We start from the raw sequence: 497,514 nt of genomic DNA, 5'->3' as shown, positions 1-497,514 counted from the left end.
CTGCAGTCTAGCAGACAGGGCTGACCTAACAGTGATTCATCCACAAATGTCTCTGAGCACCCATATGCTGACCCCTGGCTGGAGTCGTCATACACATGTTTTCAGTTATTTCTCATACACCCTAAAGCAGTTAAGTGAAATAAGCTAAACACATAGGATGTGATTCCATTTATACGAGGTACATAGGGTGGTCAAGTTCACAGAGACAGAAGGAGGAATGATGGTCCTCAGGGAGTGGTGGGAGGGGGAATAGGGAGGGCACAGAGTTTCCATTTGGGAAGTTGAAGAAGTTCTGGTGGTGGATGCTGGTGATGGCTGCATAGCAATGTAACTCTACTAATGCCACTGAATCGTACACTTAAAAATGGTTAGGATGTAAATTCAGTGTTATATATATTTTATCACAACAAAATTAACTTTTAAAAACACTTTGACTTTTAGATGATGATTCACCCCATTTTACAGATGAAGAAACTGAGGCTTTAAGAGACTAATTGACGTGCCTATTGTGTATGTAGAGAAAAGGAGAGTTGGGATTTGAACCTAAGTCTGACTCTAAATCCAGGGTCCTGTTTTCCCAATACATTCCCTCCATTCTTTGCCAAGGTCCCTTAGGAGCATCCACTCTGGGGGAGACACGGCACTAGGAATAGTGGAGAGAGTGGTAGAGAACCTCACAAGGTAGAGGCCTGCATCTAGTGCCGGGTCTGAGGCCAGCAGGATGGGCAATAGAGAAGGGAAACGGGCAGGTGCTGGGGACACCAAGGGCAAGCTGGACTCCATGAGAACAAAACTGGAACCCACGCTGGTCTCTCATCGTGTCCCAGCCTCTAGCTTCCCTCCTGGGTTGACCTTCAAGAGAAGCTGAAGCCTTTGTTGAAGAAAATGACCCAAGAAGTGAAGAAAAATGAAAGAGAAGATACAGCAAGAGCTGGAACAGGTGCAGGCCCAGCTGCCACATTATACCAAAAAAAAAAGAAAGGAACAAAAGAGGAAGAAAAAAAAAGAGCCAGTAGATCTATGTCAACATGTGTGAGCCGCAAGATGGTCTCTACTGATCGTGTGAACATCAGCTAGCTGGGCTGCCTTCACTTCTACTTCCCAAACCTCGTGCACATGTCTCTATGGCCAACCCTCACCCAGAGGAAATTCCAGAAAATGTAGTTCCAGGTCAGCTAAATTCGACCAGACACTCACTTCCCCAGACTGTTTCCTTTGCCTAGAATGTTCTTCCCCATTCTCCTCCTGAACAATTCAGACTCTTCTATCAAGGGCCCACCCAAATACCTCTTCAGCCCCAAGTGTCTCCCATCATCCCAGGGTGGACTGAATTAGCCCTTCCTTCACCCAGTTCAAGCCTTCATTAGCACCTTAACGTACGTTTCAGAGAGCTAACATCTATCTATTTCCATCCTCATATGTGAGGCTGGATCTGTGTCACCCCTGTGCCCAGAGACCAGATGCTACTAAACATGACCTCATCCATCTTCACACCAACCCTTTAAAGCAAAATGTTTTTGTCTCCATTTACACTCAAGGAAACCAGGAGGAGGGGGTCACTTGCCCTCCACTGCACAGCTGACACAAGGCAGAGGCAGGACTCAGCCCTGGTCTCTCTGACTCCAGGGCCCGAATTTTTCATCACCATGCAACTCTGTTTAAATGTATGGTGAGAGTAGGGTGGTAACTGTCCTGGTGTGCCTGGGGCTGGGGGTTCCTGGAATGCTAGATTTTCAATTTCAAAATCAGGTCAGTACCAGGTAAATGGAGACGAGCTGGTCACCCTCGGAGAAAGTGCTCTGGCTGTTCAAAGGGGGGAGAGGTGGTGGCAAGTCAGGGAGGGACCATCCTGAAGCAATGAACGTCCGCCACCTGCCAAGGGCAGAACCAGAAGGGAGTTTGGGGATTGGCTTTATTTGTTATCTAATTTCATCCTTGGCAACCTTATTTGGAAAGCAATTTCAAGCCATCGTAGTTCCGTAGTTGCTAGAAACACATGGAACTGTGTGGTAGGAGACGAAGGGTGAGGGATGGCAGGGAAAACATCTCCATTCCTACAAAGCCCACCAGGAACCTGTGGACTGGGGGTTAAAACTGTGATTCACTGAACTGGCAGGAACTCGGGGGGTGGGGGCGCTTCTCTGGGTCCTGCCCCCCAGAGATGGTGGGAAAAGCAGCAGTAGGGTTGATAAAAGTAGAACCCCAGCCCGTAAACATCAGTGTGGGGAGGAGGTGCTGCACGTGACCCCATTGGTTTGGCCCCAGAGAGGATTTATCCAAGGGCAGAGCAATCGGGAGCATAGCTAACCCCTTGGGGCCCAGGCCCCCATCCCCAGCTGGGGACACTACCGGGCAGGGGAGAGTGGCCTGGCACGCACTGCCTTCAGGCAAGTCGCTTTTCTCTCTTTGTGATGCTCATTTGCTTCACTTGTAAAGGGGGGAGGACTTCTGGGTCAAATAAGAAGAAACACAAAGTTCTAGAGCCAGGCAGACGATTAAGAAATGTCGGTGCCCTTCTGTCGTCACTCCCAGCCCACGGCCGGGTGTTCCGAAGTCAGATTCTTACCAGCTGTTTAATTAAGCAAGTTAATGTTGCTTAGTGTCAGTTCCTATGGAGATGAGGTGACAGTGCTTACACCTGGGGTTACTGACAACGTGGACAAAGAAAGTTGTCTTAACCATTGGCACCTCTTAACAGCTAGAAACTGTCTTTGCGGAAAACACCTTGATGAGCTTCTTAGACTCACAAGGCTGGGTGCAATAAGGTGGGCTCCTCTTCAGCAGAAATGGGAGGCTGTTTGGGGCAGGGAGTTCTTGCTAGGGGGAGGAAGAGATGGGGCAGGGGAAGCAGAGGAAAGGGCAGCAGAAAAGCCAGCAAGATGGAAAGAGCCAGCACCAGGCAGCGGGGGATGAGGGGTTTTAGAAGAATGATACATTGCCACTCTCCCCAGCAGGGGTGGGTCACACTGTCCCTCCTTCTCTACTCGCAGATCATCAGTAACATTTGTCAGTAGCACAAGTACTTAATACAAATAGTGTGTATGCGTGCGTGTGTGTGTGTTTGTGTAGCTCAAAGAAAGCTAACTTTCCTGTCTGAGTCAAGGCAACACAAAGTGGACACCAGAATAAGGAAGAAAAAACTAAAGATCTGAGAGAGCCTAGTTTGGCAGAGACCACTGGCTGTACCTGGACATCCATTCTCCCCCCTTCTCAGGCTCACAGCTCCCTACATTCCCCAGCCTCCCCTGCAGTAGGTGCCGCCGAATGAAGGAGCCGGAGCCTGAGGAATGTGCTAGAAGTGATCAGCGCTACTTCCAGGCCTGGCCTGGAAAACCTCCCACAGCAGCCCCTCCCAAACAGGCTTTGGGGGCCCTGTGTTGACAATGGCAGATCCACCATTGGGTCAGGACCCACCCCAACCCCACCAGCCTGGAACCTCACAGATCTTATCAGGAGAGAAAAACAAACTCCTATTGTGTTGGGTCATTACATTGTAGGTCTGTTTGTTAAGGAAGGTCAGCCTACACAAAACAGTTTGCAGAAGGCTTTGGATTTCCAGGGACTGTGGAATCTGGGTAGAGAGTTAGGAGCGGAGAGTGCTGGGCACATTTCAGCAGGTCTCTGCTGGGCACATTTCAGCAGGTCTCTGAGAGAGGGGGTGTCATCTGATATGTGGGTTTTGCTGCACGTTGAAGTGTTTTGTATGCAGTGACAGCCATTCTGACTATGGTATGCTTGTCGTGGAGGAGTTCTATCCATCTCTCAAATGGATTCATAACCCCCACCCTTGGGGCTGGGGTTGTGGGGACTGGCTGCCAGCCACCATACAGTCACTGGCATGAGGAACTGGTCCAGAGAGAGCTTTACTCTAGGTTTGTTTTCTCCATGCTGGGGAAAGAAGTCTCTCTCACTGAGCTGAGTTGAGCTGGAGTGTGTTGGCAGGAGGGGAGCTTGCTTGGCTCAGGAGCACCCTTCCTACGAGGAGAGCACCCAAGCTGGGACATTTCTAAATTCCTGGCCTTTGCGATAAGCCTGCAGCCTCACAGCACAGAAAGGGAGAGAACTCTGCCCCTAGGGTCTCTAGCGGGTGAAATGTAAATCCGCCTGCCTCTCTGCTGGCTCCTGGGGGCTAGGTGGTGCTCTGGGGCAGGACACTGAGGTGCAGAACTCTGGAACCCTTCTTGCTGCCCCTGAGGCCTCGTGAGGTGTGGACATTGAGGCTTTGAGGCCAACTGAACACCCCGACTTTCGGTCACAGTGGCCTGAACCAGAAACTGGGCAACATGAGGCAGCGTGGTGGACAGACACTGGGGACCAGCCGCAAGCAGCAGCAGGCACCACCCCACCTGGTGATGGGGACGAGGCATCCGGCTATGTCCGCTGAGTCCCTGACAACCCAGGAGTGTGATCCAGACTCGCCGTCAATGCGGGTGGAGGGGGGGCGGCGGCTGCTTTTAGCTGAACTTGAAAAATGGAGATGGGATGTGATTTGTGACCAGAAGTGGAAGAATTTGTGTTTGTCACCAGAACTTAGAAGAAGAGAGGGCTACTGGTTCCTGGCGACCCCTGGGGGATACCTGCCTACCCGAGCCAAGCACCCTTCCCTCTGCCCACTTCTGCTCCAAGCTGTGGCCCTCAGCATCTCTTGGCACTTCGGGATCTCAGGAAACACAGAGACCTGACTCTCCAGGAGCAAACCAGCCCCAGGCAGGCGCGTGGAGCCTCAGCCCCAAAACAAGTGTCCTTTTGCCCCATGCGAGCAAGGTCAGGGAGCGTGCAGCGGGGAGAGACAGAGCAACAGAGGAAGGAAGTGAGCTGCCTTCTGTAAAAGCACAAAGGACTGACACAGGGAAGGTTTTGGCCGGGCTAAAGGAGGGAGGGTGTGAACAGCATTGCCAAGACTACCAGATGGTCAAATGTCCACCATGTCTGTTCAGCTTGCAGACAGGCAGCCCATGTCTCTGCACGCTGGAAATAGGGAGCAGCAAGAAAAGATGTTAGGGAACCAGCCAGGGTCCTGTATAAAGAAGTTCAGAATGGAAAATTGTCACCTCTTGGGTTCATGGTTCCTGGCCGTCCAGAAGCCACAGCCGGCATTCCCAGCGACCTAGGCTCGCAGGCTTCATAGCTTTCCTGCCAGCCAGGGTTTGAGTCCCAGCTCCATCACTTACTAGCAACTGCTTGAGCACATCAGTTCATTTCTCTGAGTCTCAGTTTCCCCATCTGTTAAATAGGGATTATAATACTTGCCAGGTAAGGCTGTTGCAGGGAATCAACAGAAATAGAATGTGAAAGCAGTTTGTCCTAATCATCCCCATTGGTTCTTAATGAGTGAGCATTTTCTCTGTACCAGACTCTTCTCCTGAATTATCTAGTTCAATTCTATGATCCCTCCTGACAGACGAGAGAGCTGGAACCCAGGGGGGAAGTGATTTTCCTAGGGTGGCTCAGCTTTAACGTAGGCAGACTGAAACGCCGGCAGTCTGACCCCTGCGCCCAGGCTCTGGGTGTCTCCCCATGTTTCCCACACAAAGCACGTTGTCCTCAGTGTTCAAAGTGAGGCTGAAATCTACAGTGGAGTGTAAAGAAAGGGAGCATCGTTCTGAGAAAGGTTCTTGGAGGGCGCCGGGTCCGAGCTGAAATTTTCCAAGGAAAAGCTATCAGCAGAAGGGAAGAGGTGGAGGGAAGGCATTGCCCTGCGCGCCGCAGCAGGGTGGGGAAGTAGAAACACACGAGGTGGTTTTCAGAGCAACAGGTAATCCATGTGGCTGCAGCCGAGGACTGAGCAGGGGCTTCACGGCTGGAGCTGTTTCCTTACCAGAAGGAGTAGCCATTTTTCTCTCGGGCCCCTTTACAAATCCAGCAGACTGTACTCCATGAAGGCAAGCACTGGTCTGTATCCTCCCCTGCGGCAGTCCCATTGCCCAGCCTGGTGCCTGGACCACAGTAGCCCCAGACAAACATTTACTGAATGAACTGGAAAGCGGAGGGCATATATTCTCATTCACCTCTTTTTTTCTTTTTTTTTTTTGGCAGAACTACAATGGAATTATCATGCCACTCCTCTGCCCCTGCAAAGGAGGCTAATGGTAACTGGGGTGAAGTAGGGTGGAGGTTAGAGGAGCGATATGGATGGAACTCAGCACCACTGACCAGCAGTTATCGCAGGGAACAGAACCACAGCCATCTCCTCTTCCTCACACCTGTTCACCAGGATATTGTTGGAGATAATTCTCCACGCATCTCTCAAACACATCTTGCAAGCAGAGCCACTGACTGCCCTTTGTTCTAGACTGTCTTGTCAGGACATTTGTATAGTGAACAGCCTTGGAAGATGGGAAGAGTAAAGGTTTTGGGTTCTTTGAGCCCAGGACTCATCTTTTATGTTGCAGCCGGAGGGACCCATCTGAGTTGCCCCGGTGTAGAGTTAAAATACTATTAAATGCCTATTAAAATACAAGACACCCAGTTAAGATTGAACTTCAAATGAATGACAAATCTTTTTTAGTGTAAGTTTGACCCATGCAGTATTTTAGACATAGGAGAAAAGGTATTCATTGTTTATCTGAAATTCAACTTTAACTGGGTGCCCTATGTGTTTATTTCCTAAGTTGGGCAGCCCTGCCCCCTTGGGACTGGGGACAAGAGGAACTGGTGCAAATATGCTGACACTTATGCCCTAGCCAGGCTGTGAGTGATAAAGCCCTTTGTCTCTGACCCAAAAGGCTTGTGTTTTCTGCCAGCATCCAAGTTAGCTCTCAGGTAGGGCAAAGTCTTATACCCTTCCCAGTTCTTGATAAGTATCTTCTTGCCTGAGCTTTGAATCTGACATAGAGTCAGCAGCCAGAATACCTGTGGGATGCACGCTTGTCAGTCTGGATTTGGAATGGGTTTCTGGGGGTTAGTGCTGCAACTTTACATTTTAATAACTCATTGCTGTTACCATGGTTACTATAACTATATAGGGCACCACAGCTTCCAAAGAGCATTTTCATGCACAGTCTTATTCAATTTCCCAATGACTTGCTGAAATATGCACGCTTATTCTTCCTTTAGAGATTGGAAAACTGAAGTTCAAGGTCAAGAAGTGCATTGCACAAGGATACAGAGCCAGTAAGTGGCACAGCTGGGATCACTCAACCAAAGAGGACTTACAAAGACCCACTACGTGCCTAACACTGGGCTAAGCTCATTACATACTTTATCTGGTACAAGTCTTTTTTCCTAGTGCAAGCCTTATAAAGGGGTTTTATAACTCCCCTAGATTCACATAGCTGGAGAGTAGCAGAGTCAAAATGAGAACCTACTTCTGTTTAATGCCAAAGCCTGAGCAAAAATGGTAGGAGATCATAGGGCACATGGGTTGGGGGGTGGGGAACCCCCAGCAGAGAACAGCATTTCAGGGAATACAACCTTTATAGGGGTTTCCCAGCCAGTAGACTGGCTCAAGACAGGGTGCAGGTTCCAGGGGCCATAACTAGCAGTGACTGGACTGGCCAAACATGCTAAAGTTCAAAACAATATTCCCATTCCTTCGGGGAACTGCAGCAGTGGGTGGGGGAAACTGAGGCAGCTCAGACACACAGATTGGACCAGCTCAGCAACCACACATCCCAGGACTTCAGCAAATACCACAGTTAATTCCAGGGCCCACAGGCTGGTGGGCCGGGCAGCCCAGGGTCCCAACAGTGTCAGGGATGGAAAGATGATTTAAGCTGGGAGGTACAGGAAGGGGACAGTGATATTTTCCATATATCCTTGGGAAAAAGTTGAGTTTTTGGAAAATACACCCTCTTGTACCAGTGTTTTCCAAAGTGTTTCTGAAACATTAGTTCCAAAAAAGAGAAAAAGGAAATTTTATATAGAAATGAGTTTGAGAAATGCCACAACCTGTCTCTCTTGGATTTACAGTCTTTGGTATATTAAAGGCTCTGACAAGTCCTATAGCAAAGGAACCTGTTACATTTTATTGAGCCCCGAATTTTCTGAAAATATCTGACATTTTCTCTCATTTTTCAAAATAACCTTTTAGGTAATAACTCTCATTAAGACATTTTGAAAAATGCTAGAATTGTAAGAATTTGGAGACATAGTTTTCTTGCAATTCTCCCCTTTCCTTATTTTCAGTGGAACAAAGCCTTAATTTGGCTTAGTAAGTGGAAAGAGGCTGCAGCAGGGCCACTTCACTGCACAGTTTTGGGGGACCCTCCTAGCATGGATTCCAGCAGAGCAGAATTCACAGCACTCCACGGCCCCTCTGCATGAACAGTGCCTTTTGGAGTCGCAAGGTAGCAGCCAGGGGCAGCATTTAGTGTCAAAAATAAGTCTTCTCTCAGAGCTGCCGTATCTCTAGGGCCTTTGTTATAGTTCCTCTAATGCTTTGCAGGGGATATTTTCTAATAGTAGGCACAAGTGAGACTGTATTTAGCACTTGCTTCTTGAGCCAGAGGAAATACAGCTGAGGCCAGACTCCCTCACCCTGTGTAAAAGGGGAAGAAGCATCATTGCCTCTTGAATCAGAAGCAGCTGCAGGGAGCAAAGAAAGCAGCACCTCCAGACTGACATGCGTGGCCCAGGCAGGCCCTGCTGCCTTTCCCTCCTGACGGCTTCCAGGGTCTGCAGTCCGTACCGTCAGAGTCACCCTTTTGGCCCATGGATGGCTTCCGGCCTATAAGCCTCCTAGGAAAATGTAATTGCTCCCCCCACCAAAAAAAAGACCCACTTGGGTCACATTGTCCCTGAAAATCCAAGGGCAACATTAGTTAAGATAGAGCCCAAAGAATGATCACATGGGATGTTAGCAAATATTGCAAGAAAAAAAGGTTTCATACTTACCTAAATTCAGGCAACTTGGCCCTCTGTGGAAAGTCACAGAGCACACTACGGAGCTGGGAAGTCCTGAGGGAGAGTGGCTTTGACTTTATTTGAACATAGTTATTTATATTCATCAGCAGTGGAAAATGCTGGGCATAGGAGATTTGGTCAATAATCCATTAAGAACCAGGCTTACAGGAATGCGCTGTGGAGACAGGGAGAAAATTCTGCCAAGTGCATAACCCTGTGGACTCAGATGTCAGACAGACATGAGTTCCAGTCTTGCCCCACAATTTAGAATTATGCAGCACGGGCATAGACTTTGAATGCCTTGTCCGTAAATAGGAATAATCAAAGTTCCTTTGACAGGTGGCTTTGGGAAGGATTAAGTAAGATAATGCACGTGACAAGTGATTAATAATAGTTGTAGCCATTATTGTTGTTTGTTATTGTTTAAGGAGATGGAATGGAGAGGTAGGTAGCAGGAAGTGGGAGGAATCCTGAGAGGTGAGGAGGGAATAGGCCACATTTCAATATGTTGGTCACAGTGCCCTGTAACCAGAGCCGGGAGAGGCTTACCCATGAAGTTGTAACAACGGAGATCCAGAGAGAAGAGACTTTCCCAAATCACACAGTGAGCCGGTCTCAAGCCAAGATTTCATTCATTCCTCAACCACTGACTGAGCACCTGCTCCACTATGAGAAAGCAATTTACATCCTCTAAGAACAAATGTAAGCACACCCCAGAAAGCTCACACTTGGGATCTACCTTATAGAAATGTGCAAAATGTTTTCGAGGGAAATATATTTTTCAAGAGGGACATGAGATACACATGTATTTGCTCATTTGAGCAAAAGAAATACAGTGAGCATAAACCAGAAGCTAATGGGATTGTCACCTACTATGGGGTAGGTGAGAACAGGGTGGGAGGGAAAGGGTGACATTTCCGAGTCTACTTTTTGTGTGACTCTGACTCAGAGCCATGGTGACGTTTCACAGACCACAAAGCTATCTAACTAAGTGGAAGCAACCAGGAGGTAAGCAGAACCCCAAATGTTATGCAAACAGTAACAGATGAAGCTAACTGGCATGACAATGAATAACAACACCACACTGAAGACAATGGGGAAGAAAAAAATTAACTTAAGCAAGTTTGGAAAGCAATTATTTCAAGTAGATACAGACACAAAGGCTGTGAGGCTAAAGACAGGAAAAACTACATAGATATTGTATTCCAGTCAGTAAATCTGTTTTTCACAGGCATGTAGGTTAGCATCTCAGAAACTGCTTTGCGCCTCGCCTCGCCTCGGATTGAGCAATTGAGTAAATGTGTTATAGAGCCAGGTTTCACACTATTGGAGAAGGAGTGGGAAGCAAGTAAGGGAAGAAGGGTAGAATGAATTTAGTGGTACTGGATTGGAATCAGAGGTGTCAGTATGAACTCTTGGTGTTGGATGATAGATCGATAGATTGATCAATTGATTAATAGGTAGATAAAGAAATATAGATGTGTGTGTAAGTATACCTAAGCGTATTTTCTTGCTCTGCTGGGAGGGACTAGTATCAGTGACTGTCTTAGTCCGTTAGGACTGCCATAACAAACCACCATAGACTGGGTGGCTTATAAATAACAGAAATTTATTTCTCACAATTGTCCAAGAAATACTGGACTCCTAAATCCAGGAAGCCCGAGATCAAGGCAGGGCAGACTTGATGTCTGGTGAGAGCCCACTTCCTTGTGCATTGACTGCACCTTCTCACTCTGTCCTCACATGTGGAAGGGGTGAGGGTGCTCTCTCAGGCCTCTCTGGTAAAGGGCACTAGTCCCATTCATGAGGTCTCTGCCCTCATGACCTAATCACCTCCCAAAGGCCCCACCTGGGGCGTGTTACAGGGCCAGAAAACAAAGGACTGAAAGTTTGAGACTATTTGAGCAACAAAATAATGATGGTAATAGATTGTAACTTACAGAATAAATACACATACATTTATGGCGCTACATAATTGAGTAAATAAATGAAGAAGGGACAGCCTTTTCTTTTTCTTTTTTTTAATTAAGGTATCATTGATATAGACTCTTATGAAGGTTTCACATGAAAAACATTGTGGTTGCTACAGTCACCAATATTATTAAGTCCCCCCAGACGCCATTGCAGTTACTGTCCATCAGTGTAGTAAGATGCCACAGTCACTATTTGTTTTCTCTGTGCTACACTGTCTTCCCCATGATCCCCTCCCCCGACACTGTGTGTACTAATCATAATATCCCTCAATCCCCTTCTTCCTCCCTCCCCACCCACTCTCCCCTACCATCCCTTCTTGGAGTCTTTGTGTCTGCTGCTGTTTTGTTCCTTCAGTTTTCCTTCGTTGTTATACTCCACAAATGAGAGAAATCATTTGGTATTTATCTTCCTCCGCCTGGCTTATTTCACTGAGCATTAATACCCTCTAGCTCCATCCATGTTGTTGCAAATGGTAGGATTTGTTTTCTTCTCATGGCTGAGTAGTATTCCATTGTGTGTATGTACCACATCTTCTTTTTTTTTTTTATTTGAAAATTCCCACATCTTCTTTATTCATTCATCTACTGATGGACACTTAGGTTGCTTCCATATCTTGGCTATTGTAAATAGTGCTGCGATAAACCTAGGGGTGCATACGTCTTTTTGAATCTGAGATCTTGTTTTCTTTGGGTAAATTCCTAGGAGTGGAATTCCTGGGTCAAATGCTATTTCTATTTTTAGTCTTGTGAGGAACCTCCATACTGCTTTCCACAACAGTTCAACTAATTTACATTCCCACCAACAGTGTAGGAGGGTTCCCTTTTCTCTGCATCCTCACCAGCATTTGGTGTTCCTAGGCCTTCCGATGTTGCCCATCCTAACTTATGTGAGGTGATATCTCATTGTTGTTTTAATTTGCATTTCCCTGATAATTAGCGATGTGGAGCATCTTTTCATGTGCCTGTTGGCCATCTGAATTTCTTCTTTGGAGAAGTGTCTGTTCATATCCTCCACCCATTTATTAATAGGGTTATTTGCTTTTTGGGTGTTGAGGCATGTGAATTCTTTATATATTTTGGATGTTAACCCCTTATCAGATATGTCGTTTACAAATATATTCTCCCATTCTGTAGGATGCCTTTTTGTTCTACTAATGGTGTCCTTTGCTGTACAGAAGCTTTTTAACTTGATGTAGGAACAGCTTTTTCTTACAGTAGAATTCCAATGAATGCATATGGAAGGATTAGTGGAAATAGAAAATAACTGTTAGGCAAACATCATGGTATTAATTGAGGCAGGCAAGGTGCTAAATTAGGGGACCAAAATATGATGAGAAACAGTGCATCATCTCAAAATATCTCCCCACAAGACACTTATTAATTACAAAGGATAAATAGTAATTTTATGGGGAAGAACATGGCAAATGCCTCCCGACCCAAGTAAGCAAACATCACTGATAATATAGATACTCCTGTGTTATTCTTGCCCAGTATGCACAACTGAATATGATCATGAGAAAACACCAGATAAACATAAACTGAGGTACACTGTACAGTATAGCTGGCTAAAACTCTCCGAAGCTGTCAAGGTCATGAAAGACAAAAAAAAAGACTGAGGAATTGCCACTGATGAGAAGAAAGTAAGGTGGCATAATTAAATGCAATGGACTGGATCCTACTGGAAAAAGAACATGAATGGAAAACCTGTAGATTGCTATCGTGGGTATAATGTTAATTTCCTGAGTTTGGTCACTGTACTATGATTATGTAGGATATCAACATTAGGGGAAGCTAGGTGAAGAGCGCATTATTTCTTTGCAACTTTTCTACCAAGTCTAAACTTTTTTCAAAAGAAAAATATAAATTTATAACAATGAACATTTCTCATTGGCAGCAGTGAAAAACTAAAGACAAGTGGTCATCAGTAAACAAATAGTATTTATGTGCAGAAGGCTTTTTTTAGAAAGAATCACAAGAAACCAACAATGGGAGAGAGACTTGGTTTTCATTGTCTAACTACTGTTTGCATTTTTTAATCTTATTTTTTAAATATGAGTTCCACATTGGTTGCCTGGAAAAGGGGATTTTAGGACATTTTAGTTTTCTTCTTCATTTTTCTTTGTATGAATATTTTATATATTTCCCTTTTTGTCTGACTTATTTGGTTTTAACTGACCATTTAATATACTTCTATTGTCTCTCTTCTCTTAGCATATCAATTATGCTTAAAAAAAGAACTCTCTTTAATGGTTGTTACCCTGGAGTTTGCACCATACATTTACAACTAACCTAAATCCACTTTCAAACAACACTCTACCACTTCAGGTAGTGAAGCCACTTTATAACATTGTCTTCCCAATTTCTCCCTCCTGTCCCTTATAATATTGCTGTTATTCTCATTTTTCCATGGCCTACAATTACCCAATACATTCTTGCTGTTATTACTTTGAACAAACATTTATCACTTTAGATCAATTAAGAATAAGAAGAAATGATTTTGTTTTACCTTCATTTATTCCTTCTGTATTGTTTGTGTGTGTGTGTGTATACATACACAATATATATGTTATATACTATACATTGTATATCATATGTAGAATATAGAGTATATATATACACACACAGTATAGAGTATATTGTATATATAGTATGGTATATATATTGTGTGTGTGTGTGTGTGAATCTTTTTTTTAAGTTTCTATATATTATATTGTTCTGACATTAAAAAAAAACTTTTCTGACTGGAGAGAGACTATTCCCTCCCTGGGCTAGCCAACTCTTGGAGGTAGAGAGGGGCCCAGCCAGGATGGAGCTTTTGGTATGTAAAATAACCCATCCAGACCCTTCCTCTTCTGTCTGGCCCATACACCCCAGAAGACAATATTCCTCTGCCTTCATTATCCCAGGACCAGGTGCCAGGCAACTCAAGACCATCCCTATTGCCCAAAGCCTCTCAAAACTATTCAAACTAGCCAATCATAAGCTGTTTCTTCGGCCCTGTCTTTCCTATGGAAACCCCAGGAAAGGCTGTGGTCTCTCGGTGCTTCTGTCACTCCTGCCTTTTACCTCCTGACCATGCTGGTGTCCTTCCCGTGGTGTCCTGCGAGGCGTGTGTGCTGTGCTCTTGTCTCCAGGACCTGTGAGTGTAATAAACTGTTTCCGGGCCTCTCCTGTGTTGCCTCTGTGCTCATACCTGACGACCACATAACAGAACACAGAACCCCTGCCCTGATATTCTTCCTTTCTTAATGTAGATGCGATTTTCCAACCTATATGATTTTCCTTCTTTCTGAAGAACTTAGCAGTTTTTGCAAGGCAGGTCTATCGGCTACAAATGTCCTGTTTTTGTTTGTCTGAGAAAGCCTTTATTTCTCTTTCACTTTTGGAGGATAATTTCCCTGTGAAATTCATCCAGGTAAACTTGATGATCTAATTGGCTTCGTTAAGTGATTTGTGAATTGGGCAGCATCCCCTCTAGCAGGTAGAGAGATGCTCTGAGGAACTATACAGAATGGAAGGTTTTTATAGACAGGAAGGTGGGGAGTTATTAGCAAAAAATTGAAGGGATTGTTTCAGGAAAGGCCACTTTCTGTAGGGGGAAGAGCAAGGGATCTTTAATGCAGATTACTTCACCTTCTTTTAGGGAAGACGGAGAGGGCTCATGTGACCGATTGTCTTACAGATATTGTTGACCAGAAAATTCCTGACCACATTTCTCGGGGAGGTTGAAACTGCAATTGGGATTAAGTATTAGGCCCTGCTTTGGTGATTTGGCCTAGCAGAGGGGACACCATGTTGGGCCTGTGTATTTCTTTGCAACACCTGTATTCAGAATTCTAGGTTGGTTAGTCCTTTTTCTTTCAATATTTTAATGATTTCAGTCTACTTTTCTCGTTGCATGGTTTCTGACAAGAAGTCCAGTGTAATTTTTAACTCTTGTTCCTCTACAGGCAAGGTGTTTTGCATTTCTGGCTTCTTTCAAAATTGTCCCCTTGTCTCTGGCTTACTGCAAGTTGAATATGATATGCCTAGGTGTTGATTCTTTGGCATTTATCCGCTTGGTGGTCTCTGAGCTTCCTGGGTCAGTGGTTTGGAGTCTTCATCGATTCTGGAAAAGTCCCAACCATTACTACCTCCAAAATTTCTTCTGCTCCTGTCTGTCTTCCTTCTGGTATTCCCATTACACATATGTTACACCTTTTGTATTTGTCCCACAAGTTTTAGTCTGTCCCCCTTTTTTTTTTTCCCCTCCCATTCTAATTTCTCTTGGCATTTCAGTTTGGGATGTTTAATTGACATATTTTCAAGCTCACTGATGATTTCCTTTGCTCTGTCTAGTCTACTAATGAGCCTGACCACAGCATTCCTCATTTTTGTTAGTGTCTTTGATTTCTAGGATTTCCTTACAAATCTTTCTAAGAGCTTCTGTCTCTGCTTACAAGACCCATGTGTTCCTTGGTGTTGTCTGCTTTTTCCATGACAGCCCTTAACATATTTATCAATTATTTTAAACTCTTTATTGGATAATTCCAAAATCTGTATCATATTTGAGTCTTTTTCTGATGCTTGCTTAGTCTCTTCACACTTTTTCTTTCTTTTATTTTGGTCTTTAGCACGTCTTGTAATTGTTGAAAGCCAGCTGTGATGTGTCCAGTACTGGGAACTGAAGTAATTAAGCCTTAGTGTGAGGTTTTACATTAACCTGACTAGGCGCTGGACTGTCTGCAATGTTTGCTGCAACTGCAGGTGCCTGAGGCTTCAGTTTTTTCTACTTCTTTACTGATTTTCTTCCTGTTTTTGGTTTTCCTTAAGAATTTTTCTTAAATAGTATCTTTTGTCTTCCTGCTCTCTAAATTCTCTGTTATGATACCTGCTGATGTGGTAAAGTGTTGGGGTGGGGAAGCCATCTGTAATCTTATGGTTAAATCCCAATTGTGTTTGTTTGTTTTAGTGGGCTGAGTCCCTGGGCTGTGACCCTCCGAAGCATTTCTTGGCAATGTCCCTCCTGTGAGGCAGGAAGTTTGGGGGAGGCTGGAGTTGTCTGATTGCCCTGGCCTAGATCAGATAAGACTCTGGTAAAGCAATTTTCCTTGAGGGCTGGCCTTTGTCACAGACAACATCTGGCCCTGCTGGAAGCCTGAGGGGATTTCTCTCCAGTCTTCCCTGGGAGAACCTGGTAGGCTCCTGGACATAAACCCAGCAAATGCATGGCGGCACCCCTAAGGCTGGGCCCTAGGAGCTTGTAGCTCCCTTTCGTTCCCACTGCTCTCCCAGCAATCCAGCAGTTACCATCAGAAGTGTTCCTGCCAACTCCACTTTCCCAGGAGGCAAACTGGTTTGGGATTCTCTGTGTTCTCCATCTCTCCAGTTTCTAGGCTTGGGTTTTGACCTGTGACCTCAGTTCTCTGATGGGTCTAAGATGTGCAGCTTGCTCTGCTGTTTCTTATCACGAGGATGGAAGTCAAGACTTCTGAGTCCTTTACATGGTGGAGCTGGCACTGGAAGTCTCTGTGTGTATCCCTAATTTTAAGAACACTTAGTAAATATCATCCTAAGTGTGTTTGGTTATTGTTATTTGCTAATTGACAGACTGCTGCCCTCCAGGCACTTACAGTTTGGAGGGGGAGGCAGAGAGTCTGTTGTTAATTTTGGAAAATTCTCAGCTGTTATTACTTCCAAAATCCCTGTCTCTCTTTCTCCTGGTATTCTCCCTACAAATATGTTACACCTTTTGGAACTGTCCCACAGTTTTGGATCTTCTGTTTCTTTTCCTTTTTTCCCCCCTTTTTTTCTCTTTGCATTTCGATTTAGTGCATAAATAGTGACATCAGTAAATAATGGACATAAATGGTGAGGAGGGCTGAGAAGTGCCCTAAGACTGTCTTAGAGGGAACCCGAGTCACTGAGGTGGCTGCTGCGTCAGCAAAGCCTGCCCCTCACAGTAGGGGTTCAGCCCGGCTCGGAAGCGTGTTTGGACCAGGGGCGGGGTGGAGGGGCCAGCCTTGAGTGGGGCAGGCCCCAGCTTGTTCAGCTCCCCACCCAGCGCTCTGCCCTCTACCCTTCCTCCCCTGCCTATTTAGTCATCCTCACCTTTAACTCACTTTGTCAACCCTACTGCGCTCACCTGGGCTGTTGAGTGTCCTTTTCACAGCGGAGATGCTGTCTGGGGCCTGTGCTGCGTGGGGGTAAAGACGGGGGTCTGATAACCCTCCACCTCTCTTCCCTAAATAAGGCTTCATGGCCGGTTGGTGATTCTGGGAGAAGAAACCTACTGGGAGACTTCTGGTTCCCTGGTCCCGCTACCACCAGCCTGGAGGAAGGCAAGCGGAGGTCAAAGCCAGCATCCTGACTGCGGCTGTATGTCCTTTTATGTGTTAGACGCTCTTCTTGATAGTATATCCTGTGAGATAAGCATTGTTATCCCCATTTTACAAACAAGAAACTGAGACTCAAGGGGGGTTGCCCATTTTGCCCCACCTCCAGGTAACTAGAGAGAGTCAAGGCTGGGAGTCAACCCAGGGGTCCTAATTTTACGTCTGCGCTCCCTCCCCTACACACCCACCAAGGCCCAGGCATACCCAGTGTGAGAGAGCCAGGCTCTCCGTGGCCCCAGCTGCCAGCGTCTGTCCCCAGATGTGCAGGCAGATGCTGTGGGGGATTTAGCAGCAGGCCTGTTGGAAATTTGGCTTGGAGCCTCCATTGTCTCAGCATTTTTTAATCTGGCCCTGGGCAGGGGGATCTGGGTGGAGGATACTTTTCATGGGAACTCAGGCGAGGAGGGAGTGTGAACCATCAGACCGGGACCCAGGCCAAGGGAGCAAGAAGAAGGCTGAGGCCTTGTCCAAAGCCCTGGGCTCTTGGGGGTATCCAGCTGGGTGGGGACAGATGTGGGCCCCAGCAAGTGCCAGAGCTGTAGGTGACTCCTTGTCTGCAGGGGAAAGAGAGAAAGAGCAAATGGACATGACAGTCCGGAGGGCAAAGTGCTGCCATCCCGAGAAGCACAGGAGCTACTGGTCACCCAGTGAAGCAGGGAGCAGAGAAGCTTCTTGGCGGAGGGGCCCCCAGCGTGCCAAGACCCAAGAGATGGGCAGAAGTTGGCCAGGACAAGAGGGGAACGGGGCCTTTCTGGTGGAGGGAAGAGCAGGTGAGAGGCGTCTGTTGATGAAATGTCTGACCCATCTGGGGGCTTCAGTTTTCAGCAGTTCAGTGTGTCTTGAATGTCAGCTGCGAAATACAGCATAGCAAGAAATGAAGTTGCGGGTATGGAAAGGGTCCAGGTGCCAAATAATGCATGGGACATATTTAAACTTAAGAAAAAAAAATTGTTTATCTGAACTTCAAATTTAACTGGGCAGCTTGTATTTTTGTTTGCTAGATCTGGCAACTCCAGCCTTCGGGGCCATTTGGACTTAATTCTAAGTCCACATTCTAAGGAGGGGGGATGCCATGACCAGATTTACATTATACCAGGCGATGGGCAGCAAGATGGCCTGAAGGGGGCAGGACTGAGGCAGTGAGATCAACAGAGAGAAGCTAGGAGGATAAAAAGGGGGTGGACAGATAGGGATTTGTTAAAGAGGTCAGGTCAGTGGACCTTGGTGATCAATTGAGTGTGGAAATTGAGAAATGGGGCACTCAAGGATGACATCCAAGTTTCTGGGCAACTAGACAGATGGTAACCTTTCCAGCTAGGAAAGGAAGAGGGGCAGTTTCAGGAGGGGTTAGAAGCCAAGTCCCGTTTTGGGCGTGAGGAGCCTGAGAGCCGTCCTAGGAGACAGCTGGGCGTGCGGGCTGGAATCCCGTGAGGGCCCAGGCTGGAGCCGGCAGGTGGAGGAGGCCAGCTTTTGGAGCAAAACCACGGAAACCATGGGAATGGAAGGGTGGGATCTGGGAGGCAGGAGATGGAAAGAAATAAGGAGACCAAGAATGGAACCTGAGAAATAGCAACGGGTTTAGCAGAAATGGAAGGAAGAGGAGCCAGCCAGTGAGAACCAGAGGCCAAGGCCAAGGTTTGGAGACTGTCAGGGAGGGTCTTCATGACACTGTGTTGCCCCAGAAGCTAAAGCAGGAGAGCGAGCTCAGAAGTGCCAGGCACTACCAAGACACCAAGTCACGTGTGGGCAAGAGTAGCTTAACCCAAGGGAGGTCCGTCAGTGACGAGAGGCTTGTTCCAAGCTCTGGGTCACAGATGAGAGCAGAGGGTAGGAACTCCAGGGAGAACTGAACTTGGTGGAGAAGCCCAGCTCACTGAGGCTGGCTGAGAGGGGGCATCCTTCATCTTGGGAAATGGGGGGAGTCAGAGCCAGGAGCTGTGGGGGAGCCCAGAGGGGGTGACGTGGCAACAGACCCTGAGGACCATGACGCCCACGCAGGGCCAGCTACTTGGAGGATGACTGTGCCTGAATCAGGCAGCCTCTTCTATTGCGAATGACACAAACCGTAGACTGTCTTAAAGAGAAATGACTCACATCATGGATATATCTGGCTTCAGGTAAAAGTGGATTCAGGACTCAAACAATGTCCCAGGGTCACTGGCTCCTACCTGCTTCACCTGGGGTTAGCTCCATTCTCCGGCTCCTCCGGGTGACCCTTAGCAGCTCGCTGCACCTCAACACCCAGTCCAGGGGAAGGGACAGTGATCTTCCTCCATATCTCAAATCTAAGTCTTAGGATTGAGCCCTGCTGGTCCTGATTAGCCTGACGTAGGCAACAGGTGCACCCCGGAATTGATCATCACGGCCAGAATTCTGGAAAACACCAATGGGTTTAGCCCAATCATATGTTCCGCCTGCAGGACCGGAGATGGAGTTTTCCATGAAACCCATGGGCTGGGGCACAGGTCTCCCAAAGCCAAATCAGGGAACTGTTGCCCAAAGAAAAGAAGATGCTGAGCAGTGAAAGTCACTAATGTGTAGAGCTGTCACTGGGTCATAATCCCAGGAATCCCTGAATTCTTGGGACTTCTGATTCGACACACTCAATACATGTTTGTGAGATGAATGGATGGATGAAGAAGGCACTTTTCCAACTCCCTGGGAGCATATATTATTTCCTTCTCTGTGTCTTCCTCTTTATTTACCCTTACCACTAGCCTAGTACAAAATCCTATCTGTCTTGTGCACTACGGTATCCTTAGCACCCAGCACAGGGCCTGGCACAGAGAAAGGGCTCATAGAACATTTGAAGGAATGATTAAACTCATCTCTGGGCAGAGCTCCCAGGTTGGCCACTTACCCTCTGAGCCTCAGTTTCCCCATCTGCAGCTAATGGGTGCTGCTCAGGGGATCAGGCAACCATGAGGTCACATACGAAGGCTCCAGGAACGTGAACTAGGAATGTGGACGTCACTAACCCAGCAAAAACAGCCTTGCACTGATCACCAACTTTGTAGGATAATCCAAGCCCTGGCATGAAGGCAATTAAATGTCCTCCTGAACTACAGGAAAAGTTTGGCTGTACCCTTCCTCCTCTCTTGCTTGCCAGATCCAGATCCAATTCGCAAAGGCTGGAGGACTGATCCATTCAGCAGAAGTCATGGGGAAGAGAAGTGAGGAGTTAGTGATGGCACCCAGGAGATCAAGGTTTGGAATGCGTTCAGCTGCTGGCTGGAAAACTAATGGGAGATGAATCTTGGCACTACATAAAGAAGAGTGCTGTCATGGCCAGAGCTGAACAGGGATTGGGGGGCAGGGCCTCCTTGGAAGTGGTGAGTCCCCTATCCCTGGGAGAATTCAAGCAGACCCAGGGCACCCACATAAAGGGGATGTTGTAAAAGAGATTAAAATGAGTGATTCCTTCCTTTCCTGGATTCTTAGGATTCCAACCCAACCCACGATGACAGGGCACCTTCAAGGTGCTGGCCTCCTCCAAGGGACTGTACACATGCTGGCTCCCTTAGTTCTCCCAACCACCCAGGGAGGGAGTTATCCATAGCCACATTTTTCAGATAAGGAAACCAGGCTCTATGGGACCAAGGTGCTTGTCCGAGGTCACTGCACAAATCGCAGTGAGAGTGACAGGCAACCCCAATTGGAAGGGTAGCCCAGGAGTCAGGCTGAGCACCTTGCTTACATTAATCCATTGGATCTTCACAACTATTACTCTCCCCATTTTACAGATGAGGAAACTGAGGCTTGGTGAGTGAAGGCAATTTGCCCAAGGTCAGAAAGTCAGTAGGCAGCAGCACCCAGATGCCGATTCCAGTCTGAGCTCTGCCTGACACCAAAGTCCAGGCTTTCACCAGAGCAGCAGTTTACAAACCAATCTTCAGGGTCTGTCTGTTGCGTTCTCCACCAAGGCTCATTGCTAGGGGTGTTGCGGACTCCTGGAAAAGTGCTCCTCCCACCCCCACCCCGCTGACTTCCCCTTCTGGGAGAAGAACCAGGAGGACAGGGGAAGTGGACAAGTGGCAGCTATTACTACCATCTCTTTCTGCCCCCTGAACCTCACAGTTACAACAGAGAAGGATGGGCCTCGTCCAGCAGGGGTCTGTCCTGCGGAGAGGGGGCTCACAGTGCCAGGGGAGAAATGAAGTGGTGCCAGCACAGTCCTTGGTTGTGCCCTGGACACTGGTCCTTTAAGAAGCAAAGCCATCCATTCCTCTAGGACAACATGGGGAAGGAGAGTCCCAACATTTCCTGAGCACCTACTGCATGCCAGGTACTGAGCACATTCAATCTATTGTCTCATTTACTCTGGTCATTGACCTGGAATACTTACCTGACATTAATTAGCCCAGGACGCTTGAGGATCACCCCAGCCTGCAGGACGCCGATGGTGCTGTTTCTCAGCTCCTTTCTGCCCTAGCCCCTTCCCTCTGCAGTTCCCAAAGCCTCTATCTACAGCCACCCAACATCTGACGTCACCCTGGCCCTGACTCTAGTATGACATTTGGGAGCACCCTAGTGCCACCTTCTGGCTGGTGCTGGAAGAACAAGGGGCCAAGCTTGAGGGTCTGGCAGCCCGGCTTTGACAGGCTGGCTGCCTTGGGGCAGAAAGGAGTTGGATACAGCCAGGGCAGAAAACAGGAGTGTGGAAAACCAAAAGAAGAAACACAAAGGAGGCAGGAAGGAAGCAAAAATAAAGACCATAAAGATCTACTGTTGTGGAAGTAAGAGGCAGGCTGGGAAAATTTTGAAGATGACTTTTACCACCTACGTAAGGCACAGAGATATGAGTGGAACATCCGCCAGCCACAGCTGTGTGATAACTCAGTTCCCACCCCGTCAGTTTTACAGGGTCTTTATACATGAGTACAATGCACAATTTCATGCACAGAAGACACATCCATCCATCCCATCTTTCCAGAAATTGTGCTGGGATGCATGGGGGGGAGGGAGAGGTGCTTATAATGTAGACTTGTAAAGTGATTCAACATATACATTTTGAAAACAAGGAGAGTCACAGTAAACAAAATAAGATATTTACATAAAAAAGATTCAGCTATACATTTGCAAAGACAGTATTCTTTAAAAAATAACAAATGGAGTATATATATTTTTTATTTTTTTATTTTGGAGTATATTTTTTAAAGGGGTAAACATTAAGGATATTTCTGTCAGAGTTGTTAACTTTGAGGATACATGGCACGAAGTCTTTTTGATATGAGGGGGGTGGGTTCCCTGATTTCTATCCTCTTGCTGTGGAGGGTCACACCCTGGCTCTAAACTTCCCGGTAGGTGGCACAAAAAGGGAATCAAGAGTCACTTACACAATCCCCAACGTCTATGAATGAAGACACAGCAATCGCCCAGGAAAAGCACAGCTTTGGTACTAAATAAAGATAAGTTGCTCCCAAGCTGGATGAGGAATTCCAGGGGAAGAAGACAGAGGGAAGATAAGTGATGTTCCCAGTGAGAGCCTTCCCGTGAACTACCTCGTGGGGCACCATGCCCGATGCAAGCATGAGACAGCCCTTTTGATGGGGCCAGACCCCGCTGACCTGACCAGGAGGTGGGGAACGGTCGGGAGACTTGGTTCCCCTCATAGGGTTCGAATCCAGGTGTGCTGTGAGTACTCTAGGCTAGTACTCCCTGTGGAAGCCTTGCTCCTCGTCTCTCCTCCAGGGGACTGAGTCTTTCTCCTAAGCTCTGAGCTCGTGGGAAAAGCCCACCTCAACTCACTTGCTTTCCAGGGCTCCTGCCTGGGACGGGTGCCTCTGGGAGCCTGGTTGGGTGGCCTTGCCCTCTGGATGCTGTGTCAGGCTCCACTGAGGGTCCAACTCCACTGCTGAGTCAGTTTCTTGGGTCCTGGGTTCCTTCCAGGCTGTGCTGAGACACCTTGGTTTGCTGTGGCTGAATTAGTGGAAACAAAGAGACCTGCTCAGACCAAATTACAGAAGGGAAGTTGATGGCACAAACACAGGTGGGGCAGCCAGGGAGACAAAATTATTTTGACACCCCAAGATGGACCAAATCAGGGCTCTTTGGGGTGCAAATGACAGAACCCCCAAGTCAACCTCAAGCAAAAGAAGGAGGAGGAGGAGGTGGGTCAGAGCAGGGTTCAGGTACGTCTGGACTCACAGACGCAAACGCTGGCCCCAGGACTCAGTCTCACACCTCTTGTCTGCTTGTCTCCCTGGCTTCATTCTCAGGCAAGCTTCCCCAGATGGAAGAGAACGGCTGCCAGCACCTGGTCAGATGGACCCTCTCAGCATCCCAGTGAATTGAGTTCCTTTCCTCCTGCCAGCTCTAACCACAGCCAGGCGGGCTCAACTGTCATTGGCTGCCTTAGGTCACATGTCCACCTCAGAACCAATCACATGGCCAAGAGAAAGCATTGCCCTGATAGGCTAGGTCTGGGTCCTGCACCTACTTTACTCAACCCAATCACATGGACTGAAATTGTAGGCATCCCTTAAGGAAAAGAGGGGTCTGTAGTCAGAAAGAGAATGGGTGTCAAACACAGGTGCGTCTGTTCCACTCAGGAAGCCCAGGGACCAGAGGCAGATTGCTGGTGGGGACTGAGATGGGCTCTACATCTCCCCGCATCTTCCCTCTCCTCTCTGTGGTAACATCTTGGTTGATATGGAGACCCAGGCCAACCCAGGGCTAGTTCACATGGGCTCATGGCGTCAATCCATCTGTTGGTTTGTGTTTTTTAATGTTAGAGTATTTATTTATTATTCAAGTATAGTTGATATACAATATTGAAACTGGTTTTGAATCCTGGTTCTGCACTTATTAACTGAGGTTCACTGGCCACTTTATCTGTCTGGATTGCAAGGTCCTTACCTGTGCACTGGGTCCAATGGCAGGGCCAGCCTCCTGGGTGGCACTGCCAGAGCGTTGTGAGCTCAGGCATTAAGAATACCTAGCATGAGCTGCTGTGGAAAACAGTCTGGTGTTTCCTCAGAAAGGTAAACAGAGAATTGCCAAATGACCCACCAATTCCACTCCCATGTTATACCCAGGGGGATTTGAAGCAGGGACGGTATCTGTACACTCGCCTTCACAGAAGCAGTACTCACAGTCATCAAAAGCCGGAGGCAACCCAACTGTGCACCAACAGATGAATGGATAGACAAAATGTGGCATAGCGTACGATGAATATTATTCAGCCTTAATTAAAATGGAATGAAACTCTGACACTTGACAACAAGGAGTATCTTAGAAACATTATGCTAAGTGAAATAAGCTTAGCTTATTTCAAAAGGACAAATATTTTGTGACTCCATTCACAGAAGGTCCCTAGACTAGGCAAATTTATAGAAACAGAAAACAGAATAGAGGTTACCAGAGGCTGAGGGGAGAGAGAAATGGGGAGTTACCATTGAATTGGTAGAGTTTCTGTGTGAGAGGTTGAAAAATTTCTGGAAGTGGTGATGTTTGTACAACATTGTGGATGTACTTAATATCCCTGAATTGTACAATTTAAAAAATGCATAAAGTAAAGTAAAAACAACAACAAAAGTGTATATAATCTTAAAAGGGAAAAAGTGGTGAAGTAACAATAACAACAAAAGTGTGTATAATCTTAAAAGGAAAAAACAATACCTAGCAGAGAGCCCGGTCATAGCACAGCTTCAATAAGTGTTGCTATAATCAGTATTTGTAGCTCTGTTCACACTTTTTTCAGCATTTGCTTTCACTGCCAGGCTGACCAGGTCAACCAATTGCATCTGTTTCCTGGGATGCAGGACTTCTGGTGTTAAAATGAGGAAAGTTCTGGGAAAGCCAGAATGGCTGATTGCTTACCTGCTGCCAGTTCTCTCTTCTCTTCATTTCCCAATGCTAACACTCAGAGAGGGAAAATCCATCCGGCTTGTCTTTTCAAGCTAAGCTGCCCAAGTCACCAATGGCCCAGCAGAGGGCGTCCTTGAAGCTGGGGTTCACCCTGGGGTTGGGGGGCTAGGGTCGCCTGTGGGGATTTCCCTTTGAAGGGCCTGTGGGTGCGGCAGGTACTAGAATGTTTCCAGGTTACTGGGAGGGTTGGCAGCCACTGACCGGGGCCAATCCGACCATTAGACACCAGCCTCAGAAGCTGACACTTTTGCAAGCAGACCCCAACCCAGAGGAGTCTTGCTTAGCCTGAGACCACGTTCCAACCGGGGCACTGGCCTCTGTCCCCCATGCCCCCTGCACCCTATATAATACCACAGCCTTGCCCAGAAAGGACCTGGAGACCCCTCCACCCTGTGCTCCGGTGTGGCAGCTGTTGTGATGTGACTGGGTACATGTCCCTGGCCTTCCGGCTCACCCCGGCCTCTGGCCTCTGCTGGTCCACGTCAGTTACAACAGGGACTACAGGGTCTGCTGGGTGCCGGATCCTCGGTGCTCAATGACGTCTCATGTACATCTCACAACAGTCCTGGGAGGACATTCACCAATGAGGAAACAGACCCAGAGCTGCAAGGTAATCTGCCCGAGTTCATCTGGCTAGTCTATGGCTGAGCCAGATTTGAACCTGGTCTGTCTGACTCCAGAGCATGTGTTTTTCCTGGCTTCTTGCTCCCTAAAGTCACTCCCCAGGGAATCCAGCTTTTGGGAGCCCAGGGCATCAGGGAGGGAGCCTGGGATCCCCATCCCCTACATACTGTTCCACCAGCCATTACCCCACCACCAGGAGGTAGGTATTTCTACAGCCTCCCCTTGCTGGGCCTCCATGTTCCGCTGTGAACGGAGGGTGGGCTGGGTGGATTCTTAAAGCCTCTTGCAGGGTTGGGAGGGTGAGAGGGGCTGAGGTGCAGGGCTTAGCTGAGCCCTGGGCTGGAAGCAAAAGATGGGTGAATGCTCACAGGAGCTCCATGTCAGGGGGGCGTTCCTGCCACCTGGCCTCCTAATCGTGTGCTCTGAGCTTCCCAGTGTCACCCCTCAGAATCCTCACAACCACCCCAAGATGTGGGTGCCATTATTTTCCCTCCATTTTTGCAGATGAGGAAACGTTGGCTAGGAGAAAGTAATCAGATAGTCCAGACTACACACATAGTATGTGGCGAAGCCAAGGTGAACTCAGCCTTCTCCAAGGCAGGCGTCTCTTACCCCAGCCCTGCCCCCACCCTCTTACCTTCTGCTGGGTACACCCCCATCCCCCACTTTCTTCCCCTGCCCACAACCTCATCTCCATTTCTTAATGCTAAACCAGGCTGCAGCCAAGTCTCCTTGGCCACTCAGACCAGACCGCACCGTCCTGCTCCCACTAGGGGGAGTGCAAGCTCCTTGCAAAGACCTCAAGAGGTGAAAAGGGAAGAGGTGAGACCCAGCATCAAGAAAGATGTACAAGGCAGGTGGGCTGAAGGTGGGGCTGGGACGGGAGCCTTGCACCTGGGACAAAGCCACCGGGCTGAAAGTCCCAATCCTGCAACTGCCTGGCAAGGCCCCTTTGCTCTGCAGGCCTGTTTCCTTGTCTATAAAATGGGAGAGGGGGTTCCCTAGAGCAATTTCTAAACGTGGGTGAGCGTGTGAATCACCTGGGGACCTTTTAAAGGGCAAATTCTGAATCAGTGGGTCTGGGTTGGGGCCTGGGAAGCTGCATTTCTAACAAGCCCACAGGTGTGGCCATGCTGTTGGTTCTTGAATTCATCTCTAAGAGACCTGCCAGCTCAGAGAACATTTTGGTTTCTTGAGTTGAGCGGGGATGACTTGTCCGTGTTCTGAACCCTTCTGCAGAAGTGGCCATTCACTCATGCCTCTGTTCAGTCACCAGGCATTTTCTAGACTTCTCTCTGTGCCAGGACCCTGCCTGGTGCTGGGGACATAGAGATGGACAAGACCCATGGAGACCCAGAGATTACAGCCCCATGTGGCCAGTGCTGGGGGAGAAAAAAGCCTGGGGTGGGGTTGTGGGAACACTGGAGGGGCCCTGCTAGACCTGCAGGTGGTGGGCACATGTGTTTCAGGAGAGAAGACTTCTTCACCTATTCTTAATGAACGGGCATAGGCGAGGGTGGGGAAGGGAAAGGGTGTTCCAGGCAGAGGAAGTGGCATGTGCAAAGACCCAGAGAAGAGAGAGCCAGACTCACTGAGATGTGCCACACACAGACATACAATCACACCAACTCTCACACATGCGTGCACACACAGACACACACACCCCTTGGGGGTGCAGATGTGGCAAGAAGCAGTGTCCTGAAAGAGATGAGAATTCTTATTCTGAAACCATGAGCTCCGATTGGAGTAGGGTGTTGTGGGGTGGTTTCCATGGCAACTCTGCTTTCCTCTGCAAAAACTCTGCTAAGATAGCTTCCAAGTCTCTTTCAACTCCACGGCCAAGGCTCCCCCAGCTGCCAATCTCCAGAGGCCACTCCCACCCCACACTCTAGGCAAACAGGCCTTAGAGAACTGGACCCCAGGAACTGTCACACCCAAGGCCCACACTTATCCTACCCTTGACTTCTCCAGCCCCTGCCTGTTCTTCTGCACCCTTGGTCTCATGCTTTCCCCCACAAAAAATTTGAGGAGGCAGTTCTAGCTGCCCTCTTTGGAGGTCACTGAAGCTCAGAGAGGCAGATATTTACCCAGGGTTCCACCTGGGGCCGGGGTGGGAATGAAGACTGCAGTGTACAAAAGATCAAGGTCTCAGATTCCCTTTGCCTGGCCTCCACCCCAAGGCCAGAGTATTCATTCACCCATTACATCCATTCATATCTACTGAACATCTGCTCTGTGCTACGCCCTGCCAGACCCCAGGGACACAGACCCAGGCCCAGGAGCTCACAGTCTAGTGAGGAGACAGACTTTGAACAAAAAAGTAAATGAACACATCAAGGCCCTTCGGGTATTCATAGGCACGTGGGCTCTCCCCACTTCTGGTTCCAGTGGGGAGAACAAACACGGCTGGGAGTCCTGAGGGAGGAGATGGGAGAACCCAGGCCTAGGAGGAGCCTACAACCCCACTGCTATGGACTGAAAGCTGTGCACCCCTTGCTCTCTCTTAGATCACTCACTCTGGGAAAGCTAGCCGCCATGTTGTGAGGACACTCAAGCAGCCTTATGGTGAGAGGTCTATATGGCACTGAGACCTCCTGCCAACAGCCCGTACCATCTTGAGTTTTTACTCATTTTTTAAATCTGTTTGAGCTGTCAATTACTGAAAGAGGTATTGTGGATTTTTCTACTTCTCCTTTTAGTTCTCTTGAGTTTTGCTTTATATATTTTGAGGCTACATGGTAAATTGCATGCAGATTTAAATGGTATGTGCTTGATCAGTTTAATTTTTTTCACTGTAAATAGTTCTTTTTATCTTTAGTATTGCATTTTTTTTTCTACTTAAAGTCTACTTTTGATACTAATGTAGCTATACCAATTTACTTTTGGTTAGTATTTGCATGGTCTGACTTTTTCCATCTTTTTACTCTCCTGATTTCTGTATTCTGATGTTGGACACAACTCTTTTGTAAGCAGCATATGATTGGGTTTTATTTCTTTTTTATCGTGTTAATGTTTGTCTTTCAACTGGAGTATTTAATCCGCTTCCATTTAATAGAATTGCTGAAATATTTGGCTGTAGGTCTACCATCTTGCTGTTCATTTTCTGTTTGTCCCACTACTTTTCTATTACTTTTCTCGCTTCTCTTGCCAACCTAAAATTACATATCCAGCCAAAAATATCCTTTGAAAATGAAGGTGAAACAGAGATATTTGGGATAAATAAAACTTGTAATAATGCATCACCAGCTCGCCCCCATCAAATGAATTAGTAAAATATGGTTTTTTAGGCAGGAGAACATGGATCCCAGATGGACACTTGGCAATACAGAAAGAAACGAAGGCCAATGGAGAGAGAAAATATGTAGTTAATCTAAACAAATATTGTCTGTATAAAACAATAATAAAATCCTCTTGTGGAGTTTGAGATACATAAAGAATTAAAATACCAGATGGTACCAGATGACAATAACATGCAAGTCAGAAGGGGGTAAATGGAGTTTTAAGTGGCCTGAAGTTCCTGCATTTCCCCACAAGTGGTAAGAGCACTAACTTAGAGTAGACTTTAACAAGTCAAGGATCAGTATTGTAATCTCTAGGGTAAACACTAAAAGAATGGAAGAGTAACAAGCTAATAAAGAGATGACATGGATTAATAAAAAATGCCAAAGCAGTCCAGAGTAAGGTGAGAAAGAGAAAACAGAACATACATGTTTTTTAAACTGGAAAAAAAAAGAGTCAAGCATGAAAAACATTTCAAAGGTAATAAAAATGTTAACTTGGGTGGTAAGCACACAGGGTTCACTTCAACCTGATTTAAAAAATATGTAATATACTTTACATATATTAGATAAATATTCTTTTGCCTCTACTCTATAATTAATTTAAAAAATTTAAAGAACAAAACAAGGCACATATAATAGGCCTCGTTTACATATATATATTTCTGTATAAAAGAAAAAGAAAAGAGGTGGGACAAATAGAAACATATGCATATATTTTTTTCTGTAGAAATAAACATTTGGAGACCTATTGGCCAAAATGCAATCAGTGGCTGGCTGTGGGGTGAGGAGTGGGAAGAAACTGTCGACAAATTCTACCTTATATAGTCCGTGGAGTTTGCTTTTTTTCGGAAAGCACGTATTACTTAAATAATTACAAATCACAAGCAGGCTGTAGATATATTTCCATTCCGAAAAAGTACTATTGTAGAGTCGTAAATAAATTTTTTTAATGTAATGAGAAGTTTTTAAAATGTCATGAGAATAGGACGCGGTGTGTCTTGCAGCCTGGAAAGAGGGGCTGTAAGGCGGACCCCGTCACTCTACCCAGCGCTTAGTGGCTGGCGTTGAGTGAGGGACCTCCCGTTGTCGTGACCCGCCTCAACCACACGGTGGCGCCGCGAGGCAGGCCAGGCCGCTGCCCAGAGGACTGGGCTGGGTTGGAGGCGGGAGAGGTGGCGGAAGAGAGAGGGGTGCTGTTGTGTTGGGGAGGGGCGGCGCGCCTTCGTGCACAGATTTATTTCTTCAGCATCCCGCAGACAGCCTTCCCAGGTGGCGTCCGGAGCGCTCGCACGCGGCAAGTCGATCGCCGCCGTAGGTGGCTCCGGAGAATTCAGCACCAGCCGCGGGGCTCTGATCCCCGCAGCGGTGCCGGCGCTGGGTGACATGCCCTCGCGTCCCCCAGCGGACTGGATTTCCAGAGCACGCCTGTGGGACTGGCGCTCACAAGGCGTGTCACACAGTCGCAGGGGCCTGGAGGAGTGCGGGACACGTTGGCCCAGTGCACCTGCCAGGGAGCTGCAGGGAGGGTGGAGGGGGTCCGGCCTCGGATGAGGGGCTCCTGGGTCTCTCCAGGCTGTGAAGGGAGTTGCTGGCCCTGTGAATTCTCCCGCAGGTGAATATGAGCACCTCACTACCTGCTTGAGATACCCCACGGCTCCCCATTGCCCCCAGGGTGAGGTCCAAGCTCCGAAGCCTGACTCCTGAGTTCTTCACCACCACCACAGCCCCCCAACCCAGCGCCCCTCTTTTCATTCCCTCCTGCCTGTCACACCCATTCTCACCCTGAGCCTTCCACCTGCTGTGCCTGTTCACTCACTTTCCAACCCCTGTTCTGCTTGGCAAACTCTGACTCATCCTTCAGACCTATAGTTTAAATGTTGCCTCCTCCTAGAAGCCCCTCTAACTCCTATGGGTCCCCCCAGGCTTCCCTCTCCTAATAGCACTCTGGACTCTAATTATATATTTATTGCTGGCCTCCCCCATTGGATGGTGGGTCCTTGAGGGCAGAGGCTTGCCTGCAGGGCCATCACTGCTCCCCCAGAGCCAGGATGGTACCCAGCAGGTGCTCCATAAATCAGTGTACAGGAGCAGGCGTCAAACGGTGGGAGCCCCTTCCTTTTGAGGTGCCTGAGGGGCAGGGCAAAGGCTTTGGTGGACTGTGGATGGGACAGAGATGGGAGGGACAGGACAGTTAAAACAGCCCATCCAGAGGAGCCACTGGGCTCCCCTTGGGCTCCTGCTGCAGGAGGAGACAAACCGCAGGGGCGGGAGGCTGCCAGGGTCCTCCCCAGCACCCAAAGTGTGGCTGGATGCAGGCTGACCTCACGCTGCACCAGAAAAGTGGTGGGTTCATGGCTCAGCTTCACCCAGCTCTGCCAGGCATCCTACAAATGTGGTTGCCTTCCAGCCCACATGCCCCACTGATGTTGGACATCGCCCACTGAACATCACAGCACCCTAAACTATCAGTCCTTCCCCTAGTTGCTTCTCTCCCTGGTTCCCCACCCCGAAGCCACAATCCCTCCTCCCTGACTTGCCCATCACGCAATGCCTGGTCTCTAATCAAGGACCCTACCATTTGCTTTGCTGACCTCTCTAGTGTCCTGTGAGGACAACACCCCTCCCTATGTGCCCCACCCATCCCACACCCCACAGTACAGCCAGACTGTACTTTCGGTTCCCCCAAATGATCTGGAACTGCTCTCTCCTCCTGGCCTTCATGCTGATTCCTTGGCCTGGACATTGCCTTTCTATCTGGCGAATGTGTATGCATCCCTCAGGCTCCTCCTTAGACACCCCCTTCCTCCAGGAAGCTCTCCCTGGTTCACTGTCTTTTCCTGGTGCTTCCATGGGTCACCTGAGCTTTCCACATCTCTGCACGGGTCACACTGTTTTGCCAGACCCTGTGGTCAGTGTTGTGTCCCCAGTGCTGACCCAGCTGGCTGTGGCCTCCTTGCTGAAATCCCTTCTCCCCTTAGCTCCCAGATGTCCGCTCTGCTCTCTGAGTCCTCCTACTTGCTGGCTGCTGCTTCTCAGTGCTCTTGTCTCCCTGCCCCCTAAGGTTGGCATGCCTTAGGACCCGGCCCCCAGGCCTCTTCTCCGTCTGTGCTCTTCCTTGGGACTGGCATCCAGCACATGGCTTTCAATTCCATCTGCATGCGGACAGCCCCCACGTTTCCAGTTTCCATCCCCAGCCTGGACCTGTTCCCTGACTCCAGGCTCCCCCTTCTGCTGGGTCTCTGCTCCTCACTTCTCCACTTGATGGCTGATGCACACCTCCAACTTAGCAAGTTCAAATCAAGCTCCTAGTTCAAACTCCCTTCTTCCAATCTGCTCGTCTTCTATGGCCCCCAGGCTCTTGTCCGTGAAGCCAAAACCTTGGTGTTAGCCTTCATTCCTTTGTATCAGCCCACATCCAATCCATCAGGAAAACCTGTGGCTACTTCCAAATACACCAGAGTCCTACCACTTCTTACCACCTCCCCCCAACCACCTGGTCCAAGATCCCTTGTTGGGTCAAGTGCAGTGGCCTCCTGACCCCTCTCCCTCCTTAGCCCTGCCCCCTTCCATCTAGTCCCAGCCCCACAGCCAGCCTGTAAGTCAGGTCATGCCCGTCATCCCTGAACTTCATCCCATCCTCCTCCTCCCTTGGAGTAACAGCCGTGCCTTTCCCTGCCCACTAGACCTTGGGAGCCTGCTCTCTGGCAACCGCACGCTGAACAACTTGGCTGTTCTCTGAACGTCCCGGCCTCTGAGCCTTTGCACTGGCTGTTCCCCCTTTGATACTCCCACGCCCCATATCTGCAAACTCCCTCCCTCACTGTTCCCAGGTCTGCTCAGAGTGGCCTCCCCTGACCAATTCACATGCTACTCCACTCCCAGCACTTCCTACTCCTTCACGCTGCCTTATATGCCCGCTAGCTCTTGCCACCCCTGACGCATCATAATCGTTCATGTGTTTATTTTCTGTCTCCTCCCCTAAGATATAAATCCGAGAGGGCAGGAATTTTTTTCTCTTGTGTTCCCTGCTGTATTCTCAGTACCTGGCATGTTGTACACCCTCTTTCACCAGACAGCGAAGGCTGAAGAAGCAGGCATATGACTGTATTCGCTATCAACACCAGAGTATTGAAGCCATTATCAGTGTTCAAGAAATATTGAAGGCATGGCTGGCTGGCTGGCTGGGTAGATAGATGGATGGGTGGATGAATGGGTGGGTGGGTGGATGGATGGATGGATGGGTGGATGAATGGGTGGGTGGATGGATGGATGGATGGATGGATGGATGGATAAATGGGTGGGTGGATGGATGGATGGATGGATGGATGGATGGATGGATGGATGGATGGATGGATGGGTGGGTGGGTGGATGGATAGATGGATGGATGGGTGAATGAATGGGTGGGTAGATGGAGGGATGGACCAAAGCATTGACTGGGTAGGTGCTACCCATGCTTAACTCTTCAGGAGGAAGCAGGTTTGTCCACCTGGAGCCTCAGAGTCATTTAGGAGCACCTGAGATGCTAAGGCCCCAGATTCTGTCTGGCTTGGCAGGACTTCCCCAAGTCCCAGAGAATTTGCAATGCTTATTGCCAGCAGCAAGGACAAACTGTTCCAGTATCACACACCTGCCATACAGTGCTTGGTGGCCAATAAAAAAATCAAACAGGATGGATTTGTGTGCTGAGATGGGAAGATTTGGGGTTGAGTTGTTAAGTGACAAAATCATGTCACTGAACTCTCATAAAGATCGAGCCATGTGTGGTGTGCATAAATATAGACTGTGTATGTGTCACAGTGTGCATAGGAGAGGGGATGGACTCACATTCATGCACTCCTAGTGACAGTCACTGCCAGCGTACAGAGTGGGATTGGAAGGGAAATTTCCTTATTAGGCTGTATACTTCTTTATTGACTTTTCTTTTAGGAATAAGCTGTGTTTTTGCAGTCCTATGTAACTGGGCACACATTTTTAAAGAAGTCATCCCTATGTATGTTTCAGCTCTAGGTCTAAACACACATTTTTCTAGCTGTTTGATGGAGTTGGGTTGGGTTGTAGGGGGATGTGGATTGAGGGTTAGTGGCAAGTTCCTCCCCCCAGGGCAGGAGGTGTGGAATCTGTAACCACGGTCTGACCAAACCAACCCCCAAAACCTCATCTTGGCATTCAAGGCCCTCTTCTACCCAACTTTTGAGCCCAATCTTGCAGTATTCCCAAACACACATAGCAGGGGCTGGCAAACTGAAGCCTGTGGGCCAAATCCAGCCTATTGTCTGCTTTAGTATGGCCAGTGGGCTAAGAACCATTTTTAGAATTTTTTTAAATGGCTGGAGGAAATAATCAAAATAACACGATTTCATGGTGGGAAAAAATGATATGAAATTCAAATTTCAGGGTCAACAAATCAAGTTTTATTGGAACACAGCCACACTCACTCTCTTGCTGCTCCTGAGTTGAGTAGTTACAACAGAGGCCGTATGGCCTGGAAAGCTTCAAATATTTACTCTCTGAATTTACAACTACTACCCTTTACAGAACAAAAATGTGCTGCTCCCTGATACATAGTATCTTCTGCCCCAAGCAAATCAGAGGGATTAGTGGCCCCACCCCTTGGCCTCTGCTCTGTCAGGTCCAGCCACCCTACATGCTCTGTCTGCCATCTCCCCATGCCTACCAGCTGGAAAACTAGCCATCCTTAGAGAGTGTTTCAAACACTTCCTGCAACTAGGCGGGGGTGAGTCACTCTGCTGATCCTCCCTCCTGACTGATGCCCGTGTTTACCTCCCCACCCACCCTGCCCCTATCCAAGCAGAGGACCTCACGGGCAGGGACTCTGATCCGCTTGTGCGTCTCCAGCGCTTGGCACAGTCTCTGGCTAAAGTTTGCTGAATTGCATGGACTGCTACAATTGCCGTGTTGGTAAAATGCTTCCAGGCTTCTTGGCATTTTCCTGACTCACCATAAAACCTGAAAACCAGCCAGGGAGCATGGGATGTGGGGCGGGGTCAGGTGGAGTACAGAGAACTGAGCTCATGTGGGGAGAGGTTCTGATGATTGTGGGGGCTTCCCCAGAGCAGAAACACGCTGTGTGACCGGAGAGAACAGAACTAGGACCAGTGTGGGGCAGCAACAGGAGGACATAGCATGACTCCATTGAGGAGGGACATTACTTGTTGTCCAAGGGAACTGACTGCCTGGCAGGGAGTGAATTCCCCATCCCGGGAGGTAAGCAAGCAGAATTTTGATCAAGGATGTCATGGAGGAAATTCCTGCCCCCTGTGGGGAGCACTTGGGGTGAGCCTCCCACCTGGGGCTCTGGATCTCTTGGGGCAGTGACTAGGCACTTGGGCACCACCAAGGCCAAACTTGGGGTTCAGGGAGGAGACAGAGAACACTGCCCTGGCCAGCTGCTGAAGATGTCCCTCACTTCCCACCAACCTGCATCTCAAGCCTGGGCTGGAAGACAGGGTGTGCCAGCGTGTCTAGGGCTTACCGAACATGCAGCAGGGCCCTGGGACCCAGCAGCCAGAATTTCTCCAGTGGAACCTTGCTAGTCACAAAATCTGTAATTTCAGGGAACACTGGGGGCCCCAGACCACCATCCCCATCCCCTCAGCGCTGGAAAGCCCCAACCCCTGGCATTTAGTTAGAGCTTGCCTTCTTCCTGAAAGGGTTTGTGGCTCTTTAAGGGTAATTCAGCTTGACATGCGTGCACCATGAGGAGCCTGCAGAATGTTGTGGTTGAGAGTCTGGGCCTTGGAATCTGCTGTGAGACCACCGACCACTAGGGCAAGTTACTTAACCTTCCCAACAGAACCACGGAAGAATCAAATTTCTAATCTGGCCCCGCAGCTCAATGTGGTGGACAGGCCCCAGAATCCGGGCCTGGCTCCTGCCACTTCTGGGCTGTTAGAGGCTGATGAGCATTTCCTGTCCTGAGCCCAGCTTTCCTCAGGAAGACGTGGGGAGGATTCTCACAAGCGCCCCCCCCCCCCCCCCCCCCCCCCCCCCCCCCCCGTGCATGCAGGAGCACTGTCATCGGAAGGAGCCAGCCCCTCCTTGCCTGGTGGGTCGCTCAGGGCCAGCCTGTACTGTGCTCCTGCTCCCTGCACCCTCGCTCAGAACTCGCTGAAATTTGCCCACCCTCAGTTTTGAGGCCTTTGATTGGGCCTCAAAAGCAGAGTCACCCCTCTCCTTAAACACAGGCGATGGCGAAAGACAGTTGCTTGGAGGGTCCTAAGGATGTAAAATGGGGCCACCAGGGAGCAGACCAAAGGCTGGCCCTGTCCCACCTCTGGGCCTCCCTGTGCCCCCACCCAGACCCGCTCCTTTCCTCTTCCGTAGAAGGCACCACCAGGTGCTACAGTGGGGCCTTCTGGGCAGGCAGACACGGTCTCAAACCCCAGCTCTGCCACTGCTCAGGGGCTTGGTGCAGCCTCTCAGTTCTCCCATCTGTGAAATGGGGCTCAGCAAACCTTATTTGGGAAGTTGATGAGTGAGGTGCTTAGTAGAGCGCTGGGCTCACAGGATACCTCTCCTCCCCCACAGTGGACGACTCTCCATTCTCCCTCCTGGGGTCCCAGCCCTTTCATGGGAAGGGAGGGCCCAGTCCAAGCAGATGAGCATTAAGACACAGGGAGGGACACAAGAGCGGCCTGGTCCTCAGTGAGAGGTCCTGGAGTGTGTGCTTATAAATTAAGGCAGGAGGCGGCGAGGGGGAGTCGGGTGGGGTGGGAACAGCTACAGCTAAGAGTCCTTCCACAGTTATTTCCCTGCACACATGTTTATTGGGGATCCACTGGACAGGGTGCTGGGGGCACAGCATGGAGCTTGCATGAAAGCAGGGCTGGCAGATGACACACACATAGACGGATAATATAATGTCAGGTGCTATGTGAAGTGCCAGGTGGGGCTGGACAGAGAATGCGGGAGGGGCTGGGGGCAGGCGCATGATGTCTTAAAGAGGGTGGTTGGAGGTGGCATTTGACCCAAGACCTTAACACAGAGAGGGGTGCGGCTCTGGGGAGTCGGACTCCAAGAGGAAATGGCCAGGCCTGGAGAAAAGTCTGTGCAGGGCAGTTCAGAGGAAAGCAAGGCCAGCAGTGGAGTGGAGTTGGGGTGGTGGGGGGAGGGGAGGGGAGGGAAAGAGGGAGGAAACGGACAGGAGGAGGGGGGAGGGCGATGAGAAGAAGGCCCGGAAGGTTCTAGATTCGATTTTAGATTTACTGAGAGCTTCCTCTGGCCCTGTTCTAAATTCTACCTGTGCTAACTCCTCCTTGTACCAGCCCACAGGGGCTCTCCTTAGCCCACAGTTCCAGTGAGGAAACTGGAACCACTTGCTGAGGGTTCCCCCAGCTGGGCAATGGGGAGCTGGGATTTGGACTGGGCAGGCTTACCTGTCCTCACCGAGAGACCCAGCCAGGGTGCTGCGGAGTGGACTCAAGCCCACGTGAGTCTGTGTTCGGAGGGGGCCCGGAGGCATCAGGGTCAGACTCTACCCTGGCTCCGAGCCGCAGGAGAAGCAAGACCTGTGGGCTCCCCAGGGGCTCCACTTGGCCTTGGATTGCAGGATTAAGATAGAAAATCAGAACCCAGGTCGGAAGGTAACGTGAAGGCTCACCCAACCCAGGATGGTGGGCGTGACATGCAGCGGTGTGGCCTGCCCTTGCTCCGCTGGTCTGCCTGACGAACTCCTCTTCATCCCTCAGTGCACCTCGGCTGGCCTCTCCTCCGCAAAAGCTTGACTGGTTCTCCAAAGGACGGCTCCCTCCTCCAGCCGCGCTTTACCCCGACGTTCCCTCTTCCAGCTTTCAGATCCCTGGGCTTCCGTTCTTCCTTTCCTTTCTGTGTCTGCTCTGGCCTAGCCCGGGGTGTGGCAGGGATGGGGACAGTGAATGGGCCAGATGCGGCATTAGCTCTGTGCCAACTTGCTGGCCTCGTCCGGCCCAGCAGGGAAGGGCAACGAGCAAGCTGACCACCGGGTGCCCACTCTCTCCCGTTACCCACTCGCCTTCCTGCTAATGTCCCTCCGTGCAGCCAGACTTGGGGCCTGTGCCTACTTAGCTCCCTTTCTTTGCACAGGCTGACAGGTCACATCTGAGACCAGGGGACTCCTGCTGTGGTGTGCAGTGGGCTGGTCACTGGGCTGTGGCTGGAGCTCAGCTCCCAGATTCAGACGCACCGGCCCACTGCTCCACTGGACTCCTGTCCTGTAGCCAGGAGCAGCCTCCTGGACATCTGCACGGGCCTGTCTGCATTTCCCCCAGCAGAGCTTGAGACCCCCATCTTCAAACCCTCTCCTCAGGGTCTCCCTCAGCTCTGTAAACCAACCCAGCTGCTCAGGCCAAAAGACTCGAGATCATCGGGTTCTGTCTCTCCTCCCCATCTGACCATCCAGCCTCACCCGGGGGCCCCTGTGTATCCTGAACCACCTGCTTTTCTCCATTCCTGCTGCCAGCACCTGGTGGAATCCTAGCATCTTTTGTCTCAGACTGCACTGTGTCTTATCTATCTCCTCAGGTCCACCCTGGCCCCTCCTTAGGCCACAGTGCACACAGCAGCCTTTCATGTCACTCCCCTGGTTCAAGCCTGCAGCACCTCCCACACTGCCCAGCACAGGAGGCCCCCCGTCAAGTGGCCTCTGGCCTTTCCCTGTTCTCGGGCCATTCTCCTACCTGGTCACCAGCTCACTAGGTGGGGGCCTTTCCTTAGCTCTGCCCAGTCCTGGTTGCTCTCCCCCAAACCTGCTGGTCAGGTCACTGCTTCAATGTCACCCCTTCAGAGGGGCCTCCCCTCACAGTGTCATGTCATGCTCGGTCACATGGCCCTGCTTCATTCTCTGGCTAGCACCCCTCTCATCTGGAGGTGTGTGTGCCTCCCCCAGCTAGGATTTAAATGCCACTAGAGCAGGGACCCAGCCATCCCGGCCGCTAGCACAGGGCTGGGCACACAGTCAGCAGCCCGTTTCTGTTGGCGGAATGAGTCAGAGAACCAGATGCAACGTGTATGCCCTTTGCTACCAAACCAGAAACAAGTGCTGGTACAAATGCCAGCACTTGGTGATCCAGGAATTTTCCATCTAGGGTTTCACCCTAGGGAGGTCAGGAGACAGTTGAGCATAGTATATTTGAGATGTTTGTCTCAGTGTTGTCTGTCATCTTGACTGACTGGCAACAACCTCGGTGTCCATCGGTAGGGGAATTGTTCAGATCAAGTATGGCACAGCCAACAGGTGAATGTTGTGCAGCCTTTAATTAGGAGACAGATCTGTTCACTTTGTCCTGTCATCAAGGGAGGAAGAAGAGCCCAGGGCCCAAGACACATTTATTGTAAATGAATCCATGGAAGCTTAGAGCTCTGGTTGCACTGAAACATAAACATCTAATTCACAAAAAGAGGGAAATGGAATGGGAGGGTGGGAGTTGCCCAGCTAATCGGCTCTGACCTCAACCTGTGGAAAAAATGAGGCCCAGGGTGGGAAGCACCTGGCCCTGGCTCACACCAAGGCCTGGAGGCACAGCCAGAACTGGGGCTGGGGTCCCCCTCCTGCCAAGCCTTACTTCCTGCTCTATGCAGGTTCTGGGGGGCACAGCCTGGCAAGAGGTAGATCCTGAGCCTCATGGGGACACCCTTAAGGCAAGTCCCTTTTTTCAGAGCTCAGCTTCTGAATCTGTAAAATAAGCCCATATTCTCTCCCACCTCCCTTACCTCTCTTATCGGCTGTTAGCACTACAAAAGCTCGGGTAAGGATGAGCATTACCCTTTGCTGAGTGTTTAAGACACACTTGGCCTGGTCAGGTCCTAAGATTTTAAGGCACTTTATTACCCTTAATCCACACAGCCACTCTATGAGGAGGGGCTCTGAGTAGCCAGCCCCCTTCTACCAATGAGACTCCCAAGGGTGGAGTATTATCTCAGTGGCACCCAGCTAGTAAGTGGCAGAGTGTGGATCTAAACCCAGGTGGTTGATGTCAGTCCCATCCCACTCTATCTAGAAAAAAGCCACAGGTGCATATGTATACATGACCTCAGACCCCCAGAACCCCCCAGGCCCTGGAAAGCTGGGGGTAGAACTGGATTTGACCTCACCTGTTGGCTGGTAGTCCAAGGGCCCAATACCCTCCCCCTAGATCCCTCCCCTACTGCAGCCTCCCCCCACCCCCCACCCACTCCAACCCACTGACTCAGGGAGCCAGGGAGCTTGGTGCCCGCGGCTGCCTGGGTAGGGCCTGGCCTCCCTGTAGTTAGGGCAGTGGGAGGTTGAGAGCTGGTATCTCTGTCATCCAAAATTGGAGGGAGGGGATGAGGGGTTTAGAGAAACTTCCCTGTGGCTGGCCTAACCACTTCAGCAGCCACTGGGTAATCTGGCAGTAACTGGGCAGGGGTGGACCCCAGGTGGGCCTTTCCTCCCTGTTAACCCTGGCCTTGGTCCTCCTACCTGGCCCCCAAAGCTTGTCTCCCTGTCTCCCATCTCCTTCCTCTTGATGTCCCCTCTGCCTCAGCACCAGAGCCACGTCTTCAAAAGGCTGGTCACTGAGGCTGGGCTTCTAATGTTCCAGTGGTGCTATGGGCAGAAAGCAGAAAGGTTTCTCCTGCCTTAAGGGCAAACCATTTAGGAGAAAACTGGTAGGAGCCGCAAGCAGGAGTGCCCAGGCTGCCATTAGAAAGGAGGCCAGTCTCTGAAACAAAGCCTCCCGAGGCTAGTGTCTCACCGGGGCCAAGCTCACATTCCCAGGCTGCATTCCAGGTCCTTTTTGTGCCAGCCCGACTGGCTTGTCTCGCCCCTGACATTCTCCCAGTCTCTTGTCATTCCCCTTGTGGGCCACCCCCCTGCCTCCATGCCTTTGCTTGCACCATTCCCGCTGCCTGGGATGCTCACCCCTTGCCTGCTCTGACCATCCAAATCCTTCTCTTCTCTGTCTACCCAGGTCACATGCTTCCTCATCCAGGCAGCCTTCCCTGATTGGATCTGAATGGTGCTATTCTCCTGCAGTCTATGGCCCTGTTCTGTATTCTAGGCCTGACACAGATTGACTTACTGCATCTTTGTTCTCCCCCCTGTCCCCCAGCACCAAGCCTGTGACCTCTCTGAGGTCCAGACCTGCACTCACAAGCCTTGGACACATCACTTCACCTAAGCTGCACGGCCCTCATCTGTAAGACAGGGCAGCCAGCACGTCTGCTCATAGAGGGATCACTGATGAGTGTACATGCCGATGTGGGCAAACCCTCCCAACAGGGTCCAGCTCTGGTAGCTGCTTCATGAGTACCCAGTGTCAGAGCCGGTCCTGTGGTTACAGTAGTCAGAGAGGCTTTTTAAAGGACAGCTGAGAACATGCCACTCCAATGGACCATCCTTAGGGGCAGGCCTGAGAACTCCCTGGGAGGCACTGCCTGCCCATCTCCTGCCTCCCTCCTCGGTCTCATCTCTCTGTACTCCCCTTCCTGCAACTACTGCTGCAACCACCTGGAACTTATTTGGGGCACTAAACGCCTCATCTACTCTCTCAATTCAAGGCTTTGGCAACAGACCATTCCCTCCACCTGGCACACATCTCCCCCTCACTCCCTCCTTCTTCACCTGGCTCACTCCTACTCATACTTTAGAGCCCAGATTAGGTGACCACTCCTCCAGGAAGTCTTCCCTGACCACCTCCCCCATCTAGGTGGAGCATTGCTTCCCTCCCCCCCAGCACATACCCCACACACTGCATTGCATCGACCTGTTTACCTGGGAGCTCCACGAGGTGAGATGCCGAGCCTTGCTTCCTGTGGCAAATCCAGCACCTGGCGTGGTGTCTGGCGCCGAGTAGATGCTCCAAAAAAATTTAGTGACTAACTGAATGGATGGATGAGTCAATTTCTGCATCCCCCACACTGCAGGAAATGTCTGTAGAACAGATTTGAGTGGGAGGTTCCAGCAGGGCCTGGGAGAAACCCTTGGGGGCTGGGCACTGGGTGGCGAACAGAGTCGACCCCCATTCCTTCCCACGGGTGGGTCAGCCTCCCCACTTTCCCACAGGCCCCTGGGGGCCCAGTGCCAGCTTCCAGATGCTAAGCCCCAGCTCAGCTTTACCTCTTAGGTTTTCTGTCTGCACAGCCGGGCCAGATCCCCGCAGCCAGCATCGCGGGCAGCCAGGCCAGTCGTCCCTGGCGTCTTCCTATTTTAGACATCTCGCTGCCTCAGTCCCTTCTAATGTTTCCAGCCAGGCTGCAGGGGGAGGAAAAAGAGGTTACTGCTACTTTAAATGTACTGTATGAAGGCAAGGGCTGGAAAGGGGCCTGCTTGCAGGAATACCCAGTCATCTAGTTGGAAAAGCCGCCAGATGGAATACAAAAGGAGAAACCCAGACGCTCATGGAGACAGCCTCGGTTCATAAATCAGGTGGGGCCGGGGGCTGGGGGCCCCTACGCCATGGAGCCCGACTCCCTCCTGGGCCAAGGCGACTCCTACGGTAAGACAGGCACCGCGAAGTGGCAGAGTTGGGGATTCAGCAGCGCTCCTCAGCAGACTTTTCTCTGCTTTGCTGCAGGAATCTGAGTTGAAGGGGGGAGGTGTTCAGGCAGCTGGCCACTGTCTGGGCCTGGGACCTGTGGGTGGGTATGGGTGCTGGGGTTAAGGGGCACAGGGCTGAAGGGTCCCCTGAGCAGAGTCTTGGGCAGCCCTTCAGACCCCGGGCTTCGGCAGGGTAGCGGGGAAGGAGAGGGAGTTTCGGCTGCTTCTGTTGTGCTCTTGGCCAAGAAGGAGAGGAAGGAAGTTTGCAGCCCCCTGCCTGTCCGCCCTGCTCGCTGTCCCCAGGCCTGCCTTGTGCTATGGGGAATCTAATTAGTGAGATCCTGCAGATAAATATAGATGGAGCAGGCCACAGGAAGGTAGCCTGTAGTTAAAGCCAGGCTGAGCACTCCCCACTTTGCAGAGCCCCAGGGACTGCCACCAGGGCACTGCCTCTGCTGCAACCTCCCGGGCAGGTTGTTGGGGAAAAGTTGCCTGGGACAGAGCTCTTGCTGAGAGCCTGGGACAGGGACTTGTGAGATTCGGAATGGCTTGGCCAGGGCAGTGTCTGCTGGCTTGGAGCTCCAGGGGTGCAGGTATCTAAAGCCCCGGTTGTTTAACCGGGTTAGGCTGCTGCGGCTTTGGCTGGTATACTGGGCACACGCTGGCTGTGTCTGGCCAATGTGCAAAGGCGGGAAACAGGAGGCTGGAGTGTGTCTGAGGCACTGGGGCAGGGCTTGGGAAGTAGCAGGTTTGCAAGTTCAGTATGGAGAAGGCCCCATTGGCCTCAGAGGGTAGGGCTGGTTGAGAGAGGGCCTCACTCCAGCTTGGACCAGCCGTTTGGGGGCTCAGGTCCTCCTGGGACCACAGTTCCTACTAAGAAAATCCCCTCTGGATTACCCCCACACCCCACCCCACGCCACCCCAGCCAGGCCTGGCTTTCGGGTACAGATTCCAGGCCAAGTCCCCTTCCTCTGCAGGAGCTCAGCTCTCTTCAGGGAGAGGGGCCCTTTGCCACATTTGGAGCTGCAACCCTTGGGAGCTTGGTGAGGCCCAGCCTGTGGACATGGCATCTCTGGGCAGTCAGGTGGCCAGTGGGCCAGCCTCTGTGTCAGGGTCAGCGTGCAGGAAGGAAGAGGTCAAGTCAAGAAATAGTCTGTGCTTAGTGGAGGGAGCAAAGAGAGAAAGGGTGGGGGGAGGGAAGGATGGAAGAAGAAAGAGGCCTCTGCCCTGGAAATGCTCCCAGCCTCCAATGGGAGACAGACAATGATAGGAGACTGGATTCAGAGTGTGAGTTTCCCTGGGCGGGGACGGGGAACAGACCATCTAGGATGTGTGACAGGACTGCCTGCCTCTGGAGGTGTTCTCCTGAAGCTTGGCCCAGGGGCGCCTGGATGCTGCCCCGTGGAGGACACAGACCTGTGGCCGGGAAAGGCTGCCAGTCCCAGGGAGGCTCCATCTCCCCACCTGGAACCCACAGCCTGTCCTGCTGTCCCCCAGGTTTGCTTGGGGCAGCCTGCAGGCAGGAGAAGGCTGGCGCTCTGGAAACTGAGGCTGCCAGGCCCCTAACTGAAGGGCCCCAGGCACTGTCAGCCCTCTGTCTTCACCTGTTGGGGGAGCCTGTTGCTGATCTTCCGGAAGCTGATCAGGCAGTGTGGTGTCTGGGAGCCAAGAGGAAAAGGTAAAGAGACAGAGGGGGCCTCAGGAAGGGGTCAGACAAGAATGCAAGGGAGGCTTTCCTTGGGAGTGGTCCCAGCTCCAGCCAAGAGGGGTCTGGCTTCAGCCTGCCTGGAAGGTACAAAGCTGAAGAGGCTGTCCTGGGCCAGATTCTACATTCTTTTATGTAACAAATAATGTACTAAAAATTTTGTGATGTTCCCAGGCTAGTCTGGGAAGGAGGTAAACACTTTGATGGGGGAGGCCAAGGCACTGTGGAACCCCTAACCCTGCACGTGGAGTCCAGGAAGGCTTCCTGGAGGAGGCGACTCCTTCACTGTAGATACTGATGAGTCTTTCCTCCAAGAAATCAATCCTTTCTTCACCTGGCTTCTGGAATAGGCTTCTCTCCTGATTTATTCTCCCACCTATTTACCAGTCTCTTTTTCTAGCTCCTTATCTTGGACCCCTCCCTCTTCCTGCTACCCATATGGTCCCTTCACCAAGGTCTGCCACTTCTGCCTCCCTGTATGATCTGACTCTTCCTCACCGGCTCCCTTTCTAGGCTCCAGCCATACCAGTCTGAACTTCCTTACACGCATCAAACTATTCATCACCCCAGGGCCTTTGCACATTCTGTTCCCTTTGTCTGGAACACTCCTCTCTCACTCTCTATAAGCGAACTCCTCCTCCCAAGCTCAATTGAAAAGTCATGACCTCAGAGAAGCCTTCCCTAGACCATGTTCCCCAATGCATCAAATTAGATCCCACTTTCTTAGTCTTTTTTTTTCTTTATAAGACCTGTTCCTATTTGCACTACATGTTACTGTGTCTGTGTGTGTTTTAACCTCTGTATCCCCCAGTCTCTGGCTCGCTGGCAGCTGTTTTCCTCAAGCACGGCTCTCTGCCTGGCGTTTAGCCACATCCAACAAATACCTGCCGAATGAGTGAGGGAACAAACTCAGCTGGCTCAGGTGGAGGTCTGGGAAAGGCATTCCAGGCAGAGGGAACAGCAGGTGCAAAGGCATGGAAGCTGGAGAAACTTCGGAGGGTTCTCTGACACTTCCAATGAGGGCAATGACTTTGGTCAGGGGCTGGTGAGTTGAGCTCCCTGGGGCGCTCAGGAGTCCCAATGGGGACAGGGTTGCGGGGCGTGGAGCTGGCGGTGAGGCTCTGGGCCCCCTCCCTGCCTCAAGCCGAGCAAGACTGTCTTCCATGTGCTGGGTATCCTGCTCTCTGATTCCATTCGCCAGGTGCTCAGGTGCTGAAAGGAGTTTGGCCACATCCCCGAACGCTGACACTAATGTGCTAGAGGCCTGAGCCACATCCAGGGTGTGTTAGCAGGCAGTCTGAGTAGTTCCCTGTTGGGCAGTCCTGAGGTGAGATCCTTAGAGCAAGACCACTGCGGATCGGATCGATGCAGCTGGGGGGTGTGGCAAACCCAAGAGCAGGGGCTTCTTTTCTATGACAGAGGCAGGAAGGCAAGGAGAAGAAGGGAGCATGGAGCCTGTGCACAGGCCTCGGTTTCCCCATGTGGGCGAGGGTCAGGTAAGATCTGACTGACCCCTTTGCTGTGGGCCCCTCAAAGCTGTGGGAGAAGTCCGGCTCAGAGAAGCAGCCCCGTCCCATTTTCCCAGTTGCCGAGGAGGGGACAAGAGCGAGGCCGCCAGCAGGTCAGGCTAGGGAGCAGGCCTCGCCCTGCAGAACCTTCTCCCTTTGAGTCCTCCCAGGGCCCTGCCACCCCTCTCCTTCAGAGAGGCTGCCTCCCACCTGTGCCCCAGCAGCTCTTGGTGCCTCCCAACCAGGAATGCTTATATTGCCTCACTCCCACTTAAGACCATAGGATCCTTGAGGGCAGGGGCTGTGTCCTGTTAGCCACTGCAGCCCCAGGTCCCTGCACAAAGCCTGCCCCTGAGAAGGTGTTCGATACACATTCTTCAGATTAATGAATGAGTGAATGAGCGAGTGAGTGAATGGAGCTTGCCCCTAACTTGCTCCATGCCCTCAGGTGTCCTCCCAGCTCCAGATTTCTGTCTCCTTAGCAGTCAGTAGAAGGTACTGCTCTCCATGCCCCTGAATGTTCCAGCTCTGACCATCTAAGAGTCTAAATCCAACTAAGCACTCGGCACCCTGCCTCCCTGCAGCCAAGCCTCATCCCGGCCCCCTTTGCCCCTGGGGGGCCTGGAGCAAGTCCCTGCTCCGCACTCAGCCTCAGCCCCAGAGGAGTGATCAGGCAGAACCGCGTGAGGCTGGACACCTGATTCAGAGTCAAGGGCTGGGCCCAGAGAGCTTCAGGATCCCTGCTCTGGAATGGGCTGGTTGCTTTGGAAATCCTGGGGGCAGAACAAGCAGCTCAGAAGCTTCAGTTTCTTCACGATGATAACCAGCAAGGACAGCTCCCCAGTTCGGGGCCCCTGTAGGAGGGCAGATGGAAGTGATTTTGTAAACTTCCAAGAGCTGCAGGTATAATAACCAGTACTATTTACTGAGCTCCTGCTCCCACGCAGGGTCCTTTGCATACATTGTCCACTCAAAGCCTCACAACAAACCCAGTGGGTTGCTGTTAGCTCCACTTTCCAGATGAGGAAACTGAGGCTTGGAGAAGTTAAGTGTTGGCCAAGGTCATACAGTGAGGTCAGTGATTCGAATCCAGGATGCTCCAGAGCCTGGGACCTTTATTCTGCAACACTCTCTCAGAGCTGCCCCTGGGCCAGAGCTGCTATCCAGACACCCCTCTGTTTGCAGGAGCCGCAGTGGGAGGGGACGTCAGCTCAGCTGGGACAGAGAGCGCAGAAGCAGCTGTAATGGGATAGGGCCAGTCTAAAGAGAGGGCTATTTTGGGGTGGAAGCTGTCAGGGGGGCCTGATGTCACCACTCCTGGCCCTTCCCGTGCGAGGGGGAAGCTAAAGATGTCATCAAACAGGATTGCTTGGGCTGGTAACAAATTGAAAATTATCATAAAGTAACAGCTATGTGCTGGACAGTGGGCCTCATGCCTACTGTATCACTTCCCCTTTCCCCGACCCTGTGAGGATGGTGTTATCATTCTCAGGCTAGAGATGAGGAGATGAGTTCCGAGAGGCTGAGTGACTCACCCAAAGTCACACAGCTAGTGAATGGCAGAGCTGAGAGTCACGTGTGTTTGTCCCAACCTGGAGCCCTAGTGCTGAACCAATGCCCATCTCTGAGGCTGTGTCTGTGTGGATAGACCACTGGGCCATGGGTGCTAGTCAAGCCTGGCTCACCTCTCAGGGATGAGAGCCTGAAGCCTCCTCCTGGCTCTGCTAATTCAACAGGCCCTGGGCAAAAATCTGGGCCCTCAACAAGCCTCAGTTTCCCCATCTGTGAAACAGAAGTAATGATGCCAGCCTGGTCTACCGGGGGTGGAAGGGGGCGGGGGGGAAATGGATACCAAATCCAGATTCCTTCCATTTTGCCTTAGGGCTCTGCCCTGGACCTCCTGGGCACCAAGGCACTGGAGGAGCACAAGAAACCACACTCCTACCTGAGGTGCTTTCATAGGTGAAATACGGTCAGTGAGGCAGAGCTCCCCATTGCTGAGCACTTGTACACGTCCAGCTCTAGGCTAAGACTTCCACAGGAAGGAAGGCACAGACTCCTCAGAGGAAGGAACAACCCCATTGCTCAGATGAGACAACTGAGGCTTAGAAGGGCCCAAGGATACAAGCTAGTTGGGGCATTCAAGATTCAAACCCAGGACTCCCAGACTCCTGTGCTTTTGCCTGCCACTCTGGGGTGCCCTCTAGGTATCCTGGCCTCTAAACCACAGTCCTTCCCCATGCCCAGGAGAGCCCCAGGCCTGCCTGCCAGCCACGCCTGGGCCTCTGACCTTCCACAGCTGGGCAGGTGGATGAGTGGTGGAACCCCGCCTCTTGCCCCATGAGACTCTGGGAAGAGGCTAAATCAGGAAGAATAGTCAATAAAGAACAATAAGGACAGACGGGGAGTGGCTTAAATCATTCATGAACTCAAGCCCCAGTTGCTAGTTGCACAGAAGGCCAGGGAGGGAGGCCCAGGAAGGGGTTGTGGAAGGCACTGCTGCCTGGAACAGGGCCAGGCAGAGCCAGGGGAAAGCTTAGGAGAGGCAAGCTAGAGTTCCCCGAGGAGGGGGCTCCCGGAGGGAGAAGGAGGGAGACCCACATTCAGCAGCATCTAGTGTTTAAAAAGCACAGACATTTCATCCGCGTGCTCTCCCCAGGCTGCTGGGAGGCTCCCTCCTGAGCTGTGCTTTACGGGCACAGCACAGGCCTCAGCTTCTGTCCTGCTGCACCTCTACATGGGCCTGGCCACTTGGCTCTCTGAGCCTCAACCTCCTCATCAGAAGCGTGGGGACAGTATTAGCCCCCTCACACTGGATAGTCATTTCTTTAGAGTGTCCTGCGTGGGGACTGCCTCTGGCTGGCTCCTCCTTCATGGGCCTGGTGTGGAGTTTTCTTCTGCTGACTGGATATACCCTGGGCTGCTGACCCTACCCCAGGCCTTCTGAAGCTAGAGTTGTGCCCCTCCAGCTGGGATTCCTCCCAAGAGGTCACCCCCCAAAGCCCAGGAAGGCTGGTGCAAACAGGAAATGGTCCAAGGTGTGATGAAGCGTAAGAGAGAGGGTCTTTGGGGTCTTCCTGCCCATCCCCCTTTACACGATGGGAAGAAGGGGGCTTGGGAGAGGAGGAACCAGGACCACTCAAGTCCATCCTACCTCCTAAGTGGTCCTGAGCTCTGTCCTGACTCTATTTCCCCATCCCCACTCCTAGGTGGTGGTCTCATCCCATCCTGGGGTTCCCTGTCTCCACCTGCCCCCCCCAACTCTTCCTCCATATCCAGCCAAGAGAGTTACTCACAGGCACTTTAAAGTCCCACAGGGGACCCACTGCAGCAGGATTAAGTCTAAACTCATTAACACAGCCTCAAGTCAGTCTGCCCTCTGACCCCTGGATGATGCCTCTGCCTTTGTCTCAGCCACACCCCTTCTTCTTTTCATTCCATCATGAATTAATCTCTGTCTTGAATGTGCCACCCTCCTCCTCTTTTACCTGTTCTCTCTGCCTGGGACACTCCCCCATTCCAGCTCTCCTTACTACTTCTCTAACTTGGACCCTATGCTCATAGCTCAGGTGTCACCTCCTCCAAGAGGCTGTCAGCTCATGTATCACCTCCTTCAGGAAGCCTCCCCTGACTACCTTGTTTGAGCTTCCAGGTACCCTGGGCTTCCTGCTATCCTACTGCATGCTGATGAGTATAGTTCATTTGCTTCCCTGCCTGTCTCCACCTCCAGGCTGTGAGCTGCTTCATGAGCCAGACTGAAAATGTGGAGGCTGAGAGGGTGGGAAAGAGGTCAGGGTGACCTGGTCCCTGGCCTGTGTGTCAGGAATGTCAGTGTCCACACTGAGAGGAACATGAGTGGACGAGCTAATTCTGGTTGGGACAGGGAGCAATGCTCTGGGCTTGCTGTGTATGAAGGACCTGCAGGGGCGCCCAGGGGTTTTCTGTTGAAGAGTCTGATCACCCTTCCAGATATGACCTTCTAGAGGCTTCAGTTCCAGGGTGGAGGATGGGAGACCTGGGGCCTTCCCAGCTGCATCAAGTACCACCCCCTTGCCTGGGCTTTTTGAAACCTTCAGTCCTCTGCCCGGCCGTGGAGCTGCTGCCTCCCGCAGGCAGCCGGAGCTGACCAGCCAGGCTGAGGCTCCTCTGTTCTCTTGTGGTCAGATGGCCTCTTGTCCTGGGACATCTCTCTGCCTACACACACACACACACACACACACACACACACACACACACACACACACACACACACACACACACACCTCTGAGTGGGCCGCGCGCGCACACACACACACACACACACACACACACACACCTCTGAGTGGGCCAGGAACCCTGCCCTCTCCGCTGGACAGTCGGTTCCCGCAGTCTCAGCCAATGTGATTCTGGAGAAAACCAGAGAGAAGCCTAGAGAGCCTTTGGTTGATGCAGGCGAGAAGGGGGAGAGGCAGGCGGAGGGAGGGGTGCATTTTTGTCCAATCTGGAAGTGTGTACCCCGATGGCTGGATGCTCACAATCCCTGCGCCTGAGGCACTCCAGCTGGTGACCCACATCCCAGCGTGCCTGTGTGTGTGCATGTGTGTGTGCGTGTACATGCACACCAATGTGTGCTGAGGTCATGAGTGCTTTGAAGTAGGATGAAGTGCTTGCGAGCAGGTCTCTGTCTCAACAGCTGTGTCTGCAAAAGCCTGTGAGAGAGCATGAGTGGGTTGGGGCCCCACACTGCCGCCGTGGGTTCCGCAGACTGAGCCAGAATGAGTGGGTGTTCCAGAAAAGCCAGCCCAAGGGATCACAGTTCCTGATCCGGAAGCGGGTGCCTGTTCCCCAGCCCCCAGCCCCACCTCTGCCATAACTCTTGTTCTCCTTGCTCAAATCTCAGATAGACGGCCTCGCCCTGCCTTTGGTGCTGGGGGATGAGTGTTAGGCATTGAGAGTGGAGGGCAGCCACTGTTAGTAATCCCAGTGCAGGGAGGGGACCTGAAGCAGCAGCCTGGGGCTGAAATGGAAGGTAGCCTGAGAGGTCTGGAGGGAGGGCCCGGGGGGGCTCTGGCCCCCAAATCCCCTGGGTTGCCAAATTCAGGGCCTCACCCAGGAGCCCTCTGGGGGCTGTCACGGGTCTGCCACTGGTTTCCCCACTGATATCCTCCCCAGGGGAGGGGCGTGGAGAGATTACTCTCTCCTTGACCAAGTGGCTGTGCTGCTCCACAGGCCACAAGCCAGGGCACCTAGGAGGGCACCCGTCCTGAGATCCTTTAGTCTTCACTTTTGCCAGCTCTGTGGTGGACAGAGTAGGGGCAACTGTGTCCCCTGTTCTGAACTCTTCTCCCAAACTGGACCTCTGACAGCTTGGAGGGGATGGACAGGACCCCACTCAATCTCTCTCTCTGCTGCTGTTTCTGTCTCTCTGCCTCCTTCCTGTTGGGTGTGCCCTGCCCATGGCTCTTGCCCTCCCCATCCCTCAGTGCACCCCCTTCTTTCTCAGCTGCACCCAGCTGCACAGACTTAGGGGCAGCAAGAGAGTGGTGAGGCTCCAGTTCTGGAAGCTTCTCTGCTCCCCCCCACAAGCCTGTTGGTATTTGTGCTCCAGCTCTCCTGGCCTTCCCTCAACTCCCTGCTGAGGCTGGTCCCTGTACCCCACTCTCTCCCTGCTGGGGGACACCTTCACCAGGGGCTCCATCCCTCCCTCCATCCCTCACCCCCCCCAGAGCCTCAGCCTTCCTGCTCCTCCACAGCCAAGCCCACCAGGCAGGTACTCCCTCACTGCCCGCATGGTCCTCGACCGCCCCCTGCCCCCAAACTGCTCAGACCAAGGCCACCAACGAGGGCCCAATGGCTGGATGCAGGAAGCTCTCCTTGCACCAGGTCTCAGGCCTCTCAGTTGAGAGACCCTGTTGGGGGTGGGGGCGGGTCAGGGCAAGATACAGCCTGGGTCTGCGTCACATCCCTGCCACTGATCAGGTGTGTGGCTCTGGGAAAATGACGTACCTGCCCTGAGTCTCGGTTTTCCCATCTGTGAGATGGGATGATGGCACTGGTCTTTGCCTCACAGACTGGGAGGGGCAAAGGTGTTGACACCTGGAAAACAGCTCTGCTGATACCTGGAAAACAGTCAGGGCTCAGTTGCCATGAGCGGTTACTATTATTTCTGGTTTGTCTTGTGTGACTCTCTCACCTACCCCCACGCACCTGCCCCTCACGCCTTTGCTCTCCTGGGTTCCTCCTACCTCTCCTGTCCCTTCTCTGCCTTCTTCGCAGGCTCCTCTCCCTCCTCCCCTAGTTAAACTACCCAGTTGCCCAACCACGACAGCCTCTCCCTGCACAGCCCTGGCCCCTTCTTCACATCTGTGGGTCTCCAGACCCCGCTCCCTTGAACCCTGCCCCACCCACGGCCTAGTTCACACCCCCCCCTGCATGGTTGCCAGCCCCCTCCTGGGCCTCTGGACTCCCCCTCTGCATCCATCCCCTCCCCAGACCCAGGGACTCTCTAGCAAGTGCTCCCAACATCCCTCATTCTTCTCTGCTGGCCCAGCCAGTTCCACTCAGGGCTCCAGGGGCCCCACCACCTGCTATGCCTGGGAGCCTCATCTCCACTTTCTGCCGAATGTTGAATGAGTGGCTTGATGCAATCTGATCAATGCAGCACGCGATGGGTATTGAAGAGCACTGGGAGAGTCCACCAGGAGTCAGCGGGGAGGGGACATGGGCTGACCCAGGTCATCCAGAGAGTTCTAACCCTCATTGTGGGTTAGGATCCTACCAGCCTCACCCTTACGGATTTGGATTCAATTAGTCTAGAAAGGGCCTGGGCATTGGAATGTTTGAACCCCTCTGCTCCCCTCCCCTCCCCCACACTGGGCAATTCTAAGGTGCAGCCCTTGGACTGGGAGGAGGAAGGTGCTGGGGCGAAGGGGCCTTCATTCCCTGCCTGAGTTCACCTCTTCAAGAGGCACTGAGTACTGGGCTTGCTCTGCCCCTGGCTCTGAGGCCCAGGGCAGCACAAGGCTGAATCCTTGTCCCCAGGGAAGAGCTCAGGGTGGTGCCCAGAGCCGCAGTGACACCCCAGAGCAGAGGGTCTGGGGTGTGGGGAGGCAGAGCTCAGCCTGGGGAAGGAGGAAGTGACCAGGCAAAGGGGCCACAGGGGATGGATCTGGAGCTGAGAACCAGATTGGCCTGTTGGAAACCTGGCGGTCAGGCTCAGGGGCTGGGTTTGATCCTGTGCCATGTGGAGTCATGAATAGTTCCAGGCAGGGAAGGGACACGGTTGTGTTCTCTCCCTAGAATTCCTAAGACATCAAACCACACCTCTACTCAACATGGTGCCCCTTCCCCTCCAGTGAGCCAGTTCACCTAAGTCTGGGTGGCCACCCACCTTTGGAAGGTCAGAGTCCCTGCAGAAGATAGTTCTCCTTCTGAGACTGACCACGGAGGGCAGTGCAACTTGCCAAGATAAACCAGCCCCCTGGGAACAAGAGGAGGAGAGGAGGGTGTACAGCTCACAGCGCTCTCACTGGAACACCAATCCCCATTTCACAGAGGAGGAAACTGAGGCTCAGAGATGTTTGGTGATTTGCCCCAGATGAAACTGCTCAGAAGTGGCAGAAGCAAGATTTGAACTGTGCTCCCCTGGCTCCAAAGCCCTCATGGTCCCACTCTGCACCACTGTGAGTCTGCACTGGGTACCCCTTGTGCCTAGTCCTGCCCGAGGAGGGGCTGCATCAGAGCTACAGGGGTCTCCAGTCCCCTCACCAGCTCATTGCCTGGGCGTGGGAGAGCTGAAGCTGATGGGGACTGCTCAAGGGGAGAGAGGAATCAGGGTACCAGGCATTCAGAGAGGGCCTCTGGGGTGAGGGTGGGGGCAGCGGGGCTGGTGTAGGCAGCAGGAAAGGGTCCCAACAGGTAGAAGGGGTGGAGAGAAATGAGATTTAGGTAAGTGGAGGGCAGCGGGGAGGTGGCCCAGCAAGGGAAAGAGCAGAAGAAAGGTGGGAATGGGTGTCCCAGTTCCCAGCCCAAAGCACGGAGTGCCTGGCCGGAGGCTGGGCAGGCCAGGTGAGGATGGAGGGGTGAGGGGCTCTTCCCTCAGGCAGGTGTCTCAACTTGGCACTGTTGCATTTAGGGCTGAATAAGGCTTTGTTGCAGGGCTGGCCTGGGCATTCGAGGATGTTCAGCAATCCCTGGCCTCTCCCTCTAGGTGCCCGCAGCACACCTGCCTCCCACCCGCAGCCCAAGCTGTAACAACCAGAAATGTCTTCAGACTTGCAGTGTTCCCTGGGGGACTAAAACGCGCCTGATTGAGAACCACTACCCTAGAGTAAGCAGGAGCTGTGGAAGGGATTTGAGCAGGGGTGGGCCAGGGTCCAAAGCTGCAGCCAGAAAGCACCTGTGCTCTAGCCCCTGTCCCCAGCCCCTCAGCCCCCACTGCCCCTCATCCTTCAGCTGACCTGGGGCACACTGAGCCCCAGGAAAACCTCCACCAAGCCACAGATGCAGGGCAGAGCAGCAGCTGAGGGGTGGAACAAAAGGGCTTGTGTCTGGGGATGGAAACCCCCTCCCCCACTGTGGCGGGGGGAGGGGCAGCAATCCAGGGCCAGGAGGGCTGCAAGGCTGGGGCCCTGCTTCTCAGAGCCAGCATTTGGATAGAAGGGACTGCAGCCCGGTGGGGAAGCTAATCTTCTGCCTGAGTTCCTGTTCACAAACTGGCCTTTTACAGAGGCCCTGAAATCAGAGCACACCAGCCAATCAGGAGGTAGTGTCATTCTCGTCCTGACCTGTAACCCTGAGGGTGGAGGGGTCAAGGGCTGCCTTCTGGCTGGTGGCCAGGCCAGGGTGGGAACAGCTGGTGGCCCGGAGCCTCCATTTCTCTCTGTCCATGTACTGTGTCGCAGCAGGAACCTGGGCTGCACGGAGCGTGTTAGGGGGAGTGGGGGCTAGGGAGGTGTTGAGGGGATGGGAAGCCCCATTGTCACCATCCCCACCCCCAACTATGAGCAGTCAGATGAGCTTCTAAAACGTACCTTTGGCTTCCCCATCTCTTCTGCTTAAAACCTTCACTGGCTCCCCATGACCCTCAGGATCAAGGCCACGGCCCTTGGACAGCCCTTCAGGGTTCTGCCATGACCCCTCGAGTCCATGCTTCAGCCAGACGAGTGACTGACAGCCCCTGAAACGCCTGTGCTCTCCAGGCCTCCACATTTTCCCTCTCTTCTGGGCCTGGAACACCCACCTCCTCCCCACCTGCAAGGCTTCCAAACTGGGCTAAATTCCTATACACGTGGTACGTTGGGCAGCCACCTGGGACAGAAAGCTGGGCATTTGTTGAAGAAAGAAGGGACAGTGGGAGAGCTAAAACCATGTTTTAGGAAAGGGAGAGGACAAGAAAAAGAAAACCAATGGGCAGGAATGAAGGGAGTAGCTTCTCCTTCTGGCCACCATCAGTGTGCCAGGATGAACTGACTCCACAGGCCTGCATGGAGAAGCAGGTGTAATTTGTCTGCGGTGAGACTGGATAGCTCTCCCTCCAGAGGCAGGGTCTTGGGCACAACCTGGCCTTGCGGATAAGTCCATCTTGGATTTGGCCCTTGATGCCACTAACAAGGCGGGACAGGTGATCAGGAGGATGGGGTCCCGGGGGCAGCTAGCTGCCCACATACACCTCGGGTATCACTGGCCATCAGTGGAACCCAGATTCCTTGGCTCCAAGAATCCCAAGAGCCACAGACTCTGTCTAGGCCAGTAGTTCTCCAGCTGTGTTAGCAGAGTCCTGGGGTCCCAAGGAGACACCAAGGGGCTGCTTGATAGCAGAAACTTCCCCTTCCCCTGGCATAGCTCTGCCCAGAGCAGCTAGCTCTCATCTGATGTAAATGTTGGGCTTGGCTGAAATTTTTTATTTGAAGCAAGGGTTCCGTGGCTCGATCAAGAGAAAAAGAACCCACCTCCTTCTCCAACAGAGAGGAAGACCAAGGCCTAGACAGGAATGGAGTGGCAGAACCACGCTGGCTCGTGGTCCTTCCTGCTGAACCACGCAGCTCTCTGCTGAAAGCATAAATATATAAGTGAATGAATTAGAAAATAGGTTCTGTTTGGTAACATGGAAGTACAGCAAAGGATGCTTGGTTTCTGGGATGAGGGGTGGGGCATGGGGAAGAGAAACTGGGAAGAAAGAAGGAACGGAAGAGCAGAATGGGGTGACTGGTAACTGTGCACTGAGTTTAATTCCATTATACCCAGCCTGCTTCCAATGCTGTTCAAAGACCCTGCTCAGGCTTCTTGGCTTTAGCCAAAGTAGTGCTGGGTACAGAACCCAAATCTCAGGGTTCAAGCCCCAACCCCTCCATTTATACACTGTGTTGACCTTGGCCAAATCAACGCTCTCTCGAGATGTCACCCCTATCCCAGAGTTGCTGTGAGGGATAAATGAGAGCAGAACAGGGGTTGAACAATTTCTGGTGGGCTCAGGACTCTTCTTTGTATATGAGCTTGTGTATGTTCACAGTCTAAGGTTCAAATCCAACCTATGACCCTTATTAGTTGTGTGACCTGAGGCAGGCTTCTTAACCTCTCTGCCTCAGCTTTTCCATCTGTAAAATGGGGTAATAGTAGCACCCACTGATGTAATGAGTTTATATGCATAAGACATCTAGAACAGGGCTATGTAATTATTTGTTATCAGTACTTGTACTCGACAGCAGAGGTTAGGTCTTGCAGAGGAGACACCCCAGAAGTAGGAGAAAGAATGAATGAGATAATGAATGGTCTTGGCTGGAACCCCACCCTGAACCCCTGCTCCCTATCACTGGGCCTCTCCCTGCATTTTTTTGAAAACACATACAGATAGGATTCCATTTTGTCCCTAGATGACTTTGTGTGATAGAGGACTAACTTCAGCCTCCTTGAATTGAATCTTCTCTCCAGAACAACAAACCTGGAAATTGGAATTGCCTTGGAGCTGATTGTTCTAGGAGGGCACCTCCTGGCATTAAAACTAAATTAGATCAAGGTACCTCTGTTATTAGCAAAATAATTCCCTACGATTACAGAATGCAGCCATGAATCCTGATGGCAGATGAACTTCAGGTGACTTACTTGAGACAAATAACTATGCAAAAATCATAGGCTCATCTAATCGCTTCTCTGTAGCGTGGCAGTTGGCTAATTATGCTAATGGTAATAAGAAATCACCTTTTGTGGTCTGGGACTAGGAGGGCTTGAGACGGAAATGTGCGTGGTGTATATTACCTGCTTCTGGCTGGAGAGGCCGGATGCCATGTTTGGTTCCAAAACAGAACCCTTTTCAGGAAGCTGGTTCCGTCCCTTGTCAACTGGGAGAGAAACCTGCTATACAATCAGAATTTCAGTGGCTTCATTATTCAGCCCTTTTCAGATCATCTTAATATGTGAAATTGAATTTGTCTAAGTTCCACTGCTGGCTGTGGTAATTCCAAGAAGCAAGTTAAACTGTAAAAGCTCAGGACCTTTGAGTCAGTTCACTTCAGCCAATGTGCATTGTGCCCACTGGGTGCCAAGCACTGATCTTGACATGGGCTTGGGGAAGTGCCAACATTCAAGAGTGTGTCTGGTGCTTTCTGCACATGATCTCATCCCCTTAGCCACCTGAGAGGGGCAGTGCAGTCTCCATTTTAGAGACCAGGAAATGGAGGCTCAGAGATGTGGAAGATTCGCCCAAGTTGCTATTGGTACTAATCAATGGAGATGATGGCTTCCTCCCACCCAGAGGGATCTGGGAGCCTTCCTGGAAGAGTAGACATGGGGGAGCACATTGTAGGCAGAGGAAACAGATGAACAAAAAACCCAGAGGCAGGAGATTTTAGTGGGGTGATCAAGGATGGGAGATGGGCTTGGAAGAGAGGCTGAAGATAAGACAGCAGAGGGCTTCAAGTGACCAGCTGAGCATTTGGACAATGGGGACCCACTGAGGTGTTTAAGCAAGGGAGGTATACAATGGGATCTGAGAGGTACCTGGGCTGCAGTGTGGGGGACCCACAAGTGGGCTACTGGCAGCTTTGAGATAAATAACAGATAATTTTTTAGTATAAATATGTCCCAAATATTGCAAAGGTCATACTTACACTAAAAATGATTCCTTGTGGAGATGAAATTCATACCTAACTGGGCATTTTGTGTTTCATCTGGCACCCCTGCCACAGCCCTCCAGATCAGCCCTGGGCTCTGGGCAACATTCGTTTCCTCTGCCTGGTATGCCTTTCCCTATGGCACCAGCCTTTCCACCCTCGAGGCCTGTGCTCCTTACTGCTCCTGGGGGAAACATTTATCACACACTACGGTCTCTACTGTCTTATGAAATTGTTCTTTATCTATCCCTTCTCAGCAGCCCACCCTACTTCCAGCTGCATAGTGGAAAAAACAATTCAGGCATGGCTCCCTCCATTCCCGGACCCCATTCCCATGCCCAAATGCCTCTGATGTCTGCTTCTGTCTCAGGATGAGCTGGCCCCTCTGTCCCTCCTGAGACTATGCCTGCTTCCCTGAATATCGCTCGCCTCTCTCACTGGTGACTGTAAAGTCATCCTCTCTCCTGAGTCTTTCCCACTAGGGACACATAGCAAGTGCTTCCCGTGTCCCCTGTCATAGGCTGGGTTCCCCAGGAAGAGGCTCTGAGATGTATTAGAACCAGCATGCAGGCGGTGTGTCAGGGACTGTTCTAGGGCTCAGCACCTGTGGAAGGTGCAGGGCGGGAGGAAGCAAGACCAGGCAGGAGAAGTTGAGCTGCAGTGCAGTCTCAGTGCAGGTCTCAACCTAACCCTCCGTGGGCCCTGGGGAGACCCGGCAGCAGGGATGGCCCTTCAGGGTTACCCTGAGTAGTGCCAAGGGACTGGGCCCTATGCCACCAGGGTGGTCAGTCACTGCATGTGGGACACCCCAGAAGTGGGTGTCACCTTGGGGGCAATGGCTCACTTCAGCAGAAGCCAGCTCCAAAGAGGGCTGACCACTGAAGGCCATCTTGCAGCTGCCTCCCCACTCTGGAGAGTGAGTCCTTCATTCTTAAAGGGGGATCTGGGTCACAGCATCCTCCAAACCCCCCAAACCAAACCAAAACACTCCAGCTCCTGGACACGGCATTCAGGTGCCCAGGCCTGCTTCTTTGTCCTGTCCCTCTCTCGCAGCTGCTTGATGGGAATTCCCTGAGCTTGCTCCGCGGATTCAGGCTGCCACACTTTTTTGCAGGGGCTATTTCCTCCTTGCCTGGCTAACTGCTCTCTCTGCTCCTTCAAGATATACACAGAGGTCTTCGCCTTGGAAGCCTCTCTTGGAGCCTCAGCTCTGGCCCTGGCCAGTATTAGGGCCCCCACAGCCACACGCCTACCTCTGTCATCACCACACCAGGGGCTCCCCACATGTGGGCCCCAGGGTCAGTGCCTAGGGGTGCCCCGTGGGCCCTGGGAATGTTGCCGTCTCTTCCCCTGCACACTGGCACGCTGAGGCTGTGTGATGGGGAGGATCACTGGGGACCTGGAAGCTGGCTGGGATGGCCAAGGACAGGAGGGCGAGGGGGATGGCAAGAAGTGAGGCTAGAGAGGTGGGCAGGGGCTAGGCCAGGGGAAGGCAGCAAGGAGCCATGGACAGCTTTTAAGGAGGGTGGGGGCGATTGCATCTGTGCATTGAAAACCTCGGAGGAGAGCTCAGAGACAGGGACCAACAGCGAGAGGGCCCAGGTGGCTTCAGGGAGCCACTCAGTTCTCAGTGAAGTCCAGCAGGTGCCTGGACTGGCCTGTAGACAGCATTTGGGACTCACCAGCAGAGGGATGGTGGTTGAAGCCGCAGGCCTGGGATGCAGCTGCAGTAGCCTGTGGAGAGAGTCTGGAAGCATAGGAAGATAATCTCAGACAATCTCAAGCTCCAGCTTTTGTAGCCCAGCCGAGGAAAATGAGGTAGCCAGGGAGAGGAAGAAGTGAGCGGAGAACTAGGAGGAAAGCCGGGAGAGGGTGGGGAGGCAGAAGGGATCCATGTTTCTGGGGGGTGAGGGATGGCCAAGAGGTCGGGGGAGATGAGGACAACAGGGGTCCTTTGGTGTCACCGATGAGGAGGTTGTCAGTCACCTTCCTGAGGTGCACTGGGACTGCACACCTTAAGCTGGGTGGGATTCCTGCCTTGCATGGCCACCTGCATGGAAGGTGCCAACAGCGGCTAACATCCCTGTCCCCAGGATACACTGTTCAGTGTGACCTGAATCAAGGAGGTTTGGCTCATTAGTTCAGAAAATCTCACCTGACCCCATGAAGCACACAATGCTGTTCTTTTCCAGTGACCACATAGCCCTGTTGACTTCATATATTTGTTTGCTGTATAACATGTAACACTGGCCAGTTCATCCTCGAGGGTCTGGACCCTCAGCAGTTTGTCATCCTTGATGTTGCCTTGACAGGAGCTCCAGACAAGTGGGCACAGGTGGGTTTTGCATATATAGTGCAGATGATGCATTTGGGAAATCGCCTCAGACACGTCCCTGGGGAAGGTGCGCAGCTCTGTCGCCCCTACATATGGAAGCTGGCAAAGCCAAGACAGGTCCAGATCGGGGTCCCTGGGCTGTGTGCGAGAACAGATTGGAGGGGGCCAGAGTGGATGTGGGGAGGCAGGAAGGAGGGTCGGTGGTTCTGAAAAGCTGCACAGCCCTTCACCCAGGGGTAGAACAAGGGACAGGAGGAAATTGCCAGGAGCACTGACTCTGACCACTTCTGACCCTCCCATCTTCTGGGCCAGCCTCCAGGTAGCATGTTTTTGTGCAGAACTGGAGCACACCCCCTGACATTTTTTCCTCAGCCTCCTACTTTCATAATAACCCAGCTGGGCTCCTTCCACCCACCCCTGCAAACATCTTCCTCTTGGCCAATATTCACATAATTGCTACCTGTTCCAAAACCAGGGCCATGCATTTTGCCTCTGTTATCTCATTGAATCCTCACTAGAACCCCTTGCAATAAGAACCAGCCACATCCAGGTTGTGCAGACACAGAAACTGTGGTTCAGAGGGATGTAGGGGCATGGCCTAGGTCACACAGCTGGCAAATGACTCTTCCTGGGCACGAATCCAGGTCTCTCTGAGCCCAGAGGTCACATTTCCTCCCAAGAAGACTCAACGAAGACCAAGTAGTCAATCCAGACAGTAAGATTACTTTCCTTTGGAGAGTTTGGCATGATTTTTTTTATGTTTCTGAGTGTTTGGATCCACTCACCCCTTTTATTCATTCAACAAACCCTTCCTGAGGCCAGGCCTCAGGTAGGTGGTGGTGGCTTAGACGAGGTTAGTGACCTGGAGGGGCTCACATTCTGCTCAGGGAGGAGACAGACCCATGACTAGGTGCAACAACCCACAATGTGATAAACAAGGACAGTGGGGCAGGCAGGTGCTGTGGGAGCCCTCTGCCTGGGAAAGTCAGTGGAGACCTCCTAGGGTTTCCCATGGGCTGAAGTGCCTGAGCTGAACTGTAGTCAGAGAAGGGGGCCTTATCTCAGCAGACAGGCAGCACGGGTATTCTAGGAAGAGTCAAAGTTTGTGCAAAAGCATCAAGGCAGGACAGAGGGAAGGCGCTTGGGAGACCTGGTTGCATGGTGGAGCTAGAGCTGGGGTGTCACTGCTGGCTGGGACTAGGGTAGGAAGGACCCCGGTGGAGACTAGAGAACAGACTATTCACATTCTTAAGTTTTACTGAGCATTTCACTGTGCCTCAGACTTTGTGCTGAGCACTTTGCAGACATGATGACTGCATTATTTAAATAAGGAAACTGAAGTTCAGAGCAGGACTAGATTTTGTGTGGATTTTATATTTTATATCATCATCATAACCTTGATAAAAGTTATAAAGAGTAAGGCAAACATCAGTGCACCTCCCAACCAGGTCAAGAAATAACACCTTATCAATATGGGTGAAGCACCTTCCCACACTTCACATCATTCCCCACCTGCTGCAGAGTTAAACACTTTACTGAAGGTGTATTTATCATTCCTCTGAATTTCTTTATACTTTGATCACATATGTGCATTCCTAGCAATCTACAGTATCATTTTTAAAAGTCCACAAGAAAGATAGCATACAATTTGATCTTCTGCAACTTTGTCCCCTTCCTGCCACTTATGATTCATAAGGAAGCGCTGGTCATTCATGTGCACTGTAGTGTAGAATTTCACTGGCCCATCCACAATTTGTTTATGCATTCTTCCAAAGATGGACATTGAGGTTGCTTTGGAATCTTTACTAGGATAAACACGGTTACAATGAACAAAAGGTTCTCAAGCTTTGTCCCAGGAGCCATACTCTGGGTCACTGGGCTATGTGCATCTTTAACACTTCTAGAAGCTGTCAAATTGTTTGCCAGAATGGTGGGACCCATTTCCCCTCCCACCGGTTGTGTATGAGAGTTTGTGCACCACTCTCATCAGCAGTCTGCTGTCTTGCCCCTGCTTTTCACCAGTCTCACAGGTGTGAAATGACACTTTACTGGGTTTCATTTTGCATTTCCCCGATTAAGATTAAGGCTGAATATCTTTTCTAATGTTTATCAGCCATTTGTGTTTCCCTTTCTTCAAATTGCCTATATTTTTGCCCAATTTTCTTGTTTGTTTTGAAAATTGATTTGTAGAAGCTCTTTGTATATTTTGAATATTGTGTTCCAAATACTTTCTTTTGATAAATAGGCATTTTACTGTGTAATTAAATGTGTCAATCTTTTTCTTGATGGTCTGTGCCTTTGGGTATTTTTTAATTTATTTTTTTTACTAAGGTATTGATAAACAATCTTATGAATGTTTCACATGAGCAACATTGTGGTTCCTACATTCACCCATATTATTGAGTACCCCTACACACATCCCACCACAGTCACTGTCCATCAGCATAGCAAGATGCCAGAGTCACTACTTGTCTTCTCTGTGTTACGCTGTCTTCCCTGTGACACCCCCATACCATGTGTGCTCATCATAATGCCCCTCAATCCCCTTCTCCCTCCCTCCCCACCCACCCTCCCCCACCTGTTCCCTTTGGTAATGGTAACTGCAGTCCCCTAATGGAGTCTGTGAGATTCTTGCTGTTGTGTTCCTTCAGTTTTGCTTTGTTGTTATACTCCACAAATGAGGGAAATCATTTAGTACTTGTCTTTCTTTCTCCACCTGGCTTATTTCACTGAGCATAATACCCTCTAGCTCCATCCATATTGTTGCAAATGGTAGGATTTGTTTTCTTCTTATGGCTGAATAATATTCCATTGTATATGTACCACCTCTTCTTCATCCATTCATCTACTGATGGACATTTAGGTTGATTCTGTATCTTGGCTATTGTAAATAATGCTGTGATAAACATAGGGGGGGCATATGTCTTTTTGAATCTGAGATCCTGTTTTCTTTGGGTAAATTCCTAGGTGTGGAATTCCTGGGTCAAATGGTATTTCTATTTTTAGTTTCTTGAGGAACTTTCATATTGCTTTCCACAATGGTTGATCTAATTTACATTCCCACCAGCAGTGTAGGAGGGTTCCCTTTTCTCTGCATCCTCACCAGCATTTGTTGTTCTTAGTCTTTTTGATGTTGGCCATCCTAACTGATGTGAGATGGTATCTCAGTGTGGTTTTAATTTGCATTTCCCTGATAATTAGTGATGTGGAGCATCTTTTCATGTGCCTGTTGGCCATCTGAATTTCTTCTTTGGAGAAGTGTCTGTTCGTATCCTCCACCCATTTTTTTATCAGGTTATTTGCTTTTTTGGCTGTTGAGGGAAGTGAGTTCTTTATACATTTTGGATGTTAATCCCTTGTCAGGTATGTCATTTACAAATATATTCTCCCATACTATAGGACGCCTTTTTGTTCTGCTGATGGTGTCCTTTGCTGTACAGAAGCTTTTAAGTTTGATGTAATCCCATTTGTTCTTTTTTTTTTTTTGTTTCCCTTGCCTGAGGAGATGTGTTCAGGAAAAAGTTGCTCATGTTTATATTCAAGAAATTTTTTCCTATGTTTTCTTCTAAGAGTTTTATGGCTTCATGACTTACATTCAGGTTTTTTTTTTATCCATTTTGAGTTTAATTTTGTGTATGGGGTTAGACAGTAATCCAGTTTCATTCTCTTACACGTAGCTGACCAGTTTTGCCAACACCAGTTGTTGAAGAGGCTGTTATTTCCCCACTGCATATCCATGGCTCCTTTATCATATAGTAATTGACCATATATGCTTGGGTTTATATCTGGGCTCTCAATTCTGTTCCATTGATCTATGGGTCTGTTCTTGTGTCAGTACCAAATTGTCTTGATTAGTGTGGCTTTGTAGTAGAGCTTGAAGTCAGGGAGCATAATACCCTCAGCTTTATTCTTCCTTCTCAGGATTGCTTTGGTTATTTGGGGTCTTTTGTGGTTCCATATGAATTTTAGAACTATTTGTTCTAGTTTGTTGAAGAATTCCATTGGTATTTTGATGGGGATTGCATGAATCTGTAGTTTACTTTAGGCAGAATGGCCATTTTGACAATATTAATTTTTCCTATCCATGAGCACAGGATGTATTTCCATTATTTGGTGTCTTCTTTAATTTCTCTCATGAGTGTCTTGTAGTTTTCAGGGTATAGGTCTTTCACCTCCTAGTTAGGTTTTTTTCCTAGGTATTTTATTCTTTTTGATGCAGTTGTGAATAGAATTGTTTTCCTGATTTCTCTTTCTGCTAGTTTATTGTTAGTATATAGAAATGCAACAGATTTCTGTGTATTGATTTTGTATCCTGAAAATTTGCTGAATTATTAGTTCTAGTAGTTTTGGGGTGGATTCTTCAGGGATTTTTATGTACAATATCATGTCATCTGCAAACAGTGAGTTTAACTTCTTTCTTGCCAATCTGGATGCCTTTTATTTCTTTGTGTTGTCTGATTGCCGTGGCTAGGACCTCCAGTACTATGTTGAATAAAAGTGGGGAGAGTGGGCATCCCTGTCTTGCTCTTGATCTTAAATGAAAAACTTTCAGCTCATCGCTGTTAAGTATAATGTTGGCTGTGGGTTTGTCATATATGGCCTTTATTATGTTGAGGTACTTGCCCTCTATACCCATTTTGTTAAGAGTTTTTATCGTGAATGGATGTTGAATTTTGTCAAATGCTTTTCAGCATCTATGGAGATGATCATGTAATTTTTGTCCTTTTTATTGTGCCTTTGGGCTTTTAAGAAATCTTTCCCCATTACAAGGTTTTTGCATTAAGTCTTTAAGCTACCTGGAATTAATTTTTTTTTAATGCATGGTGTGAGGTAGGGATTCCATTTCATTTTATTCCAACATGGTCATCTAATTGCTCCTTAAAAGCACCATTTATAGAAAAGGCCACTCTTTCCCCAGTGACCTGCAGCACTGTCTCTGCCACGTATCAAGTTTCTGTACATGTGTGGGTCTATTTTTTGAAGCCTCTATTCTAGTCCACTGGCCTATTTATGTACCCTTGGGCTAATGTCATATGGTCTACTTGTACCTTTTTAGGCCTTTAGCCCTCCTCCCTGAATTAGAAGAGCTAAGGGCTTCCAGAGAGCAGACCCTTGTCTTATGAATCTTTGCATTCTTCCCAGCATTCAATACATGAACATCCATGTCATGCCTTTGTTTGCAAAGCCTTCTCACACTCTATCTCTTGGGCTTCTAAGACTCCCTTATGCAGAAGAGGAAACTGAGGCACAGAAGTGAGATGACATGCTAATGTCACACAGACAGAAGGTGTTTAATTAGGTGTTCCATGGGATTGTGAAACTGCCCTGCCTGTCTATTTCAAATTGCCTGGTCTCTGAAGACCACTACTTGACCCTCCTGGTCATTGGGAGGGGATTTTCATTCTTTCTGCCTTCTTTCAACAGGTAGCTCCTGAGTGATGTGTAAGCCAGCTTTGTCGGTGCTGGGGCCCAGACCCCACTTCTGGGGGGCTCTTCCCAGTGCTGGAGACTAGGAGGGAGGGTGGGACCTTAGGTGGCCATTTTGTGGGAAGTCGTCTGAGGCTTGGGGTCAGCAAGAGAAGTCCAGAGGGTTTCGGATGTCAGTTTAAAGAGCCCCATCCTGGGCATACACTTGGGCCCAGGTACTGCCCTCAGAGAGGACGCAGGCTTCTTCCAGGAATCAGAGGCGTCCTCCCGCCCTCCCGCCTCGCGAGGCAGGAATGCGAAGGATCAGCTTTCAGCAGAGCTGCGGCTGCTGTTCCGGGGAGCTCCGGTGCAGGCCCTTCCCGAGCGGCCAAATTAACTGGTTCTGTCTGTCCAACTGGGAGAGCAGCTCTGGCTAAAAATAGCGTCCTGCTCAGCGCTACCTGCGCCCGCCGGGAGCCCGGGCCACGACTGTGGGAGTGCGCGCCGCGACAGTCCCGGGAGCCTGGGAGCCCCGCACGACCCCACCCCAGACCTGGCCCGGGTCCCAGCCCGAGGCCGAGTGAGCGCTGTGTCCACAGGTGCCGCGGCGGGTGGAAGGCCCGCGGGTCGAGGAGCGGCCGAGGCCGTCAGGGATGGGAGCGGGCGGCGCGGCCTCCCGCGCACTCGCCTGGGCCTCCCTGCCCCTCCTGGGGCCTCCAGCCGGCGTGCTCTGCGAGGACAAGCTTTACTGCGCAGGTAAGGCCGGGCCAGGGGCGGGCGTGCCCCTCGCCCTTCCCAGCCGCTCGCTGGGCCTGGTTGTCCTTCCCCACCGCGGGTCCGGGCGCGGGGGTGGGTGGGGAGAAGCCGGGTCCGCACCGGGCTCAGGCGACAGAGCCAGGCGCTCTCCGCAAACTCACGTTCAGTTTGAAAACGTCAGTATCGCCACCACTGGGTCGGAGAAGCGTTCGCCTTCCTTCGGCCTCAGTTTTCCTATCTGGAAGATGGAACAGTAATACCGTCAAACTTTAATATTTGTCGTGACTCCAAGAGAAGTTGGGAACCCGCTGAAGCGGATCGCAAGCATTCTGGAGAAGTATGCCTGAACCCAGATGGGGTCCTGGAGAGTTTATGTTGGGGGGAGAACTGGAGGTGCCGTGCCTGTGACCCCCACCCCAGGGCTCTCAAAGCTCTGAACCTAGCACAGCCCATCGTCCCCGAGGCGGGAGATGGAGGCAAGCAGCGCAGCCAAGTTCAAGAACCAGAGGACGCACGAAGAGGAGAGCATGGAGTGGAAGAGAGCTGAGCAAAGCAGGGTCGCGGTGCATTCCTCGGTCTCACACCCCCATAACCCCCAGGCTAAAGCCCGGCTTTTATCTGTGAAATCCCAGGTGCAAGGAGCGCACTCGGGCCACGCAGAGGGCCGCAGCAGGCTAGCTGGAGCAGCCCTCGCTCTCCACCCTGCAGGGCCTGGAAGAGGAGGGGTCTTGGGGCTCGGCCTAGACCGAGGGCGTGGGGGAGGGTGGAAGGGGGCGTGTGACCGGGCCCGGATCCCCGGCCGAAGCGGGGACAGGGATTTGTGCCCAGGGCTCAGGGAATCCGCCCTACCCAGTCCGATCGGGGCGGGCTGCTAGTATTGGGGTCGATTGGCCAAACAGGTGCGCCCCCGCCCCGCCCCTCCCCGGCTCCGCTCGGTCCGGGCCCAGCAGGCGGAGCTGCGGGTGGCGGGGCCTGCGATTGGCGGGGCTGAGCCGGCCGGCTGGCCGGGCAGCCCGAGCACCGCGGCGCAGGCGGAGGCGCGGAGCCGGCCGGGGCGCGCTTCTCGGCCCGCTCCGCCTGGCTGGCGCTACGGAAACTTTCCTGCCGCCCCTCGGCTCCGCGACCCCGTCACCTCGTGACCCTGGCCGTGTGAAGCTCGGGCTCCGGTGCTTTTAGGATGGCTGCTCCCGCAGCCCGGACGGCGCATAAGGGTAAGAACTAAGGCCCCCGAGTCGGTATGAGGGGTCCCTGAGAGCTTGCAGTGGTCCCAGAGGGATCCCGGGTTCGAGAGGATCTGGGCCCTAAAGAGAGACGTTGGGGTACCTGACTGAGGAGCAGGCTGCGGCTTTGCTTGACTTAACCCCTCTTCCACGCGGCAGCTCCCTTGTGCCTGCAGGATCTTTGCGCGGGGCGTGACCCTTTAAACTTTCCTGTGTGCCCTGCCTAAATCACTGAGTTCTTCGGAGAGAGCAGAGCGCGGTGTACCTAGGAAGGCACCCCCGACCCCAGTCGGCGGGGGTTGGCGTGTGTGGTGGTGGTGGAGTTTCTCCAGCTTCCCAACCCCAACGCCTTCCAGTGGTGTTCCAAAACGTCAGCCCATTCTCAGCTCGCCCTGGGGGCTGGTGACTGGACAGCCACTCCTCTCATCCCGGAGTCAGGCACCCTGCGGCACCTAAGTTTTAGGTGTTGTTTTGTTCAACCGGTAGCCACGCCTCAATTTTGAGAGGGGCGGGGTCATCGAAGTGAGGTCTCTTATCGGGTTCTTGGGCCGAGAACCCTGGGCTAAGCACAGTGGAAATAGGGAGCGAAGCCGTGTAGGCTCCTAGTCCCAGTTTGGTGGGAATTGTTATGGCGTTTTCTGGATGGTCTGTTCTTTTGAGCTGTCTGGCTTGAGTCATATGGGAACTGCGCCCTCCCTTCCTGCCCCTTTCTTCTATTTAGGGGGGAAATTAATTTTGATTTAAATTTAATTTTGATTGAAGGTGATGAGTAGATAGCTTGTCACATGAGGATCATCGTCTTGAACATTATTTTCCTTTAATGTCAAAGCCAAACACCCTTCTGTGTTTTCTTGACCTAAGACAGTACACCTGAGAGTTAAAAATCAAACCAAACACCAACTCTGGAGCCCAGAGAACCTGCATTCAAACCCTAGCTGGTCCCACCACTCCCTAGCTGTGTGTCCCAGGGCAGTTTTCCTAACCTCTCTGAGCTCAAATGTCCCACCCCAGGGGGATTTAGTGACGCTTTTGCAAAGTGAGGTAGGCAAGGCTCATAGGACAGCCGACTTGAGCTGCTGGTCTGCATCCTGGAGCTTGGGCCCTCTTGCTGCCTGAGGGTCCCAGCCTCTGTGTGCTCTCAACAGTTTCCCCTGCTCTCAACAGTTGGTGTGGACCAGCCCCTATTAACCACCCCTTTTGAGAAAAGTGCACAGATGCACATACCCTCCAAGGCATACAATTTCAGTGATTTATAGGCCTCAGTTTTAAGACAGCCCCATCCATCCCCCTCCTTGTCCTGAACTTCTGAGAAAGTATAAGACGTTCTACCAATTACATCTACCATTGACATCTCCCCATACCCTTTGGATGCTTGCAGGTAAAGCTTGTAAGTATCAGGGAAGTACAGATGCACTAATTAACTGGCACTATAGGGAGAGGGGCTGACCTGCAGAATCTGGCCCAAAGTGACCTTCAAGATCATCCAGGTTGCCCCTCTCTCTTCTTCCTTCTCTGGTGCTGCATTTTCACCTGGCGAACTTCTAGTCTTTTTTTGTTGGGATCCTCTAGTTACAGTCTGCTAGGCAGCTGGTTTCATGATTGGGCAACTCCGGTCTAAAAAATTCTTCCTGTCCAGAGTGGAAATCTGTGTCTCTGTTGCTTCTTCCCACTGGTTCTAGTACAACCCTTCAGGCATCTCTTACTGGCTGAATTATTCACGACGGTCCCCTGGGGCCTGGCATTCTGTTCGTTCCCGTAGGCATTCAACACAATGAACTGAATTTGGCAATGATCATAGCACCATTTATTGAGTGTTTATAATATGCCAGGACTCTGCTGAGGGCTTTACACTTATTATTTCCTTGCATCCTTAATACAACCTCATGAGGTTGATTCTTTTCTTACCCTCATTTTACATATGAAGAAACAGGTTAGAGAGGTTAAGAGATGTACCCAAGGTCATATGACCCATAAGGAGCTGAACTGCATCCCAAATCCAGCAACTGCCTTTAGAGCCTGTGCTTCTAACTGTCACTTTTGTCCTGTGCTGGCATGTGTGCCCACGAGTGTGTGTGTGTGTGTGTGTGTGTGTGTGTGTGTGTGTGGTCTGGTCTGTGGTGTGTACTGGCAACACTTTTATTGCTATCATCTGGGCTACCTGTTGAAATGCAGATTCTTGTCTCTACTCCAGACCTAGGAATGTGCACTTTTTAAGATTCTCCTGGCCATTCTCATACCCACCACAGTTTGAGAACAATCACCTTAAGGTATGTTTAGGGAGCGAATGTGGGATATAGGCTCCAAGAGCTCTGAATTCAAGTCATGGCTTCACTCTCTTGAGCTCATTACTTTTTCTGTCGGGGGTTTCTCAGTTATAAAATGAGCATGATGTCACAGCCACTGATGGGGCAATTGCTGCTGTGGTTGGCTGAGGAAGTCAGACATTGTCCACATCACAGGACTCTGAACACTGTGGGGGGATGGGAATGACTGGGGTTATGAATGAGAGCTGAGGAGGAATGGGGGGCCCTGAGACTCCCCCAACTGAGCCTTTGTCTCAGCCCAGGAAATCCTTGGTGGAGAGACCAGGAGGATATGTAATGGTTTCTTGTCTACCTCCTGAGCCACACTGCCTCTCCCATGGGCGTCCCCAGGCTTCCTTGAGTCCAGTCTCTCCCAACTAGTGTCTGTGCCTGGATGGCTGGAACCTTGCCCTGGAGCAGATCAGCTGGCTGAGGGCATCCAGTTGCCTGTTCTCTGTGCAGGGCTGGCCCCCAGCAGCCTGGCTTCCTAAAAGCAGGAACTTGTTAACTGCAGCCTCTACCAGCCACCTGCCTGCAGCTTCCCCCTCCATCCTGTCTCTCCTTCCCTCCCTGTTACCCACCCACAGGCTCACACCCAGGCTCCGTGGCCTGGTGATCAAGGCCCCGTGCCCACTCCAACGTTCCTCCCTCTGCTTCTCAGGCTGCCTGTTTCCTGGTCTCTCCTGTGACTGCTGAATGCCCTTCTCTCTCAGCCACTGCTTCATTGCTCAAGTTCTCCCTGCCCCTCCAGGCCTGGCACAAATGTCACCTCCACTTGGTCTCATCACCCCGCTAAGGATGAACCTCCCCCCTTTACACTCCTGGCTTGCAGCTCGTATCAGCTACCCTGCTTTATACTTGGTCTTTGGCTTGCCTATCTACTGAGATGGACTCTCAACTTCTTGAGGGCCAGGCCGTGGCCTTTCCTCTCATTTCAGTGCCCACAACTGGGTACGTCCTGGCAAGGGCCTTCCTTGACCTAGTAAATGCTCATTAAACCTTCTAGAGTGGGACTGGCTTGTAATTGGGTTTAGTTTTTCTGGTCCTGGTTCAGAGCATTTTGCCTGCATCCAGCTGCCTGACACAAATAGGTGGGGGTCTTCTTAGTGGGTGGTCTGTGTCAGACCATCCCCAGTCGAGGGACACACAGAAAGATGATTTTGTTTTGTGGAAAGACTTTCCTGCCTTCTTCCGATCATTCTTGATCTGCTTTTTAAAAAACTCTATTCTGGCTTTGTGGCATCAAAGACAGAGAGGCCTGGAAACAGGTCTGGAAAGGGCATTTTGCCAGTTCCCCTGCCTGCAGGCTGAACTTCAGGTTGTGAACCAGCAGAGCCCAAATTCACCTGATTCTTTCCAATTCACACGGGAGTTTGTAAAGTACTTTGAAGGGTCTGCAGGGTCACTGGGATTGTGTTGGGGGCCCACAGATGTGGCCATAGAGGCAGCTGATTTTTCACATGACTTTTCTAGGATGGCAGTTATTTGTGGTCAGGATCTCCAGAGAAACCATCCTCCCTGAGTTTAGTGAGGGTCGTTGAGCCAGGAGGAGGCTCTCCAGATGGATGGCTTCCCATTCAGAATGGGGCTTTTTCTCTTTGAAGCTCTTGTGTTGGGGACATTCTCCCTGTTGGTATCGTTTTGTGAGCGTGAACTGAGGCAGTGACAGGTGGATGAGGTGGGACACGGGAGAACCAGCAGCACCCTCATGAATTTTGTCAGCACCCACACGGGTGGGCCAGGGGGCCAGGCGGGAGCTCTCTGTCTTCCAGTAGGTTGACCCCTTCTCCCTGTAGGTCACAGGGGCTCATCCCTATTAAAGACCCTTCTTGGAGTAAGTATGGTCCTGGGGATCCTAGGGATGCTGAGGGTGCTGGAGGGAGAGGAGCAAGATTGATGATGGTCTGGTTTTCTGATCAGATGCTGCCCAAGTTCCTTGCTTAGTTGGAGGTTGGCAGGGGCCCTTGAAGTCTAGTGGCCTCCTGTGACGCCTTTGTCGTGGAATGTCCTACCCAGCTTTGCTTCATCCTCTTACCTGTCTCTGTCCCTGCTCTGGCCTACACTGAGGTCTACACCTAGCGTTAGGCCTACACCTAATGCTGGTGCCTAGAGGGACTCTTCTGATGACCCTAGAGCAGGCCCCACCTCCTCACAGCGGGTGGGGAGGGCATGTGGTGGTAAATGAGTAAGTAAATGAATGAATGACCCTTCTCAGCATCTTTGGTAGCCCTGCCTGGCTGTCACTGGCTGGAGGATATATGACAACTGAGTCTACAGGAAATGGCTGTTTGACAGGGGCAGTGAGGACCCAGCCAGACATAATGGAAGCTGGCCCTGGCCGGAGCAGGGATCTCTCAGACTTTCCCGGCAGCGGGAAAGCCATCAAAGCTGGCGCTGCTTCTGGGAGGCAAGAATTCCCCAAAGACTCTTCCAGCCCCACTGATAGGGATCTGCAGGGTGTGTGAGGGATTTGTTTTTCGGCCAGGATGTGGAAGTTAAAAATAGATACCCTAATCCCTTGAGTTCGCGTCCCACTTGAGGCTGTGCAGAGCCCTCTGGCTCCATTAGCTCACTTGAGTGGCTCCACAGCCACCAGTGTGGGTGCAGGTCCCTCTGCCCACTGCAGAAGCGAGCATGTGGAGGCAGGTGCTCACCTACTTACTCTCTTTGAGGACGTACCCAGAATTTGGTGGCAAAATTTAGGTCCTTCCCTTATCCCCTGATTTTGCCCTGTTGTTTTTTATGAGGGGCCCAATGAAAGTCTAAAATCTACAGGCTTGGGGGATGGCTGGGTGGGGTGTGTGTGTGTGAGAAGGGCCTTAGTTTGAAACAATAAGGGTAGATTATTAAGCAAAACGGAAGCAGCAGTTGCTGGCCCCAGGGGCAAAGCCTCCCGATGGGGCTGGGAAAGAGTGGGAGACTGAAAGTGGCTGTAACAGGGGTCTGGGTGAGGTGGGGGATTGATGGGAGTGATAAGTACCATAACACCTCGAATGCCATGATAAAGAGTGTGAGCTTGATGCTGTAGGTGACTGGGAGCCACTGAGGATTCGGGAGCACATCAGTTACCTGCTTTATCAAGAGTGCAGTGCATTGGTAGACTCCCCTGGTTTTGCTACAGGTGTTGTTTTCTGGTGTTTGGTAGAACAGATCTTCTAAAAATCCTCAGCAGATGTCCATCCCCATCTCTGCTGTAACCTGGCCTATGGAGAGAGAGGACCCCATTTCCTGCTGCTTCCAGGTACTGGGGGGTGGGGAGACAGCCTGGGAACAAAGTCTATATCTGGATTTCTTGGCATTTTCTGGTTGGTAATCTAGGTTCTCCTGGTTGTCTGTCTGTCTCTCTTTGCCATGGCGGGAGGAATTAAGCCAGAGGAGAAGGTGGTGGCTGAGGTTCTGGATGAAGGCTCCCCTCCTCTCCTGGCCTGATTCGTTGCAACATTTATGGGCTGCCCTGGTGCCTCGGACACTGTGTTCCTAGCCTCTGAGGAGCTTCCAGACCACCAGGATCGGTTTTCTCTTCTTCCCAGCTCCTTCCCCCCCTTTCTAGTCCCCTCCCCCAGATCAGCCTGTACCAACACTCCAGCAACATGCCTCCCCTTCGGAACATTCTGGTGCCTATTGGACTCTAACCCACACCTTTATTAGCTCTTTCCTTTTTCTGCAGCTAGACCAGAGGGCCCTGGTGGGCAGGGCAGGGGCTAAATCAGATCTGAGCAGGACAGACCACTGGAAATCTGTAATTTACCCATTTTAGAGCTGGGCAAACATAGGCCTAGGTTTGCTTAAAACCTCATGAGAAATTGAGGGCAGAGCTGAGACTCTAACCTGGATCTCCGGCCCATCCTGGTCCTTGGCTGCAGTGCCGCCCGGGGTTCAGAGCTGCTCTGCCCCTCGGCTCACAGGGCAGGGATCCCCAGCTCTGCATGAATACCCTGGTTTGGGAGCCGTGGCTCTTCCTGGGCTGGGAGCCAGCAGGGCTGAGCCTGCGGGTGCCCAGTGGCGTCGGCTTAGTCACCGGTGAAGTCACTCCTCACCGCCGGATGGGGGAGGATGCTGAGGTTTGGGAACTTTCACACTGCTTGTAGATTTTGTGTGTCTGAAAGAAAAACAGACCTGTCTGTTGGGACTCTGTATGTAGCTTGTGAACTGCAGACCTGGAGAAGCTGCTGGGCCGTGATAAGTTCCCGGGCTGGACCATCTCATGGGTTCCCAGGGGAGTCACGAAAAAGAGATTGAACCTGGAGCCAGAGCTGGTGTTAGTGTTTGCTGTGCCTCACACTGGCTCTGTGCAAGGTGCAGGGCCTCTCTGGGCTATAACAACAATTTCTAGCAGCTCACAGTTTCTGAGTACTTCCCACAGGCCAGGCGCTTGGCTCAAGGCTTTACAAATATCAGCCCATTTGATTCTCACCACAGATAGGTGAGGTCCTGCTTATGGTCTCCTTCACAGGTAAGGACACTGAGGCCCAGAGAGGAGGAACGACTGCCTAAGGTCACCCAGCTGGGAAGGGGTGGAGCTCGAGTTTCAGTGAAAGTCTGCACTCCACAGCCCCAGGCATCAGTCACTGTGCATCTTTGCTCTCCAGCAGCTGAGATAACACCTGTGAGATTGTGAAATATAAATATGGAGAAATTAGTTGTGATTAAGCAGGTGAGGAGCAGGAAGGGAGTGAATGAAGAGCCCTTTTCTAGACTGACATCATCCCCCATATTTGCCTGGAGCAGTCAGAGAGAAAGGCGGAGGCATACAGGTACGGCTGTATCCAGGCTCCATGAGGAAGCACATTAGAAACCATGGTCTCAGACTGGACCTGTCTGTATCCACTACAGCTGTTGGCTTTTTTGATATCAATGCAAATTCCTTCCCCACCCTCCCCCAAGGGATTCCTTCAAGGCACCGTGGTTGCTGGGGCTAATTCCCTTTGAGTGGAGTGACTGGTGATGTGTTGATTCAGGTTTGGAACAGGGGTCTGTTGATGACTACTGGATCCTGGGCTTGGGGTGGGAGATGCAGGAAGAACCAGCAGCGTGTTCCTGCTCCAGAGGGGCCTGATGTGGCAGACAGGCTAAGGGTGAAGCTTGTTTCAGGGTCCACCAAACCGACCTGAATTTGAGTGCTAACTGCTTCACCTACCAGCTGTGTGGCCTTGGACAAAGTCATCTCACTTCTCTGATCCTCAGTATTCATATCTGTAAATTGGGAATTATAGTAATAGCTATCTCCTAAGGTTGTTGTTAGGTTATAATTAGACACAGAGCTAGAGAACACAGGACAGTATTTGCATATTATAAATATGTAATAAATGCTACTGTTTTGTTATTACTTATCAGTATTTGCATTATTATTACTGAGAGCCTCTCAGTCAGCTTCACATTTGTCTTGGATACTCTGGCCAGTGCCCCTTTCTAGAACTTACTGTCTCTGGTGAAGGCAGTTCTGGGTATGCAAAAGTCAGAATTCAAGAGACTATATAAATTACTTATTTATTTTTCTGGAAAGATACACAGTGACTCAAATTGTCCAAACAAAAAGTTTTCAAATATGGTTTTTAAGTGTGCTATAGTTATTAATAGGAAAAGGGGATAACAGAGGAAGAGATTTCTTGAAGTTTATCTTTTGCATGGCATTCACAATCCACTAGAGCTAATTTCTGTGGTTTAAGTCACTGGGGTGAGTATGTGTTGAAATAGGCTCCCTGGGTAAAGGTGGGGTGGAGGGGACTCAAACCAGTATGAGGCTTGGCTCCTCCCCACCTTCTGAGAACCTCCTGGGTCCACTCTTAGGGAGAAAGTGTGTCCTGTCTTTAGATAGGCCACAGGTTGGTGTGCAGGGAGGTGGAGAAGTCAGGGAGTGCTTTCTGGAGGGAGTAGGGCTGAACCAGTCCCAGGAGAACAGCTGCATAGGTTTCTGCAAACAGGATTACAAAATCACCTTTCCCAGGCATGCCTGGTTCTCCCTGGCAGCCCTGCAGCCAGGTCAGCTGGGAGACCCCAGGTCTGGTGGTCAGGACACTTGGGAGTATGTGGAGGTAGGTGTGTGTGTGTGTCCAATCCCACCTCAGTTTCCCCATTTAGACTGGAATGTCCCTACAGCCCCTTAATCTCAGGCATGACTTCAGAGAGAAAGTGTAGGGGTGTGAAGATGCAGGTTTGAAATCATAACTAAGTTTGTCACTTCCATTGTGTGCTCTTGGGTAATTCATTTCACTGCCTGAGCCTCAGTTTCCTCATCTGCCAAATGAGGGTAAGAGGGACACCTACGTCACCGAGTTGTTTAGAGGCATAAGTGAGGTAATGCATATAAAGTGCTTGTCACAGAGTTGGCACCGGGTAAGTACCTGTCATTACAAATGGCTGCCTGCCGCTGTTGTTTTTAGCTCCGACACACCTCTCTGCCCTCACTTCTCCCCTCCATGGAGTTCCTGTTGTTGACATCCTCCTCACCAACTAATGCAGGGATTTTTAAGTATTTATATCTTTGCTGGAATTTCTCTTTGCATTGTCTAGTTAATTACCTAATTGAATCAAGACAAACAATTTCACTTCCTTTCCCGTGCAAGGGCAGGAAGTGGCCTGGTGCCTTCTCTACTGTGATTGAGATGATTATTGAAATATTTGATGATGATGATGCCTCCCTCCCTTGAGAGCTCTGCTCCCTCTTAGAATAGTTCCACAGGCCTCATAAATCAAGCAGCAGCCACGTGCTTGGGCAGCATAAATCTTGTTGAGGTCCTTGATGGGTTTGGCCAAGTGTTTCTGTCCGTGCCAGCTCGCTGTTTTGGCACCTCCTGCCCATTCCTGGAGGGATAGTTGAAAAGACTCCTTTTAAATATTTAGAATTAAAGACTTATGTGCATATTTGGGGAAGACTACCCATGGAGTAGAAATGAAAGACCGAGGCATAGGGGAAGGCTTCATGCTGCAGGGAATGACTGGCTCTTCCACACACCTTAACGGTGTTGGTGCATTGGGTCCTGCTTTGGCTCTAGGGCAGGGAAGCCCGATGGTTAAGGACATGCGCCCTGGAAATGATATGCTGGGGGTTTCAAATTCCTGGCCTGTGACCATGACTGAGTTGTGAACTGGGGAAGCTACTTAACTTGTCTTTGGCTCTAAAGCAAGGGGTACAATAGATCCTGCTCCATAGGAGTGTTATAAGAAGGTGTTTCATACAATTGTGACACATAGTAAGTACTTAAAGAAGTAAAAGCATTATTTTTACTCAAGGACCTTAAGGAAAGCCTCACTGTGTTCTTTTCCCCAGGACCCTCCCATCGGCCTTTCCAGCCCTACCTCCTTTTCTCCAGATAACAAGGCAAACAGTCGGACGCATCGTGCCCAGGGCTCTCCCTCCTCTAGACTCCTGCTTGGAAAGTGTCCTCTGGGTAGGATGGCCCTTCCATGTCTTTGTCCCTCTGTTTCCCTTCAGAACTTATATCAACCACCATACCCACCATGACATTTTCCTATGGCCCCCCAACCAGTCCCCTTTAAATGCCTAATTACATCCTTGTTATTCCTTATGTCTGCAACCATTGTCAGCCCTAGTGCGTTCCATGAAATGGTAGGTAGTGTGGGGAGATACTTTGTAGAAAAGGAGTTTGGGAAAAGCCTGCCTACCTTATGCCCGTTTGTATAGCACCAATCCACATTAGCAATTTTAAAGGCTCTGAGAAGTCCGGCAGTAAAGAAACCAGTCAAATTTTGTTTACCTCAGAACTCTCCAAACCTTTGAGCATAGGACACTTTCTTCTTAAAATACCTTAAAATATTGACAAGTCCTTGTGATGTTTTTGGGGATGTGGCGTTGTAGACATCTATGTAATTGTTTGATCCTATCTCCCCATTTTATAATCACGGAAACCAAGTAACTGGCACCTGTGCCTCTCTATCACCTCCTGGATTGGTTCACAAGTCTTTTATGTGGGTGTCCAGACCAGGTGGCAACAAAGGGCTGGCTGTGACAGCCAATGACCTGCCCTCAGAGGGCTTTTGGCCTTACTGAGGGGTTGAGACAGACACATAGAATAGGGAGTAGCTTCCAGATCTTGTGTCCCTGAGCCTGCGTGTGGCTGGAGCCCTGGCCCTGCCCGGATCCTTGCCCCAGGAAGTACATGAGGGTCAGGTGTCCTCAGAACCAGCAGTGTCCCCAGGACCCCAGACCTCCACCCACCCCCACCCCCATGGATTTCTGTGTGACCCCCTGTGGTTGAGTCCTGTAGGGCACACCTGAAGAAAGGGAGAGAAGGCAGCCAGGGGAAAAAGAGAGCCTTCTGTTTATCAACACAGTCTCCCCTGCCCTTATAGGGGAGAATGCTCTCTTTTCGATTCTCCTTTTTTTTTTTTTTGATTCTCCTTTTATTATCTGAAATTCTTGGGGGAGCAATTACTTGACCGTGGGAATTATCTCCTGTCTTTATTCTAATGCCCGTCTGCCTGAGTTCCTTCTTGGAGTAATTGATCTTGGTAATTCGGAGCTGTTGAATGTTGTTTCAGGGGAGGGTGCTGGTGCAGAGACAGGGGGATGCCCGCAAAAGCATTGTCAAAGGTGGGTGGCACTGCTGGCGATGGTTATGGTGGGGGTGGGGCAGTGACTGCAGGTCATGTATTTCTTACCTTTGAATCTGTCCCCTCTTGTATTGAAGGTGGGTGGGGTGAACAGGAGCTGCCTGACTGTGGCGCTGAGGCGGGTTTACTGCAGGAAGGCGAGTTGCTGAAAGGCGGGTGTCAGGGCTGGTGAGTTTGGTCACTCCTCGCCACAGGCCGTTCGTTCAGTCCTGGGCATTGGTCTGACCTTCGCCCTCTGGCCTCCGGGAGGGCAGGGAGGCCTCCGCGACTCCTAGGAGAGTCTTGAGAGAGAGCGGCTGCCGCGAATTGGCCTGACCTTTCCTCTGGTCAGGTGGAGGTGCTGGCTCTGGACCTGGCTGCTCAAAGCATGCTGTCCCCAGGAGGGCAGGACAGGTCAGGGTGCCTGGATTAATGGGGATGCTGAGAATGGCATGAAGGGAGGACCTCCGTGCAGGGAGCCCCAATGAGACTGGAAGATTTATCTGCTCAGTGGATCAAAAAGCAATGTGGGGGATTTCCTCCCAGAAATGGTGCCCACCACCAGTAAATACCTAGAGAAGGTCCAATTTCAGATGAGTGAAACTGTGCATGGGAGGAAAAGCATGGACTAGAAGCTTCCTCAAGGCTCCTCTGGGGCTTGTATGGAGGAGGCAGCTCAGAGCAGCAGCTGGGCCCTGGCTTTCCCCCCACCCCCTTGGCCCCCAACCTGCCCTCACCCAGGGGAAAGGACCCTTCAGACGGGAGAACACAGATTTGAGTCCAGTCCCAGCAGGCCTGTCCTTTGTCACAGCTGACCTGGCCTGTGAGGCCTGGAGGCTGCAACTCCCTTCCACAGCCCGGGTGTCACGTGGCAGTTTCATCCCCATTTTTCAGATGAGGAAATCGGGGCCCAGGGTGATCTATCCCAGCACTCACAGTGAGTGAATAGCATGGCTAGACCTCACAGCCAGCCTCCCGACGCCCTGTGCAGGACCTCTGTGGGCTGGGGTGGGAACCAGGAGCTTATCGGCTGCCTGGCAGAGGAGGGGGTGGGCACTCAGGGGAGGGGGCGGTGTCTCTGGTTCCAGCACAGCTCTTAGCTGGAGTTGGTGCTGGGATGGCTTCCTTGAGTCTAACCGCCTGCTAAACTGGGAAGAGCCTGAAGAACAGGAACCCTTTGTCACCTTGGCATTACTTCTTGGTGTCCAGCTCAGTGCATACACGGGGGTCAGCCAGGGCTTTTTCAGGTACAGCAGACAAAAGCCCCCATCAAAGCAGCCAAAGTTAGAGGGATTTTATAGGCTCATGAATCTAAAGAACCCGAGGAGGCTCAGTGAATCCTAACTAAGTGAATTAGGATGTGATATCTGTCTCTCGCTCCCTCTGCTCCTAAGTGTAAGCTCTGTTTCTCCACCAAACTGGGAGTAGGGAAATGAGGTCCTCCAAGGAAAATTGGGGTGCTGGCCCCAGAAGAAGGGGAGCAAACACAGGCAAAAACAACAAAAGACCTGTAAACATGATGCGTGTGTCATGAATGGTTGGCCCATTCGGTGGATTTTTGTGAGCACTTTTATTTTCTCCGAAGGAGTTCACATGGAAGGCACAGCATCCAGGGTGTACACATCATCTTCTGTAAGCGAAACCAAGCAGACCCTGGGCATTGAGAAAGATCTGAAGCCACGTCTCGGCTCAGCAAAATAGAGCACCGTCATCAGTAGTGATAGGTGCCCCAGCCCGGGGGTGGGGGCGGCTGGGGCTGCATGGGCTGTTTTGGCCTATTTGCCTTCCCTGGTGTGGTCTGAGTTCAGGTGTTACCCATGTGCTTGAAAGGACTGAAAACAATTGGGTTGAACCTAAGTAATGTTGAAAGATTCCCCCAAACTTTTAAAGGGCCAAATAGATGTGCTGGAAGCTCTTTCTGGACAGATAAAATACTAGCCTACAGAACCGATGGACAAATTGTAATGTGATAGGACGTGATGAAGGGATGATTGATTGTTGGAGGGTGTGGCTCCTGGCCCTTCGAGGCTCCAGGGAGGCCTTCGTGTCCTTTGACTGTGGCAATAAAGAGTTTCACAGCTCATGCCTGTGAGCACATATTTATTCAGTGCCTGCCATGTGCCCAGCACCACTTTAGAGCATACTGAGAACTGGTATAATTGCAAGGAGCTTCTGTAAACCACCTCTGGGGCCTGAGATTCCACCATTAGTGATTGATTCCTTTGGGTTAAGCATTGCCCTTTCCAGCTTAGGTGTTAGGTACTAATGGGATACCAAATGGGGATCTCATTCATCTCTAAGCCCTTCTTGGGTTGGAAGGTATTATTTTGAACTGTGGAAATGGAGGGGTTAAACAGGGTACTGGAATACAACATCAGACTGGCGGTGGAGGTCAAGGTTTGCACATTGTACATCATTGTACCCCACCCTGAGTGCTAAACTTAGCAACGGTCAAAAATTTTAGTCATCAAATCACTTTTAGTGGTCATTGTTTTCCAAGTTTGGATCGTAAAGGCAGAACAAGAACTAAAGGTCCTTCCCGGCTCTGGCCCCCTGCGGTAGCCTTCCAGATCCTTCCGTTGATGGGCGGCTCCCGCTCCATCCGTTTGGGTCAGCTGCTACAGGAAGTTGCTGGAGCCGCCCTCCTGACTCTTCCCAGCTGTAAGAACAGTTGTCAGCTTCTACCTGGTCATCTCTGGCTCCTAGGAACCGCTTTCCCCATGAACATATCTGCTTCTGACTGGTCAGCAAACACTGACCTTCCCCCAACCCCAAATAGTGGTTAAAAGTGTGTGTGGGCTCTGGAGTCCAACTGGATTCAGGATTGACCAGCCAGGTGACTGAGCCAGTCTTTGCTGACTTGCCCATCTGGAAAATAGGATAATAGTACTAACCCCACTGGGCTTTTGGAGGTGTCAGTGAGGTAGGTTACATGTGTCAGGTCCCTAGTTCAAGGATTGGTGTGTAAAAGGAGCTCAATATGTGGCATCTTTGATGATGATGATGGTATTACTGTTGCTCGGGGCATCGGCCAGCCTTCCCGCCACCTGGCTCTTGCTTTCCCACATACCACACCCTCCCCCCACCTGCATGTTGCCGCCTCCTCTTCCTGCAGGGGTCCCACCTCAGACACGCCCCTCTTCTCACCTGGGAGCTCTGTTCATGCCCAGGGTGTCAGTAACCCCGAAACCTGGACTGCTGCCAATCCCGACTGTCAATCTCTCACCCTGATCCTCTCCCCTGAGTTCGAGGGAGAGAATTGATTTTCACCAGATGCTCTAAAAGCACATCAACCAGTCCAGGATGGAAGCCCTTTTCTTTCTGCTAAAACCACTTCCTCCCCCAACGTCACTCTTTTCAGGTGCATGTTGCCCAGGCCAGCGCTGGGGCCGGGGAATGCCAGCCTGGTGGTTTCCCTCCACTCCCTCCTTCCTCCGCAAGACCCTTAGTTCCCGTGGGAGTTCACTGCTGCCCCCATTCCTGCCCCCACTGTCCACTGGGGGATGACCGGGCACAGCCTCCTGCCCTCCCTGCTGCCCGACCCCTTCTGCTCTGCCTCCAGGGGAGCTTTCTAAACCTTGGTCTGATGGGGTCACTCCTCTGCTCAAGGGTATGAAGAGGCTCCCAATTTTCCCCAAGGAATCGTCCAGATTTCTGAGATTGATTTTTCAGGTCCTCCAAACTCCGGTAGGAGCCTCCCTGCCCTCCGCTCCTTTCTCTGCGCCCAGGAGCTCAGCCAGCTGACTGCTCCATGACCTTCCATTTGCCCTGTTGCCATGCCTTTGTTCTCAGGATTCTCCTGCCTGGAAAGCCATCTGCTTAGCCCTGTGTCTATCTGATGATATCCTACCCTTGTCTGAGGAGATTCACAAAGCCAGAAGGGGTGCAGGCCCCCATGCCGTTCAGCCCCCTGCCTCCAAGCAGAAGAGATGGCTATTTGTGCTCCTTACTCTTCCCTTGGCTGCAGTGGAATGTTCTTCAATAGAGTCTGTATTTGCAGCTTGACTGACTGGCCCTCAAACCCAGAAATCTCTGGGGTCTAAGAGTCTGGTCAGCTAGGAGGGCCACCTGTGCAGGAGCAGAGAATGTGTGCACAGAGGTGTGGGGCCTGAGGGGGGCCAGGATGGGGACCCCCAGGACCTGTCACAGAGCTAGTTCTACTTACAATTCAGTATGAGAAAGCCATGCAGGTTTTGTCAGATGCACGGGGCCTAGTGAATTCCAGCCCCCCATTGCCCCGGTGAGGGGCCTCTGCTCCCCCGTCCATCTGTTAGGAGGTAATATTTCTACTTCTCTGGGCTGGAGCTGCCAGTGATGGAGCAATGGTGTGGGTGAAGGCAGACCAGAAGTGGACAAACTAATAATTAACAGATGCCAATTGTTAATGTTTTAAATACCACCAGCACCCTACCCCCAACCCCCACGGGCTGGAAACCACACAATCACTTGGCCCCTTGGAAGAGACTGATTTGCAGCCAACTTGGGACAGGCTTGGCCCAGAGAGTGACAGGTACTGTGGGGTGTGTGGGATTAAGGGCCACGGCCGAGGCCCCTGGGTTGTACTTACTTTGGTTTTTCTTGGAGTCTTCTTGGGGTAAGGCCAGTGGCTGCCAAGTTAAAGGGGAAGCTCTAAGGGGCATTTGGGGACTACCAGGGATCTGCCCATTGCCGTAGCTCTTCCCAGGCTTCATTCCAGTGCCGGCTGCTGTCCTCTCTCCTGCATGACCACAGGGTGCTTCTGACTGTACGCCCTCCTGTTTTGCTCTCCTACAGTCTGTTGTTTGCTCGGTAGCCAATGTGCAGGTGGGTTTTTAATAGAACACAGAGCAGTTCACGTGGCTCCCTGCTCCCACTGCTCCTAAAGCCTGAGCAGCCAGGCCTTGCCTAAAAGCGGGGACGCCTCCCCCAGTTAGCCTCTGCCTTGACACTTGCTTTTTCCTTTGTAGCATGCCTCGCCGTTATAACTGCCATGTGTATGTGCAGGTGTGTGTGTATGTGTGTGTCTATAGTTTTCTAAAGCTTGTTTCTGTGTGTTTCTACTGGACCGGAAGCCCTGAGGTCAGGCTCCCTGTCAGGCGTTTGACTGTTAGCCCCTGACACAGTTTTGGATGCATAGTAGGCCCTCAGTAAATATGTGTCAGATGAATGCGCACATGTGTACATGACGGCCTCAAGAGAGGCCAAATCTCAGCTAGGGTGACCAACCATTTCCGTTTGCTCAGGACTATGGGGGTTCCTGGGACACGGGACTTCCAGTTTTAAAACCAAGACAGTTAGTTGCAGGGAAACAAGGATGAGCTCAGTTGTCCATCCCCAGATGACTGGGTTTTTCAAAGTTGAGATGCTATTTAATGGTCACAGCCTTTAGAAGGAGTCCAGTGTGGATGCATTCCTAAGGGCGTGTGGGGGTGCTCCTGGGGTATATGTGGGGGTGCTGGGCAAGGGGTAGCCATTCCCCACCTGGCTGCTATTTGCTGTGTCTGAGCCTTGTGTCATCCTTATTAAGTGAGTGGCCAGTTCTTCTCACCCCCACTTTGCAGATGAGATTGGCTGGACATGCCCAAGGTCAGCTCCAGATGGCCAAGCCAGAGTCCTTGCTCTGACACAGCCCAACAGCTGCCCACATATGTCATGGTAGGGCTGCTATAAAAATACCACAGATTGGGTAGCTTAAGCAATATAAATGTATTTTCTTACAGTTCAGGAGGCTGGAAGTCCAAGATCAAGGTGTCAGCAGCGTTGGTTTCCTCCGAGGCCTCTCTCCCTGGCTTGCAGATGGCCGCCCTCTTGCTGCCTCCTCACGTGGCTGTCCTCTGTGTACGTGGGTCCCTAACATCCTTCTGTGTGTCCGATTTCCTCTTCTTGTAAGGACACCAGTCAGCTTGGACTAGGCCCCACCCTAGAGGCCTCATTTTAATGTAACCACCCCTTTAAACACTAATTTCCAGATACAGTTACCTTCTCAGGTACTGAGGGGGGAGACTTCAACATACAAATTTTAAGGAGGCACATTTCAGCCTGTAGTGCTGCCCTAGGCCTGAGGGACATCCTCCCCTGTACGTGGCACCTGGGGGAGGTGCTGGCCCAGCAGAGCACTGCTCCGGGCAAGAAGCCTCTGCGTCCTGGGGCTGGGGAGCCCCAGGGGTAGGCTGTAAGCTTTCAGGGTTTGCCTGTCTTCTGGTCCATAACGTTTGTCTCTTTTCCTTCCTTCCTTATGCACGTATTCTCTCAAGACAGAAGCCATCCAACTGCTCTGTCACCCGCCTGGGCCCAGGGCTGGTTGGCTTTGTCTGGACTGTGGTTCCAGCCCCAGGTCTCAAAGCTTAGGGTCCTCTCCTGGTGTTGTCAGCCCGCTGCTCACTGTGCACCCCTGGCCCTATTCTTCCTCACCTCCAGACCTGGCTCAGGGGTCCCGCCCCCCTGAAGCAGTTCTTCCTGGGAGAGTCCACAGTTCCTTGCCCCTGTGCCCCAGCCAGGATGTCTTGAGCAGGAGCTGGTCTCGTTCCTTGCAGATGAACAAGGTCTAGGTCAAGGACTAGGTCCGCGCCTGGCACACAGTAGGAATCACACAGGATTCTGGGAAGGAGGAAGACTCCTGAGGAACAGGCTGGGGGGCTGCTGAGACCCCTGGACTAGATTGTCTAGAGCCAGGCCAGCCTGTGACACTTACTAGGTGGCTTTGGGCAGGTCAGGTCACTTCTCTGCGCCTCAGTTTACTCATCTTTAAAATGGGGGTTAACAATAACTATCTTGTAGTATTATCGAGAAAGTGAAAGGACAGGAACTTATTTGAAGCATTTAGCATGGTGCTAAGGATGTACACAATGCTCTGTAAGTGTTCATTTCTTTTGGTTGGGAACTCAGTGGGTTTGGAGAAGTGTACACCTCCGTAGCAGACCTTCCTGGGTGGCTCTGAGGCCAATCCTTTCCTGCCCCATTGAGAGCATAGTGAGGGGGCCAGAGAGAGGTGGCCCTTGCTTTGCCACCCAACCTCTCTGTGACTTGTCCACATCCCTAGCCCCCCCTAGGCTTAGCTGTCCCTTTTTGTCATGATAAGTATGAACCTTTACAGGCTATAGCCCTTTCCCAAGTCCCAGGTCCCCGACCTCATGACAATGGAGCATCTGTATAACACCCCTGGGCAGGAAGTACTGTTATTATTCCTCTCTCCCATTTTGCAGAGGAAGAAGCAGTGGCTCAGAGAGGTAAAGTCATTTTCCCTAGGCCACACAGCCCACAGCTCTGGAGCCAACTTGGCTGCCTCCAGCATGGCTGGTCCCTGAGTCCCCTGTAGTGCTGAGGTTTGGGTGCAGGCCCTAGCTAGGTTCTTTGGGCTGATGGGGTGGCAAGATCAAGGAGGATTTGTTGCCTTTTTTCTTCTTTTTGAATTATGGCTGCTCTGAATCCTGGGACTGCTTTCTTGAAGAACCAGGTGGGCTGGCTTTTGCGCCCCGTTTAGCCTGGCCTGCCTGCTTGCTCATTCTCTTTCCTTCCTGGCTCACGTTGGCCTTGTGTTAGTGATTCCTGAGCTGAGGGAACTACAGGGCTGGGCACGCATGGGGTATGGGCCCTGGAGCCCCTCTGAGGAGCTCATTGCTGCTGAGGCTGGCAGAATCATAATTCCAGGCAAACTGCATGGCTTAGGGGAAATTCAGACAGTGCTTGGGGCTTTTAGAGATGTTAATATGTCCAGTAGGGCATCCAGTGACTTGGCACAAGTTTAATGAGCTCTTGCTCTATGCCATGCACCAGCCGGTTCTAGAGGCCACAGTGAGATATTTGGAGCACAGACTATCCTCAGAGAGCCTGCATTTCAGGCGGCAAGGGGACCTGGAATGGGCTTTCAGGGAGGATGGTGATGTTTGAACCAGTACAATTAATTTGTAGAAGCATTATAGGCAGAGGCACTTGTGGGAGCAGAGGCTCAGACCTCAACAGGGCCCCCATTTTGAGCTCTAGGTGGGTGGCTTCACCTTTCTGCACCAGCCCACATGGGAACAAGCTGGAAATTCAGGACTTTCCCAAGAATGAAGGCCTCTCCCCTTTCTTGCCCTCCACTTAACACACACACACACACACACACACACACACACACACATACACACACGCACATACACACACACACACGTCACCACTGTGTATTTTTTTGAAGAATATGCAAGAACCTGTTTCCATGCTTCCACAGACCTGTCCGTCCAGGGCATCATTCCACATATCCTGCATGCCACCTGGCAATGCACCTTGTCAGCACACACAGCTCCACCTGGTGCTACAGAACTGACACACAGGATTCCCTTTTCAGAGGCCACTGTCATTTATTCAGAAGACCCCCAGTGATGGACATGGCTGTTGTTTATAAAGTTTTATCCTGCTGCAAACAGAGGTGGGTAAACATCCTTCTTGTACACCTGTTCTTGCATTCCTGTGAGAGTCTATCTGAGGGATAGGATGGAGAAGGAGAAGATATGAATTTAACATGGACATTTTATGGATTTTAACTGGATACATATTGCCAAGCTGCCCCCTATAAACGGTGGCAGTTTATACTTCCTATTGAGTGTGAGAATTGATGTGGTCATGATCTTCTCCAGTATCAAGAGCTGGGCTGGGCTGGGCTAGGGCTGGGGTAGAGTTTGCATGGGCTTTATGGGGCAGGACCCAGCTGGTTGCCGGGAGGCAAGAGGCATTTAGACTGTGTTTTTCTCAGTGCTGTTTTTTTGTTTTGCATATACACATATGTATCCATGGAAAAATCTGTGATTCTGTTTAACAATAAAAAGAAATTATTATGATTCTGCAACTTGCGTTTTTCAGTAAGCTATTTTGGAAAGGTTTTCCTAGTTAGGACATGGACCTCTACCTCACTATTTCTATGTGCCGTGTTGTGCTTTCTGCAGTCAAGGGTGCAGTGGTTGATTTAGTCCCCCTCGGTGGGTGTCCAAGACCCCAAACAGTGTTTCAGGGGCATTCTTTGTGGGCCTCATCGGGCTCTGGTGCCAGTGTCCCTCTGTCTGGAGGAAGCACATTTATTAGGAAAGTGGTTGTTTCTGCAAGTGGCACCGTTGTTACTCTTGCTGTGAGCTTGGAGCAGAAGTCATGGTTCTGAACTTGGCTCCGGCCCTTGTCTGGGTTTTTCTTTAGCAACATGTCAGGTTAGTACAACTGCTGACTTTGTTCCACTGGCCCATTCTGCTCAGGGAGTTGAAGCAGTGTCAATGCCTGGCCCCATTAGCCATCCTGATTGACTGGCAGGGGCTCGCATGCCAGTGATCCTGGGCAGCTGCCTCCTGCCTGCCTGTGAACAGACCTACTTCTGGCGGAAGGTTGGCACAAGCATCAAGCCCTGGGCTTCCTCGTTCATCTGCCAGCATGATTTTCCTCATCTTTTCTCCTGGGAGAGCTCCTGTGGGGCATCTGGGTCTGGCTGAGGGTGTGGTGGTAGGGCTAATTAGGAGAAAGACTCATGCAGTCCCTGCCCACAGACAGTGCTAGTGGTCATCCTGGCAGCTCCTGCTTAGGGCTGGGAGGCACTGGAAGACTTCTGACTTTGCAGAGTTTGGGCAGTCAGGGAAGGCTTCTTGGAGGAGGTGGGACTGAGACCAGTGGGGTTTGGAGATGAGTCTCTAGGCTCTGAGGGAGCCTCTGGGCCAGGGCAGGAAAGGGAAAGAGGGTTATATGGAGGGGACTGGGAAATTTCCTTTAGAGAGAGAGTCTCTGGCCACCTGTGGTGACAGGGCATACCAATTGGGGGCCAAAAAGCTGCTAGTGGGGAGATTTGGAGCAAGGCAGACTGGGCTTAAATCATGGCTCTGTCAGTTTCCAGCTGCCTCCTGGGCATCACTTGACCTCTCTGAGCCTCAGTTACCTTGTCTGTTAAATGGGCCAGTAGTGCCTTGTTCATGGGGCTGGCAGGAGGTTTGTCTGAGTTCTTGCCTGAACAGAGATTGGCACAGACCTGCACAAGGTAACTGGTATAGGGTACCAAACAGGTGACTTAATCACCTGGGCATGGTGTGGTGATGACAGCTGATGGTGTGGTCTGGAAAGGCCAGAGCCATTTCCTGGGTGGCATCCATGGGACTCAGTGATGGGCCTGTGCTGGTGAAGGTGACAGAAGTGACAGGGCTGACTCCCTTTCCCTCTTGGGCTCCACCTCGACCTGGGGGGGCACTATCTGGGGGCCCTATCTACAAAAACACAATCCATTCATGAACAGCAGAGAGCTCAGAAATCTTCTGGGGGCTGGACCCAGGTTGAAAGGCAGCCCTGGGGGGTCCCGGGAGGAGAGCCCAGCCTGCTGGTGGTGGGGGAGGTGACAGTTGAGAGCTGGCCCCAGGCTTGGCACTACACTCAGAAGCTGAGGCCAGAGATGCTCCAAGCAGCTTTTGGGTGCGTCCTTGTGACGCCCTTTCTTCCTGGGACACTGGCGGTGCTTACATCCCTCCTGAGAGGATGGCAGTGGTACAGCCGCGTGGCTGGGCTGGCACCGGGCACAGCCTCAGCCCACTCCAGCCTTCCTTTGTCAATTTATTGCCTGTCAGCCCTGCTTTTTTGGGACATAAAACAAGTTGCTTGGGAGGTGGCCAGGGGCCTGGACGCCTGAGTTGAGTTGTCTGGGGCACGGCAGTCCCCACGGGGTCATTCTCCAGGGACCTCTGCCAGGCCCACCCAATGGAGAGGCTTTGGGATGAGCCAGAACCACCAGGCTGTGCACACGGGAACCAAGGCGGGGAGGAGAAGACGAGGGTCAGGGACGCGCCAGGCAGCGTACACCCACCATCTGGGCTCTGGATGAATCCTGCTCTTTCCCTTAACCCCCACCTCTAAGCCAGGGGTTCTTAACCAGGGACCCCAGAATCTAGAGTGTCCAAGAACTTGGGCAGGAAATTAAAAATCCCATCTTTATTTTCACTAGACTCTAATTACAATTACAAATGTGGGTGATAAACCACCATCGCATTAACTGTTCATGATTTTGTAGAAATCATAGAATCACAGGAACTCTCTTGTCATAGTATCATTTTGTGGGTGTCTTGAAATAATGATTTTGTTCATCATACTTCAAAATTACAGTGGTTATTAGAACTAGATTTTGTTATTTAAGGCATTACTAAGAAGCAATATGTGGCTATGAATGTTTTAAATAATGTTTTGATGACCATACTTCAGTGTAATTGGTTTCCTTTGTAATCCTTGCTATTTTATGCATTTAAGAGCATTTTTCTGAGAAGAGGCCTTAGCCCTTCATAGAGGCCGGAGGGTCCATGGCACCAAAAAAGATAAAAGACTGGGCGCTTGGCTGCTCTTGCCTCTGTCATTCGCAGCATCAAGTTGTCTGGCTGTGGAGCGTTCATGTCTGCAGTGAACCAGCCTGCTCCGTGTACCCAGCTGTGTCCTGGGCCCCTGGGGGAGGCAGCTCCTAGGGAGAGAAGACCCTGTCCGCCAGGGGTTCTGGGCTTGGGGTGGGGTCGAGGGGAGCTATCCTGTACACAAATAGCTGTAAGGGGAGCCGGTGAGACCCTGTGCTGTTAGGAATTCCAAGAGAGAACTCACATCTACTGTGAGGCCCTGATCCTGGGACACCCTTGTGGAGAAAGTGGCATTGGGTTTGGGTCTTGAGAACCTTGAAGTAAGCGACACGGGAGAGAGCATGTCAGGCAGAGGAACCAGGTGAGCAAAGGCATGGAGGTGGGAAGCCTGGGGCATGTGTGGGAGGCAGGGAGGAGGGGGTGGGAGAGGGAGCAGGGGGAGGATGGGAGCCGGAGCCCTGAATGCCGGGCAGAGAAGGGCAAGGTCTTCAGCAGCAGAGGGGAGTGACTAGGTCTGGGTTTCAGGAGAGTCCCTCGGCTCTGGGTGGAGGGATGACTGCGGTGCGGGGCGGGGGGAGGCTGGAGGCTGGCCAGCGAGGAGACTGGGCAGTCCTCTGGTGGGCTACATGGAGACCTGACTAAGTCCAAACGGGGGTCCTCACAGGGACAGAAGGGGGAACTGTCCCAGCTGTGGACCGAGATGGGGCACGAGGTCCCGGACACCTCAGGCATGGAAGTGTGAGCGCTAGGGTTTGAGAGCTGGTTCTGTCATTGGCTGCATGGCCTCAGGCATGTAGATGGCACTCTCCAAGGTTCACTTGCTCGTTTGAAACAGGCCCTGATAACTGCACCCGTCCTGCTTTTATGAGCAAGGAGTGGGACAGGCATTTGAAGCTCAGCACAGTGCCTGGCACAGAGTGAGTGGTGGACTGTTTTTATCACCAGTAATGAAACAGACAGTCCTGGGGACCCCGGGATGGGAGGGGCCCAGTCCAAGGTCTCAGATCAGCACTGAGGCCTGGGCCGCCTCTGCGGGGGTATCTGAGACCAAGTCCGCCCTCCACCCTGGGCTCCAGGTGCCATCTTCCCTGCTGTCCCAAAGGGCCAGGGCAGGGCCGCCTCCTCCCCAGCCTTCACCCCGGTCTGGCTTTCCCTCAGGGAGGCCCCCTCTGGCCCCTGAAGCGTAGTGCCCCCAGGAAGGGTGGGACAGAAGTTGCCCCTTCCCAATGCCTCTGGTGGTATCTGACCAAGCCCTTTCCCTCCAGGAGGTCCTGGTGTCGGGGAGGTGTGGTGAAGGACAGACGTGCTCAGAGAGAGAGACTCAGGGAGCTCCTCTTCATGTCCAAGTCCCAGAGCAGAAAGCGCCTCCGTGGGTGTCCCCCACCCCCACCCCTGGGAACAGGGATGCCCTGGGCAAGGTGGGGGAGGGGAGAGTCTTCAAACGTGGGTCCTGCTCACGCTGGGGCTGAGCCTTGGGGTCCGAGAATTCAGATGCACCTTCCCACCCTCACCCTGGACCCCCACCAGCACTCCCACACCCCACGTGGCTTCCCGCCCTCCCAGGTCAAGGGCATGGAGCCTTAACTCCACTGAGTGGTTGTGCTGCTCTGGGCAGTGAGAGCCACTGACTCCCAGAATAAATTTGCCATGTTTTGTAGAGCATGCAGAAGCGTATTTGGGGGTTTAATCTTCTTAATAAATCGTTCTCAGATTGTGCACTATTAAACCCCCGGAAAATTCATGAGCACGCTGGGAATAGAGACCTCATCGGGAAGGCTTGACATGAACAACACAATAAACCCAGCTTCTAAATTGGGTCAGGGAAGCCTCCGAGGCCCAGAGAGAGGACATTCCCTGCTCACTTGGCCCTCCCCAGGCCTGTAAATTAATCATGCACACAAAGGGAGCCTTGTCTGTCTCCTCAGAGCTGGGGGTTGTATCTATGCAGACTGACCCACCCCCACTCCCACCTCGCTGCAAACAGAGTGCCTGGTGAGGCATTTCTGCATCTGTGCTCTGTTATTCCCATGACTCCAAAGCAAGGTGGGTGGACATTTCAGCAAGAGAGATGTAGGTTAGATAGGGGGAAGAACTTCCTGGCTGATGGGGGTAGGGTGTGTGTGTGAAATCCCAGAATGGGCTGCTCAGGGAACTAGAGGAGACTCTTTTCTTTAGGGCTTTTAAGACCTGGCAGGCTCTATTCCCATTTGGCACTCTCAGGCCACTGCTCTGTGACAGCAGTGACCAAAACAGACATTGCCCCAGGGTCTGTCTCAGTGCCTGGAAGGTGCCTTTTCCTGGGCCATCTTGGGGGATTTATCACCTGCCTAGCCTAAGAGGACCAGCTGATTGGACATAGGGCCTTCATCCTCTAAGCCCAAACCTTCCCCATGATCTAACCACGTGGCATTTGGAAAAGGGAAATCAAGTTAAGTCTGTCAAACCTCAGTGGGTTCCCTCCCTTCCCCATGCCTTTTGCCTATTGGAATCCTCCTCAAAGGCTTGGCCTAGATGCCATCTCCCCCATGTAGCCTTCTTTGATTTCCCCCTGTCCAGTAAGTCAGAATCAGCTACTCTCTTCCTTATGCTTCTCTGCTTTGGGCCCTTGTCACTGGGTCCCTGTGGAAGTTCATGCATCCCACTGGATCCCTGAGGACAGGGACTATGTCAGAGCCGTCTTGGGCCCACACAGTGTCACCCCCAGAACTGTGCCACTCCCAAGACTTTGCCACTACTTGCATGGGTTTTTAAATACCAGCTCCTGGGAAGTGTCCCACATGCCCCTCAGTGTGGGAGCTGTGTGCCTGGTTTCCCAGAGCCAGCTGTGGGAACCCGGGGCTCTTGAACTGGAAGCAGAGCTGGGACAGTAGAGGAACAGGAGGGGGTCCCTGGCTGGCCACAGCTGACCTTGTCTCTCCTTACTCAGTTCTGACACTTCAGGAGGCTTTATTCTTTATTCTCAGAGCCTGCCTAAAGCGCTCTGATTCTGCAGGTCTTTGTGGGGAGGTGAAACAGCCCTGAGTGTACATAGGAGCCCCTCCCAGGGCCCCTGTGGCCCCAGGCATCTCCTTGCATATGGAAACTAGCCCCATCCTAGCACAAGCCTGGGCAGGTGCAGCTTCTGTGAGCACCATGGAAGGGGTGATATGTAGGTCTGACGCTGGGCTGGCAGTTGGGGTAAGTTCACTGTCAGCAGCAGAGAAAGGAGAGGGAACCTAGTGGTGGGGGAGAACTTTCTATTGGGGGGAGCACTTCTGGGAGGTGTTGCTGGGGATCCTGCCCAGACCATAAGGGAATGGGGTGGATTCCGCTGGTGCAGCCTCAGAGCGGGCCTGGACAGGAAGACGGTGGTGGAACAGGAGAAGGCAGTGGGCAGCCCTGGGGGTTGGGGAGCCCAGCCCCAGCTAGGCTGGGAAGCTGGTCCTCCACCCCTGCCTGCACCACGTGGGCTGGGCTACTCCCTGCTGACTTGGGTCTCAGGCACCCTCAGTTCCCTTAGCCAGAGCAGCCTGCATCAAGCCCTGGCCCAGCTATGGGGTCCCAGTGGTGTCAGCGGCTGTACGTGTGTGTGCGCACGCGTGTGTGTGCGTGCGTGCGTGCATGTGTGTGTGTTTTGGGAAGCTGGTGGCAGGTGACTGCTCGCAGCTAGAGAGGCAGGGCCTTGGTGTGGAGCTGCCGGATATGGGTAGTAAATGCCTCCAGAGGTCAGCAGGTGGAGAAAGAGGGCCGTGAGACCTCTGGGGTCAAGGAGGCCTTTGGGCTATTCATTGGATAAAACTGATTCAGTGCCTAAAAATAATTACAGGTTGGGCACAGCACTTCAGTATTTTCCAAGCTGTTTCCAACCCGCAGACTCATTTCAGTCTCCAAAGGCCCGGGAGGAAGTGAGTTCCATCCTTATTTGACCATGGGGAACATGGTTTTCTAGAGCAAACGTGTAAAGGGCCCGTGGCTAGCTGGTGGTAGTACCTGGACTGGAGCCCTTGTCTCTGACCACAGGTTCAGCATGGCCTCCTGTGGAGCTGCTTGGGAACAGAGGGAGGGAGGCATTGGTTTTGCTGCCCAGATGCCCTGCCTGCAGGGCAGAAGGCCTAGGAGAAAGGTTAGGATGGAGAAATAGACTCGATGAAGGATAAAGACGCTCAGAGGGCATAGGGTGGGGTGGTGGACCTTCAGTGAGGATGTCCTCCGTGAGGACATCCTGTGGGAGCACTTCGCAGCTTGGCCTTGGGAAAGAAAGGGTGCGTGAAAGCAGACAGAGTGGGGCACGGAGGTGGGGGTCATCCAAACACAGCACTTGTGGGAGAACACCAGAATAGGAGGTGGATTTCAGCCCAGCCAGCTTCTCGAGCCTTGACTACCCAGCTTGAGCGTCCCCTGTAGGGCCAGGCAGACACTCGAGCAGGAGAGTTGCATTCGAAGAAGAAGCCTGGTGCCAAGGACCCTATGGGCAGACCCAAACCCAGAGGCCTTTTGGGGACACACTGTGGCTGCACCTGCTGCTTGGCTGCACCCAGAGGTCCCCTCTCCTAGCCCTGTCCCTCCCAACTTCTTTCTCCTGGCCAGACCTCCTGCCCCAACCCTCTTTGATTCTCTCTTAAGCATAAAGAAGAGAGAAACTTGCTTCTTAAGATGGCAGAGTGACTGAGGAGAGGGGAACAATCAGAGGAAGAGAGGTGGTTGCCACGGAAACTATAAAGTGGAAGCAGAAACTTTCAGGAGCAGGAGGGGGAGGAGAGCAGAAGTAGTGGCTGAGGGCCTAGGGGAGGGAGGCCTGGCCCAAGCTAGCCTGCAGTGCCCTTCTTCCACCAGCAGCCCCCAGGGCCATTGCTGGGACCTGTGCTCCCAGGAGCAGGAAGACTGCCTGTTGCCCCCGAGCCTGGGGGTGAGGTTCCTGGTACCAGAGCGAGGCAAGCAGCTTGAGGCTGAGGAGGAGTCCGTGTCTTCTGCTCAGATCCTGCACCATCCACGGGTCACACCTAGCCTGGAGCAGCACAGGGGTTCCTTGCAGGTCTTTGCATGATGTCTATTCCACTGTTCTAACATGCAAAACTGACTTGGCCCAGAACTGGACGGTTTACAAGGCAGCTTCCCACGTGTTGCCTCATGCAAATCCCTTCCTTGATAGTCCTAGGAGGATGGTGTTCTACGGAGTAGGGAGATGAGGCCCTGAGAAGTTAAGGGGCTTGCCCTAGGTCACACAGGTGGGGTAGCAAGCCCTGGTGGGAAAGCCCTGAGCTTGTCTCCTTGCCTTCCTGCCACACTTGGGTTTTGAGTGAGTAGCTCTGCCTGGAGTTGTGTGCGCTCCCTGTAGCCTCTGGACCTTTCTCATTTCTCATTCCAAGAAGACTTCCTCTGGGGTATTGCCATTTACTTCCGGTAAGACCCTGGGGAGTTGCTTCTCTCTGAGGCTTGATTTTCCTGGGTATAAAATGGGCACAACAGTACCTTCTGCCTGGGAAGATTGTTGTGAGTGATACCATTTAAGTCAAGTATTGGGCGCAGTGCCTGGCACAGAGGATACCCCAGAAATCTCCACTGCTTGCACCTGAACCTGGTAAGCACCCAGTTGGGTAAGCAGGGCCAGGATGCAATTTCTCTATTTCAGAGAAGTTTCTTATTTGTGAAATGGGTCTGATGAGTTCTTGACTTGCCCTGAGGGTTGGAGAGGCAGATTAAGATCATGGCTGTGGAGGCTAGTTGCAGGAAGCAGTCTCCAGCTCAGCCCTAACACTTGCCATTAGGGCCCTATGGGCCCCGGACATGTCAACCAGAAGTCTCTCTCCAGGTTTCTCTGCCAGAGGGAGGGAGGGGTGAGAGGTGGGCGCTGGCCCGTTAGCCCTGAGTGTGACCTCCCACTTGCTCAAGGTTTGGGTCTGAAATGAACCCTCAGAATCCCACGTGTCCTCGTGGGCCTGCTCCCAAATTGGAGGCAAGCTTTAGATTTTTCTGGGGAGAAGCCCAGTGAGTCAAATGGATTATTAAGTGGCAGAAAGGCAGTGCACTGCATGTGAAAGATAATGGGGAAAATTTATTGCATGCATTATAAGTCACAGAATGAAAGCACTGAAACCTGCAGGGAGGAACCTTAATAAGTCCTGAGCTGTGACTCGTTTGGGGTGGAGGCAGAGGGCATTTGGTCCCATTTTGCTTCATGATATACTGAGGCCCAGAGGTCTGGGGACAGCAATATACATTCACGTGTACGGTGCTTTCCTGAATACTAGACTGAGACAACCCTGCCCTTCTCTTGATTGGCAGCAGCAGTGTGACAGTGCCAGGCTGGACACTGGGGTGATGACGGTGAGCCAGGCAGAGGACCTGAGCCTTGGGGAGAGCAGTGTGCCAGGAGGGACAGATATGAGATGAACCATCAAAAAATAGATATGAGTGCATAATGCGATGGGCTCCCTGGAGGAAAGGTGTGGGGAGTGTGGAGAATATGGTGCTCAGGGCCCATAGTGGGGAGTAGTGAGTTTGCCAAGGGAAGGGACACGGTTTCTCTGGAAAGGGAGAGTGAGTAGGAGTCGGCCGGGCGGCCCCGGAGAGCCCAGGGGGACGAGATGAGCCAGGAGGAGTGTCCAAAGGCCAGCAAGGTCAGGGTGTCAGGGACAGAGGGCTGTTTGTGCCATTCTTCCTCTGGCTGATGACTTCATTAAAAATAGACTCTGAGGAAATCTTCTGCATCCGTGGATGTCTTGCTGCCCTTGTCTAGCCTGGATTAATACTTAGTCCATAGGCACACACCTGATCATCTGATCATCTACATTTGCCCTCTTACAGCACTAAACTATGTTTTCTACCTCTATCTTGCATCTACCTACCACTTCAGCATTTTATTAAAAATAAAAATAATAATAATAATAGGAGAAATGTGGGATCAACATATAAATCAAGTACAAAAATCAAACGAATATTCATATTTGACCTGATTGTTTATAGGTCATAATGCATGATCAAAACTGAAAGTTTCTGTGATGACTGCCCTTGTACTGTTCACCATGTAAGAATTTATTCACTATGTAAGAATTCGTTCACCATGTAAGAACTTGTTCATTATGCTTCAGAAGATTGGAGACTGATGAGAATTAGGCTTGAGATGTATTAATGATTGTACATTGAGCATTGACCCCCCTATACTGAATTTTATTGTTGTTAACAACCATTTGATCAATAAATATGAGAGATGCCCTCTCAAAAAAAAAAATAGACTCTGAGGATTGTCGGGGACCAGTTAGGGATTGTGGGAGTCCCTCAAAGCTAGGGATGCTGATGACCAGGATCCCGTAATGAAGTTGAGGTGGAAAGAGGTGGACAGGCTCAAGCTAGAATTTGGAGCTGGCAATAATCTGCCAGGAAGCATGCCCTGACTCCTGTGTCCTAGGGACAGGAACGGACATGAGGCAGAGGAGTGGTGGGCAGCCGGGAACCAGTGTGGCCGAGGAAGGGCTCAGCGCAGGGCATGGTGGGAGCTGCGGTTGGGGAGGGAACTGGGCAATACCCGCTGATCGCCACCCCTGGCTGGGATTAGAAGCCAGGACCCTGGTCTTACTGCCGGGGACACCTCTTTACAAATGGCTCTTGGTGTCTGGAAAGGGGCCAGGTGAGGGGAGATCGTTTGTGGGAGCACAGGGTCACCATTAGGAGCCAGGCTACATGAGATGGCAGCCGTCTCTGCTACCGTCACTTCTCTGTGCCTCTAGCATGGGAGAGTAATAGTGTCCACCCCAGGCTGTTATAAGGACTCACTGAATTAATACCACTGGACAGAGCATAAGCATTGTATTGGGGTGAAAATGTGTCCTATGTGGCCTTGGGCAAGGCTCTCCCCGCTCTGGGCCTCGGTTTCTCCTGGCTGGCCTCTGCAAACACTTCAGGTGAATGTTTTCTAATTTCTGTGTGCCAGCAGTGGCCAGGCCCTGAGGGTGGGCAGAGTGCAGCAGCAAGCTGGCAATGTCACCTCTCGTCCCTCCCAGCCCTGTAAAGGGACACCAGGCCTTTGGAGCTGTAAGGGGATATTTTAATCAGCCCAGGAGCTGGTGAGGTCATAGGGCATAGAGACCAGGACAAAAGGGGTCAGTCAAAGCTGCTGCCCAGCCTAAGCTGACCTACTGGGCCCCAGAGTCCAGACAGCACTCAGGGAGTCTAGGGAGGGAGGTGGAAGCAGGGGCTTCACTTTGGGGTGGGAACTGTGGGGCAAACTTGTTCTTTGTTCTGAGCCTCAGTTTACCTGTCTATGTTGGGAGGCTTGGAATCCTGGTCTGCCTGACTACCACACAAAAGATACTGGGAAAGGGACAAGGGACAGGCTACAGTTTGGAAAAGGCTTGTGGCACTGTTTGGGGGCTAGTTCTAGAACCTTCCACACAGAATGGGGACTCAGAGAGAGAAAAAAGATGGGTGAGTATCATCAGTGTGGACCTGTCTCCTGCTGGTTGAAAATGCAGATTCCTGACCTCTTCCCTAGGCTGGCTAAACCAAACTCTCCCTGGTGGGCCTGGGCATCTGTCTGCATTTTAACATGCTATCCTGAAGAAGAAGCGCATGGAAACAGGGGCCCAGAGTGGGTGGGGAAGCCTTACTCAAGTCGCTCGGCAGACTGGGACCCTGTGCTGTGCCACCCTGGGGTCCTCGGTGGGGACCTTAGCTCTGGGAATCCTGGGCTGGGCCTTCCAGCCAGGCTAGCCCTCCCGGTGGTGGCCCTGGGCAAAGAAGGACTTTGTCTTAGGGCATCACAGCCCAGCAGGGGGCAGCATCGGCCAGCACCTCCTCAGGGCTCCAGCCTGCTCTGTGGGGCCCGGCCATTGAGGAGGGGGAGATGTGTGCTGGAGTGGAAAAATGGGTCTGTGCATGGGAGCCTGTGCAAAGCGGCTGGGTGTGAGGGGGGGTGCCAGGAGGACACAGAAACAAGAATTCAGAGGCAGGTCCAGGAAATTCTGAGGGCAGAAGGGCTGTGCAGAGGTCCCTGTGACCCAGGCCACCTCCCCAGGGCTCTCAGTAGGACAGGGACCAATTTAGCCCTGCCACCCCCATATCCTCCCGGCTTTCTAATGAAGGTTGGCTGGAGGGATGTGGGGGTGGGGCTGGAGGCTGGGCTTCACTTTCCTGCTGGCTCCTCCTCACGGGTGCCTGTGACTGTTCCATGTACTGCTGGGAACTGAGGGAGGATCTGGGGCATCCGAGTGACACTGGGCAAGTCCCAAGCCCTCTGACCCCTGGATGGAAGGTGGGACGACCACTAGATGCCTAAAGGCCTTCTGCAATTCTTGGTTGTGGGAAGCCAGCGTCACTTTCAGACTTTCTTTGTACAAGGGTCAGTTCAGTAGTGAGCTCCCTGTCATCAAAGTACGCCAGATGAGGCTGTGTGGATTTTGCTTCCCCTTAGGCCTTTGACTGTGGTCCTGACCCTTTCACACCCCATCTGTCTGCCTATGTTAATCATTAATCACCAGGAGAGTCCCACCTGGCATGATGGGCAAGTCCCTAGCTATGGGGGGAAGTGGTGCTGCTGATTTCCAGGATGACCTTGAACTTGTTTTCCTTGGCCCCAAACTTTTAGCTACTTCCTGTTTGAGTAGGCTCAGAAATTCTGGGATCCCAGCCCTTCCTCCTCCCCCTGGAATTTCCAGATGAAATGCTGTTCCCAGGGTGGGGGCAGGGCCAGCATTGTTCTCACTTTAAGGGGAGTTGAGGGATGACATATTGCAGAAGCTACATTTAATTCAGATTTACATGGTGTTAGGATGCCAGCTGTGGGCTGGGTGGGATCCCCAGGAAAGGCCAGTAAGTTTGAGAACCCTGGCTCTAGCCCAGGCTGCCTCTCCTCTAACACCTGCTGTGGCTCCCATTTATGTTCCTGACTGAGTGCTGGGGCTCTGAGGGCCAGTGCCCAAGGGTCCTGAAAGACCACTCAGGCCAACCCCATTTACAGGAGGAGAGCTGGGGCCGTGACAGGAGGATCTTGCTGAAAGGCACACAACAAAGCAAAGGCATTTATTCATCCATGAATTCATTCTGTGCCAGCTCCTGCATGCAGTCAGGACTCCCAGTCTAGCCTCCTGACCAGCCACAGGCTGCTCTTTGAAAGTAAACTCTGCATCCTGCTGTTCACATGTCAGAGAAGGAAAGCCCAGGCCCAGAGAGCTGACGTCACTTGCCCCTGGTCCCACAGCTGCCCTTCTTGAGAAAAGAATGGGGCCTTGAGCCCTGCTCCCTTCCCTCACCTCATTCATCAAGCCTTTATTGAGCGCTGGGGATAGAGCTGGGACAGGACTAACAAGGCCCCTGCTCTCATTAAAGTTTGGGGAAAGACAGTTAGTGAACAACCAAATATACAGATAAGAGAGTTTCTGGAAGGGATAAGTTGAAGAAAATAAAGCAGCACAATGGGAGAGGGTATGGGGGTTGCAGCAGAGGCACTTGAGGTAAGGTGGCCAGGGAAGGCTCTTAGGGTGTGATACTTGGGTTGAGGCCAGAATAACAGGAAGGAGCTGACCATCTGAAGATCTGGGGCAGAGGGAACAGCAAATGCAAAGGCCCTGAGGTGGGACCATGTTCGGTATGTTCAAGGATTGGGAAGATATCCAGCTGAGTCTAGAACCATCTTAGCCAGCGGATCCCCAAGAAAGCTGCTAGAAAGCTCTTTTAAGAATATGTGTTCCTTGGCCCTACCTCCCAAGATTTGGGTTCAGTGGTTCTGGGCCCTGGAATCTGTTTCTGAGCCTTCCCAGTGTAGTTTGTGGGCTAACCCCACACCTGCAGGTCTGCCTCATGGAACCAGCCCCCGCTTTCACACTTGCAGAGTAAGGATCTGAAAGGACCCTGGTATATCCCATCATGCAGCCACACAGTAGCCAAGCTGGAACTTAGCCCCTATCCTCTGCCTTCCCAGCTAGGGTTCTTCCCTTACCACTTGACTCAGCCCCTTGTGGAGAGGCTGCCTGCGCCTCACTCCTGCTTAGACCTATCTCCCTGTCTCTTGTCTCTGTTCTCACCCCTCACACACCCCATGCAGCCTGCTCCGCAGGCCCCACCTCATCTGCTGCTCCAGCCTCACCATTCTACACACTGCTCCCAGTATATGCCTTGCTGGTTTCCATCTCTGGGCCTTTGAGCATGCTGTCTACCCCTCCAAGAATCCACAACTCTGCTCTCTACCCAGTCAACTCCTACTCCGCCTTCTAGCTCAATGCCAATGACTACCTCCAGGCAGCCTTCCAGGACTTCTCCCTCCTCCAAATTCCTTGTGCTGACTGCAGATCAGATGGGCTCAACCACTTTTCCCCAAAGCTGTCATCTCTCCTAGTCAGCCTTACTGAAAGCCTGCTCTGGGCCAGTAAATGTGCTGACCAGCGCTGGCTGTCCTGCTCTTAAGGAGCCCACAGAATAGTGAGAAAAGAAATAGCCCGGAGGGGGCAGATGTCCAGTTTATACACAGGGCTTTGAGTCACTATGTTAATTGACCTCACAGAGTATAAGTATCTTGACTACTCTGTAGTTGAGGAAATGGTCACACAGAGAGGTAAAGGCACTAATCTGTGGTCACACAGTCAAGAAGTGCTGGTTCTTCTCTCCAAACCCTATACTCTCTCAGCTCCCTGCCTAGATGGGAGCTTCCTAGGAGCTGATTACTGGCTGGTTCATCTGTCCTCTTCAGTGGGATCTACAGGGATTGAGTGAGGCCCCCTTCCCCCTGGCACCCAGGCCAGTGCCAGCCATGACATGGTTCACAGATGACTGGGCAGGCTTGCCTGGGAAGGGAGGGGGTTCTCTGACCTCACACTGGGACCATATGTCACCCCCTCTGGTAGCCCAGTGGGTGTGGAGCTGTCTGGGCCCATCAACTGGAAGGGGAGGAAGAAACCCAGAGGCCTGGAGCCTCAGCCCGCGGCCAGGCTTGGGAGAAGGAGGGGCTGCCGGCCACCTGGAGCTTGGCAGTGTTTCGGGGTCAGCAGGAGAGGAAGTAGAGGGATAGAGTAGCTTCAGACCTGGCCATCTGGGCTCAAATGCTGGCTGCTGGGGTTGGGCTACGGAAGGAGGGCTGGGCTGGGTCTGGAAAGTGGATTCCAGCCTCCCCCAGCCCCAGGATTGCAGCCCTGAGCTTTGGGGAGGGCACCGTGGGCAGAACACGTCAGGCATTCTGGGGGCGATGTGTGTGTGTGTGTCCAGAGAATTGAAGGGGAAAGGGGTTTTCCACAGCTCTATGTAAGTTCCAGGCTGGACTGACCTCCAGCTCCCATGTGTGACCTCGGCCACACTTCCCCATCTGCTGGAAGTGTTGCTGCCCGACCCTGACTGCTGCGAGCTGGGGTGGGAGGGGACATCAGACCCTTGATGATTGGGGAATTGATGCCAGATCCTGGCTTGGGATGAATTAATCAGGGTCCTGTAGGCCTCAGCTTCCTCCATTCCATCACCTATGCTGAAGGTTCTCTCTAGCTCTGACATTCCAGGCTTCTATGACAGGTTGTTGACATGTACAGGGGAGATATGGCCTCCTCTCTGGGCTTTTGGAGGACAGCAGGGAACGTATAGGTGGTGGTTTGGGGCTGGAGAAATTTCTAAATCCTGACGGAATCCTATGGATGTGGGCTGGGTGGACACATCTTGTCTCTTTAATGTGTGGAAACCTGAGACCTAGAGATGTCAAGAGGCTTTCTTTGAGTCACACACCACCCAGAGCTCAATGACCCTGATGACTGGCCTCCCATCCTTGTTAGAGCCCTGGTCTTCCCCAAGGCTCTGATCAAGCGTGACCGGTTCCCTGGTTCCGTCTGTGCCTCATGTCATTGCAACCCTGACTGGGTCATTTTCTGTGAAGGATGTCATTAAATTCATTGGTGGCTTTAGTGAGGAAGTCTGGGGAGCAGGGGAGGCAGTGGACATCTGGCTGGGCTTCAGGTGCTTGAGTGTGACCTCTCAGGGCTTGTCTGCACCTTCTGCCATGGGAGGGGGGTGGCCCGCCTTTACCCCAGTCACTGGATGAAGGTCCTGCTCACCCAGCCTTGTTCTTGGACACACAGTGGACACAGGAAGTTGTCATTGCCTAACAGACAGGCCACCTCCTGGGGCAGAGAGGCCTATGACCTTAGCCATGAATGACCTCCAGAGCACCCCCAGAGCACCCTGCCCGGCACTCCATCAACTTAGAAGTTGAGACTGGCCTGGGAGGCGGATGTGTGCAGGACTGCCTGGCAGGGACTTCCCCTGGTCACTGCCGCCCACCCTCATCCCGACAGGAAACCTGACAGGTCTGAGCCCTTCAGACACCCATTGTGTGGGGTTTGGTATGGGCTCCAATGTTTCCCCCGTCAGGTCTTCCATCCCTCCTCGTGTCCTGTTCCTTGTCAGAGCTGGCTTTTAAGGGAAGTTCCAGCCTGCTGCCCCCGCTCCATCTCTGCATTAAGTCCTGTTCAACCCTAACATCTTGCCTGCCTGCCTGCCTGCCTGGGTTCAAATTCTGACCCCTAGTACAAGTTGCATGACCTTAGGAAACTTACTTACCCTCTCTGTGCCTCCAATATTTTTTGTAAAACGAGGGTGGTAACCATGTGCCTCATAGGATTGTTGTGAAATTAAATGAGATAATGTGCATAGGTTGCTGCAGACAGGGTCTGGCACACAGAATACGGTATATTAGTATTAAATCCAAAATTTACCCTCAGACAAACCTTTCAAGGACAGACTTGTAACCCTCCCTTGTGGAAAGTCTTGGACTTCTATGGTCCCCTTCTGTGAACATCTCTCCTCCCTGAGTGGAGTCTCGTGTTAAATGACTGGTTCTTGTTGCTCTTGTTTCTCTCCTGCTCAAAATGGCCCTTAAGGAAAGAGACCCTTCTGCTTTGCGCTCAGTGGAAGAAATGGGTGATCTGTCCTAACACTGGAGGAAAATCTGTCCCTTATGGATGATTTAAGATTCTCGAGGGGAGTTCTGACAATATGCTTTTTTGCTCCTTCCTTGCTGGTGTTAAACCCAACATGCCCTGTACCTGGTGCCCCTCGGGTCCCAGCCCAGGTGCGGCCTGTGGATTACCTGGATTTCCAGCCCAGCCCTTAGGCCACCTACCATCTCCTTTCCAAGAGGGTATAATTCTTCTCCTGGTGCCCAGATACTGGTGGTTCTCTGCCCAGAGGGAAATTCTTTGGCTCCATCCCTCCCTGATTCTCTTCTGTGTCATTATTCAGTCCAACTGGTGGGGTGTGGTGAGGGTGGGGATGGTCTCCTTAGGGTTCAGGCTGCTTTAATGAGGTGATCTTAGAGCTGGGTCCTGAGAGATAAGGAGGGGCTCACCAGGTGGGTGCAGAAGGAAGAGCTTCCTGGCAGCCATCTGACCAATAGGGAGAAGGCCTGGGTGGGTATGAGAGTGGAGCCCTTCGCAGGCCCCAAGCCATGGATGCAGTGACCATGGTGGGTGGGGGTGCAGGGGGAGGCCAGTGCTTTGTGACAGAGCTTGGTCCTTTTCCATACTCTGGGAGTTCACTTTTGGAGGCTTTTGAGGGCAGGGGAAAGTGGTAGTGGTAGTGGTGGTGGGTCAGATCTTATTTAGCTGGTCCCTGGCTCCCTGCCTTGGCACCTACGCAGCATGCAAATTCCCAGGCCCCACTGGGACCAGTTGAATCAAACATCTTGGGAGAACCCAGAAATATGCATATTTAATGAACTGGGATGGTTTGAAAGCTCAGGGGCCTGGAGGCTGCAGCCTTGGCCCCCCCTCCTCACCCCACATACAAAGCAGCATGTGGGGGAGGTAGGAGCGGGGCCTCTTTAGGAGCACCTCTGGAAGCAAGACGGAGGTGGGAGTGCAATGCTGCTGTCAAACTGTCAGCCCTGTGGGGCCCTGGCTCGCCCAGCAGCAGGGCAGTCACCAAGGGCTTCCCCTTGAAGGGGTCTGTCGCGGGGAGTGCTGGTGGGGAGGGCATTTTCAGGTGCCCCTCCTCCAGGCTAGGCAGCCCCCGGAAAGGAAAGGGGGCTGCTCCTGTTTAGAGGAAGGAGGCCACAGGGGCAGTGCAAGGGGGTGGCTGGCTTGCTGCACAGCGGGATTGATTCCAGATGCTCTGACGGGTGTGCAGGGAGCCGTCTTTGTCTGCCTGCCTGCCTGCCCCAGGGTCCCGGGCTGAGAACGTAGGCCCCTTCTCTCCTGGCTCCTGCTCCACTCCCTGCTTCCTCAGTACCCCAGCTGGTACCTACTCTGTGCCCACTGAGGCCTGTGGAGATGCTCAGCTTGGGTGATTGGCCAGGAATGCAGAAGCTCCTTCATTAGCTCACCCTCCTCCCTCCACAAGGCAGATAGCGTCTCCTTGTAGGCAAGGAAACTGAGGCACAGAGAAGGACTCGAGAAGCCCAAACCTAAGCCAGAGCCTGTGGCAGAACCCTGGAGTCCCACTGCGTTTACAGATGAGGTCCTGAGTTTCGGGCTATTTCCCCCACTGCCCCGCCCCCACACACATAACTAAATCCGCTGAACAAAACCACTTGTCTGGGACTCTGATAAGTCTGTTGGCAGGGAGACTCTCATCCCCTCGAGGGGAGGCCAGAACCTGGGTGATCAGGAGATTCCTGCTTGGGAATAGAGATGGGCCAATGAACTCCCGGCCCAGGGAACAGGACTGTCATCCTCACCTCGAGCTGGGCTTCCTTGGGAGTCCCCCACCTCCCCAGACTGGTGGATCTGGTTACAAAGGTTATTCATTCTGCAAATGCCAAGATGTGGGTAGGTGACTGTGGGAGCCCCACCTGAGTGGGAGGCTCAGCACTGGGTGCTGGTGGCTTGGCCAGAGGAAGATGCATGGCCCACAGTTTGCCTCTGGACTGGGGGACTAGGCCAGCTCTTTCCAGGGGCCTCTGTACTTAAGGCTCCTGGGTGATGCCTGCTGTTGAGAATGAGCTTGAGCGATGCTTAACCCAGAGGAGGTAATGGTGTCCTTGAAGGCACTGTGGTTTTCCATGTCCCTGAGGGATGGGCCAGCACTCTGGGAGAAGGGCCCAGGGGTGATGGCTTTGGACTCTACAGACTGGGTTGGGAGGAGGAAGACCCCGCCCTCCCCTCCCGCTTGGTCTGGGGTAGGCGCCTGGCTTCCAGCTGTGATCCAGGCTGCTCCTGGCCTGGGGGCCCTCCCCTGGCTGAGAGAACTAGGGAGGGGGGCTCCCTTGTGAGGTACAAAACCCGGCCTGGATTCCTGCCTGGACTGCCCCACCCCCTCGAGGGCCCCACCTTTTCAGCTCTTCTGGAGGTGGACATCCAGACTGCCTCAGGCACCCACATGTGACTCTCCCACAAACACGCCCTTAAGGCCGCAAGTGGGGAGCCCCAGGCTAGGACCACTTGCCTCTGCCACTTTCCCTATGACTCAGGCAAGCCAGACAGCCCTGTCAGGGCCTCGGTTTCCCCCTCTGTACTGGAGGGGATGGAGCTCAGGAAGGTAGTTGTCTGAGTAGTTGAAAAGATAAATGCTGCTGTGGGGCAAGGGAGGAGAGAGAGAGACACACCCCCAAAGGCCATGGTGGTCAGGGAGGGCTGGAGGAGGCACACTGTTGAAGGGTGGTCTCTGGCCAGGCAGCCCTTGCTGGGAGTAGAACCCGGGGGAGCAGTAGGTGAAACCCCAGGGTGGTTTGGCTGGGGCCAGATTTTGTTTGGATGTCTTATTCTTGGACCCCGGGGCACCACGGAAGGAGTGACTTGGAGAAAGCTTTCAGCAGGATGCAATAGAGAGCTGGTACCCTCCCTTCCCCCAGCCTTGGTTTTCTGTCTCTGCGGTAGGGTCAGGGTTCCTCTGCCCTGCCCGCAGGCCTGCCCGAGCCGCTGCTCAGTGGAGGAAGACCTCACAGCATCTGGGAGAGTCTAGATCCCAGGGGGCGAAATGTTCCCATTTGGCAGTCTGTTGAAAATATAGGTGTGTTCTCTCTACGTTCTGTGTGCAGTTGTATTTATATAAATTGCACTTATAGGAAAATAGAATGGTATCAAACGGGGCAGTTTTTAAAATGTAAAAAATAGGCAAGTTATCCTGCAACGAAAGGGAAGTCTTTTCAATCTGGCGGAGACCGGGTGCCAGCCAAAGGCTGTGTTTACCCGTAGATACACAGTCCAGTGAACTTGGTGCAGAAATGCGCCGAGGCGGTAGCCTCATGCGGACCCTAATTAGAGGCGACCGGTTTCTAAGCAAGGTGCCGCCTGGCTGCCTCGCGTGCGTCGCGTACGGGGCCCGAGAACGCGCGCCCCGGGCTGTGTGCCATCTACGCCCGCCAGAGGGCTGGGGCGTCCCGTGCGCCCGGAGGTCGGCCCTCTGGCTTTCGGGCACGGGTTGGGGGCGGTGACCTTCCTGGGGACCACTCCGGGCCGCCTTGCCCCGCGGACTCCAGGCCGGGATTTCTCCTGCGCTGACTTTCAGGGACGGTGCCAGCCCGGCCTCCCGGTCCCAGGCCCCCGTGGCGGGCCGGCTGCTCCGGGGGGAGCGGGGGCGGGAGGTGGAGTTTGAGCGACTTTGTGGGGCAGCCTCGGCCTCGGCGGCGGCCGCACCGACGCGCGGGAGAGCGCAGGGACGCCCGCCGGGCGGGCCGGAGCGGGTGATGGGGTCCGAGTGAGAGCGCCCAGGCCCGGCCCGGTGCCCGGCGGGCGGCAGCATGTCCGCGGGCGGCAGCGCCAGGAAGAGCACCGGGAGGCCCTCATACTACTACCGGCTGCTGCGGCGGTCCCGGCTGCAGCGACAGAGGAGCCGCTCCCGCAGCCGGACCCGGCCCGCCAGGGGTAGGCGCCACCCGGACCCCCGAACCCCAGGCCCCCGCACCTGCCACTCCACCGCCTGATGCCCCGGGCTGCCAGAGACCCTGGACCTTCCTGCTGTCTTACCTGGGACTCCCTTATCCTCCCCTCTGCCGGTTACTGCGTCTGCTTGATACCCATTTCCCTGGCTTCTCTCTCATCTGCCACCCACCTGGGGAAACTGAGGCTCTGGGGTCAGGGCAGGGAAGAGGGGAGACTGCAGTTGGGGGTTCCCTTTCTTCAGCCTCTCAGATTCCACTCCCTGCTCCGCTGTGCCTCTGTTTATTCAGCCACCTGGCAAGAAAGTTATCCTGAGTGGCTCTTGGCTTTTCCTCTGCCCGGCTTCATCGCCCTGGCCTCTGGTAGCACCACAGCTCCTCCATCCCACCCCACACTCCTCTCCTCCGGGAATTAACGGGATTCCCTACCTCGTGGCTGGAGGGCAGGTGGGTGGACTTCAGAGGGCCCTGTCCCAGGGGTCCTTGGACCCCTCCGAGTGGGTGGGCGCCACCTCCTCTGAAAAGTTTGTTTTTCCAGCCCAAGAGCAGGACTGGGAGGAGGGGGAGGTGCGAGCAGCATTTTCTTTTTCCAGTAACAGGATCCACCGCTGGAAGTGCATGTGATCCAGGGGGCTGCCTTCTGGGCCACTTGGGGGCTGGGACTTCCTTCCAAGGCTGGGTAGGAGGGAGGGAGGGAGGGAGGCCCCCTGGAAGGAGGAGGCCTTGAAAGGGGCCCTGGGGAGGCTGGAGACCCTGGCAAAAGCTTAGGCCTACCGAGGTGCCCCTGGGCGGCAGGGATGAGAGGTGTTGGTAGCGTCCAGCAGGGACCTGGGATGAATTTACACCCTCAGGCATCAGGAAGCAGGAAGTCTATCTAGTGGCAAGCCTGATTGGAGAGGGGTTTGAGCAAATCTGTGCTTGGAATCTGGCAGGCCCAGGGTCAGCTCCCTGGCCCTCTGGGCACTGGTTGTGTGGCTGGGACCTTGTGGTATTGCCCCAACCCTGTGGTGTGGCCCCGAACCTCGGGTCTCATCAGCATGAGGGTGAATGAAGCAGGCAGGCAGTACAAGTTCATCAGCTCACAAGACTTTTCCCGCAGTCGGCTGGACAACAATGTGCAGGGCTTCCTCAGGAAGTCGTAAGTTCCTGCAGTAGTGAGTTCCCCATGCATGGAAAGATTCAAGCCGAGGCTGGGAATGTGTGCAGGTGCATGCTGGGAATTAGTCCTCAAGCTCTCTCAAGGCCTGTGATCCACTGCCCCTGGCCTTCCTCGAAGTGGCTGCTGGCTACTCCCTCTCTCCAGGCTGAGCCTGGGAGACCAGACATCTGGATTCATGCACTGTGACTTCAGGCAAGTCACATCCCTTTTCTGATCTCAGTGTCCTACGCTGTAGAAAGGGACGAGCAGTAGGTGTAGGACCAGTGAGGAAATGGGTCTGTGCTCTGACAAATGCAAGTTGTACAAATGCCCAACAGTGCTGAGGCCACCCTGAGGCCACCTGCTGCCCCCATCCCTCCTCTCACCTTGCAAAGGCCCTACATGATCTTTCCCTCTGTTCTGCACCTCAGTCCTCTTCCATCCCTGACTGCAGAGGCACAGGGCGAATGGAAGCCCTCTTCTTGCTCAGCTAACTGCATGGGAGACTAAATTAATGTGTCTGGCCGTCACCTGAGCGCCGGCTCCCAGGTCCCACCTGTGCAAGAGTCCCTGCTTTGTGTACCAGTCTTGAGGGAGCTCTAGCCTGCAGGGAGTGGAGAGAAGATCCACTGTAGAGAAGTTGCATCTGGGGAAATCAGGGAGAAATTCACAGAGGAAGTGACATCTGGACAGGAACTCACAAGTGGGCAGAAGGAATGGTTGAGTTAGATCTGTGCTCAAGCCCAACTCCACATGAAGCTCTCCTTTGGCCAGTTACCTCTCCAAGCCTAGGTGGCCTTGTCTGGTAAACGGGGTTAGCGAGCACAGGGTATTTTCCAGAGTGAGAGCCAGTGCAGAGAAAGCTAGAAGCTGCTGCCTGGGACTTGGGGCACAGCTGAGTGTGAGCTGTTGTCCTTCCTGTGGATGGAGGAACAGCCTGAGCAAAGATGGAGAAGGAACACATCTAGGTGTGGTGGACTCGGTTCACCCTGGGGTGGGGAGAGGAGTGGGCTGGGAGGGGAATATGGGGGAACAGTAGTTTGGGCCTGATATAGGGCCTTGCGTGATTGGAATTATGGGTGGGAGAGCTGCCTGGCAGGATGAGAGGTGGAGGCTGGAGGCCCCCTGCCCGCCTAGGTGGGGGCAGCCCACATAGCACCGACCTGTCTTCATGAAACTCCCAGATCTCTGACTCTGTCCCCAGGGCACCCCTCTTGTTGAGGGCATTGTCCCTACTTAGATGGTAACTCATGCTGGGGGAGCTGCCCTATAGCTTTGAGCCAGTCCCTCTGACCTCAGGCCTCAGTCTACCTATCTGCATGGGGGGTCCCACTGTGGGGACATCAGACTCCAGGGCAGAGAATGGTATCCGGTACTCCAGCCCCAGTCAGGCCCTTTCACAACACCTATCTGGCCTCTACTGCTAGCAAGGAAGGTCATTGACCTGACAGCGGTGTTGGGGTGAGGTGACCTCCAGAGGTGGCGGTCCCCTCCCAGGGCTTAGAATGTGGCAGCTGAGTCATCCAATCCCTGAGGTCCAGACAGAGACACTGTGACATATCCTTCGCAGGACTGGATGTGCGACCCAGGGCTGCCAGCCCCATGCAGATGGTGACATGACTGCAGGGGTGAGGGGGTTTGGGGGAGATGCTGGATTAACACAGGTGCTTCCTAAGTGGGAGCAGTGGCTGGGAAGGGACCTGGTGCCACCGCATGGAAGGGTGGGGGCTGGGACCTCTCCTTGGGGACACTGGCCTCTGAAACTTGCCAAGAGGCCCCGTGGACTGGCCCAGCCTGAGACAGCTCTGAGGGTCGGGGCTGGCTGTGTCTTACTCGTCCTCCCCAGCATCCCCCAAGTTTTCAAATGTCCCCTCAAGGGCCCGAGGCCTGACTCTCTGCCCTGACTTGGATACGATCTCTGAAATTGTACATATGCCCACTTCTGCCTTGTCTCTTCCTTTGTGCCTGCCGAGATACAGCCCCTTCTTGGAAGCTTGACCCCTGCTTCTGCAGGCCCTCCTTGCCCCTCCATACCCCAGGGACTAGAGGCACACTCCCTCCCATGGCATGTTAAGATGGCTTCTGTTTGTCGAGTGTGTGCTCAGTGCCCGGCAGTTAGCTCAACTCTATACTTGCCTTATCTTATTTAGCACTCATAACAGCTCTGTGAGATGGATACTGGCATTATCCTCATTTTGCAGGTGAGGAAACCACAGTCGAGAGAGTAGGAGCCATGTCTGGTGTCACACAACTCAGAAACGGTGGAGCCCTGCTCTGCCAGACTCCAGATCCTGAGCTTACAAATGCACCACCTTTCTGTCTTGTGGGCGGAGGATCTTTCTGAGGCCAGACCTTGGCCGTGATAAGGCCTCCTCTTCCTCCTCTCTGATTTCCCCAATCAGTGACTACATTGAGTGTTCCGGGTCATCGTCTACCACAGTCTTGGCTGTAACCCAGGAGGGAGGCAGGGGAATGACCCTGTTGGCATCTGTGGAGGGGGTCGGTCCTCTTGGTTGGCTCCTCTGCCTGCCTGGGATGACTCAGGTGATCCCCCAGGCCAGGTATCTTCCCCCACCCCAACCCCTGTATCCTGCCGGCCATGTCCTTTCTCTGGGGAGGTCACAGGTCTTCTGGCCTCGGCTCTGCTGCTTCACCAAGTCGCTTTGTACTGAGGATTTGGTGTCCCCTGGTAGGAGGTCCCTGGAGCTGGGCAGACAGCCTGAGGCCCACTCCCCAGAGCTGTGTAGGTCCTTGAGGGAGGCCAGAGGCCTTCGTTAATCTCCCGGATGCCACCTCTTGGCCTCTGTGTTTCTGGCTCATCCTTGCCACTTGTAATAACAAGCCAGACAACAGCTTCCTTTTACCCAGCTCGGTGTAGGCCCGGTTCTGTGCCAAGAGCTTCACCCAACTATCTCATATCCCATTTGAACTCCCCAGCCCTCCTAGGTGTCAGGGTCATTGTCATCACTTCTCCTTGCTAGGTGAGGAAACTGAGCTTGGGGTGGTGAAGTAACTGGCTGTAAGAGGCAAGGTTCATGCTAGACTTCAAAGCTCACGCTTAGAACCAGGCTCAGAAGCCCAGGGCTCCCTCTCCTTCTCTTTGATTGGTGTGGCTCAGAGAATGTCAGAATGGGCCCAGGGTTTGCCCTTGATCTCCCTGGGTCAGTTGAGAGTTCTGGTTCCCTGGTATTCTGTCTGTGCCCCCTTGCATTCCGTACTTACTGGGCACCGGTGGTACAAGGCCCAGGAGCCTGCTTGACTCAGCTGCTGGCAGGGGACGTTGGCGGGTTGGATCCTGTGGTCTCTTGCAGCCACTGGGGGCTGACTGTTCCCCTTGACAGCTGGGGAAACTGACGCCCACAGAGCCAAGGGCACTTGCCCAAGTTTACGTAAGGGTGTTAATGAGAGATCTGGGTCTGGAATCTAGACCCGTGTTGGTTTTGTTTGTTGCTTTTCCTAGGATTAGCAGAGGTGGGGAAACTGAGGTAGCTGAGCTTCCTGTTGGGTGTTTTTGGGGAGGAGAATATGGGTTGAACTCCTGTGTAACTTGAAGCAAACGCGCCCACATCCCAGACTACATATGTGTTTTGCTTAGAAATGACATGCCTGTGGACTATTTTTAAAAGAAAAGCAAGGGCTGCAATATTTCCCCTGCACCTTCCTCTTGAGCCTACTTGGTTAAATGTCAGGAAAGGGAGAGTATTTCCTGGTCAGGAACATTCAAAGCTTTCTGGGAGCTGAAGTTTTGTTTTCTGTTAAGTAGGTTTTTGGGCAACCAGTTCCTGGCCCTCCCCGCACCCCACTGCTCCCCAGGGAAGGAGGGTTGTTTGACAGTTGGGGAGGAGGGGTTTGTGAATGAGCAAGCAAGATGCTTTCACGTGGAGTGGCAGGATGGTTATTGCATGGAGTGGCGGGTGGTTATTTTTAGCCATCTTGATCCAGTAGAGGCATTTCAGCATTTGTTCAATATTTAATTATCCATCTGAAATTGGGCCACGTGGCCTTGAGTTTGGAAGCAGCACTCTGTGCTGTGATTTCCTCCGACTGCATAAATAAGGAAGTGAAGGGAATCTCAATAGCCCTCCAAATAATAATAATGAAAAAAAAGAGTAGATTCAATACTCAGAAAAGACAGGCTTGGCTGTGCAGTCTAGACAGACCTGCCTGTATGTTAGCAGACAAGATGAGCTTGCCAAGGACACCCTTCATGCCCTTGGAAATGCAGCCATGCTTGGTCTGTGACTCCCAAACTGCACAGCTGCCTGGGTTTGGGGGTGGGTTTTCCCCCTTCGCCAGTTTCCTGTGTTGACTTTGACAGCTGCCAGGTACCTGGGAGGTGGTTTGGGGATTTTGCTTTTGCAAGTCTTGTTAGCTTTTATTTCCCTCCTCTCTTCTCCTTGACAGACAGGAGAGTGCCGTTGGCATCTGGGTTGTGTTACTTCTTTTTCTTTGGCCCTTGGAGGTGATGTGTTGACATGGCTGTGAAATGAAAAAGGCAGAGTGCAGGGAGGACAGGAAGGAAGACCTGGGGAAGATCTAAGCCCCTGGCAGCTGAGGGAGCAGAGGGGAGGAAAGGATGGGACAGGGCAGCCAGAGATGGGCTTCTTGGTGTCCCTCTTAGAATGGGAGTTTGTAGAGCTTGTATTTGGAGATTAGAAACCAATCTATTGGCAATCTGGGAGAGTCTTAGGAAAAAGTGGTTTTCTATCCATTTTTACCTCTATTCTAGGGACTAAATTTGGCTCAGGAGTGTGGCCAGAACTGTACCCTACATGCTGTGTGACCTCAGACAAGTCACTAACTGTCTCTGGGCCCAGGAGCACTTTGAACAAGTAGATGTGACACAGCATAGGATCCCACTTAGGCTGGGTGAATTGTCATTATCTGTTCATCCAAAGTCTGAGGGTTAATCGCAGCTCTGTTAGGGCTGATCTAGAAATAAAATGTGAAGCCTGTAGGGATCGGAACCATCCAGATGGTTCCTTGGCATCTCCTACCCCCAGTGGTTGCTACAAGTGTCACTTGTACTTGTTTAGAGCAGCAGAGCTTTAGGGAGCCACCTACTGTTTGCAAGCCTTGTGCCGAGGGCTGCCATGGAGGATATAGCCAGCCCCCAACCCTCGGGGAGCTGAGCCTAGGGAAAGGTAGCCTTGTAATCAGATTAGCAGATGGTGCGACTAGGAGGTTAGGCAGGGCCTTGAATGGTGAGCCAAGAGGTTGGAACTCCCCCTGGCAGGCCACAGGGAATCAAAGGAAGGATTTTGAACATGCTGGTAATTCTAACAGTGCCTTCCACTTTTCGGGCACTTGCTCAGTGCCAGGTGCCCTTCTAAGTTCTTCTCGTTGTCACTTCATTAAATTCTCATTCTCCAGATACTCCTATCAGCTCCATTCTGCAGATGAGAAAACAGGCTCAGGCGTAGTAAGTGACTTGCTCAGCATCGTCCAGGCACTGAACGGCAGCATCCAGGATGCTCAGCTCTCACTGTACTGCCCAGAGCTGTCTTCAGGAAATGATTTTCAGGGCCTGCAAGCTAGACTGGTGTACAGGGAGAAGGTGGCAGGGAGAGTGGGTATCAGCGATCATAGGTGACTTGGCCGTCCAGAAGCAAGAAGCAAGTGGGGGTGGGGGGAGACCAGACCAGTTCTGGGGAGTGAGGAGGTATCTCAGAGGACTCAGAGATGATGCAGGGTTTGGATATCTTGCTTCCTGGGGAACCCCAACGGAGGCCAGCAGGTGTGGGGTCTGGGGAGGCAGAGGGCAGGTTGAGAGAAGCTGGCAAGTTTGGATGAGACGATGCAGGCTAAGGACCGGTGCTGGGTAGACTGCCGCATCTTCTCCCTGCCCAGCGGCAAAATGAGAAAAGTAAGGGCAGTGTGGTAGGGCTCCCATGCCACCCATTTCAGTGTAATCCATTTCAGCTGGTCTCTTTTATTCTGAGATAATGGGTTTTGGACTCTTTTTTTGGTGAGACCATCCCTTTTATGAAATGCAAGATGGCGATAATCATTTTAACATTGTATTTGGCAAGGTGAGAAGTCAGCGGTCCTGTGTTGCCCGCCCCCATATCATGCTTCCCCATAGTTTTATTTGTGAAAATTGAAACTGGTACCTGAAATTTCAAAGTGATGGTAGCCTGGCACTCAGGAGAGAGAGGTCCAGGTCTTGCTCTTCCAGTGAGAAGGGGTGGATAAGGCCTTTGGAAAGTCCTAGGCAAGTGGGGAAGGCTTGGCTGGGGGTGGGGGGCCAGCAGAACTGTGGGCATGGCTCAGGCCTGTTCTGGCTCTTGGTGCTCCAGGAGCTGGGGTGGCATCGGACTGGGCAGAGGGGCCTTAGGGAGCAGCTTCCAGAGAATGGTGGGAGAGGCGTTGGCGGCAGTGGGAGGTTCAGTAGTGAGGATAGAGTGGGGGTGGCATGCAGCACTGGGCAGGGTAGGGAGACCTTGGTGGGGATGGAGGGCCAAGAGAGACTGTGGTTTCCCGTGAACCCTGTGCAGTCACAGTTCCACCTGGTATCTAGGAACCTATTCACAGTTGCATGTTTAACAGCTAGTGGGTTGGGGGCCCGAGTGTCCCCTGCCATCAGCAGCATCTCTGAGTTCTCCCAGGATGGCACCTTGACATTCAGAGGATCCAGGCTGTGGCCCTCCTGTCTCACTCCCACAGACAGCACTGGGGCTTGGCTTGGGCAGCCCTTTATGGGGACATTATGGAAGCCTCATGGGTTACTGACGGTCCCCAGGAGTGTCCAGCAGCTATGGGCCAAACTTCTCCATCTCCTCTTTTTAAAAAAATATTTTGTTTATGTTGGTGTTTCCCCATCTCTTTCTTCAACACTCAGGACTATAAAAGCAATAAATGTCCATTACAAAAGAGAAGAAAACTTAAAAAATCACCTTCAATCTCAGTACTCAGAGGTACACTCTGAGGGCATTTAGGGATTTTCCCAGGGTTTTTTTCTTTGTTGAATTTTTTGAAAATTCTAACATATTTGCAAGAAACTGAAGTTTTGAAAGAAAATAAAATTGTAGACACCCCTGCACTCACCTCTCAGATTTAACAAACGTTCATCCTGCTGTACTTGCTTCTCTTTTCTTTCTTTCTTAGAAATAAAATGACTCAGGTACAGCAGGGGTTGGGAAAGTACAGCCCACAGGCCAGTTCCAGCCCACCACCTGTTCTGCTTTGACCTGTGAGCTTAGAATAGCTCTTACATTTTTCAGTGGTTGAGACAAAAATCAAAGAGGAATAATGTTTTATAATGTGCAAATTATGTGAAATTCACATTTCTGTGTCCATAAGTAATGTTTTAGTGGAACATAGCCATGCTTATTCGTCTACATATTGTCTGTGGCTGCTTTTTCACACTACATTGGCAGAGTTGCATAGTTGAAGCAAGCCCTAAAATATGTCTGGTGCTTTATGGGAAAAGTTTGGTGACCCTCAAGTATAGCTATAGACTCCTATACTCTCCCCAGGGATGAAGAGCCTTCTGAAGGCAGTGTGTGTCCTGCCTTCAGGTGTTTTTATGCTTTTCCTATATATACAAATGCTTCAAAATGTGCAGTATTGCACTGCGTGTTTCAAATATGGATATACAGAAACCGCACATAGCAAACACAGATCTACAGCCTGGGACCTCCTTGCTTTCCTGAATTCCAGCAGCACAGAATAAATGCCAGCTCTCGAATTGGCCTTGCAGCAGCAGAACAAAATGACAGGAGAAAACTCAGGAATAAAGATGGAGAAGGTGGCGCTGCGACTGAAGTTCCTAGAAATCTCAGAAAGCAAAGGAGGTAAAAGAAACTCAGGGATAAGAGGGACCTCAGGCTAGTTAAATAATCTTTGGAGTGGCCAGAAACTCTATAATTTTCTGGAAGGCTGGGATTTCTTTGAAAGTGAGATGCATGCCAGGATAGGGAATGGGAAACAGGGACTGGCAAAGTCAGTTGTTAAGGGGCAAGAAGAAGAGCTGGTGACAGTGTCTGCAGATGCTGAAAAGTTGGTAAGCCATACTGGTGGCCAAGCGGGCCACGGAGCCAAACCTTGCACTGTTCTTTGGGAGAGGCCCTGCACAGGATTCTGGGACATAACCGGCTCTTCCTCCCACCTCTTGAGTGCCAGCAGCCTGACCCTTTCACATCCCCTCTGAGGAGCAGCTGTGTCCCTCACCAAGTGCTACAACCTCAAGGATTCTCAGGGCAGGGATGGGTGCCCTCCATGGTCATCTCCATGCCTGTATCCCAGCAGACCCACCCCTGACAACAGGAGGCAACCTCCACTGAGTTCAAACCACTGGACTTAAAGACCACTTGAACTCTGATCCCAATTCTACTTGCGAGTTCCACAGTCTCATGACTCTGTTTAACCCGCACCCCAAATCATGGAAACAGAGTGCTACCAAGCGAGGCATCCATATCTCTTTCTGTCTTGTAGCCAGGGCTGGGATGGGACCTGGAAATGTCGGGAGAGGCTGAGGGCAGGGAGGACACTCAGCTCCTGGCTGGCATGGGACCCATCCTCTCACTTACCTGTGCGTGGAGGCTCTTTTCCTATTGTGGGCAACCCTCAGATTCAGAGATCAGCAGACATGAATCCTAGCTGTGGGTCATGGGCCTTTCAGTTGATGTTTCTGAATCTCAGTTTCTTCCAGTTAACGTTGGAGCTGATGTTTCTCACTTTAGGAGTCAGTTTGAGGATAAAAATACACATATGGCACAGTCACTGTCTCTCACAGATCTGTTTCCCCACATTTCCAGGTGGTCCATTTTTATTGCATAAAGATACCTAGTTGTTCTAGTCCCATTTATTGAAATGGGACCGTCAATTTGCCTCTGCACTTTTACAAAAATCAATTGACATGTATGTGTGGAATTATTTCTGCACTCTGTTCTGATTCCGTTGATCTATATTTCTGTCCTTATGCTAATACCATGCTGCTTGATTATTTTAGCTATATTTCCAGGCTCTATGTCTTGAAACCAAATAATATGTCTTCCAACCTGTTTCTTCTTTCTCCAGATTGTTTGGATAGTCTAGGTCCTTTGCTTTGCCATCTAAATTTAAAATTGAGCTCGTCACTGTCTTCAAAAAGCCTGCTAGGATTTTGATTGGGATTGCATTGAATCTTTCGATCAGTTTGGGGAGAAGAGCTATCTTAACAATACTGACGCTTCCTGAATCCTCAAACATGGTGTATTTCTCCATTTAGTTGGATTTTCTTTAATGTCTCTTAACAGTATTTTTTCAGTTATTAGTCTTATACTTGTGTTGAATTCGTTCCTATCTTCATAAATTATTATGAACATCGGAGATTTTACCCTATTTGCAAGCTAACAGTCTAGCCTGGCAGAGTTTCATGGATGTTGGCAGAAGACACGAGACTCCTGGCTCAGAGACAAAGGACTCTGACTCATGGCATAGCAGGTAGCATGATCTTTATGCTTGCATTGATTCCTTCCCCCACCCCACCCCAAGTTCCTAGGGCAGTCACAGATGGTATATTCTAGAACCTAAAATGATTCCCTCTGTTTGTCCAAATTAAAACTTCACGTCCCTTTATAGGATCTGATATACAATCTATGGGTCAACTATTCCTCAGGCTACACATCAAACAAAACTGAAATTTAGTTTTAGTATTAAATCATTAAATTAGAAACATGGAGATCACTTAAGGTTATATTTTTGACAATCAAGTTTCAAATACAGAAAGGTAGAGTTTTAAATTATATGTAAAAATCAATACATACACACTTAAAACTTTATGCCCATTTTATTTGTTCGAAAAAATAAGCCTGTTATGTTGCCACATTATTCAAATTTAATGTCATTTTTAAGCAAAAGTGCAGGACACTAAGTCCTGTGGTAGAATTTCAGGGAGAAGAAATAGTTGATCTTTTCTGAATGAAATGAAAAATAGGATGAATTTCATAATACATATGAATATGTGGGTTTCGATAATCGTGGTTCCTCTGGAGTGCTATCATTGGAACTTACATACCCTAGAGAAGTATTATTGATATAATTAGTATTTATTCTAAGGATAAATACACAGGGTGCTGAGTGAATATTAAAAGATGAAATGTTCTTTATGTACAGATGTGAAAACACCTCCAAGCTATATTATGAAACAACCAACAAAGATACCATATATTTTTTGGAGTTTGGAGTATATGTGGTTATCACATATTTCATTTGATAATAAGTACATTATAGAGGAAGAAAGAAGTTTACATTATACATGGTGATGAGTGTTATATTTCCAAAAGGAAGCTCATCTCCTTTTTCCAGGCAGCTGTAGATTTGGAAAAGGAGAGAGCAGAGTGTGCAGTCCTAAACTGGCCAGTGATCTGATATTGCTATTCCTCTAGCTTTAACATTAATGTAATTAGAATAAGTTACATTTTTATCAGTGGGTGTCAATACACCTATTGCAACTGTAACAAAGTACCATGAATTTAGTGTGTTAAAACAACACAGATTTACTACCTGGCAATTCTGGGTGTCAGAAGTCTGAACTCAGTTTCCCTAGCCTGGAATCAGGGTGTTGGCTGGACTGTGTTCCTAGGGAACAATATTTCCTTGTCTTTTCCAGCTTCTAGAAGTCTCCTACATTCTTTGGATCCTGGCCCCACCCCACTACCAAGTCTGCTTCCACGCCTCGTCTCCAGCTCTGCCTTATCTGACCCTCTTATAAGGAATCTTGTGATTACTTATGTTGGGACCACTCAGGTAATCCAAAATAATCTCCCATCTCAGTATCCTTAACTCCATCACATCTTTGAAGTCCCTTTGGCCATGTAAGGGTAACATTCACAGGTGGTGGGGCTCAGGATGTGGGCTGCTTGGGGAAAATCATTCTGCCTACCAGAGGTGGGTAAAGGTTCAGCAGTCTAAAGAACACCTCTTCTTCCTCTCCGGAAGATAGATGACCAAAAGCTGAACTGGAAAAAGAGTTGATTTTTACCAGCTACCAACTCATCAGTGCAATATTTTGGCAGACTCACTCTTCATTTGGCGGACTATTAAAAGCAGATAATAACAGTTGGATGTGCTTCATTAACACACACACACATATACACAGAGGCATCAGTGGGACTGCTGTGTCTGGAAAGTTCTAACAATCTGAAGAGGCAATGGCCTGTTGCCATGGTGATTTAACTTTGCTTCTTCCTGCCGTTCACCTGGCGATTCCCGAGGTGGGGGTGGGGGAGGGCAGTGGGGGGTGCTAGTCCATTGTGCTCTAGGTTAGGAGTTATGTCCCCTCACCTATGAGATAGTTTCTAAGTCCATTTTTTAGACTTTTCCTGATCCATTTTCTCTGTCTGGTCATTTATGCTGCTGTTGATTTTGATGTCATTTGGTTTTTCTGATTTTATTTTTTCTCTTGCTTCTTTTCCTCTTTCCTCTTCAGATGTACTCAGGGGTACAATTTGTACCAAAACATTGTAACACCTATTTATATTTAATTTTACTACTAGTTTTTGAAAGTCCGAATTATTCTTCAGCCAGTAAGTCATCTGTTCCCACCCATAGCCTGCTCCGTTCTCCAAAGAGACCCTCTGATGAGTTTTTGCGTATTGTTTATGATATTTTTCAGTGTGAGTGCACATGCATACAAATGGAAAGTAAAACATCATATTAGTTGAAACACATAGACAGCAAATGTATTTCACCCTAAAGTGTCCATGGTAGGAAAGCCTTTGCAGAGATTTTATATTTCTGTGCCTCTCATCTCTAGATCACTGGCCACCCTCTCAACTCAGGTAACACTGAGTACCAATACATTTATTTCCACTGTTAGTTTCTCGGGGTGGTAAATCTCAATTGTTTACATGCAAGAATGATTCCATGTATTTCAGATAGGCTCTTCATTAACTTTTTATTCTGAAATTCTTACAGATGTATAGGCAGTTGCAAAAACAGTACAGAGAGGTTTCAGTGCACCTGCCACCCAATTTCCCCTGGTAGTTAGCGCTTCTGTAACTCTAATACAACATCGTCCAGTATCCAGGTCTTCCAGCCAGAGAGTCACCGGGAACGCACCTGTAGTTGAACAAATTGGATTTATTATTTATTATATGGCAGCGAGGAAGAACACACACCACTGGGAACCATGGGGCATCTCAGAGTGTGGTAGGAGGAACCCCCTATAGGAGTTGGGCTTTGATCGGGTGACTTTGGGGGGAAATCTAAGAAAGTGGGGTTCACTCTAGATTGGCTGCTGTCAGAAATCAAGGGCAATCCTATGACGGGGTATGTTAAATTTTATCTCTAGGGAGAGGAGGCAAACATGAAGATAAAGCTGGGATTGGGAGATAAGCAGCAGCCACTCATTTTAGCCGAAGTGGCGGGGGAGTTTGGTGTTTCGTGGATGGCATGGAGTCCTGGCTTTTGTCGGTTGCTTAGACAAAATTATGGAGCAGACTTGTTACATTTCACCTTATCATGGTAACCTTGTCTGAGGCTGGTACCCAGGAGGTTGTTTATGTCCAAAAGGAGAGTAACGTGGTCCAGCTGTGACCGCCGGGCCATCTTCCGGATGCCAGGGGCTGCTTTCGTCTCTCTTTTTTCGCCTTTTCTGCTAATTGGTACAATGCGTATGTATAATTCTGTGCCATTTTATCACACATGTAGATTCATGAAACCACCGCCTAATCAAGATACGAGGCTCTTCTGCCATCACAAAGATCTCCCCGGTGCTGCCCTTTATAGTTACACCACCTGCCTGCCTCCCACCGTACGGAACCCCTGCCAAACCGCTAATCTGTTTTCTATCTTTATAACTTTATTACTTTGAGAATGCCATATAATTGGAATCATACACTATGTGACCTTTTGATATTGGTTTTTTCCCCCTCAGTGTAATGCCCTTGAGAGCCACTCAAGTCATTGTGTACATCAGTAGTACATTCCTTTTTCATTGCTGAGGATGTATATTAGTTTCCTACTGCAGCCATAACATTAAAACTTCCCAGTTTATGAAATACATCAGACAGAAAAAGACAAATACCATATGATTTCATTTATATGTGGAATCTAAAAAACAAAACAAATGGACAAACACAATAGCAATAGACTCAGAAACACAGAGTACAGACTGGTGGTTGTCAGAGGAGAGGTGTAGAAGGATGGGCGAAACAGCTGATCGGCAAAAGAGGTACAAACTCCCCATTGTAAAATACATTGGTCACAGGGATGAAAATACAGCATAGGGAATATAGTTGACAATGTAGTCTTTATAGGGTGCCAGATATAACTACACGTATTGTGGTGTGCATTTAGTGACATATATAATTGTCAAATCACTGTTGTACATCTGAAACCAATATAATACTGTTTATCAACTATATTTCCAGAAAACTCAGTGGGGCAAAAAGTGAAAAAATAAAATGTAGCTGTTTAAACAGCCCAGATCTGTCATCTTACAGTTTTGCAGGTCAGAAGTCTGACATGGGTTTAAAAGGACTAAAATCAAGGTATTAGCAAGTTGCATTCTTTCTGAAGGCTCCAGGGGAAACCCCATTTCATTGCCCATTCCTTGTGGGCAGAATTCAGTTCCATGTGGTTGTGGGACTGAGTCCCTATTTTCTTGATAGCTGTCAACTGGGGGATGTTTCCCAGTTTCTTTCTAGATAGAGGTCACCCACATTTCTTGGCTTGGGAGCCCTCTTCCCATCTCTCATGCTTAGAATCTCTCCTGCCTCTTCATTCGTTGTCAGATCTCTCTGACCCATCTTCTGCTTTCCTCTTCCACATTTAAGATCATTTTCACCTGGACAATCCAGGGTAAACTCCTATCTCAAAGTCCTGAACCTTTACCACATCTGCCAAGTCCTTTTGCCATGCAAAGGAAAATAATTTAGGTTCTGACAATTAGGGTGCAGACTTTTTGTCCAGGGCTGTCATTCTGTCTCACACTTTACAGATGGATTCCAGTTGGTTTAACCATTCACTTATTGAATGTTTTGGTTAGTTCCCATTTTTGGCCCTTACAAATAAAGCTGAACATTCTTGTTAAAAAAAGAAAAGTGTATTAAATTGCACTTTCCTTTGGCAGCTGACTTTTTTGCCTCAGCCTCCTATTTCTCAGTTTTAATCATGTTAGTGTCATAGAACTGGGGCCTGCACACTTCCCTTGCTTTCCATGTGAACAGTGCCCTTGGAGTTGTACCCTCTTCCTTGCGGGTAATATTCCACCAAATGACTGCCCCAGGGTACAGTCATCCATTGCCCTGTTGGTGGACATTTAGGTTGCTTCCAACATTTTGCTACCGTGCACAGTGCTGCAGTAGATATCTTTGTGCAGATCTCCATGTGTAAGAATGAAGCATTTTTTTAGACTGTGCATGTAGGAGAGGAGTTTCTGGTCCTAGAGTCTGTGTGTGTCAGTTTCAATAAGTCTAATTGTCTAATTGTTCTCCAAACCCTTTTTGCTACGCCAGCAGTGATGAAAGAGTTCCCTACATCCCTATCAATGTTTGGGGCCACCGTTCTTTTCAATTTTTGCTTAACTGAAAGGTGTGAGATGATATCTGGTGGTTTTAATTGGCGTTTTCCTAATCACTGTTGAGGTCTAGCACACACATACACCCCTGCCTAGCACCCCACTTTCTAGGCTTGTGCCGACTTCTTTTCTCCTGACATTGGTATTAGAGGTTGCTGCTTCTACTTGTTCTTAAACATTAATGTCTGGGCAGTGCAAGCCGACAACTGGAATTTGGTGTCTTGTCTGAAATTACAGGATGTTCCTTAGGCCTCCGTGTTTCCATGGGAACAAGTAACAGTCATCCTTCATGATTAGGTGGTATCCATGGCAACTAAACCAGCAGCATTTGAATGAAACCAATTTTATTTTATTTATTTTTTGCAAATACATGAAGATTAAGATGCATCTCTCTGGCTATGGCTTCTAAGAATAGTTAGATGGCCTGGCCTTCCTGGTAAAATGGAAACTCTTTTGACCTCCTAGTGGAAAGGGGATCCAGGATCAGCTGGTCCTATGGCCTAGTTTTGCAGCTTGGGAGCCTGGGAGGTCATGTGGAGGTCACACAGAGTCTGAGCTAAGGGAAGACTCCTAGACCAGTGCTCCAGGATCTAAGCATGTCCTTCATGCTACATGAGGTTAGCAGATGCGCTTAACCTCTCTGGGATTCTGCTTGCGCCAGCTGCTTGCTTAGAACTCTTGAGGCCTGAGACCCAAGACTCCCAGTGTTGCTTCCACAAATTAGAAAAAAACTGCTGCTAAATCAAAGGCCAAGGCAGCTGTATTTTTGTCAAGGACTTGGGCTAAATCCCTAAAGGCAGAGTTAGCATGCAGGGGGTCAACTGTCAGTCTTCTTTGCCTGTGGGAAATAATGAGGGGCCGTGTTTGTTTGGTTTTGGTGGTGGGGGACAGAGCCAGTCACTGCTCTCACTGCCTGACTCCTGGATTGCTGGTAAAGCCAGAGCTCAGAGACAGGAACGCGGCCTGGAGTCCCACAGCAGAGTCAGGGTGGAATCCCGTATCCTGGGCCACCCAAGCCCTGTGCTCTAGGCACCCTCAGCCTTCCCTGAGGCCCTAAGTGTGGGGTAGGGGGCCAGTGTAAGGCGGTTTCAGCATATACTCCAACTTCTTATCAGGGGGGGACTTCAGGCAGCCCCTTTTGCCTCTCATAACCTTGATTCACTCATCTGGAAGGTGGACCGCAGCTGTCCAGGCTCTCATGTGGGGGTTATATTTGAATGGGGCCAGAGCTTGCATTCTCAAGGGAGGTGACATTGCCCCCAAGCAGGCAAAAAATTGGTTCTTGGAAGGGGGTGGTGGAGAAAAAGTCTCACTTCTTTTCTGTATAAAGCCTAATATACATACAGTACATAAAAGATATTTACTGTATATGTGGTATTAAAATTTTATGGGGGAGAAACTAGGAAAAAAGTGTCTAAAAGCCTCCTTAGGGGGAATGATAATGAATAAAAGGTAGAGAAATGCTGGTCCAGAACCCAGCAAGCCACGAGGCTGTTGTTACTAATGTGCTTAGAGCTGGTGGCAGATGTGGGGAAGCTGTGCTGGGTGTTGGGTCGGGAGAGGGCCGGCCTCTGCCCCTGATGTCTGGTGTGACCACTGGCAAGTCGAGGCTGCTCTCACAGGCTGGCTCCCTCATCCTTACATACCGGCAATCCTGTCCGCTCCACAATCCGGGAGTGGTTCCCAGGCAGCTGAGATCCCGCCTGGTGGATCAGTCAGGGTCCAGCAGGAAGCAGATGGCACTTCCACTAGGATGATCCGGGGCGTGGGTGGGTGTGGGGCACCACGAAGAGGAGCCCATGACCCCAGAGCTAGTGACAGCCAGGGCTGATCCACCAGGCCCTAAGGAGGGGAGGAGAGCATGGTTTCTGGGAGGGGAGAGCCCAGAGCCAGGCTCATTTTGGTGGTAGCGGCGCCATCAGTGGAGGGAGACAGCCAGCCCAGGCCACTCTCCCCGCTCCCCTGGTGTTCCTGCCTGGGCTCCCTGTAGGCCACACCCCACGGGAGCTGGAGGGCCCAGAATCCTAGCTGGTGTGGTCGACACAGGTCAGCCCTCTGGAGTAGACAATAGGGCGGAGGAGGATGGAGAATGGAACTGGGGCCCAGCGGAAGCTGCCAGGCAAGGTACCGAGGTTCCCCTGCAGTTTCCCCTGGGCTGCAGGGCCCTGCCCAGCAGGTGTACTGGAGGCTCAAGAGGTCCAGGAGAGGAGATGGCTGCTCTGTGCAGGAGGGAGAGGGGACTCCTATGCCGTCAGCCCTGCAGCTGCCTTGCTGTGTCTCTACCTTTGACATAGATGGGGTGCGGCGAGGGCTTCTGAATTGAAGTTTAGGTTATTTTGGGAGCACTTGAGAGGTGCTATGGACCTATTGGGTTAGGGGCTCGTGGACAAGTTCCTTTCCTCTGGTCTCAGCTTCTACATCTGCAAAATGGGTGGTTGGACCAAGCAAACCCTGAGAGCCTCCTGGCTCAGACCCAGGAGGCAAGAGGTGGTCTTTTGACCAGGTTGTGGGGAACATTGGTCTGGTCTCAGAGGGGCACTCTGGCCACCTCACCAGGTGACGCCATGTGTCTCTTGTCTAGAGCCGTGATGGCCCACCTGTCCAGGAAGGAGAGGTGAAGCCGTGGCCAGGTGTGTGTGTGTGTGTGTGTGTGTGTGTGTGTGTGTGTGTGTGTGTGTGTGTGTGTGTGTGTGTGTGTTTGTGTGTGAGCTGGGGGAGGGAGGACAGTTCTGAGAGGTTCTGGAGGCTGAGCTCAGTGCTCCACACATGGGTAGGGCGCAGTAGTTATGGTGGCCCCCCAGGGGAACTGACGGGGGTTGGGTGTTGTGGGGTCGGGGAGAGGTGAAGGCACACAGGGGAGCACGGGAAAAGATTTCCTAGGGGAACCTCCAGAAAGAGTGGGTGTCCCCTGGAGTGTGAGGATGGGTCTAGGTAGGAAGCCTCAAGGGAGGCAGTGAGGTCCTAAGCGACGGCAGCCACTGGGGCTGGGGAGCAGCTGTCGGGAGGTCGCCTTTCTGTGAGAGGTGGCCCAGTGCTGGCTAATTTACATTTGGACCTGGTATCAACAGCTGCCCTAGGCCTGCCCTGTCATCAGCTGGGTCTGAATTTGTTCCTGAGGGCAGCCTACCCCCACTGAGGCCCCTGGTGGCTCTGTCTGCTTGGCCACGGGCCAGGGCTCAGCACTGGAGCCTGTTCCAGTGGGGTGAGGCATTGAACTGTGTCCTTGCCCACTGCTGAGGACCCCTGTCCAATCATGCTGCATGGAGGGAACGAGGGGGGCAAGTGTAGACTTGCTCCCAATAGCCCTTCTGCCTTCTGGGCAATCTATTCCTTGTTATCTGTCCTTCGTTATGTGCACATGTGCACATGTCCACACATGGCTGTGGCCCTGGGGTGGGTCTGAGTGGATACATGTTGGAGTGTCTCTGCACTGTGTGCAAAGTGAGAACATTGATAGGAGACACTTGCCTGGCTATAGGGGCTAACTGTCCATTAGCCCCTGTACCCTGGCCATCGCTACAGGACTGGAAAAGGGTCAAGAGCTGGAGGCGGAGATGGTGCCCAAGGGTCTCCCCCAGGGCCTGTGGGATGGGTCAGGTAGGAAGGAGCAGGCAGGGACTCCTCTGTGGGAGGACACAGTTGGAGAAGATGAGGCCAGTGCCTGGCAAGGTGTAGGGAAACCAGTGAGGAAAGTGGCCGGGCTGGACCCACTGGGAGCCTTTCAACACGCATGCTCAGGCCATGGCTAAAAGGTTGGAATTGGCTGTCACCATTTGAAAATCAAAATATTGCATATTTTTAAAAACCCAGATTTCTAGTTCCTCGTGAACTGTGGGAAGCCCTGGCTGCCCTGGGCCCCCCATTGCCTACACCAAAATAACCAGCTGGAGCTCAGCAACTGGCTGCTCCCATTGATTCCATAACTGCCAGGCCCTTGCACTTTCCTCAAGTTTAAAGCCTCTGGAAAAGAAGGTTTGAGTTGGAAGCCAGAGATCACCAGTTCTCATATTGGAAGGGATGGCTTGGATACCTCCAGTGACAGGGAGCTCTGTACATCCCAAGATGAATGGCTTGAAGTGTGGGTTTTGGGAGACATTAAAAAAAATTGTGGTAAATATATATATAGTACATGAAATTTTCCATTTTAATAATTTTTTAGTGTACAATTCAGGGGCATTACATACCTTTACAATGTTGTGCAGCCGTCACCACCGTCTACTTCTATTATCTTTTCCATCATTCCAAACAGAAACTCTGCACCATTAAGCAGTAACTCCCCATTCCCACCCCTCCCCAGCTCCTGCTAACCTCTAATCTACTTTCTTTCTCTATGAATGTGCCTATTCTAGGTATTTCATAGAAGGAGACTCATACAATAATTGACCTTTTATGTCTGGCTGATGTCACAGCCTGTTCTCAGGTTTACCCACATTGTAGCAAGTATCAGAACTTCAGTTCCTTCTTGGGGTGGACTAACAGGCCGTCGTGTGGACATGTCACACTGGGCTTACCCGTTGGTCTGTTGATGGACACTTGTGTTGCTTCTGCCTTTTGGCTTTTGTGAAAAATGCTGCTGTGAACATTTGCATCCAAGCATTTGTGTCCCTGTTTTCAGTTCTTTGGGGTATGCCCCACAAGTGGAATTGCTGGGTCATGTGGTAATTCTGTCTTTAACTTTTTGGGGAACTGCCAACCTGGCTTCCACAGTGCCTGTACTTTTTTAAGGGACCAATGGTCTGCTGTCCTGGCCAGGATGGGAATGATGGGTGACCTGATTGGGTGGCCTTGATTGTCTGGATTCATCTTGTCTCTCTCTCTGTTGACAGAGTCGCCCCAAGAAAGGCCGGGCTCCCGACGCAGCCTGCCCGGCAGCCTCACCGAGAAGAGCCCCAGCATGGAGTCCTCAGCCACTACACCATTCCGGGTCACGGTAACTATCTCTGCGTCACCATCACCACCTGGCCTGGGGTGCTGCTCTGTGACCCCGCGGTTCCCCTTCCTGGAGCCTCACGGACCGGGAGAGCATCCAGCCTCCCTTGTTCTAGGTATCCGATCACCCAGCTGCTCCCTCTCTGTGGCTCAGCCCCACCCCTGGGGCCACATGGGGGTCCCATCCTATGGGGGGCGGCAGGCAGAGAATAGACAGCCCTGCAGCCACTGTTTCCAGAGCAGCTCAGGCCTGGGAAGAGAGGCGAGCATGGCTTAAGATAAATGCACCTTGGCATGTGCCTCCACACCATGCTTCCTGGGCTCTAAGATGTACAATTTCTGTTTGCATGCTTTAATATTTCTCATGTTACAGTCTGTGGTGTGTCATAACTTAATTGCTGTGTTTCTTTTTTCTTGGTGGACATGAAATAATGCCGTATCTTATAACTGATAATATCTTAGAATGGACAAAACAGTATGTATATCTTAGCTATTGATTTTAGTGGTCCCATCAGCACATGCATTTTCTTTTTTTAATAAGATATCATTGACATACAATCTTATGCTCAGGTTTCACATGAGCAACATTGTGGTTACTACATTCCCCCCATTATCCAGTCCTCATACCCCATTATAGATACTGTCCATCAGCATAGTAAGATGCTATAAAGTCACTACTTGTCTTCTCTGCAGCACATGCATTTTTATCACAAACCTAAATGACTTCATGGAAACAGAATCCAGTGACCCTTAACATCTGACTCTCTGTGTCCCTCTGTGTCCCTGCATCCTTGCTGCATGCACACAGGCAAGGACATGCACAGACACTTTATTCCCTGTTCAGCATGTTACTGTGTGCTTCTCTGTCCACAGCTCCACCAGCCGTTAGAGACATGGACAAGTAGACAGGAAGAAAAAATAGATGCATTCTCTTCCTTGGGAGCTTGCAGTCTTTAGGGAAGATGGCTGTTTGATCGTTAGTTCGTCCATTCATTCACTGAACATTTTTTATGGCATGCCCGCTGTGTGCCAGACACCCATTCTTGGGACTGGGGCTGAGTTGGGGGAGCTGGCAAAGCCCCTGACCTTATGGGCTCATGTTCTTGTATCGGAGCTTTGTGCTGTGATGGAGAAAAGCAGGCTGCTGTGATAGGGAAAACCAGGAGGTCTTCCTTGAGGTGGTGTGGTCAGGAGGTGATATTTGAGCTGAGATCCAAGTAATGAGGAGTCAACCCTATGGGGTGTAAGAGAAAGAGAGTTTAGGATGGAAGGAACAGATTGGGCACAGGCCTGGCTGTCCCTGTTTGATGTGATATGGGGGTTCCAGGTTAGCTAGGAGGGCTAACTGCTCCCAGTGGGATGGGAAAGGTGTCCCCAGGAGCTGACTTTTGAGATGGGTGTTGAAGGGTCAGTAGAATTGGATAGGGAGGGACAGTGAGGGAGGGAGGTCCAGGTAGAGGGAAAAAGTTGCAAGGCAGGGTAAAATTGACTAAAAATTGATGTGTTTGTGGAATGGTGAAATGCTTGATGGAACCCAAGTTCTGGGGTCTGGAGGACAGGGCAGGAGGTGTGGCTGGGAATCTGGGCCAAGTCTGGGTCAGCTGGGGCCTTGAGGGCCAGGCTAAGGGGATGAGGCTTTGCCCAGGGCTACTGATTCTCCCATCTGTCTGTGCGCTATAAAGATACTTTCCAACTAGATTCTTTTTTTTTTTTGAGAGGGCATCTCTCATATTTATTGATCAAATGGTTGTTAACAACAATAAAATTCTGTATAGGGGACTCAATGCTCAATGTACAATCATTAATCCACCCCAAGCCTAATTCTCGTCAGTCTCCAATCTTCTGAAGCATAACGAACAAGTTCTTACGTGGTGAACAAGTTCTTACGTAGTGAATAAGTTCTTACATGGTGAACATTACAAGGGCAGTCATCACAGAAACTTTCAGTTTTGATCACACATTATGAACTATAAACAATCAGGTCAAATATGAATATTCGTTTGATTTTTATACTTGATTTATATGTGAATCCCACATTTCTCCCTTATTATTATTATTATTATTATTAATAAAATGCTGAAGTGGTAGGTAGATGCAAGATAAAGGTAAAAAACACAGTTTAGTGCTGTAAGAGAGCAAATTTAGATGATCAGATGTGTGCCTGTAGACTAAGTGTTAATCCAAGCTAGACAAGGGCAATAAAACATCCACGGATGCAGAAGATTTCTCTCAAAACAGGGGGGGGTGAGGTTCTAAGCCTCACCTCTGTTGATCCCCAATTTCTCACCTGATGGCCCCCCTGTGACTGTGCCTGTCTTAGGTTGTTCCTCCCTTGAGGAATCTTACTTGTCTCTGGCTAACCAGTCATCTTCTGGGGCCATACAGGGAAATGTAAAGTTGGTAAGTGAGAGAGAGGCAATATTGTTTGAAAAGGTTAGCTTTTTACTTCTTTGCAGATTTATGCCCTGTGGCCTTTATGCCCAGTATTTGTCTTGAGGTATCTTTACCACTTTTCCAACTAGATTCTTGAGCACCCTCAAGACTGTGGAGCCATGGGCCAGGGGCGGATCCTGAACATATGTATTTTTAACAGCCTCCCCCAAGAGGTGGCTCTGAGCCCCAGGCTCTGGATCAGCCTCAGGGCAGTGAGGAGGAAAAGGGAACTTGTTCTAAGAGGATTCAGGCTCCCTTCCCTGGATGTGGCTGGGCACCATGGGAGATGGTCTCAAGCCTACAGGGAGAGCTGGGAGGCTGGTACCTGAGTGACTCTGACTTGAATCAACTGGAGCAGAGGCGGAGGCCTGTCCTCCCTGGACCCCGAGGGCCACAGCAGGTGGGGCTGAGCCTTCAGGGGGCTTTCAGGAACAATGGCTAATAATAGTATAACCGTGGGCACTGCGCTCACAGACTTACCTATGTGATCTCTTTCAATCCTGGAATCAACCCTGAAGCTGGTATTTGATCACCCCTTTTACAGATGAGGAAACTGAAGCTCAAAGAGGTAGAGTCACACTCTCAATCTCCAACAGCTAATAGATGGTGGAGCTGAGGTTGGGACCCAGGTCATTTGAACCCCAGAGCTCAAGCGCACACTTCTCTGGCTGTGAGGAGAACCCCACGCACTCACTGCCTCCCAGACCTCCAACCGCGTCACTTTGTACCTGTTTCCCTTTCTTCTGCCGCTCTAATAGGTGTATCATCGCACCTTGAAGTTGCTATAATTTGCAGCTCTTTAATTGCCAGCTAGCTTGGAATTTTTCCTGTAGTAGCATCTTCACTGTGTCCTGCTATGGAACCACCTGTGGATCGGAGCCAGAGCCAGCCTTCTGAGTCACCAGGCACCCAGACTCAGTTCCCCCTGCCTGACTCGGGTTTGCAGGATGGAAAATGGGTTAGAGGTCGTTGTTTTACCCACCTCTCATAGCGACCCTAAGGGGAGGTGCCATTAGTATCACAGATGAGGGAACTGAGGCTCAGAGAGGTGAAGTCATTTGCCAGGTGTCGCACAGCCCCTGAGCTGGGGCTATCTGATGTTTGCATTGTGTCCCTCCCTGGGCACTTTGGTCCTTTCCTGTGTGCAGCAGTGAAGGAAAGGGGTGTGCATCGAGTTTCTATCCTGGACTGGTGCTCAGAGCTGGGGGTACTGGAGAGCTTGAGGAGGGGATCTGGGTTCGAATCCTATTTCTTCTGTGGCCTGTGTGACCTCGTTAGACACTCCACCTCTCTGAAGCTTGTGAACTCATCAATAAAGTGTGGAATGACTGCCCTTCCTTGAAGGACTGTGGTGGATCTTTGTATGTGCATGCCAGCCTAGGTCTGACCTATGGTAAATGCTTAGAGGAAATCTACCATTATCACCTCAGCTTTTGACTCCAAAACAGTAAAGATTTGGGGAGGGTCAGGGTGGAGGGCAAAGGACAGGGTATATTTGTGGGGAGGTCAGAGGTAGGTCTGGCCTGAGCCTTGGGGACAGATTTGCACATGACGTCATGCATACCAGAAGCAGCTCTACACACCCCCACCGTGGCCCCCAGCGCGAGCTCACACTAGCTCACATGCATTCCCGCAAGCCACATCCTCACACACTCTGCTGACTGCAGCTCCAGGTAGCCCCAGAGGGAACCTGGGGAACATGGTTTTGCCTGGGGAAGGCAGGGGAGACAGCACAGGATACACTTGAGTAACTGTCGTCTTCACTGCCATTTCACACCCGGGTGACAGGATGCCACCACCTCCCATAGGGGTGCCCTTTTGCAACGATGAAGTTTAATGGAGAATCAATGTGTCTATAGGATTCAGGTTCTGTAAGACTCATTCTGTCCACCTTCATGAAAACTGAGGTCCAGGAGGGGCTGAATTTGTCCAAGGTCACCACCCAACTGGGAGCAGTTTTAAGTCTGGGCTGGTTGCACCCCCCCACATAGCCCTCACCCTTTGGCGAGTCAGCCTGGGAATGCAGCCCCCCCCACAGGGCACCAAGGGCTCCATGCTGGTTCCACTGCAGCCTCTTGGACACCATGTGACCCTGGAAGGGCCTCGGTTTACCCATCTGTAAAATCAGGCGAGTGGACTTTGTGAGGTAGCATGTGATTTGGACATACAGTCGGTGCTTAAATGTTTTGGTGCAATAACCAAAGAGAAGGAGCTGTAAAGTCAGCAGACCTGGGGCTGAGCCGCACACTGGCTTGGTGATCTGGGCGAGGTAGAGAACCTTATGACCGCCTCGTAGAACTTCCTTCCGCCTGCATGTGTAGTTGGGGATGGGGTGTGATCCCCAAAGGGCACACAGTGCTAGCAGGCCATCTGTGCCCCGAGAGCCGCGGGGGGTCCTGGATGAGGGTGTGGCAGGAAAGAGAGATGGGAGCATGTGATCAGTGCTGAGGCTCCAGAGAGACGGTGAGGCCAAAATCCAAACCAAAGTCTGTCTCCTCTGTACCAGGAGAAGGGAAGAGGGAAAGGACAGGGAGAAAGGAGGGGGCAGGAGGGCAGGCAGCAAGCTGGAGGCCTTGGAACTGCGCAAACTATCACGCGGGGGCCAGGGGCTCTGCATGCTCCCATCCCTCTCCCCAAAGCCCCAGGATCTTTAGCAAGCAGCAGCCTGCTGTCCCCTCTCACCTGCCACCCCATGTTAGAGGGATTCAGCTTGATTTGGGGGTGAAGGAAATGGTGACTGTTCCTGGTCTCCCCACAAGTCCCCTCAGCCCACCGCCTCCCCCAGGCACAGCTCGCCTGGTGTGGGCTGGGCCCTTGCTCCCCTTCCTCAGTCCCCACCCTTTCCCATCGACCTTGAGGAAAGCTGGCAGGCCAGGGTGTGGGAGGTGGCCGAGGCTCTGGGAAACTTGACAGCCGGTTGATTCCTCCTTGGGAAGTTGAAAGTGGTGGAAAGTCGTGTTTGATGGTTTAGCTGAAATTAGGTCTCAGGGCTATTTTTTGTGAGATGGAGACGGAGAAGCGTCAGGAAGGGGAAGACCCAGGGGGCTGGCAGAAGCTGCAGATAAAATCAGTACTGGGTTGATGGCAGATTCTTCTGGGCATGGGTCTTGGTTCCTTTCAACCACCCACTTTTACTGGATGTTAAATTGTGCACACTCTAGGTGGTCCTGAAGCTGTGATGGAGGTGTGCCTGGGGTGCTGTGGGAACCCAGATCAAGGGGTAGTCACCTCTAGCTGGTAAGGGTAGGGAAGAATTCCTAAAGGAGGGATCTTTGGGGCTGGGCTTTGCAGGATGTGTAGGAGTTTGTCAGGAACAAAGGGAGAAAAGAGATCAAGTTAGAGCGGCCTCTAACTGAATAGGAACAAGCCAGTGGCCCTGTGTGATTAAGGTGTTGGATGAGTTTGAGGCATGAAGGAGAGGAGGCTGGAGAGAAAAGTGAGTGGGTGAAGACTTTGGACTGCCCCTTATAGGACACAGGAGCCACAGGGGATGATGAGGTGAGAGTGGAGCCAGCAGGAGATCTTTGGGATGTGGATTTGGGTTTCCCCAGTGACTTGCCTATCTTCCCACTCCTGCAGCTTCCCTGCATCCTCCCCACGTTTCAGCTGTCTTTCTTTCTCTTTCACACACAGAGACAGGCAAATGAAAATAAATGCGCAGGCCTGTGGATAAGCGCCTCAGTACCACTGTAGAGAGGCTGTTGGAAATTATTTGATCCAACCCTTCCCTGTGCAGAAGAGGGGATGAGGCTCAGAGAGGGGAGGGTCCTTTCCCAAGGTTACACAGCATGTCTGGGGCAGGACCTGGAATTGAGCCCAGGTCTCTCCGTGCCTCCTGTCTAGTGCTCCTCACACATTGCTCCCTCCTGTCCTCTCTTCCCTGTAGCTGGCCCTTCTCCTCACCTCTGTCCTGTTTCCTGGGATGAGGGGGCTTAAGAGAGTGGGCACTGATGGCTTTGACTGCCCGTGGGAGTCCCTGATCTTCCTTCTGCTCATCACCGTGCCACCACCTCCTGGTCTGCCTCTCTGCCCCCACGAGTGCCCCTTCTCAGCTAACAGGACTCCATTTGGGCCTTGGGGTGGTAGAGAGAAAAGCAGGCTGGGTTCACAGATCAGATGAGCCAGCACATAGGGGGAAACTGAGGCCCAGGGAAGCTGGAATACCTGCTGGGTCTCCGTTCACCACTCCAGGCTGCTTCTGGCCCATCTCAAATGCACATTTCCATGGGTCACATCTAAGTCTGTGGTCCACCAACCAGGGAGGGAGGTCAGCCATGCAGCTGTGGTGGACTGTGGCAGGGCGGTAGTGCTGGGCCCTGTATAGGGGTCCCACAGATGGCCAACCCCGGTTCCTCCTCACAGGACCAGGAATTTGCCCCTGAGCCCAATGTCCCTGCTCAGGTGAGCCCTGTGAGCTGGAGTCCCCCAACCCAGGGCCTGGCAGGTATTCCGTAGAGGGCTGGTGGTGACGCAGGCCCCAGAGGCCCCTGCCTTTCCTGGAGCCTAATTGTTGTGAAACTGCTCAGACCCAAAAGGAAAATTACTCTCCCTTTGGTCTGTGTCCACCTTCCCTAGGGAGAGGCCCCCTTTCCCACAGTGGGAATGCAGGAGAGGGGAGCATTGTCCAGACAGCCCAGGCAGGAGCTGGCCAGGGTGGCCAGGAGGGGCCACGATGATCTCCAGCTCAGGAGTGGGGGGGCTGGGGGCTGTTTGGACCCTTCTGAATTGGAGGCCAGGCCGGCATCTGAGGACTGGAATTGAGGGCAGACTGTGGTATTTGGTAGGGTTGTGAGGCTGCCTGCCCGTTAGTAAATGAGTAGTCAGTAGCTCTATTTTACAGATTAGGAAGCAAGCTTGGGTGGGGAGGATGGAGAGGGAAGGGAACCAGGACGGTCTCTGCACCCTCCCCCTCCTTTTTCTACCTCTCTGGGATCCTCCAGAAATACCTCTAGGCCATCCCTGTAAGCTGTTTCCCCAGGCCTGCACTTAGCATGTGGGGCAGCAAGGAATCAGATAAACCGGTCCCTGATAATGCATCAGCCGCTGACTCCTCAGTCCCTGTGGTGTAGACAGGTTCCTTGCACAAAAGAAGCCTTGGAAAGCGGAAGTTTGAGTGCTGGTAGAATGTCAGGCTCTGTGATTGGCAGGAGGGATGCTGTTTGGGGGCCTTTCTCCCTCTCTTCACACCCCCTCTGGGTACTGGGGATACAGTGCTGGCTCTTGCTAGCATTCACCTGGGACAGGGCAGGATTTGAATCATGGCCCTATAGCTTCTCAGGCAAATCATCCAATTCTGAGCCTCTCTTTCTCCACCTGTAAATGGCCACAGGCGCTCCTTGCTCACAGGGTGGCTGTGAGGGCTCAGTGCCTGGCACGAGGGAGGCACTCAGCCAGTGTTCATGCCCTGCCCCCCTTTCTGGTGGATGGGGCTTACCTCTACCCGACACCTTTCCAAGAGCCCCAGGAAACCAGACAGACCCCTTCCTCTGTACCCCTCATCTGCTGCCGCAAGATGACATCACCCCTGGTAGAGTTTCTAGGGCTCAGCCCTGGTGCTGGGAGGTGGAGAGGGGGAGAAGGGGTGCCCAATACCAAATGCCATGTGGTGAGTACAGGGGGAGGCTGCTGGGGAAGTCTGTGCAGGGCGGTTTCTCACCAGTTGGGGGCAGCAGAGGGCAGCAAGTGGCCGCCTGGGAGGCTGGCTACTCCCAGAGACAGTCGGAGCCCCAGGGGTTTGTGTGTCTCTGAGCCACAGGCGTTGGCTGAACTAAACAAGCTTCAGAGCCCACCCCACAGCCCCCTCCGCTGGGGAGAGGGAACCGGTCAAATCAGGGAGACCCTGTGGGCAGCTGGGCTTGGCCCTGATGGCTCAACTGACTGGGCCTGGGATGGCCAGAGAGCTGGGGGACCTCTGAAAGGGGACCTTTATCACGGCCACTGGAGGGGCAAGGCTGAGGCAGCCTCCCAGCAGGAGGAGGGGCACAGTCGGGGGCTGGCCAGCGTGAGGGCTTCCAGGCAGGTTGGCTGCACCATGGCCACCAGGCCAAGCCAGCAGACACCCCAGCATGGTGGTCCTGTGATGGTTTGCAGGCATCTGGTTCCATCCTCACCACTGCTTTAGGAAAGAGCAAGCAAGCCAGGCGTCCTGGGCCAGGGGGTCAGAGCCTGGGCTGGAAGTCCTGCTGACCTGGGTTCCAGTCCCAGCTCTACCAGCTCCTTGCTGTTTGTACAGTGTTGACATTCACACAGAGCCTGGCCCACAGCAGGCCGCCAGTCTCTGCCAGCCAGTGTTGTTATTCTCTCCATTTTATAGATGAGAATACTGAGGCCCAGAGAGGCGAGGTGCACTGTGCCAGGTCACACAGCCAAGTGGGGACAGAGCTGGCATTTGGACCTGGGTCTCCCTAGATCCCTGCCTCATCTTGTCCTGCCCCTGTCTCCAGCTAGCCTGGCCCCACGAGTCAGGAGGTATGTGTGCAATGTAGACTCCCCTGGGATAAGAAGGACCTGCTCCCTGCTTCACACCCCACCCTGGGGCCCCTGCAGGCCCTCCTCTCCCCTGGGGACCCAGGACACTGGACACAGGGGGCACGGCTCCGGTGCCTTTGCTTGCTCACCCCCTCCTGGTGTGGAAATGAAGCTCTTGCCTGTGTTGTATCAAGTGGCATTTGGGTTGGACTGGAGACGTAATTAGAGCTAAGGCTTTGGGTGGGAACTGTTTGCAAAGCCGGGCGGCCCTCTTTGGAGGTGGTAACGATGACATGTGTTTCCGATCCACGGCCCCACTTTGGAAGAGTAACTTTTCCTGTGATATTGCTCAAAGAATGCCTGAAACAAACCGTGATTGTTTGCCCTGCTCCACGACCTTAGATGGCTCCCAGGGGAGGGGCCCAGCCCCCAGCGGCATCCGGGGCTCCCAGGCCTGTCCCAGCCTCCAGCCTTGGACAGGCTGCTCCTTCTGGCCGTTCCCTTGCCTCAAGAGCTCCTTCCTCCGCGATCCCACTCCACTCCAGCTGGCGTCTCCTCCGCTGGGCTCCAGAGCACAAATGCTGTGACTTAACCATCCGCCCGACGGTGGTGACTTTCTCAAGGGCAGGGGCTGTTTCTGATTTACCTGAGCCCTGGGCACTGGGACGGGCTTGTGGAATGAAGGTGTGTGAGAGAGTCAGAGGGAGAGAATGAATTCATGAGAGAGTCAGGGTGGGGAGAGGAGCGCAAGCAGCCACCTCCTCGCTTCTGAGAGCCCCGGCCAAGTGGCCGCCTGCCTTGAGCAGAGAGGTCAGACAGGTCACCCTGACCACCACAGAGCCCCGGCAAGGACACCAGCCCCTGCCTCGAAACTGACCTTGCCTCTGCCCTGTGGGTTCCCATGATCCCTTGGGGAAGGACTCCTGGGCCTGCAGATGGTAAATCACCCAGGAGGAGAAATAGCCTATAAAATCCTCTCCCAAAACGGTGCGTTTTGTATCCTGTAGTGAAAAGGTCTTTTAAAAACACTGCTCACTCGGGTGGATTTATGGGGCTGCTGCCCGCCTCTCACCTCTCCCTCCCACTAGTGTGGGGGTCCTGGTGCTCCCTGGTGGCTCTTGGTCCAGCGAGAAACAGGACAGCACCTTTTCCCTGCCTTGATGCCCCGAGGCCACCCCAGGCCAGCTGGATGCCTGGGGTGGTGCCACCTGACCCACCAGAACCTCCCAGTGGCCCAGCACAGAGCACAGCACAGCCCAGTCCCACCATTAGCACCCGTCCTTCACTCAAGCTGTTGTCTCCAGAAGATTCCCCCCATGTCTTGTCACCTGCAAATGGGTCACCAAGGAAAGTAAAGACAGCATGCTCCACTGGAAGGGATTTAGATATCAGTAGACCAATTCTCTCACTGTACAGATGGGGAAACTGAGTCACATAGAGGCTCGGGTGCTTGTTCAGAGCCTCATAGAGCAATAATGGAATTATGGAAGAGCTTGGGCTGTGGCACAGACTATCTGTTGAACACAGCTCTGCCACTTCCTGGCTCTGTGTCCCTGTGAAAATTGCTTGACTTCTCTGAGCCTTCATTCTCTCATCTGCACATTGGGATTGTGAGCATAAGTAAGGTTAGTTATATAAAGGCCTAACACAGTGTCTGAAGCTTAGACAGGGCTTAATAAATACATCTGGCTCACTCTAATTAGCTGGTTGGAATAGTCCTCCTTATAAAGAATAGCAGAGCTGGGTTTTGAGTCCAGATTTCCTGACTCAGAGCATGGTTTTCTTGCCATTCTGCCAGGTGACCTCTGTTGGGGGCATTCACTCATGCAGAGTGCACAGGGCACAGGACAGGAGGGGGATGATTTTATGGAGAATTAGCCTGAAGTCAGTGAGTCACCCCAGGATGACTGGCCTGGTCCTGGGACTTGGACGACAGGGACTGAGGGAGGTAGAGAGAGAAAGTAGAGATCCTGCTGCAGGGGGGAGGTGCCCTGATGGAGTCAGCTTCCCTGTAGCCACGTGGTCCTTGGTGCCAGACTCCCCACCCCGAGGTCAGGGCTGGCCAAGGACTTAAAGAGCTGATGAAGTGTTTGTGGCTGTCCAGACCTCTGGGATGGGCTTATTATGCTAAAGCAAGTGTTGGCTGGCCGAGGATTTATGGGGCAGTGAGTCATTCCCTGGCTGCTCTGGGTTATCACTTCCCTTCCTACAATGTCTGATTACTGTCCACTGATGCTGCTCAATCCTGGGCACTGGCAAGTACCGGGAGGGCCCCTCCGATGTCTCATTTCCCCTCCACCCTCACCCCCTCACCCTCTTCCCAACTGGGTGCCCTCTTCCTCCTTCCTCTAGACTCTCAGGGTTCCTAGGGGCCTCCTTGACCTGGGTGCCCTCTGCGCTGGGGAGGGAGTTATGCTCCATGTGACAAGCCTCCGTTCAGGTGGTGGTATATAACTTGGAAGTCAGAGGGACCTGTGATCACTCCAGGGGCCTCTGAGGAAGCCAGACTCACCACTGTCCCACCTCTGCACTGTTGCCTGTGATTCTGCGTGGCTGCCCTGCTCCAGATAATCCTGGCCAGCCCTCCCATTGTCTCACCTTCAGTGTTTGTACTATGTGCTCTAAAGCTGCCTCCTCTAGCAAGCCCACCTAGATTGACCCCAAGTGGGTCAATTAAAAAGCCTTCCAGAGTATATTCTCTGCCTTCCTCCTTTTTCTTTTGTATCATATATATTTGTTAATTTATCAGGAAGTATTTAGGGAATACTTTCCAGGTATCTTGTGCTGGGGACGCCCATGGCCTCCATGATCCTCTTGAGGGAGGGAAGCATGAAATACATGTATAATCACAACTGTGATAAGTCTGCAAGGAGACTTGGCCTAATCCAAGAGTATCAGGGAGTCCTCTGAAGAGAGGAGTGTAAGGAAAGACCAAAGGGTGTGCAGGATCCACTGGCAAAGGGGGCCTCTATTCCAGGCAGTGGGAATAGCCTGTGCTAAGGCCCTGTGGCAGGAGGAGGTGGCAATTCTGAAAGTCCTACTGAAGCCACAGGGGCTGGAGCCCAGGGACAGATCACGAGGGATCTTAGGGCCCTCACCAAGGAGCTCGGCCTTCGTCTCAGGAACCCTGGGGAGATGTGGAAGTGGGTGGAGCTCGTCAGTGCAGGACCGATCTGCTTTTTCAGGGTCCCTCTGGATGCCCTCTGAGAATAAATGGGGGAAGGGGATAGGGCTGGAGGCAGCAAAAGCGAAAAAGTGAGGATGCTCCTATAGGTGCCTAGGAAAGGCAAGGACCTCCTTTCCACTGGACTGTGGGCCCATTGGGGGCAGAAATCACGTCCCTTCTGAGGCCCAGCACATGGGGAGACTTAGAGAAAACACCTGAGTGAGCTGTTGACCAGGTGCTTTCCTTGTTAAAGATTTGGTTCCCAAAGTTTGCTTCTATAAACTCCTGCCCTCTGTTTCTGTCTGGCTAAGGGCTGGGCCTGCCCTTGGTACTCAAAGTCCAAGCAATAAAAACCATGACAATGACAGTGACAATGACAGTAACTAATGTTTTCTGTGTGCTGGGAAATGGGCTGAGTTCTTTCCATGCATGATCTATCTCATTGACTTGTTTCAACAGCCAGTGAGGTGCCTACAGTTGTCCCCACGCTACAGAAGAGGAAACCAACTCAGACGGTTAGGTCACTGGCCTAAGGTCCATGGCCTGTAGGTGGTGGAACACTGCTACTGTGCCCCTTGGGGGAGGGGGAATGAAAGGTATTTGCATTTTATCTGGGGACCCCTAGAGACCGAGGCAGCCCTGGGACCCAAGGAGGTGTGTCAAATAGTGGAGTTTCAGTGATGATGGTGGAAGGAGAAACATTTGGGGCAGGGGTTTCCAGCCCCTGAGAGGGGCAGGGCCCTGCAGAACAACCTGCTAGGCTGCAGGACTCTGAGAAACCACACATTCAGGGAGCTGTGAAGGCAAGATTTCAGGGTGTGAGAGAAGCAAACAGGATGTACATACTCCCATTAGGCTGTCAGTGAGGCCCTGTACGCAGAGCTGTGCGCATGGTGGCAGCAGCATGAAGGTATTTTCCCCCCTTGCACCCAAAATCTGGGCTTTCTTTGAGCTTAGTGGGGCCATTTTCCTTCCTGCTATGGTTGTGAACACAAGCACATGTGGGTCAGCCTCATTCCATGAGTGCCTGATGATAGCTGAATATGTGTGTATATCTGTGAGCTTATACTGTGTATATCGTACATTTATTTTCATGTTTCATGATTGTGTACATGTGTATTTGTATGTGTGCTGGTCAGTTTGTGTGTGTGTATTTGTGTGTGGCAGTGGTGGGAAGATCTGTAGGTTTACACACACATTTCTCTGTGGTCATGCCACGTGCCTTTGTGACCCTTGAATCTCAGGGCCCAGCCCCCCCTGGTTTGCATGGCCCATGAATTGTTCTCTTTGTGTAACCCAAGTAGTCTGGCTACCTACTCTGGGTAAGGTGGAGTACGGAGGTCGTACATTCAAAGGGTCACTGGCAGGGGATTAGGAAGGGTTCTATAGGCATAGGATGGTCTAAACACCAGCTTAATCCCGGCTGCCTCGCCTTTCACTTGTCAAAGCGTCTGACATTCCACCTTTAGTGAGTCATTCCCCAACTGGGACCCTCTTTGAAGGTGCATACCTCCCAGGGGAGGAGGCCAAGGAGGGCCAGCAGCTTGTAGAGGGCAGATCTCTACAAAAGGAAGGCAGGAGGAACAGTATATCTGAAGGACTCAGGCAGAGCCGAGAATTCGCTAGTACTGCTTGTGCCAGGCATGGAGGGCCCAGCTGCGGAAGGCAGCTGCTCTAGCTTTATAGAGCCTTCAGATGCCAGCACTGGAAAGGAACTTGATCACTCAAGCCAGCCCCTTTTAATACTGATGGGAAGACTGAGGCCTGAAAGAGGAAATGCAGGAAGCCTGGGAGGTTCTGGAGGTACAGGATGCTGGCGTTGCAAAGAGCACAGAGTGAGGAAAGAGGGGATATAGTGTCTGTTATGGTTCTGGCCCTTCCTTGTTCCAGTGACTCCGGACAAGTCCCCCTGCCCTCTGGGCCTTGCATGTCTTGTCAGTATCATGGGGGTGTTGGCCTGGCTTCCCGTCATGTGCCCTCCCAGGATTCACCCCAGGACCCTGGAAACAGGACCCCTTCCTGGAGCCAGGGTGGGGGGAGGTATCTCTGCCAGCTTGCCGAGGTGTCAGGTCTGCCTACCAGCCTGTGTGCCCAGCAGATCTCCTTCCTGGGGAGAGGTGGCACTAGCTGGATGGGATCTTCCCCTCGCTTTCCTGCTTGTTTAGGTGTGATTTCAGCTTTTGCACAAAGCTGCAAAAAGATAGAGAGACACATCTGTTAAAACATGCTCCTTCCTTGAAGGCTCTCTGTTTGGATTCAGGCCTTAGTACCAGCTGTTGGAGGAGGAGCTGGGCCTGGGCTGAGGAAGGGAACCCATGGGGTTCTGTGTCCATCCTGAGCACTGTCTCAGTGGGAGTCAGAGGTAGGTCAGGGCTGCCCACCTGTCTGCAGTGACCCAGGGACAGTTTGTTAAAAGGGAAGAAGGTGATGAAGGCCGAATGGACGATGCAGGACCAGACGATGGAGTCCTGGGAGGGAACTTGCCTGCATCTTCTTTGTACCAAGTATGGTGCCGGGTGCTTTATGCTCAGGTGAGAAGGTGGCTCAGCGGCCAGTGGTGACATGCTGCTTCTGCGTACCCAAGAGGTGGTGCTGGAATGCAACTCCTGGTCCTTAATGTGCTACCTCCTGAGTGGGGAGAGAGGCGCAGGTGAGCCTGGGGCTGAGCAAGGCTTCCCTCCCTGGGCCTCCAGGTGGTGCCTGTGAGCCTCTGTGACAGCCCTGCCCTCGGGGAGACAGCGTACTTCCCTTTCCTCTGGTTTGGCCTATGATTCCCCCACACCAGGACCAGCACAGCGCCCGCCCTGAGCTGAGTGTGGGAGGGATGAGCCAAGCTATCAACTCCCATTCTGGCCTTTGGTTTGTGTGTGTGATTGTAGGGGATCCTCACCCTCTCCACACCAGGGTTTAGAACTCTCCTGTTACACCCCCAGCTCTACAACCTAACAGCTTTGCCACTTTCAGCAAGTGGCATGACTTCTCTGAGTCTCCCATTTGCCCGCCCAAAAACCTGAAGCATTCTGATGCGTTCTGACACCCGTGTCCTCCCAAGGACTCCCTGTAATAGGCACTGAACCCTCCTGGGCATCCCCTCCTAGGGTTTGGGAGGTGTTCAGTGAGTGCCAGGGGGCAGAGTGACTTGGCAGAGCAGGAGCTCAGTAACTGGCAATTTATTGTCATCATCATTGCTTGGAATTGATTGAAATGGGTAAATGAAGAAATCATGTGCTTGGGATTCTGAAAGGCCCTTGAGAAAGTCTCTGAGAACATCCTGGAGGAGAAGCAGGGTTGTGGGCCAGATGCCAGGATGGTGGCATGGTGGCTGGAATGGGAGTCGGGGGCTACCAAGAACTCTGGTGCTTCCAGCCAGAGACCTGCCCACCCACCCCCAGCCTCTGTCCCAGACTTGGGACTGCCCTGTACTTTTGTCAATGACATGGATAGAAGCCCATGGGGCCCTGTGGATCAGCTGGGAGGGAAGGCCTCTGAGTGGGCAGCAGGCTGTCACAGGGAGGGGCAGAGGCCACCTGGGAATGGCCTGGGAGTAATGGCACCAGGCAGCAGCCTGTGCAAAAGCCCCTGGGGCCTCTGTTGAACTAAGCACAATGGCAGAGCCATCTGGGAAGCAGGGGAACACGGCTGTTAGCAGAGGCAGAGTGCCCCATCTGGGGAGGGACTAGGCTCGGCCCCACAGACAGGCAGGCTGCTTGCTGAGCATTGGACATCAGTGCCTGCTCTAGTGAAAGGAAGCTGAGGCCTCCACCTGTGCAATCCTGCTCCATCCCACTGTGTGCACACACTTTGTACATTGGGAGTCTCTGTGAGGTTCCTTTAGAAAAAAGTGCTAGTTTAAAAAAACATTCAAAACTGCCAAACTGAATGACATTCTGTGGTTCAAGGAACATTTTGAAAGCACGTTCATTCATTCACTAGGCATAAAACCAGCCCTGTCCCCCACAGCCTGGAGGCCTTTGGCTCCTGGGAGAGCCCAGACAGGTACCTGTGGTGGTCACATACCTCCTCTGGGCAAATATCTGTGGTTGTACTAAAGTCAACAGCACTAATAATAATAGTAAAGCTGGTAACCACTGTGTTTAGTTGCTTAATATTGACTGTTTTTCTAATATCTTAACTCATTTAATCCTTCCCACAACTCTATAAAGTAGGTATCATCATTAGCCCATCATGAGCTCTGAAGCTCAGAGAGATCCAGTAATCTGCCATAGCTTGTCTGAATTAAGATTTGAACACAAGTGGTGTGAGAGGACTTGAGTGGCCCAAGGGGCAGCCTCTTGGAAAAGGTGGGATAGAATCAGGCTCTGGGGGTGTGGAAAGAGCTCTGTCCTACTTAATCCTCACTGCACCCCTCCACCCATTTCATGGAGCGTTGAGGGACCTTGACTGCTATCCCCTGGCCAGCAGTCTGTGGAGCTGGATTTGAGTACCAGTTTGCTTGCTTCCAGGTTCCAGTTCTCAGCCCATGGGCTGTCAGTGGGCTGCACAGTAGTCCTAGAAAATGGGCATCAAGAACCCTGTTTTACTGGAGGAACAGACAGGATTTGCCCACTACCTCTCACTGTAGGATAACTTGTATCTAGAACATGGTTTTCTGACTTGAAGACCAGTCAGTCCCTCTTCCTGAGATTGGGGCTGCAGCTGCCTCCAGAAATCATGTTTCAGGACCTGCCCATGAATGGACAAGAGAAAAGGCTCATCTCTCTTGGTCCAGGGCTGGATGAGGAGCTGCCCTTGGCCCTCTGTCCCATGGAGGAAGTCAGTCAGTAAGCCGTAAGGCCAGTCAGAGCAGGGAACTGGAGTTCAGGGTCTTAGTTAACCTTGCTCTGTGATCTTGGGAAAGTTCCTTTCCCTCTCTGGGCCTCATTCACCCTTCCAGTGCAGTTTTGGGATATGAGTCCTCTTCCAGGTTTCTGGGATGATGAACATTTGTTAAGCCTGTCATATGCAGAGCCTTGAGCTGGGTCCCCTGGGGGACACAGGGTCCTCTAGGGGGGACATGAGAGGTGGGGTGGGGGGTTAACAGGGGCCTTCCCCATTCCCTTGAAGAATCACTCTCCCAGCAAATCTGAGTTCCCTGTGCTCATGTTAATCTGCACACTGCTTACCTCACAGTGTTCGTGACTGCTGTCATTGTGTCTGGTACACAGTGGGCTTCCAATAAATAGTGGTTGAGTGAATGTTACAGAGTGAGTGTTCAAGGTCATGGCTGGCTTGGGTGGGGGAAAGCGTGTTAAGAGTCAGCCTCAAGGAGGAGGCTCCTTGTCAGAGGAGCAGTAAGTGTAGCCTCAGCAGAAGGGATGGGAAAGAAGAAGTGACGCGTCTCCCTCCCAACCTCCTAGAAGGAAGAAACCTTTCTAAAAAAACCTCAGAAATAGGATAAAGCTGTCAGTATTGCTACATAATGAGCTATATAAATTATGAAACATGCTTTGTGGTTCTTTATACCACAAGGGTACAAAAAAGTGTAAAATTTTCATCAGTGTAGCAAATAAAAACCAAGGAGAAGCATAAGCCCATTGGGGGAACTTGCTTGGCAACACCTGTGAGAGAAAAACCCATCCAAGTCAGCCAGGTGCACCGCCCCTCCCCCATACCTGGCGAAAGGCCCAGGTTGGGTGAGTCCCGAGCTTATGCAGAGGTGCAGCCTCCTGCCTTCATGCTGTGAAGTGGGAGTGCTGAGCCTGCTGTCCCCCTGGCCTGCCACCACTTGGGGTCCCTCTGCATTAGTCATTGCCCTGTCTCTCCAGCAGCCCTTAACACCAAAGAGGTATGTGCTGAACTGCAAGGGATTAGAGTATTTTGATGGTACCGCTGAGCTGCAGAGCTGCGAGGCCTCTGTACTCCACTGCCTGGGGTAGGCCTTCTAGGTGCGGTGGCATTTCAGCTGGGCCTTGGAGAGTGCACAGAATTCTGACCGGCAGCCACAGGGATAGGTCCCCCTGGATGTGCGAGAATGAGGGGGAGGAAAGAGTAGGGGGAGTGTGGTAGGAAAAGGGAAAGTTGTAAGAGAGTGGACAGAAAAGGGGAAGCTTGAGAGGGGGTCTTGTGGAACAAGCTCTGTCATTAGGCAGGTCTAGAAGCTGTGTGTCCTTGGGTGAGTTGTTTTGCCTCTCTTCTGAGAGAGGTTTCCTCCTTTGCAGAAAGGGGTGTTGTTTCTCACTTTCTGTTTATGTGGGTGATGTGAGATGCTGTGTGTAGCCAGTATTTGACCTGATGACCTAGGGTGCCGGAGTCATGGAGATGGGCAGATCTGGCACAGGGCATGGCCTACAGCAAATGTCCACCCCTCTTCCTGGACCAGACAGGCCTGCCAAGCCTTCCCTTTATTGTGTGATGGATGAAATGTGGTGTTCAGATGGTGTACAACATTAGCTTCAAGATGAGTTAATATATCATTCACTTGGAATTCAGGCTGTGGTGGGTGAGTCCCCAGAACTCCTCTCAGACGATTCCTCCCTCAGGGAACCTTCCCGGCCTTCCCACCCGACCCCACCCCACCCCCGCCATTTTCCTCTCCTTCCAACCATCTGTGGGTTCTAAGTCTAGGACACCCAAGGCTGCGGGCCCTTGTGTCCCCAAATGTACTTCCTCTCCTATAAAGGGAACACTAGCTCAACCCGAACAGATAGAGCACTGTCTCCTCCCTGTCTCTTCCAACCCAAGAGCCCTTGTGGCTGGGACTAAGCTCTGTCCTCAGAGCCCAGGGCAGCCTAGTAGATGGACAAGTGGCTTGAATGGGGTCCCAGGCTGGAGTTTGCCATACTCCTCCCAGGAGCAGGCCTCTACCCACCACGGGACATGAATGCGGCCAGGCAGCAGTCCCTCTAGCACAGTCTTCCCTCAGACGTGGCTCCAAATCTTGAATAATGCAATGGAGATACTCAGCAAAGCCTTATCCCCAGGTCCCTCCCCCTGGCCCCAAGGTGGCTGCCACTCCCAGGGTACAACGGTTCCAGGCAAGGGGCTCCACCCCCGAGGGCCAGTGACGGTTGCCTGCTGGTGGAAAGACACGCAGGTTAGGGGTTCAAGTAGCCAGCGTATTGCCAGGCACTGGCCCGGCCGGTCCCCAGAGGACCACCCGCCTGCTCCCAGAGCCTTAGTTTCCTTCATCTGCACAACCGGGGACTGAGGCACTTTGTCAATCCGGAACGAGTCGGGGGCGTGAGTTCCTCAAGAAGGCTGGAGGTGTGACCTTGTTGGGAGAATAGGCGAGGGGGGCTGCCAGGGCCTGGGAGTGGTGGTGTCCCCCGACCTCCACGGCCCCGCCCCTTTGCCCCGCCCCTGATTCCCCCTTGACCCCGCCCCCGCGCCCTGGAGCTCGGGCAGCCTCGGCCAAGGCCGGCGCGGCTCGGCTCGGCGTCGCCATGGCAACAGCGGCTTAGGGGGCGGGGGCGACGTGGCGGGCTGGGCCGGGCGGTGGGCGGCGCGGGGTGGGCTGGGCCGCGCTGCGCGGGCCGGGCCGTCGGCGCTCGCTCGGCGGGCGGGCGGCGCGGGCAGCGAGCAGCTGGGGCCGAGCCCGAGCCCGCGCCCGCCCTCGGCCGCGCGGCCGCCCGAGCCAGGGCGCGGGTCCCGCGCGGGTCCCGGGCCCGTCGCCCCCGCCGCCGCGGCGCTAACCCCGCCTCCCCTTCCCCCTCTTGTCGCCCCGCGCGCAGGGCTTCCTCAGCCGCCGCCTCAAGGGCTCCATCAAGCGCACCAAGAGCCAGCCCAAGCTGGACCGCAACCACAGCTTCCGCCACATCCTGCCGGGGTTCCGGAGCGCCGCCGCCGCCGCCGCCGCCGCCGCGGACAATGAGAGGTGAGCCCGCCGCCGCCGCCGCGCAGCCCGGCCTCCGCGCGCGCGCCGCCGCCCGGGATGCGCTCCGCAGGGCGCGGGGACAAAGCGAGAGCCCGTGCCGGGGCGCGCTGAAAGCGGGAGGGCACCTCAAGCCGCCCGCCGGCAACTTGTGGGGCCACCTCGGACTGGGGGGCGCGACGGGACGACCGTACTCTGCCCTCCCCCCGGGCGAAGAGGGGATGCCCGAGGCCCGGGGAGAGGCCGGGCGGGAAGTGCCCTCGTGGAGAAGTCATGCCTCGCCTCCTTCCCGAGGTGGGCATTGTTTCGCGGGCGGTGCTGTGCCCGCAGCTGGGGCAGAAGTGGCGCCTCCACCCCCAGGACCCATTCCCCTGCCTCTGGAGCCCCGGGTGTCCGATACAAAAGGCATTTTAGGCTGGGTTTTGCTGAGACCCAGTGGTGAGGAAAAGGCTGAACATCTGGAGGGGAGGAGCAGGGGGCTGGGCCGCTTAGGGGGCACATCTGCTCTAAGTAGGGCGCGTGCTCCGCGGGGGCTGGGCGAGCAGAGCGGGCAGTGCCCGGGCTCTGAGCTTAGGGGTATTGCTTGAGGCCAGGAAAGAGGGACCTCATCCTCTTCAGCGTGGGCAGCGGCTTCCCTCCCTCACCTCTACACTCCCAGGGGTGTCTCCTGTTTCCCATTTCCTTTTCCTGGGCAAGCCAGGAGCAGGTGTGGAAATTCCAGAAGGAGGTGGCTTGTGAGGCAGAGAGGGAGAGAGGAGGCGGCTCACCGGCAACTGAACAGGCTTCAGCTCGCAAGGGCAAGCCATCCTGGACGCGAGGCACGGACGCGAGTGGCCCATGCCTCCCTCCTTGAGCGGTGCCAGCCATGGCACCTTCCCACTTGGGTATAGGCACAGTGATGGATTCCAGTGCCAGTTAGAACGTGCCCCTGCTCAGCTAGTGGAGGTGAAAGAACGGGCAAGCACCAAGGAGTCTTTTCAGCATTCAGCCCAGACATCGCAGGCCCTTGGCATCTGCCTTCATAGGGCTGTGCCCCTGTGATGATTGGCAAGTAGGCACTCCCTATAGGGGAGGCACAGGTAGAATACAAATGTCTCTCTCCTTCTCCTTGTTTCCAGCAGGCGGAGAAGTACAAGTTATAACCCAACTCCTGCACAAGGTTGAGTGTTTAACTGACCCCTAGCTTCTTCCCAGAGCCCTCCCTCTGTCCCCCAGTAGAATTACTAGACCTTTAATTTCCATCAGCCCAGAGCTGTTCTTTCCAATGCATCCCTGCCGCTGTCTGTAACAGGTTTCCTGCCCCAGCTGCCAAGCCCAGCCTGAGGCAGGACCCTCAGCCTTTCTCTGATGGCTGTGGTGCCCCAGGGGAGCAGGCGTGCCCTGGCCGGAAGATGCAGCCAGGCCAGAGCTCAGCGCTGTGTGCAGCTACTGCGTCTTTGAAAATCTCGCTTCCCATCTTTGTTATTGTCTGGGCGACAGGCCACCTGGTTTGCTGCCTTCCTCCCTCAGCCCGGCCCCTGCCTCCGGCTTCCTCCCCCAGGAACATGCCCTTCTCTGCGCTTTCCTTGGCAGGGGTCAGGACCCTGTGCACCCGCATGCGGGGGCTTGTGTACGTACGCCGTTTTGTGTGCATGTGTTGGTTGTCCGGGGTGCAGGAGGGACAGAAGGCGGTCCTGCTTCTGAGTGTGGCTGCCTTCCAGTGAGCAGCGTGCATGCCCTGTTTACCTCCCCAAGTGGGAAGCCAGCAAGCGCCTGGCTGGCAACCCTGGCTGGAGGTCCCGGCATGGCCCACATGACCTCATGCAGGTCCTGCCCAGGTTGGCTTCAGGTCAGCCTTGCCATGTGCTGAAGGGGCACAGAGTGGGGTGTTGGGAGTGGAACTATAAGCCCATTTCTAGAAATGGTGGTAAACAGTAGCGGTTGGTGCAGAATGTCACTGGCAGTGGTGTAGAATTGTCTTATTAATTTTCTATAAACAAAATCTGGCTTGGTGGCTTCCCTGGCACAGGAAGAGAGCCCAGATTTCCCACGGACAGGCAGAGAGACAGAGTTTGAAATCTTTTCACCTAGCTTTGGAGCTGAAATAGGCTTTGCTAGGACTGGGGTCTCCTGATTTGTTGCTTTGCTTAGAAATGATAGATTTATCATCTGCTTCAGGGATGGATGGGCAGATACTTCTCTGGGGCAGTCTCTGGAGTCATCCTGTTTGGAGCTGAGTGAGTAAAACCAGCTATGGTGACCCCACCCCCACCCCACCCAAAAGCTCATGGTTAAACCTGAGTGAGGGGAGAGGTACCTCCTCCATCTCCAAAGTGGTGTGCTTGTGCTTTTGGGGGACAGAATGGGCTGCCTTAGGCTTGGCTTAGTGGCAAGGAGGGGGTTGAATCCTGGCTCCATAGGACCCCCATCCCCTCACCAACACTGGGCTGCCATGCCTCTGGCCAGAGAGGGGTAAGTGCAGAGGCACTAGCCTCAGTGAGGGGATAGGATGGGAAAAGGTGGGAGTTTCTAGGGTGGCAGATGTGAGCTCTGGTCCCCGTGGCCTCCCGATATAGATAAACAGCACAGGGCACTCGGGTGGTCACTTGGGTTCCGACTTTGGATGAAGCTATCTGCTTTCTGGCTGCCGAAGCAGCTTTGTTGAATGCTCTCTGCCATGCTCTGCAAACTGCTGTGTCGGGGAGGTTATTTTTTGAGCTGGAATTCTCTCATCTGGAGGTTGGAAACCGTTTGGATCTGTGCTGGGGTCTTTCAGCACCCTGAGAAAGGAGTCTGCTCCAGGTGTTGGGGGGAGGGCTGATGTCTGGTTGTGAAGCCAGCCAGGGTTGGTGGGCACAGCTGAGCTCAGGGGGTTCCGAGGGCCACAGGACAGGTTTGAGCCTCTGTGCTTTTCTCCTGAAATGGCCTGGGGGAAGTTTGTTTCTAGCTCATCTCCAAAATTTCTGGGCCCCTCAGATACTTATTCTTTTTTGGAGGTTTTGGCAATAAGCACCAAGGACAGGTAATCATTTCTCTTGGGTAACAGAGATGCATGCTGCAGAGAGGCCCTCTAGGTGAAAGGTATGCTGGCAAGAGCATTTGTGTTTTGCAGGCTGGAAATGTTGGTGCTTCATTTATAAGGCTGTTTTAATGTTGATGAAAGCAATCTAGGATGTGGTGGTTTTGCCTTCCCAGAAGATAATTTTCAAGTCACTCATTTATTTATTAATGTTCCTGAGTAGCTAGGAGGGAGGTCAGCTGACAATACTATACTTTGCTCTTCCCTTTTCTCCCTGATAACTGTTTATGGGTGACTGGCCCTCCACATGTGCTGGGAGTGTGCCCCCTCTAGCTCCCAACCTGTCCGTCTACCCCTGTAGTTGCTCCCAAGTGTCTGTGCCCCCGTGCCCATTCTCCTCAGTTGGCCTGAGGCAGAGCTTCTGTGTAGATGTAGGCAACCCAGGTGCAGGTACGCAAGGCTGCTCTTTGTGCAGCTGGAGATTGATTACCCCTGCCTGGCAATGTGAGTGTTGCCTGGAGTTCCCACACCTCCAGGATACTAATGGTGGGATTCCTGGCAGTGTAAGACTAGGGAGGGAGGTACTTGGAAGTAGGGGTGGGGGCTTTCTGGGACCTTGAACTGGCCCTGAGTAGGCAGGAACCAATTCTGCCACTTTGGGTGAGGCAGTCCCTGGAGGGAGAGGAAGCTTGATGAAAACAGGGAAAATGGAACATGGGATCTGTTTTTCTACTTTAGTTGTTGGCAGGAGAGGCTGGGCACCCAGGCCTAGCTTTTCTTGCCTCCCTCCTTCCCTCACCATAGACAGGGAGTGGCTGGTCCTTCTCTGCCTTCCCTTGGGTGATGTCAAGATGATCGTGCAGTTTAGACAGTCTCTGGGAATGATGGGAAGTATGTGATCTTTGGATTTGAAACCAGGCATTCCTGGGGCAAGTCATTCAAAGCCTCAGTTTGTGCATCTGAAAAATGGGCCTGATGGTGGTAATATTGTTGAAAACAGTAATATTAACATATTCGGCATGTATTTAATAGAAAGTGGCCTACTCAGTGTTGTTTCCTTAGCAACCAACACCAGATCTTACACAGTTTTTAAATGTTTCTAAATCTTTAAGTAAATAACACATGAAAGAGGCTAGACTAGCATGTTGTAGGTTTTCAATAAGTGGTAGTTAATGTAGGGAAAAGTCAATTCATCTTGGTACGCCTCAGTTTTCTCATCTGCAATGTGGGCATAATAAGCAATCATGCAGTGTTATGTGAAGTTCAAGAGAGATGCTAGATGTTGCTGCCCCTACAAAGGTGAGGAGGGCTGTATGGAGGATCATTATCACCTGAGCGTGAGAAGTAGCCGGCAGAGTGACCCTCATTTCTACATTGGGAAAGCAAACCTCTCCTATATATGTTTTTAAAGTCTTTTCAAAAGTTCCCTGTTCCATCTTAATGCTTCAGTCATACTTGTTTTTAATCACCTAGGCATTCTAAGCTTATGTCTAGTTTTCCTTATTAAAAATGATGCTGATATTTAAGACCTTGATTATCTTTCTCCACATCCCTGATGATTTCTACAGGATAAAGTCTTAGAAATGGGATTACACAAAGAATATAAACAGTTTAAGGTTTTTTGATAAAAATGCCCCCCTTCCCCTAAAGCCTGTAATAATTCATACTCCCACGGTGATTTTGGAGGTGCTCGCATGTTTCCTCACACCCTTAAAAACACTGGGTGTCATCATTAAAACAATCTTTGTCATTCCAACAGGCGGAAAAAATGGCATTTCATTGTTATTTGCGTATCTTCGCTTGTTGGTGATTGAATATTGTTTTCCCGAGTTTAATGACCAGTAGTGCTTCTTCATTTGAGTCATCTATTTCTGTCCTTTGCTTTCTGAATGTCCTGACGCACTCCTCGCAGGATTCTTGGTTGCCCTGTTTGCCCCACTTCAGCCCTGAGAGGCCCCATGTAGGTGGATCTTAGTTCAGTGGGCCTTTGCTTTCGAAGAGGTATGGCAGGGAGTTTATTAAAACCTGCAAGGAAGGCTTGCAGCTCTCCGTCCCCTCTTCTCCTCAGGGAATCAGATTTAATTATTAATCTGATTATTATAAGACCTGGCTTTTACACAGTGCTTCGAGAGGTCTTTTGCCCTACAGGGTAGGTGGGCAGTGAAGGGGCTGTTAGATTCAGGGAAACTGAGACACGCAGTCAAAGGCATGGGGCTAGGATAGGACCAGCACAGAAGCCAGGCCTTGTGACCACGTCCCTACCTGCTGGTAGCATCATACTTGGCGCCCTGTGGGTGCCTGTGGGGCAGGGCTGACAGGGCGCACTAGCACAGGACTCTAAGCCTCATCTCCAGAGTGGGAGGGAAAAGCCACAGAAGATGACCTGGACGTAGAGAAGAAGCAATTTATTTTTTGCTTTCTCATTTTTATCACCCTCCTTTTAGATCTGCAGCTCCCTTGTGTATCTTCCAGAGATCCGAGCTGGGCAATATTTTTAGGAATGGTGGAAATTAGCTAGTGAGAATGTGATCAGCCCCAAGCTGGTGATTCAAAGGCTGGAGAAGCCTTTCTTTTTATAAGCATCTGTAGGCAGTGTGTACGTCTGTGCATACATGTTTTTGTATGTCTTGTAAGTATGCACCTGCCTTCATGAAGATGTCTGTACCTTATATGCGAGCACAGGCCTTAAGCATTTGGAACAGTGCCTGGCACTTCACATTGGGTTGGACCATATGAAGTGACTGTTTTTGTGGGTCGAATATGGACATATGGTTGTTCAGTTAATAAGTGCTCAATAAGTGTTGGCTACCATTATTATTGTTTGTTGTCTTATGTGTGCATGTCTCCAGCATATGCATGTGTTTACATATGCCCCGTTGGGCCGCATGCAGAGTATATTCTGTATTTGAGCTCTCACATGTGCATATCTGTGTGCAGCTTCTCTCTGGGTGTGTGGCCTGTGAATACCCAGTTTTGTGAACAAACTGCCTGCCTTCTTGGGGAAGACCTCTCAGGACTCAGCATATAACTGGCCATCAGGACAGCTGCCCTCCTAATCCCCTTGTTCCTTTAGGTGTCAGCAAAGCCCAGGCCTGGGGTGCCAAAAGCCTGCCACATTCTCTGCAAGTAACCCTGTCTCTGTCCAGGCCTCATGTCTGAGGATATGCAAATTGACTCTTTAGTGTAATTCTTTTGCAAAATCTTACTTGAACTAGAAAGTTAATTATCAGACTTTAATTAATGGCTATTTTAGAAGGCCACAGAAGAGAGCTGGAGATCATAGGGAGACCAAAAATGCAAGAAGAAAAATATCCAGCTCCCCCTGCCAACTTGGTGGCTTCTTCCCAGGCGGTAGGGCACACTTAGCTTCTCTCCTGCTCTGAGCTGCCAGCCCACTCCTCTGTGGTGATTGGTGTGGGTGAGGGAAGAAGCTCACCTTGCACAAAGAAACTCTGGGGTTCTGCCCTTCTGGTCACCAGTCCGGTCTGGGAGGAGGGGCCCTGGCCTCCTGCTCTGCCTGGGGGTGCAATGGGTGAGTAGCTGCAGATAGCAAGCCCAAACCGAAGTGATGCTGTGCCACCCCCATCCCAGCCCCCGCCCTCTGAGACTGCTGGGAAACCAGGCGACATGCCCAAGGCTGAAGCTGTGGGAGCGACAGTCACTGGCCTTGAAACCAACCTCCTTCTTGCCCCTCCAAGGGCCTTTGGGCTATTCCAAGGCAGCTCCCCACATGGCTGTATCTCTGCCAGGGGCCAGCTCCCTCCTCTTTGTGCTCCCCTTTGGTGCTCAGTGTGGAGTCACCTGTAATCTGGGATCATGCTTGTTCACCTACTGCAAAGGTCAGACTGAAAGCTGGAAGGAGATGATTGTGACGGAAATGATGTGGAAGTTTCCCCTCCCAGCTGGGGGTGTCAGGAAGGGTGTCCCTCCTGAGACAGAGGGAATCTCTATCCTCTGTGTGGGTGTGAGCTTGTGTGTGGGTGCATAGCATCTCACACATACTAGCCGGCATAGCCTTGGCTGTCTACAGTCTTGTCTACAGGCCACCCCACATGCTGCAATGGCAGGCACACCTAAACCTACCCCGGAATTTGGAAGGCACCAGAGGTCCCCTCTGAGTCAGGTGGGTGTTGGGGTGAGGACCCAGGAGAAGCAGAAGGAAACAGGTTCCCCACCTGCAAGGGTCCCTGACAGCCTGCCTGGAAATACCCTGGGCATTCCTGGGGATGGGTAAGAAGTGATCCCAAGGCGGAGGGCTAGCCAGATCTGGGGGCAGGCCAAGAACAGGATCTCCTCTCCTACCCCAGTTCCACCCACTCAGGAGCCCACTTGCTGGCTCCTGCTTTTGTCCCCTTGAAGACCTCAGCTGATGGCTGCGTCCTGGGGTGGGGCTGGTTAGAGGGTCTAAGAGCACTTTGTGCCCTGCTCAGAGTAGGCATTCTGGGTTTTCCCAGTGAATAACTGCGTATGCTTCAGTTTTCTAAGAGGAGGGCCAGGAGGGCAGCCTCAAGGCCCTACCCCTTAGAGGTTGTCCCAAAGGCAACCAGAGCAGGGCTCACAACCTCCACCCTTTTGCTGCTGCTTGTACCTTGACTGCCACAGGCTGAACTAGAACTGGCAGAGTGCAGGAATTAGAACAGCTTGGCTCCTGGGCCTAGCTCCTACTGCTGACCGGGTGTGATCAACCTCAGAAAAACCCCTGGAGCTCTCTGAGTGTTTTCCCCTCTCTCAAGTGAGGCTAATGAGGGCAGGAATCAGCCCATATAGAAGGTGGGTTTGCATATTTCCCTGCATCTGATACTCTTCTGGGGAGTTACTCCTCGTCACAGTGATTCCCCCACCTCCCTTTTCCAGTGGGCGGTCCCCAGTGGGGAGCTGAGGGGCCTTTCTCTAGTCCTTTTCCCAGCTGGCTCTGGCCAGTACCCAGTTAACCGGGGACTGTCACCTGTTTGTTGCCCTGACCTATCTCACACCCTCAGGGCCCTCATTTGCAGGACCAGCTTAATTGTGAAAGAGCGCATTGGGCAGAGATATAGATGCCACCTTGGTAGCACAGGCCTTAATTTGATGTGATGTTGTCGTGGGGAGTTGTCATACTGAGGGCAGTGAATCAATGCAGCATCTCCCTGTGCCCACTGGCTGAGGGGAGGTTAATTTCATGCCCTGTCTTTGACATTTGTAATCAAAGCTTTGTGTCGCAGCTATGGACTCTTAGCACGTGTAGGGTGTATGAGCCTCAACAATGGCATTTTGGCTGGAAAGAGACTGATCAGTAGATTGTCCATGGCCCTGCCTCCCCGTATGCCCCTCCCTGCCTTCTTTCCTCCTTCCCAGCTGCCCCAGATTTTCGTCAGGTAACTTAGTCCCAGAACTGACTCTGACTAAAACCCCACCCTTCTCTTAGAACCTGAGAGCCTGGCCCCTGAGTAGGCCTGACCAGTCCATCCCAGGAAGGACCTGTATGATGAGGAATTGCCTGGGGTCCTGACGAGATGCAGATTTCTGGGCCTCACCCCAGATCTTCCAAGTTGGACTCTGGTGGCATTAATTGTGTTTCTCCAGAGTTTGAAAATCACTGCCCAGAGTTTGTTCTTTTGCAGAGGTGCAGGAATTATGCCCGAGCTGTGTGCCTTGGTACTGCTGTATTCTTACTGATTCCTCATAGAGGAATTATTGTTTCCTATTTTACAGATGAAGAAACTGAAATTCTAAGAGGGGAATGTGACTGGACAAAGTCACATATTTGGGGACCCCATGCCCAGGCAACCATTTACTGGCTAATGCCAACAGTGTCCCCAGTAGCATGTCATGCCCTTTCTTCTTAAGGTTCTGATGCCTTTTGAAATAAACCTTCCTCCTCCCAGAGGAGTGCCAATAGCCCCATTATGTTGGCACAAGTCTTCTCATTGTAAAAAGCTCTTTCACACCAGTGCCCCCAGTCTCCCAAGGATGCCTGGAGCAGTTAGGGCATTTGTGACTATGACCAGCATTTTACGGGTGAGTTGGGTGAGGCTCAGGGAGGAGAAGGGGCAGAGCTGGAGTTGGAACTTGACTTCTAAGTCCAGGAGCAGGGCTCGGCCCACTTAGGCCACCAAGGTCCATTGCTCTCCAGTTAAGGTGGGGAAATTGAGATTCAGAGAGGTACAGTCTCTTACCATGCTCAAGCAGTGGCAGTAATGCCGTTCAAGCCCGGGTTCACTGATCAAAGCCCATGGGATAGGACTAGCCAACATTTCAGGGCTGGACCACGTGCTGCTGACCCCCACCTGGGCGTGGAGGAATTTTAGCACAGCTGGAGGCTCTTGGCTCAAGGATTCAAGTGGCTGTCTATTGGAGAGGCCAGGCCAGGTGGGCTACACTCCCAATCCAGGAGTCCAGCTGTGCGAGAAGGATGGGGGCCTGTAGGGCATGGAGCTGAAATTTGAGCCCACAACTGCTGTTAAGGCCCATCCTCTGTACTATGTCTGTCACTCACCCAGAGCCGGTTTGGGGCCCAACTCTATGAAGTGCTTCTCTCTGAGCCTGTTTCCCCATTTCATAGCAAAAACAGAAACTGATAGCTCAGTGCCTAGAATTCTGGGATTCCTGGAAGGAAGAGCAACTAACACAGGGTGGTATGTTGTCTGCCAGGCTTTGCTACTCTGCCTTCAGGCCGTGAAGACCCTGCAGGTGTCATAGAATGGAGCCACTGTAGTGGGATGGGACAAGATGCCTTCCATCTGCACTCTTCATAGCAAGCCTCTCTTGGTGCTGTGGTAACACCTCCGTCCACCACCCTGAGTGGCCACTCATGGTGGGCCAGGCTCCTCGCCCGGCACCTTTTCCTACATTTTCTGGTGTCATTCTTATGACAGCACTGTGAAGGATGGCTGCTTATTACTGTTCTCATTTTAAGGAGAAGAAAACCGAGGCACAGAGAGATTGAGCAACTTGCCGAAGTCTTAGAGCTTGTAAGCAGCAGAGCTGGGATTCAAACCCAGGCAGTCTGGTTTTACTTACAAAGCTCCACCATCAACCACTATTCTTCACAGTCTGGATTCATACTGTGATGTGCTCAGTCAGTAACATCATCAATGAACTACCTGCCATTTATGAAGCGTCTGCCACATGCTAGGGATTGTGTGTTGTATGTACGTCATCCCTAATTCTCTTGCCTACCCTCGTTTGTGCCTCCCCCCATTCTACAGGTGATGAAACTGGCCTCAGAGGAGTGAAATCACTTACTGGGGGTCACCCTCATGGTGGCTTTAGGATCTAGGTGTCCTTAGCCTCTGAGCCAAGGTCCTCTCTAGTGTAATAGTTGACCTGATGGGCACATCCTGTGGGCCAGTCCTGCTCTCAGCACCACACTGAGAGGAACTCCCAGCATCCTCACAACAGCATGTGTGCTGCACACTTATTATCCCTGGTTTACAACTGGGAGATGGAAGTTGCATGCTGGAATGGCAGAGCTAGAATTGGAACCCAAGTAGCCTGGTTCCCGAGACCGCTCTGAGCTCCTGCACTTGCCCTGTTTTATGTCAGGAAACCAAGGCTCTGACAGGTAAAAGCCACTTGCCCCAAGTCAGACAACAGATGAGTGGCAGAGGTGGGATTTACACCTCGATCTTTCTAGAGTGTTTTACTGTGTCCAACCCGAGAGCTGTCTCCCACAACTGCTACTGGAGGCTGGAGGATTGTCCCAGACCCCCTGGGGCTCTGCAGGAGGCTGGTGTGGCTGCTGAAGTCCTGAGGTGGGGATGGCAGTGGAGGCAGACCTTCCTCCTGGCCTCAGTGGGTGGGGTCCCCAGGATGTTAGGGGCAGGCTGTCTCAGTGACTGTTCCCCAGATCTGTAGTTGATCAGTGATTCTAAGTGTCCATCTCTGGGGGTTCTGGTCTCCCACACCTCTTCCTCTTGGCAGAGCTGATGAGCCATGGCTGCATTTGGATCTATTGATTTATGATACTGAGTGAGGTGGGGCAGGTGAAAGAGGCTATGGGTATGCTAACTGTGCTTGCACAGCACCCCCTTCCTCCCCAGGCCAGTGTGTAGAGGTGACTTCTGTCATTGTCCAGGAGAGTGAAGGAAAACTGTTTTTAGTGGTGATGGGGGGGCAGGTGATCTTGTCCAGTTGCCCTTGGTGTGTGAAATACACATTTTGATGATGGTTCCCTATGAGAATACTGAAAACCTACTCTGTGGGATTTCAGAGTCAAGGGATGACAGAGCTGGCAGGGGACTTAGCAGTCTGTTTCAAGTTTCTCAGACTTGGTTCCTGAAGTTCTTGAAGATGAAACCAGATGTTTTCCCCCAGAGGGGTGTAGTCATCTTCACGCTAGGAAATCACTCTGTGATCCAGGGCATCGAAGGCCCTGAGAAGTCCTGCGGTAGAGAAACCCACTTTCACCTTGTTTAATCCGGGATTTCCTGCCCCCTGCCTTCCCCATTGCAGCACAGGGTATCAGCATCTGTGGAGCAGTTGTGTCTTGCCAAACATTAGTAAACACTAATTTAAAGCATGCCTTTAAAAGGGAATTCTGGAAGTATTCCATACCTTTAGGACCTACAGGATTATAAGTCTTCAATGATGGCATTGGTGGCCCAGCAACAGGTATAGGGGTATGTTTTTTGGAAAAAGGACTCCCCAGGTCTTTGGGGAAGCATTTCTCAAAGCAGCTACCAGCTCTCGTGTGTGGGATGGGGCCTGGGTCTGGTCAGAGCCCTCCGTGCCATCTAGGAGGGTTATTCCCCCTTTTAAGGGCTGGGTGGCTTCCTGCTTAACCCAGCAGGTTGGGCTCTGGGTGTTCCCATCCCCCTCTGGACTCCTGCAGAAGGCAGCAGCGGGCAGAGGCTGCCCTCTGATTTGCATAATTGCACCGTCTCCTGAATAATTAATAAAGCTCTGTCCTTGCTGGGAGCAAAATCTGCACCATTATGGATGGGTTTGCCGTGGATGGCTTTGCTGGAGCTCTTCTAGGGAGCCAGTGGTTCTGGGACTCCTCGACCTTTCCTGGCATAGGCCCCCAAGAGAGAGGAGAGGGCACTGGGTAGGGGGTGTCCACATGGCTGCCGCGGCATCATAACGCCTGGGGCTGGTCGTGCGTACTACTCTTCCAGGATCCACACATGGTGTCTTGAGGACACAGATGGTCCGGGTTTTTCTCTGGTCCCATAGACTCGTCTTCTCCAGAGTGTGATCAGCTGTTGTAGAGACTTAGCTCCCTTTGCAAGTAGCTTGGAGGTGGCACTGGGGGCCCAGGTGGTAAGGGCAGTGATGATGAGTTTTCAGGTAAGAACCGGAGAGGGGGAAGCATTTCTGCTTGAGACCTTTCTTTTTCTTTAATTCCTCTGTGTTTCTGGGCTTGTTAAGGTCAGGGGTAGCCTGGGAGTGATTCCTATTAAGGTTTCTAAGTCCCTTTTTCTGTTGTTTTGTTGAAGTGAATTTTTCCTCTGGGGATATGGCCTTGCCTCCTGATCATGCCAGAAAGGGAGGCTGAGGGCTGGTCTGCTCCTGTCACGTAGCTGAGGTTGAGGAGGGTCCTCTAGTCCTGTAGTCTCTCCAAGCCAGGGCTGTACTTGAGAGGCTGTGGTCTCTTCCCCACCTCTCCAAGTCCCCAGAGTGTTGGTGGGAGGGTTTCTTGAACTGGGCTCCATAGAACACCACGTGCTTGCAAATGTTGATGGGTGCTTGGGATGGGGGAATTTCATAGTCCAGACAGGTCAGGGAAAAACATCCAGTGAATCAAAGCAAGTAAGTGTCTTGAATGCTTGACTCCTGGGAGCCTTTAATATGCTAAGGTGTGTCTGGGTGTGCAATGGGTGATATGGAATGCTGTGCTTTGCATCCCACATACTGTCCCATCCACTGATGGGGATGCCCATACCATTGCTGGACAGTGCCAGCCCTGGTAAACCTCCTTTGTTCAGCTTCCCTAACCAGAATATATGTGACACTTTATCATTTGCCACTTGGCCCTCATACCAGCTAGGGAGGTGGCAGGGCAGAGATTGTCCCATTTTACAGATAAGGAAATGGAGGCTCAGAGAGGAATTATCTCACCCAAAAGCACCTAGATGGTATTTAAATTCTGTCTGCTAACTGGACCTTTAGCTCTTTCCCTTGGCCACTAGGAAGCCATTTGCTTCCTGGATAAAGGTCAGTATGTTGGCTGGTATTGGTCCTTGGGACTCTGTGGACCTCTTGCTCCCACAGCCCCCATCCTAGCTTGCGTGGAGTGAGTTACTGGGAGTGGGAGGTAGGAGGTAAGCTAAAATCCTGTTTAATAGTATCCCAGCTCTGGGGCCTGCTTTTGGAGCCATACACAGATAACGGGCATAAAACTACCAGATGTCCCACCATCAAACCATTCCCCACTCTCACCTTTCTCTCCTGCCCTCTCTTCTTATAAGGTAGGGATGTATGATGTGCCCCAAGTTCTGGGTGGGTACCTGTCTTGGGCTGGTGGTTGTGCTGGCAGTGGAGAAGACAGGGTGGTATTTTTCTCCAGGCCTTTTGGAGAACCACTGCCCAGGCCTGGCGGATGGCCAGGGGCAGCCTGGGGTGAATCTGTTTACAGCAGCTATGCTTGGAGGCTGTGAGGCTGAGCTTTGTCTTTTGGACCTAAATGAACTGTTTTATGTCTCAGGAGTCTTCTCAAGTCCACCATGAAAGGGAGTGCATTGCCCCAACTGGCATATCTACCTTGTTCCCCGAGAGCACAGGACACACAGGGGCACCCTGATGAGCAGAATTCTGTTCTGCTAACACACGAACCTAGCTGTCTGGCTCTGGCTCCCTAACTCCTGTGTGATCTGGTACAAGTCACCTAATCTCTGAATTTGTTTCCTCATCTTTGAAATGTGTATGATAATAGTGTGTGCCTCCTAGGGTTCTGAGGCCTACATGGGATCAACTATGTCACGTGATAGTTTTATCATATCATCTCTTGTGCACGTACACACTGTCATGTGTACGTATTTGCACACATCATGCTTTTGGGCTTTTGTTGAGATATTAGCATCCTGCCAGCAGACCTGGCCCAGCCCTCCTAGGACCCACCCCATCTTGTAGCAGGAGACAACCCAAGACAGGCATGGGAGGATATTGGTGTGGACATTTCTCCCACTTAGAAAATCAATATTCTGTGGTTTAATTGTTCTGTTGCTACTAAATGAGTCATTATGGAGGGAAAATAGCAAATGCATTGTGAGATTAATGGGAGAAAATTGTTGGCAAATGACTTTGGTTTGCTTCCGAAACTCCAAGAAGGTGTTACTATGAGAAATCTGGAGAGCCATACAAGGCCAAGTCCCGGGAAGCAGCTGTCGGCATCGTGAGGCTCCAGAGGTGCTGGGTGATCTGAGAGGGTCCTTTTAGGGCAGGGCACTGATGGGAGTACTGCTGGAATTGGGAGTTACTGACTGGTCGAGTCTGGAGCCAGTGATGGGACCGGGAGCTCTCATGGCCTGGCCCCAGGAGAGGGGATACCATTCAGTTAGGGCCTGCTGCATGCCAAGCACAGCGCTAGCCTGGGGGGTGTGGTGGTGAGCAGAACCAGCCCCACCCCTCCATTGGTGCAGGAGACAGGCTGGAATGAAACCGTCCTATGGGTTAATGTGCAGTTGCGATTGAGACATTGTCCCGAAGGCTGTGAGGGCCCAGAACTGGGGGTTTGATCTGTGCGGCTGGTGGGGCAGCCTCTCCAAGGAAGAGAGGGGTGAGCTGAGCTCTTAGCAGAGAGCCTTCTGTGCAGATGGAAGAGCCTTCTTGTGCAGACCAGTGGGCCTGGGAGTGAGGAGCTAAAAGAGGGCCTCTGCGGCCTTAACCTTCAGGGTGATCCTGGGAAGTGGAAACTTCCCCATTTTACAAGTGAGAAAGCTGAGGCTGAAGATGATTAAGAGACTTACCAAAGACCATGGAAATTTCATGGCAGAGTCTGGATTTGAACCTAGGCCTGTGTAACTGTGTGACTGGCTTGGGAGCTGGCTTGGCACCTCCTGCCCTGCAGGAGTCTGCAGCCAGTGTCAGGGACCTCACTTTTGCAGAGCAGGGGCCAACAGAGTGACTGCCTGACCTGGGGAGGTATAGGACTCCAGGGAGGGGGAGCCCCACCAGCCCCAAAGCCAGGCCTCTCTGCCTCACTGGGGTTTACTTCCTCTAAACGGCAATGTGACTTAGGTAATTGTCTGATAATCAAAATGCCAAGTCAGCTCCTGACTCCTCTTTGAAAATGGTAAATAACATACTTTTCCCCCAACGAGGTGGGTTGATTTATTCCCTGACATTAATCCCCACTGTCCTGTCATCAGGTGAGGCCTACTGACTACTCCAGGGGTGGGGTGGAGGCGTGGTCAGAATCAGGTGCTTGGAGACCTGTGGACCCCACAGGGTTTTAGGAATTGGCAGCAGATGGGGAGAGACCAAACATTCACTCTGGGCCCTGGGAAGGGAATATCGGGGGGTGGGGGCATCAAAGGTCATCCCACCTTGTCTTGGTTCCTAGATACAGCTGAGCATCATGGTGCCAGGGGAGCCTTGTGAAAAGATTCCAGAGCCCCACCTGAGAGGGTCAGACTCACAGGTCTAGAGTTGGCCCCAGGACTGGCTTTTGTTACAAGACCCAGGTAATTCTGAGACCCATTCAAGTATTAAGACCTCCAGCTAGCAGCTCTGGATTCTTCCCTCTCTGAAAGGGTCCCTGGCCTCTGAGGGACACTGGTGGAGTGCAGGGTTATCAGGAGCAGAACCTGGGGGCTGAGTGTACCTTTGCCTGCTCCATCTTGGGAGCTGGGACTCACTGGTCCCCAGGGATGCTGGTAGGGCAACGCCAGGCCAGCAGCTGAGTCTCAGGGGAGACAGGCCTGGGGTGCTTTGGTACTGCTGTTGACTGAAAGCCCACCTTCAGCCCAAACTCTGCCTGGATTAGCTCTTCCCTGACCCTCTCCAAATGTAAACTGCAGCCCCCTGGTGAGAGGCTGAGTGTTTATTTGGTCTGGTTGAAGAGCCTCAGCGGATGCCCTTTGTCCCACTCCGATTCCACTTCCAAAAGGATTCTGATTGATTCTTCAGATAAACAGCAGGGCATCTCTGTGGGCATCAGGCAGGTCTAGGTCTGGCCTTGAAGGTATAGAGGGGATCCAGCCCTTTCCCGGCACCCCACTGTGCTGCCAGGGACCCCAAGAGGCTGCTTGCAAAGAGTTGGCTTGCTGAACTTGCCTGAATCTTTGGGCCAGTATGGACAGAAGGGTGATGTCTGATGGTCTTTTCATGCAGTCATTTGAAGCCACTCATTGCACCAGTGGAGACATATTTCTGAATGAGAGGAGCATCCTTTCTGGTGCGAGAAAACTCTGCTGTAGCTCCCCCTGGCAGTCCTGATTAGGGATTTGCAGATCTGCCCTTGGGTAAATTCACTGAAGTTTCGTGTATGTATTTATCATACTGGCAGCCATTTACCTTAGTAAGTTTCAGTACGGACGACATACTCCTTCGCGATACCCTGGGCCCTCTGAATCGAGCATCAGCTTGCCTACCCCAGCATGGTCTCTTCTCCCACCCAGAGTCATTCCAGCTGCCATGTCTGACCATGCTGGGTGGCAACTGTATGCTGGCCACCAAGCGGAGGCCTGCGTGAGAGTCCAGTCGGGGCACTGCCTTCCTCTTACCACTCTCCTTGCAGCCTCCTCTCCCCCCCATCAGCCTTCCTTGGCCTCCCCTCCAGTCCCACCAGGTACCCGCTGCTGCAAGTCCAGGCTGCTCAGTGGGGATGGAGGGACAGGTTGTTAGAACCCCTGGCCCAGAAGCCTCAAGTCTCCAGCCAGCGTCCCTGTTGGGCTGTGATCTGACAAGGGACTTGTTTCCGTCATGTGAGGTGTTCCCTTGCTTTCTGTCCTGATGGCCTTTCATGCTGGTGGCCCCTTTATGGGGAACTCTGGTATTTTGTGTTAACGTTTTGGAAGGGCCAGGCGCTCAATGGGGAGTCCCTGGCCTGCCTCGCTGGTGGCCCAGAAGAGAGCAGCCGGTTCTAAGTCACTCTGTCTGTGAAGGCAGAGTCTCTGGGCTGCCCTGGCAACAGCTCCGCGCCAGCCTGTCGGTGTGGCCGCTGACAGCGGTGGCTCCTGACTGGCTGCACTCTCCCAGCCCCTCCCCTGGTCTCTCCGGCTCCTGCATCATTAGCAGCAGCCCCCCACATCCTTTAGGCAGATGGTGCAAAGGAAGTGCAGGGCTGGGGTCCTTGGACTCTGCGTGTTGGCTTGCATGCTTCACGTGTGGGTGGGGGGGTCACCTTCAAGAGATTTCATCACCAACACTGGTCTGGGCTGTGTGCCATTCAAGATCAGGCTGCAAGGAAAACAGCGCCTGATTTTGAGACCTTAACAAGTCTCTTGGGAGCCCCCAGACTCTCATCCTCACTGCATCCCTACTCCCCTGAGCCTCCCTGCCCTGGTTGTCCCTGTTTGCATGGCAGGCAAATGCCTGGGTTCAAATTCCAGCTCCACCACCTGTCAGCTCTGTGACTTCGGGGGAAGCTTAACTCTGTAAAATGGGGATAATAGTAATTCCTATCTTGAAGCGTTGTCAAGAGGAATAAATGAAATTTGTAACTAAATGCTTAACAGAGCACCTTGAGAGAGATGCGTTTGCTGGAGATTACTGTTAGCCATTACTGTGCCATGGCTTTCCCTGCCTGGGGTTCTCTCGATCTGCAGTGCCCCCTTCTCATCCCCCTGCTCCTCCCACTTGGATCCTACCTGTCTGTCTAGTCCTTGTTCCCTCTGTCTAAGCCTGCCCTGAGGGATGTTAGTGGTGGTGAACTTCACTTTGTTACGCATTTTCTGTGCCTGTTTTCTGTGCTTCCTTACTGGGTTTGCTTCTTGGTAGCAGGTGGGACCTCCTGAGTGTCCTGGCTGGGGTCTCTTGAATTGTCCTTGTCCTGCGTAGAACAAGGCAGAGTGTAGCTCCTTTCCAGCGCTCCAGGGATGCGGGGTGAACTTAGAGATGCTCCCTCTCCCAAATAGAGCATGTGACAAGATCATTCATAGGGCCTTAGAAAGAGGGGAAGTCCTAGAGCTGCCTTCACAGATAGGGAAGCTGGGGCCAAGAGTAGGGAAGGAATACACTGAGGGACATGCCAGGAGTTGGGGACCTTGCCCAATTCCTCTGCACTTCTCTGCTGGGGGTTGGGCAGGAGGTGGGCCTGCTCTGAAGGAATCAGGGAGGGCTTCACAGAAGTGACAGAAGTTGAGGCTCGAAAGAGGATGAGTTTGTCAGATGGCAAAGGGAAGGGAAGGGCAGTTAGGCAGAGGGAACCCCATGAGCTAGTGTCCAGTGCTCAGAGGATTAGAACCTTCCCATCCTCTTGGTTCATGAGGCTGCTGTGGGAGGTGCGAAAGGATTGGAGCATTAGGGGAGTGGCTCAAAGGGGGCAGAGGTAGCAGATCAGGAGAGGTAGAGGCAGAGGGGTGAGCTGGGTAGGAGAGCCCCAGCCTGTGTGTGGGGTTGGATAGGTGGGGGCTGGGCGTGAGAAGGAGCACTCCCTCCATGCCAGGTGCTTTGTCTCTTAAATGCTCACAGTGATCTGAGAGGCAAGTGCCAAGGGGTGTGGTGTCTTGACTCAGGTCCCATGGGCTAGGATGGGGCACAGCCAGAGTGGGAACCCTGAGCAATGTGCCTCTGCATGCTTGAGTAAGGATCAGAATACTGTGAAAACTACAGGAGGTGAGAGAGAAAGGTCTTACAAGAGCCCCCCTTCTTGGCTGCCAGGCAGCAGAGGTCAGAGTTGGGGAGGTCCTGCTGTAGGCTGCCTATTGGGAATAGGGCCCTAGGAGTCTATTACTTTTACTACTCCCCAACCAGGTATGGGGGCCGCTAGGAGAGTGTACGTGAAGGGTGTGGCACAGGGTCTGGCCTACACAGGTGCTGTGTCACTGTTAGTTCCCCAGCACACCTGTCCAGGTGCACATAGCACAGATGTGCACATGTACCTGGGTGCCTTCAGAGAATTTGGCTGCTCTCCAAGCCTGGCACCTCTGTCTTTGAAGTAGGTCTGTTGGGAAATGAATAGAGTGCCAGGCAGCCTATAGCAGGACCTCCCCAACTCTGACCTCTGCTGCCTGACAGCCAAGAAGGGGGGCTCTTGTAAGACCTTTCTCCCTCACCTCCTATAGTTTTCACAGTATTCTGATCCTTACTTTCTCGCAGTTCTCATGGTTTGACAATCGTCTGCATTCCACATTGAAGGGCAGATCTCCCATGCACTGGGCCCAAGCCTCCTTTCTGAGCCTCTGGCACCTTGCATACAGCCTGGCACAGTGTAGAGGCCCAATAAATGTTTGTACCACGAATGGTACATTGAGCACCTACTGCATGTCAGGCTCTAGGCCAGGTGCTGGAATAATTAACTTTGGCATGGCACTTCATGATTCACAAAGCTCCTCTGGGTCCCATTAGGAGGTCGATTGTCTTGGATCAGGTGTTTATTTACCTGTTTTCCAAATGAGGAAACTGAAGCTCAGAGAGAGGAGGCAGGTAGTCTGAGGGGCATCATCAGCCAGTGAGGGGCACAGCTAGGCCAAGCCCATCCTCCAGGCAGTGTGCTTCCTGGGCCGTGAGCGTACCCCAGGGGCTGCCCCCTATTCCTCTCCCACCGATCTTTACTAAGCTCAGCAGTGTGGACCAGAGATGGCATCCCGGCGGGCAGGGAAGCCAGGCCCACAGAGACCCGTAGCCCAGAAAGCAGGGCCCCTGGGGCACAACAGCACCTGGTTTGCTCTCATAGCCCTGCCCCAGCAGGACCAGGGACCTCCTCGGCCGCTGCCAAGGACCTGGCTGTTGGGGACAGTGACTGTGTTTGGGGACACTGACTGTGTTTGGGGTAAGTCAGAGGCAGGAGAACAAAGAGAACCTCTCCTGCCAATGTGATTCTGACCTTGAAAACCCAGACAAGGGAAGGGTTGGCTACCAGCTTCAAAGGGGGCAGGCCTCCTGCAGGTGGGCATTGAGGAAGCCTTGGCTTTGTCAGTTCTGCTGCTGAATTTCTCCTGTTCAGTTCAACAAAAGTCCTGGGGATTGGTGTCTGTGGGCTGAATCCTGCCACTTTTATAGGAGGCAGGGAGACGCCATGACCACTGTTCTTACTTTGGCCGGGCTCCAGATGACACAACTTCTGAAGCAAAGATCACATACTGATGTGAGAATCTGGACACAGTCCAGAAGTCTCGCTCCAGCGCCCCATTGCAGGTGTGCCCAGCTGTGGGAGGGGGCCCAGGAGCAAAGAGCATCATCCTGTCCCTCCTTGGTGTCTCACAGGGGAGCAGATAGCAATCGGTGGCTCCTGGGGACAGTGAGGCATTTGTGATTTTGTTCATTACTCCGCAACCAACAAGCAAGTCCCCACTGTGTGCCAGGTGCCAAGTGAGTCCCTAGGAGATGTGTGGTAGGTCCTGTCCCTGTCTTGCCAGCTGCAACTTAGGAGCTAGTGACTGAGGCGGTCAGCAGATGTGGATGCACTGGAGAGTGTTTCCTGCTAAGGCGGGCAGCAGCCGGTGTGCCGTGTCACTGGGTCTTTGGATTAAGAGAAGCTAGAAATCTAGAGTATTTTTGGTGACATCAAAAAATTTCACATCTTTAAATGTTGGCAAGTGATTCAAAATTTAAAAATGTCAAAACACTGTGTGGGCTAAACAAAACATGATTGTTGACCAAAGACAGCCCATACTCTTTAGTTCAAGACCTTTCTGGATAAAATCCAGGTGGGCAGAGGGGAATAGGCAAGTCCACCTCGTCAGGGAGCCTCCTGGGCAAGCGCGTGGTCATGGGAGTCTGTGTGTTTTCAGGACAGTTGGGACTGGAGTGGTGGGGACCAGAGTAGCAGGGCAGATGAGACAGCGCCATTGGTGGGAGCTGTGCCTACCCTGCTAAGGGACTCACGGTGGTGTGCAGGAGATAGGTGACGAGCCTGATCCGGGCTTCCGTGAGCCCACTGCAGCTGTGTCCCCTGCCACCAGCCAGAAGTGTCTGCCTAGCATTTTTACAGCGAATGAGAAACTTTGGTCAGGGAAGAAAATAAGTGTTTAAGAGAAACCCCCAGACACACGCAAAGGTGTATCTTGAGCAATGGTGTAACTACACAGCTTTGGAGGGCTGCCCATCTGTCTGTGTCTGTGCATGGTTATGACCTTCCCCTGCCCTCTGCCATTGCTCTCCTACTGGCTGTGCAACTCCTTCAGGCACAGGAAGTTCTAACTTCATAAGGGGACTCTCTCCCCACCCCTGCCCTTGCAGGGGTCCTGCATTCTTCAGAGGGTCTGAACGCTGTGGCCAAGGCTGTCTGGGTGTCTTCCTGTCCCGGCCTGCAGGCATAACTTTTCTTCGTTTCTCCGCCATGCTTGCCACTCTCTCTGTAATCCATATTAGAATTTATTTCTGAATGATCACTTGGTTTAAGCAGTCCTTCACGTTGTCCTGGCAATTTGTGTAGCAAACTTTCATTGAGCACCTGCTGGGTGCAGGGCCTTGGGCCAGAGATGCACAGGTGATTGAAGCCCAGGGCAGTCAGGGACTGCTGGAGCAGACAGACACACGGAGAGCAGTGGGGTTCAGGCCCAGTGTCTGTGCAAAGGGGAGCAAGGCAGCAGAGGATGCGGAGCAGTCAGGGTAGAGGTGAGGTGACTCTGTGATCCCCAAATGCCTGTGTCTGAGGCCAGGGGCTTCTGACCGGCTCCCCAGTCCTGGGCCCTCCCTCTCTGCTCTGTTATGTGAGTGTGTTGGGCAGCTAACTGGTGGGTGAAGCCCAGGCAAAAGAAACAAAATGTAAGGCAGGCCTTTGGCCTTCCGGAGCTCACGGGGCCAGAACAGGTGCCAAAGCTGCCGAATTCCTCACCAAATGCCCTTTCATTCTCTTAGTTTTACTTTATATGAAAAAGTCTTCTTTTTCAGTAAAGGTAATTAAAAATACAAGCGTAGAGTACCAAATTCCAGCCACATAGAAGCATGTATACCAAAAAGTGAAATTTCTCCATCCCTACCGCTGCCACCATAGAACTGGCCCACCCTACTCAGAACCACTACTGACTCTTGGTCAGGGACTTCTTTGCAGACTTTTTGTGGTGTATTAAAAAATTCAGCGCGCGCGCGTGTGTGTGTGTGTGTGTGTGTGTGTGCGCGTCCTTGGGAACATGTTGTCTAGCTTAATCTTGCCTCCTTGGCCTGTAGAGAGGGGAGGGGGAGAAGCCTGGCTGTGCTCACCTAGAGCCCCTAGGTGGGGAGGAGCCTGTTGCTGCAGATCCATCCCTCCCAGCACTCACCCTGCAGCCCCACGGCTGAGGGTGGGACTGCTGGAGGTAGTTTTATGGTGATGGAGGTTAGAGGGAATGGTCTTTTCCTAGCTGCTTCACAGAGCAAAGGAGGCACGCTGGGGGGCCATCTCTGTTCCTCCTACAGACAGGACTCCCCCGGCAGACTCTCAGGACTGAGTTATTTCTGATTCTGCTCACCTGTGCCCAGCCCTGGGGACAGGGACAGAAATCAGATGCAGTCCCTGCTGGCCCTGCAGTAGCTCCCAGCCTGGGGTGGGGGAGGTGCCTCAGTCAGACTGTCTCCAGCTGGGGCCTCTCACTTGGCCAGCTCCCTCTGGGGCCAGGTGGGCCACCATGCAGGGACCCTGCAGCCTGGCTCTAAGGGAGCGTTCTGAGGCTTGGGGGGCAGCCTCCCCTCTCAGCAAGGGCAAAGCAGGGTAGGAAAGAACTGGGAATCTGAGAGGTGCAGACTCTGGTGCTGTTTTGTTTGGAGTCTGAAGTTTTCCCCTGTGGAGGCCCTGTGTGGGTTGAGAAGCAGAGCTGGTTGAGGTCTGGACCCTGGGGGGAGTTGTCGGGGGCAGGGGAGGGAACATGGAGAAGATCTGACTCCTTAGACTGGGGAGGGAGCTCAGTGTGGGAAGAAGGCTGGCCCTGTCTGTCACTGCCCAGGAGACCTTGAGCAAGGAGGGGATGAGGAGAGCTGCTTTTACTGTCTTTGGGGCCAGCGGAGTCCTCCGCCCTTGTTAGCGGAAATGAGGGTGGAGCAAGAAGAATGAATCTAAAGACTCACTGTCCCTCCCACTGGCTGAGTGCTGCATGCACTGTCACCACTGCCACCTCCCTTCTGGACCTGCAGCCGTCCGTAGGCTGGTTTCCATCTCCCTTTCAGTCTGTTCTCCTCCAGCACCAGTGGCTGGGCAATTAACCAAAACCACCTGCAGCATCTCACCCCTTCCATCTGTCCCCAGGCCCTTCCCTGTGGGCCCTGCACGGGCAGCCCTAGCCTGCCTTGCTGATTTTACTTACCCCACTAGCCCCTGTCCCCTGCCCCTCAAGTGCCCAGCCAAGGATCTTTGGCCTTGTTCCCTGTTCCTGGACCATTCTTTGCCCAGGTGTCTGTGTGACCTGCTCCCTCACTTCACCACCCACACTGTCAAACAGCCTCCTCCTCCCCGCTAAGCCTGGACCCCACTTCTGTGTTTCTTCCTAGAACCTGAGTTCACCTGATATTATCATACTTACTGTTACCTGTCCCACACTAGACTGTGAGCCCCAGGGGAGCAAGAAATGGATGTCTTGTTCCCCAGTGTGTCACCAGTCCCTAGAAGAGGGCCTGACACAAGGTTGGTGAATGAACAAATCAATGTATTTTACTTAATCTCACCCTATGAGGTAGGCAGATTTTTCTTTGCATTTTACACATGAATGAGGTCAACTCCAAGAGACGGGTTGACAGTCATGGTGACATAGCTGCAACAAAACAGAGCCAGGATTTGAGTCCCGTGTCTGCAGCCCAGAGCCCTGGCTTAGCCAGTAGAAGCTCCAGGAGGGGACAAGACTGTGAGGGGGGTGCTGAAAAGTGTGGGTGGGATTATACCCCAGGAAGAGATGAGGGGTAGGCCAAGGAGGGAGGGAGGAAAGAAACTGGGGGGGTCGGAGAGGGCCAGGGGGCAGGTCAGAGACTTCCATGAGGGTCAGGACAGGCAGCCTTGGCAAGGCAGTCCCTGAGGAGGGCCCCCCTGGCACCACTGTCCCTGGAGACTAGCTGCATTGCCTGTGTGCGGGCTCCTCGTGCTGGCTCTGCTTCCCGGCACCTTTTGTTTGCCAGAGGAGCTCAGGCCTGGCCCGGCCTCCCAGGGCAGAGAAACACATGGTGTGTGGGGGGGTGCATGCGTCCGTGTGTGCGTGTGCATCTCCAGCCTTGCTGTTTGTGCTGTCGTCATGTCTTCTCAGTCAGCCTATTTCTGGGAGCGATGACTTCATCTTCTGTGATCCTTAACACAAACATTGTCAGGTGTCCACAGAAAGATTAGGCACCAACCATATTCCTCTGATGAGCCAGGTTGGGGGAACCCGTTAGTGGCCTGGATCAGGGATTTATGGTCAGTCTACCTACCAGAGATTCCCCTGCAATGTCACCCTTATAGCTGGTCTCATTGACCCTAGGGAGCCCAGTACAGCAAATTCCAGCCAGCAGGGGGCACTGTCACCCAGTTTCTGCCCTCAGGGGTTCCTACTGGCTGGAGGAGGCAGATAGGCCAACAGACCTTATGTTAGAGGGGCTGTGGTGGATGGGGAGGGGAGTGAGGACCCCACTGAGCTCAAGGAAGGCCCCATGGAGTTGGCGGCTGGGTCACAGGGGGAAGGTGAAGGTAGGGGGAAGGTGAAGGTAGGTGGAAGGTTTCCTGTGGAGAAGAGGAGGGCTTATTGGCAGGCCTGGCATTTGTGGGTCACCTGTCACATGTAGTCGTGTGTTGGGCCTGGGGAGTGGCAGGGGACAGAGTGGAAGAGAGTGGGGATGCAGGCAGCTTTGGACTTGATCTTTAAGGTGACTGGGAGCTGGGATTTTAAAAGGGAACAGGTCCTGGTCAGGTCGGTGATTTGAGAAGCAGCTCCCTGGCTGTGTGGGAGGGGGGTGGTGGGAGGGTATCTGGGAGGAGGAGGAGGAGGAAGCTGGTGATTGAGGGCCCGGCCCTGTTTTTCCCTTCATCCGCATAGTGCCAGGAGCTCCAGTCCTCACCCCTGGAAGGATCGAAGGCTAAGAATTTGGGGTGATTGGGAGTCAGGATTTAGGGTGGTCTCTGAAAAAACTTTGGCTAGGCTTGGGCAGTTCTGGAAGGCACTGGAGCCTCAGTCCCAGAAAGCATAATAATTGTATCCCTACTCCAGGTTTATTTACAGCATTGCCTGGAGTCAGGGTTTTGGGATGACCCCTGGCAGGGGTATATACACTGTGTTACCCTCTTGGCCAGGATACTCATTATCTCCACCAAACAACTCCCCAGCTGGGGTTCCTTGGTGCCACCCCAGAGCAGAGCCATTAGAAGCTCAGGCCCCTTAGTCAGACTGCCTGCCTTGAATCCCAGCTCCACCACTTCCCAGTTCTGCAGCCTTTGAGCAGGTTACTTAATGTGTCTGAGTTTCAATTTCCATGTCTGTTACTGGAGACAATAACTGTATGCACTGTCCAGGATATTTGTAAGGGTTACTTGTTTTTAAAGGGTGGAGGGGCTTAACAGAGTGTCCACGCAGGAGGTACCCAGCCTGCTTTAGCTGTGGCAGAAGTGGCCATGGGGCAGCGTTGAGGGTGGTTGTCTTCCATCATTACCAAGGCTTCCTTAGGTTTGCAAGAGCTGGAGGTGAGGAGTGGGGAGGGCTGATGGGACAGCAAAGAAGTCTGGGTCCTAGTCTCCACAACCCGTGACCTCAGGCAAGGCACTCATCTCCCACTGTCACGTTCTGGGTTCAAGGATGTAGTGAGGAAGGAATGACTGGTCTGAGCCAGCAGGGGGCCAGGAGTGGCTAACATAGCTGTTAAGACTTCTATTTTCTTTTCCTGCAATACTGAGAATCAGCTAACTGCCTGCTTCTTGAGCAAGCACCCGTCAGGGAAATGCTTTGGAAGGGGCCCTTCCCCAGCTGAGGATGGCCAGTTCTTCCACCTCCATGTGTTTTCCCACGGAGGACGGCCTGCTGCCTCCCTTGTCTCTGAGCCGCCACCGTCTTCCTTTGCATGCCTCCACTGTTCCAGCCGTTCAGCATTGTCTTTTTTGGTAAGAAAACCGTTCAGTTCAGCAAACATTTCCTGAGGATCTTTTTGTCTGCTTGGGTCTGTGTTGAGCCCAGGGAATACAGGGAATGGTTAAGATAACTGACTTAAGGGGGAGGAAGATTTTTGAATTATCCTGTGTTTACAGATCTGAATGCAAAGGCAGCAAGCCTGGGGTGGAGGGCCCGGGTGTGGACTCTTCTCCATTCTGCTCAGAAACCCTGGGCAAATTATACAGCTTCTGTGAGCTTCATCTCAAACTTCAGTGTCTTCATCTCAAAACCTGGGTCAGTCTCTGATGACCCCTCCCTGTTGGAAGGCTCTGGGATCGGTTTTGTATCATTAACTTAGTCTGTCCTCTCCAGGTTAGAGAGGCCTGTGCTGAGTGCCATTTCAGGGTAGAGCCAGAAGAGCAAACAAACCCCAGAAGTAGTAGACTGACCAAGTTTGAATCCAGTTCTACAACTTACTGTTTATGTGACTTTGGGCAAATTGCTTCCTTAAATCTCCTTGAAACTGGGTTTTCTCAAATGTAAATGGGTATTTGATATACCTGATAATACGCCCTGGCTCATAGGGAACTCCCAGTCATATTCTCCCCAGATACAGCTCCTGCTCCATGCCAAGAACATAGCCTCATCCCCTCCTGCCCTCTTCCTAGCTAGCATATCAGAGGGATGCCAGTCAGTGGAGGTGTCCAGCCTGACCTGGTGGGAAAAGAGGCTGGGGAGGCAGTAACTGGTGGCCCCAACCCTGCAGCCAACCGAGGAGCCCTAGGATGGGCCCCCACAAACTATTCCAGGTTGGGGCAGGCCTCCACAGAGAGCCCCAGGTGGCATGGGCAAGTTTAAGCTCAAATAGTTTAAAACCTCCTTGATACGAATATATACTAGCTTGGAATTCTGTCTTTCCTATGAAGAATATGTTTGCTAATAAAATTAATAGTGTAAACAAGATATGTGGAGGGTGAGCTGCCAGGAGGAAAAGGGGTTATTTAAACATACTTCAAAGAACACCCTTCTCCAGCATCTAAGCCACACCATTTGCATACATAATGATTGTGCTAATTATAGGTGACCTCATCTGTTAACAACAAGTTTGCCTGGTTGTGGTACATTATTGTGATCGCCCAGTCAGAATTTTCTGGCATGCCTTTCACTAAAGACAACAATAACAATAACGCCTACTGTTTTTTTGATCCCTTGCTATGTGCGAATTTCATTTAATCTTCACAACAGCTCTGTCCCAAGGATTCTTAACCTCCTGTGTACAGAGGATGAGACTGGGGTAGAGAGAGGTTAGGTAACTTCCCTGGGCTCACACAGTCAGGAGCTGGCAGTTGGGGAAATGACTGGCTGTCTTGCTAAGTCTCATGTTCTTTGCATTCTGCAGCAGTGCCTCTCTGGGGGGACCTGACACATGTGCCCACTTTTTAATCTCCAGGCCTTCTCCTTATTTAGTTCTCAGAAACTCCCTTTTTGCCCAAGGTTGCTGAGAGCTTAACAGGGAGTTGAGTCCTGCCTTGAGGGGGAGGGTGTCTCTCACCTCTCCCACTTAAGCAGGCTGGGCTTGGCCTCACAGCCATAGAAAATTAGAAGGCAGTAAACAGTGGGAGGACACCAGTGTGTCATAAATTGCCTTACTTTTGTTGTCATTTAATGGAAGGTTGCATACAGGTGGCTTGCGGCCACAGGTAGCCCACAGGCAGGTTTCATTTGGTCTGAGAGGGTAGAAAGGTGTTTTTTAAAAAATTGGTTACCAATACTTAAATATTCTCTATTAGGTGAACTCTAAAATATTCACCTAAAACATTCACTGAAAAATCTGAATTTCTGGCTTTTCTTGAAAGAGCAGATGGGGCAACATGGGGCCTATATTCTTGCAGGGCAAAGAATTGGCCTCTGCAGTTCATGCCAGTTGCCTTTCCTCCTCAGCAGGCCTTTGAGTTTGCTTAGCTTGGCATTCTCTCTTCCCAGGACCCAGGTGGGGTGGTGGTGTTCCCATTCTGTAGATAACGAGCCGGGGTTCCAGGGGGGCTGCCTGGGGACGACCAAAGCCGTTGGTAAGCCCAGGACTTGAACCTCCGTCCTTTCGGGCCACCTTTTGTGGTCTTACTCCACCTTGCTGCCTCACAGCCATATCCATCCCCAACTGGCCACCAAGGGAAGAAAGAAACCTTTCACAGGCCTAATGACTCAAAAATAACCAACAGTGAGCCTGAGGAACTGTTCCTATCTGCCCCTCTCTCCCTTCCACCTTCCCTGAGGCCGGAGGGGACATGGGAAACGTATTCATTTAAACTCAATTATTTTCTTGAAGACAGAACGGACCTGAATTGGGTCAGCGGCTGTATTTGCTGTGCTCAGCTGTTTCTCCTGCAGCACTGTCACCACTGGCTGTGTTCCTGGGCTCCATGCTGCCAGGCTTGACAACCGGAACTTCATGTTGGGGGCCATTCCTTGGCGAGCTTGGCTCAGGAAGAGAGGAGCACCCTCTCTGCTCATTTACCTAGCAGGCTGCAGGAGCAGGGTCCGAGTCGTGTGGTCACCCCCTCCTGGCCCAGGCTGCAGGTGTTGGCATTGACTGTCCGACACCAGGCTGCAATGGAGGTCTTCTGACAGTGGATTTTCTATAGAGGGGTAAACTAAGGCCTGGAGAGAGTCAGTGCTTGCTGGAGAGGCAGGTCTTGGAGTCAGACATGACTGGGACCTTATGAGGTGTGTGACATGGAGCAATGAGGCCGACTGCTCTGCACTTCTGTCTCCTTATCTGTAAACAAGGCATGAGAACACAGCTCCCGGGGCTGGACTCTTGTGATATAAATGCGACATACTGTGCCAGGGGCCTGCTTGGGGGTTACCCACCTGTCCACAGTCATCCCTTGCACCGTGTGCCAGGCACAGAACTTGGTGGGAGACCCAAATCTCAGAAGAAGGCCTCCTCTCACTTAAGCCTTTCCCGATTCCCTGTGCCTTAACTAGAAGTGTTCCTGTGGTCATTATAACTCCCCTGTTGGCCCAGGCCCTGCACTAGCTACCTTTACAGCCTCCTCTGGGCCCACAGCCCGTTAAATGTGTCTTATTTGGCACTAATATCTGTATACATCCCTCCCCCACTGGATGGCAGGCCTCTTGAGGGCAGAGATCACGTGTCTTGTTCACCTGGCCGTATCCTGGCATCGCTCTCTTACTAGCTATGTGGCCTTGGACTGGATGTTTAATGTTGATGGGCCCATTTTCTCCTCTGTGAAATGGGACAGTGCTGTCTCCTCCGACACATGTCATGGACAGGAGACTAGTAGCATCAGACAGGGCAGTGCTGTGCACAGTCCCTGCAGCAGACTCGCGGAGACATTTGGAGGAAACTGGATCAGATCTTCTGCTCCATTCTCTTAAAGCAGAGGAATTTCTCAGAGCGGGGCTTTGGGGAATCCTCGGAGGGGTTTGTAAGTGCTGCTCTTATTGCAGAATTGCTCTCTGCTTACATGGAGAAGTGTGGACAGGGCTGTGGTCTGTGGGCCCCCCATCTCCCCCATCTTCTCTGCTGCAGGGCCTGGCCATTCCCAAGGCCGTGCTGCTCTGGCCTCACAGTTATCTCCAGGTGCCCAGTGTAGGGCTCAGACAAGTTAGCACCTAGCCAGCTACCACCACCCCAGGCAAGGTGCCCAGCGCCTGGCATTGGATGTCCTCTTTTGGCAGTGTTGGATCCCAGAGGCAGAGCAAGATCCAGCAACTCCCCCCAAACACACACACTGCAGGGTATTGTCACTGGTCCCAGGGGTTGGGCAGTGGGTAAGGGGAGAGTTGAGGGACGTTAGAATTCCTTGACCTTTCAGGGATGTGGTAAAATTAGGGTGTGTGTGTGTGAACTCGGGCATCGAGCCTGGTGTAGACATGGTGTGGTGATGGCTGTGAGGACAGGTAGTATAGGGAGAGGCTTTGGGGACTGGGCAGCAGATGACCTAGTCAGAGACAAGCTAGGCTCTGTTGGGAGCACAGTGAGTGGAACTGGAGTCTCGGGGGCAGGGCTTAGGGATGAGGGGGCCTAACCACCAGCTAACCCCAGCATGCTTTACAATAGGGGCCAGCACTCACAGGCTTGTGAACTGTACCCATCCCCTCTCCATTGCCCCTTGACATCATTTAGTCCCTGGAACACCATGTCCAGTGGTGCCCAGCACTTGCCCACTGACAGCCAGGAGGGAGAAATGCTGACCATGTCTCATTGCTTGTTCGAGTAAATTTACTCTATATTTTTCCAAGGAGGCATTGCAAGGGTGGGAATTTACTCCACCTCAAAGCATTGTTGGAAACATTACATTTTTTTGAGTGAACACGTGTAACATCACTGTGGGGGAAAAGGTTCCAGGATTCTCTGCCAACTGAAGTCATTACCACAAGACACTGGTTGGGCACCTGGCAGATGGGGTGATACAGCTAGGCTGGTGGTTGGGAGGGGGTGGCCAGAGCGGTGGGAGCCTAGCTGGCCTAATGGGAAAGAAGGAGGGTGTGAGCTGGGGGAATATCTGAGCAGGTGTAGAGGGGGCAGGTTGCTGGGAGGCTGTGGACTGACATGTGTAATAACCACACTACATGTTACAAAACAAGGTGAGTGGGGAGTAGGAGGGACAGGGACAGAGGGCAGAGGTTCTAGAATGGTGAGAACTTCGACCAGAAAGAGGCTTGGGCCACATTGCTGAGGGGTCTCGAATCCCATCTCCCACCATTAATAGCTGTGTGACCTTGGGCAGCCTTTCTAACTTCTCTGTGTTGCAGCTTCTTTTTTATAAAATGTGGCTGTGGATACCCATAGTTTCTGGCTCTTAGGAGGATTAATTGAGATAATGTATGTAAAATACCTAGCACTGGGCCTGGCACGTAGCAGGTGCCAGGACACATTTGTTGTTTGTTGGTGATGATAAAACCACACAAGCATAGATGTGCTCACATAAATTAACAGCTAGGATGCATTGAAACTGCTACACCCAGAGCTGGCCCTCAGTCTAATACAAGTTTGTTTCTCACCCTTAGCAAAATACAGCACTGGTCTCTTTTGAAGCCCTTGTCCATGAACAGCCAGGCCCTGGGACTGATTCTCTTCTGCAGGGCATCCCTCTCTGGGCCTGGGCTTGCTTCCCTCTACAGACTCAGCCTGAGGCTGTGGGTTGCAGCAGCTCCCTCCTCTAGCCTGAGGCAGTTACGGGCAGGCCAGCAAAGACCTCTGTCCTCTGCACAGCCTCTAAAAAGAAGAGAGCCATGAGCACAAGAAAGGTCCTCCCTGCCAAGATGTGAGCATCTCTCTCCCAAAGAGGATGTACAAGCTTGCCTGGAAGTGCTCCTTGACAGTCTTGGGCTGGCTGTTCTGCGCACCAGGAAATGGGAAGCTCCTTGAGGGAGGAGGGTTCCAGAGTCCCCCTGAGAGCCAGCCCCGTTGGGGAGACACCTGTGATCTGAAAGATGAGCCATCTGGACCCTGAGCTTCTGGGAGAAGAATGACCTGCAGGATGTGTATGTCTGTCACACATTTATTGAGTCCCGGGACCTGAAGAACCAGAGATGAATAGACCCCAAGGAGGGCCTGATGAGGCAGGCAGCAGGACCCAGAAGAGGGAGAGGCAGGCTGGCCAGGAATTCAGAAGGGGAGATCTTGGTCCTGTGCCTGGGACACCGGAGAAGCTTCCCTCAGGTGGAGGTGGTTGAGCAGGGTTTTGACAAGTGAATGAGAATTGAAAGTAAGGGAAGAGGGAGATCAGTGGGAGCAAAGGTGTGGCCATGAGAAAGGGAAGGTCATGCATGGGGAAGAGTAGAAAAGGAAGGTGTCTTGCCAATGGGTTTCAGCCCCGGGCAAGTTCGCTATGGATTCACTTTGACCAAATAAATGACAGTAAAATGTTCTTGGGGTGAAAGGGTTATACCCAACTTTATTTCCACAGTAGCAGGACAATCACTAAAATCCCGTTTACTCAGAGCGAGTCTGCATGCAGCAAGCTGGTCTCTGCCTCTTTCCCACCATCCTCTGGCTCTGTCCTTGGCGCTGCCACCACTCCAGCCTCTGCTCTCCTGCAGCCTTGCAGCCGTGCCACCGTGTCACCTAGAGCACTGGGTAGGGCTCTCCATATAGAGTCAATAACAAACGACGCATTGCCCACACATGTGTAGTGAGCCAGCCAACCAGGGCCAGGTGAGAATCCTGGCTACGGGAACCTTCACTTTATCTGCACTCCACCCCTCTAGGATTCTCACCTCTCAGTCTGTGTGCCCTCAATCCTCTGCAAAGGTCCCTGTGAGAGGAAGCTGGAGCATTGTGACCAAATTCTATAATAACAACAGAGGCTATGACAATATACAAATAACAAAAATTACAACAAATTATAATAACCCTCAAACCTGAGGAGATCTATTGCATCCTGGCTGTATTCAAACCAGTTCTAACAAATTATAATAACCCTCAAGCCTGAGGAGATTCATTGCCACCAAGTGGTCATCCTGCTGGATTCAAACCAGTTCTACTCAAATGAGTTAACGGAAAGGACCATGGGTGGGCCTTAAAATACCACCATCTCTAGCCTCTCCAGCAAAAAGTCTTGCAGACAGACAGACCCATCTTGTTGCTTTGTCTGTGGCTTCTGCTTCATCCTTAGCTGCCGGAACCGCTGCTTTGGCTTCAGTTGTTGCCACGGCTCCTAATAAGAGTCTATTTGACTTTCCATTCAATTTCTCTCTGTCTGCTTCTGCCTTTATCAAATCAACTCACATCTGGGTCCTTGTGACCTTCACGGGGTCCTTTAAATTCTTCCTTTGAGAAGCAGACCATATTTCCTTTTGTGCGTGAGCCTGAGAATAGAAACAAGAGCATGGAGGGCTCCACGACCTGGGCAGGGAGCTGCACCTCTCCTGGAAGAACCCACGGTTGCCGAGTCCTGACTTTCCAACAGCTTTCTACCAGGTGGGGGTCTCAACCGAGAAGGGGTCGATGCCTCTGGTACCAGCAGGGCCTCCACTCCCGCCTGTTCGTCAAACCCCTGCTCCTCCATTTCTGGGGCTGACGGCTCCACTATGTCTTTCTCTTGCCCCATGGCACCTGGCAGCCTGCATGCTGCTGCTTCTTGTGCCGCTCATTTTGGGGCCTCTTCTTTCACCTGCCCCACAGCACCTGGCAGCCTGCACTCCCATACTGCTTCTTTTCGTGCCGCTCCTTCTCGGGCTGCTGCTCCTTCTCGCGCTGCTCCCTCTTGGGCCTTTACTATTTCCGTAGCACTTCATAGTGATGCCATTTCAGTCAGCAACAAATTTTCTTTCTCTTGGGGTGGACCCCAGTCCTCCACCTCTTCACAGTAGCACATGTCCACAGGGGGACACTGAATGTCTCCCATCCATAGGTGCAGCCTGCTGAAACACTCCTTCCATGAGGGCTGCTTTTCCTTTTACTTGGTCAACAGAGAATCCTGCTAACTACACCAATTGTCTTGCCAATGGGTTTCTGCCCTGGGTAAGTTCACTATGGACTCAATGTGACCAAAGAAATGACAGTAAAACATTCTTGGGGTGAAAGGGTTATACTCAACTTTATCTCCACGATGGCAGGTCAATCACTAAAATCCCATTTACTCAGAGCGAAACTGCCTCTTGGCCTCTCTGCCCGCACAGCCATCCTCTGGGCCTCTCTGCCTGCACAGCCATCCTCTGGGCCTCTTTCTGCCCACACAGCTATCCTCTGGGCCTCTCTTCCTGCACAGCTGTCCTCTGGCTCTGTCCTCTGCTCTGCCCTCCTGCAGCCATACTACCATGTCGCCCAGAGCACTGGGTGGGGCTCTCCATATAGAGTCAATAACAATGCATTGCCCACACATGTGTAGTAAGCCAGCCAACCAGGGCCAGGTGAGAATCCTGGCCACAGGAGCCTTCACTTTATCCGCAGAGGGTTTCACAGCTGATTGGAATGAGTGTAAAGGTATGGAGTGTACAGTGAGTGGTTGGGACTTAATGGGTTACTGGAGGTGCTGGAACTGGGAGTGACTGGCTCAGGTAGCCTCTGCAATTCTCCCAGGACTATGCAGCCAAGAATGGTCACTGTGTACTCATTCCACACTTCTACATGTTATTCTGGATGTCTCTGAGAGTAGCTTGCAAGAGGCTTTGCATCCTCTGAGCTGACACTAGAAGGGCATGGAGGAAGCACCTTATTCAAGGTCAGGCAGCTGGAGCCTGACTTGGAATGTGCTTGTTCTGACCCTGAGATAAAGGCTTAGTTTTCTAGTTTGTGAATCCCCTATGTGACAGCTGTCATTCATAGTAAGAGACCCTGTCATAGAGCAAATGATCACAGTATCTGGCTTGACTGTGTGTCGCCATGAAAGAGCTGAAGTGGGAGGCCTACTTGGGGCTTGCACCCTGGAGATGTACAGAGATGCTCTCTGCTCCTTCCTTCCCTGCTACCTTGACTACTCTGGGAGCCAAAGGGCTGCTTCTCTCTGTGACTACAGCTTTACCACTCCCTTTTTGAACTTTTAAGACATTGGATAAACCCCAGATGAAAGCTATGAGGGGACCTAGCCCCAGGAGGAGGAAAACCACGCCCCTCTGACTAGGAGCCCTCTGGGCCTTGTGGGTGCCAGCAGGTGCAGACGTGGCAGGGTGCTTCAGGGGCTGGATTGCCTGTGGTCAGGATCACCTCTACCCAGAACAAAGCTGAGGCCAAGTGAGAACACAGCAGGGGATGGAGTGAGTGCAGAACTCCCAGCAGGGTGGTTGTGGTGGGGCCACAGGCAGACCTCTTCACCAGCTCTTCTGGTGCTCCAGCCAGAGCCCCGCCTGCCAGCACACAGTAGGTACCTGACAATCTGGCACTTAATAGGAGCTCAGCTGTTTGCTGAGGGACTGGAGCGGGCTGAAATCACTGTGGATTGAATTGGGGCTTGTGAAGCCTCTGGGTATAGAAGCCATGGAGTAGGCGAGACTTCAGGCAGGGCCTCTGTTCTCCCTCTGGCCTCACTTTATCCATATTTGAATGGAGAGATTAGAATCCATAATCGCATTGCATCAGAAAGTTGTGCAGCAGCCTTTCTAGTGGGGGCTTCTGGATGTTGGGCCTCAGCTTGATTGGCCCCTCCAGGTGGTGGCTGTTAGGGAAGGGGTGTGATTCCCTGTATGTGGGAGAGGCTGAATATGTGGCTTTTGGAGTGGGCTGGAAAAGGGGGTAACCCCAGGCCGAAACTCTTTCCCAGAGAGAGTTACGTCAGTGAGGGCCCTGTGAGTGTGACCCAAGCATGAATCTGCAGGGCAGTGGCTGTGGTGGCCTGGATGTCTTCACAAGCCTGGGCAGTTCACCTAGCTCGCCACTTGTCCCCTCCCTCTGTGTCCCACTGGCCCAGCCCAGGATATAGGTGCTTTCCTACTGCAGAGGAACTGGCCCCAAGAAAAGAAACTTGAACCCATGATTGCTGCCTGGGACCCCAGTTCTAACCAGCTAGGGGGCCTCTGCCTCCGTTGGGGTCGGGGCTGGGAGTCTGGAGACCTGCTTTCTCAGCTCTCTTCCCGCGTGACCGTGGTAGGCAAATCCGTAACCTTGTCTGCACCTCGGCCTTGGTTCGCATTTTTTAAATGTTTGAATGCAAGTGCGGGGAAAGGAGGGTGTTTGCCCTGGTGGGGTGGGCAGCCTCTGGGCTGCTGCTCTGAACTCTACAAACTGGAAGAGGCCTCCGGGCGGCAGGGGCGGGTCGGACCGGGCCCCTTCCCGCGGAGAGCGCAGCGGCACGTCGGGAGCGGAAAACGTTTGCAGCTGTAAGCAGCTGGCCGCGGAATGTCGCCCGCTGCCGGGCCTGGGAAGGGCAGGTCTTGCGGCTGCTGCTGGCTGGCGGCGGGGCCGGCCGCTTCCGGCGGGGAGAGGGGGGCGTGGCGTCGGGGGAAGCCTGGAATGCTCAGGGCGCGGCGCTGGCGTCCAGGTGGCTTTGGATCACCCCAGCCCTTTGGGTTACCCCGCTCCCACTTACACAGCTTCGGCCTGCCCCAGACCAGCCAGAAAGATAAGTTTATTCATTCAAAACATGTCCGTGCCTACTTTGTGCCAGGCACCGGTCCGGGGTGAACATGCCCCCGTGCTCGCGGACCTGAGGTTCCCACGGTGGGAGAAAAGGAGCGCTAAACAAGATTTCAGATCGGGTCCATGAAGCACGGCGATAACTCGGGGGTGGGGGTGGAAGTGCTAGAGTGGTCTGGGACGCACTCTCCCTAGGACACCATGATCTGAGACCAGAACGAGGCGAAACCGGCCGAGCTCAGGGAATAGCCCGTGCGAAGGCCCAGAGGCGGGGCCTGCGGCAGGATATGACCCCGGGCGGAGGCAGCACTTTAGGGGAGGAGCCTGGAGGGACATCTGCCCTGAGGCTCCTTCAGCTTCCCGGACCAGGAGCTTGGGGCGACCAGCCAGCACCCTACCCAGGTGCCCTGGTGGGGAGACTGACCCACGGCTAGAAGCGACGGTTCGTTTTTTGGCATCTTTCTAGACTTCTTGAACCTGTAGGTTGTGCCGTGTGGTTACCTGTATGGAAGACTGTAATTTTCCACTTGTTCCCTGGAGGACCCGGAAATCTCTAGATGCCACTGCTGTTTTTTTAAGTCATTTCTGAAATTTCAACTTGGAAGACAGATTCAGCGTGTGGTTTGTGGGTAGGGGAAGCCCGTCTGGACACACCTCTAGATGCCGGTGTGGGCTGCGAGGTTCCCTGATCTGGCCGGGACAGGCACGTGGGTGCACACTATCCTCAGGAATGGGCCTGTGTGGCCTCGGACTTCTTGGTGACAACCTCAGCAAGATCCTGGGCCGGGCTGGAGGAGCTGGTCTATGGAGACCCAGCCAGACTCACAAGACGGATCTGGCTCCTGGGCATTCGGTACCCAGACCTGGGTCAGCGGAGAGGCCTGCACTTCTGCCACCAAGGTCTTTGGGTGGCTCTGTTGCAGGGTGGGGCACAGGAAACTTCTCCTGGTGGGTGGGTGGGCTTCAGATGGCAATGGGCCTGGGCTGGAGGGTGTGGGGATGTTTCTCCAAGGAGGCCCAGCCCTGGGACCCCACCCGTTGTCAGGCCAGGGCCTTGCTAGCCCGCCCAGGCAGTCAACAGCGGCTACCCCAAACCCCTCCTTGCAGCTGCATCCCCACACTGGCCCTTGGGGTGGCTGAATGGGACACCCTTCCGGGGCCTTGAAGAGTGAAGGTGGGGGGTGGAGTTGCTAGACTGGCTCCTCCCTCCACCTGGGAATCAGGCCTTGTCCTCTAGGAGCTTTAAGTTTTGGGGGATAGGGTGGAGAGAAGCCCATGAGCCCAGGATGGAGGAGGCTGAAGCAGACAAGGCCGTGGGAGCACCTGGAAGGTGATCTAGGCCCAGGGAACTGGCACGGCTGGCAAGGTGGGCTGTGAGGAGGCAGGCTCTGGCCCCTGGCTGCTGTACCCTTAGCCAGAGACTCCCTGTACAGGTGAGGAGACAGGCGAAGCCACTGGGACTCCCAGATGCTGCATCTTGGAGACAGATTTAATAATCCCAGCCTGTTCTCTCTGGCGGATAGTATTGCAGGAGAAAAGCTTTACTCCTAAAACTTTTATTGATCCAGACACTAATAAAAAGTAAAGGGTTTTTTGCAACAAGGTTTTTTTTTCTTCCTACTAGAGCAAAGAACATCAGAGCCCTAAAATACAAATTTGTTTTCCTCCGTCTGCCTAAATTGGCTGTGTTGGGGGGGGCGGTGCGTGGAGTTTGGCCTTATTCAAATTTCACCTCTGCAAGAAGCGTCCCTGCTTCAGAAGCCTGCAGTCATCCCTCTGTTCCTCGGTTAACTGAAGCCACCACTTGTGCATCTAGTCTGTTCCCCAGAAGGGCCAGGGTGTGACAGAAGCCTTCGTGTTCTCCTGAGACCCGGAGCAGTGAGAGGCCTCTTACCAGGAAGAGGCAGTGGGGACTTGACTCTTGGCTTTGTGGGTCCTTCTGGGTCTGCTGCTTTTTGCTGCCTTGTTCTTTGCTTTTGCAGATTTCATGAATACTCTGAACTTCTACACTGCCGGAGCGCAGAAATATGACAGACAGACCTGTTGGCCATACAGAGCTTATCTTTGGGCAGGAGAGACATAATCATAAATAAATGGAGAAATAAAGTAATTCCAGATTAGGTGACATTCCCCTACTGAGGTTTAGTGAGGGATTTTTTGTTTGCTTTGTTGGACGTCTGGATTCCCAGTGCCTAAAATAGTGCCTGGCATATAGTTTGCACTTAATGAATATTTTCTTGCTGAATGAGCAAGATGCTGTGAAGGAAACAGCCAAGTGTTTCAGTGGGCAGTGGTGGGGGTGGGGCAGCACCTGCCATAGTCACGGAAGGGCTGAGTTAGGAAAGCAGCCAGAAGCCAGCCTCTGGAGATGGGAGGTGGAACAAGAATTCCCGCCAAGGAAGCAGCGAGTACAAAGTCCCCGATGCTGGAAAGGGAGGCTTCAAGTTGGGAGTAGGGGCGTGGATGAGCTCAGAGTGAAGGCCTGCTGACTTCTTCCACCTGGAGAGGAATTTGGTTGTATTCAGAGTGCTATAGGGTAAAGGCTTCTAGCTAGGAGTTAAGTAATATGATTTGCATTTCTGAAGGGTCCCCCTGACTCCCTGATGAGGCAGTAGGAGGGCCTGTTGAGGCTGTCCAGGCAATTGGAGGGGGCAGGTGAAGAGTCGCTGATGTGTTGGGATTCTGAAGGCCAGGGAAAGGGAGGGTTCCTGGATTTTGGTACTCCTGCTTTTAGCCACTGATACTGAGCTCCACTTCCAACCTATCAGGCTTGAGATTTCATGAGGAGGCCAAGAGGAGATGACAGGCTAGGATTTAGGTATGTGAGCCTGCAGCTCAGAGGGTAGGGCTGGGGAAATGTAAACTTAGGGGTCTTGAGCACACTGGAGTGGATGAAAGCTAAGGAGTGGATAGTGTCCCCAAAGGACAGTGTTTTGCCGAAGGATAGCACCCCCAAATCAGAGCCTAGGAAACTCCCAGCACCTAGGGGAAAGCTGGTGCTGTTCCAGGAAAGGAGCCAGAGAACAGTGGCCTGTGCTGGAGGAGGCCTGCCAGAGAGCGTGGCCCGAGATCCAGGGAGGGATCTAGCTATCCTGTGCCACTTGAGGAGAGGATAGACTGTGGTTGGCTTGGCTACATGAAGGCCTTCAGGGACCTTAGGAGAACCCCTGGGATCAGGACGGGTGTGGTGAATAGAAGACGAGGCGGCAGTGTCAGAACTGCAGGAAGAATTTGTGAGGCTGAGGGGCTGAGGTGGGGGGGCTTATCCGTGGTCTTGTCTCTGTTTACCAGCTGCTTACCAAGTGGTCTCAACCTTGGGCATTGTCAGAATGCTCTTAGTAGAATCCTAGAGACTATGAATCTGAGGACTGGAGTGACCCCCCCCTCCCCCCTTAAAATGAACTTTATTGGTGATATGAGCTCTTCTTTCTTCTCCTTTTCTTTGGAGGGCTTGCTGTAGTGTCTCACTTTAGAGACACTTTAGGGCCATGTAGAGACGTCTGACCCTGCCCAATCTCTGTCTGGGTCTGTGACCCCTAAAGGAGAGCATTGTGGAGCTGGGTTTACTCACAGGTTCTTCCTACCTTTTTCAGAGCACAGCTAGACTTCATTTACATTAATGGCCTTGCTCTAGGAGACTCCTCTTGTGTGTTTGGTTTCCAGAGAAGTTGCAAATCTTTTAGGATATTTTGATGGCCAGGATCTTGACCTACCCCAAGGGTTGGCTGGCTGTAGGAGGAGTTTAGAATGTGGTTGGGAGGGGGTAGAGGACAAGGGTTGGGGACAGCCTAAGGTGCGATGGTCCCCAGGTGGGTTCTCAGTATCTATTGAATGAATGACACTCAGATATTTGAGTCTTTGGGCTCCCAGGTTGTTTTGTTAAATGCTTTCTCTACATCTGGTTAACCAGTGTTTGTACATCTGTTATATCTAGGTGATACTGTTATTTCCTCATTTTACTCATGAAGAAGCCGAGGCTCAGAAAAGTGAAAGGACTTGCCAGACGGTCCAGGGTTGCTGAGTAGCACAACCAGAACTGCAGCCCTGGCCTGCAGACCCCAAGTCAAGTTGACCCTTACTACGGATTAACCCTGAGTGGGGAGGTGATGGTAGGGCGTGAGGCAGCCAGGTCTCCCAGTTCCCCTCAGGAGTAATGGCCACATGCTCTGACAGAGCTACAGAGCATTCCTTCTGCCTTCTAACCACCTGTTCCCTCTGGTGCCCCACAGCCCGCAACCCCTCAGCCACATTCCAGTTGCTTTAGGCCCCGGGAAAACAGAATGAGGCAGGCCTTGAACCTGGACAAGCCTTGGGGGCTGATATGGCCAAGGGAGCCTCCACCTTGTTTGTGTACAGGTGTGGTTGTCTTGTATGGCTGCTGCAGAACTCCCCACAGGCAAGTGAGCTCAGCTGTAGCATATCCCACAGGCGACATCTGAGGATGAGGGGCCTGCCCCCTCACTGGGGACTGGGGAGACTGAGAACCAGAGAAGGCTGTGGCGGGGCCGGGCTCCACTTGGGAGATGATGCCTTATGCTGCCTCCCGAGGGGCTGTGTGGCTTTGCACCCTTCCCTCACCCTACGCAGCAGACACCAGTCAGCCTGGGACAGCTGTTTCCTGGTTTCAAAGGACTTGGGCCACAGCCCAGCCTTTTCTCTGTATGGCCTTCTGGCCTGGATGCTCCTGGGGAGGGCGGGCATCTGGGAGGTGCTTAGGTCCTGCCTTGCCTGGTAGTCACCAGCGTTCCTAATTGAACTCCCCACCGCGTGCTCCTTTTTACAGAAAGAAACTGAGGCCCAGAGAAAGAAGTGACTTGCCCAGAGTAACTACCCAAAAAGCTGGCTTCCCAACTTTGTTCCTCCCAGCATCTCCCGCGGCAGCCTCCCTTACCCTGAGGTGGTTGGTCTTTCTTGAGTGCTCACTCTGAGCCAGGCCTTGTTCTGTGACTCCCTGACTCCTCACAGCAACCTTGTGAGGTTAAGCACTGTTGTTGACCATTTTACAGAGAGAGGCCCAGGGAGGTGACTGTATCCAAGAGCAATCAGGTTGCAAGTGCACAGCCCAGATTTAAACTCAGTCTGGCTTCAGAGTCCAAGTTCCTTAACCACCAGGCTACGTGGTGTCAAACTTATTTGACTGTCAGCCTCCAAAGAAACAGAATGAGAGTGGTAAATCCTTCAATGACCTGGCCCCTGCAGAGTTCAGCCTGAGGACTCTGCCCAGCCTTGGCCTTTCTAATGGAGAATGGCTGTACAGCACCTACTGTGCACCCAGCCACTCCAGGTGCCAGGAAGTGGCCCACCTTTCTTGGGGGACTTGTTAGACCAGGTACTGAAGCCCAGTCAAATCTCTTCTTTCTTCTCCCCTGCCCACTCACACTCTAGCAGCTGGGCAGGCCCTGCTCACCCTTGGAGCCTAGGGGCCCTGGGACAGCCCCCATCCCTGCAGCCCTGCCTCCTGCTTTCTTGTGGATAGTGGCCTTGGCCATCTTGCCTAAGCCCTGGGCTTGGAAGGACGGCTCCCCTCACCTCTCCCTCCTCTGGCCCTACAAGCCTGTCTGGGAAGGGATAAGGGTCTTGGTGTTAAGTGTGCCACCCCTGCGGGGCTGCAGACCCCCTCCTCTCCCTGCGTATCCGCCCTCTCCCTGCTCTCTCTCTGCCTCACCCTCACGTAGCATCGCTCTGTCTCCTTCCCTGTTGTGTCAGGTCAGGATTTCCAGTCTTCTGCAGGAACAGGGACAATAGAACCAACCCCACAGGATTTTGAGGCCAATACCGAAGGCCCAGTGGTTGGGCACCTATGACAATGATTCCTCATTCTCACCCCCTGCATTTTTCCCATGAAGGAAAGATGCTAGTGGATTTGGGACAGGTGGAACCCGGGGGGTCAGGGCAGGGAAAGCTGGGTCCCCAGGACGGAACAGGTAGGAGAAACGTTCCTGGCTTTGGTGGGCCTCCTGCAGCTGGGTCCCAGCTTTGCTGCAGACTTGTGTCAAGTTCTGGGCAAGTTGGGAGCCTCTGCCCACTGCAGCTTCCTCATCTGTAAGGTGGGGTGAAGGTAATGCTTCCCTTATGAGTAGTTGTAAGGAATAATGAGGCGGTGCTATGAAGTGGTACGTGCCTGGCACGTGGGGCTTAAAAAAGGCTGTCCTTCCTACTCTGTTCTTGAGATGTAGCCTCATTATTTGGGGGATTTTTGTGGGGTTCTTTGGGTGAAATTTAGATTTTTACTATTGTGCATTTTGTCTAAAATCTTCCTGAGAAGCCCACAGCCTCCAATCTGGTCATGACTTCTGAGGGATTTTTGTTTTTTGCTATCTTGTTTCCTCTACAGAAAAGGGGGTCTGTGCCTTTAAGTCCCCAGCAGCCCACAGCGGGACACTGGCCCTTTAAAAGCACATTACTGAGAGTTGGAACTTAGCCTTTGTTTAACTAGCCATGATTAGTCCCAGCGGACAGGGCTGGAGCGGTATGCCCAGGACCAGAGCGGCTGGACTGGCTGGGCCCAGTTGGGGACGGCAGGCAGCAGGGTGGCTGACCCAGCCCTGTGGTTGTCCCAGCCTGGTGAGCCTGGTAGCCATGCTGAGGGATGGTGAGTGGGGAGACTGGGAAGGTGGGAGGCTGCCAGCCTCAGGGCCCCAGCCAGCCTCCTGGGCCCAGAGAGACCTAAATGAGAAGGGCAGGATGGGGCCGGTCAGAGAGGGTTGTCACAGGTGCCCGATCTTGGGGTACTCAGTTGTGCCCCTAGGATGGCCTCTCTGTCCATCTTTAGCCATCCACCACCAGCCCAGAATGTGGCAGCAATTAGATTAGCCTCCCCAAAAGTGAGAAACAGAAGTGTTGCTGTTTCTGGTGTTTAAAAGAGAAATCCAGTGACCTCTGTGGCCTGCTCCGTGGAGAAGCGGGAAATGTTAGGAACTGCTGAGTTTTCTGGGCTGAGGAGCTTGGCCTTTGCTCTGGGTGGGGCTGCGCTGTGGCTTGGGGGCCTTGTCATCTCAGCCCAGCCACCCCCAGCAGGACCCTGCGTTTTCCCTCGTTTCCCTGCCTGCGTCTGTTCCCTGAGCTGTGGGCCTCCAGGCTGAGGTGGGGGAAGGCCAGGAAGGCTGCGTCTGGGCCTGGAGTGTGTTTTGCTCTGGCTTCAGTATTTGAAGCCGTTGTCTGGAGCCAGGACACTAACACGCTGTCTTTGCCACGGAAGTACACCCGTCTCCAGGGAAGTCAGGGGTTTGGCTTGTTGGAAACTGTCTCGAGTGGTTGTGAGGAATAGATGAGCCGGTGCTGTGAAGTGCTCAGCACTGCACCTGGCTTGTAACAAGTCTCCACGTCCCTTGGCCCTAGCCAGCTTCCCTGACACTGCTGGGGGCTGGCGGTGGGCCAGACCCCTTCCAGCTAGGTGTCCTCAACCATTTTGCAGACAGGGGAAATGATCTGCCCAGAATCACGCAGGCAGTGACAGAGGCAGGGCCCAGTACAGTTCTGGTGACCCAGGATTCCCATAAGTTACTTTAAAGTTAGTGCATTTGATCACATGATTTTAGTGAAAGCCTGAGGCGTTGGCAGGAAGTGAAAAGAGTTTGGAGTTGGAGCCCAGCTTCCAGGCCTATCCTGGTGCTGTGGACTGTGACCTTGGCAAGTTGCTGGACCACTCTGCCTCCTGTGTGCTCATGAGTGGGATACAAAGGGGAAAGTCCTGGAGGGTGCAGGGCTGGGCATCATGGACATGGTCTTTGAGCCAGGCTTTGATGGAAAAGCAGCACTTTGCTGTTAGAAGTGCTCTGAGCATAGGTGGGCAGCCCAGGGTGACTGGATCTAGATGCAGCTGTCCAGTGTGGCTGGATTGGGGTGCACCTTAGAAGCTGTATTCAAGGTGTTACTGGTTGGAATACCATGGACCAGAGGTCAAATGACAGACAGGACTAGCTTATCTTGGAGTTAGCCATGGGGTGGGAAAAGAGGGTGGGCTCTGGGAGTCTGACATTCTGTCTGGACTTGGGAAGCCCTGGTCTCTCAAGGTCTCAGAGCCTGTTAACTGTGGTTGGGTGGCGGGGCTGCATGAGTGTCAGAGGTGAGGGGCCTGCTAAGTGTGGAGCCAGCACCTCGTGCACTTACCACGTGTATGGGGCAGGTACTGGAGAGCCACAGGTGGCTTTGATGCATGGTCACTAGGAGCAGAGGAAACTCAGCAGCCACACCCTGGTTTTCTTTGACATTGTTTCTCTTGGATTTCTGCCTCTATGGGTGGCCTGGGAGCCTGTGGCTTGCTGGCAGCCACCCTTTCCTGCTGTTTTGCTGCTATTGAATGCTCCTGGCTGTCTCTTGCTAGTTACAGTGTGAGAAGCAGGGCTCTGACACTGCACTGGGACTTCCAGACACTAAGCTTTGGGAAGAATGGGGATTAGGGGTCCCAAGGCTCCCAGGCTCAGCGCTGGCATACAGGAGGTCCTCAGTAACTATATACTGGTGTACTGGATTAGCAGAAACCAGGAGTGGGGGTGTTAGCATGATAAACCTCCAGTGGGCTTTGGCAGGAGGCAAGGGCAGCTCATTTGTCAGGGGAGGAAGCCAAGAAGTGGGAGAGGCAAGCCCAGGTCTGGGCTCCCTTGGCCCGGCACTGCTTCCCCTTCACCTCTTGGTTTCTATCTCCCTGGGGCTGCAGAACCCCGCTGTACCAGATGGCGATTGGAATTGAAGGGCTAGAGATGAACATTGAGTTCGGAACCTAGGGTTCCAGTGTTTGTTCTCAGATGTGTCCGTCTCTCCAAAAATTAGGACTTTGAGGCATCTACTTAAAATGGCAGCACTTGTGAGCCTGCCCTTGGCAGTGGGGGGTGGAGGTGGAGGTTCTCTGGGGTCAGCTGGCAGAGAGGCTTTTGAGAGCCCACATTCAGGGAGGGCCAGGAGGACTGTGCCTGCTGGGTGGGGTGAGAGGCATCTCAGACATGTCAGTGGGCTCTGGGAGGAGCCAGGTGCATCTAGAGGAGTATCCTGGGGCGGGTGGGCAGCAGGCCTGTGAAAGGCCAAGCTGGGGCTCATCACAGGATCACTGCTCATCAGGGCACCCCACAGCACCAGAGGTGGCATCATCCGCATTTTACAGATGACCAAATAGACATACAGGTTAATTCATTTCACCAAAGTCACAGAGCTTTATGCCACCCATGTTTGTTTTTAAGGAAGGAGGCCTCACCACCTTAGACCAGTTATCAACCAGCATGGTGCCAGGTTCTGGGGCTGTGTCGACACATGGCTGGTCCTTGGTTGAGGCAGGAAGCCTGGTGCCCAGGGAAGGACAGTCCCCAGATCACCTTAACATGAATGGTCTACACAGCAAGAGCAGGCCACATGGCATGGCACACAGGTCATGGGTGAAGGAGTGGGGAGGGGCAGCACTGCCTCTGTCTGTGTCCTCACATGCTACAGAAGGGCCAGCTGAACCTGGGAGGGCTTCCTGGATGTGGAGAGCTGGTGGGGGAGGGTGGAAATTAGATAAACCAGAAGGGAAGGGGCTTCCTTGGTTTTCAGCTCATTCAATTTTTTATTTCATCATCCTTCCCTGCTTGGTCATGAGTCCCCAAGGCCTGAGGCAGCTGTTGGAGGTATTTATGGTCCCTGCTGGGGGTGAGGGCTAGGGAACCAGTCAGAAACCAGTCTCACACTTGGTGATGTAGGGGATACCTGGGTGTGTTTACACGTGTGAGGAGGAGATGTGCTCACATGCTCAGACTGCACTCCCAAGGAGAGAACACCTCGGCCAGGGCCGCCAGCCATTCTCAGGAGTTGTCCAAGTGGAGAAGCTGGGGAAAGGCAGGCGGGCAGGGCCAGCACGTGGGTGGTAGGGTGCAGTCTGGGTGCTCAGCCATGTGGCAGGTGCAGTGGGGCCCGAGCCCTGGAGGCTGTGCTCCTGGGGGTGGAAAGGGGCTTTACCAGGGATGGGAGGAGGGTTGAGGGGTTGAGGGCAGCTCCCTCCCTAATTGTTGTGAGCAGCTGGACCAGGCATGGTGGTTTCTCTTGGGGACCAGGGAGGGGATAGAGCTGTCTCGCTCAGAAACAGGAGGGGCACTTGGCCCTCAGCTCACTTTCGATGTGTCCAAATCTCATCCTATTCAATGAGTGTTCCTTAGCTTCTCTTCTTTTAAATTCAGGGCACTTTGGTGTTCTACTGAGGTTTATGAATGTTTAAAAACTGCTTTGCGGTCCCCAAAGTAATTTGACAAGTCTGACAGCTATTGATTAAAAACCCGAAATTATTCAGGCTGCAGGATGACTTGGGGGATTAGATAGAAAGTTTTTGTTTCTTCTTTCTCCATATACCCCTTTTACCTCCCCCAACAAAGAAATAAGGTGGGGAGGTATATGTATTCCTGAATGTTTTTTGAAAACTCCATTAGGCTGCAGAATTATACTGGGAAGGTGGGGATGGGGGTGTGGTCCAGCTGCTGAGGGGTGCCTCTCCTGTTCAGGGACCAGAAACAGCACCCCTCACATCCCTGGTGTCTCCTGAGGTCTGTGGCCCAAGTCACTAGCAGGCAGCATGAGGAATCACTCTGGTAGAGGAAACAGTTGTGGTAGCTGGTATATGGTCCCTATGTTTGTAAGGAGTTGACATATTGGGGGTTTTGTGGCTCTCTCTTAAGCTGCTCATCAGGTGAGGAAACAGCAGCCTAGAGAGAAGGGGGAGCTTGTTTAGGGCCATACAGTGAGTCTGTGTGTCCAAGAGACAGACCTGCGGGCCCAGGTCACAGGCAGATTAGGAGCGGACCAGGACCGGAGCCCAGGACTCCCTTGTCAGGCCCCTCCTCTCCTTCTCAGGCCCCAGACTGGCGTAGTGTAAGGTGGACACCAGGGCTGTCCGAGGGAGGGGGATGGGCTGTTAGGATTCCAGCTTTCGCTTCGGGACTGTGGGACCTGGCCAGGCCACTCCTTTCTCCGAGCCTCAGTTTCCTCTGGTGTCCTAAAGCTTCCTTCATTAAATCCTTTGGATTAACTCAGGTGTGCACGGGAAAGGTTGCTTCACAAACCAGGTCTTATCAGACCTATTTGAGTTCCTGTTCCTCTTTTCTGCTGGGGCAATACAGCCTTTTTTTTGGTATCATTAATCTACAATTACATGAGCAACATTATGGTTACTAGACTCCCCCCATCATCAAGTCCCCCCCACGTACCCCATTACGTCACTGTCCATCAGCGTAGTAAGATGCTGTAGAATCACTACTTGTCTTCTCTGTCTTGTACAGCCCTCCGCGTGCCCCCACCCCACCACATTATGTCTGCTAATAGTAATGCTCCTTTTTTTCCCCCTTATCCCTCCCTTCCCACCCACCCTCCCCCATCCCTTTCCCTATGGTAACTGTTGGTCCATTCTTGGGTTCTGTGAGTGCTGCTGTTTTGTTCCTTCAGTTTTTTTCTTTGCAATACAGCCTTTTGTGCGGGGCTGTTGGGAGAAGGCTGTGTGATGATGAGCATGCCTTGGTAAGAACCTGTCACCAAACTGGGCATACAGCAGGTGCTTAGTAAGTGGCTGTTGAGTCCAGGCTGCCACAGAGGTGATCATTTGGTTAGTGTATATGGGGAGTCTCCTGGGGGGTCAGGCCTAGTGCTTTGCTGTAGCCAAAGCATGTGATGCGCCATCCTGGTGTCCTGTTTTGGTTGCCAGGGTATGGATTCTCCTTTGCCAGCTCAGCCCTGTGGTGGCGAGGGGAAGTGCATGCATGGGTAGGATGAGGGCAGGACACCAGGCACCTCCCAGCCCAGGGCTCAGTAAGTGGATGGGATGGGGTTACACTGGTTCCCGTGGCTGCTGGGACCCACTCCCTTGCCTTGGACTTGGAACCCTGTGCTGAGAGGAAATCTGCCTCCAGGCCCTGTCATCCGAGGAAGCCTTCCCAGGCAGGGTGGCCAAACTCCCTGCCTTTTAAGGACAGGCTGCATTTCCCCAGGGCCCTAGGGGCCACCAGGCAGCTGCATTCTTTTCCCCTCCCCTGGGACCCCAGCAGGGCCAGGATTGAGTTCTGGCCTTCTCAGCAGCCGGTTCCCAGGCCAGCAGGGCAAAGCTGGGTCTGGGGAGAGATGGCTCTGCCAGTGGGCATGGCCTTGTTTGTGTCCTGATGCTTGATTCCCTAGAGTTCAACACTGTCACCCTGACTGTCCTGCCGGACCCAGCTCCCTCCACTGTGGACAAGCAATTCTCAGCACAGTTCCCAGGGCCTTCCTTGCTGTGAAAGGCAGGAGCGTGGTTGGCAGGTTCTGAGTGAGGCTGGAGGCTGCAGGTCCTGCCAGGCCCTGTGTGGACACCTGCTCCATGGAGACCAGCCTGGTCCAGGGTTCCTTTCCCTTTGGGGCCTGGGTGGAGCAGTAGGCCATAGCATGGGCCCATACAAGCATGGGAGTGGAAATTGGTTTGGGTGTCTCTGTCAAGGAGTCATAAGCAGGGGGGTTGAAGCAGCGCCTCGCTGGGGTCTGCTGCCTTCCCCCCTCTGGCACCCTCTCCTTTCCTTTTCATTCAGGAATTTAAGGACTTTTTTTCTTCCTTTTTTCTTAAGGCCTCCCAGAACATTTGGGTAGATGTAGTTTGTTCCCACTTTGCATATGGGGAAAACTGAGGCACGAGAGGGTAAGGGATTTGAGTGACCAGAGAAGAACCTGGAAACGGCTGAGGAGGGAGTCTCTATCCTGCACTGCAAATGTTAGGGGCATCACCTAGCCTAGAACCGTCAGGCTTGATAACAGCACGTGCTTCCTCCATCACCCTTGTGCCCCTGCTCCCAGCCGTGTCTGCAGTGAAGTGAGCGAATAGAACAGAAGGAAGACAATGGAACTGTCGGGAGTGACTGGAGGTGCTGGCATTTACTCCTCATCTCCAGAGCCTCTCACCTGCACCATCTTGTTTGATACTAGAGCAGCCCTGTAAGGAAGGTCTGTCATTCTCCCCACTTAGGGATAGGGAAACTGAGGCCTGGAGAGTTGATAACCTAAAAGTACTCAAGGCTGCATGTCTTTTAAGGAGTGGAGACTAGATTTGCTCCTACAGTTGGGCACTCTTGACACCAGGCCATCTGCCCATTCCCAGCTACAGGTGTGTGTGCGTGTGTGTCCCTAGGGCTCACTCAGCTGCCTGCCTGCGTTTGCTGCCTCCCTCTTACCCAGCAGTCCCCGAGCAGTGCAGGCATCCCTCTGCGGCATATCTAAAAGGGACTTCTCAGCTCCTGCCTGTACACTTCAGGGACAGGGTTCCCACTGCCTCTGAAACCCTGTCAGTCGGGCCGGTGTGTGGACAGCTGTGACTGAGTTGGTCTCAGCCCTGCCCTCTGAGGGCTTGCAGGGCCGCTCCCTCGGTCCCTTTGAGATTTGGGCAGAGATTCTGAGCCTCTGACTTCCCAGGCTTTCAACTCACCCCACCCGCAGCTGGGAACATCCTCCCCTTGTTGTACTGGGCTTTTGAATTATCGCAGGCTTTGTTTTTGGGTCTCCTTCCTCCTTGAAATAATAGAGAATTCGCTCAACTTCTGTATCTCTAACCTTTTGGAGAAAAAAGGATGGAGTAGAAAAATAGCTCATGGGTTGGCTGTGAAGCTATCAGATAAGGCTGGTGGCCCAGGAGTCAGGACAATGTCCTGTTGTTCCTGCTACTCAGGCTGCACAATGTGCTCCTGTTGGGGCCTGTCTGTGTTGTCAGCAGTGGCTCTGCCTGTGCCTGTGGCATGCCCACGTTTCCTGGGCTCCCAGGCCAAGCAGAGGCTGCCACTCCAGCCAGCCCCCTGGTACTTCCTCCTGGCCTTGGAATGAGTGGTCATGGAAAGCAGGCCAGCTGGCTGTGGGCCTTTTGCTGTGGGGCGATGGAAGGGCCGGTCTTGCACTGATGGAGTTACTCTTGGGCTCTTCTGAGTGAGGGTCAAATCCCACTCAGCCTCTTGACAGCTGGATGATCTTGGGCAAGCCACCTGGCATTTCTGAGGTGCGGCGGCTCAGTCCTGATGGCTGTCATGAGAATTAGGTGGGACAGGGGCATGGAGTGGGGCTCCGCCACATGGCCTGCGTGTGTGTGATTGTCTGGAGACCTGAGACCGGCATGATGGGGGCTGCATTCGGGCAGGCCTTTAAAAACTGAGAAAGATGGATTTCCTTAGGCAGAAAAGTGTTGGGAAAGGTGGTATGGGTTTAGAAAATGGGGGACAAAGCCCTCAGAGGGAGGGACTCACTGGCTGGTCAGCAGCCAGTGGGGTGGGAGAGTCTAAGCCCTCTCTGGGGGGTGAGGGGAGGTGGGGAGGGAGGGGAGGGCGGGCTCACCGCTAGGCTAAAGCACTGCAGCTTGATTCTCTGTCGGCTGTAAGGGGAGGGGGTGGGGAGCAGAAGTGACACCATGTTGGGTAGAGGGGCCCCCCAGTGGGTGGGTGCTGCTGTGGTCCAGATCAGGAGGGCTGGTGGCGCACTCCTCCACCACCACTCCAAGGCCTTGGCTTTCCCGTCTGTGACCAGGGAGTCGTGGTGTCACCCCCTTCCTGGGAAGGGTGAGGATTCCATGCCAAGGAGGACACAGCAAAGCCCTTCTAAGCGGCTGGCTATGGTTGGGAAGGGGACCGCAGGGACAGAAGGGCCTCTCGTGGGGGGCGGGGGGAAACTGTCCAGGGTCTAGAGAATGAGACATTTCTGGACTCAGAGGGATGGGGCTATGGTGGGGGATACAGCTGCAGAGGGCAGGATGACCTAGGGAGAGAGAGAGAGAGGGAGCACCCCATGCTTGGACATGGCCCCAGTGTTTCTCAGAGATTCTGGGTGAGCATCTTGGCGCTGCTCTTGCTAATTGGCTTTGAGCAGGCACTTGCCCTGATGACCTGGGTTGTCTTTGTCCCTTCTCCCAGTCAACCGAGGTCTGAGGGTTTAGGGAGGATTGTCCTCATCCCCGCTGACCTCCTCCCCTGGGCCTAGCTCACCTTGGCTGCTGGGTACTGGGGTTTTGCTTGAGAAACTTGGGGGGTGGGCGGGGCTCTGAATCTTGGCACTAAGCCAGACCTAGCCCTACTCATGAGGAGCTCCCTGTCTGGCAAGGAGACAGCTCTGTGGCAGACCTTCCCAGCATGGCCTGCTGAATGTCAGAGTGCTGGGACCACATGTGAGGCTGCTGTTTGCTCCAGGAGTCTGGAGGGCTTCATGATTGAAGGGACACGGATGATGGGTGTTGGAGGTTGGGTAGGTCAAGGGGACTTATGGGCAGAGGGACTGCATGTGCCTGGAGGCCACCTGAGGGAGAGGAGCCCAGGGTGGGGGTGGAACAGGCCAACGGAGCCCAGTGAATCCCCTGTGCGTGGCTCAGAGGCCTGCGGAATGCCTCTCCCTGAAAATCCTCCAGGCCCGTCTTCAGTGTGTGCGCAACACCACTCATTTCCATTTAAAACAGGAGTCCTTCTTCCCTTTTCAGGTAGGGAAATGGCCCCTGGGGACTTGGGGTGGGGAGGTGACACTAGGATGATGATGAGACCCAGCCCTCAGCTTCTCGCCTATGAAGTGGGAGGCAGGGGCAGGTGAGGCCAGTAGCTGCCCCCTGGCCTTGTGAGGATTCAGCAAAGTGGTATTTCCTGTGGGCACAGCCCCAGGTAAGTGTGGCCCAGGAGTGCTGGTGAGGAGGGCCAGGAGGGTGGATCCCACAGCCATGGTTCGAGACCTGGTTCTGTTAGAGGTATGCGACCCAGCCCCTGTGAGCCCAGTGGAGTCACTGGCATCCCTGGCAGGGTTGGCGGGGGAACCAGCTGTGATCTGGGCTATGGAAGTGCTTTTCACAGTTGGAGGCCCCAAGTGAAGGCCTTTTGCCCTTCTTGGTGCCCTTTACCAAGGGCACAAAGGCCGTAGTTTCCAGGGACACAGGAGGTCAGCACGGGAAACCATCACAACTGAGCTGGGCACTGGGGAGGCCATGGAGTGGGAGTGTTGGGCCATCTTCTCTCCTGGCCCAGCCTTGGGTGGCAGGGAGATGCAGAGGCTTGTTAGAAGTGTCAGGCCCCAGACCCCCATACCACATGGGGCAGCCTGGGCAGGGCCCCCAGACTGACCTGGGTCCCTATTTCAGCAGGGGCCATGGGCAGATCAAGTAACTGCTGCCCTGCGCCCATCTTACCTTTATGTAAAACAGGTAGGTGAATACTCCTGGCAGGGTTATATGAATTGAAATGAAAACAAGGATGTGAAGGTGGCCACCTGGTGCCCTGTGCTGAGTGGGGACTAGTGTCTGGGGGGGTGCCTTCCTCCTGGGAGTGGAGTGCAGTGGAAAGGGGCCAAGCCACCTGCTCCCTTTCCCTGGGCTTCTTGGGTAGGGAGACTGCTCTCCGCTGCTCCCCTGGAGCCTGGGCAGTCCGCTGAGTTCTCCTCCCTCCCTCCCTGCCCTCGTGGCTTCTTACCCAGCCTGGCAAAGGCAGGGTGGGGTCAAGTATGCCTTGAGTGATTGATGAGGCAGGCAGTCCCTGCTGTGGGCCGTGGGGGCCTGGGGCAGAGGCTGCAGGCCTGGGACGCAGCTGGCTTTCTGGAGGGGGTGGTTCTTAGGCCCTGAGGTGGCCCTTCTGGGTCCAGGAAGTAACCAAGTGACCATTTTCCCTGAGCCCCAGTCATTGTATCAGCCACCACTGCGGAGGTCCTATCCTGGCAGGGTCACAGCAGAACAGCTATAGAATGTGATGCAGAGGTGTGTGTCAGGCTTGATGAAAGGGGCCCCTTTCTCTCCTGCCATGAGCCTGGGGAGGAAGGTGGCAGATAGATGCCAGGCTGAGCAGGAAGGATGCGTCTGCATGTGAGTTAGAGAGCACGGCCCCCTGGTGCTGCCCCCACTGTAGTCAGAGCCTGGTCCTCTCCTGTGCGGGGGCAGCCTGGCAGACTTTGGAGGAGCCAGTAGGCTGCCCTGGGTACTATGCTGCCCCCATTCCTCTTCTCCCCAGTGGGCTCTGCTCCAAGTCCATTAGCTGTGAGAAGCCCTGGGGAGGTGGGAAGGGTCAGCGCTGTCCCCTGCAGCCAGGATGAGTTAACCGTGAACTTCTCTGCAGCCCTCTGCTCAGTCAGGAACCTTCCCAGCGAGGCCTGGGCCAGCTGGGGCATGTTTGTGTGGCAAGATGGTGGGGAAGGACAAGGAGGGTTCTGTGGCCACAGACTCCAGGCTCTGGCTGCTCTGGGGTCTGGCCCAGGCCTGCTGGGCTCCTGAGCTATAGAACCAGGGCCCTGTTGGGTCTCCCTGGGCAGGCCCAATCCTCTGAACTGTGCCTCCCTTTCCCCTCCCAGCCTGCTTGTTCAGGCACCCCAGGCAGGAGGTGGCCTCAGCGTACCAGCTCCTCCCTTTGCACTTCCTGGGTCCCTACTCCACCCTCCCAGCATCCTTACCTGGCAGGAATTTGCAGGCTGGGCCAGGAAGCAGCCTGATTCCAGCCCGCAGGCTGGGTTTGCAGCCCTGGACAGCAAGCCAGGGGGCTCTGGGTCCCAGCCTTCCTGGGCTTGGTGACTTCTCTGGCATCTGAACAGGGTGTGTCTCACACTAAGGTATGAAGCCCCATCCTGGGAGGGAGGCCTGGAGGCTGCCCGTGTGGTGGGTGGCCCAGCGTAGTGGGCAGTCCCACCCCTGGCGTCAGTCAGTGTTGTGATGGGGAGGAGGCTGGAGCGTGTTGGGGAAGAAGCCTGGCAGCACCCAGAACTGAGTGGTATGCTAAGGCCCCTGTGCACACGTGTGAAGTGCTGCCTGCCAGAGAGGACCCTGAGGAGCAGCACATGCCAGCAGATTGGGTCTCACTGAGGAGTTCCACGCGGAGCCCTGGGGGTTGGGTCGGCTGTAACTTGACTTCAGCCTGACTCATAGCTGCCTGCTGGTCTGTCCATTTCCCCTCAAGTTCTCGGAAGTTCTGCCCGAGGGTGTCAACTCAGCTAAGTGATGTGAGCCCTGTCATGTGCCAGCTCTGTGCTGGGCATGGGAGCAGCTGCGGGAAAGCTAACTGGGTCTTTTTTAGGATTCCCAAGGGCTGGGGTCCCCATTTCAGCTCTGACTCCCATGCAGTGCCTAGCACAGGACTCCACGATGGGGCAGGCTGTTGCCACAGAGGTGTAGAGCTTGGGGATTGGGGGTGGCCCCTGTCAGCCTGTGAGGCCTCGTGGTGGGGCCTGTCTGGTTCATCTCTGTATTCCTGAGCCCACACACAGTGAGCCTCAGTCCCCCTTACCCAAGGTGGGCATGGAAATTGGGTTACAGGGCATGTGCCTGATGGCAAGTGTTTGGTGACCCTACCAGGCCTCACTGGCCTGAGGGTGTTTGACAAGGGAGAGAACGATGGACTGAGCCTCGGACCAGCAGAAGGTGTTGTAGGAAGGAGGTCTGGGTGGGCTAAGCCCAGGGCGGGTTCCACACCATCTCCAGGGGTGGGGGCTGTGGACATGAATGGGGCAAAGCCTGCCCAGTCTCCATGCTAGGGGTGGATGAGCAGGCCTGGCTGGTCCTCAAGCTTTTCCTGAGCCCCAGCTGTGGGAAGCGGGCTCTGGGGGGCACTGCTGTGTGCTGTCAGCTCTGGAAAGGGACACTCACCTCTCTGAGGTGGACTGTGCCAAGCACCGGTGCTGGTGCCATCTGAGTGCTTTCCATGTGACGTGCTGAGGAAACCGAGGCTCAGGGTGGGGAAGTGACTTGCTCAGGGCCATACAGCACATGACCAGTGGGCCAGGTCCCAGGCCAGGTCCATCAGAGCCAGTCCTGGCTGGGCTCCATTTGGTCAACTACCTTTGCTCCTTGTGCTGTGTTGGGCCCCCAAGCTCCTGCACGTGGCCCCTTACTGAGTCTCGGCGGCCTGGCTGCTGTGTAGACTGCTGCATCCCCACAGTCCTCATCTGTAAGAAGCGGGCAGCAGAGGTCCCTGGGGCTGGCCCCCCTGAGTAGGGATGGTGCATGAGAAAGAGCTCTGTTGGCAGTGATGTTCTGGAAAAATGGGTGACAGCTTTGGTTTTGGATGGGGACGGGGTGGAGGGTAGGGGAGGTGGGGAAGGCTGTCTGGGTCCTGTGGGTCTCTAAGGCTGCTTAGAAGTTAGGCCAGACCCTACCTCAACTCAGTGGTGGACTAATTTTGCCCCTTAGTGGCTGAGCCACTTAGCCAGAGTCCTGCAGTGGCGAAAGGGACTAACAGGTTTCTGGGACTCCAGTATCACAGTGCTTTTCTTCCCCTGAATTGGCCCTAAGACAGAAAGGACAGTGGGAGTTGAGAGGAGTGATTGCCTCCAGCTTGGGGGTCTGGGCAGGCCTCCTGGAGGAGAGGGGAAGGGAGGGGAGTGGCAGGCACAGGCTGACACAACTGCCCACCCTCCAGGTCCCATCTGATGCCAAGGCTGAAGGAGTCTCGCTCCCACGAGTCTCTGCTCAGCCCCAGCAGCGCAGTGGAGGCACTGGACCTCAGCATGGAGGAGGAGGTGGTCATCAAGCCCGTGCACAGCAGCATTCTGGGCCAGGACTACTGCTTCGAGGTGGGTCGCACTGTTGGAGCAGGGCAAGGCACTGGCATCCTCTCCTGGTAAGGCCAGGTGTCCTCCAGGTACCCTTCTGTGTGGGTTTGGTGTGGGCCAAGCTCTTGGGGCAGTGGCTGGAATCTGCTCACAGCTTTTGGCTCCTAAGAGACCGTTAGGAGCTGGGGAATGGAGGACTTCATTTTGGCTCTGTGGGCTCCTTGGAAATGGACCAGTACCGTCCTTCATGCTGGCAAAGGCAGGAGGCCTCAGGAGGTGAAAGGGAATAAACACCTCTGTGGAATTGCCTGAGCCCCAAAACCCATGTCTTGGAAAACCTGTTAACCCTCCTTAGAAACCCCTGTGCAGTGTCAGGTAGCAGAGAGTGCCCCCTTTTCTGGGCCTGTTTCTCCCTCTAATTAGAGCCAGAACCTTTCCTGCTCTAGCCTTCTGTGACCCAAGATTTGAGAGCAAGGGGCCGACCATCCGACATGGCAGGGCTTTCACTGAGGATCACTTGTCCAGTCCTTCACTGTAGTTGGAAAATCTGAGGCCCAGAGAGGGCAAGATAATTTCAGAGGTCACACAGCAAGCCTGAGGCCAAGCCAGGACCAGGGTAACTGTTGCAGGTGTTCCTAAGAGTTCTAATTGCTTCTCCAGTGATTTCTATTCTCTTCCCATCTCTTTCTGGGAAGCTTCCCGTCCCCCACTCCCACTCCCAACAACCTTGTGTAATTAGAGGAGCTCTCTCATGGAGGAATGAGCCTGGTAATGAAATCAGGCACTTGGGGACTAGTGTGACAACCTCCTGGCACCCCCAGCCTCAGGGAAAGAATGGAGTGGTGTTTGGTATGTGCCCTACACCCTGTGCCCTCTGGGTGCCCTTTCTGGTTCTAGACTGCTGGTCCAGTTGGGGTCCATCTGAGCTCCACGTCTTTGCCTGGGGCAAGCTGATGACAGTGCCTGTCTACCTGTCCAGAGCAGGCGGTGCTGTGGCTTGTGTGGGCCATGAATGGCTAGAGAGAGTCTAGTTTCCCTCTCTAGAGCCCTTGGGAGGTGCTGGGACAGAGTAGGAGCAGCTTGGGCTGCACCCCTTCTCCTGGAGGAGACTGGAGGATGAGCAAGAATCAGACGGGAGGGTAAGGGTTCCAGGCAGGAGGACCCCGGGGCCCAGCACACCCAGGCAACCAACTCTCTCATTTCTCTGGTCTGGCCCCCCAGATGTTAAGTGTCCATGACCATCATTGTAGTCACTGTCCTTAGCCATGAGAAGGTGCCGGCTGAGGACTGAAGCGATCCATTTTGCCGACCTGTGGTTTCTCTTTGGCACCTGGGGCTCTGTCTATAGAGGAAGGCTTGGGTTAAGCATTGCCCTCTGATCGCAGGCAGGTGGCCATGCCTTCTCTCTCTCCATTCCCGGACAGTGATGTTGAGGTCAGAAAGATGCTTTCATATGGTCAGAAGGTGCTGAGGCAGGGGTGAAGAGCCAGGGCAGGCATCAGATGGCACAGGGCCGGCCACCTCCTCTCACTTCTCTGGGGCTGCAGGTCTCAGGGCATCACCTGCACACGTGAAATATGGGGGTCTCAGTGAGCCTTGTTCTGCCTTCTCTCTGAGGCTGTGGGGCAGACCTGGCGGCTGAAGCCCGCCAGGCACCCGAGGCCTTCTGCCCCTCCCAGCCTCACTGTGTTTCCCTCCCCTGTGACACTGTTCTGCCATTCCCCGCAGGTGACAACGTCCTCAGGAAGCAAGTGTTTCTCCTGCCGATCAGCAGCTGAGAGGGATAAGTGGATGGAGAACCTGCGGCGGGCAGTGCACCCCAATAAGGTAGGTGTGCACTCTCTCACCAAAGCATGAGGGGTTGAGGTTAGACCCAGAGCAGACTCCCAGCATGAGGAAGCAGACAGAGGGATCTCTGGGTGGGCTGGGAGGCAGGGCCCGAATGGGCATAGTGTCCGGCTCTGAAAGAGGAGCTGGAGTGGGCCCAGTTGTCCCAGGTGCTCTGGGCCTCTGTCCCAGCTACATGCTGATGGCTGAGCCAGAGAACTGGGTATCCCACTGTTGGGAATTGGGTGCTGGTGTCCGGCTCCCTGGAACTCTTGGCTCCTTACCCACGGCTGATCCTGCTTGTGCATCTGATCCAGCATAGACATCCTCGGGGGCTGTGCCCTCTGTATTCCCATTGCCCGTGGGCTCCCCCCATCACGTTGTAATGACCTGCTTCTGTGTTTACCTCACTGGCTGACTTAGGGTCTAGGCTGGGTCCTGATCACCGTGACATTACAGAGGACGGGGCCTTAGCAGTGGTCAGACCGGCAAACTACAGAAGGGCTAATAAACGGCACAGCCACCTGCTGCGTGCCAAGCATTGTGCCAGCGTCTTATTTGCTTTCTCACTCTATTTTATTCCTGTTTTGCAGAAAAGGAACCTGAGGCTTAGATTAAGTCACTGCCCAAGGTCAGTGAGCTAGTATGAGGCAGAGCAGAGATCCAGCCCCGTGTCTGTCAGACTCCAGAGCTGTCCCTGCCCCACTGCCCACCCTGCCTCAGGGCCCAGGTCCTTCACCTTCGGGGGCCCATCTGAGCTGACAGATCTCCTGCTCTGGGCTGGGCAGTGGGTGGGTGGTGGGACTCTGCAGTGACCGTGCTCCTCGTGCATGTGCAGGACAACAGCCGGCGTGTGGAGCACATCCTGAAACTGTGGGTGATTGAAGCCAAGGACCTGCCAGCCAAGAAGAAGTACCTGTGTGAGCTGTGCCTGGATGACGTGCTCTATGCCCGCACCACGGGCAAGCTCAAGACGGACAATGTCTTCTGGGGCGAGCACTTCGAGTTCCACAACCTGCCACCCCTGCACAACGTCACTGTCCACCTGTACCGGGAGACTGACAAGAAGAAGAAGAAGGAACGCAACAGTTACCTGGGCCTGGTCAGCCTGCCTGCTGCTTCTGTGGCTGGGCGGCAGTTCGTGGAGAAGTGGTACCCGGTGGTGACGCCCAACCCCAAGGGCGGCAAGGGCCCCGGACCCATGATCCGCATCAAGGCCCGCTACCAGACCATCGCCATCCTGCCCATGGAGATGTACAAGGAGTTCGCAGAGCACATCACGAACCACTACCTGGGGCTCTGCGCAGCCCTCGAGCCCATCCTCAGCGCCAAGACCAAGGAGGAGATGGCGTCGGCCCTGGTGCACATCCTGCAGAGCACAGGCAAAGTGAAGGTGCGTGTTCGGGCCATGGGCGGGGTCCCCCACATAGCCTGGCCCCATGGAAAGGCCTGGTGACATGTACTAGGTCACCTGTCATTCCCCAACTCCACATCTTGGGTTTCAGCTCTGTTGGAGGCACTGGTCACTGCCAGGTAGGCTTCCTAAACCCAAGAGTTGCATCATGGAATAGGGTGCTTTGTGCTCCTCTCCCATGGTGGGAGCTGATTGCTGAGACAGGTATGGAGCCAATGAATGGGATCACAGTTTGACATGAGAAAGTGGGTTTTAGCGGCTTCCCCGTGGCCCCTGAGGCTCAAGGGAAATGGCCCGTGGCCAGCCTCTCCCATCACTCGGGACCCCATGACCAGACATGCATGTCTGTCGAGGCACTGAGTTTGGTTGTTATTCCAATAGGTGACCAGCAGGGCATAGCCACTGTCACAGCCCCAGCCTCACCCCTCACAGATTCACACGCAAGGTACACACAGTCACTCCTGCAGCCACTTGACAGCCAGCTAGAGGGCTACAGCTGTCCCCAGCCCCACAGCCCACAGGATGGGGACTGTCTGAAAGCCGTCCAGGAGGCCCTACTACTGCAGGACTGCAGGAACCCAGCTCTCCCTCCCTGCCTCCTTCCACCTTCCATGCCGTGCCTCAGCCCCACCCTCTGGTTCTGGGGACAAGTGGGTGGCTTCAGGAAGGCTCCCTGCCGCGCGCCCACCCAGTGCAAGGAGTATGGTTCTGTGGGTCTCTGCCTCTTCCTGCCTTCCGCCGTGGCAGGAGCTGCGCAAAGCAGGTGTAGTAGAGAAGGGTCAGATGTGGGGTCCATCCACACTGCAGAGCGCCTCATGTGCTGGCCTGAGGAGCTGGACATGGTGTGGTTTGAGAGCTGAGTGGCCTGGGATGGGTGGGGGACGACATGTGTCAAGGTCCTGAGCCCATAGCCTGGGGTGGGGAGAGGCACAGATTGGGGCCCAGGCCTTGGGTCCCCAGGGCAGAGCCCATGGCACAGGACTCCACTGGGCCTCCTTATCCTCTTCCCTGTCCCCAGAAGCCCCTGGGCTCCTGCTGGCCCTCCAGAGCCCCCCACTGCCTGTTGGACTAGTGGTGTGCAATGGGTGCAGGGCCAGAGAAGGGAGATTCCTCAGCGTGGGTGGGGAGGGGGTACACAGTGTCCTCCCTGCTGCTGGAGCCCCTCCTGCCTCTGCCCCGGCCTTTGGGCCTGACTGGCGAGGCTCACTGTCCTTAATTTCCTGGTCAGTGTTGGGAGGGGCTGCTGGGAAACAGTGAGTTGAGGAAGCCCCTAGTCCCAGAAAGGGAGCAAGGGAGGTGACGGGTTCGAGCAGCGTCCCTTTCTGCTGCTGTGTCTGTGCTGCAGCACCTGGCTTCCGAGGGCTGGGCTAGCCTGGCCTAGAAGGCCCCTCTGCTCTGCAGTGACCTTTGTTCTTGGGGCTCACAGCTGAGACAGGTGAACTGAGGCACACCTCATGGAAGGAGGTGGAAGCCGGGCTCTGGTCTCCCTGCCTGGTGGCCGCTCAGCAGGTTTGGGGAGTGATAGGCAGAGGGATAGAAAGTAACTCTTGCTGGGTGACGTGTCTGAGCTCCTCGTCTCTGAACACTTGGGAAGTGATGTGGTGGACTTTCTGAGAGGCAGAGTGTCTGATTAGGACCCTGTAGTCCCCAGGTGAAGGCCTGCCTTCCTGCCCTCTTCCCAGGCTCCACTTTTTGGAGTTTCTGTCCATGGGCTCCAAGGGACTTCTCCTTGTCATCTTTTCCTCCCTCAGTGCAGCAGGAGTAATGGCCTGGGAGGCAAGAGATTGCTGTTCTCCCGCATTGGGTCCTGGCTCTAAGGAGAGCTGCTTGTCCTAGCTGGGGCCTAGCACCCCCCAGGGGTTTGGGAAGGTCCATGGGTATGAGCAGGAGCCTGGCACAGCTGCAGGGCCCCATGCAGTACTTAACCCTACTTCTGTGTGTTCAGAGATGGGGACCCTAGAGGTCATCTGTAGGGCATGAAAGGGTCCTCAGGCTGTGTGGTACCTAGAAAGGTCAACAGCTGCATCCCCCAGCCCCTCCTGTCTCACCATTGGCCAGCCATGTCTCCTAGGCCTAAAGCTCAGTTCTGAATTTCAGGGACCACTCCTGACTTTAAGTAAAAGGCCCCAAACTTGTGCATATTGGAGTGAGGAATTCCAGAGCACCAGAAACCCTGGTGCATTGCTGGGCACCTTGCGGCATCCGTGCTGGGTGGCCTCTGCCCTGCCCATAACCCCTCCTGGGCCTCTGACTCCCGGCCTGTCTTCTTTTCTCCCAAAGTCACAAGGTTGATTGTGGGTGTGAGGAAGCAGGGGCCCCAGAGGAAGCAGGTTCGTTATGCAGCCTCTCTGCAATCGGGCGGGAAGGCGGACTCAGGCTTGCTCCTGGGGTCTTCCCGTGACAGTGTGCAGGACCGATAGGCTCATCAGATTAACAGCTGTCATGCCAGCACATCTGGAACCCACAGCAGTGAGGGGCTGTGGCCCTGGGTTCGTCAGGTGGGCAGTGATGTCACCACCTCCCATCCAAGCCAGCGTCTGTGCTCTTACCATCTAAGCGCTGGCTCACTGCCTTCCAGGCAACCGGATAGCCTCTACCTCTCTCGCCCTTCCCTGTGGGGCTGCGCAGAACAAGTCTCTGTCTGGTGCAGGGAGACCCCATCAGAGTGATGGGTGGATAGTGGCGGCTGCTTGTATGATGGAGAGAGGGCAGCCTGTCTGTCCTCATTGGCACTGACAGTGACAGGAGGGGGAATTCTGCTCTGGTCAGCCAGCCAGGCTTGGTCAGGGCTGAACAGGGATTTGAGACAGCTGGACTGACCATGCTGCTGGCTTATGGCTGCATGTAGCATGCTCTTGCCCAGACCTGCCTTCCCGATCCCTGGACCAGCTCTGATGCCACCAACTCTAGGCGGCTCCCCTCATCAGGCTTCCCTGCCCCCAACTCTCCAGCCCCAACGGTGGGCATAGCTTGGCAGTGGGACAGCCTCAAGAAGCAGGGGCTTCTCCTGCCTTGGGAGCAAGTCTAGAATCCTAGGTTCCTACCTGCCAGGCCTGCTCAGGTCCGCTGTCCTCACCTCCTGCCACCCCAGGACTTCCTGACAGACCTGATGATGTCAGAGGTGGACCGCTGTGGGGACAATGAGCACCTCATCTTCCGGGAGAATACACTGGCCACCAAGGCCATTGAGGAGTACCTCAAGCTGGTGGGCCAGAAGTACCTGCAGGATGCACTAGGTAGGGAAGGTGTTGGTCAGCAGGTGGGCAGAGGGTGGGGTTTGCGCACCAGGTCTTCACTTTCCCCTCCATGTGCCCTCCTGGCCACAGGTGAGTTCATCAAAGCGCTGTATGAGTCGGACGAGAACTGCGAAGTGGACCCAAGCAAGTGCTCGGCCTCTGACCTCCCCGAGCACCAGGGCAACCTCAAGATGTGCTGTGAACTGGCCTTCTGCAAGATCATCAACTCCTACTGGTCAGCACTGCCCCTACACCTCCTTGACCTCAGCTGCCCAGGGTCTCCCCACCCAGAATCTTACCCATCCCATGTTGGCGTGCCAGGCGCTGTGCTAGCACAGCATGCTTCATCACATGCAGACAGCTCAGTGAGAGGGTCCTGTTCCATTACCCCAACTTATAAACAAGAGAGCTGAGGCTTAATAAGGAGAGGGCAGGTGACACACATGGATCCTCACACAGCCTCCAAGTCATGGCTCTGGGATCAGAACCCACCCTATCCATGACCCCACGGAGTTTTACTGGGCTAACCGGTCCCTGTTCTGGTCCTTGTTATGCTCTCAGATCTAAGGGAATATTGAGAAGATATCAGGACACGGTTTTTACAGTGTTAAGAATCTGGCCATGGCAGTCCATCTGCATGTTTGTTAGCGAGCATCGTCTGTGTGCCAGGCAGTGGGGCCGGGTCTGTAGCAACAGGAAGCAAGACTGACAAGGCCCTGTGGAAGGTGGATGGCTTAACCTGAGATTCCCCATCTGTCCAAAGGAGCATGGTATTCACAGGCTTGATCAGGCCCAGAAGGGGCTTGTGTGGGTGCCTGGGCACCAGCTGGGCCTCGTGCTGAGACTGTAGAAAACAGAAAAGAAAGGGTTGGGCTTTAAATAGAAGAGAGGTCTGCAGGCTGTCGCCAACCCCAGAAAGGAGCAGGGGTGTGTGGAGCAGGCCGGTCGTATGGGACTGCCGTCAGGGCTGGAATCAGTCCCTGGGCCTCTTGCTGCAAGGCCCGCTTCCCAGGCACCCCTTGTTCCTAGAGCACAGGTCCCTGGTGGCTAGCCGACCCAGTGCCAGGCACAGCCTCAGCACGGTAGCTTGCATGACTCCCAGGGGGTCCTTGATGCCAGCTCTGAGCACTGGGGTGGTTTTCACATTGGAGAAGCTCCCTGCATTTTCTCATTGCTCCAGCTCCTCCCCTCCCGCTCAAGCCTCTCCCCCAACCCCCAGGCATACTTGACTCCTTTTTTCAGTGGAGCCTCTTTTTCTCCCCTTTGCTACATATGCTCCTTCTCTTCCTGCTTTAAGGCCTTATGCCCATCTGTCTTCTGTGGTCCTTTTCCATGTCACCAGACATAGCTTACCCTTCCTGGGCACCCTCTGTCACAGCCCCAGTCCCATCAGAGTGGGATTGTGCATGTGTCTGAAACCATTTCCTGAATATGCCTGGATTACCCTGGGGCAGAGAGGAGGGCTCAGGAATGATTTTCTGTGCCTGAGGGACAGGCAGAAGTAGGCCTGCTAGGTGAGCCAGAGCCTTGGGGCGGAGACAGAGGGAATGGCCAGAGCCAGTGGAGTGGGTGACCCCCTGCCCAGGTTCCTCTGCCCCTTGGCTGCACCAGGTGTTCACCTGGGGCCAGCCTGTACTCTTGGGCTAGGTCAGAAATGACCCCACAGCCTGAGGCGGAGGAATAGCCTTGAACTCTATGGGAACACACTTCCCACCCTTGGGCTGCACTGTGCTTTCACCCTCTGGCCCCTTGTTCCCAGGGCGGGCCGGGTGTGGGGCACAGGGGAACATATCCATGGACAATGATTTTCCATTTCCTCTTTTGGCATTTGTAAAAGGCCTGGAGGCACCTCTCTGTTCTAGACAAGGCCACTGATTTATTGCCATCACTCAGCGGGCCTGCCCAGCCCTGTGCCGGGCCCTTCAAGGGCCAGGGCTAATGGGTGCCCACCCTTACTTTCCTTCTAGCATGCCCTTGTTGGTCCAGCCATATTCACTGCAGACAGCCTGCTGGGCTTGGTGCTTGTAGGACAAGGGCCCCTCAAGTTGATCATGGCTTCTTATGGCCTTGGGGTCTCAGCCATAGGTAGCCCCCATGAGGTCTGCAGGGCAGGCCTTGTTCTCAGTGTTGTGTGAGGAAACTGAAGCTCAGGGAGAGCCAGCTATTGCTCAGAGTTCCCTGAGCTAGTGAGAGGGCCAGGCATAGACTGGGTTCAGGAAGCCCTGGGGCCTGGCTTGTCCCAGGCAGGGGGCACATCTTTTGGGTGGAAAGACAGGAAAGCCACTTAAAGATTGGCCAGGTGGGGCCTGACTGTAGCAGGTGCCCAGTGGAGAGATCCCCCCCAACCAAGTGCTGGGAACCCTCCCCACCCTCCTTGGGTCGCCCTGGAGAAGTTACTCCCTCCATTTACCTCCCTGTCTGGAAAATGGAGAACCTGTTCTCACCCTGTAGTTGGGATGTTCCTATCTTGATCACTCCAAGCTCTGCTGGAAAACCTTGGATTCCCATGACATCATTCAAGTAAAGGGAGTGAGTCTCAAAGGCCAGGGATGGGAACTGATGAGCAGTGGGCTGTTCCAGTTGTGTTTTCCTCACTCCCCCCTAGACCCAGATGCCTACTCTCAGGGAATGGGGAAGCCCTGGGGTGGGCAGGGCCTGGACTGCATGCTGGCCCTTGCTGTCGGCTCTGCTTAGGACAGAGACCCAGCTCCTCTCTGCTGGCGTCCCATCCCATGTGGCCCCTTGCTGGGGTGTCCCTGCTCCTGCTTGCTGAGCACTCACTGTGCCTTCACTGCGCCGAGCATTCCCTGTGCTGTTGCAGCTCAGCAGCCCCTCCTGATGCATGGCCATGCAGTGACAATGGCGGTGGCGGTGCTGGTGGCTGGTAATGGGCTCAGAGAGCCCAGGCAGTGGGCCAGCTCGCACAGCTGTTAGGGCAGGTGGACAGGACTGGAACTCAGTGTTCTGCTGGGCACAGAACCAGGTCCCTGCTCTGCACCCTCCCGTCCTGACCCCTACCTGATGACCCTCATCTGTCCCTACACAGTGTCTTCCCACGGGAGCTGAAGGAGGTGTTTGCCTCATGGCGGCAAGAGTGCAGCAGCCGCGGCCGGCCCGACATCAGCGAGCGGCTCATCAGCGCCTCCCTGTTCCTGCGCTTCCTCTGCCCGGCCATCATGTCGCCCTCCCTCTTCAACCTGCTGCAGGAGTACCCTGACGACCGCACTGCCCGCACCCTCACCCTCATCGCCAAGGTTACCCAGAACCTGGCCAACTTTGCCAAGTGGGTGCCACGCTGAAGCAGGCAGAGGGCAGGGCGTGGGCTGGAGTCGCAGGGCAGGCCACGGGTTTCCGCCCCCGAGCCGGGCTGTGCAGCAGGCCCTGATTTGTCCCTGTCATCCTCAGCCCTTTCCCTCCCCATTTCTTCAGATAAAATCCCCACACCCCATCTTTCCCCTATAAAAGTACATGCCATTTTGGTATGTTTTCTTAATTTTCAAAGGCGAGAAAATGAGATATTTTTTCCTTCTGCTTTTTTGAATTAACATTTTATAACAAGGATTCTCCCATGTACTTAACATTCATAAGCCTCATTTTGAAGTGAATGACTAATGTGCCTTCAAGGGAGAATGGCCCGGATTTCCTTAACCTGTCCCCTGTGGTTGGGCTCCCAGGTTGTTTCAGACTGTCCTTGTTTAATGCCGCCAAGGATGTCTTTGCTATAAAGCCCCTCAACGTTCTCAGCTGTACCTCAGCGAGTGGGTGGGAATGGGAGGTCCTGGCCCTCTAGGCGGTCGTTCGCTGTGTGTGGATGGAGCCCTGTTCCCGGTCCTGCTCTGTGCCAGGCTCTGAATCACATTGGGTCCCAGAGCTCCTGGGCCAGCACTTCCGCAGGGGAGAAAGATGCAGAATGAGCAGCAGAGCAGTGATGGCGGTGCTTGCGGTCCCTGAGGAGGGCCCCAGGAAGGCGTGCTCCCCCAGCTGCATGTCAGGATGAAGTGTTCGTCCTCCCACCGAAAGGCAGCAGGAGCAGTGAGGGAGGCCCTCGTGCTGGAAGCGAGGCACTGTGGCATTCCTAAATCGCCAAGTGCCAGGCTGGGAGAAGTAGGAGATGAGGCCCAAGAGGACAGTTGGGACTTGAAGGACAGGCAGGACAGTGGGAGCCGCCAAAGGACTTTAAGCAAGGGAGAGGATGGTTCTCATTCATTCTGTGTCCTGAAAAGGTGAGCCTGACAGCAGTGGAGCAAGAGGGTGGAGGGGGCAGGACTGGCAACCTGGAGGCCGAGAGGAGAGCATAGCTGTGGTTCCGGCAAAGGGAAAGTGGTAGACGTGCTGTGGGAGTAGGGCAGGGTGGTGGTGCGCCAGGGGCTGCAAGGGCAAGGGGTGGTTAGAGGGTGAAGTCAGCAGGCCTGGTCATCTGAGGAGGTGGTGTCTCCACTTGGGACAGGGAGCCTGGGACGAGGGCTTGGGTTTGGGGTGGTGGAGATGACTTCAGACTTGGCCAGGCTGAGTACAAGGGAGGTGCCCATGGAGGCACATGTCCAAAAGCTCAGCAGAGAAACCTAAACCTGGCTGAGTATGACTGAGAACTAGCTGCACACCAGGCCATTGAAACTTGGAAAAAAAGAAGAAAGAGTGACCAGCAGTGAACAGGGTGTGAGGGCCACAGAACATTCTGGGTTCTGTGAAAAAAGTCTGGAAAGGGTCTGTGGACTTAGCCATGAGGAAAGAGGGCCCTGGGTGAGAGCAGATTGGTCGACTTGGGGAGTTAAGTGGTGTGAGAGGCAGGGGATAAGGAGGAGGGATGGGGCTGAGGAGGTGGGTGGGGGTGTCTCAGAGAAGGGGGCTCCTGGGTGGGCCGGGCTGCCTGGGGCCCAAGGCCCTTACCCAGTGCTCCCCCTCCAGGTTTGGCAGCAAAGAAGAGTACATGTCGTTCATGAACCAGTTCCTGGAGCACGAGTGGACCAACATGCAGCGCTTCCTGCTGGAGATTTCCAACCCCGAGACCATCTCCAACACAGCCGGCTTTGAGGGCTACATTGACCTGGGCCGGGAGCTCTCCAGCCTACACTCGCTGCTCTGGGAAGCCGTCAGCCAGCTGGAGCAGGTGCCTGTGCCCGGGGGGCTGAGGGCAGGTCACAGGCTGCTAGAGAGCTCAGGGATGCTCCTCCTCCCAGCATAACCAAGGAGGGCACAGTGTTCACTGTGTGCCGTGGGTCTGCAGCCCTCTCTGGGCGCTGGAGCCTAGGGTTCCAACCCAAGCCCCATCAGCATAATGGGGAGCTCTGGGGCCCGTTCCTCTGGTGGGGAGTGCCACGTTTCCTCACCAACACCTGCCTGGGGAGCCCACTCTGCATACTGGGGCTTCGGCTGTGCTGTGCCATGGAGTGATGGATTCCATGTATAAAGGTGTGCTCTCTAGCTGTGAGAAACATGATCAGATTTGCTGCTTCTCCAAAAATGTCCCTGCTCTGGATTTTGAGGCCACTGATATGAAAAAGACTAAGGAGATGCTGTGCCTCGTATGTCAGGCAGAAAGTTGCAAACCCTTACAGAACTGTCCTTGACCATCAGTTGAAAAGGTTATTCCCTAGACACCTCTGACCCTGCGCACCCACTTGGTGGGTGCCCTCCATGGCCTGGGGTTCCACTGCCAGTAGTCCCAGCCCACTCAGTGAGAAAATTCTTGTTAGGAAGTGCCAGGCCTGCCAGGATCCACTTCCAGAATATCTGTTGCTTTCTAGGTCTCTAGGAGACCACCTTACAAGTATTTGCTGCTGAATCACAGCTCATAAGTCCCTGTGGTCCTGTCCCAGTCCCTATCAGAGACGTTTAGGGCACTCTGGTGTGCAGCCTTCTAGGCACAGTCGTGCATGGCTAAGTACACTTGCAGGCACAGAGTTCTCTTCCCTTTTTGTTGATCTTAAAGTGAGAACTCACATGTGTGCTGTAGTGTGTCTTACTCACTGTGTGAGTATCTTTCCAGTACGCACTGCACCACCACCGTGACATTCTAACAGCCACAGACTGACTGCATAGTTTATTTCACCAGTCCCCTGTTGCTGGACACTCAAGTTAGCCCCAGCTGTTCACTACAAACAGAAATTGTTGCAGCCTTTCTGCTCATTTATATCCACTTCCTGTTGGCTGTGAGAGGTACAGGAGGGGGGATGGTAACGAAGGCCGAGGCCCTGTCCTCCACTGCTGCCCATACCAGTTATTCCGACTGCCGTTTACTGAGCCCCTGTGCCAGCCACCATCCTGTCTGCACAGCCAGGTGGGAAGTATGGGAGATGGGCAGTCATCACAGCTGACGGTGGTACAGCAAACATTTGAAATGGAACTGTCTGCCTCTGAATTCTATGTTCTATCGACTGCGTGAGTTTTGACGTTTCATTTTTGTACAAAGTCCTATGTAAAAGATAGCATAAACAGGTGAAGGAAGATTCCACTTCCCCGAGCTTGGCTCCGTGGCCTGGAATCCTTCGCACATCCATCTCAGCCAGGCCAGTGAGGCTCGGATGAGCTTTCACCTGACCATCCGTTTGCTGCTCGTCTGACAGGCATCTGGCAGTACCTGCTCTGTGCCTGGACCATCCACTGGGGCTCAGGTGTTGAAGCGGGCCACCTGTGGAGTAGGTGGCATGAGAGAAGGCTATCTCAGAAGCCTTTTAGATAGGGAGGTACAGGTGTGGAAAATTCTGGGTCTCCACGTGGGCTTTCCTTGAAAGCACTGAGGTGGGATGACTTAGGGTGGAAGGCTTGGACTAGATCAGTGTTCCTCCCTTTGGGCCTTGTGCCCCTTCCCAGAAATATCCAGGGAACTGATGAAAAACATGATTTGTAGATTCGTGGGCTTCCCTCCCTTCCCCAGAGCTGCTGGGTCTGACCAGCGGGAAAAGTCGGGGGTCTGCGTTTCTGACGACCCCTCAGTTTTGTTGAAGCACAGTGGCTGTGCATGCATAGCTTCCCCACGTGGCCCCAGCAGGTCACACCTGCCTCTTCTGTCTTTGCAGAACATTGTATCCAAATTGGGGCCCTTGCCTCGAATCCTGAGGGATGTCCACACGGCGCTGAGTGCCCCAGGCAGTGGGCCGCTCACGGGGACCAACGACTTGGCCTCCACTCCCGGCTCTGGTAGCAGCGGCATCTCAGCTGGGCTACAGAAGATGGTGATTGAGAATGATCTCTCTGGGTAAGAGCTGTCGGGCATGCTGGGTATGGTGGGGTGCCACCTGAAGTCTTAGCTGGGGAGGAGGATGTCTACGCAAGTGTTTATAAAAATACGTAAGGTGAAACCTGAAATATGCTGTGTCGGCCCTATCTGGTGAACCCCATTTGGGAAAAATTAGGGAAGGCTTTCTGGAGGAGGTGCTGCTGTAGTTTTGAGCTTTTCAGGGAAAATAACATTTCCATTGGTGGACGAGGCATTCTAAGTAGAGGGACTAGCACAAACAAAAGCCTAGGAAAAGACAGCTGTTCTTTTGAAGAAAAATTACCAGTCCCAAATACCTCCAGATCATCCTGGTGTGTGTTGAAAATACTTGTTCTTGTATTGCCTGGGTCTGAATGAGAATCTTCTGAAGTGGTGCTCTGCAGGGTGTGTTTTCAGCAGAAGCTCAGGTGACTCTGCAAGGCTTTGAGGCTGGGAGCCCCATGGAACTAGAGAGATGCTGAAGCCCAGCCGTCACTCTGAGCCCTTAGCCCCTGGGCACAGTGCCCTATAAGTAAAACGCCCACACGGTGGAGGGGGAGGCAAAATGTTCTCAGATGTTGATGTCAAAATGAGAATATTCCTTTTAAAAACTCATCGTTTATACTGAGCCATTTATGCCCCACCTGTACACTCCCATCCCCAACCAGGGCCATCACGGACCAGCTAGTGAGGTGAGGCTGGAGCGGCAGAGTTGGGAGTCTGGTGTCATTTTGCGGTGGCAGCAGGAAGGGTTTAAGCTGGCGAGAAATTGAGATCAAGAATGGGGGTGGGGAGTGTGCACAGGACTGGATGCCCAGGAGGGCAGAGATGCAGAGGCCAGGTCCCTCTCAGTATTAGGGGTCCGTCCATACAACCTGCCCAATGAGGCAAAGCAGGATTTCAGGTGGAGGAACACCTTGGCCGAGAGGTGGCCAGACACGTGGGTCCTGAGGAGATCTGACCTGTGTGTGCAGTGGGACAGCCAGGGCTGCAGCTGCCCTGGGTTTCTCCCAGCTCATCTGCTGCCCTCCAGCTCCTCCCAGCCCACAGGTGCTATAGCCCCGGTGGCCACAGCCTGCCCACCTAAGTCCCTTCAGTTGGGGTGAGGTTCTCCCTCTCCATCCCAGGCTAAGCCAAGTCCAGCTCCCCATTCCAAGCACAAGTTGAACCTCCGAGTCCTTCCTGCCTCTGCCAATTCAGAGCCCTGTTTACCCCCACATCCTTCCCTCTGAAGCCCACCTGGCCCCACCACATCGTGCCTTCCTCAAGGAGCCAGCCTCAAGGTGGAGATGGGGGGAGGCTGCCGCCTGCCACTGCCGGTGTACACCCTCCCCGCCTGAGTCACACCTTGAGGATCCTCCTCTGGTGCCTTGTTTTTGCCAAGAACACCAGCCCCCGCCTGCCAGTCAGACAAGGGGTGGCAGCAGCAGACTGGGTTGGGGGGAGGCTTCACCAGGTCCCCGCTTTGGTTATCAGTCTGATCGGGAACAAGAGAGGAGAGGCAGAGGGATCCCCTGTGGCTTTGAAGTCGGAGCTCTTGGTGCACGACCCTTGGAGAGCAGAGAGCACTGCACTGTAGGTTTGGGTTTAGCTAGGGGGAATTTTCCAGAACACTCCAGGCCCTGTACCTGTTATCCCAAGATGCAGCTGAGCAGGAAAAGGGCCAGCCAGACAGCCTGCTTTTAGAACCAGCATTGGCCCCTGGGGCAAAGGTTCTGTGCAGGAGCAGCCATCTCGGCGGCTTAGTCCTCGTGGTGGCGTCTGCCAGGGGCAGCTCCCTGTGCCGTGGTTTGGTTTTGCAGATGGGCCACTAGTCCCTGGGTCTTGCTTTTGCTGCCCCTACGCCCCCCTTCCCCCCTCCCTGGCCTTCCTGCTCTGCCCCCAGCCCTGGCTCAGGCTGCCAGGCCCCGGCAGGTTGGCAGGGCACCGGGTTTGGACCCGCCTTGGCCGCATTCACACTTTTTCTTCTCCCCTTCTTTCCCTGTGTGTGCTTGTCTCCCTGCAGTCTGATAGATTTCACCCGGTTACCGTCTCCAACCCCCGAAAACAAGGACTTGTTTTTTGTCACAAGGTCCTCCGGGGTCCAGCCCTCACCTGCCCGCAGCTCGAGTTACTCAGAAGCCAACGAGCCTGATCTCCAGATGGCCAATGGTGGCAAGAGCCTGTCCATGGTGGACCTTCAAGATGCCCGCACACTGGATGGGGAGGCCAGCTCCCCGGCGGGCCCCGACGCCCTCAGCACCGATGGGCAGGTGCCTGCAACGCAGCTGGTGGCTGGGTGGCCGGCCCGGGCAGCCCCAGTGAGCCTGGCAGGGCTGGCCACAGTGCGGCGGGCAGGCCAGACGCCGACCACACCGGGCACTTCTGAGGGCGCACCAGGCCGGCCCCAGCTATTGGCACCGCTCTCCTTCCAGAACCCTGTTTACCAGATGGCGGCTGGCCTCCCTCTGTCACCCCGTGGCCTCGGCGACTCTGGCTCTGAGGGCCACAGCTCTCTGAGCTCCCACAGCAACAGTGAAGAGTTGGCGGCCGCTGCCAAGCTGGGAAGTTTCAGCAACACAGCCGAGGAGCTTGGGCGGCGGCCCGGGGAGCTGGCACGGCGGCAGATGTCACTGACTGAGAAGGGCGGGCAGCCTGCGGTTCCACGGCAGAACAGTGCCGGCCCCCAGCGGAGGATCGACCAGCCCCCGCCTCCGCCCCCACCGCCGCCTCCTGCACCCCGAGGCCGGACGCCGCCCACCCTGCTGAGCACCCTGCAGTACCCGCGGCCCTCAAGTGGAACCCTGGCATCGGCCTCGCCGGACTGGGCCGGCCCTGGAGCCCGGCTGCGGCAGCAGTCCTCCTCCTCTAAGGGCGACAGCCCCGAGCTGAAGCCTCGTGCTGGGCACAAGCAGGTCAGTGCTGCTGGGTGGAGGCCCGGCTGGGCCATCACAGCCCACGTCATGCTGCTCCTCCTGGTCATTTCACCTGTACTCAGCTGCCATCCCATGCTGAACGATGCCACCTTCAGCCCCATCCCACCAGCCTGCCACACACACACCACCACTCCTCTCCTCCTGGGCCCACCGGTGCCTGCTGGGTCCTGTGAACAAGGCACACATTGACCTTAGGGTCCCTCTGCCAGTTCCCCCAGGGACTGCTGGGGTCAGGGAGAAAGACGGGAGGGCCCCCATCTCCAACTCCCGGCTTGTGAAAGCCTTACCCAGGGCAGGAGTCCACCTGTCCCCACAGACCCCCGGGCCACCCCCACCCCCGCTCTGAGCTGGCCTCCAGGACTCAGCTGCCAGGGCGCACGGGTGATTCTTGTCACCTAGGAACACATGTGCTTTGGGTTGAATGCACAGCCTGCTGGAGGTGAGCTCACCTGCCCTCTCTTGGCGGCAGAGAGCAGCCCTCAGGAGGCCGCCTGCGCCCTTGACTCGGCCTCAGGAGGCCTGCCATCCAGGAGAGGGAGTTCCTGGGTGGGGGGCTGCATCAGGCGGTGCTCCGTCAGCTCGAAGTTCCCTCACTTCCTGCCATGCCTCCGACCGCTTGTGCCCTGTGGCTCACCTGGTGCCACAGCCTACCCCCTCTCCTCCCCACCACCTCTTGCCAGCCCCTCACAGCTCTGTTTCATTGTAGGGCCCTTCACCCGTGAGCCCCAATGCCCTGGACCGCACGGCCGCTTGGCTCTTGACCATGAACGCGCAGTTGTTAGAAGACGAGGGCCTGGGCCCAGACCCCCCCCACAGGGATAGGCTAAGGAGTAAGGAGGAGCTCACCCAAGCAGAAAAGGTAAAGCCGGACCCTGGCAGTTTGGGGCAGGGCGGGGCTGCCTCTCTGGGCAGCTGGCAGGATGCTCACCCTTTGAGACCCGAGTAGGGGGTGGGTGCTTGTTCCCGCAGATGGCCAGTCCCTCCCAACCTCTGGTCCCATGTGAGCACAGCAGTCAGTGGGATGTGGAGGAAGAGCAGCAAGACAGTTTAGCTGAGGCCCGGACGGGCTGCATGTGAGACCCACCTGGGAATCATAATTCAACCCAGACTTGGGACCTGGTCATCAGACCTCTGGGAGGCCCTTTCTCCAAGTGGCTGTGCAGCTGAGCTCCTGAGAATCTGGGACTTGAGGGCAGGGGTGTCAAAGAGATGCACGGAGACCTTTGTGGGGAGCCTCATGCATGAGGAAGCAGAGAGGTGTGGGTCCCCAAGACACCTGGGAGAGCTGCCCCCAGCCAGGCCCTCTCCACTCTGAGTTCATGCCTGCCCAAGGCCTGGCTCCTTCCCAGTTCCCATCTCCACCAGGGCCTGGGAGAGAAAGAGCCAGGGTAAGAGGTGGGGATAGATTGCTACCGAGATGTTTTCTTCCCCCCAGGGGAAAATGGCTCCAATATATCTAAATCCCACTCACACATCTAGCCTTTGGTGGGACAGTGGGGTGCTTTTATCCTCCAAAATTTTATCCTCCAAAATGACAGCTGTCCTAGATCCATGGCTGGCCCTCATCTCCTGGGGACAAAGTTGGGCATATGTAGGACCCAGCGTAGGGCCTCCCAGGACAGCAGCTGCTTCCCCACGCGCCTGGCTACCCGCACCTCTCAGCCCCAGGAAAGCCTGGAGCAACATTGCAAGCAAGGGCACAGAGGTCAGGGGGCAGCCCTCCCTCCTCCTGGCCTAGGGTGAGGTCCATGTCCATGCTGCATTCCGCTGCCTCCCACCATCCCCTTGGTCCACTGCATCCACCTGCTTTCACCATAATTATGTGAAGGGGACCAGGGGACATGGGGCTCAGTGCTCTCAGAGCCAGAGTTTGGTTGGGGGGCAAGGAGGGCCAGCCTCACCCTAGGCTCCCCGCCTTTCTGAAACTGGTTCCCACCTATGAATTGAAACCATTGCCCACGCGATTGCAGGGGTCGGGCTGCAGTGCTGTGTCCTCTCTCCTTGCTGTTACTCAGCTGAATGAGCTGCCGTTTCTCTGCTCTCTTTGCCACTAACCCTTACAGGCGAGTCAGGAGGCTTTTGTTTCCTTGAGCTCCCTGGAGACCTGGTCCTGCCCTCCCTGCCCATCTCTGGCCAGCTGAGCAGAAGACCCAGGACGGGTCAGGGCCATTTCTTCCAGAGCCAGGCCTGCCTGTGGGTCCAGCTTTGCTTCAGGGGCTTAGATCTGGGATGGGGCTGGGCCTCTCACCAGTCTCCGGACTCGCTGCCTCCTGACTTTGGGCAGGCCTTTGCTGATGAGTGAGTCGGGCTCCTGTTGCCTGGGACTCCAGGAGAGGCTCTTCCTGCCTCCCCCGATCCCTGTGTTCCCACAGCACCCTGGCCGCCCATCCCTTGGTTGTGGCAGTGACCCTGCCTTGCCCTGCTGTCCAGCCCACACGGCTTCCCAGCTTGCTGTTCCACACATCCCTTCTCCTCCCCACAGGCTGAGCATGCTGGGCTGAGTCAGATGCAGGAACCCTGGGACCACCCTGCCTTTGACCTCTCTCTCCCTACCACCTTTTCGCCCCACAACTTTCCCACTCCACTGTTCTGGCTTTAGAGTCAGGTTGAGGCTGGGAAACTAGGATCTTACCCCACTGGGCAGTCCTGCTCCATGTGACTGGGTCGCCTTGCCCTCGGGGCCTCAGTTGCCTATCCTGTGGAGCCCCACCTCTCAGGGTACTGTCAGATCTGCTTAATATATCCAAAGATGTTTTAAATCTTTGTTTATTATAGAAGCTCAAGGCCCTAGTTAAATCCTTACTTCTGAGGTCTGGGTTTGAGTCTTCATTCCCCTCAGATCTGTAAGGTGGGGCTAGAGGGTGAGAGGTTAAAGTGGAGGGAGCCCTGGATGGGGGACAGGCTTTGACTCTCATGTCAGCCACCTGTGGCTGGGCTCCTTGGGCGTCTCCTTACGTGTGAAGCGGGGCTGCGGTGGTGGTGACCCTGGGGCCTCCCTCCCTGGGCATCTGCCGGGGCTCACGAGGCCATGCTCTCTGTCCCGGGTGCTGTGCCGTGGCACGCGGCCCTCCTGGCAGGACTTGGCGGTGCTGCAGGACAAGCTGCGAATCTCCACCAAGAAGCTGGAGGAGTATGAGACCCTGTTCAAGTGCCAGGAAGAAACGACGCAGAAGCTGGTGCTAGAGTACCAGGCGCGGTTGGAGGAGGGTGAGGAGCGGCTGCGGCGGCAGCAGGAGGACAAGGACATCCAGATGAAGGGGATCATCAGCAGGTGAGGGCAGCTGCTTTCTGCTCTGGGCACGGAGGGGCAGACCTGTCCACCGCCCTCCTGACCTGGGGGAGGGGCTTGTCGGCCGCGGGACTGGCCGAGTGTGGAGAGAAGAAGGAAGAGAGGTCCCAGGCCATGGGGCCAGCCTGGCGCAGGCCTGGAGATAGGAGGTAGCCCGGAGTGTGGGGAGCGTCACCAGGGACAGTGTGTGCTGATGGTGGAAGGCAGAGTTGAGTGTGGCAGAAGTGAGGTCGGGAAGGCCAGCTCAGGAAGGCCTCTTGCCCTGTAAGGAGTCAGACTTTCTTGGTTAGTGCTCTCAGGGCAGTTTAGGATTGGGGGTGCCAGGAAACAATGAGGACCTGATTCAGGGCATGGAAAGTAGGATTGAATGGGGGTTACATGCATTAGGTGAAGGTGGGACTCGAGAGGGAGGAAGGAGGCAGAGCCCTGCCCCCCCAGATTTCTACCAAGAGCATCTGGGGAGTCATGGTACCACTTACTGAGATGTGGGGTTCTTTGGAAGAGGAGCAATTGGAGCAAGGAGGGAGAGGGATGATGATGCCAGCTTTGGAAATGTTGAGTTTTAAGGTACCTGTGAGTTACCCGGGGAAGATTCCCAGGGAGACCTTTGCCTTGAATGCTCTCATCTTCATTGATGACTTGTATCCGGTCCTGTGTTGACTCCCCACCCTCTCCCTCCCATGCGTTAGGGCAGGTACACCCTCCTGCATGTCTGTAAGCAGGTGTATCATCTAGGCCAACCTACAGGGTCCCAGTCCTGGAGTTCACCTCCTGGTGACGGTACTGGCAGGTCCTAGAGGAGGCAGTGTGCATTTACAGCGTGTGGCCTTGTGTGGTGCAAGATCCTGTCCTCTGCAGATTTAGCGAGGGTACAGTAGCCAGGAAGTCTCCCCACCTGGCTTTGGCTTTGTCCACTGCAAAGGACCTTCCCAAATTACTCCTCCTTCGACCACCTGTTTCTCTGCTCCTAATTATTGTTTGCTTCATTTACCTGTGGGTTTGCTCACTGTAAAATGTATATCATGAACAGAGGGCCTGTAAGCAAGGTGACTAGAAATCCGCTGTTCACTTGACTGCCTGCTCTGTTCTTGGCTCACTTTGTGTGTGTGGTTCCAAGAATGGAAGCACTTCTCAACCTGACCACCACCTCCTAGTTGTGTCTGTTCTCTGAGAAGTGTATGCTCTCCTGAATCCAGTGGCTTACTTAACACATTTATTTCTACTAACAGATCCTGATGTGTTTCCTCCCTAATGTAAATAATGTCAGATCAGTCTGGTTGATAGTGTTCTTCTATAAATCATTATTGGGTTTTCTGTCTGCCTGTTTATTGTTCTGTTATTTTTGGGAAAAAAAGGATATTGAAGTTACTAATAATGGTGGGTTTATTTCTCCTTTCATTTCTGTTGGTTTTTGCTTAATGTACACTGAAACTATTCTTAGATGCTTACACGCTTAGGATTGTTACATGATATTGATGAACTGACCTCTTCATCATTATAAAATCACCTCTTTATTCTTAATACCCATAGTACTCCTTGCTTTAAAACCTACTTTATTAATAAAGCTACCCTTTCTTGTGATTAGTATTAGGTATATCCTTTTCCATCCTTATATACTTTTAAATTATCTATGTCTCTTTATTCAAAGTGGGTTTCTTTTACAGGTGCCTATTGTTGCTTCTTACTCTTTATCTAATCTGACAGTTTCTGCCTTTTAAACCATTTACATTTAATGTAATTATCAATATAATTATGTTTAAATCTATTATCTTGCTACTTGTTTTCTTTTTGTGCCGTTTATTTTGTTCCCTCTTTTCCTGCCCTCTTTTGAATTGAGTATTTTTATGATTCCCTTTTATCTTTCTTACTGGTTTCTTATTTATTCCATTATCTCTTTGTTGTTAATTTAGGGTAGGGGATAGAAACTTTCCACAAAGGGGCAGATAATAAATATTTTAAGCTTTGCAGGCCATTTGGTCTCTGCAACTATTCAACTTTGCTGTTTTATCAGAACTGTCTGTGTGTTGTGGCTATTTACAAAAACAAGCAGTGGTCCCAATTTCGCTTCACTCTCAGGCTGTAATATTAGGGACTCTGTCATTATCTTTGTTTCTCTGTACTTAATATATCTTTTTTCCCTAGCTTTTTAAAAGATTTTTTCTTTTGTCACTGATTGCCAACAGTTTGATCATGATGTGTCTTGGCATGGTTTTCTTCATGTTTCCTGGGTTTGAGCTCTTGGCTCTTAAATCCTTTCTCTCGGTTTCTTTTCTGGGAATCCTATTAGGCTGCTTGGTGTTGTCCCACATCCAGCTGATGCTTCATTGTTTCCTTTTGTCATTATTTCACCTGTGTTTCATCTTAGATAATTTCTATTACTATGTCTTCAAGTCCATTAATCATTTTGTCTTCAGTGTCTAATCTGCTATTAATCCTACCAGTATGTTGTCATTTCAGATGCTGTATTTTTCACCTTTAGATTTTGGGTAAAATCCTGTCCATTTCTTTTCTCATCATGCTCATGCTTTTCTCTGTTTTCTCAAACATGTGGAATATATTTATAATAGTTGTTTAACATCCTTAATCTTACTTATTCTATCATCTGTGACATTTCTGAGTCTGTTTTTATTGAGTAATTTAATTCCTGGTTATGGGTGATATTTCCAACTTCTCCATATGCTTGATTTTTGGTTGGATGCCAGCAATTGTGAATTTTACATAGGTGTTGGATATTTAGTGTTCCTGTAAATATTTCTGGGCTTTGTTCTGGGACACAATGAGGTTACTTGGGAGTCAGTGTGGGGCTTTTGAGGCTTACATCTAAGCTGTTTTGGGGTGGGTCCTGGACAGCCTTTAATCTAGCCTCATCTGACTCCACTGTTGAGGCAGTTTCCTTCTGGTCCTCCCTATATAGCACATCTTTCCACTCACCTGGTAGGAACATCAACTCTTCCTGGCGTGGTTTTGTTCCAATGTTCCAGTGGTTCTTGCCCAGCCTGGCTGTTTCCTCACAGACATGTGGACCAGTCCGTGGCCAAAGACTCACGGGCACCCCTCAGGAGATTTGTGGAATTCTCTCTGCATCTCCTTCCTCTCTAGCACTGCCTCTTGGATCCTCAGTGCCTCAGCCTCCCGGCCTCCCTGGATTTCCTCAACTTCATGAGATTGTTTCCCTCTTGTTTGGCCAAGGTGCCCCAGGCAGTGAGTGGGAGGCCAAGGCTCACCCCACATATATTCCCTTCTCTGAGGAGTCACATACTCCCTGTTGTTCAGAGTCTGGCAAACTTTGTTTCATATATTTTGTCCAGTTTTCTAGTTTTTTTGTTTCTCTTTTTTTTTGATGGCAGGAGGTGAATCCAGTCGCTGTCCTCCCACCATAGCTGGAGGCAGGAGTCTCTCCCCACAATGTACCTTCCTTTCTGAATGACAGCCTCTCCTTCCCCTCTTCCCCAATTCCTCCTACCTACTTCTTACAGGCTTTGCTCAATGTCTCAGCTTCCTGTGATAAGCGTCCCCCATGCCCCCATTGGTGTGGCGCCTCACCCCTTCCCCCGGATCACTGCTTTGCCATCCCTGACCCCACTGACTTCCCACCACAGCCCTGTGTGGTGCCTGCCCCAGCACCCTTGACCTTCCTAGGCATCCAGTGAAATGGACTGTTATCCAGGGTTAGGGGACTGCTGTGCTGGCTGGAAAAGTTGTGCAGGTAGACAAGGGAATGAAACCTGGGGCGTAGGTGAGCTCATCTGAGAAGACTGCAGCACAAGAAGAAGGGAGAGCCGAGGCACAGCCCTGGCGAGACCTGACGTCCTAGGGGGCAGACGGGACGAGGCATCCACAGAGCAGTGGCCTGGGCGCCAGGAGGCAAACCCAGAGAGTGTGGGGTCCAGAAACTAAGGGAACAGAGTTAGAGAACGGGAGGGATCGATAGGGGCGGGTGCGGGAGGTGAGTGAGATGAGACCGGGAAGGGTTTCAGGGAAGGAGCAGCTGCAGACCACCCGCACCTGCCTTCCTCCCGGCTTCTGCAGGCAGCATTCCTGCCGGCCTCCCTGCTCATCGCCTGCCTGCAGACCGTGCTTGTCCAGACGTCCAGTTCAGTGTGTGCCCACCGCAGGACAGTTAGCGGCTTCCTGCTCTCTGTTCCCCAGTCCCGAGCTTCCCGGGCAGGACATAGCTACTGCCTGCCTGCCTGTGGCCCTTCTGCCTTGTGAACTCCTTGAGGGTAGGACTGCACTTCGTTCATGCTACCTCAAGTGCCTGGCGTGACCTCAGTGAATACGGAGTGGTAGAGAAGGCTCGATCCCTGCAGGGCCTTCATCTTCCCGCCTGTACCGTGGGTGCCATGACGTGACACCACCTGCTCCGCTCTGGGGCATGGCAAGGCGCTCACATCCACTCCCACCCAGCTTAGCCCCTGGGAGCACGTCAGGAAAGGTGCAGCCCCAGTGGGGGAGTCTGGGAACAATCTGGGGTGGGTGAAATGTAAGGAAGGAGTGGGCCCAGCCCATGTCAGTTGCTGGGAGCCATCTGGAGTCCTCTATCTAGGAAATGTGGGATGTGAGTCTGTGTCCCAAGGAGGGGCTCTCCTAGTATGTCCCCTCTGTGCAGGTGTGATGGCTTGTTCCCACAAGGCCCCACCCCCACCTCCTCACCTGCTTCCTCCAGTGCCAGCCTGACTGTCCTCGTCTCTGGTCACAGGTTGATGTCAGTGGAGGAGGAGCTGAAGAAGGACCATGCAGAGATGCAGGCCGCTGTAGACTCCAAACAGAAGATCATTGATGCCCAGGTTGAGCAGGGTGATGGGAGGGGTGGCGCGGGGTGGGCCCTGGTCCTCTGGTTGACCAGAGGTGTGAAAGGATAAAGAGGGGGTGACTTTGGCTCCTCCACATCCTTAGTCATACCCCACTGCAAAAGCTGAGGAAGAACAGGAGACTGGGACCTCTGCTCCAAGAAGTCAGACTTGTGGGTCTCAGTGGACCACAAGTTCACTAGGTCAGGCTATGAAAGGGTAGGGCAGCGCCTCCCCTGCTGGGACAACTTGGGAAGTATTGTCTTTCACCAGGGGTACTGAGCAAAAAGTAGAAGTTATTGGGAGGGAACTGGGGAAGGCTGGGGGTGACATAGCGTGGCAGAGGGGCAGGGAGGCTCTTGTTCCGAGCAGGTGGCTGTGGCTTACCAGCTGCTTTGAGAGGAGAGTCATGGAAGAGACTCTGGCCTCCAGTGCCCTGCACCCAGGGCCGTGCCCTTTTCCTCTCACTCACCCAGGAATCGAGCCAGGCCTTGCTCAGACTATAAACTGCATGGACTGGCCAGGAGCTGTGACCTCTGTGTTACACTCTTGCACAGGCACGTGAGGGAGGGTGCCTGCCCTTGGGGCCTTGGGTGGCTGATAATTGGCACCATTAGAGCTGTTCGGGGTTGAGAAGCAGGCCACGTGGTGGAGAGAGCAGGAAGGCGGAACTCAGGGAGGTCTCGTCGTGGTGACAAGGCCTCCTCCTTCCGGGCACGCCCACTGCCGCACTGCCGGGTGCCGCCGCGCCCTTCACAGATCTCTGTGTCTCCTCAGGACCACGTCGCCTCTCCCAGCCCTTGTAGGTGCACATGGTGCCCGGGAGGTCCCTTTCCCAGCACAGTCCTGCCTTGGTCCGGGAGCCCGGCCCATGGCCCCAGTGAACACCCTCTTTGTTCACAGGAGAAGCGCATTGCCTCCCTGGATGCCGCCAACGCCCGCCTCATGAGCGCCCTGACGCAGCTGAAAGAGAGGTACAGCATGCAAGCCCGTAACGGCATCTCCCCCACCAACCCCACCAAATTGCAGATTACCGAGAACGGCGAGTTCAGAAACAGCAGCAATTGTTAACCTGCCTGAGGAGGGAGGAGCCTGCCCAAGGAGGGGAGGACTGGTGGCCCAGGGCAGGGTCTCGGCCTGGGGAGGAGCACCCCACGGTGGCAGCCCCAGCGCAGGGGCAAGAGGCTGAGGCTCCCCTGCCCCTCCACCCGCGGTCTGGCAGGCGGCCACAGCGGGAGTCGCAAGAGACTGAGACAGCCTGGGCCCGCTGCCCCTCTGCGCCGCCTGAGAAGCGTGTGGGGTGCAGGCCAACGAGACTGCACGCTGGGCAGTGGGGACCGCCTGGCGGGAGCGGGGGCCTGCCAACGTTTGTCTCTGTTGGTTACTGAATTTGGTGTGTGTCACCTTTCCTCCTTGACCTGGCCGAGTGCATGTACCCTCCCCTTCCCCAGGGAGGGGGCAACTGAGAGAGGTGGGGGACCGAAGAGCTAGGGGCTGACTCCTGTGGCTTCAGCTCACCTCCTCAGGGGCCCAGGACTCGCTGGCAGCCGGGCCTCTGCCCTGTGGGCCTGGCCTCTTAGTTCCAGGAGCTGACAGGTTGGTGGGCAAGCAGAGGGAGGGTGGGGAGGACAGAGCTGCCAGAATTCTGTGGCCCTTATCCGTGACCCAACACCTGCCGCTGCATGCAGCCTGTCAGGAACCTTTCCTAGCTGAGAGGAACCAAGGATTCACCCCCCCACCCCACTGTACCTGTCCCTGTGCTCCCCATCTGCCCCCTTCCTGCCTCCCTTACCTGTTCTGCCAGGTAGACCCGTGAGGATTACAGCTTTTTCTTATGGTCCTCCTACCTGTGGGGAGGGCCCAGAGCCTCTCTCGCTTGCCAGGTAGGCCCAGGCTGATGCTCTGGGGCTCCTCGAATCCAAAGACCTGGGCAGAGTAGGCCCAGATGGCACCATGCATGGCGCCTGCCCTTCCTCTGGGGCTAGCGCACCAGGACACAGTGGCCCTGCAGGGCGTGGCCAGCTGGCGCTCACTCTGAGAGAATGGCTGATCTTTTCTGATTGATGGTGAAAAAATTCTAATGCCCGCAGGCCCTGAGAAGGTGGATAACTGTGATTTTTTTCCTTTCACAGTATGCATTAGAGACAAAAGCCTGCTTGCTCGCTCGCTGGAACACAGGGGCCTTTTAAATTGAGCGTGCGCACGGCATGGGAAATAGCGGCCCTGGAGGATGTTAGACTTGCTCCCTCTCCAAGACAGCAGCGGCCTGCACCAGGCCCCGTGCGTGCGGCCAGCCTCCTTCTCACCCTCCCCGGGCCCCCAGCCAAGGACCCAGGCGCTGCAGGCAGGGGAGGGCCGCACCCACAGCCGGGGCCGTGCTCCCCAGCTCTAGGCTGCTCTAACTCTGCAGCCCTCCCCGCCCCCCACTTCTGGGACATAGGTGGGCAGGGCTTGGGTCTCTCTCCGTCATTCCATGTTTCCATCCCATCTCTGGGTAATCTCGGCAAGAGCTGGGCGTTTGTGCCACAGCAGCTCCAGGGCTGGCAGCCTCCCCCTCTGCCTCAGCCTCAGGAAGCCCAGGAGACCCTTAGGAAGAGGGCTGAGCCCTCTCTGCCACCAGGGCCTGGGCTGCCACAGAGCCCAGCAGGTGGGAGTGTGGGAGGGAGGGCCCAGGCCACACTGCAGCCTGTCCGGGCCATGCTCTCGGAGCAGCTCTCAGCTGAAACCTGCTGTTCAGTAAGGCCGGAGACGTGCTGTGCGGAGAGGGCAGGCCCCCAAGGGCCACAGACCTCAGGAAGGAAGGCCATGGGGGCACACAGACGGGGCCTCGCCCCAGGGATGTCCTCTCATCCTGTCTCGCCCCCAACTGCCCAGCGAGCCTCCCCTCCTCCCTCCCCCACCTCTCCTGTCAATGCCTCCGAGCGACCTCGGGCTAACCGCCTCTTAGCAATACCGGGGAGGTTCCCCGGGCTCAGACAGCAGGGCACTGGAGGCCAGCGCGGTGGCCCGTGCTGGCGGCCCTTGGCATGGGTTGTGAGCTCTCAGGCCGAGAGCCTTATTTACCTAGTGCAAAAACTGTAAAAGTGTACAGACTCTTCACAGATTTTTATCTGAATTGCAAGTCTGACGATTTTTGTAAATGTTCTTGGTGTTTGACTGTAATGTAACTATTTCACCTGATGGTTGTACATAATCCTTTAGTCCTGGTGCTGCCAAGGGCTGCCCGGACTGCTGCTCTCCGACGGTTTGTATTTTATTTTGTAATCTAGAAAACAGTATTGGGTGGGAGGAAGCAGTTGGAACTTGGGTGTTGGGGTTTCTCCCCTGCCCGACATTTGTTGGCTGGGCAGTGGGCTGGGGCAACGGGGAGGTGATGGGGACATGTGCCCTAACTGGGCCAGCAAAGGGGGCTCCCACCTGGGCCCCCCTGGCTCCCGGTCCGGTGGTGGATGGAGGGAGGGAGGGCAGGCTGTCCCTGCTCAGGGGAGACGTGGCCCTGGACCTCCAGGGGCACACTGGGCTGGAGAAAGCACTGCCTTCCTCTGCCAACACAGAGGCCTGACTTTTTTGCTCAACTTTTATGTTTAGGGTGAAGAAAACTGCCAAACTTCCTATAAGCAAAGACTCTTTTTCTGACTGCCCAGAAAGGGGGGTGGGGGACCAAGGCCAGAGCTCTCCACACCCCCCCTCCCCACCGAAGCACCTGCCCTGGGGTACACCTCTCCCCCTCTCACCCCTTCCATCTGCAGCAAGCAAGCTGCCCAGGGAAACAGCCCCTCTTTTCTACATACTTGGCCCCAGGGTTGCCCCCAGCCCCCAAACCACCTCCCTGTCCCCTCTTTTGTAAGTATGTGAAAAGGAAAAACACGCTGACGGGAGAGTCCTGGCTGGAGCCCCCCTCCAGCTGAGACTTTAACTGTGTAATAATGTACAGGGAAAGTGGTTGGTGTTCTAAGACTGTGTGGCTGTGCAATTTCTGTACATTTGCAATTAGAAATATTAAAGATTTATTTAGCTATTTTAAGCCTGGCTCGCCTCTCCATTCAGCTGTGTCTCAGGAGGTTTTCAGGGGTGACTCATGAGTCATGGCTGACATTGTCCTTTGCCAGGGCCCTGCCTCTCTTGCCCTTGCGGCCTTGATCATTCCTGAACCTTCAGCCTCCCTGCTCCTCCCCACTGCAGTTAGAGTGCTGGGTCTGCACCTGCTCCGGGCTGGGGTCTCTTCCCTCCCCTTCACCAAACTTTAAAGTGTGCTGTCTGCAGGGACCTGCAGGCTCTGCGTCCTCACCTCCTCCTGTTCTTCCCCCGGGCCCACTGTAACCTGGCTTTGCCTCCCACGCCTCCGCTACCTCGTTGCCAAACCCATGGGCGCACTCAGAGCCCGCATACCGCTGTCATCAGTCCTCAAGATCAGGGACCGCCATCCTGCTGGGGTGGTGTCAACAAAACAGAATTCAAGGAAATAGCAATGAATGGACAGAAATCATTTCATGATAAAGGCACTGATAAAAGGCATTTATAATGTACAAAAGCTGTGAGCCTCCCCATGTGGGATGAGTAGCATCAAATAGCAAAAACTGGAAGGCAAGGAAAAAATGGACAGAAATACAACTACATTTGAGACTAACACACCACCAGTATTAGTTTATTACAAATCTAGAGACAAGAACTCAAGGGATTTTAACAATTAATTTGGTTTAATAAGCAAGGCTACATCAAGTTCTTACTCTAGAGAGAACACACCTTTCTGAGTATACCTGGAACATTACCCAAAGTTGACTCTGTATTGAGATAGGAAAACATCAGAAAGTTGCCCAAAGAAACAGTTGGGCCACCTTCAGCACCTAGAAGCAATAAAACGAGATCAATAATAAATGTTCAATTGGGAAAAACTGCCATCAGGAAGTTTAAAAAATAAATATTGAACCAATAGAATTAGACTTTCAAAAGAAACTGGTCTAATTAAAGGTATATTGACCACATGCATTTATCTCCCTCTCCAAACACCACTGTCCTGATAGGAAATGGCTATATTATCACCTTTAAGGACAAAATTAATGTAGGAGCTAACAGTAAATAAGAGAATTTGAAAAGCTTGGCAGATGGACTAAGAGCATAAAGAGAAACTGGCAATGTGCCGATCAGCCCCAAGGAACCCTCCAGAGCTCGAGAGCATGGGAGGCCGGAGCATGGGCAGAGCCAGGGTAGAACTGTGGGAGCCAGACCCCAGCCTTCTCCCCCTGTTCTGCACAGCAAGGAAACCTCTTTACCCCCTTCATCTCCTTGGAAGGAACTGGACTTTTAAGCAGCTGTGCTCTGGACTTGGGTCCCCCCGGCAGAGCTGAGGCTCTGTGAGGTATAGGGCTGAAAGCAAGGGCAAAGCGAGCTTCTGCCTGCAGTACTGCCCACCCACCACCCAAGCACCTTTCCTACTTCCAGAGCACCAGACCCAGGTATCTGTACCCCAGGTAGCTGACTGGATAATTCTTTGAAAAAACTGGCTTCAGAGAAAAGACCTCCAGATAGTTCCCCAAAGAAAAGACTGCATGCGTCATTGTGCCAGCATCCCATAATGATACCCACCAAACTGTACACACATGCAAAGAGCACAGACACCCAGCCCTCCTACCCCTGCCCTCCAGACAGTTGAGGAAAGCTTCCAACAAATAAACTAAATGTAAATTTGTCTGGGCCTTTGCTTCATTAATGGCAACAAAGTGCTCTATTTGCAAGTATTAACAGCTGGCGGGCAGGGTGGGGGAGTGGAGATCTTCCAACATGAAAAGGAGTGGCCACATCAACCAGCCCAAGAAAGGAAACAAGAAATAGAGACAATGCAGGAAACAGAAAAAAACTATATCCTCAGGAAGAGGAGATAAGAACAGGATGCTCTGAGAAGGAAACCAAGATCAAGACCTTCTGACTATTAAGATTTTTTACAAAAGTAAAATATCCAGTGGAAGTGATGGAATATAAAATCAAGATATTCTTCCAGAAAGTAGAACAAAATACACAATTAGAAAGTGGAACAGAGAAAAATCTAGAAGGTTGATCCAGGGTGTCCAACATCAACTATTAGGAATTTCTGAAAGAGGGAAAAGAGTAAAAGGAAGAAAAAAGAGATTTTGCCTCCCACACCATAAAAAGAATAATGAAACAAATTTTCCAGAGCTGAAGATATGAGTGTCCAGGTTGAAAGAACCTCCCACAGCTGATACAAAAAGACCCCCTCCAAGGCTCAGCATCGTGAAATCCCCAAATGTGGCCAGAACTGTATTGATTCATGCTGGCCTTAGCCAGGAGTACAGGGGAAGGGAAGGGGTGGATAGTGCCTGACGGAGAAGATGTTGGGGAATGGTGGCCCCAGAGACTGAGAGTGGAGAGGGACTGATGTTCCCGAGAATTCTAGTGGAGAGTCTTGGTAAGGAGCTGCTGGTACGAAACGGGGAGGTTTCAGTGAGACTCATCAGCGCACTCATGTGCTCTTCTCTGGCCACAGTCAAGTCTAGTTAATGCCCTGAAGGACTATAAAACCATCAACCATGGGGTTGTATCTCTACTTGCCAAAAACCTACAAGTTAGCGTGTAGCTTCCCTCACTACATACAGACATACATAGTAAGTAGTCAAAGATGTATTCCCCCTAGATGACATAATAGTCCTGGGGTAGGCTTCTAAAACAATACTCCAGTGAGAAACGAATGACAAGCTGGCCTCTGTTCGCTCTGATTTTTCTGAATACTCCCTGACAAAGCTAAGCTCAAAGTCTCAGTGACCTGGCAGGCAATGTGAATAACTGAAGCAGACCCATTTCAGATGGCACTCAGACTCAGTGTCAAGAGATAACATGCAGAGGTGGGGGTTCGGGGCGAAATGAGGAGCATACACCCTTTGTAAAAGTGTGGCTCCTCCTCAGCAGCCGCGACCATTGCTATGGATTTACATACTATCCATTCTCATCACTGACTTCCAGATTTTTATACCCAGCTCCACATTCACGGGGCCATGTGCCCACTTAACATCTCCACTTGCCATCAGGTTTGATATGTCTGGAACAGAGCCCCCAAAATCTGTTTTTCTTCTCATCTCCTAACTTCCAAATGGCTCTACTACCCTCCTGGTTGCTCAAGCCAAGAGCCAAATGTTACTTCTTCATTCTTGTGCATTAAAAAGTCTGGATAGATTTGAAATGATATTCATGATATACTGTATGTGAAAAGCAAGCAGTAGATCAGTATGTCCTGAATCTTTTAAACAAAAATAAATACATTACACACAAGTTACATAGAAGGACTATGTAGAAGCAAACACGTACTATTAATGGTGACTTCCTCCAGGGAGTGGGGCTCAACAAGACAGGACATGAAGATTTGCATTTTCTACTTTATATTCTTACAATTGAATATTTTACAACCAGTTTTTATTTCTTGTTTTGATATGGAGCCATTTAAAAATAAAACATCCATATAATGAAACACTATGCAGCTATTAAATTTGTGGGAGAATAATAAATGACATTGAAAGATGTTAGTGACATCTAGGTGTAAAAGCTGGTAAGAGAATTGTATGTCTAGGATGATTCTAGTTAAGTTTTTAAAAATCTATTTGTAAAAACACATGTCTGATTAGGAGACAGTCCAGTGTAGGTAAGAGTTGAGCTTGGGCCTGAGGGTTATCTAAGTTTCAGTCTTGATGGCCATTGATTAGACAAATGATCTTACTTAAATTGGAAAATCCTCTCAGTCTCAAATTTCCTTGACTGTGAACTGGGGATAATGGTATCTATACCATAAAGAGGTCTTCTGTAAGAATTTGCTGAAATAATGCTTGTACCCCTGTACTTAGCACAGTTACTAAGCATATCTGGGAGCAATAATAATTACTGTAATAAAGTCTTAAAGTAATAGCAGTAACTATGATTAAGGATATGTACCAAGGTGTTAACCTAGGGATGATGACTCAGTAATTGACTTATTCCACCCCCCCACTCCATGCTTATCAGTATTTTCTAAGATTTTTCTGAACAACTTTTTTGCCTTCGTAATAACACATTTAGAACAAAGAATATCTCAAGCCAATAACCAACATCAACCTTAGGAGTAAGCCACAAGAAACCTTCCCAATGAGATAAGAAACAAACTCGGATGCAGGACTACCACATTTCAATGTAAAAACACAGGAAGAAACTAATTATAACTATTGGGGGAGAGAAGGCAAAAGAGAGTCATCTTAGAATTTCCCCAGAAGTCAAAAAAATGGTTCTGCATCATAGGGTAATAAAATGGCTGAATGCACAATAAATATACCAAATCGAATCTGCTTTCCAGACACCAGTTGGTGCCTGTTAACAGAGTGGGCCTGTGGCTACCAGGAGAGGCAGGTGGACAGGGGACCTCAAACTGGGACAACCCAGTGAGCTGTACACACAGTCTGGCTGGTGACCAGACCTCTGGCCAGGGCAAGAGCCTGTCTTGAGAGCACGTTCCACAGCTCACCAGAACCCCAATCTTAATAACTAAAGAACAGTACAATTATACTAGATGTTTGCTGAATTTGTATTTAAACATTCATGTATGCAATGTAAATGGTTACAATTTACAGCTATTTTTGTGACTCTCTTTGGCATTTCTTTATTTTTATGTACCCTTAAAACATCCAGAAAAAAAATTAGCCTAAGATATCTCACCCTCTGAGAGGCCCAGCCAGTCAGAAACAGAAACAGTCCCTTTCCCCAAGGATGGTGGTCTGACATTGGCCATGACCTCTCTGCCAGCCAGCAACTGGTACAGTGACCGTAAGAGGGCCAGAGGCCCCACTCATCTGGGGCACAGGGCCCCTGGAGGGCCTACACTTGGTGGTGTCCACACTTTGCTGGTGCATGAAGTTTGGCTTCCTGCCCATTAAGGAAACCAGCAAATGGCAGGAAGATCGAAGCTGCAGTTGGAGGGGGGACTCCCCCTGCAATTCTGATCTAGGTCTCTGGAGAGTCTCTGGAATACCCTTCTTTTAAAATGTGCCTAGATTTTACCTTGAATCTTGAAAGAAACGAATGCTGTGCCAAAGGATAGGTTTCATTTTTTAATGGCAAAGCCATGACTTTCACAAGAATATAAAATGAACACATGTTTAGTATTTTTTAACTCAATAAACGAGGAGACCATTCAGTAGTTACAACAAATTCAAAGGAGAATTCAAAGAGCCCTACTTACACAGGCAATCACAAATACTGAAAAAAATGTATAAATAGATGCAAAACTAGTGTATCCACAGGGCAATAATCAAGTGCATTCCACTGGACACGGTTTATTTGCATTTCTATTGGGTAAGAATCACATGCCTTATGATTAGTATTTCACGATTGATGGAGCTGAAAAGTAGCTCAAGGCCATGAAAAACAGGTAATGGATCCAGGAAACCTAGTAAATTTTTTTTCCCTATTTTGAAGTCTTTCACAATTGGTCCTGACACCTGTTTAACAAAACAAACAAACCGGAAACATAAAATTAAATGGATTCCTTCATTCATACATCCCTCTCTCTATAGAATATCTTTTATTAACAGGTTATCAAGGTTTCTGACACTTCATTCCTGAACATACAAGCTAATATTTTCGAGAAAAAAATAGAATCATACTATATACCAATTGACTGTTTTTCACTTGGCAATGTATCATGGATACCATTTCATGACAAAGAACACTTTTTTAAACTGTTCTTTTATTTATTTCTCTTTAATTATTATATTTGCACATAGTCTAAAACTTCAAACCCTGGTATCTGTGGCTCTTTTAAAATTATTTTTCGATTAGGAAAGAATTTCAGACTTAAAGCAAATTTGCTACAATCAGTACGAAGAATACCCGTATGTGTTCAAAATCCTCCATTCTAACACTGTTGCCCACTTGCTTTATCATTCGCACCCCCCCTTTCAGTCTCTGTGCACACACACAAAACTTTTTTCCCTGAACTCCTTAAAGATAAGTTACATATCACACAGTCCTTTACCTCTAAATATGTATATTTACTAAGATTGGAGATAGCCTCTTCCATAATCACAGTACAGTTGTTAACCTTAGTCAATTTGACATCGGCACATACTTTTCGCTAGTAACATTCAACTTCCAATTTTCTCAGTTGAACCCATAATGTCCTTTTATAATATTTTTTTCCCCTCCAGCATGGGATGCAGTCTGGGGTCAGAGATTGCATTTAGTTGTCATGTCTCTTTGCCTCTTTAAATCTAAAATATTTCTACGGCTTTGCTTTTATAGCATTGACATTTTGAAAGAATACAACCAACTATTCCCCCTTCCTTTTTTTTTTAATAGAAATATAATTTTGCATTTGTGTGATGTTTCCTTGTGGCTGGTTACTGGTTATTAATTCTTGGCTAAAATACAGCAGAGAGCATATTGTGTCCTTAGCATGGGAAGGCACACAATTCCCATCTGTCCCTTACTGGTGACAAAATTGGTTAATTTTGATCACCTGATCAAGGCGTGGTCCAATCTCTCCATTGTGTAATTTTTTTTTTTTTGTCTTGCTTGCAACTAATAAGCAATCTATAGGGAGACATCTTGCAAATATCCTTCTCCTCATCAAAATATCCCCTTTGGTTTAGCGGCCACTAATGGTCCTTGATAGATCCAGTCTTTACTGGGATGGTTGAAAAAGATGGTTTTCCAGTTCTAGCACCCCTTACAGGTTACCCGTTGACTCTCCTAATTTTACTGTCAGCAAAGGTCTTCCCTTTTCCCCACGTGTTTGTGTATCTACTTATTATCAGTATGGACTCCTAATGTCCTATACTTAGGGATTCATAATTCATTACTCAATTGTTTTGGTGCTCAAACAGTCCCAGATTTGCCCACAGGGAGCCCCTTCAAGCTGGTGCCCATATGCTAGTGATGCTCCCAATGTTGTTTTCAAACATTTCCTTACTTTCTGGCATCATAAGGTGACCGAGGCTCACCTTGCACCTACCCTGCCCCACCTATGGAATGAGTCATTTCTCTGAGGAGCACTGGGAGTGGATTTACAGATTTGAGAGCTACTAGCATGTCCTTTCTTTTTGACCTTTTCAACAGACAGAGCTAGGAAATCAATGTGTGTATATATATCCATATGCCCACTATATATATATATATCCATACACATAAACATACATGTAAGCACACACATGAACATACATGCACATGATTTAGAAATCACGAGTTTGCATTGATACCTCCAATTCCATGGACTCCAAAGTTGAACAAGCATCCCTTGTGGCTCCTGCAGTAGGCAAGGCAGGAAGCCCAGGCAGGCCGATCAGAGAAGAGGAAACAACGGGAAGGAGGGACCACTGCCCCTCTTGGGAGGGGGATGCGGGCACGGACTGAATGGAGGAAATGGATGAGTGTGCTGACCTGGAGTGTGAGGTCTCGGGGAGATTCCTTCTCAGACCGTCATCTCCAGAGGCTGCAGTGGGTCTGGCTCTGCTCCCCGTGGTACATCAAGCCTCAGCCAGTCGGGGCCACCGAAGCCTCACACGAGGTCCTGGATGAATGCTGAAGTAACTCAGACAGTGTTCATCAACCACCAGGAGTGTGGGACACGGGAGCAACCTGAAAACAGAAGGGGGGCCGTAAAGAACGTCACTGCAAAGAGCAGAAAAACAGAACGCCGTGTGCTTCAAAGTCAAAGTCATGATCCATCTGAGAACATCAGCTCGAAGAATTAATTATTCAGGAATATTGCAAAAGACAAATAACTGGAAATTTGAAGAATTAAACCGTTATCGCAGCAGAAAAACAGGCAAAGGATATGAAATGGCAAGTTGTAAAGAAGGAATATAAATGGATAAGAAATAAGTGAGAATATGCTTATCTACACTGATAACTCAGGAGAAGCAAATGAGTATAACAATGAAATATGTTTTTTGTGTTTTTTTTGCCAGCAGTGTTTAGATAATAGAAACAAAAAAGTGATCAACATAGGTAGAGGAAAGTATTTAAGATGTAGTAAAGAAAATACAGGTGCTGGGATTCCTCTGCTGCAGCGTGAGTCGCATCACATGGTCAATGTGGATTTACTTGTTTTCTTTGTTATTAGGTTCTGGGGTGTGAGTCTATTCTACTTTGTACACTGAGCACCTAATATAATTCTTGACACATAGTAGGTTCAAAAAAAGAAAGGCTGTATTTCTTGACCACAGAGCAATAGAAGTAGGAATGAAATAAATGTTTATGGTGGTGTACAGCATAGGGAATATAGTCAATAATATTGTAACAACTTTGGTGACATATGGTGACTAGACATCACAGGGACCATTTTATAATGTATGAAAATATCAAATCACCACGATGTATGCCTGAAACTTAGGATATTGCATATCAATTACACTTCAATAATAAAAAGTGTAGCTGCCACTTGGAAATAGATAATGCACGTGGAAGTGTGTGTGTGACTACACGTGTGTATGAGTATGTGTGAGATGTGTGTGTTGTGTATGTGTGTCTGGTGTATTTGCCGTGAGGGATGTGACATGTGTCGGTGTAACTTACACACTGGGATGGGAGTTTCTGGGACCGTGTCTGTCCAGGTTTTGCTCCTACATTAGTGACCGTATGGGTCCCATTTTAGTTTGTGCAGCGCTGCGGTCAGTGTGTGTGGCACTTGTTGAAAGTGGAAGCCCACGCCTGAGGGCTCCCCATCGGTGCGGCAGGGGCAGATGTGCCATGTGGTTGCCCGGGGGCAGGGGGCTGCAGGGCTGAGTCGCTGGCTGGCCTGGCCACAGGTTTTGCTGCAGTAGAGGGCCAGGGCCACAGGACGCAGGGGCAAGGACAGGGAACAGGGAGATGCAGGGCAGAAGGCAGGGGCAGGAGGACGGCTTGATGCCTTGAGACCATCTCTCTGCAAGTAGCTCCAAGCTCAGCCCCCGACACCCTGTAGCTGCCCCCCACAGCCTCCCTTCCCTGTCATCCCCTCTTATTTCAAAGCTGCGGGCAGGGAGTGAGTTCAGGATCCTCCCACTCCTGTTTCCCTGGTGAAGGTTTGGAAAAATGGTCGTGGCAAGAGGAGGGGGCAACATGTTCATTATAGGAAATAAGCAGCAGGATCGCGTCCTAATAAATCAGCACAGATTTCCGAGCAGCACGGGGTCTCGCGGGCTCCACGGGCCGTGGAATTCAATATGATATGCTTCAGCCTGTCAGCTAATGCGCTGCCGCTGGAGGCCACGTGGTCCAGCCTTCCTGGGGACATTAAACGATGCTGAAAAGTGGCCCAGATTTATTTACTGGGACGGTGCATGTTCCCGCCTGGAGGTGTGTGGGGAGATGACAACTCATGAAAGCGGGTATCTGAGCAGTGGGAGGAGACGGGGTTTTCAGTCTGCCCCAGGGCCTGGGCAGGCAGCCAGTGGCCTGCTTCCTGGGCCTGTCATTAGAGGTGCCCCACCCCGGGGTCCTCACCAGCTCTCCCAGGTGACACCCCACCCCACCACTTAGAGTGTCAGTTTCCCCATCTGTTAAATGCATTCATTCATTCATTATTTCCTCCCATCCATCCTTCATTCATTCATTCACTTATTCGTTCCCAGAACATTCCATCTACTCTGTACTGAGCCATGTGCTGTCAACAGGATGGACAAGATGCTGCCCCCATGGGGGGAGGTGACTTGTCAATATAATAACTGCCATGAGAGGTGCCATCGGCTTTGCCCCCGACAAGCCTCTTTGAGTCTGGGCCCTTTATATCCAGAGCCAGCACCAGGTTATGGCTGTCATCCCCTCTTGGCCAGCCTCTCCATGTCCATCCATACCCGGAGTCCACCCTCCAAATTCTAAGCTTGGTTATCTTTCAAAACACACCACCAGTCCTATCGTCCTCGGACCATGCTCTATGGCAAGGGGGATATTTTCAACGTGGCCCACGCTGCCTGGGGCCTGGTGCTCTCCTGCCAGCCCCCCGCCACCCCCACCCTCCTCACTCCCGCTTCCCCACAGGGACCCTGTACACAGTCATCCCTCTGACCGTCAGTTGCAGACGGGCAAGGCAGCCACTGGTTTTGCTCACGCCACCTCACCAGGGCGTGGCATGGTGCTGGCACAGTGCTCAGCAGTTACTGAGGGCAGGAGGAGGAAGGGGAGAGGGGAGACCTGGGCCCTGCTGGCTGAGTGGGCGTTCACTAGGCAGAGGCGCTGGGAGAGCTCAGACCCCCAAGATGTGAGGTGCGGGGAGGCCAAGGGCCTTGCTCCTCAGGCGGCTGGGAGGACCACTACCCTACTACATTTCTAAGTGTCCCCAGGATGCAGAGGAAGGCCTGATGCAGACCTGGGAGGTGGGTGGGGCAGCAGGAGACTCTTTGGGTGCCCAGGCCTGGCAGCTGCCGGGATGAAAAGCAGGGGGCACACTCCCCATCTCAGGAGGGATCAGCAGGGAGGCCCAGCCCGGATGGGGCAGGAAGCAGGTCTCTGGGGCTTGGGGTCTGGATGGCAGAGGTGTGTGCGCCTCCCGAGTCCTCCTGTGAGGCCCTTTGGGCAAATTAGGAGACGGAGGAGGACCTGCTCCCTGAAAGGGCCTTAATTTACTTTCTGAAAAGAGCAACAGACCTACTAAATAAAAAGGCTTTCACTGCCGACTCACGAGGCAGACTATAATTACCTGGGAAGAACTGGTCTGCTGCATTTTTTTTTAATTTGCATTTTGCAAAGTGTTTAGTGGATATTTATACAAAAGAACAGCCTATTGGGTAACTTCAGAATTTTACATTCAGCTGAGAAGGTTTTGGGTCTTCACTCCTGCCTCCCACACTCACTGGTTTTCCTCTCAGAAGGCTGCCCTCATTCATTCATTCTGCACACATTTCCTGAGCACCTCCTCACAGTGGGGCCCTGGCTGGGGCTGGGATCTAGACATGAATGAGCACAACCCTGCCCCAGAGAGCGTCACCTTGAGGCGGGTTAAAGAGATACACGAAGGGAATGGCAAAAATAGGGTGGGTCCTGAGATAAAGTTTCCCGGAGAGAGGCAGCCGCCCAGCAGGTTTTCCCGGATGTTTACCGCTAGGGGGCGCCTCTGAGACTCCTCTTTGGGTGTCATTGCCCCTGGGCAGCGCCCAGGCGCCCCTGTGGGCGGGGGCGGGGGAAAGGTGGGCCCCAAGAGGGGTCCCCCACAACCAAGGGAAGGGTTTGAGCAGGATCTGGGTGGCGGGAAGCTGTATTATATGGTTAGGTAGGAGGTTGACATGATCAGATTGGCATTTCAGAAAGGCCACTCTGGCAGCCGGTGGAGAACGTGTTGGAGGCAGAGAGACAGCTGGCTGCCGAAAAATGGCCCATGTAGAACACATATTTTGCAAAAATATGACAAAAGGCTAATTCTTTTCATCTGCAAATACATGCTATAAATCAACAAGAAAAAGACCAGTAGAAAAATGGGCAAAGAACATGAAAAGCCAGTTCATAGAAAAGGAAATACTAATGACTTTTAAACACATAAAAAAGTCTCAACCTCATTCCTAATCCGAGAAACCAAAGTGAAATCTGCAATCAGACGATGCCCTGTCTTTCATCACCAATTGCCAAAGGTTAGCACTTTGACAGCGTGCTCGGTTGGGGAGGGCACAGCGTCTGACCCTCTCACACATTTGTTTGTGGGACCGAAAATTGGTGCAGCCTCTTGGGAGGGCAATTTGGCAAGATTGATTGCAATTTAAAATGCACGTATCCTTTGACCTAGTAATTCAACTTCTAGGATACACTTGTATGTGTAAATAAAGATGTGTGTACAAGAACAGTCCCTTGATGTAGGAACAGAAAACTGAAAACAGTCTAAAGGCATCACTTGGGGACTAGTTAAGTAAACTATTCTAAGTAACTATAGTGCATCATGTAATGGATGCCATGATGCCATTAAAAAACTGAGGCTGGCCTCCATGTACCTACTTTGGGTCAGTCTCCAAGAAACCATGTTAGCTGAAAAAGCACAGCACAGGTCAGAGTATAAAACAGCAGAAAAGGAGTATACACACATACATATGAATTCTTACAACACAGACTGTCTTTAAAAGGACACACAAAACCCCGAAACAATAGCTGCCGAAGGGGACAGACTGGAGAATTGAGGGGGGGCAGGAGTGGAAGGGAAATTACTTGTCATTGTATATTTTCTTGTGCTGTTTTTGTTTTAGCCATACATACATGCATTAATGCCATATGTGCATTTACATTTGTATGTGTGTATATCTATCTCCATTGTAAATTTTTAAAAAATGGTAACAACAAGGAGCCCAGATGGTTGAGTGTGTTTCCCATGCAGTGAGGTCTCATTTTACCCAGCGTCCTTGGAAAATGAATTTCCATGAAAGTAAAATCTCCAGATATTTTATAAGAATCAAAACTCTTTAAAAGCTTTTATTTTTTTCAAGGAAACCTATGGGATATGTATAATATTCTTCCATATTTTATCAAGTAAAGAATGTGAAATGTGCATGAGCATTTCCAGAAGCAAAGGGCTCTCTGACGGGCACTAAAGGCCCCTCTTGGCTGTAACAAGGCTTTTGCCCCTTCCTTTCCCACCAGGTGCCACCTCACGCACAGCATGTGAGCATTGTTTCTGGACCCTGCTGTGGGGATCGGGGTCCAGGGCTTTAAGGCAGGCGTTGGGGACATCCTGACACCATGTGCTCACACGTCAGTGGCTCCAGGAGTCCCGGGATATCTGACCTGTAATCATGTGGGCAGCTTGTGCCCTCTCCCTGCTGTGCCACCTCAGGGCCTCTACGCGGCTGGCCACAGGGGTTGGGGAAGGGCAGCCTCCTGTGGCCTTAAGCAAGGCGTGAGCTTCCCAAACCTTGGTCTCCTTGGCTGTAAAGGCAGAATGATGCCACCAGGCTCACCACAATGGCTGGGGTGACTAGTGCCTGGGACCCAGCCAGACCCCCACACGGTCACAGCCGTTTTCGCCAGGCACACTGCCTGGCACATTTTGGCCAGACACGGAGGCTGCCTCAGTGATCAGGATGTGGCCCCTCTCTGTCCCCCTCCACTGTCAGTTTGCTGCCCAGCTGAGCAATTCCCAAGGCCACCCTGCTCTGTAAACCAGCCTGCGTGGGGGCAGCCTGCAGGAAGCAGGGGCCAATGCGGCCTTTCCTCAAGGATTTTATTAGAGAAACGTTTGCTGACATGGTGCAATTCAAGGCCTCCCCCAGAGCCTCCGCTTCCACAGGCTCTGGGCAGGACTCCGCTGAGCCTCGGCAGGACCTGCAGCCCTTTGAGGGGAGCCCAGCCCAGCTCCATGAGGCCAGGCAGCCAGAAGCAGCTTTGACATTTACCAACAGTGCCACCTCCGGGGAGTCGCTTCATCTCAGTTTTGAACCTCCATTTCCTCAACTGTAAAAGGTCATTTTCTGACCCTGTTTCTCAGATGAAATGAACTAACACACATGACGTGCCTGACTGGCCATCCTACGGGGTCAGTGAATGTGCACGGATGATGTGGTTTGTGTTTCCCCATACCCAGGGCCCTGTGCTAAATGTCACACCACTGCCACCAGCTACAAGAGGAGCCCTGCTGCCGTCTGGTTCACGGCACCTGGGCTGTTTTGTGCAGGGCCTACCTCCCCAGCAGGCCTGTTTGCAGGGGCAGCTGGAGCCGGCTTGGCCAGGCCCTCCTCTCTCTAGGCTTGACTGAGTGAATGCTCTGCTCCTGCCTGGGAAGAGCAGACTGTCTGTCTGGGATCCTCGGCCGTTCTTGGCTGGCCTCCACCCGCCTCCAGGGGACACTTCAGCGGTGACCTGCTTTAGACTTGGTTTTCCATGTGGTAGGGAAGCTCCCCAAGGCACTTGGAGCCTGCTGCATCCAGGCTACAGAGCCTAGAAGGGGATTTCTTGGTACAAGATCCCCAGCACCACTATGGCCCCCGAGTCAGGAAATCCATGTGCCCTCCGTCATGCTGTGCGTCTCAAATGGAAAGGAAGTGATGGGTGGGGGTGCTCTGTGCAGCTGCAAGACAAAATGGGCTTGAGCATACAAGGGGCCTCCTGCCCGGCCTTCTGGGGGCCCCCCATGTCAGGGATGTCAAGGTGCACACAAGTGTTCCCTGGCCCCAGTCTTGTTCCAGCATCTTGAGATGTGTGCCTTTCTCAACAGCGAAAACTGGACATTTTCTTAGAGCAGCAATTTCATTTGAAGACTGAGGGGGAGGAAAACACTTTTACATTTAAACAAATGTGAATTGTGGCGAAGATGATACTGTGAGCTCACCAGGTCCACTTCATGTGTTCCTACGTGGGTGTATAGGAGAACCACTTCCCTGCATCCTGTGCGATTAGGCTGGGGGCCTGAGGCCACGTTCTGGCCAAGGACACATGGGCGGAAGTGAGGTCAGTGCTCCCTGCAGTCTTCCCACCTTCCCTCCCCCCTGCAGGCGACTGAGAAGCTGTTGTTGAGAGGAAAGAGCCAGCCTGGATCCTGCTTGGAGGAGAGCCAACCCGTGGCCCACATCAGATTTGTACAAGAGAGAAATAGACCTCCGATGCCCGAAACCACAAGGATCTGGGGGTCAGTTGTGTCTCAGCTTCGCCTAGCTTATTCCAGTGAAATGATGGACATAATATGGAGCAGAAAGCAATGTTTATGGGACTTTTAAAGCTAAAACATGAGGCTTCGTATTAGCGGCTGATTGTAACTGGCCTCTTTGGGCCACACCGGCAGATTTCTGACCCGCAGAAGTCTGGGCTGTATTTCACCCCAATACAACCAGTGATAGACCCAGTGACCGACCGGGGCCACAGTGCTGGCTCCAGAAAGAGCTCAAAGCAGATCTATTTAAGCAACCAGTGAGGGGCTGCTGAGGCGGTTTGTTTCAGCGGATCCCATGGCAAAGGTCTGGCGAGTACAGTGAGAAGGAGCCCAGCACCAACCTTTGAGGGGCCCCCAAACCATTCTATGGTGAGTGAGAGAAGGCAGTCCAATCTGGGGGTGCCAAGCACCTCCCTTGGGCCCTGGGGTGAACCAGCCCAAGGTTGATGCACATGCCTTCCAGGTGCCCAAGTGGCTAGGGCAGTGGCAGGAGTCACGGCTGGGCTCAGGTGTCGTGACCAAACAAATGACGTCTCCCAGGGCCCCAGCTGTGTCACAGGTGGGATATTGGAGCGATGATGACGGCATTTGGAGCTTTTTCCTCACCCGCAACCTCAACATATAAAACAGCTACGGCCTGACCTGCTCTGCAGACCTCAGTTTAAGCCCCCCTGAACTGGAGGCTCCCTGGGCTGGCACTGCCTTCTGCCCTTCAGCTTCCCTCTGAAGGAGGGAGAGGCATTAACTTTCATCTCTAACTTGCTGGGCATGTGGGGTAAGGTCCTTCCGGTCTCTGGGCTTCCCTTGCCTTATGTGTAAAGTTGACAGGTTGGAATGCAGGACTGTGAATAAAGCCTTGTAACAAAGCCCATCACACATCAGAGATAAAGCTGGAGCCCTCGGGTTAGAGATGGAGGTGGGGTCTGAGCCCTGGCAGCACGGAATGGCCAGGGTGCCTGGCGGAGGCAGCCGTGTGGGAAGGCCCCTGTGGCCCCCACGGCCCCTGCTCACTCCCCCGAGACATGCCTGGCACAGTTGCCGAGGCCGAGGCAGGTGTGACCTCGCAGGCTGCTGGACAGCCTCCCTGCATGGCTGCGCGGGCAAACCTGGCTTTCTTCAGTGGGGACAGGGGTGACAGCTGTAGCACACTGCAGAGCCTTGACCTGCAGACATGGGAGATGAGGACCAAGGGGTTGACACAGAGTATAAGCATGATCTGAATGCTTCAGAAAATGGAGAACCTGAGGGGTTCAAAGAACAAAGGTGTCACTGGGGTGACGGCTGCTGAGTGGCCCAGTCGCTGTGGCGGGGCTGTGCGGGATGAACTCCTCCCAGTGCCACTGGGTGCTGCTGATTTCCAGGGGCAGCGAGGCCGCTCTAACTCACAGCCCCCTGCTTTTCCCTTTCTGCTGGGTGGTTCAGAGTCTAGAAATACCCGAGCAGACATAGGCTTCTCCTGAGGGGTCAGGGGCGAGGTGGTGCCAGGAGGGCTCAGGCCACTGGGGCATGGATGGAGCCACCAGGCGTGTCCATAGCACGGGAATTGCCTCTTTTGTGCAGTTCCAGTGGCTCAGTTCTCAGGGGGGTGCCTTGAGGCTCTCCGTGGGGCGTAGCCTGCTGTGCACACCTGCTCGGCCTGGAGTCACCCATGGTGGCTGCCGCACATGAAGCTGGAAGCCACCACCCTCTCTCCCGGGGCAGGTGTCCCTGCTGCAGACACTCTGACAGTGGCCTAACTAGGGACACATCACTGCCTCTCTATGGGAGCCTGTCCCCAGCAGATCAAGGGTTGGGGAATTTTCCAAGCCTCTCTCCTCCACCTCCCCCAGGATCTCACAATTTCCTTAAGACAGTATTTAGCTTCCTAGGCAAACATTAACCATTAGGGAAGAAAAAAAATGAAAGGAGCCCCTTTCTTACTAGCTGACCCCAAATCAAGCAGCATTGTCCACTCTGGTGGATTTGCCTTGGAAAATGATCACCCAGAAGAACTCGTCAATACTTTGCAGCCGTTTATACAATGAGCCTGTGTTTAGCAACACCCAGCTTCATTTTATTATTGCATTTTACGAAGTTACCAAGACAACTGAGGCCAAGTGACAGAACCTTGACTTTATGCGCCATGAAAATTTAATAAAGAATTTTAAAGGCTTTTAAGAGGCAGGAGCTGCAGCCTAGCAGCAGAGCCCTGCACAGAGGGAAGAGGGCTAGAGCACGAGGGACCTCCTGCGTCAGGAACGCCGAGGTGGACAGACATGCTCTCTGGCATCTGTCTTGTTCCAGCACTTGAGACTGGACCTTTCCATAACAGACATTTATTAAGACACTTCCTGGGTGCTGAGACTCATGACAGGCCCTTTACTTTCTTTATGACCCTGTATGGGCCAGGAAGAGGGCAGAGAGGTGATGGTCCATGGTCACGTAGTGAGAGAGCGACAGACAGGAGGAAGCAAGCCTGGATCTTTCTGCAGCCGCTCAGGGCCTCCTCTGGGATGCTCAGCCCTTCTTTTCCTGCTCTGATGGAGGAGGCTGTGAGGGCACAATACCAGCGCTTCCACCTCCAGCTCCCTGCCTGCCTTGCTCCTGCAGCCTGTGAGGGGCCTGGGGGGCTGTGGTGAGGAGTAGGCAGTGGCCCCGTGGCCCCAGACTAGAGTCCTGGTCTGAATCCGAGCAAAGGCCTTCATGCGGGAGGAAATGTTTCCCATGAGCCTCTTGGTGAGTGCGTTACCCCAGGGCTGCAAAGGGACCTTTTCTCCGTTTTCTAAATAAGACTCAGGAGCAAATCACCAGTAATGAGGAAAACATCAGTAATTTTGCCATATTATACCAACGCTCAATGGTGCTATGTGTGTGTGTGTGTGTGTGTGTGTAAGCATTAGGTGGTATGGCTTTTCTAGTTATAGAAAATTCAGGACTTTGGTCACTAGAGATGGAGGTAATTGAATATGTTGACTGTTCTGCAAAGCTCCTTTGTCCCTGGGAACAGAAAAAAATTTGGACTTATTTTGTGTGTGAGAAATTCATATGCCATATGGGAAAATTCCTCTTACCTTCATCACACCGAATAGGAGATTGGCAGAAGTATCAATCAGGGCGAGGTGGATTTTAAGGTGATACACGCTGTGGTGAGAGAAGACGACTGATCTCTCAGCTACTGGGAATATCATCTCCCTGACAGGTGATTTCATCACTTCCGAGCTTCAGGGGATGGTGCCTAATGCCAACCATTTCAAGCCCAATTCTCAATTTTAGGGCCAAGGAGTTTAGGACATTAATCAAGAAATGGAACAAAAATTGAGCTATTTTGGTGTAATACTCTCCCAATCACAAGGCAAATTCCAGGTGTTGGAGGAAGAGCAGAGGCCATTTTTCAGCCTCTGAACGACTTCAGGCAGGTGAGGATGAGGGGGAGGGAGGGTGGGAGAGGGGCTGAGTCTTGCGGCTTTATTTGTCTTGATGGATTACAACATTCAAGGAACCTTTTTCCTTCATCCCTTTACACTTTGTAGGGAGACCAGAAGCCAGTCTGAAGATAATGCGGTATTTGAGCAGCATTTTGGTTTACAAAACACTTCCATGTATATCCTGCTTCCCATTTCTCAATCTGTGTTCCCAGGGATCCAGTGAGAAGACTGTCAGTCACCCCCTTTGCATGGCTGAGGGACCCAGAGCCCGTAGGTGTTGGTAGCTTGCAGAGCTCTCCTGGGTGCTCTGCATGAGAAAAGTAGGTTGGACAAGCCCAGACTGGGCCCCCAGAGCTCCCAGGTACTAGCTGAGCAATCAGCCAGCCTCTCTGGGATGTGGGTTTCCACATCCGTGCACTGGGCCCTGCCCCCACGGGGTTGCTGGGAGCAGAGGTGCCATGTAGCATGGTTGCAGTGCCAAGAGAAGAACATAGATGCCTCACTGGGAGTCCTGACTCTGCCCATCTCTGGCCACAAGGCCCTGGGCAAGCTGCCTGGCCTCCTGGACGCCAGGTCCCCATCTGTAAAGAGAGTGGTGCAAACCCTCATCCTTCGCTGGGCTCCTGGGAGGGTCAGAGGGGAGGGCTGTTTGAAAAGCATTTTGTAAACTGAGACCTTGAACAGATGTTGTTAAATTCACATGGCAAAGGGACTTGGTTCTAGAAATGGAACACCATTCCCAATGTCTGGGCTCCTCCCCAGCTGGTCCTGCCACCCGAACTGGTGCATTCCCTTTGGGATTATCTGCTCTAACCTAAGCAACCCCACACAAATGCGGGCGGCCACAGAACTGCAGAGACAGGCGGGACTCCGCCTGAGGGGAGGAGCCGCAGTGAGGCCGTGCAGCCTGGAGGGCCAAGGTCTCCAAGGCTGGCCCGGATGGGCGCCTACAGGGGGCGCCGCCCAGACTCGAGCCGGGACAAAGGTACACGGAGAGACTGCCCAGGGCCAGAGGAGCCATTCCCTGCTTGGGGTCATGGGACAGCAGACGAACCAGCTGGGATATGGAGGTGCTCAGAGACTCACCTTGGCAAAGTTTAGAAACCTATGCTTCTCAACGGCATCCTGGGCCAATGGGACCTGCTAACTTGCGTATTCTTTCAAACAGCACCTGCTGGGCCCTGCTCTGTGCTTGCTGGTGGCATGAACCCAGCACCTGCCTGACCCTGAAGGAGCTCACAGCTTGGAGGGAGTGAAGGCCGAGAAGCCGCAGGGCAAGCATGCTGGTGAAGGAACTTCCAGGTTCTTACAGATACACGGAGGGAGTGGGGGGATGGCTCCGTCTGTCTGGGGGACTGCAGTGGGGACACCTGAGCTGGAGCCTGAAAGCTGAGCAAGTTCCCACAGATGGAGGGAGGAGGCCATCCAGGCAGACAGGACAGCAGGTGCCAGAGCGGGGACCAGCACAGTCTTTTCCTGACGGGTGACAACAGACTCGAGGAACCATGGAAACACAGCATCACGGGAGGGTCAGGCCGCCCCTAGAGGTGGGGGCACCAGGTGTGGACTTAGGGTGGAAGGAAGGAAGGGGCTGGGTCATGAGGGGCCATGAGTGTCGGGTGAAGGTGTCTGGGCTTTACCTGGGAGGAGATGAGGGCTGATGGACATAGGGGCCATGTGATCAGCTCTCTGGCTCTCCGGGCTCCTTCCAGCAACAGGGGTGCAGGATGGGCTGAGGGGTGGTGAGGCAGGAGGCTGATGAAGTGCAGGCGAGAGATGATGGGGTTGGAGCGGGGAACGGTGGACAGAGTCCCAGCCGAGAAACAAGAGGGCGCTTGCTTGGGGCATGGAGGGTCCTGTCTCCAGGAGGCCCTGCCTCTGCACGTGGGGAGGGGCCTGCTAGGAGTGGCACTTGCAAAGGACACTGGCCTTGAACCCCGTGCACCTGGATCAGCACCTAGTTCAGGGCCCATCTGGCAATAAGAGCGGAGGAGCCCAGCACATTCACTGGGAGGCTGGAAGGAGGGAGCAGGCAAGGGACCAGGGTGGGAGGGGAAGGAAGCTGTCCAGGGCACCAAAAGGGGTGGCAGGCCCCGCGGAAAGGGTGGGGTGGAGCCAACGGCCCAGCAATGCTCCCCGTACAGACAGGCTGAGCCCGATCCTCCCACTGGTCAGCCAGCCTGCTCTGGAGCACCAGGGATGCAGGGACAGGGGTGGGGTGGCTGGACTGGGCAGGATCAACAGGAGGGGGAGGAGGGAGGGGGGAGGAGAGGCAGGGATGGACCCCGAGCACCCTTCCAGCAATGGCTGATCCCACAGGCAAAGCACGGGGAACCCCGCAACACACAGGGCATCTCTGTGCCCAGGCTCCTGGCTCTGGATCCATTCCTGTCTTCCAGGAAAGAGGAAATCCTGCTTTGCTATCACTTCAATTACATGTTGCAAAATGAGCAGCCAATTACCAAAGGGGGTAAACACAGTGGGACTTCTCATTAAGCACCAAGGAGGTGGTGGAAGTCTCCCCCATCTCTAACTCTGATAAGGGAGCATTGAGGAAAAGGGGGCTCCTGTAGAAAGGCAGCCTCGTTTCCCTGACACCATGGGGGGCAGGGTATGGGGTATGGTGGGGTGCAGGGCTGCCTCAGGGGCCTCCTTCTAGACAGGGACCCTGGAGTGCCAGCAGAGGGACGTGCCTCCAGATGGACTGCGAGCGGCTGGGAGAGTGTGCCCCTCACCCCGAGAGCTTACGTTTTCATACCACCCCAAACAAGGGGTCTGGAATTCAACCTACAGATATTTTTTTTCCTAAAAAACTTTAACGTGCTTGGTTGTCTTGGACCTGAAAATTACTTCATTCTGGCAAGTGAATGCTTTCTGAAAGCAAGGTTAGGGCTTTATTTAAAAGACTCCGTTGCTCCGAGCTGCTAAGGAGCTTGCTAAGATACTCGCTTGTCTTTCCTGCGAGATCCCTTTGCTTGGTAACAGCAAGGACTAGACAGTGGGCATGGGGTCTTCAAGTCCTTCCCACAGCAGACTGCTTAGGAACACTGACCACCCTGGCCCAGGCCTCCGGACTGTGCCGGAGTGAGCAGAGCCCTGGGGACCCCAGGCTGCCCTGGCGCAGGGAGGCCCTACCAGGAGCCGGAGTCACACTCACTCAGGGGCCAGAAGAGATGGGGCTCTGGATCAGCTGACAGCCCGGGACCACGTGCCCTCCCGGGCTTCTCTTCCCGCACCTGAAACTGGGGACAGCGTTACCAAACAGCCCGAGGAGACCGGGGAATCAAGCTGATGACACCTCTAAGGTGTCCCTGGTGTAGGAGGCACTCAATGCACATCAGTTTCCCCTGCCCCTCCCACCTTAGGCCACCTGTCCGGCCTTTTAATTGGGAAAATAAAGTCATTACAACATCTTCTGCCACCAAACAGCCCAGAGTGGGCTCTGCAGGGTTTGGTTTTCCAAAATGCCACCTTTGGTGGCTTCTGAGGCATCCCCTTTCAGAGGGGGGCTGCTTGGGGACAGATGGGTGAGACAGGGAAGGGTCTTGGGAAGGGAGAGTGCGGGGTCCCCTTCTCCCCACGCCACGTCTCACACCTGCACTTCTGACATCATGCCTGCTCGCCCTGATCTTCACCTGGGTCTGACTCCCCTGCCCTGGGAAGCCCTCCTCCCACCCAGGGCACCCAGCCCATGCTGGGCCCATGGGGGCCCTCTGGCAGAGCCTGTTGTGAACCTGCTGGCCATGGGGTGAGCACCCCACCACGAGGGCTCCAAGCACAGACCACAAGACCAGAGGACTCCTGGTTTGGGGTCCAGGTCAAACAAAATCAAAGTGACCTTCGAGGCTCCTGCTAGCTCTGAGACTCTGGTAGTCTTACTTATTTCCTTCTTAGTTAATTATTTCTTAATTAGTAACAAACCAAACATTGTGGCACCAGGCAAGCTAATGAAATAAATGAGGCTCATCTGTTAACTACACCCATGCAGCACATGACTGGGATGGGGGAGTCAAGCATGCCCACTTGCTATTTCCACTTGACGTGCACAGAACAGGCGGTAGGGAATGTGCACAATGTGCTTGGCCCTAGACAGCGTTCTCAGCGGCCCTGCCAGATCAACTCGGCTTCAGTCTGTGCTTCGCGCTCTGCAGCTCGCAGGCCCAGGATTGCTGGTCTCCCCTGCCCCAAACACAACAGTTTTGCCCCACTTGTTGCTTCCTGTGAGCCCAGAACAGAGATGCCATCTGTCAGGTTTTGGATGTCATATGTCCTCCGCTGACTTGCAAACAGGTGGACCACGAAGAGGTACTGGGAGGAAGATGGGCAAGAATCAGCCTTTTGAAGCTCAGGTCAGCAGAACATGGAGTCGATGAGCAGGAATCTCTGGCGGGAATTCTCCGCAGCCTGCCCCTCCTCCACAGGCAGGGAGCCCAGGGGGCTCTCCTCAGGCCCGAGGGGCTCGCTTTTCAGCCAGGAGAACAGAGTGGCTCTCAGGACAGGGTGTGTCTGGAATGGGGCAGCTTGTGGGCACTGTTTGCGCAGGGGGTAGGGTTGCCCTCTGCCAGCGGGGCAGAGGGCGTGGCCTCCTGGGGAGGGCCACTGTAAGGGGCCCGGCCCCCCGACATGCCACTCCGCCCGCACATCAGACGCCTTTCATCCAGCACGGACAGGTGGTGTTCACACAGGTCGATCAGTGAGGCCACCTGCTCGTGCAGTGGCAGCATCTTGAACTTCCTCTGAGCCAGGTAAAAGCAAGCCTCTATGAAGGCCTGCAGGCACATCCCTATGGACGAAGAGAGCAGGGTTAGGGGTGTGGGTGCCAAAGCTGCCCGGCACGCTGCCCGGGAAGGCCTGACTCCAGCCAGTAGGCTTCTTCTCCCCCACCATTTCCATTCTGGAAACTCAACCGGGCTAACTCACAGAGGGCTTGCCGTGCACTGGGCACCAGCTGGGCCTTTACAGCTATTTGCAGATTCATTCCCTTAAACAGGCCTATGAAGTAGGTTTAATTAACCCTGTTTCAGGAAGGAAGCTGAGTCTCAGAGAAGCGGAGATATCTGGGCAAAGCTGTGTGCAAAGAAAGTGGTGGAGCTGGGTTTGAAACCTAGTCCGAAGCCTTATTCTTCATAAAATGTTCCAGCCTTTAACTTTTGTAGTAAAAGGCCAAGCTGTTAAAGACAAACCCAGCCTGATGGCAATGCTTGATGCCTTGATAAGTGTTGGTTACACCTGTGTGTGCATTTGCCAAAACTCATTAAATTACACCTTGAGATTTGGGCATTCTGCTGTACGTAAATTTTACCTCAATGAGTAAAATAAACTTGAAGTCTTTTCTCTACCCAAAATGGTACCCTGGAACACGGTAAGAGCCCCCGCTACGCACCTGGAATGCTCTTCCCTTTGCCTCATAAACTCCTGCTCATCTTGGGGTCTGAGCTTGAAATCACGTGCTTAGCGAAACCGTCCCTGACCCCCAGGTTAGATCTGGCCCCTGGCACAGGCTTCCTGGCCTTTTCTTTGTAGCATGGAGAGCAGCTTGTTCGGTGTTTATTTGGGTGGTTCTTTGACAGTCTCCATCTTCCCTGCTGGGCTGTGAGCTCCTGCTCATCATTGTTTTCCTGGTGCTCAGTATAGACATGCTGAATATATGAGTGAATGAATGAATGAATGAATGAATGAGGTGGCATTAGGCACTTTACAGATATTGCCACTAATCCACACAACACCTTTTTGAAGTCAGTGTGATTATGCCCCGCTTCACAGAGGGTAACTTCTCTGAGGTCACACAAGCCCAGACAGAGAATAGTGGCCTGGAAATTCACACTCTGACTCCCGCTTCTTTTCATTAAGTGGTGCTGCATGAAGGTTCTGAGTCTCCCAGATGAACCCTGTGATCCAAATTCACGGATTTCCTGGGCTCCTTGGGGAAGGTGACACTAGGCAGGACCAAATGCCGCACAGTATTTTAGAGGAGGCTGATCCACACCACACCTTTCAGTGGCCTCACTTCCCAGCTCAGACACGTCATTCACCTGCTTCTGTCACTGCAGACAGAAACCTGGCCTGGACTTTGTAAACATTGGATTATATATGGACGCTGGGATCTGAGAGCTCTTTGTGTGGGAAAAATTGGGCAAAGAAGTTGGGTTTTTGTCTCTCTCCAAGTCCATCAAAGCTTTCTGCTCAGCTTCTCTTGACTCCAGATGCTCTGCAAGTTCCCTGCTCTGTGTGGCCCTGATAGGAAGAGTTGATAAAGAGAACAGCAACCCTGGAGTAAAACCCTCTTAATGTAAACAGAGTCCTGGTGCAGGGAAATGGGGGCCGCAGTCTAAAGCAAGAGACAGACATTTCCTAATCACTGACTCTGGGCTGGGGATCTCCACATGTGTGTGCATATGCGTGCATCATGCATGTGGGTATCCTTGTGTCACAGTCTGTGGCAGAGTCAGACACATGCACACTGGAAGAGGTCAGGACCTAAAGCCAGAGAAGCTCAGCGCAGTCCCAGCCCCCAGCTTCCCCACTGTGTGATCTAAACAGCGCTACTCAAAGTGTGGTCAGCAGACAGGTGCCAAGTCCAGTAACTATGTTTCCCTGGCCCCTGACAAGATAAGAAGCCTGAGCCGGAATGTGAATCACCCTCCCCATCAATCACATTGTTTAGTTCATCTGGCAGGATTTTGTAGCAAGTCTTTCTCTATAAAGCAAGCAGCACATACTTATATTCTGGCTCAAGCCTCTCCTCCAGGACATTCGTGAACTGCAGCTTTGAGTAGCTCTGGTCTACACAACCCTTCCCGGCTTTAATGTGCATGCCCGTCACCACGATCTCATCAGAATGCAGATTCAGGGACGGGGCCTGAGACACTGCCTTCCTAACAAGCTCCTGGTGTTAGGTGCCTATGGAACACTCTGGTGCACACGCCGAGAAGCAAGGATTGAACATTTTTGTTCCACGAATACTAGTTTCCTTCCCTTAATTAAAGATAGACTGTGATCAGAGTTGTAATGTGCAGAAAAAAATACAAGGACGTTTTTGGGGAAAAAGTCATGGCTGAGTCATTTGAAAGAAGACATTCTAACATGAGACATGGGATTGAATGTGCTATATACTTGGTTTCCTTTTTTGCTTGTCTATGTTGCCTGATTTTCTAGAGTAAACATGTATGCAATTTTAAAACACGCAATGGAAAATTCTAGAACATGGTAAGAGGACCTGCAGTGTCAATAATTATGGATGTTTGCTACTATTTGAATTTAGAATTATGTACATGTATTACTTTGAAGGAAAATATAATGCAAGCTTTCTGCATATATACTTGGATTTTTTAAAAGCTTAAATATATCTATAAGGGAAAATGGAAGAAGAAATGAAGGGAAATGGACATTACTGACTCTTGCATGAGCCAGATATAACGTGCCAGGTGTTCTGATCCTCACTAAACTCCCATTGTGCAGATGAGAAAACTGAGGCCCAGAGAGCTGAAATAACTTGCCCCCAAGACTCACACTGCAGTTTAAACCCAGGCATCATGAACTGCTGATTCTGCTCCTTATTCCTGGAAACCCCATCTGAGCATCATAACAAGAACACTCTGAGGGTTAAGAAGATAATCACAGAGGACAGGCAGGCTTCTTTCTGATAGAAACATGTGGAATCTTCAACAAACAGGAAGTCAGGTGGGAGGGTCTAAGGGATTGAGGGGATCAAAGATGTGGGGAAGAGGGTATTTGAGTTCAGCCTCAAAGGATAGGTGGGGCTTTATGAGCAGAGATGAGCTGGGAGTGGGCTCGGCTGAGCAAGGCTGGAAGTGGGGCATGGAGCCCCGTGATAACCGGGGTGCCTGAAGCAGAACAGGATGGGCAAAGGGCCTCTGGAGAGGGACAGAAGGTCAGAGGAAGTGAGCTGGGAGCCCCCCAAGGTGTTGGGGCAAATCGACCTGTGCCCCAAGTGGTGGTGCCCCACACCTACCTACTAACAGCCTGAGTACATTTTCCAGTCACGGGATTTCTTTTTCTTTTCTTTTTAAATAGTGTTAGAACACTTGTGGGGTTTATTTGCTTGTTTTGCTTTATTCTTCAACTGCAATCTTGTGAGGTGGGTGGCGGATCAGAGCCCTGCCCTCAGGCCTCCCTCACCTGAAGGGACTCACCTTAGGGACCCCTGTCTCTTCACACCAGCAAAGCCACTGTCACTCCTGATTCTGAAATCCTTGTCTAGCATCTTCATTTTACAGAAGTGGGGAGTAGTGAATAGGCCTCAAGTTTGCCAGCCAGTAGCTGACAGAAGCAGGACCAGACCCGGGTCTCCTGACCCAGTCGCATCCCTTACCCCAAAATAAAAAAGCAGACGGAACATTCCTCAGGCAGGGCTGTCTACGCGGACTGTGGTCCCGCACACTCTGCTCACCCTTACTGCGCATGTCTGTCAGAGTCTGAAGGCCAATGAGGACTGGGGGAGGGGGTCACCCCAGGCTGCGCGTCATGAGCACATGGGTCTCTGGCTCTCACAGTGGCCGTTGGAAGGGGCTGCATGTTTGAGGGTGACTAGAGATTGTCCTTGGTCCTCATCTCTTCAAGGTAGCCCAGGCCGTGGTGGCCAGACCCAGGCCAGTATTCACTGAGCTTCAGTCAGTTTTCCCTTTCTAAGGCCTTGAGGGGGGGCAGGCAGGAGGAGGAAGAGGAGGCTGGAGGAGGCTGGAGGAGGCCCCCAAGGAGGAGCAGCTCCACCTGCTGGCGTTTCCAGCCTTTCCAGCTCCTCCACAGAAAGGTTGTTTTCTCTGGGTCTTTCTGCCTCCTCCTTATTATTTATTATAAAATGCAGGAATGTAAATTAGTTCAACCATTGTGGAAAGCAGTATGGAGGTTCCTCAAAATGCTCAAAATAGACTCACCATTTGACCCAGGAATTCCACTCCTAGGAATTTACCCTAAGAATGCAGCAGCCCAGTTTGAAAAAGACAGATGCACCCCCATGTTTATTGCAGCACTATTTCCAGTAGCCAAGAAATGGAAGCAACCTAAGTGTCCATCAGTAGATGAATGGATAAAGAAGATGTGGTACATACACACAATGGAATATTATTCAGCCATAAGAAGAAAACAAATCCTACCATTTGCAACAACATGGATGGAGCTAGAGGATATTATGCTCAGTGAAATAAGCCAGGCAGAGAAAGACAAATACCAAATGATTTCACTCATACGTGGAGTATAAGAACAAAGAAAAACTGAAGGAACAAATCAGCAGCAGAATCACAGAACCCAAGAATGGACTAACAGTTACAAAGGGAAAGGGACTGGGGAGGATGGGTGGGAAGGGAGGGATAAGGGTGGGGAAGAAGAAAGGGGGCATTATGATTAGCATGTATAATGTGGGGGGGGCACGGGGAGGGATGTGCAACACAGAGAAGACAAGTAGTGATTCTACAGCATCTTACTACGCTGATGGACAGTGACTGTAATGAGGTTTGTGGGGGGGACTTGGTGAAGGGGGGATCCTAGTAAACATAATGTTCTTCATGTAATTGTAGATCAATGATAACAAAATTTAAAAAAATGCAGTGAGACTCTGAGCAGAAAGCATAGTAAAGGTCACACATGTTCCCCCCTAGGACCCAAGGGCCAACCTTCCATCCCCTCTTTGTCCACAGATGATGTGTTTTCACTTAGTCATAACAACAACATGCACGGAACTTTGTACTTGTTTTGCCTAAAATGATATAAACATCCATGTATGCTGCTGGACAGCCTTCATAACATTTTTAATGGTTGCATAATATTCTGTCAGAACTCACCTTGTAGGTTACTTCCCCACACTCCCTGCTGCTGAACACAGAGAGAAGTTTCATTTTTTTCAGTGTTAGGGGAAATATGACAAAAAGCACTGGGCACATCACTGTTTTTATTTCTGATTGATTTATTCTCTTCAACAAAACCCTAGGAATCTGTTTGGTTTTGGTTTTAATGGAAGGCTGGTTTTGGTAATTAATTTCATGTTAAAAATATTCAAACCTTAAAGAGGCCTCCAGTGGACAAAACATGTGAACAAGCAGCTCCTGTAGATTAGCAAGTGAGACAGAAAACCTCCAGTGCCATTAAAGCCACGGGCTGTTATTGCTCACCCATTAAACTAACAAAAATGCAAAATACCAATAACAGTGAGGTCATGGTGAAATTGCCTTGGACTTTTGTAAAGCGATTTGACAAAAGTTTTAAGAGGCATTCAAGTGTTTCAAAACACTCCTTCCGGAGGAAAGCCCAGTGTGCGCAGGGGTACTGATTGCCAGGTGATCTACAGCACAGCGAGGGTTGGGGTGGTAGTGCTAGGTTTCTAGCGTATTTAAAGTCCTTCTTTCTGCTTTTCTGCATTTTTGGCATAAGGTAATGTAGACTCAATGATAATTGAGAAAAATGATGAGATAATTGAGAAAACTTTGAAAAATTATGTATTATTCTACAAATACCCCAAATCCAGCCTCTGAGGTAACTGGTTCTATGATGCGGTCCCTGGCCCAGGCCCCGGGGGGAGTTCATTGCTCTTCGGTGGCGGTTCTTGTTTCTTGCCATGCATTGGTCCAGATCCATACATACAAGGCTGTCTTCCCGGGACCTCTGTGCTTCTGGAGGCTGGGGCATTGTCCCGAAGTCCTCTATGTCCCCGGCTCCCAGTACAGACTGGCACACAGGAGGCACTGATAAAGATCAGTGTGATCCACTTGGATGGACGATGAACCTTTTAACAACTGTGAGATGAAGGTGCCATTGTTCCCATTTCACAGTTAAGGATACTGAGGTAAACCAAGGAGCAAAGGGAAAGACAACCTGCGAAAAGTCTTCTCTTGGATGAAGTGCAGACCAAGATGGTCCAGCCCAGAGTCAGGTCTTCAGGGTCTCCTGGGTGGCTTGTGAAAACAGGCTTTGGGCTCCACCCACCCAGGGTTCCCAAATCTGAAGGTCTGAGAATTTGCACTTTCACCATGTTCCCAGTTGGTGATGAGGCTGCTGGTCCAGGGGCCCCGCTTCGAGAGCCACGTCACTTCCTCCTGCTGCTGCTGAATGCAATCTGTACGTACTCCACCGAAAGCCCATCTGCAAAAAGTGGCTTATTTGCAAAAGGACCTGCTCTCAAACTGTGAAAGCTAGACTGCGCTAATAATGTCTTTATTTTAAGAGACTCTGATTGAGAGGAGACTCTATTTTTAAAAGACAAATGGTGGAGCAAAAAACCATGGAATTTTTCCAACTTTGCATTAAGTCCTCTTTTGGTTTCTGAGCGACTGCCCATCCCTGGTTTCTTCCAGCAGTGTCACTTGACCACTAAGTGGGGCAGAGCTCCGTTGCCCTCTCCAAGGCCCTGGCCTTCTCTGTCTATACTGAGGAAGATTAGATTGGAAAGGTTCTAGCAGGTTCTAAAGGTTTGGGCTGCAGAGGGTTCTATAGACCATGCTCAGACTTTGGATTCCAGGCTAAGGAAGATGGGAGGACACTGGGGAGTTTTGCAGTGGCAAGATCAGTGTGGCTGCTGCATGGAGACCAGTAGTAGGGGCGCATGTGATAGAAAGCAAGGAGATCCATCAGGCTACTGCACTAGTCCAAGCAAGGGCGGATGGTGGCCTGGACCAGGGTGGCAGTGGAGACAGGGAGGGGTGATGAGATCTGGACAGAGCCTGAGGGTGCTGCCGATGGATCCACAGGCCGCCCATGGGTTGGCTGTGGCTATGAGGGCGAGTCAGGAACTGTTAAGGAGGGCCTCGAACACCAGGCTGGGGGGCTGGCCTTCCCCTCAAGGCCCATGGTTTTCAAACATTTTATGCATAAATAATCTGGGGAACTTGCCAGAAATGCGGGTTCTGGTTCCCGTTCCCTGGAGAGTCTGTCCATTGTCATGAGGCCCCAGAAACGGCACCTGTAACTGGAGTGCGGGGGACTCTGCATCCATGGGCGCTCAGGAGCCTTGGAACAAATGCGCCCCCTTGGCCATGGCTTTACCGGCTCTGGAGGAAGCAGCAGAGGAAAGAAGTTAGGAGCATGGTCTTCGCACGGCCTAGGGCTGGGCCAGCCCGGCTGCAGGCGATCGAGTGTTTGGGAACACGCAGAACAAGTGTTCTCCTCTGAAGTCCCACTCTCCCATCTTCATCTGCGTGGGCTGCTGTAAATGAAGACCACAGCCTGGGTGGCTTAAACAATAGGAAGTTATTTTCTCCCAGTTTTGGAAGTCAGACGACTAAGAGTAGGTAGGCTGCCTGCAGGGTTTGGTTTGGTGAGAGCTCTCTTCCTGACTTGCAGAGGCTCCCCTTCTCCCTTGGTCTTCATACGGCCCAGAGACAGCAAGCTCTCCGCTGTCTCTCCTTATAGGGACACTAGTACTGTGGGCTCAGGGCTCCACCCTCACAACCTCATTTAAACTCAGTGGCCACATCCCCAAAAACATCGGTCACAGTTGGGGTTGGGGTGGTGTGCGCACTGCTCCAGTCTGCCGAGGCACACCCAGCACTTGGGGACACTTTCTGCCTCTACCCAAACCTCTGAGATTACCTGAGCTATTTAGGAGAAGTATGGCATTCTCCCCTTCCTCCTGGCCCCTCCACTAGCCCCCTGGGAAGCTTATCCCTTCAGCAACACTGCTTTAGTGACCTGTTACGGTAACTGTAATGAAGGTAAGCAAGAACGGTTAGTATTTATTGAGCCCTCTTTATGGGCAAGGCTCTGGACTAAGGACCTCACATGCATTGTTTAACCCATGGAAACCTTTCGAAGCAGGTGTTAACATCGATCTCATTTTACGTTAAGAGACTTGCGGAAGTCACACAGCTGCAGGTGGCAGACCGCAAGGACCATTCCTGCAATTGGCTTACTTTGCTGCTGTTTTGAGGGCCTCCGATGAAATGACCAAGTTGCTGTGTTAATTTGGGTCATTTAGAAGGAAGAGAAGAAGGGAGAAACAATACCCGCTTTGCAGCGAATGACGGATGCCTCATCCATCTCTGCTGGGTGTCAGCAAGAAGGGGCACTCAGAGCCGCTGTTCTCTGCAAACAGGCTTCCCCCACCAGCCTCCCAGGTCTGAAGATAAGCTGTTGGGTATTTTTCAAAACTTCATTCAGATTGATGGATGTTGCAAGAGAAAGTGGCCTTTGAAAACTCCAATTGTAGCCGTATGCACAGCTCTCACTGAGACTGCCACTTGGATATTGGGATGAGGTCCCTGGCAGGCCTCATTCTGTCAATCAGCCAGGCGAGGGCGGGCCTGTGGGCTCCTCCTGGCTCCAAGTCCTCCCCTCTCCTCTCCCAGGGAGGGGTCTTGGCACACAGGACTTAATGTCGGTGCTGGTGGTCCCCTCCCACAATCCCATCACCTATTCTGGGGCTTATGGATGGAAGCAAGATTAATACCTTGCTAATTTACAAGAACATCTATTTCCTCTTTTGGTGCCCAGAGGAATGTTTGGAAGAGCACGTTATTACAAACATTCCCCATTTACACTTAAGAACACAGACCCCAAGAGGCCCAGGGGTTCACTGAGGGCCCCTCTAAGTGGATGAGGCAGCATTTAGATCCAGACCTATCTGCCTCTCAAATCCACGTTGCTTTTCCTACACTGCACCCTTTCTTAACATCTGACATTTATGTATTATTTTATAGCTTACGGAGCATATTTGCGTATATGATATAATTAAATCCAAATCATTGTTGACAGCCAGGGATATTATCCCAGACTGAATATGAGATATATTTCGTCCTCTCAAAAATTCCTCAGCTTCCTTGCTGGTAATTCTATTTCAAGGTACTGGTGTGCTGGGCTAGGACAACCACTTGTCAATTCCTTCTCTCCCCCAACTTTTAAATCTCTTTCATATTACTCACCTAGAATAGATGTTTCTGTCTTAGAGTGTAATTCTAAATGTGTAAGTATACAAGCTTTCTGTTTGGAATCGTTAGTAGGAAATGAAGCTGAAAGATCTCGACTAGAATTAGCTCAGTGATTCCTATCTGTGCAGTGGAATGTCCCCCACAGGAGTCATCTGTGAGGCCGCCCCAGCTCCAGGGTGGTTCATCACAGGAATCTCAGTCTTCTCTCCATTCTGAGGGCAGCTTGCAGCCTGGCTCCCTGTCTGCTGCCACACACTCCCCCCAGATAACGGCAGGGTCTCTCCTGGCTGGGACTGGGGCCTCAGAGGACCCCACTATGGGAGATCAAGCCTGGGCAGTTCCCATGCATGGCAGGTGGCTGTGTGGAGGAGTGACTGGGGGTCGGATGGGCTGGTCTGGGTCCCAGTACTGCCACTTCCTAGCTGTCTAATCTTCAGTGAGAGGTTTTGCCTCCTGAGGTCTCCATTTCTTCATCTGAAAAGTGGGGACAGTAGTATCTACACCGAGAGGCTTTCACAAGACCCCGCCCAGAGCAGCAGTGCGAAGGCCACGCCTGGACAGCGGCTTCATTTTCTTCTTTCTCTGCAGGTAGCTGATTGCTCGTCTCCACAGCAGACTGTCAAGAGGGTAGGGTGGCCGTGCCCTGTGTCCAGCCAACACAGGGCAGGCTCTCAACAACTGTTTGTGGGATAAATGAGCCGACTGACCAGGATTACAGGGAGGAAAATTCATGCAGAGAGGTTGGGAGACCTGGATCCTTGAGTAGTCTCTGCCCTACGCACCCCCTGGCCTTGAGCCAGTCACCTCCCCTGCTGGGCTTCACTTTCCCCTTCTGTAAAATGAGCTATGGACTGGGCGATTTCTCAGGATTCCATAAGCATTGGGAGTGATGGTGCCTTCTGAATGTTTTATTAATGGTAATAACCAAAATTGCAAACTACTTTTATTGAGGATGCTCTGCTTGCCAGGACTCACACTGCATTGTCCCTGCACACAGCCCTTTAATGTCACAGCAGCCCCGAGGCACCCAGTCACCTGCCCAAGGTCACACAGTTGGAGATGGTGGTGGGACCCCACCACTGCTCTCCACCATGTCTTGCCCAGACCAGATGGGACCCTCCTGAAAGCCCACCCTCCAGGAAGAAAGAGGGAGCCTTCCTCCTGTGCTCACCCTGCAGCCAGGGACATAGGGTGCATACAGGCAGTCATTTTCTTTAAGCATTACAGCAACAAGTCGCCATTACCTTTGTCCTCAGCTAGACGGAAAAATTAATGTGTCAGAAGTAAACCATAAGTAGACCTTGCAGAAAAATTATCCCCAGAAGCTCCTGACACCCAAATAACAAACATAATCAAAGATGAAAGCAGCTATGCCATCATTTCATTAATCGCAGGTCATAGCGCTGGACGGTGCAAAGTGGCCCGGAGGTCGCCCTCTGGTCCCATCCAACGTCACCCCAGATTCCACCAGGACACAGACACGAATTCCTGAGTCACTGTCTGGGAAGACGGACTGCAGGACTGGGCACCGCTTCTGGCAGCTATTCCAGATAATTCTTGTAGGGTTAATGGCACCAGCAGAACCTTCAGAGGCTCAACACTCATTCCTCAGCAGTGGCAAACTCTCAGGTTTGGAGAGGAATTCCGAGATAAAACAGTCCAGGCCCTTACCGCGTAATATCCACACTCAAATTGTAAGAATTAATGCATAGTTGGCAACAGCATATGCTTAGTGTGTGTCACGCACTGCAGCCAGTTCTTTATGGGCACCTCTCATTTCATCCTCAAAACAAAATCTGGGTGGTAGATGCTTTGTTGACTCCCAACCCCCACCCATTTCATCCTTTGATTGTTTCTGGTGTTTAATGACATAGCAAAACTTTGTTTTCACATTGGGTTCTGTTAGTTGGGTGCTGTAGGCCTCTGGGCCCCAGGGAGGTAAGGATGTTCAGCCGGTGTCCCACAGAGTGGGGGGGTCAAGCCCTGGCTCCATGAACTTGTCCGCGCAGCATCAGGTTTACTCAGAGAGGCAGAGGAGGAGCCCCGAGTCCTGAGTCAGCAGGACAGTTTCTAGTACTGTCTGTCTGTCTTCCCACAGTCCCCCTGTGAAAGCCTGAGCCATCGCCCTGACGTTGCTAACAGTGGGCAGCTAGCCCCTCGTGGCCATCTCCAGTGGCGGGTGCCCATCACCTCCCAGAAGGCCCCCTCTCACCGTCTGCTCTCTGCTCTCTGCCTCCACCCAGCAGAGGTGTGCAGAGCCTCCGCGAGCAAATGGAACGCTTCTCCCCCACAGAGGCCCTGCTCTAGAGGATTTGTAAGGCGGCCGCCTGGGTGATGCACTTTCATAAACACTCGCAAACACTGGGTAGATGCAGAGATGTGCAAGGCCTCATCTGATGGCATGGAGGGGGATGTGGGGAGGGGAGCGAGGGGTGAGGAACGGAGCTGAAGGGGTGAGGATGCAAAGGAAGCAGCAGATTGTTGCCCAGGAGGAAGAAAAGCTCAGAGAGGGCCCCAGGGAGGGGAGGTGGGTGGCTGGAGTCAGAGCCTGGTGCCTGCTGCTCAAGAGATTCTTCCCTTCCCCTCAATCTGGCCCATCTGCCGTCAAACACTCCCTGGCTCTTGCACTGTTTAGAGGGCTGCCTTGACAGGGCATGTACATCACCATTCTGTCTCCGTGCACTGCCTGGGGGCGCGGCACACCACGCCACCCCCACTGCCCCCCTCTGGCTCATCGGGAGGACTCCATCCCCTTCCTCTGCACTGCACTGCTCCTGCTAAAAGACTGCCAGCCCTGCCCCTTGCATTTCCTAGAGCCTGTTGCGCACTGTCCCCCCGCAGGCTCTTGTCACTAGCCAATCCCTCTGCTGGGGCTCCTTTCCCTCGGTCTTCACCTGGTCAGCACTTAGATCTCGGCTCCAGTGTGAACTTCTACGAACAGGTCTCCTTGACCCACCTCTTAACATAAATTAGGTCTCTCTGTGATTCTCTTAAAACTTGGTTATTTTATTTCATAGAACTCATCACAACATGCAATACATGATTATTTCTGTGTTTCTGTGCTTGACATCTGTCTGCCTGTCTCTCTCTGCTACCAGACTGTCAGGGGTGTGAGGCCTGGGTGTCTTGTGGCCACTGCACAGCCCATCATCCCCAGTGCCTGGCACATGGCGTGTGCTCTCTGCAGTTGAATGAAGTCTGTAGGTGTCCTGCATGGCACATGGTAAGGGTCTGGTACATACCAACTGTCTCCTCCCTTCACATGGCTTGGGTCACAGGCAGATTTTATGAGCATGCCTTCAGCGTCCTCTTAGGGTAGGAAGAACCCCTGCTTTGTATCACATATGCCTAACTTCAAATTCGGGGTCTGCCTCCTCCATGCTGTTAGGCCTCCTTGGCTCGCTCACCTCACTTCTGGAAGCCTCAGTCTCTATCTACCCTGCCCCGCTCTGGTGGGGGTTCAACGAGAGAACACAGATGAAAGGGGTCTGGCCTGGTATCTGGCACATGAAGATGCCCCATAAACCCGAGCTGCTTTCTTTATTGTCTTTAGGCGATCCAAGGGGCCGAGATAAACAGCCTGCTTCCCTAGACGGCAGAGGCTCAGAATTTCCATCCCCTTGTAGTTGTTCTTGGGTTCCAAAAAACAGGCAATCTGGGGGGAGTTAAGCCCCCTAACTCACTCACCAAAGGCAGCCCTCTCCCCTGCACCCCATGTTTGCCCTCCAGTTGGCTGGCCGTGCCTTCTGGAATTTACAGAAGACCAGAGAGAGTCTGAAGCCTTTGGGGTAGGGGGATGCCCCCTTCCCAGGAGGCCCAGGCCCACTCCTCAAGGAAAGGCCTCTCTGAGGGGCCAGCCCATCACTGGAGAGGTGATGGGGGGCAAAGCAGTGTCAAAAATAAGACAGAGAAGTGGATCTCAACTATTTGACTTAAATGAAGAATGTCACTTTAGAGCACAAATGAGAGAGAAGAGAAATGCTCTTTTATGCGGGAGTTTATTTTTATCACTTTGTCAGAGAGAAATTGCAGCCCTGAGGGCACTGGAGCTGCACAGAATTACCCAAAACATTAACATGCAAATTGCCTTCTTTAGAGAAGGTAATTTTATTAGTGCACAAAAATGTTTCTTTCACTGTACCCATGCTCAGGAGCGGTGCTGTCTGGGGGCCAGCCGGGGCCACCCCAAACGGGGAGTTAGGGGGAGTGCTGAACTTGGTTGCAGATTACATTACCTCCTCTCCTGGGGCCACTCCTGGACCATGCTACAGTGTTGCAGCTGGTTACCAGGGGTGCTCTACTGTATAGGGCAGTGACTTGCTCAAGATCACACAGCATCAATGGCAGGAGGAGAGGTAGAGCCCGGTCACATGTCCTATGTCTCAGGTAACCAGATGGGCAACAGGCAATCATAAGGGGTCCTGGTGTAGCCATTCTGAGTCTAGGGAGCCATGACATCTCACCCTACCCATCTATTCATTCATTCACTCACTCACTCACTCACTCATTCATTCAGTAAGCTTTCGCTGTGCTAGGCTCTGGGCTCCAGACAGGAATCAGGCATGGGCATCGGTGTCCACTGAGGACAGGTGGAGAGGAGATACAGACACATGCAGATGCCCATGACAAGCTAAGACCTACTAGAGGGGTGTGCCAAGAACAGACAGCACAAGGGAGAGCATGGTTGAGTGGCAAAGAGGCCGGGAGAGGGGCCTGGGCGCTTCACCAAGAAGGGTCGCACATGCGGGCACTGTCCAGATGGTCAAGGAAGGGAAGGAGACAAGCATGAGCAGAGGCGTGAGGGGAAGCATGCTGGCCTGGCCTGCATTGGCCCAACAGCCGCCACACTGGGTGTGCGGGAGGAGAGTGGGGCTGGTGGCTGGGATTGCTGAGCATAGAGAGGAGGCTGGTCAGGCCAATCTCAAAGGCTAAAGAGCTCAGATTTTACCCCACAGGTGGTGAGCAGATCGTGCAGGGCCTGTTCAGAACATAAACACATTCCCCTGGGACTTCAGGAGGGAGGGGGTTTCCCAGGCCCTGGTGCACCACAATGACAGAAGGTTGTGTGAGGCTGCGCTTACATAAGGCAGCCTCCTCCCCTCACAGATGCGATCAGTGGGGAAGTGTGGGCAGAGACGCCCACCTGCTACTGAGAAGAAAGCACCTCAGTCATGTCAGGTCTCGCTGAACAGCGCAGGTGGCACCCTCTCCCTTTCCCAAGAGGCTGCTATCCCGTGCCCTGAGCCGGCTGGCAGCTGCAGTGCATGACCCCAGTGGGGCACAGGGAACAGCTCCCACTGCCCCAGGAGCTGTGTTTCAGGGAAGCCTAAGGGAACATGCTTATTTTAAGTACACACAGAGCTATTGTGGAGATTCTGAGTGGGCGTACTCTACCTCAGGGCTTCTCAGCCTCGATGTTGTTCAAGTTTGGAGCCAGAAAATTCTTTGTCATGGGGGGTCTGTTCTATGCATTAAGGATGTTTAGCAGCTCCCTGGTCTCTACTCACTAGATGCCAAAAGCAACTTCCCGCCTTCCTCAGCTGTGACAACTAAAAATGCCTCAAGAGGTCAAATGTCCCTGGGAGGTGGGTGGGGGTGGGGTGGGGGGTGTAAAATCACTCCCAGTTGAGAAGCACTGGTCTATCTAGACCTCAGGGTGGGCCTGGAGGTCAAGGACACCTGACCTCTAGAAGTCCCCCAAGTCTTCCAGCATGATGCAGGGACCCCAAGGGCATGGTTTCTGCTGCTCCCCTCTTGGATGGGGCACAGTGTGGATTTCATCACATCCTTGTGGGCTGACTATTTCAAAAAGGCATGTGTCAAATTATTCCTCAAAAGATCTCAGAAAAAGAGCAGGATAGGGAGATAGAAAGCCAATGGACAGGAGGTCGTTCTCTCATTAAGTTGCCAGGGTCTCAGGGACCCTCATCTGCAAAGCAAGGAATTTGAATAGATGATCTCTAAGGCTGCCTTTCTAGTTTCAGATGGTATGACCTATGCCAGGGAGATGAACACACATTGCAAAACGCTGCCAGTGAACACTGAACGTGGCCGCAAGTGAGAAATTATGAACTATGGGCTGGATAAGGCTCTGTCTTGGCTAACTTGGCCATTTTCTTGCTGAGACAGACACAAGGGTTCCCTTTTCTCCACATCCTCACCAACACTTGTTATATCTTGCCTTTCTGATGATAGCCATTCTATAAGGTGTGAGGTGACACCTCATTGGGGTTGTGATATGCATTTCCCCAATGATTAGTGATGTTAAGCATCTTTTCACGCATCTGTTGGTCATCGGTATGTCTTCTTTAGGAAAGTATCTATTCATATCTTCTGCCCATTTTCTAATTGGATTGTTTGCTTTCTTTGCTATGAGTTGTATAAATTCTTTGCATATTTTGGATATTAGCCCCTTATCAGATATATTATGGGAATGTAAACTGGTGTAATTACTATGAAAGACAGTGTGGAGGCTCCTCAAAAAATTAAAGAGGACCACCATATAATCCAGCAATTCTAACTCCAGTTATTCATCTGAAGAAAACAAAAACACTATTTTGAAAAGATATCTGCACCTCCATTTTCATTGCAGCATTATTTACAATAACCAAGATATGAAAACAACCTAAGTGTCCACTGATGAATGAATGGATTAAGAAATTGTGGTATACACACACACACACACACACACAGAGGAAAATTATTCAGCCACAAAAAAGAATGAACTATTGCCATTTTTGACAACATGGATGGACCTTGAGGACATTGTATTAAATGAAGTAAGTCCAACAGAGAAGACAAATACTGTAGGATCTCTCTTATATGTGGAATCTAAACAAAAAACAAAAACTAAAGTTCACACATACAGAAAACAGATGTGTGGTTGCCAGAGGCAGGGGTGGGGAGAAATAGTTAAACTCTTGTTTTCTTTAGTATAAATAAACTGAATTTTAAAAAAGTGAATAAAAAAGGAGAATGTCCAGGGATAGTGGGACAATTACAAAGGGTGTGAGATACATAAAATGGTAATAACAGAAGGAGAAAAAAGAAAGGAGCAGAAGAGATATGTGAAGTAATAATGGCTAAGAATTTTCCAAAATTAATGAGACACCCAAAATACAGATCCAGGCAGCTCAGAGGAAAACAAGGAGGAAAAATACTGAAAACCTAAACCTAGGCATATCATATTCAAACTTCAGAAAGCCAGAGACAAAGAGAAAATCTTGAAAGAAAAATCTTCAAAGATGAAAAACTAGGACAATCACTGATTTTTTTCTAAGAGGAAATATAATTGATATGTTAAAAGAAAGAAAGTGGAATCATATGAAATGTTTAATTAAAACCAGAGAAGGCAGGAAAAGAGAGGAAGATTAAAAAAAAACAACAAAGAACAAGTGTAACACAAGGAAAACAGTTACAAACAGGGTAGATGTTAATCTGACTATACCAATAATTACTTTAAATGTGAATGGTTTAAATATACCAATTAAAAGACAGAGATTGTTAGAGTGGATTAAAAAACCAAAACCCAGCTATGTGTTGTTCACAAGAAACCCACTTTAAGTGTTAAGACATAAAAAAAGTAAAGGGATAGAGAACATATATCATGCTAACACTAACCAAAAGAATGTGGGAATAGCTTATTAATTTCAGATGAAGCAGGTTGCAGAACAAGGAAATTATCAGGGATAAAGGTGAGTATTACATAATGATAAAGGGGTCAATTCTCCAAGAAGATATAACATTACATTGTTATGTAATAATGTACTAAGTGACACTCTATAAGCTAAAAGCAGAGTGTCAAAATACGTGAGGTAAAATGGGTAAAACTACAAGGGAAAATGGACAAATCCACTATTACAGTTGGAGATTTCAACACCTATCAGTAATTGACAGGTCCAGCAGGCAGACAATTGGTAAGAATATAGTTGAACTGCACAGCACCATCAGTCACCTGGACTAACTGGCCTGTATAAAATACTTCATCTAACAAGACAGAAGACACATTCTTCTCAGTTCACATGGAATATTCACCAAGACAGACCACATTCTGGGCTGTAAAACACAGTTTCACACATTTAAAAGAATAGAAACCATACATAGTATGCATTCAGACCACAATGGAATTAAACTAAAGATCAATAACAGAAAGACAGCTGGAAAGTCCCAAAGTATTTGGAAATTAAATAACACATGTCTAAAGAACATACGGATAAGTCTCAAGAGAAGGTCCAAAATATTTTTTGAAAGCAATTAAAATGAAAATAGAACTTAATGGATTTTGTGGGATGCAGTGAAAGCAATATTTATAGGGAAACTTTTAGCACTGAATGCATATATCAGAGAAGATGAAATATCTAAAACCAGTCATCTAAGCTCCCACCCTTGGAAGTAGGAAAAGAAGAGAAAATTCAATCCAATGTAAGTGGAATAAAAGAAAAAATAAAATTAGGGCACAAATCAATGAAATTAAAAACAGGAAATCAATAAAAAAATCAATTAACCCAAAAGCTGGTTCTATGAAAAGATCAATGATATTGATAAACCTCTAGCCAGGCTAACCAAAAAAAAAAGAGAGAAGATTATTAGGCTGCTAATTAGTAATTAAAAATTACTAATATCAGAAATGAAAAAGGGGTCATCACTAATAATACCATGGACAAAAAAGAAAAATAAAGTAATATTATGAATGACCTTATGCTAACAAATTTGATAGTTTAGGTGAAATGGACCAATTCCTTGAAAACATTATTTACCAAAACTCACACAAGGAGAAACAGGTAATCTGAATAGGCTTGTATCTATTAAAGAAATTCAATCAATAATTAATAACCTTCCAAAAAGGAAAGCACTAGGCCTGATGGTTTCTCTGGTAAATTCTACCAAACATTTAAGAAAGAAGTGATACTAATTCTCTACAATCTCTTCCAGAATATAGAAGCAGAGGGAACATGTCCGAACTCATTTTATGAGGCCAGCATTATCCTAATAGTAGATAATGGTATTACTAGACAGGAAAACTATAGACCAATATCTCTCATGAACGTAGATGCAAAAATCCTCAACAGAATAAACAATGGAGCCAATAAGGAATAAAAAGATCAGTGGGATTTATTCTAGATATGCAAGGGTGCTTCAACATTCAAAAATCAATTAATCTATCACATCAATAGGCTAAAGAAGAGAAATCGTATGATCACATAGATAGATGCAGGAAAAATGACAAAATCAACACCCATTCATGATTAAAAAACACACAAAATTCTAAGCAAACTAGGAATAGAGGGGAACTTCATTCACTTGCTAAATAATTTCTACAAAGAACCTATAGCTACCATCATACTTAATGGTGAGAAACAGAGTTCCCCCTCAGATGGGGAACAAGGCAAGGATGTCTCCTCTCCCCACTCCTGTTCTACATTGTACTGGGAGTCTTAGTTAATACACTAAACAAGAAAAGAAAAGGTATACAAATTGGGAAGGCAGAAATAATACCACCTTTATGCTCAGATGACATTATTGTGGATGTAGAAAATCCCAACAAATAGACAAACTTCTGGAACCAAAAAAAGTGATTAGAGCAAGTATGTGGGCTCTAAGGTATATAGAAAAGTCAATTGCTTTCTATTTACTAGCAACAAACACTTGAAATCTGAAATTAAAAACATAACACCATTTACATTAGCACTGAAATAAAGAATAGAATAAAATAAAATAAAATACCTGGGTACAAACCTAACTGCAATGCAGAAGATGGGTATGAGTAAACTTAACAAGCTCAGAAGACGGAAATACAAGATCTAAATAAATGGAGAGATATTTCATGTTCACGGACAGGAAGATGAAATATTGCTAAGATGTCAGTTCTTCTCAACTTGACCGATAGATTCAACACATTCCAAATTAAAATCCTAGAAAGTTATTCTGTGGGTATTGACCAACTTAACAATTCTAAAAATTGTATGGAAAGGCAAAAGACCAGAGTAGCAAACACAAACCTGAAGAAGAACAAAGTCAGAGGACTGACACAACCCAACTTCAAAACTATAAAGCTATAGTAATCAAAACAATATAATATTAGTAAAAGAACAGATTAACAGACTAACTGAACAGAACAGAGCTCAGAAACAGATTCACACAAATGTAATCAACTGATCTGTGACAAAGAAGCAAAGATGATTCAATGGAGAGAGGGTAGTCTTTTCAACAAATGGACATCCAAATGCCAAAAAAAAAAGAAATCTAGACACAGACTTTTACCTTTCACAAAAATTAACTCAGAATGGGTCATAGACCTAAATGTAAAGTGCAAAACTATAAAATATCTAGAAGATAACATAGAGAAAAGTCTAGGGGACCTTGGATTTGGCTATGCATTTTTAATACAACACCAAAAGCAAGATCCATGAAAGAAATAAAATTGATAAATTAGACTTTACTAAAATTAAAACTTCTGCTTTGTGAAAGACACTGTTAAGAGAATGAAATAATAAGCCACATGCTGGAAGAAAATATTGTCAAAAGACATATTTGATAGAGAACTTTATCCAAAGTACACAGAGAACTCTTAAAATAATACAATAAGAAAAAGAAAACAATTAGAAAATGGGCAAAAGATCTGAACAGACTTTCATCAGAGAAGATACAGATGACAAATAAGCACATGAAAGATGCTCAACATCATATGTCTTTAGGGAATTGCAAGTTAAAACAATGAGGTACTGCTACACATCTATTACAATGGCTAGATGCAAAAAACTGACAATACTAAGTGCTGACAGGAATGTGGGGCAACAGGGACTCTCATTGCTGTGGGAATGTAAAATGGTATTCTGGTCAATCACTGGCAGACACCTTAAGTGGCAGCCTGCTGGAGATTTAGTTAGAAGACTTGGGTCCTCATCCAAGCACTGCCACATACTAGCTAGGTGCCATTGGGTGGCCCCACCCATCTGATCCCCATTTCCTCAACTCTAAATAGCAGGGCTGTGGAGAGTTTCCAGTGCCATGCTCTATGACTGCCAAGTGTGTGTGAACATTTACACTGACTTCTCTGACAGGAGGATGACTGTATGGGGGAGTTGCCCTGGGGGGAAGCCTCCCTGGAAGTGCCTGTCCTTGTTGATGTTTCCCTGAGCCAAGCCCAGGGACCAAACTGTCATATTCCCAAACAAAGCTCTGCCCAGCCCATAGGAATGCCTCAGTGACTAAATCGGGCACTTGGGTTTGAGGATTGGCTGTTGTCACTTCTAGGGACAGCTCCAGACAGAGGCTCAGCACTGGGTACCTGCTATGCAGTGACCCCCTCTTTACCCCTCTGAGCCTTGGTTTCCTCCTCCATGAATGGGGTCATGGGAATAACACCAAGCTCACAGTGACGGTGAGCATTCAATGAACAAGTGGTTGGAAAACTGGTAATCTGTAAAGGAGACAGAAATGTCAGGACTGGGACAGTGGTGAAAGCAATGAAAATAAGAGCCAGGCCTGTACTTCTTTACAAACCCTTATGACAACCCAACGAGGGCATCTGCTCCATTTTAAAGAAAACAAGTGCCCCACTGAGGGCTCCCAGGTGGGAGGTGTGGGGTGTGGAAGCCCACCCATCTGATGCAGTTGCTCATGCTTTTCCCACAATGCCCCACCTGCTGCCACTGTTCGGGCAAGATCTGGGATAATAAGCAAGTATTACCTGCTTAAAAGGGGAAGTCTGCATTAAAAAATCATTCTGCTTTTCTCCTTTTGTCTCTTTTTTGGGGTGTGGGGCCAGAAAACAGGCAGAGAGCCCTGGAGGTGATGGGGACTGACTAGGGGCTGTGGGTGTGGACGCACATCTCCCCGGCAGTGCACGAAGGGAAGAAGTCGTTAGGAAGCGCAGCCTGCGTGGCAGCAGGCCCTACAGATAAGCGGCGGTATAAGGGAGAGGGCGAGCTGGCATTTCTGTTGGCTTACTTGCTTTATTAAAAATAATTCTGACGCCTACTATTTTGTAAGCATGTAGGGCACACGTCCAGAGAGACCCATCTGACTTCGAGATGATTTCAAGGCTGAAGAGCTCTGCGAGTGCCAGACACGTTGCACGGGGCACTGCGTGAAACCTGCCTTGTTATCCGCGGCTTCCCATATTTCAGGGGGGGCCGTCCATGTATATGTATAAGTGAGGCTCTGTTAAACATTCCAAGTAAAAATACTTTTAAATATTTCAGAACATCGTTAACCGAATGCATTTCAGTTGGGGCTCATTCTAGCTGATGAACGTATGGGAGGCAGCTGATTTGCATAGGTCGACTGAGGAAATTTGTTGAGAGACAGTAACAAGACTCAGATACCCACAGGGTCAGCTGGGTGTCCCGGTCTGATTCCTTGTCCCTTTGACATGTTTACAGAGCACCTACTATGTGCCAGGTACAGAGCTAGGCTTCATTACTTCATGAAGGTTAGTCGAGCTGAAGGGGCAGGTGCCACAGGCTCACTGCACAGCGTTTAACTAGCACTGTGGTCAGTGTTGTCGAGGAGCTGGGCTGGATGCCCTTGGAGCTGATGAGAAGGGGGACCTGGCCTCGCCGGCGGGCTGAGGGAGGCTCCTTGAGGAAAGGGCCTGGGCTGTGAGGGGAGGGAATTTCTGGCTGAGGTGAGTGCTCACAGTGGAGGACCTCCAAGGTGGCCAGCCTCCCTAGCTGGAGCAGGTGAGTGGGGCTAGTGGTGCAGGGGGGTTGCTGAGGGGGTAGGGGTCCAGTTTGCGAGGCCCTCGGTCACTCAGATGCTCTACCGTGGGGCTGGAGCTGGGAGGCCCGAGACTGCAGGCCACTGATGGTCACTCTGAGTTGAAAGGTGAAGCAGAGGGAGGCAAGAGGCCACCAGGGCAGCCAAGGGTGGCGAGCACAGAGGAGAGAGAGCAGACTCAGGGAGGGATGCGGCAGATGATGCAGAGAGAAACAGGCCTGGCTTTCCAGGCTGGGCAGCCCCAGAGGCTGGCAGCCCTGCCTCTCCTGCTACAGGTCCTGGCCTTCCCAGCTCACAGCACCCACTTGCCTTGAGCTGGACCACGGCTTCCTCTTCCCAGTCCAACCACCCAACAGTGTGGTGTAAGACGGAGGGGCCAGGCACCAGGCTCCTTATGGTAACAGTCCAGGCCACAGGCAGGCAAGGTCAGTTGTGGAGGGAAAGGAGAGGGAGGCCTGGTGCTCCGCTGAGCACTGGGCCCCCAGGGAAAGTGTCACCACCCTGCCCAGCCCTCTGATAAGCTGGCACTTCTTCCTGTCTATTCCCAGCACCTGCAGAGTGCCTGGCATGAGTAGGCACCCCAGAAGCTTTTCCTGAGAGGAGTGCAAAAGAGCAATAGTATGATAATAACAGTAGTGGTGCCCTACTATGACATGATATGGCATATTAATTGACCATATATGCTTGGGTTAATATCTAGGCTCTCTATTCTGTTCCACTGGTCTGTGGGTCTGTTCTTGTGCCAGTACCAAATTGTCTTGATTACTGTGGCTTTGTAGTAGAGCTTGAAGTTGGGAAGGAGACCCCCCCCCTGCTTTATTCTTCCTTCTCAGGATTGCTTTGCCTATTCGGGGTTTTTGTGGTTCCATATGAATTTTAGAACTATTTGTTCCAGTTTGTTGAAGAATGCCGTATGACACGATATGATATGGTTATCATCATAGTATGGTAACACAGCATTCGCTGTGGCAGACCCTGCCCTGAGCGCAGTCTGTGCTCCATCTCACTTCATCTACGTCTATGTTTTATGTGGTGGGCGCCATTTTTAGCTCCACTTTACAGATGAGTAACATGAGGCTCAGAGGAAGCTATGTAATTTGCAGAGGTTACACAGATGGCAGATTTGAAACCCAGATTTGAAGGCAGGTTTGTTTGATCCCAGAGCCCATGGCTTTGGCTATACTGCCAGGCAAACCAAAGACCTCCAGGAAGGGGGCATGTACCTCAGGTATTCCTCAAGCAGTGGAAAAAAATGTTTCTTATTTGGGCCAAAGAGTCCACAGTATGTATCAGACATTAAGCTCTGCCATTTCCCTCCACAAACAAGGTGCATGTGGTGTGTGCAGAACTCCAACGGGTAGAGGCATGGGGTGGTAAAGACTCTATACATTTTCTCTTGCTTTGCAATCATGTTTCCATTGGTTACTAGGAAGGACCTTTAGCTTATATCTTAAAACAGCAAAACATCTGGCTGCAAAGGGAACAAAGCTGTCAAGGTTCAGAAGTCGCTAGATGTCATTTGTGTGTTAGATGGACAAGATGCCAGGTGCTCGGCTCAGATGTTCCCTTTGCAAGTGAAATGTTTCTCTCACAGATGATGCCAGGGATACCGTCTTTTATTGCCTGATCTTAATGCTGCCCTCGTCTCCACCACAGCAAAGTGAAATTCCACTCTGGAAAGAGTTGAGTCTCCAGGATAAGGAGGAGCTCGTGAGTGCAATTTACGTGAAATAACTGCATCTTCCCTGACAGATTCGTGTCTTCTTTTGATTCTGGGCAGCAAGACGGCTACCACACTCCAGTTTTGCTGATGACACCTTCATTAAGATTTCTGTGCTCTGCTAGAAATTCCAGAATTGCAAATTGAAATCTTTATTTTTTTTTTTTAATGACAATTACATTGGCTGTCTGGAGAGTGTGAGATTGCCTATTACTAAATTCCATCAAGCTCCTAAATAGTCATTGACATTCTGACATAGAGGAAGACAAGCATATTTAGGGATCAATGAGCACAGGGTGCAGATGAGGATTCCATGGGTGGGGAGAGGAGGGGAATGGGCTGGTGTTGGCGGAGAGCCATGCGTTAGGCGTGGGTTAATGTCAAGGTCCTAGCTTTTGTTTTGGGTGGTGAGTTTGTGGATGCTTATTCCATTAGTAAAAATAGCTAACTAAATAAAAGTAGGCTATGCATGGACCAGGACAGACTTCCATCTCATGAACCAAGAATTATGATAAATCCAATTCTATGCACCAAGGTCCAATAAAAAGCTAGAACAATTTAAAATAAGCCTATTTAAAAGGATGATCTGAGATTCGATTTCATGGTGTGTATTCTTTTTAAAGTTTTTATTTTTTTCTCACTAATCTTTTTAAACACCATTTTTCTTCTCCCATTTCAATAAGAGGGTCTCCTCAGGCAGGTCATATAAAGGTTCAGGAAGGTCTCGGGCACCAGTGGGCACCAGTCTCATTAGGACAGAAGGAAGGTCTGGCCTGGCATCTGGAAGGGGGCGCTGCATGAGCACACGGTGTTGGGCATGGGGTGACGGTCTTATCCAAGTGAGCTGTCGTTTTACACTGGACGTTAAGAAGAGGAAAGGGAGACCCTGTCACGAGACCACTTCTACTATAATCCACAGTTCTCACACTTGGAACCCCCTGCTTTGGGGATGTGGGACCTTTTTTATATTGGCATCCATTCACTCATTTAGTACTCACGGGCACTGAGCAAGATGCTTTTACATGGTCTGGGACCACATGCTGGCCCTCAGGGAGACAGAACATCTAGTGAGTGCCTTTTCTGGGTCGCACACCATGCTAAGCGCTTTGTATGTGTTCACACTCTTAGACTCACAGCCACCCTCCTTTGCGGCATCCCCCACTGGTGGGCTGGCTGTACTCTACTACGACTGTCACCTGCACATTCCTTTCATTTGTGTGGCTGGAGACACTAGAATAATGGAAGGCAGGACAGCAGACTGCTCTTGGTTCAAGTCCCAGGGTCCCCACTGTCACACCTGACACACCTGTGTAAATTCACCTCTTCCAGCCTCAGGTTTCTCATCTATCAAATGGGAATAACAACCCTTATCTCACAAGGCTGGGGAGAATTAAATGTAATTCATAATGAGCATTTTTTATTTGTCACGTAGTAGATGTTGAGTAATGATTTCAATTATATTTTTTTCTTGAGAGTAAGATCTATAAATAATTCTCTCTGTATTCCCATAGGACCCAGTGCCTACTAACATGTTCATTGCCCCTTTGTTGAATGAATGAGTGTGTGCCCTTTGAGAAGGGGAACCGTGTTTACCATTCTAATGACTTTCTTGTCAGCCCCACAGCAGTGGGCACAGATAAAGCTGCCCCCGCCTGACACGGCACCTGCCACCTCTGTCCAGGAAGGAACTGGCACTGAGGGCCTGGGGATCCCTTCGTGCTGCACACAGAGAGAAGGAAGGTGGACTCTCTCGTCTCTCGGTTGATGCCCGCGAAAAGGAAGAACCGCCACTCAACCACAGATGTCTTCTTTTGCTACCCAGTGTCTTTCCGAATGGTCCTAAGAATGTGGCTGACTTCAGGAGCCCCTCTCCCTGAGACTCAGGGGTGTCAGAACAGCCCCGTCAGGAGGCAAGACCTGGGCCCTGGCTCACACCAGGGGGAGACAGCAGTGGCCCGCGAGACCACGGGCACGGAAGGACTCTTCCCTGGCTTTAGTGCTCAGCCCCCCATACCCATCCATCCCAGACCCTGTTATTTCCCTTCAGGAGTGATGGAAAGAGGACCTAAGCTCCAAGGATGAAGGCCGGGTCCATGGGCTCTCGGCCGAGGCACCACTCCCACTCCACTTCGGGCCCTGTGTTCTGGGAGCTGACCTCTCACCTCCCTGCCTCACAAGCCCCGTTCCCTCCCAGTCACTCCAGTGAACAAGCACTGCTTGGTGCCGCCCTAAATTGGGGACAGTTTCCCGGGCCAGGAGGCAGGTGGCTTGAGTTCAAACGTGCCCTCTGCTGATCACTGGCTATGGGGTTTTAGACAAGTCACTTTTGCTCTTGGATCTTCATCTGTAAAACGGGATATGATTCCCCACTTGGAAGGTCTGGTGTGAGAATTACCAGTACTCTGTGCACACAGGAGGTAGTCTCAAGATCGCAGCTACTGCTAACGATCATTACTCCACACACTCAGCGGCGGAGGCGTGATGAAAGGCCTGGAAGATCCCAGCCCTCAATTCATCTGTCTGTGTGTGCTAAAAATATACGTTTTTGCATCTCAGCTTGGTCAGCAGAACGGACAGACCCTGGCAGCCCCCCCGAAAACCTCTCCTGAGCCTGCGTGGTGGACAACCCCTGTGGATTCCGCTCACAGGGAGCAATTTAAGCGGCAAACAAAACATGAAAAGCTACTCAGAATTAACAATGGGCCAGATGGTAATGCTAGTTTGAAGCAATAAAACATGATAAATAGCTTCCTGCTGCTACTCCTGATCAATTTCAATATTTAATAATTCCACTGCCCCCCCACCCCCTCATTCGGCCCCCTCCACAGGATCCTGCGATGACTCCCGCATCCAACTTACAGAGCAAATGCTGCCTCACTTTCTGAAGGTGTCAGCAAAACGCACGCCACTTAACTGTCACAGAGCGCTCTGGGTCCTCAAGATGATAATTAATCTGCCTGCCTCTCTGAAGATGCTCATCTCAGGCCTCTCCTGGTTGCCAGAGAAGGCTGGGAGAGCCTCTGACCACAGAGATGCGAGCGATGAGAGTGCTCACCTCCTTGCCATTCCCTCAGTTTTGCTTTTGAATTAAAGAAAGGGGAGCCATAGGGAGCTGGGTGGTCACCTCACTCCAGGACCAAACGATAGGATAAAGCAACCCAGAAGGGGTACTGTGCGGCTTGGTGTCAGAGCCGTACCCACCAGCCAGGCCTCTGAACCTGTTTCCTACATGGTGGAGATAATCATATCCACCTCCAGGAGAACATCATGTACAGCACATGTGATGTGCCTGGCGGAGTGCCTGGCACATAGGAAACTCCCAATAACTGGCAGCCAGCCGCATTATTATCAAATGCGAAGCCAGTCGGCCAGGGAGGCCTGAGCACCATGCCTGCAGGAAAGGGCTGCTGGCCCTTGCGTGTGGTCAGGAAGCTGCAGCCCAGGGCAGACCACAGGCAGGGGCTGGGATCTGGCAGGGGGCACCCTGCCGACAGATAGGCCCACCCCAGGATTCTCCCCAAGTGATGCCCAATAATAGGATGAACTGCCTGGCACTGCCAGCAAGGGCTCCAATCACTTTCATATCCACTGACACAGGAGACGTTGGGGTGCCCTGGAGAGCAGGTATTGTTGGCATCATTTAGAGAAGAGCAAATGGAGATTAGGAGGCAAAATGGCTTTACAAGCTTACATTGGGAGGAAATGGCATAGCCAGTTCTAATCTGGATCCCCCAACCTCTGATCGTATGTCCCCCCATGGAATCACAGGAGAAAACTGCTCCCAGGCGTCCCCACCCTGTGTGTCCCTCTGGCAGGGAGGCAGCCGAATGGAGGGCGGCCCAGCGCCCAGTCACCTGAGTCGCAGTCCAGTCATCTGCGAAATGCGAATGGTAATACCTACGGCAGCGGCACACGGGGACACATAATGAGGGGATATGCATGAAAGTACATGGCAATTTTGTGATGAGCTGTATAAACATCAGGATGGTTATTATGACTTTTCAGAAAAACACACTCTGTGAGAAAAAAGATCAGGAATTTGTCTGCCCAAAGGTGAATTCTTGTACCCGAATCCTTCTCCGGCCTCACATAATCCAGAAGATCAAGATCAAAGTCATTCAGCCTCCAAGGCCTCGGCAGCTCCTGCAGCCCCATCCCTGCCCGCCTCCTTCTTGCGTCGCTTTGGCCCATCTAAGCTACTGGGGTTACTTGAGCCGTCGGAGGGTCTATGCCTCAGCCAGGCCGCACCCCTGTCTGTCCCACCCTGTTCACTGGTTTATCCCACTCCTCCTTCTCCAGGAAGTCTTCTTGGGCATCCCCTGATTAGGAGTGTGCCCACTGGGTGCCCAGATGGCCTCTCCTCACTGCTCTCCATCCTAGCATCCAACTGACTTTGCCATATTCTCATCTGCCTCCCAACTCTACCGGACACTCAACTCCTCCAAGGGGAGAACCAGACACTGTTCCCTCCTGTCGACTCCAGGCCTGGCCCAGCTCAGCAAATGTGTGCTGAGGGATGATCGGGTGAACAAATGGGTGAGCATTTCCTATATCAATGAAACCAGAGCCTTAAACAAAGACAAGGGATTCTAATAGTGAAATTAAAATGTGGGTGGGCAGAGCCTTGTAGCAGAAGTCAGGAGAGTGTCCTGAATCCACATTCAGCTCAGTCCCTCCAGTGGTGTCTGCAGCTTCCTCCTTCTCCAGCTTGACCCTTAACAGGAAGGAACAGCAAATGTACCGCCCATCCCCGCCCAGACTCCCGCTTGACACAGCGGGGGCCAGTCATCAGGTACCTGAATCCCGCTGGTCCAGGGTCACGGAGTTCCATCTCCTTGTGATGTCAATGTAGAGGATGTCCACGGAGGCCATGGACAAGCTGCTGCTGCTGAGCTTGCAGTTCCTGCCCAAGACGGGAAGGGACACGTTACTGCTGCGCAAACCCGGCCTGTTCTGTCTCACCACCATGCCTTTGCCTGGGCTGTGCTCCCGGCCGGGAAGGCCCTCCCTTCCCACAGCTGGGGCTAGTGAAGGGTGTACGGCAGGAACAGTGGGCACGAAGGCTGAAAACGTAAGTCGAGGTTAGATCCTGTGGGTTCCTGTAATTTGGTTAATTAGGGTTCTAAAGAGCTGGAAAGAGCAAGGACTTCAGGATGGGAAGTGTTGAGTTGAACTAGAAGCCAATGGCTCTGGTTAAACCAGTTCCCCCTTTCTGAGTCTCAGTTTCCTCAGTTCTAAACCAGGCAGCCTTTGTTACAATCACAGGCACCAGCCTGTGCTTTCCCAGGCCAAGGGTGCTCTCTGCCTGCTCCAAAAGGGAGACGGGAACACCACGTTTCAAAACTACACCCTGTGTATGTCTTCAGCTTCACACCCACTGGTCTCTGGGAGGAGGGGAGAAGCCAACCCCAGGGCAGCACTCGCCAGCAGATGACAGTGACACGCTCAGGTGACCCAGTGAAAATGGTATGTCCCCCATGCAGACTGAAGGCATCACCACTGTCCAGAAACAGCTCCCTGCGGGAAACGCTCACCAGCCGAGTCCCTGCCCAACTCGGGGCACCTGCACTTCACCCACATTAATCTGTCACCTGCAGATTTCACACAGGCCCGAATCAGCCACTGGGAGTCGAGGTTTTCAAAGCGGAACAGCATGGCTGGCCAGGCCCTGCTGTGGGGGTGGCACCGCTGGGGAGGCCTCGGAGCTTTGGGTGCTTCCCTGTGCAGAGAGGCCAAGATGACCAGGTTTTCAGTCCCACGTCAGCAATGGTGCCCCCTGTCCAAGCCATGGAGGGGCGTTTAGAATCCTACCTCCCAGTTCTTTTTGGTTTGGAAATGTGGGGAGTCTGGCACACTGAAAAGAACATGATTTAGGCATCACACACACCAGGACTGAAATTCTGGCTCTTACTTTTTCTAGCCGTGTGACTGGGAAATTTACTTAAACCTTCCATGCCTTTGTTTGCTGGTCTCCAAAATGAACACAATCATACCTGCCCACATGGCTGCTGTACAGATGAGATGAGGTCATGCATGCCAAGGACCTGGCGTGGCGCCTGGTACCTGGATGGCCCGTGATGATTGCTGGTTCCCTTTCTGATCTCTCCTCCCTCCCTTCCAGGGCTGGAAGATCTCAGCTCCATCAGAGGCTGCCTGAGGCTGACTTTTCAGCGCACAGCCCTGTCCATTCTGGAGAAATGGAGCTCGCTAGTCAGTCTCCAGGTACAAGGGCTCCTTCTCTATTCAGACTGGGCAACCCTCCGCTTGTCCAGGGGCACCGCCCTTCTGAGCAGATTGTGCTGGAGGTGAGTCCCAACAGGGGCTGGATTTGCTCTGGGAATCCTGAAAGCTAGACCTCTGGGCCAGCCATCCGTTTGGCTGAACTACATTCAATGCTTCTTGCAGCTTTTCAAACGTGTCCACATCCATTACCTCAGCTAATGATAAAATGGTTCTTCGATTTCCCATTGGTCATTATCCCTTAGGAGCTCACAGGCCAGGGTTGACTGGCAAGCAGGATTTGGACATCCAGAGGGCCTTCTGCAAACCCATGCCTGCCCCTAACAACGGTGGCTGGGAGTGTGCCCAGCACAGTGCCCACATTAGCTGGTGCTCCTTATATGCCTGCACGCTTGCCCGCTCCCCCACCCACCTTCCTGCCTTTCTTCCCCTGGAGTTTCTCAGGCCATCAATTCACATCCTGTCTCCTCCTGGGCTCCTGCTCCTATTTCAATCACAAGTCACTGTGGCAGACTTCAAAGCATCAGCGCACAGTTATTGAGCCCCAGTAACAACATGTCAGTGGACGTGGAGCTTTTCACGTCACCTGTCATCAGGATGGCTATCTCTATCGGGTTCCTCTGGGGACAGTGCTCCAGTCTCTCCCAAGGTATTCTAACAACCTGCACTGCTCATTTCCAAAGCTTCATTAAGAACAGCCATCAGTTTTCTCTAATTACCCTATCAGTGTCCTCTGGATTACCTTCTCCCCACAGGACAGGAGCTCTGCCTGGCTCACTCTGTGGGTTAATGGAGTATAAAAAGGGAAACCAAACTGACCACTGGTAAATAGTTTTTTTTTTTTTCTGACAGGTAGAAAATAGAAGTGTCAAACCTTTAGCAGGAGCTGTAATTTACCAAAGAGAATTCTCCATTTATCCCTTTCCCAAGGTAACTCATCCTCCCTTGCGATGCCAGCAAACATAGGAGAGGGTAGCATCTGCTACCAGGCAGGGAAGGAGGGGTCTGCACTGGCTGCAGTGAGCAGGAAATGCTTTAAAAGAACTTGGATTCTGTAGGTATTTCTTGGGCACCATCTCTGTGTCAGGCCCCTTCCTGCCCATGAGCTCCCTGGATCTTTATAGCCACTCTACAAGGGAGGTATTCTTAGTCCCATTTCAATGACAGGTGAGCTGAGACTCAGAAGAAGGGACGTGACTTGCCCAAGATCACACAGCTGGGATGTCTTCCTCTGGAGGACAGAGTAGCGGACTTGGGAGCCTTGGGGGAGAAGCGGGGAAGTGGCTGAGCCCAGGGCTTCAGGAAGAATCCAGAATTCAAGGCACAAAGTCTCAGGCAGGGCCCAGTAAGGCTGGAACCTGTAGAGAGGGCCTGCTGGGAAGTTTTGAGGTGTAAATCTGGGGGAAGACAGGTTGGCCTAGGTTTGTCCTGTGGTCACCAGACATTCTCAGTGGACTCAAACAGGGAGTGCCTCCAAGGGTCAGCACATCCGTCCACCCAGGCAGTACAGAATTCATTTTGTGTCCACTATGCGTAGTGGGTGGTGTGGGCCCAGTGAGCGATACAGAGCTGAATCAGTCTTGGGTGCTGCTCTTGAAGGGTGAAAGTGATCTCAGAGTCTGGGTTTAAAGCCACCAAGTCTTGGTGGATCTTAAGCATTTGAAGAGTTTCCCCTTATGCCCTGAGATGCAGTTCCTCAAATGACTAATGAGTGGAAGGATAAATTCTCCAGTGGAAGAGTCGTCCAGGAAATGTGGCAAAATGAGAAGCCAGAAATATCTAAGAAAGGGTAGGCTAAAAATGTACATGGGGAAAATGAGCTTTAGGGTCAAATGCACATGAGTTTGAATTTTGACCTTGCTGGGTGACCTTGAGCGAGTCACTGAAGCTCTCTGCCTCCAAATGTCCTTATTTGCAGAGCCAGGATAAGGCTACTCACCATACAAAGCTATTTTAGGGACTAACTCAGTGCCTGGTGTATGGGAAGTGGGAATGGTAGCTCCTAGCTTTCTTCCATGATGAAGAAATATTGTTGTTTTCCAGAATCAAAGGAATTTGGACACATAGGATGGGAGAGAATCACAAATCACTGAAGTTCATTAGGAGCCCAAGTATAGAAAGATTTGAAATCATCGTCCCCATTTCCCCTCAACAACTACTGATGTGTCATGGGAAATTAGAAACCAACGTTTTCTATCCCATAAAATCCTATTTATAGAATTTCTTTTGTGTCATCCTTCTCTGTGAAAGCAAAAAAGCTCATTTTTCCTAGAGAGGTTTCTATAAGGTTAAAGCTAACAAATGATCAATATTTGTTTTTGTTTTTTTTAAAAACCCCACTATCTAAACATCTATGGGTTAAAAAAAAAAACACTACACTGGTTTATAAGGTATATATTTTGAAAAGCTATTGAAATTCCAGGCATAGAATCCTCCAGGAGTGCTGGAAAGAAACAGTCATTGAACAGGGGGATTTTCAAAGGCCCTGAGGAGTTCATTACAGAGAGGGAGGCAAGGTCCTTTACACTTCTATTCCAGAACATTCTCACACCCCCTGTTGCCTCTCAGAGAATAAAACCCCCCACAGCTACCCATTATGAAGCATATTAATATCTTCATATGAGAAAAAAGGGAGTGGAAGGGGGAAAAAAAAGGAAAAAGAAAAAAAAAAATTCTCTAATTTAAAAGGAGACCAGTATAAAATGCTATGAAGTCAGTGAGCAGGGCTCTCCAAGCGGAGTGGCCTCACATGAAGCACACACTAAGGTGCAGAGAGCTGCCTCCATTTCCTAGAAATAAACCTGGTTTGGGCAAACATTGAAATCTTCAGGCTGTGGAAATGGAAAATGCAGCATGTGCAACATGATGTCAAATTCTGATGTAGCACACATTTGGAAAATGTGTTCTTAGTGAATTACATAGAATGCTCCCCAAATTAGTGATCCAATGGAAGGAAAATAATAAAAACGCATTTCCCTCAAAGAAAGCTGTCAAACTGAAGAATCAGATCATTTCTATTTCTCAGAGAAAGAGAAGTCTCCACACCCCAGCAATTATTATGAAATAAAAATAAGAAAGAGAGAAGAGGCGCTTAATTCATGGTAATACGGGCTGCCATTATGTGCCTCCTGAGGAAACAACACGAAAAGCTGGTTACATGAGTTAAGTCTAGACAAGAGAACGACAGTTCATTATTTCTCATTTCTTGGCGGAAAAGAAAAATAGAATATGGCCAGACTGGCATTAGCATAATTCACTCCTAAAACTGCTGATCTATGCAGCACATTATGAGAGATGGTCACTGAAAATAAATTCAGTCAGAGTGTTTATTGTTTTGTTCCCTCCAGTTGTCCTCAAGGAACTTGGAGGGGAAGAGTGGGCAGCACCGACAAAAGCCAAGTTCAACCATTACCCTGTGCGTGGGAGCTCGGCAAAGAGTATCCATCTGGCCAGCAAATATGTCTCTTGTTCAGTGCTCCAGAGAAGGGCACTTGGTTAGTTTTAACATATGGCATAAATATTACTAATTCATAAGAAGCAAAATTTAAACCAAAGTGGAAAGGAGAGTATAGTTGTTAGCAAGTGAAAACGCTTGCTGTTAAATTTAGCTGGCACGACTGAACACACTCAGACAAATCTAAAAGCAGACAATGTCTTTTGCGATTAAGGTGCTGTTGGGATCTCTTGATACGTTTTAAAAGGAACAATCTACTAACCGTTGGGCAACGTTTTCGCCATGTCTGCCGGCACCGCTAATTGCTCAGGACACTTGCTGGGCGGGTGCGGGGGACCCATAGATGTTTAGTGTCTTTGGGTGGGGCCTATTCTCCACTCCGAGCACTGTTCTCCCTTCTGGCCACCACTGCTCTAACAGGGCTTGGCCACAGACCGGGAATGGTGGCGGCAGGACCTAATAGTCCCTAACCTCACAAAAATCGGTTTTCCATGCAAATGCCCTTAATTACAGAGAACAGAGAGATGGAAAATCACAAAGCCTATCACATAGAGACAGATTTGTAGCGATATTTTTTACATCATCCAGTTCCAGTCTGAGAGCATTTTAGGAACCTTCTTTACTAGAACCATGCCCCAGTCTGTTTTCAAACCACGTATGAACATAGGGGTCCTCTTCATCTGTACCTTGGCCTCTCACACCAGAGGTCACACACTGGTGGTGTCTATGGGTAGTCATACTTTGATTGAACCTCCACAGGGTTTGAAAGTTATTTTCTGAATTGCCAGCAATGATTCACATGTATTTTTACATAGAAATCAGCATTTCTGGTTTCTCTTAAAAAATCAAAAGTTTTGGTGATACCAGGCCAGCAGCAGGCCCTTCCTTTCACCAGTGTTCTCAGGCTGCCACAGCCCCCCACCCTCCCCATCCTTCTAGATCCTACCCTCTGGCTTGTTTATGCTTCCTGCCTGCCCCTGGAGGCAACAGAGATTGTGATTCTTACGGTACACTATTTTTCCAATCTCCCCCTCTTTTTATATCTTTTAGTAGAATATTATTAGGAATTAAAAGGAAACATCTTGACAGAGGACTTTTGTTCTTCCTCCCTTCTTCCTTCTTCCTGCCTGGAATGCTATCATGATGGTTGGATTTTGAGCAGCCATGTTGTGACATAAGGTAACCCTAAAGTTTGAAGTACATGCTTAGGGTAGGTGAGCAGAAAGACAAAATATGAGATGTTGATCACATTGTGGAGTCATTAACCAGTCCCAGAGCCCCACCTGCCAAACTTTCTATTATATGAGAGAAAATTGATCTCACTATTAAATCACTTATAGATAAGTATCTACTACTACAAGTCAAAAGCAAGTCCTAAATGAGTCAGAGGGTATTACATTAGGTAGTATTCTCAGGGAAATAACTTGTGCCTGTTGACATTCTTGAAAATTCCCACTGCCTAGTGAAATAATAATCATAAGACTCTCATTTAATAAAAAGCTCCTGTGAACTGGGCACTGGGCCAAGTGCTTTATGATATATTACATCCTAACCTTATAATAATAACTCTGCCAAGCAGGAGAGATTGTTACCACTTTACAGATGAGGGAACTGAGACTCAGAGAAGTTAAAGGATTTGCCCAAAGCCACACAGCTATGAAGTCATGTACGTGGCTCTGAAACAAAACCCCAAAGCCTGTGCTCTTTCCACTGGACTTTTCCCTTGAAACGAACACAAAGCCCTTCTCAAAATCACCATGCAGATACTATTTCAGGTTTACTGAAATGGCAAACATTCCTACTGATACTTCTGTTTACTATCAGGAATATCAGAGGCTAGAGTTCAAATTTATAAAATTCATTTGGAGAAAAGTATATAACAAAAATGGCTCTGACTCAAGACTTCTAATTATTTGCTTTAGTCAATAGAACTATGAAGAGTGTGACTTTGAGGTGCAAGGTAGAAATATTGAAATAAATGATGAGAAAAACAACAGCCACATTGGAGGCTGGCTGGTAGCTCCTTTTAAGTGTATAACACAGAGTCCTGAGTGTAGATTGCTTCATCCCCATTATATAGGCTTATCACTGAGATTCAGAGAGGGTTATTAATTTACCAAGGGTTACACAGTGAGTAAGTGTGCCTGTATTGTCCCAAACTGCCCTGGGGGGAGAGACAAGTTAATGAAAAATCTCAGGAGATAAAGTGGCAATGGTTTATTTTGTAAGCTGCAGAAAAACACAATTCCTTTATCTCATGTTTTATCTTCAAAATTCATGCAAATTTTGTATTAAACTCTATAATATAACCAGGTTATTTTTAAATTAGAACAAATACTTTAAATTATTTATCAACTGAATTATTTAACTTTTTGCTCCTGAAATTGACACTTTGGAAAGATGTTTCTTTGCTGTGGCTTCACATATGCTCAGCACACAGCCACATACCACTGGGAAAACACCACCCCAGTTTAAGACACACAAGGTCTCTCGGAGTCCAAGGGGCAATTAAATAATTGGATATGTGGATTAAGGACCTAGTTAACGGGAGCACGGAACTGGTTTTTAACCACAAGCATCAGGGTGTGAATGTTCTCACATTCCTAATGGTCATTAATTCATGCAATAAACAAGCGTCTACTATGTGCTAGACCTACTGCCAGTTCCTGGGTCAACCCAACCCCCAGTGGGGCACTGATGCAGCACCACAGATTCCCCCATGAGCAGGCAGGGAGACTGGACCAGCCAGTTGGGGGGCTGGTCTCCACCCCATCCGAATCCCAAGCCAGAGGGGGCCACTCTCACTGACCTTATGAAGGTGCGAAAGCCTGTTGGTCCCAACTTCATTGTGCCCTTGACCCCCAGGAACCGGATAAACAGGTTCGCCAACCTGTCCACCAGGCGCAGGTAGTTGAACTGCTTTGCGTACTTGGGGAACACCTGCTTGAGGCAGATGGAGGGCAGGTGCGCCTCTGGGTCGACACTGCCTTCCGAGGGGCTGGCCAGCTCACTGTTAGGAGGCTCTTCATTCGTGGCTACTGGCTTCTTGGGCTGCTGAGACCTTAAGCACACAAGGGATTAATGATAGAACCACATCTGGAGCAGGCTTGGTGGCAAACAGAGCACTTTTCCTTGCAATATTCTCCTTTCTTCTAGATTTACAGCAACCCAGGAGGTGGGTGTTATCACTATTTTTATGGTACAGACCAGAAAATTGACCTTGGAGAAGTGACCCACCCAAGGTCATACCGCTGGTGTGAGGCAAAGTCAGGACTTGAACTCAGGACAGAGTCAGCCCTGGAAAGGTTTGCTTCCTCTGGAAACTCATGTTTCCCAGTATGGATAACTTACTTTGCTGTACTCAGAATTCAAGAGAGTACTCTATTATGGAGCAATCTGGGTTTGATTTCAAACTCCTACTTGTGGGTAGTAATTGAATAATTAGGAAATATAAAAATCTCATTGGGGGCTGGCAAGAAGCCATAGGCACATTCAACGAACAATTTGCAAAGATACATCAGTTACCCAGTTCTAGAAATAGGCACAATTACGTTTTCTGGCTTAACTATTTTCTTATTTGGAACTCATACAAAAAAAAATATGATTGTAATGTTGTGATTCCTTAGTCTGGATATTATACTCTGAAATTATTCTGATATTCAAGAAAATTCATGGCTAATAACTCTCCAATATCCACATCTAGCTTGGAATGCACTTCTCACCTCCAGACCTACATACCCCATTACCACCTGCTTAGCCTTGGGGATGTCTCTCTGCAGTGTTCAACAGCACCTCCTGCCCCAGCCTTGCCTACCCACACCAGACCTGATGCACCCCTCTTACTGCAAACCTTGTCGGGCTGCCCACTTGTTGTTCTTCAGTGATTCTGAGAGCCTCCACAGTGAAGTCTGTACCCATCTTTCTGGCATTTAAGGCCCTTCCCGACTTCTCCTCTTCCCTCCTCACTTCCCATCACTGATTCCCATCACCGAGGCCTTGCACACTCCCAGCCACCCCACCCTGCTGCCCACTGGCCTGGCCTGGAGCCAGAGACACAGTCAGGGCCACCCGGCCCCCTTCCTCTGTCTGCACTTGCAGCTCAGCTCACTTTCCTGTCTCCCATCCTGACCACAGCTGATGTGGGGCCCGTGTAACTTTTTCCCATCTCTGTGTCTATTTCTGAGACAGACCCCTGAGCACAGTGTACATGGTCAATAAATAGCCCAAGTGGTCCAAGAAAATTTGACAACGTCTCATGGTACTGAGCTCAATACCAAGGCCATTTTCTCCTCTTTCTTTATTAAATCATCTCATCCTGGTGCTCCCACTTCTAAGCACATTGTCAGTCACCAAGTTGGACCATCTTGGTATCTTCGTACTTCCTTTCCTCAGCTTTTGAGGCCTTCCCCTGGCCCTGGCTGCCCGGCACATTTCTGTCCTGCTTCCAAAACCAGCTCTGATGAATCCCTGACCGTGCTGATGACTGTCGCTTCTTTGCCCCTCTTGCAAGCCGCTCTGCATCTGTGTACATGGCAGTCCCTCTCACTGTCTGTGAGCTCAGTGACGGCACGGGCCACAGCTTACCCGACTCTATTTCTACAGGACCTGGCAGAGTAGGTGCTTGGGAAATGGGTACATTCAGTTTGTTGAATTGGGAAAGTTTGCTTTTAATAACAAGGTAAGCCTCAAATAAACTTTCAAGGTTACGATGCTTTGTACCCCCGTATGCCCTTTTAAATGCAAAAGAGATTCGATAGAGAAACAGCATGCTTGCTAGTCCTGTCAAAATGGGCTTCTCTTCATACTGGTCCAAGGAGCAGGCCTCTAAGAAAGAGAAACCCCTAGTGTGAATAAAATGACCTGTCAGTTCTGTTCCAGGTTCCTCCTAAGTGGGTCTTGACACTGGTCCCAAAGCAAGGAGAGGTGGAGGGCAGAACCAGAGCAGGGCAAAGGAAAACCCCTTTTAAAGCTCAACAGTGTGGATGGTTCTGGGGAAACAAGTATTCCCTCCCACAAAGGGAGAGGCTGGATTCCTGGGGAGAAGCACATGGCTGAGGAGGGGAGGGAGGGTTGGGGTGCAATTTTCCTTCAGCTAAACTGGTTTTACCATCATCTCCTTGAACTTGAGACAGTAAATAAAAGTCAGGTGGTTACTTTTCAGATAAAATGAAATGTTTTTACATTAAGGTTACAGGAAGAAAGATGAGAAAAAGCAGCAGTTACTAGAAATTAGCTCTTAAATTACTGGGTAAGTGGCAATCCCTGACTTTATAAGCACTCACTAAGTTTTAAAGAGATTTGGAAACGTGCAGCTTGAATACACTCTGTGGCAATGAAAACAGCTCCAAGAACCCTTCAATCAGCAGGACTGTCCCACATTCATTATCTCATTTGCTTTTCACACAGCCCTGGAAGTTGACTGTTATTTTTATGCCCCAATCTCGATGCAGAAATTAAGGCACAGCCAGCTGAAGTACCCCTTTGCCCTGTTGAATTATAAACCTGTTTTCCTACCGAGTGCTCTGTCCATTTGCTACTCCATTATTCTAAAAGACATCATGACTCAGATTGGCAGTTACAAAATCTGAAGCACTGCTATGATTTTTTTGTTTAAAATTGTTTAATATTACAATAGTAAAGTGTACTCTTTGTAGACACTTTGAGGAATGTATAGAGGACTCAAAAATCAATGGTAATCCCACAACTCAGGGATAAACACTACTAATGTTTGGATTTATTTTCTATAGTATCTTCCCATGGCTTTCAAAATGTTCTCCTGAGAGTAATTTCTCATGGCCGTGTAATATTCCATACTGCCCTTGCCCCATAATCTAACTAGCCATTCCTCCTCAGGCAGGCACTCAGGGCCTATGCCTCCACTTTTGGCTAAATAGAGGCTGGTGATCAATCCCCTAAGTAACATGCTCCCACTCAGAACAATGTGTAACAGCTAGAAGCAGTCTTGGAGGTCATTCTGTCCCATGATGTCATCTATTTTTTTTTTTTTACTGTAGTCTAATGTATATAACATAAAATTAACCATTTTAAAGTATACAATTCATTATTATTTCCTACATTCACTATGTTGTCTAACCATCATTACTATCTAGTTCCAGATCATTTTCACACTGATATTATTTTAAAGAAGAAACTTTAATCCTTGATAGATAAGTGGGTCATGTAATCAGCAGGTCACCCAGGGAGGTGGCCTTAGCTTGGGTTGCCCTGGTGATGGCCCTGAGTGCCTGCCTGAGGAGGAATGGCTAGTTGGATTATGGGGCAAGGACAGTATGGAATATTACACGGCCATGAGAAATTACTCTCAGGAGAACATTTTGAAGGCCATGGGAAGATACTATAGAAAATAAATCCAAACATTAGTAGTGTTTATCCCTGAGTTGTGGGATTACCATTGATTTTGAGTCCTCTATACATTCCTCAAAGTGTCTACAAAGAGGGCCCATACCTCCAGGGGCCCTCTCAGCTCGGAAGGTTCTCCTGATGGCGTGTCAGAGGATGTCCCCTCCAGTGTCCATGGCCTACATCCTGTCCTGCCCCCAGAGCTGCACAGAATGAGTCTGTTTTCTCTTCTGCATGACAGCCTCTCACATTTACTTCAGAGCTTGCTGCACTTGCTGGTTGACTAATATTTCCCTTCCTTCCTGAACCCCAATTATTAACCTCAAGATGAAAGGGCCTTCAAAGCCACAGATATTTTCATGGACTCAAAATCACAAACTCACGGGGACATGGTTTTACTCAACTGGAAGAAGGCAGTAAAGATACAGGTGATGCATAAAAGGAAATAAAACAATGAGAAATGGTATCTTTGCTCAAGATAATTCCAATTATCACACTGAGATCCAAGATATCACAAACACTGTAAAACCCTGTTTTTACTTAATAGGATTTTAATGGAAATGTTGGGCTTGTGAAATAAAAGTGACTGGAAAAGAAAATATAAATCAAGCTTACCAGTCCTTTGAGGTAATTTTTTAAAATTGAATTTGGTATATCTTTGATTCATTAACATTGGGGAAAGGATCCTGGAATGTTTTGTCTCTTACTGTTTTTCAAATAAAAAGGAATTCCTTAAAAAAAAAAAAACCTCTACTGCAAAATCACCTATCTCTATTTTGCCTGGAAAACCTACTGTTAAAAATCACTACAATTTATAGGGAACCTACTATAGGTCAAGCATTGTGCCAAGCAACTTACCTATATTGTTTCACTTGTTTTTCATAACAATTCTATGAGGTAGGTAGAAATGGCCCTATTTTACGGATTAGGAACCTGAGGCTCAGGGAACCCGAATTCTTGCCCAACATCACAAATCAATAGTGGAATCAGAATTTATACTCAGGACTGTCTCGCTACACAGTCTATGTTTAGTTCACTATGTAGTTCTTGTGTTAATTTAAATCAAATCAAAGACTTTTCTTCTTATGTTTAAGTAGTATATATTCCCAGAAATTAACAAAATAGGGGGGTAGATAAAGCAACGTCAAATTCCAGTTGCAGAGAAGGTACTTGAATTCTCTCTGAGAAATAATTTCTATTTTTAGTTTAGCATCCTTTCAATAATTCATTCATTCATGGACTATTTCCCAAGCACTTACCTTTCCCAGGGGCCTTGGGTACATGGGTGAGGTAGACACAGTTCCTGATACCGGAAGTATGTGACCAAGTGGGGGAAGACAAGACCCACCCATAAACAATGACTGAGCAGGGTGGAAGCGGCCAGGTGAGCCCAGAGGTAGGACCTGCAGCATACGGAAGGAGGTCTGTTTGCTGGGTCGTGGTAGTAGACATGAAGGGGACTAGGTGGGAATATGACCAGAAAGCCCGCATGGGTCTAGGTTATATGGTATATATTATAGGATCTTGAATGTCACACAAGGGTGCTTGGATTTGGTGCCACAGGAGATGAGAAGGATGTGGTGGGTTCGGGGGAGAGGAGGGACAAAGTCAGAAGCATGGTGAAGACATGCGTGAGAGTCTGCCAGGAGTGTGTATTCTGAATCGAGGTTAGGAAGTATTGGAATATTCTAGGTCAATGATTCTGAAAGTGTGGTCCGTGGACCAGCAATGCGAACAATTGAGACCTTGTTAGATGCAGATTCTTGACATCATCCCAGACCTCTGGACTCAGGACCTCTGAAAGCGGGCAGGGCCATCTGTGTCAGCCCTGTGGGGGATTCCGATGCGGACTGAAGTCTAGGAGTCACTGGTCTAGGTGAAAGAAGGTGGATTTGGCAACTGCTTGACCACGGGAGGTCAGAAAGGGAACAAACACTTGGATCACTTTCCCAAGCAGGAGAGTCTGGTGGGCAGCGGTGCCTCCCTGGCAAAGGAGGCAAGCAGGCTCCTTTCCCTGCTGTTTGGCTAAGACACGCCCCCCTCCCCTGCCACCCTCATTTCTAACCACTGCACGGTGCTACTTCCCTACACAGGGATTTCAAATGCACATTGTCCTTCCTGCGGAAACTGCTCGCTGTGTGCCAAAGAAGTCCCTTAAATTAGTTTAGCAGCTCATTTAAAGGGTTGGAGGATGAAGGCATTAAGAATAAACCTTACCACGTAGCCTGGCTCTACCACTTGATAAATCTCTGCCATCACAGAGGCCCCACTTGCTTGATGGCAACGCTATGCTAGGTGAAGACAAGGAAGGCACCAGACTCCTGGAGCGGGGAGGCAGGTGCTTCCAGACTGATGAGGAAACGGACAAAATGAGGGGCCTTTCTCTGATGTTCTAGTCCCTACAAGACCTAGACCCGTGCTGGGTCCATCCATACCTGCTCCCCTTCACGCAGTGCCCCCTCTGAGAGCTCACCTGGCCTCTTGCCCCTCACTCTCCCATGGCAGGGGGCAACATCAACAGTGACCAACGTGGAGATGATGATGTTGGTAGCATTTACTATGTGTCAGGAACTGCAGTCTTAAAAAATGTAACCTCAATGAAATCCTACAAAGTTGGTGTTATTCCCATTTTACACATAAGAAAATCAAGACAAATTATATAAACTAATAGGTTGTGGATCCAGGATAGAAACCTAGGCAGGCAGGTGCCAGAGTCCTTGTTTGTGCCCACTGCACTATGCCACTTCCATACACGGGGAGTTACCAGGTATTGAGTATGATAGTCAGGCTAGTTACCTGTAACATCTCATTTGACGCTGGCAATGAGCCAATGAATTAGGTACCATAAGGGGCCCCATTTTACTGCTGAGAAACAATTAGCTTCAGAGAGGTTAACCTACTTTCCAAAGGTCACTCAGCTATTACATGGCTGTGAGTGAGGATTTGAACCTAGATCTGTTTTAAGTTCAAAGCCCAGGCGTTTTCCACTCCAGCAGGTTACAACTTGTAGTTATGCAACTTTTCTGACCTCATTTTCTCCTCCCTAACCGTGGAGAGAAGTCTCTTACTTGTGGGATGGTATGCAGCTTATGAGGGAGAGTGACTGGGAAGACACTTAGCCTACTGCTAGCACAAAACTGTTGCATGGTTAGGATCAAAAACACAGTCTGTCTATAAAGCATCCAGATGAATCAGCTTAGGGAACTCATAACTGACCTGGAAGCAACCAGCACTTACATGGATGGGGCCTGTTGTTCCATTTGGATTGCCAAACAAATCAGTCCCTAAGTTATGAGCTGGCACAAATCACTGGTGCATGTATTTGTCATGTCTGACATGACAAAGGCCCCTGATGCCAACAGCAGAAACCTCAGTTTCTGCCCCTGCTTGGGATGAATTCTGGAGCCCCTGGGGTGGGGGGAGCATTGCAGGAAGCCCTTTCTGGCAGGACAGGCAATGAATTAACAGAAAGACAAGCATAGGGCTTACTCCAGTGCCCCCATTCCTGCAGACCCAGAACTCACACGACTTCATCGCTGGAAGGGCTGTCGGGGGTCATGGAGTCCAGCCCTCTAGTTTCCAGATGAAGGAGCTGACAGCTCATTTTACAAAGACCTCCCAATATGCTGCTTTTCCAACAGTGCACGCAGCAGGTGTCTTTATCATGTCCCTCTTGCCTTCTTCGTCTCACAGCCCTGGTGGTTAAAGTCAATGAAGTGGGCTGTCACACAGGCCAGAAAGAGGTGCTGGCAGGCAGCAGCTCCACCAAGTCGCCAGCCTGGTAGGCCTCTGTTCGACCTGGGTGACCTCAGGCAAGTCATGTAACCTCAAAGCTTCCATTCCTCTTACAACAGATGGGAGTAATAAATGGCACCTAACCTAGAGGACCAATGTAATTACAGAGAAAATGGATGCATGGTGATTAGCAGAGCCCCTCAATACCTGTTAGCCACCTGCATTATAATCACCAACATCTTTGTTTCCCTTACGCCATCATCTCAAGAGGTTTCCTGTCTAGTCACCAGCCTCAACGGGAGATCAGCATATACCTCTGCAGATACAGGACAATGTGGGGTTTGTTTAACGCCCTTCCCCAAATAAGCCACTTGAAAAACACTTGTCCTTCAATCTTAGATTCTGTATCACTTTTTCCAAATAGCTTTCCACTGCTTTTGGAGATAGACAGACTTCACTGTTTCTTTCCATATAACCTTTTGGACTGTGCATGTCATCAACATCACCATGGCAAAATTTACTGGAGCTTAATCTCTGTCTTGCACAATGCTAAGCCCACAGTATGTATTATTTTCCTTCATAGTCATTAGCACAATCAAATGGGGCTTTGTGCAACTGTCTGTCTGATGCCTGGTGCTTTTACTGGACAGCAAGTCCCAGGAGGGCAGGCACCCTCTCTATATCTATAGCCCCAACACAGTTCCTGACACACAGTAGGTGCTTAAAATATCTGACAGTGAATATAGTCATTGTTTCAATGAGTTTTTACAAGTCTAATTAATGAGACACAATTATTAACTCAAGCTTTTATGTGTGAGGATACTGAAGTTTCTAGAGGTTAAGTCAGCTGCCTGAATGATAAGGCAGGGGCTGGAACCCGCAGCCTGCTTCTAGAGGCCATATATATATTTTATTTTTGAAAGGAAGAAGTAGAATTTATTATTATTAACAGACAACATAATCGTGCACATAGAAAATCCTCAAGACTACCAAAACGGCTACGAGAATAAATAAGTGAATTTGGCAAATCTTTCTGTCTCTGGATTAGCCTTTTCTGGGTATTCCATGTAAATAGAACGATAGTATGTGACCTCTGTGTTTGGCTTCTTCCACTTAGCATACTGTTTTCAAGTTTCATTGATGTTATAGCATGAATCAGTACCTCATTTTTTTTCATTAAGGCATCATTGATATACAATCTTATGAAGGTTTCACGTGAACAACATTGCAGTTACAACATTCACCCATATTATCGAGTCCCTCCCACACACCCCATTGCAGTCACTGTCCATCAACGTAGTAAGATACTATAGAGTCACAGAGGACATATTTTTAACCCCTGCACTACCATACGCCTCTGCTCTGGTTGCCAAAATGAATCTTTCTTCCTCTTTTTCTTCCCCGGTTTCTGGGAAGATCCCTTTTACAGCAAGGAGAACAAAGATTTCCTGGCTGCAACAGGAAGGCACTGCCTATGTGACAATTGTAATCAGTGGTTGTATTAGCCTCCGTTTCACTGCCTCCAAAATTAGCAGGCAAGGCCAACTTGAGTTTTCAGTGTACAGTTCTGCTAATGAAGGGACCCTTTTAATTACATACTCAGCGCCTGTCTGCAACACAAAGCGTTTTAGTGTTTAAACACAGTTCTGCAGCTAAGTATAGGGCTGTGTGAATGCAGACAATTGGGGGGGGAACCATGTGTAGAAGTTATCCGTTCCCTAGACTGTAATTCTTTCTGGCATTCAATTTCCTCTAACCCCAGTTCATTTTTTATGGTAATCCTAATTCTCTTTTGTATACTGTGTACCCAGTGAACCCTTATCCAGGGATTCAGCAAGCATATCCCAGGCCAAAAATCCATCCCCCTCAGATTTTGGATGAAATCTGCTTGCTTTCTGAATTTCACTTGTCACTGATTGACCTCCCCACCCAGACTGCCTGTGTGGCTGGCTGGTCAATGCCTGCAGTATGGGTGGTGGACGCAAAAAGCATCTCCACCAACCATGTCCCAGGGGCTCATGGCATTTGCGTCCACTTTCTGGGGCAATTTTTCGGGGGTCATTCTCTATGGGATTTTCACTAATGTGAGTGAGGCTGATCCCACAGACCTTTCTCAGGCAAGGAATCCCTGACTTTGCATTTGCATTTATTTGGGGGGCGGTGGGTAACTCTTATTGAGCTCTTCCTATGGGCCAGGAACTCTCCTGTACACTAATTATCCTGGTTAAGCCAAATTGAGACTTTAACATGGAAATAGTGACATACAATCTGGAGATAAAATGCGTGCGTTAGGATCCTGTCTCTGTCCCTAACTAGCTTGGTGACCTTGGAAAAGTCTCTTAATCTGCTCGTGCCCTGGCGTCTTTGTCTTTGTGATGAGGATAATAATCATATGTCACAGTACTGCTGGATGGTTAAATAGGCCAATATATACACAGCATCTGGAACCATACCTGGCGAATAGTGAGCACTCAATAAGTGTTAGATGTTGTTGTTTACCAGACAAAGTTCAGGTTAAATGAAGTACTCAAGCTCACATGCCTCCTAAAGGGTATCATCTGGGACCCTGCGTCGGTCTGACTTTCAAGACCCTGTTCTTTCTAGGTTTCGATGGAGGCTGGGCAGCACCAGGGGTATTCTCTGCTGGTCCTCTTCTAGGAGACCATAACCAGAGCCCTGGCAGTATATGGCCTTGACAATGTCCCTCTGTGTCCTCTATCTCCTCCTTCATCGGTATGAGGAAGCATTTCCAGCACCCCGAACACACTGCGCCCTCAGGGCCACCACAGACCTGATTGCTGGGGACCTTGATCTTTCTCCAACTCAGCTTCTTCACAGTGCTCGGCGCAGCTGACCACTCTCTTTCTGGAACTCTCATTTCCTGACTTCTGTGCATATTCATTCTTCCGGCATTTTTCCACTCTGTTTTTACTTCCACTGAGGACTCTTGGTGGTAGAGGGCCTCTAAGTCCCTGTCCTTGACCTGCTTCCTGCCCTACACAGTCACTCTGGGCCATCTCACATACTCACGGAGAGAAGGCCAAGAGCCCCGTGCCCAGGAGCTCAGGCAACCCCGGTGCCCGGCGCCTCTGTCCTGCTCCGCCGTGCCCAGCACCCAGGTCCAGATCCTGCTGATCCTCTAAAGCTCACTTCAGATGCCAGCCAGCCCGCCAGCCTCCCCGGGCCCTCCCAGCAGCAATGCTTTCTTCTGAAATTCCCTCTGCACTTCACCTGCATCTCATTCGTGGAAGCTATCATTTTCTAAACTTTTATCATGGCCATTTAAGTCTGTGGCTTCTTCTCCCCACAGACTGTGAGTCTGCCAAAAATAGATCCCATTTTTGTTCTCCTCATCTAATCTACACCTAATAGGTGATACAAAAAAAGACATACTGATAAATGTGTCAGCAAAGTATTCTCTCTGTTATAAAACAAATAACATGAAGAATTTGGTGTGATTTTGCCTGAAGGTAAGAAAACAGGTACGGTGACCCCTGGGTGTCATTTTCAGCTTAAAGTTCTGTAAAGCCATTTTGGGGGGTAATAAGACAATAATAGTTTATGGTAATAGGAATAATAATCATCCTGGTCCCACTCCTTACTGGCCATATGGCCTTGGAGAATTATTGCTCAGCCTGTTTTTCTTCTGTGAAATGGAGATGGATGATAGAAGGCCCCTCCCAGGGGTGTGGAGGGATCCGATGGGATGACATATAACAAGAGGCATTCTGGCTGGAGCACAGTGAGCCGGGAAGAAATGGTAGCTGTTATCACGCATATGACACACATTTATTGCACCCCCCTGCCCAAAAGAAAAGTCAGGGACATTGTCTCAGCTCAAGCCCCAGCTCCTCCAGGGAGAGTTAACTGCCTCCTCCAACCCACGACATTCTTTTCCTCCAAGAACTCTGGTCCTAACAAAATCAGATTTTAAAAAAAAAAGGCTAATAAATTAGGCATGCATATTAGCAATCAGGTCCAGAGAGAAAGTTTAACTTTTTTCTTTATGCAATTTGAATTCCCCTAACATAGAGTTGTTGTCAAAATCCATTAAAGTATTAATTTCTCTTATCACTGCACAATTCCCCAAGCAGACATCCAGACAGTTGGCAGTGGTGTTTCTCACAGAAGTACTAAATGTTTAGTTATCACGGTACATTTTTTAGATGATGTCTAGATGGATGGATGGATCTAGATGGATCTAGAGACTCCAGAGAGATTGCATAAGTTCAAGTACAAGGTTAAGACAGGGCAGCAGCATGGCAAGAGTTGAAGGGGTTGAGCTCCAACACTGCCACTTACCAGGTGAGTGACCTTGGGGACAGTACTTAACCTCTCTGAGCATCAGATACCTCATTTGCAAAGTGGTGACAATGATTCCAAAAGCATAGGGTTTTAGTGAGCACTAAATGGAATACCACATGTAAAGAACCCTGTAGAATGCCAGGCATATCACTGGTCCTCAAAACAAGACAGCCTAACAACCCCAGATATTTGGAGACACACAGACTGCGGTCTAGAGGTGGTACAGCCGCTCACCATCCCCTCCCCGAGGGACAGCTGTAGGGGGCAGTGTGCATACTGTGACACAACGGCCACAACTACTGTGTCCTGATACTTTCTTCTTCCACAGTGGCCCCTCTGAACATCCCACCCAATAAATCCACATCCTCACTTGACCAGCTCACCTGATGGGAGTAGAACATTTCCATGCCAACGGGAATGTGGTGGGTACCCCTCCCCAAGAAAAAGAGCAAAAGAGAGTCTGTCATTTAGTTTCTCTGCTCACAAGCACTGAAGGGAGCTGAAGTCAGAGCCGGCCTCTTCCTTGGTTGTCATGGCAACATTGATGACAGACCAACCCTGTCCTGTGAGCGAGAGCAGCCCTGGACGGCGTGTGGGAGGTGGGGGTCAGCGGGTGAGGCAGCGCAGCCGAAGTGCTCCTCAAGGTTCCTGAGAGAAGCACTCTCACCTGTTTCCACAGAAAACAAAATCTTGGCACAAGTACACCCCTGGCTAGGGAAAGCAAGTCCAGTTGTTACAGTCTGTGGTTCTTTCATGATTAGGCAGAGATTGCGAGCCCAGAAGGGCCAGTTCAGACCTGCTCAGGGAGTGGTTACATTTCCTCAGCTACAACTCAGAGGTGGGGAAAAACACCACTTGGTGCCTCGCCTGCTGTGCTCTGCCTTCAGGGAAGTGCGGCGGTTGCCAACACCAGCTCTGGTTCTTGCTACCGCACAATGCCCAATCTCTGGAGCCATTTCCCATCCATGATCTAATGCAACCTGAGCAACAGCTTGGCAGGAAAGAAGCAGTGTGCCCATTTGACAGGACAGAAAATCGAGTGCCATGACCACAAGCCAGTGAGTACTGATACTTTCTTTTCTAAGTTTGCTCTCTGCCCTCTGAAAGGCATAATCAGTGACAGCACATGAATTTGCCCAACAGATTCCATTCGTTCCCTCACTCTTTTTTTTTTGGTATCATTAATGTACAATTACATGAGCAACATTATGGTTACTAGACTCCCCCTATTATCAAGTCCCCCACACATACCCCATTACAGTCACTGTCCATCAGCATGGTAAGATGCTATAGAGTCATTACTTGTCTTCTCTGCGTTGTACAGCCCTCCCCGTGCCCCACCCCTATATTATGTCTGTTAATCGTAATGCCCCTTTTTTCTTAAGCTCTGTGTAGCTTTCAAAAGTCACCTTCTAAGTCTAACTCTTGCAGGGCCAATCTGCCCAGATGTCCCACCTGCATCCACGTTGAATACAATCGGTTTCCCAGCCTCCCCACACACCTGCTTCTTGCCATTTCCATGTTGTTATTGGCAACTTCATCTTCCCACTGAGCCAAACTCAAAACCCTGAAGTCAGCTTTGGGCATCTCCTCCTTCCCCACCCTAGTTTCTGGAGACTTGTATAGAAGCCTCCCAAGGTCTCTTTTCCATTCAGAGGCTCGGATTCAAACATTCTGGGGCATCTTAGCAGGCAGAAGTCATGAGCATGACGGTTAACCTCAGAGGCCTGGGATCAGGGATCCTGGGACCTTGCTGGTGTCACGCCTGTACGTAAGCACGTTGCATCACTTGATCCTCACCACAGCCCTCGAGGTTATTCTTATTCTTAATATGATGACCATTTTCCATATGAGACTGAGTGGTGACATAATTTTCCCAAGGTCATCTGGATGGCTGGACTCGAGGTCTCTCACTTACAACCAACACACATAGCTCCTCCCGTCTACTCAGAGGTTTCTCATGAGCAGGGCCTGTGGTACCATGTTCATGTCCCAGCACTGAGGGCAGGGTGGGCCTCACAGTGTCAGTGTGGTGAGCACCTCACTGAGGGGCTTAGCTCAGAGCCAGCCAGGCCAACCTCTGCTCCCCACGGCTGCACTGTCTCTCTGTGTGACCTTGCAGAAATGACCAGATAATAGCTCAAGGTCTGTGGTGGGCTGAATAGTGGCCCCAGTCACTGGAATCTGTCAATGTGACCTTTCGAAAAGGGTCTTTGCAGAGGTAACCAAGTTAAGGATCTTGAGATGAGATTTTCCTAAATTTAGTGATAAGCGTCCTTAGAAGAGAAAGGCAGAGGGAGATCTGACGCAGACATACACAGGGAGTGGGCCGGGTGGAGATGGAGGCAGAGGCAGGAGTGACACGCCACAAGGCAGGAAACGCCTGGGGCCTCCCCAGCTGAGAGGAGCAAGCGAGGAGCGTCCCCTAGAACCTTAGGAGGGAGGGCAGCCCGACCGACACCTTGATTTCAGACTTCCGGCCTCCAGAACCGGGACAGAATACATTTCTGTGGTTTTAAGTCGCCCAGTTTGTGGAAAACTCATTACAGCAGGCCTAGGAAGCCAATTCTAGGTCTCAGTTTCTGAAATGGGTAATCTCAGAGAGTTACTGCGAGGTAATGTAACTGAATAGTGCCCGGGCCACAGTAGGCCCTCAGTAAATGTCAGTTGAACTAAATGAAGATAGTCTGAGCCTTCTTGGGACCTGCTCCCCAGGGCACAGCTGGCTGACTGCCCCCATGTACAGTATCAGGCTTGTAAAATGTTTAACTTCAGAACCCAAGAGCCAGAAGGTAGAGCCACGGGGAGCACCTCCTCTGAGCCCAGGTGCCGACAGAAAGCCAGCAGAGATGTCTGTGTCCTTGTGAGGCTGGTAACCAAGTGCTGGCCCATCTCCAGTGCTGATGAGCCTGTCACGCTGGGTTTTGTGAAACATCTGTTTCAGGAACAAGCCTGTTGTTTCAGGCAAGTTCAAGAGATAATAGTATGTTTTTCCTATACCCAGCCATGACATGTTCACTGAAGCTGAATATTTCTAAATGTGACCAATTTCTTCAGTGGCAGAAGCCCCTCAAACTCTTCAAGAAGATAGATTGCACGTGGGCAGCCCAAGTGGCTTCCTCTGTTGCAGACCTGGAGCAACATTTCCTGGCGCTCGTGGGGAAGCGGTTGCTGGGTAGGTGGGGGTAGTGGGTAGCGAGCTCTCAGAAACTGGTCTCTCTAAAGCTTATGCTTAATTCTGCAAGGGAGTCAGGTCCCTGGGCTTCATGCATATGGATGGCAGCAGTTGTGGAATGATAACCTGCAATTTCTTTTCTCCACGTTAATCGACTTTGGTTGGCTACTGAGAATTTGACTAGGAAACGCTATGCTGGCAGACATACCAATGATCTCCAGAACCCAAACTTGATTTGACTCAATTCTGGCTTGAATAAGAAAGCACGGGTGCCGTATCCCCTGTGAAATGAGCAGGCCGTGCCTTGGCATGAGATAGAGGGGGGACCAGAAGGCAGGTCAGTAATCAGGAAGGTGCCAGCACACTTTCCCTTTTGTCCCACCGGTGAGGAGAAACATGGGCCAAGGAAGCTAAGTCCTCAAGGTCGTTCCTTGAGAGCAAACACACAAAAGTGTCCTCTTGTCCTTCTCCCCTGGGTGGGAATGTGGTGGAGGCCTCCTTTTGTCATCTGTCTGCTCCTGGGGTCCCAGCCTGCCCTGACTGACCTCTCAGCTGCCAAGGTCACATCTGTGTAGTGAAGAAGGCAGTGACTGTGGCCCGACTTCCCCTGAACACATTCAGAAAGGAAATAGCTTCAAGTCATGGACAGCGGCAGGTTCGAGGTCCCCATTCTGTATATAGGCCAGGACTGAGCTCTGGAGATGGAAAGTGATTTGCCCACGGTTTCCTGGCACTTGGGTTTGAGAGGCCAGGGAAATCCCAAGTTTCCCAAGTCCCGGTGCAATTTGCTGTGACAATATCCTTGGCTTTTACTTTGGCCAATATCAGCTCCTTGCAGACAGGGCTCCTGTCTGACTCACTTCTGACACTCAGGCAGCAGCTTGGGGCCAGGCCCAGGGCAGGAGCTGAGTAACTGTTACTTAGACTTGTTACTTGAGTAACATGTTACAGAGTAACATGACTTACTTAGACTTGGCTGAACAGGCCTCCTTTGAAAAACAAACAGCCCTGGACACACTGCGGAAGCCAACACCAGCAGACCCCTCAACTACCAGCAGGAAAGGGCTGTTTATGCCTATAAATTGGTGCAGAAGTAGAGGAGGATGTTAAATTTGTTTGTTAATTTTTCCCTTGCTGAACTGTGGTCTTGTGTCCGTACAGTAACAGAGGATGTTTATCAGAGGCCTGGACCCCTAGGCACGCCCTGGGGGCTTGAACACAGGTCCCAGGTTAGTCCTGCCCTCACCCCTTCCAGGTAGGAATTCCCAGCCCCTCTTCATAGGTGGAAGCTGAGTCTCAGTAAGTTAAGCAGTTGGCCCTGGAGCATGGAGTCTAGTCCAAGTCTGTGCTGTTTTCCCAAAGTCAGGGTGCTCTGACCTAAGAATAACAATAGTAAGTAATGAGATGTAACCAGAGTTGACACTGTGCCAGACAAGTGACATGTATGAACTCAGCTGATTCTGAGAAAAAGTAGGCCCAGAGATGCCAAGTAACTTTCCCAGGTGATCCCAGCCAGTCTGGGTGACAGGGAGTAGCTAGAGGCAGGGAGAGCTGAGGATGAGCGGCAGACAGTGCGGGAGGACCCTTGGAGCTGGGCTGCACAGGCTGGCTGTGTGACTGCAGGCAAATTACTTGAACACTTTTCAGAAATACTTTGACAAATATACATGCCATAATATTTACCATTTTAACCTTTGTTAAGGGTATAGTTTGGTGCCATTAAGTATATCATACTGTTGTGCAACCACTGCCACCCACCTCCTGAACTTTTTCACGTTCTGAAACCCTGTCCCCATTAAACACTAGCTCCCCATTCCCCCTGTCCCCAGCAACCACCATTCTCCTTTCTGTCTCCGTGACCTGACTGCTCTGGGAACCTCATACAAATGGAATTACCCAGCATTTGTCCTGTGCGCCTGCCGATTTCACTGGGCACAGTGTCCTCAAGGTGCCTCGGTGCTACAGCAGGAGTCAAAATCTCCTTCCTGGTGCAGGCGGAACCGGCTTCCAGTGTGTGCACAGACCACATTTTGCCTCTCCACTCATCCATCACTGGTCCTTGGGTTGTTCCCTCCCGTTGGCTATTGCAAATGGCGCTGCTGTGAACCTGGGTGCACACGTGCAAATCACTTTTAAGCGCATCATCTTCTACCTCAAACCTGAGCCTCCAGTTTGTCCCCCAACTGAAAGGAGAGACTTGCCACCCACAGAGCACCTGGGCCAGACACCAGACAGAAGAGGTCAACGGTCCCATCCCCACACGGAGTAGCCAAGTCTTGTCCCTCTGTTACTTCGGTGTGTCTCCTTCTCCCCATCCCCACTGCTGCTCCCCATAATCCAAGCAGCCATCATCTGTCCCCTCATCAATGGGTCACCTGCATTTCAACAGCCTCCTCACTGGTCTTCTTGCTTCCAATCTCCCCTCCCAACACACCCTCTATGTCACAGCCAAACAGCAGACCTGACCATGTCCCTCCTGGCCCTGGCTCTCTCCCTCGTTTCCTTCTTGCCTGGGAGAGGTCCCCTTTCCAGAGAGGCCCTCCCTGACCCCTGAGTTCCCAGCTGGAAACCCCTCCTCACCAGCATTTCTGAGCTTCTTCCGTGCTTCATTCTTGTCTGCAGCACTTCCACCATTTATCAGAGCACAGATTTTACTCATTCATTTCGTTTATGTCCATCTCCTACCCTCTCACTGTAATAAAGAACACCAGTTTCCTCAGTCCTGGCACATGGTAGGTGCTCAGTGATAATTGGCCCAGTATGAATTCATGAGTGACTGGCTCCCTCTGCCTGCAGGATGAAGTCTAAAATCTCAGGCCTGGTCAAGTCCTTTCATGCTCTGGCTCTGTGCCCCACTCTGGCCCATGTCCTATCACACTCCAGCCAGACTGCACTGCTTGCCAAACCCTTCTGCCGCCTACTAGCCCTGGGCCTTTGCACATGCTATTGCCTCTGCCTAGAATATCATTCCACCTACCTCACCCCAACCTTCAGCTGGCATGAGGGGCTCCCCTTCACTATGCTCCATGACACCCTATTTTTATCTCTGTTGCAGCCCTTTTTGCACCATACTCTAATTGCCCATTTACTTGTCTGTAGCTGCTTTTAATCTGGCAGCTCCATGAGGACAGGAAAGTCTTGCTCACTCTTGGATTCGCTGTGCCATGCGCTGAGTACAGGTGCATGGAAAGTGTCCAGGGAAAAAGACGAATCACTCTCTTGAGCCTCAGCTGCTTCACCTTTGACCCCTAGCAATGCCACTCCTGCGGGGTGCTGAGGATTAGCTATCATGCACCCTCTGTGCCACATCTGCCCCTGAGCCCAGCACAGGGTTGCCACTTGGCACCAGCACTCTGAGGCATGGAGGGACTGCAGGCACTTGAGAAGGGTCTTGCTGCTCCCACTGTCCTAGAAGCCAGCTGAAGTCCTGCCATCATTTGTCACCTCTCGGGGCCACACTGATAAATGTTGGCCCTGAAGAGAATTCCTGTTCTTTACTGTCTTATCCATCACATTTTGGCAGCTCACCTGCTGAGCAGAGGAAAGTTCCAAATCCACTTTCTTCTCAGGACCAACGGTATTAATAATCAGCATGTCATGAAATCGAATGTCCAGGGACCTCAGGGACCAACTGTGTCAAATTTCATTTTATATCTGAGGACACAGGTTCAGAGAGGTTGACTGACTTGCTCATGGTCACACAGTTAGGGATTTCACTGTCTCTTTCTTTAATGCAGAATTTTAATTCTCTCTGGTTGAACCTATTGGACCCTAAAGAATTTGATAGTTTGGTCCAGAATTCTCACTTGAGCTAAATCCTAACCATCATGACCACCATACCAATAATTGACAATAAAAGGACACATTTTTAACTTTCATAATTTTCCAACTAGCAGCAATCAAGTTAGAAATCTTGAAAAATACTTTTGCTTCTCTGCTATCCAAACAGAAGAAATACGTGTGACTCTCCATCCACTCACCCCTACGTCCCTAGACAAAAGGCCTGCCATCAACAGATGGGTGACAATGTCCTGCCATGGCTACTGCCACTCCCCACTGATGAGCCCCTTCAAGGAGAGTGCCTCTTCCTGACCAAAAGGGGGCGCCCCCTTTAGGAGCACAGGAACTCTGTTCCTGGGCTGCTCTGAGTGGAGGGAGGCAGCGACAGGAGCAATGTGGAGTCTGGAGCTCCAGGCGGATCCTGGCAGAATGATCAGGGAGGGGGAGGGAGAGGGGTGGCCCCCGCTGGAGGGGACCCCAGAACTCCCACTCACTGGCAGGGACGCATCAGCCACTATCAACAGACTAATTCACAACCTCTGGTCACGGAGGAAATCATCACTCCTAATTATTATTATTAGACATGATGACTAATTAGTAAAAACAACTAATACCATTTTACTGAGTGCCAACTTAACGCCTGCCACTTAATGCATGGATTTCTTTTCTCCTATTTTATGTCCCTTAGTTTTTTTTTTTCTAATTATAAAGTCAATACATATTCATGGAAATAATATTTAAAGGTAACAAAGAGGAGAAAAAGGCAAAAAAAATAAAAATAAAACACCCGACCTTTTGTTTCACCACTCACATTTAGCCATTGCTAACATTTGGTATTTTCTTTCCAGCACTTCTTCCCTGTTTCTCTCTCCTGTTCCATGTGAACATGCATGTGGTACATGAGATTTAACATGGTTGTGATCATATCTTACAAAAAATCATTTCTACCTCTCACAATGATCCTATGGGTTGGCCACTATTATACTCATTTTACAGATGAGGAACCTGAGGCTCAGAGGGGACAAGTAATTTGTCCAAAGTCACACAGCAGATAAATGGCTGAGCAAGGAAGGGATTCATAGCAGGTCTTTCTGTTGTCAAAACCTGTCTTTTCCCCACTTATGAAGGGAGAAACAGAGATGGTTTTCATTACATTTCTACTTCTGTATCCCATTCCTCTACCCATGCCCACTGGACCACACTCTACATGTATAGGAAACGCAGATTATTCCACCTATGTCGGACTCAGCTGGCCAGTACCTGGCTACGGAAAGCTTTGAAAGCTGAAGCTCTGATGAAGACATTCTGTCAGAAACTGTAGGAAATCTGGGTTTTCTGTCCATATAGATACTGGGAAAGTTGAAATCAGAAAGCACAATGAGGTCTTTTTTGCAAGCTGTTTTGCACAAGACACATACAAGTAACTTCCACAGAGCAGACAGCTTCCAGTGGCCTGGTTGGCAAAGCAGTTAAAGGGCCAGGCCTCCCCAAACACACCCGCAGGCAGGGAGCAAGGAGAACCTGGATTCCATGTCTTCTCAACTAATTTGGACAAAGCCATAGGCCCGAAGCATCTTTAGGTTGGCACCAAGCAGATAAACATATGGCCCAGATGCCAAGCATTACTGTTTTTAAAAAATAAATAAGATGGTGTCCATTCCTGCAAGGAGCTTACGTCTGGTGCAGGGAGACCGTGAAAGAAGAGAGTTCTGTAAGGATGCAGTAAATGCTTAGATACAGAGGCAGACACCTTTTCTGTTAAAAGAAAACCTCAAGGTTTCCAGATTCCTGAAATCTTTAAGACAGGAGAAGGTGGAGAAGACAAGTTGGCGGAACCAAGGGCAGGAACAAAAACTGATTAAAGCCCTTCATGTCGAAATGAAACGGGAAGGACAGAGGACTAATTAAGATATCTGTAGCTTATAAAGACTAAATTTAGGAACAATAAGTTGCCACATTTTGCTCCCAAGAGATTTTTCTGGACGTTTCTCCCTCCCAGTTTGAGCAAGATGTCTGGGATATGTTTGGCTTTGCTATAGATACTGCTGTTCACAAGGAGCTTCATTTGTGTGTGTGTGTGTGTGTGTGTGTGTGTGTGTGTGTATGTGTGTGTGTGTGTGTGTCTTTTTGCAACTGTGTGTCTATTTCCCCATCTAAAGGTTCAGTTATCTCTAACTGTAAACCAGGAGCTGTTGAATTCTGCCTTCTGGATCCTACCAGAGTCACAGGATGCCGTGAATGGGAAATGCTTGGAACGTTCCCACCTTCAGTTAGTGCTCAGATACAGAAGACCTGCCTAAAGTGCCACCACTAATGACCACCCCTTCCTACCTCTAGGCCAAGGAACCTACCCCCTCAGCCCACTCCACCCCACAAGCCCCCTCCTCTGGACACATGTGGGCATCAGTTCTAAAGCTTGAGCCACTGTCCCTCGGCTGCCTTCCCTCCCTGGGCTCTAGGAGCCAGCCTTTCCTGGGCTGCCCATCTCCTCTCCCTCCTCCCTCTTCACTTCCCAGCTCCCAGGCCCTCTCTTTCTAATTATTCCCAACAGGAGGGGCTCTCACTTATAGCGGAATCAGACATGTTAGGGTCCCACAGAAAGGTATGCAGATGGAAATCCACAGATGCCTGAATTTCAGCAAGGGACCTGGAGGACCTGCAGGGATCCCTCTACAGACCCCCCTCCCATGCTGCAGGGGCAGGAAGCACCTCCTCTGCCCCTTAGAAGAGAAAAAGACATCCTAGTTGGGTTCAAATCCCAAACCTGCCACCTTAGATGCTGTGTGACTTTGGGCAGGTCACTTAGCTTTTCTGGTCCTCTGTTTTCTCATCCTGAAAATGGAGATACTATCTCCCTTGCAAGGTTGTTGTGAAAATTAAGTATAGCAGATTGAAATAATAAAAATATATACATGTGTGTAAAATATGAGATTACATATACATACTATTCTTATAAAATGCTTTAAAACCTTCATTTTATATACATGCACACACACATATACACCCTAGGTATAAACAACATCTGGCATAAGGCAGTCTCTGGGTTGGGTGGGTCTACACTTCATAAATCTGTCATGAAGAACAAATATGATGGTAAAATTGAGAGGATTAGGTAGATGTAAAGTATTTAAAGAAAATACAAAGCATTTTTTTCTCTTTTGTGCTTTGAATGGAATGATATTTATCCTGTCATTTTACAGCTAGGGGCTTGCCAATTTTTCCAGCACAGCTCAAGGGTACCAAATACAATGTGGGTTAAATACATGGGCTGACTTAGCTACACACACTAAGTCTGAAAATGAAACATAATTTGCTTGAGTTCCCATATTCATGACAGAGCTGTCTTTTGGAAACTGCAGTTTCTCTTTGAAGAAAATACTAACAGCTAAAAATACTTCCATGTTTAATAATGATCATCAAAGGGACATCCACAACAGCTTGGCTTTTAATATTACACATTTAACATACTGCTCATCTCGAGCTAAACCAGCCCACCTGTCACAGCTGGGGTCCCGCAGAGTCCTGAGACTGTACCAGGTGTGCACTGCCTAAGCTTTGAGCTGTCCTGGCACAGCAGGGGACCCTAAGTCGCCTTTGGCCCAGCGTTGTTCTTTCTGCTATGATCCCAGAGTCCTCAAGCCTAGGAGGAAGCTCAGACTCTGGTAGCCACCAACCCTGTACTCATGGGGGTGACATTTCCACGCAGTGGGGCATCCACCCACATGCCTGTTCAGTACTGTAAGAGTCCCCACTAGGAGGACACCCTAACCATTGTCCCTGCCCATCTGACTGGGCCCCTGCCACCTCCTTTCCTGCTTCTTCCACCAGAGAAGCAGAGGCCAGTCTCCATAACCCTCTGCGCTGTGTGGGGCCTGCTGTGAATGACCTGAGCCCATGAAACCATGAGGTTACCAGTGCCTGGTTGACAGTGTTGACCAGGGCCTGGCCTTCCATCCTCTGCCATCCTGGGCCCACAGCTATGGACCCCAGGGAATCCATGGGTCATGCTCTGCTAATTCTGTGTTGCTCAGGCCCTCAGACCTCAGAATGAGCTACCCTATGTTGTATGTTCCCACCAGTGGCCCAAGATGTGGGGGTTCTCTCTAATATTGCTGGTTTTAATATTGTAATATCCTATCTTTTTTTAGAAGACATGAAAAACATGGAAATAGATAAGTAAGAGGAAAAAAAACTCCCATATATAATCTCACTATCCAGAAATGATCACTTTTAGTATTTTGGTAAATTCCTTTCCAGTCTTCTTTTATGAATATTTTTCTCACAGTTGAAAGCATACTCTATTATAATTTTAGTATGTGTAAAGCATGTATAGTACAATATAAAACCCTTTTACATTTAGCATTTATTATAGGCATTTTGCCAACATTATTTATAAATATTTTTAATGGCTGAATGGCTATACTTCAAGAGAATGGATATTTAGATTGCTTCTGATTTTTCACTCGTTGGAGAAACATATTTTCACAGTAAATCTTTCTCATAATTTTGGATTATATCTTTGGTATAGATTACCAGAGTGAAAAATGTCTGAGTCAACAGGTATGAACATTTTTAAAGCCCTTGATAAATAATCTGGCTTTAGTCTATGACCTTGTAAGTTGCTAAGAAACAAATTCATAGTCACCAATTCAACACTTTTTTATCTATAATCTTTCATTTGCCATGAATTTAACTACGGAGATCACAATAAAATAGGATGACATATTTTCTATTAATTTCAACACAAATATGGGTTTTAAAATATCTCACATAGGAGTAAGTGAAGCTAGAAGTAATGAGATTAAGCAATATTTTCAAGTGACCCACAGTCACATTCCTAATAATAGGAAATCGTCATGGAGATTTGTATCTCTAATTATTTTTTAGACTCTCTTTCTCAAAGCTATGAATCTGGATCTGAGTCAGCACCCTAAACAGCCAGAACAGGAATCAGTGAACTCTATTTTTGAGTTTCTTGTAGAATGTGAACTTGGGATGTCAGCTGCTCAGAATCCATTTATGTAATAAAATTTTTTAAAATATCTGTCTTCTCTGTGAACCCTCCCCTGATTCCTCCAGGCAGAATCAATCATCCTCCCATAGCTCATGGCCAGTGCCTCATTTAACACTTACTTTGGTCTCCATCCTATCTGACTTATGTGTTCAAGTTGCCTTCTAGGCTGGGAGCTCCTAAAGGCACGACCCAGCGTGGTTCCCAAGACTGAGCCCAGACACCAACACATAACAGGCATGACTAAGCAGCACCAGGATTGTTTTCCAATTTGCCAGTACGCACACGGGTTGAGGCTTGCTAGGAATCTGGTGCATAGGACAGATCCCAGAGGGAAGCAGGAGGAGGTCCAGTGCCAGCCCAGAGGTTGTCCACTGAGCGATAGTCCAAAGAGGAGAATATTTTTTTCTAAAATGTCAGTGGTTCCAAACTGAAGGAAAAATTCATTCATTATTTTATGAATACTTATGGAGTAACTTCTAGGTAGTGGGATTGTGCTAGGTGACGGAATCCAGAGAATATCGAGAAGTTATTGCTGTCTCCCCAGAATTCATGGAGAAACAGTAACAAATACAGGTTTCAGTGATGCTATTAGAAGGTTACCCATGGATGAGGAAAGTATGCATGCAAAACCAGGGTAGGATAGGGGATCATGCTGTCTGCCATTAATCAGAGACCAGCACTGTCATTTACAAATCTTCCAGGAGTCCTGGGGGCAGCCACCACCAGTCAGCGCCCGGGATGTCTAGGTCATCTGCTCGCTCATTTCCATTTGGTAGGAACCTTCCAAGGATAAGTAGGACCTTTGAAATCTGCTAAATCTTACTTCTTCAAATTTCTCTAGGAATTCTCACATATATGCTGGTTTGCTGTGAAAACTGAATTACCTGTAACCAAATGGATATTTTAAAATATGCTACACATAATTGGGAAAAAATGTCTAAGGTCTAAGGATAAAGATTCATTAAGAAAAAGTGTGTGGTGTGGTGGGAAGTTTAAGAGTAACGGCCAGTGATAAAAATCCCCTCTCTGCCGGTCATTAATCTTATGACCTTGATAAGTTACTTAATCTTTCTGAGAATCAGGGTTCTCATCTGCAGAATAGGGATAATGATACCTACCTGCTAAGGAAGGAAGGAGAAGGGAAAGTGGGAGCAGGAAGAGGAGGGCCACGTGTGAAGGGCAGACACGGGTACCCCCCTAACTTGAGGCGCATGGACCGCCTAAGAGAAGGGAGAAGAAACCTTCCGGTGGGTAGAGTGAGCAGGACCAGGCATCAGCTGACTCAGATTCCGGTCCCCAGTTCATCCCAAACTAGCTGTGGGGCCCAGGGAAGCCCACACCCCTCGGAGACCTCAGTGTTCCCATCTGCAAAATCAGCAGGCTGGGACAGATGGCACAGAGCTCTTCCCAGTTTTATCCGACCCTTGTTTTATCCTCTCTTCTAAAGTGCAGGGCCCAGCTCTGCAGCTGGGAGCAGGGCCGTGGTGATGGCACCCGTGCAGGCGATCCTGTCTCCAGGTTAGAAAGTGCCAGCCTGGCTCCCGAGCGGAAGCGTTAGTACTGTGAACAATCCTGCCAGGTGCTGGTGTCCTGAGCAGTGAGAGGAGATCCATCTTTACTTTGGCAGAGCTGCGCTGGGAATCCATGAAATATTGAGGAGCAAATGAAGTCGTTTTTCATTTCCATGATGATTTTCTCTAGTTATCTCCACATTGGTTTGTCCATCTAGTCACAGATTTCTTCACCTAGTTGGAGCATCTGTTATGAGAAACAGACCCGTTGCTTGTCCCCTCAGAGCTGGTGTCCCGGCCCCTCTCCTAGGCCTGTAGATGGCCATCTTTTCCACGTCTTCACATCGCCTTCCTTCTGGGTGTGCCTATGTCTGGACTTCCTCTCTTTGTAAGGACACCAGTCCTGTGGCATTACGGTCCATCCTAATGCCCTCATTTTAACTTGATCACCTCTGTAAAGACCTCATCTCTGAATAAGGTCATATTTTGAGTTACCAGGGCTTAGGATTTCAACATACAAATTTGGGGTGGCACAGTTAGCCCCTAACAAGCAGTCAACTCATTCATTCATTCAATCATTCTTCCAACCCTGACTGAGTACCCACCACACACCAGGCATTGCACTGGGGGCCCGAGACCCAAAGCTGCGAACAAGGCAGTGCTCACCACAGAGGACTTCACGTTTGGTAGAGGCACCACGCAGACAGACCCAGCGTGAAGCAAGGGCTGGCACAGGGGCAGTGGGACACTCTGCTCATCTGAGAGTCCAGGGCAGTTTCCGGGGCTTCGTGAGGTAGTGGAGAGGTGAAAGACTTGCGTGTCTTTCGAGTCTGGTGGCGGGCCGAAAGACAAGAAATGTCTGGATGCCATGCAAAGCAAACAGCAGGTGCAAACAAGGTAGGAGGAAAGAGCACCGTTCTGGAACTGGGGAGTGGAGATGGAGCCTCAGGCGTGTGAGAGCAGGGCCACATGGCGATTCCCAGGAGACTACCAGGGGGAGAAGAAATCTCACCCCGGTCCGAACTCAGGCACCCCTCCACCTCCTGTCTGTCTAGAACACCACTGAGAAAGAGGAGGCAAACGAGAAGTCCTCTGGGGAGACAAAATCAAGACTTCAAAGTTCACACCCTGAAGTTTGTGTCTGTAAGTGAAAGGAGGGCCCCTTGGGGGACCCCACGCCGCACCTCTACACCCTTACTGTACCCATATTCCTAACAGACCTGGTGATCTGATTTCTGGACCCTCACACTGTGCGGTACAACAACCAGCAAATTGGAAGGGGTGAGACTGCGTTCCAGTAACGTGCACCCCCGTGCAGCTGCAGGAGGTGAAGTGACAGCCTGAAAGCAAGAGGAAGTGAAAAACCCCAACTCTGACAAGGACCTCAGGGCTCTCCGGGAGCACGAATGCATCGTCACACCACCTAAAACCAGTTTGCAAAAATCTTTGTTCAAAAAGTCAAATTCACTGAAATGTATTTAAGAAGCCAAGATTCCCAATCAAACTCGTAGGGTTTGGTGCTTCAAGGGTTAAACATGAGACCACTTAGAAAACAAAGGAATCCAGAGACCTTTCTCCCAGGTCTTCCACAGCCCAGGTTTCCCCCATTGATAAGGGCCAGCTTGAGCCGAACCATGAGTGCTCATGGACTTCTAGAGTTTTCTGTTGGAAGGCACTTCGGAAATCACTTGGGTCAAATCCTCCCTTTCAGTCTAAGAAAACAAGGCCCGGTGCAGGGAAGGACTTGCCCAGAACCCCCAAGTAACAGAGGAGCAGAGCCAGAGTTGAAACCAGCTTCTCTTGACCCTGTCTCCTGGGGGATCAGGAAACCCAGGGTCAAGAGGGTTTGGGGCAGCTCTGCAGAAGTGGGACCCGGGATAGTTGCAAATAACAGAGATGATGCAGGGTAGTGGAGAAGGGGGAAGGGTTATGCCAGGTCCTGGGGTAGGGGAGGACTGCTCACAACCCCTGACAATCCTTTCCAGGGTTCAACACTCTTATTTCTACCCTTAAAACAAGGCTGTAAGGAAAGCAGGATGATGTTCTGATCTCAACGTACAGACAAGGAAACTGAAGTCCAGAAGAGGGTAACTGCTTTGACCACACAATACAATCAGTGCACAAGTGCAGTCAGGACTAAACCCGAGGTCTCCTGTGCTTTGTAGAAACAGAACATCAATATAAAACACCCCAGCAATGGGTCTCCTGGCAAAAACAAATCTGTTTGGCTTTTGCACGTGACCTTGGGTAAGTCTCATATTCTGACCCTCACAGGGCACATCTGACATGATTTAGCTATGACTTGGCCAACGTGTGTTCCTTATCGCAGCGAGCAGCATGGCACCGTTTCAGAGACTATTCCTCATAATAGTTATTTAACATTCTGCTGCCACAGTATTTAGTGTAGCACTTCAGAAACTTTTCAGTTCCTTCACAGTTTCCTTGTCAGCTGAGCCTAACAGTTTGGAAAACCGCGGTGCATCATCACAGCTTCAAACCATACACTGATTCTAGCTGCGTACAGCAGCGGGTTTTCTTTAGAACACATTTATCATTGAAACAAAGGGTTGTGGGTTTTGGGGAGAAAGTGATGTTCTAAGCTGTCAAGACAGCTGAAAATGTTTGGGAAAAAAATTTTTTTTTTTTGAGATAATGCTTGCTTTGTAGGCAGGTACAATTTCAATTTTTTCCCCTGTAAATTAACATATTTTTAGATTGCAAAGGAAAGAATCCAGATATCTGTGAGAGTTTCAAACATAATTATTGTTTTGACTAATAAGTCAACTCAGCAATATGAAAAAGGCAAGCCACCAAACAGAACTGTGTGGTTTGCATTTCTTCGTATTTTTCAAGGACCTATATGGTAGGTGTTATTGTATGAGAAAGAAGCCGGTCACGATCATGTGGAAGGTTTTTAATGGGTGGGGGAACTGGTTTTTAAAAACCGGTACGTGTTCCCGTTGGTGTACAACTGTTTTTAACAGTGATGATGACGATCACATACCTGTTTGAATAAACCGAGACTTTGCCGAGCGCAGTCCCCACCCCACCCCCCACCCCACCCCCGTTATGTCCCTGGTCCTCAGAGAGTCAGAATAAAGATGATCAGATGGGGCATCTGAGCATTGACTCAACAAACATTTACAAGCTTCTGCTGTGTGACACGCCTGCACCGAGTCTGAGCTGGATAAGACAGTCGCCCTGCTCGCAGGGCACTTATGTGAGGTCAGAGGCAGGGAGATAAAGCAGACGGGCTTGCCTGGGCCTCCTCATCCCGAGTGTTTTCAGCCCCACCTGCTTCCTCTGACCTCTGCAACCCCATTAAGGTCAACAGTGGGATTTCCTTTTGGAAGAGGCAGCTTCTAGTCTGGGTGTCTCAAGCACCTGGGTGGGGTGACTAGCACCACACTGTGCCCACCGGGCCTTCATGGCCAAGCTGGGGAATCACCTAGAAACTTCAAGTTCAGGTTCTCCGACGAGGCAGCCACAGCCAGAGACACACCATCCTCAACAGATCTTCCCTGCGCCTCCTCCCCATCCAGCACCATAACTGTGTCAAATAGACCTCCAAATACAAATGTCTCCGCACGCCTCTCTGTCTCCGCATCGCCGTCCCTTCTGCTCAGACTGCCCTTCCCTGCCCAAGTCCCGTGCGAGCCTCTCTAGGTTATTAAAACCGGGCACTGGTCGCTTCCTACAGCATATACCACTCCCTTCCCTGGGTCATCTCTTTACCTTGTTCATGCTTCCACTGTTGGACTTGTCACCCTAAGTCGTGATTTTCTTGTTTGTATGTCTCAATCCCCTATTGGATCTGTGAGCACCTTGATCCTTGCATGAAATGGAAAGTCATTTATGACTTTCTATATCCCCAGCACTTAGCCTAGAATCTGGCACATGGCAGATGTTCAACACCTATTTCTTAAATGAATAAACATTAGGTGCTCAGCAGGCACCTGGAATGTGATGAGTTCTAAGCACTAAGGTCATCTCTAACCCTCACAACGATCCTCTAAGGCAGGCATTATTATTGTCCTCGTTTCATGAATTAGGAACCCAAAGTTTATGGAAATGATGAAATTTGCCCAAGATCAGAGTCAGAGAAGAACTGGGATCAGAAGCCAGGTTTGCCTGCCTTCACTGCTCTTCCCACAGCGGGCTGACTCTGCTGAATTCCCCTCGAGGTGTTCCCTCCTGCAAAGTGTGCGAAGGAATACAGTGAGCCCGCTGCTGTCCCCATTCTCCGCTCCCTCGCTCCACCCACGCAAACAGCCAAGGAAGGCTCCCTTTGGCAGTATCCCAGCGGTTCGTGGCCAACGCCTCCCTCTCTGTTTTATCTTAAGAGCCCTTCCCACAGCATGGATCTGAACAAGACTTGAAGCACCTCGCTTTTAGTAATCTTGACAAAGAGTTTCATTTTTTTGGATCAATCTGACTGCTTCTGAAAATGGTCAAAGACCCAATTTTACTGAGACTAATTATTTCTTCAAGATGTACAGATCCCTCCATTGGCAAAAAGAAGTCCAGGAGGCAGAGTTAAATTACACAGTACATCACTGTCCCCAGCACATTCTTCTCTGCCACTCTGTCAGTGTGAAAATTTACAGCAGATATTACCTCTTTGAAGGGGTTCAAGTCCTAGAAAATACAAGCTAAATTTTAAATAGAATTTTAATTTTAATGAAAGCTTCAGGGAATGCTGTTTATGTTGCTTAGCTTTCATACCTGGTGATTAAGTTAATTTATGCCTAATGGAAAAGGATATTTCTAATCCCCAGACAGGCTCGGCATCTGCCTAGGACTATGTTTTCAGAAGCCGTAAGCCGCTTGTGATGGATGTAATAAAACCGGGACACAACTGAACTGACACCTGAAGGCTATGTGTAAGGAAGACCAGGGACATCATGTCTTTGCCCAGTGCTGTGCTGAAATGAAATCAAATGCCAAGCATTTCACTCTGTCGGCCCTTAAAATCCTGCCTTCTGCTCCTTCGCCTTAATCCCTGGACAGGCCTCGGGGAAGGAAGCTTGGCTGTGGGGCTCTGGATCTCGTGCTGATGCTGAGTTAAAACGAGCAGTTCGCCAGCCCCTGCTGTGTCTACGTGCCAGTACTCTGCCGGACATTCTGCAGGCACTACCTCAAAGAACTCTCCCAACAATCCTGAAGGCAGCAACTGTTAGCGTCGCTTGGCATTTGGGGAAGTTAAGGCTCAAAAGGTGAAACAGCTTATCCAGGAGATACAACTTGTAAGCAATGGAGGTAGCATTTGATCCTAAGACAGTCTGCTCTTATTCTTCCTCAATTTATAGTATCAGGCAGAATTTGACAAATTATGGCCCTTGAGTCAAAACCAACTTGCCATCTGTCTTTGTAAATAAAGCTTTACTGGAACATAGCCATGTCTATTGGACTTCAAGCAGCTATGGTTGAATAGAGTAGATGGGACAGAGACAGTACGGTGGGCAGAGCCTGAAGTATTTTCTATCAGGCCCTTTATAGGACAAGTTTGCAACCCCTGAAATAGGGCCCCAGCACCTACAACCTGCAAGGCCTGGGCAGGGACGGGGCATGGAATCAAAGTTGAAGATGACACAGCCCATGGCTTCAAGGAATTTAGTCTACAGGCAGGATCTTCAAATAAAATGGTAAGTCCTGGTGTTTACTAGCTCAGTAGCCCTCAACCTGCCCAGTAACAGAGCCAGTCCCGCCCTGCCCTCTCCCTCCCTAGCAGACCACCAGGCATTCCTGGGAGTCCACATGAAGACCTCATCAGCACCATGACCAGAGAAGACGTCTTTTTGTCTTGTGCAGACTCCCAAGGTCCACCCCCACTGGAGCAGTCCTGCTTCTGAGCTGGGCTGTTGTGTGGACACCCCTGCTCCCTAAGCCTCCAGCTCTGGAATGCAGCTAGGTTCTCTGGAGAGATGGGAAGAAGGTGGGGTCAGGGGAGGCCTGTGCCACATGTGGCCCCTGGCTGGGGTCCTGCTGGTGCCAAGTGTCACCCAGGCCCTCTTGTCCAGATTCACCAGCTTCTGCCTCTCATCCCCCCGCCGCCCATGGAGGCTTAAAACTAGTGCAAGGGACCCAGGACAGGAACGTGTGCCATTTTATCTCCATTTCTTCCCCAGCATGTTGCTTTTCAAGGGACCAAAACCCCTCTCCTAGTTACAGACTAGATGGATAACGGTGGTGGTGGTGGTGGTGGTACAGGTGGTGCTGGTGGGAGGGGTGCTGGGCAGTGTTCTCTGCCAGTGAGTCACACACGAGATTAAGTGCTCATCCATATGATGGGTGAAATGAGAAAAGTAAACAACTGGTGTGTTTTATTGCATGTTACATGCATGTGTGAATGTGTATGTCCATCCTATTATGAAATCATGCTGACAGTATTTAAACTACATGGAATTTCAGACATCAGACTACTTTGATACACAAAAATATCAGTTTCACATGGTTCATTCCAGTCATTGGTACTTGATTTTTTTTAAGTCCTGACATGGAAAAACAAAATGTTGGCTGCTTTCTTTATGTTATCTCTACAAGTTTTTTTTCTTTTTACATTTTATTGGTTTATAAAGTCTGAAAGTCTAGACATTACTTATCTTATACCAGCAGCAGCTGGCCCCAAAACACCCTCATAAAATTTGGCAAGAGCTATCAAAATTTTTAATCGCCTGTTCTTTGATCCAGCTATTCTATTTCTAGGAATCTATCCTGCAGAAATATTGGTATGTGTAGACACACACACACACACACACACACACACACACATACGCATTCAAGGAAAACACTGTTTGAAATATGGATAAGTACAAATAATTTAAGTCCCTATCATCAGGGAATTGGTAATAAAACATATAGCAAGGCCCCAAACTGGAAATACAGGCCATAGAAACCATGTCTAGATCTGGATCTACTGATGCAGAAAGATGTCCTTCCTGTATTAAGTAAAAACAGCAAGCCATAGGCTGACATCTGCCTGGCACAGTGCACAGTGTGAGTCCATTTTTATAAAATTACAGTAACAGAATTACTTCTCCTTGGAGATTTAAATATGTTAAAAAGGTTTGGAAGGACAAATGCAAATTATCTATAGTGGTTATCACTGGAAAGCGGGTTAGGATTGAGGGAAGACTGGACCAGCAGATTTGCCTTTCCAATTTATATGCTTTACATAATGTTTAAATTATTTACAAGGAAGATGTATTATGATGTATTGTTATTTTTTAATTTTTTAAACAAAGGGGAACAGCAGCCTGGATATACAGTGGTTATGCAAAGCAGAGTGAAAGAGAATACCAGAGAAAGAAAACTTCATTTTGATTCTGGGGTTCAGAGAAGGAGTTCAGAGCAAGTGCTTTCTGTGCTGAGTCTGACTAGATGGCCAGAATAAAGGCCTGTCGGAATGGCTGGCAGCTGAAGGAATCAGAGCTCTGTGAGCCCTGAGGATGGTTGACCATGTTAGACTTTGATTGGTAGCTGATGACAGTCAGACGGTTGGAAAAAATGGTTAGGGAACTTGATCTCCAGTTAAGATTCTTATTACTTCGTTCAGCCAATCTCATTTCTCACCAGGTACATGTCTCTTACTTGGAACCGAGGTGGGTGGATTTTCAGGTGCAGCGGCTGTTGCAGGCATGATTGGTGGCAGAGCCAAGACCCATTTCCTCCCTCAACTCGCATTCTGTTAGGTATCCATGCTTTTCCTCAGGGCCACTGCTTCAGGGAAGCCTGACCCTGGCCCAAAGCAGGGCTGCAGGGGTGGGTTCTCAGGGGTCTAAGCCAATCCTGCTGGGCTCACTCCCCTTGACAGTACTGGCTTCGGTCGGGGATGTGACCCAATTCTGGCTAATGTGACGAGATGGGAAAACCAGACAGGGGCTTCTGAGAAAGGTGTCTTCACTTTTTAAAAATACATGAGTAAGGGTAGTCCCTTCCCTGTCTTGAGATATTTGGGGACAGGATACCTGAAATCGCTGTGGCCATCCCATGACTAGGAGGGAAGCCAATCTGAGGACAAAACCACTTTGCTAAGGATGGAAAAAGGGAAGGAAGGAAAGACCCTGGGTGTTCAGTCATGTCATGAGCCAGGACACTAACCAGCTTTAGGGTTACTTTAGCTTTTGACACCTTTTTATGGGAGCTGATACATTTCCTTATTCTTTATGCCTAAATTTAGTTGGGGGTTCAGTTACCTGTAGCCAAAAGCATTCCAACAAATTCAGAAACATTCTTTCCAGTGACAGGATTCAATCACATATTTATTCAAACAAATACTTTCAATGCCATGCCATAAGTTAAATATACTTACCTTTAAAATCTACTGCAATTGATGGTTGCACAACATTTGAATATACTTAATGACACTGAACTGTGTACTTAAAAATCATGAAAATGGCAAATTTTATGTCATATATTTATTTTACCACAATAAAAAAAAAAAGGAGAAAAGGCAATCCACAGCGCCTGGTGAAGCGAGCATGACTTAGGGGCAAGAATGAATATAATCTTTACATCCTACATTTCTCCTTGCTTTACAGGAAATAGGTTGCATTTAACAAATCCACTAGAATTAAGCTCAACCCACATAATGGGAATGATATGAGGCCATTAAAAAGATAAGGACACTTCCTTGCTTTGGGCCATGTCAGAGTGACAGCAAACTTCTACTCCTGCCGTAAACAACTGTAAAACTAGGCACATTTTTTTGAGGAAAGGGTGTTTAAACTTTGGACAACAGGCAGTACAGGCTTGTGATCCTTTAACAAAGGGAAAGATGAGGTGGGCCCAGCTACCTGGCCTCCAGCCTGCAGGCGCTTCACACACCAGGGGCTGGGCATGCGGCGAACAGACTCTCTGAGGTGCTGGTGAAGAGACAAGCAATGTGGGGAGCAGGTAGCTGGAGAGGAGGGTGTCCAGGATGGGGCTGGCAGGGGGTGCCCCTCACATCCTTGGGTGAGGGTGGAATGTGCAGGGCGAGTTTTGAGGCCTGACAGAGTGGGTGTTGCACGGCAGAGCACTGCCAGGGGTCAGGGTGTCACAGGCATCATCACAGTGAGGGCAGGGGACTTCTACGCCGCTAGGACGCATGCTCCATGAGGGCAGCGACTGCCACCTGTTTCCTGCCTGGGGTAGCCCCAGATTCTAAACAATGCAAGCCCACAACAGATGTTTAATACTTATTTGTTGAATAAAGAGTGAATGGTGCCTCCCAAGCTGGGTCTAGGGCAGATAGATGGCATTAAGGACAATATAGGGGCTGTGCAGAAAGATCAGATGAGGGGGACCTGGCCCCAGAGGCCTCATGGGATGGAGAGGCACCGTCTGCAACTATCTGAAAAATGTGCTCATTCATTCACTCATTTAACTGGATTTCTTCTATTACTTATTTTGTTCCATGAAACAACGTGAAATAATAGCCAAACACAGGAAAGAACGCATCAATTATGGAATGTAGAAACAAACTGTGGTAGGTTTACAAAGTATGATTCCATAGAGCAATGAAAATGAATGACTGCCCGCCATGTGCAGCCACCCAGATGAATATCACTGATGTAATGCTGAGCGAGAGAAGCCAGTACCAAAGAACGACCACATGTATATGTAAAGTTCAAAAATGGGCATAAGGAACATGCAGTGTTAGAAATTAGGACAGTGGTGACCTCCTGGCAGTGGTGGTGACTGGGCAGGGGTCTGTAAGAGAGGGGTAGGGTTCTGGTAATGTTTCTTTTCTTGGCCTGGATTTGCTCACCCCACTGTGTTCCTGGGGTAAGCAATGACAATGTTTCACTGGGCAGCACACTCATAAATTATACATTTTCCTCTATGATTGGTACATGTCCATTACAACTGGAATATTTTACAAAGATCAGAAGTTAGACTAAATGATGCAGAAAATGGGGGCTTGCTTAATCAATTATAAATTTAAGAGTAATTATTTTGTGCTTTTTAATAAAATCAGTATTAGACAACTTTAAAAATGGCACTACAACTTCAAGAGTTCCATCCCTTTGAAATACTTTAAAAGGTTGTGGTTTTTTTATTGTGTTAAAAATATACATAGCATAATATTCACCATCATAATCATTTTTAACAATATAGCCATTGCCACCATCCAGTCCCATAACTTCTTTCCTCTTATAAGTCTGAAGCTCTATATCTATTCAACAAGAACTCTCTGTTCCCCACTCTCTCCAGCCTGGGGAAACCACCATCCCACTTTCTGTCTCTCTGGTTTTAACTACTGTAAATACTCACATAAGTAGAAACATACAGTATTTGTCTTTTTGTTACTGGCTTTTTTTTCCCTTAGTGAACTATCCTCTAGGTTCACCCAGTTTTCAGTATGTGTCAGAAGTTCCTTCCTTTTTCAGGGCTGAGTAATATTCCAGTGTATACCACACTTTGGTAAACCCTTCATTGGTTGATGAACACTTAGGTTGCTTCATCCTTTCAAAATGATTTGACATGTTGGTTTTAAAAAAAGAAACACATACATGTTTTTTGAAAAAAATGATAAGAAGTGGCTTACAGAAATAGAGAGATGATAGGTATACAGGAATGGCCTTGCTAGGACACAAAAGCATGGTTAAGGATGAACTAAATGGGAAGAAACAGATGCTTCAAGGGTCTGTATGGGTGCTGGCATGGGTGGGGTGCTCACAAATCTGGCTCTGAGCTTCCTGAGAGCCAAAGGACAGAGGGAAACAGCAAAGTGAAAGATTCATTTTGACAAGATGTTACAATACAGAAGACACAGCAGGTGCTCAAGGAGAAGCCCAGCTCCTCCTGGACCTGCCACCAGAGGGCCATTTCCCCTGGGGTGAGACAGTGAGTGATGCAGGGCTGGGCAGTGGGTGGCGTCCTCGGCATCAGAATGGCCACACTGACAGTGATGAATGGAACCACAGCTAACACTCTAATACTGTTTAACTGTGCAACAAGCAGCCCCTTCAGTCTAATTCACTGGTTCCTTCTTTCATGGACTCAACATTGATTTCACACCTTTTTTGTGCCAAGATCTATTTATATCATAAGGCAGGTTAGATCATAGACACAAAGTCAGTGCTTCTTCTAAGGTCTCCCACTGCTGGGCCAGCATTAAAGCCAAGTCAGGAAAGTCAGCTGGAACAATGTATATGAGAGCAAAGCTCTCTGATGGTTTAGCTTGATCCAAAGATCTAGACCAACTAGATCCCATATCCTTCCAGTAAGCTATTATGCATGTCACTGGGCAGCAAATCACTGGGAAGTAGATGGCTTGTCTTGCAAATTTAGACCCAGGCTATTTTCTGTGGTAGTCAGTCAAACCAAAGGTAGGGTTGAAACCCTTTTCTTAAGTTGATGGGCCAAACCAAGACTTGTACTTGAGTAGATAGTCACCCCACCTAACAGGAATGGGCCACGGAGGGTCAGTGGCCAAGGCCAAGATTTCTCCCTGGAAATGAGTATATGCTCTAACACAAAGACCGGTAGCTAAGATTTTAGCTCCTAAGTTTTCAACCCCAAGTTTATGCCACCAAATACAGCCATGGTCATGTCAGTTGCATGAATGATATGAGTGTGAGCAGCCCCATCACAGGAGAGGAAATGGTTCTTAGAGATGAGCAGCCTTACTGACTACAGAGGGCCAAGGACCACTTCTCCGGGACCCCTTTGTCTGGGGGAGGCAAGGAGAAAAAGGACATCTAGTTAATGTGTGAATAGCCTTGAAGGCATCCTTACACTTTTGAATTGCTTTGACTTCTGTGAACAAATCTCTAATAAAACTACAATGTTACCTCCATTGTCGATGGGGTTTACACCAAGGATAAATTAAAAGAGGCTAGTTTATTTTCAGTTGTTCACTCATTCAAATGTCTACTGACCAGTGGAGGAAGAGATCCTAGTGGAACACCGTTACTGGTGGTATGCAAAGAAGGAGTTAAATCTGACATACATCTTTCCTTCAGGGAATTGAGTCTAATTCTCTGGTTCCTTCTTTCATGGACTCAACATTCATTCCACACCTTTTTTGTGCCAAGATCTATTTATATCATAAGGCAGGTTAGATCAGTGCTAGGCAGAGACATAACCAACGTCCTGAGGGCATTTAGATAACGGAGTAATTAATCCAATCTGAGAGAAGGAATGATCAGAGAGCTTCAAGGAAGAGGTGACATCAGAGCAAGACCCAAAAGGGTCAGCAAGATTTGTTTTACAAAAGAGCTAGCCATAGGATTCCTCTAAGTAACAATTTTTTTCCTAGTGCCTTTCAATTACCTCCGAACTGATTTACACACCCTTTTAGAAGCACAGCTGTTGTGTAAATTAAACCTCAGTAATCCCTCCCCAGGGCTGAGTCCCCTTTAGGAAAAATTCTGGCACCTGCTGATTTATTTCTGTGTACTTTTTTTAGCACCTTGAGAATTTCAGCTTTAGTAATCACAGCCAGGAGGCACTCCAGTTGGGCATGTATAGACAAAGAGGGAACAGGGGATGGAAAATAGAGAGTGGAGGGAAAGCAGATGGCTGAGAAAGGTAGAGAGTCCTACTGCGAAGTCTGGGGCCAGAAATAGGGAGGTAATCCTAAGCTTCAGGGGCTCATGGCTGCCTCCCCAGTTAGAAGGAGGAAGAGCTGAGAGAGGTGCAAGGGGCTGACGGTCTTCCCTCGAGAGCCATCTCTGAGCCCATGGATGAGCCTAGGAAGCCAGACCGGCCCAGACTAAACCCTTTCCAGCTGTGTTTCAAGGATTATACCATTCCTGAGGAACTTAGCACGCTGCCGCAAACGGCACTCTGAACATCAGGCAGCTCTTGTTACTGTTGCCCTTCAACTTCACCTTCTGGTCCGGAGGAAATTTCAGGAACTGAACCTATTAGGTTGAACCAGCTCAGTAGGGACAAATGTGTATCTATGCTGTATGATTTATTGCTATCCCTTAGGAAATACCCTTAAGACTAGTGCTTCGCGTGAGACCTCTGGGTATTTACTCCTCTGTTTCCATTTTACTGATACTCTTTTTAAAAGATTTAATATAAGTATCTTGGTGTCCCCCAACTTCCATGCCTTCACTTGTATTTATGCTTATCACCTGGGGCCCCAGAACCAAGTAATCACCTCAAGTGTTGCTGTTGAATTTTTTTAAATTCATTTTATTATCATTAATCTACAATTACATGAAGAACATTATGGTTACTAGACTCCCTCCTTCACCAAGTCCCCCCACACACAAACCCCATTACAGTCACTGTCCATCAGCATAGTAAGATGCTGTAGACTCACTACTTGTCTTGTCTGTGTTGCACATCCCTCCCTATGCCCCCCCACATTATACATGCTAATCGTAAGGCCCCCTTTCTTTTTCCCTGCCCTTATCCCTCCCTTCCCACCCCTCCTCCCTGCTGTTGAATTTTTAACATTGTGTTTCTCACCAGAGACCCTGGAGGTATTCTTGGGGCCCCAGAATCTTCAGGTCTGCAGTGCTACATTAGTCTGGTAACCACCTTGGGAACCAGCTGGCCTTGGGCCAGAGGAGACATGAAACCTTTGGTGACATTCCAGGTCCCCTGGAACAGTACAAAGACATCAGTCGCTAACTACAAGTTTGAGACTCACTATGCTTGGAATGGATTTGTTTTCTCTCTTGGTCATGACTTTGATTCTGGAAACCCTATGGCAGCCCCTGCCATTGCCTGTGACAGTGAGGGAGAAGGTCCACTCTCGGAACGGATAGGAAAGAACCACACCCTGAAATTAGTGTCCCAGACAGGTTCCCCATTACCCTGTGCTCTGGGTATATGCTCGTCAAATGGGGACTGTAAATGCCTCTGCCTAGTCTCGTCCAGATAAGGGTTTTCAGGGCTCAGGGCAAAGGGTCAATATCTGTACTGAGGGCGTGTGTGTGTGTGTGTGCATGTGTGTGTGAAAACTCAAAACCCCAACAGTGAAATGGACAAGGGATAGAGGAAGATAATTTCCAAGTCCCATAAAATAAAATATAAACAGTAAACATACATGGTTCTATGGCAGTATGTTCAAGCTCATTAATGACCAAAGACATGCACATTTAAAAACCACCTTGCACACTCTAAGTTAGTGACTGGTTTTATGAAGGCAGCGAGCACCTCGTGCTCTGCAGGAGGACAGGCACACAGGGGCGTGAGGGGAGGCAAAGATCGCAGTGACAGCCCTTTGCAAATGCAAAATGGCACTTTGCAGCAAGAGCTTTAAAGATAAGCATTTCCTTTGACTCAGTAATTCCAGAGCTGGGTTTTATTTAAAGAACAAAATTGAACATCACATAAATGTCCGATGATGGGGCAAATTGCGGTACAACTGCACCCTGGGATAATCTCTACGCACTGAGAATGATCATGAGGCCTGCATAGCAAAGTAAGGGAAAGTTTAGGCCATACAGCTGCCTAAGAGCTAGCAGAATTCAAATAGCTTGTGCATTACAAGACAGTATTAACAGGACGTGTGCAAGTAGACAGGGTCTGGAGAGGCATTAACTTTGTTGGTAGAAGTTGGGGTTGGAGGGTTTTGCTTTCTTTTCACTTTTTTCCAAAATTTTGTTTTTAGCATTATTTTTTAATGCTTTACTATTTTTGTTCAAAAGCTGCCAAAGGCATCCTTCGGAAACAGGTGAAATCCACACTTAGAGGGATGCCTTCTGGGCCAGGCATGGCTTGAGGGACTTTAAGATAGCCACTTTTTAATGCTCCCAAACTCCCCAAAGTTCAGACACCTCATTTTACAGGTGCAGAAACTGGGGTTCAGCGAGAATAAGTGGACTTCCCTGCTCACAGGATTAAGAAAAGTTACTCAGGGCTTCAACCCCGATCTAGGCCTTCTTGCCAGCACCACTGCCTCCCTTCAGTGCTCAGGGAAGCAAAACGCTAGTTCTGCCGTCGAAGAAGAGAATTCCTCTTTCCGTGGCGTTTGCTTTCATGCTGGAGTGATAACTGGCTCTCTGCTGAGTCTTCCCAGCCATCGCCAGCTGGAATCGGCAGCCACCTCTCCCAGGCTCCCAGCACGTAGTAGGTGCTCAGTGCACAGTGATGCTGTTGAATTTGGAGCCTCCTCTCCCAGCTGATAGTGTGCTGATTGGAACCCCGGCCCTGGCTTTGCCTCATTGCCTGAGTTCAGTAGGCCGCACTGTGCTGTTCACTGTTTGTTCGTTTTATTCCGAATGTAAATTCAGAGTTAGCAGATGTTGAGAGGAAGCCTCTCAGAGGCAAATGAAGAACACCTGGCCAGGCAAGACATGGGGGAAGGGGCAGATGAGGGTTCCGCGGATGAAGACTGAGAAATTCAAAAAGGAAACAGGAGCCAACAGATGGAGAGAATGGCTCTGGGCAGAGCCCGGATGAAAAGGCAAGGGTCAGAGTGAAACCCGGCACTTCCAGAAAGAGGAGAGAAAAACAAGCCCAGGCGATTTCCCGCAGAAATACCTGTGGGGATAACAAGCATTTCTTTTTTTTTTAACCTGAGAAAAATCATCAAGCCCAGCTACTTTTATCTTCTAAAATTCGTTCCAGAGATTTCCTCCAGTTCCTGAGAAACATTTTAACTTTCTGAGACAGCCGTTTGCCGCAAGGAGCTGGAAGCTCACCCACATGTCTGTGAGCCAGCGGAGGGCCCTGTATAATAACACAAATGGTGACTTACTGATTTTGTTTCTTTCCAACCTGTTTAATCTGACTATATCATATCATTACAAGAATTTTCTCTCATCCTGGCAAGAGCAGGCTCCGCTGAAGGAGAGGAGAAGCAAGACGCAGGCGATTGGCTCTTCTTTCCTCCTCTGAAGGCCTGTTTCATAGACCTTTAACATCGCCAGCGGAATTTCAGTTACAGTCTTCTCCCGTGGCATTTCTGAAGGAAAGACCAAGGTGCTGAAGGACATAGCAAACAGAGGACATGTGGTTTTTCCCTGAGGCTGAAGCTTAGAAAAACAAAATTAAAAACCTGGAGAAACTGACTCCCTATCACTCCAGCGCTTGCTGGCTTCTCCGAGCCCACGAGCAGAGTCCCAGGCCCCCAGCCTCCCAGGGTCAGGAGGCAAGGTGCCCCAGCCCCTGACGAGCCTCCTCACAGTGGTCTGGCCACCCGAGGCCCATCCACGACTCGGGGCCTTGTTCCTGCCCTACCTTCTGCCGGGGACGCCCTCTCTCCCCTTCCTCTCCTAAATACCTACTCATTCTTTAAACTTCTGGATTCCCTCCTCAGCGAAGCCCTCTGACACCCCCAGGCAGCACGAGTGGCTTCTCCCTACGTTCCCACAGCTTCTGGCACCAACACTATTCATGAGCTCCCACACTGCCTCCTGCCAGACCACATGTGCCTCAGCCGCAAGGATGGCCCTTTGAATCTCCGTGCACAGAGCTTATTTAGTCCAGGGCCTGGAACAGCGCCTGCTCACGGCATTTTCTGGAATGAATGGATGGCAGTTCCCCGCTCTCCTCCTCCAGCCTCACCCGTGTGGAAGAACATCACCCATTTGAGGGGAGAGAGCCTGGCATTCAGGCCTCTAATCTCAGGATGAAAGGCAGGCCCACTCTTCAGAAGATAAAGCGTTCTCCTTTCTTTCTCACTTCTTGGTGCCCCAGGAGCTCTGAAAATCCTGTCCTATCAGTGTCCTGGTTCTGTGCTCCTCTCAAAGGACACCAGTTTACCCACGTGGAGGCTCTGAGGTTATTGTGTCTCCTGAGGGTTTCTTTAATCTTTAGAGCCACAAGGGGATCCTGACACACCCTTTGAAGTTCTGCTTCACACACACCTGCCAGGAAGCAGCCACGGAGTTTTAGTTGTGAAGAGACTCTGCCTCAGAGGGGTCCAGGCATAGGGCCCATTGCCAGGCTGGCCCTGGGCAGGCCCTGCACTGTCCATGGCCCATTCCCAACACAAGACCTTGGGGCCCTACAGCACCAGGCCCTTTGAAACTCTTACTGTCCTCCATGTGATCTCTCCAGGGACTGCATGGTCTCTGCTGGCCCAGCTTGGTGTAGAATCTGAAAAAGTCTGCCCTTCTCTCGTCCAGGGCCATACAGTGGCTGAGGGCTTATTCACATTCATTAATCCCTTTCCTTCTCAAAATGATCCTGTGATGGGAACGTCCATCATCCACTATTTATTGGCTGGGGGCCAGGCACTAGGCTAAGGATGTCACAAATAGGGGTTCCCCTGCCCCCCAACCATGGCCCACTGAGGTGGCCCTCTTGTCACCTTGGGTCCCATGCCAGGAATCTGAGTTTCAGGGAGGAGAAGCGACTTATGCTGGGTATCAGAGCTGGTCAAAGGCAGAGCAGGGTCCTCAGGCCGTCCTGTCAACAAAGACTATCTCTTCCTGCCCCAGTTCCCTGCAGTGCCTGCTGCCTTCAGCAGTTCTTTTCCAGGCTGGAGCAGCAGCTTTGGTACCCGACACACTTGGCTTTGGGTCCTGCCAATGCAGCTGTATTTAGGCACACCCCTCCATGTCTCTACGCCTCACTCTCCCCACCCACTGGATGAGGAAAAGAATGTACCACCCCATATGGCTGTTAGGAAAATTAGTTGAAATAGTGCTTACAAAGCTCGTAGGAGAGTCTGGCACAGAGCACATGCTCTGTAGGTACACCTGAGTAGCTAGCTAGCTAGCTAGCTATTTTTACTATTATCGCTCTTTCTCTAGGTTTTCTGTTTTCCCCCAGAATTTGACCTTCATGGTTACTTTTTTCATTCAACAAACATCAGTGCCCTGAGCCTCTATAAATTGCCTCTTCCTGAACTCTTCCTGATCCACCTTTCTGGATCAACAAGTCTCAAAAAAAAAAAAACATTGATGGAGCTCCTCCCAAATGCCGGGCACTGCCAGGTGAGGGAATCTAGAGATGTATGAGGCCCCTTCTATGTCCTCAGGAAGTTCACAGTCTGTGGGTGAAAAGAATATGTACATGGATCATTTGGACAAAAAAAAAAAAAGTAAGCACTACAAAAGCACAGAAAATGGGCCTTTTTTTCAAGCTAAGAAGGTGGGGAAGACTTCTGAACAGGACACTGATGGAAGTCCAAGGGTCAGCTGGATGGACGAAGGGTGGAAAGGAGGTCCTGAGCAGAAGGAAGAACAGCTGTTACGCGGGGCTGTGAGTTACAATCTATTTGTTATTAAGTTTGGGATAATTGGGAGGCAGGAGGTGGTGGTGGATAATGTTGGCCAGGCGGCAGGAGTGGGTCATGGAGGATCTTGTATATCCCATGGTACTGGGTATAGGTCTATCCCTAGAGGCCGATAACCCTCAAACTTTGGTATGCTTGAGAAATTGCCCAATGAGTTTATTAAAATGCTGTTTCTAGCCTCAAGGCCAGAAACTTGGATGTTATTGAATATGCAGCCAGGTGATTTCCATGGTGGTGATGCAGGACCACAGCCTTAAAGCATCGCGGCAGACGGTCCAGAACCATCGAAGAAGCAGGGTGGGGCACACAGTCATATCTGTGATTTAGAAAGATCAAGAATTCTGTTTCAGAGCCACCCTCCCAGTCGGCCCCTCCCAGGAAGTGCTACCACTTCTAGAAAATTTGATGCTATTTCCTCACAGTCATGATAGATTATCATAAAAACTTTTACTCAATTTCACATACACACAACATTTACCACCCTAGTATAAAATGACTCATTTCTTCTCGTTTGGACAAAAAGTAATCTTTAGCCTATGGGAGACAACCTCTGTGATACAGTTTGACACAATTTCAGCTATCAAAACATAGCCTGCAAACATGAAGCGAGCCCCAAAGGCCCCAGAACTGCAGAGAGTTTCCATAAAATGCATGCATTTTATTTTAGGAGAGCAAGCCAGGGGCATTTGCAGCTTCTCTCCCAGCCAAGGAGTGTGTATGAAAAATGTGGTCGGAGAGGTGGACAAAACATTAACATCAGACACCAGTGTTACAAAGCAGAGCCATTTACGAGGATACAGGTACATTCGTTTGTTCCTTAAATAGGAGCTAGTGCTCGCTCTGAGCCAGGTCCTGTGCTGAGCGCTGGAAATACAGATAAGATTTCAGGGCAACAATTCCTTAGAACCCAATAGAAAGGAAGCAGGTGCCCTGGTCAGGAAGCATGCGGCAGGTTCGGAGGACCCACATTGTCCCTCTCCAGCTGTGTGACCACTTTACTCCTTCAGGCAGGTGCACTCAAGGGGTGGGTCATAGTTCTTTTGGGCAATAAGGTCCTACAGTTTGATGTTCCAAACACTGAACCCAACTCATCAAGAAAAACTTAATATCTATTACAGTTAAGAAATATATGTATGCTTTTGAAAAGATCTCCAATTTTAAGTGACTAAACTGTTAAATTTTGGTGATTAGTGGAGTCAGAATCCATTTCCAGGGACTACTGCATTCCCCGAGTGAGGGGCAATGAGAGATCAATAAATAGAAAACCACAGAATTTGAGTCCTAAAGGTGTTGGCTTAGAGATGACCCAATCTAATTCCATCATCTGTGAGAAAACTGAGGCCTGAGGAAACCGACTCTGACCACACAGTCCGTTAGAGGTCAAAGAGTGGTGAGCCATGTCCCAGCTGGAGCAGGGTGAAGCTCCCAGGCACACCACACTGCTACAGACCATGGGGCACCGCGTGCAGCATCAGTACCTGGGCAGGAGGGGAGAGAGAAAGGCGCTCAGTCCTTCAAGGCACTTGGCCTCTCGGAGCTCTTTTACTCCAGTAGTTGGAGGGCTTAAGAGAGGAGCCCAAAGTGGGGATTCAATAATTCATCTGGGGAAAACACAGATACAAATTGCTTGGTTTTCTCAGTTACATAATTACTGAAACCACGTCCCACATCTTGAGACATGCCACTCAATGATAAAGTGTATGGCTGGTGATGAATTCAACTTGATCCCTTATTATTCAGCACCAGAGAATGCTAATCCTCAAACGTCACCTGCTGCAGAGAGGAAATGGCTCACCCAGGGCCACCCAGGTGGCCAGCAAGGGCAGAATCCTGGGCAATGAGTCAGAGAACCAGAGCTTCTAAATCCCCAGGTTGCTGCTGTCACAAGAGCCTTATGGGTTATAAGTATGCCAAGCTGTGAACACCTCAGCCCTCAGGGACCCAAGCCATCCACCCCAGTATGGACAAGGCCCAGATGCACCCAGGATTGGAGAGGCATCTCTGTCCGGCAGAGTTAGGGCTTGGACTCTGGTGTCAGCAGACCTGGGATTCAGGCCCAGTTGGGTGGTCCTGGCAGTCACTGCTCCTCTCTCTGGCCTTTGCATCTGTAAAGTGGAGCTGATGCACTACCCACACCTCCCAGAGCAGTTGTGAGGACAAAGGTTTAAATGCAAATTTCCCAGCAGACTCTGGCACCTAGTAAGTGATCATTTAATACTTTTGGTGGCCATCAGTCATCATGGTTTAAGCACCGTAATCCCACACTGCCCTTCTTCCTATAATAGAATTTGTACTCTGCATTACACAGTAAGGAGATGGGAGGCACTCAAGCATGGATGAACAGCCAGTGAGTTGGAATCCATCGAATTACTGTTTCACTTTATTTATTCACTTTATTCCATTCATTAGTAACATGGCAAGGTTCAAAGACCTAATGATTAGTACTAGCTTTCCCTGTTGGGAAAGGCCAGCTATCTTCCCACTCTACCTGGCTCAGCCATTCACTAGGAAATTGCCTGAGCGGCAGCTGTCCCATTTGTCCAACACAGAAAACACTCGGTAAGGATGTAATGTGCTTGGGGCAGAGAGCACATGCTAATGATGCCAGGCCACCTGACATCCTCGGAGCCTCTTGCGGGCATGCAAACCTCTCCTGACAGCAGCCAGAGGAAACTAAGTGGCTGAAAGGCTAAAATTAGCTGCTCTATTACTAGACTTCTTGCTTGAGGAGAGTAATGTGCTCTCAAGTTTTGCCCCCACACCACCTCACCCCTCTTTGCAGCCCATAATATTCAACCCCTATTTCAGAGAGAACTATAAAGCACCTATGAACTATGAACCATTTGGTGAAAGTTGGAAATAGGCTTTGAAACAGTGCAGAAGATCCAGAGAGGGCCCTGCCCCATCAGACCAGACACCTTGGGCACCCCTCAGGCAGGCTACCTGCTTTCCAGAGAGTTCCACAGGCTCCACCACATTCCCAGCAAAGACACTGGCTCCAATCCTGGCTCCTCTCACCATCCTCCTTCACAGCTTTGCTCGACAATGTCAGCACACTCTGAGGGCCTCTTGTTCTGTCTTTTCTTACAGCATATGCCTGGAGTGTTGACCTTTGGGGTCACAGCTTTTGGGCTGTGTATTCTACATGTCTCCACTAAAGCCTATGAGTTCTTGAGACTTGACCTTCATACACTCTCCCATCTGCCTCCATCATGCCCAGGATGTAGCAAGGGGCTTGGTAAAGAGGTGTGTGTGTATAAAAAATACATAGATATACACACATGTATGTAATATGTATATTATAAAATGAGTATCATTCTGTATTGCACCTAATGTTTTCAGAGATTTAAATATTTGGTTTCCAAGGACGTCATACTCTCCTTTGGGAATATAGGCTTGTTTCCTCCTGCATTTGCATTCTTCCTTGGTAGCAGGCACAGTCTGGGTGCACACCAGGTTCCTAGGAGGCATGTGGATTACAGAGTCTTAAGGCAGGAGGAGCTTTAGTGAGCACTCAGCCCACTCCTTTCACAAATGGGAGAAGCAGGTCCCCAGAGAAAGAGGCTCGTCCATTAGCAGCCAGAGTGTCACTCCCAGACCTCTGCAGGCAGCACAGAGACCCTGTTCTATTTTACAAAGGCTTCCTTAACAGTTCAAAAAGAAAGTCTCATCAAACCTTTGATAGATCTAGATAACCCACTTTTTCTTGCAAAGAAAAATCAAATAATAAGGCTAATTCCCACAGATCCTGAGGATAGGTGAGGTCTGAGTTTATACTTCAAGGGGTTGGACCTCAGAGAAAAGATGATGTACCATTAAAATGGGAAGTCAGGCAAATAGAAAAAATAAGCACACACTGGGGGGATTTGTATCTCAAGAAGACAGGAAAATCACCTTCACTTATGACAAAATGCAGATGCTTTTCCTTAAAAAAACCACAGAGTAAATTACATGGGAATATGTAAATGGCTATGTGAGAGCCCTCTTAAAAATGTATGGAATTTCAAGGAAAAGATTGATCAACTGGCTCCCTTAGCATTGAAAATGTCAGTTAGTTTTTCTTGTCTCATATCAGACAGGTGGTGATTAATATAATACATGAGACAGCAGAGGAGGGGCACCTGTAAAGGAGGCACAAAGGGGAAATGATAAAGGAGGGACATAACAAGAATTTAAAGTGCAGGTAGAGTACAGGAACATGTGTGACATATATCAACATGGAGCATTGGAAGGGAGGGAATCAGAATGAATACAGAACTGGAGAGGGTTTTCCAAAGCTGTAGTGCTAAGAGTGAGTAGAGGTTAAAGAGAACATTGGAGAATGGGGCACATAGACATGTTACGTAGAAGACACTGCATATGGAAAGGCATGAAGCAGAAGGGAGTCGGGCTGAAGGAACTGATGGAGTAACGGAAAGGAGACAGTTTGGAAGAAGTTCAGATAACAACAGGAGTGAAGTAAGATGGGGCTAGGGACTTGGATCTCTAGATTTAGGGTCTAGGTCAATGGTTCTCAAATTTGGGGGCCTCAAGAGTCCTTTATACAGTTATAATCTATTGATGTACCATAATAGAAATTAAAATGGATAAAAACATTCATTTAAAATAACAATAATAAATTCACTCTATGCTAATATAAGTAGCATCTTTGTTAAAAATGTTTTTTCCAAACAACCATAAAATACTAAACAGAGTAGCACTGTTTTACTTTTTGTAAATCTCTTTAATGTGTAACTTAATAAAAGATACTAAATTCTCATATCTGTTTCTATATTGTCTGCTGTGCTGTTTGGGTTGAAGTACATGAAGGAAAATCACATTCATTAACATCACCACTGATCTCAACAGAAAAATCTTTACATATTACAAAGCTGTCAAGCTCATTGTGGCAGATACAAGTTTTCTAAAATTCTAATTTTTGCATAAACATTCTAATTTTATTGTTGGTGGAAAATGCTATTAGTTGTTTTCCTTGAAATGAGAAGCTCACTCTTCCAATTTCAAGAAAATGTCTGCCAAATGCCTAAGACTGAATAACTATAGTTTTTCTGCCAATCACTTTCCATGAAAAAGAACTTTCTAGTCATTCTATACCAGAAGGGCTAGTTTAGCTTGTAACCAAACACAAGCTCAAGACATTTTCCTTAGGACAAGCATCATATTTTATTCCATGCAAAAGTGATTTAAGCTTACTTGCCATTTTGTCACATGATATTTTAAAAAGAAGTGTACTCAAGGGCTGACATTTAAGTAAATTAATAATTTGTACTGTTTCATTCAGCACTTGCTTAAGTGAACCTGGTTTTGTGTTTGTTTTAAACCATGAGAGACTATGAGGTACTGAACACAATGACTGCTAACAGAATTTGGGGCCACTGTCTTAAGTAGTGCTAAGGAGCCAGCAGTTTTACTGGCCAATGCTTTTATGCCATACAACAGAAAGGCAAATAATGTCTTAGTGTTATTATGTTGACAATGGTTTTGACCCTGAAGGTATCCTGAAAAGACCTTGGAGAACCTGGGGGTCTGAAGGCCATACTTCGAGAATTGCTGGTTGAGACTAGCTCATCAAACCTTGTCAGGCATTTAAAATTGCTTTATTTATTTATTTATTTGTTTGTTTGTTTATTTATTTATTTTTTTGAGAGGGCATCTCTCATATTTATTGATCAAATGGTTAACAATAAAATTCTGTATAGGGGAGTCAATGCTCAATGCACAATCATTAATCCACCCCCAGCCTAATTCTCGTCAGTCTCCAATCTTCTGAAGCATAATGAATAAGTTTTTATATGGTGAACAAATTCTTACATAGTGAATAAGTTCTTACATGGTGAACAGTGCAAGGGCAGTCATCACAAAAACTTTTGGTTTTGATCACTCATTATGAACTATAAACAATCAGGTCAAATATGAATATTCGTTTGATTTTTATACTTGATTTATATGTGAATCCCACATTTCTCCCTTTATTATTATTATTATTATTTTTTAAATAAAATGCTGAAGTGGTAGGTAGATGCAAGATAAAGGTAGAAAACATAGTTTAGTGTTGTAAGAGAGCAAATGTAGATGATCAGGTTTGTGCCTGTAGACTATGTGTTAATCCAAGCTAGACAAGGGCAATAAAACATCCATGTATGCAGAAGATTTCTCTCAGAATAGGGGGGGTTCTAAGCCTCACCTCTGTTGATCCCCAATTTCTCACCTGATGGCCCCCCTGCAACTGTGCCTGTCTTAGGTTGTTCCTCCCTTGAGGAATCTTACCCGTCTCTGGCTAACCAGTCATCTTCCGGGGCCATACAGGGAAATGTAAAGTTGGTAAATGAGAGAGAAGCCATATTGTTTGAAAAGCTTAGCTTTTTACTTCTTTGCAGATTTATGCCCTGTGGCTTCTATGCCCAGCATTTGTCTTGAGGTATCTTTACCACTTGGAGGAATTATGATACTCGGTGAATTCGATATGAGGCACGAATTCTATTTAAGGGTTGTAATTAGGAAGGAAGAAGAAAAGCTATAGAGGTAGCAGATGGAAGAAAACATGGGAAGATTGATTATTTCTTTGACATATCTTCTTGTAGAGTAACTTAAGCATGTATAGGTTTTAAACTCCTAATTAAATTGAGCACACACATTAACATAATAGGAATACAGTTACATAACCAAAGCAGATCTATAATTACCAGCCATCTCCAGTGAAGCCAAGAAAACCAGTTAGGCATCCTAGGCATTTGTGAAAATTTGTCTATGATATAATGGATATTGTCCAACTGTACTTGCACAGTCTGAGAGAAATCAGACAAATTAAAACAACCCATTCCTGGGAACTGTTCACATCCCATATGTTCTTTTAACAGTAGATAGTCTGTAGTTGTAAGATTTTGGAGCACTACAACTTGCACTTCTCCTAATTCTTGGTTGAGTTCCAACAGTATAGATCCAGTCAAATTTGTTGTTTTACTGTATGCACAGGCCAGCTTAGATATCTCCTTCTTCATTCCCATGGCAAGTCCAGGAACCGGTGGGATGAATGCAGCTACAACTGCAGCATCACCTGGATCTTTGTTGAGGTTTTTTGATGATCATCTTCTGGTATGTCTCCTCCAGAGAGTGCTGATGTTGGAAGTTCTTCTTCATATCGTATCTTAGTTCATTTTCTGGGTAGCCAAATTAGGCTTTGATCCTCTGTATAAACACAAACAGACCCTTTGCCCACACTTTGATATGCCCTTTATACCATTGTGTAGAGAAAGGAATATTATCAGAAAAGTGTACATCCATAGCCAATCATCTGACACCCTTTAAATGATCAAAATTAAGGATATTTAAAGAATGTATTAATCATTGATTTACAGTTAGTTTTATCCTATCAGGGAGTAATCCCCCTTCTCTTTCTTTCTTTTTTTTTTGTTATCTTTAATCTACACTTACATGAAGAATATTATATTTACTAGGCTCTCCCCTATACCAGGTCTCCCCTATAAACCCCTTTACAGTCACTGTTCATTAGCATAGCAAAATGTTATAGAATCACTACTTGTCTTCTCTGTCTTGTATAGCCCTCCCCTTTCTCCCACCCCCCCATGCATGCTAATCTTAATACCCCTCTTCTTCTCCCCCTGCCCTTATCCCTCCCTACCCATCCATCCTCCCCAGTCCCTTTCCCTTTGGTACCTGTTAGTCCATTCTTGGGTTCTGTGATTCCACTGCTGTTTTGTTCCTTCAGTTTTTCCTTTGTTCTTATACTCCACAGATGAGTGAAATCATTTGGTATTTCTCTTTCTCCGCTTGGCTTATTTCACTGAGCATAATACCCTCCAGGTCCATCCATGTTGCTGCAAATGGTAGGATTTGCCCTCTTCTTATGGCTGAGTAGTATTCCATTGTGTATATGTACCACATCTTCTTTATCCATTCATCTACCGATGGACATTTAGGTTGCTTCCAATTCTTGGCTATTGTAAATAGTGCTGCGATAAACATAGGGGTGCATCTGTCTTTCTCAAACTTGATTGCTGTGTTCTTAGGGTAAATTCCTAGGAGTGGAATTCCTGGGTCAAATGGTAAGTCTGTTTTGAGCATTTTGATGATCCTCCATACTGCTTTCCACAATGGTTGAACTAATTTACACTCCCACCAGCAGTGTAGGAGGGTTCCCCTTTCTCCACAGCCTCGCCAATATTTGTTGTTGTTTGTCTTTTGTATGGCAGCTATCCTTACTGGTGTAAGGTGATACCTCATTGTAGTTTTAATTTGCATTTCTATGATAATTAGTGATGTGGAGCATCTTTTCATGTGTCTGTTGGCCATCTGTACTTCTTTTTTGGAGAACTGTCTGTTCAGTTAGTTCCTCTGTCCATTTTTTAATTGGATTATTTGACTTTTGTTTGTTGAGGCATGTGAGCTCTTTATATATTTTGGATGTCAAGCCTTTATCGGATCTGTCATTTACAAATATATTCTCCCATACTGTAGGGTTCCTTTTTGTTCTATTGATGGTATCTTTTGCTGTACAGAAGCTTTTCAGCTTAATATAGTCTCACTTGTTCATTTTTGCTGTTGTTTTCCTTGCCCGGGGAGATTTGTTCAAGAAGAGGTCACTCATGTTTATGTCTAAGAGGTTTTTGCCTATGTTTTTTTCTACTACTTTAATGGTTTCATGACTTACATTCAGGTCTTTGATCCATTTTGAATTTACTTTTGTGTATGGGGTTAGACAATGGTCCAGTTTCATTCTCCTACATGTAGCTGTCCAGTTTTGCCAGCACCATCTGTTGAAGAGACTGCCATTTCGCCATTGTATGTCCATGGCTCCTTTATCAAATATTAATTGACCATATATGTTTGCATTAATGTCTGGAGTCTCTAGTCTGTTCCACTGGTTGTGGCTCTGTTCTTGTGCCAGTACCAAATTGTCTTGATTACTATGGCTTTATAGTAGAGCTTGAAGTTGGGGAGTGAGATCCCCCCTACTTTATTCTTCTTTCTCAGGATTGCTTTGGCTATTCGGGGTCTTTGGTGTTTCCATATGAATTTTTGAATTATTTGTTCCAGTTCATTGAAGAATGTTGCTGGTAATTTGATAGGGATTGCATCAAATCTGTATATTGCTTTGGGCAGGATGGCCATTTTGACAATATTGATTCTTCCTATCCACGAGCATGGGATGAGTTTCTATTTGTTAGTGCCCCCTTTAATTTCTCTTAAGAGTGACTTGTAGTTTTCAGAGTATAGGTCATTCTAAAATTGTTTTAAGGAATGAAAAACCACTGAAGTGTTTTAAGCTGGAACTTAAACCAGTTAGATTTGAGTTTTGAAAAGTTCACTCGGTGTTACAAGAATAAAATGGATAAGGAAAGAGTAGGTAAGGAGAAAATAAGTTACGGGATTTTTAGTGCTATCTAAACTAGAGATGGTGGCATGGACGAGGGCGGAGTCAGTAAAGATGGGGAATCAAGAGAACTGTAGGAGGGCAACTCAAGAGGACTCATTGAGAGTTTGTGGAAACCTCCAAGGTTTCCAGTTTAGGCATCTAGATGAACTGAGGAAAGAGTGCAAAGAAACGCATGCAATGCACAGAGCACGGTGCCTGGCTTGCAGTGTGCTCAGTGACAACTAGCCGTCTGAGTAGGGACAGAGCACCAAGCTTCAAAAGGTCTCTGGGCACACTGATCCCCTACTGGTCACTTCTGGGAAAAGCAGCCTCAGGTAGTAACTTGCATAATCCCGTCTATAAGTGATTAGCTGAGATTGAATTACCATCAAAATGAGATACTCTACACACAGGGTGGTTTGGCCAACCTAGTTAGATCCTCCCTACTTGGAAAACTGGATGGAGACAGGAAGACACAGTGGTGGAACAGGAGAAGAGAGCCTCAGATGGGGACTGATAGTAAGATCTCCATTAGGTAGAACCACCTGGGCAGATACTGCTGAAAGAATCAAGGCAACTAGGTCATTAAAGGCTGACAAAAGGGCATAAAGGAAGACCATTAATACCAAGCTGAGTTAGGGAAAGACAGGAGACAAGATTCCATTTCTCTTCTACTCCCTGTAGGGGGTCTCACTGGCACTGAGTCCCCTGGGACTTGAGGCCAACCTGCCCTCACAGGGGTCTAACAGGCAGGCTCTGGCGCCTTTGTTGCCTTCCCAGAGCAGGCTCATTGCCGAAATTAAAATATACAGAGAAGTTTAAAGAAAACATTAAAATTATCTATGATCTTACAGGTCAGAGATCATCAGTCTTAACATTTTAGTGTGTTTCCTTCTAATATATTCTATGCACATAAACCATACATTTTAAAATGAATTGGTGCTATATGCAAATAGTTTTGAAACATTTTACTACATCATCCCACAGACTTAAAAACGTAATAGCTACACCTATATATTATTATTACATGACATTTGTGATCCTTTCTCTTCTCCCTCCTTTTCAGACATGCTAGGCTGTTTCTCTGGGTCTTTTTTATGATTTAAAATTCCTATTATGGCACCTCTGAATGCAGGTAGGAATTGGGGCTCACACCATTCCAGAGAATGACATTCTTTTCCATCTGCATGATGTTTTACATTCACCCAAGTCCTTTTATGTACATTAATAATAACAAAAAAAAACATTTAACACTATTTTACTAAATGTTTCTACATGCTCATATAACATCTGTAAATTAGTAATAATAATCTATCTCATAAAGCAATTGTGAGGATCAGGTGGGAAAATGGACCTGAGTAAACAGCTATTTTTTATTGTTTCTATGTGCCAGATACTGTATCAGCATTTTATGTGATATGCATTCAGATGTACTCTATGAAGTAGAAACGTATTATCTCACTTCAAAAGAAGAGGTTAACTGGGCTTTAAAAAGTTTAGTAACTTGCTAACAGTGACACAGTGAATAATTGATGGAGCCAGAAGTTTAATCCAGATCCATCTGACTCCAAATCCTGGGCTCCTTCATATCACTTTGCAGTGCAGGGTATTTGCAGACAGAAAGCACTAATTGTATGATAAATATTCAACACACAGAGTTCTTAGAACCCAGAGATTTCCCATCCCCACTCGATTGGCATATAGTAGTTGCATAATGTTTGGTGACTCAATGACTGTGGAAGCCAATGGAACCAACAGACAGATGCAGTGTGAAAAGCATGAGGAAATGACCCTCCCTGAAAAAAAGACAAGGCAAATCACAGAATTCTGAGACAAATATGTTGAAAATAAAATTTCAAAGGAAACCAAGCCCTAAGGGAAAAGACGATTAGGAAAGAAAAAATAGACTTGAGAACCAAAGAGAGTTATCTGAAGACAAATCCAGTAAAGAAGAAAAATAGCATATCATGGCCAAGGTTCATCCAGGATTGCAAGGCTGATACAAAATAATCTGAGGAAAGAAGTTACCAAAACCCACCACTGACAGCAGACTCAAAGGTGGAATGGTAAAGCATTCTCTTTAACACCAGAAATAAGACGAGCATGCCCATTATCATTATAGCAAAATGGCATTTTAAAAGAACTAAAAAGTGTCTGGAGTAGAAAGAAGAAACAAAACTATCATTCTTAGCAAACAAATAATAAGACTGATAAATTCTACTACATAAAATCAGAAACTTCTGTTCATTAAAAGGCAAACTAAAAGAAGGTAAAAGACAAATTACAGCTTGAGCTGTATAGGTATAACCATAGGTGTACTTGGTTATATACTTTATAATCATAGGTATAAGCCATATAATCAGCAAAGGATTTTCAATTCAAGATAAATAAAGCTATAAGAAAACAAAAATGGTAAACAATATGAGCAGGTAATTCACAGAGGAAGAAATCCAAATAGCCAATTAATCTATATAAAGACCATCAACCTCATTAATGATCACAGGAATCAAACTAAAACAATATGACACCATCTAATATGTACCAGTCTGCCAAACATTAATAAGTTTAAAAACCAAGTGTTTGCAAGAATGTTGGAAATGGGAATACTCACGTAAATTGGGTGGGACAGTAAGTTAGTATTATTACTTTGGATAGTAATTTGTCAAAATTCTTTCTTTCAACAAATGTTTACTGAGTATTTGCCAGGCACTGTTACAGGCACAAGGATATAACAACAAATGACATAGACAAAGTCTGCTATTAGAAAATAACCAGTAACACAGAAGGAGACTATTTCTGCTTTTAGGTGCCGGCCCCAGAGAAGCCCCTGTGTGGGTCCAAGGGTGTTCACTGAAGCACTATTAGTAACAGCAAAGATGAGAAACAACCTAGCTTTTTCTTAGTAAGAGTAAACTAATAAGGAGGGAACAGATAAACAAACAATGGTTTATTAAATGAAATATTATACAGCAGTTAAAATAAATATGGATCCAGCATAGATGCAAATACATCATTGTGGGTAAAATTGCAATATTTCTACAATCTCTCACTTGGCCTTAGTGCTTCCCCATATCAATAGGTGTTTCCAAGGGGTGGAGAGAAGTAGTCCATCTCCATATCAATAGGTGATTACAAGGGGCAGCAAGGGAATATCTGGACCAGAGAGGTTGGGTGGGGTCCCTTTTTGCAGCCAGTCACAAGAGACCAGGGCGAGCAGAAGTGGACTGCTTGTGAACAATAAATGGGTTTCTCCCACTTTTATTTCTCCCTTTGACTGATTTTGGCTTCAAAGGTTATTTGCCTCAGGCTGGGAACATATTTTCCTCCCAGAGTTACAATCATACTGAGTAAATATCAGAAAGATAATGCTAAGAAAAAGACTAGTTACAAAAGGATACATGTACAGGGTCCTTTATATAATGGATCATTTATATAAAAATTGATGTATAAAATGAACATATTTATTATTTATAAACATGTACATATATAACAAAAGGAAAAGAATGTAGCAGTTCTGGGATAAGGGGAGAGTGGAAGGAGGGATGCCGTATCTATAAACCATTTTTTTTTTTTAAAGACAGCAAGAAGTCCAAAGTAGATGAGACAAAATTGTTCACCTCTGCAGAATCTTGGTGGGGAATGCATATATATCTATTATATTGTTTTCTGAATGTTAAAATATTACATAATCAAAAACTTTAAAATGTTTGTAATAGAACAAGACAAAGCTTCAGCCCTAAGTACCAAGGACACCATGGGTGTCCCCCGTGCCCAGCCCGGACTGCATGCTGAGGTCTGTCACCTTGCAGACAGTGACAGCTCTGAAAAGTATCTGCTCAGCAAGGAGAGGATGAAGGAAACAGCAGGCAGAGGGGTGCAGGGAAGTGAGCTGAAATGAGGCTGGAGGAGGGTTGGCGGGGGTGAGAGAAAAGTGAATCTCTTATTCTACCTGAAAATGTAATTTGTCCAAAAGGCACAAATGCCTTTCCTCTTCCTGGGCCAAGCAGCCTGGCTTGTCTGCTTTCATTACTGGAACCACACAACCCAGCTCATTCCCAGGGTTCCAGAAATGGCACAGGTCAATCACTTATCCAATTTCACAGAGCACAGCTTACTGCAAAGGGACTGTAATAGCTATATTCAATTTTTTGAATACAGGTATCCCTCGTTTTTCAAAAGTTTGCATTACATCCCTTCACTTGGCTTTTATGAAAGACCTACATTAGTACCTGTTTTCAGTAACTGAGGATTTTCGCTACAAGGAAAAGGTGAAAACTGAAACTAGTGTCTGGCACTTGTTTTGCAGTGAGCTCTTATAGAGACACCCCAAGAATCAAAAGTGGCCCCCCAAGCTCCTTCCCCAGGAACTACACTCAGTATCTCAGCATCAAGCCATCAGAGCTTTAAACGCTGTGAGCTTCTGTGCTTTACCTTGATTTAGTTTGTTCATCCATTAGCAAGATGTGCCCATAAGGTATCAGTAAAGCCCAAGACAGGTTAGTTTTTGAGTCTGAGAACACTCAAAAAAATTTCCATATAGATTAATGGTAATTACTTTTCCACTTTACACCATTCAGGCTTATAAAAGGTTTCATGGAAACGCTCTACTTTTGGAAAGGGGAAAGCTGTGTGTTTGATTGATGGTCATGGATCCTATTTCTAAATTACATAAAATTGTATGCTCATGAGAAATCTGCAGCCTCTGTCCTCACCCTCCCTATCTCCCTGTGTCTCCCTCCCTTGGAGTTCTAACCATCTGTGATCTATGACCTCCTGTCTCTTTCGTGATGAATCCCTCTCCTTCACTCACCCGCACCCCATCAGCCACTGTAGAAGAGGTAAGATGCTTCTCACAACTGTCCCCAGGACTGGTGCCTGGTTTAGATCTCGACTCTGCCTGGACCACTACGACATGCTCCTAGCTGGCCTGCCGTCAACTGGAAGCCTCCCTGTTCTTCCTGGCACCCTTCAAGGCCCACCTCCAATGTCACCTTCTCTGGAGAGTGCTCCCCAACCCTCCAGATGCAGCCCCTGAGGGGCCTGAGGGCCCGGACCTCATCTCACTCCTCTCCGGATGCCCTGTGTCACTGCGTGGTATAGAGCAGCCTCCATAAAACATTTGCTGATCTTTTCTTTTTCTAGTTCATATAAACCAGAAATATAATTTTAATTCAATTAATAACTTCTTAAAACATGATTCAACTCTAATTATACAAAGTGGTCTTCATTTTCCACCGAGCCCAGAAATGTTGGCTAAAGGTAATAAGAAAACTGGAAGCTCCTGAGAGCTCCAATTACTGCAGGAACGGGCTGTATTTGGGAGCCAATTAATTTCACAATGTTGAAAATTAATGCATTTAAGACTCTGCCATTCACATCCACTTTTCCCCACTAAAACATTTTACCTATGCTGAGCCTGTCATTCTGTCACTCGTGTTAAGAAGAGCTCTCATGTAAGGGGGCCCCAGGATTGCCAGATACAACCAGTGGCTTACTCTTTACCTTCTAAAATTGCAGTTGGGTTTAAGAAAGTTTCAGGTCAAGCCACATCCACCCCATGGGGAGCCCTGGGTACTGGAACATGCCTTCTGCACTGGCTTCTAGAGGGACGGAGCTGGAAGTCGCTCTCTTCCTGTACCCTCTCCACGTGTTCTGCTCACCGCCTGGCCAATTTCATCCTAGCAATGGCCTAACTACCCCTGATGTGCTGATGGCTACAGATCAATGTCGTGACAATGATGATGATGACAGTCAACATTTACTGAGCACTGCCAGGCACCGTGCTGATTTCTTATATGTGTCTCTCTCATATAATCCTCTTAATCTGTAGTGTAGGTGCTGTTCATATCCTCATTTTAAACAGAGGAAACTGAGGCTCGGTGTGGTTAAGTACCCTCCTCAGCCATGTAGCTGACTGGTGGTGGAGCAGGAGTTCGCCCCCAGGTGGTCTGGCTTCAGAGCCCACATTGAAATGTCTCGTCTCGCCTTTCTGGACAGCTTCTAGGCTTCTTCCACCCGAAGTCCCCCAGGTAACTGGCAGCCGACGTGTCTGGATGTCTTTTCTTTCCCTGAAATCTGTTCTCCTGCTCATTCCTGATCTAAATTAATTGTTTCAACTCAGCCTCCTCATGAGTGAATACTCCAACTCCTGCACTCGCCAGATCCCAGTGACCCCCAGCCTGCCGAGCGGAGCTGGGAAGGGTCTCCCTGGTCGAGTCCCTTCTGCAAACGCCTTGGTTCAAAGTGCTCACTCCTCATCTGTCAACTGGCCCTGCTGCCTTCTAGCTCTCACCATTCAAGTCCACCCTGGGGACTATCCCCCATGGGATATCCGTGTGGAACAGACCAGCAACTCCATCTAACTAGTCTCCATCCTGTCACTCAGGCCAAAATCCCGGAGCAGAGGTACCCTCGATTCCTCTGTCTCTCCCTTCCTCTCTCGCATGTCAACCCTGCCTCCAAATATGCTCAGGCCTTTTCACTGTCTGGTTCCAAATCTACCTCTTCAAACCTCCTACCAATGTCCTGCCCCCCCCCAGGTTTCTGATCTCTTTTTTGCCTGAATATAGGGTGTGCTTTCACACTTGCCTTTGCACACGTGTTACCATCTGACTGATACCTTCCCTTCTCTGCCTGATGAGCTTCTCTCATTCTGCAAGACCCAGTCTAATACCTCCTCATTCAAGAAAGTGCAGCCAGGTACCTGCAAGTAAGCGAACTGTTCGGTGTCCCGTATCCTTTCACCCTGTATTACAGAACTTAGGATGGGGCACTGAAGGCCCCTGGCATTGGCAATCCTGAAGGTCATGGCATGTAACAGTGTGGAGTTAATAATCCTGATCACGTGATTGTCACCAGGATAAAATGAGGATGATATACATCAAGTACCTTGCAGGACCTTGAATCACCTTTCCACAATGCAGCAAGTCACTTAATTGGTGAATCGGATCTAGCTGACCAGTGAGCAATTGGTTCATTTCTGCATAACAATACTGGTCAATTTAAGGGTTCACAAAGATCTCAGGACACGTCTCTCATGACTGCCAGGGGCCAACTGTATTATAATTATTTCTGCATACTTTTTTCCCTTCTGGAAGAAGGATGGGGCAACCAAGCATTCCTTCTTAGGTACACAGACCATAGCAGACACCATGTTACAGGTTTGTTGCATTAATAAAGAAAATAGACCAATGTGGATTGATACCATGGGCACAGGGAAGATTCCTCCCAAACACCAACCTCACCTACTTGGCGATGCCCAAATTATTTTACCGGAAGACAAAAATCTTTTCCTGTTCAATAGAAGATAATTTACACCTCAGCCAAACGACAAATTGCTACATTTCACAGATCTTTGAATTGCTCAAGAAGAGTCAAAATAGCAAATGTTAAACCTACAAATACTCAGAAGCCAGAGTTCATATCTATTTGTGGAAATGTCTGGCTCTCACCTATAGAGAAAGGATGACTGGTCAGTGCCTCCAGTGCTAACCCATCACCATTCTCACTGGCGCCAGAGCACCAGGTTCCTACCTCTTGTTTCTTTGTGTACTTATTTAATAACTCCTCCTTCGGAATGCAAACTTCCCAAGAGTTTCCGGCCCTCTCTCCTCCCCTGGAAAAGCATCCTGAACACAGCAGGTGCTCAGAAAATGTTTGCTGAATAAATGAATGGATGATTCTATAAGACTGCCCATCTCTTTTCCTGTCAGATCAAAGAACAAAAATCTTCCTTGTGTTTTAAAAAGGTAAACAGTTAACCAGAGGGAGTAAAAAACCTAGTTAGTGTGCTGTATACAAATTCTTAATCAAAAGTGATTCTGTACAATTACCATTTTCCTGGGAGGAAGAACAAACTATGACCAAACTAATGAAATGATTAATATTTCCCAGGAAGGTTCGTTGCACTATGAATAACAAGTGAAGAACTAAACTCTTGCCCTTGGGGTAATTTTAGAATTTGGGACTTCAGTACTATAGTAGGAAAATAATGAATTTGCTCCATTACATGAACTCAAGTGGAATGCCAAAGTCCAGAGCAAGTATCAGTGGTTTTTAATGTGCATCTGTACTATTATTATTTTTAAGCTATATTTTCAAATTACTTTCTAGATGCAACTTAACCAAAATACAAATTCCTATGTCATAAAATACATTCAATAAAACATAGGCAATGGATGGCAACAAACACATTATTTAGAGTGAAGAGGTTATAGCAAAGAATATAGACATGGGCCCAGGCTAGCTCGGAGCTTGACCCATACTGGCCATGTGACCTTGGGTAGTGAGTGACTCAGTCCTCCAACACCAGAATTCTTCTGGGAAAAAAACAGTATTTGCGAAGATCCCATGAGAGTTCAGTAAGACAACAGTATTTGCAAAACACCCAGCCCTGCTCCCAGCTTATAAGTAGTGATAGTAACATGCACTGTAACAACATGAAACTCAGAAAACTGTGGCATCAGCAAAGAACGGGATACGCTTGTTTTCAGGGGGCAAAAGACTGCCATCGGGCTTTCTTCATTGGATAAACTGGTCATTTTAGCAGCACAATCTGGAGGCCTGTGGTTTAACAAGCAATTAATTAGAAACTGGCGCTCCCTGAACTCCGAGTGATACCTGCTTTGAAAAGCGCGTGCACAGAGCAGGGCCAGATGCAGGGACAGGGAGAGCCAGGCTATCTCTGGAAAACACAGCTGGAAACAAACCCCGGATGATCTCTTTTCATAAAATCGTTTCTGAAAAATACTCAGGTTAATAACATGAGCAAGGAAGATCTTCTGAAGCCTTTCAGTTAAATCCACCCTGCATCAGACCTTTCCTGCCAGTTTGGTCTATGAAAATAATGAAAGTAATAATTAAAGGTAAATTATGTAAATGAAAGGGCAGGAACACAAGACTGGGTAGGGGAGCAGCCCTGATTGATGAGTGATGTGGTCAGCTCCGTTCAGTGGGCCAACCACAGGTCTTGCCTCTGCTATCTCTCCCCTAAAGTGTCCCTGGGGTCCTTCTCTCTGCCCACAGGGCAAATCTAAAGCCCCTCGGCCTGGCATTCAAGGCCCTTTATAAACTAACCGCAGCCAATGCTTCTACCTCATCCCCTCTGCTTCCTACAGCCCCCATCTCCTATCCGTACCAAACACCTGACAGTTTCCCAAACTGACCCTAAATTTACCGTTTCCATTTAGGACAATATTGGAGAGAAAGGGATTTTAGAAGTCAGTGTCTAAGGTCTTTAAAGAAAGTAGTTCACAATTAAGCACCGTGAAGTCCTACAGGGGAACTGATCACCGTGTGGAATTTCTGGAAACTATAAAAACATTCCACTTACTGGCTGCCCTAGAAATTCTGGTTTAAGTGTTCTGAGGAGGGGCTCCGGCTCAGGTGAGGTTCCCCAGGCAAGCTCAAGAACCTGGCACGAGGTACTTGCCAGAGCGTACCGGAGCAGCAGCCTGTGGCATCTGTCTGCTAGCTGGCTGGCCCCTACAGCCCTTGAGTGTGGGACTCCTGGCTTGTACCTCCTTACTGAGTCCTCGCCATCACCCTGGGTGTAGTCATTTTTTAACCTTGATTTATATAAATAAATTCTGGTTAAGTGTCCTGTCCTGGGTAATCCAGCTCTCAAGTGGGCAAAATGAGAAACAAAGCCAGGTCTGACGGCCCATGTCCTCCCCACCCTGTTCATGCTTCCTGAAATGGGGAGCTCACAACGCCCATAAGTATTCGGGAATCTTTCCAGCTGGTTGTTCAAAACCAGTGATAGCTTGAAATCATTGGAAATAAGCAACACTAACAACTGGGATTTTATTTGTTCTTTTACCTTGTTTTTTGAGAGCCAGTTTATTGGCACACCTCTTAACCCTAGGGCCCTAAGTAAAGAGAAAAAAAAAAGTCACATTCCTTTTTGTGCAGGAAGCAGGTGTATAATGCATTTTAGGAAGATTTCGACTCCAAGCATTTAAAAAGGAAAGCATTTTGGAGTTCAAAGAGCTAAAGCTCAAGTATGTAGAAAATATACATCTGCAATTGGTATTAAAATGCAACCTGGGTACTGATGCATCTTGCATGCTGTTATTTGCTGGGTACACTTGACTGGGAGTCATGCAGCAGCAGTGAAAAAGGGAAATGTAGGTGTGGAACAAGGTGTCTTGAGATGCTCTCTGTCTCCGCCACCAGGAACACAACAGAAAATGTTCTCTGGAATCAGCTGCCTGGCAGCTCAGCCTCTACCTTAGCAGCTAGACGTGTTGGGTTCCATTATTAGAAAACTGGATGGGAGCCTCCTTGTTATCAGGAGGGACAAACAGAAGCTACTCCCCCCTGGGATCTCCTGTATGGCTGCAGAGTTCAGCAGCAAGTGGTTCCACTGAACTAAGAACCATGTGTTTTTCCCTCATAGTACAGCCCCTCTATCAGCGTGGCTGACAGCTACAAAGCCTAGTTACACTGGCACCACACTATTAGAGGACTGAAGGAGATTGTAAACTGAAAAAGAAAAAGGGAAACTAATGGTTACCAAGTGCCTGTTTTTACAGCCGGACCCTGAGCTGCTCCTTTCCATACGTGGGCCTAGACCTGCCGTCTATTGAATGACTATTACATGGCAAGATCTGTCCTGGGCCCCCAGGTTCATGATCTCATTTACTATTCTCAACAACCCCATGAAGTAGCACAGTGACCCCACTTTACCTATGAGAAAATTGAGGATTAGATAGCTTACATTAGCTCAACTGGAATATGGCAGAACTAGAAACCAGAGCAATGATTCTGCAAAGCTCCCTGTATTGAGAAATGGAAATACTTCTTAAGGGAATCATCACTCTTAAACTCTGTTCTTCATTTATTCAATATTTGCCAAAAATTGTGTCCCTCAATATTGCAGTGATGGAGAAAATGGTTTTATGTATGTTACTATGGTGAAGCCAGTTATAGTAATTACATATAGTAGCAACTGTTCACTGAGTAATATCTACCCCATCTGAGAACTCTTGAAGTCATTGATGATGGTGAAACTATGCATCTTTCTGAGCCCTCTGTGCATAGTTATTGAGGGGATCCGTGTTATTACACGGATCCCCACAACAACTCTAAGAAGTAGGTATTGTCCCAGTTTACAGATGCAGAAACCAAGGCTTGAAGAGAAACTTGGCCAAGTCATAGTGCTAGGAAGTAGCAGAAACCTTGCCCCTCATAGCAGTGCTCAGGTTGCAGAATCCATGCTTGGGCTCTAGCTGCCAAGCAGTGGGGCTGTGGCGATCCTTGGGAACAGGCCGGACGGTTCCTGAGTGAGTGACACCGTAGCACCAGGACCGAGCAAAGCACTGCTGGCATGACATTAGGGCAGACACGGTGCAGTACGGGGGCAGGACTGTGACCTAAGGCGAGCTGAGGGGCTGGCTCCCTTGTGGACAGGCGCACCCAAACGGGAATGTGTCTCCCCCAGTCACAGAGCAAGGCTGCCCCAGAAATGTGGAAACTTCACAGTGAGAATGACCCACAGGCCGGCTGGGCAAGCCTCCCGTCCAGCGCTGGCATCCCCATTATCATCCTGAGTCACATACTCTGCCTTTTGGGGCCATCTTGCAAGACTTTAGGATTAAGTGAGATATATGTAAGGTGCCTGGCCCAAAGACTACCACGTTAGGGAGCAGGAATTAATGGATTTAATCCTTCCTTCCCTCCCTCCCTCAATACATTTTAAGTGGGAGCCTACTAAGTACCAGGCTCTGGGGGTAAGACCCAAATTCAAGTTTCAGGGCCAAATTCAAGTTTAGGGGCAAACTATCGATTCATTAACAAATCCAACAAACACTTTCTATTAGGAGATGAGTAAGGCACGTTCACCAGTAAATACAACGAAATGACAATGCGCATAATGAGCATTTTGTGTGGTATTTCACAGTTCCTAAAGTGCTTTCACACTTGTAACTGGATCCTTGCAAGAAAAGGAGATTAATGAGTCTAGTGACCTGCCTGGGGTCACACAGCAAGCGCACACGTTCGGTTCAAACACGGGTCTCTGCCACCAGAGCCCAGCTCTCTCCGCCTCCCACCTTACCTGGCTCTGCATGGCCCTTCAGTGACTACAGGGTCCTGAGCCAGCCCTGTCCCACTTTAGAAAACCCCATTTAGGAAGCTTTTGCCAAGATTTGTCCAAAATCTGCTTTCTGGAATATTTTGTCAGACTTAGCTCATCCCTTGGGAGCCATACTGAATAAATGTGCTCCTCCCGGAGAAGACCTTCCTACAGGTGAGAACAGCTACGGCCATCCCCAAGCTTCTCTGCCCCAGGCTACCCGACCGCCTGGCCCTGACGTAGCTGCCCAGGCTTCCCCACCTCCCTAGCCTGACCACCATCTTCTCCTACACAGGCAGCCTGTTCTCAGTCTCACCAAATGCCCCTGGCCGCGAGCTGGTCCTGAGCTCCTGAGGCCGTGACTAATAATCAACTATGGCTGCTCTTTCTGAGTGCTCAGCACACACCAGGCACTGTCGGAGGCACTTCCCGTTCACTGCTTCAACCAGACAAGGCAGGTACTATTATTTAACTCCCATCCCTGAACCTGGCGAAGGGCAGGGGGCTCGTACATTTTTTTAGAATGGACAAAGCTACTATTATTCAGACCCTCAAAACCTGGTACTGAGAGTGTGGTTTCTCCTTCAGAGCAGAGCAGAGAGTTTGACGTAAGGACAGAGTGCAATGCGGACCTTCCAGAGAGCCCCGCTCCACCCCTAGCAACAAGGCTCAAGTGCTCCAAATGTTACTCAAAACAAAGCAAACCAAAACTGCAGCAGCTGCTACGGATTAGCGATTGTAGTTGCCAGGGAAAGGGGCGCTGTGCTCGTTCCTTCCAAATGTCAAAGGCACGGGAGCTGCAAGAGCCTTATGTGAGCCTCCTTCCAGACTTTGGGAAGTCAGTGTCTCTTCTCTAATGAAGGGGTGACCAAGTCAGATCATAAAACCTCATAGGGTTATGGTAAAAACTAAAAAAAAAAGTAGCCATCCTTGGTAACACTTAATTCATGTGATGCTGATGATGCTGACGGAGAAGGATGAAGGAGCAGAATGAAACCACGGCCCCCCCACCCCCAGTTGTTTTCGTGAGTGCTCATCAAGGGCTGCCTCCGGCACACGGAGCTGTCCCTCGGAGCCTGACGGCGGAATATCGGCTTGTGAACACTCCAGGCCTGTGTCAAGATCCCACTAATGATTTTTCAGCACAAATTAAATGGAGTGAAGACTTTCTAATGGCTGCCACAGAATTACATGACAGCTTCCAGGAGAATCTACAAAAATAGCTAGAATCACAAGAATGGTCATTCAGATGCATGGAAGTTTCTCGTTAATTTAAGTTCTCCCCCTCTGGCTTGTGGATCTTCTTTATAAGAGTTGATAGAAAAGATATGCATAGCATGCCATCGGGTACCCCTCAGCCTATCTAAATTAGCCTAAATCTGGAACACTAACATATCACATACCCAGAGGAATTCAATATTACCCTAATATCGCCACCAAAAATAATCATACTTCTTTATATGTACATAAAACAGTATGATTTATCATGGATGTTTCAGTATATTATCACATTTGACTTTCTGGTATTTACTGAGCACTTATTATATGCCTGGCATTCTAGCAGATTATCTCGCCTGTTTTAAAGATGAGGTTCAGCGAGGTGGAGGAATTCTAGGATGGCACAGCCTGCAAAGCAGAGACTGGGATTAGAACCCGGGTCCGTTAGCTTGTCCTTTAAACCCCTGCTACTCTGCTTCCTGTGATGTAAGTATGCTGCTTTTGGGGGCTGAGGGGGACAGTGTTTCCCTGACCTGGGTGTCTCTTCCCATGTGATGGGCGGTTTAGGACATTTCCAGCCTTTCTCTACCCCACCCTCACTCTACTCCTGAGGAAATTAAAGGCCTTTTTTGATTGGTGAGTTTGGAGGGAGAAACTGGGTGTCGGCCCTTCCTCTCAGGAGCACAGGTTCTGGGGCCCACGTGGGCTGACTCTGGTTCCCGCGGCCCTGCATGTGGGGCAGGGAGGGCTGACACCCTGTCTCCCTCTGCTGTCAACATCAGGAGGCTCACTTACCTGAGAACACAACACGCATTCTCCAACATCACCTTTTCCATAATGAAGGTGGAAATTCTTACTCTCAGCTAATTCAGATCTTAGGTAGGAAAGGGGGCTACTGATACTGGGTTTCCTTCAAAGACTCTGTCAGTTATGATCCCCATTTCAGAGCTAAAGCTTGGAAGGGGCGGAGCTCCTTCCTAAACAAAAGACACTGTAGCTTAAATGTTGGCCTCCTATGTGCTAAACAGCCTCCACCATTACTATGCTGTAGGAGTATAACTCCTTTAATTCAGATTAAGACACTAGTTTAAGGAGGAGAAAAAATGGGAGAATGGAGTGATATCATCAAAAATAACTCAAATATGAAGCAAACTAAAAGGGAACACACAGCTTCAAATTGTCATCAATCAAGATGCATGCCCCTACCAACTCTGAGACCCTAATCTAAGGTAATACGTAAAGCAGGTGAATACCACAAAGAGCTCAGAACACAAAGTTCACAGGATCCTAGAACCAATTTGTAGGGACCATCCGCTCACCAAAAACAAAGCCAACACAAACCAATGTGCAGTATAACCGAGCTCTAAAACTAAGCCTGCTTTTGGGAGCCATCTGTAATTTGGAACTCATCCAGAGATTTCTCTGCTGCCCGAGTTCTACTGAAATAACTAAGTAACAAGCCCAAGACGTATTACTATTATTATGAATAATTAAGCCACCAGAATGTTAGAACAGAAAGACCCCTCAGCAATCAAGCCCAGGCTCCTCAGTGAAGAGAGGAAGAGATGAAGAAAGGGCAGAGGGGCCAAGCTGAATGACCTTTGCAGCCCCAGGTCCCAGCACACTGCTTGGCCCACGGCGTGTGGGAGTGAAGCAGCTCAGGGGCAGAGCTGAGACTAGGACCTGGTCTCGCTTGCTCATGTTCCTTGCCTTTCTTAAATGGTGTTGCCTGCAGTGGTACTTTTTGTGCGTCCACTTCCCCAAAGTCATGCATTCGCACTATTACATGATCACCGGCCAAGTCAGCAGGCTTCCCAGACCAGAGGAGAGACTTCCACAACAAACCAACTGGTGGATAATGGCCAAGAATCAAACCAAGGGAGACACTGGCCACATTTACAATAGCTAAGCTCAGGCATGAGCACCATGTTGTCCGCTGGTTACAATTCACCAGTTTCAAAGATGGTAGTAATGAACCTGGGCAGGGAATATACACAAAGCCTATTAGTGTCACCCTCTCAAGGCATCCAGACTTTAATGGCACCTAAAAATGGCCTCCTATATCAGAACTATTTTTAGAAACACAGTCCTATTTCTTTTCTTCTAACTAATTGACGTTCATAACCAAGACTCAAATGTTTTTATCTAAATGCAATGGAAAAGCAAATCATTCTGGTCAGAAGCAAGAAGCCGGATGGCGAGAGACCGTCAAAAACACATTCAGTGCAGGCTCATACACTCCAGATGATAAACACAACTTCCAATTAAGCCACCTTTAAATATCTGGCACCTAATACCTGGGGTTTAAAAGCGACTGGCAAAATTTGTAGAGTCTAAGCATTTTTAAAAGATGAAATCTTCCTTTTTATTTTTTATATCTCTCTCTTTAAAGGCAATAAATCACATGCACTTGAAGAATTGCAGCGTTTTTGTACCATAGCAGCATAGAGATGAACAAACCATGGCCCAGAGAAGTGTGGGGGTTTGTCCAAAATCAAGCTCAGGGTGAGGCCAGGACCCTCACTCCAAGCCCAGACCACCGTCCACGGTCACAGCTGCCTTTCGGTGCAAAGGCTGTTCTTATTTAAGGCCCCCATGCCCGGGCACAACACAAAGAAGTTCCTGAAAATCTATGGAGGCCATTTTCATTTTGAGGTGCAAATTGAACAAATGTTTTGCATCAGGGATTACCTTAATTAAACTATTTGTATGAGCACCATGGATTTGCTTTAATCTCGTTAAACTTCATTAAGCTATCCCTTTACTTACACAAATCCCTGTTGGCTCAAATATCTTAAAAAAATAAAATGCATATAATTCACATGGTGGAAAACTGTATGTTTAATATATGTCCATCTGTAAGAATTATAATGATAATAATGACCATTTATTGAACTCCTATGTGCTCAGCATTGTGATAGGTACTCCGTATAACATGGGTAATTTTCAAATAACTACCACATATTAAATACTCACCATGTTCAGCCATTATGCTACAGATTTGAGTACTTTAATTTATTTAATGATCATGATAATCCTGTTAAGTAAATGTGAATAAGTACTATTATTCACATTTTACAGATGAAGAAACTGAGACTGCGAGAACTTCAGTCAGTGCCCCACATTTCAGAATGAGCAAGAGGAAAAGGGAACATTCAAACCCAGGCCCACGGGCTTCTAGAACATTTTATCTTTTCCACTGTACAACATTATGCCTCATTTATCAGAAGTATTGCTGCAGGGCCCATTGCTAGCAAGGACAGTTACAGCTCCAAGGACGAACTAAATGGTGCTAAGATGACCTGTTCCCTATAAATGTCTTGACCTTCTCCATGGTTTGGAACAAAGTTACTCGGCTACCAAAATCCGTGAAGAAAAACAGGCTTCACAGCATCGGGTAATCAGATAATGCTGACACATGAAGCGGTTCAAAAGTACAATGAAATTTGGAAGTGAAATACAATTTGTCTATTCTTCCATTTTAAAATATTCACAAGGCAAGGAAGCAGTCCCATTTGCAATAATTAAATGGCTAAAATCTGCAACCTGATATATTTACTGATCATGAACGAGGCATTCCTAGAAGGACCTAAATTCGAATTAGCAGCCCCACCAGCCATCATGTTACAGTGCAAAACCAAACAAATGAGACAGCAATGCTGCTGTTGCCTAGAGAAAGAATTTTCCCTACCATTTGTTCTGCTGTAGACAAAGGCTGAGTCAAAATTAAGAATGCACCTAGGATTCTGCCAGCAAATCAGCTAGAAGAGAAGGAAGACAAGAAAAAATCTACAATGTTTTCCCCCATTGAAAGCACTGTTTTAAAAGGGTTTGACTGTGCCTTAAAGGCTAGATTTTATGATCATTTAATATTCAGCTTGTCTTGAGAAACCCTTACTGAAAGGCACAGAAAGGAAATACTAATGAAAACGTGAACTTTTAACATGGCCCTTTTTGTCAGCACTGTGCAGTGCACACCAGCAGGTTATACTCAACTGGGGTGTCTTGTTCTCTGTGTTATCTGCAAACTGGCTCTGTTGGCTTCTGTCACCAGGGCCAATGTCATCTCTCCTGCATAAGGAGGAGTCCACTGACTACCTACTGAGAGCACAGGGCCAAACCCCAGCAGGGCCAAATAGACACAAGGAGCGGGTGTGGAGGGCAAGTGATTCTCAGAACTGTGGTGTTGTGATCGATCGACAGCCATCAATATCCCCCTGGGGCCCTGTTAGAAAAGCAAATGAATCTGGAACTCCGGGTGGGATTCAGCAATCTGGGCTTCAATAAACCCACCAGGTAATTCTGACCCCCTGCTAAAATTTTGGAACTGCCCATCTGCAATCTTTGAGGTCTCTCCCTGCTGTCCCCCTAGGCTCCAGGCTCTAAGGTCCTGCGTCCAAGGACTCTGCCTCCCACCAGCCCTTGGTTTGCACAGGCCTCCACAGGGAGTGTCTCCCCAGACTCCAGGGCACCAGCAGAAGGGGCTCCTGGGTGGTGTCGGTGACTCAAACCTGGGCTCTGATGCCTGACTGGCAACCCTGCTGCATGCTGGCTGTTCTCCTGGGGCTGCAGTTCAATCTGAAACTCCGGCTAGATGGCTGGTTCCTGGTCCCCAGCCCTGCTTCCAGGGGAGGCCTGGTCCTCTCATTTCTTCCTCAAACTGGCTAGATAGCCCGGAGTCAGGAGCCTCCTCCTGCCACTGCCTGGGGCCTCTGCCTATAGATTTTCTTCACCACCATTTAGCCTGGGCTGGACTTCCAGCTAAACGGAGTCTTAGGCATAAACGGAGTATGCCTTGAGTCTTACTATTTTGGGCAAACAAGGTGGTTGCTCTTTTTCCTTTCTTTGAGCTTAAACTTGGCAAATTTCAGCCATGTTTCCTTGTTCTGCCCTTCGGGCCTGCAGACAGTGTATCTCCCTGCCACACAGAAACCTGTCAAGCTAACAAGAGTAATGCTATCCCAGCCCAGACATGCCCTGTGGGGTCTTTCATTCTCCCTCACCCTTTCCTCCTACAGAAACTGTCCAGTCCCACTTCCTAGGCAGGCCTCTGGGGACAGATTCCAGGCTTTATCATTGTCTTAGCACCTCAAAGAGCTCATGGCGTACAGATCTGCACACACAGGGAAGCCTCCCCATACTGGCAATTGCCTCTCTGAAGCGTAGAGTCCTGAAACCCAAGCCTGTGGAATGTGTGTCGGCTCTCCGAATCTTGGTTTCCTCGCCTATCGTAAGGGAACAATGACTCATACCCTATCTATTCTGCATGGCTGGCTGAGTACCACGTAAGACCACTGGCTCTGAAATGACTCCATGAACTGCACAGGTGCGGGCGTGATGGTGCCAGTGAGGACAGTGAGAAGGGGAGGCTGGCTGGGAAGGCCCTGGCACAGGGGCTGTGGAGAAACCCTCCCTGTCTGCTGGGAGAGCTTAGTTCCCATCACACCTCCTGCCAGAACCGGCCCCTGGACTTCTCCTTCTCCCTCCCCTCTTACATCCCGTCCATCCCCAGGTCCTGTCACTCATCCCCCTAAGTACCTCCTGAATGCGACAGTTCTCTCCATCTCTACCACTGCCGCCTAACGCCCACGGCCACCATGTCCCAAAGCCTGCGGCTGCCCGCACCCCCAGACTTGCCTCCCTCCAGCTTGGTTTTCCTGCTGCAGCCAGAGTGATCTTTTTAGAACTCAAATCTCACATGCCACCCAGCTGTTTGAAGCTTACCCATTGCTTTTAGGAGGAAAAGCAAAATGCTTGGCCAGACCCGTTACATCCTGTAGCATCTGGTGCCATCTCCCAACACCCTCCCTGCTTACTCGCTCTAATCCTGCCACACTGGACTGTTTCATTCTACCTGTAAAATTATGAGCTACACACATACAGAATAGTGGATAAAACAGATATATACATTTAAAGAAGAATTCTAATATTTACAGTCATCACCTGGGTTGGGCACAGCCAGGGTCAACTGCCACTGACGCACCACAGGCCTCCTGTCCCTCTCCCCAACCCCATCTGGAAGTAACCAGCTTAAAATCTCTGACCCCTCTTCTTTGTTTTCCTTCAGATTTTTGCCACTTAGGGTTACATCTTAGAAAATAGCGTTTAGTTTTGCCTGTTTTGAGTTTTACTTCTTTGGAACCACACTGTAGATTTTCTTTTGTGACTTGCTTCTTTGGGTTGACATCAATATCAACGCAAGGAGCTACAGCCGGTGACACTTCCATCGACATACAGTATTCCAGGGAGTGACTCTCCACGATGAGTGCATTTGTCCTTTGGTGCACGATTAGACAGCTTCCCGCCTGGAGCTTTCATGAACCTTGCAGCGGGAGTTCTGGCATCCTTTCTGTGCTTCAAGAGCTCCAAGGTCTGTCTTGCCTTGAGGCCCTTCACCCTGCTCACCTGGGCTGGTGCTCTCACTGCATGCTGCACTTCACAGAGGCTCACGGTCATCACTGACTCAGCTGCTACCCCAGGGGCCGCACATAACAATTCCTCGACACTCATTCATTCATTCATACGTGCATTCATTCATGCATGTGTTAGCAGCTTCTCTGGGCGGACCTCCACTGCTGCTGAAGAACGGACAGTCTGGAGGAAGAAAGCGATCTCTTCTAAGCAAAGGAAGACATCCCCTGGCAGGAAGGGCCCGCGCTGAAAGGGCAACTCCAGGGCTCTACACGGAGCAATGCTGACTCTCACTCATGGAGGGAGTGCCCAGTGGGAGATGAGCTTGGGGGTGGACCCCACCACTCTCAACCATGCAAATTCCACCCTCTCCCCCGCCCCACACATTAGCCTCTGTGACAAGCGCTCTGCAAGGGGCCCATATGCTATTTAAAGTGGAGGGAAAAGTGGAAATTGAGTAAAGAGGGAAGAAAAGGCAGCAGCTGGAGAATACTGCCCACCATTTGGTGTGATAATCAAGGGCCTTCAAATTATTATGAAAACTGACTCAAATTTTGATCTCTCATTTCTTTTAATCTAGCAAATAATTAGAGGGAAATCAAATCCATCCTTACAGTCAAAGAATAACCTTGCTCTCTTCCCATCTCTTCCCCCACATTTATTTTTCTCTTGAAGAAACAAGAAAGCTCCCAGGTTATATATATATATATATATATTATTCACGCACTTAAATACATTCAAATTGGACATTTCCCATGACAGATACACTCCTAGGAATAAGCAACATTTTCCCCCTCCCTCCACATCAAAAATTTCTCATTGCTTGGCAGATTGAGAAACATCCGATGGAAAACTCCCTTTTAAGGAAGTTTCCCCTTCTCCCTTTTGAAGAAGCCTAAGTGCAGAGAGAGGAGGAAATTGTACCACTTCGTGTCTCTAAATGGCAGTGCCAGGATTCACCCCAAAGTGTCTGGCTCCAGGGCTTCTGCTCTTACCCACTTTGCTTTCCCACCTGTGTGCTAAAAGCAGGTGTGAATCTCCAGTCCTGCTTCCTCGGGGCTTTCCCTACCCTAAGACGATATTCTGAATTGCACACAGAGCTTTAAGCCCAAGATGCTGGAAATAAACTGAATAGTTGCCAATACGGTAGGTGGCGGCCCAGACATTGATGAGAGTGATGTTTACAGAGTTGGTAACAAGAAGGAAATTATTGTCACATAGAACAGAGAAGACTAAAAACATTACATGAAAATGACAGAAATAGTATGGCCTCAACTATAAAATAGTACAGATAGAAGACAATTATGCTTTTTTGTATGAACTGAAAAGTTAATAAAGGTTAGCTCTGGGTGATTGAATGTGAGGGACATTTTTATTTCATGCTATACACTTCTAAATATTTCCCAATTTTTCCACAATAAACACATATGACTTTTATAATGAGAAAGAATTTTAGGAAGAAGTGCGTGGCAGGGAAGGAACCTCTGTCCTCTCCACCCCAAACCACCCTTTCGGAAACATGATTGGCGGGCCTGGCCTGCCCTGTGCCTCCCCAGCCCTGCCTAACCTAACCCCTTGGCCCGCTTCCTGCCATCCTTCCTCCCCAAAGCTTAGTTAGATTCTCTGACTAAACCAAGTCCAAGTGAAAGTAAACCCACCTCCTTTAAGAAGGCCACCTAGACCACTCCAGGCTAGCTATTAATTGAATCATAGGAAACTGCCATTCGCAGAGGTCCAAAAAAAAGGCTAATATCGACAATTTCAACTGGTTCAACTTTATCCTTGGCTCACCTCGCCCTCTTCTGAACTTTGAGCATGTTATCAGTCTGAGACACACAACTGCACACAAACAACTCTGTCTGGTACCTTCTCTCTGTATCATACATAGATCCTGCTTTAAGGTGGTGTTCTCTGCACACTGGCGTATGCTTTATTCACTCACGTTTTGAACCTTACTGAGAAGGAAGGACCAGCTCGTTAGCCACAGAGCGTCCTCACAGGAGACAATTAGTCACATATAAGCACCTGCTTATGTTCAATGCTTGAAGGTAAAGAGCTGAGTCCCTGCCCCCAAGTTCACAATGAAGACACGAACCCAACCAGGTACTGGTAACACCTTGTGGGCACACATCTCCCCATGCTAACTACTTTCACACCCATTTTCTTTCAAGGCAAGAGCTAGACAGACCTGGCTTTAAGTCTCCGTCTGGTGCTTGTAAGTAGTGTGGCCTTGGGCATGTCACTCAACTCTCTAAGCCTCAGCTTCCTCACCTGGAAAACAGAAGCAGTAACAGCACCTACTGCAGGTGGCTGTTGTAAGGACAAAGCGGGACTCAGTGTGAATACCACTGCATGCACAGTACACACTCAAGTTCCCCATGAAACAGGCAGAGCAGCTACAACTATTCCCTTTTTTCCCTAATGAGGAAACTGGATGCAGGGAAAGTGACTTATCTGAGGCCACGTAGAACTGGTACCAAAGCCTCGGTCTCCTGAACCCAGACCACACCACCTTCTTCCAGAAAGCTAACAACTCTCTTCTTAAAGCACATGAACATTTAAGGCTCACTGCAGCAACTCACCAGGAAATTTCCAAACACATTTGCTATCCCCATAACTACCTGGAATAACTCTGCAAGGCCCACGCAGAATCCCGCACTGCCGTTTCCCCATAATGGTGACTGACTGGCCATATGCTCGGCTAGTTTCCCATCTGCTTCGTGCTCGGGCAAGAGGGAGAGTGGCCTGCCTGCTGGTGGAGGGGCTTGGCTCCTGTCTAATGGGCTTTGAAATGATATTCTCAGAACAGCTCAGGAAATACCACCTTCCTCATAAGTCTCAGAAATGGTTCCTGCTCAACAAAGTTCACGCAAAAGAGGCTTTTACCGGTTACTTCTGACTTAGCGCTTAAACATTTTCAAATGGAAGAGAGTTGTCTGGTTTTATTTCCTGCACATAACATAATGCACTTATCATTAGTCATTTCCTGTCTGCTCTTACTTGAAAATGCACACACATTTTTCTAGCTTGCTGACTGCCATCTGAAATGTAAGCCCTGTTGAGGTTCAGAGGGTACAATGCATCTTGAAGCCACGACACCCAATCTTGGACAAATTGTTCCAGCTCCCTGTAGCCTCCAGGGATAATAGGACTGTGGGGTTCTTAACTTTCTGAAAATATGATGATATTTCTGGCCTTTTCTCCAGGAAAAATACACATACACACAACGTTTTGTATAGTTTCTGGGCTCACAGACACACATAAAGCCTTCATGCACTCCAGATTGAAAACAAGTTTTGATTTCCTTAGCTAGCCATTCAAGGCCAGCCTCCTCTGGCCTTAGATCTTCATTTACCCCCGCCTTAGCCTCGTCTCTAGACTAAACCAGCTCAGGCACTTGTCTCTCAACTGCTTTCAACTCAGGTTTTCTCCCAACAGAGCCCTATGTCTTTGTTTCTTCTACCAGGGACATGCTTCAGTCTCTTTTCATGTTTCAAATATTACTCATCCTTTAAACCCCAACTGAAGTGCCGCCTCCTCCTTGTCAGTTAATTTTTTTTAACTCTTCTCATTAGGAAATTGTCTTTTCCTACATTTTTTCCCTTGGTAATTTGTCCTTAGGTTTAGGGCACTTGGCATTTTCCATCTTATGGATATTTATGTGTGGGTCTTGCCTCTCTTACTGGCCTGTGAGATAATTCTCTTCTGTAGTCTTCTCTCTGGCACACAGTAAATGCTCAGTAAACACTAAATAACCAATACCTGTTTCTTTAATCCTTGCAGAGTATTAGCAAAATGCAAATAAATATGTAAATATTCCTCTCCCTATAACCCAAGTCCTCGATTTATGTGAGATCTTCAAAGGTGCTTGGGGTCTCTGTGTGCTGAGCTGTAGGTTTTTGTCACATAGGAATCCTTAGGAATCAAGAAAACCCCAGAATTTCAACAAAATGTCAGCACCACACATGGATGGGCATTTTGTTAGGATGGCCTAATGATGCTTCTGAGAGAATACCCATTTCCAGAACAATACTCTCTGTTAAGAAAGATAATGTTCCACATTTACAAAGGCATGTTTAGTCTAGATAGTTTAGGAATCCCTTCTTCCCTATGGTTAAGGGGATTTCAGTGGGATGTACTGTCAATTTAAGGGGCAGGGGTCTGGGCTTAGAGGACCTCTGACTAGTGTGCTTTCAAATGTAGCAGAGTGACATTCCTTGGCCAGAGTATGAGCCCCCAGCTATGAAACAGAGTCCCTGGGAGATGCCCTGGTCTCTTTTTTCTGGGAATGTTTCACCTTTATCCTGGATTCTATTGACTTAATTTGGGGCTTCATCTAATTTATCGTTTCTAAACATGGCACGGGACCCAAGAGATATGCATGGAGGCAAGGTAGGAAGTGAAGACAGAGCTGTTTCTGAAGCCTTCGGAGGACAGATGTCTCTGAATCAGGAATAAAGCTGCCCTGGCTGCTGGGCCCCTCCCTTTATGATACACTTGGTTGTTATGGTGATAAGAGGTAAATGAAAGCGGGAGAAGATGGTGAAGTGTTACCGTGGGAGAAGAGACTTCTGTGCCTTACGTAAGTCGTGTTCCAAATTCACACGTTTGAGTAAGAGGCAGACAGTGTAAATCCCAGCTCCTGGGCACTCAGTGGCATCATCATAACCAGAAAATCCCCTCAGATTCCTCCAAGCCTATCTCTGGCTTCATTTATATTACCCTGGGGTCCTAAAGGTTTATGATTCCTGAGAAAGGAATCCGGTTACCAGAAATATTTAAATTCAAGAAAAGAAGAGAAATGTTAATAAAATGGCTCCCCCAGGGGTAAACTGACCTTCCAAAAATGAATCAGTTGATGGAATAATCGTCTTTTAAAAAAATCAGGGAATGCAATTTATTCACTTCCGCTTCTGATAGAAGTCTTAAAAAAGAAAGATTTAGGCTGCCCAAATACCTTGAAAGGGGAAATTTTCCATTGATTTTTCCTGATTTTTCCCCCTTATCTTACAAGCTTAGCTTTGAATTGAAGTGGAAGCTGGAGATCAGTGGAGCAACATGGCAAGGCAGAGAGAACACCAGTATAGAAGTCAGGAAACCCAGGGTCCAGTTTCTACTTTGCCTCTAACTCGCTTTGTGACTTGTGACAAGTTACTGACCATCTTCATCTAAATTTCATCTTGTATGATTCAGCTGTGCAGAACCACTATGTACACGACTCAGAGAGAATGCCTCAGAAGCTGGTGACTTACTTGTTACCATCAGCCTAACTTTAAAGCCTGATTGACCCCTTGGTGACACTAGGAACTAAAATTTGTGGAATGCTTCCAAATGTCATGAGACTCTTTCACATGATGAGCATGACAATCCCGTCCAGGAGATACCTTGATCCCTATTTTATAGAAGAGATCAGAGAACAAAGGGACTTGGACAAACTCATGGTGCAACGAGTAGAGATTACAGACTTCAGCCCAGACCTGGCTGATGCCAAGTCCAGTATCTTACCAGCACACATGCTGCTCCTCTGCAGGGAGATTCTTGAACCAGGGATCTTAACTGGCATGTGGTTTCTAAGGTCCCTTCCAATTCCAATAGCCTGTGCTTCTATCAATAACATGAGGGCATAATATTAAACCAGGGGTTTCAAAAATTTCTTATAGCAGAAAAGATCCTTCCTCTCAAATGAAATCTACTCTAGTATGCCAAAACATAAAATAGATAATTGTGGCTTCCTCTGGTTGAAAAAGAGATGCCTTCCACCCAAATGTCCCTCAAGTGACAAATACATAATAAAATGTGGTGTATCCATATAATGGAATATTATTTGGCCATAAAAAGGAATAAAGTGCTGATACATGCTACAACATGGGTGAACAGTGGAAACATAATGCTGAACGAAAGTAGCCAAACACAAAAGATGGCATTTTGTATGATTCCATGTACTTGAACTGTGCAGAACAGGTAAATCTGAGGACAGAAAGTAGGTTGGTGGAGTGAAAAATGCGAGTGACTGCTTAATGGGTATGGGGCTTCCTTACTACTTGGAAACAGAACCTTCCATTGTAGGGGTGATGGTTGTATATCACTGTGAATGTACTAAATGCCACCAAACTGAGCACCCATAAATAGCTGGCTTTGTATTATGTGAAATGCACCTTCATATATGTGTATGTATAACAATATGATAGTTCCAGAGTCCCAACCCATCAGCCTCCTCATTCCCATGTCCTTCCAGTGCCTCCAAAGAACCCTAGTAAATCAGAGTCACTAGATATTGCAAAACACTACCATAGTTCAAAATAGTTCTCATATGACAGCTTTTTTATTCCTTCAGGTGCCCAGAGGTATTTTCTCCTAACACAACAAATATGCCTGGGTGAGTAACATCTTGCTACTTGGAAACAGAACCTTCCATTGGCAATGAGTTCCAAGGTCAATGCTAGGCCACAGTGAACTAGCAGCTTCTGTTTTAGGATATGTTATTGGTTTTAAATTTAAAATTCTACTTTAAGTATTATAGGAAAGACAATGGTAACTAAGCTTTATTTTTTGTTTGGCTTTTCATGTTCTAGTAGATGATTTTATTGTTGAGTAGTAAAGTAAGCATTATCAAGTGCTTACTGCATATTAAACATTTTTCATGTGGTTTCTCTTAAATGTCATTATCCCCATTTTATAGAGAAGGACACTGAGGCTCAAAATAGCTCTGTAACATCCCCAAGGTCAGGATTTGAATCTGTCTCTTCAGTTTAAGAGAAGGCTCTTTCAACTATGTTGAATGGATGTCATCAGTCCTGCCACCACAGAAAGCATGCAGACTGTTTTCAGGGCCACTACAAAACTGGCACAGCCTGCAAGCCCAGAGGCATGTGGTGATGTATGGCACAGGGGTACGTGCCTCTGGTGCCCTTCTGATGCCTCTCTGCAACCCCTCAGAGCAGGCTGGAGACAGGAAGTATTCAGAACACTTCTCTACATTTTTTCTTCAGTCTGTTTTGGGGAAAGTAAAGACCCCATTTAGGGGTCTTACTGACCAACTGTACCTAAGGAACCAATGAGGGACACTTCAGACTCTTTTGATGAAGAGTTGATGGGAAAGGCTAGGATTCCATTTGTTTAAAAAGGTTTAGATCCTATTCAAATGGTTCAGATCCTATTCAAACGCAAGAAACTCTGGCCTCTTAAAGGTAACTTACAGTCCAGAAGTCTATGTGACATCATTTTCAGCAGTTGGAGTGACATGGTCTCAGATATGGACACATGTGATTTAGCCCACAAAACTGTGCATTGTCTGCAGGCACAAATATGGTGCTTTTTCAATTTATTCTGAAGCTTTTCTATACAAAGGAGTTGGGAGTAATTTCAGCCTTTTTGTCTGCATGGTAAAGCTACCAAAATGATAATAATTATTCCTTACATATAAATGCACTTTACAGATTACAAAGTGCTTTCATGGACAATCGCTGATGGCTTAAAAAAAAGGCAAAAGTAAGGACAAATGACATTTAGCTATTAACATACATCCTTCTAATTGTAGGTAAGAAAAAGGTGGGATGAAAGGGTTTTTATATTAGAACTGAAGTCATGTTCTTGAAATTCTAACTGTTCCTGGTTATCAATAAAAAAAGTCAATGCTTTTTAAATTAAAATGAAGTGCCCCCACTTATGACTTGGTAAGTTATAGGATGCTTTTCCAATGCTTCCCAATGGTCCTGTGTCCCACTGCTATTGAATTTTAGATCTGCAGCTCATATGGATGATCCAGAATGCCCGGTGTAGGTAAAGAAAAACCAGCAGGACAAAAAAAAGAATCACGTTTTTGATGCCATTCAATGTAAAAGTGCAGTAATAGCCTCACATCACTCCCTGGTTTGGGAGGCAGAGGTTAAGAAGGCTCAGGCCACATAATGGCCTTTGAATTTGTTCCCACCAAAGGAATCAGAATGCTAAGATGTCAAAGTCACCTTCAAAAAACTACCACTGTGCCATAGTGGCAGGGACAGCCACCAAAGTCTCCCCACAGTACCACACGGTCTCTCAAAACCTAATCTCTACTGGTGAAATCAATGACCATTAGAGAGTGGATTTTCAAGGAATGAGTCTTATTGCAATTAATCTGACCAAATGCAATCAATCCACTGCCTGCTCTTAGGGATGGCTACAGAAAGCAGCTACATGCATGCACAAGAGGACACATTAACCGGCTGCTGTGGTGTTTGAACTCTCAGGATTCAGCGGACCTGACGCACCACCACTTTGAAGCCCTTATTGTTGGAAGCCACATCTGGTAGGACCAACCCGCACAAACCACAGGTGAACATCTTTCCTGAGTCTTACCAGCAATGGTGAAGAACACTCCAGAGTAAAACTCAGCCTTGCAGGCACCGTCCAGCGTGACTCAGAGCATGACAAACACTCCTTCAGAGTGACATCTCCTGCAGGACAGTGGCACTCAACCTCAGCTGTGTGGTTCAATCACCTGGGAGCCTCAAATACTCCTGCGGCCAGGCCTTCCGCCCCGGCTAATTAAAATCAGCATCTCTAGAAGTGGGGCCCTCACGCTGCTGCTTAGGAAAGCCCTCCAGATGGTTTTAATGTGCAGCCAACAGGGATAAGTACTACTGAAAAGTGACTCTAACAATGTCGGGCTTGAGCCCACTTGGCGAGGGGCCGCAGGACAGGAACCTGCAAGAAACCACTTGCTTAGGGAAGTCAGCATTCCTTGCATTCTTGAACCACAGCTGACAAGTGTTTTATTTGTCTGCAAGCAGTTGGGGCAATCTGATTCATCGGGGGTTCGAGGAACGCTATTTGAAATGCCTGTGTGTGATTTTTTTGCCTAAAACAGGCACAATGATATTTACTCAGCCCTTACTCTGCGAGAGCCAGGAATTTGGTAAAAACAAACAAAATACCCAAGTGAAATGTCATTCATTTCAAGGGTGATTCTATGGAGGGAGGGCAGGGCACATACTCCTACCACCAATCCCAGTGTCACATCCACTGGGTGGGTGGGCTGGAGAGAAATTACAACTGTTGTAAATATTATAGACCTTCCAAAAGTTCCTTAGATTGGTTCTGTAAATGTTGAGACACAAAGCTTATACCACAAGAGTGCAAACATCATGAACAAATACAAAGTAAGCGATCCTTACCACATCCAAGTTACCTGGGGCCCTGTTCCTCGTTTTATTTTATTTTGTCCCCATGCCTGAGAATTTCAAAGAGAAGCACTATGTGAACAGTGGTCGGTGAGAGGAGATCCTCTCACTGAGTGAAAGCGGGTTTTTAGAAGAGACTTTCCAGATTCTGATAACAATCAGTTAGAAATTCATCAGCTGAACCCCAAATGTCAGATTCATATACAAAAGTCTCCATCTCCTGATATTGAGCAACTATCTTTGGAGGCTGCTATTCATAAATGAAAATGTGAAAATATGATTTATTAGATTAACAGGCAAATCTCACTCACAATGTTAACGTGTTCTAAGAATTTAACTTACCTGCTTATGACATGGGAGGCAGAGCTGACAGAAATAAATGATATAAAAAATACTTACTGGTTCTCTCTTTTCTTCTTAAGTGGGTCCATGAGGCGCAGTGTGTCTCTGATCACAGCCACTTTCACTTCTTCATCAACAAGGCTGGGGACATTTTCAAACACCCCTGGAGAAAGCTTGAATGGGTAAGGACTCCGTGTTACAATGGAGAGAGGGGATTCAGTGCCACGTTACTATCAGAACTCGTGATGGTGATTGCTTATGTTAATCTATAGAAGAAAATCTTTTAAAGGCTGCCTTTATACTACCTTAAAAATACCAGTTTCCTTTTGCAAATCAACAAAATATATGAAGAGGAAAAATAGCACTATGTTTTTCTAATTATCGAAATTATACGTGCTCACTGTAGAAAATTTGGAAATATACAAGGGATTAAGAAAATTTAGGGAATCCACATCATCACCCCCTACAAAACCCAGTATTAGTATTTGGTGTATTTCCTTGCAGTCTTTTTTTATGCTTTTTCAGCAGGGGAGACGGGGAGAAAAATACTACCACTGTTAAATGTACTATTTATCTTAGTGAATCCAGGCATGTCGACATGGCTAAATCATATTCATAGAATTTCAATTAGTTCATCTCCTGAGGCGAACTAATTAGTTCATGTCAGAACTGATGGGAAGGCTCAGCTGCTTCTATGCTTGCAGACCTTAAAAATCGGGAGAATGGCATGATGGGAGATTACCATGGGTCAGATGGGCCTTATATTAATAGACTATGTTCAGAGCTCAACAAAATTGAAATTATCTAATCTTGAACAGAACTTTTCTGTGCAAATCTGGGGATGTTGAATCCTGGTTAGCCAAGCAAACTAGGAGAGAGTGGGAACATTCAGTTGTATGGCAACATATCCAGTGAGATACTCAAAACACTTACTTCTTGCTCATGCTCGATTCTCATGCTGGGATTTGCATTTACTTCAAGAAGCATAGGTTTCAGATTTTTCATTAGAAGAATGTCGAAGCCTAAAATCTGGGAAGGAAAAACATAATTCAGAATTACTCCCTCTAGCTAGAAGTTCTTTTCAGGAACTGAGTATGGTATTAGGTCATCGAGGTGAAAATAAATTCAAACCCAGCCCCTGAGCTGGGCCTTGACCCTGGCTTCTCTTGTCTACAGCCCCTCTTCCTCTGGGTGTACTTGTCAGGCCAAATGGACAGCAGAAAATTTTATAAGAAGCTTGATAACAAGATGATTCCCACAGTGCATTTCAGCACCATCGGTGTCATCTGAAGTGCTGTAAGATGATGACCTCTACTTTAACAGGCTTTTTATTATGTTAAGGATCCGTGGTAGTCCTTCAATTTCTCCCTCTCCTGCTCTTCTCTATTAGGCTGCTCCTGAGCTAGATTTCTGAAAACTCAAGGCTACCTTTCTGAACATCGGGGCACACCAGTATCACTTAAGGACCCCTTTTAAAACTACTGTTCTTCCCCAACCCACACCTATGAGTTAGGATCTTTCACAGTAGAACCCAGGGAAATATACTTCAGAAAACAATACCCCAGGTGATTCTGATTACCATCTTAGCTCAGGAGAAGGGAATACTTATTAGACTTCACCTAGGCACCAATTGCTATACAATTGCACCCATTATTCACAATCTCATTTAATCCTCATGACAGTGTAAACAAAGTGGGGACTCTGTTTTCCATTTTACAGAAGCAGAAACTGAGTCCCAGAAAGGCCAAAGGAGTTTGTGGATAAAATGAAGGTTCCTGTGGCCAGGATTCTCACCTGGCCCTGGTTGGCTGGCTCACTACACACATGTGAGCAATGCGTCGTTATTGACTTTATATGAAGAGCCCTGCCCAGTGCTCTGGGCAACGTGGCGGCACGGCTGCAAGGCTGCAAGGCTGCAGGAGAGCAGAGCAGAGGCTGGAGTGGTGGTAGCACCGAGGACAGAGACTGGGACGGCTGTGCAGGCAGAGAGGCCCAGAGGCAGAGACGGGCTTGCTGCACGCAGACTCGCTCTGAGTGAATGGGATTTTAGTGATTGCCCTGCCGCCATTGAAATAAAGTTGGGTATAATCCTTTCACCCCAAGAATGTTCTTCTGTCATTTCTTTGGTCACATTGAATCCATAGTGAACTTGCCCGGGGCTGAAACCCATTAGCAAGACGGAGTTCCCTAAAACCACCTAGCTGGAAGGGAACAGAGATGGGGTTCACATCCAAGCAGGACTGGTTACATAATTTGTGGGACCCAGTGCAAGATGAAAATGTGGGGCCCCACTTGTTCAAAAAGTATTAAGAATTCCGTGATGACAACAGCATTAAGCCTGGCATGCAACCCTTCTGAGCATGGGGAGCTATGTGACTGCACAGGCCACGTGCCCCTGAAGCTCGCCTATGCCCAGGGCTAACTCCAACACCATTTGTCCTTGACAGCTGCTCTTGAATCCAGCATGCTGCCTCAAGTGGCCTCTCTCGGTTCCTCCCAAGCCCTGTGATCCGGGTAATCCACCCCATGCATCTCATTCCCTCAGGTAACTCCTCCGCATCCCTGAGACTGCAGGTCCCAATTAGATTCAGACTTGAATTTAGGAACATCAGATTCTTGGGAGAACTCTCATTATCTCTACAGGAGGTGATAAGGTAGAAAGTTTCTAACATAATGAATATAATCCCAAAATTCCAAAAAAATAATGTGGTGGATAAAGGAAAGAAAAGAAAAAGAGCTGAATCCTCTCCTCTGTGGACTCAAGAAGAAAAGATGAGTGAAATCCATTTACTTGTCTACATAGAATATGCATTAATTAAAGGATAATTACTGAACTGTAGCTTCATCCTTATTCATGAAATCAGAGCCAGAAAGACCATTTTGGGGGGTAATTCAAGATGAGGTTATTCTTCAACGAAGGGCAGTAAGGATGAGAAGTTGAGAAAAGTCATCCTCACTCTATTTTTCTTTCCCTGGTCATGAAATTAAAGGAATGGGAATTCAGTAGAAAATGTCACATGCATTATAGAGTCATTTAATAATATATGACAAGTGGATATGAGTGATGAGGACTTTAAGACTCTTTGGTGACATCATCAGTCTAACTTCAGACCTGGTCTGAGACATGTGATGCCAAGAGGCTACAGAGAACAGTGGGCTGCAGTGCCAACATTTATCATCCTGAGTCATCAACTTACGCTTTTGCTACATTTGAGACGCTTGGACTTGTTCTTTCTCAGCCTGGTGGGCTCTTCCAGTTCAATGCACAGTAGTTTGGTGAATGTAAAGCCCTAGTAAAGCTGGAGAAGGAACATGGCAAAACCTAACAGCCATATTGACCTGCACCCACGAGTGGCACAGTATTTTCCAGAACCTAAACTTTAATGCATGTACTTGAATATGTTGGCTCTTGTACAGAAATGCTTTGGAATCAGAAAATCTTGGGCTCCAATCCCAGCTCGGTCTCTCACACTAGCTAGACAATTCTAGATATGGTGCTTCGCCTCTCTGAGCATCACATACCTCAACTGAAAAATGGGCATAACAGTAGTGACCAGGCAGTCTAGTTGATAATGGGAGCAGAAAGTATCTAGGATTCTGCTCATCGTATAGGAGGTACTCAGTGTGTCCTCCCTTTCCAGTTTCCTACTAATCCCACCAACGAGGAACAGCATTAAGTGGCTTTCATGTCCAGAGGAGCTCATTTCAAATAGTTCTGTCTACTTTGTGTAACTACAGGCAAGTTACTTGGCAGCCTCAGCCCCAGTTTCCTCGTCTGTGTAATGAGGATAAGAATAGTACTTACCTTAGTTTACTCATTCATAAAATATTTATTGAGTGCTCCCTATGTCCTAGGAACTATTATAGCTTCTAGAAATACCATAGTGGACTAGACAAAGTCCCTGCCCTCATAGAGCTTACCTTCTAGCAGGGGAGATGGGATCAAATAAAGACAATGTGATGTGAAATATTGTGCACAGTGCCTGACACACAGTGAGTATTTAATGAAGATGAGCTTTATTTTTGACAAGGAAATATGAATTATTTTCTTTTCAAAACTTCAAAGAAATATGTAGCACCAATGGATCTCAATAAACAGAATTACAGAACTGGGAGGAGCTTAGAGTTGATCTTAAAATCCCAGAATATCAGAGCTGGCAGAAAATCTGGAATTTACTTGGTCCAGTGTTTTTCAAAATGGCGTTTTTTTTGGCAGGGGAGCCCTGAAGAGGCCAGATCAGATCAACTTTTACCTATTTTACATACTGGGGCTTCCCTGGTAAAAAGCTTTTTTTTTTCCTTTCTAACTACTAGCCTAACACCAACTTTATACAGACCAAAACCTGCAGCTTAGCAAGGGGAACTCTCCAGTCTGGTGACAGAATACGAACTGTCAAATGGAGAGAGAGAACTTTTCGATCATGGGGTTCTCTGACCCCTTCCAAGTAATTCAATCAGCATGTGTTGCACACCTCTGATTTGAGGACTGCCCTGGGGACTCAAAGATATCTGTCCTTTATCCCTGACTTCTAGAAGCTTCCAAAGCAAACTGGGGAGGAAAAGGCCCTGACATGCAAAAGTTCCAGTGAGAGGTGATCTCACCGGAGCCCCAGAACTACACATCCATTTGTATCCACTCTTCTCAACCGGGAGAGCAGACTCCTGGAAGTCAGCATACGCAGGCTCAGTATCCATGGGCAGCCTCCAGGATGGTCTCAGTGATCCCACCTCTTGGAAATCATGTCCCTGTGCATCCCCTCCTCTGGAGTTACTGACTTGTTTCTAACAAATACAAATGGGCAGAAATGATGCTATGTCACTTGCAAGAGTAGGTCATAAAAAGGCTGTGGCTTCCATCTGGGGACGCATTCCCTTCCTCCCTCCCTCCCTCACTCCGAGCGAGCCAGCTGCCACGTTGTGAGCTGCACGATGAAGAGGCCACGTGGCAAGGAACTGATGTCTCTGCCCACCAGCTGGAAGGACCTGAGACTGCCCGGCAGCCTGGGAGTGAGGTGGGGAGAGGATCTCTCCCCAGTCAACCCCTGGCCAACATGTTGATTGCAGCCTCGTGAGAGACTGTGAGCCAGAGGCAGTCAGCTGCACCTAGATTCCTGATCCACAGAAACTGTGAGATAATTACTGTTTGTTAGTTTAAGCTGCTAAGTTTTGGGGTAATTTGTTACATGTAGCAATAGATATTTAACACATCATCTTTCTCTAAAACCTACTTTGCTTCCTGTATGCCTTACCCTCTCCATCACATTAGTCAAAAATCTCTCCTTCATCCTTCCCATCTAGCAGCTTACCAACTCCTGACATTCTAGCTCCTCAAGAGCTTTCTAGATCTGGCCCATCCTCAGGGCTCCTGGTCTGGAGCAGGTCTGCACCATCTGTCACCAGGACTACATTAGAGCTTCCCCATTAGCGTCCCTGCTCTCAAACTCACCCCCAGGTCATCTGGCACAGGGGGCTGCCAAAGAAATTTTTCTAAATTGCAAATCGAATATTAACACTCCCTGCCAAAAATCTTTGCCTACAGACTGAAGCCCCAGTTCCACAGCCTGTTCTACAAGTTCCTCGGTGACCTGGCATCTGTCTCACACTCCAGCTTGATTTCCTCCCACTCATTCCCGCATAGCCTGGGCTCTGGTTGTGCTGAACAATTAGTAGTTCTAGAATGCCTTAGTGTTCTCTGCCTTTATACTCATCTGCCTGGAAGACAACTTTATTTATCAAATATTTATTGAGTACCTACTAAAGACTAGGTACCATTCTAGGCACAGCAGAGAAAGCAGCAAACAAGACAAAGGCTGTTTTGATATCCTGCCTTCTTGGAGCTTACATTCTAGTGGAGAGGGAGACTGCAAGCAAGTTAAAAATTAAAGCTAAGTAAGAACACAGAGTGTGATGTGGTGGGTGGGGAGAAGGGTGTGGAGGTTTCCACAGAATGATCAGGAAGGCCTTTCTAAGGTGACGTTTGTCATCCCATTGTCTTCTAGCTTGCAGTTTCTGATGAGAACTTTCCGGTTATTCTTTGCTCCTCTGAACATAATGCGTCTTCTCTCCAGCTGCTCTTAAAATGCTCTTATCATCACTGGTTTTCCACAATTTGATTATAATAAGCTTTGAGATATGTGTGTATCCTCCTTGGAGTTTCTTGGGTTGTGGGCTTATAGTTTTTTATGAAATTTGGGAAGTTTTTTCCATTTCTGCAAATACTTTTCTGAATCTTCCTTGTCTCTTCTGCTCAGGGAACATCAACTACACAATAGACCACCTGATACTGTACCATAGGTCACTGAAAGTCTGTTTATTTATTTTTCCTGTCATTCTCCTTCTTCTGTTTCATTTAGGATAGGCTCTATTGCTCTGTCTTCAAGTTCACTGACCATTTCTTCTGCAGTGTCTTATCTGCTGTTAATTCCATCCAGTGAAATTTTGATTTCAGATACTGTATTTTCTTCTTTAGAACTTCCATTTAGTCCTTTTTAATAGCTTTCATTCCTCTCTTCATTAAGCTCATATTTTTCTTTAAAATTTTGTACAGTTATAATAGCTCCTTTAATATTCTTTCCTACTGGTTTCATCATTTCTAATAATTCTGGGTCTGTTTCTATTGATTTTTCCTCTTGGTGTGGGTTACCTTACCTGCTTTGCAGAATTTCTAGTGGTTTTTACTGATGCTGAACATTATGGATATTTTAGTGCTGAGTGCATTTTGTCTTTTAAGAAGTGCTAAGCTTTTTTGGCAGTTAGCTATATGCACATTAGTTTGATACCTTCAGGGCTTATTGTTTAAGCTTTGCTAGATTGGGTCTTTCATTAAGTAATTTTCATTCCAAGGAAGATTCAGTCAATAACTTCTCCAGAGTCTCCATTGAATGTTCCCAGTAATCACCAAGGACTACCTGCACTGGCTATTCAGATCTTGAACATCTCCCTGCTTTGTATGACCTCTAGAAGATGTTCAGTTTGTCAGTCCACTGGTCACACACGCAGAGCCTAGCGCTCCATAGTGATGCACAGGGATCGGTGCAGGTTTCTGGAGCTCTAGTCCTGCTTAGCTCCCTCCTTTTCAGAATTCTACAGAATTCCAGCCACCTCGGCCTTCTCAAACTTTGATCTCCATCTCTTCAACTCATTGAGGCTATAGGATTCCGTGTAGGTTCCCTTCCCTGGGCACATGTTCTGGAGATTGCTTCCAGACAGAAACTGTAGGACTCACTTTGGTTCCCACACCCCTTTCCTCAGTGGTAAGACTGCTGAGCTCCTGTTGTCCAAAATCTGAAAACACTTATTTCATGTATTTTTGTCTGATATTCTAGTTGTTCTCAGAAGGAGGTTAAGTCCATTCTTTAATACTCCATCACAACCAGAAGCAAAAGTCTCAGGAGGTAATGTAAGAGCAGGAGCTAAATGAGGCAAGCAAAATGTCATTTGGAGAGCTAAGGAAGAGCATTCCAGACAGAGGGAACAACAAGAACAGAACAAAGGCACCTTCTGAAGGAAGGAGCAGAGAGAGAGTAGTGGGGGATGAAGTCAGACAGAAAGACAAGGGACAGATCGTGTAGCATCTTGTAGGCCATGGTAAGGAGCCAGGATTTTAAGTGCAGTGAGAAAGCCTTTGGAGAGCTTGCACAAGGGGAGTAATATGATATGACATGTTTTAAAAGGATCAGTTTGGCTACAATGAGAAAAATAGGCTGTAAGCAGCAAGGGTGGGAAAAGGGGCATCAATTCGAGGCTATTGCAGTGGCACAAGAGCAATGTGATAGCTGCCTAGACCGGGATGGTAGCAGTGGAGATGGTTAGAAATGGTGACATTTAAGATGCAATTTAAAGACTATTTACAAGAGTTGCTTATGTATTAGGAGGGAGATAAAAGAAGAAATAGGGATGACTCAGATTTTTGGTCTATGTAACTGAATGCTATTGATTCACTACTGAATGCTATTCATTTACTGAAATAGGAAAAGCAATGGGGACTAAGCTTGGGAGGGAAATCAAGAGTTTGATTTGGACCTAAGTGTGAAAGTCCTACTAGATATCCAAGTAAAAAAATTAAAGTGGGCAGTTGGATATACTGGTTTGCAGCTCAAGGAGAAGTCGAGATTGGAGATACAAATTTAGGGGTCAACAGCACATAGCTGGTACTTCAAGCCATGGGGCTAGATGAGTTCCTTTGGAGGATATGCTATAGATAAGAGGACTTTCCAAGATGGAGTTCTGGGGATCTCCAACAGTGACAGGGCCAGAAGAAGGGATGAGAAGCAGCCACCAGTGAGGTAGGAGGGGAACCAGGAGAGTATGGCGTCCTTCACCTTTTTCTGCTTGGCAAACTCCTCCTTGGGCCTTACACTCCACTGTAAGCATCTCCTACTTTGCGAAGCCTTCCCTGACTGGGTTAGGCAAAGCTAATTTCTCCCTTTTCTGTGTTCGCCCAGCATCCTGCAAATGCCCTCTTACAGCATTCACTATGAGAAATTGTCATTCCCATGTTATTCTTTCCCACTAAACCATGTACCTCTTAGGGGCAGGGACTGTGTCTTATCCATAACCACATTCCCCACAACTAGCTCAGGGTTTGTCCCTGTGGGAGCCCAGCAAATGTCCAAAGGAAGAAAAGACCTCAAATATCAGAGGTGATCAAGGAAAGCTTTACAAAGAAGGTGGGATTTGAGCAGCACCTCGTTGGAAGGCACTGAATTTCAAAAATGAGAATAGGTGAGAGCATGCCAGGCCAAGACAGAAGAGAACAAATAGGCGGAACTGGAAAAGCACCATTATGTCTAAGAGACAAGAATCAGCTCTGTTTGGCAGGACCGCAGGGATCAGGGAGGGTACAGGGCAGCCAGGCTGGGGCCAGGCTGGGAGGCAGCCAATGCCAGGCTAAGGGCTGGGTTCTCCAGCTATGCTCCTTGAACACTGGTGTTCCAATCAAGCTGAAAATGTGAGTATTTCATGGTTTCCTATAAGTTCAAGGCATTTCTCCATATCAAGTTTGAGAACTGTTGTTACAGATACCAAACGATGTAATAATAATGCAACTATCATGTATTAGGTGGTTACTATGTGCTTCGGTACTGTGCCAAATGCCCCTCCCAGCCTCTCTCTATCCATCTTACAAGTCTGTGGGGTACATGCAAATATCATGTCTATGTGCAAGTAAAGACACGGAGGCCAAAAAAGGGTAACTTGCCAAGCTCACCGGCTAGAGTTGCTGGAAGGAGGGACTCGGGTTAGGTCAGGCCCAGGGCACCTGGAAACGGGCCCAAGCCCTTGTGTGCCCACTAGACTGCTTCCTCATCTCTTTCCAGTGGGGTGTCTTGGGCTGAAGGGGGAGGCCAAGGCCAAAAAGGCCTAAGAAAGACAAGAAGCACCATGAGGTTTTGGGAAAGTGCCTCCTCCAGACATCTGAGGGAAAGGATCAGGGGCCAAGGAGAGAATTAGACACACAGCTAGAGGAAGAGAAAGACCAAGCGAATCGGACTGGGAAACAATGTTCTTGGAACCTTTCCTCTCCGCGTGTATTTCTGCCACATGAGTCATCTGCACCCAGATGGACCTTACTGCTTAAGCCAGGGTCACACTGCTGCCCTCAAGAAGACTGACATGAGGATATGTTGCTGGGGGCTGCCTGGGCAATGACGGGGGACAGGCCAGAGCGATAGGGCAGCCATGTTCCTAGGCAACAGATTACAGGAAACCTGCCCACAGCCTGAGCCGTGCCAGCAACTACTCTGGGCCATCACAATTTCCCAAGTAGTTATTGTGGCTATGATTGGAAAGGGGTCAGAGTCACATGTTTAAGATAAATGTAATTTTGTTGGCTAGAGTTATGTCCTGGAATGCTGCAATCTGGGCCAGGCCCAGGCTACAAGTAAAAGGGGCTTCACAACAAAGAGATCATTTATTATATATGCAAGAACATTATAGCTCACAAAGCCTTTCATTATCTTTATCGCAAGATGTGAGTTGGACAGCAACCATGTGAGGTGAGTGAAGAAACTGAGGCACAGAGAAGTTACATGACTTATGCAAGATCACACAGCATGTCAATGGCAGAACCATACCGTCTCGAAATCTTTGGATTCCAAGTTCTTTAAGTGTTTGAGATCCAAACTAATAAGTGTTTAAACAATTTTGAGAGTAAAGAAAATAAAAGAGGATCTCAAGGAGAAAAGGATATTTTTTCAATCACTGTGAAACCGTAATGTACAGTAACACAAATTTCAAACACCTAACACTTTATACCTTGTCAAAGCATTTTCACCTTCACTACTCCTAAGAAGGCAAGTAGGAAAGTGTGGGTGATTCAGAGAAGGAAAGACTCAGGGGCGTGAAGACACTTGCCCAAGGTCACACAGCTGGAAAGGAGAAGAGCTCCCCCTGGAGGTTTACTTTTGGACTGTGCTCCTTTCCTGACCCCAGGCCTGGAAGCGTTTAGTGTGGTCAAGCAATGGAAAATGGTCACAGGGCTGTGGTTCCATTTGCTAGACACAATCTGTCCAAACCAATGGCTCCCTCCCTGTCTGCTCTCCAGCTTGGGCCCCCGGTCCCACCCGATGGCTGCCCCATGCGGCCTGCCCATAGAAAGACAAGCAGCCAGACAATGGCCCTGGCCTCCACCCTGCACTCTCCCTGCGCCAAGGTTCTGTGGCATGGCCATGCATGCTGGGCCCACGTGATGCTCCTGGAATAGCTGTCACCATCAAACAGATGTGACCGCACAGTCCCCCGGGATGACCCCTGATGCCTCCACGTTGCAACTGCCTCCCTTGCCCTTTGATGGCTTGGGCCAGGACCTGTTTTCTCTGGTCCTTTCTCTAAGTTCTGCCCACTTGCCCTTTCTAATGCCTTAGGCCACCTGCCTGACGACTGAGCTGGACATCCTACCTAGGAACCAAAGCTGGGGTGGCCAAGAGCCTAAGGACAGATATCTGGGTGACAATTATTCCCTCACTCCCTGAATTCCACTCCAAAGGACCCAGTGAGTCTGCCTGGAAGTCTGCTGACCGGTGCCCAGCCGCAGGGGCAGCCTCTGTTTTGGGGCTGCACCTCTGGACCAGCTTCCTCTTCTGCTGTTGAATGAACAGCCCAGCCACTAGAGACACTGCCTCACTCCCTCGCCTCTCCCCTCTTGTTCCACCCTGCTGCCACTCTGCTGCCGCAGTCTTAGATATCAACAAGAGACAATCCGAATGTTTGTTGACTGAAGAAGTGATAAACAAATTGTACATATTTACATTGGAACACACAGGAGTGCAAATGAAATGTGCCAACAAGCCCCCTCAACATGCAGTGGAAAAGAATGTTGCAGAAGACTCCATAATTTATAGTAGGGTTTTATAAAGCTCAAAACAAACAAAACAAAACAATACATTGTTTAGGGATCCATTTGTGCAGAATAAAAGTAATTTTTTTAAAGCAAGGAAATGATAAACATAAAATTCAGGATAATGGTTACCTCGGGGGTGAGTAGAGAAACAGGATGGAGGGGAAACATGGTGATCAGAGATCTCGGGTTCAGAGGCGGGTCGGAGGACCCTTTTGCTGTTCTGCTTCATAGCTTACATAGAAGCCCCATGCATTCTTTTTTATATTTCAGCTGCTGCTAAATAATTTTGAAGATTAGATGGAGAGGGTCCCACAGGTACTCCTCCTTATCATCAGCTCCCCATTCTCATTTATCTGGTGGCAGGAAACTGAGCCTACTGTGTGCCTGGACCCCATGCACCTGCACCCCTTCATAGCCAGTGACCTGGAAGAACGCTCGGGCCTCGCTCGGGCCTGGCTCCTCCCGCTTGCACCCCCACTCACTGCACTATGCATCAGCTGCCCCATCACTCCACGGAACACAGTCCTCGCTGAAGTCGGGAAGCACAGTGACACTTCAGTTCTGGCCTCATGTGACATCCCTGCAGCACTGCCACCCCTGACCCCAGCCGGCTTCAACTCCTTGGCAGTAAGGGGCTTCCTCTCCTGACGTCCTTTCTATATCTCAAGCCACTTCTTGGCTTCCTTTGCTAGTTCCCCTCCTCTGCCTGTCCCTTGCTTAAATGGTGGTGCATGTGGGGGTCTTCTCAGGCCCCATCTCACCCTGCAGCCTCCCATGGCTTCAGCCCCCACCTGAACGCTGATGGCTTCCCAACCTTTGTCTCCAGCCCAGACTTCTTGCCCCTGAACTCCAGGCCCAAAAGTCTAGTTGTCCGCGCTCAACCTCACCACTTGGATGTCACATAGGCACTTAAAAGGCAGGTTCAAGTCCAACTCCTGACCTTCCTCAAGACTGGCCTCCCCTCCCAATGGCTTTTCTCCATCCATCCAAGCACCTGAGCCACCTGTGAGGCCGTCTTGGTTCTCCCCCATCCCTCACTGCCACCGTCTCTCCAGTCTCCCCAGCCCCATCCAGTCACCAGGTCAGCCATTCTACCTCCTAAATGGCTCTCAGACCTCCACCAAGACCTTCCTACTCCAAGCAAGTGACACCTCTTGCTTATAGGCAAGCGATTGGCTCACTACCCACCAGTCCACTCCCAGCCACCTTGCCCAATCCAGTTTCTACCTGCAGCAGGTTTGTTCTCTGTAACGTGCAAATCTGAAATCTGAGTCCTCTGCCAGAACCTCTAGTGGCTCCCCTGCCCTCAGTGATCCATCTCGCCCGACCTGCCTCTCCCACCTCATCTCTCCACACCCTCTCTGCCTGAAACCCCACCTCCAACCATATTGAACCTCTCACTGTTCCTCACACTCCATGCTGCACCCTTACCCCTAGGGCTGCAACATGTCTCCCCTTAGAACAACCCAGTTTCCCTGCTTCATTCAACTCTTACTCAGGTTCCAGTTTAACTGCCACTTCCTCCAGGAAGCCTTCCAAGACCACCTTTACTCCCACCCAGAAAATGTTCGATGGTCCCACAATCTCACAGCATCCAGTACATCTCCTACTCTGTTCAAGCACTTGTCACACTTTATATTAGTTGCTTCTAAAGTTATTTGTCTCCCACAATAGTGAACTGTGTATAAGCCAGCAGGGACCGGACTTCCGGTCTCACTAGTATCTCAGACAGGGCCTGGTCCCTACTAAGCAGGTGGCAAAAATTGCCAGAGGAAAGACTGAATAAAGGAATGACAGGTACTGTGCTTTTCACACATGATTTCATTTAATAGTTAGAAGAATCCTTTAAGGGAGGTACTAGTGGTCTCACTTTACAGGTGAGAAAAGGGAAGTTAACTTGCCCCAAATCATACAGCTAGCACACAGAAAGCTGCCAATTGGATTCCATCCAGCCTAACTATCCAGTTGGTGTTAGGTTTAACATGAAAGCTCACACCAGCAACCACCCCTTGCTCCCTCTGGCCATCCCACCCCCACCCCTCGTCCCACATGAGGCCAGGTTGAGAACTCAGGCTGGGAACGGGCCATGATTACCTGGAAGCATGTAGGCCCCGGCCTCCCTACTGGGATGTCCGACTGGTAGAAAACTTTGAGCTCTGGCGTCAGGGCAATGACTGTCTTAATCACCAAGGAGATGATATCAGACCAGACCTTCTTGATGTCAACCCCTTTGGAAGACAACCTGCAGAGGATGCTGGAGAAAGTCCTCTTGCTGCCTGTGCTCGTGCTGTCCGAGTGGACAAAGTTGCTGCTGTGGATGTTCAGAGAATAGTTGGTCAAGTGCATAAAGACGTGGTGCAGGTTTTTGGGGTTAGGCTCCTGATAGGGCTCTGTACAAAATCTCGAGAGTCCATCTTTGGCTATGTAAATCTCTAAAGGGTCTAAGGACTTTAGTAGGACATACAGACGAATATCAAACTTGAGCTTGTCGATAAGCAGAGGTTTGCAGATGTACTCCTGGACTACCGCTGGCCTGCTCTGCAGGATCCCTGCCAGGCGGATGTCACTGGGGTCTTTAATGAGGTAGATTCCATCACCCTGACAGCCACCATCAGGTTTCACAATGAAAGTGGGCTTCCAGGAGGGGTCACCATCTTTCACCATTCGACCCTTTGGGGGTTGGGAGAGGAGAAAGAATGGTTAGTTAGCATCATATTCTTTTCCTCTCTGGACCCTCAGGACAGAGCAGGACCTGGGCAAATGCTTGGTGAATGAGTGAGGAAATGAGCCCTGTCCATGTGAGTGCTGGCAGGTGCTCCAGACTAACACCATATCAGGTACTGAGCTCTGCCTATGGGAGGGCTCCCTGAGCACCTGCCTGGGGTCTAACACTATACCAGGCACTGACAGTGACCTAGGATGGCCTCAGTCTTGGCCTCCAGAGGGAAATCGAGGGCACAGAGGATTTGCAGTCATGAGACCTGGGTTCCAATCCCAGGTCATTGTCAGTTATTAGCTCTAACCCTGAGCAAGGCATTCAACTAATGATAGTGGGATACTGATGGTGACGATGATAATGATAATGATCTAGTCCCATTTACGGGTGCCTATGAAGTGCCAGGTACTGTATTAGGCACTTCACAGTAAGTAATTTCACCCAAGCCTCACTGAAGATAGGGTGGTTCTCTTTTTATAATATAGGAAAACACGATGGTACAGCAGTTTTAAGAGTATGGGCATTGGGATCAAACTGCCTGGGTTCAAGTCCTGGCGCTGCTGTGCGACTTTGGGCAAGTCACTTAAGTTGCCTGTGCCCTCCTCATCTGTGAGATAGGAGTAAGGTTGTCCTGAGAATGAACTGAGATAATAAATACAAAGCACTAAGCACACAAAACCCAGCACATAAGAGGCAGCCATAAAGCCTAGCTATTGCTGTTGTTTAAAAATGAAGTGACTCGGCTGAGGAGCAAAATTGGGATGGAGTCTAGATCAAGGAATCTAACATGCCTGCACCTTCCTCTGTACTACCATGCCTCAGTTTCCTCATCTTAAAAATGGAGATATAAAAACCTACCCTCCCTGGGTCACTGTAAAGATGAACTAAATGTGCAAAGGGCCGAGCATAATACCAAACACAGAGCTAGTACACAGGAAATGTTCGTTTTGCCAATTATTTCTCTTCTTAAATCCATCTACTAGCTTTGGCTAATCCTTTAGCTTGAGATCTTTTTGAAACTGGATTCTCTCATCCATGATATTTGCTCTGCTTCCAGCTCCAGGTCAGCAGGACACTCACATAATTATCTGGGTCACTTGATCAGTCCAGACAGTCAGTCTGGGTTTGCAGGTCTGCATAATTCACAAGTGCCCAATTCGCCTGGAACTCTGATAATTCACATGCACCCAGTTCCCCCTGGAAACTCGCCAGACCCGTCTGCAGCTACGGAGAACTGATGGACTGAATGGCAGGAGAGGAGGTTTTCACTGGGGAAGGACACCACAGATCATTTAAAGGTGGAATTGGAAGCAGGAGCCACTCTCTCTGCAGCTTCTGGCGTGAAAGAGCTGGGAACAGCCCATCCTTCCATCCTGAACTCCGTAACTCAGAGCAGTGGCTGGCAGGCTAGGGGGACGTGCCCCAGCTGGACGCACCCGGCCCTCCACCTTTGCTGCTTAAGCCCAGTGCAGGGCAACTACTCTTGGGGTTTTACGTATCTCTCTGACCAACCTATATTTCTAAGTGAAGCGTTTGCCAATTCCTTGGGCACTATCAGTTACTCCAGGCTTGTAAAAGATCTTTAACAATGGAGAAACACTTAAAGCCTTAATAATGGTCCACATCAATTGTTTCCCCTTGTCAGCAGGATTCGAGAAATGGAACTTCACAAGAGATCAATGCTAGCCTCCCAGGGCCTTCCACAGAGCCTTTCTTGCAACTGCGACCTTGACGTTTATGTAGGTATTTAATATTCATACAAAGTATGCATACATTTGGCCCTTCACAGGAAATACAAGCATGCTGGAGAAATGGCAGTTATGGATCAGGAAGTGAAAAATGTCAAGTTTGCACTGATGGGTAATTTTTCCCTCTGGAAAGCTTTTGCTATGCCGAAGATACTAACAGTTCAATATGTTATTGGGAGCAATATTTCTCCTTTGAATTCAGTGTATATGCCTTAAATAAATTAAACTACATGGTCAATAGTCTCTGTCATTCATTACATTGCTGAATATTTCTTCTGCTCTTTGCCAGAGTAGCACCATACAAATCAAGTTATTAATACTAATAGAATCATTGAATTTTCAGAACATAAGGATCCTCAGAGATGGTCATCCGATCCTGTCCTAACTCAAACTGGGAAGCTGAGGCTCGGAGGCGTGGCATGATTTGCCTTGGGTCACACAACTGGCTAGAAGGATGGTTAGGATGAGAACTGAGGTCTTCTGACCTCATTGCAAGTTCCCTGCTCCATTTTCACCTCTGATAAGGTAAAATTAAAAGTCTGGTTTTCTTGAACTCTGTCGGGAATATTCCCTTAATAGAGCAGACGGCACTGGTATCTGAGCTCTGGCCTCACACTAAAGAGTTTGGCCCTTAAGCATGGTCTTCTTGGAACTGTGATCCTAGGTCCTGAGATTGCCAGGTCTGTTTCAGGTCTTCTGTCTCAGTTCCTGGCTTGTTATAATATAGATGCCATCTATGGGAAAGCCTCATAGCTGTTCCAAATGTGGTTCCCATAGCCACCAGACCCTTCAGCAACTTCTGTTTCAAAAAGAGAAAGATTTTACAGAATTCATATTCACTCTCCTCTGAGGTTTCATTCAAGGGTAACCCTTTCCCCTCAGTTATTAAAGTTAGAGTGAATGTACTGGTTTTTAGCAAGAGGGGCCAGAATTAAAATATAGTCTATATCACTAGGCCAGCCCCAGGCATTCTGATTTCATAGATCTGAGATGAGACCTGGGCATGTGTACTTTGTAAAAGCATGACAGGTGATTCTGAGATTCACACTGTTTGAGAATCGCTGGACTAATATGAATTAAGTAAAAATACAATGTGAGACCAACATATTGAATCAAGTTTTGTGCTTTGATGTCAGGCTGAATGTGAGGAAGACCTGCACTTAGGCTACAGCTGATAAAATCTTGTTTTATCCAAACCTGCTATTGGACGTGAAATCCATTACCTTCTAAGTGCATGCACGGATGGCTGAAAGACAGCACCGGCTGTGGATGTCTGACTGCGCGACACTCACCCCGCCTGTTGAAAAATTTGTGTCTTTTACTGCCCCCTAGTGGATATTTAAGAAATGTGACTGGGAATAACCCCCATTCTAAAAATTCCATCTCTTAGCAACAAGATGCTCTATCAAGATGTTAAAATGGTCTTAAAGTAGCACCACCACAAAGAGTTTCCTCTGTAGTACTGTTAAGGTAGATCACAGTTTGCATGAACTCAACTCTCAAATGCCAGGAGTAGCCAAGGTAACATTCAGTTATCATGCTCTCTGTCCCTTAAATATATTTCCAGTGTTCTCTCTACTACACAAATTGGCCTACCTGTTAAGATTCTCTCTTGGTGTATATAAAAATTCTAAAATTATGGACAACATGAATATGAAGTCCTATAAATATATATCCCCCAAAAAATCTATGACTTTTATATTCTTCATTATGCTTTTTTGTATTTTCCGATTTTCTAAGAGAAAGAAAAATATGGGTGGCAATAGTAGGCAGGTGCAAGTGTCTTTCAATGTAAATATTTTCATAACGAATAGCTCTTGGTGAACAGATATTTATTTTTTCACCCATGTTCATAGCAGTGTTATTCACACTAGCCAAAATGTAAAGAGACCCAACTGTCCACCAACAGATAAACAAAATGTGGTCTATCCACACAATGGAATATTACTCAGCCTGGTACAACACGCATGAGCCATTAGGACATTATGTTACGTGAAATAAGCCATTGCACAAAAGGACAAACACCGTATGGTTCCATTTTTATGAGGTACATAGTCAAATTCATAAGAGACAGAAAGTAGAATGGTGGTTACCAGAGACTGGGGAGAGGAAGAAATGGGGAGTTAGTGTTTGAAGGTACAGAGTTTCAGTTTGGGAAGATGAAAAACGTTCTGGAGACACAGATGGTGGTGATCATCGCACAACAATGAGAACATGCTTAATGCCGCTGAACTGGACATTTAAAAATGGGTAAGATGGTAAATTTTATGTTATGCATACTTAGCCACAATTTTTTTTAAGTTGAAAAAATTTTAATAGAAGATCAAAGAAGTATCTTTTGGTGAGTAAGAAAGAGTAAAGTGAAAAATCAGAATATCTGGAGTCTGGTCCCCATGTGGTCAGGAATTCCTGACCATGTGACCTTGAGAAAGTCAGTTAACTGAGCTTTGCTGTACTCACCTATAAAATAAAGGGGTCACACTAAGGTCCCTGGCTTCTGCCAGCTAACAGATTCTGAACAGTGAGTTATCCTGACATCACCACAGTTGAAGGCTGTGTTACAAATACGCAAGTGACATTAGTCAGCGGAGAGTTCATACTGTGCCGCTGTGATCAGCGCACTGGGATGATCTACACGAGCAGAAGCACTAGAGTGGAGATTTACGATGCACTTGAGGATGACAGCAGGGCATCTGGGGGAAGCAAGGTAAAATATTTTGAGAAAGAAATTTAGCAACTGGAATACCAAGCCACAAAATGTTATTAGCAGCGAGGGGCAGAGGAGGGGACAATTTCTGAAGAAATACTGTGTCTGCAATACCAGGGAAGTCAAAGCCAGTTAGAGCAGTCCTCAGTCACTCAGGTGGATTTGCATCCAATCTTGGCAACCAGGACCCTTGGTGTGACAGGCACAGGTAGCAGATATGCAGCAAAAACAAGCCTCTGGTAGACAAGCCGATGTCACAAAGCACATGCTGGACAATGGGGTGCAAGGACCACCCCCTTCCAGCCTCAGTAATCTGAGCCCTGCACCCAGGGCAAACTCCTCTTCCCAATGTGCAAGGTGATTTCTGAATCTGTTGAGAAGGAGATGTTCTGCAGTTAGATTAGCAAAGATGAGACAGGAAGGGGCCAAGTGGGAGGTAGACAGGTGAGGCCAAGAGGAAGAACTGAGCAGGTAACATGCTGCCGTGGTGGCATTTTATGAAGTCAGGAGAGAGCGGGACAGGTCTGGGCAGCTGCAAGTGATTCCAATGGCTGGAGAATAAAGAGGAAGTGGAGCGGGGAGCGCACTGGAAATCTCGCTAGTGAGACCTGCAGGGGCCAGACAACACCACACACTTATGCTGGGCACTTATGGGTTAGGCGCGTTCTAAGCATTTTACATGTATCAGTTCATTTAATCCCCATCAACCTGCTTTACACATAAGGAAATGGGGGCCCAGAGACGTTAAGTACTTTCCAAAAGTCACACAGCCTATAGGATGCAGAGCTAGTATTTAAGCACAGGGAGTCAGGTTCCAGAGCCCATGTCTGCAATGAATGATGGATGAATGTGAGGAAGGGGCAGGGAAGAGGACCAGCTTGGGTATGAGGTGGGGCCTACAGGGAAGGGCCTTGAGTATCATTTAAGGAGTTTTGGACAATGTCCTGAATGATGGAGAGTCACTGAAGGGTTCTGAGAAGGAAGAAACTTAATTAGATTTGTCCTTAGAAAGACCCCTGTGGCCAGGAGCGGGTAGATGGGGAGGGCAGAGAGGGCGAGCCTGAACTGAGGCCAGCAGCAGGGGGAGGCGGAGGCAGGCAGGCTGGGGAAATATTCTGTGGGTGAAATCAGCAGAGCTGGGTGAGGGAGACAGGAGCTGGTGGATGGTGGTTATGATCACAGGGAAACTAGAGGAGAGAGAAAGGAAGAAGATGAACCAGAGGAACCTGGGCGTGAGAGGGCTCTGCAGCGTGGGAGGTGGGGGCCCGGGCCTGGGAGGGAGGCCTGCCTCAGGAAGCCTCTGCAGAGGGCGTCTTCACAGAGAGTGTGCCAGAAGGAGGAGGGCACCCCTGGGGATGAGACGCGGGAGCAGACAGAGGGGATCACGGAATGCCTGCACTTGCCTGTAGGCCACTGTGGATTCTCAAGCGGCGGGTGACGTGGTGCGCATGTCACTCTGGCACCACAGGAAGGATGGTCTGCCAGGAATGAGACTAGATGCTGGGCCATGCGGGACTGTCAAAGTTTGGAAGGTCTGAGCAGGGGCTGTGGCACCAGGGCAGGAATGGGGCACTGAGACAGAGGCAGATTCAGGGGCACCTGATGCCTGGACAGAGGTGAAGGATGGAGGGAAGGCTCCAGCAGCACACAGCACCTCTGTTCACAGACTTAAGAGAGCACGGAAAAAGGAGCAGGTAGGGGTGGGGAGGGGGCAGGAGGAGTTCACTTCATTGACTGAATATTAATTGAGCACGTATAGCCACAGAGTCAGTTCAGGACTCCAGAATCCCATTCCTCAAGCTCTTACTGTTCATCAGAAGCTGATTAATTTGGATCAATAACTCTCCCTGCACTTAAAATCAGAACTGATGGCTGGCAGGGATGAGATGTAAAGTTTAAACTAAGACATGAAGTGTCTTGAAATGGAAGAAGGGTATCCTTATAAACCTGCAGCCAGTGCTTGGCAGGGGGACCACAGGCCCAGGGCAAGGAGCAGCTCCTGCCACCACCTGGTCATTTGCACCATTCCCCAGCTTTTGAAGAGTTCCAGTTATGAAAACCTAAGGGGCAAAGACAAAAACAAAAATACCCACCCCCCACAAAACAAAGAAACTCTGTTTTATTACCAATGAGTATCCTGGGTTTATGGAACAGTTTTAAGGAAAGAACAGTAATTAATCCCAAGGAGTTGTAGCTGTCCATGCATGTGCAACTCCTTGGCCCGGTTTCAAAGGCCCTCGTTCCTTGGCAGGCCAGCCAAGCCTGCTGAGCAACAGCCTAACTTCCATTCCCTCCTTCCCCTCTGGCCCTTTTCCAGGCCTCAGGGCCTTTGCACATGCTTTCCTCCCTGCCATTCCCATCAGTCTCCCTTCCACTTCTTTGCCTGCTAGGCTGTCACTTAGCACTGAAGCCCAGCTCAAAGGCGGCCTCTGAGGAGGCTTTCCTGGCTCCCGACCTTCCCAGCAGTATGGCCTCTCTCGCTCCCTCGCCTGTGGCATCTCACCCTCCTACGGGACACCTCTGTCACGTTGTAATAATACTACATCTGTGTCTTTAAGTTGATTGATATATTTTATTATGGTTACAGACTTAGGTCTATTATGGAAGCAAAGAACATGGATGCTGTTCTGGTTCACGTACAGAGCCCAGGGCTGCCACCACCTACCAGCTATGTAACACTTGGCAACTTTCTTACCTCGGGCCTCAATTTGTTCATCTGGAAAACAGAATCAATGGTCGTGTCTCTGCCATAGGGTTGTTGTGAGGATTACAACAGTTAAAGAACGTGAAGTACCAGGGCTAACCTACAGTGGCTATTATTCTTATTTATTATGATGATGTCTTCCCATTTGACTGTGATCACTGAGGAGGAAGCCCACGGCTTATTTTACTCACTCTTCCCAGAATGCAGCAGAACAAATATTTCTGAAATGAAATTATGAGGAAGTTTGGTCGCTGTCACATTTATGAGCCATGGGAACATTAGTTAGCATATACCTCACTGATAGATTGCCAGATAAATCAACTTCTCCTAAAGAAACAAAATTATTTTAACCAGTAAGAAAGAAGAAAGGGAGAGCTACCATTTCTGGAATATACATTCTATATTCTGTGTTATGTGCTTTATAGCCACGCTCTACTGAATCCTCGCAACAATGCTACAAAGAAACAGAGGCTCAGAAAGGTGGAATCCCAGGGCCAAGGCCACACAGCTCACAAGCAGTAAGATTATGATTTGAAACCAAGTCGACCAGATTCAAAAGCCTGGTGTTTCCATGACAGCTATGTTCTTTAGGAAAACTCAAAGCAGTTGACATGTTGAAATTTTTGTTTAACAGGCAGAGTAAGGAAGGAGGTAGTTGCAGGAATGCACAGCTATAGCCAAGACGACTAGGACTCATCTTGCTCTAGCCTGGACCAGCCCGTGCAAGAAGAGGGAGTCTACACAAACATAAAGCTGCCTCTGTCCTCACACCCAGCTCTGCCAGGCCCAGGAAGGAATTATCACTGCACATATGCGCACGCACGCACACACACACACACATGCACACATGCGCGCTTTCTAAACAAACTAACTGGAGACTTGCACAAGCCCATACAGCTGGTGGCAGAGCCAGAATTACATCATAAAATCTCAGGTTTCCAACCCAAGGTTCTCTGTACACAGTTGATTGGGGCATCCAAAGAGGTCTTTCAGAAGAGAACTTAGGACTGAGTACTCAGACTCCTCACTCTAAATAATAACATAACATTGGTTTGGTTTTAAAATAAATATCAATGCTTTTCAGAGTTATCACCTAATTTAACCTTCAAGTCTCATTCTAGGGAGAATGAGGACATTGAGGCCCAGAGAGAAAAGTCAGAAGCTGCAGTCACCTGGCTGGTAGGTGGAACCTGAGCATCGGTCCTGGGCCACGCTGCCCTGTTTTCTGGGGATGCTTTCAAATGTACATGAAGGTGGACATGGGCTTCTCAGGGAAGCTGGTGCTTATGACTGTGAAAACCAAGAGGTGATGAGGAGCCTTTCCACCTGCTTTACCCCAAATCCATCCTGTCGTCAATACGATTTAATGGATCCTACTTTTAGTGCACAGAAATTTTACGTGGGCCATAATCTAACCATCATTAATGAGCAATCAAAAAGCCACTCTGGAACACACTTGGGACTATAAAAAACCTGCTTGGTAGGAAGGAACCAGTCGTTTCATGAGAATGCCTGCTGTCCTCTCAGGTCTCCTCTCACGCCCCACCCCTTACTGCTGGAGCCAAGGGACAGCTGGTCACCAGCCAGGCCATCGCCCCTGCCTGGCCTCCCCACCCCTCATAGCTCCCCAGCCAGAGGGCTCTAACCGGGCTTGCTAGGTCCGAGGCTACATTCTAGGGAACTGGGGATCCCCAAGTGCAGGGGGGCCCCGGGCAGCAACTTCCCTTTACCACCACTGGGCCCACGATTCCGTGGGCCTTCGGGGAGCAGCAGAGCACAGGCATGGGCTCTGGCATCAGACAGACCTGAGCTCAAATCCCCACTTGGCCCCTTCGCAGCCCTACGCCCTGGCCTAGCTGCCTCCAGCATCCTCTCCTATGCAACAGGGAGGATAGTGCCCGGTTCCTATGGCTGCTCTGAGGATTAAATAATGCTTTGCACTGGTACTTGACACAGTACTATTTCTATTATTTCATTTTTCTTCATCTTTTATTATTCTGTCTTGGTTTCCTGATTATCCTCAGATTCCATATGGAGGCTTATGACTAACCAACCTGGCTGGAGTCTGCATGGGGCCTGGGCTGTCCTACAGAGCTCCCCTCGGCGACGGCCTGTCTCCTTGCATGGCCCCTCACGTTTCTGTACTCCCTGGGCCACCCTGGCCGACCCCGCCCTCAGCGTGGCATGTCCCTGGCCTCACAGGCCTCTTCTCCTCCCTCCCTTCCCCACAATCTCCTGATGAGATCCCCACAGGCACGGTGACTGAGCCTACCCAGAACACCACACTCCCGGAACACAGCACTCGATTGCTGAGTAAGCTCCCCTGCCAGCTAAACTCGTTTTTCCCAATACTGCGGGTTTCCTGCTAATGAACTGGCTAAATAATCTTTAGCTCACCTCCAAATGTATTCTACTGCATTGTAATCAGAAGTCCTTCAGATCCCTGGGCCTAGCTTTTCCTCCTTCGCAAAACCACAGTCAGCTCTCTTCCATTCTGGCCATACTTTACACACTGAACTTTAAGAAAATATGAGAATATCAATGTCATACTTGGCAACACTCAAATCAGGTGTCCACCCACCCAATGCTCTTTTGGCTAAAATATCACAACAGTTCACAGTATTGATCAGTGCCAGGCACTAGGCTACCCACACCAGAATGTATACATGAGATCTAGTGCTGCAAGAGGAGTGACAGCACTTTCCATTTTATACTTTGTAAGTAGAGGTTTCCCCCCATATTCCAAGTCCCTACAAAAAAGGGGCTGAGTTAACTCAACCGCTAACTCCTTGAGGGCAGGGAAAATAACCCCCACTTCTCCAGATTACAGGATCCCCTTTGTCCCCACTGAGCACAGAACCTTGCATGGAGAGCACGCAGCAAATGCTGCTGGAGCCGGATTCGCTGTCTCACTTCGTTCGCCATCCAGGATCACAGGCAACACGCCTGATGCTCGTCCTGGGTGATTTCAACCACCTGCAAGACTTCAGAGTATCCAGAACACTGCTGACTCCCCGTTCTCTCTCTGGCACACATTTCTCTCTGGGCCCCAGACCCGGTGGATATCTCCACCGGCATCACAAATTCCAGCAGGCCAAACTAAATCCATGGTCTCTCTCCTCAAATCCACTTCCACTGTATTGTCTGTATCAGTGAATAGCACCACCAGCCCCTGTGTCCCCGAGCCAGTCATCTGAGGCCTGGCTTCAGCTTTCCCTCACATCACCCACCCAGGCGGGCACCGAATTCGGACATTTCTCCTTCTCAACACATCTCGCCATCCTCTGCTGCTCTCAGCATTTCTCACCTCTACCACTGCAACTGCTTCCCAAGTGATCAGCGGGATCGCAATGCAGACTCTGTGCTGGGTATTTCCCATAGATTATTTTCAATCCTCATAGGCAACCCTCTGAGGCAGGCATTAACGGATGGGCCATAGGTCAAAGACAGCTATACAGATGCTTCAACCCAACACTATTATCACCCTCCTATCTCAGAAGGAAAATGGGACTTACAGGATAAGTTATTTCCCCAAGGCCGATAGCAGGTGCCCTAGGGAGCCAGGATCAGAATACAGGTGTGTGTTCAAATCCCAAAGGCAACACTTTTTTCTGCTAAATCCTATCATCTCTCAGCGTTCACATGCCAGTCCCTAGAAGAAGGCTCACAGCTTAATCCTTTAAAATGTAATTACTAATAATATATAATAATAACCACCATGTATGAGCACCTACTGTGTGCCTTATATTCATTATTTTACCTAATCCTCACAGGCATGCAATGAGAAGTCTACTGATGTTGATTTTTCTTTTTGTTTTATATATATATATATATTAAACTATATGATTTTGACCAAACACTGAAATTCTCTGCCTCAGTTTCTTCATGGATATAATGGGAATAACAGGCCTACCTCAAGGGGATGTCTTGAGGACAAATGAGTTAACATAGATACAGCTCTTTTTAAAAATGGTGCCAGGCAATAAGTGCTACATAAGTGTTCTCTGTTATCATCTTTTTTGGGGGTAGGGGACAGATTTTCAGTTTATTGGCTATCACCTTTTAGTTAGATATATATTCCAGATTTATATGCATTTTGATGGAGATATAATTGACATACACTCTATTAGTTTCAGGTGTATAACATCATGATTCAGTGTATATATACATACATACATATACATATCCATTACCACACAGTTACAAAACTTTTCTTCTTTTAAGATGTCAGCAACTTTTAAATATATACAATACAGTATTATTAACTATAGTCATCATGCAAGTACATTACATCCCCAGGACGTTTTTATTTTATAACTGGAAGTCTATACCTTTTGACCACCTGTACCCATTTTGCCCCAACTGTTTTCATTTTTGGCTTTGTTCTTTCTATCCTTTGGGTATGTGTGTGATATCATTTTAAATAGTGTCACAAATAAGGGATCTGAGGTTCAGAGGAGTCATGTGACCTGTAGATCACACGGTAAGTAGCAAGTCCAAACGTCAGGAGGGCAGGCATACTGGAGAGCGTGAGTGGAGTAAGGCAGGGGAGGCTGAGACGACTCCAGGGCCCAGGGCCACGGACAGCAGGCTCACCTGCAGCCTCCAGTATCAGCAGCATGGCCTGTTACGGGGTCTTTTTGGATCAAGGTCGCCGGGCAAGCAGGACAGCAGTGCAGTGCTGGTGCAAGAGTCTGATCTCTGCCAGAAAAGCACTGGATGTAAACTGACAAGCCGAGAAACCAATCTACTCTGAGAACCTCGCCCGGCAGCCAAGTGCCCATCCAGGGAACCAGTCAGTCGTTCGCTTGGTCATTCACACTAGGAGAGTGAGAACGGGGACTCCTGCAAGCCTCTGGGTCTAAATTCTAAGAAGCATGAAGGTGTCGGCATGTCAGGATGTCAGGAATTACTGCCACACGCTTTGATCGCTAAGCAGCTCAGTGGTGTCCTAAATGAGCTGCTGAGGAAGCCAAGCCGGCTGAGGTCTGCAAAGGAACTCCACGGTGCCACTGAAGGCCAGCTCTACAAGCCACTTTTCCTCAAATAAACACTGTCTACTTCCCTCCCCTGCTTTACTTCAACAGTAGTAGGTGATCAGTGGACAAGACCTCTGGCCAAGGTCTCTAATGGGCTCACCAGCAAGTTATGCAGCACCCCCTTCCTGACCTCCATGGTTACCTATAAGGAAACTTCCTGCCTTCTTAATAAACCAGAGACAGGCAGGGGAGACTGTCTCCCTGCGTGGGAACAGGCTCCCTAACTGTCCTCCCAAATCTACTTCCATCTGGGGATTTCACACCAGTCACTGTCCCCACCACAGTGGACTCAGGACGGAGGGGAGCTTGATCCCCTTTAATGCCCTGAACCAAGCAAGGCTCCAGCCCTTTGCTTAATTCCCCACTGCCCAGATGTGACCAAGCTCCAAAGGGCTTTTTTAATGATTCATGGAGAGCAGAAGGGAACAGAGGAGCATGCAACTGGATGACTTTGTTTACAGATACTCTCCTCTCAGCATGACAGGGATCTTCCTTAGTGTGCCCTTAGATGGCAGAAGAGTGTTTTCCCATGGAAGCACCTGCAGATCCCCGGAGGCTACTGAGAGGTCCCCTGATGCTGACATTGGAAAGTCCACACTCTCTAGGGTAGACCTCGCCTAAGACCCATAAAGACAGGGCGGCTATGATACAACCAAAACGGGATATCACTCAGGTCGCCAGGTACAATCCCATACTGAACAGCCACAGAGATAAAGTACAAGAAATAGTAGAGTACTTGTTACACCACGGCATCACCGGCGTCAATGTCTTCATCTATCAAATGGGATTATTATAAACCTCTGGTGTAGCATTTCCCCGACTTGCATGACCAGGGAACACTTTTCAAACTATAATGTACTTGGAGAACCCTGGCAGGAGCTCACATATAATCAGATTAATAATGTGGGCTGATTATAACTTTGATGTATAAGACAGAGTGATATGGTAATATAAGTCAGTGGTGACATTAGTCAGTATGAGTTTTAACATTAAACATTTAACAATTAATCTGAGGGAGCTTCTTTACCTCGAATCCAAATGGGCATGGCATCCTCGTTAGTGTTTTGCCTGTATACTTTTTACAGTATCACATGATAATCTACCAAAGGATGGAGCCCAAGAGCAGCAGATCAATCTAGTGATATTATTCTACTAAATCATTTTATTCTGAGCTTTAAGCCCCTATATGTCTAGAAGTCACTCCAAACATTCCGCACGGGTGGAGGGAAAAGGGCAGGAGCAGGAGACCACCATGTAGTTATATCACCTTGCTGCAGGCTTAAAGCCTTCTTATTTAATACTCTATCGAGTGTTCATCTGCCAGCTGCCTTATGCGGCAGAGTCATCGTTTGAGTTTTACAGAGGAGGAAACAAGGCCCAAAGAGCTAAGCATGTAATAGTGCAAGGCCACACCTGTAGCTGCAGACAGTGTCAACGCAAGTGTGGCCAGCTCCACTGCCAAGCTCTTTCCACTCCACCACTTTGGAAAAGGCAATGGGGGTATTCAGCCTCCACCTGCGTGTCCATGCCTGTGGAGTATTTGCCCTTCAACTACACTTAAAGTCCCACAAGGACAAGAACAATGTCAGGCTTGTTCATCACGATCATCTCAGTGTCGGGTACAGTGCCAGAGACCAGAACTAAAAAAGCTCGGGAGACATGGATACAGTTTTGAAATTTCTCAAGGGATGTCATGGGGCCTATAGGGAACATACATGTTCCATGGGACCAAGAGGGCCAAACCACACCCAGCAGGGGTGGGGAGGGGAGCATGAGACACAGGCAGTAAATTCCCAACTCAGGAATCTTTTAAAATTTAAAACAGTCCCCTGGTGGAATAACTACCTAGAAAAACAGTACATTTCCCATTTCTGAAAATGATTGAGTACAGGCTGGAGTCTGGTCCCCTGTCCAGGTGTGCAGGGAATTCACCTGGATGTTCTCTCAGGTCCTTTCCAATCCCTAAGATTTGTTTGTTCTTTGGCACAAACTTCTTCAACTCTAGGCCTAGTTTGTATCTCTCACTCGCTGTGTGACTTGGCCAAGTCTCTTGCCCTCTCTGGGTCTCATTTTCCTCATCTGTATCATAGAGGTGTTTGTTGGATTTGGGCTTTCAGGAGTCTATGTGCTCTCTGGACAACAAGGGTGGTGACAGGGCTGCCTGCGGGATGGCACTGTGCTATGAGAGGCCACAAACCCTCCTCCCTCATATGGACACCTTCCCTGTGTGCAAGCTCTGGCCACCAGCAGGAGGGAGCTGAGGCTGCTTCCCCGCCCAGGTGGGGAGATGATCGGGATCGGCCCTATTTCTCAAGTAAAGTGGGGATCAGGGAATCCTGTAAAGTTAGACATCATTCTGGAAAGTGTTAAAAATTAAACACCTTCAAGCAATATAACAGTATCTGTGTTTCTTAAGAGAGATGAAGATGCTTCTGCTCCATATAGATGAATCCGTAGCTCTCAATGAGGCAGCTACCGCCACCTAGGGAGGATTTTGGAAATTTCTAGGAGCGTTTCTGCTTGTCACAGAGAATGGAAGTGTTAGGGCATCTGGTGGGCAGGGGCCCCAGTGCCAGACCGCCGCAACCCACTGGGTGGTCCTGGCACACCTTTGTGAAGTGAAATATCTGTTTACGTACACCACAGAGACAGCCCAGAACCCAACTCCACATCACTTAGGAACAAAGGAATTTTCTGTGTGATCTCAGTTAAGCATCACAATTTTCCAGGATTGTAACAATTATGCAAATAGATGGCAAGGTGGCTTATGTATCTGAGTCACCCATACAACATGCAGTGATTACATATGAAAATATATATATATATAAAATAGTAGAGAGAGAGAGATTATAGTGAGAGAGAGAAGGAGAGAGGTCACAATGCTTTATCAAATTGTCTTATTTTTCTTATATCCAGGTATATTCGTTATAGGTAGGTACAAGCATTTGACCACTTCATTGTCTTCTAGGGTAACTGGGCCAAAGCATTTACTTGCTAAAATGTAGAGCATTTTTTATAACGAACTTTTCCTTATTTTTGCTTTCAGAGAACATTTAGGGTGGGTGTTTTTTTTTTTTTAACTATGTGTGTAGGTTGATTATATTTCATTCCAGGATAGTAGGAGAATGTCACAAACTATTTTTCCAAAAGGGGGAGGGCTCTGGAATGACAGCCCTGCAGACCCGAGCACACTGAGCGTCCACCAACAGAAACGACGGATGTACAGATGCTTGGAGATTTGGCGGACTCCAAGGCTGGTGCAGAGAAAAGACTAGAAAAGCCTGGAACATCCTATTGTGGCAAAAGGAAGAAACTGTTCCAATAGTAACAGGGACTGTTCAAAGGACACAGGGCTCTACTGACCGTATCTTGGATAATCTGAATATCAAAATAAATAATGATAGTAAAGGATTATAAGCTATTGAATAACATAAGAATTCACAAGCCCACATTAATATGTGGACATACACACATAGCTAAATAAATGAGAAGGCAAAGCTCTTCCTTGTAGTGGAAATTCAACTAAAACATAGACGGAATGATGAGGTTAGATCAGTACCATCTGGTCATATTGCAACCATGACTGATTCGAAGGGAATCATTAACAGAGGTTAAAGCTAGAGGGTGAAAGTCTGAGGGGTAACAGGGTCTTCCATCATCCTGAAGTTTCTTCCCAGATACTAGAGAGGAGAAAATAGTCATCTTTCAGGGGAAACCTGGAAGATGCCACCTTAATCAAATGATTAAAGTTAACATCTCCATAGCAGGACACTCTGATGTCTTGTGCCTCTAGAGATGATACCCTGAGAAAAATGCAATACTTCATCTGTGCTATTCCTGCCCAACACACATATCCTGAATTTAATAATGGGGAAACCCAGACAGACCCAAAGTGAGGGGCAGTCTGCTAAATAACTAGCCTGTACTCACCAAAAATATCAGTGTCATGAGACACAAAGAAAGCCTAAGAAATTCTTACAGATTAAAGGAGATTAAGGAAACATGACAACTGAAGGCACTGCATGATCCAGGGTTTCTCTCTTGCTCTTCATAATTGGGGCAGTTGTCAAAATCTGAATAAATTCTGAGTATGAATGATTAGATTAGGTAATAGTATGGGTTCAATGTTAATGGCATGATTTTGATAATTATAGTGTGGTTATGGAAGACAATGTTCTTTCACTTAGGAAATACCCACAGCAGTGTTCAGGAGTGAAGGAGCATCATGTATAAAACTCACTCTCAAAGAGGACAGAGAAACAGAAAAAAAGCGAATGTGGTAAAATGTTAACATTTGAGGCTATCTGCATCAAGGGTGTATAGCAATTCTCTGTGTTATTCTTACAGTGTTTCAGTAAGTCTGAAAAATGTCGAGGAAAACTTAAAAGAAAATGGAAGGGGGACATAAGGTCCAAAAGAACAGAGAAGCACTGTTATTAGTATCTATTCCAGCCAAACGAATCCTTTTATCCTCCTCTTCTAACACTTCTAGAAAATGTGTGGGGTTAATTCCAGAAGGAGGTGGAAGAAGCGAGTGCGTGCTGGGGAGAGAGGGGAGAGCAAGCGAATCGGTTCATTGACAGGGCCAGGGGATTCGATCACCATGTCTTTCTAAATCCAAATCTCTGCTTTGCCTCGCCTTTCATTAGAACTCATCCAAGAAGCAATTACACAGAAAAGAAGTTGAATGAGAAACAGAGAAGGAGCCATTTCTTCATTTCTTTGGAAACGAGGAAAGAAGGGACAGACAGAGCAATTTTCATAATTTCCCTTTGAAACAGGCACCGAAGTCAAGATTGGCGCCACTCTTCCTAGAAAAGTAGACATCCCCCCTCCACAAGTGACTAAGGTGCCATCACCAAGAACTTTTGCGGAATGAAATGAAAGGACAGAAATTAAAGGATAAAAGATGAGCTTTTGCTCATGTTGGGAAGCAGGGTTCTCTTGACCTTTAAAGTAGTCTCCCAGAAAAATGTTTACCTCTTTCATGTTTTCTTTTTAAAAGCTTGCCGGTAGAGGGAAAAAGCACGTTAAAGCACTGGCCCTACTAATGATCACATTCATCTCTAAGTCCCACATAATAAATCAGTACTGCCAAGTAGCAGGATTATAATAGTGATTTAAAATGCTAAATGTATTTGGGGCCAAGTTGAAGTTTAGAATATTAAACAATAGAGCTTTTACTCTTAAAAAGTCTTAATGCACAGGACTTCTCTGGGGGAGAAAAATCCAAGGGGAAAAAAAACTTAAGCTAATCTGGGATGCCATTCAGCGAAAGAGAAGTCTTAGCTCTTTCCTCCCCCAAATGATCTCTCATCAAATAATGAGATAACTAGTCTCAAGATTAGATTTCTATGAAAAATTAAAATAAATCCATTTCCACATTTCCAATAAGCCAGAAACACCTAGAATACTTTGTCTAAGCCTTCTTAGCTCCAGCTTAAATGCCCATCTAAGACAGGAAACCTCTTTCAATATTCATTCATTTCACACAAAAGCCTTACGGTCCCCTCTATGCTGGGCATATTTGGGAGATCGAGATGAATCTAAGTTTCGTGGGGCCCTCATCTAGCAGGAACAGCAGAGAAGTAAATGAGAGGATGTGATGTGATTCTCATGGCATCCCTATGGTACTACAGATGAGGAAACTGAGGCTCTGAATAACTTACCCAAGGTACACACTTAGAAGGTGATGAAGAAAGGGTTTTAACTTAGGTCTATCCTGACCCCAAACCCTTGCCTCACTATCTCTCAACCAGGAACTGTGTTTTGGGGTCCTTTAATGAAGGGAAAGTATAGAATTGGGGCACAAGGGAGCTGTCCATGGGTCAGGGTGGCAGGAGAGTGGGAGGTGGAATGAAAGAGGGGGTATCAGAAAAGGTCTCCATAGATTTGGAGTCATCAATTCAGTAACTTAGTAACTGAGTTTGTCAAGTGGACAAGTCCAGCATGGGTACCCCACAACAGAACCAGCCAAGAGATGCGAGAACCTAAACTGATGTGAATGTTTCTGAATGGGCTTAGTCGGGAACCAATAGAAGGATGTCTTGGCTTGACCAGTAATTGCTGGTCTCGGCCCACCACACCCCTGGACCACTTGGGAAGGAAGGTGCAGACCCAGCTCCTGTTACCCTCCTGGGAGGAGTGGGGCAGGGGCGAGGAGTCTGCTGGCGCCCTGGGTGCCAGCCAACCCCGCAATGGGTTCCAGATGCAGCTGTGTTGCAGCCTTCATTATCAGCACTTCACTAAGCCCCAGGCTGCGCTGACCTGGCATTAGCAAGAAGAAGATTGATTACATAGGCCCTTTGTGTTCCAACTGCAACCTTGGCAGCAGAAATTTGTGCAAAATTTCAACTCCAGCAGGGAGTTTCGTGGAAGTTCGAGAAAACCGAACTCACAGAATCACAAAAGATTAGAACTAGAAAGGACTTTAGTGATATCTACAATCTTCTCTTTTGCAAAGGAAGCTCTGAAGCCTTGGGGGAGGGGAGAGATGACTTGGTCAGGGTCCCACAGCCAGTTAAGAGTGGCGCCAGGATATGACACCAAAAACCCAAGCAACAAAAGCAACATGAACAAGTGGGACTACATCAAACTGAAAGGGTTTTGCACAGCAAAAGAAGCAATCAACAGAATGAAGAGGCAGCCTATGGAATGGGAGACAATATTTGCAAACCACAGATCAGATACAGGGTTAATATCCAAATTGTATAAGGAGCTCATTAGCAAAAAACAAAACAAAAACAAATAATCCTACCGAAAAATGAGCAGAGGATTAGAACAGACATTTCTGTGAAGGAGACAGACAAGTGGCCAACAGGAACAGGAAAAGATGCGTCACTAATCATGAGGCAAATGCAAATCCAAGCCACAGTGAGATATCACCCCACACTTACCGGTGAGAATGTAAATTGGTGCAGCTACTATGGGACACAGTGCAGAGATTCCTCAAAAAAAAAAAACTAGAGCTACCATATGATCCAGCAATCCCAATTCTAGATATTGATCCAAAGGAAATGAAATCACTATCCCTAAGCAGTATCTACACAACCCCCTGCAACGTCCATTGCAACATTATTCACAATAACCAACACATGGGAAAGACCAAAGTGCCCATCAATGGAGGAACAAAGAAAATGTGATATATATGATGGATTATTACGCAGCCATAATAAAGAAGGAAATCCTGCTATTTACAACAACATGGATGGACCTTGAGTGCATAATGCTAAGTGAAATAAGTCATAGAAAGACAAATACTGTCTCAACTCATTTATAAATATGTGGAATCTAACAAAAAAGCCAAACTCGCAGAACAGTGGTTTCCAGTTGCTGGGGTGTGAGGGAAATGGGGTTTTGATCAAAGGGTACAAAGTTCCAGTTTTATGATGAGTAAATTCATGAATCTAATGTACAGCATGGTGACTGTAGTTAAAAGCTTCATTCTGTATACTTGAAAGTTGCTGAGAAAGTAGATCTTAAATGTTCTCACCACAAAAAAATTTGTGATAGTGTGAGGTGGGTGGATGTGTTAACTCACCTTATTGGGGCAATCATTTTACAATACATATGTGTATAAAATTATCACACTGTATACCTTAAATTTACATATGTTACATGCCAGTTTTATCTTAATAGAGCTGGGTATAAAAAGAAAGGGGTGGAGTCAGGACCTGAACCCAGGTCTCTGGACTTCTATCCAGTGTTTAATTTCACATTAAATGATAGCTAAGAACAAGACTATATCTAACTTGTTTTGTTTCCCTAGCATTTGGCACTTAGTAGGTCTCAGGAAATGTCTGAGGTAAACCAAGAAATCTGCGTGCATTAGCAGTGATAGAGTCACATACAACCATGAGCAAGTACCTTTGATTCTGAACCTCTATTTTCTCATCTATAAACTGAAGATAATGATACCTCCCCAAACTGAGTAAGAATAACACAAGGTATGGACATAAAAAGCCTTCAGAAAACTGCAAAGCACTAGGCAGATGCCAGTTGTCACTGGAGCTATTTACAAGGCTTTATAATGAAAGGGACTGACATGTACCAGAGAGGAGTAACCTCTTGAGTTTCAGATTATACCATTTTTCCAGAAAACAAACTGAACTGTTAAGCAAGGAGCACAAGAACAGCATGATATATCAAAGCAGGAGGTGAAGGTCTATTTTTGGCAACAAAGGAAATACAACTTGAAGCAGACAGGGAGGTGAAACCATGGCTCCTGCAGTCTCTGCCAGTAGCTCGGAATCATGTGCCTCCTTCTGACAGCTGGAGCCCGTTGCTTCTGTCTTCAGTCATTTACCACTTAGGCACCAGAGCCCTGGTCCACAGTCTCAGCCTCTGGGGTGCCGTGCTGCGTAAGCAGAAGGCATTTTTGTCTCCATGCTGGCTCCCAAGCTTGCTGCCCATGTGTTGGAGACATCACCATGGAAAGGTCAGAGGGCTGGCTACCATCTCCCTGGATGGCATCATTTTGGATCAGTTCCTCATGGACCCCAGTCTGGCCCCACACACTTGTTAAGTGACAGGCTGGGTTTTTGGCCTTGGAGAAGCTAACTTTTGATGGCTACACTCGCAAGAGACAAAAATTCTTAAACCATAGCACCTGCACATTAATTTGCAATTTAATTTGGAAGACACATCTGAGTGCCTACTATGTGCCAGGCACCATGGTGAGCCCTAGGGATGCAGTGATGAATGAGACAGATCCAGTCACTGTCTGTTTTGTGGGACTTAAGAGTGGGAGGGAAAGACAACTAAACGTGCAGTCACTAGACAGTGTCACAGGCACAAGGACCAGGAAAAGAGAAAAACAAATACAACTCAAGGGGGCCTTCTAGAGAAAATAAAGATAACCACGGGTCTGAGGAATTAGTCCAGTTGGCCAGGTATAAGAAGGCAGCCTTGGAGGCAGGAAAGGGGCCCCAAGGATGAAGACCAGTGCCCCAGTGTCCAAAACACCGCAGAGGTAGGAGGGGCTGCGGAGCCGCGGAGCACCTAGAAGCGGGACATGGAAGGACCCCAGAGGGAGAGGTGGGAACCAGGATAGTGGAGGGCGCAGGATGGGCAGGCCTCCACGGGACGCATGGAGGAGTTGAAACCTGTTTGGATAACCCATCAGGTGACCCGAAGTCAGCCAAATCAGCATATCGTCTACATGAAGGAAAATGGTGTGAGGCATCCACTCACCAGAAGGCGACGTGATACGCGTGCCACCAGCTTCATGTAGGTATCTTTACACACCTGTGCCAAGGAATATATGCTTCACACTGCAGGTTTTCTTTCTGCCTTGACTCTGACCCACTTATAACTCCACATTTTCCTAGTTCTTCAATCCAGTGTAAAACATTGTTCTCTGGGGTTTTTGCAAATAATGCACTTCATTTAGCCTTGAGGAGCTGAATCAATAGAAGCTAACTTAGGGTGGTGACTGGAGAGGAAAACAGAAGAACCTCAGGCTTGATGGTTCCCTCCAAGAAACCACAAAATGTTATTGAACAGCTTTTTGGCTTTCTCCACTGAAAAATTCTTCTGCTACGAAATACAAACTCCTTCACCATAATAAATACTGTTTTGATAACAAAACTGTACTTTTCTCAAATATCCAGATGGAAGACCATATGCAAAATAAACTCCAAGGATTTTTTTTTGTTGACCATCTGCTACCATTGGAAAGAAAGCCTGCAACCGCCTCTATTTTCACAAAAATTTCCACTGAGAGTCCTACTTGCTTCCTCCTAGTGCCACCTGCTGATCATATTTAGGTACCAATTTTGCAGAGGCATAGCAGGAATGATGTGGCTCTCCCCCATTCTCTGATCAAAGACACTTAATCCTCACTCAACACCTACAGAGTGGGATGTTTTAAATGTTTTTCAGCTACTCCTACGTCCTCCAGTTGTTACCAGGAGTCACAGAGCAAAGCCCAAGTGCACACGGCTGGGAGCTGAGCTCACTTTCAGTGCATTGACAAGACTTTGTTTACCGGCACAATCAAGTGCACCATTTCAAAGCCTGGTTTGGCCTTACCTGTGAAAAACATAAATGCACATTATCCTTTAGCAATGTTACTTTGAGATAGTTATGTGAAGGTGATGCTGGCACAGGTGTATAAAGATACCTACATGAGGTGTTCCCCACAGCATTATATGTGCATCAACAGGAGAATGATTTTGAAAGTCATGGTGCATCCATTTAACGGGGGATACTTGGCAGCAGTGATGTGGAAGGATGTACCATGACCAAGTGATATTTATCCTAGCAACAGAAAGATTGTTTAATATTTAAAAATCAATCAATATAATTTACCCTATTAATAAACTAAAAAACAAAATCCATATGACAATCTCAGACTCAAGAAAAGTAACAAAATCCATATCCATTCTTCATTAAAAAATTAAACAAAATCCATGGAAATAAGCAATAGAAGGAAACTTCATCAACCTGATAAAGAGCAACTACAATAAATCTATAACCAACACCATACTTAACAATGAGAAACTAATGGTGTGTCCCCTAAGATCAAGAACAAGTCCAGGATATCTTCTCTCACCACTTCCACTCAACATTGTATGGGGGTTCTAGCCAGTGCAATTAGGCAAGAAAAATAAATAAAGAGCTAATTGGAATATAAGACATAATTAAACCGTCCTATTCCAGGAGACCATGATAGTCTATACAGAAAATCCAATGGAACCTACAAAATAAGCTACTGAAACTCTCAAGTGAGTTTAGCAAGGTTGCAGGATACAAGACCAATATACAAGAATCAATTTTATTTCTACATATTCACAATAAACAACTAGAGATTGAAGTTTAAAAATAAGACATTGCCAGTGTATCAAAAATCTGAAATACCTAATATAAATTTGACAAAAGATGTGAAAGACCTGTACACTAAAAACTAATAAAAATTGCTCTAAGAAATTTAAAAGACCCAAATAAAAGAAGAGATATACCATGTTCATGGGTCAGGAGACTCAACATTATTAAGATGTAGATTCTACCTAAAGTGATATATAGATTCAGTGCAATCCCGATCCAAACCCCTGCAAGCTCTTTTGTAGATATTGACAAGCTGATTCTAAAATTCATATGGCAGATCAAAAAGCTGTAATAGCCTAGACACTCTGAAACAGAAGAACAAAGTTGGAAGACTTACACATACTGATTTCAACATTTATTATAACACTATAGTAACCAACACTGTGACGTATTGGCATAAAGACAGACAAATATATCAATGTAATAAAATAGAGGATTCAGAAATACACCTACAGATACCTGAGCAACTATTTTCAATATATGCACAAGGCAATTTCAAGGAGGTTAGTATTCAAATGTTTCTGAAACAATTGGATATCCATGTGCAAAAAAAGTGAACTTCAATCCATACCTCACATTATATTGAAAAATTAACACAAATCATAGACCTAAACTTAAAACTATAAAACTTATAGACAAAAACATAGGAGAACATCTTTGAGAGCTTGACTTAGGTGAGGATTCCTTATATATGACACCAAAAGCATGATCCATAAAAGATCAGATGGATAAACTGGACTTCATCAGAAATAAAAATCTGGTCTTCAAAAGATACTCTCAAGAGAATGAAAAGACAAGGCATAGACTGGGGAGAAAATATTTGCAATTGGTATATGTGATAAATACCTATATTCAAAATACATAAAGAAGTCTTGAAACTCAAAAATAAACAACTCAGGTTTTTTAACAAGCACAAGACATGAATAGATATTTTATCAAAGAATATATTTGGATGGCAAATAAGCACATGAGATAATGTTTAATGTCATTAAGAATTAGGGAAATACAAATTAAAACCAATGAGAAGACACTGTGCACTTATTAGAATGGTTAAATTAAAAAGAGCAGCTATCACCAAGTGTTGTCATGGATATGGAAGAACTAGAATGCTCATACATTGCTGATGGGAATATAAAATGGCACAACCACTTTGGAGAACAGTTTGGCAATTTCTTATAAACATACACATACCACATCCAAAATACATAAAAATCTCACATGCCTCAACACCCAAAAAACAAATAACCCAATTAAGAAATGGGTGGAGGATCTGAACAGACGCTTCTTCAAAGAAGAAATTCAGATGGCCAATGGGAATATGAAAAGATGCTCCACATCGCTAATCATCAGAGAAATGCAAATTAAAACCACATGAGATATCACCTCACACCAGTTAGGATGGTCACCATCCAAAAGACAAGGAACAACAAATGCTGGCAAGGATGCGGAGAAAGGGAAACCCTCCTACACTGCTGGCAGGAATGTACATGAATTCAACCATTGTGGAAAGCAATATGGAGGTTCCTCAAAAAACTAAAAATAGAAATACCATTTGATCCAGGAATTCCACTTCTAGGAATTTACCCGAAGAAAACAAGATCCCTGATTCAAAAAGTTAAATGCACCCCTATGTTTATTGCAGCAGTATTTACAATAGCCAAGAAATGGAAGCAACCTAAGTGTCCATCAGCAGATGAATGGATAAAGAAGATGTGGTACATATACACAATGGAATATTATTCAGCCATAAGAAGAAAATAAATCCTACCATTTGCAACATGGATGGAACTAGAGGGTATTATGCTTTGTGAAGTAAGCCAGGCAGACAATGACAAGTACCAAATTATTTCATTCATTTGTGGAGTATAAGAACTAAGCAAAATTGAAGGAACAAAACAGCAACAGACTCACAGACTCCAAGAAGGGACTAGGGTTACCAAAGGGGAGGGGTGGGGGAGGGTGGATGGGGAGGGAGGGAGAAGGGGATTAAGGAGCATTATAATTAGCACACACAATATAGGTAGGTCAGGGGGAAGGCAGTATAGCACAGAGAAGACCAGTAATGACTCTATAGTATCTTACTATGCTGATGACAGTGACTGCAATGGGGTGTAGGGGGAGGAGGGGGTACTTGATACTATGGGTGAATGTTGAAACCACAGTGTTGCTCATGTGAAACCTTCATAAGATTGTGTATCAATGATACTTTAATTGAAAAAAAAACACATTCCACATGATCAAAAAATTCGACTCCTAGGTATTACCCAAGAGAAATTAAAATATGTCATAAAATGACTTGTACATGATTAGTCATGCCAGCTTTATTTATAATATCCTCAAACTGGAAATAACCCAAATGTCCATCAATAGGTGAGTGGATAAACAAATTGTGGTATATTCATACAATAGAACACAGTAAAAATAAAATACAAGCCCCTGATACACAAAACAAGCATGGATGGATCTCAAAAACATAATTCTGAAAGAACAAAAAAGACTCCAAAAGCTACATACTGTAAGATTCCATTTACAGGGATTCCTTGAAAAGGCAAAACTCATCTATAATGGGAATGTCAATCAGCAGTTGTCTGGGCTTGGGTTTGAAGGGATTGACTGCAGAAAGGCACAGAGGATCTCCTGGGGGTGATGGAAATGCTCTTCTTACTTATTTGATTTTGAAAGCACAGTTGGCATCTCATTTAAATTTGGCTTTGCAGAATAGTTATAGAGTTGTAGAAATGAGGAGGAAAGTTATTCCACAGAGGGATGCAGTGTGAGTGGAGCTGCAGAAGTGGGAAATTGGGGGTGAGTGTGGGGAGCAGCTGATAGTTTATTTTTTAATTAACTTTATTGAAGCATAATTGGCAGCAATACAAAACGGTCATTTTAAGTTACTAAGTCAATTAATTTTAAGAAATGCATAGACCCATATGACCACCATCCCAGAGAAAGCTTCCTTTTAAAAATTACCTCTTCAAGCTTTTTTTGTGCTTAACAAATCATAATATTATTACAAGTTTTATAATTTAATGTTAATACCAAAACAACATGCAGACTATAAGATAGAGTCTAAAAAATATAGGCCTTGAAATCGGCTATAGGTTTAAATCGTACTTCCTGAGCTAGTCATTTAATTTCTCAGAGCCTCAGTTTCCCCATCCCTAAGACAGGCAAAATAATACAACCAACTTCACAAGATTGCTGTGAGGATAAAAAGAAATAATGTTACACTTCTAGTACAATGCCTGGAACATAGTAGGACCAATAAACAGCACTAGCCTATCACAGTTAGACAGGCATTTGTTATAGAATCCTTAGCAGAGGTATGGTGTGGATCACGGGATCTGTTGGCAAAGGCTTTAAAATGGTCCTAAGAGAAGCCATAAAAGACTAAGAAAAATGACAATTCTGAATCCAGCTTCCCTGCTGGTTCTGTTTCACAATCAGTAGTGAAGTCCCCAAATATTTCATGCTCAAGCATATTGCTTCAATATAGAATGGGTGATTTGTAAACCGATTCTGGAACAGACTTAAAGCAGGACACTTAAAGAGTTTCCCCCTCAGTTTGTCAGACCTACTCCCCAGCCTGAAATGGAGCCCAGTCCCCCACATTTCATACCATAGGATGCTGGGGAGACCATACCTCTAGGATTCACCCAGACAGTCCCAGTGTCCCTGGGGCTCAGCCACCTGCTCCTGCAGTCTCCCTGGCTCTCCAAATGCCAAGCAAGTTTATGATCCAGCAAAGGAGATGAGCCTCAGACCTGTCTTCCTTGCGTCATGACCCAGTTGGTCAGTTTACCTACCTGTCACCATACCCGTTCAACTCTGCAAGCTGCCCTGATCGCTGCCAACACCTACTGTGTACTGTTAACATGCTCCCTTAGCCAGCCTCACATTCCTGAGGACCGCTTGCCCCAGCTCCCAGCACACGGGACCCAGCACACAGCTCCCAGGCCACAGGTGCCACCATAATATAATTCAAGGGTCATAGGGACGGAGTGCCATCTACCTGAGCAACAAAGAGCTGGAACTCGTCAGGCAGAATCCATGAGCAAGGGTAGAAGTTGTACTCCTCAGGAAAGAGATTCTGCATGATTCTCACCGCTCTGCTCAGAGTAATTTTACGCACCATCTCCGTCATGCCTGGGGAGAAGAGAAGCTGTGAGGTTTTAACAACAGTGGGCCACTCGCTATAAAACAGCCATTATTTGGGACTTTTAAAACTACCCACCCGACAGATTCACTTTTTCAGACAGAATTTTTAAAAAGGTATGAATTGTTCCCCACAGCGGTAACTCATGGTTTGGAAAGACCTACCAACTAAATGAAAAACTTGAGGTCCTAGATGGATTATTTTTTGCTCCTTACAAAAATGAAGCACCAGTTTGAAAGAATGAGCTTCCACCTAGTTTATTATTCCATTCTTTGTCATCCTCCTAGATAATGAATAAAGAAGAGCATTTACATCTTGAGCTTAAAACTTAATATCCTCTTTAATTTGGGGCTACCCTACATAATTCTGAGATTTTTCCATCTTACACCCTAGAGAATACTACCTAATGGACTCTGATTATATTATGAGAAGCTTAATTAAGTTGCTTTGTTTTAATCTTTCATGAGTATTAACGGTATAAAATAGAAATATACAAACCTTTCAGCATAAAATCTGTCTCCTTGAAATAAGGACAGGAAGGGAAAAGGATATCATAGCATGATTTATAGTTTAAGGGGAAAAATGGAATCTGTAGGAGTTCTTCAGTTAGAAATACTGACACTGACATTGATCAGATCTCATTAATTTGCCCAGAGGGGACTGAAATGTCTCACTTATAAAACATTTTAAAAGAACAGTAGTTTTTTTTTTTTTCTTGCAACATCTTCAGTAACTCTGACAGGAGAAGAAACAGTGTAGATCTTGGCAAATTTTAAGAAAATAGGTAAAAATCCTTTTAAAGTGTAGCATGCTAACTTCTTAAGGCAAATATCACTGCTAAAAATGGAGACTAAAAATGGCCTTCATCCTGAAAGAGGCCACACAGTTCCACCGCTGACACTAGAAATTTGCTTAGCAAGGTTATTTTTAATAGAAAGTACAAAGTTAGATGTCAGCTTGGCATGTCTGAATTACCACAAGTTCCAACTGGGCACAATCAGAATGAATGTGGTTTCGCTGAACTCCCTTGTTCAGGAAGCAAAGGGTGAACATTTGAGAATGAAGGTTTTAATAACCTATTTCTTGCTTCCCTCAGCATTAAAAAGAGCAATAAATCTAAAGATCACAGCTTCAAGATGTCAATGCCCAGATTCTTAGTTCTTGTTTAGAGGATATAGAGAATGATTAAGAGAGAAATAAAGGCGCTTAAGAAGCACTAATAAACTGTGCTCTCAGGTGAACTCTTCGGTATTAAAGAAAACTCACTGAGCACACTGCTCTGAGCTGCCCAAGAAATAATTATGAGTCTGGAAAATTATAGCCATTTCCCTTTTTTACTTCCTTATGAGATCAGGAGTTTTGAGTTGTAAACACTGGAGCCAAACACAAAGCACACAAAACAAAATTTCAACTTTTGGGGAATCTTTTTACTTATATTTGTCTACCATTTTGGTAATAGCATCAAACTGAAAACCTCCATAACTAACTGCAATCCAGTCCCTTATAACAAGGAGATGAAGTCTTCTGACCAAAAAGCGCTGTGGTGTTTTCTGCGTTTTAATGGCAGAGTGCCGCGGGTAGGTTCAGAAACCCCTGGGCAGGTCAGACGGACTCCCACGGCGCGGACAGAAGCGCTGTGAGTAGAGTGAGGTGTGAATGCGCCAGGGAAGTTTTGTGAAAATCAGTGCCCAGCAAACGGGAGCAAATACTCATTTGAAATCTGCACTGGCTCCCTTTGTTATGTGGATCTTCAGTCCCCACACCAGCTGGCAGATGTTTCCAAGTTTGCCTTTGTGTCTGTCTGCAGGTACTTCTCTACTGAAAAGAGGCAACTTAAAAAGCCCTACAAGCCGATGGCTGCTTTTCCCAGACACTTCCACCCCCAAGGCTGCAGATGGCTCACCCCTAACCCTGCCTGAGCTCCTGTCTCCAGAAGGCACCAGGGTGGACCTCCCTCTACCCAGTTACCACTGAAACCTTTGCTCCTTTGCCATATCTATGCTGTATTCCCACCCAGTGCTGCCAGGGAAGGCATCTCTCATCCCTCATTAGACCCTATGTGGAAGCTGCTGGCATCTGGGCTTCCGGCAGTGGCTCAGAGATAGCTGTGCGGAGTGTCATCTTCTCTCAGTGAGAAGCTGACAGGAGTGTCTGGGTTTCCAGCTGAGCCAGAGCACATGTTCCCAGGGTAAACAGCTAAAAAGGGAGGTCACTGCCAGGGTCTGCTGGCCATAGGCTCTGCTCCCTCTGCTAAGCAGCTGCAGCATGCAACCCCAGCCTGGGACCCCTGCCCGAGGCTCTGGGACCCATTCTGGCCTGAGTGAAGGCTCTAGGGCTAACCATCAGCTCCCTACCAAGACTGAGAACAAGGCAGTATTTGACCCTGACTTTGTACTCCAATTAGATATGGAGGATTTTAACTATTTTTCTGAGGTTCCGTTGCTTTGTCCCCAGATTTTAGTAGCCTATGTTTTGTGCCCGGGGCCTGAGTGGCTGCCTGAGCAATGCCTTTGCTGTTTTCTCTCCAGTGTTCCTCCTCTGTTCTCCCCAAGCCCACCCGGCAAGGGCTGGGGTCCCCCTGTGACTTTAGCCCTGTGTCTGGCCCCTGCTGCCTACTAACAGGACTGCCTACCTGGGCTGCTCAGCTAGGTCTATCCTAGATGTCCCTATTGTGACAGCTTCCTTACCAAAAGCGAAAACTCCCTGACTCAGAGGGCAGCTTCTTGCACTAAGAGCTTGCCCCCTGCCACTCGTCTGGGCCTGCATTCTTCAGTCTGCTGCACTGGAGGATCAAGTCCTGCTGCATCTCACGCACCAGACTATAACAGTTGGATCCTCAGTCTTGCCCACACAGACCTACCTGACCCAATCCAAAAAAATAAAACCAAAGCAAAATCTGAGCTATGTTGGGAGCACTATTCAATCCAAGTATCATTTATAATAATAATTTTTGGCAAAAATACATTACAACCACCAAACAACAAATGAATACTTTCAGAACCATCCTTCTCTCTCTAGTCCTGCTGCCACTGATTAGTCAATCCTTTGCCCAAATGCTGCAGCAGCCGCTTAGCTGGTTCCTCTCTCAGCCTTTCCACCCACCTCCAGCGCATCCCTCTGCATCTATCTTCCTAAAATACCAGCTGGCCTGTGTCACTCTCTGGCTTGAAATTTCCAAGTGGCTCCCCATGACCCTCAGACTGTAACAGTGCTGTATGTTGGTCCCTGCCTTCTGTCCCTGTTGCACATGACCCTTCCTGACCATCATGTCACTTGCCCATTGCATGAGTGACATGCCCCAAGAATCCTCCATCTTTGCACCAACTCTGCTCCCTTGTTTTGCATGGGGGTCAGGCCCATCCATCCCTGGAGGCTTGGTTCACATGTCAATCTTCTTCTCCAGGACCTGTCACCCTGCCTGTCCCCCATGCAAACCTGGGTTAGGTCACGTGCCCTCGTCCCAAACTCCCACGGCATCCCAAGTTTCTTGTGGCATAGCATCTATTTTTTAATTTGACTTCTTTCTCTATGGGCCTTTCCCCCCATATCTGTATCCCCAGCCCAGACCAGTGCTTGGCAGATGGCTGCCTCTGTATGGTCCTCACAGGAGCCCCCTCTCTCTGACAGCAAGGGCCCTCCTCATGGTGGGCCCTCAGTGCCATGTGCAGCCATACCTCTCAGATCCTGAAACTCTGCAAAGAGCTGTTGCTTGGAAGCTGAGAACTGACAATTCTGGACTTTCTTAAAGCAAAGATGTATCTAAATCTGATCATATTTCCAGAATGTCTCAATTCATCAGTTAAGACGTAATAACATGTCTTGAAGGACATTGCATAGAAAAGTGGCTAAAATATAATGCGCTGACACAAAATAAATTACTTCCATATGGGAATCCAAAAGTTTTCAGTTTATTTAGCATTGTTTGGTGTTTGTTTATACTTGCCTGGCACGTCCACCAGAACTTAACCTGAGTAATACACGACACAGACAAAAGGCACTTTTAGAAGAATAGGCTGTGTGAGAGACAGAAGATAAGCCTGGACACAAACTGGAGCCAAAGGACCAGTTGTTCTGTGGTGGCCTCGTTCCTGAGGGCTGCGGTCTTAGGCAGGGCCCCAGGTGGGCGGCCCTGCTCCTCTGCCAGGAGGCCGAGAGCCTGCTTTGTCTCCAGCTAATTAACTGCTGTTAGTAAAGTGGAAAATCACATGCTCCAATCACTGGTACATGGAATATGGATGGGGCAAACCTGCTTCTCCTGAATGAACATTCTCATATCACCTTTAATGAAGCTAGTCCTTTGGGGGTATTTTTCTCCGTATTTCTAGTTTGTGTTCCAAATGTAGAGCCACAGCTTCTACTTCTTTCCTAGCCCAGCCATTAGATGAGGCGTGAGCAAATGGGGGAAATGTAGATGAAGCCTCATTTGATGATTCATGCTTAGGAACTCTGTCCGCATTCAAACGGTTGTTCTCTTCCAAATTATGTTCTCCCAAGACCCCAGGAAGTCCTTTTAGTGGCATTAAAAAGTCACCTTTTATGAGCAGCAAGACAGAGAAAATAATAGCTAGGCCATTAAACTGTGTGCGAGAACCTGGCTACAAGGATCATTCTCGTTCTCTGACAAAACCTTCTCTCCTTCTCTAAGGACAAGTTTAAACTTGGGTTAATTTTCTAGTTCTGTTCCCCTGGAAACTGATAAAGATGGAAAGTTAGCTGCGTTCCTAGACAACAAAGCATGTGGCTGAAATGGTCCCTAATAGGCAAATGGCATAAATACTTGGAAGGAAGCTGTAGCTCCAGGCTTTCTTGAGTGTCAGTGATTCTTGAAACTTAGCACACCCTGGCAGGGACCCTGGAAGCTAAGCTATGGAGAAGCTACATGAGATACTGGCTGCTCCTGTGGGTGTCCAAGCCAAAACAGACCATAGCCACCAACGTGGGTCTTGCCTCCTTCACTTGAGGGGTCAGAGACTAGCCAGCTCCCCTCACCCTTGCAAAAACACCACTGGGGAGAAATGCCTGACATTACCTCACAAGCTGTGTTTTCCTGCCCTAAATTCTTCTAAGTGAACCCCAGCCAAGCAAGGCCTCTGGTAGTCTGCACACTTAGATGGGGATGTAGCAGAATCAGCCAATGAATAATGTATGGCTATTGGGTTCTCTGAGAGGTGCTCTCTTAAAGATGTGGCATCGAATGCCAAAGAAAAAGAGTAAATTTATTCTCTTTTACAAAATAAGTATAAATCATACAACACTAAGAAAAAATACCTTATGTTCAGGTAATTACACACTGGCTACAACTACGTAGAAATGATACATAGCCGTGGTTAAGGTTTGGGAAGAATTATAGAAATACATTTTTGTTCTGTTAAATGAGGGAAAGGATTCAGGGCAATGTTCTTTTAAAAAATTCTTTATTCTTGTGCTACAGTATGGTTTGTGCACGTTATGTCAAAACGTCTGAAAAGAGGTGAAGCCCCTTTGGCTGTGATCATACCCAGCTTGACCAAATGCTCCTTTTTTCCTAAGCACACCCACTCCCCTTAACCAGCCTCTTCATGGAGCCATGAAAACTAATGAACAGCAAGCACAGCAGGAGAGGGTGGTAAAGATTAAAACGAAGTGAAAAGGCATATGGGGACGCTGGGAGTGGAGTGAGGGAGAATTTTAAGTGCTGGCTGGGACATTTTCCCAGCACTGAGTTCCCCTTGCAGGGAAGTCCCACTGAGATAATATCCTTTGGGAAATGGCAGGGCCTGTCTGCAGCCTGATGTTCCCAGAATGGAGACTGGGGTATTTGGTTTTCTAAATGATACCCCCAAATATGATGCCTAAAGAAAATGGAAGGTGACATTTTTGTGACATATTCCTAGAATTTTCATATTTCTACTTCCTGCAAATAATTTAAGCGAAACGGTCTATTTTTTTTTTCATTTTGCAAATCTAGTCCCCTCATTAAACCCTCATACTACATCTGTAACCCAAAAGGTGAAAATCATGTGGAATTAGACCAGGAAATCCCATCTTGTGTTTTTGAGCCTCCAGTCTTTGAACCCTCGTTGGGGTCGGGCCCGATTCCCTCTGTGTTAAGTTCCCTCCCAAGGTAATGGCAGCACGGCAGCCTATAGGCAGCATTTCCCAATCAGGGTCCTCAAGTGTGATCTCAAAATGCTGTTTTTGTAGAACTGAGACTCGGCCCTAGACTCAGCCCTAGAAACGTTTTTCAATGCCAACAATAACAGCAAATACCTGGAAACTTGTTCACTTGACCGGACAGTATATCGTTGTCATGAAATGAAACTCCGTGCCAGTAGATGTCACAAGGCGAGCGTCGGCCAAATGGGAACTAGAAGGAAGAGAAAAAAACGTGACCAGTAACAGCCTGGAGGAACAGGTGCCACACCAGCATCTACAGCGTGCGGATTCCCGGCACCCGGGCACACATCACGTGATGTAATCCTTCCAATAAGCACGTGAGGTAGCTGATAGCCTCTCTTATTTTTTTTTTCCTTGATAAGAGCAGTCACCTTTATTCCATATCAGTGAAAGAAATTACAAGTGAAAAAAATGATTTCAAAAGATCACATCACACTTTTCCAGAACATTAAAAATAAAGTAAGATACCTTTCATATTATTTGCAGTTCTGCTTAAAATTCAAGTGCCCTCATATGCTGGCCTAAGTTTTTTTGTTTTTTTTTTTGAGAGGGCATCTCTCATATTTATTGATCAAATGGTTGTTAACAACAAAATTCTGTATAGGGGAGTCAATGCTCAATGCACAATCATTAATCCATCTCAAGCCTAACTCTCATCAGTCTCCAATCTTCTGAAGCATAACGAACAAGTTCCTACATGGTGAACAAATTCTTACATAGTGAATAAGTTCTTACATGGTGAACAGTACAAGGGCAGTCATCACAGAAACTTTCGGTTTTGACCACACATTATGAACTATAAACAATCAGGTCAAATATGAATATTCGTCTGATTTTTATACTTGATTTATATGTGGATCCCACATTTCTTCCTTTATTATTATTATTTTTTTTATTTTTAATAAAATGCTGAAGTGGTAGGTAGACACAAGATAAAGGTAGAAAATATAGTTTAGTGTTGTAAGAGAGCAATTGTAGATGATCAGGTGAGTGCCTGTAGACTATGTGTTAATCCAAGCTAGACAAGGGCATTAAAACATCCACGGATGCAGAAGATTTCTCTCAAAACAGGGGGGGTGAGGTTCTAAGCTTCACCACTGTTGATCCCCAATTTCTCACCTGATGGCCCCCCTGCGACTGTGCCTGTCTCTATAGCCTCTCCTATTTTATACATAAAGAAACAGATTCAGACAGGTTAAGTAATCTGCTCATGGTCACAACCAGTGAGGGGCAAGTTCTGATTCTATATGGCAGGCACTATACTCAGGACTTCACAGGCAGCTTCTCATGTAAATCCTCTTAACTACCCTAAGAAAGGTTATTCCCATTTTACAAGAGAAGGAATCTAACATGCCCAAGGCCACACAGAACTGCTAAGGGGAGGAATCAGGACTGAATCTAGGTCTATCTGAATCCCAGGCCATACCTCTTTCTCTGAAAATTGCAACTTTCAACCCAATCCCCAAAAAATGTGCTTTCATAGCTTCTCTCTATCTCTCCCTCTCTCCCTCCCTCCCTCCCTCCCTCCCTCCCCCCCCTCTCACTCACACACACACACACACACACACACACACACACACACACACACACACACAAGGTCCATGAGAGCAGGATATATCCCCAGTGCCTGAAACAGTTCCTGGCATTCAATAAAGACTTCTTGAATGAATAAATGAACAAACCAGGAATGGCCATCTGACTCAAGATGAGATAACCAGATTCTCTCTTCCAGGAACTTGGAAATGAGAGATGCCAGGCCGCCTCTGCTGGCCCTTGAACTGGAAGTGATAAAAAGCTGGAGCCGGGCAGCTGTGCTTGGCTTTATGTGCAGAGAAGAAAAGGCAGCCAGTCTGCTGAGAGCAAAGAAAAGAGCAGATGCAGAGAGAAAAGTAGAGATGGGACCATGTGGCCCTGATACATAGACTGACTGACCTCTGTTTCTAGGGCTTCCAGATCCAAAGGCCAGACCCTCCTGAGCCCTTGGATCCTGCAAGACAGCCTCGTATCCTTTCAGAGCATGTAAAAGCTGCACAGTTCCGTTATTTGCAACCAGAAAACCCCTCAATGAGACCAAAGGACCTGCTTTTTCCAGCACACCCTGCTGCCTCTCAAAGTTCTCAATAAGGGCTTCATTTAGAGAATGTAATTTTTGAATCTGTAACTCAGATGACCCTTGTTAAAGGAAAAAAGTGAAGATGTGTTAGCTCATATTTAGAACCTATGTGTTAAAAGTCCAAATGAAGAGAAATGCCAACACATTAAATAAAATCATTTGATTTTCCAATTCTAAGACTATAGTTAATCAGAGTTCTTATCTACTCCAAGTTGAGAGGGCCAAGTTGCAAAGGCAGAACACAGCATTACTAATGAAATGGTGGTGACTCAATGCTTTCCAACTATTCCAAATTAGAATGAAGGCAAACAGACTCAAGCCCTTTAAATCATTCACATTATTTCAGAGCTGTGCCAAAGTGAGGCATATGTTATGCACGCTATTAGCATTAACAACTTCTATCTATAATTTACAGCATTTCACTTATTTACTTTGCATCCAATGGACTGAAGTTATTAATTTAGTAATCACAAATACAAAGAGATACAACATAGGTTATTTTCTTACAGCTGTTAAGTACTAATATAGCGAAGGAAAAAAATAACTTAACCAGGGAGGTTTCTCTAAAGCAGACTATCCAACCGAAGTTTACCAAGATCTAAGCCTGAAGTATGGGAGCAACACCTGCTCCATGTCAGTCGGCAACTGAGGACTCTTACCACCCTTATGACTGCCTTTCAATCCATGCCACCCTCATGAATCCCCAGTCAACCCTCATTCAGAAATGCCTTTAGTTCATTCAGTTTTGAAAAACTGCCCTTTTAAGAATCCATTCATTTGTTATGTGCCAGGCCATGTGCTAGGTGCTAAGAACACAATTTTAAATAGGGCCCAGAACTTCATAATCTCACCTCTTTTTAAGATCTTTCTAAAAACTGCTTAAGCAGCTAACATCACAATCAATGGTGAAAGACTGAAAGCTTTTCCTCTAAGATCAGAAAATAGACAAAGATACCTACTTCTATTCAACATAGTATTGGAAGTTTTAGCCAGAGCAATAGGCAAGAAAAAGAAATAAGAGGCATCCAAACTGAGAAGAAAGATATAAGATTATCTCTGTTGGAAGATGACGTTTTTATATAGAAAACCCTAAAGGTTACACACACATGCAAACACACAGAACTGTTAGAAATAATAAATGAAATCAGCAAAGTTATAGAATACAAAATCAGTACACAAAAATCAGTTGTTTTTTTATATACTATGAACAGTCCAAGAACAGAATTAAGAAAACAATTCCATTTACACCAGCATCAAAAAGAATAAAATACTTAGGAACTGACTTACCCAAAGAAGCAAAAGACTTGTACACTGAAAACTACAAAATGTTGCTAAAGAAATTAAAAACACACATAAGTAGAAAGATATCCCATGTTCATGCATTAGAAGACTTTATATTGTTAAGATGTCGGTACTAACAAAAGCAATCTACAAATTCAATGCAATCCCTACAAAAATCCCAAAGCTTTTTTTTTCTTTTTCAGAAGAGGAAAAATTCCTCCTAAAATTCATATGGCAACTCAAGGAACCCCAAATAGCCAAAACAATCTCAAAAAGGAAGAACAGTGTTGAAGGTATCACACGTCCTAATGATAAAGCTTATAACAGAGCTGTAGTAGTCAAAACAGTGCATAAAACAACAATGAGATATACCACTACACACTTATTAGGGTAGCCAAAATCCAAAACATAAACAACACCAAATGCTGAAAAGGATATGGAACAATAGGAACTCTCTATTCATTGATGGTGGGAACACAATATGGCACAGCCACTGTGGATGACAGTTTGGCAGTTTCTTATAAAACTAAACATACTCTCACCATATGATCCAGCAATTGTGCTCCTTGATACTTACCCAAATGAATTGAAAATTTATGTCCACAAAAAAAGTGTACATGAATGTTTATAGCATCTTTATTTATGATTGCCAAAACTTGGAAGCAATCAAGATGTCCTCTAGTAGGTGAATGGATGAATACATTCTGCTGGATCCAGACAATGAAATATTACTCAGCACTAAAAAGTAATGAGCTATCAAGCCTTGAAAAGACAAGGAAGGATCTTAAATGTGTATTTCTAAGTGAAACAGCCCACTTGAAAAAGCTACTTACTGTATGATTCCATCTATGTGACATTCTGGAAAAGGCAAAACCACAGAATAAAAAGATATGTGGTTTCCAAGAGTAAGGGGTCAGGTAGGGATGAATAGGTAGGACACAGAGGAACATGAGGGCAGTGATACTCATTAGGATATAATCGTGGACACATGCGATTACGCATTTGTCTAAACCCACAGAACATATACCGAGAGTGAATCCTAATATAAAGTATGGATTTGGGGTGATAATGATGTGTCAATGTAAGTTCGTCAGTTATAACAAATGTGCCATTCTGATGTGGAATTTTGATAGTGGGGTAGGCTGTGCCTATGTAGAGGCAGTGAATATACAGGAAACCTCTGTTTCTTCTGCTCAACTTTGCTATGACCTAAAAGAGTTCAAAATAAAAAAATAATAAAAATAAATTAATAAAAACCAGTAAGCTGCTGGTAAAAAGACAGACATATAGACCAATGGAATAGGATAGAGAACCCAGAAACAAACTCTTGATATTTGGTCAAATGATTTTTGACAAGGATGACAAGACTGTTCAATGGGGAAAAGACATGCTTTTCAGCAACTTGTTTTGGAAAAACTGGACAGCCATATGCAAAAAAGAATGACATTGGACCCTTAGCTTATACCATATGCAAAAATTAACTAAAAATGGGTCAAAGACCAGTTAGATTAGTTAAACTATTAAACTCTTTGAAGAAAAGACAAGAGATAAGCTTCATGACTTTCAACTGGGCAATGATTTCTTGGGTATGACACCAAAAGCATAGGCAACAAGAGAAAAAAGTTAATAAACTGAACATCAAGATTCCTTTTTTGCCTCAAAGGGCACTGGGTCAATAGAATGAAAGGAAACCCATGGAAGGGGAGAAGATATCTGAAAATCATTTATCTGTTAAGAGATTAATATTCAGAATATATCTTAAAAACTCCTACAACTTACCAAGAAAACACAATTTTAAAATAAGCAAAAGGCTTGTATAGACATTTCTCCAGGGAAAATATACAGATGGCTAATAAGCACATGAAAAGATGCTCAGCACCACTAATCATTAGGAAAATGCAAATCAAAACCACAATGAGATACCACTTCATACCCATTAGGATGGCTACTATAAAAAACATTAATAGTAAGGAAGTAAGTGTTGATGAGGATGTAGAGAAATCAGAACTCTCGTGCTTTGGGAAGATAAAAAGCTATTGTGGAAAATAAAATTCCTTGCGTGATCCAGCAGTTTCGGGATCTGGGATAACTTCTGGGCATATGCCTAAAAGAACTGAAATCCGGGACTCAAACAGATATTGGTTCACAAATGTTCAGAAAAACATTATTCACACAGTCAAAAGATGGAAACAGCCCAAACGTCTACTGACTGTCCATCAGCGGGTAAACAAAATGTGATGTATACACTGTAATGTTGCTCAGCCTTAAGAAGGAATAAAATTTTGACAACTGCTACAACATGGATGAACCCTGAAAATATGTGACGTGAAATAAGCCAGACACAAAAGGAAAAATACTGTATGTTTCCACTTACCTGAGGTAGCTAGAGGAGTCAAGTTTACAGACACAGAAAGTAGAGTGGTGGTTTCTAGGGGCTGGTGGGGGGGGAAAATTCAGAGTCATTTGTTTAACGGGTACAGAATTTTAGTTGGGAAGATGAAAAGGTTCTGGAGATGAATAGTGGTGATGGTTGTGAATGTACTTAATAGCACTGAACTGCACACTAAAAATAGTTAAGGTGGTAAGTTTTATGTTCTGTATATTTTACCACAATAAAACAGTAACAAAGAACTGTTATGCCCCCTGAGGCCAAGGGGCGGCCATGGCCCTACTCTGAGCTCCCTGTAGCCTGGAATGCTCCGGGGATTTTCGTGCAGCAGCTGAAAATTGGCAAATCCTTCTCATACTCCCGGGGCCCCGTATGTATTCCAGTTTGCAGCAGATTAGACAGTCACCCTATTCCTGAGAAAAGGGCTATTTGAGCTGAGATTAGAAGGAAGAACGGGTAGAAGATGAAGAAGAGTGTTCCAGGCAGAGAGAACAGATCATGTAAAAGCCCAGAGGTTGGGCTGACCACGCACGCTCGGAAGCCTGGAGGCAGGCCAGAGCGCCGGGACAGAGGACAAGAGGGAAGTAGTGTGAGATAAGGCTGAAGACGCAGGCAGAGGCAGTCAGCAGTGGCGCAGGGCTGTACTCCAGGGACGGACACAGAAACAGTGCGTCGCGAGCAGGGAGGGTGAGCCCACTGGGCAGTCTACGGGGGGCCGGAGAGAGAGGGAGCGTGAGCCATCAGAGGCCGGGGGAAAGTGTTTCAAGAGAAGGGAGAGGCGAACAGAGTGAGTGTGGCTGGGAGGTGAGGCTGTCGGAAGCTAACAGCGGCCCACTAGACAGCGCTGAGCTGGAGAGCTTTCTGGCCCCGGCAGCCCACGGTGGTCCCTGATCCCGGCAGCTCTGACCAGGCTTACACCTTGGGGGCGCTGCTATGCATTTCACATGTAACCCTCATCTCCCTCTTCACGCTATGAATATCTAGCGCTGGGGACAAGTTGACATACTTGTCACAGGTCTCCAGTGGTGTCTAACCAGGTGCCCCATGGATCCTAGGCCCACAGGAAAATTAGAAGCCCAGTCCTGAGAACCACCCATAACACCATGCCTCACTCTCCCTCCCCAACGTCCAACTGGTCAGCAAGACTTCTGGTTTCTTTCCTAATATATTTTTTAGTTTCCTCTCCTTCCTTAATACCCACTGCCACTGCCTTAGTTTGTGGCCTCACCTCTCAGCTGAATGAGAACTAACCAGCCTCCGCCCCAACCTTCCCCCGCTTCAGCCATGGTCGCCCTACACACAGAGGGATGTTTTTTAAAAAAAAACAACACACAGCTCTGACTATGTCACTCTTTTTCTTCCCACTATTCAGAACCTTCCCGTGGGCCACAGGAGCAAGTCTGAGCTCCACGCCTGGCCTAAAGGGCTCTTCCCAAACTGCCCTCTGCCAGCCTGCTTGCCTCAGGTTGGGCCAATCACACCTTGGGCCCTGCACGGGCACCGCCAGGGTTCTTTGGATACGGAAGTATGCAGCCCCTTGCTGTTTTGAGGCCTGGGTTCCTACATGTCAGTCCTTCTGCCTGGATTCTTCTGACTCAGCTTGACCATTCGCTCCCTTCTTCTACGAAGCTGTCTCACCAACCCTCCCTTCTATGAGGCCCCCATCACTGACACCCTTCACAGGCCATCCTGCCACATCTCATCTGTAAGTCTGTCCACCTCAACACCCTGTGACCTCTTCAAAGATGAAGACAGTCTCGTCATCATTTGTGTATCCCTGACAGCAGGTCTTCAGCACATCATCGACTTCATTTATAACCTTTTTGGGGTCAAAAATCACGTGGAGATTCTCTCTAGGAAAACACAAGCGTGCACAAAATTTTCCATATGATTTTAGGAGATTCAAAGACCTCCCTGAAGCCTCTACCTGTTCCAAGACACCATTCTTAGCAACATCTGCAGGTTTCATGAATGAATACATGAATAAAGGAGCTTATGAACAGCAGCCACTCCAATACATTGTCTTCATCATCATCAAAGTTAACAGCTATATATGCTTATTACTATGTCTCTGTGTTAAACGCATTACCTATATGATCTCATTTAATCCTACAACAACCTTACATGAGAGGTGCAATTATTAATCCTATTTACAGAAACCAGGGCTCTGAGAGAATAAAAACTTCCCAGGGCCGTAGAGCTGGTAAGGACAAAGTCAGGATCAACTCCAGGTCTGCCCGATCCCAAGGCCCAAGCACTTAACCACTACACACAGCTGATCTGAACTGCTCACTATAGTGGTATTTGTTTGTCTCACATGAACTATAGTAACTAACCTACCCCTGCCCCACATGCTACCACGAAGGCCACAAAGGAGGTTCTCCCCTCAGCAGATAGATCTGTGTGGACCCTAAATCTTTTTCCCTCTTGCCCAGAGGGGCTAAAACAAATTTGCAAAATAGCCAGGCTCAAAACAAAACCTGAAACCATTAAGGGTCTTTTGAGCATATTTGTGCTTAAGGAACTGATGCTCAGGTCCCTCTTCTAATGGCCCAAAGAGCAAGTGCAAACCCCCTGAGGGACTTTTACAAAATGAAATTTCACAGTGAATGCTGATGAAAGCACAACTCACATTTCTATACTTTGTGAATGGTTTTCTTCATAAAGCTTCTTCATGAACAGAAGAATCTTTCAAGTGATTGAGCATAAAAGTGGCAAATAAGCTTTGATATGGGAAAGCATATGTGAAATGCATCTCCAGGGGGAAATTAGCCCAAATTGCTGCTTTAAAATGAGGGCCCAAAGCACTCAGGGGGAACGCAAGGAAGGTGTGGTGGCCAGAGTACCATGCTTGAAGTAGAAAGACCCTGGCTGAAGCCCAGACCACCACCCCAAACCCAGAGACCTTGACACACTGAGCCTCAGCAGCTAATCTGCAACACAGGAAGACAACTGCAACGAAAACTGTTAAGTGGACTCAAAGAGACTGCTTTGTAAGCAGTGAATTGCTGTTAGATAGGTAGGTTATTATCTTCAATGTCCAAAGAAATCACCCCAATGACTAACATGAGTAACTTCAATTAAAAAAGACGCCAACCAAGGATCCAGCATCCTGAGGACAGCTCTTGAATAAGCACACAGCGAGCACCTGCACTGGGGAAACCTCAGTGATGCCACCAGGCAGCATTAACAGATTTCTCTCCAGGGCTCCCTCTGCACTTTGTTGGTGCCTGCAGCACAGCCACTGCCTTGCAGGCTACTTATGTTTACAGAACTGCCTCCCCACCAGACAGAAGGCTTCAGGGCAGACACATTCCGGTCTTCTTTCTGCCCTCTCCCCTCCCACCCATCTGTGGTTTCCTCTCAGATGGCTTCCCATGATACCTGCCTTCTGGAATTCACACCCTGTGCAGTCTTCTCCCACATGTCACAGGCTCAGGCTATGGAACCCATAGCTACAGCAGAAGTGATGGGATGTCCCTCCCGATAATAAGATATCTTTAGGAGAGGGAAGCCCTTCAGCCCCAGTCAAGTCTTCGGAGACTGTAGCCCTGGCCCACAGCTCGATGGCTGTGAAGGACCCTGCGCCAGAGCCCTCAGCTGTCTGCCTATGTGTCTCTCAGATAGTAGCACAGAATAGTCCAGAGAAAGCCAGTTGACACAAGGAAAGGACTGAGCAATTCCCCGTCAAGGGTGGACTAAAATCCGTGCTCTTTGTCAATCAAGGAAGCAAGCAGACAAAGAAAATACTGGTGAAAGTCCATCAAATCATGAAGGGTGTGACCTGACAGAACACGGTTCTGTCTGCCAAATGCGAGCATAGCAAAACCTGGCGGCGAGAGGACGGCTTACCCGCTCTGTTGCTCACTCTCGTTATCCTCCCACCACCCTTCATCCCATACCTTTTGGCTGGTAAGATATTGCCCAAAGGAGCTGGTGGACAGGGGTGCTTTCTAGGTGCATATAGTTAAATGTGCGCAAGTTTCATCCAGGGCATCCGAGCCACGTAGGTCTTCCTGGGCACGCACTTAACCTCCGGGGAAAACCCATCTTGCACAAAAGCTCCTTGACTTGAGTTCAAGAACCTGGATTCAAATCTCAGCCCTGCCAACTACTAAGGTCCTTGTCTCATCATCTGAGATAGGGGACTAGCCGAGCCTCCCTCACAGGGCATATCATGAAGATTAAAAACAGCTCTGTAAGTGAAAGAATGTGAGTGGCCTGGAACGTAAGAGGGGCCATGCTAGTCCTGTCACAGAGCACTGCAAGCGCATCTCCTGGGTGGGTCTCCAACCTAATGAAGTCCCACCGTGCTGAGGCAGAGAGGAAGCGTCCCCAAACATCCACGTGAGGTAGAGAGAGCAGAGGCTGGCCCTCCACAAATCCACCTCTTGAAAACCAATAGAGAACCAAACCTCACTCCAGGGATTCAGGGAGCCAGCCTGGGGATACACACAGGTGTGTTATCTCTATAACAAACGGCCACCTGAGCGCCCAGGAGGGGTGCTTGTTTCTGCTGCTGGTGAGAAGGGCTTAACCCAGGAGGGGCCGTCAGAGCTGGGTTTGAAGTAGGTGTTTGCCAGGCAGAGATGAAGAGACAGGGCAATCTGGCCAGGGAAGAGTGTGTGCAAGGCAGGGAGCCTGGGAGAGCACACGACGTTTCATGCGTCTGGAGCCTGGGATGAAGAGGGGAACACTGATGGGAAGGCCCACAGGGCCCAGACAGACCTCCAAGGGCTCCCAGGGCAAGCTGGGGAGCTCGCACTTGATTCTACATGTGCAGGGGAGCCGAGGGCAGCGCTCAAGCGGGCTGTGCCACACCCGGTGAGAATGGAGAATGAAGAGGAGATAAAGGCTGAGCGCAGCCAGACCACGAGGGAGTCGGCCAAGGCTGGGGGGAAGAGGGTGGGTGGGGTGGCGAGGCTCAGAGACAGAGATGGCTTTGTGGGCAGGGGAGGGGAAGGCATGGAAGAAAGAGCAAGCGCACATCACCAGTTTGGTGGTAAGAACTGTCCGACAGCCCACGTACTCCAAAGAAGCCCCACCTCTTCTGCCCAAGAGCTGAAGCTCTTGTCTCACTGCTCCACACTCCCAGTCGTTGGAGACTGAACAGAAAGGATCCCACAGGGATAACGAGCGCTCTGAGGAGCCTTCCAATTTAATAAAGGCGCCGTCTGGCTCCCATGGGTTTCCCCGGAAGACAATAATTACTTATCCTCTAATAGACCCAATAAATACAGCGAGGATAAGTAATTAACAACCATTTGCTGGAAAGCAGCAATTCTTTGATCTATGAAGTTTCCTTTTCTGTTCACTTCTTCATACTCTGGGTAAGCGCACCATTCATTGTTCACTGAGTTAATCACTAAAGCATGTTTTGTTTTGTTTTTTTTATTAAACTCATTCATTACACTTGACTCATATGAATAAAAGCTGGAGGAGCTGGTATGGGGCCTCTTGTCCACCTTGCTTCTGCTTCTGATCACAATACTTCTAAAGATCAAAATTGTTACCAAACAGTGGAACTCAGGAAAAGAGCCCAAGTCAGCAGGAGGGAAATATAACCTTGCCCCTTTCATAATCTCACAGCAATCTCCCCGGTTATTTATTCTGGTGTCTAATTTCCCACCCGCAAAGAATCTCTATTAGTAACAATTACACTAGGCAAGAGAAAAAGAAAAACTTCAGACTTCTAAAGTGATTTACCTCTTGGCTTGCAGTTTTAATTAAAATTCCCGTTTATTTAGCAGATAGCTCTGAGAAGATTAGATACCAATTTGGCACCATTTTTTTTTTCCACTTTCCAATCCGTGAGGGTGACACAAACAACAAAATAACCACGTTGAACAACTCTCACTCCATTCCTTCAGCCTCTGGAAAAGAGTTCCAATATCAATTATAAATTATAAATTAACTCCATCATGCTCTGCAAAATTATTGATGGGGTTCAAGGCAGGCTGCCCCCAAACATGCCCCTCTAGCATGTTATTTTGAATTAAAGTACATAAGCAACAGACAAAGCAAAGTGGGACACTCTGACCGTCCTTTGTCTCCCCAAAAGCAAGAAATGAATCTCCCCTGTGAGAGGCACGCTCCCTGGGCCAGCAGGAATGGGGGCATCTTTATCACCGGGGAGGGGGAGTTTGGAGCCCAGAAGGCCATGTAAACACTGCTGCTTCCTCTCTAATTTACTACCCCAAGCTTGAACTCCTTTGCTTTGTCAATTCTTCAGGAATTCATTGTTTTCTTGTCAAAAAGGTATAAAAGCTGCCTCTTTGGTCACTTCTTTGGGCCTCATATCTTTGCCCCCACACCCCCAAATGAAATTCATTAAATTTGTTTTTCTCCTGTTAATCTCACTTTTATTACAGGGGGGGTGTCTGAGCCAAGAACCTAAAAAGATAGAGGAAAATGTATTTTTCCTCCCCTACATTATCAGCAGTACTCTCCCTGTTCTCTACCGTGAGTGAATTATATCAATTCACCACTAGGCCTCTAATTACCCAGTTTCTTCCACATCAAAAATTTTAATGTGTTTATTAGCTGAAATGGAAACAAAGGAAATCAGGTTTCCATTTCAGCAGCACTTTCCCCCCACCCAGGATTATCAAACTTTTCCCAAGTCATTCCTGATACCTCTTAGGGGCAGCTAAGCCCCAGTGAACCAGACACCAGGCCATTCCAGTACTTTCCACAATGGCAACTCCCACCAGGAAGCTGGTCATCAGTTCATTCGCTCACCACGCAAGCAAGCCGTGCATTTGCACCAGGCGGTATGCTCAGGGAATGCTGAGAGGCTCCACATGTAGCAGCAGAAGGTAAGGGGTGGGAGACAAAGCTGAAGAGGTAAAAATAGAGGATAAATGAAACAGCCCTTACCTTCAAAGAGCTCATAGTGCAGCGGCTGAGTCAGACACATAAACAGACCACTGCGATGCTTGGAGCCACCATCACACTAAACAGCTACTACACACCTGCCTCGAGCTAAGCTCATTACCCACACTGCCACATTTACTCTCCACACACCCTTATGAATAGGCATCATAGCCCCATTTCACAGAAGAGGCAACCAAGGCTCAGAGGGGTAGACGTCCTCTGAGCTGGCTCTTGATGAGAAAACAGAAGTTGCCCAGACTACACAGGGAAAGGGGTTCCTGCAGGAGGAAGCAACAGCAGATGCAAAGACCAGCTAGAGCCCAGAGATCCAGTCCTCCTCTGTCTGTGGCCACTAATTTGCTGTGCCACCTTGGGCATTATTGCGTCTCTCGGGGTCCATTCCCCGCCCCACCCTTATTTGCCACACGCAGATTATTTTCCATTTTGCAAATCTGCAAGGAATTGCTCTTCTTTTCTGACAATTGATTATGATTCGTGCTGACCGTACAGCACCCAGTGCTGTCTTACTAATATGCCCAAGGGACACAGATGGAGTTTCCTAGAGGACTTACTAAAGAGGATCTGCCCCCCAAATTCATTTGTTCCTCTTGGTCCCTAAAACCAGCCTGTAATCTTTCAAAGACATGCCACTGACATGAGAGACTCAAACCACACCATCATGTATTATTAAGAAGAATTAATATGATTGTATCAATAATCTCTATAATAATAAAAATTGTGGTTACCATTCATTGAGTTTCTTTTATGTGCTCCGTATTTTACACAGGCTATCTCAATTCACCCACACAAAGGCACCATCAGGTAGGCAGATATAGCGCCATTCCCCTTTACAGATGAAGAAACCAAGGCCCAGAGCAATGAGCTGACTCAGTCTGTGGCAGTGTGATCCCGTAAGGAGCAGAGCGAGGTACAGATCCCAGCGCCATTGAGTCCTCAGTCCCCAGAGAACTAAGCCGAGAAGAAATGAATGACATTCCTCAAACAGGCACAGAACTCCAATGACAAGGAGGTGGATACCAAGGCTGGGGAGTGTGGACAGGGGAAGGGGCGGGGCAGGCCTGGAGGCAGGGATCTCTCCAGAGTGCTGAACCGCCTCTGCCAAAGTACTCTGATCAAGGACATCTGCCTGGGCGTCTCTGTCTGTCCCAACCCCTCCTCCTGATTTCAGTGCCTGTAGAGCCACAAATGGAATAGCCAAAGGAAATGGCATACAGCTGGGAGAGAAAGAGTTAACCTTGCAAAGGACTGAGCTTGAGGTTTAACTGGATCTATCTCCCAGGGATTAGAAATACAAGAGTTGGAGTGGAGAGAAGTCAAGGCAAGAAGTGCCGTTTCGGAGCCATAAGGACAGCACTAAAGAAAGCGTGGGCACATTTTTGGAGTGGTTACTGAGAAAGAAAAGCAAAGGGCCAGGGTCAGTGATGCAAGGGGACTCCTCCCCAGCAGTCCTAGACGGTGGGGGCCAGGGACAAATAACTAAACTCTCCATCCATTGAAAGGGGTCCAGAATCATGTCCTGTGAATAAATAACTATCCCCACTCCTCAATCTCCCCCCAAACAGAGCAAGAGATGACAAAGTACTCAAGGGGAAATAAGAAGTTAGCCAGCCATTAAGGTGACGTGATTCAACTTAATCAAGATCATAAGCACTCTTACTTGAAGTAAAACAGCTCCTTATATATTTGAGACGTCACTCAGAAAGGCCCTGAGCCTCTCTTTGGCCTTTCAGACCACAGAACCCACAGAACTAGCCCACAAAACCTAAAGGATTACATGTTGGGGTATTTATAAACACATCTCTCCCCCTGCTGGTAACAGAGATACTAGACAAGCACATTTATTCTCTGGTTCCATTTCCACCTCTACCCTCCTACATAACTTACATAAGAATAGCTTTGCTCTTTTATTAATTTAGTCTTTCATTCAAATAAACATTATTTCTATCAACCCGATGTCAGCCACTGGGGATTCAGAGAAGAATGAGGCACATTCACATAGGATGTGAACTTGTAAATAAATGACAATGTAAAGTGGCAAACACTCCTGCACATGAGAGTCAGAGGGCTATGGGAGCATGAAGCAGGGTGTGAGTGAATTATTCTTCTGGGGGGAAAGATGTGCTTTGGTAGAAACTTGAAAGATAAGCTGGAATTTATCAAACCCAGAAGCCAGGGAGGTAGCCTAGGCTGGAGGAGCCCTGTGTGCAAAGGCATGGGAACACAAGAGGGCATGTCTCTCCAGGGGAGGAACAACATCTTAATTATCTCTGTATTCTGGGTACCTGATCCATTGCCTGGGAGGGAGTGGCAGGTAACTGATACGAGAAGAATGAATGGCATGTAGCTTAGTGTGGAGGGAATCAAGCATGACTATGGGGTTTTGCAGCAGAAGGGAAACTGAGTGGAACCAGACTTCATAAGCCTCAAAACAAATCTTAATATGAAACCACTCAAGCGTAAGGCGGAATGTGCAGACTTTGGTCATTCATTTCTCCAGCCCAGGATTTGATAATAACTCTGCAGGTGAACAAGGCAGCTGTGGGAAAGGAAATGTATCCCCCCAATGCCAGTTCAAGAATGATAGGCTAGTTCACAGCTAGAACCCAGCTAACTGTTTAGAATTTAGAAAGGCATTATCCACAGTAACGGTGGGATCAGGACTGAGAGTATCCACAGTAACGGTGGGATCAGGACTGAGAGTGTATGGGCACCCTTATAAAATTTTAGAGTCTTTTTGTTGCTGATGTTGAACTATATTGTCAAGTTCAAATCTTCTCATTTTTCACAGCTCAACACAGCCAAGAGCTGTGGTGAAAACACTGCCTCCACCAGTTCCTTGAGATGAGAGTTGTTATTCTTCTACTGAGTATTTAAGCAATACCTTTTAATTTGCTTAATGAACTAAGAACAAACTGATTGATGGCCCAGCTCAGATGGCAATGGCAGCTGGCATTTCCCTGATGACCAGATAATTAGGCAATTGCATTGAGTGTATGTCACCCTGATCAGCTGACATGGTCTATTAAGGCAAAGCCAGCCTACTCATGGCTTTCAGTAAGCTTCCACTGAGCACAGATTTTAAGCAGTCTGGTACTAGTTTAAGCACCCATTTTCACAGTGTTACAGATTTGATGGTGTCCTGGATCATTCCTGAAGAAATTGGACCAGTAAAGTTAGTTTTGGGAAAATCCATATTCTGTGCAAATAATGATTAGTACATATAAGATTAAGAATCAGGAGACCAAGATTCCAGTCCATATTCATTAATTCATCCACCCAACAAACATTAATTGAATGCCTATTATGTGCTACCTGCTGGGCTAAGTGCTGAAATACAATAAAACTACCATCCCCACATTTGCTGAGTGTTTAATGATGCAGGCATCATTCTAAGCACTTCACATGTATTAAGTCACTCAACACTGCAAACAACCCTAGGGGGGAATACGATTACCATACTTACTTTACAGATGAGGAAACTGAGGCACAAGCAAGTAATTTGCCTCAATGTTCAACCTCATAAATGGCAGAGCCAGGGTACAAATCCAGCCAGTCTGACTTCACAGATCAGTAAGATGTAGTTCCAGCCTTCAAGAAGCTCGGTTTCTTGGAGGGTCATATAGACATGTTCACTTAATGGCTCTATGACCCAGGGAAGAAATTTTAATCTCTTTGTATTAGTTTTCTATTTCTGCATATAAACTTAAACCTAGTGGCTCCAGAGAACACCCACTTATTAACTCACAGCTCCTCAGGTCAGAAGTCTGCCATGGCAGAGCTGGGTTCTCTGCTCAGGTTTTCACAAGGCTGAAATCAAGGAGCTCCCAGGCTGTGGTTCCCATTTGGGCTCAGCGTCATCTTCCATTCTCACTGGAAGAATTCATCTCCTTGCACCTGTAGGACTGAGGTCCTCATTTTCCTTCCAGCTGCTATCCAGGAACCACACTCAGCAACTCGAGACTACCCGCAGTTCCTTGTCATAGTGGGCCCCATAGCCAGTTCCCAACATGGATGTTTGCTTTCTTCCAGGCTAGCTGGAGCACAACTGTCTGACTTCCTCTTCTGCAGCCAGACAAAGGGCTCGCCTGATTAGGTCAGGCCCACCCAGAGAAATCTCCCTTTTGCCATATAGTGCAACATAATCAGGGAAGTGATATCTCACCATATCCATGAGTCCCACCCACACTCAAAGGAAGAGAATTTTACACATGTGAGGGTTATTAGTGTCATTTGAGAATTCTGCTTAGCACACTTTCTAGGTTTGTACTTTCCTAGTCTGAGGCTAGACTTGATGATAATGGTACTACTAATTGTAGAGTGATTTACAGTTTAAGAAAGACTTGTTCATCTGTGTTATGTCATTTGAGCCTTATAATCCAGAGACTCAGGTGCTCTGGGAGGAAATGTTCACCTCACTGACAGGAAGAGAAATCTAAGTGCTAAAAGTTAATAACCTTTTCCCTGACATGCTGGCAGAGCGTGGGAGACCAAAGACTGTAACTCAAGCCTTCCAATTCTAGCATCCGAGCTCCCTCCTCTAACCCATGCTGCCATACTGATCTATGGAATCAGACATACTCTAGTGCCAGGGCCACAAGTGAAGTGGAAAGCACACAGACTTCAGAGTCAGATAGGTCTAGGTTCCAATCCAAGTTTGTCCCTTATTGGCAAGAGGGTCTTGGGCAAGTCACTTCCCTTGCCTGGGCATCCTCATCTTTAAAACGGGGGAGTTGAACTAGATGGTTGGCAAGAGCTCCTTTGGCCTGCAATTCAGCGCAAAAGACATGGTGGAAGATGATTAGTTCCATGTTTCCATTCCCTTGGTTGAGGGAGAAGCCCATAATTATACCCTCTTCCAGGTCCCTGGGTTTTGGGGAAAGGTCTCCATTTTGTTAGATTCCTAGGGCTACCATAACAAATTACCACAAACTGGGTAGCTTACAACAACAGACATCTATTCTTTCACAGTTACGGATGCCAGAAATCTGCAATCAGGGTGTTGGGAGAGTTGCTTCCTGCTGAAAGTTTTGAAAGATGATCCATTGCATGTGTCTCTCCCGCTTCCAGTGGATGCTGACAACCCTTGGTGGTCCATGGCTTCTGGATGCATCCCTCCAAGCCCTGCCTGTCTTCACGCGGCCTTCACCTCTGTGTGCCTCTGAGCCTTCTCTGTTTCTGTTTCTCACAGGGACACTCGTCACTGGACTTAGGCCCCATCCTTAGTCCAGGATCATCTCAAGCTCCTAGATTTTAAGATGTAAAATTACATCTGCAAAGACTATTTCCAGATAAGTTCTTATTCACAGATACCAGTTAGGTCATGGATGTACCTTTCAGGGGGACACAATTCAACCCTCATCATAAATTGGTTTATGTATCCCTCTAGTGATGGAAGACAGGTGCTTTTCAATTTTTCCTCATTACAAAGGACACTGCAATAAACATACTCATTGTAGTTCTCCGTGCACATGGGCAAGAATTTCTCTAGAAGCGAGATCGTTTGGATCACGGAGTATGCACATTTTCAACTCTGCCAGTTACTGCTAAATATTTTTGCCAATCTAATCAATGGCAAATGGTATCTCATCATTGTTTAAATTTACATACTCATGACTATACTAGTGAGATTGAATTTTTTTCAAATTTTATTGGACATTTGCATTTCCTCAAAAAATTGATATCCTGAATATCTATTTTTTAAAAACTCTAAGTCGTTCTCTATTAGGATTATCCAGGAGCTTTTTCAAAAGTACAGAGATGCCAATTTAGTAGAGGTGGGCTCAGGAATCTGAGTGTGAGAGAGCTTGCCAGGAGACTGAAGCACAGCCCGAGTGGAATGTCCACTGTATTATATGTAACAAACAGTCTTACGGGCACTTGGTTGTTAAACCCTCAGAGTGCACTGAGGGCACCATCTCATACAAAACCTTGATACTTACTGATTAGAAGGTGTTGAGGGGTGCCAATCACACAGGGGCTCCTATGAAGGCCTCTGGGTAAATCTCTCCCAGCCTTCAGTGGTAAGAAAAGCTGCACGTCTCTTGAGCAACATTTTTTATTTTATCTTACAGACACCATGACTAAAACTAGTATGTTTCTGTTTTTCCTTGGTAACTAGAAAGCTCAGAACCGAGTCTATACCCCATCGTAAAAGCTGTGCGAGATTTTTAGGTCAGGCATTTCTAGACACTAACTTCTCCCCCAATTTCATCTTGCTCTGTTTCATTTTTATTGTTCCTTTGCTCTGATTTTTTACCTAAACTTTTTAAAAAACTTACAACGATGTATGTAGTTTTGAAAGCCATTTTACCTACTTTTGGAGAATAAGATAAGCACAAATACATATTAAGATTATTTTAATTTTTACTTTATGCAACTTCAGCAATCATCTATAATTTACAGGAATTAAGGCCCTTCTTTCAAAATGAACCTATTTGCAAGATTCATCAAGGGCAATATCAGTTCTACTGTTGATGTGTAAGTAGAGACAAACACTTCAAAGATAAACTATTCACAACAATTAATGAAAACGATTAATGCTAGAAAATGGGTCACATTAATTGCCTAGTTGTAGCTATTCAGATGCAGAAAACACAGGACTGGGTTTTACAATACAATAGCCTTCATTTCTAAATGACTGTCATTGAGTTTTTAAATGGTGCAAAAGCAGTTACATTTATTTAATACCACCTGTATTTGGTTTAGTAGCTTTAAAAGTGAAATTAATTTTCAAAACTTTCACAAAATAAAAAAAGCGGTTTTAATTTCCAGGTCCCTGTGTTTTTTAAAACAGCAGAAAAGCATGCTAATGCTTACTTCACTGGTACGCTAATTCCTGTAGCAGGCTACTCTGTACACTCAGCAGATAGCCAACCACTCCATCCCAGCTTTCCCAGGACTGCCCAGATTTTAAAACTGAAAGTCTAGTGCCCTGGGAACTGCCTCAGGACAAACCAGCCAGGATAGCTGGTCACTCTAGCACTGGGGCAGCTTCCAGTGGCCAGTGTGTAGGAGGGAGGAATTATTAATAGCAAGCTCTTCTCCTGGACTTTAATTCTGAATGGCAGTCATACATCCAAAAGTTATTCCAAACTGGGACGGAAACAAAATTAAATCCTGAATTTGCTTCATCTAATAATAAAAGCCTGGATCTCACAGTCAAAGGATTAGAAGAAACCTTTACAAGTCACTGTTCTTATTCTCTTTTAAAGAATTCCAGAAAAAAAGATTCCACAAAGCTACTTTTGAAACCCATTTTACCACCCATGATCTTTTTAAAATACGAAGTTCAATGTGCAATCATATCATTTTCATTCTCAACACCAAACTGAATGAAGAAGACTTAGAGATATGCTATCGATAGGAAATTGGGTAAAATTATGAGAGACCTCGAAGTGGGTCACTAGAACAAAGTTAAAAGACCGGTGGAAGAAGTCTCTGGACTAGAGGGGGAAAAAAGGAAACCTAAATCCTAAAGTTTCAAAAATACTAGAAACTTCTTAGAATAAGTACAGCAAGCAAACGTTTAAAAGCCTCAGTTATCCCCTATTCTGCTCTGGTTCTCCAAAGGAAGTGTTAAAAAAGAAACATCGGGGTGCAAAGTACAATTTAGGAAGTAGAGTCAGTAATACTGTAATAACTCAGTGTGGTGACAGACGTTAACTAGATTTACCATGGCGACATAATGTATATAATTGTCGAATCACTGGGTGTGCCCCAGAAACTAAAAATGTCTGTCGACTATGCTTCAATTAAGAATATAAATCAATCAATAGATAAATAAATAATAAAAAGAAACAACAGGCCCAAAATGGAGTTTCAGCCTCCCCCAAGAATGTAACCTTTAGCCAGAAATCTGGAATTACCTGGTCAGCACTGGTGAGGTCATCTGTCTGGTAGACACTTAGCTTTCCCCAGAGGAAGGTGACCTTGCCAGAAAAAATCCACTCTTTGCTAGAAACTTCCTTTTTATGCCCTTCTCCTGCCTATAAAAGCCTTTCATTTTGTACAACTCCTTGGCACCCTTTTCTATTTGCCAAATGGGATGCTGCCTGGTTCGTGAATGGTTGAATAAAGTCAATTCGATCTTCAAATTTACTCAGTTGAATTTTGGTTTTTAACAGAAGGCAAAAACTAACATTTGTGAGAGGCCTACTATATGTATGCCAGCTGCTCTCTCGTTCACGATTTTGTTTACACTCCTAATAACCCTGTGGATAGATCATGTTCATCCGTGTTTACAGATGAGGAAAACAAAGCTCAGGGGTCATTCATACTAAATCATGCTGGCGTTGGGCCACAATAATATAAACTTATGAGAGTCATAATAATAAAAACAATAAATAGTAAACATTATGATCATATAATAAAGCACAAGGGCCCTGGGTCCTGCTTCCATGGGACTCAGAGTCTAGTGGGCAATGATAGACACTTGATAAATTATTACAAAAATAACTGTGAGTGACCCAGCTTGGGGCAACTCAGGGAATGTGCCCCTTGAGAGCTGCCGAGTAAGAAGACAGAGGCCGCAAAAGGAGGTGGGAAGAGAAAGGAAAACGATTTCCTGTTTCCAGGCGGAGGAACTGGCCGCAGAGGTCTCCAGATGCTGACAATCACTGTGCCCGGGGCAAGAGAATCGATGAATGGTCAGACTGGAGTTTTGAATCCTATGCTTTCTGACTCCAGGGTTCAGGTTCTCTCCACGGCAATACATGACCAGCTGTGCTTCAAATCTGAAGGGGGCAGTCCACAAAGAGGACCTAATTCCCAGTGATAATACTTTGTTTCCAAAGCTAGTCTGATCCTAAGAATTGCCTAAGGAGGCTTGTTTAAAAAAAATAAAGACTCCCCGGTCCCACCCCTACTGGGAAGTCAACGTTTAACAAATGCCCCAGGTGATTCTTATGCTGAGTTAAGGCTTCAGAAAACCTAAAAACAACATGCTAAGCGTTTACTTAACTGCCATCTCCTGGACATTTTTAAGAACTGGATGGAGCTCCTTAAGTTAATTTAGCCCTACATGGAGAAAAGGAATGGGGAAAAAAATAAAAACCTTCTAGAGATCAATCGCCAGTAAGTCAAATAAAAATGAACCCCTTCCACATTTTCTATGGATTTTTACTAGCTCTCACTCTGGATTAAGTAATGACCTTTCAGAATGTTTTATGTGACTGCTGTCAAAACAAAACCCATGCTCACACCAGAAGGTTCAGTAACATGCTGCTGATTTGGGAGTTATCGCTAATTGAGGAGGAGAGTAAACGAAGAAGCAAGATAACAAGAAACCACAAGCCTGGCTTTCATCTGGGAGAGGTTACGGTTCAAATCCCAGACCTACCACTTAAGAGATGAAACATGGACAAGTTAATGAACCTCTCTGAGCCTCGCTTTCCCCAGCTGCCAAGGGGGCATATAACACCCCCTCCACCAAGTTATATCTGAGGAGTATGTGAGATTACAGAGGTGGTGGACCAGTGCTATCAGGCCCTCAACAAATGTCCGTTAATAAGTAATGAAACAAGAGTGAATTTATAGCCCAACAAGAGAAGGGATGGTGCTAGTATGGAACTAAGAGTTAATAAAGATACATTAAATGAATTAAAAAGAGATTAATAGGCTCAAAGCATTGATTCTAAGCTATGCTGTGAAAAAATAGTCCCTTGCCAGTATCCAGTGGACTGAACTCTAATGTGCTTCTCTGGGTATGAGGGAAGGAGCTTTAATGAGCTAATTTTTGTTTGTAAACAACTCCAACATGGAGTTGGAGCTGCTTAAGGGGAGCCAGGCCGTCATGCTTTGCTCAGCGGACCTGTTGGGGCTGGAGAAATACGTGGAGAAGATTCGCAACCACATCACCAGGCGCGTGCTCTACTACGCCACCTGCAAGTGATGCTCCGGCTTCCAGCCCCTGGCCCCACTCACCTGCCCTCTGTGCTTTTGGGGGACAGACTGGGTTGGAATACTTTCCAGCTCCAGGAGACTTTTATGCAGCCTAAAGCACAGCCTGGTCAACCCCTGGTGTGCACCTGTTGAGATTATTCTGGGCTGCAGCTGAGCCTGAGCTGATGGGACCCAGGTGGTGAAGGCAGCCCGTGTCATGTGGGAGAAGCTTGGTTGGGCAGTAGTGTTCCTGCCCTTCATCCTCCACTGAGGCTGAATCCTGGATCAACACAAACTCTTAACAGAAAATGATATACAAAAGAAAAGCCCAATAAACATCTGTGGAAAGAACCCTGGAGGTTAAAAGAGGGAAAATGGTCTGTCTCCCCATTAAATAAAGCTTCATCACTTGAAAAAAAAAAATGCCCCAGGTGATTCTTAGGCTAGATTCCCTGGGAGCTGGAAGCAGTGAACCCAAGTTCCAGAAAAATAGAAGAGACATCAAGTTGAGGTGATGCCAGTTCAGAGGCTGGAGAAATGGGGGTCAGGGTAGTGGGGTGGGGGAGTGAGTCAGCAATAATAATGCCATAAAATTAAATGCTTTAAATGACCTTCCTTTGCTGAGAAAACACATGTGGAGTGTTTGATAAAGAGTGTGGGAGGACACTGAACCGGAGTCCACGGTCACGCAGACAACAATCTTGACTTAGAACTGAGGGGTAAAGACCATCAGCACTGGAAACCAGCAGAGCTGACAGTGTAGACTGGACTAGTCTTGAGAGTTGCTGGTTGAAAGGCATGAGGTCTAAACGTGCCAGACACCTCATGTGTGACCCTAACAGACCCACTGTCTCTACTAACCTCAGAAAGGCCACAAAATCTTGAGGAGGCACTGCTAATCATTAGGTGTTTATACAAGAGATAAAACTTACTTGACATTCGGGAAAGGTCTACTGAACCCCCTGATTACGAACCAGAGAAGCCCACAGACTGGCATAGTTATCAGGACTGGACTCAAATCTTGGTTCTGCAGGACCTTGGGCGGGTTCCTTTACCTCTGTGAACCCATCCCTTTCTTTGGGAAACAGGGATAATATTTTTCACCTCAAAGATGAAAAGATCAAATCATTTGCCAGGATCAAATGAGATAATCCACGAAAAATACCTAATGCAGAGAAGCACTCAACAGCGTTTGCTTCTCCACCACTCAAAACAAACAAGCAAGCAAACAAAAAACGGGCCTTTGTTTCTATGATGGCCGATCCAACTTCCTGGATGGGTATGGGATTGAGAAAGGGAGGCTGACTATTTGTTTATGTGGGAAAACTAACTCTGAAGCTAAAAACTGATTTGTACTGGTTTATAAATCTGCCAAATAATCCTGCTGGGGTCCAAGGCATCATGGGAAGAGAGAACAGGAGTCTGCATCTGTAATGGCTTTAAAAATAAGGAAATAGTGTACTTGATTTCCCACCTTCTCATGACAAGCCGAGTCTCTAACTCCCAATGCTTTCTCTCCACAACGGTTACCAGGGCAAAAACATTTCATATTTTAAATCCCAATTTTGAAGAGAATTAAATGCATGGTAGGAAACCTAAATTTTTTATCCTACAGATATCACACAAGCGCACAAAGGCATACATACAAGGATGTGGTCAGTGCAGCCTTATAGTGTGGCAATCCCCTGTCAACACTTAAATACGTGTCAATGGGGCACCAGTTAAGGTGATGATATAGACTCATACTGTGGAATGTTATGCAGCCATTAAAAAAAGGATGCAGTAAATCAATATATACTGACATGACACAGTAGCCAAGTTACATTGTTAAATAAAATAAAAGGTACAAAATAATTATATCATATAAAAACACTAGGTAAATAAAAACGGTTATTTATACAAGGATGCTTGTATATGCATCTCTCTGGAAATATACCAAGAAATTGCTAATGGTGGGTTGCCTTTGGGGAAAAGAACTGAAGGTGGGATGCTGAGAGACATGTTTTTCAGTCTTTACACTTTTATACTATGTAGGGTTTTTTTTACCATGTGCATGTTATTAAGCATTTAGTCAATCAGTGAAACTGAGATACATGGTCCTCATAAAGGTAATAATAAGTGGAAGAATAATGGTCACAATGTACTGGATACCCACCATGTACCACTGGGGCTTGCCCCACCTCATCTCTCAGTCATCCTCTGGGGTGGGGGTTACAAGCCCCCGTCACTCAGCTGAGGACACTGAGGCTCCAAGTTTGGAAGAGTTAAGTAACTCATTCAAATCCACACAGCTAGCAAGGAGCAGGGCCTGGATTTGAACCGGGTCCGACAAACTCCAAATCCTGTTTCTACACAGCACTGTAGCAAAGACTGGGGTTGTTCACCAAAATGTGTTTCCTCTTATTCCTGGACAAACACTAGATCACATTTCCCAGTCTGCCTTGCAGTGGCAAAGACTCCGTGACCAAACTTTAGGCTCCTCTGAACCCTCTGACCATCTGGGCCTTGACCATGGGCTTCTCTGTTCATCCCACATCACCCAGTTTTAGCAAGAATCCTGCTGAAGTCAGTTTAACAAGAATCCTCCAGCCCTGGTGTCTGATCACCCCGGCCTGCCTTTGGCAGGAATCCTTGTCACATTGGTTTCAGAATGCCCCGACCTGATGTCTCCTCTTAGCAAACGTCTACCCAGTGACCCACACCCTGCTCCTTGGCCATAAACCACCACACGTCCTAGCTGTGTTTGGAATGGAATCCAGTTCGATGCTGAGGCCTCTTTTCCCATAAGGCAGTAGTTCTGCTTTACCGCTGTGTCCAGCTCAGGTTTCCGTGTGCAGCAGCGAAGTGTGACCATCGCCTGGGCTCCACCCAGCAGGACATGGGCCGACCGACACGGGCCACTTCCCTCATCCATTGCAGAGGACGCCACTTTCCAAAGTCTCCTTGTAAATGTGACACCCCAAGCAGGAATCACAACTAATTCTCCATCAACTTGCTCATTACTAACCATCAAAGGTCTCAGGATGGATTCAAAACTATCTTCAAGGAGGGCCAGACAGGTGTGTCAGAGGGGCAGAGAAGCAGAGGAGAGGAAGGACAAAGGGAAATTAATGAGAGGGTGGTTGGCAGGCCAGCGACACTGCCCAGGGCAGCGAGGGCCTGCCACCCTCATCCGGCTGCTGGGCAGGTGGCACTGGGCCAGGGCCAGGGGGCACACAGGTGAGCACCTGCCTTGGGGGAGTGTAGGGTGTAAGTGGCACAGGTGCTGACCTCCACACCGTTCACCCTTTGCACAAAGATAAATCACTGTCTGTCTCGTGGAGAGAATAGACCGCAGCGCGGAGACGGCATGGTGCCGCAGAAGGAGCGGGCACCAGGAGGTCAGAGCCAGGGCTGGTTCCAGGTCCACCTCTAGGTGGCTGGGCTCCTTGGCACTCCATTTCCTTGCTTACAAATGCACAGCACCGTCTCTACTCATTGGCATTGTGTAGGTACCAAGAAACCAAGGCAAAAGCTTCTAGCCTGGCCCAGAGCCATTCCTGGTGAGGGTCTGCCCCACTCCTGACCCCTTAGGAACAGAGCCATGTGTGTGAATAGCCTCTTTATTTTATTTGAATTTGATTTAACTCTGCCTCTTCCTCCTCATTTGAACTATATCACTGGCTACTTAATGGCCCTTCAAGCAATGAGGCCTTTATTAAATAGCAGCGTGATACCCATGTGATGAGGATGCGAGTGGCCCACAAATCTCTCTCCACTGCTTTGGTGAAGCCAGCTTTCAGCTGCCCCCTGGGCCTCTGCCCCTCTCAGCCTGGAAGGAGGCTCGGGGAAGGGGGCCCTCAGGGGCTGGGAGCCTGAGGCCCCTCCCTCATCAGAAAGGGGGACAGCGGTCCCTGGGGAGAAGAGACACCAGTGAGCCAGTTCTCTCCCCAGCACTGCCACCCACCCCACCCTGCAGCACGGGGCAAGGAGAGTGTGTTTGACTTGGCATCAGCACAGACCTGGGTTTGAGTCCGTGGATCAGCCCAGCCTCGTATCCCCGGTCTGGAAAGTGGAGCTAATGATACATGCCCTGTGTGCCTCAGAGGGTTGCTGGGAGCGCCACGGAGTGACAGTAGTCATTCCACTGTCATTCTGCAGTGAGGGCCTGCGATCCAACTTGCTGGCTTCTGCAGGCTGACTCAGTTATCAAGAATCATTTCAGGGTTTATGTACCCCAGCTGCTGGCCAGATACTGGAAATTGAGCAGGAAGCCACTCTCCCTGCCCTTAAGGAGGTTTTCCCCACTTCCAGGTCATCACCAACCCCTAAATACTACACCTTCCACCCCACAGCCAGAGTGATCTTTCTAATAGGTAGGTGTGATTTGTGTCACACACACCTATTAAAACCTTCCAGTGGCTCCCCAGAGCTCCCCGTTTCCAGCTTGGGCCACGATGACTTAGCTCCTCCCTACCTTCCCGTTAGCATCATCCAACACTCTCTACTCCTTCAATCGTGTTTTCTGAATGGAGTGACATGTTTGCAGTCCCCCAAGTCCCGTGTTCTAGCTTGCCACCATGTCACCATGCATGCTGAGCCCTGCCTGAGTGTTTGTCTTGCCTCCATCCCTCAAAACCTTGCTTGCCCCCTCTTCCTTCCAGCCTCAGTTCAGAAGCCCATGCTCTAGGATGCCCTCACTGGGCCCAAAATCTGAGTCAGCTGCCCCTGGCCCCGACACTGCTCTTCCTCCACTGCATCATGATACCTAGAGAGTGAGCTCCCTGCGGGGAGAGACCCGTGGGGTGTCATCTCTGTGTTTGCCCTCTGCTCAGTGGAGTCAGTGGTACAAAATTAGGACTCAAGAAATGATCGAGGGATGAATGAGAAAAATCGCTTCAGCCATTATGTATGAAGAGCTTATTACTCAGAATGCCAGGCATTGTGCGCTGGACTGTGAGAATCCAATAATAGACAAGACCAATGTGGCCCCTGCACCAGTTGAATTTGAAATCTGGTGGGAAAGAAAGAAAATTATGCCATAACAATAAAGCTGATTCGCGCTGTGATAGCAGAGACCTGGAATCAGAGGAAGATGTAGGCAGGAGGACAGAAGAGCCACACGGTCCATCCAAAATAGGAACACCTCGCCAATCTGGCACTCAGCTATGTCACTTATGTAGAAAGTAGCAGGAACCCAGAAAGGAGGATTAGAGGCTACCTAACAGCTGAAATATGTCAAAATAACTATGCATCTTACTCACCTGAGTGCCTCTCACACAAACAAGCCTTTGCCAGTACCTCCAGGTTGACGTTGTCTTGCCTCCCCGTCTCCCACCACATTTGGTACGTACTTCTACAAGGACATCTCACCAGGGAATCATGAGCTATGCCTGCTGCTTCTAGACTGGGGTGTCCAAGGGCACCGTGTACGGCTTTGTAGGTCATATACAAGGGTGCATGGATACTGTTCACATGTAGGTATCTTTTTGAACACTTCTCATATTTTATAATTATATTTTTGACTCTATAGCAAATGGATTGTTCATAATAATAAACACTAGTTATATACTATTTACACATGATCATAATGAAATTACTTATTGATTTAAACTGAGAATTCAGAAATATTCTGGTTTGGTGAACAAACATCAGATGATTTTGTTTGGGCAATTTTATATTTATGATGAGAATTTTCTGGCATGTGGCACTCAAGTGTCTTATTTAACAAGACAGTATGTATTGTTCCCTTTGACAAATAGGATTACCAAAAGACTTTGTTGATTTAATAACATCTAAAATAGACTGTGTTTCTAAATAAGATTACTTTTACATCTGATGTATAATTGCTGAGTACTTTAAACTTTTTAGATTAATGCCCTGGTTAAATATGAAGTTTCATATTGTGGTTCAATCATCTGATATTTGTTTACTATGACAGAATATTTCTGGATTTCAGGTTTAAAGCAATAAGTACTTCACTATGGTACCATGTAAAAATTAATCACTAATATTCACTTATCACTAATCCATTTGCTATAACAAATTTGTTACTAAAATATAAATAATATATTGACTGTTGGAGGAGAGGAGAGGACACCTTTTTCTAATTCACACATAAGAACAGTCTGGGGCCAGTAGCGGCCCTGGTTCTAGGGCAGGGATGGTGTCTGTGTCTATCACAGTGCCTTCCTTGCACAGGACTGGGGGCACAGTAGACATTAACATATATTTGTTAAATGAATAATGAAGACCTTCAGGGCCTTAGAACCTAAAACCATATATGTATGCCTTATTTCACCATCCTTTCTAGAAATACTTCTGCACAGTCTAATGGAATAGTACTGCATAAACTCTGAACAACAGTCTTTAGTGACCAGCTGAAGCTTTAAAAATTGTCACCCAGCAGAGACCATTTGCCTCCCTTTGTTCTCTAGATGTAGAGCTTTTTTTTTATTCTGAGAAGTCTCAGAAGAAGTTCTCACAGCTATAGCATACTATTAGAGGAACATCTTTGCAACCTGCCTACAGAGTCACCAAGTTAAATAGTTTCTGAGAAAATCATAAAAATCCAGTAAGATGGTAAAGCTTTGTGTAAGTAGTTTCAAATACAGCCTGAGATTCCCTAAGAAAGGAACAAGTGCACAGGCTAAAGAAAGCTGTGTTATCATGGAAAGTAAACCCGGCCAAAACCTAAGGCTTGCAAGGGCTTACAAACAGCTGGCTCTCTATTTCTGGTTTGAGCTTTGCAATGCCAGAGATAGTATGAGTTCACTGCCTGGAATCCTTTATGTCATTTCCCCTTTAAAGAAAATAGTCACTTTGGAGATAGTCCAAAACACAGCACTAGAACCATTACTGAACTCACAGTTCTATTTAATTAACATTCGCAGAATGCCTTCTCTGTGCCAGGCATTGAAGGACTAAAAGATAAAGAAGACAAGTTCCCTGCTACTGAATATCTTAGCGCCTAGGGGAAGAGACAGACCATCTCAATCAATAACCTTGCCACCCAGCACCACACTGTCCCAGGCAGCGCCATCTCTCCGGAGGTCTATAATAGATGGCATCCTCACTCACCTCTGCCTCCACTCTGCAACTCTAATGCATTCCCCATAGGGCAACCAGAGTGATCTTTTTAAAAGGCAAGTGTAATCATCTTCTCTGTACACAGGCAGCGGTCCCACCCCTGCATGTGGCCTGAATGCCTGCTGGCAAGCCAAACAGCAGATCAGAAACTCCCAAATCAAGCCAGGCCCTCTGCAAGGCCCCATCCTCAGAGGGCAAACTGGGAGAAAACCTGTCTTGTCTCGGCCTTGGCTCAGGGGAGGGGAAAGAGAAGGAAAAAAGTCTCCCCTCAGGCTGCCTAACCATAACACCTTCCTGATGCAGGTCTGGAGTCAGAATTCTTACACCTGAAACCTAAAAGCCTAAGACCAAACATTTAGTTTAAAGGTTCTAGGTTAGTACAGCCCCCTGAGGCACCAGCACAAGTTGAAAATCCTTACTTGAAACTCAGGTGTCAGAGGAAACTCAGGTGTCCAGACCGGGGATACCAGGCTGGGCTGACCAGAGATGGAAGTTCCAAGAAACACAAGCTTACTATCAAAAAAGGTCTAGCAAACATCTACATCATAATTCCAAGAAGAGAGATGAGAAGGACTGGGTGAGAGACAATACTGAAAGAGAAAACAGGTGAGCATTTTCCAGAATTGACAGAAGATACCAAACTGCAGAGACAAGTCCCAACAAACCTTGAGCAGAATAAAAAGAAATCCTCACCTAGAAAGTCATAGGACACTGAAGACATCTAAGACAAAGAGAGGATTTTAAAAGCAGCCAGAAGGGAAAGATGCTTTACCAGCCAAAAAAGAAAAGATAAGTAGACTGAGAACTGACTTCTCAACAGCAAAAATGGGAGTGAGTAAACAGGGGCATGTCCTCAAAGTGCTGAGATCACCTAACTATCAACTTAGCACTATACATTCAGCAACACCATCTTTCATAAATGGAGGCAAAATGAAGGTCACTTGGGACATATAAAAACTGATAGAGTTTATTACAAATAGTCCCTATCTAAAGGAACTTCTAAAAGATTACTTCCAGAAGAAAGAAAAATGGTCCTAGAAGAAAGGACTGAGTTGTAAAACAGAATAATAAAGAAAGAAAATGGTGAACATGTGGGTAATGCTAAAATACATTGAGATTTTGTATGATAGTAATAATATCTAATTTGTGAAATTCAAAGAAAGGATAAGATAAGATAGAACTAAAATATTGGACAACAAAAGCATGTAAGTCAGGAGGAGACTGCAAAAGCATGCAACCAAAATGAAAGCACCCTAAGATCCTTGTGTTGTTAAGAGGAGAGTAAAGATGCCAACTTCAGACTTTGTGAAATTATACACATATTAAATGTTCTAGGGTAATCACTAGAAGAATAAAAATAGAATGTATAGCTTCCAAACTAGTATATGGGGAATAGGAAAAGAAAAAAATCAATTCAAAGGATGTAAAATCCATAATCATCAAGGGAAATGTTAATATGACTCTTTAAGTAGTTACTACTGGGTCAGACAAAAATATTAGGGCTATAAGGTTTATATAACACAATCCACAAGTTAATCTAATATACAAATATAAAATACTGCATTCAATAACTGGAGAACATATACTCTTTTTAAGCACACACAGAATATGACCATGAATTCACCTATAAAGCAAAAAAAAAAAGGAAAAAAAAGTGAGGAGGGAGGGCAGATGAGAGGGAGGAAAGAAGAGAAGTAAATAAATAAAGAACATCCCCTAACCATAACGCTATTAAGATAGAAATTAATAATAAAAAGATAAATAGAAATAATCTCATGTTTAGAAACTCTAAAAAACCCACAATCTAAATAACTCATGGGCCAAAGAAGAAATCTCCATGAAAATACAAAATACAGAGAACTCAAAGATGATTTTTTTAAATGCTACATAGCAAAACTTGTGAGCGCAGGTAAAGCAGTACTTAGGGGCAAGTTTGTAGTCTTAAATGCTTTTATTAGAAAAGATGATAGGCTAAGCATCCAACTTAGAGTCAGAAAAATAACAAAATAAGCCTCAACAAGCAGAAGAAAATTAATAATAAAGAGTAGAAAGTCATGAAATAGAAAACAAAGATACAACGGAGATGATCAATAAACCAAAGTTGCTTGCGTCTATGGAAAAACTAATCAAATTGAGATCCCTATTAAATACTATTAGTAACCAAGGAAGGGTTCACTTAGCCTAGACTACGATGGGGGCCGGGGGTATCAGGGAAGACTTATGACAAAGAGGAGTCATGAGTGCTCCTTGAAGGAGATGTGAGTCAGCCAAAGGAAGGAAGGGAGCACTGTAAGAAGGAACATGAATGGGCAAAGAAGAATGGCACAGCCCAAAGGCTCAAAGGAACTCCCGCAACGTGGCGTTGGTAGCGGATGAAGCTCAATGTAGGGAATATGTAAGCTAAGTGTAGAGAGGCTTAGGGCTACAAGTTAATAAAAAATACTCAACTGAGTCTTTACTATGTACCAGGTATTCTACGCTAAGTAGTTTACATTGTTGTATCTTTTTACACTGGCAGCCAACAACTCCATGAGGTATGGCTGTATTATGCTTGCTCTATACGTAAAGAAACTGAGGCTCCAAGTAAAGTTTTCCCAGTGTTACATAGTGAGTTGTTTCAAACCCATATCTGTATGGCTCCAAAGCCCAGGCTTTCAACCACTGTGCTATTACAGCATCTCAGGTCGTGGAAGGCTTCATATGAGCCTTTCTAAAGAGTCTGAACTTTATTCTTCAGGCAATATTCAAATTTACCCCACAAAAAACAAAACTCCCTCTTAACAATGAAAATCTGGAGTGCTGTCACAGCTGCCACTGCTCTGTGCCACCAGGACAGGACATTAGATACAGGTGTCCACGAAGCTGACGTAGCAATAATAACAGGCAATACAGTAATGCAGAATTAACAACAGGGGCACTGGGCTGATTTGAGTTCCTGAATCATATTTCCAGTTACCTAGGAGATGAGTTCTGGTCAATGATGAGAACTGGATAAGCATTTGGCATTTTTTCAACATCTTTATTGAAAGATCATTCATGTACTGTACAATTCACCCATTTAAAGTGTACAATTCAACAGTTTTTAGTATAATCATAGAGTCATACAACCATCCCATCAATTTAAGGACATTCTCATCACCCAAAAAGACATCCTGTCCCCACCAGCAGTCACGCCTTACCTCCCCACCCCCAGCTCTAGGCAGCTACTAATCGACTTTCTCTGTATAGATTTCCCTATTCTGAATATTTCACATAAATGGAATCACATAATATGTGGTCTTTGCAGCTGGCTTCTTTCACATAACATCTTTTCAGGGCTCATGCATGTGGTGGCATTATCAGTACCTCATTCCCTTTTATGGCCGAATAGTATTCTGCTCTGGGGTTGTGTACCACATTTTATTCACTCATCAGCTGATGGGCATTTGGTTGTTTCCACTTTTGCCCACTGTGAATAATGCTACTATAAACACTGGTGTCTATGTTTTTTGGTAGATAGATGTCTTCATTTCTCTTAGGTATCTACCTAGGAGTGAATTGCTGGGAGGTAGTAATTCTGCATTTAACATTTTGAGGAACTGCCAAACTGTTTTTCAAATGGCTGTACCACTTTACATGCCCACAACGAGTGTATGAGGGCTCCAGTTTCTCCACATCCTCGCCAACACTCACTATTGTCTCTTTTATTATAGACATCCCTGTAGGTACAAAGTGGTATTTCACTGTGGTGTTTGTTTTCATCTCCCTAATGGCTAATGATGGCACATGACATTTCAATATAGCTCTTAATGTGTCCTTTTTTTTTACACGAGATATTTTGATAAATTTGACAAAACCTAAGAAATAACCTATCATTTCAGCAGTTTCATTACCCAACTATATGTGAAATGTTAGAACCGTACCCCAGGGGTATATCAGGGATGGGGCAAGGGATCAGATGTGGGGAGAGGGTCAAGCTTAGAGAGTCAAGCATGTCTACTGAATATATTATTTGAACATTTAAAAGTGGCTTTACCATCTTACTACACTGATGGACAGTGACTGTGAAGGGGTATGTGAGGGGGACTTGGTGAAGGGGGGAGCCTAGTAAACATAATGTAATTGTAGAATAATGATACCAAAATAAAATTTTTTTTAAAGTGGCTTTACATTTTGATATGGTTATTTCAATTTAGACATGATGGCTACACTAAATAGCCGTATCAAAATGCCCTGCTTTGAATAGACACTGATTATTAGAATTGGAACTGGTAAAGACAGGGAAAAGATTCATTTAGTTCACTGTCTTCCCCAATATTTGTCATAATCTTCAGAAGTACTTACAGGAAGTCCAAACTGTCAAGTATAGATTGCTACAGCTTTTTTGGAAAGCAATTTGGCAATACATTCCAAAAGCCTGAAAATATACATGTCCTTTAACCGAAGAGTATCGTTTCTGCAAAGTTATATCAAGAAAATAATATGAAATATGGGTTAAATGCACTCCAGAAAATGCTTCATAGAGGAATCGATCTAAACACTTACCATGAAAATAAACAATGAAATACATTTCACTGAATGAAATATTTTGTAACAATTGAAATGATATTTTTGAAAAGTCTGCATAGCATGGAAAAACGTTGAAATTATAAGGTGGGAATTAATGTTAACATAATAAAAAGGTATCATCCCTGTAAAACATTAACATTCACATAATGTATCGGCTTTGGAAAACAGAAATTCATGCTTAAAGGAATGCTGGAATGAAATGTTTCAAAGTGAAAATAGTCATTGTATCTCACTGATGGTATTGGTTTTTTCCTATTTTTTCCAAATGTTTAATATTTTAAACAATGTACAAGGATCACTTAAGGTGATAAATGTGCTTTTTAAATAAAACTAACGGTCAGGCTCAAAGCACAATCCTGCACTGAATGATTTAAATTAAGTAGTTTCTGATGGTCTTATTTCTAAAGGGCCAGGAAATCATACTCCACTTCAGTGAGCAGTGTGGTTCACGGAACAGGACCTGGTCCGAGAAGCAAGAGACCTGTCCTCTTGTTCTGAGCTCTGTGTCATTTAACACCTCTGAAGAGTAGGGGAGTTGGGGCACATCCAATTTACTGTGCACTGGCTTTGGTATATAGGTTATATGTGCTATTAAGATGGGACAACAACCTGTGCGACAAGTCTCATGATGCCCCACATGACAGAACTCATGAGTGGTGAGGATTCAAACCAAATCTTGCTCCATACCACACTGACTTCTGAAAAACAGAAATAATGAAGTCTGCCAGACTGACAACACAGAGGGCAAACCAGCTCGGATTAATGTATGGGAAAGTTCCACATGAAATATCTAGTCCCATGGAACTCTAAGAATCTAAGGCTCTCCCCACAGCCTGTTAATTCACTGGAAGTTTAACAGCACCTGAAGATCGAATTGTGTGATTCTTCTACCCACTTAAGTTAACAAGTCAGTAATAGCTAAAGACTGTTTTTGGTAAATAGGGAGGAAAAAATTTTCAATTATAATAATGTAGACTATGCAAGGCAAGTGATTATCTATTAGATGTTTAATTAACAGGGGAAAAGACTCACAATACATAGAGACAAAAAGTAACTCTCCATAATAGTGACTGTAAAGGGGTATGTCGGGGGGACTTGGTGAAGGGGGGAGCCTAGTAATCATAATGTTCTTCATGTAATTATAGATGATACCAAAATAAAATGATACCAAAATAAAAAAATAAAAAATAAACTTGCTGAAAAAAAATATATATATATATACAGAGGTAAGTCATCAGAGCAGGAATGGTGGCTCTGACCTATGAGGTCCTCAGGGACTCAGGCTCTTTTGAGCTCTGCTCTGCTAACCCCAGGGTGTAGCCCTCAACCTCATAGTCCAAGATGGTGGCATCTCATGCTCCAAGCAGCATGTTGGAGGGAAGGGCAGACAGTGGGAAGGACATGCTTCTGCTGCTTTTCAAGGATTCCTGAGAGCTTCTATGTGACATTTCCATTTTTATATTATCAGTCCAAACTTAGTCACATGGTCACACGTATCTGCAGAGAAGCTGGGAAACACCTTTATTCTTGGCAGTTCTTTACCCAGCTAAAGATTCTATGTCCATGGATGAAGGGGAGAATAGATATGGGGGAAGGGCTATCAGCACCTGTCAGGGCTTTCAAAAAAAAAGGAAAGTAACACTCCATAATAGTCGCAAGAAAAACATAAACACAAACAAAATACAAGCAACCCAAAGATAAATGAACAAAGAATACATTTAGGCACTTCACAGATGAAGTGGTACAAAGTATAAATGACTAATAAACATATAAAAGCCCAACCCTGTTAACAAGCAGAGAAAAGTAGATTAAAAGAACACACTTAAAGATAAAAGTACTGCAAAGATTTAGAAGATTAATAGGATACAGTATTGGAGAAGATGTGAGAAGACAGGCATTCTCAGCACTGCTGGTGGCAATTTGACAGTAACTGCCAAAATATAAAGTGCATATACCCTTTAGCCCAACAATTCCCAGGAACTTATCCTACAGAAGTATTTGCACAAGTAAACACTTAATGTCTGAACAGTGATGTTTACTGCACCTTTCTCTGTAAAAGCAAAGAAAAAATATGGGAGCGGTATCCATCAATGAATTTTGTGGTGGTATACATCCATAAAATGGGCTATTAGATTGTTGTTAAAATGAAATGAACCTATACATACTAACAGAGAAAGATGTCCACAAGATACTGAAAAGGCACAAGCCACTTGAAACCAGTGTAGAGACTGGATATCAACTATACTTCATTCCAAAAAAAGCAATGGCGAAACACTACACATATTCTGCTACTCCCGAATTTAAAATAAAATTGTTTTTGTTTATATTTATACACAATATATATGTATTTCCTGTTACCTGTGATTTATACCGTGCTGGTCATCGGCACAGTTCACCGGATGTTCTGATTCGCCTGTTTGCTCCCTCATGGTAGGACTGCACATCCCCAAGCCTTCTGAGGTTAGCCCTGCCATGTCACACTTTGGCGGATGCCATGTGAGCAGAGCCACTTCTAGGTGAAGTCTTAAAGGCCAGAGTACAATTTAGCATGTTCCCTTCCCCTCAGTGACTCGCTGGAGCAGGTGTTGCACAGGAAGCCTGGGTCTCTGAATAACCAAGGTGGTGAGAGCTCCCTGGCCCCCTACCCCTGCCAGTTCACATTGAACCCCAAAGTATGAGCAAGAAATCAACTTTTGCTATATTAAGCCACTGATATTTTGTGGTTGCTATATTGTGCTACATATACATAGATACTATATATAATTGTACTATAGCACACTGTGGTTATCCTGATACATATAAGAATAAGAAAAAAAAATCTGGGACAATACATACCAAACTGTAATTGTGGAGAAGAGTTAGAGGGGAAGGTTGGGCAAGTAGGGAGTTGGGGCTTATTTTATATATTTGGGAACTGCACACATTTTTATAAACATATATTGTTTTTGGAAACTGACCGAGGTAATTGTAAAAAATTTAAGATGCCCAGAAAATGTTCCATTGTTGCTTTTTAAAATTCCAATACACCACAGCTCTGACATAAGAGAAATAAAATCTCCCTATGAGCATAAAGAGTAAAATATGAAAAGTGGCCTTCATAAAAGTTCTAGGCAGATGCCCTGAAGGACCTCTTGGAAAAGTAACACTCTACCTAAGGGATAACAGTGCAGGAGACAAATTGCTCTGTTCGTGCAGCTCCAATAAAGATGAGAAGGTTTAATCCAGATGGCATAGATGGGGGAAGAGAAGGAGCATCAAAAATGCCTGCTCGGACCTAGGAGGCATTTATAAAAATTACTAGATAAGGGTTCAGACACAGTCAGGGAAACAAATATGCATACAAATGGCAGTTGAGACAGCTGTAAAAGCAAAGCATGACAATGTGGCATGGAGAGAGAGATGTTAGTCCATCTGGAATAGAGAAACAAGATCATTGTTCTCTCCAGCAGAACAATGACCTTTGCAGAGAATCACAGGGACATAAGTCGGCTGCAAAGGAACAACCACAAGGAAAAGAAGGGTTCAAAACTAACTCAAGTACTAGCAAGGTTATTTGCCTGTTCACACCACCAATTTTCTTTTATAAAATTTAATTACAATGCCATAGAAATTCATCAGAGAGAAAGCCAAACCAACACATATTCCTACTGTAACCACCAGGCACTTTATTCTTTTTATTTAATCCTCACAACAACCCTACCAATTATTTTATGCTCGTTCTTAGAAATGAGGAACTTTTGGCTCAGAGAGGTAAAGCAACTTGGGCGGGGTCACACAGCCAACAGGATTCAAACCCCTGTCTGGCTAGGATCTTTCCAGAATCAGGGGAAGGCTGCCTAGGGATGAAAGGGTAAAGGAATCAGCCCAGGAAACCTGCACCTCTTCCATGCAGTTAATGGGTATATTCACATCCACACCTCAGTTCTGACTGTAAAGTCAAATAGCTAAAGTAAGTTTCCAGTGGCAATATATTTAATAATTAATACAACAAAGTATGAGATAGGTAACAACTCCAGAATGGAGGCTTTAAGAAATTCAATTAAACTCACAAAACCTTTAAAGGGTAATTGATCTAAAAGAACTTTAAATCAGTGTTATTTTTAAAATTTCCAACCTGGACTACAGCACACTGACATTTGTTCAAAATGCGATTTCCTTATCTCCCAGAGGCCTTTGTGTGTATTTGCTATCTGCTGTATCCCAAGAGCCCAAATGTAGTCTGGCACAAAGTAGGTCTCAAAATACTTATTAAATGATTCAGATGAACAAGTCATATCTGTTCTGATTAGCCAGTAACCTGTATATGAAGATTAAATTCTGTAAGTTTTTTTTCTAGTTTTTAAAAAAGTAGATCAACACAATCACAGGATAAATTGGTCACGGGGACAGTAGTACAGCACGGAGAAATATAGTCAATGATTCTGTAACATCTTCTGTTGATAGTAACTGCACTAGAGGGGGGTGAGGATTTAATAATATGGGTAACTGCTGAACCACTGTGTTGTACATTTGAAACCAACATAAGATTATATACAGATGATACTTTAATAGAAGGGAAAAAAAGGACAAAAAAAAAGTAGATGAAAAAACCAATGTCTGTAATTACTCAGTAGAAGGAAAATGAACACATACTGAATACCAATCATGTGCCAAGCACTGGGTTAAGGCAATTTACATACACTCCATCATTTAAACCACAAAAATCCTGCAAGGTAGGCATCACTTGCTACAGAAGAAACTGAGACTCAGAAGGGTTCTATACTCAGTAGACAGTTGGGTTGTTCACACAGGTAGTTAGCAGCAAAGATATTAGCTCATCTGTCTGAATCCAAAGTCCATGCCAGCTCCAGGACACAACACTTCGCCTCTCAAGAAGGCACTTAAAAAGTGGCCAATTACTTTTATAATGTGTTCTTTTCAAGGAATAGATTAAAAATAAATATAAAATGTATGATTGGATTTTTGCACTCAACTTCTGCTCATACAAAACCAGAATTCAGACTGCTGCCAAAATTGAGGCAATTTACACTAGAGTGCGCATTTCTATAAACATGGAAAGCAGCTCTAGTAATTACAATACCTGCTAAAAAACCAAAAGTTTAATATTGTAGTGGCTATAGGAGCCTGTGGAATTTATTATCTTTCAAAGGACTGTTTAAGGTGTTAGCGTGGAATCATAAAGCTAGTGCACTTACTGTATTGTTCAAATGACAGTGGAGGTGAATGGCGATTTTTATGGTATGACCAGCTTGCGAAGGAAAACTTCTGGTGGACCAGGCGTTAAAATAACGTCTGTTGAAGGAACACATTTGATGGGAGTAGTATATAAACCATTCTTAAATGTAATGCTGTTTTCAAAACAATGGAACGTAAAGCACAATGACTATCACTGAAATGAGAAAGGGAGGTAAGGTTAAACTATCTAATTTTTCATTTCCTCCTCTGCCTTCTTCCAGAAGGAACTGGAGACCTGGCAGTTCATACAGCGGGCTCACATCCGGTGGGGAGCGAGGCAACTCAGCTGGTCAGATGGGACCCAAGTCACTTCTCCTCCGAGGGCAGCAGCACGACAGGATTTGGACGGTACGGACACCAAATGCCCCCTCTGCCAGGCAGGCTGTATTTCAATGTGTTTTATTCAAAGTCCTATTTGCAATATCGCTCTCCTGGTTCTGAGCGACTCCACTGTCATCTGAGAGTCATGAGTCAGATGAATGGAGGGTTAAGAAGTGGAGAATTATAAAACACACTGACAAGCGGGCTTTGGAACACGGCAGTCTTCTGTTTGGCCCCTGACTCTCTCACTCTTGCTGTACCTACCTAATTTTCTTCAGTTGTTATCTGGGAATAATAAAAACGAGTAACTCTTGGCAGGATAGATTTTAGCAAAGGATTAGAGCGAAGAAGACGAAGGATAGGATTGTATCTGGCTGCAAGCACAGGCCCTGGATGGCTCTGCCACTTGTTACCTGTGTGGCCTTGGGCTAGCCCTGTACCAACCTCTCCCTAAACCTCAGTTTCCTCATGTGTAAATCTAAATTTGTTCATAATAGGATCTACTTCAGAAGTTTGCTATATGGATTAAATAACCCATAGTAGATGTTTGATATAGTTTTTAATGAGCATAAAGCACTTGGTGATGCCTAGGGAAAAATAGGTATCTAATAAGCTGTAACTAATACAAATTTTAAGTTGGACAATGTAAGAAGTGTATACATATTCTGAAGAAAGGCTGGAAAAGTTTCAGAAAACAACAGATGATTGTGAATCTCTGAAACAAAGAGCTCACACTGTAACAGATTCTGGGACAGGGACTTACACAAGCTATTATCAACAAGGGTCCACTGTCCAATCTCTCAGCACCCTTGCTCACGTTAGCTGGTGTCCATGGCACCACTGTGCACATATACACAACATGCCTCTCCAAGGAGAGCAGCTCATGGCAACAGTGGCATCTATTCTATTCTCCATGGCGTCTTTTCCCTAAGGTTTTCTTTAATGAGTGTCAAAACTGCAAAAGAACACACAGGGGATGGGGACAGAGGCTCAACACAATTGGAGACAACCATCCAATTTCATAAATATTTATTGAGCATCTACTCTGAGCCAGGAACCTTCTCTCTCCTTCATGTTGCAACTTCAGTGGTGACTCTGCAAACAGGATTTTGCTATTCTAAAATAAACTTTCATCTTACCTACAAGTTTCCAGAGCTAACATTTGTGAATTTTCCTCTGAGAAACACATTTAACATTGTGGACACAGCTGAATTAGACCTGACCAGAGTGGATATGACTGAAAACTGAATCATCAGAGAGTTGGCGTGGTTTGCCTGGGACTGGGAGAGAGTGGGCAAGGGAGGCTCGGTCTATATATGGCAAGAATCTGGTATCAGATTCACAAGTGCAAGCTTCTTGGTGTGTCCGCTATGATCTGGCTCCCTCTTCATCTCTTTCCGCTCTCCCACACACTCCCTAAGTTGCCATCACCCCATCCTGCATATAAAACCTGATACACACTCACTGCCTCTGTGCCTACTCTGTATGGAATGTCCTTTCCTTGCTCAGCTCCCATCCTGGACTATAACTGTCTGTGTGCAGGTCTGTCCCTCGACACTGGGAGTTGCTGGAGGGCAAAGAGTGAATCCTATTCATATCTTTACCCAGAAGGAAGCAGTGGGGAGAGGACAGAATTGAAGGCTGGTTTCAAAAGGAATAACACCTGTTTCAAATGCCAATTCTGTCACTTACTAACCAATGACCACCAAAAAGTTACCCTCTGTGTACTTCAATTTCCTCCTCTGTAAAATGCAGACAATCAGGCATTTTATTGGGTTGTTGGGAGAATTAAATCAGTGTGTATGTGTAAAGCACTTAGAAGAGTGTCTGGCACAGGGTAAGGACCATGTACAGTTGTTGTTCATCGTTATTGTTAAATGCATGTGTGCCCTGCAGCCCAGCACACGTCTGGATGCATGGGCTGCCTCAGTGCTGCCCTGCGCAGGGGACCGTGTGCCACCCCTCAGTATGCACTCACAAAAGGAGACAGACAGCTTTCACCCTGGTTGGTGTTCACGACCTTATTTCTTACCTGGGCTATCCGCCCACCCCTGCCAAAGCCAGCCAACTGGGACTCCCAAATCCTGTGGGTTACATGCAAGAGACACTGAGCTAAATGCCTTGGGCCCCAGCCCCCAGGGGATATCCATGCTCCTAGAATGTCAGTGCTGAGCATTAGATGACCTTGTCTAACACAGTCCTGTAACAGATGGGGAAACTGGGGCCTAGAGAGGCTGTGTTTGCACTCTGTCTGACCTGGTTTATATATATGTTACTTGTCATACAACTTTGTACTAAGACTAAAAATATCATAATCATAATTTAAAACTGGAAAGAACTTTAAAGTTTACCTGGCACTCTTCAAACTTCGCATTTTAGAGTGTCAAGATGTGAGATGTGAGCTCTGTTGAAAATATTTCATTCATTCATTTGGTGAATATTTATTGAACACCTATGATATGCCACAAGTCAGATGCTACTCCTGTTCTGAGGACCTCACAGACTAATAGGGATGAGTGACATTAAGCAAATAATCACACATCTGATAGTAAAGTCCTATTGTTATAAGTGAATTTGTTTTAAAATACACTAGAACGAGCACCTCCACGTATGTGTCAATGTGTTTCCAGAGTGGGAGAGAAAGGCAGCACTGGGGGTGGCCGGGGAGGTCACAGGTTGTGCCCTGGAAACTGCCCACCCCACCAGGTTCTCCAGAGCCAGGGACTCAGGGAGACTAACATCACCATCATGTAGCCGCAGCAGAAGAGGGACTGGGATTCACTGAACTAGATCAACCCATACCATTTGACAGATAGGCAAACTGAGGCCTAAAGAGTTTAACTCATTTGCCAAAGCAGCATAGCCGATAAAGAGAAGAACCTAAAATTCTGTAGTGGACCACACAGCCTTCCATAAACAAATCTACATCCCACCTCATAACCACAGTCTGACCCCTGCTCATTTTTCCAGCCTCAGCCCTCTACTATTCCACCCCCCAGTCTATGACCCAAGCATAGTGAATCACGGGCAAAGCCCTGAACGTACCTCTACTGTGCCCATTCTACTCCCCCTACCAGGAACCCAAAGCCAATGGCCCCTAAATAACTCCTCCTTCTCAGTGCTCAGAACTCAGCTCAGCCTCTCTCCTCCAGGAAGCCCTCCCCGAGATTCTCTACCTCCCATAACACTAATACCTTTTCACATACAGAGAGAAACAGTCATCATATAATGTATTCATCCATTCAACAACATTTATTGAGCACCCTCTATGTACCAAGCACCTGAGGACACAGCAGTAAATAAAACAGAGCCTCTGCTCACATGGAGCTTACATTCTAATGAGCCACATAATACACAATAGCATGTCAAGTAGAGTCTAGTGCTACGGAAAAAAAGAGGGAGGGAGGGAGGAAGGAAGGAAGGAAGGAAGGAGAACAGGGGTCTGGGGAAGGGATCATGGGGAAGCCGCTCTGAGGAAGCAGCATTTGATCACAGATCCAAAGTGACAGAGTAAGCCATGCAAGTAACTGGGAAAAGAGCACTTCAGGAAGCAGCAGTGGAGGCCTTTAAGTACGGTAATGATTCCTTTACTTGTGTTTTATCCTTTCTGATAAAGATCCTTGAGGGTAAAGGTTACAGCTTAGGCATCTTTGATTCCCAGGGCCCAGCATCCACAGTGAACACTTACGGACTGAGCGGGCCAGCATGTATGCTGGTGGTGGCTGAGACCATCCACCTCATAACCTAGCCAGCTTCACGTCTCTCTCAGGACAGAACTAAGCTACGCATAGGGCCATAGTATCATGGCACTGACAAGTTCTCCAACTTGATCTTATTCTGGTCCTCTTATCTCTGGCCTTGACCTGGAACCCTGTTCAGAACTGGGAATCCTCCCTCACTTTCTCCAGGATTCCTAGGTATGAAAGTCCTCAGTGGAATCCCAAGTCCCAAGGCTGGGGACCGACACCTGGAGTCAGACTCCCCAGTGGCTAACCCCTACCTACCTGGAAGCCTGTGCTGCCTGCTTCCTGACTTCCCTCCAGACCACATGATTCCCTCCTGCTGGGACACCAACCCTCTGACCTCATCAGTCCTTTCTGTGGCCATCTCTGCATGATCCAACTCCATAAAGCTGTTCCTGAACATCTTCCCTAGCCAAGGCACAGAGCTGAGTACCTGAGTGCCCACCTTGCCTGTTCCATCGGGGTCTGTCTCTAGGCCCGACTCTCCTCATTACAATCCTGACACTCCTGGAAGAGTGTTAAAATAGCCTTAGAAGCTGCAAATAAACTCAAATGGCTTTCCACTCAGCCAACTCCAACAGACACCTCTGGATGTTGTTGGTGCTGCGTCCCAGCACCCACCAGGTCTAACATGGGTTCAGGAATGAATAATCCATTTCTTCATTCACCCTTTCATCCACCACTTCCTGACACCTGCTATATATCACGCCCTAGAACACAAAATAAGGTAACTGCCCTAATACTGATGATGGTAACGGTGATGAAGAGAGGGAGGGGAGGGTGGTGAGATTACCACTGACTGCCCACTGTGCTACACAATAGGCTGTGAGTCTTCTCAGACTAACGGAACTATGAGAGAGATATTGTTGGCCTCGCTTTACAGAGGAGAAAATTGGCTTGAGTTGAGGTAACTTGCTCAAAGCCGCACAGCTAAGCGACAGGATGAGACACTATGTATGTCTTCCTCCAAAGTGCAAACTGCCCAAGAGACGCACAGTAAGCTTTAAACAGATTATAACTTAAATGAAGAAAATGAAAGAGAGGGTCCCAGCCCCAGGGACTCACAAGTTGGCTTGGGAGACATATATATAAACAAATATCTACCACGTGGGGAGGCAAGTGCCAATGGCTGGGGACCACAGAGGTGTAGGGGGCCCAGAGTTAAGGAGTGGCTAACTTGATCGGGAGGGGGCTGAAAGCCTTCCGGGAGAAAGTGACCTGGGGGCTGGGCCTTGAAGGATGAGCAGTTTGCGGCTGACAAGCAGGTTGAGCGTGGCGCACCGCGGGAGTTCACCCTCAGACCTGGCCTGGGCCGTGCTGGCTCCTCTGAGATGGTCCTGTCCACCCCCCTGTGCCCACGCGGCCGGGCCGGGTCTCACCTCCTTCCACTTGAGCTGGCGGATGCTTATCTTCAGGGCATCCAGGGAGGTCCTGGCCTTGGAGCTGTCCACAGTGACGGGCCTCAGTGTGCAGGACTGGTCGGCCCTGCGGCCCGAGCAACGCTTGCAGCTTGAGCCCTTGCTCCTGGGGTTCCCGTGCGGGCAGAGCCCCCGCGCCGGCGCCGGCTTCGTCTTGGGCCGCAGCGTGGGCGGCGGCCGCGGGGCCACACGGGTGTCCCCCTCCTCGGCCGCGCGGGGCTGCGCCCGGGCCGGGTCCTTGCACCGTTCCTCCGCCGTCTTGCGCTCCGGCTCCCCGGCAGCGCCCGCGTCCAAGAGGACCTGCTCCGCCGGCGCCTTGTCCGAGGCCACCGCCTCCTCCTCCCACCGGGCTGCTAGCTCCCTCTCGGAGCTGCCCCGCTGCATGGCGCTCAGGGCCTCTGCCGGCGCCAGTGCCGCCGCCGCCGCCGCCGCTCCGGCGCCCCGGCCTGCGGGCGAACTGCCGCCGCTGCCAAGCGCTCCCTGTCCGAACCCGTTGCCATGATCGCTCAGGCTTCGGTTGACAAGGGCTGGCGCCGCCTCAGGACAGAGCCCGAGAGGGGACAATCGCCGTCCAATCCTCAGCGACCTCGTGAGCTACAGGGTCCACGTGACCAGGCCTGCCACTGAGGCGGCGGTGGCCATCTTGGAAGAGGGCGGAAAGCCGCGCCGGCCCGCCCCCCCGAGACGAGCTGTTTCTGAGTGCACAGAACTTGGGAGCCTAGAGGTGAGGTAGATGGAGGGTAGAACGGTGTTGAAGACTTGCGGGGCTCCTAAGCCTGGGGACTTGGAAGAGACACAAAGTCCCAGACGAGAGGCCCGCCTTCCCCACTCCCGTGCACACCCGCCGGGGTCACGCCGTCTGCAGGAGAAGGCGCAGCCTTCCAGGGAGCCCCACCCTCCGGGCGCGCCTGTCTGACGACGGGCTTGGCAAGCCCAGGCCCTCGGGGAGCAGCTGTCCGTTTGAGGAAACACCCTGCTAGTCCTAGGAGAGCCGCAGGCGGTTCTGAGAGCTCCGGTGGGATGCGGAAGCCTGGAGAAGCCCCGCAGCTTCCCAGCCAAGTGGAGGGCATTAACCTCTGCTTTTAATAGGTCAGATTTTTTTTGTGTGTGTAAAATAAACATAACATAAACGATACCCCTTTAACCATTTTTAGGTGTACAGTTCCATGATACTAATATGGTTGTGCAAAAGTCACCACCAACATCCACTTCCGAACTTTTCCAACTTCTCAAATTCAAGCTCTATACCCATTAAACCTCAACTCCCCATTCTCCCTCCCCCAGCTCCTGGCAACTGCCATTCTTTCTGTCTGGATTTGACTACTCTAGGGACCTTACATATGCGGAATCATGCACTCTGTATCCTTTTGCACCTAGCTTATCTAGCCCAGCATAATACTTTCATGGCTCATGTTGTAGGGCGTCTCAGGATTTCACGCCTTCGTAAGGCTGAATAATGTTCCATTTTACGTATCTACCACATTGCCTTTATCCATTCATCCATCACTGGAAAATGTCCATTGATTTGGTCTGTTTCCACCTGTTGGCTATTGTGACTACTTCTACTATGAACATGGGCTCACAAATACTTTTCAAGTCCCTGCTTTCAATTCTTTTAGGTTGACATATATTTTTAAAGCCAATCCAAGGAGTGGCCCCTCACCTTACAGGGCCACATTTGGCTTTTAGGGAAGGCAGTTGGGAAGGTAACAGCACCCCAGACTGTAGACAGTAACCATAACTGCAGACTGGCAAACTTTGCTACACACTGCACTATAGGGTGAAGGGACACAGAAGTTATCAAGTAAGGTGACCCCTCTTTCTCACTCATTTTCCAGGTCTCTTGTTTGTTTGAGGCCAGGTTAAATCAACTGCCTTTAAACGCTCATTATACTCGAGGGCCAAACCCCACTTTTTAGCAGCAGAGGGCGCTCTCACTTCTTCCTCTTGAGCCCACCCTGACTTTATTTCAGTCAGACCATCTGCACGTAAGTTACCTAGGGTGCTTATTTAAAATGCAAGCTCCAGAACCCCAAACCCAGAGAATTTGATGCAGAACATCTGGATGGGCCTGGAGTCTGCGTGTTAAATTAGCTCCTTCCCTGATTCTAAGGAAGCCAAGGTAGCCTTTCCCAGGCCTCTGGAGGTCCTTGGAGCTGTCCATGGTACCATGGAGAAGCCCTCAGCACCCCCCAATCTCTCTACACTAGCCTACCCCCTCAAATCCTGTTTCTCCTCCTCCTGGCATCCCTGGTCTCAGCAAGGCTCACCACCTTTATTCTTAAACCGGTCCATTTCCAAGTCTTGCTAAGTTTTACATTTGAAATGTATCTCCCATCTTTCTCATTGTTCCAGTTCAGGCCTTTGTCCCGGGCCAATGCGCCAGCCCCTCATGTGTACCCTTGCCTCCATTTTCCACCACGTCCCAGCCACTTCCCACACTGCAACCAGACCTTCCACTCTCCTGCTTAGAAGCCTACTCTGGTCTCCCTCCATCTTCAGATAAAGTCCAAGCATGTTAATTGTCCTAATAGACCCTTCCTGACGATCATTCTCTGAAATCATCCTCTTCTCCCGGGCTCCATGCCTTTGAACACATTGTTCCCTCAGTCTGGACTTCTCCTTCCTTTGTGTTTCTGACTGGAAAACTCCTAAATCAGGATTCACTCAGATGACTCCATCTCCAAGCTTTCCTCCATGCCCACAGGCAGACATAGTTACTCTCTCTACCTTTCTACTAATGTGCATGTAACCCTCCACCATGGTCTGTCTGCCACACCGTACAGAAATTATCTTAGTGTGCTCCATTAGTCTGGAAGGAACATGTCTGGTCTGATTCATCTCATATCACCTCAGAAAGCAGTATGAATGCATAATTAACCTGTTTTCATTTCACTTGTCAAATCTGTTGGAAAGGCCATTCCATGTGGAGATACTTATTTTGGACTTGCACCACAAAAATCTTCTGCCTCAGGGGCTTTGCACATGCCCTTCCTCTGCCAAGAACACCCTTTCTCTAGATCTCTGCCTACTTCTCCTTCAGCGCTTGGTGTAAATGATACATATACAGAGATACAATGATGAAATGATGATGCAAGAGAGGAAAACAAGAGGCTTCACTAGTCAGTATAAAATTAAGTGCCAAATGAGGCAAAGAGCAAAAAAATTATTTAAGAGTTCAAGGAATGGAGAATTTACTGTGAATTAGAAAGCTAGATAAGAATTACTCTAAGAGAGAGAATATAATCTGAGTCTTCAAGATGGAGTAAGAATCAGGTAGATAGGAAATAGGTGAGGTGGCCATTCCAGAGGCTGTGGGCAGGGCTGCCATGTACAGTCACACAGGTGAACAAGGGGCCCCAAAAGGACTGAAGCCCAGCTTGTGCTCTGCCCATAAGGATTTACCCACTGAGGCTTTGTCCACCATAAGGAGGCACCTTTGCCAATTGGTTCAAAGGCTCCCTGGGCTAGGGAAGGTCCTGTGTTGAGCGCGAAGGGAGGAAAGGAGTGGTACAAGTTGATTTAAGAAGGGAATAATCATTAGCCTTTTCAAGTACCAGGAAATAGATCGGGCTACTTTAATCACAGGCCTCTGGGGAAAAGAGAACATCAAACAAGGCCCTTTAAGCTCCAGGTCAAGTCTCTGAACACCACGGTGAGCTCTGATTTCTCAGGAAACCAAGATTGTGTTAGTGGAAAGTCCAACCCCATATGGGACTTCTCAAAGAGAAGCTGGGGAGAAAAGAGCAGGTTATAATTAGGGGCCAGGCCTACTCCAAATGATATAAAAATGTATAAAAAAGGAGGTCCCTCCTTTTCCTTCACAGCACTCCCCAAAGCTTCCAGGGAGAGTTGTCTTGTTTGTTTACTTGTAATGGTCTGTCTCGCTAGCCGGGTCCAAGTGGCAGAAGTAAGGAGTGTATTGTTCTGGTGGCCACCGCATCCCATTGCCTAGTTCAGTGCCTTGCAGACAGTAGATATTCAACATTTATTGAATAAACAAATGAATGAATGGGAAGTTAATCTGCACAGCTCTTCAATGATAAGGAAAGAGTTAAGCAACCTATAGCAGGTGCTGTGGATGAGCACGTTAGCCACTTAGGAAAAGGTGGATGATGTAACAAAGCAAACTGGTGCAAGCATTGTAATTACAATGCTTAAAAACTGTTCTGTGTAAACAGGGCCTGGAAGAATACGGAGGCAAATGAGAACAGCTGTGGTGCTGGAGACACGAGATCTCAGTTGAAATTTTCCTCTCAATTTTAGCAAACTCTATCAACATTGAGGCTCTTCAAATCCTTAGACCCAGAAATCCATCCCATTTCTAGAGATTTATATGAATCAGAAAGGCAGACTAAGCTTTCTGTGGTGATCTATTATCAGTGAGAAACCCTTCTGCCCCAGGCATTGTGCTAAGCCTTTTACATACTTAGCGATGTCATTTAATCTTCACAACAGCCCTGGTTAAGTCCTTGTTAATCACATTACAGGTGGTAAAGAAAATGGTTACTCAGGGAAGTCACTTGCCTGAGTCACAGAGCTACTAAAAGCAAAGACAGCATTCGAACTCAGGGTATTCTGAGATGAGTACCCAGCTCCCAATACCCACACTAGCCCCCACACCAAGACCTTGTGCACAAAAATATACAATGGGTTTGAATATAACTGAGTCCCCATATATGTCTATGCATTTATCCATAAATATAGACACATTAATCCTCAGCTATGTGAAAACTGTATGCAGAGGGAAGCACTAAAGGCAAATATGCCAATATGCTAATGGTTATTATTAGTGGTTATTCCGGTTGGTGGAATTAGGGTGACTTACTTTCTTTCTTTATTCTTTTCTGTATTTTCCAAATTTTCTACAATAAGAACTCATGGTTTTGAAGATTACTGGGAAAATGTAATTTTTTAATAAAAAATGTTCCTTAATTGTTGTTCTGTCACTTTTACAGCAAGTCCATTTCTGGGGAAAGCGACAGGAAGGAACCGTTTGCGGAGAGGGGAGGAGGCAGCTCTTACTCCCGCTGGTTGCTTCGGCTGTTGGTATCAGAGACCACCACCAGGTGGCGCCTGCGGCCCGGATTCTGAAGAGACGGAGGCTCGGAGGCGGCTCAGGGAAGGGCCACGGCGGCAAGCATCTCGGTAAAACCGAACAGCGCCCGGTTGGGCCTATTTGCAAACACATTTTTGCACCTCTCTGGACTTTGGGCAGCTCTGCTCGCTCTGCCCGGTGCATCCTCTCCCACACCCAATAACCGCCTGTCTGCTCAGTGGCTGTTCATCCATCCTTAAGGCTCAGATCCCAGATCTCCTCCTCTTAGACAAGGTGTGAGGGAGCCCCGGGGAACACTGGGGTTCCTCAGGGACGAGCAAACGGCCTTCACGTGCAGTTTGGGGTTAATTTTCTCAAATAGGTGTTTGTTTGTTTTTTGTGCGTGTGTGTTTGTTTTTTTGTTTGTTTGTTTTGCATGACAATTATCTCCACTGTTCACTGAGCACACGTGCATCAGCGAAGACATTGATTGGTCTTCTCCCACCCTGGACTGGAACTTGGGCCAACAGCGGATCTTGGGAGTTGTCAGCCTCCACAATGACATAAGCCAATTCCTTATAATAAATCGACAGACAGGTCACTATCTATATCTATCTATATCCTCGGCCATTTTCTCTGCATGTATTCAGTAATGTATGTACAGAGAAGTTCTATGATTCTACAGCAAAGAGGTGCAGGGTTTCTTTCTTTAGGATGATGAGAATTGATAGTGGTGGTGAATATGCAAATCTGAATATACTAAAAACTAGTGAATACACTTTAAAAATATGAATTATATAGTATACAAATTATATCTCAATAAAACTCTTCAGAAATAGTAGGCCAGATTCAGCCCAGCAGCCAAGTTTGCTGACCCCAATGTACAGTCAGACACCAGCATCACAATTTGCACTCTTCTTTGTGACCTCAGGAAAGGTTATTACTCCTCTGTCCTCTCCTTTCCTCATCTGAACATTGGAGTGATAACAGTACCTCTGTCAGAGTATGGTTGTAAAAATTGAACTAAAATATGTAAAGTGCCTGCACATAAGTGATCTATCAATGGTGATATTTTTATGGTTCTCATTTTAGAGATAAGGAAACTGAGGCTGAGACCAAGGGAGGCTCATATCCAAAGTAGTACAGGAAGTAAGTGACAGAGCTGAAGTTCAAAGTTCAGTGTGCCCAGTGCTAAGTCCATGTGCTTTCCATTCTATCACACTACCATGCTGGTAGGTCGTAATGTACTAGGAGGCCCTGTGCCCTCTAGGATTCTGTTTGCCCCATGCCAAGTGAGGAGGTTGGCCTGGATGCTCTTTAAGAGCTCAAAAGAGCTGAACATATGACATTTTACACTGGTGAAGATGGTGTGGAAATGCTGGGTCTTGGGGTCCAGGCTCCATGCACCATGCATCCCTGTGCCATCAGTATTAAGCCCAGAGGATAGATTTCCTCTTCCTTCACTGGACTGTCATGTCACTGGACTCTTTTGCCAGGAGAAAAGGAGAGGCATGATACTCTACTTACAAGTCACAGAATAACAGCCAGGCTTGAGAAGCAGTAAGCTGGAAGTAACAAAACTGATAACGCGATACCACCCTATTCCCCAAGACCTCTGTGGAGGCAGAGAATAAACACCAAACTTCAAATTACTTTTCCTTAAAGGTCAAGAGAAATTGAAAGCCAATGCACTCTCCTAGCAACAGGCTTCTCTCTCGGAGAGCTGTCAAGGCTTAAAAATATTTTATAAAGCAATCATCTGTATGCACTCGAGAAAGATGCCTCCCCGGGACAAGAAGTGGGAGTCCCGGTGGAGCTATACTAGGAAAATCAACATTACTGAAAGTGCAGTTTTAACCTAACTTTGGAAAGCAATGTTGGAAGTGAAGGGGGGCGATGGTGGGGAAGGAAATGAGGGAGGGAAGGAAAGGAAGGATGGAGGAGCCGGTGGCAGGAAGAATGTCTATTGTTTTCAAGTGAACCAGTTGGAGAAGAAATACTTTTCCTGGTTGGTTTCAGTGTGAATTAGGGAGAGAATTTCCTTCTATTTTTGGATACTTGATTCCATTTCCACCACCCCTCCACAACCAATTAGCCAAGATCCACATTGGCTTCTCTTGGAAATTGCCAAAATGATTTTGAAAGAGCTTAAAGAATGTCCACTTTTCCAAAAGACTGGTTATGAGGACCAGGCAGGTAATTTCAGCAGGCCTGTACTCTCTTCTGTTGAATGGAATGTGTTATCAGTCAGGATAGACTATGTTATGCTGCATTGACAAACATCCCCCAAATCTCAGTGACTTAACAAAAGTCTATTTCTCACTCACACTATGTATACAACAGGGCAGAGGCTCTGCACATAGTAATCCCTCAAGGTCATAGACGAACAGGAGCTCCATTTCAACAGGTGCTTCTATGACCACCATGGGTGGGAAGAAAAGGGACATAGTGAATTACACATTGGCTTTTAAAGCTTCACTCAAAAGGTGATGCATGACTGTTCTGCTTAAACAGCATTGGCCAGAGCAGGAGTATCTTTATAGTTAGAGAAGATGGGCAGCCCTCCCATGTGACGGAGAAGGAGAGCCAGGAATGCTTAGTGAACTCTCTCATGACAACCACATCCACCTCAGATAGGGACATGGGCAATGGGGCCAGGCCTGGGACCCAAATCAAAGGGCAGCAATGTGGAACTCCCAGAGCTTAGTTGCCTCCAGGGCCTTCTGGGGCAAGGCAGGCAAAGTACCCGGTGTGTGCCTGATACCTGATAGGCACTCAATAAACACAGCACTCCCTGGCCCCACAGGATGATGACAGAGATCCACACAGGATGTTGGAAGGGATCTTAAAGGTCATTTAGCCCAAGTTCTTGAATCAGAAGTGGGAAAAGAGAAAGAGAAAGGAGGAAGGGACAGAGGGAGTGTGGAAGTGGGGAAAAGATTATTCTCACCTTCTCTCTCCAAGAAAAAGCCCTACCTTTCAGGGGAATCCCCGACTGTTCTCTGTCTTGGTAGGAAGCAGAGACTCATTCTGTCTTCTACTGCCTTTAATGACAGGTGTCCCATGGGAGGGGACTGTTCTCAGAGACCCAGCCTCCCAGGAGTAAGGTTGATGTTCAATGCTGAGGTTGGGGCTGGATGTCCCCCTACTGACCCCATTTGCAGACCCAACCTTGGCTAATGGGTCAGGTCCCAAGTTTGGCTGGGCCTTAGGCTCAAAGCAAGGGGATCAGAGAGTACTTCAAGCTGCCTGTGACTAACTCAGCTTGCCTTGACCTGATAGGTAGGGAGGATCCTCATTTGTACTTAGGGTCATTTCTAAAGAGGGAAACATGACCATGGTAGTTAGACTGATGACCCCAGTGAACCACAGCCCAGCCCCAGGAAGAGCCGTGTGACTTGTTTGTCCAATGACATGTTAGCACATATGATACAAGCCCAAGAAGGTCTTGCACACTAGCACTTGTTGTCTTGGACTGTTCCCCGATGGAAGCCAGGCTCCAAACTTTAAAGATGCAGAATAATGAGAGGACATGTGGAGAGGCTCTCAAGATGAGAAGCTCCAGCCCCAGCTGAGCTCCCAGCTGAATGCAGCCCAGGGACCTCAACTATACTGTGTGGAGCAGAAGAACCTCCCAGCAGAGCCAAGTCAACCCTTAGAACCAGGAAAAATAAGAAATTGCCACTATTTTAAGCAAGTCCACTTTAGGATCATTTGTTACACATCAATGAACAGCTGGACAAGTGACCTTTTGGTCAAATACACAGGATGCATGCTCAGGTACCTGGACTTGGCTGTCATTGTGCCTCTGGCTTAATCGACACTGAGAAACCTCCTGCACTCCTTCCTCCCACACAGAGTAAGACAAGGCTCTGGGCCTGGGATGCACCCTGTCTACTGAGAGGCCAGACATATCCATTAATAACTGCAGAGCTTGAAGTGCTATAGGAGGGAGACATGCAAGGTGGTCAAGTTGAGCCTCTTAGCCAGGATGACCTTTAAACCAGCTCCTGAAGCAGACAGTTCACCAGCAGGGAGGATGGAGTGGGGCCGGACTCTAGCCACGTGCAAAGACAGAAGCGTGGAACAGCCCCGCACACGGCTGCCTACGAGCACCAGGTTACAGCCAGAACACAGGACATCTCTCTATATAGCAGAGTAGGGGGACAGGAGGCTGGGAAGGTGGACAGGATCAGGTTATTCAGGGTCCTGCCAGCCAGGAGAGGGAGTGGGAACACTGTCCTGAGCTCAGCAGGGAGTGAGGGGACACTGAGGGTTTGGGACCAGAGCAGGAGGGTGGCAGATGAATATTTCCCAACATGTCACTCTGGCTACTGACTGGAGAATGGATTGGATGGAGGGAATCTGGAGGCAGCTGGTGAGAGCCTGGCTTATTCATTTATTCATTCACTCACTGAACACCTACTATGTGCCAGGCACCATTCTGAGTGCTGAATGCAGTTTGGAACAGTGGGGATGGAAAGAAGGGGACAGACCTAGAGATGTCTGGGAGGGAACTGGGGAGGTGAGAGAGCAGGTCCAGAGCAATCCCCAACCTGCCCCCAGCCTGTCCCCAAGGGGTGGATGTGTCACTCACTAAAATAGAATGAGAAAGAGCATAGGTTTGGGGGATGGCCGTGAGTTCGGTTTTGGATGTGTTGGGTTTGAGAGGCCCGCAGAGCTGGCAGAGACATCCCCAGGCCTAATTCTGCATTTATATCACGGGGACAGTGCACCTGGCTGTAGGGTCGTCGCCTGTGGAGCCCTTTGGTGGTAGACATGAGACAGGAGACACCAGAGGGGCCCCAGGGTGTGTGCCGGATCCACGGGGATTGATCAGGGGAGACAGGGTGGGAAGTGAGCGGAAACTAAGTGCGGCCTGAGGAGGTGGAGACATGGGCAGGGGGACACTGAGATCATCCCTGCTTTGCCACAAGGAAAACTAAGCTACTCACTTCAAGAGTCCCAGAGCCAGTCATGGGGGCAGCTGGGACCCGAATGCGGCCTGGGTAACACCTCACCAGGGACTCACTGCCTCCCCTCCAAACACAAGGAGTGGATGGGGTGGACTGGCTGCTGCAGGCTCAGCCCGGGGCACCTGCCCACAGCCCTGCTGGTGCCAGCGCTGTCCCACCTACTATTCCAGGCTTTAGGCTCCATTTTCAGAAGGGCCCTGGCCAGCTGCTGTCCTCCCTCCCAGGGGCAGGGCGCAAACTGGGCTTCCTCCAGACTGGGGCCCTTGAAGGCTGGGTCTGGGGGTCTCATCCAGGAACCATCAGACCTGGCCAGTGGTGGGCAAGGTGGCCGGATCAGGCCACACCCCCATCCACAGCCATGCCCAGCTGCCCCGTCCTGGCAGTACCACCTGCTTTCAGCCCTCAAGTGGCTTCTGAGCAAGGACTGGCCTTTGAGGACCCCAAGCTCAACTGGCTATATCCCTGGCCCCTGGGGCACACCCGAGGGTGCCCCACAGGCCCTGGGTGATCCCACCCCCACGTCATCAGCATGCCCTGGGCCAGCCCTCGCTCGCACCGGCTCGCACCGGCTCTTCCCACGTGATGGGTCTTCCTCACCTCAAAGCCCTGACGTGCGCAGGCCAGACCCCCCTCATCCTCCAGGCCCTATCAGAAGTCCGCTCCTCAGGGGGCTCCCCGAATCCAGAGTAGCTCTCACAGCACCTGGGCTTCCTCCTTGTCCTTCCTGACATTACTCCTTCCACGTCAGTCTGTGGGCCGGCTCGTACGAACGGGGCACTGGGCCACTCGGCTGAGCCTGACACAGTGCCCGGCAGGCACAGAGTGAACCCCCAGGAGCTGAGCCTGGTGCGCAGGTGTCCGGACACAGGGGGTGGGGTGGGGTCAGTGTCAAATGAAGGTCAGGAAAAGCTGCCCTCGGGACAGGCCCTCCTCCAGCCCTTACTGCTTCCTCAGCAGCTGTAACTTGGGGCTCAGTCTGGAGTTTCAGACTATCGGGGAGACCTGCCCCAGATCTGCCAGCTCTCAGGGCCTGTGCCTCGGGCTTGACTCTAAAAACCCCTCAGCCGCTCCACATCCCCCCTGACGCTAGCACACGGGCTCCTCCTCTGAGGAGCTCCCCAGGTGCGCCGCCTGCAGGAATCCCATTAGAACAGCCTCGGGTAAATTGAATTCCCTTCAGTAAACATTTTCAATCATAGTTAGAACTCAAGTACTAAGAGCTGGCAAAAAGCAAACTTTGATCGTAGCCACTGCCCACAGCTGCCCCAGAAGGGCAGAATCACAGATGAGAAACTCAAGGTCCTACCCATTCATTCATTCTCCGGTCATTCCCCAAGGGCTGGGGCGGCAGTGGTGACCATACAGTCAGCGCTGTGGCCCTCAAGGAGCCCAGGGACACCGTGGAGTCATTCCTGCGGGATAAGGAGCGAGAGGAAAGGGGGCGCTAGAAGAGTGGGTGAAACGGAGGGGTCAGACAAGGCCACCCAAGGAGGCCACAGAGAAGCTGAGGCCTGGAGGAGGAGGGCTGGGAGGCAATCAAACAAGGGCAGCCAGAGAAGCAGCTCGTTAGGAATTTGCCCAGCTACAAGTCAGAGCCATGGGTGGACCCTCTGGACTCCACATCCAGTGCTCTTCCCACCACATCATGCTTCCATACCGACTGCCCGCATGGCCAGGCCCTGTCCTGGTCACTGGAAAGAAGAACTGTACCATGAATAGTACAATGTGGGCACTGCTATGGGAGCCCGGAAGAGGGAGTTTGCCTTGGAAGAGCAGGAGAGGCCCAGGAGGGCTTCACAGAGGAGGTGGCATGCAAGCTGGACCTTAGAAGATGGGTAGGAGTTTGCCAGCTTGAGCAGGGCTGTCTGTGCAGAAGGGGTAGGGTGTGCAAAGGCTCAGAGATGAAAACATGGTTAGCATTCTTGGGGCCTCACCCCATGGGGCTGAGTGAAAGAAGGAAAGTTTCAGGCAGAGGGGTCTCTCACCTGCTGTGGCTTCATCAGGTCAAAGAAGAAATCCGAAGAGACAGAAAATCGGGCAGAGGGAGGAAAAACTAATCGAGAAGGGGAGCTAGGAACTGGTGCTGGGGCTGCTGCTCGGAGAGGGGACCAGCTGCCAGCAATTGAGGCGTGTTGTTGACGCTCCATTCATTCCCTGCCTCCCTCTGAAGCTGATTAGCAATTGTTCCTCCAGCTTCTTAAGAGGCCAGTGGATTGCAGGGAGGGAGGGAGGTGTGCCTCAAGAAGCTGCCAGGCTTCCACAGAAGGATCCAGATGAAATTTGGGAGGCAGAGGAGACCCCTCTGACACATACACACACCAGGCTCCCTCCCTTTCCAAGCAAACCTGGGAGATGGGGAGGGAAAAACTTCCTAAAAATACTCAGAAAAACTGAGGCACATTTGGAGGCAGGGGCATTTAAACCGTGGAGTTGGAGTGTGAATGGGGCAACAGAAAAAAGTCCTTGGATCATCAGACAGAAATCTGGGTTTGACTTTTATCTCAAGGCATACCTAACTGTGTGACCTCAGGTCAGCAGCCTAACCTCTCTGAGCCTCAGGTTCCCGGTAAGGTTGTTGAGAGGGTTTTAGGAGGCAATGCTGGCACAGTGGCTGGCAAACAGTAGGTGCTCAATAGATGTGCAGTGGAGGAGACTTGGAGAACCCAGGCTTCAAACACCAGTGGGGTTATCCTGGAGCACAGTCCTCAGGGAGAAGGGCTAGTGCAGAGACTGCCTGAGTCTAAGGACTGGGAAATCACCACTCTCACCAAAATGTTCCAAACCACCCCAGTCCTGGCCTTGGCAGCGCCTCTGATGTTGGAGGATGGGCACAGTGGGCCCCGATCCTCTCTGCTGCAGAGAACCGGCCTTGGTAAGAACAGAGGGCAGGGCCGTTCTGGACAGGATGCTTCCTGCCAGCTACCCTGTGCCTGACAAAGACGCGCCCTTGGCTCCGCTCCTTCCTCCCTGTGATGTTGGGGTACGAGGTCCTGTGAACCTGAGCTGAGTGCCCATCCCCTGCGCTTCCTGCCCTGGTCAGGCCTCCTTCTCTCAGCCTGATGGGGACGCCACCCTCCCCACTGCCCATCCTCTGTGGCCCTGATGGGCCTCCGCCCGCCCCAGACTGCTTGCCCCCTCTTGACTCTTGTGTTAGTATTTGCTGTTCCTTCCAGTTGGCAGTCCTGCTTCTGTACTGCTTCTTGCCCCTCAAAGTCCAGCTCCAGTGGCTTCTCCTCAGCCAACCATGGATCATTCTCTCAGCTCTGTGCTCCCCAAACCCTGGCCATCCCCTCCCGTCACCCTAACCCTCTGGTTTGTTTGCTGACCTGCCTCCCACGAGCTCCTTGTCACCAGGGCTGCACAGACAGTGGGGCTCGGTGCCTGGGCAGATGAGCCAGCAGACCCTGCAGGGGTCTGTCTGCAGCCAGCTTAGGATGGAGGCTCCGTGCCAGCTCCCTGGGGCACCCAGCCCAGCTCCCTGAGGGACAAAGACATCTTCTCCCTGGCAGCTGCCCAGCCAGGGACCCCAGGGCTGCTTTTGGCCAGCAGCAAGCCCAGCCTCTTCAGCGCCAGCCCCAGAGGCCCTACGGAGGCCCCTGGCTCACCAAGCCTGGAAGAAAAGCCCCACTCTTGTGCAAAGCATCTCCCTCCAAATGATTGGGCTAGAGGCGCAGGGGGCAGTGCGTGGAGTTCACTGAGAGTGGGGCCCAGCTATGCCTCACGTGAGCCTGTGCGCCCCAGTGGGACACCTGGCCGCTGTCGCAGAAGGACGGGGCTGCAAAGGAAAGGCTGTGGCCGGGAGCCCCTAAAGCTGGGATCCAGTCCTGGCCCTGCTCCCGGCCTTGAGCTGTGTGACCTTCTGTCCCGTGAGGGCTGGGACCAGTGGTCTCCCTGATCTCACAGCTCTGACATGCTGGCCTATGAGACCAGGGTCCCACACCCCCAAAAATCTGCCCTCTAGTTAACATCTTGAAAGGGCAAGCTCCCAGATTCTATTTCAGCCAATCAGGACCCGGATCCTATTTCACCCAATCGGAGCTTGGTCTCTCTCCTCTCCATTCAGCAAAGAGCTCACCCACCACCCTTAGACCCTGCCAATTGACCAGAGCCACGACCATCACCCTACCAACTGCCCTAGAACCCCATAAAACCTTTGTGGTATTGAAACTCGCTCTCTTTCTTTGGCATCTTGCCACTGCGTTGGTGTAGATGAGAGACTGAGCTCAAGCTAGCTCGAATAAAGGCTCTTTGCTTTCGCATCCGTGTTGGCTCCTTGGTGGTCTTCTGGGATTCGTGACTTTGGGCACAACAATCAACCCTAAATGGCCACCTTTTGCTTCACCAAGGCCCCTACGATGTACAAGAGCAACACACGTGTAAAGAGCTTACATGGGAGACAGGTGACCGTACCCCACTCTCGGATTCCAGAGTCTGGCACTGGGCCCTCGGGCAGTGCTGGGCTTGCCTAGGACTCACCGTGGGAACACCCCAAGGGCCCCTGCCTTGGAGCCCCCAGCTTGAGTTCAGACCCTGATTTTGTTACTTTTCAGATGAGTTACCTTAGACCAGGGCTTCTTGCCTCTGGCACTGTGAGTGGGATAATTCTGTGCTGGCGGGGGTTGGGGGGACTGTCCTGTGCATTACAAGGTGTTTCAGAGCACCCCAACAGCACCCCGGAGATATGACAACCACAAATGTCTCCAACCATTGACAAAAGTCCCCTGGGAATAAAGTGGCTGCCTTAGACCAGTCACCTGGTTTTCTGGGTCCTCGGTTTCCCCATGGGTAAAACGGGGCTTACCAGCACCAGGAGCAGAGATAACCTGCAGAAAGTGCTCACAGGCTATGAGGCAGTGTCCTAAGTGCTTTATATGTTTTGGGTTATAATTCATTAACTTCTCACGGCAGCCCTACAGGTGGGTAGCACGCTCAGGGAAGGAAACAGAGACTTTTAGAAGGTAACTCCCCAAGGTCATGCAGCTAAGACGTGACAGATTTAAGCAGCGATGTCTGGCTTGAGAGCATAGGATTGTAACCAGCAGGGAAATTTTAGGATCGAATGAGACAAGGAGTGTAAAGGGCTTTGTACTGCATCTAGAATTGTCCACGTGCCCAGTAAATGCTATTATTGGCCTCAAGGAGCCTCCCCACCCCCACCTGCTGGCCGGTCGTTTCTCCTGCTGATTCTGAGTCAGCTAACAGCTACTGAGCCAGGGTCATGGCATCTAATCCTGTAAGAATGTTCTCTCCCCAGGCTGCAGAGGGGGAACTGGAGACTCAGAGGGGAAGGGCTTGGCCCAGAGTCACACTGCCAGGTGCAGGTGACCCCTGGGCCCGGCGTGGCCTGCTGCAACATGGCCCGTGGCTGGACCCGGCGCCAGGCTCTCCCTGCCTCTGGCAGAACCGTCAGGAGGAGGAAGGTGGATGGAGTGGCATTGATGCTGAGGAAAGAGCCAGAGGGGGCCACCCCTTTCCTTTGTGTTAAACCAAACTTTCTAGGCTCCAGGCCCGCAGCCTGCACAGCGCTGAAAAACAGTTGTGATGAGTTGCCAACATTTAGAAACATTTAAAATTACAAGATTTCATGTTAAAATCTGTATTACTGCTTTCCTCTGAAATTTTGGGATAGAAATACACCTGTATAGGTGGATAAGAGCAGGGACTCCAAAGTCAGCCTCTGTAGATTCAAATCCCGCTGTGCCCTCACTTGCTGTGTGTTCTTGGCTGAGTGACTTAACTTCTTTGTGCTCTGGTGTCTTCTTTGTGTAATGGGGAAAGTACTAGTATTTATTCCAGAATAGCCCATAAAGCAGTTCTTTAGCACAACACTAGACACAAAGGGAGTGTTCAAAATATTAGCTGTTAATATTTGTATCATTGTTTACTTACATTAGCATCAGGCAGTGCTATCCCCATACTCTCCCTCAACCCACAGCAAACAACAGTTTGACCCGAGTAACAGTCAACCCAGTGAGAGGTGTGTGAGCCCCTCCTCTGTCCATGGCCCCCAGCACCACAGACCCCAAGCTGCAACATTTAAAAGGGTAGCATGAGGGACTTGACTTCCGGTTGCTGTGTGACCTTCACAGTCATTCCATCTGTCTGGGCCGGCATTTCATTATTTATCAAATGGAATCTCAGAACTTTGAAAACTGGAAGAAACCAGACACAGAAGGCCACATATTCTATGGTTCCGTCTGTGTGCAATGCCTTGAACGGGCAAATCCATAGAGACAGAGCCTTAGATCAGTGGCTGCCAGGGGCTGAGGGATGGGAAGTGACTCTAGTGGGCATAGGGTGATGGAAATGTTTCTTTGGGGTGATGGAAATGTTCTGGAACTAGATAGTGGTGATGACTACACAACTTTGTGAATATGCTAAATTCCACTGAATCGTGTGCTTTGAAACAGTGAATTTTATGGTAAGTGAATTGTATCTCAATTTTTTTTTAATTCCAAAATGCAAGTGTCAATGCTCAGCTGGCATGGGGTTTGTTGAGAATCAAATGAGAAACAGGCTGCAAAGTGCCCCACCCGCAGCGGGCACCCGCAGAAGGTGCACTCCAAACACCCCTGCCACCCCTGGAACTGGGGCAGCTTCCTGACCTTTGGCCTGGGTTCCTTCCCTCCTGGCGCCCTCTGTGGCCAGGATCTGGCTGGAGTCCTCATACCCTCCCTGGCCAAGGCCACAGCCAGTCCTGGCTCGGGTCAAGGACTATCTGCCAGGCAGGCTGGAGAGCTTCGCTGCAGGTCACAGCTGCCCTGATGCCCAGAGGAGACCCCAGCCCCATGGAGAGTTCAGGCATCCTCTAACTGCTCCCACCCTTACTGTGCCTGGCCAAGGCCACAGCCAGTCCTGGCTCGGGTCAAGGACTATCTGCCAGGCAGGCTGGAGAGCTTCACTGCAGGTCACAGCTGCCCTGATGCCCAGAGGAGACCCCAGCCCCATGGAGAGTTCAGGCATCCTCTAACTGCTCCCACCCTTACTGTGCCTGGCCTGGATCTGTTGGCTTCTTGAATGAGGGGCTGGGACACCACGACCCTTACCCCAAAACAGGGGCTGGCCCTTCTCATCTCCTCATCTTTCTGCAGGGACCACAGCTGCTGAGGGATAAGGGCTCAGCCTGGTGCATGGACCCATCCACAGGTCCGGAGGCCCCTCAGTTTAGCCTCAGCCCCTGGGTACCCGACCTGATGAGCCCAGCAGCCCAGCTGCCCTGGGGCCTGGTTACTGCCAAGATTGGGTCATACCTTGCACTCCCCCACCTCCAGAATTGCCTGTGTGTGCCACAACTCCCAGGACCTGAAGACATTTGACTATATCACCCAAGGTGCTCTACCCAAGACACCTTCCATTGCCATGCCTTCCAGTCCAAGAAAAAGGGGAAGTTCCCTCTCCAAGCCCTTCCCTGTCAGCTGAAGGGTGAGGCATGTATTTCATCCACTCCAAGCCAGGCCTGCTCTGGAAGCCAGGAGCAATGGCCTGGAGGAGCGGGGATGCTCAGAGGAAGGCATGTGCCCTGAGTACCTGCGTTTCCTATAAGGGTGCCCACAAGCATGCACACACTTGCACCTCAGCTTATATGTGTATATGTGCATATGTGTATATGCATGCTATTGGCACAGGGTCTGTGGGGATCTGTAGGTCTGTTTCTCCCTGTGCCTGTGTGCATGGCTGTGTACACACAGGTCTGTACAGTTGTGTTCACCTATTTAGGTGCATACACATGTCTGCACGTGTGGCTGAGCACATACTGGTGCTTGTGTCCACACGTGTAAAGCCAAGCTGCTTATACCTGCCTGAACCTGAAGGGCTGTGTTCATGTGTCCCTGCTCCACATCTAGAATCTTGGATAGGTTCCCCTGCCAAAGCCAGAGATGGTTGGCTACTTGCCCAAGGTCACACAGCAGGATTGCTGGCACTGCCCACTGGTCCCTGAGTGCTGCTGTGTGCTGTGGGCTGGCTGTGTGTGGAAGGGGGCCCTCCAGGCAGCCACTGTCTCCCTGGGCAGCCACTCCTGCTCATGGCCAGCTCTGGCTACCTCATCACCCCGCTAGAAGGGATCGGCTAAGGCCACATTTGGTCAGACGTGAGAATAAGACTCCACACATGACTCCTTATCCCAGCGTCTCTGAAGATCAGACCACAGCACCAGGGCCAGCAACCAGCTGTCCTGACCTTCAACATTGCCACTTCCCACCTGGCAGCTCTGGGAGGTGTCCAGGGATGGGGGTCAGGGTGACTCAGGACTGAGGATGGAGAGATGCTAAGGGAGGTCTCATGCCCTCTTCCCACCATTGTTTTCAGATGGGTCCTGAGGCCCAGAGAGGGCAGATGCGGATGAAGTCACAGAGAGGGTCAGCAGTGGGGATGACAAGAAACCTAGGCTGTGGCCTCCCAGCTGGACTCTGTCCGCAGGTACAGACAGCGGGGGCTGAGAGCAGACACCTCCCTAGCACACCCCACAGAGAGAAGCGGTCACCTTCAGAGACTGTCATTACAGACGGGCTTAACCCCCATTTGTGGGTCTTTGCTCTGCCGGCCTTGCACACGCCAGTGGGCTTGGTCAGGCTAGCATTCTGTGTTCCCACTCACATCCCCTATCTGCTGTTGACTTGACACACGTGTTCCATCAGCTGGGGGGTGCTGTCAAGCATGTCCCCTGCCATGGGGTCAGTCTCAGCAAGGCTGGAGGTCTAGGTGGGTGATGGGAGGATACTATAGGAAGGGGATACCCAGTGGGTTCCAAGAGATTATGATGTCCGATTGTCCCATTTTGCAGGGAAAGAAACAGACCCCGCGAGCCCAGGATCTGGAAAAGCAGTCCTTAGAAGCAGAAGTGGGGCCAAGGCATGACTTGTTCTTATGCTGCCCCCTTGTGGAAGAAAGAGGGACTGCTGCCAGCAGCGAAGCTCCTCCCAAGGGCAGCGGATCCACAGATGATGTATTGATCTACTTTCCTCCTTCCCAGGCCAGCTCCCATCCACCCCTGCCCTGCGACACCATCCTCTCCCCATTTCCCAACCTGGAAAAGCCTCAAGGACAATGGACACCCACATTTTCCTGCCCAAGGCTGGCCCCCTTGGGCAGGGATACCTGAAGGGGTGACGGGCTGCATGGTGCTCAGTAAGCATTTGCACCAGGGCCCACCCGGCAGCCCTGGGGCACGTCTTCAGTCCTCACCCCCTTGCCCTCTCTGGCTTCCACATGACTGACCACACCCTCTTTCTGGAAATTCTCTTTGCTTGGCTCCAACGCAGACGTTCTCTTGGCTCCCCCTCTACCTTCCTAACTGTCCCCTCTCAGGCTCCGTGGGCTTCATTCTCCTATGGCCCCTGCCTGTTGTTTCCTGAGCCTCTGACCTTCCTACGCTCGCCTGGGTTTGCAGCTGGGTCACCTTGCAGGCAGGCAGATAGGCAGAGAGCCTCAGGGCACCATCGGACCAGGAGCCCCAAGGAAAGAAGATTGGGAAAACATCAGTTTCTATGAACCTCTCCGTTTTGTGGTAATGACATTTTATAATACACATAAGTGTTATGTTTCACTATTTAGCATCCTTCCTGCTGGCTGACGGAAATAGGGTAAGTACCACCTGTTCTGTGCTCAGGGCTTCTAAAGGCACTGCCTGGGTGGCCTCACCTATTCGTTGCTTTAACTACCTGTCAGTAACTTGCCAATTCCCACATGGATGTCACCAGACCTGATTTCAAGTGCCTCCTGAGTATCTCCCCCAGTTGGCTGTTCCCAGGCTCTCAGGCTCAACAGACCTAAATCGTTCTCATCATCTCTGCCCAGCCCCCCATCCAGCACTGGTGTCCCCCTAGGCAGCTTCCCCATCAGCCCACCTCCTCCAACTCACTCGCACCACAGCCAATCCCTCACCAAACCTGCCAAGCCAAGGCCCTTAACAGCTCAGGACTGCGTATCCTTCTCACAGCCCCAACTCCTGCCCTGGCACTGGTCCAGGCACCTCCCCAGATAAAGTCCAGGCACCTGACGCTGGCCTTCAAAGCTCCAGAAAGTGGCCTTGCCACTCTCTGTGACCCCATCTTCCCCCAGCCAGGAGCTCACACCCATCCCCAGGTGCTGAGGAGGTCTCAAAGCTTGGCAGGTAATGAATAAACTGAATGTGAGGGTGCTCAGGCTGGGTGGAGGTAGGGTAAGGCAGGACATGCCACACCAAGCTGGTGATGACTCCCAAGGTTGTCTAAACTGCCACTAAAGGCCACCAATTTGCTGGTGTACACAGCTCAGCTTGTATACTTCCCATGATGGGGAGCTCCCTCCCTCTTACCATGCCTGGACATGTCCCACTATTAGCAAGTTCGGCTCCTGGAATGAGGGAATAGGGGCAGGGAATTGGAACTTGAGAGACCCTCATCCCCAGGGACACTTCAATGCCTTGTCCTGTCTGGGAGTCCCAGGTTCCTGGGGCTGGGCCCCCATTATGGTTCGGGGGACCTGTTCTAGGCCTGACAGAGAGATGACCAGAACAGCCACCAGAGGGCAGTGCCGCCCCATGCAGAGCCCCTGGGACCGGCCTGTCTTTGTTTCTCCCACCCTGTGCGTCTTTTTCGGGGAGAAAGTGTTTGCGGCGTGTATGGCTGTGTGAGCGTATTACTTTGGGAGTCTCTGAATGCAGGTGTTTGTCTAGGCCAGTTGGTGTATGTCATTGGCCATTTCTGTTCATATCTGGGTCCCCCACTTCCCACCCGGGAAAGAGTGTCCTGGCGCTCTGGGAAGGTCAGGAGGAGCACAGCCTCTCCTAGCGCATGCGCCCCACCCACTGACAAGGTCCCATCACCATCACCATCACCAGGAGTCTCTCGGCCACACCTGGCCTCCAAACCTGTCAAATGTGGCAATGACCCCAGTGAGCAGGGGCCAACGTGCTTGCTGCTGGCGGGGGCCCAGGATTCCTCTTAGAGGCGCAGCCCTTCCTGGCCTGTGAGGCCCGTGTGGGCTGGGAGACCCCCAGGTCTTCTCTCCCAGCCTCACATCCCCTCCTGCTTGCCGGCACCCACAGCAGGATGGTGTGAGTGTACACCCCTATCATGGCGGAGGTGTGTTAGTCTGGTCAGCCCTCAGCAGGGCACCAGGGTGACTCGGCCCCAGTCCCCAGGGCTTCCCAGGTCAGGGCCCGGGAGAAGGATGTGCGTGCACCCTTGCACACTACTATAACAGAAGGATACGCCTGGAAATGAGGGTGCTCAGAGAGGGGGGTGGTCGGGGGTTACTTCTCAGGACACGTGGGACAGTGCATTTGTGCCAGCAAGAGAACTGCATGTGCAAAGGCACTGAGTTGTGAGAGAGCATAGCTTGGCCCAGCCAGGTACCAGGGCTGCAGGGCGGGTGTGGGGGATGCATGGGGGAGCCAGGAGATGCAGCAACAGGATGGAACCTTCCCTCAGGCAGCCTGGTTTGGGGGACTGGCCGAGCCACCCCATCCTCAAACGCAAGGCCGGAGTGAGCTCCACTTCACATCTCCAAGGCCTCCACCAAACACACAGGTCCGCATCACTGTCCCTACTGTCGCAGGAACCCAGGGGTTTTCTGCAGCTAGAGGTGGCGGGTAGGATGCTCTGGAGAAGGGGCTGCAGAGTCCTTGCGTTTCTGTAGACCTGCGCCGCGACCGCGGAGTTAGAGACCTGGAGAGAGTCTGAGAAAGTGAGTCAGCCACATGGGGGAAGGAGGGACAACAGGGACAGAGACACCGGAGAGCAGCAGAGACGGGAGAGAGGCTAGGAGAGCGTCAGAGACGAGGAGACAGGGAGGCGGGGAGAGGACGGAGAGAGGGGGCGCGAGGGGAGGGAGGCGAACTCCAGCCTCCCTCCTGCGCCCTCCGGGCAGGCGCGCGCGGCCAGCAATCAGGGCCGGCGGGAGGCAGGTGGTCCGGGGCAGACAATGGCGCGGAGGAGTGCGGAACCTGGGACTAAATTTGGCGTTGCCTTTGGAGGGCGCGGGGCCGCCCGTTCATCTCGATGCAAAGGAAAGACGAAATGAATATGCAGCGCGGGCTGTAATTGGGCCGCCGCGGCCGCCGCCGCCGCCGCCGCACTATAATTTTCCAAACAGGATCTTGCAATCAGGGCCTTATTCATTAGCGCATAAACAATTTTGTTTCTCGGCACTCGAACCTGTCAATCAAGCCGAGAGGGAACATCTTGGCCGGAGGCGCAGGCCCCCGCGCGCGCTCCCACGCGCGCCCCCTCGAGCGCCGCCAAGTGGCTTTGTGCCCAGAGGCTCCTGGATGCTGGGGGTGGAGGGGTACGGGAGCACGCCGCGCGGTCCCCAGCCCGTCGAGTGGGACTGGGCGGTTTGGGGCCTGGCGCCCGGGTTCGAATCCTGCCTCTGGCAGCTCCCGGTTGTGTCTTTGGGCCATCCCCTCGGCTCCTCTTCAGCCTCTGAAATGCGCTGACTGCGCTTAACCCCGCAGGACTATGGGGTCATCTCTGAGAGAAAGGACGGACACCTAGTACTTCGGCTGCTGAGGCTGGGGGCTTGCAAGGGGAGGGGTCCATCTAGCTCCTTTTATTAGCGAGGGGATGAGAAGGCTCCTCATTGCACCAGGCCCCACCCGGAGCAGGCTCCTGTGACACTATGTGTGTCTATGAGGATGCAAGGTGGTTCTCTAGAGTTGGGCACAGCTCTGGACTCACCCGCAAAGGGGTGTGCACGTGTGAACTTGCATGCTTGCTGGCTGCAACTTGGTGCGTCCCAGGGCACCTAAGATTCTGCAAGTCAGCCTATGCCTGTTTCGAACGTGCCTGTGTGGTTGTGTCTGTGTGTGTCTCCCCTGACTCTGTGTGTGTATGTACAAATCTGTCGTGGGGTGGGCCATGAGCGTGTGTGTGGTTGCTCAGCTCCCTGGGAGACCATGGAGCTGAGTGTGGCTGCCCAGCTGTACAGCTAGGTGACAGGGACTGAGTGTGAGGGAAGGCCATGTGAGAAGGGCTATGTGATTCTGTGTGTGTATGATTCTGTGTCTGTCTGTGGAGAAGGGGCCTTTGCAGCCAGGTGACCTGGAAGCACTGTTATGTGGGTGGCTCAAGCACTGGGGGGCTGTTTCAGGATGAGAGCTTCTGTTCTCCCTGCTTCCTGCGTGGCCACCCCTCTATCAGCCCCACTTCCCATGCACAGTCAGCCAGGGTGCCCAGGCTGGGAAGAGGAGCAGCTGTATCGTACTGGCAGGCCCTGCAGGATTGGGGGGTTCACCTCTGCAGCCCCCTCAGTGCTACCTCAGACAGGTCTGAGACTCTGCCTCTGCTGTTTTCTCCATCAGGGGAGCACAAGGCCTCTAGAATTTCAGGCCCAAATGCTCTAATCAATTCAGCTTTACACAGCTGACAGCATGTGAGCTGGACAGACCCATTGCATTGATGAGGAAACAGAGGCCCAGGACAGGACGGGAAAGAGAACCTACCTGAGGTCCTCCAGCAAGTGGGGAACAGAGCCAGGATTTGAATTCCTGTCTGTCTGGATTCAAGGCAGGGACAGGGGCCTGATTTCCCCAGACACAGAAACACAAATGCACGCACACGTGCCAGCAAATACAAGCACACGCGCAGAGCCCAGACCAAGCCTAGGAGCTAGCCAAGAGCAGAGGCAGCAGGCCTCACTCCACCCTGCTCACCACCCCCACAGCCCCCTCTGCAGTGCCTCTCCCCCACCGCCCTACACAGTCCCTGCTCTGCAGAGACAAAGAATTTGAGGATGTGCCGGCAGCCAGCTGACAGGCCATCATTCTCTGCCCAGACACCCTCTTCACAGCTCTAGACCCAGCCCGGATGCCACCCCACCCTCTGGTCACCCCCAGCACCGGGCCAGGAAGGGAGGCGGCCGGGGAAGGGGCTGCGGGGGAAGGCACGGAGTCCGGAAGCCCTGAGAAACAGTCTTCAACCTGTGAATCCGGCCGCACCCAGCCCCACAGCCCCCCTGCTCCCACATGTCTCACTACATGGCTGACTCCAGCCCTCAAAGGACCCAGGCTATCTGTGAGGCAGCAGCTGTGAGTGAGTCCTGGGGGACAGCCTGCTGGCACCTCAGCGTGCTGGGCTCAGGCCAGAGGCAATGGCTTTGGACAAGGAGACCAAAGTTTGAAGCCACATCTGCCACTTCCTGGCTGGGCTACCGCAGGCAACTCACCAAATTTTCTGTGTGCCTCAGTTTCCTCATCTGTACAGAAGAGCTATTTAACTTACTTGGCATCCCCTTGACACTTGGAGTTTAGGAAAGGACAGGAAGGAGATCTCAAAGGAGGAGACTCCTTGGACCAGATTTATCCCCAGGGCCCAGACCCTAGACATGGTTTATAGCTTTCTCTCATGAGGGACCCCTGCCAGGCCCCCAGCAGCTGGAGGCAATCAGGTCAGGGTTTCTAAGCAAAACTCACCTGAATCTGTCTTTCTTGAAAAACCTTCCCAGCCCCGTGTGACCCTTCTTATGGAGAGCGTGCCTGCAGGGCCATCACGCGGCCCCACCCTGGAGAGTTAGGTTACTCTACTCTTCTATGAAGGTGGATCCCAAAGACTTGAGGGTCAAAATCTCTTCCCCAAGGTCACCAACTGGTAAAACGGGAGTCGGGACTTGAATCCACACATTGGAGCTCTAAGATTGGTTCTTCCCCCACCCTGTCACCACTCCTCTGCTGCCTTGGTGAGAGAGGGGCCTTCAGGTTGGGGAGATCCAGGCTGGAGCTGCCAGGTGACCGGTGGTCACCAATCACTGTCCCTTCCGTAGGGTTGCTGGGCTGAGCGTGAGCCAGGAAGCAGGCCTACACGCAGGTTCATCAGGACGTACAGGTCCCAAGGCCCTGGGCATCAAAGCTCAGCTGGCTGGGAGAGGGGGAAAGCATGTCACCAGGGAGATGTGCGGCTTCAGGACATGGGCTTCCTTGGGGAAGGCCTTCTGTAGATCCCACATGTACCCCATCCTGTTCCTTCCCGGGGCCTTTGCATCTGGGTGACCCATGCATCATGGGGTGGGGGACAGACTTACCAGCTAGTTGTGTGGCCTCCAGAAAGGCACTCAAGTTCTCTGAGCATCTAGGAGATGGGAATAATGATATAATAAGAATGACTGCTCCTTCCCAACTCACTCTAGCCCAATGCCTAGCACAGTGTCTTACCATAGTAACTGCTCAATAAACAACTGTCAAGTGAGGGAGGCAGTGAGAATGGCTGAACCAAAAGAGGCAGCAGAGAATGCTGGGCGCTAACCCTGTGGTTCCCTTCCCCCTTCCCAGACCCCATCAGCTGGTGTCCCTAAGGCACCTCTGCAGACTCAGCCCCACCCGGGGCCTCATCACCAGTAGGTGGGCTCCAGAGCCTACAGCTGTGCTGCCCGCTGCAGTAGCCACTGGCCACACGTGGCTGCTGACCACCTGACGTGTGGCTAGTCCAAACTGAGGTGTGCTATAAGTGTGGAATACACACCAGCTTTCAAAGACTTTGTATCCAAAAAGAATGTCTCATTAATTGTGTTTTATATTGATAACCTGTTGAAATGATAATATTGTGGAAATATTGGAATAAGTAAAATATGCTGTTTAACTTCACTGTCTCCCTTTAATGTCACATTACTAGAACATTTAAGATGACATGTGTGGCTCACATTTGTGGCCTGTGTTATGTTTCTGTTGCAAAGTAGTGATCTAGAAGATGCTGCGGATCCCAGCCCCAAAGGATCAAAGGAAGGCCCTGCACATTCAGTCGCAGGGACCCTAAGGCTCCCTCCCTACCCACTCAGGCTCAGGGCATCTAGCTCTCCAGTCCTTTGTGGTCCCAGCACCCTGCATCTCACCCACATCACCCACAGCCCTATTCCTGAGCTATAATAGCATCTGTGCAGGCCCCACGCTCCAGTGCAGGACCTTGGGTACACGTCCACCAACTGAGCCACTCAACCTTAATCCAGCCAAGCATTTTACCTTTTCCATCTCTCTCAGTCCTTCCACTTCTGTCCTGCCCTTCTGCTGCTCCTCTTGTCCAGGATTCATTCATTTATTCATTCATTCATTTGGCAAGCATTTATTGAGCACCTACGTACCAGGCACTTTTCTTGGTGCTGGACATGTATCAGTGAAGGAAACAGACAAACCCTTCTGCTCCTGTGAGCTGACATCCCAGTGGGGAAGGCAACACACAACAAATGTTATAAGTGAGTAAACGGCATGTGTTAGAAAGTATAAATGCTAATTTTGAAAAATAGAGGGTCAGCTTCCACACTGGTCTCCCTGCCTTCATTCTTGCCCCGGCAATTCATCCTCCTTGGGCTGCTGGAAGGATGTCTGGACCAACCATGCTACCTCCCTGCTTCAAAGCCCTCTCTGGCTCCCCAGTGCCTCCAGGTGAAGGTCCAAGCTCCTCAGCGCAGCAGGCAAAACGCCACCCAATCTGGCCTTGCCAGCTTCATGGTCCTGTCCAGCCATTCCCTGTTGTGCCCGCTAGTGCCACCCCATTGTTCCTTCTGCCAAGAAAACCTTCCCAGATTCCTCCCTTCCATAGAGGATCCTCTCACTGTCAGGAAGGTTTGCACCCAGCCGTGCCTGGCTCTCTGTATTCCAGGCCCCTGTGTGTGCTCCAGCTACATGCCTGCAGCTGCCATAACTCACGCACCTGTGTGCAGATTCTGTGTGAGCAGGCATGCATGGTCCCACGCATGCTCCCCCTCAGAAAGGCCCAGCCGGGCACGGGGGCTGCTCAGGTATGTCTTGACTTCCCAAAGCCTCTGCAGGAACAGGCGCTGTGATTCAGGAAGTCGTCATGGCAACCGCCGGCCCTCGTGCCATCTCCTGCAATCAACGCTGGGACCCGGACACCCGCTGGGCTTCCTGGAGATTTGTTCCCTATGATAGGAGGCTGGGGGTGGTAAGGGGTCTCCTAACCCTCCCCCTCCTCTCTTCGGCTGCCATCCCCTCCCCCACCCTCAGCATGGCAAGACTGCCAGGCTGGGACAGCCTGGTGTTTGAGGGAGGGTTCCCCTGGACAGGAAGCAGAGAATGGAGTTCTGCTTTTGAATATGTCTCAGGCGCCTTACGTGGCCTTGGATAGATTCTTCCTTTCTCTGCACCTCTGTTTCCTTATCCGTGAAATGGCTCCCTTGCAGGGTCACTGTGGGGTCTGGGGCAATGATGTGGCAAGTATTAGATGCTCAACTAAGACTGTTACCAAAATTAAAGGTCTAAAACCACCCCTCACTGTTATACGGTTTCATGGTGTTTTCTGTCTTCTGGTTCACACCAGGCTCTGAGGAGGATTTTTACCACCAGTTTGACAGAAGAGGAGCCTGAGGTCAGAGAGGTGGACAGAAGAGCCAAAGTCACAAGCCCTGGCTGGATGGGACAGGTCAGAACCACTGGGGGCCCTGGAAAAGCTCCCTGGGAGGGACGGGCTTGGAACCACAGGTGCCCCTGCCTGCTGAGAGTCTGGATCTCATCTCCCGGGCTGGAGCTGGTGAGTGGAGGGGCGCCGCTCAGATTCCAGGGCCCTCCTCCATGGAAAGAGCCTTGGACTGGGAGGCACGAGGCCTGGTTCCAGTCCCAGCTGGCCCTGTGACCTCAGGAAAGGGAGTCATTTGCCATCTCTGGGCTGCACTTAACTGGTGATCTAGATTAGAGGATGGGCCAGATGGCTCCCAAGGGCATGTCCAACTTGTACAGGCTGTGATTGCTATTCTACATCAAGACAAGCTCCCAGGACACTGCAACCCTGGGCAACAGTGACCTGTGAGGTCGCCAAGTGCCAGGCATGGATCTCTCCCAGGAACTAATGGGTCCTGCTTCACACACACTCCTGGAGAATCAGGAACAGAGCAGCATCTTCCTTCTCCCAGCCCTACCAGAGTGCTGAGTTTCTTTATTAGGATACTGCAGTGTCTGTTTCTCTATCTCACACTGCCTGCCAGAAAAGTCACCAAAGGGAGGGAAAAGGCACCACGTGCCTTATGACCCTTTTATGCCCACAATCCTGCTTAATTCCCACTCTGCAAAGTAACTCTTAATGCATGCATTTCATAGGTGAGGAAACAAAGGCTCAGAGAGGTGGAGTGACTTGCTCAAGGTCACACAGTCAGTAAGTGGCAGAACTGATATTTGAACCCAGGCCTATCTGATTCCAGAGCCCAGTAGAAAGACCATCCTTGATTTCCGCTTTACCCAGTTGCCTTGTCGCACCCTCAATGACAGCTCTGCTTCCTAGAGCTCCTCTTCCTTCTCTTTCTGGGGCCCCAGGTGCTGCCAGTGGCACCCCTTCCTCCTCATCCAGGCTGGAAAGACGGAGGATTCCAGAGCATCAGAGGTGAAAGAGCCCTTTGAGTTGACCCAGACCAGCCCTACCTGCCCAGTTCTGCCTCTGTACAGATGGGGAAACTGAGGCCCAGTGTGGCAGAACCAGGTCTGGATCCAGAACTAAAGGTGCAGCCTCCTGTCCCATCCAACAGGATGAGGGGCCACAGGCCCTCAGTCAGGGAGACATTGGAGGAGATCTGGGTCTCCTCCTAGGACAGGCTGGTCTGCTGCCCAGGGCTTGCATGGCTTGGGTTTGGACTGGCAGAGAGGAGAGGGAGACAGCCAGGCATGAGGGTGGGGGCTGGGCAGCCTGGCTGAGAGGAGGGGTCAGGCAGCCTTGGCCTGGCTCCCATCTCTAAGACCCAGGGCAAGCGCGTGAGGTGGGGCTGAAACATTCAAGCAGCTTCCTCTCCTTTGTTGGGAGTGATGTCGCCCATTTCCTGGATGTCCAAGAACCGGCTTCAAACAATAGCGCTGTCAGGAAGCCAGGAAGGGGCAGCTGCCTGGTGCCTGGTCCTGCCCCATCCCTCCCCACCTCCTGAGACCTGGCCAGGCTGTCCTTTAGGTTTATCTCTTTGAGCCTGATGCCTCACTCTGTCACCAGCCGGTTGTGTTTTCTGTAGACAGGCCACCTAATTTCTCTCAACCTCAGCTCCCCATCTCAAATTTGAGGAACAAATCCTTACTTAGCAGAAGTGGTAGGTCGATCAAAGGAGGTAATAACAATAGCAGTAGTAGCAGTTCTAGCTCATAGGCCAAACGTAGATAATATGCAAGGACACCTTTGGCACTTGGTAGGCATTTGGAAAATGTGGCTTTGACTTTGAATCATGGACATTGTCAACTCGTATTTTTCAAGCTTACTAAGGCCAAGTGTTTCCATATGCATTATCCATGGATGGTGTGGAAGGACTGGGTAAGACTTCCAGCTTTGGAATCAGACCAGATTGTGTTTAAACCCAGTTCTGCCATTTACAAGCTGTGTCATTTACAATGAAGGGCCCTCTCTGAGCTTCTCTAAAATTAAACAAAATAGGAATAACAGGAATACCTATTTTGTGGCATCATTAAAAGGAATAAATAGGTCAGTCAATGTAAAACATTTGGTGTAGTGTCTGGTAGAGAGAAGGCAGCCAACAAATGTTAGCTGTGGTAATTGCGGTTTCCACAATGGGCCTCCACAGTCCGGCTTTCCTATCTCCGTTGTCACTGTTCCCTGTCTACGAGCCCCTCCCGCCCCAACTCTACTGCCCAGGCATCCAACTTTATACAACTTCTAAAATATCTAGTTGCAGCCCCACAAGTAGTCCAGGGTAGGGAAGTCAGAAGTCTAGGCTCAGTCCTAATTTTGCTGCTATCTGAGCCCTTCCCACCTGTGGGCCTCAGTTCCCCTATATGTAAATTAAAGAGAAGGTATTGGTCTCTAAGTTTCTTCCCAGTTAGGCTGCTCCATGAACTAGTCCAGGCCCCAGTTAAGAGCCTGGCACTGGACATGCCAGTGAGTCGGCACCGAGACCAGGCGCGAGAGGGCGTCGGTGGCCCCAGTTCCCCAGCAGGCTGGACTCCTCCCCCAAAGAGAGAGCCACACAACTGGTTTGAGTTGTCTCCAGGCTCGGGAGCTGGGTGGCTGCTTTTGTCGAGGAACATGGCCTTTTCATTACTGCCATTGTCCACCAATTAACCCAGAGCTCACTCACAGGGAACACCGTGCTGGGGGCCGTTTCAGCAGGCGTTGTGTTCCACCAGCCCTCCTCCTACTTCTCTGGAAAACAGCAGCTCTGCTGCCTGTCCAGCTTGTCTCACGACCCCACTGCTGGTTGCACCTGTCACCCAGAGAGGGTCACACTCATCGCAACCTATGTGGGGCTGGGTGACGTACAATCATCTTGTTACTGAATCAATAAAACCATGCCAGAAGGGAAGCCCTGCTGTGACCCCCATTTCTCAGAGGGGGAAACTAAACCCCGGGGAAGTGAAGTGTGTTGCTCCAGTCCTGCAGGAGCGAACCGTCTCCGCCACTGCACGGAGCAGCCATTGGTGTAAACTGTATGTAATCATAGAACCGTGTGGCCTTGAGTCACTCCACTGTCTGTCCCTCCTCATGCCTCTATTTCCACTCATCCAATTCACCAACACTGAATCGACAACTCTGGGTGGAGCAGAGCAATGATCCCTGGTTTTGCAGCCAGTCAGGCCTGGGTTTCAATTCTGCTTCTGCCAGAAATAGAATATGCATACTTACTGTCTTTGAGAAGCTCAAGTCACAAAAGGGAGGTAGACCAGCAGACAAATAATCACCACATAATGTGACAGGCAAGGGAGCCATATCTCATAGGAATCTTCCCATGTCAGTAAAGGCACATCGTTCTTTTTGCTGGCTGCCCAGGTGTGCATTGTATGGCTCTATTGCAACTCATTCAACAGCTCTGCTACCCCTGATGGATAGTTAGATCCTTTATCTCTCTGTTTTTTTAACCAATTCCAGAATGAATATATCCTTGTACACATCTTAAAAAACATCTGAATCGGCACTTCCACAGTATAAATTTTTTACAGGTATGGAACAGTACACACGCTTTGTATTTTGATAGCTGCAGCAAAGTGTCCCTTCAACATAATATATTAGTGTATCCATTTATACTCCGATCAGCAAGGTGAGAGAATACCCATTTCCGCACATCTGGGTCGATACTTGATATTATCAACCTTTTACGGTTTTGCTGAACTAATCAAATGGCATCTCCCAGTGGCTGTAACTTGCATTGTTCTGACTATAGTGAGTTTAGACATCTCTTCGTATGTTCCTTGGCCTTTCTGATTTCCTCTTCTGCAAACTGCCCTTTCCCAGCTTGTGACCACTCCCTGACTTGGTTCTGCCTCGGTTCATCCTGCTCTTGCTCTTTGGGCTTCTGATGCTCAGTCCCCCTCATATTCACCCGCTTCTGCCCAGTCCCACTGATGAACCATCTTCCTGCTGCAGCTCTGCACGCAGCCCCACCTTCGGGGGCGGCCAGCCTGCACCCACCAGGGGAGAGGGCTTCAGACTGGATGTGGCCTAATCAGGAGACAGTTCAAGTAGGGGATGATCTCCAAAGGGTTTCTTTTAACTATAAAGATCAATGCCTTCATAATAACCCTCTGAAAACACTCAGCCTCAAAAAACAAGAACATTACAGCAAACAATTTCCAAATGGATGACCAAATCCCTAAATCTCTTCCACATCATGTCCTTCAAATGTCAGTGGGTGTGGTTTATTTAAAACAAAGTCCCAAAATGCTCTTCTCACTTGAATGAAATTTCCAGAATGAACTTCCCAGGTGATTCGCACTACCTCAAGAAAATCATCAGAACTCCACCATCTCCCCCAACAAGTGGCCTGGCAGAGAAACGGTGTCCTGTAACTCTTGGCATGGAAAAGAGCCTAGATACCACCTTAGTCCTGTATGCCGTTTCATAGCTAAAGAAACTGGCTCAGGGAGGGAAAGTGTTTTGCCAACGCTGCACAGCAAGGTCCGAGATGGAGCAGGGAACAGGACCCCAGCCACCATCTCCAACTGCACCTGCTGCCCATCACACTGATAAGGAAGAAGAGATGCCAAAGGACTTTCTTGAAAGTTCTTGGGTTTGAGTTCACCACTGCGGATCCTCAGATCCTTGGAACCCAGCCACACAAAGGTGCTGCCTGCTCAACAGATAATCAGAATAAATAAGTAAATAAAGCTTGCACATCCAGCTGCTGTCACACCATGTAATAACTTAGTTTCAGATGGCAAGTCAGAGACACATTATTATCGTCCTTTTTAGCTTCAACTCTTCCACCAGAGCAGCAGAGTTGATTAAAACAAGGCTTGCAGAAAGGGCATGCCCGCATAATTTGCATTCATCCCTCAATTAAGGGAATACCGGCATGCAATTATATTTCTTATTACTGTAGCCTAATTTGACCTTTTATGCATCCTCCCTTCAGTTCACAGACAGCATTTCTACTGAGACTATGACAAGGATTTCTGGGCTCCTTGTGAGAAAAATAACCACAAAAAAAAAAAACACTGAAGGTTCCCTTCTTTCTCCAGGGTGTTAATCATCACAGTAGAAAGCTGAGCATCTCTTTGAATAGAAAACACCCTGGTGTTTATTCTTCATAGAGGGACACACATTAAATGATAAGCTGGTCTACTCCCTTTCGGAAAGGCCAGTGGCTGTGTAACTTCCATTCAACAAATAGTTATCAAGCACTATCTGCCAGCCACTGTCATGTGGAGTAGATGTAAAGGGAAAGGAGATGGGGTTCTTGCTCCCAACAGGACAATGGCTGTAATGG

General features: G+C 49.4%; 2 protein-coding genes and 1 long non-coding RNA gene across 28 annotated transcripts; 1 reads left to right on the top strand and 2 right to left on the bottom strand.

Moving 5' to 3' along the window:
• Window positions 1-34,366: 34,366 nt before the first annotated feature.
• Window positions 34,367-42,145, bottom strand: LOC118973121 (uncharacterized). Of its 2 annotated transcripts, XR_005062348.2 has the most exons (4): window positions 42,042-42,145; window positions 41,697-41,855; window positions 37,363-37,826; window positions 34,367-34,933 (listed from the first exon to the last, which is right to left on the bottom strand). It is a non-coding gene; the product is annotated as an uncharacterized lncRNA (long non-coding RNA). The 2 variants fall into 2 exon arrangements; XR_005062349.2 differs by lacking the exon at window positions 34,367-34,933 and having other exon boundaries at window positions 36,011-37,826.
• Window positions 42,146-42,297: 152 nt separating this feature from the next.
• DAB2IP (DAB2 interacting protein) lies at window positions 42,298-232,064 on the top strand. Of its 14 annotated transcripts, XM_037022219.2 has the most exons (17): window positions 107,097-107,383; window positions 127,868-127,971; window positions 147,708-147,850; window positions 203,237-203,390; window positions 205,098-205,196; window positions 206,035-206,589; window positions 209,702-209,846; window positions 209,937-210,081; window positions 212,893-213,129; window positions 214,752-214,953; window positions 216,863-217,041; window positions 219,047-219,935; window positions 220,663-220,815; window positions 223,034-223,227; window positions 227,945-228,032; window positions 228,939-229,009; window positions 230,168-232,064. In XM_037022219.2, the coding sequence occupies exons 1-17, from the start codon at window positions 107,260-107,262 to the stop codon at window positions 230,175-230,177; spliced, it is 3,492 nt and encodes a 1,163-aa protein (XP_036878114.2). In that variant the 5' UTR covers window positions 107,097-107,259; the 3' UTR covers window positions 230,178-232,064. The 14 variants fall into 14 exon arrangements, with proteins under 14 accessions (XP_036878113.2, XP_036878111.2, XP_036878116.2 ...); XM_037022218.2 differs by lacking the exon at window positions 107,097-107,383 and adding an exon at window positions 42,298-42,420 and having other exon boundaries at window positions 228,939-232,064; XM_037022216.2 differs by lacking the exon at window positions 107,097-107,383 and adding an exon at window positions 65,857-66,257 and having other exon boundaries at window positions 228,939-232,064.
• A 5,035-nt stretch (window positions 232,065-237,099) lies between these two features.
• Window positions 237,100-465,442, bottom strand: TTLL11 (tubulin tyrosine ligase like 11). 12 transcript variants are annotated; one of them, XR_012126448.1, is made up of 10 exons: window positions 464,854-465,440; window positions 420,094-420,190; window positions 413,701-413,834; window positions 386,042-386,617; window positions 373,543-373,638; window positions 372,667-372,782; window positions 290,819-291,070; window positions 283,112-283,218; window positions 239,261-239,639; window positions 237,100-237,502 (listed from the first exon to the last, which is right to left on the bottom strand). XR_012126448.1 is itself a non-coding variant. In XM_073225249.1 (10 exons), exons 1-10 carry the CDS (start codon window positions 465,274-465,276, stop codon window positions 254,495-254,497), a joined length of 1,941 nt encoding a protein of 646 aa, XP_073081350.1. In that variant the 5' UTR covers window positions 465,277-465,442; the 3' UTR covers window positions 248,513-254,494. The 12 variants fall into 12 exon arrangements, 8 of the variants coding, with proteins under 8 accessions (XP_073081367.1, XP_036878140.2, XP_073081352.1 ...); XR_005062352.2 differs by having other exon boundaries at window positions 239,442-239,639; XM_073225249.1 differs by lacking the exons at window positions 237,100-237,502; window positions 239,261-239,639 and adding an exon at window positions 248,513-254,787 and having other exon boundaries at window positions 386,042-386,258; window positions 386,412-386,617; window positions 464,854-465,442.
• Window positions 465,443-497,514: the final 32,072 nt, after the last annotated feature.

Source organism: Manis javanica, chromosome 2 (assembly GCF_040802235.1).
Source record: "Manis javanica isolate MJ-LG chromosome 2, MJ_LKY, whole genome shotgun sequence".
NCBI lineage: Eukaryota > Metazoa > Chordata > Mammalia > Pholidota > Manidae > Manis > Manis javanica.
The sequence above is the reverse complement of the archived record's forward strand: the minus strand, read 5'-3'. Positions and strand labels throughout refer to the sequence as shown.

Bases quoted from the DNA above. Each gene is read 5' to 3' on its own strand.
- DAB2IP (XM_037022215.2), top strand. From the start codon at position 107,260: ATGTCCGCGGGCGGCAGCGCCAGGAAGAGCACCGGGAGGCCCTCATAC. The intron at 203,391-205,097 runs GTGGGTCGCACT...CATTCCCCGCAG, and splicing joins GCCAGGACTACTGCTTCGAG to GTGACAACGTCCTCAGGAAG. The intron at 205,197-206,034 runs GTAGGTGTGCAC...GTGCATGTGCAG, and splicing joins GGGCAGTGCACCCCAATAAG to GACAACAGCCGGCGTGTGGA.
- TTLL11 (XM_017673197.3), bottom strand. From the start codon at position 465,276: ATGCAGCGGGGCAGCTCCGAGAGGGAGCTAGCAGCCCGGTGGGAGGAG. The intron at 386,618-413,700 runs GTAGATGGCACT...CAACCCCCAAAG, and splicing joins TCCAGCTCTTTGTTGCTCAG to GGTCGAATGGTGAAAGATGG. The intron at 373,639-386,041 runs GTAATCATGGCC...TTTCCTTCCCAG, and splicing joins CGGGGCCTACATGCTTCCAG to ATTTTAGGCTTCGACATTCT.